The 563518-nt window shown below is 37.4% G+C and overlaps 10 protein-coding genes and 5 pseudogenes across 12 annotated transcripts; 6 read left to right on the forward strand and 9 right to left on the reverse strand.

The window, feature by feature from the left end:
* The first annotated feature begins 3553 nt into the window (after window positions 1-3553).
* Window positions 3554-36013, forward strand: LOC127421655 (BET1 homolog; annotated as a pseudogene).
* Window positions 36014-36718: 705 nt separating this feature from the next.
* LOC127421333 (probable acyl-CoA dehydrogenase 6) lies at window positions 36719-62105 on the reverse strand. The gene is made up of 9 exons (XM_051664345.1): window positions 61877-62105; window positions 56008-56128; window positions 43787-43916; window positions 40963-41069; window positions 39916-40083; window positions 39622-39795; window positions 38184-38345; window positions 37704-37854; window positions 36719-37217 (listed from the first exon to the last, which is right to left on the reverse strand). The coding sequence occupies exons 1-9, from the start codon at window positions 62069-62071 to the stop codon at window positions 37127-37129; spliced, it is 1299 nt and encodes a 432-aa protein (XP_051520305.1). The 5' UTR covers window positions 62072-62105; the 3' UTR covers window positions 36719-37126.
* Window positions 62106-63034: 929 nt separating this feature from the next.
* Window positions 63035-64206, reverse strand: LOC127421355 (guanine nucleotide-binding protein G(T) subunit gamma-T1-like). The gene is made up of 3 exons (XM_051664377.1): window positions 64138-64206; window positions 63937-64035; window positions 63035-63611 (listed from the first exon to the last, which is right to left on the reverse strand). The coding sequence occupies exons 2-3, from the start codon at window positions 64030-64032 to the stop codon at window positions 63486-63488; spliced, it is 222 nt and encodes a 73-aa protein (XP_051520337.1). The 5' UTR covers window positions 64033-64035; window positions 64138-64206; the 3' UTR covers window positions 63035-63485.
* Window positions 64207-66596: 2390 nt separating this feature from the next.
* LOC127421656 (carboxypeptidase inhibitor SmCI-like) lies at window positions 66597-68820 on the forward strand (annotated as a pseudogene).
* A 10416-nt stretch (window positions 68821-79236) lies between these two features.
* Window positions 79237-136536, forward strand: LOC127421315 (calcitonin gene-related peptide type 1 receptor-like). Its single transcript, XM_051664308.1, has 16 exons — window positions 79237-79350; window positions 104605-104670; window positions 106830-106992; window positions 109142-109249; window positions 110356-110459; window positions 110844-111006; window positions 111119-111229; window positions 111914-112026; window positions 114681-114772; window positions 123887-124013; window positions 127873-128026; window positions 132174-132234; window positions 132334-132400; window positions 132931-133149; window positions 133235-133276; window positions 135611-136536. Exons 2-16 carry the CDS (start codon window positions 104626-104628, stop codon window positions 135830-135832), a joined length of 1791 nt encoding a protein of 596 aa, XP_051520268.1. The 5' UTR covers window positions 79237-79350; window positions 104605-104625; the 3' UTR covers window positions 135833-136536.
* A 22623-nt stretch (window positions 136537-159159) lies between these two features.
* LOC127421476 (syndetin-like) lies at window positions 159160-366540 on the reverse strand. Of its 2 annotated transcripts, XM_051664540.1 has the most exons (28): window positions 366389-366540; window positions 365818-365886; window positions 350841-350963; window positions 347599-347670; window positions 335449-335502; window positions 321735-321805; window positions 320922-321039; window positions 320776-320811; window positions 319714-319796; window positions 307479-307521; window positions 305783-305881; window positions 301636-301776; window positions 287496-287631; window positions 260778-260869; window positions 260556-260650; window positions 260027-260125; window positions 257664-257754; window positions 253148-253324; window positions 251965-252083; window positions 245476-245582; window positions 243991-244112; window positions 230029-230109; window positions 205159-205307; window positions 190989-191085; window positions 186089-186247; window positions 176685-176806; window positions 162048-162237; window positions 159160-160266 (listed from the first exon to the last, which is right to left on the reverse strand). In XM_051664540.1, exons 1-28 carry the CDS (start codon window positions 366419-366421, stop codon window positions 160147-160149), a joined length of 2898 nt encoding a protein of 965 aa, XP_051520500.1. In that variant the 5' UTR covers window positions 366422-366540; the 3' UTR covers window positions 159160-160146. The 2 variants fall into 2 exon arrangements, with proteins under 2 accessions (XP_051520500.1, XP_051520501.1); XM_051664541.1 differs by lacking the exons at window positions 159160-160266; window positions 162048-162237; window positions 176685-176806; ... (1 more) ...; window positions 190989-191085; window positions 205159-205307 and adding an exon at window positions 227153-227245.
* Window positions 366541-369926: 3386 nt separating this feature from the next.
* On the reverse strand, window positions 369927-385743 carry LOC127421479 (HEPACAM family member 2-like). The gene is made up of 9 exons (XM_051664561.1): window positions 385118-385743; window positions 375048-375395; window positions 373756-374040; window positions 372987-373286; window positions 372093-372218; window positions 371740-371761; window positions 371627-371661; window positions 370659-370732; window positions 369927-370563 (listed from the first exon to the last, which is right to left on the reverse strand). The coding sequence occupies exons 1-9, from the start codon at window positions 385362-385364 to the stop codon at window positions 370459-370461; spliced, it is 1542 nt and encodes a 513-aa protein (XP_051520521.1). The 5' UTR covers window positions 385365-385743; the 3' UTR covers window positions 369927-370458.
* A 4-nt stretch (window positions 385744-385747) lies between these two features.
* Window positions 385748-393253, reverse strand: LOC127421482 (protein FAM133-like). The gene is made up of 11 exons (XM_051664566.1): window positions 393094-393253; window positions 392462-392559; window positions 392279-392357; window positions 392106-392189; window positions 390698-390730; window positions 389728-389799; window positions 389511-389606; window positions 388480-388533; window positions 387705-387788; window positions 387271-387321; window positions 385748-387133 (listed from the first exon to the last, which is right to left on the reverse strand). Exons 1-11 carry the CDS (start codon window positions 393115-393117, stop codon window positions 387047-387049), a joined length of 762 nt encoding a protein of 253 aa, XP_051520526.1. The 5' UTR covers window positions 393118-393253; the 3' UTR covers window positions 385748-387046.
* Window positions 393254-395546: 2293 nt separating this feature from the next.
* On the reverse strand, window positions 395547-443398 carry LOC127421480 (cyclin-dependent kinase 6-like). 2 transcript variants are annotated; one of them, XM_051664563.1, is made up of 8 exons: window positions 442949-443398; window positions 441933-442260; window positions 438428-438563; window positions 430450-430617; window positions 410463-410572; window positions 401401-401451; window positions 401147-401282; window positions 395547-400687 (listed from the first exon to the last, which is right to left on the reverse strand). In XM_051664563.1, the coding sequence occupies exons 2-8, from the start codon at window positions 442148-442150 to the stop codon at window positions 400403-400405; spliced, it is 1104 nt and encodes a 367-aa protein (XP_051520523.1). In that variant the 5' UTR covers window positions 442151-442260; window positions 442949-443398; the 3' UTR covers window positions 395547-400402. The 2 variants fall into 2 exon arrangements, with proteins under 2 accessions (XP_051520523.1, XP_051520524.1); XM_051664564.1 differs by having other exon boundaries at window positions 395547-400574; window positions 442949-443392.
* Window positions 443399-473607: 30209 nt separating this feature from the next.
* Window positions 473608-474872, reverse strand: LOC127421657 (uncharacterized; the record flags this gene model as incomplete). Its single annotated transcript, XM_051664784.1, has 1 exon — window positions 473608-474872. A coding segment is annotated over one exon (1053 nt), but the record flags the coding sequence as incomplete, so codon positions are not given.
* Window positions 474873-490776: 15904 nt separating this feature from the next.
* LOC127421484 (progranulin-like) lies at window positions 490777-493891 on the forward strand (annotated as a pseudogene).
* Window positions 493892-494035: 144 nt separating this feature from the next.
* Window positions 494036-499631, forward strand: LOC127421483 (calaxin-like; annotated as a pseudogene).
* Window positions 499588-504736, reverse strand: LOC127421481 (RNA-binding protein 48-like). Its single transcript, XM_051664565.1, has 5 exons — window positions 504599-504736; window positions 504268-504458; window positions 503997-504142; window positions 499815-500356; window positions 499588-499735 (listed from the first exon to the last, which is right to left on the reverse strand). Exons 1-5 carry the CDS (start codon window positions 504722-504724, stop codon window positions 499664-499666), a joined length of 1077 nt encoding a protein of 358 aa, XP_051520525.1. The 5' UTR covers window positions 504725-504736; the 3' UTR covers window positions 499588-499663.
* Window positions 504737-517584: 12848 nt separating this feature from the next.
* LOC127421658 (C-type lectin domain family 4 member E-like) lies at window positions 517585-519576 on the forward strand (annotated as a pseudogene).
* A 3026-nt stretch (window positions 519577-522602) lies between these two features.
* Window positions 522603-560249, reverse strand: LOC127421474 (zinc finger MYM-type protein 4-like). The gene is made up of 29 exons (XM_051664536.1): window positions 559670-560249; window positions 557739-557888; window positions 555420-555501; window positions 549754-550023; window positions 549092-549126; window positions 548831-548977; window positions 544137-544209; window positions 542512-542743; window positions 542165-542294; window positions 541284-541490; window positions 541013-541163; window positions 537662-537777; window positions 537312-537554; window positions 536050-536200; window positions 535714-535889; window positions 535397-535565; window positions 534991-535119; window positions 534836-534876; window positions 534071-534203; window positions 533362-533471; window positions 532999-533170; window positions 532697-532906; window positions 532469-532578; window positions 531803-531941; window positions 531418-531569; window positions 531180-531294; window positions 530861-531088; window positions 530662-530785; window positions 522603-523834 (listed from the first exon to the last, which is right to left on the reverse strand). The coding sequence occupies exons 1-29, from the start codon at window positions 559967-559969 to the stop codon at window positions 523627-523629; spliced, it is 4503 nt and encodes a 1500-aa protein (XP_051520496.1). The 5' UTR covers window positions 559970-560249; the 3' UTR covers window positions 522603-523626.
* Window positions 560250-563518: the final 3269 nt, after the last annotated feature.

Raw genomic sequence — 563518 nt, forward strand, 5'->3', positions numbered from 1 at the left:
TGGATTAAAATAGCATGCTTTGTGTGTGGATTTTTTATACAGTAGTTGATTGACATTTGAGTATACATGCTATATTTGTTTGTTGACTGCAAGAGCATGTTTAAATTGGCTTGTTAGTTTAGTAAGAGGAAATATATGTCATAAGATGTACTTTATAATTTGAAAGTCTAAATGAAATGTTAAGGAGTAAAAAGTTATTTAATGGAAATACAATTACTGAAATACTTCACACCCCTGCCTATGCAGATGCTTCTTTTACTCTGTGCAGATGACGACGTGGCTAAAGAAGACAACAATTTTCTTGACCTTGCTGCACTAAGCAGCACACACCTCCAGTAAGAAAAGGAAAAAATGTAATGACATGTATACTGGGCCAAAGAGCTTTGGGCATTGGCAACTGCAGTTTGCTGTACTGTTCTATCTGTTATTGCGGAGGATGGTTAGTATTTTTCAAAGCAGTCTCCATCCTGTAAAAACATGACATTAAAGAAAACCAAGGATGGCAAAGAGAGTTTGATGTCTGTGACCCTGTTTGAATGTTTAGACTCTCAATCCCAGATGACTTCTTACTGTAATGGAAGGGATCTCAACTCAATTGCAGATTCTAGATCAGCTTAACAATAAAACTTAGTATATATACATTTTACTGAACAAAATTTGTGCAGCAAAATTCTACGAAACTTAGGATTCAACAAACAATATAAAGGGTTTTTAATACTGACTCAAGACAAACAGACTCACCAAGTAGCACATATATTCTTCAATAAGTGTTATACAGACAAATTTATGAAACTTGCACACATTAAATATTTAGCTTTCTTTCCTTAATAAGGAATAGGAAACAGATCATAAGGTTAATCACAATTAGTTACAATATTTTAATCTATAACTTTTTCTGTTTTATAGATTTCACAAATTAAAATCTAAATCTTTCAATCAAAATTTTTAAGTACCACCCAGGCACCTTGGGGTACACATCCCTGGTTGACAATCCATGCATTAGGGCAGGATAAAAGAATAGGTGACATATTTCCATGGAAAACAGAAAGTGAGACTATTTGAAAGTTTTCCTTTTTTGCTCTTCTTTTTTAACCAGATGTGTTTCTCGTCCTCCCTCTCCCTGGAGTCAGCCTCTGTGATTCATTTTCCACAGACATCATGAGGCAACCCCGCCCCCCAAATCTCTCCCCCGTCTCTTTTCTCCGTCTCACTCTTTCTGTTTCTTTCGCACACTCCTGCAGTGCCTCAGCCTGCCTGTCAAGTCTGGAAAAAACATGGACGGAATGGAATTCTGTGGCCTGAAGGTACACGCATACACATAGATAAAATGGGACAGAAATCCTCTTGTCCCACCCACATCAGGGTCTGTGGTCAGTGGGCAGCAAGCACAATCAACCAAGGGCTTTTATGGGACCCTGAGGGAAAAGTTCCCTCATTTTTGGGGGCATGGCCCAGACCTGAAGAAAAAGGAGGAGTTTATGGATTAAAGTCCCTCACTGAAGGAAATATAAAAACAGAGGAAGCCCCTCCTTTAATAGCATGTACACTCCTCCCATTTCTGAACTTTCTCACTTCACTAGTAAGACCTTTGATATTAGGGCAAAAATCGTATATTCTTGATAATAATTATTTATTTTTTTTTCCTATAAAAATATCTAAAAATCCTTAAAACAAGATCAATTAAATTAATCTTGTTTTAGAAACAACACTGCATAAGATATTTCGGTTTTTCAGAGAATGTATTTTTAACATGTGTATTTTGTCTTACTGTACTGGCAGAACAGTTTATAGTCAAAACAAGTGAAAAAATCTACCAGTGCTGGAGAAGTAATCCAAAGTATTTAGAATACGTTACTGACCTTGAGTAATCTAATGGAACACGTTACAAATGACATTTTACAGCATGTATTCTGTAATGGAATACATTTAAAAAATAACCCTCCCAACCCTGTATATAGTATATACAGTATATTATTATTAACATACTTCATATTACAGCATTTAAAAAGACGCTTCATATTGTTCTGAAAGTGAATAGATTATTAATATTTTTAATGGTGTAATCAATTTTACTGCACAATACAGCTTCATACATTTATTCACCCCTAGATTATATCCCATTAAGTTTTCGTTAAGAGTGCAAAAGAGCAAATGCATGCAAATAATACTTCTAAGTAAGATTGTGAAAGTATCTGTGTACCCTTTCCTTAACAGCTAATTGGTGGTGAAGCCCACGTTTGGGTCTACAGCCCATAAAATTACACACCTGTTGCAAGGCATACCTGCCTTTTAGAGCCACGTGTGGAGTGACTGCATGTTGCAAGACTCCCCATCTCAGGGGTCATTAACTTTAAATAGAAAGGTCGGTTTGGAAGTTCTGTTACCAGCAGTTTGTGTTTGTTTTCTGGAGACCTCACAAGGAAGTTCACTTCATTTCAAAAGCAATGGAATCATCAACTTTAAACATTAACTGGGGTCCACATTTGAGACCACATTGAAAAAGGGGGATTCAAAATTTAAACTGAAAAAATATGAACATTTTCGGAGGTTTTATTTATTTTTTTATTAAAGAAACTTTATTAAAATGAACCTATTTCTAGGTCACTAATTAAATAAGCAAATTTGTGACATTGACCATGTTAAGTCCTTTGTACCAAAGGTCCGATTTCTTTGCTACCATTGAAGCACTCAAGATGCTCTTTTGAACAGTCTCATATCATGCTGGAATAACACTGATCATCAGGTTTGGCACAAACTTGTGGCATTCATGCCAGCTCGAATGCATGCTGTCATTAATGCAAAAGGAAGACATTCTGAAATTCTTGATGATTTTAAATTAAACTTTCCACTCAGATTTGTTAAGCTGATAATATAATTTGCAATTGAAAATGTTAAAGTTGGTATTTTATTAAAATAGCAACACAGAAGGATTTTCACAAGTGATTTGAGACTTTTGGACCCTACTGTATATAGACATAAATATAAATTTTTGTTATGGCAGGAATAACAAATGGGGATTGATCTAGTTTTATTCACACAGATCTGAGGGTTTAGGGCACAAATCTAGTAGTGGCCTCTTCTTGTTTCTTGGTTTTAAGATTACAGTGATCTCAGTGTTATTGGTTTTCAAAATAATTATCTAATAATAACAGCACTATTATTTCTAATCAGATCATGCTAATCATGTATATTAACATTTCATGCACACATGCTTGTGGCTTTTATTATCTGCGCCAGGTAGTCAGTTGTCTATTTTTGACAATCTTCTTGCATGTTTGAATGAGGCCTTGCTATTCACAGTCGGCTTTGCTACCTCAAATGAACCTTCCATAATTTCACCATCTCCAAAAGCTGCACAGCAATACACACTGCCACGTTGTCTCCTTTAGTCTTATTCCCCTCCCTATCTCTCACATCTATTTGTCCCTCTGATGCACCAGCCCTCTCTTTATGCATTTCAGACACATGATGTGGTTGTTTAAGGGCCAGAAGGAGGCAGTGTAATTCAGGGACTTCTTGGGTAATGTGACCTCAATGCCATTCACAAACCACCATGTCCGAATTGCCAGAGCACCGAGAAGGGAAAGCTGTCGAGCCTTTGTGGATGTGTTTCTCAAAGTCCAATGGTGGTGGAGAGATGTCTAGTGAAATACCTGGGGAAAATCCTTCATCAAAGATCACAGGTGAAGCTGATTATAGGGACAGTAAAATAAAGAAAACACATTTTCTTTGTTCTTTACTACAGCAAATAAACCAATTAAAGAGATGCTATGTGCTTTGTTGTAGTGATTTAGTAGTGTTCAGGTAGCCTATCATGGTATTTTACACACTACTGAAGATGATGGCAAGAATCATTCTGTTAATCATGAACAGGCCATATCTGTCCATCAGGCCTCAAAGAAATCTAAAACATCTCAAAATAAACATTTCTGTAAATGTCCACATATTACACCTCAGGCCATCACTGTTCAGTCAATAAATAAATAAATAAATAAATAAATACAATAAAAAATAATTTCTAAATCAGTATTTTTGTCTAGTTTCCCACTAGAAATATCTAAGCATTTTTAAAACAAGATAAATTTACTTGAGAAGCAAAATGATTTAAGATGATAAGAGATGATACATTTTATTTTCTCATCCAATTGTTTTTGGGTAATTTTTTTTTTCATTGTTTTAAGCATAAATCTCATTTTTGTTAGAATTATGCTTAACACAACTTGGCATTTTTCTTCTCAAAAATATTATCTTGCTTTGAGAATGTTTAAGAGAGATTTAGGATGTGTAGATATTTTACTGGAAATCAAGACAGAATTACTGATTAAGATTTTTTTTTTTTTTTAAAACATCCTTGAAGGAATATTCCAGGTTAAGCTCAATACAAGTTAAGCTTAATTGACAGCATTTGTGGCATAATATTGATTACCAACAACAACAACAACAACAACAAAAAAACAAACAAAAAAAAAAAAAATAGAAAATTCGACTCGTCCCTCATTTTCTTTAAAAAAAGCCAAAATCTGGGTGACAGTGATGCACTTACAATGGAAGTGAATGGGGCCAATCTGTAAACGTTAAAATACCCACAAGTATAGAAATAAGATGTAAACAATATGCGTTAACATGATTTTAGTGTGATAAAAATCGCTTACCAATCTTTTCTGTATAAAGTTATATCCAATTTTACAACTTCGTTGCCTTGATGACATAACACCGTAACAGTAAAACCCTAAAACGACCGGAAATTTAAACATATTTAAAGTGCAAATAATACATTTTTAACAGAAGAATTAATGTGCATTTTATAAAATTAGAAGCTTCACATTTCTGCCTTTAAACCCTCCGAAAATTGGCCACATTCACTTCCATTGTAAGCGCCTCACCGTAACCTAGATTTTTGCTCTTTTTAAATAAAAGTAGGGACGAGTCAAAATAACCTTTTGTGGTAATCAACATTATGCAACAAATGCTGTCGATTGAGTTTAACTCATATTGAATCTGGAATATTTCTTTAAAGGAATAGTTCACCAAAAACGAAAATTCATCATTTACTCACCCTCATGTCAATTTAGATGAGTATGACTTTTTTTCTTCTGAAGAACACAAACAAAGATTTAAAAAATATATAAACTGTATATCTCAGCTCTGTAGGTCCATACAATGCAAGAGAATGGTGACCAAAAAGCACATAAAGACAGCATAAAAGTAATCCATATGACTCCAGTGGTTAAATCCATGTCTTCAGAAGTAATCCAAACAGATTTGTTTTTCACTATATATCTTGACATCAGCAGTCTCCTTGCCGATCATGATGTCAAGCTCAATTACACTTCCTAGCACCATCTAGCACTCTGCACATACATCAAGCATTAGGAAATGTAATCAAGCTTGAAATAATGATTGTGCCAAGAGACTGCAATGGCAAGATGTACAGTGAAAAATCAGTTACTTTCAATTTTCTTACCCAAAACCCCCAAAAAGTCAATTCAGAAGACATGGATTAAAACACTGGAGTCTTATTGATTACCTTCACGCTGCCTTTATTTACTTTTTGGAGCTTCAGAGATTTGGTCAAACATTCACATTGTATGGACCTACAGAGCTGAGATATTTTCAGAAAATATTTGTTTGTGTTCTGTAGAAGAAAGAAAGTTATACACATCTCAGGTGGCAAGAGGATGAGTAAATGATGAGAGAATTTTCCTTTTTAGGTGAACTGCTCCTTTAAATCTAGCAGTAATCTCACAAACTACAGCCAAGTTTCCTCTCCAACTTTGTGAAGCCACTTTTAGTCAGCTTTCAATTTTAAGCACAACATCACAACAATCCTTTGTCCATAATCCATCAAAATTAAAATACATTTTGGTTTAAAGGCTGGATTGGTAGATTTAACCCAATAAAGATCATGCTGATGTGAAATACTGTAAGATCAGAATGTATATTTAAAACTTGAACAACGAATACCACAGAATTTAGCTCAACAGTTAACTGCATTTGGAAGATAAAGTGTTAAAACAGTTCATCCAATTGCACTAGAACAAAACTAAGAAACAGAAGGTATTCAGCACCTCCCCCAATTCTCAAGCCATTCCCAAACGACTTCACCAGACAAGGGAGAAATAACAAAAGTGAGAGAGTTAAGTTAATAAACTAAACTTAAAAAGAAAAATAAACTGGAAAAAAAAGTTTCCCTTTTGAAATGTACCTGCAGTGCTCTATTTATGTTCATGAATATATAGTTTTACAGCAATTTTTTTCAGAAGTGTGCCATGTAAAAAATGTACAAGTATATTTCAATTTCAAACAAACATTAACATCTATTCGGCATTCCAACTTAAAGGCAGTATAGGAAATAAGTATTTAATGGACTTAAACTCATTTTACTGGATATTGTTTTCTCTGAAAACAACTAACTCTTGTTGGCGTCTTGATGAATCTGCCTTTAGCTCCATGAGCTCCATGAGTGAGAGTGCAGCATCCTCTTCTGGTAAAACATTCAGAGACTCACTAAGGAGCTGCCTGACTGTTTCATGAAACAATCCTGCCTTCTTAGTGCTCAAAGAATGTCAGCAAAAATTATTTTTATCTTCATTGCTAGCACAAAAGCTTTAACATTCTGCAAAAAAGTTTTCACTCCAACAGTTAGGTTAGTTTTACTAGAAAACCATATCCCTTGTACTCCATTTATCCGGTGCTAATAAAGAGCTGTTCGCTCATTCTTCACTGGATTCTGTGTTCTCTTAATGGATGGCTATTATTGATTTAGTTACACTTGGTAAAGAATCTAAAGCCAAGGGTCCTCTCTTATTAGTCTGATTAATAGAGTTGCAAGAAATCTCTGACTGTTTCTGAGTTAGTGATGGTACTGATATATACACATGGGGTCATACTCAGAAGTGACAGTGACTGAGTAATTACCTAGTAGGGTTAGAATGAATATGTGCAGAACCTTTTGACTCAATGAAACTTGCTTTTTTTTTTTCACAGGTAACCTTCAGTGGCCCTCTTTCTCCACTAGATGGCACTCATAGATAACTTCTCAACACAGAAACACAAAGGGAAGAGGAAAAAGGGAGGGATTCTGTTTCACATTTCAGAAACAGAGCCGAGCGTAGGTCATGGCCAGCTTCATTTCAAGTGCTGGATAAACTGGACCAACTGTCTTTTTTTTTTTTTTTTTTTTTTGTCATTTATCTTTGGATTGATGGATTTACATGTATAAAGGGATACACCTCAAAGAACCTCTATAATTCAATATGTTGACTTGGCAAAACACCAAACTTGGCACAGGCATTCAGGTCCCATAGACTTGAAACTTTTTAAGCTTTTTTTTTTATCAAACATTTTGAACTTTCAGATAAGGCTTTGTCAAGCCAACATCAAAGTTCGTCTTGACTTTCCTTTTCTAGTTACCACTACAACCACTTCTTGAGACAAAAATCTCACAACAGTTTGATATACCCAGTTCTGACATGGTTATAAGAGTGCCAGTCATGGTGAAAACCTTTCTTGCTTTGTTTGAAAGCTTGTTCTTATCTTTCAGATAAACGTCTCAACACCAGATGTGCAATAACATGAGATTTTCTTGGGCTGTTTGACAGATACTGCATGGTTTGTGTGACAAATGCTTCAAATATTTAAATTCAAAGAGTGAAAACCTTGTGGAATGTGTTTCCAAATCTCTTTGAAAGGTCACAAACCTCTATTTTCTTGATATGTTCAAAGATAAATGATATTTTCCTCATGTAACAAATTAACAGAGTACTTGAATAATCTAACAAATATGCTCTCTTTTTGTTTTAACACCTGTGCAGTTTCACAAAATAATAATTTTTTTTGTAGAACAAAATGCAGATTAACAAATTGTTCATTGAATTACCTCACCAGCAGTTTAAGATTGACTGTGTACTGCGGTTCTAGCTTGTATGGTGCCGTGGCCGAAACCCCAGCATGCCCCCAAAGTTGTTGACCAGGGGGTGGAGGGATGTGGTGATGTGGTAACTGTATATGAGATGGCTGGTGGAGTTCAAGATGCCCATGTTATCCATGCCTAAATCTGCCACTGACTGTGTAAGTCATATGGACAAAGACCTTCTCAACTGTAAACAAAGTTTAAATCAACTCTGATACGCATTTCCCGAAGCTGGCGGGATTTGATAACAACTATCAAAGACAAAATGCAAGTTTGACCCCATTTACAGAGAGTCTACCGTAGAGCAGTGTATTGATGCCAGCTCCAAGGTATTTAAAATAGCTTGTCTGAGAATAAAATATTTTACTGTTGGAATTCTGGTTGAGTGACTTGTTAAACAGGTCAAAGTCTGAGAAATGGGATCTGCATACTAATGTCTTTCAGTCAGGATAACTCTCAGAGTAGTTTAAAAAAGATTTTGTAAATGTAAATGAGACTGGAGTAGGTTTGGTCTTGGCGAACTAGATCTGCTTTACACACGCTGCTGCTGTTGCTGCTGCTGCTGCTTGACACACGTCAAAATGCTGCTGCTGTTGGAACTGTACTGCATCTGAGATGAGAGACATGCTGCTACTGAACAAAATCACTTAACCCCACTTACATAAAGCAGATCTAGACAAATGGGGCAGGGGGGGAGGAGGGTGAATGTTATGCAAGGCTACACTGCTGAACTTGAGTCAAAGCCATTGAGGTGAGTACCATTTTATGTGTTTTGACAGAAGGGTGTAATTGCCTGATTGGTTTATGTAGAGATGTGTCAGGAACTGAACCTATTGGCCTGAGCCATGCAGAGATTCCTATCTGAACTTAATAGGATGTTTATAGTATTGGTGTTGAAAGTGTAGAATTATGTTAGGCAGCAATGGGGCTATCTGCAAGGCCTGTATTTGGTGGAATAATGCAATTAACTAAGCAGTTCAGACAGTATTAGCTTTTCCACCAACAGGCCGAGCGGTTCTGAGCACGGCAAGCAGGTATCATTTTCACTTGAGCACAGTTCGGCACAGCACAATTATGAACTGTTCCCAGCCCAGATTTTATGATTAGCTAACCATAATGTGAACCCTACCAGTGGAATACCTTTAATGGTGATTCACGAATGATCACTTGCTCAGTCACTCCATTGTATCCATGATTTCACTGTACTATAATGGAAAAAGAAACCGTAACCATGTCCATGTGACACGTTATAAGCAGTCGATATTAAATAGCTTCCCTCTCTCCTGATATTTTGTTAAACTTTGTTTACTTGTGGCAGTTATGATGTGCTTCTCTAGATGAGGTGCCCCTCCCGCCTATTAATCTCAATTAGCACAACACAAGTGTATCACGTTTATTATCTGTAACAATATTTACAGAATTTTGTGGATGTAATTGATCAGGTTGCAATGCATTGATCATTTTCAATGGTCCACCACTGTCTGGCCACCTTTTGGTAAAAAGAAAGAAAATGTCAGTCATCTGCATGAATTAGACTTGTAAATTGGCTGGGTAGAGGCCATAGAGCTCATAAATAAAGATGGTATCACAGCTTTTCAGAGATAAAAAATAACTACAGACCACAACTCTTGAAAAAAGCCAGAGTCAGGCAAACAACAACCACAACAACAACAACAAAATCAAGCATTTATTTCACTGCTATCTAATTTCATATCTTTTCAAGTCTGACAACCCCATTATCAGTTGCTTTAATGTTAACATAATTATGATGCTCTTGAGATGGATTGAGACAGTCTGTGAATTATGAGCAACCTCTTCTCAAGCTCCTGGCTGATTAATTCTTCTTTTCTTAAATAGAACTCATTCAATATTTCAGATGAATTGCATATGTCAGAGTCTAATAGCAGAAGTAAGCCACAGTCTATCACAACATGGGACAATAAATTGAACCAGTAGCATAGCCAGAAACTTTTGAGTGGGCCAAGAGAAATTATCGATTGCATGAGATCTGTAAACTTATTTATAACATTTTGAATGTTTACCTAATTGTTTCCAGGGGCATATTTATGAGACTTAGCTACTAAAGGTTGTCTACTTTAAGAATATTAATAGATCAATCAACAAAATCTTTTAAAAATGTCTAAACAGAATAGACATTTTAACCATTGAATGGAACAATTTTTGTAATTTTTTCCCCAGCACAATTTGTTGGCATGTTTGGCCAGATGAAAATGGATGAAAATGAGATAAAGGACTTGATGACTGATTGACAACTGTTGCCGATGTCTCAGCTATGATTTACTGTCAATAAATGACTTTTCTTCTCTGACCATGTCAGTGCGTCACAACTATTCTCGTTAAAGCAGGGGAGAGATTACGCCGCTGCAATAGAGCGTAAGAATAAATCGAATAAATATTTGGAAGTAGAGAATTTAGTTTTCACAAATAAAAAGTTATGACAAATAAAATTCATAGCAATAAATTCAATATCACACATATGATATTTGGATCGTTCAGAACGGAAGGGAAATATTAACAGGGTGCAGTTTAAAAGTTTTGAAAACATTTTATCATCCAAAATATTATTTTAATTTTTCAGTGCTTATATCTAAATTTTTACTTTTTATCTCATAATTAGGCTATGACTTTTTAATCTCAAAATTTTGACTTTATCTCATAATTTTTTACTTTTGATCTCGTAATTATGACATTTAATCTCGAAATTTGGATTTTTAATCTCATAATTATGATTTAGTATGTTATAATTATGATTTACCAAAGCACAATTACATTTTTTTTTGTGGTAGAAATGGGCTTTCATATGATTACTTCTGAATCAAACACACCCTTATTCAAAACAACAGCACAAGGTGCTTCATTCATAGTGACTTTAACACGATTATTAAACTCGGCAAGTCATTTACTTTTACATTTAGCAGACACTTTCATCCAGAACAAAGAGACAAAAGTATTTTAATCATTAAAAAAATAAATCCTTACCTTGTCCGCTGGTCACGCAGACAGCTTCATTGAACGGCTTCATTGATTCACTTCTATTAAAATGAATGGGAGAAATTGGAACGCCCAACCGTCAATGGATGTAGAAAGCAAGTCTCGCCTTACAGGTAAACGAGCCAATCACCTTTTAGATACGGACATCATCTGTCAATCAACTCGAGAACACGCATGCGCATTAGCTATACAAACGGGAAAAATAATTTTTTAGCGTAATCTGAGGTAAAGAAGCACAGTTTATGAAACCATTGTTATCAGATTTTACTGCTGATTTGAAATATATTCTTTGATAGTAATCTTGACCAACCGTTTTGGGGATTTTAGTTTTTTCCCCATTCAAGTAGATAAGAGCTGCACTTGTAAGATGCTTATTTACATATATATATATATATATATATATATATATATATATATATATATATATATATATATATATATATATATAAAAATAGCTGGCCGAGAGCATTTCAAAGATATCCACTGAGTGATCTAACTTGCCTAAAAAGACTTTGTTATAACAGGAGCGATCATTCCCGAGCTCTCCGCTGAGGAAATAATTGTGAGCATCTAAACTATGATAGATTTTCATTGCCTCTCTTGCGCAGTTGCTCAGTATCAACAACACATATGGATAAGTCATTTCAGGTAAACGTTTGACATTATTTGAGGAAATAATGTTAACTCAGAGCTCCATTTAAAGGATCCGTTAATGATACCGGAAGTGCTGCAGGAAAGCTTGCGTTCGAATACCTTGTTATTGTTTACATGCTTTAAATGGTCTATACATCTAACTCGCTCGGACTTTCAAGAAACAGGAAAAATTCCCGACTTTAAATAAATAATTATATGTCTAGGACGTTTGCGTTGTAGGGATGTATGGGCAGATTTCAGATATAAAATCAGTGACTGAATGACTAATGTTTACTCACTGAAAACAGAAGATTTTCTATTAAAGCAATAGGCATACTGGAATGTTTGGGCATAGCAATATGGCGGCGCAGTGACAATCCAGTTCTATATTATAAATCTGTGGTTCATACATATAATATTTGTAAATAACATTATTTTATCTTAGAAAATAAAGTGGATGGAATTTGGAGTCTTAGCACTTTTTAACATCCAAAGTTATTCAGCATCTTATGTCAACTCGATCTGGTTTTGATGAAAAATTCAGAAGTTATTTAAATACATAGAAAAATGTATACAGTTCATAGCAATCAATTTCACATATATCACATTTGTTACAAATATTTTAATAGACTGGGGAAATAAAGTGTTTGGAGCTGCTGCACGGTATGAAGGATGCCATACAACCATGCATATCATCACTGCATCGGGTGTTTACTGTGTAAATAGCTTTGTTTTAGTGATAGTTTTGTTTAAAAGTTTTGTATAAGACAATTCTTGGGTGGCACTGGCCCACCCTTGGCTATGCCAGTGAGTTGAACCTGCTCATTTACTACTGCTAATATCACCTAAACAAAAATACTAGCTAGTATGTTATACGTGTGACTTGTTCAGCACAAAGGTAAACACAAAGGTAATTATAGTAACTAAAGCGTACAATCATACATTAGAGAGATGCAGCCGCATAACTTTGCCATTGATGGAAAAGAGTGAAAGGTGAGATCGGTGATAATTAATAAATAAGTAGCACTGTTACTAGTTTGCATTATTAGCTGCCTGGCTTTTTGGCCAAACATTGCTTTGAGTTATCATCATCTGTGGTGGAAGATGTTTCAAAAAGGTTTGTTTGCCTGTAGGAATATTCAAAAGCATTTCAATTATTTGGGGTAACATTTTAAAGGATTTTACACACATTTGAAACAGATTATAGAGATAGTATTAGTGGTATTTAAAGAGATTTGACAACCCCAAACTTTGTTGTCAAGAGTTTTTATGCTTCAAGATAGGCCTATATCTAAGGCTGAATGCTCAAATAGTGGAAGTGTTATTTGTTTAATATTTGATCTCAGTCACGACTTCCACACTTCAATTGAACTCCACAGGTTGTAAAATATTGTCCTTTAATTCCTTATTGTATTTAGTTGGTCAGAGAAGCCATTTGTCCCAGACAGCATGGAAATTTTTGTGAAACAAGAAAGGAGATTAGGTCGGAAAGCCTCTGCCAGACATTGCTGTGCTTTAAACACTGTTTTCAATTTCTCTGACACAGGTTGATGTTTGTCTTGAATGACAAGATTGAAATAATTCTATATTTTGTCTCATGTCTGCTTGTCCTACAGGCCTATGGCATTAAAATTCCTATTCTAATTCTTTTTATTCAAGTTTTTTATACTACATATTTTTCCACTGTGCGTCACTGGTCACATCAAGGATTCATGCATGCAGAATGTATTGTCCAAACTTTGAATGCCTCACTACCTTTTAAGAAGTGGGCAATTATTTGAACATACTAAAGTGTCCAGTAGTGAGAGAGTTTAGAGAAATATTAAAGACATTTTTCAGGTTCAATTCAATTTAAGCTCAATCGACAGCATTTAAGGCATTATGTTGATTACCACAAAATAATTTTGAATCATCCCTGTGTTATTTAAAACATAAATAAAGAAATAAGCAAAAATCATAGTTACAGAGAGGTACTTAAAATGAAAGTGAATGGGGCCAATCTGTGAACAATAAAATATTCACTGTTTCAAAAGTATAGCCACAAGATGTAAATATTATTAGTGCTAACATGATTTTAGTGTGATAGAACAGCTTATTAACCATATCTATGTAAATTTATATACAATATAACAACCGTGTTGCCGTGTCAATGGAACCCTGCAATTCTGGATTTGGATATACTTTTCTCAGATAAAGTTGGTTAGCAATTTTATCACACTAAAATCATGTTAACATGCATGTTTACGTCTACTCTTTCTATACTTTTGAAAGAGTATATTTTCATGTTTATGGACCGGCACCTTCCAAGTACCTTACTGAAAGCACAATTTATATATTCACTTATTTATTGATAAACAAAGAGCCAGACAAAATAATTTTGTGGTAATTAACATTATACCACAAATGCTGTTGGTAGAGCTCAGCCTGTATGCAGAATATTTTTAAAGGTGCACTCAGTAATGTTTTCCTCACTAAAAAAGTTTTATGGCAAAATAAATAAATAGTTATTTTGAAACATAAGAATAAAATCATCATCGCTCACATGAAATGAAGACTCCAATCAAACTGCCTTGTTGAGATCACATGACCAGCTGAAATTTAATCAGCTAATCTCAGTAACCATCCTGTTATTGGACACTTTCACTCATGGATCAAATTAATCATGGCTGATTGTGAATAGTGAGTCTCTACAATGGTATTGATAACAGAAAAGTATTGCATTTGAATGATGCTGAATCCATGCCAAAAGTTGTCAGTATAAGTCCAAGACGACATAAACAAAAACATTACTGAGTGCACCTTTAAGACAATTGAAACAGAAGAAAAGGAGCTGTAATATCTGCAGTGGGCTAGGTGGCACTGTTGCCTCTCCTTAAAATAGAAAACAATCGGAACTGCAAGATTTCACAACAGCTCTGTTTTAAGCATAGCACAGTGATAAGAAACCCCAAAAGTCATTTTAAAACCATTATTTTAAAGGTTTTATGCTCTCTGGTGGAGGGCAGCAACCACAGACTTGAAACATCTTTATGCCAGGAGAACCTGATAAGAAAAATGTGTATTATATAAATATTTATTAAAAAGAATATACTTTTCTTTTATTTACAGACTTTAAAATGCAGGTGCAGTAGTCACTGTGTTGATGTTTATTCACTTAGATGATTCAATCTCAATATAGAGTTATAATAAGGAGAGACAAACTCATCCTCAATGTTAGGACTGTTTCCTGGGAGATGCTTTCAAATTAAGGCACTAAAAACTAATTTGCTTAGAGTTGCTTAAATTTAATTAAGCTCTCTCTCTCTCTCTCTCTCTCTCATCTTAATGAGAGATTCAATACTCCCAAAACATATATGATGCACAAGAATCCGGGGGTTAGTCTAATTCCCACTGTTTATTTTGCATGAAAAATTTGTCTCTAGTCACAACTATCGGAGCATCATTTGAAATTAACCTACAGTGCATCCGGAAAGTATTCACGGCGTTTCACTTTTTCCACATTTTGTTATGTTACAGCCTTATTCCAAAATGGATTAAATTAATTATTTTTCTCAAAATACTACAAACAGTACCCCATGACAACGTGAAAGAAGTTTGTTTGAAATCTTTGCAAATTTATTTAAAAAAAAAAAAAAATCCCACACATGTACATAAGTATTCACAGCCTTTGCTCAATACTTTGTTGAAGCACCTTTGGCACCAATTACAGCCTCAAGTCTTTTTGAGTATGATGCTACAAGCTTGGCACACCTATTTTTGGGCAGTTTCTCCCATTCTTCTTTGCAGGACCTCTCAAGCTCCATCAGGTTGGATGGGGAGCATTGGTGCACAGCCATTTTCAGATCTCTCCAGAGATGTTCAATCGGGTTCAAGTCTGGGCTCTGGCTGGGCCACTCAAGGACATTCACAGAGTTGTCCTGTAGCCACTCCTTTGTTATTTTGGCTGTGTGCTTAGGGTCGTTGTCCTGTTGGAAGATGAACCTTTGCCCCAGTCTGAGGTCCAGAGCGCTCTGGAGCAGGTTTTCATCAAGGATGTCTCTGTACATTGCTGCATTCATCTTTCCCTCAATCCTGACTAGTCTCCCAGTTCCTGCCGCTGAAAAATATCCCCACAGCATGATGCTGCCACCACCATGCTTCACTGTAAGGATGGTATTGGCCAGGTGATGAGCGGTGCCTGGTTTCCTCCAGATATGACGCTTGCCATTCTGGCCAAAGAGTTCAATCTTTGTTTCATCAGACCAGAGAATTTAGTTTCTCATGGTCTGAGAGTCTTTCAGGTGCCTTTTGGCAAACTCCAGGCGGGCTGTCATGTGCCTTTTACTGAGGAGTGGCTTCCGTCTGGCCACTCTACAATACAGGCCTGATTGGTGGAGTGCTGCAGAGATGGTTGTTCTTCTGGAAGGTTCTCCTCTCCACAGAGAAACGCTGGAGGTCTGTCAGAGTGACCATCAGGTTCTTGGTCACCTCCCTGTCTAAGGCCCTTCTCCCCCGATCGCTCAGTTTGGCCAGGCGGCCAGCTCTAGGAAGAGTCCTGGTGGTTCCAAACTTCTTCCATTTACGGATGATGGAGGCCACTGTGCTCATTGGGACCTTCAATGCTGCAGAAATTTTTCTGCACCCTTCCCCAGATCTGTGCCTCGATACAATCCTGTCTCGGAGGTCTACAGACAATTCCTTGGACTTCATGGCTTGGTTTGCGCTCTGACATGCACTGTTAACTGTGGGACCTTATATAGACAGGTGTGTGCCTTTCCAAATCATGTCCAATCAACTGAATTTACCACAGGTGGACTACAATCAAGTTGTAGAAACATCTCAAGGATGATCAGTAGAAACAGGATGCACCTGAGCTCAATTTTGAGTGTCATGGCAAAGGCTGTGAATTTTTTTTTTTTTAATACATTTGCAAAGATTTCAAACAAACTTCTTTCACGTTGTCATTATGGGGTATTGTTTGTAGAATTTTGAGGAAAATAATGAATTTAATCCATTTTGGAATAAGGTTGTAACATAAAATGTGGAAAAACGCTGTTAATACTTTCCGGATGCACTGTACATCATATCTGAACATGCCAAAGTCTTTTCAAATGTCAAAGCAAGTCCTGTTCAGCTAAACAGATGGTTGTGCATGTTTTCATCCACATTCATACAGCGAATGACAACTGTGTCTACCTCTGTTTTTGTTTTAATAAAGACAGCTGGTACAGTGCCATGATGTTGCCTATGGAATGACAAGATGCTCGCTGCTGTTAAAAAATTAGAAACGTTTGACCTGGCGTGGCACTTCATGGGAAGGGGATTTGCAATGGCAACTTGCCCCATTTGGCAAACAATGATTTACCTGTCAAACAGAATCAAACCCAGAACCTGCAGTTAGTGGAATCGAATCAAAACCTGGTGGGAATTTGGTAACAATGACAAAAGGCAGAACAACTGTAAACACCAACCAGGCCATTCTGTGGGAATTGCTTTTATTAGACATGTTGGTGCGGCTATCCTTATGAGGACTCTCCATAGACATAATGATTTTTATACTGTATGAACTATAGATTCTGTCCCCTAACCCTACCCCTAAACCTAACCCTCACAAAAAAAAAACTTTCTGCATTTTTAAATGTTCAATAAAACATCGTTCAGGATGTTTTTTAAGCAATTTGAATTATGGGGACACTAGAAATGTCCTCATAAACCACATTTATAGCATAATACTCTTTGTAATTACCAGTTTGTAACCTACAAAAATGTCCTCATAAACCACCCAAACCTACCCCCCCCCCCCCCCCCACACACACACACAAACTAAAGGTATTTAATGTTTTATCTTTTCTGCCTTTGCGCTGGAGAAATTTTTGGGTTTAGTCTCTGAGGTGGGAGACCATTTTTTGGTCTACCTTGGATCCTCAGGCACAATGTTATTTATGAGTTCACTTGTGTGTTCTAATTTCATGAATAATTAACTATACCTTTTGTTACTCGTGTGACGTGAGGCAAACCGGTTCTGCATGCCAAACCCATCTTTCACTGTCTTAGAAATCTAATTAGTTGCATTTACCTCGATCAGATTAATTAACTTTGATGCCAATTTATCCTCTTTTAATTAAAAGACATTCATTCTTTCAAATCTCTGCCTGGTGGCATTTTTGCATTTTTAGATAACTTATAGGTTAGCTCAGTAATTGTTTTTCATTAAGAAGTTTCATACTGTACTTTAAGAAGTGAATAATATAGTTTTGAAAAATATGTTTAACATCATGTACACTCACATAATGATGAATCCAGTCATATCAGTAGTCTAATAAATTCTGTTTTATTCTATATGGAGAGGGTCGCCTCATTGGGGGTGACATATTAAGATCGCATGACCAGCCAAATAATACTTAAAAGGAACCCCCATGTTATTGGACACTTCCACTTAAAATAATAAATGAATCTTGGCTGATTGCGATTAACACATTTCTACTGTGGCATCAGTTACTAAAAACATTTGCTTTTGAATAATGTTGCTTCCACACTAGGTATCAGTATAAGGCCAAGATGACTGTCATATCTGCCAGTGTAACAAAAAAATGACAGAGTGCACCTTTAAAATTGAAGTGTGAAATTTCAGGGCCTCTAGTAACACCAAACGGATTTGCAAACATAATGATTGTTGTCAAACTACTTTCCTGAACACTCCTCTCATCTGCCATTGCTTGAACAAATAGAGAGTCACTGGTCAGGATGCTCAAACAAACAGAGCACTGTTTTGTTTTGATAGTGCCACAGACCCAAAGTTTTTATACATTTTGGAAAATCAACCTTCAAATGGATTACTTACTGTATAGTTGTTGCATCTTATGCTGAGATAGGAGAAAATATTTAACACTGAAAAAAAAAATCACTCTTCACCTTTAAGTAAGAAGGTCAAAGTGACACTCTTGAATTTTAAAAAGGCATTCAAGTTGTGATAGTTCTGTTGTTCTGTGAAGCTGTATTCTTTTCAGAGAGTGCTGTATGGCCTGACAAGTTTACATTTTGACATTGAGTTAGTGGTTTCCTAGAAATGCTTCTGCAAGTCAAAGTTTTCTTGGCTGTGATAAAAGCACTGTCACTATGCTCTTCAATTTGAAGAAGTTCTAGGCCTGCTGTCTAGTTTTATCACTGCATACATTTCTGTCTGCACTTGCCATATTTCTCATATCACATCATTAGGAATTTACACATCTGCTCTGCTGAAAATGATGGTGATGTCACTTTCAGTGAGAGGGAACAATTACTGTAATCTGGAGGTTAGGGCCTGCCTACTGTACAAGCTACTGTACAATCATCCTTTGATCATTATCTGTTTGTCATGGTCAAGCACAATTGGACAGAAAAGAAACATATTACTGCACATTTGATATTACAAAGATTAGGGGATTGTGATTCAGCATTTCTCAAACTGTATCGCTGGGTCCACAAACTGTTTGGGGTTGTAATAGGATCCTTGGTTCATACGAGTTTGAGAAACCGTAATGTAAACAATCCCTAGATAATAGTTGATATTTCATATTACATTTGATTAGTTATTTCACTGACTAGCAAGTGTCTCAAATCCTCTACAGGTCCAAATCTGCTTTATTTGTGCATTGTGAGTCTCTCTGTGCACAAAACTAAATACGGGAATAGTTTAACTCTTTAAAATGAATGAATGAAAACAGCACAGAGTGTAAACAGGGATTATATTCAATGAAGTGGAATGCTTTACAGCTGTGCAAATACTGGGACCAAAGCAATGTTTGTGTGGTAGTGGCCAGATTGGCCCAGTTTAGGATATCAGACCTCTAAACTGTGCAAAATGTCTGCAGCGTTAATTTGTAAAGCATATAATGAGCTCAGAATTTCATGAGTTCAGGAATTTGTGCGTGCTTGGCGGGTTGTGAATTGTCATCCATAACTGTTTCCAACTTTGGTGCGCCCTCTTTTTCCTGGCTGGAAGTAAATAATAGAAAGGTACAATTTCTGGGGGCAGAAGTGCACCTGAGCATGCAAACCCCCAAGCAAATGAGATGAGAGGGGTAGAACTGTAATAAAAATGTCATGCTAGAGATTTAGCCTATGTCTCATAAACAAAAACAAGTCAAGATGAGATGCTCTGGGCAGCCGCACTGTAAAGTCAAACAGAGGACAGTCTTGTTAAACATAGGCCTAGCATTAATCATTAGTCACTCCAAGAACTCAGTGCTAAGTGTTATGTAATATAGAACATTTTTTATTATGAATACTGTGTTTGAAATGCTTGACATGATCCATCAGCTCTCTTTTGCCTGTTGGACTGATTCTTCTCGCAAAGCCTTGCTCAGCAACTTTCTCTGAAATCGCATTTATGTGTAATGTGAGGGAGTGGTGCATATGGAGTTATTTGTCAGAAGAGTAACTTTTTGATGTACTGTATAACAGTGCATTGTGACAAAGAGACAATGGCTTTGTGATGAGTATAAAGAAATTGTGCTGAGGCAAATTGTTTGTATTTATCCAAATTTTGCATGAAAGAGACTTATATATGCAATGTGGGATTTGCTGTCCTTTTTCCCTCAAAAGGAGAGAAAAAGTGAGTGCACTTTAATCATTTTATTATAATGATGTGTTTAAATCTTAAAGGTTTAAAATATTGCAATGAACTCACAAAGATCCCATGACCCAGATTCATTTGTAAATTAAAAAGCTGTAGATGTTAAAAGAGCCTGAGGCTGAGAGATTTCTTTTCTTATCTGCAGTTCAAAGTGATGTCAAGAGAGGGAATCAGATCCTATCAACCAAAAATAGAGCGATAGAATGCTTTCCCTTCTTAGTCGTCTCTTCTTTTTCTGATGTGTTCCTAAATCATTGAGAGGAGCTGAGTGTGTTCCAGAGAGAAATTAATTAAGAAGGGTGGACTATAGACAGACCAAATAGCTAGTTATTCAATCAATGTGGGTGTGGAAAAGACTTACATTTAAGCATGTTACCACAGCTTTTCACTGTCCCTAATCGATTTATGTGGCTCAGAATATTCAAGAGACGATAACATGCACTTAATCTTTTTTTAAAATACCAAATATACTTGTCTATGCATATGCTTGAAAGCCATTACTAATGTTATCTTTGGTCAGTGTTTACTACAACACTACAATAAGAGATTAGCCTAAATTAAATGAGTGGTACTGCATTCTAAATGAAATTTTGGCCATCGGTGAAGAATATAATTAGTTTGTTGTTTCAGGTGAACTTCAGATTGTACTTTTTAGCAGCCACTGACTTTGCCAGATCCAAAGCAATTTATAGTATCACTCTCAAAATACACTGTAAAAAATATCTGTGAAATCTACAGTAATTTACTGTGTTTGTGCACAGGAAAATACTGTATTCAAGTTCACAGTAGAATACAGTGTATTCAATTGAAAATTACAGTAATGAAAGAATTACTGTGAAAATCACAATAACCAATTATGTACTGTAGAAAATCACAGTAACTAACAATGTCCTGTAGAAAATCACAATAACCAATTATGCACTGTAGAAAATCACAGTAACCAACAATGTACTGTAGAAAATCACAGTAAGTAATAATGTACTGTGGAAAATCACAGTAACCAACAATGTATTGTAGAAAATCACAGTAACCAATAATGTACTGTGGAAAAATCACAGTAACTAGCAATGTACTGCAGAAAATCACAGTAACCAATAAAGTACTGTGGAAAATCACAGTAACCAACAATGTACTGTAGAAAATCACAGTAACCAATAATGTCCTGTAGTAAATCACAATAACCAATTATGTACTGTAGAAAATCACAGTAACTAACAATGTCCTGTAGAAAATCACAATAACCAATTATGCACTGTAGAAAATCACAGTAACCAACAATGTACTGTAGAAAATCACAGTAAGTAATAATGTACTGTGGAAAATCACAGTAACCAACAATGTATTGTAGAAAATCACAGTAACCAATTATGTACTGTAGAAAATCACAGTAACCAACAATGTACTGTAGAAAATCACAGTAAGTAATAATGTACTGTGGAAAATCACAGTAACCAACAATGTATTGTAGAAAATCACAGTAACCAATTATGCACTGTAGAAAATCACAGTAACCAACAATGTATTGTAGAAAATCACAGTAACCAATAATGTACTGTGGAAAAATCACAGTAACTAGCAATGTACTGCAGAAAATCACAGTAACCAATAAAGTACTGTGGAAAATCACAGTAACCAACAATGTACTGTAGAAAATCACAGTAACCAATAATGTCCTGTAGTAAATCACAATAACCAATTATGTACTGTAGAAAATCACAGTAACCAACAATGTACTGTAGAAAATCACAGTAACCAATAATGTACTGTAGTAAATCACAATAACCAATTATGTACTGTAGAAAATCACAGTAACCAATAATGTACTGTAGAAAATCACAATAACCAAATAAGTGCTGTAGAAAATCACAGTAACCAATAATGTACTGTGGAAAATCACAGTAACTAACAATGTCCTGTAGTAAATCACAATAACCAATAATGTACTGTAGAAAATCACAGTAACCAACAATATACTGTAGAAAATCACAGTGACCAATAATGTACTGTAGAAAATAACAATAACCAATTAAGTGCTGTAGAAAATCACAGTAACCAATAATGTACTGTGGAAAATCACAGTAACTAACAATGTCCTGTAGTCAATCACAATAACCAGTTATGTACTGTAGAAAATCACAGTAACCAACAATGTACTGTAGAAAATCACAGTAACCAATAATGTACTGTGGAAAATCACAGTAACTAACAATGTCCTGTAGTAAATCACAATAACTAATTATGTACTGTAGAAAATCACAGTAACCAACAATATACAGTAGAAAACCACAGTAACCAATAATGTACTGTAGAAAATCACAATAACCAATTAAGTGCTGTAGAAAATCACAGTAACAATAATGTACTATGGAAAATCACAGTAACCAATAATGTACTATGGAAAATCACAGTAAATAACAATGTCCTGTAGTAAATAACAATAACCAATTATGTACTGTAGAAAATCACAGTAACCAACAATGTACTGTAGAAAATCACAGTAACCAATAATGTACTGTAGAAAATCACAATAACCAATTAAGTGCTGTAGAAAATCACAGTAACAATAATGTACTGTGGAAAATCACAGTAATTAACAATGTCCTGCAGTAAATCACAATAACCAATTATGTACTGTAGAAAATCACAGTAACCAACAATGTACTGTGGAAAATCACATTAACTAACAGTATCCTGTAGTAAATCACAATATCCAATTATGTACTGTAGAAAATCACAGTAACCAACAATGTACTTTAGAAAATCAAAGTTACCAATAATGTACTGTAGAAAATCACAATAACCAATTAAGTGCTGTAGAAAATCACAGTAACCAATAATGTACTGTAGAAAATCACAATATCCAATTAAGTGCTGTAGAAAATCACAGTAACCAGTAATGTTCTGTGGAAAATCACAGTAACTAACAATGTCCTGTAGTAAATCGCAGTAACCAATTATGTACTGTAAAAAATCACAGTAACCAACAATGTACTGTAGAAAATCTCAGTAACCAACAATGTCCTGTAGTAAATCACAATAACCAATTATGTACTGTAGAAAATCACAGTAACCAACAATGTACTTTAGAAAATCAAAGTTACCAATAATGTACTGTAGAAAATCACAATAACCAATTAAGTGCTGTAGAAAATCACAGTAACCAATAATGTACTGTAGAAAATCACAATATCCAATTAAGTGCTGTAGAAAATCACAGTAACCACTAATGTTCTGTGGAAAATCACAGTAATTAACAATGTCCTGCAGTAAATCACAGTAACCAATTATGTACTGTAGAAAATCACAGTAACCAACAATGTCCTGTAGTAAATCACAAAATATCCAAATAAGTGCTGTAGAAAATCTCAGTAACCAACAATGTCCTGTAGTAAATCACAATAACCAATTATGTACTGTAGAAAATCACAGTAACCAACAATGTACTTTAGAAAATCAAAGTTACCAATAATGTACTGTAGAAAATCACAATAACCAATTAAGTGCTGTAGAAAATCACAGTAACCACTAATGTTCTGTGGAAAATCACAGTAATTAACAATGTCCTGCAGTAAATCACAGTAACCAACAATGTACTGTAGAAAATCTCAGTAACCAACAATGTCCTGTAGTAAATCACAAAATATCCAAATAAGTGCTGTAGAAAATCTCAGTAACCAACAATGTCCTGTAGTAAATCACAATAACCAATTATGTACTGTAGAAAACCACAGTAACCAACAATGTACTTTAGAAAATCAAAGTTACCAATAATGTACTGTAGAAAATCACAATAACCAATTAAGTGCTGTAGAAAATCACAGTAACCAATAATGTACTGTAGAAAATCACAATATCCAATTAAGTGCTGTAGAAAATCACAGTAACCACTAATGTTCTGTGGAAAATCACAGTAATTAACAATGTCCTGCAGTAAATCACAGTAACCAATTATGTACTGTAGAAAATCACAGTAACCAATAATGTACTGTGGAAAATCACAGTAACTAACAATGTCCTGTAGTAAATCACAATAACCAATTATGTACTGTAGAAAATCACAGTAACCAATAATGTACTGTGGAAAATCACAGTAACTAACAATGTCCTGTAGTAAATCACAATAACCAATTATGTACTGTAGAAAATCACAGTAACCAACAATGTACTTTAGAAAATCAAAGTAACCAATAATGTACTGTAGTAAATCACAATAACCAATTATGTACCAGTGGTGGTGGTGTAGTGGCACTAAAGCACTGAACTGGTAAGCGGAAGGTTGTTGGTTCAATCCTCACAGCCACAACCATTGTGTCCTTGAGCAAGGCACTTAACTCCAAGTTGTTCCAGGAGGATTGTCCCTGTAATCAGGGCACTGTATGTTGCTTTGTATAAAAGTGTCTGTCAAACCTCTAAATTTTAAAAAGACCTTTTGTGCCAATGAAATATCAATATGAATTAGATTTTTCTTGGTCGAAATTAATGGGCCAACCATCCAAACAAAAAGCTGCAGAAAATAAACTGCTTTTTAAAATGCTTTATATTATATTCTGGGAAATACAGCTGCAGGAAAGGTAGCCTATATGTGAACCCTTGAATTTACCTGGATTTTTGCATTTAAAAAAAAAAAAAACAGATTTTCAACTTACATTTACACATTTGGCAGATGCTTTTATCCAAAGTGATTTACAGTGCCCTTATTACAGGGACAGTCCCCCTAGATCAACCTGGAATTAAGTGCCTTGCTCAAGGACACAATGGTGGTGGCTGTGGGGATTGAACCAACAACCTTCTGCTTACCAGTTCAGTGCTTTAGTCCACTATGCCACCACCCTATGGTAATAATAAATAATACACAAACAATCGTGTTTTAATTTCTTCATTGAACATTGTGTAACCATTCACAGTGCATGCTGGAAAAATATGTGAACCCATTGGCTGGTTGACCCTCCTTTGGCAGCAATAACTTCCACCAAACATTTCCTGTAATTGCGGATCAGACTAGCACAACGGTCATGAAAAATTTGGCACCCTTCTTCTTTACAAAACTGTTTTAGTTTTTTATTTAGTGAATAGCTATTTTGAAGTTATGCCAAAGCCCTCAAAGTCTTATGTGAAAGTTTCTTATAAACTTTCAGTTCCTTCTCCTGTTGAACATATTGGTTTCTATAGAACAATCCAGGACAGCAGCATTCCTATCAACTCAGGCCACTGGAATTGTGAGTGTGATCATCCGTTAGACCATGGGCCATTAGTGTGGAGATTAAAAAACTGTGCTCTTATCTGACAACTTCAGAAGCCCTTTGGTTAAAAGGTCCTTTATACCACTCATCTGAATTAGTTAATCTGTGCAGATCTGTAGGTGAAAGCACACAGAACTCAATCAATGTGTCCCTAATACACTTTAATCAGTAAACCAAGCCAGATAGAAAGGCAACGAGACTTGATTACCAAATTAATTAATTGTTAAACCTGTCCGACTATTGGCTGAATGATACGTATCTTCTTGATATTTATTTAAATTAAAATAATTTAGAAGGTAACAGGTCTGAATATATATAATTATTCAAAATTTTATACAGAATCTGAAGTAATATCTATTAGTATGAGTAAATGAGTAAATGAATGGGTCTAAACGAAGATGTCTGTTCAGGCATGCTGACCAGACACCTCTTTTCTATAGCATACACATGTGAAGTGTTCATGATGTTAACGAATAATTTTTTTTTGTATATAGACCCAGTCCATTCTATGCAGTAGGGTTCGTGAAGGAACTGCAGGGAGGTTGAGAGATTTTGATAGAGATGTACACTCACTGAGCACTTTGTTAGGAACAATATACTAATACTTGGTCAATATACACCACTGCCACTAGCCTGAGCTGTGTTTCCCAAAAGCATCTAAACCTAAGTATTTCGTAGAAGTTATTGGTGCCAATGGTCTCTACAATCAACTTAAGCTTGCAATGCTTTTGGGAAACGCAGCCCAGGATTGTTGACACAAGGCAGGTTGGGTTAATGGATTCATGCTGCACCAAATTCTGATCCTACCATCTGTGTGCCTCAGCTGGAATTGAGATTCATCAGAACAGGCTCTGTTTTTCCAGTCTTCAACTGTCCAGTTTTGGTGGGTCTGTACCCACTGCAGCCTCAGTTTTCTGTTCTTGGCTGACAGAAGTGGAACCCGATGTGGTCTTCTACTGTTGTAGCCCATCCGCCTCAAGGTTTGACATGTTGTGCATTCGGAGATGCTATTCTGCTCACTACAATTGTACAGTGTGGTTATCCGAGTTACCATCACCTTTCTGTCAGAACCAGTCTGGCCATTCCCCGTTGACCTCTCTCATCAACGAGGTATTTCCATCTGCAAAACTGCCACTCACTGGATGTTTTTTGTTTTTGGCACCATTCTGAGTAAACTCTAGAGACTATTGTGAAGAAAATAGAAGGAGATCAACAGTTACAGTTACTGGGGGGCCTGGGTAGCTCAGCGGGTATTGGCACTGACTACCACCCCTGGAGTTGCGAGCTTGAATCCAGGGCGTGCTGAGTGACTCCAGACAGGTCCCTTAAGCAACAAAATCGGCCCAGAGTCACTACACCACCACAAGGACTTAGAGCACATTGGGGAGAAAAGGGGGGAAAATTAAAAACAAAAACAAAAAACAGTTACTCAAACCAGCCCATTTGTCACCAACAATTATGCCATGGTTGAAATCACTGAGATCAAATTTTTTGTGGTTGATGTTATGGAGTGGTGGTGGTGTAGTGGACTAAAGCACTGAACTGGTAAGCAGAAAGTTGTTGGTTTGATCTTCACAGCCACCACAATTGTGTCCTTGAGCAAGGCACTTAACTCCAGGTTGCTCCAGGGGGATTGTCCCTGTAATAAGAGCACTGTAAGTTGCTTTGGATAAAAGCATCTGCTAAATGTAAATGTAACATTAACTGAAGCTCCTGACCCATATTTGCATGATTTTATGCATTGCACTGCTGCTACACTATTGGCTGATTAGATAATTGCATTAATAGGTGTTCTTTATAAAGTGTTCAGAGAGTGTATAATGGACACTTTTCACATTTGCACATGTGAAAGGTGGAAGTAAACTACAGTGAGATAAACTTAAGGTGCATGGGAGACCAGAGCAAATATTACTTTTGTGTTTCCATTTGCTCCAACAGCAAAATAAAAAAATCCACTATTACATGTTGTCCATGACCTACCATAAGTGGAAAAATGAGAGAGATGGATTGTGATAGTCACAAGTGAGAAAGATGCCAAATATACTGTCACTCCCACAATACCAGCTGCATTAGAAACCCCACTGCAGCAGTGTAGAAAAATTGTATCATTATTATTATTATTATTATTAATAATAATAAAAATAATAATGCTAGAGTAATAAAGCACAAAGAATATTGTTATAAATGTATATTAAAATATTAAAAAAAAATTAAAATATATAAAAGTTAGATTTGCACAGCAAAGAAGGCACAAAACACATTTTTTGAAAATGTTCCATTAAAATGTAGTTAGAAGTAAATCAAACACAAATATCTTGAAAAAATTATTATTATAATTTTTTTTTTTTTTTTTTTTTTTTTGCAAATAAAAAGGTGAAGATGTTGTAAAATTTCTAGTGACTGAAAGATATGCATTACTTTAAATCTCAGGGGGTACATACATATTTGAAGTCACAGTGGTTAGTCTGCCAAAAAAGTTTAGGAACCCCTGCAGTATTCTGTACAGCAAGAAATCCTATCAAAGCAAGATGAAAAAAAAGAAAAGAATAAAAATATTTGCAACATTGTTGCGATCAGCATAAACCATTGCAAATTCAATTAAACCATTTTTATTTTTGCTCAAGGCTGCAATGAGTATGACCATCTAAATGTTCTTAAATATAACCAACATCAAAACATCCTTCTTTTTAACTGATTATGTGTATCTGACCATGGTTCCTCTTTTCCCCCTTAGCATCTTGTATATCTGCCAACTTAGGCGCTTAATCTGTAGAACGTCCTGTGTGTCTTAAAGGTTGCCCTTTGTGAATAGCCTCAATTTATTATGTGATAGATATGTTGAGCAACATGTAACAAAAGTGATTCTTGTCTGAAACTGAATCCTAAGGGGTATTATGTTTCATGATGAAGCATATTTTACAGATCAGTTTGTGTATTTGTGTGGGGATCTCAAGGTTCGCTGTTGATGTGTGCAGCACAAAATAGTTTACAATTTCATAACTGTCAATTTACCTTCTGTAAAACAACCAATTTTTCCAATGGATATAAAGATAATCCTCACCTAATAGTGTCTGTGTTAGCTGTGTAATATGAATGCGCAAGTAAGAGATATATATTGCTTTGTGAATGTTTACCCGACTTAAGCATTGCAAGGGAATGGATTTAGGAGTGTGATGGTGAATGCTAATAAGAGAGCATCTGTTAAGCTGTGACTCATAGCTGAGATGATCATCTGGAGATATGTCAGGACTTGACTGCAAGCCAAACTCAATGCATTTTCTCAGCTTCTGTAGCTATAAGTCACACATTCCATAGAGATGACAAGAGTGACATGTTGCGTAAGATGTCAGTGGGTAAACAGTGTCAACCCCTCAAGCTATAAATCTTTATTGCCATATCACCATATATTTAGAAAGGGCTTGTCATATTCAGATGCCTGTGATTAAGAGATGCACATGAGAGAAGTGATAAGCATTTCTGAAATGTAATTAAAACTGAATTATGTTTACACAATGTACCAGACTACGACAAAAGCAAAATGCAAACCTTGAACTCAGTGAAGCTTAGCACAGAGAGACATACTGTAGATCACTGGGTGTTAATCAGGCACACAGTAATTACACTCTCTGACAGGAGCTGTCTGACAGCTGGATGAAGCTTGTTGATGTGTTGAGTGCTCTGCAATTGCAACATGATGCACATGGAAAAACAACACCGGACAGGCACACAATGCACTGATGTGTTATGGGTTCAGGGCAAGTCAATTATAGCATCCTAATATTTCACCTGAAAATCTCTGTTAAACTCACATGTTGGACTTTCCCCAATAAACTGAACCTTGTTTCTCTTCACAGGCATTGCGATTGCAAAGTTATTAGCTAATTTTAATGTTTCAAACATGCATCCCTGTCTAGAAAATCCATTATCTTGCCTAAGAGTTAAAACACAGTTCAGTAAGATGCACATAATGTCCAAATGGTAAAATTAATGAGGATTTTTTAAAAAAATACAAAGGATGTAAAAATCATGCTATGGCTAGGAAACACAATTTCAGAGGTAATCCCAAAATGCTCACTCAAAACAATTTGCATAGTAATTGGTTTTATATTAAGAATGAATTCCTCCACATTTTCTGTGAGCATGTCTGAATCACTGTGGAAGTAAGCGCTATACTGCAGCTTCATCATATATGTAGACATGCATGGTTTGTAATAATTCTTTAAGCGTTCTTTAGGAACAGCGAAATTTAACTATACCGACATAGGATGAGAAAATGTACCAATCTAGCCCTCTCTGCACATTCACAAACTTGACCGCGACCACCATATTATTACATTCATTTTCTAATGTGCAAGCTTTATGTATATGTGTTGACCTGAGAAAAGGTGTCTTTGATAGGTAATTGACAGTGTCCGGCAGTACGATATTCGATATTTAAAGCTTTAAGTTTTACACCTACTTATTAATGCATTAAGATTTAAAGTTGATTTTAATCAACATTTCTATTTCTTGCATAATTACTAAACATGCCGTTTTAAGATCTAAAAATGAATGGAGAGACTACATGGAATATTTGTACTTTTCAAAAATGTATTTGTCACACTGCAGGATTATATAATAAGTAAACTGCAATAAAGCTAAAATGTGATTTTAAAATTGTGGCCAATCACAGTAGGGTACAACGGGGCTAAAGGCACACTTTAAGGAAAATTAGCTTTCTCTCTGGTCACAAAGTGTATCAAGAGTCAAGAAATACATTTATTTTTATTGATGGAGCAACATAATTTACGTCAAAAGAAGTAACAACAAAAGATTGTTTTGAATAAAATAATTTTTTTTTAAAGGTGGCGAGGGGACCTTTTTCCCCACACTTGGGGTAAAAGGCCCCCAGGGGGGTTATAATTCAGTGTAGATAACAGGGCAATAGTTATAGGGCACAATTTGCCAACTTATGCAAATACTTTTAAGACAGCAAGATGCTTTTTTGAGGAACAAATTAAGATAATACTTGTTCAAAATAACCACTTCAGAAAAGGGTGCATAATTGAAAGGAGGGACAGACTGCTCCAAAACAAGTTGGAAACCCTTTTGGGCCACCTATATGACACTCTACATCACTTAATTTCACAATTTTTGCTTCTAGTTTTCAAAGTCTAGAAGCATTGTGTAGTGTTGACTTGTTTAATGGCACTAGACACTGTTCAATAGATGTTGAAACGGGGGACAGACTGCTCCAAAACAAGTTGGAGCCCCTTATATTTACCCCAAGGGTAATACTACAGCTCAGGGTTATTCAAATTTTACTATCACTTGAGTTTAAAACAAAACTGAAAACGTTCAGTAGTAATTCAGCAATAATTACAGTGCTCTCAATTCTAAAGTTCAATAACTTTAAAATGGTGTGAGGGATCATTCTAAAACAACTTTAACATTATTAAGCACCCTCTAAAGGACATACTACAACCCTTATTAATGACTGCAGGCAACTATATTGCTAAATTGTGAGAACTGTAATTACTGCTGAAAAGTTTTCAGTTTTATTTAAATTCAGGCCAGGTGAAATTTGAATAAACCTGAGCTGTATTATTACCCTTGGGGTAAACTCTTTTCAAAATCTATTGAACTTTTTATCTAGTGTCATTTAGGAAGACAACACTACACAATGCTTCTAGACATTGAAAATCTGAGGCAGAAATTGTGAAACAAAGAGATGTAATGTGTTGCAGGCTGCCCAAAAGATTTTCCATGTGTTTTGGAACAATCTGATCATTCATTCAAAAACTATTGAGGTCTGTATCTTGCCTTAATAAAATGTCAAAAGACTTAGCAGATATTACAAAGGCTCAAATATGATGTGTAGTATATCCTTTAGGTGTATGATAATGTCAAAGTTGTTTTGGGGCAATCTGTGCAACTACTAAAGTTATTGAAATTGTAATGTGAAACTGTAGAATTCCCTCCATCCATCCATTTTTGTAGCCACTTTCCCTATGCAGGGTAGTGGGGAGTGCTGGAGCCTATACCAGCTGTCTTGGGCCAAAGGCAGGGAAACACCCTGGACAGGTGACCAGTCCATCACAGGGCTAACACATACAGACAAACAAATTTACACTCACAGGCAATTTAGAGACTCCAATTCACTTACCTGGAGGAAACCCACATAAATATGGGGAACAGAGAGTACAGTTGAGCCAGGACTTGAACCCAGGAACTTTTTGCTGTGAGGCCACAGTGCTAACCCCTGAGCAACCATGCCATCCTCAGAATAACCATGCAATGGCACATGGTAGAAATGTGCACATTCAGCACCACACACGGACAGTGCATACATTTCTTGATTAAAATGAACATCACTAATTTTAAGCTCATGTGAAACCTAAAGTTTTTAAAGTGTAGTATATTCAGTAAGGTTCAATATGGATTTTCAGCTTGTTTTGGAGTGCCACCATGTAGAATTTATTGAGCTCTTTATGTTGCCGCAATAGGATGTCAACAGAAATCGGTTCAATTGACAATGGACAAACTGTAAGGTGTAGTTTGACTTTAAGAGGTAATTTAGTAATGTTAATACTGTTTTGGAGCAATCTTTGCCACCACTTAAAAAGGTATTGAAATTTGGAGGTGAGAGTGATGCAACTAGAGATGTTACATGTCCTGTAAATTTCACATAAGGCTTGTCATGTCATTTTAGAGAAATGTACATCCAAAAACTACTGAACCCTAAATGCTGTCACATTAAAAGTCAAAATTCTTTCATTATTACAATGCGCAGGCAGGCGTGCTGCAGAACCATCCACTTTCAGCACCATGTACATGGACAGCGACTGTGTCGTAAAGGCACAGACATGTCTTTATAAAAATTGACATCTCTAACATTTAGCTGTGGTGAAATTGTTTGCTGTAGTATATGCAGTTGGGTACAAGTAATACGTTCCAGCATTTTTTTAAACTATCTGTTCCACCATGTAAAATCTATTGAGCTCTGTATGTTACCACATTACAAAGTCAAGTGAACTCAGTAGATATGACAATACCCAAAATATGATATGTAGTGTGTCGCTAAGAGTGTTATTGATCGTGTTAATGCTGTTCTGGGGCAATGTGTACAACCAATGAAGTTTTATTGAAATTTAGAGGTGCTGCATCTGCATAGACATCTCTATATTAATAGGAACAGCACCAAAAATGAAGGCTAGTAGTGGGTAGTGTGTTCAGTAGGGTTCACATATTGTAAATGAATCTAACTTATTCTGGAACCATCTGTTCCACCATGTAAAATTTATTTAGCTGTTGCTACATTACAAAGTCAACAGAACTCAGTTGATATGACAAAACCCAAACTATGAGGTTTACTATATCTTTTAGAGGGTGCTTTATATTGTCAAAGTTCTATAAGGGCAATCTGTGCAACCACTAAAAAGGTATTGAAATTGTAACATGTCCTTTAGTTTGCACAAATGTTTTTACAAATTGTTTTTAAGCAATTAATTTATCCACTCAAAACCTATTGAAACTGGTGTGCTATTTCATCCAAAAGTCCAAAACAAAAAAACAAAAAGAGCAAATGTATCATGCACTGGCACATGGTGCATTCAGTACCATGCAACTGGACAGTGAATATATGTCTTGATTAAAATGAACATCACTATGAAGCTCTGGTGAAACTTTTAAATGTTTAGTTGTAGGATATTCAGTAGGGTTCACGTATGGATTTCTACCTTGTTTTAGAACAATCTCTTCTACCTTGTAGAATCTATTGAGCTCTATATGTTGTAGTATTAGAAAGTCAAAGGAATAAAATGGATTTGACAAAAGCCAGACTTTGAGGTGTAGTATGTACTTTAGAGGGTGCTTTATAATGTTGAAGTTGTTTTGGGGGTGATCTGTGCAAGCACAGAAAAGGTATTGAAATTTTTAGGTGAAAGTTGCCATACAAAAAGTTGGTGCAAGAGGGCGCGTAACGTTTACCAACACTTATCAATGTTTGACCAATCAGTTCAAATAGTGGTAAGTTATTTACATTTTAATGGAAAATAAACATGACCAAAATTTAACCAAGGTTGGAAAGCTGCGAGCTTTAATATGTCCTGTTGGGTATAGATTAGGTTTTCCAACTTGTTTAAAAGTAATCTTGTCAACCATAAAATAGCTGTACTCCACATTAATTATGACTCTTAAAACCCACCTTATTAAAAAGGCAACACACTCAGCAGGCCGTACAACTGCACAAACGGCATATATAAATATTTTAATTACAAAAAACAAAGCTGTAGAAAGCCAACTAGTGTGTATCACTTGAATTTGGACAATCATTCAGATGTGGTTTTCATTTGCTCAATAATGATCAACAAGGACAAAGCAAAAGTTACAGTTACATCAAGAGATTTGTTATTTAAATGTAGTTATTTTATTCATTTTTTGTTTAAAGATGTTCTACAACTTGTTTTGGAACCTTAACAGACCGAGTCAAGCAGAGATGTTCAGCTCAGAAGCCGTGGCCGGTTGACGTAAAACTAATCTGTAATTTGTAGACGGTCCCTTAGAGATTGTTACCCCATAGAGAGCAATGCTTTTGTCAGCTTTTAAAAAATGTCGACTTCAATAGTAAATAGCAAATAGCATTGTAACTCATTGCCATACTTGCCAATATTAATAATTTACTGATACCATCCTTTTTGCACCCACCGTTAGAAAGCTATTGAGAGAAGAAATTTGAATATGTGAATATGAAACCCACTTTACCGCAGTAGAGTGTTCAAGTTTGACATGAGGAAGTTCTTGATAGATTTGTTTGTAATGGTACGAGGCTCAATCCAAAACATTTGCACTGTCTGTGTGAGACAGTCAATAACTGGCTCATTTTGTCTATATATCAGGCTTTTATCATAGTAGGCTAGATCAGATTACATACGCATACAGAGTTGTTTAAATGAGACTGTCAGAATATGATGTGTAAATATTGTTGTTTATTGTATTTCTATAGGTGAGGGGGGCCCTCAAGGGAATTACATTGCAAGCGGATACAGCGTGTATGAGGAGAATGAACATCTACAGGAGGGACTGAGAGCTAAAGTACACGCACTCAAAGATGTGAGTGAGCATTGACATTAAAGAAATATTCCGAGCACACAACCGATTTTGTTCCAAAAAGTTTTTAAAATTCCAAAGGTGTTTATTGCCATAGGTAAGGGTCGAATCTTTAACCATCTATACTTTATATTTCTCTTACATCTATCAACTGACATCGGAAATGAAGTCAAGTACCAGAATAAAATGTTGTGAGAAATGGTAAGTGATTAGAAATGAAGGTGGGGAGAACTCAGTTTATTAAAGGGGATGTTTTTGTATGTTAAAACACTTTCTTATATCCCAGCTAAGCCATGCGTAGGATAATTTCCCCTAAAAATTGTAAACACAGTGGCTTTGTAATGCTATCAAAACATTGCTCTGTTTGTTTTAGCATCCGACCAGCCCGGCACAGCAACATTCTCACATTAGGCTCAACTAAAGATGTGTTTTGGGATGGGACTATTAGTTAGACCAATTGAAGATGGGAGGACAGTTCGGAAAAAGAGTCATTATTTTTGCAATTCCATGTGATGACGCTAGTGGCGCAGAAATTGCACACTTTACCTTTAAAGGAATAGTTCACCAAAAATTAAAATTCTCTCATAATTTACTCACCCTGATGCCATCCCGGATATGTAAACTTTCTTTCTTCTGCAGAACACAAACCAAGATTTTTGGAAGAATATTTCAGCTCTGTAGGTCATGACAATGCAAGTCAATGGTGACCAAAACTTTGAAGCTCAAAAAAGCACATAAAGGCAGCATAAAAGTAATCCATACAACTCCAGTGGTTTAAGCCATGTCTTCTGAAGTGGTCCACCTGGTTTTGGGTAAGAACTGACCAAAATATGTAACTCCGTTTTCACTATAAATCTTGACATCAGCAGTCTCCTTGGCGATCATAATTTCAAGCTTGATTACACTTCCTGGTGCCATCTAGTGCTCTGCGCAGATAACTTCAGAAGGCATGGAATAAACCAATTGAGTTGTTTGGATTACTTTTATGCTGCTTTTATGTGATTTTTGGAGCTTCAATGTTTTGGTCACCATTCACTTGCATTGTATGGACCTACAGAGCTGAGATATTCTTCTAAAAATCTTAATTTGTGTTCTGCAGAAGATAGTAAGTCAAATTGATCTGTTATGGCATGAAGGTGAGTAAATTAGAGAATTTTCATTTTTGGGTAAACTATTTATTCAAGTTTTCTAATTAAAACCGTGACCCGAATAGTTTAAACATCTCATTTTTGTGTCCCCTCAAGGACTCAGACTTTGACTCAACTGGAGGTTTTTTGGGAGCCACCATGGGTAGATTGAAGCTCCATGCCAGGGGAAGCCAAACCAAGGTGTATTACTACATGCTGCTTTTGCCCTGTTTGTTTTTGTTGTCCAGTACTGGGTGATTAAACTGAGGTGATCGCAGGACTGATGAGATCCAGGACTCTTGAGAATATTTCTTCCTTATGTGTCATGCTCATTTGGGCTAGCGGATGGGAAACTTCACAGTGGTGATGACTGAGATAATTAAGGAGTGTGAGGATGCTTTCCATTGGACAATAGACAGAACCATTGAGAGACAATGTGCAATGAGGAATAAATCTGTCCTAACCCACCAAAATCAGTGACATCCTATTGTAAGGATTATATAAGGGTAACTTGTTGAATACTGATCAAGAAAATGGCATAACAATTAACATTACGCATCCCTTCTCATTTTATTCAGTTATAATGGCCTTTGTTTAATGGTGTTACCCACCTATAAGTTTGTTCACATCCGGTTTTAATAAATTAAAAGGATATGTCAACCATTATGATCACAGCAGCAACCTGAAACTCTTTTTAATTTTAACTGAAGTTGGACATGGTGGAAGCCACCCAACACAGACATAATCAACCCCTGTGTTATTGCAGATTTTATTATTTCTGTACTGTCTTCACAAAATTTGCATCCCTGAGAAAGTTGGCCAAAAACTGTGCTCTTTTTGAGGAAATATATTGTTAAAAGGGCTGAACTTGAGAGTGTGAACCCATGCTGAGATATGTGATCTTATGTGCAATTAATATTTTGTACAATAATCTGAAATCCCCCCAGAAATCTATATATATATATACGATATGTATTACATTTTAAAAGTATTTGTTCAAGCCCTTTTGCTTTCTGTTGTAAACATAATGCATGGTTTAATTTTTTAGAGACTAATTTGTAAATATATGTCAGTTATTGAGAATATTTACATAAACAGTTACCAAAAGCAGGAGTCCTGTTTTCATTCATTTATTAAAATCCATTTGTGGTTTGCATGAGTAACTAACACTTGTTGAGAATGATGAAACCTGTTCAATGTTTTTCATGCATAGACAAAATTATACATGTATAGCTATATTCAGAATTTACATGTTTCTATTTTACAGTTTATACATAAACTTTTCCAAAAGCAGGTAATCAACTAAGTCTCCATTAAGGCAAAAAGATGTATTGTTTTGAAGAGGACTACAATAACAATGTATTGGCTGCAAGTTAAATATCGGCCATCTAAAATCTGTTAGAAATCCTTTTAGAACTGATACCTTCTTGAAACATTTAATTTTAGAGAAGTTTCAAAAGCTCCTTTTAAGTGCACTTTGTTTTTCAAAATTAATTCATTCTGAAAATAATTAATGGTGAAGTCATTTCTTGGGTAGAGTGTCCATGTACTTGCATATGATTGACAGCATGACCTCGTCAGCTCCTGCACCAATGGACATCAATCTGGAGTCCCTGTTAAGACAAAAAAAAATGTATTCGATATATCAAATAGCAGTCAAATACAATTAGACACGAGGGTGGTCTTCAAAGGTCTATCAGGGTTCCCTGGATCATGGAAAACCTGAATCAGGGACTTTTAAAAGTGTGATTTCCAGGCCTTGTAAAGTCATGGACATTTCCATAGTGAATGTAACATTTTCTCTCAGCTCTAAAATATTAAATTGGCTAGAAATTGTTTTTCTTTAGTGCAAACTCTATAAAATGATTGTTAAAAATCCTTAAAATGGATTTAGAAATCCATATCCAGTAATCACAAATGACCAGAAGGGTCATAGAAATGTATTGTTCAAAAGGTGTGGGAACACTGAAAGACACATGCAAGTCCAATATGTCACATCACTAGGTGTCACTACAGCTCTGGGAGCCAGGATAAAGGTCCAAGGGTACTAGCATGCATGTTCACCTGAATTCAAATGTTAGCACACAAAAGAAACCGACCTATAGAACCTGCTGACTAGGACATCGCTGGTAAAGCCCATGCCACCCCAGTACTGCAGGCAGCTGTCGCCAAGCTCTCGAGCCAGTCGTCCGGCCTTCAGCTTAGCCATCGATGCCAACTTAGTTACATCATTTCCTTTAATGTACAGCGCTATTGAAAGTGCACAGAAATGTATCAAACATCATTTGAATTCCAAAGGCATTTAATTTTCAGTTTATTGTGACTTGTTTCTAGACTGCTTCAAATTTTAATTTCACATCTTGACAGAGGCGGTAAGTTAATAGGCATGATGGAATGATTGCAAGTCAGTGTTCACTCCATTTCTTTCCATTATTGAATTGGCAGTTGTTAGGCCCGCAGTCAGCCGCTCTGAGACTTTGAGTTGCCAGATCCAAACCCATGAAATTGCATTGCTCCCCATCACGGATAACTGGCATATGAAATCATTCTGAAATAATTTGCGAATGGGTTGAACTCACCGGTGGCGCGATGCAGAAGGGAGCGCAACAGCTCAATCTCTGTCTCGAGCTCGGCTAGCCTGAAGTGAACTGCCTGGTGGTACAGAACTGCCTGATTGAAGATCTTCCTCTGTCTGGTGTAATTAATGGTCTCTTGGACAACTTTCTCCATCATCGTTAGGACTTGAAAAAACAAGAGTGCAAGTATGGAAATATCAAGGCTTTCCACTCTATTGTACCAAAGGGAAAGATTCCAGTGTGTTTTCAACCAATTATATGATAAAGGAAATGGTTCTAGGATTGCAATCCTGACAACATCTATACAGGAAGCAGGCAGAAATGTGTTTGCTGATGATAGCAAAAACATGTCAGCAGAACCAGTGTTATTATTGTTAACAAAAACTAAAATGACAACTAGAATTTTCATAATTAAAGAATTTTATTCTTTTTTTCTCTCCCCCCCCCCCCCAAAAAGTTCTCCAAAACAAGCTAAAGTAAAATTGAATAATTTTCACTTTTAGTTTTTAATATACTGTATGTTAATAAATTGTAAACTTTTACAACCCACCTTCATTATTAAACTATAACTATAACTCTAGAGAAATTTAACAGTGTTAAATATACTACATAACATTAATTGATGCATCAATATTCCCAGTCCTAAATACATAAAAAAAAAATTTAAAAAAAAATGTAGCTCAGTGAGTACTGACGCTGACTACCACCCCTGGAGTCGCGAGTTCGAATCCGGGGCGTGCTGAGTGACTCCAGCCAGGTCTCCTAAGCAACCAAATTGGCCCGGTTGCTAGGGAGCATAGAGTCACATGGGGTAACCTCCTCGTGGTCATAATTATTGGTTCTCGCTCTCAATGGGGCGCGTGGTAAATTGTGCGTGGATCGCGGAGAGTAGCATGAGCCTCCACATGCTGTGAGTCTCCGCGGTGTCATGCACAAGGATTGACTGTCTCAGAAGCAGAGGCAACTGAGACTTGTCCTTCGCCACCCGGATTGAGATGAGTAACCGCGCCACCATGAGGACCTACTAAGTAGTGGGAATTGGCCATTCCAAATTGGGAGAAAAAGGGGATAACATTTTAAAAATAAATAAATAAACTGAAACTAGAAAAAACTGATAAAACTGACAAGAGTAAAAACTAACAAAAGCTAAACTAAAAGGACAAATAAAATAAAATTGAAAATAAAACAGAAATACAAATTAAATAAGACAAATTAAAAACTATAATACTCAAAGATAAATGGCAGATATTTTTTTAAAACACGCACGCACCCACTCAGCCTGAAGTTTGACTAAGATGTAAACACATTTACCCTGAGAGAAAAGTGACTTGGCTTCACAGTATGCACACTTGCAACACTAACGTCATGCCCTCGCCAATCCCTAAACTCAGAAATGTTTGACGTTCGATATGATGTGTGGGAGGCAGAAAGGATTACTTACTGTTGGCCACTCCCCAGAGTCGCTCCTCCTGGAATTGCAGCATCTGGTACGTGAAGCCCATTCCCTCCTGCCCTATGACATTCTTACAGGGCACCCGCACATCATCGAAAAACACCTCTGCTGTATCCGAGGAGCGCATCCCCATTTTATCTATCTTGCGTGCAATATGAACGCCTGCAAACACGTCGTTAATATCGGAATGTTTTCTTTGGCAGAACACAAGATGCCACAAAAACAATCTTTTTTTGAAATTCCACAAAGTTTAGAAGGCTTTTTAAAATTGCAGAGTCTTACCAGGTAGATTCATGGGTAAGCAGATTAGGGATTTGTTCTTGTGTGGAGGGCCATTGCTGGTGTTGGCCAGGAGGCACATCCAGTCAGCTTGTGTGCCATTTGTGGTCCACATCTTTCCCCCATTAATGACATACTCATCTCCTTTGTGCACAGCATTTGTCTTTATGCCTGTAGGAGACCAGGTAGTTATTTATTTAGTTTATTTATTTAGTAAGTTATAACAGTCTTTAGTTCATCCTTTATGCCTAAAATTGCAACTTTAAGCAATTCAGTACTGTCCAGGGTTCCCACCCTTTTTTGCCCAATGAGATTTCTTGACTTTTTAATGACCTTTCAAATTGATTAACTAGATAACGTTTTTATAGAAATCATTTAGCGGAAATCGCTGGGGTGGATTTCGTATGTCAGGTACCAATCTTTTGAATTAATATACTTAAATGAATATACTTATTAGTGCACAAATGTCTGACTGACACACTTCTTTAGGGCAAGTTTTACTCCACACAAGCACTTACAAAGGGCAATATCTAGCTGACTAAATATTTTAGAGCAGAGCAAAACTAAATTCAAATTCACTACAGAAATTCCCATGATTTTTCGAGGCCTGGAAAAAAAACAGTTTTAAAATTAACTTACAGTATATGTCTAGGTTTTCCATTAGAGTAGGAACCCCAACTCGTATTTCACCTCAAAACAAATTTATATCTTCTTTGGAACTCTTTAATAACCTGGTTTTAGCCAAGCCACTGGCAGAAATAGTACTCTTATAAATAATAGCTACAGTAACAATGCTCATTAGAGGGACTGCTAGCAGCTTTTAGTTCATTTACAAAAACATAACACATGTAAAATGCATCTGTAAGCCCAGCATGGTATTTTGATCTAGTGAAGTCCTTTAATCTCTCTGACTTAAAATGCTTAGAAATCTTCATTAAATTAATTACATTTATAATTAGACTCTTGTGATGTTTACATCTCATTTTAAAGACACCCTTGGCAATGTCTCTTTTCTTTTTTGTACGGTATCTCCTCCAGTAACTAGCTTACTTGCAACATCAGAGCCAGCTCCCGTTTCGCTCACCCCTAGGCAGGCCACTTTGTCGCCCATTATGGTGGGCAGCAGGAACTCGCTCTTGAGTTCTGCAGAGCCAAACCTACAATAGCGCAAAGGTCACAGTCACATCCTCACAGTTATCCAGCATTCATTTCTTCAGTGTCATAGCAACTGTCATTGAATCGGCGGAAATGAGACGGCATGGGTTATAGAAGAGATATACATTTTATTACCAGCAAAGACAATTTCAGACAAACTGTTCAACACAGCATAATCACAAAGGGCACTAATTGCAATACCTGATTTTCTCAATTCAGACTGCTAAAACAAATATGAGCCTTTGCAGGGAGTGAACAGTGCACGATTATCACTTCAGAACAACCTGCCGTCAGAATGTGTGAAAGGGAACAGTAGCCACCCTGGTGCCAAAATAATATACAGTCGATGATAGGAGAGCTCACCCAAAAATAAAAATTCTGTTGTTCCAAACCTGAATTACTATTTGTTTCTTATGTGAAACAGAAAAGATGTTTTAATAATGATCCCTCTCCATCTTCTCAAAACAATGCCAGTGGATAGTGACTCACTTTACAGTTAGTCATGAGACTTGTGCATCATATTCCAGGTCTTCTGAAGGCATCTAATAAGTTTTGGTGAGAACAATCCAGAATTGAAGTAGTTTATCAGTCAACATTCAAAGGATGTCAAGATTTTCACTGAAAAATGACTTACATTTTGTATTGTTTCTCATCAAAACACACCATATGCCTTCAGAAGACTTGGAATATGACACACACATTGCATTGACTACTTTTATGAGACTTTTGGGAGCTTTTTTAAGCTTAAAGGTAAGGTAATACCAACTGTCATTTTGTTAAAAAAGACGGACTGAAATATTAATTAAACCACCTTAGCATAAGAAAAGTCAAAGTGGTTTGGAATGACATTAGGGTAAGTAAATCATGACAGAATTTTCATTTTTAGGTGAACTATTGCTTTAAGAAACACATGGTACACGTTACAATGCCTTGCCCAGTAGCATCTGGCCCCATACTAATTCAGAACTTTTTATGTTTTAGAGTTCAGATTTGACTACTATCTTTCAGTAATTGCACCCATATTTTAGTTGGAAAGTGAGACATTGTGAGACAAATTGCATTTAACGACAAGGCCAGCAGATTGTTTTTCTAAAGGAGAAACCAGAGACACTGTTTGATGTCTACTTTAATTACAGGAAAACATTAAAGCATTTTCTTATATAAAATTATATATATATATATATATATATATATATATATATATATATATATTTGTGCTCAAACGTTTGCATACACTGGCAGAAATTGTGAAATTTTGGCATTGATTTTGAAAATATGCCAGAAGAATTGTTCGGGATACAAAGAAAAACCCACAGGTAACCTCAGGAGAAATACAGGCTGCTCTGGAAAAAGACAGTGTGGTTGTTTCAAGAAGCACAATACTTGTTGACCCCTCTCCAAACATAGCGCTTATGGTTGTGACCATAAAGCTCTATTTTGGTCTTGTCACTCAAAATTACAGTGTGCCAGAAGCTGTGAGGCATGTCAAGGTGTTGTCGGGCATATTGTAACTGGGCTTTTTTGTGGCATTGGCTTCTTTCTGGCAACTCGACCATGCAGCTCATTTTTGTTCAAGTATCCTCTTATTGTGCTCCTTGAAACAACCACACCGTCTTTTTCCAGAGCAGTCTGTATTTCTCCTGAGGTTACCTGTGGGTTTTTCTTTGTATCCTGAACAATTCTTCTGGCAGTTATGGCTGAAATCTTTCTTGGTCTACCTGACCTTGGCTTGGTATCAAGAGATCCCCGAATTTTCCACTTCTTAATAAGTGATTGAACAGTACTGACTGGCATTTTCAAGGCTTTGGATATCTTTTTATATCCCTTTCCATCTTTATAAAGTTCCATTACCTTGTTACGCAGGTCTTTTGACATTTATTTTCTGCTCCCCATGGCTCAATATCTAGCCTGCTCAGTGCATCCACGGGAGAGCTAACAAACTCATTGACTATTTATACACAGACACTAATTACAATTTAAAAAGCCACAGGTGTGGGAAATTAACCTTTAATTGCCATTTAAACCTGTGTGTGTCACCTTGTGTGTCTGTAATAAGGCCAAACATTCAAGGGTATGTAAACTTTTGATCAGGGCCATTTGGATGATTTCTGTTATCATTATGATTTAAAAAAGGAGCCAAACAACTATGTGATAATAAATGGCTTCATATGATCACTATCCTTAAATAAAAGACAGTTTTTTTGCATGGTCAGTCATATTTTCAAAACCAATATCAAAATTTCACAATTTCTGCCAGGGTATGCAAACTTTTGAGCACAACTTTACATACACCAGTGATCATCATTAGACAGATGGTATGGTTTAAGAAAGGGTCAATATATTAGGGAATAAGTTATCGTTCACTCCCCATTTTGATATGAAGTGGGAATATTGTTAATATTCATATTATACTAACTTACAATACCAAAGTAGTATACTTTATCTAGCAAGATTAACTATGGCTTGTGAATATGCACCCTCATAGTTGTCAATATAACTTGAATATTTCAACATGATACTTTATTAAAGCCCTTCTCCTTTTTACTGGATAAAGCAATGGCTCAGTGTCTCAATGTGTGATGGACATTGTTCAGTGTCATCTGCAGCAATAAATGACTGCATTTATCAGCACCAGATTAAAATGTTTTCAGTGCGGCACCAGACGTAAGTGCGCCTCTGCTGACAAAATGCAGAAGTGACCGTGTAAAGAGTCTATTACCTTGCGAGTGCAGGTGTTGCCATGTCACTCTGAACTCCGATGGCCATGGGAATTCCACCACAGTTGATGTTCCCCAGTTCTTCAGCAACTGCCACACTGTAGCTGAAGTCTAGCCCCAAACCTCCATACTCTGGTGCCAAGAAAAACATCCAGTTAATGTATAACAGATCATCTTCATGTCTCATCACTTCAGATTTTTGTTTATGACCATGTTTACTTTGTCTTTCGAAACTCTTTTTACATTCTTTCTTCCGTTGAACACAAAAAGATTTATGCATTTCAGAATGTCAAAGCTGCTCTTTTCGGGGGGCCTGGGTAGCTCAGCAAGTAAACACGCTGACTACCACACCTGGAGTCACAAGGTCGAATCCAGGGCGTGCTGAGTGACTCCAGCCAGGCTTCCTAAGCAACCAATAGGCCCCGTTGCTAGGGTGGGTAGAGTCATGTTGGGTTAACCTCCTCGTGGTCACTATAATGTGGTTCTCGTTCTCAGTGGGGCACGTGTCGAGTTGTGCGTGGATCCCGTGGAGAATAGCGTGAGCCTCCACACACGCTAGGTCTCCGCGGTAACGCGCTCAACAAGCCACATGATAAGATGCGCGGATTGACAGTCTCACATGTGGAGGCAACTGAGATTCGTTCTCTGCAACCCAGATTGAGGCGAGTCACTACGCCACCACGAGGACTTAGAGCGCATTGGGAATTGTGCTTTCCAAATTGGGGAGAAACCCCCCCCTCCCATTTAGCCATTATTCTAAAACACTATGTGTTACGCAAACTTTGTGTACGCTGTTTCATATGACGATAATTAATAAAAGCATCGATATTTCCCATATTCCTCTTCTGATCATGCATTTATTCATGTCATTTCATATTCCATGCCATTTAGATGACAAAATATTACAAAAGGACTGTGTTCTACTGAAGCAATAAGCACAATAAAGATATTGAAAAACATGTTTTGTAGTAACAGTCATGAACTCTACACTAATTTTCCGCAATACTACATTCTGTCATCAGGCCCTGTGATGGTATGGACTAGATTTGGTTTGTCACAATAAGGAAAGGAGAAGCCAGAGAACAGAGGAAACAGATATAGCTGCACAGGAATAGAAGGACAGCAGAGACAAAAGTATAACAACAGCTAGACAGATTACTCTGAATGAAACATCAAACCAGTGCTGTGGCTTCAAGGCATTTTCATGAGTCCAATACATTATTTAAACAGACCAATACAATTGGAGATTAACCTTATAGAACATGATCCTACAGACCACAAAATAGCTTATGAAACCATGAGTCAATGGGGAGAATGTGTGAGCGATCACAAATCCCAGATCACTTCAACTGATGTACTCTGAACCACACACTAAAATGGGATCTTAACTGGTGAGTCGCAGGTCTATTTTTATAAGGTCGTGGACAGCAGGGAAAATACAAAGCTAAATACAAATAATAAAATGCAACTCACCCTATAAATGTGAATAGTTACAATATAAAAGTATATAGGCTTAGCAACTTTAAAAGGGAGAAGAAAATGCTTCCCAAATCTTTTGTTATTGATGTTATTAACTCTGCAGTATGTTGGCATTAATTCATCTGTCACTTGGTTGAAGCAAGCCAGATTAGGCAGATGTCAACATGGACAGCGTGCATGACATCCTCGAAAACAATGCAAAAAACTATGCAAAAACTTTTTTTTTTACTACATTACAAAGTGAATACTTCGTAATAGTCAGATATATAATTTATACTGGCAGCCAAAAGTTTGGAATAATGTACAGATTTTGCTCTTATGGAAAGAAATTGGTACTTTTATTCACCAAAGTGGCATTCAACTGATCACAATGTATAGTCAGGACATTACTAACATGAAAAATTACCATTTAAATTTAAAAAAAAATGTTCAGAACTTCTTAAACTACTTCAAAGAGTTCTCATCAGAAAACCTTCCACGTGCAGCAATGAAAGCTTTGCAGATCCTTGGCATTCTAGCTGTCAGTTTGTCCAGATACTCAGGTGACATTTCACCCCACACTTCCTGTAGCACTTGACATAGATGTGGCTGTCTTGTCGGGCACTTCTCACGCACCTTACAGTCTAGCTGATCCCACAAAACTCAATGGGGTTAAGATCCATAACACTCTTTTCCAATTATCTGTTGTCCAATATCTGTGTTTCTTTGCCCACTCTAACCTTTTCTTTTTGTTTTTCTGTTTCAAAAGTGGCTTTTTCTTTGCAATTCTTCCCATAAGGCCTGCACCCCTGAGTCTTCTCTTTACTGTTGTACGTGAAACTGGTGTTGAGCAGATAGAATTCAATGAAGCTGTTTCTCAAACTAGAGACTCTGATGTACTTATCCTCTTTTTAGTTGTACATCTGGCCTTCCACATCTCTTTCTGTCCTTGTTAGAGCCCGTTGTCCTTTGTCTTTGAAGACTGTAGTGTACACCTTTGAATGAAATCTTCAGTTTTTTTTGGCAGTTTCAAGCATTGTATAGCCTTCATTCCTCAAAACAATGATTGACTGATGAGTTTCTAGAGAAAGCTGTTTCTTTTTTGCCATTTTTGACCTAATATTGACCTAAATACATGCCAGTCTATTGCATACTGTGGCAACTCAAAGCTTAATTTAATGAACCAAATAGCTTTCAGCTGTGTTTGATATAATGGCAAGTGATTTTCTAGTACCAAATTAGCAATTTAGCATGATTACTCAAGGATAAGGTGTTGGAGTGATGGATGCTGGAAATGGGGCCTGTCTAGATTTGATAAAAATGACTTTTTTCAAATAGTGATGGTGCTGTTTTTTACATCAGTAATGTCCTGAATATACTTTGTGATCATTTGAATGCCACTTTGGTGAATTGAAGTACCAATTTCCTTCCAAAACAGCAAAATCTGTACATTATTCCAAACTTTTGGCCGCCAGTGTATATATCATGAAATACTAGGATATCCAGTTGGGAAAAAATGGGAAAAGTATGTTTAATGTCATGTGCCAACAAGCACATCTGAGCTTTAGGGAGTTGATGGCAGCCAGTGGGAGGTAGGAAGCTTTCTTTTTGTGCCATGGCAAACATTGAAGATATTCTTCGGTGCAGAATGATTCGCCTTGTAGTGTAATCTCACAACGGTCCACATACTTCAGTGCTTGAGTAAATGTTAGAGGACTGGACGGTTTGGATAAGCATGGAGCGTTAGTGCCTTATCTGTGTTGAGGTTGGCAGGGGTTGTAAAAACAGGCAATCTGGAGAAATGCCAGCGTTCTATAAAATGGAGTTGTTTCAGCCAAGTTGTGTAAACTGTGTTTCCTACAGGCAGAAGTTGTTATGGGAACCACAAAACTCTTATGAATCAGAATAGAAAATATTTTCAATAATTAAAATAATAAAAATCCAAACCTAATTCATTGTTTCAACACCTTTTGACCAATGAATTTGATTGATTTATCCAGTCGTGTTCGTAAACAAAATAGATTAGGATTTGTTTTTTTTTAATAATTTTATAGATTACACTCACAAAAAGCAACTTCTAGTCCAATGAAATACATTGAAGCCCAGCATAGCTATAAAAAATATTATTCACTATAGAAATTTCTGTGACTTTTCTATGACATTTTAGATTTTCTTTTTCAATTTTAATGGGATAGTTAATCGAAAAATGAAAAATTGTTCATCATTAACTCATCTCATTTTGTTCCAAACCTGTATGACGTTCTTTGGAACACAAAAGCAGAAACATTAGTGACTAACAGGCTCAGTCACCAATCACTCTCATTGCATCTTTTTTCCATATAATGAAAGTGGATGGTGACTGAGACTGTAACATCTTGCCAAACAGCTCCTATCGCCTATGCGGCTTTCTCAGTCGCATGAGTATTCTAATCAAAGGTAGCCAAAGATACGACTTGTAAAACTAATAAAATCACACTGTGTTATTTCAAGTACATGATTGGATTAAACTATCCAATCACAATCCCCTATCAATAGACGTCCCGTTAGTGAACTGATTGATGAGTCTGTTTGAAAGAGCACTCCGATGAAATTACGGCTGGAAAAATGTCAAGGAAGCGTGCATGAACATTTAATGAGGATCTTCAAAAAGAGTCACTGCCAGAGCCTAGTAAAGTGAGGTGTGAGATTTGTGGAGCTCAATTTTCCATCGCCCATGGAGGCCGCACCAACATCGTGCAGCATGTTCATACAAAAAAAGCATGTGGATGCTGCTAAAAGTAAGTGTGCCACACCATATGTTAGCGATTTTTTGGTGAAGCAAAGTTCCAAATCTGAAAAGGTGCACGGATGTGAAGGACTTTTTGCTTATCATTCTGCTATGCACGGCCATAGCTTTGCACATTCATGACCTGAGAAAAGTCTTGCAGGCCAGGCTGGAGGAATCATTCATACCCTCTGACATTAAAAAGCAGTTGGATGCCCTGGTTGAAGCTGGTGACATGCGAGCAGATGATTTATTTTGTGCAGTGAGAAACTTTTATTCAGCATCGGTGGATTACCTCCAAAATTGGAGCCGCTCATTGGAGAACACAGAAAAACTTGAGTGGGCCCTAATGAGAGACATCCCAGAGTGGAAAGACATTCAGAGCAGCCTCGAACACTTCTACTCCAGAATCCCCGCTCTCAGTTTGATTGACGAAACAATGCTCTTTGATGAGTGGGCTTGTGCGAAAAACATTGTAACTCGTCGCATCACTGAGTGGAACATGAACAAGACGGCCGTGTCTGAGAGATGGACAGATGTTTTTTTCGTGAGCTGGAGAGCAAGACCATCAACTTAGGAGTTGTAGCCAAGGTTGTGGAGTTTGTTTTATGCCTGCCTGGGACATCTGCATCTGTGGAGCGTGTGTTCTCATTAATGAACACAGCATGGACACCGGATAAATCTCGACTCAGTGTAACAGTCATGAAGGCAATGCTTTTCGTACGTCTTAATTTTGGACTGGACTGCTCTGCATTTTACAATAAACTCTTGAAAGACAAGCGCACACTGAGAAAAATTGCTGCCAGTGAAAAGTTCAAGGTGACAACAGTTACAGATGCGGATGCACCCTCTACTTCGCATTGATCTGTGCCTAGGTAAGGATACGTCAATTTCATTTTTGCTGAGAGAGGGCTGTCCCTTTTCCACAAGCAGGAATCTGGTCACCCTATGTACATATATATATATATAAATATATATATTGGAGAACAATGTGCATGAATCGGTGTTGACCTGATGATGAAAATATAATGTTGTCTTTCAAAAAATTTTAACATTTCAGTAAAAAAAGGAGCATGTATAAATAACTACATTTTTGTCTGAAAGAAATATGTATTTTGCGTACACTGATGATGGCGAATTTGATCAAACACATAAAAATAACTACAAAAAGCTTTATAGAGTGAGCACAAGAGAGAAACAAATTAGTTAAAAAATAGTGCAGAAATATAATTCATTTAATATATGTAATATAGTAGTCAATTCATCTGAATGGATATGCTAATGTTTAGAGACTTGCATGAGTATAAGTACTGCATATATCATATGGGGTGAGACAATGCCCTGAGTACTAATCTTCTGTCTAGGACAGCCTCCACAAGCACTGCTTTAATCCAGCCTGCTAATACAAAAGTGTCAGTGTCAGCATTTCTTAATGCAAGTGCTCCTCTCCTCTGACCTACAGATTTATAAAGCAGTTTTGCCCAGTGGCCCACCTGAAAATGATAGGAAATTATAAGGCTGCAGTTCTGTCATCATTTCCTCATCCTCGTATGACTTTCTTTCTTCGGTGGAACATAGAAGCAGATGTCTGGCAGAAAATTAGCCTCAGTCCCCATTAGGGCTACAATGGTACATGTATCCACGCCAAACTGAATGGATACAGGGCCTTCGGTATGGTACACGCAGTCACACAAATGATTACATATCTTAGCATGTTTGAAACCAGTGTTAAAACAACATATAACGAACAACACAAACCGCGTAGAACTAAAATGAAAAACAATTGCGGAGCAACACAGGACCACACGGAACAAAAATTTTACACAAAAGAGCACCACACGGTACACTAGAAACTGCAGATCAGATAAATGCATGTGAAGTTTATACTAGCTAGCTCGCTATATTTCCCAACTGTGATGGATCTAAAAAAATATATAAATATGTCAGACTTAAATAAGCCAGAGATTGAAGACCCACCGTTGTCTCTAAAATCTGTTGTTTGGGAGCATTATGGTTTCACAGTAGACTACAGTAATACTGCGTAACTAGTACTGAACAGGACGAAGACTGTGTGTCGGCTCTGTTTCACCGAATTCGGATATTTCAGGAAGCACATGATGACTTATTTGTGGCGACATCATACACATGTGTCTCCTGAGCTTATAGGAACAAAGCATAAACAGCCTGTGCAAGTTAGTCTTGCCACGGCATTAAAGCAGCCTCTCGCTGCAAGCTCAGACAGACTTAAAGCGATAACGAACGGCATTTATTATAGGAGTATTTATTACTGCAGATATGCGACCACACTCAGTGGTTGAGAATACAGGATTTAAGAGTCTGCTTAACGTGCTTCAACCCTGTTATGAAGTTCCTACAAGAATGCATTTCAGCAATTCTGTAGTGCCCACAGTATATGATCAAGCACGCGCAGTAATTGTCCATGAATTGTCCTCTCCTCTGATAAAGTGGATATTCTGATTTTCCTGAAAAACAACTTGAAAATTGAGTTATAAGTACAAGTGGTGAGCTGAAAGGCAAAAGACACAGAAATCTGCACTGCTAATGTCTTAATTGTGTTACAATTATTATAATTGCACTCTTTTTCATGATGTTAGCCTGAGGGGAACTGGCCCCGACAGTGAGCCTCGTTTCTCCCAAGGTTATTTTTCTCCATTAACCAACAACTTATGGAGTTTTGTGTTCCTTGCCACAGTCGCCTTCAGCTTGCTCACTGGGGTTCTAAATACAATTATTATTTAATTACTTATTTTTCTACATAATTCACAATCGTATTTTATCAAACTACACAATGATGGCTTTAAGACATTATAGATATTACAGTTTCATTTTCTGTTAAGCATGATTTTCTGTAAAGCTGCTTTGAAACTATGCGTGTTGTGAAAGATGCTATACAAATAAAAATGACTTGACTTTTTGTACTTTTATTATTATGATTTTATACAATGTTCATATAAGAGGCTCTTAAGTTTTGTATTGTAATTTCATTGAATAGTGCAGTCATGTATAAATAAGCCTTCACAATAAATGTATTGCCCATCAGCCACTGTTTTCAAAATAAATAATTTAAAGAAAGATTCTTTATTTTCCCTGCTGTACCGTAACAGTACCAAACCGTGACCCCAAAACCGAGGTACATACCGAACCGTGAATTTTGTGTACCGTTGCAGCCCTAGTCCCCGTTCATTTTCATTATATGGAAAAAAGATACAATGAAAGTGAATGGTGACTGAGGCTGTCATTCTGCCTTACATCTTCTTTTGTGTTACATTGCATATGGGTTTGGGACAACGTGAGGGTGAGTAAATGATGACAGAATTTTCTGCTGAATTTTTGGGTGAACTAACCCTTAAACACATCATTTAAAGCTGCCCTACAGAAGATTTTTTGGTTAAAATAAACAAAAGTCCATTATTGTGTGAGCACATTGAACATCAGTGTTCAAAACCCTGTCATTGCCTTTTCCGATTCACTACGGTAAGCCTATAATAATATTTGTTTACTTTCGGCTGTCGGGTCAGATTTGTGTGAAATCACAGGCTTACGGCATTGGTCCGTGTGTTTACATCATGTCCATAAGTTCACAAATGTTCAGAAAAGAAGGGCCGGCTACTGTCGTGCGTGTGTGGTGGCTGGGGAAGCTACAGCTGTTCAGTCAGTCAGTAAGTCGCAGTTCAGGACAGCAGCGGCAGGACAGTATTCTCTGGATGGCTGTTTAACTGTTGACTGTTTGGTGAAGTTGTTTACTTGCTATAATGATTGGACATGTATTCTGGTACAGTTGTTGGAGTTTACATTGGTTGTCATGCTTTAAAGAATCCAACATCACTCAGGGGATGTTGTGTTCACAGATCACGGAGTGTTTAATAGGCTACATTTTCCATTGAATACTGTAAAATGTTTACTAATATTCATGCCTTCTAAATATTTTATACCGCCCGATCTCATGAGAAGTATGTAACTGTGCCGGTATTTATTCAAAATGAAATTTACAGTTTATTACTTGTATTGCTGCAGTTGCTGAAAGCTTGTTAAATGAGATGTTTGAATACGTTTGTAAATGTAGTTCGTTATGTAATGCGTTAAAATGTATTGTCTTTCAAAACATGTAGTATCGTAAAAGTGTATTGATGTCATAAGATAGTATTGCGTTGGAAACAGAGTGAAAAGTAAGTGTTTATGAACTGATAATCTGCCCTTTTACTTGTGATTTGTGTGAAAGTGAATAAAACTCATTGTTGTTGATTTGCCTCTACCAGAAATCTGCAGTGATATGGAGGAGGTGACACGTAAAATTAATTTAGCAAAAAACAGTATTGTGGTTCTATGAGAACAGGTTGATCTTATAAAATTGTTTCTTCCTAAAGGGGCGGTCACATTACACTTCATGCTCCATTCACTCACAAATAAATGCATCCGAATGCGAAGACATTTTGTACAACGCTGCGAACCAAAGTTCAACCTTGATGAGGACACGTGACCAATAGAAGATTGAAACTTCACACACACTGACCTCTTGGCTCAATACAAAGACTACATATTTCAAAGCTGCATGCTTTATTGTTGCAGGAAAGTGAATAAACAATATATTAAAATAATTATTTGTTAATAGTGATGTATTATTTACTTACACCAAAAGCCCTCCGCGTGACATATCCTTGTCCGTTGCACTGTCCGAAAAAAAATTTGCGTGTTCAAAGTCAAGTGTGACCACCTGTTAAGTGTATATGTGTGCCACTGTTTTCTTATTTCTTTTATCACAGTCACAGAAATGCACAAGGTTGTTTAATCACTTTTTACTGCCCTTTTAGCAGATAGTGTGTTTAAACAGAGCGGACATGATTAAACACACTATCTGCTAAAAGGGCAATGGAAAGTGTTGAAACAACTTGTGCATTTCTGCGACTGGGGTAAACGAAATAAGAATAGTGGCACACACTTAGGGAGGCTCGAAACTGAAGCAATGTAATCTCAAGTTGTTCATAATATCAATTTCATAGCACAGTAACGTACATATTAATTTGTTTAGCGTGCAACCACCTCTCTATTATAACTTTACTTCCAAAGACACAATTAAGGAAACCGTTTATTATTGTAATAGTTATATTGCTTATTTCTGTATATTATTTGCATGTTTAATAAAGTGTATTTCATCTGCATCCTTATTGAATCCTCTTTTTGTGTTCTTAGTTTACAGTTGTGTGCAGAGCATAGGTCTACTATTGTAGAATTTCAGCTTACTTGCATCGTCCACTGAGGCTGTAGAATGCATTTTTTTTTTAACCACACAAGTTCAATCTTCCATTGTACTTGTATCAGCCATATCATGAGTTTCACCTTTTCTATTGATATGTGTTGTGGATGAAACACTTGAAAAATCACATTAAAATGTAAATGAAGAGTGTTGTTTATCTTCCTCAAAAAGCAAGTAATATCTAGGTTTTACATGTTTAAACAAATAACAAATCAATGTGAAAGTACAATGTTATGATTAGGCTCTGCAGGTGAATATTTCCAAGTGATCACAGGCAAAAGTCCAGGTAACCTCAAACCATGAGATTCATCCATGCAGAAGAGCAATGCTGAAACACAACGGACTTAAAAATGTTCCTCTGCAAGTTGCTTGCAATTTTAGGTTTCAACCACAGATGCCGCTAGAGAGCCCAAAGTTGCATAGTGCTGATTGTTAAATCTTAGATTTGAATTGGTCAATTTCATAAACATACCTAGATAATCTGTAGTGCATCAATGAAATTGATAGAAGAGAGCTCACATAAACAGGACCAACCAGGAGTCTAAAGCACTGCTTTATGACATGTACACATACTTTATGAAGGTAGTATGAGTGCCGGCCCATGGTTTTGTGACTTGAGAAGTGTTTGCAACATTTCACTTGATGCCAATTCATGTTTGATGTTGTGGAGCATCAGTTGCTAAAATTTTGTAAAAACACTGCAAGCTGCTGATAAGAACAAACGGTTGATGTCAGAAGTTTGCATACACCTTAACCAAATACATTTAAACTCAGTTTTTCACAATTCCTGACATTTAATCCTAGAAAACAATCCCTGTATTTATTTTTAGAATGTGAAATGTCAGAATAATAGTAGAGAGAATTGTTTATTTCAGCTTTTATTTCTTTCACCACATTCCCAGTGGGTCAGAAGTTTACATACACGTTGTTAGTATTTGGTAGCATTTCCTTTAAATTGTTTAACTTGGGTCAAATGTTTTGGGTAGCGTTCCAAAAGCTTCTCACAATAAGTTGCCGTAATTTTGGCCCATTCCTCCACACAGAACTGGTGTAACTGAGACAGGTTTGTAGGCCTCCTTGCTCACACATGCTTTTTCAGTTCTGCCCACAAATTTTCTATCAGATTGAGGTCAGGGCTTTGTGATGGTCACTCAAATACCTTGACTTTATTGTCCTTAAGCCATTTTGCCATAACACTGGAGGTATGCTTGGGGTCACTGTCCATTTGGAAGACCCATTTACAACAGAGCTTTAACTTGCTGGCTGATGTCTTGTGGATATATTGAAGCAACATCTCATAATTTTCCTTCCTCATGATACCATCTTTTATGTGAAGTGCAACATTCCCTCCTGCAGCAAAGCACCCCCACAACATGATGCTGCCACCCCCATGCTTCACGGTTGGCATGGTGTTCTTCGGCTTGCAAGCCTCACCCTTCCTTGCTAAGCAGCCTTTCAGGTTAAGCTGATATAGGACTCATTTTACTGTGGATACAGATACTTGTCTACCTATTTCCTCCAGCATCTTCACAAGGTCCTTTGCTGTTGTTCTGGGATTGATTTGCACTTTTTGCACCAAACTACGTTCATCTCTAGGAGGCAGAATACATCTCCTTCCTGTGCAGTATGATGGCTGTGTGGTCCCATGGTGTTTATACTTGCGTACTATTGTTTGTACAGATGAGTGTGGTACTTTCAGGCATTTGGAAATTGCTCCCAAGGATGAACCAGCCTTGTGGAGGTCCACACATTTGTTTTTTGTTTTTTTGAGGTCTTGGCTGATTTCTCATTATTTTCCCATGATGTCAAGCAAAGAGGCACTAAGTTTGAAAGTAGGCCTTAAAATAAATCCACAGGTACACCTCCAATTCAGTACACCTCCTATCAGAACCTAATTAGCTAATTGTCTAAAGGCTTGATATCATTTTCTGGAATTTTCCAAGCTGCTTAAAGGCACAGTTAACTTAGTGTATGTAAACTTCTGACCCACTGGAATTGTGATAGTCAAATAAAAGTGAAACAGTCTGTCTGTAAACAATTGTTGGAAAAATTACTTGTGTCATGCACAAAGTAGATGTCCTAAATGACTTTAGTTTTCTAATATTAAATCTGTGGAATGGTTAAAAAAAAAAAAAAGTTTCAATTACTTCAACCTAAGTGTATGTAAACTTATGAATTCAACTATCACTTTCCACACTGTGTTCAGGCTTGCCATCTTTGCACCTCTATGTTTGAGAACCAAAAAAAATGGTTGGCTAATGGACAAACCAGGTCTGGGTGGTTTTAACCAATTTTACAACACATTTTAAAACTTTGGTCCTCAATAAACCCATGTCTTAATTCTTATCAGTTTCTAGTCCTCTTTTCTGCTTATTACATTTTTGTCGGAATGACTATCTATATATGTGATTTAGAAATTAATTAATATCTGATTGGTAATATTCCAAGCTGGTTATTGCTTTTATTTTCTCATAAATTCATCTGTACTCATAAAAGACTTAAGATTCTTGAAGGGCACCATGCAATCCCTTCTTTTTCTCTTCTTTTGTGAAGATGGTAACTCAAAACTTTAATTCTGCCATTATTAAATTCCTCCTCATACAAAACGTCCTAGTTCATATCTGCAACTTTCATTGTCTGGTAAAAGGACAGACATTATTCACAAATGTTTTTTCTTTTTTTCAGGCTGCAGTTTCAAGGTAAGTTTGAAGTAGCAAAGGTCTGCTTACCCATGGGCTTGTTGACTCCCAGAAATCCTGCATTACCCAGGATCTTGAAGATCTTATGAGCAGGAAATTGCCCTTCTTCTTCCCATTTGTCTACGTAAGGGTTGATCTCTTGATCAATGATCTGTAACACATTTAAACATAGAACAGGATACATTCAATGAGTAATGTAACCAAATCTGAATGTGACCTGGCTAAGTAGCCAATATTTATGGGTTTGCAAGGAAACCGTCTATAACAATAACATTTACAAATTATATATATACACTATATTGCCAAAAGTATTCGCTCACCCATCCAAATAATTGAATTCAGGTGTTCCAATCACTTCCATGGCCACAGGTGTATAAAATGAAGCACCTAGGCATGCAGACTGCTTCTACAAACATTTGTGAAAGAATGGGCCGCTCTCAGAAGCTCAGTGAATTCCAGCGTGGTACTGTGATAGGATGCCACCTGTGCAACAAGTCCAGTCGTGAAATTTCCTCGCTACTAAATATTCCACAGTCAACTGTCAGTGGTATTATAACAAAGTGGAAGTGATTGGGAATGACAGCAACTCAGCCACGAAGTGGTAGGCCACGTAAAACGACAGAGCGGGGTCAGCGGATGCTGAGGCGCATAGTGCTCAGAGGTCGCCAACTTTCTGCAGAGTCAATCGCTACAGACCTCCAAAATTCATGTGGCCTTCAGATTAGCTCAAGAACAGTGCATAGAGAGCTTCATGGAATGGGTTTCCATGGCCGAGCAGCTGCATCCAAGCCATACATCACCAAGTGCAATGCAAACCGTCGGTTGCAGTGGTGTAAAGCACGCCGCCACTAGATTCTAGAGCAGTGGAGACGCGTTCTCTGGAGTGACGAATCACGCTTCTCCATCTGGCAATCTGATGGACGAGTCTGGGTTTGGCGGTTGCCAGGAGAACGGTACTTGTATGACTGCATTGTGCCAACTGTGAAGTTTGGTGGAGGAGGGATTATGGTGTGGGGTTGTTTTTCAGGAGCTGGGCTTGGCCCCTTAGTTCCAGTGAAAGGAACTCTGAATGCTTCAGCATACCAAGAGATTTTGGACAATTCCATGCTCCCAACTTTGTGGGAACAGTTTGGGGATGGCCCGTTCCTGTTCCAACATGACTGCACACCAGTGCACAAAGCAAGGTCCATAAAGACATGGATGAGTGAGTTTGGTGTGGAAGAACTTGACTGGCCTGCACAGAGTCCTGACCTCAACCCGATAGAGCACCTTTGGGATGAATTAGAGCGAAGACTGCGAGCCAGGCCTTCTCGTCCAACATTAGTGTCTGACCTCACAAATGCGCTTCTGGAAGAATGGTCAAAAATTCCCATAAACACACTCCTAAACCTTGTGGAAAGCCTTCCCAGAAGAGTTGAAGCTGTTATAGCTGCAAAGGGTGGGCCGACGTCATATTAAACCCTATGGATTAAGAATGGGATGTCACTTAAGTTCATATGCGTCTAAAGGCAGATGAGCGAATACTTTTGGCAATATAGTGTATCTATATAAACTTCCTTCAAGCTACTACAATAGCCAGTGAAAAAGCGTCACTTCAAGGGGAAAACTAAGATCAACGAGTCACAGTCTGGATATCTTGTTCAATTATGTTTTTGCTCTATAACAAGAACCATGAAATCATCAATTCAGAGCACCCAATGCAAGTTAATTTAATTCAATGTGCTCTTTTTTAGGTTTCTTTAAATCATGCTGAGCAATTATGTTGAAAATATTCTGCTTTAAATTGGCTTTGTTTGTAGAAGGACTTGTATTGCGATATTATTCTATTACTTTTTGCACACATTTCATTCAAGTTAAAGGAATATTTCACTAAAAATCTTTGAAAATTGTGTTGTTCTTTACTCACCCTCATGTCTTTAGAAACTAATTTAGCAGAATGTGGAGGCTACTCCTTTCCACACACCAAAAGGGAATGCAAACTGTGTCTGTCAAGCTTTAAAAAAATCAAAAAGGTACCAAAAGTCCAGTACCATAAAAGTAGCATAAAGTAGTCAACAGGTTTTTGTGAGGATCATATTATAATTTTAGTTGTTAATCCATGAAATTCTTGTCCTCTATACATTGGAAAAGAGCAGCCAACCCAGGACATTCTGCTAAATAACTTATTTTATGCTCCACAGAAAAAGAAACATACAGGTTATGAACATCATGCACTTGCAAAAATATTTTAGCCTATTTTTAAGATTTAGGCATATAAATTTCATAACAAAATTCCATTAAATTGAATTGTGTAATTTTTAACTAAATTAAATTAATACAACTTAAAATATTTTTAATTTTATTTTACTTTGTAAAAGATTACTCCAAATTTTTCTATGTAACTGAAATGTGTGAATTTTAAATTAATGTATTTATTAATTTTGTATTACTTCTTTTTTGGTGGGGGAGTGTGAGCATGAGTATTTTGGTGATGGTGGTCAACTAACTGCAATTAAAAGTCATTTTACCTTATAAAACTCAATTTCTGTACTGCTTTGGAGTCTGATCACAAAAACATAATAATGCTGTACTGGGGGCTATTCATTACTACTTACACAAACTAAGCAGAGGAATGCCTAGTTCTTTTCCAAATATGCATTGTGAGAACAGCACAATTAAAATAGATTCAAGCATGAAAGGCAGTTAATTTTAATTCTCTAATTCAATTAAGGTTATTGGCAATAAAACTTTCAGAAGCAGAGGAAATGACTTCTCATAAACAGTATATGGCATGCTTACTACATTTAATGTGTACAGAGTCAAATAATACTGTTTCAAAATTAGCTTTAAAAGTAAAAAACAAAAAACAAAAAAAAACTGCTGTACCAAACTGCACCAGATGTGTACCAAACTTTCCCCAAAAGCATGCAGACAGGCTTCTTCAATAGCCCCTCCAAAAACCAGAGAGTTCAAAACAAACAACACCATAAAAAACTAGGCATGAACTAGCTTGAGCCTCTTCAGCTGAAGAAATTGGCACAACTGGTGTAAAACACTTGGAACACATATGGATTTACTCAAAACCCTAAAAGACAGTGACTGCATACTAAGGCCAAAAGGAAGGGTGGTCTCACCCTGTCTGAACTCACAAGGTTGCCAAAAGGTGATTATTAACGCATTCCATCATACTCTTGATGTGCAGAACTGAGAATTGTTTGATGGGATCCAAAACAATGACTTACTGCATGATTTGTCAACACATAATGCACAAAAGACATGGCCATTGAACTAACCAGAATAACAGATTAAGTGATGTTTCCGGAACTGGTAGCTCTAATTTGAGAGGAAAACTCCTAATAAATTTCTTATTCAGTAAAGCAGTTTTCTGGGGGGCCTGGGTAGCTCAGTGGTAAAAGACACTGGCTACCACCCCTTGGAGTTCACTAGTTCGCTAGTTTGAATCCCAGGGCATGCTGAGTGACTCCAGCCAGGTCTCCTAAGCAAACAAATTGGTTAGGGAGGGTCAAGTCACATGGGGTAACCTCCTCATGGTGAGTTGAGCATGGATGCCGCGGTGGATGGCATAAAGCCTCCACACGCGATATGTCTCCGTGGCAACATGCTCAACAAGCCACGAGATGCATGGGTTGATGGTCTCGAGGCAGCTGGGATTCGTCCTCCACCATCCAGATTGAGGTGAATCCCTATGCGACCACAAGGACTTAAAAGCACATTGGGAATTGGGCATTCCAAATTAGGAGGAAAAAAAAAAAAGTAAAGCAGTTTGCTTTTATTTAAAGGAATAGTTTACCCAAAATGAAAATTCTCTCATCATTTACTAGAGGCGCAAATCTTCACTGGCCTGGTGATTCGATTACAATTCAAAGGGTAATAATTAGATTACAAAACAATTCTTGATGCATCACGATGCAACTTGTCCTCTAATGTTTTTTTTATTTTTATCAATCCACTCAGTATTAAATAATTGATTTAGAATGAATCAATCCCTAGCCTATAACTATTACTACAACACAATGGGTTGCTGGTCCAGGATGGCAACATGAGATATCTGCTTCTATGAGAATGCAGATGTCAACTTCTTTCCACACCACAGGTGACAGTAAAGTGACATAAATAGCGGGGTTGCTGCTTAAGAAATCAATTTAGCATCTCAAATGCGCCCTGTTCTGCCGAGAGACTAGCCATGAGCAACAGCCAAAGAAATAGATAACGCAACAGGAGAGAAAGGCATTGAGAAGCAGGAGACAAAAAATAATTAGAAAATAAAAACATCACCCACGTGTCCCAAACCACTGTCTCATCATTATTTTCAGCTGTTTTTTCTCTTTTCTGTGCAAATCAGTGCAAAAATGGGCACAAGCATATTTTTCATGATGATTGTTGACTTATCAAAAATAAACTTTCAAGTTGGTATGTGCTTAAGTTTGTGAATGATTAGTAGCATCAGCCTGGGAAGATGGTTGTGTGGTTGATACATCCAGCTTGCGATCAGTTCAGTGCACTTGGCTTTAGTATATGCACGTTTGACCATTTGTTTCTACCATCTCACTCTGTTTCTGGTGCACACATAAGCACCACGGTGCTGCCGCGGTTTAAATTGAACTCAGAATCGATTTTATAGATTTATTATTTTTGAGAATCGATTCAGAATAATTGGAGAATCTATATGCATCTGAGAATCCATTTTTTTCTCCCACCGCTATCATTTACTCACCCTCATGCCGTCCCAGATGTGTATGACTTTCTTTCTTCAGCAGAACCCAAATGAAGATTTTTAGAAGAATATCTCAGCTCTGTAGGTCCATACAAAGCAAGTGAATGGTGACCAAAACTCCGAAGCTCCAAAAAGCACAAAAAGGCCACATAAAAGTAACCCAAATTACTCCAGTTGTTTTATCCATGTCTTCTTAGGAAATCCAATCGATTTTGAATGAGAACAGACAAACATGTAACTTCTTTTTCACTACAAATCTTGACATCAGTAGTCTCCTTGATGATCATGATTTCAAGCTTGATTTCATTTTCTAGCACCATCTAGCGCACTGCAATTGTGCCAAGACTGCAATGGCAAGATTTATAGTGAAAAAGTAGTTACATTTTGGTCTGTTCTTGTCCAAAGGGATTAGATCACTTCAGAACACATGGATTAAACCACTGGAGTTTTATGGATTACTTTTTATGCTGCCTTTATGTGCTTTTTGGGGCTTCAAAATTTTGGTCACCATTCACTTGCATTGTATGTACCTACAGAGCTTAGGTATTCTTCTAAAAATCTTTGTATTTCGCAGAAGAAAGTCACACACATCTGGGATGGCATGAGGGTGAGAAAATTATGAGAGAATTTTCATTTTTGGGTGAACTATCCCTTTAAATATTTTAAAATTGTGAGCAATAAAAATTTAATGATTAACTTATGATGTGTGTTTTGATATGCTGTTTTTCTAAAATAAATTTGAAATGGAAAGATTTCATGATACATAAATCCATGATATGATTCTACAACAAAAAAGTAAAACAAGCCTTTCTGACAGGCTAGACTCCAGTGACTATAGTCAAAAATGAGTGTCACGTGACAGTCTGATCTTCCTGGAATCATCAAAACAAACGGATAATAAAACAAATTGCATGTAATACGTACAAATAGGTGCATCAAATCCTTTAATTTTCTTCAATATTGACGTCCGAAGCTTAAAATGTGAATAATCAATCCAAATAAATTGCGACTGGCGATGCAAGCTGTAAGTGACCTCTTACCTACATTTGTTTGCTGAAATAGATTCGACCTGCGCATTCAAGTACGTTTGATATGCACACAGCAATAAACGAAATAAACACTAGTCTCGATACATAATTAGAACTGTATTAAGTATACAACACAATAGCACTCTGTTATATCTACCTTTCTCAAAGATGCCTTTAATGCAAAGTGTTCCTGTGTGTACAGAACATGATCGATTGTTTCGGCAGGGACTGTTGCTTTCGGACTGGAAGACGCCTTTTCCGACAAGTGCCGTTTGTTGCAGACAACAGTTGTTCTGAGTAAATTACGATTCACAGCCAAACTGAATCTCAAGATTCTCCCGTGCAGTGCCATGTTTTACAGACAACATAGAAAAGTATGAACATACGCATGCGCGTTAGCCACCTTAGGAGCCATTCACACTGCACACGTATTTACGCTTAAAAAAGCTAGATGAAACGCCACGAATAGAGCAGAACGCAGGTATATCGAGACGCGTTTTAACAGCTGAAGTTCATTTTAACTTGACACGGCGTCTATTTTAGTGGCACAGCGCAACGGTCAAAGACGTCTGTCCAGCGCATGTTTGTTTACATAGAAAAACAACTGAATACAGCGTGGACAAACGCGGTGTGAACGGCCCCTTACGTAGAACTTGAAGGCAAAAGTTCATTCATAGTTTCAACAGTTATTGTTACAAAAGTAAAACTGATAAATGGCTAGTAAAAACAGAATTATAGAAATGTTCAGAAATGTTCTTACATTGTTTAAAGGCTCACTTAGCAATTTTTTTCTCATTAAAAAAGTTTTACTACTAATTAAATTAAATTTTGAAATGTATATTAAAAAATTATAATAAAAAAATAATAATGAGCACTAACATGAGATAAAGACGCTAGTCATATCAGTAACCTTATAAAAGCTGTTTCATCCTACATGGAGAGGTTCCCCTCATGGGGGGGCGGCGGCCATTTTAAGATCACATGACCAGCCGAATATTACTCACTTAATCTCAGTAACCACGCTGTTATTTGACACTTTCACTCATGGATTAAACTTGACTGAATGTGAATACTACATGTTTTACAATGGCAATGGTAACTGAAAATTATTGTGTTTGAATGATGCTTCATTTTTGCTGATGTAAGGTAGAGAAGAAGATTAACACAGGCCTATTAAAACCACATGAACTCATTTCATGAACAATTTTAACACATTTAACACAAACTTTTATTCTTAATGTAACATTTTGCAATAAAATTACTGTAAACCAGACCAAATTATTGTGGCTCTGAGAGTTGCAAAAATTCTCAGTCAGAAAATGTAGTGGCCCATTGCCATGTTTTATTGAATAGCTAATAATATTCCATTGGTTAAGCATTGATTTATCACATTCATTACAAGCTCAGACATTTCATTTCTCCTCAGTAGGCTATTGTCACACAGATGAAACTCTTGGGCTGGCTGCCAATTAGGCCTAGTTAATCAAGCAAGGCTCTGATGATCAGTGCACAATGATTGTCTGATTTATTACAACACCTTTGAAAGAGGGATTCACAACAATATGTAAGAGGGTCCAGATCCGGGGGACTCATTTACAAGGTCGAAAAAGCCTTTTAGAGTTATTTCAACATCTATCCATGTTTGTGATTGATTGTCCCCTTTGTCAGGCTGCAGAGAGGATATCCAAATATGATTAAATTTTAGCAGGTGTCCATGGACAGCAAAGAACACTAAACTGTAAAAGTTGGAGGTTCCTCTGTCCACATTAGCAAATGACACATCCACCTTTCTCCTTGAATGGGTTCTTCTCCTCTGGAATACCTTTGACCAAAGGATCCTCATCTGCACCACCCTGAATGTACTCCGTAATCTCTTCACAGCATTTGGACACCTGATGGGAAAAAAAAGTGTTTAAAGTGATTGAAGCATTAGGAAGCTACAAATCAAGTTTGATTTTTCCTTTGTTTTTATTCATTTATATTTACTTAGCTAAAATTTAAAAGAGAATCAGGATATTGCTAAAGAAAAAATTTAATAAAAAAGTTTAACTGAACGGGGGAAAAAAAGAATAAACAAAACTTGAATACCAACAGTGCATTTAAGTTTGAGACAAGCTACAGCATGAATTGTTTTCCAATAAATCCAGCTTTGGCATGGTAGATTTTCATGTGAATCGGCCATGAGTTGATGTGTTTGCGATCAATCCTCAAGCTTACCTTCGCCCTTTCAAGCTTCACCTCAACTTTGAGCTGGGTTACTTCCATTTTAGCTTTATCCAGGTCTGTCAGATCGTCTACATTTATGACTGGCATTTTCTGTGCAAAATCAATTCAAGCAATCATTCAACATCACATGTGGTTAGTTATTTATGCTTGAGAGATTCAATTATACAGTATATTGCTTATGACCAGACTTACTGCTGCTTATGGTGAGGTCTCCTCCACACCTGAAAATGGTCAAATATTCTGCACCTCTTCCTCAATCCGGTTTATAAAGTAATCTGTATAAACAATGTAATCTCTTAATCTCATTAAAACAAGGGCTCTTATTTGATCATAGTCTTTCCATTGTCTTCTCCATGTTCAGCTTGACAAGTGAATTGTGGTCAGCTGTTCTCAATGATTAAAATACATTAAAAAAGTAAATAAATGTTTAGATAGCTAACTACTTTTATTGCAAAGAAATTTAAGTCAAGTCTTTTTTATTTGTATAGTACTTTTCACAATACACATTGTTTCAAAGCAGCTTTACAGAAAATCATCTTTACAGAAAATCATGTGGTAATGTCTGTAATGTCTTAAACTCCCCATTGAGCAGTTTCATTGTAATAAAAAAAAAAAATAAATACAAATAAAAAAAAAACACTATTGAAAGACATGCCTTCAAATTTGAATTGTCAACAAAGATATTTTTTTTTTTTTTTTGTCTTTGAAAGACCCAAATGCCCCAAATGAGCAAGCCAGTTCGACTGTGGCAAGGAACAAAAAACTCCATAAGACGTTAATTTCGTAGAAAGACAAACCCTTCTGTTCTGTAAAGAGAGAGAGAGAGAGAGAGAGAGAGAAATCAGAAGGAGAGAGGGAAGAGAGAGAGAGAGAAAGAGAGAGAAAGAGAGAGAGAGAAACCAGGCTCAGCTGGGGGAGCCAGTTCCCCTCTGGAAATACAGTTTGAACATAATGCCTATATTATTTAGCTATGTGCAATACAAGTCATGTACTAATTGAGTGAACTGAGTAGATTTGTGGTATGCAATGTTTAAATCTAAAGGATATTGATTGAACTGTATGAATAAGTACATGTCTTTTGTCCATCCCAAACTCACTATGGAAGTACATATAGATGCAGCAGCCCCCGCTGTTTGCATATCAATTTAATCAAAAATTAAATTGATATCAGTTTATTTTTCCTTATAGCCACTGGGGTGGCAATATAGGTCAAGGGGACACAGAACGTATTAAAGCCTACTGTGATAAGCATGCTAATCTATGTTTACCCCTAACCTGTCACATTAGATAATGCATTATCACCCAAGATGTGGCAAATGCATTCTCTCAACAAATGTCATAGGTGTTCTTCCTTAATTTTCAACAGTATTTCCACAGGTGCTGTGGATTTGTGTCAATCTCCATTTCGAATATTAATCAGAAAAAATGCACTGCAAAATAAATAAGTACTGTAAAAAAAAATCCTGGGAGAGACTTTGTCATTGAATGTTATTAGGTGGTCAGTGGAGGTGGTCAGTGCATGTATAGTTAATTTTTGTGTTGGTGCACAAACTGGTTTCATAAAAAAAATAAAAATAAAAAGCTTTTTAGAACCAACAACTAGAGATAATGTGCAGTCTCGATATGAAAACATCCTCTTTTCTTCTTGCCCACTAAATCAATAAGAGCTTGATGAAATGTGATTCCTCATTCCAGGACAAAGATGACTTGATGTAACCATACCAGAAACAATTGGCTTGGTTTAAAGGAGGTCTAAGTTATTCTAAAGATTTTTTAGCTTGTGGATTGAAGGCGTTTAGAATAGTAACAGTGTATTAATAAGTGCTTCCTTCTGATGCTGACTACCACCCCTGGAGTCATGAGTTTGAATCCAGGGCATGCTGAGTGACTCCAGCCAGGTCTCCTAAGCAACCAAATTGGCCTGGTTGCTAGGGAGGATAGAATCACATGGGATAACCTCCTCGTGGTCACAATTAGTGGTTCTCGCTCTCAATGAGGCACGTGGTAAGTTGTGCATGGATCGCGGAGAATAGCTTGAACCTCCACATGCTGTGAGTCTCTGCAGTGTCATGCACAGCGAGCCACATGATAAGATGCACGGATTGACTGTCTCAGAAGCGGAGGCAACTGAGACTTGTCCTCCGCCACCCGGATTGAGGTGAGTAACCGCGCCACCACGAGGACCTAGTAAAAATAATGGGAATTGGGCATTCCAAATTGGGGAGAAAAAGGGGGATAAAAAAATAAAAAATAAATTAAGTGCTTCCTTCTTGCACACAATAGCTACTACATTGGTAATGTGTTTCTTGGAAAACTTGAAAAAGGAGAAATCTGAATTAGTACTTCACAGGCTACATTTTCTGATAATATTATTATTAGGCTTTTTTGTATTAAATAGTCTGATTATGAACTAACTAACTTAGTCTGGTATAATTATATGGTCATGAAATATGAATTCATAAATTATTTCCAACTTTGGGAATAGATGCAATTTACTGTAGAACTGTGAGCAATTCTCATGGAAATTACTAAGCACAGCCCGCCCTTCCAATTCCACCCCGCAAAAAAATCTGCATTTATAAGGGCAACGACTGTGAGAAATTAAGAGTTACACATCGGGCTTCACGCGAGCTTGGATTTCCAAGTTTACCATGACTCGTTATTCGATTGGAAGTCTTTTCTTTATTATTACTGTTCTGCAGAGAGCCGTCGGGCTACAACCCAAAAGTAAACATAACATTGTATGTGCTCTTTTAAGTAGCTCTTTCCAAAAACTGTTAATGGGCTCTTGACTTTTGACTTTACACACTTAAAAGTTGCAATTGAAAATAAACCTATTAAAATGGTTTCTAACTGGGGTTGATGGCTTGAGATTCTCACAATTTATGTAACACGTGATTTATTCCCTGCAGAGTTTTGCCTGTTGCAAGTTGATGAAGGACCGTGCGATGACGACATCGCACATGAAGTGTTATTACTACAATACAATCACCCAAGAGTGTGAATAGTTCAGTTATAGCGGATGTGGAGGGAATTTAAACAGGTTTAAATCCATGCTGGAATGCAGGAAAACATGCTACAGGATTCCAAGTAGGTTAATTTTAAATATGCTCTCTATACTGAAAAAAATAGTAATAATAAAATAATAATAGAGGAATAAAATAATAATAATAATAATAATAATAATAAATAAAAATAAAATGTGCTTCTTTTGGTAACATCTATTAACTTGTTTGATTAAGGTCAAAGACATTTAACATCACTGAATCAACCTGACTACATTAGGATATAACAAAAACTATTTTTCAGTCTTAGGTCATGGTAGAAATAGCTCCTTAAAGTAACAATAGCAGGTTGCCAATTTTTACATGTAAAAAACAAACAATATACTTAAATGCTCTATAAACAATACATATAACGTGCTATTGTATACCTGACCTAAACTTTAAAAACTTTTAAATATTTTGTTGGTAAAACTTAATGTAGCCAGGTTGACTTAGACATGTTAAATCATATTTTTGACTTGAATCAAACCAAGTTCATTTAGATGCTACTACACAAAGCACATTTTTGTACCCCCCAGTGTACTGCTATAGCAGTTTGTCCAAATGATGTGAAATACAACCACATTTTTTTACACACTACAGAAATTCCCAAGAATTGTCGGAATTTCAGAAGGATGAGGGGCCCTGTCGTGCCTCCTTTAAGCACTACTACTTCAATATGACCTCCATGCAGTGTGAAAAATTCAACTATAGTGGTTGCCAGGGCAATGCAAACAACTTTGAAAACAATCAGAGATGTATGCAATTTTGCAGTCCTAAAAACAATAAGTACAAAGAGACAGCTTTTTAAAAAGTTTTCATCTAAGCATTTGCATAGTAGATCAAATATTTAAAAAAGCAGATGAAATCATTTAAAAAAATAGATTTATTTGAAGGTGTGGGAAATTGTTTTTAAAGAGCCTTCTAGCAATGCAGCTTTGAGCCTTGATAGTGATTTGATGAGAACATTTTTATGGCATTACACTGTAATGAAATGGATGAGTGGGACATAGAACAGAGCACATTAAGGGACCTGTGTCCTTGTTCAGCCACTAATAGTCTTCATCGGAACACATAAAGGCAATTTTATTTTCATCTTTTCAAATCTTCAGCACAACAAACTTGTTTAATGGCCATCTTTTCCAAATGTTTTCCAGTCTCTTGCCTTGCGTCATAATGGACCTGACTCCACCCAAAACACATTAGATGTATCTAAGACAGGGCCATAGCTAGTGGGGTGAAAGATGGTAATGATTCTAGGGGCCCAAAGGTCCAGGGAGGCCCACAACAAATTCCAAACTGTATTTGTTGATAGGTAAAGGGCCCAGAGATATATACAGTCAGGGGGCCCAGAATTCTTTGCTACGGCCCTGATCTAAGATAACTCTTTTTGTGTGATCTAAGATAACAATATTTTGTGGTCCTGTTTTTCAGAGGTCCCTGTCATTTGCCAAGATTTTTTGGACACAGGGAAGTGCTCAGCTTCAACACCAAGGTATTACTACAACTCTGCTACAAAGACATGCCAGGAGTTCATGTACACGGGATGTGGAGGAGGCAGCAACAGCTTCCCGTCCAAACAAGACTGCATAGCTGTGTGCGCAATATCACTGGTATGTTTGATTGCTTTGGTTCAGTATGAAATTAATATGACAGAATGATTTTCATCAAGACAATGGAACAATATTACTTTGAATGTCTAACAATGAGTTTTGTTTTTCTCAGGAGGTATACATTGGAAAAAGCCAATGAGAAGAGTTTCTAAACAGTACAAGCATACAATGGCTCAGCCACGAATGGCGCAATGGGCCTAATACTTGTTCATGAATTCATGTGCTACTTTTTTGACAAAGATGCTTGCACTAATTTTACAGTATACTGTAGAAGTTAAAGTTATTCAAACAGGCAGTCTATGAATGTCTCCTCTCAACAAAATAGGAATCTGTTTCCATTATTATACAGTATTTGCTTTTTTGTTGTTGCATATTTTATATCACTCTGTGTACACATGATATTACATTTTCTTAAATGGATACATTTTGTTTCATATTTTGATGGATCTTGCATGCCTATGTGCATTTATTTATTTATTTATTTATTTTGCTTTATTAAAATAGATTATTTTGTTTTACACTTTTTTTTAAGTGATATAGCAAATTGTTACTGACATTACATGTTATACACTTCAGATAACTAATTGGATTAGTTTCTTTTCTTTTTTTTTTAACAAGAACACATGTTTAATTAAAGCTGGCGGCTGCTTTTATCTTAAGTCTAGCAGTAGTAATATGACAGTCATGTCAGAAAAAATAGTGACACTTAACATGACAAGGACAAGAAGGAAAAATTTCATGGTTTATCATGCAGCTTTAATTGACCTGGGATGACATTTTATATAGATTTTATGTAAATACACTTTTTTCATTTAATAAAAAACAGATTTTTGAATACAGTTTTCATAGTAAAGAACAGAACTTGACCTACTTCAATGTACCTTTGAATAAGCTAGAATAAACAAGCATTTGCAAGAGTTTTAATTTGCATCAATCAATTTCTATTCTTTTTGTTGTATTAAGGATAACTTCCAATTCATGTTGTTTTTATTTTAATCTTGAGTCAGCAAACACACCATCAAAGACACATCAATATGAACTAACATTGCCATATGTGCATACATTCTATAGTTGTCAAAATGCAATGACACCATCGTCACATTAAATTATAAATGCATATATAGATAAGCATGGCCTTTAAACTTCATTGTTGTGAAATGCCATATTTTGTGAAAGAGCCTAGCAGAAAAGTTTAATTATTCCAAAGTTAATACCATCTCGACCTTGGCTTGGAAGTCTATATAGCACCCCCTGGTGTAATGATCTATCATGAACAGAAGAGAATTGGACCAGAATTGGTATCGATAGACATAGCGTGGCACCTGAGGCATCTGTCAAACGGAAGATATAATTTCACGTTAAGATCAATCAACCAAAACTGACGTATTATGAATATAATTGGAAGCTTAATATTCAACAAATAAGTGTAATTTCCACTACTGTACTGTAACTCAACAAGAGCCCCATTTGTAGCCCCAGATTTAGAATAGTTAAAACATCCACAAGGTGGAGTTCTGTATTCATAATGTTTAATGATTAGCCATTATAACTCTCTAAGAAATGTATTTGGTGTGAATGACTCCATATAAGACTTTTAATGCAAAGTATTTAGCATTTTTGTAATTGCCAAATACAATTTTGGGCTTTTATCTCCTTCAAAACCTTTCTGCAGCACCATATTTTCTGATTGGTATGGCATGGTTGGCATGATATTGCTTGTTTTTGTGTGTGTGTGTGTTTTTTCTTTTTTTTCTTTTTTTCAGAATAACTTGCCATTTTGCAATTGCATTTTAGGAAGTATTGTCCAGCCCTAATAAGACATTGCAGTTATCAAATAGTGGGGCGAAAATCATCTAAATATCTAACTGATAGAGGGAAAACACAATAGGCAACATCACCCCTTGAGGATAGAGATCTCTATTTAAAGAGAAACTAACAGTAATAATTGGACTTCAGTTTCTTCTCCAGTAACAATTTAAAAAAAAACTCTGACACTCAGTTAGCCTCTTGCTTTAGTGTCAGTCTTATAGGGAGTTAAATTACAATCTTAAGTTTTTCTTTTGCAGAGACTGCATCTCCTGTGCTAAAGTCTGCATAGGTTAATAGTTTTATATAATAAAAAAAAAAGCTTTGTTGGCTCTCAGCAGGTTTGGAAGGTTGCACGCTGGCACAACTAAATTTGCAGCATAGTAAAATGCTCTTTTATGTATGATTGCTGAGAGATGACAGGGTACCCCCATGAAATAAATGCACAAATCAGTCAATCATCAAGGTGCGCATTATGTAAATCAGAGCTTTCATTTCTCTGCAAAGACATGTTTAAATTGAAAGGGGCAGTTTTCAGCGGAGATCGAAAAACCTAATTAGAAGGCAATATTATTGCGTAGCCTACATTTAAAATTACATTCGGGGCTACAGTCAAAACATTCGGGACTGAAGCCCCGGAAAAATGACCTGGCAACGCCGATGAGTCAGCATAAAAGTAATCCATATGACTCAATATCTTCAGAAACTATATGATTGGTGTGGGTGAGAAACAGATCACTTTCACATTCTTCTTCTTTTGTTTTTGGTTATTCACATCTTCGTGCATATGCCCCCTACTGGGCAGGGAGAAGAATTTCAAGCAAAAAATGACTTAAATATTGGTCTGTTTCTCATCCACACCTTTCATATTGCTTCAGAAAATAGGGACTGAAACACTGGAGTCATATGGATTACTTTAATGATGCCTTTATGTACTTTTTGGAGCGTCAAAATGTTGGCACCCATTCACTTGCATTGTATAGACCTACAGAGCTGAAATATTCTTCTAAAAATCATAATTTGTGTTCTGCTGATGAAAGAAAGTCATACACATCTGGGTAAATGATGAGGGAATTTTCATTACTGGGTGAACTATTCCTTTAAGGTGGGGCCCAAAAACTTTCTTTTGGTTAATCAACCAAAACATTTTACCAAGTAATTTTTCATTTTAGTTCTTGTAGAACTTAGAGTATATATTTAAATAAACACTGAAAAATGGTTATAGACAACAAAACAAAACAAAAACAAAAATGCATGCAACGTTTGTATGATATTTCACTTTGTGAGCCATAACCCACCAAAAATGTGTAAAATATTAAATACTTGGATATTTACAAATACTTAAAATTGAATCAAAGCATGTCCATCACCTAACATTATCACTATAATTTGACACTTACATTATATGTCCCTGCATTTCAAAGACAAGATATATTTAATTAACTTATCAGAGCCCACATTGTTGTGTGACTTGCTGTAAAAAATCTCAGCATTTAACTAAGCAGTCAGAGGAACTAAAATCTGATACTACCATTACTTCACACCATTGACAGTGTGACTTGAATTTTCCCATATAAAATTAGATGTTTTTGGAGTGAAGGGGAATGTCAATTAGGTACACAACATGGCCTGTCTCTCATTTGCTCAATGGCTCGGGGAGTGAAGGTGGCATCGTGACAAATTGAAATGTACATGCCAAGTTTGCCTGAGCATGCATTAGACATGATGACGAGCACTCTGTCTAATAGTCACAAATGGTTTGTTATGGAGACTACACTCTGATTCATTTTTTAAGGCTTTGCAAAGAAATTATTTCATGGATGGAATGTATGACAAAACATTCCTCCAGGCAGATTAGGATCAAGATAATATAATAGATGTTGATGATTTCCTCATTATCTGCCACTAAGGGGTTCGTAACACAGTGATTTTTAATATATTGCCACCACAGTCATCCAGAGGTCTTCCTGGGTTACCATGAGTTTATCTGACACATTTGTGCTGCAGAGAGATGCTCAATCCTAATGAACTTACAACTGTTCAATGGAGAACATGGCTGCTTATGAAACATCTATAATGTGACCTCTTCTACATTCCACTCCGGATGTTACTCTGGACAATGGCCTGTTTTCTTCCTATTGTGAAAAGAATGCATGAGCCACACAGTTCTCTGCTTTTACTTTCAGGCATGAACAGGTTGGTGTTCTGCTCTGGTAGCTGCTGTGAGAGCAAGTAAGGACAGCTTTTCATTGTGTTTCATGCTGTGTTTAACCTTTACCTCAGGTCAGTACTGTGAAACACATCTCTTTTGCTTGTGGAGGAGAAAAACATGAGATAACAAGGGGAAATTATTGTTATGTTATAATGATTAGAATGCTCTAAATTTGAGAAACATATTGTTTAAAATAGCAAATTGAGCATTAGGCATATGCTTTCAATAAACTCTGTATGTTTGCTTTTGAAAAATATGTTTCAAATCTTGGACACACACAGTTACATCAGTAGCCTAATAAAAGCTATTTTATTTTACGTGAGGCAGGTCGCCTGGTGGGGAACAACATATTGAAATCACATGACCACTCAACTACTACACATTTTATCTCGACAACTGCCCTTTTACTGGACACTTTCACTCATGGGATAAATTAATCGTGGCTGGCTGCAAACAGTTCATTTCTACAATGGCATCTGTAACTGAAAATGGTTTATTTTGCGTGATGCTACATCCACACCGCTAGGTGTCAGTAAGTCCAAGCCTACTGCCACATAGCCTGGCGACACATAAACCAAAATGACTGAATGCACTTTTAAAATAGCATAAAATAGCATGATAATTCCAAAGATGTGGAAAATATGGATTGGTACACCTCTCGCACACAAATCTTTAATTCCTTGCTTCTGAATAGGCCACATTTAGTCTTCTGAGCCACAGAGATGACAAGAACATCTTCTTCGAAAGTTTTAATGTGTAATAAATATGCTGTTTCATGCTCATCAAATCTTTTCTGGTTTGTGTGTAAGTGTGTGCATGTGAGTTAATGCATGCATGCACAGATGGATGAGTAGGTATATCAGAAGGAGAGATAGAGTGTGTTTGGTTCATATAAGAGTTGTGGTGTGTTTTATGACATAAAGACATGCTTTGAAGACAGATCAATACATGACAAATGCACAGTGTCTGCACCAAACCATCAAATCCAATGAGTTCAACTCATATTTGTCAAAGTTCTTTCAAATGTCAACATCTGAAGTTCATACTATTGTGGACATAAATGCATTTTTGATGTAAGATGTAATCTTGACCTAAGGTTAATGATGGGTTAGAAGGCTGTCAAAATCAGTCAAGTTTAATTCAAGTTTATGGAGATCCCAGCCGCACTGATATTTTTTTTTTTCTCAAATTTGCCATTATCCTCTCCTGTATCATCATTTGGGATAATCTCTGACACTGCGCATTCAAACTTTGACATCAATTTTCCAGCTCCTTGAACTACAGAAGAACGTTTAAACTTTCTTCAGCTCACACATTGTGAGAGATCAAACCTCAGAAGCAACATGCTGGTACAAAAAAGAGAATAACTTTTGATGGCAGTCACCCCAAAGGGATTTATTCCTTTCTGCTTGCAAATTCATGCTTTTGTGGCATGTAACTAAAATAAACCAAGCATCCAAAAGCAATAATCTAAATCAGGTAATTCAAAATCAGATTTGAACTTTTAACACTTCAATATTTCTCCATTTCTACAATTTATTTATTTGTTATATACAGTATATATAGTAATGCGCACACCAACCTTTACTGTGTCACTGTGTAATTACATAGATAATGAATAACATGTTGCATACTAAATTGATAATTATTTCTGTGTCTGTTTGCAATTACACATAATTACTGTGATTGCTATTGTAATTAATCATATTTATAATATAACAAATTTTATTCATAATAATATATGTAATACAGTATGTTTAACATGGGTAACTGGTCCTGCTCAACCCACTCCAAACAGGATTTGAACCGGTGTCTCCGGCATGGGAGGGTGGGTGCCAACGAGGAGGCTAAAGGCTACAGCCTCTAGTGTCAGATGCTAGTGTGCCTCTTGAGGCCAGGGGAGTGAGGTTTACACACACATCATGTACCAGCTGGCTACCATTACACTCATCCCCCTAAACCTCACTCCCATCTGAGTCATTGCACCACTGTTACCGGTCCTGCTTGACCTGCTCCGAACGGGATTCAAACCGGCATCTCCAGCATGGGAGGTGGGTGCGCTAACGAGGAGGATAAAGGCTACAGCCTCTAGCGTCAATCTCTAGTGCACCTCTTGAGGCCAGGGGAGTTAGGATTACACACACTTCACAGCACCTACCAGCTGGCTACCATTACACATGGACACTATGCAAAGTGTTACACTCTCTAGGTAGGCAACTCTATAGGTCAGCAATATAAGTGTTACCGGCTCAGAACCTAATGTGTTGCCTACTTAGATAGCATTCTATAGATGCATCCATGATGCCTAAAAATTCTGTCTAAGTAGACAGCTCATTAGGTTTTGAGACACCATTTAAATGTGTCTGTTATGTAAAGTGTTACCAGCTCAGAACCTAGTGAGCTGCCTACCTAAACTGCATTCTAGGAATGCACCCATGATGCTGCCCAAAAATGCTGTCTAGCATTCTAGGAATGCACCCATGATGATGCCCAAAATTATGTTAAGGTAGGCAGCTCACTAGGTTTTGAGCTACAGCCTAAAAAATTGTGTCAGTAATTTAAAATGTTTCCAGCTCAAAACTTAATGAGCTGCATAGCTAGATAGCATTCTAAGAATGCACCCATAATGCCCAACAATGCTGTCTAGGTAGGCAACTTGTTTTGAGACACAGCCAACAGTAAATGTGTCAGTAATGTAAAGTGTTACTGACTCAGAACCTAGTGAGCTGCCTAAATAGACAGCATTCTAGGAATGATGCCCAATAATGCTGTCTAGGTAGGCAGTTCGTTCAGTTTTGCAACACAGCCTAAATGTGTCAGTAGTATAAAATATTTCTGGCTCAGAACCAAGCGAGCTGCCTATCAAGGCAACTTTCTAGGAATGCAATCATGATGCCCAATTATGCTGTCTAGGATGGCAGCTCACTAGGTTTTAAGGAACAGCTAACAGTAAATGTGTAAGAAATCTCAAAGGTTAGTTCACTAAAAAATGAAAATTCTCTCATCATTTATTTACACTCATGCCATCCCAGATGTGTGTGACTTTCTTTCTTCTGCAGAACACAAATGAAGATTTTTAGAAAAATATTTCAAAAAAAAAAAAATATATATATATATATATTCTTAAATTTGCCAATTGCCTGAAAAAAACCCTTGTCCCCTTCCTCTAGTACACTACTTCTACAACCCCAATTCAAAAAACACTGGGACAGTATGAAAAATGCTAATAAAAACAAAAGTAGTGATTTGTAAATTATATTCAACCTTTGCTACATTGAAAACGCTACAACTACATGTTATATGATGTTTTAACTTGTGAATTTCATAGTTTTTTTTTTATGTACAGTAATTTCAAATCAGATGGTTGCAACATGCTCCAAAAACGTTGAGACAGGGGTAATTTAAGACTAATAACAATTTGACGAGTTAAAATAACAAGACAATGTGAAACAGGTGAGGCAATCATGTCATAGTACATAAGGAGCCTCCAAAAACAACCTAGTCCTTCAAGAGCAAGGATCATTCAAGACTTGTCAATTTGCCAACAGATGCTTCAGCAAATAATCCAGCACTTTGAGAACAATGTTCCCCAAAAACAAATTGGGGGGATTTGGGGAATGTCACCCTCTACAGTGCACAATATAGTTAAAAGATTCAAGGAATCTGGTCAAATCTCGGTGCATAAAGGGCAAGACGAAAGCCATTTCTGATTGCGCATGATCTCTGATCCCTCAGACATCACTGTCTTAAAAATCATCATTCATCTGTAATGGATATCATGAATATAGGCTTGGGATAACTTTAGTAAACCTTTGTTAGTCAACACCACTCACCACTGTATCCACAGATGCAAGTTAAGACCTTACTATGCAAAGCAGAAGCCCTACATCAACACTGTCCAAAAGCGCTGCTGACTTCTCTGGGCTCGGTCTCATCTTAGATGGAAAGTAGAACAGTGGAACTGTGTTTTTGGGTGCGATGAGTCCACATTTAAAGTGGTTTTTGAAAAACACAGCCATTGGGTTCTCTGGTCCATTCAAGCTGTTATCAGCATCAGGTCCAAAAGCCAGTGTCTGTATGGCCCAGGGGTGTGTCAGTGCCCATGACATGGATAACTCGCACATCTGTGAGAACACCATGAATGCAGACAGATATGTCAAATTTTGGAGCAGCATATACTGCCATCCAGCACATTCCTTTCCAGGGACATCCTGGAATTTTCAGCAGGACAACTTCAAACCACATACTGGCCGAATAAGCAGAGAGTGCGGGTGCAAGATTGACCTGCCTGCAGTCCTGACCATCTCCAAGTGAGAATGTGTGGCACATTATGAAGCGCACAATATGGCAACGAAGACCCCCTACAACTGTGCAGCTGAAGACCTGCATAATGGATGAATGGGGGAAAATTCCACTTTTTAAACTTAACAAACTTGTGTCTTTAGTGCATATATGCTTAATAGGTGTTATTAGAAGAAATGGTGATGTTTCAGATGATAAACACTCGACTGTCCCAACTTTTTTGGAGCGTGTTGCAATCATCTGATTTGAAATTACTATACATTTTCAAAAAACAATTAAATTCACAAGGTAAAACATCATATAATGTGTAGTTGTAGTGCTTTCAATATAGCAAAGGGTGAATATAATTACAAATCACTCCTTTTTGTTTTTATTAGCATTTTTCATACTGTTCCAACTTTTTCGGAATTGGGGTTGTATGACATTTATAGCTATTGATTTGTTTATTTTTTGCTAATTTTGTTTTCTCTGATCAAGCATTAGTGCAAGGCCTAACAAGTGTGCAAAAAAGCCAAACAAATTATTGTAAGTAATTAATATTTTAAATCATTTAAAAATAATGTTTGTCCCTTGATTGTCCGTTCATCTCATTGGTGTAATCAATGATAAAACTTGTATTTTGAAAAGGCATAAAGTTGTGGAAAAGAACTTTTAAGGTCAAAGATCAGGAGAAGAAAAGGCTGCTCAAGTGTGCATATAATGATTTTCCTACTATGTAAAATAAATAAATAAATAAAAATAAAAATAATAATATTTGTTTTCACATGGTTCATTTAAATGTGTCATTAGTGTTACATTGTTTAACGTTCATGTGAAAGATTTTTATTGAAAATGTTTTACTGAAAACTGTATTGATCACCACTGATGATCAATACAATTTTTTGTGATGCTAATGACACCATCTTTAAAAAATTATATTTTAAGAGAATTTGTCACTGGTGTAAATGCCACTGGTGTAACAACCCTTTCTTTATTTGTGGAAAAAAACTTAAGAAAATAAAGAACAACAGCCAAGTTGTCCTTTATGAATAAAAATAATGTCAAGATCTTAAAAAATGTTGAAGCTAAACTTTTCTGGGTGAAAACTGAACTGAACTGAATTGAAAATGACAATATTTTGTAAGTCAGAATGTCTTTTTTTTTGTTTTTTTGTTTTGAGAATGTCCCATAAAGAATTTGCAATATATTTTTTGAAATAATAATAATTTAATACAAAAAAATAAATACATTTTTTTATAAAGAAATCTACAAATTTCCGGCTCAGAACTTAGTGAGCTGCCTTCCAAGACAGCATTTTGAATGCACCCATGATGATGCTCAAAAATTACTATAAATAACAATAAGTAACCAAATACAACAGGACTCAATGGCAAAACGTTAGCTACGTAATTGTTACAGTTTAATGAATGACAACAAACAAACACCATCTAGCTATGTAGTTGGCTTACATTCATTTCTTACCAGTGGTCTGGCTGCGTTTCTCCTTCACCTCCTTTTTCTTTTTTCTTTTCTCTTTTTTCCGCTCTTGACTTCATTGCAGATGAAGTCGGGAGAAGGCGCGTTTCATGATGACGAAAAAGCCTTTAAGCGTGTGCATGCCTGTCACATCTTGGTACAACTCTCTCCTTGCAGTTTCATTCTCCCTTCCCTCATAGGCCACAAGTGGGCCCCCTATAACTGTCTAATTAAGCCATAACAGCTGCCTGAATCTTACTCACAGCTTTCAGTATATTTAAAATAAAATAAAAAGAATTACAAAAAATAAGACCTTACTTTTTGTGGTGCCTCCTGGTGGCTTGGGGCCCCAAAGTGGTGATGCCCAAAAATGCATTCTTAGTAGGCAGCTAAAGGCACAGACTAAAATGTGATCAGTAAAGTGTTACCGTTTAAGAACCTAGTGAGCTGCCTACTAAACATGACATTCTAAACGCACCCAAAAATGTTAAGTAGGCAGCTCACTAGGTTTTGACCAACAGCCTTTGTGTCAGTAATTTAAAATGTTTCCAGCTCAGAACTTAGTGAGCTGCCTACCTAGACAGCATTCTAAGAATGCCCCCATGATGCTGTCTAGGCAGGCAGCTCACTAGGGTTTGAGCAGAGCCTAAATGTTTCTTTAAGAGTGATGGAGCCCGCTGTCAATTCGAGGAGGAGCCCACATGCTCCGTTCTAGATGAGGGACAGTTAGATGCACTTGGATTACCGGCTGCTGAACTGAAACAACGTCTCCGCTCATAAAACAGTGACGTTTTTGATTGCACTTTTTAACACGTCTTTTTAAACGAGTGGATATTCTCACCAGAAAGACATAAACACTGCATGCAATGAAAGCATCTCACTTATTAGAGTCCCAGACAATGGACTTCACGTTGAGATCTCCAGTGTGAGAAAGTGAAGCGCTCGAAGGATTTCCATTCTCCTCCATATAACGGTAAGACATTATGATGGAATAAACACTGTGGCGCTCTACCGTATATTGATCTTTTTTTTTTTTTTTTTTTTTTTTCATGAACGATTTGTGACTTTTACGTATGTGTTGTACTTTACACTGACGTTATATTTCCATTTGCCTAGTTGTATGTGAATGAAGCTGAACCTAATTAATAATCAGAACCCGTCACTTATAAATTGTCAAGGGCTTCTAAATTTGCACAGTGTTCCATTACTCAGCCAATACAAATATTTACAGAAAAGAAACCACAGACTCACAATTTCCTATTGCCAATAGATAAGGCATGAATGGATTGAACTTCAAGCTCTTTTAAATAATCAGTTCATTTATTCTCCCGCGCGCGAAGAGCTCTTTTTATTGGTTTAGCAATTACAAAACAACAGTGCATGGCAGCATAAGTGTACTATTGACCTACTTGAATTATCAGGCATCCAGGCAGATAATGACAGGATGCTGATTGCTGTCACATTTAAACTAAACTGTTTTTTTGTGTTTTGTTTCAGTTAAATCCGCTTTGATTATAATAATGGTGCATATCATTTCTGTTGTTGCTCTTACAATTTGGTCATAATGTAAAGAGAGAGAGATCTTTAAAGAGAAAGTGTTTTTTTTTTTTTCTGTCTTGAGATCATTGTGATGCATTGGTTCTTTTTACCTTTTTAAAACTAAGACTGCAGTATGTACTACGACTCGAGTATGCTGTGAAAAATGTCAGAAAGCAGAAATATATCATAAAAACTCCAAGGGCTTGTCTTTCCTAGAACTGAATTGAAGAAAAAGCATGTCTTTTTTAAGTGCGCTGATTTGAGCTGGACTCACAGCAGCAACCCACGGTTAGGAGACAGAAAGGAGTTTAGAGGCTGACTGCTTCTGAAGAATGCTTTTGCGTTCGGGATTCCTTCGTGATCAGCTCAACCAGTGCAAACGGATCATAACACATGAACCATCTCACATGTAACTAAAGAAACCAAACACTGAGAGCAATTTACCATAGAGACCATTTACTGTAATGAAGGTACTAGTCCCAATCCATGGGGTCATGGACATTCACTTGTTTAGCTCGGGTCCTAATTCAGCTAATGGCTCATCCATTATTTTCTATTGTATTTCAGACTTTCTAGGACACGTCTTCATGTTTGCAGGGCTTAAAAATTATGTGGAGGTAATTTACCTGAACATCGATACTTGCCATGACCTAGAGAAGAGTAATGATCTACTTGATTGTGGCACCCACTATAGTATAATTGTACAGTACATTGCTAGCCACAAGTAGATGTTTGAATAGTTAAAAAATATTAGGGTTGATTTGAAACCTCATTTGTTGTATACAGTCAGAGTACACAAGAGCTTACTGAATATTGTTTACAAGTACCTCTTGTAATAAAATAAGCTCTTAGTAAGAACATGGCTGGATAACAAAGCCCAGTAGTCGACTGAAATTACGTTTTCTAGACATTTCAAAAGACCATTCTTGCATTCAGTTTTGATAATTGATTGTGCATTAACGTATCCATTCATTTTGTTGGGCTCTTACTTTAGGATGTAGACTATATGAATAATCATTAGTTACTATATCAATAATCTAAGTAGCCTGCTGATGGTTTAGCTCAAGATTAAATTTGAATATCGTTACTGATTTCTTCTGCATTGTGAAATCAGCAATATTGTGTGCATTTAATGGAACCACATATTAGTTCATCAGGTAGATTGTTACGTTTGCAAGTTTGCAATGCACAATGCACTCAAGGTTCCATCCCTGCTTGGTCTGAATATACAGTGATATTCTACAAATGAGGTGTGAGGTATCAGTAGGTGGAGCTAAAGTACAATTATTTACTGATAAAAGTGATCTAGAATCCTCCACTACAGAGAGGCATTCAGAGGTCTGTTGTGTATATTTTGGGCCATTTTTGGGCTTTTTAAATACACAAAATAATTGAAAATAGCAAATGTTAAAAAATATTAAATTCAAGCCATATGATTCATTTGAAGATTTGAGTAGATACTTCTGCTGAAAGACCTGACTAGTTTGATAAATAAATAAATACAAATAAAAAAAGTATTTTTTGGTTTAGTTGTCAGCAAATTTATTCACAAATAAATTGTTACATCGACTATTTGGCATGATTTAGTTCATTCACTGTAATGGAAGGCAAATATTTTCACTCAAATATTCATTATCATGCTTGTTTAAACTGATTTGATTTTAGTATTTCTAAATAAATCTGCCACAAGTCACTTGTTTTTTATTTTATTACATTTTTTTATAAGCACTTGGGTGTAAATGAGGACTTTTCTGTTCACTTACACACGGAAAATGTCTGTATCTCAGAAATGGTTTCTCAAAGATTACTCACAGGAAGAGAAATCAAGATTAAACTATTAGTCCCTATAGTGCTTATTGGATAAAGCAAAATGGTTTCTAAAATAAGCCACATGGAGGGCAACACTCTGCCCTTCTTTGTCTGATCTATGTCTTTACTCATTTCCACGAGTGTTAATTTTATTTACCCCATTTTGTTCACTTTTATGTGCTCTCAGTCTGGTTGTCTCTCATTTGTTCTCATCCCAGCTAACAAATGTCATATGCTAAATTTCTCTTATAGCAATCTTGTTTCATTTTCTTTCTGGTGGTCTCCTCTGCACTGTCTGTTCTCATTTTCAGCCTATTTGGTTCTCTCTATTTTCTTGAGTGGCTCTTTACAACGACAGGCAGGCAGGCAGGCAAGAGGAGGGTGACAGCAGGCAATGCATGGTTGGTTTGGAGCTGATATCTTTCTCTCTCTCTCTCTCTCTCTCTCTCTCTCTCTCTCTCTCTCTCTCTCTCTCTCTCTCTCGCTCTCTCTTTACTTCTCCCTCTGTGTGCTGTATGTAAAGGGAGTGCTTTGGCATCACATAGGCCTGCCTGCTCAATTCACTGCTGCTTTTGCATCAGTAGTGTTTCGTGATTGCATTGCTTAAGTCATTGAATGGACAGAAAATCTTAATTGCTTTCCCAAGATGAAAGTGAGTTTTTTTTGTCACAGCTTTGCAAAGACCATCATTGCAGGTTTCATTGCAATGTTTTGCAGTTCTTAACCATTCCATTGCTGAGGCTTTGACTTGTACAGAATTATGATTAACTTGATTTTTTACACATATGAGAGCAATTTAGATGCATTTGCTCTATTCATCATCATTATTTTTTGGAACCCAGTAAACTTGAATATTATGTTTTTGCAATTGTATAAAATTATGTTGATTATTATTATTTAGAATGCAACAATAAGATATTTTTGTAATGTACAGGGCATTGCTATGCGGTCCAGTTAAACCAAAGAGTCAAGCTTTTATTCTGACGGACAACTGCATGAAGTTTCTGTGTGTAGAATTCACAACAGCTCTATAACGTGCACCTCATTTAAACATCTCCTCCCTGCATCATGGGGTGTATTATATGTTTTTGTATATTAATTTGTAGTGGCCAAAACAGGGGTGCTCACAGATGTACATGATGTTATTATAATAACATCTACCATGCACAATTTAGATGTAAGCAGTGTTGTCATGATACCAGCATTTTAGTAGCTGGCAGTGAAATGTGATGACTCTCGATACAAATTTCGATACTGCCACAAATAAAAATACCAACACTAATTTGTTAATTATGTACAGTTAGTACTGTTGCAAGTTCTCAATTAATTATTCAAGACAAGAAAGCACTCTGTAATAAAATAAGAACAAAGAAACAAAACAAAACAAAAGCAATGAATAGAAACTGTGCTTTTTAACAGCCTTAAAAGTTTTAACAGTAGTATCAAGTATTCAAATATATGTTCAGAATGAAATGAAATGTGACATAAAACTACTACTGGTCTTCACTGTATGATTTTAATACATTAATACTTTTTAAAGCACCTGAAAACTTTTTAGTAACTTATTTCAGAACTGAAGACATCAGTAGGCAGAAACTGTTGGGTGGGTGTGCCTGGCCAAGAGAAGTTATCAATTGCATGAGGATCTGAAAACTTTATTAATTAATTCATTAATTTATTTATTTTACATTTTAAATGTTTACCTAATTGTTTCCAGGTGCGTATTTAGGACATTTAGCTACTAAAGTTTGTCTACATTAAGAATATTAAAACATCAATTAACAATATTCTTGTCTGAGGACATTTTTTATTTTATTTACATTATATTTAATGTACAATATACACTACCAGTCAAAGGTTTTGAAACACTCATTCTTTATTATATATATATATATATTTCACATTTTAGAATAAGAGTAAAGTCATCAAAACTATGGAATAACATAAATGGAACTATGGGAATTATGTTGTGACTAAACAAAATCCAGAATAAATCAAAACTGTGTTATATTTTAGCATCTTCAAAGTAGTCACCCTTTGCCTAGAATTTGCAGACATGTACTCTTGACATTTTCTCAACCAACTTCTTGAGGTATCACCCTGGGATGCTTTTTAAACAGTATTGAAGGAGTTCCCATCTATGTTGGGCACTTATTGGCTGCTTTTCTTCATTATTTGGTCCAAGTCATCAATTTCAAAAACTTTCATTTTTTTTTTAATTAATTTTTAGTTTTATAATGAAATAAATGAATATGGTGGCACAATTATATTTTTGTCTACAAAACTAATTTCAAACATTTAAGCATACACCTTCAGATCAAAAGATTTTTAAGATCATGAGAAACATTTCAGTCAAGTGTTTCAAAACTTTTGACCGGTAGTGTATATATTACATTATTTTACATATTTTAACATATGGAATGTTAGGAGTCCTTGTGGCTGAGAACAGATATTAATTATTATTTGGGGATTTGGGAAATTTACCCCTAGAATTCTTTGAAAATTCTTTGGACATTTTCACCATAAAATTGAAAAAAAATTTGTCATTTTTAATCCTAGCACAATTTGCTCTTTGGATGCATAAAAATGACAGAGATGGGTATTAGGCCTACTGTCTTTGTTATTCAGTTTATATTGCTGATCCTAGTATTTCACAATTTGCTGGTGTGTCTTTGGGTGCGTGAAAATACCACTAAGGTTAACAATAAAAATACTTTTTTCTCTCTGATTGTGTCACTGCGTCACAACTCTACTCTTATTAAAGTTAGGGAGAGGCACTGCTGTGATAGTAATAGAGAAGAAAACAAAAAGGAATCAGGTTCAGAGGTAGAGAATATTCTGAGCTATCTATGCCTGTGACTGCTTCCCAAAGTTATGACAAATAAAAATCACAGCAATAAATTCACGCATGATAGCCTATTTGGAAATTACATGGGGCCTATGGGAAAAAGAGCCTGGAGTTTAAAGTTTAGGAGTTTTGAGAGCATATTTTATCATCCAAAATATTTTATTTCAGAGTAGACTATTTATGCCATCATTAGCTGCTTTTGATTGAACGAATGGAAGAATAACTTATACAATTCATAACCAAGTCATACATAGCCTATTATATTTGTAATTAACGTTATTTTATGTCAAAAAAAATAAAGTGGGTGGAGTTTTTTAACACTCAAAGTTAATCTCTTATGTCAGCTCGATCTGGTTTTGATGAAAAGGTTAAAAGTTATTTAAATATATAGACTAATTAATACCATTCATAGCAATAATTTCACATATATAACATTTGTTACAAATATTTTATTAACGGCAATCATAACTGTATTATTGTATTAATATACACATGCCAGTGCCGTGGCCAGGGAGAGGCTAAGCCTCCGCCAGCCTTACACAAGCTCTGCCTATGCTGCCAAGCAGGGCCGTAGCAAATAATTCTGGGCCCCCTGACTATATATTGCTCTGGGCCCCTTACCTATTAAAATAAAACAGTTTTGAATTTGTCGTGGGCCCCCCTGGACCTTTGGGCCCCAAGAATCATTACCATCTTTCACCCCACTATCTACGGCCCTGCTGCCAAGACAAGGCATTTTGGCAGAATTTTGAAGTGTATCTGACCATTTAGGTGCCGTGTGTCTGCATTATCATGAGCGCTCGCTGAGCACACGTGCATTAATTGCACACACATAAGCAGCCTGTCTGTCAAACAGCGCGCACCTGCAGAAGCGAGGAAATAAAAAGTCAACCCTTAAGATTTTTTGTTATTTTATCATTTCTCTCTCTATCCTCTTTCCCAGTGGTTGTCTTGCGATTGACGTTATGAGCACACCTGGCTCAAAATATAATGCGCTCAGCACATGTAAGCAAAGCAAACGGAACCAAACTCAGAGCACATCTGTTACTCTGAGCATGAGATGGGGTTGTGAGGCACAGCACCACTCTAAAAACACTGTATTAATGCACTAACACAATAGAAATAGGATAGAAAAGCGAGCATAAATTTTGGAGCAAGGAGACTATTTATTTATTTTATTCAATCACAGCCCTTTGCGGTTTAATAACTGCACAAGGTCATATCATGATTTCGATTTTATTTCGATTAACCGTGCAGCCCTAGTTCCACGGAAGTCAAACAAAGTCGAAACGACATGAGGGTATGATGACAGAATACTCATTTTTGGGTTAACTATATGTTAAATATACTACACTTTTAGAAAGAAATTTTCTTTATAGAAACACAAAGAACCTTTTTTCTAGGAGTGTATGGTGTTTGACTGTACTAATATGTTTCTGTAATATTTCACATCTGGACATGCTAAGACATGACAGATATGGCACATACACATTGCCAGTTTTGGGGAGTAATGGAATACATGTAACAGGATTACGTATTTAAAATGCAAAATATAAGTAACTGTATTCCACTACAGTTACAATTTAAATCATTGGTATTTAGAATACAGTTACATTCAAAAAGTATTTTGATTACTGAAGAGATTACTTTGCATTTTATTGTCATTTAGTCCTTTCAGATGGAAAACATACATATAAATGATGCGATCCAAAGTGCATTTGAACAGCGGTGAAACAGTTTCTTATGATGTTACATTCATACAAGCAGACAGAGAAGTAAGTTTGAAGTAAGTTTGGAGTAGAAGAAATAGAAATAAACCTTGTGCAAATTGTCAGCTTTACGCTAAGCTAAAATGCTATTTCTAGCCATTTTACATGCACGTTACCAGGCACGATCATATTTTTTTATCAAGAAAATTCACGGTGGATCATAATTTCTTTTTTTCTAGTAAGACCTTCGAAAAATCGTATTCTTGATAATAATTTTTGTTTTGTTTTCCTGTAAAAAATATCTAAAAATGTTTAAAACAAGATCAATTTGATTCATCTTGTTTTAGAAACAACACTGTATAAGATATTTCGGTTTTTCAGAGAATGTATTTATAACTTGTGTATTTTGTCTTACTGTACTGGCAGAGTTTTTACAGTCAAAACAAGTGAAAAAATCTACCAGTGCTGAAGAAGTAATCCAAAGTATTTAGAATACGTTACTGTGTTTTGTTGGTGTAACCTAATGTGTTCAAGATGATTCAGCAATGTTAAATAATATTTTAAAATAGCATATTGATTAGAACAAAACCAGTTAGTTTAGATGTAACCACATGAATCACATTTTTAGTCTAACTGTTTTTTGTTTTTTTTCCCAGTGTACACTATAAAAAGTAATTTGCAATTGTTTTCTTGTGGAGTTATTTCTACCTGTTCTAACCATAAAATTGTTTTTGTTGGTGCAACCTAATTTAGTCTGTAACATAATATATTGATTCAGACATGTACATTTATTTATATATTTACTTGAATCAAGAATCAAGAAGTTAATTTACACTAGATGTTACCACATGAAGCACATTTTAGTTTTGTATTAATTTCAATGTATTTCGTTTTTGTCATTTGTTGTTTCTCTACTGAAATCAACATATAGTAAGACAAGCTGATGTCTCCAGTAGTGTACATTGTGGCTCTAGAGGGTTTCTTTAATGACTGCTTGATTGGAGAGGCTACATGAAGAAAAAATCAATAGCTTCTCCTCTTTTACCTTCTCAACTTTTACAGTTTCCTTTTTTGAGCGTTCATGAAATCTGTTTAGTAGATTTTTGAACAACACAGCAGGTTTGCCTTTGCACAGCTTAAAAGTTTAAAGTGTGCCCTGTTTTAACTAGTCAAAATATTATTTTTTTCAATAAATAGAAACAAACTCATATATACAGCTTTTAAGCTATTATTAAGCTTTATGTCAACTAGAACATCATCACATTGTGTTCTTCATGGTAATAAGGAAAAACAAATACCATTTTAAAATACTGCAGTATCCAGTCCTTCCAAATACAACTTGTTTCCATTTTGCAGAGATTAACGGGGCTTCAGAGACATCAGGTAATAACTGTGTCTGCTGTAAACTCTGATCTGTCCCAAGGCATTTTTCATTTGTCTCTCTCTAGCATATTTACAAAACTGTTTTTACTTAACATTTATCTGTGTGACAGTTGTATTTCACAGTGTACAACTGCTCATAACAAAAACCTATGTTTTAAAAAGAGATCCACTTATTCCCATTTTTAAAATGGTTTTCCCTAGTATATGACATACTTTGCTTGTGGGTTGTTATTAGTACCTTTCTGTGGAGTAATATCTTTTTAATCTGTCAGAGAGATTGCCATGGATTTGCAGAGATTTATACAGTAGATCCATTTCTTTCTGGATATTCCACTTACAGCAGTAGCGGTGTCTGATCCCCTAAGTAATGTGCCCCTATCAGTATTCTTAAAAGGTTTTCAGTGTATGAATAAACCCATTGGTTATAATCTTTAAATGAAAGTAACAAATATGAATAATTCATTCAACACTTTATAATAAGGTTCCATTTGTTAACATTAGGCCCTTTCCTACTGCAGGAACTAAAGCCCATTTTAGGTGCTTGTACCTGGAAATAGTACTTTTCGTCGATTTTGCACATGAGGAACTATAGTTCCTCCCGTTTTAGTAAAACAGCCCAAACGAAAGTGTAGCTCCGATCCTGGCGTCCTCCGTCGTTGTAGATTTTGTTGTTGTTGCTGCTGTTGAATTGCGCGTGCAAATAGCATCAAAAGAAAAATGGTCGACACTAGATGACATCACTATGGGAGTTACTTTTGTGCGTGCGAATGCAAGAGGGGCAAAGTCTCCTCGGGTGTGCCGTTCCTCTTAAGAGGAACTAACAGTGAACAATACTTTTACAGAATTTATTAATCTTGGTTAATGTTAATTTCAACATATTCTAATACTTTTTTAAATTCAAAAGTTGTATATGTTAACATTAGTTAATGAATCATGAACTAACAATTAACAATTGTATTTTTATCAACTATCATTAACTAAGATTACTAAATGCTGTAAAAAAAATTCTACTCAGAGCAGTGTTTGTTTCTATTTACAATATAAAGTGTTTGTAAAATCCTCTGATGGACAGTTCCAGGCTTGAATTATATGCTTTAGTAGGTTTAACTTACAGTAACATGAACATATATACAGTATACTTCAGCTTTTCTGTAGGTCTAACTTGACTAAAGCAGCTGCATCCAATATATGTTCCAGCAGTTAAAGATTTCTTTATTTCTTCATTTTGCATGATCTCTTCCAAAATTTCTACTTCTATGTTATGTTTATTCATTCCTGGGATGTGTTCGGTGAAGCTGACAGCACCAGACACTGTTCTATGCATACACAAGTATTTTAAGATTGTGTATCAACTTTCCAAGCATCATTTTGAGTGCCAAGTCACAGGCCCATGACAGGGTAAGACTTTCATGTGATCAAAATATTTTTGGCTTCTCACTTTTCAAAGTGGAAAACAGGATAACATGTTTTATGGTGACTGAATTGGAGTGTTAGTTTTTATGTATTCTGCATAGTACATTATCAAAATGTCATGAAAATCGACATATTAAAAAACACATTTAATTAGAGTGATAAGGACCAAGGCAGTCACAAGGAGAGATCATACCAGGAAGCAGGAATGGCATTCCAAAAAGATGTTTATTTTATTGGAGGTGCAAAACGTGCAAATAAATGGTGTTTTAAAGCGAGCAAATAAAACTGAGGTAATCTAAAAACCGTCTAAAAGCTAGACCTTTTTACAGTACTAGAGCAGTACCCACTCCCCTCCATAAACAATAGAATCCAGAGTTTCTTTCATGGTTGAGCAGCACTAACAACCTTGTCCATGTGCTCCAAACACTAGTCGTCCATCTTGTCCTTCCCCCTGGTGGCAGCTGGTTTAAATACAACATTTTCCCGCCATTTCCATTGGACCATACCATTATTTTAACTAAAATTAATCCTCATCTCCCCATTCTTAAACACAGTGTAATTGAATAAATACATAAGAACAAGAGATGAATAGGAGTTAAAAACAACAACAATAAATAAAATAAATGGGACGGATAAAAACTTTTGCACAATAAACAGTTAAGACTTATTAAAATGAAAAAATCTAAAATGAATGTTACCCCCATTATGTGCACGCTTCCAAAATGGTAAGCGCCCACTCGCTAAAAAAAAGGAAAATAAATAGCAAACCCCAGATAAATACAGAAAGGTGAGTAAAACAATAAATTAGTCCTTGGAACACATAGTTAAAATCCCGTGATGGAAGACTGACTCACAGGCTCTTTATCACAATTAGTAGTTCAAACAGGGCAAGCCATTTATGCATATTCTTTATTCATCAATGGTTTTTATAGAAGAAGGAGCTCAGAATACATACAGTTGGTTGAGCTTTGCTGTAAAATGCATTTGCTTCCATTCAAACACTAAAAAAGTTAAAGTGAGGAAACCGGTCTTCACACTTTTGTCTAAGCTCTTCCACTGTTGCTTTTCTGCCAGTTGTGTTAAGGCTCTCTGGAGAACGAGCAGCACATTTTCTCAGCAGGGAAAGACAAACACAGCTGTGAAGGCTTTATATTTAATGTCATAGTTGGCTGTTGATAAAAACACATAAAAATGATTCATCTAATTCATCCATCCATCCATCCATTAATCTTCTATAGACACTAGTCCTAGGTAGGATTACAGAAATACTCAAACCAGCCCGTCTGGCACCAACAATCATGCCATGGTTGAAATCACTGAGATCATATTTTTCCCCATTCTGATGGTTGATGTGAACATTAACTGAAGCTTCTGACCCATATCTGCATGATTTTATGCATTGCACTGCTGCCACACGATTGGCTGATTAGATAATCTCATGAATAAGTAGATGTACAGGTGTACCTAATAAAGTGCTCTGTGAGTGTATATATACATATATACCTGAATAATATATAGAATATATATTGTTATATTCTGTATTACAAATAAGTGCAAGAGGCTAAAGCTGCACAACGTATGATTTTTTGGTAAAAAATTAATAAATGGCCATCATTGATTGAATTGATGATTTGTGAATGGCAGTTTCCAGAAAAAATAGTTGCCTACTTTGGCTCTCTATCCATTTTCATCAAGGGCTGAATGCAGAAAATCATATCAGTGATATAGATCAAGGAAAGAACGCATGCTGAGAGAAGAGGTGTTTTATAAAAGTTCTGAAGGAAGGGATTATTTGTCTAGTAAAAATGGTCACATGTATGGTCTCTCAATATTGCATGAAGTAAAAAAGCTTCTCTTTCAGCAAATCTCTTACAACTGTTAAATGAGGGATTAGATTGTCTTTTTCAGCAAGACCTAAAGTCCCAGGAAAAGAATGAAGAATTTGCATTGGCTGCTCTGATTAAGTTTGTGATAAAAATAAATGCTGCAAACTTATTGATATGAGCCAGCAGAGCAGTGGAATAATGAACATTCAGTTTGGATTCCTGGCATCAGTTCCTCGTCTTTGCTGCCCTTTATCCAATTCGTATCTGTTAAATGCACACCTGGCAGCCTTTTAGAAATCTGCATAAGAAATAAAATTTTTGCACCTATGTGCATTTTCTTCCAAGACATTTAATGAAAAATCACAAACAAGATTAGGGCTGTGTTAGACTTTATTTGTGCATAAAATGTACATTACTTAGATTTAAATCCCGAGTAAGTCAAATGTTGAATATAAATTCTATGAGAAGCACATTGCATGTAATGATTTTCCCGGACTGGAAAATAAGTGGAAATGAGAAGTAAATCTGGAAACATTAAGCATCACTTTATACAGTATGTTTGATTTAAAGTATGTATCCCTGGAGCCTCTTTCGCCTGCACTATACCTTCTTCTGTATGTCTGCACCCAAAAGCTATTTTGGTGTTTTTTTGCCCTGTAATCTGATTTATAGAGATGATATTTGTTCCACTAACCAAACACTCTCCATTGTCAATTTTACTGCAACTTCAAATGCATCTGAACAGATTTAGTATTGGTATTAGATTGGGTTTTCGTACCTGTATACACAATGAAGTTCTTTATTCAGCCAGTGCTTTCACAACAGTGTCTGTTAAGTCCCACCATGTCTAACCAAGTTATATTGCCATTAACTTGATGCTTGAGTGGAATGGTGAGCACAGCCACATTACTCATGCTCCATATTTCTACAGTATATATCTTACAGTCAGTTAAAGCACTTGGAGCCGAAGGAGTCCCCACTGTTTCAAAAGCTATTAATAAAACATATTTGACCTTCTCAGTAATAAATGTACAGCTTGTCTTTCTTGTGCTCTGTATGTGCTTTTCTAATTTTTGAAGCAAAAACAGTGTTATGAATAACTCAAGGTGGCATTCATATTCTATCCTCTCTCTGTCTACCTCTGGAAACAGAAAGACGAAGGGTTTTTCTTGACAGTTGAAATGTAAAATTATATGAAAGTGAAAGGAAATGACAAAAATCTTGCATAAACAGAGTAGAATGTACCAGATAAGCAGTATTTATTTTTCCTCCTGCTGCTGCTAAAATGCTCTTTTGCATATCTATGCAAAAATCTGCAGAGAAATGGAAACACAAAGATAGAAAACAGTAAAGGTCAGTGAAAATAATAAAGCTGTCAAAAATGTGAAGTTATTCCACTCAGATCAAAGATTAAATCAAACTTTAATTCTCATTTGTCTGGACTGCTTTTCAATCTGGGATGCATTACTCAATTTTTGACACATGGGGCAAATATAAATATAAATGGGTCAGCTTAATTTACAGCGAGGTTCAAAAATTCCTGATTACAATTATTAAACATGAACTGAGGTCAGAAATGAATGAATGAGTGCAGATGTCCTGGTGTCAGTCCTGGTTCGTACATGATGACATGTTTGAGAAATGAACTGGCCAGATTTGCATATATCTCAAAACTTACTGGGTGTCTGAATTAAAGGTAAAGTATAATATTTCCAGAATGCTTAGCCCTCTATACCAGTTGAGTGGAACACTACTGCAAGTACTGCTAATGTAGGTTGTAAATATATTTTGCATTCTGCACATTTTTTGGAAGCCTGTCTTCATAAATGTACTGGAGCTGTAACACATGGATTTGAGTTGCTTATACTTTTATAAAACAGCAGCAACAGCAAAATGATAAAAGACAAAAAAAGAATGTTAATTGGACTTTGAGAGAATGTTTAATTAACAGTTGCATTCCTTATTAATAATGATCTAAATAAATGAATGTTCCACCAAGCAATATAGTTCCTTATCTGGTAACACTTTACAATAAGGTTCCATTCATTAACATTAGTTAATACATTAGGTATCATGCACAAACAATTAACAATATATTTTTTTACTGCATTTGTTAATATTTGCTAATGTTAGTTAATAAAAATACGATTGTTCAATGTTAATTCATGTTAGTTCATAGTGCATAACAAATGTTAACTAATACCACTTTTGATTTTAAAAATGTATTAGTATATGTTTTAATTAACATGAACTAAGATTAATAAATGCTCAATAAGAATTGTTCATTGTTAGTTCATGTTAACTAATGTTGTAAACTAATGTTAACAAATGGAACCTTATTGTAAAGTGTTACCCATTATCTTAACTGTAGGCTGTTTGTGTTTGCCAAGCAACATAACAACTTGGCACATTAGAATGTGCGGTCACAGATGTGCATTTACAGTCATATTACAACAGCTTTGAACAAGGCACATCTAATCAGAATTTAGAGTTGGAACCATCCGTTTTATGATTATGGATTTTATTTTCATATTCACATTCTCAGTTTAGAATTACAAAAAATGTATTTTATCTTCATGATGTTATTTATAGAGAAATACTGTATATGTAGAACTGAATAATGCTGAAATGCATCAAGAGGAGCCCTATATGACTTATTTAATATGATTACACCCTAAATTACACTGGAAATTCAGCCCTACATTCCTGCCCTCTAAACTGTGACTGGTTCTCGCTTTGCTTCCTTTTTTTAAGCCCTATGAGATAGGAAATGTTGTTTTGAGAATCCCTGCTTCTGCATAAAACAGCGCTCTTAGAAAGTAAAGTCCTACTTTCTGTTCCCCCAGAGTTTAAAGGAGTTTTATGATACCAGAGGCAAGCCTATTCCCTTGTTTTCTAAAGCAGAGCAAAATGCATGCGCAAAATGCAAGCGCCTTGATATTCAGCCTGATGCTGCAACAGCGCTCCATGCCCACTCTTATTTTCTCCTCTTGACAGAGCCTGTCATTTGGGTGGAGTAGTAACAGCAACTCCATAGCGGTGTCTGTTCCCTGAGGTCGCTGATTACTGGTGTGAACAGAGGGGTCTAGGCCACTGTGACAAGAATCAAGGGCTCTCTGAGGAAGGTCAGATGGCATGTTTTGAAGTTGAGGGCGCCGCCACCTTTCCCATTTTGTTAGCGATTAAGTCAATAATGTGCGCTCATAACTGCACCGCCGGTATTGTTGGTCTATCTGCTAGACTCAATCTCAATCTTTTCACTCTCTCAAACTTGAGAAATGAAGTGAGAAATGAGAAATGCTAAGGTTAACACTTAATCCCAACCTATTGACTGTAACCTTACATCAGTGCATTGGTGAGATATATGGTAAGATTTAGCTGTTTAGGGCATACTGGGGAAAAGAAAAAATTATTGGAATCATGCATTCATTCGCCATACGCAACATTACAAAAACTCTGTCGTATATGGATAGAGGTGCAGTTGAAACAATGTAATGTAACAGAAGTTCATTTTAGAACAGTGGTTCTCAACTGATCTCAAAGATACTTTACTCATGTAAAATGTCTAGATACGACACATCATACAACTGAGTTTATTGAGCGCTCATAGAGAAGCGCAAGCCGAGCACACTCTCCCAGAATGTCATCTGTAGCACTGGGAAGTTTAATTATTTGTAATGACTTGGTTCGTTCTGATGATTGAAATAAGAAAATTTATTCACAGGCTTCCCAGCGCCACTGGAGTGAGGACATAGAGCTTAAAACACTTGCAGAACTGTGCAAGGACTTACTGTGCACGCTCAGCTTGCACAAAAAAGGAGCACAATCATTTTGATCAAATTAAAACCTTATTTGTAACACAAATAACAACGGAACAGAAACTTTCTTTGAATTACTGAAAATAAGCATTATTTCTTGCGTCACTTCATAACAGGAAAATATAATGTGATTCTTATTATTGTGATGGGTCAAACACAACATTGTTTAGTAGCAGCTATATGTGCTTTGCAGTGACACTGAATGGACATGAAAAATACAAAATTGTTGATAAGTATTATATTTTGTACACATCACTATTCCATTACAAGTGTTTTTGGTGAATGAAATAGCATATTCTTTATCAAAATATAGGGCCTACACAAGCACATAGAACTGGCATCATTTTTTATAAAAAAAAAAAAATATATATATATATATATATATATATATTTATTTTTTGCAGTGTGCTGCCCGCAACAACTGTTTTTTTCTGCATTTGGCCCCCAATAGAAAAAGACACACCTGTACTAGAAGGTTCACTTTTTGAAATAGACTAAAGAAAGCACACATTTAAAGATTTAGATAAAAATTATGTATTTCATGATCCTATAAACCTTTAGATTGTCATGGGAAAACTTGTTGTACACGAGACTGAAGGCAGAGTTTTATAATTGAATTTAGGATCAAAACCTTTACAACCTGTACTGAGCAAAATAATGTACAAATCCAATTTTCAGTTGTGAACAGTGTTGGGTGTAATGCATTACCAAGTAATTAATTACTGTAATTAAATTACTTTTTCATTGAAAAAAGTAAAGTATGGGATTACTCTTAATCTTTCAGTAATTTAATTACAGTTACTTCTGATGTAATTGTGTTAAATACTGTATAGACTCTAGAACAATTCTATATAAAACAATAATGAATTTAAAAATCTAAATTTAACATCTAATGTAAAAATAATGCAGCCCCCTTAAATTCTTTGGCCAGTTCATGAATAATTGATTTGATTTTATATGATTTATTTGAAAGAATTAAAAGAAGAGTTTCATGTCTATCCTTATATTTTTCAACTGGTTGAGGTTGATAAGGGTTTTAGAAAGTAAATAGTAATTACTTTTCAGACAGAGTAATTAGCACAGTCATCTAATTACACTGTAGAAAATGTAATTAGTAGTTAGTAATTAATTACCTTTTTAGAGTAACTTACCCAACACTGGTTGTGAATAATTGAGAGGCATATGGCCCAGATAGACAGTGGCTGCAAAGACTATGTTTGCAATTTTTCTTTAAACTCTATTTGACTCCCTAAAGGCCAAACAGATTAGAGATCCATCATCAGAGCAGTGGCTGTGCTTTGTTCTTTTTTAATCACTGGTGTGGTGTGTATCTCACAGCAGAAAGGAAACTGGGACCATAAATAGGAGCCATTTTGCATTTAAGTGCTGACAATCCATGCACTCTTACTGCAAAAAAAAAAAAAGAAAAAAAAAAACAACCATAACAACAAAATTTTACTTTCTTAATCAGTATTTTTTATATAAACATCTTCAAAACAAGATAAGATTACTTGAGGAACAAAATGGCATAAAATGTTTTAACTTGTCTCAAGAGAATATATCTTGAATCAAATTTAGTTTTCTTACCCCACGGACAATTAAGCATTAATTTAATTATTGTAAATTTTGTGAGGCTTATGCTTAAAAGAAGAAGGAAAAAAAATAATATTAAATATTGCCAAAGATAGTTCACACAAAAAATGTAATTGTCATCTTTCATATTGTTCCAAATCAACTTATGACTTTCATTCTTCTGTGGAATACAGAAGGAAATGTTAGGTATAATGTTAGCCTTAGTCACCATTCACTTTCATTGCATCTATTTTCCATACAATAAAAGTGAATGGTGACTGAGGCTATCAGTCCCTAACCTACTGCCTAAAATCTCCTTTTATGTTCCACAGAAGAAAGAAAGTCATGGTTTAGAACGGTGAATCAACATCAAAAGGATTTTCGTTTTTGGGTGAACTATCCCTTCAGTTCTAGATAAATTCTCTAAAAAATAAATCCTTTTAAACTATTTTTAAGTGAATTAATCTTGTAAAGAAATTTTTACTGGTAGCAAGACAAAAATACAGATTAAGAAAATGATTTCCATTTATTCTCTTTTAACTTCATTGCCAGCAGTCTGCTTGCACCTGGCTGGAGTCTGCAAGCTCTTGCATTCGGTTTTATATCAAGAGCATCTGGAGCACATGTGGCACTTGGTTGGCTCCAGTCTGAATGGCCAAGATGGATTAAGTGCTAACGCACCTTGTCACAACAGCGGGCTCGATTTGAAGTGGATAGGCCTATATATATATATATCCATGAATCAGAAGAGGTGCTTGGCTTCCCTTCAGTGAAACCACACATCTGCAACTTGGAGGTTAAATCGAGTGAATGCAAGGACATGGCAGGGTCTGTTTGATGATAGAGGTTGCAGCAGAATGATCGCAGCTCAATATACATGTGGGAAACCAAATGCATCAACCCAGCAGGTACAGTATATTGTGCAGGACACAGATGGAATATAAAGATGGCATTTTCTTAACAGTCTTCTATTCTGTGGGGAAGCAGAGGACAAGGTCTTAGGGACCTTAGCCGTCACATATAATGTTGATCATTTGTCATCACATGCCATACAATTACATCTCTCTGATAGGGTGTGAATTACTTGCAAACATTTTTAGTGTAAAGTGCTGTGCTGGCTGGGAATTAATTACACTCTTTTGTCTAAAAATCACACTGGAATGGATGTTTAATCTGGATGTGTAATGTCATTCAACACTGTATTGAAATGACAGAAATATGTATTATTACACTTTTGAGTTCAAAATTGAGTTTTACAAACAAATTTTGAGAAGGGCATGTTCATTTAATCCGACCAATCACAATGTCAGAGTAAGCATATATAAACTGCTGCTTACCTCACTCATCCCTCCTCCACCCCAACTCCACCTTCTGTCTATTTATTACTAAACTCAAATAAAGTCCGGGGGGTGTTCAGAGTTTGGGTCGAATCTCAAACAGCACGTTTGTGTCAGCAACATCAGAGACCCAGGTTCGGATCCAAGTTGAAACCAGGAAGTAATCGCGCTCGTTTAATCAGTGACGAAGTTGCACTTTTCCGCCTAGCATTTAATTTTTACTCCACTAATGGTTAGGTTTAGGTTTGGGTTGGGGGTTAGAGTCCATAAAATATGCATTCCTCTTCATAACATAACATCCTGTACAGCTGAAAGGAACTTGCTTCACAACTAGCATTTCGTCGCTGTCTGATGAAAAATAGGTATCTCCAAAAATCTTAATTTTTCAAGAGCATGGAAAAACTCTTTTTCTCATAAACAATCTTACAAGATACTTGTTAAACAAACAGCCTGTTTAAACATCTTTTCATTGGTCATTTCGATGCACAATTCAAACACTAGGAAGAGGTAATTCGGCGCATTCCAACTGTGGTAAAATTCAAAATTGCCAAAAGTGGAGATACATGATTTTCATTGGACAGCGACGATTTGGAGACCTCTCCTGGACATAAATAGAGCTCACATGTGCCTATACGCCCTGCAACACTTACCGCTTTGGCCACTTGGGGCAGTGTTTTACATTTCGGTAAGCATATACCGTTTTTGCCTAAAGAAAAGTTGATCTGCTCTTTCCGATTTAAGTGTGAGATCAGGCAGTATGGACAGCAAGCCAAATTACGTTACGTTAACTACTGAAACATATTCTCACTCTAAACATACTTAAAATAACAAATTCTTATCTTTTGATACTGGTAGATTTCTCACTTGTTTTTCACTTGTTTATGCTTCAAACACACAAAAATCTGCCAGTACACAAGACAAAATAAACATTTTTTGTTGTTGTTTATCAGGTGAATTTACCTTGTTTAAGGATGTTTGGATATTTTTACTGGAAAACAAGACAAAATACTTGTTAAGAATAATATATTCTAAATGGAATTTCCATTTACTTTGGGATATATTGAAATTCACTCACAAACTCAAAATATTACAAATCAAAATGACATACAAGAGGGATAAATCGGGACATTGCAAATCGGGATGTTCACTATACGTCAGCTTGAATCTCCTCAAAGTGCAACCATAAAGTTCAGTTCTACCCCAGAGTGCTTGCTTAGAGCTGAACTGAAAGAGGAAAACCACAAGACTAATAAATGCACCATACCTGTGTCTACACTTGAGTCACATTACAGCTAAGGACATGCAGCCCTAAAGGCCTAATCTGGGAAGAGCTGAGCACCGCAGTGATACGGCATTTTAAGTGGTCTCTGAATTATGGATATCCCTCTGAGTGCATTTTCATGTCCTCTTATTTGATATCACTCCAGTCCACTTCGAAGCTGTATAAATACTACACCTATTAAAGGCAGCTAATGGCTTATTGCTGTACAGGTGTATGTTGCTCAGTGACAAAATAACCCGGGTTAATGATTCAGAATCTAGTGCTGCTCATATACAAAAACAACCTCAACTAGGTGGCCTGAACTCATTGTATAGCAGCCATGTGTTTCAGCCATACTTCAGATGGTTCAGTATTTTTGACTTCATGCATAGTGTAAATGACACACTCAGGAAAGCTAAAAAATTAGTAAAGACAGCCTTTGGTTGCCTATGGATTTGAAAGATCTGGCCAATGTATCATGGCAGCATTTCACATAACACTAAACAATCTTGCCTTTATGCTATTTTGACACTGAGGCACTATATCACGGCTGACTGTAATGGCTCACAATTCACTTATGCCTTATTTTTGTAAATGGGAGATGGTATTGATGCAGACCACACTGTCATTTGTCTTCCTCCAAAATCTATCTTGTTTGTAAAAGGGAGGTTTTTATTATTATTATTATTATTATTATTATTAATATTTTTAGGAATCCCAGTGGAGTTTCTTGTGGAGTTGATACAGAAACATAGTCCAGTTTCAAAAGAGCTTTCCTTGCAGCTACACCTTTTATTTTGTTTTTGTTTAAAGAGCACCTATTATGGTTTTTAAACATGCCTAATTTTGTTTTAAAGGTCTCATACAATAGATTTACATGTATCCAAGGTCAAAAAACACTTTAACTTGCTCGTAATTTAAATTGCAGCATTACCTTTTTTTCCCAGTGTCAAAAACAACTCGTTCAATGGTCCTGTTCTAAAGGATTCATTCTAAACTCCTCCTTTCAGAGAGCCTTCTCTGCTCTGATTGGTCAGATGACCCAGTATGTTGTGATTGGTCTACCGCTTAGTGTAGTGTTTGAGGGCGGGCCAAAGCTGTTTGCGAGCAGCCAATGAAGACCAGAGGTGGGTTTTTTGTTACCAAATTACGTAGGTTAGTACAGGAAGTATGTCTGGAATTACTAACGACTCGTTTCAGGTGTTCAGAATCGGTTCTTCCTTTTGGGTGTCAATGACTCCATTTGTCGTGCACTTTGACTTTTTTACATTCACAAACAGCTATATAACACACTACATGAAAGGTAATATTTGAAAAACCATAATAGGTGCTCTTTAAAGGACGATTTTTTCCTTCCACATTTGGGATAAGAAACTCTAACTGTAAAGTTAAGAGGAATTATGGGAGGATGAGTCAGATTAAGTAGTCTGGATTGATTAATAAGTAAACATCCTGGATATATATAAGATTAATTGGATTATCACCAAGCAATCCTCTCTCAGGCATTTTATGCAGCTTTAAGGAAGGATTAAAAAGTCTCAGTAACTGAAAATTAGTAGTAGCCATTTCTCAGAACAAACATTCTTAATATTCCTGAAAGCTTTTGTGAGAGGAAATGAGAGCCATTTTGCATCCTTCATTTTGAAAAGGATTTAATGAATAATCTGTCTTAGTTATTAACATTCTTTTTTTAAATACCAAATCTTTAATGCCAGTTCGCCAAAGTAATGTTGGAGTCATCAATCTGCTGGTTTCTTGGGGAATACTTAGCCTATTGACAAACGTGATGAGCTTTTTTGAAGAAAAACCTTGCATTAATTCATCCTCACTGAGGAACATTAATTACCTTGGCTGATGACCAGAACGTCAATGGAGTTGAATCCAAACACAGGAATCCATTTTCAGCATCCATTTACTATTCGTATTTTGGCAAATTTCATCCAGATACATGCTAGCATTTAAACACGACTGCCCTCTTTCACTTTGAGAAACAGCAATTCACTTTCCTTTGTGCCACTGTCCACAGCCATCTGGCATGCTGAGCAGAGCTGTTCTCTCTATTTCACCAGTTCTCTTTCTCTCCTTTATGTTCCATACCACACCTTTAATATGCCAATCAGACGTTAGAAAAATGTCAGCAATCTGCACATCCTACAACTTTCAGGGTGCTCTGGTCAAACAGTATTATATCGATATCTGGGTTGTGCTACAGTAATGTTGTGATTCTTTATCTTTCTTAATTTATGTAGCCGGCGGGTTGTAAAGAAACAACACAGGATACAAAAATATATTTTGGGGTTTTTATTCTGACTGCTGCTTCGGAAAAAGGACAGCGATCGATGGGGCCGTATTGTATTTAAAAAAAAGAAAAAGAAAATACAAAACTTACATAAGCAAAATTACTTTTTGTTTTGCTTATGAATTATGGCAATTGAATACAGTAATGAAATACGGTAGAGGCTAATGTTAACTGAAAACACAAACAGGGCATTAGCCTACCCACATGCCTCAACACATACTCAATACATGCCTATATCATTCACAGCACCCCATTCACTTGCTCAAACCACTCAAAGCATCACTGTAAAAAATTTGACGTAAAATCAACAGTAACTTACCGGCAACAAGTAGCCAGCAAGTTGCTGTATTCCATACCACAGTAAAATGACTGTAAAACCATCTACAGTAGTTTACAGCATACTGTATAATGACTTACAGTATGTGCTGTACAGTAAAATTAATGGGAAATTAATTATTTGTATGATGTATATTAAAATATAGGATATTAGCTGTACAGTAAAATGAATTACAGTAATTGTTTGTATGTTGTATTTTAAATTGCAGTGTCCATAATGTAGAACTAACCACAGTGAGCACAGTTTTAGCTTACAGAGTTAGTGTAACTAACTTCTATCAATTACAAGTTAAAAAAAGAATGAAACAATGAGGCCTTTTTGCAAACAGAACATTTATTACACAATGTCAACTCAAATATCACATAAATGTTACTCAGAAAGCTAAATTATGACTACACACATAAAAGTCCATTCAAAAACTTCAATATTAAGTTCACCAGATGTTCAAATGACTGAAAGAACACTCTCCAATTCTTTGCCTGTCCAGACCTAGAGAACAAAATACAAAAGCAAATAATGTCATGTAACTTTAGTTTTGTTTTTATATCAACATGGCATTTAAGCTTCAAGGGAGAGAATACACTCTCAACAACCAAGGTTCATTCAGAAAGGACTGAGATAGAATTTACTTACATACATATCGAATACAATTCAGAGCAAAACATTTACACATGTAATATTTGTACATAATATAACTCTATTTTAGATGGATGGGTCAAATAAAGTGGCCGGTATAACTGAAATAGCACACCATGGCTTCAGTATGTTTATCTTTATATGACAACTCTTGTAGTCTAGCTGTATGGAGGTTCTGTACTGACAATGACATCCATACAGACGAAACAAGTTATATACTTATATTCTTAACTCGTTTGGAGTTTGCATTTTGGCTGACAAAAATACTGTTCATTGACCAGACAGATAAAACTGACTTTGGCAACAGTAGGTCAAAAACTTTGCTACTGAATTGGTCTGTGCTTACAGAACATTGAATTACTGCCCCCAGTGGCCGAAGCTGGAAGTGTTGTTGAACATATGGGCACATATCAGCTCCAGTTTCCAGGTAGAAATGTCCACAGAGTGGTGCCAAAAGCGAATGATTTTTGTTTTTTTTGTAAATTATATAATACAGTCATCAGATAAAAATATTTTATGAACTAAATGCTCTAACGCAAACCCTAAACCTAACCGTCAGTGTACGAAAATGCAACCTCGCTCCATTGTTTATGTGAACGAGATTACTTCCTGGTTTCCATGAGACCAGAACCAGAGTCTCGGGAGGCGCTAGAGCGTGTTTATGCTTGAATTGATGCAAAAATGTTTGAAGGGTAGCACTTGTCAGAAATTCAGCTGAATTGTGTGCATTTCAAGTTACATGAACTTTTGAATGCAACATGTTGATTTCCCATGTGATCATGTTGCGTAGACTGAATGCTTTTTAACTGCGACAAGGAGGGTAAATACTTCTACTTTTCCTTCAGCTGAAGTGAGGAATCATTGTTTCCTAAAGACATTTATGTGCCGAATTGCATGCCCGAAAATTGGTTACATCAGTAGTTGAAGCTTTTCAGGCTGTTCAGTTCTAATAATGGCACATTTTTGATTGCAATTTTCCAGCTTAGAAAGAAAAAACTAGTCATATTTGAGCCAAATATCCTCTCTGAATGTGATATGTGTAGTGACAGAACATTGTGAGAGGCCTAAGGCAGTACATACACTCACATACAAAAATGTCCTCATAAACCACCCACACACACACACACACACATACACACACACACACACACACAGTCTGTGGAGACTTGGCTACTGTTAATCTGAGGTAATGTCAACACAGTTGAGTGGGTCCAGAGGTTCAGTTGCTATTCCTGGTGTCCTTCTATCTGTCTATCAGAAGGATACCCCACTGTGAGCTGAAGAGAGGTGTTGAGAGCAAACAGCCACACAAGTAGACCTGTTAGACAGAAGAGTAAGTGGCTGGCAGGAGCAGATTTACATGGTATGAGAAAAAGAGACGGGCGGGGAATGCTAATTACAGTCCTAGCTATTGACCCGAGGTAAACACAACGTGCATTGTGCAGACAACTGAATGATTAATGATCTTTAATGTTTTTCCCCCTCTCTCTCTTCCAAACATTGTGATACAGTGACGTTAACAAACACTAAAATGAAAACCAAATCAAAATATTTTCGTTAACTGAAATAAAAATAACATAATTAGAAAAACCTAAACTAAAATACTAAAATACATTTTCATGACTCCAAAACTATTGTTAATAATAACTGCTATTAAATATACTGAAAAATGAATCTGACACTAGAAAACACATCAAAAAAATTAACCCCTACTAGAGCAGGGGTAAACTGTCAGCATGGGCTGTTGAGGCTGATAACAGCAATATTAAACAGTGATTGTTGGAGGGGGGCCTGGGTAGCTCAGTGGTAAAAGACGCTGGCTACCACCCCTGGAGTTTGCTAGTTTGCTAGTTCGAATCCCAGGGTGTGCTGAGTGACTCCAGCCAGGTTGGCCCAGTTGCTAGGGAGGGTAGAGTCACATGGGGTAACCTCCTCATGGTCACTATAATGTGGTTCATTCTTGGTGGGGTGCATGGTGAGTTGAGCATGGATGCCACAGTAGATGGCGTGAAGCCTCCAAACATGCTATGTTTCCGTGGCAACGCACTCAACAAGCCACATGATAAGATGCGCAGGTTGATGGTCTCAGACACGGAGGCAACTGGGATTCATCCTCTGCCACCCGGATTGAGGCAAATCACTATGAATCCACAAGGACTTAAAAGCACACTGGGAATTGGGCATTCCAATTTGGGTGAAAAAGGGGAAAAAATCCAAAAAATAAAAACAGTGTTTGTTGGAAACTTGGGGTTGGCCTACAACTTTGTATAAAAACTGTTACATGGCACTCAGGAGTAATGAAATCTGTTTTGACATACTAGTAGTGTCGGTAAACAGTCAGCATAATCTAACCCTGATATATCTTACTCTTAAATCTCTTTTGTTTGCATTTCCAGTCCGATGGATACTCAGACAGGTCTTTACGGTCTTCTGTTTACAGATAAAGTCAGGATCTGAGAGCATGGGTTGGCAAGGGATCCTATGGCTTTTGACATCATTTATTTTGGTGAGTACGGACATTAACATCATTCATTTAAATTCATGTGACATCAGCTCTAAATCAGTGTAGAATTTGACATTTAACCCATTTGAACTCAAAACAATGTGCCCTTTGACACTAACTTTTATAGGGCCTCAAAGTTTTTTTGTTTTTGTAAATTGTGGTTTGATGATTTCTCTCCTCATGACCACCCCTCACCAAAACTATCCACAAGAAAAAAATCCATTACTCACTAATTGCTCCAGTTTGGTAATTACAGTACATGTGGAGGTGAACTGGAAACCCAAAGAACACTTCAGTCATGAAATAGAGGCTCAACAGAGCCATAACAGCTGGCACTGTGTCAGAATGATGAAATGGGAGCATATGAAGCCCTATACAACAACAGTCTGTAAAGCAGTTGCAAACAAGGCAATACCTTACTTCCCTAATTTTGTTTGCATGTTAAGACATTAAGTCCTTTCACTTTATTTCTGACCTTGAAGCTATTTTCATATGACTGCATATAAACGACTTAAAGGAATATTAATGAGCTTGCAAAATAGCATAATGCATCTAAAAGTATAATGGGACATGACATATAATTAAAGTTCGGCATGGATGATGCCTACACTAAACAGTACAGTATCGGAATGGGAAATTCATGCCAAAGGGTGTGAATTGGCCCTAATGGCTCTAAAATTATATAAAAAATGTACGATTTTACAAGTAGCCTGAATGATTATTAAATTACAAAATTATGGTAACTGTATGGACTTTGGGCACTATGACTAAATCACAATTTTTGTATTTATTTTTTGTATAATGCTTCTCACAATATGCAGTGTTCAAAAACAGATTAACAAACAATAGTGCATAACAAGCCCCCAGTGAGCAATCCAAAGGTTACTGTGTCAAGGAAAACTACTTAAAATGTTTAAAGCTGGAGTGTGTAATTTCTGTGCCACCGAATGGAATTGCAAAAATTTACTTTGTTTTCAAACAGCCTTCTGAATTAGACCCTCTCTACTGTTGATCAAACAAACAGTAATTTTATAGTGCCAGACACACTGTATTTAGTTTCCCAAAAAATGTACCTGCTTATGGCCTCCTTATAGATTTCTCTGCATATTAAGCTGGGACTGGAGCAGGTATTTTAACGCTGAGAAGGTAACACTTCAGCAACCAAGAACTCCTTACGTCTATATAAAGCATACAAACAATGTTTAACAAATGTAATTGAGTTAGTGTTAATGATAGCATTGACTAATTTGTTGTTTAATTTAATATGATTTTAATGATTTTAAATAGTGTAGGTATTCATCCAATATGCTTTCTTCACAATGTCAGTTCTCTGTGATTTATGAAACATGATGTCTTAAAGGTTTGACAATGAATTTCCATTGAAGGACAAATGGTTTTCCTGAGTGACTTGGGTGGTGGCCTGGTGGTCGTATGTATGACGTCATTTACTTCAATGTTTGGAGTGACATCATATGTACGGCTGCTAAACTGCTACATGGGACATCAGAAACCTCACAGATAAACTTGGTGTTTCAAGTTGTTAAACGTGGTATGATGTGCAAGGTAAGACTGACACACAGCACTGAAGAGGCTGCCACAGAAACTTCTACGTATTACTCCTGATGACGATAATGAGAAGGTGGGCTTAAGAGAATCAGTGGTCTTAGTGGTAAATTAATGTAGAATTCATAACTGTGAGGTGTCTAAAAGTGGAAAAAGTAAAGCACTTTTTGAATTGGCTCTTTGACTTTCCATTGAATTATGAGATGACTCATACCAGCGACACAATGCTTAGATATGTGCTTTGAATTTTGATATCAACCGGTTCTTTGTGTCTGAAGCTTTATCCCTTTAACCCTTTTTTTTTTAGAAAAGCTCCATTGAAGCATTTCTTATCTACACAATACCAATATGAGCAGAGAAATGTTTTTGGTCAGTTCTTGTTGGTAAAATAACACTCCGCTACACTTTTTCAAATCTCAAGTGCCCATGAAGTGTAAAAAAAAGAGTGTCGTCAGAATTGAGTAGGTGTGCTTTGAGGGTGCAGGGAAGAAAATGCAGAAATCCTTTTAGTTTTAGGTGAAAGTACCAGTTCATTTTAGTTATGTACTCTGGTGTGATCAATGTGCCTCTGCTGGGCTCAAGTTCATCTCTATTTTCAGAGTGTAACGATGGCTGGAACAACGGAGACGAAAGCGGATCCCTCCGCAGATTTATCCCTTACGCCTGCCATGATGGCATTGGAGGGAGAGAGGCAGATCATGACTCAGTCTCAGTATAAATGTCTGGAGCTTCTGAGCCGAGATGGACCCTATAATAAAACAGGTAGACAAGATGATGACGGTAATTATCTTACAATTAATTTTCATTTTAATTACGAAATGGAGCTTTTAAACTTTTCATAATCTTGAGTGCCAAAGATGTTAGAGGAACACTTAAACAGAGAAGATATTGAAAGTAATCTTGGGAACATTATTGTTTAAAGGTGATGTCATTTTTTAAATATTTTAAAATACTTTCTTCTGTCCCAGTTTAATGTGCAGCGACAACTATCAGTAAGGCATTCGTAGGTTGATTCTCCCAAAAAGTATAAACACTTAGGCTCTATGACACTTTTAACACGAGACTGTTTGTTGGGGTGGCCCGACATAGAAACATTGACTCAAACATTGACTTTGGATGTGGGACTATCTGTTTCTCCACCCAGTGTTAGATGAGAGTAGTTGTTATTAGGGCTGTCAATTTGGTGCTTTAATTTAGTGTGATTACTTGTAATTATATGATAAATAACACATAAAAAAATTTGCACAGTTAATCATGCCCCTGACCTGTATTTAAATTAGGCAATAAGGACTGTTTCTACCATCTGAGGAATTAAAGCCTGATGTACAACCTTGATGTTTTTGTACATTTGTAGCAGTAGGGGGCAGTCAGCACACCAACTGTCAAACCAACGAGAGCAGGCAGCACAGCCTTCCACAGATGATGCACTTTTGTCTAAAAACAGCAGGAATGAGCACAACAGAATGCAGGGCTCTGTTTCAAACTATGCTAAAGCTGACACAGCATCCCAAAAACAGCGCTTTTGACTAGAGGCTCTGAAAACTAGTGACATGACACAACTGCCCCAAAAGTGTCTGTCTGAAGCATGAGTACATAGACCAGCAATTAAAAATAGTGCAGACAGAATTAGGCCAATAAAAGGGTTATGTTCAATTATATGAATATAAAACAGTATTTTGAATATTATAGCCACTTTTCATTTTGTCTAAAATGCTTTACTTGTCTTCTGCCACATTATACATGTATATGATTAATATATTTGAATTATAATACTTATTATACAGTATGTTTATATATATTTTAACTATTGATAACACTTTACAATGAGGCTCCATTTGTTAATATTAGTTAACAACATTAGTTAACATGAACTAACAATGAACAATACTTTAACATTATTTATTAATCTCAGTTAATGTTAATAAATATATACTAATACATTTTTTAAATCAAATTTTTATTAGTTAACATTAGATAATGCACTATGAACTAACATGAACTAACAATTAACAATTTTATTTTTATAAACTAACATTAACAAAGATTAATAAAGATTAATAATGCTGTAAAATAATATATTGTTAATTCATTGTTCATGATACCTAATGTATTATCTAATGTTAACAAATGGAACCTTATTGTAAAGTGTTACCAAACTATTGTATACTAAATTATCGTTTTTTGGGGCCTTTCTCAGTAAATATTGATATATGCGATTAATTTGATAATTTAATGTGCACATCATGTAATGAATTTGATTAAAAGTTTTAATTAATTGACAGCCCTTGTCATTGTATTTGCAGTTCTGTTTAGTGTTGCTAGTGGCACAGAAATACACACTTCACCTTTAAATCTGTTATATCATAAATTTTTCCCCAGGTCCACTTACAGTATAATGTTCATTAATTTTCAATTGCACCAAAAACTACTGTTTTTTTGCTACTGTGCCTTTAAGACTCCTATGGAAACACCCTCTTTGAATGGGTAATAAGATACAGGGCCAATCTAGTTATTAACTGCCCTTTCCTTCAATAGCGTCCTCTTTGCAAAGCCTGCACTACATTGTGACAGGTTCACAAAACAATGAATGCTGAAATGTGCCACTCAAGTGAGATCAGACAAAATAATCAGGGACATTATTAAAAATAAACTTCAGCCATTCTTTTCTAACACTGGAATCCCTCAGAAGGTTATGCAGAGCGATAGATGTTACACACAGACAGGATAATTTAACAACTTAGTTTCAATATAATTATTTTTTTCTCTGGGAAGAAAGTTTTGAAAGTTCTGAGAGTTCTGAAAGTTACAGTATGTTGGCATGGTACAATTAACTCTTTTATCACAAAAGATCAATGAAAATTGTATTTCCCCATGATATTACCTCTTTAAAGTGTCTATTAAATTTTTATAGGTTCATTCTGCAGCAGATTCTGGGACGGCTTGCTCTGTTGGGATGAAACCCCAGCTGGAACGTATGCCTCTCAGAACTGCCCAGACTACCCCAGCTTTGACCCCTTGGGTAAGACTTAGTACAGTCACATCTGGATTTGCCCCTCTTAAGTATCAACACACTCCTCACCCTGCAAATCACTGCAGTTCTACAGCAGGCATGACATATGTTACATGTCTATGATCTGCCTATTATAAAACGCAAGATGTTGCTCCAGAGAGGGATTCCAAAGCATGGACAGCACTCCATCATGATGAAAATTGAAACAGAGGTGGTAATATCACTCTCTCAGAGTGTCTGGAAAGGTTCATATGAGCTTTTATTTAGAAGCGCAAAAACAATTTATTAGCTGACAGAGATGAGCAGGCAGATGAAAGAATGTCCTGATTTGTCTCATCATTGTCATTTTTCTGTCGTTCCTACTGTGTTTCATTTTGCCCTTCTTTGTTTCTTTACTTTTATTTGGGAATCATCTTTTGCTCTAAGAGAACAAAGATTTTTGCTACAGTACAAAGTAAAACATATTGTGTCAAAAATGGAAGAGAAGTTATTTTCTGATTACTTAAAAAAAAAGTACATATGGTTTGCAGTGTGACATGCTGTCTGCTATGCTATGGATCTAAAACTTTTTTAAAAGCATTTTGTTAATTCTTTAACAATTATTATGCACGCATATTTCATGCAGAGCTCATATTAATTGAAATAATAAATTGAATATTTTAACTATTAAATATTAATTTGTCACTCCTCAGGATCATTTAAAATAAAATAGTGTGGGGAAAAGGATGATTTACATAATATATGCACATTAACATTATTGTACATACAGTTTATTTGTAATATGTACATTGTAATACTATATGTACAGTACATGCCATACTGTATTATATACATATATTTACAATGTGTGCATTTATAAAAACTTTAATCTTATGTTTAACCTAATATCTTAACCTGACCTATTTAACATACTGTAATATATTACTGTAGGACTGATTTTTTTTCTTTTTAAAGTCTTCGTTATTGTTCTCTGATAGAGATCACTCTGTCCAAGAATCAGTACTCTCTATTTGTACAAATGCACAGATTGATTGATTCCTGAGGCAAAAAGCTAGAGTTAATCACTAGAACACTTAAGCTGAAGTAATCGCTCTGGACTTTCTTTTTCCCTACAGAAAAAGTAACCAAATACTGTGATGAATCTAGTAACTGGGTACACAGTTCATCCATCAATAAGACCTGGTCCCACTGTCTCACATTCTCAAAGGAAAAAGTAAAGGTAAAATAAATGATATAATACGCCTATATTAAAGAAACAGCGTGCCCAAAAATGACATTTCTGCCATTATTTACTCACCCTTATGTTGTTTCAAACCCATATGACTTTCTGTCTTCCATGAAACACAAAATGAAATGTTAGATCGAATGACAGGCTCAGCCACTATTTACTTTCATTGTATGCAAAAAGATACATTGCAAGTGAATGGTGATGGAAACTAACATTCTGCTTGCATCTCCTTTATTGTTCCACAGTAGAAAGACATATGGGTTTGTAGCAAAATGAGGGTGAGTAAATGACAGATATTTTATTTTTGGATTAACTATCCCTTTAAATAGATAAATAAATGAATGTGAATTCTCATAATGAAAGCTTTTTCTGCAGACGTTACCAGTTCATGGCTTTTTGGAGACGGAGATGGATCCCACAGCTGAGAGTCAGGTCAGCCCTATAGTGACTCAGAAAGCAGAGGAGAGAAAGAAGATCATCAATGGACAATATAAATGCTTTGAGAAAATGAACAGAGACCTGCCATATAACAAATCAGGTGTGAAAAAATAGAGCCACAGAATAGGTTTGAGATTGAATCATCTGACACAAAGTGCAAAGAGCAACTGCACAGTGGAATCGGTCCTGATTGCTAGTGTGATTGTCTTTAGGACCATATTGTAACCGGACTTGGGATGGCTGGCTTTGCTGGGATGACACTCCAGCAGGAACATACACATCTCAAAACTGTCCCAACTACTTCCCTGACTTTGACTCTACTGGTAAAATTTTCTAATTTGTTATTTAACTGATGCTTTAGTACACTTATAACAATACACTTAAATTCAATATTTCCAACTGAAACAGGTTGTTTGGCCATTACGTATCGAAGGACTCGTCCCCCTCTTATAATGGTCAATAAGATATTGATACAGACCTGGTGATTAACCATCATTTACTACTTGCTGGTCACTTGCAGATAGTTTTGGGGGAGGGACACTCTCACTCTAGAGAGCATTTGATTGGACAATAATCAGTGTAGTGCAAGATGAGTCATCAATAATTTGACTTTAGGTGTGCACTAGCAATTAAATGGCCTAAAAGCCTATTGACATTGTCAAAAAGCCACAAAACTCCAATTTTGATTTCACGGGATCTTTAACTGCCTTTAAGTGTCTTTAAGAGCAAAATGGTGGTCGTTTTCACATACAACCTTTCAATTTCTAATCCATAGTGTCCTTTCCCATTCTTAAAGGATTCTCAGATGGTTCTTAAAAAATACATAAAGATCCAGCTCACACAGCACAATGGTTTTCCACAGCACATCACAGCTGTCTTTTTGAAAACTTCACTGAAGCAAGTTAAAAGCTCTGAGTCTATCTGTCACCAGGGTTACTTTCTTCAAAGCTAAAGTATAAAAGCTTTTGTAACACAGCTGTATCACAGGTTTCTCCTTGTTTATATAGAAAGGGTCACGAAGTATTGCGATGAGACAGGAAACTGGTTCAGGCACCCAGAGACTAACAGGACATGGTCCAACTACACCCTGTGCATTGCTCACACCAAGGACAAGCTCAAGGTAGGATTGGGTCATACTTATAGTTCTGAAAGTAAAAATCCTAGTCTTTTTTTCCATAGACAAATGGATTTTTACAGATAACTTACAAACCTTTAAAGATGGTATATGCTTCTGGTAAAGTCATCAGTCCAAGTGATTTCAACTTCATTGTTTAAAAATCATGTTTAATAGCAGAGCTCCTGGTGAATAACTACACTACCCATGGTCCAGCAGAGAAAGATCCACCAATTAGAGAACTGTGGCCAAGAAGGCCCGCAAAACAAGCCCGGAAGTGACTGCCCACTCCTATGATGTATTGTAATTGACTCAAACGAGTCAGTCTCCCTATACCCTCAAACTACTTATATATTTGTATATATCAGAATATTTTGAAATAAACACAATCTATTTTGTTTCTATACTTATCCTCCTCAGACCTGAGTTTGACTGCTGTGTACATTTTCCTTTTTGATTTGTAACTAGTAGCCCCTATTAAACAAGCAACAAAAAAACTATAACTTAGTAGCATTACTAAGTTGTGACATTTTTAAGAATACCAAGCTGTAGAAAGTTTGTTATGTTTCCAGTAATGTTGGTTAGTCATGTTTTTGACAATGTGTATTGGGAAAAGCACAAATACAAAAAAATGTTTTTTATCATTCTCTCTTTGCACAGTCAAACAAACAAGTTATAGCCAATGCTGAAGCATTTTACCAACCAGAAATTAGAATAATTAATTATGATTCAAAGTAATGGCCAGCATCATCCAATCACTGCCAACCATGTTAAATAAAATGTAGCATTATAAATTCTGAATATACAGTATGTACTGATTATCATTGTCCCATGTCTGCCAACCATGTTGAGTGGTACAAACATCATCTGCAGCCTGAAACTAAACGTTTGACCGGAAGTTTGGAGTGAATGCACTTAGCTGCATAGGAAAGCTATAGGATGCTCCCTTGCTTCCTATTTAGTGAATGATTTCACCTCCAGTGTTCTGTCTGTCAGCACTGGTCTCAGAACAGTTTAAAATGCACCTTATTTTCCTTTCAACTCCGTATACATCCTCTGAAAGCACCATTTTGCAATAAATCGATGACATTTTCAAAATGGTATATCTGATTAAACGAGAGACTCTAGTCTTCAATGTAAAAACTTGATGAGGTTCTGACCAGATGTAGTTAGAATATGTTGGCATTTCTCCCAAAGACAAACTCTGCTGTGATCGGCGCCATGTTGTTTTGTCACATGACTTGGTGCATGGAAAGTTTAACCCTTTACTGACAGCAGAGAGTGTCCAGAACTGAGATCAGTTGGTTTAAATGAAATTAAGTTACGCATATAAAACATAATATACGCGCATGAGGATGCTGGGTTGCACTAGGTTAAAATCAACAGTTTTGTATACTTCCATCACTTTATATTCGATTACGTCATTCGCAATGATTCATGGGATTGTAGTCCGTGCCCTTTGTGAAAGACGGTACACAGTCTTGTACTTTTGATTTTTGTCAGATTTTCAAATATTTTTTCACTTGAAATGTTGTGATTTTACTCTGAGCTGGTTGGTTTGGTTCATGGCTTTAAATTCTTTTATGAAGGATTATATAAAAAGTCTATGGAAGAAATGAATGGGAAAAATACTTCCGGAACCCAGGCGGCACCTCCCTTTGTGTAGTATTCTGAATATTTCTTAACAAGATTTTAATTGGTAAAATGATAAGGACAAAAATTCAAATATAGCACCTTTTTAGATACAATGTGAACATGTAATTCCCTGTGATGCAGTCTATGAGTTTTATAGAGTTGAATTCCAACTTCTGGATTTTCCTCTAGGAGACTTACTGAATTTCTAGATGTTGGGTATCATAAAAGTGTATGAAAATATGTAAATATTGCAAAAGGAAACAGGCCAAATAATAAATGGATCAGTATTTTTGGGCAAACAGATCACAGTACCAGAAACTGATACTTTTTCAACATAGTTTAAACAAGTGTAAACATAGAAGTAGACTATGATTGGTCTTCAGACTGTTTGATAGCTGTTCAGTAAATTAATTTTGGATTTGAATATTTGGATCTTCCTTGATTCCTTCAGACAGAACAGCATGTCTAAGTGGTATGTCTACAAAGAGCAGTTTAACCAAACAGCTTTTCTGGAGGACAGTGGCACTGAAAATTATTCATAACATAATGGTTACAGTGCTTTAAAGCTGCTGTTTTACAAACTGAGAAGTACAGATAGAGATGTGTGTGAGAGAGAGGGAGAGGTAAAAACCTAAACAAACGAAAAGAACATGTCAGCTCAGGCAAGCTCAAATAAATAAAAGTCTATACAGTTCACTTCATCTGACCAGATGGAACTGACTTGAGTTCATATAAAAGGCACAACAAGATGAGATGCACGCTTTCAAGGCAACTTTTAAATCTGCTTAGTATGCTGAGATTTCATCCTCTTTGCACGGAACTTACTGTTCAATAACACAGTGGGGTTCAAAACTCGGAGTCCACACTGAATATCTTAAAATAAACAAAAATTATATCTAAAAATGCAAAATACATACAGAAAGCATTTTCACAAGTGGACTCAGGGTTTTGAACCTGACTGTATATGCTTGTATCATCTTTTTAAAAAGTCTCAGATTGACCATATCTTATTTTTCTCATTTCAGATGGCGTATATTTTGTATTACATGGCGATTGTGGGTCATGCTCTGTCTATAGTATCTCTTCTCATCTCCCTGGCCATATTCTTTTACTTCAGGTGAGTTTACTACCCACCTTGACTCGTTTAAGCTTCTCAGAGAAAGATTTACCAAGAGGCTCTTGCTTAATCCATTCATCACTGTGGCCAATTCAAACCAAATAGAAAAGATGGATAGGCAGTACCTGTGGCGTGCCACTACCTGCCTGGCCCCATAGAAATGCAATCTGCACCCTGAAGTTAAACGGGTTAACCCCTGAATTATTTAGAAGTTTGGATCAGGCGATTACTTCCCCAAAGTCAGAGACAGTTGCATTTTCTCTTGGCTTATTGATTGAATTACCATATACAGTGCCTTGGAAATGCATTGAAAACCATATCCAACATTCACATTTGACTGAATTGCAAATCATAAATTGAAATGTAGTTCTCTGTGTTATGTTTGTATACACACTAAAACCCAAAAGGAATTATTTCAGTGTGATAGTGGATAGATGAAAAACAATTATCCTAACAAGGACACAATTGCCTTCTGCCTGTGAATCATTAAAATAACTTTTACATTTCTGGATAAATATTTATGGTTGATGAATTATTATCTGAGTTGTGAATCTAAAGGACCAGGCTGAAAATGTTGACTGAAAAGTATTTCAGAGAAGTTACAGATTAAATGAAACAAATGTGTAAAATGTAAAAAGGATACAAGCAATATCCAAGTGCTTGGATATCCCATTGGGAACTTTTGGTTCAGTTACCAGGAAGTAACCAGGAAACTGCACCAAACCACCTAAACACAGCCTAGAAAAAGGCATCCCTCAATTTCTTTGCCATAAACCAAAAAGGCTTCTTTTCAGCACCAACCAGGCCTTTTCATGTTGTTAAAATGAAAAGAATATATGTTGCAAAATACAGGGACATTGTGCACCTAAACCTGTTTCAATCTGCTGAAAACTTAGCTTGGGAGGATGTATCTTTCAGCTGGAGAAATGATTGCTTAAGTAAAAAAAAAAAAAAAAGAAAAAAAAAAGGAAAAAAAGGTCCTATTTGAAACCTTTTGGGACTAATTGTGGTTCATAATCATCATCTGAATAAAATAAGCCGGGAATTGTATGGGAAAACTAGTCAAAGCTAAACAATGTGCAAAGCTTCTATTATCCCAAAAGACTTACTGTAAAGCTGTCATAGTTGCAAAAGGATGGATCTACAAATGTTTCACAAATTCAAAAAATCCCTCAGTGAGATGAAGTTAAACAGGTTTGGGATTGCTGTCTGCAATGGTGGACTTGATTCGTAGCTCTTAATTCCTCTCGGACTACTCAATTAAGTTACTATAATATTTCATACATTATAGAAATTAAGAGAATTAATTGTGGTGGTGGAGTGAGCCAGAAGAATTGTTACAGGAGTGAGGATACAGCCATTTCTAAATATGTTGTGACTGAAAACATTAGATGAACACTCTCCTCCAAAACTTTTGTTTGTGAATTCAGTTAAAATAGGGAAATACTTAAAATTACAGTAAATATACTGTTTGCATAAGTATTTTTATTTTTGTTAATTACAAATGAAAGTTGTTCAAATTTGGTAAAATTTTACTATAAGGTTCTACAATATATATTAACATCAATTAATGCAATAGGTATCATGATCTAACAATGGCAAATATGTATCTGGTAATTCATTTGGTTAATGTTAATTTGTAAACATCCTATTATTCATAATTGTAAATGTTAGTTCATAATGCACAATCGAATGTTAACATATACTAATGTTAATACTAAACATTTATGTAAAAATGTATACAGTATGTAGAAATTAACCAAGTTTAATCAATTATGAATTGTTTATTGTTAGTTCATGTCAGCTATGGCATTACTGTAACTAATGTTTACAAAACAACCTAATTGTAAAGTGCTACTTTATTAATTTGGTGTTCAAAAAACAAACATCAGATTATTACATCTGTAATTCAGTAAAGTGAGAACTTTTGTTAGTGTTGCAGTTTTTAAAGTGATGCCTCTGTAAACAACACTTAGAAATGCAGCTCATTTGGCTTTGGTGACACAAAAAAGATGGTTTCTCATCATTGTGTTTTATTGACTGCAAATCCTTGGTGTCTGTTTGTCTGACAGAGCTGCACTAAGCTCTGAGCCAAATCAGTATTGTTTGTCAGGTTTTGTGTGTCATTTCATGCTGTCTTGGTTTCCCTTCTCACCCTATTCGGTATCCCCTGAGGTAAACTCAGTTTCATGGGTAGTTAAACTCAGGGGCCGAAAAGAGTGTCTTTTATACATTTGAAGGTACATACGCTTAATACATTACATACAGTATGTCTTTTGTATACACGGAGTACAATCTCACTGTCTCGACTTTAAGTGCATGATGCCTTTTGCCACCTTTAAAGTACACTATTAACTGAAAATTGTGAGGTTAAGAGGCAATGCATCCATTAGACTCTCACAGGCCTATTATGATTTGGACCTCATATTAACATTAGTGCTCAAATGATAAATATATGTAAATACCAGGAAGAAAAATGTAATATCTGTCTGTTATCAAGTCGCTCAGAGCAGCATAACTCCTGAAAAATGATGCCTTTTATAGACATATTTGTCTTCTTATTGAGCATACAATGTTATATCCATGAAAATATATAACACATGTAAACCAGATTATAAATACTAGAAAAATAGAATAAGGAATAATTGACGATGGACTGTTGATTTGTTGAAAAATAATGCACACCCGAGGTGGTAATGTGGTCACAACGCACAGCAGAGTGACCATTGCATCTCTGGTGTGCATTATTTTTCAACAACTCAACAGGCCGGAGTCAATTATTTCACTTATACCATGGTTACCATACCTTAAGACATCATTCAGTGTTTTACCTCAAGACATTTTCTGGTTTTCGTCCCTAAAACGTTCTTGTGAGTGGAACTATTTTCTTCCGCCACGGATTCAGCGTCTTGCTTTAATACAGTCCGAGCCTTCATTGCTAACTCGAAAACATCACGTTAGAACTAACAATGGAGGCTCGCACTGTTTTGCTGGAGCACTAACTGGAGCAATAATTTAGTGCATTTGTACATGTGTGTGTGATTTTGTATTTGAGGGATCACAAAAGAGAGACACTCAGAAAATGAGAGAGATCGCTTCTGGGATTACCTTTTTTGTTGCAGCTCTCGTCAGAAGTAACATCGCTTCAAAATCGCCAAGATGTGTGTCGCCATATTCCCGTTATAAACCTTAATAACTTTTTCATCCCCACTGAGATGCAGGAGTGCGCTGACATGACAACTCTGTTTTACTCTCATGAGTATGTTTGGGCCTAAGTGTGTGCGTTATGCATGTAATGTGTGTCCACGTGTATGAGAGCTTAAGAGAGAGGGAGGGGGAGTGCGAGTTTTTCCCCACAGATATTTCAGATAATATAGAAACTGTTGTATTGATCAAGTGTATCTAACTTTAATACAGCTCAAGCCTCAATGTATGTGTGTGTGTGTGTGTGTGTGTGTGTGTGTGTGTGTGTGTGTGAGTGCATGGGAGACGAGGGAGCGCGAGGGCTCTTTTAACCAAAATTGAAATAAATGTAGGGTATTTTAGACATTGTTTAGACTGTTATGCGGTCAAGACCTGGAACTACTTCATAGCCGTGCGTTTCCTTCGAAAAATAATTGCACACCTTAGAACGTCCATCAACCAATCAGAATCAGAAATTTAACAGACCCGTGGTATAAGCACTGTTATTTGAATATTTGGATGCTCCTATCTATGGCTTCATTCATTGTATGATTAAGCTGGAATTGTGCTATATCATATTTTATTGTCTGAATTGAGCTATAGTACTATACACGTGTCAGGGCCAAATTTTGCTCAGTATGCAAGAAACGTTTTGAAATATTACATATATTCGCAAATGTAAATATTTTTAATGTCTCAAATAACATCATGACAGATGACACATCACATGTAAAAAAATTGTGTTCGGCAGGTTCTGTACAATTTCTGGAAGTGTGACATAGCAACGCTTGTTTTTATGGTACAGTTGTGATATTTACTGATCTGATCTCCTGATATGTCAGAGTCGTAATGTTGTCTTATTGAGTCCAGATGTGGTGCTCACAGAGCTATGTGACAGATACAGCTGCACCATGTGCCCCTGTTTATGCCCTCCAACTAATGGCAGAAAGTTTTGGTTAGGAGTATGGGAAATAGCTTTGGAAAATGAGCTCCCATCCCTCCATTGCTCCAGGTACAGTTTGCACTCAGGATGATCTCTGCTGAGAATTTTCAGGCTAAATTGAATGAAATCATATGAGTAGCATGACTTTTTTTAAATTGACTTTATTGTACAAGATTCTGTGGGCATCTGTTCAAGATGATTTTATTTTAATCTTTGGTTGTTGCAAAATACATCTAACAAACCCTGTATTTGTATATAGAGATAGCTGTTGCACGTATGAGCTTATTTTACATCCCACATTTGCCTTTAAGTATTTAACAGCTCTGACTAACAACATAACATTTATTACTTGAATTTAAAAAAAATCACAAAAATCACAAATCCCAGGAGATCAGCAGTTACAGAAATACTCAAACCAGCCTGTCTGGCACCAACAATCATGCCACGGTCCAAATTTTTTCACTTTTTTTCCCCATTCTGATGGTTGATGTGAACATTAACTGAAGCTCCTGACCCATATCTGAATGATTTTATGCACTGCACTGCTGCCACACGATTGACTGATTAGATAATCACATGGATGATTGTTGGTGCCAGATGGGCTGGTTTGAGTATTTCTGTAACTGCTGATCTCCTGCGATTTTCATGCACAACAGTCTCAAGAATTTACTCCAAATGGTTCCAGAAACAAAAAACATCCAGTGAGCGGCAGTTCTGTGGACAGAAATGCCTTGTTGATGAGAGAGGTCAACAGAGAATGGCCAGACTAAGTCTACAGTAACTCAGATAACCGCTCTGTACAATTGTGGTGAGAATGCTATTCTGAGATGCGGGTTAGTGCTGTTTTGGTGGCACGAGGGGGACCTACACAATATTAGGCAGGTGGTTTTAATGTTGTGGCTGATCAGTGTATATATCAAGAAAAGGAAAAATAAAGCCAGTATTTCAATAATGTGCCAAGAAATATATTATTATATAGAAAACGTCATGGTTACTTTCGTAACCTCCGTTCCCTGATGGAGGGAACAAGACGTTGTGTTGATGTAGTGACACTAGGGGTCACTCTTGGGAGCCCCAAACACCTCTGATTTTTTGAAAAAAGGCCAATGAGAATTGGCGAGTGGAATTTGCATGCCACTCCCCCGGACATACTGGTATAAAAGGATCTGGTATGCAACCACTCATTCAGGTTTTGTGCTGAGGAGCCGAGACCAGGTCCCGGCCATTTCAGTGGGTAGTTCAGCGTTGTGGCAAGAGGGACACAATGTCTCATTCCCTTCATCAGAGAACGGAGGTTACGAAAGTAACCATGACGTTCCCTATCTGTCACTCACTCGACATTGTGTCGATGTAGTAACACTAGGGGTTCCTATACAAAACACCACAACTATCTGAACTGTGTTACGTGAACTGGCGGTGTGTGACGGGAAGACCGCTTTTTGCCTCATAGCCAGCGCACCAGGCCATCACGTAACCTCCCCCAAAGCTCTTATGAGCGTCGAACGGTCCATCAGGAACAAGTCGACTGCCCAACTATAGGGACAGGCTAGCCCAGCCGAGGCCACTTTCCCTCTCTTTTTCTCCCCAAAAAGAGTGGAATTTGTTAACTGACTGGGAGCCATAAGTGTCTGCGCCCAAAAAGGGGGAGGGGGGTATTTTTAGTGGAATACGTCACATGGTCTTACCAAGTCTTGTCGGAAGTATGTCATGTGGAGAGGTCCCATGGTAGGTCCTACCCGAAGGGGGAGGAGATTCTACAGAGCATAGCGACCGGGGACAGAGGGGCCTCTGCCCAAAGAAGACGCAGTTTGCCGACAGGGAAACTATTTTGCGGAAGATATCACATGGGGTCGCCTTCGGAGAACCAGCACATGTGGAGCACTTACCTCAGTAGAGGGGCTCATTAACGCACGTACTGGGCAGGTCAGCAAGTTTCTCTGCAAACTCAACTGCCAGAGGGCTAAGGAGAAATGTCATCCAGGGATCACAGTCTGTGAACACGACTGGGAGTCAAGAGCGCACGTCTTCACCTCAAGGGAGGGGAAAGGCGCTATGCGCAAGTGGTACACCCGGCCAGCTGTCCAGGAACTTACCTGCTCGTGCCTGCCAATACACGGGACGAGATCAGCTCAACCCGGAGATTGTAGAACCTCGCAAAGGTGTTGGGTGTTGCCCAGCCCGCTGCTCTGCAGATGTCTGCCAAAGAGTTGCCACTGGCCAGGGCCCAGGAGGCTGCCACAGTCCTGGTAGAGTGGGCTCGTAACCCTGCAGGGGGTGGCACGTCCTGAGCCTGATATGCCATTGCGATGGCGTCAAAGACCCAGTGGGTGATCCTCTGTTTGGAGACAGCACTTCCTTTCCACTGTCCACCAAAGCAGACAAAGAGCTGCTCAGAGCTTCTAAGGCTCTGCGTGCAATCCAAATAGATGCGTAAAGCTCGCACCAGACACAGCAACGCCAAGGCTGGGTCTGCCTCCTCCTGGGGCAGTGCTTGCTGGTTCACCACCTGATCCCTAAAAGGGGCCGTGGGAACCTTGGGCACATAGCCCAGTCGGGGTCTCAGGATCACGTGAGAGTAACTGCTGGGCAAAGTCCTCGACAGCGTCGCCAAACAGGCCAACCTGGGAAATGGGGGCGTCAAGGAACCGTGCCTTGTCCGCCTCTCCCATCTCGACCAAGTGGAGCCAAAGGCACTCCTGGACCACCAGGGTGGACTTCATCTGCCCGAGAGACCACGGCGTGACCTTCATCACCCGGAGAGCGAGGTCGGTCGCCGAGCGCAGTTCCTGCATCAATCCCGGGTCAGAACTACCCTCGTGCAGTTCTTTTAGCACCTTGGCTTGGTGTACCATTGGTGTGCCCGCGCCAGGTGGCAGCGCTCTGCGGACACAAGTGCACCGTGAGCACCTTATCCACCTGGGGGATCACCGAATACCCCCTGACCGCTCCACCATCGAGGGTTGTGAGAGTGGGGGAGCTGAAAGACCGGGACCGGGCAGTAAAAGGTGCCTCCCACGATCTTGTCAGCTCCACATGCACTTCCGGGAAGAAAGGAACATGGGCAGAGCGTCAAACCCGTAGGTAGAAGGACCGGTGCGGAGAGCCACTGGGGTGGCTTGCTTTCTTACGAAAACAAGCCGCAACGTTGCCATGGTCATGTTCTCGCAATGAGGACATGACTCATCCACGAACGATGTCTCCGCGTGGGCAGTGCCCAGACACATAAGACAGCAATCGTGGCCGTCAGAAGCGGAGAGATAACGACCGCAACCAGGAATAACACACAAACGGAAAGGCATCTTTAAAATGACGTTCCGTGTGTGCTGCTCTTTTTGTGAATAAAAATATACGCTTTTAGAATATACTCTCTTATTTTCGCTCTGCCGAAGCGCCCAGGGGCGTTCTCTGCACTCCACGGGTGCAGAGGGGGAGAAGCCACTTAAATGCGCTGTAAATCCAGCAGTTTTAAGGTGCGTCTTTGGAGGGAATTGAATTCAGTGCACTGAATACAACCGCTCGGCTCTGAAGAGAAAATATGAATGAGTGGTTGCATACCAGCTCCTTTTATACCCGTACGTCCGGGGGAGTGGCATGCATTTTTTTTCAAAAAAGCAGAGGTGTTTGTGGCTCCCATGAGTGACCCCTAGTGTCACTACATCGACACAACCTTGAGTGAGTGACAGATAGGTAACATATTGTTATGTATTAAATATATTAAAATGTGCAATTTGCAAAACTATAAAAAGTATAGTTTCAGTCCTGGATGCTGATTGGTCAACAGCCTTTCTTTGTCTCCAAGTCACTATTTGTATCACTAAACAGCACCCATAGCTGACCTTTATTTTTGTTGCATAGCAATGTTCTGTTTATTGCTTTGCATCATACCTAAAAACGCCCTATAGCCGTGATTGTATCACACAATTTTAATATAAATATCAATACACATTATTTAAATCTATTTTGAGCTTACAATGTCATATGCAAAGTCATTAATAATATGCAAAATCATTCATTAGCAGTTTCAGCTCCCTATAAATCATTGCATATCACCTCTGAAGTCCAGTTCGATCACTTTTTCTTAATCGTACAGGGTTTCATAAATTCAACTCTAATATAATCCATCGCAAACAGACTGAAGCTTTTATTTTCTGTCACTAAGTACTACATGATTGAAAACAGCAAGCATTTGACAATCACATTATTTGAACGGCAGCCAGAATACTGCCTCAAGTGGCACATAATTTATTGTTCTTTTTACTTCATTAAAGCCTTAAAGGGCTTGTTTGTTAAATGAAGTGTGGAGATGCAAGTGCTTTGTTTTTATTAGTATATTCAAAGCTGTATTCTTAAATTTTTTTCAATATTCATTACTTGACAGGCAACATCCCTCCTCATAGGGTTCTAGTTACCTTTGTTTCATTATAGGTAAAGTGTGTTATTTTTTTAATGTTAAAATACTTTTTACTATCCCAGCTTAATGTGCAGAGACAACTATAAATTAATTAAATTATAAAGTAACAGTAAATGATAAATTAATTCAATGTTCAAGAAACCTGTTCGAAAGCAGATTATTTTTGCAATTCCATTTGGTGACACTAATGGTGCAGAAATGTATCCCTTCACCTTTAAACAACCAATGGCATGAATGAATGGCCTCATTTATGCATTCTTTTATGTACAGTTTATACCTTTACAAAAAGAATATGTTGAGCGTGAAACTTGAAATTGCTGTGAAAATGCAGGAGGAACATGCGGGGACTTAAAATTTCCGCAAGGTTTAATCAGTTCTTCACAGTAAGAAACAGCTTCATCTGTGATTATGTAGACACAGCATGCACCTAAAGATAAACATACTTTACAAACTTTGAAATTGTTTATCAAAAACCCATCCGGAAATAACATGCCAAACTGAATTACTCTGCAAAATGTTGTGCAGTTGCATCTGTCAAAAATGATCTGTCATTAATATTTCTTTATTTCTCATGCAGGAGTCTGAGCTGTCAGAGAATCACACTGCACAAGAACTTATTCTTCTCCTATGTGCTCAATTCAGCCTTCACCATCGTCAACCTCATAACTGTGGTCAACAACCCCAAAGTGGTGCAGAGGAATCCGGTTTGTCCCTTTCACCTCCACTTCCCACATCATCACTGTCACTTCCAGCAGTTTTACATTTATTTTTTTTATTTAGTTTTTTGTTTTTAATTTTATCCCCTTTTCTCCCAATTTGGAATGCCCAATTTCCACTACTTAGTAGGTCCTCGCGGTGGCGTGGTTACTCACCTCAATCTGGGTGGCGTAGGACAAGTATCAGTTGCCTCTGCTTCTGAGACAGTCAATCCATGCATCTTATCACGTGGCTCGCTGTGCATGACACCGCGGAGACTGACAGCACGTGGAGGCTCATGCTACTCTCCTCGATCCAAGCGCAATTTACCACACACCCCAATGAGAGTGAGAACCACTAATCGCGACCACAAGGAGGTTACCCCATGTGACTCTACCCTCCCTAGCAACCGGGCCAATTTGGTTGCTTAGGAGACTTGGCTGGAGTCACTCAGCATTCCCTGGATTCGAACTTGCGACTCCAGGGGTGGTAGTTAGCATCAATACTCGCTGAGATACCTAGGCCCCCAGTTTTACATTTATTAAAAATGAGGACAAAGCGTAATCACAAGCTGATCCAGATATTATAAAAATGTGTTGGTGCCTTCATAAAAGATACATTCTTGAATTTTGGAGATCACTGTGAAAGTTCCCATGTTTCACTTATGAAGGAGGAAGGGGACCTGGTGAACAGTCCACATGAGTCTTTATTCACAAAACTTTTAAGCGTAACACTTAACGCGCACACACAAGACTGCTTCGTATGTCACTCTGGACCACCCTTATATCCCTCTCCAGCTCTCACTGCAACACAAAACAACTGTTAAAAATAATTTCCCACAGTTGTCAATCCTTAACGCTCTTCCTCTCCCGGCCTCGCTCTCCACAAACGTCGCTTGGCCACACCCCCATCTCCACAATCACTTAGGAAGATTTTGATAGCAAAATCAAAATCAAGTCTTGTTTTCAAGTAAAATATCTTAAATCTTAAAAAGAAGATGCATTTAGTTGAGAAGCAAAATAGTTTAAGATACTAAGACATGCTTTCTGAGAATATAATTTATATTAAATATAGTTTATTTTTATAACCCCACTGGCCTTTTTGTCTTGTTTTAAGCAAAAACCTCACTACATTTTTGCTAGATTTGTGCTTTAAACAGGGTTATCAGCAAGAGCGGAGTTAAGAAAGATTAACTTCATTCAAGATTAAGAATATTTTGTGAAAACAAGTGTTAATATCTTAATATAATTTTGTTTTTCGGCCAAATGTATCTTTTTTTAAAGGATGTTTATTTTTACTGTAAAAAAAGATAAAGCACTGATAAAGAAAGATTTGCGGTATACTGTATGATGTATTTGGCATGTCTAAGGTATGGGTTTTACACTTCAAAAGAAACATTTTTTGCACACCACAAACGTTTTGCAGTATTTAATTCTCACTATATTTTCATAGCATGGGATTTCTGTTTGGAATATGATATTTTCAGGTTTTGCTCTCTATGGAGGAATGTATAAATCTGCCACACAGGAATGCACTGAATGATCTAAGAGGTGTTTTTTTCAGGATACAGGCTGGTTTGTGACCACTTGAAGACGGGGATGTGGTTCAAGAAAAACAAGCTTTTTGCTACTGTACCTAAGTGATTCAGGAGATATGGAAAAAAATATAAAACTGAGACACACTCTAGTGAGAGTTTGCACCATACTGTTCCTGGTTTGTAAAGTTTTGAAAGGACTGCTGTGCAGCAGGGGCGTATTCTTGGAGTTTTAGCAAGTTCATAGTGATAGTGTATACTCACATGAGTATATTGGTTTGTGTCTGAGAGATACATTATCACATTCACTTCCCATTTAAAAACCAGACTCATTCACTGTCTCTCAAAATGTTTTTGAGAGTAGATAAGTTTCATCCTAACTGATACCTTTTCCAAATTATGTCTGTTTTGTATGGGCAGTTTAGATGTCTTGGCTAAATGCACATTACTTTGAGGGGTGAATGAGAGCTGCATTCTGTACGTTTAATATACGTTATCCTTGTTTAGCTGGGTGAACAAGCTACCTCAATTTTTCCTTTCAACTCCATGGTGTTTAGTTCAAACAGTCAGTAGAAATGCATCCTCAGGTCTCAAGGAGAAGAGGTTACAGACAAGGCTTAGCCACTGTAGTTTAGACTTAAACCCTAAGTTTTGACAACTGCTTTGCTTAGTCTGACAAGAATGCCATTAAACGTCAAGGACATCTGAATAGGTGAAGGAGCCTTGACTTTAATGGAAAGTTAAGTCCAGAGAATAATATGCGTGTGGATGTGTTGCCATTTGTGTGGGTGCAGGAGGCAGGGGAACGTAAGGCTATGGACATATGGTAGAAAGTTCATCAGGAAGACTTGGTTGTTTGGCAGTGTGATCCAGGCCAGGGCTCAGCGAGTTTAGATTTATATTTTTGCCAGCATTTCTAATTAAATCAGCACACATGTTCTTAGAAAGGAGCCAGACAGCTCAAGCTTTTCAGAGCAAGGGAATGTCTAGGCCAAGTTAAAGAGCACAAACTGGTGTTTCTATAATGAACATGAATGGGGATTTTATGTTGTCAAAACTAGTAACACTACACAAAAAGACTGGTTTAAAGGCTTCGTTCACACACACACACACACACACACACACAAAAGACAATTCTGTCATCATTTACTCACCCTTGTGTCATTTCAAGCCTCATTCACCCTTCACTTTTATTTAATGGAGAAAAAAAGAGTGAATGGTGACCGACATGGTCAGTCCTTAAAATCCTGCGTAATACATTCTTTGGTCTACCATGGAAGAAGACCAAGTCATGTGGTTTGGACCAACACAAGGGTGAGTAAACCTAGCTACTCCCCCAGGTTGGTCAGGATGGTCTGGTTTGCTGGATTTGGGGGGGTTTGAGGCACATGCCAATTGGTCAGGCCGGTAGACCAGCTTAAACTATCCAAGACCAGCAGAACAACATTAAGGGGTTCAAAATTATTTTTCAGCAGGGTTCTTTTGGTCATGTTCTGAACTCTGGTAAAAAATTATGAGATCTGTAATATTCAATATATAGCTGGTTCAGGTGTGTTTGATTAGGGTTAATTATTAAATTAAAGGAATATTTCACCTAAAACTGAAAATTCTCTCATCATTTATTCACTCTCATGCCATCCCAGATGTGTATGACTTTCTTTCTTCTGCAGAGCCCAAATTAAGATTTTTAGAAGAATATCTCAGCTCTGTAGGTGCATACAGTGCAAATGAATGGTGGTCAGAACTTTGAAGATCTAAAAAGCACATAAAGGCAGCATAAAAGTTATCAGTATGACTCCAGTGGTTTAATACATGTCTTTTAATAGCGATCTAATCGGTTTTGGGTAAAAACAGACCAAAATACAACTCCTTTTTCACTGTACATCTGACCATTGCAGTCTCTAGGCACAATCATGATTTCAAGCTCGAATATACTGCCTAGTGTTTGACGCATGCACAGCGCAATGGATGGCTCTATTTTGGTCTGTTCTCACCTAAAACCAATTGGATCCCTTCAGAAGACTTGGATTAAACCACTGGAGTCATACAGATTACTTTATGCTGCCTTTATGTGCTTTTTGGAGTGTTGGTAACCATTCACTTGCATTGTATGAACCTACAGAGCTGAGATTTTCATCTAAAAATCTTAATTTGTGTTCTGCAGAAGAAAGAATGTCATACACATCTGGGATGGAATGAGGGTGAGATGATGAGAGAATATTTGGATGAACTATTCCTTTAAATACATTTCATTTTAGGGCTGTATGAGTTGCAGTTTGCAGTCAATCTGAAAGAACCCGTCATCTTTCTCTCTCACTTTTTCTCCTCCATAGATTGGTTGCAAGGTGCTGCACTTCTTCCACATGTATATGCTGGGCTGTAACTATTTCTGGATGCTTTGTGAGGGGATTTACCTGCACACTCTCATCGTGGTGGCTGTTTTTGCAGAGGAGCAGCATTTGCACTGGTATTATCTTCTAGGCTGGGGTGAGTTTCTGCCAGAACAACTTTCCCCTCTTGACTTGAATACAGCTCCCAGTTTTTCCTCTGCTTTCCAATCTGTTGTCACACTCTGTGTTGTAAAATGAACACTTTCACGCTTTGTCTAGCACAGAGCGTATTATGAGCAGTTTTTATTAGCAGCTGTTTCATCAGTCTTTGCTCCATAATTTATCGGATACATTTGCTTGCGCTTATGTCCTTTTGGTCCATATACAGAGAATATTTTCGACTGCACAAACACTTGTTTAAAGACACAAAAATCATCTAATCCACAGCAGGCTTATTATACTGTAGTTTAAATTTTTTTTAATTTGTCCTTTCAATTTAATTTTCCTACTCTTGTTTTGCTAGTTTCCTTTTAGTTTTTCCAGTATGCTTAGTTTTTATTTTAATTAAAATTTTAGCATTTCAGGGCTTGCAAGTTAATGTGTTAACTGATATCATTTAAAGAAGTTTAACAGCATTCAATTTCTCAGGGCCATCTATGGCCCTATTTTAAGAGTGCTAGCATTAAGCGCAGTGTTATGCCATAAGTCGGAAGCGCAAAGTCAGTGGACATGGCCATGAAGTTTTGGTATTTTCGTGTAATCATGCGCTAAGTCTTTGCACAAATAGGTTTGGGGAAATCGCAGATACAACGCGCAAATGGGCTGGATTAAGTGCAATTTAATTCTGAGGTTTTCTCCGGTTATTATTCCACTGCCTGCATCCTATTATATAGTCCATTCTCTCAAGCACCAGCAATATAAACCAACACAACACATTCATGTTCAAGTTGGTAGTGTAATTGGACTATATGCAATTAATTAGAAGAATAAATTACATTCTTTTGAGACATTAACTGCATTCTTGATGATTGTCAGGCATATTTCTATGACAGCGACGCTTCTTTTATACGCATGGAAAATGTGATTCTTGTCAGAATTTGGATGTAGGGCTCTGTTAAAATTATAGATTTAGAAATATAGAATTATTGATTTTTGCTTTGTCCCCCAACTGAAAATATCTTGCCCTGAATAACCAAAACTCCACCTTCCACGACAAAATAGTATTATATCTGTATTTCAATCGGGTCAATTCTCTGAGGCCATCAGACGACATTCGGCGCTTCAGTTCTGCTTCGGCACTTTTAATATTCCCTTCCAACTCCTCGGGTTCTCGTGCTTTGGATTTTTTGGTGAATGAGGCATACTGTATGATCCAACCCCTAAGAACCGCATTAAGTGCCTCCCAAGCCACGCCCACAGAGGATACTGAGGACCAGTTAGTCTCCATATAAACATTAATTTCAGCCTTTAACATTTGTTGGAAATCAGGATTTTGAAAAAGGGATACATTAAAGTGCCAACTACAGTTGCAATCAAAATTATTCAACCCCCCCTGACCAGCAATACATTCTGGTGATGTGAATTAAAACACATCAACTAAAACCTCAGTAAACAGTCAAAGTAAGTTTTTAATACACATTTGAGTGATTTTGAGAACAAAGAGTTCAGTTTACCCAAATTTAAAAATAAAAAATCTCCACAAATGTCATGTCAAAAATATTCAACCCCCAAAGTCAGTCATTTGTGGAGCACCCTTTATCCTTAATAACAGCAAATAAATGTTTCAGGTAAGTGTTCTCAGGCTTCGTACACCTCTCTATTAGAATTCTTACACATTTCTCATGAGCGAAAGCTTCCAGCTCATTGACATTCTTTGGTTTCTGTGCTACCACTGCTTCCTTGAAATCCCAACAAAGGTTTGCAATGGGATTTTAATGATGGACTGAAAGGGCCATTTAAGGACATTCCACGACCTATCCCTGAGCCAGATTTTGGACAACTTGGATGTATCCTTGGTGTTATTGTCTTGCTGGAAAGTCCAGTGATCACTGAGCTTCAATTTACACACTGAAGGCATCACATTTTTCATGCCAAAATGGCCTGATACCTGAAAGAATCCATGGTGTCAGTCACATAGTCAGGATAGCCGTTTCTTGCAGCCGCAAAACACCCCCATAACAGGACTGACCCACCTCCATGCTTGACTGTGGGGATGGTGTCATTCTTGTCATCACCTTGTCATCTTACTCCAGACGTACTGCTGACCCATGGGTCTAAAACTCATTTTCAGTTTAGTGTCATACGTCTGTAAAACCTTCTTCCAGGACCAGCACAAAAAATTTTTTTTTACCATATCTCGGCCTTCCTCTTGCTCAGGAATTCCAACAATTCGGATGTTGTTTAGCCGGTTACTATTCTCCAAATCCTCCAGTTTTTTCCAAATGCGTTCCAAGGCTATCTTGGTCGCTATCGGATTAGCAGCTAATTCCCTCTCCTATGACTCCAGATAATCGATCCGTCTCTCGACATCCCCGATTCTTGTAACCAAATCAGAGAATTTCATCTCCATCGCCATAATCAATCAACGTATTACAGCAAGGTCCTCCAGGTCTGCTACGACTTTCGCCAGCATTACAGACATGCTCACCAGTTCCCGTTGAATTTCTTCCACCACACCGTCCAAACCGAGTCCCTGGTCTGCAACCCTGTCTGAGGTATCAGCTTGAGCACACAAGTATCTTTTAATATCTCCAGAGCCCGAGGATTTTGAATTCTTTGACATGTTGACTTCTTAGAACAGTTATGTTGCAGGGTGTATCAAATATCACCGGTTTTTAAAAAGGCTTTTAAAAAGAATTAAAAACTAGCAAAGTGCGCAGACCTCATTGTTCACATGTCCGACCCTCGCATGGCGCCACGTGACTGTCGAATGTAAGTATTATTACAGTAGTACTACTGACACACACAGTAGTGGTCGACCGATATATCGTCAAGGCGTTAAGATGGCTACAACTCTGATCGTCAGGGACATAATTTGATGTTCCACTATATTTTCAAAGTTTGGACAACTTTATTACCACCTGCTGGTGGATCTCCAAACTGCAAATGCAGGAACTGAGTTTAAACTTCGCTAAGTTAAGAAGCAGTTTTCAAACTACCTATTTTTCAGGAAAATAGCAAATTGCACTTTGCGCCACTACCTTACCATACAATACACCCACAGTTTGCACGCATACACCCACAATCGGAGTGTACCCACAGTAGTTGCATTTTCATGTTTAAAGGAATATTCCTGGTTCAACAGAAATTAAACTCAATCAACAGCATTTGTGGCATAATGTTGATTACTACAAAAAATAATTTAGATTTGTCCTTCCTTTTCTTAAAAAAAAAGCAAAAATTACAGTACAGAGGTTACAGTGAGGCACAATAATTTGTCATATATATTAAAAAAATAATTATAATTGAAATAAAGCACTGAAATTAAAATAACTTTGTAAAATCATCGCTTTTTTATCATCTGTCATGTCAACACTCCCCTTCCAAAATTACAAATCAGCAACTTAGGTATCATCTAGAATTCAGAGTTTCCACTGGTAAATATGACTTTGCTTAGTCATTTATGTGCTCGGAACTTGTAATTATGATATTTCTCTACTTGAAGGCTGCATAAATCCTCATCCTACTATACTGTTCTTTATAGTGACAGCTTTTTTACGATGGTTTATTGAAGGTCATGCCCTAACTGTCTTGTTTTGCCTGTTCTGTGTAAATGATGACAGGGATTAGAGACTATGCTGATAAGTGGACTAAAGGTCTTTAAATAGTGGACCATTATTAAAGATTGCGTGATAACCTTGTGCAGTATCTGTCATTCATCCCCAAAGGGAGAGACGACAACACTTAGCCATCTGCAGCAAACCTGTCAATATGCCTTCTGGCTTTTCAAGCTGACCTAAATATATTCAATGCCACCTTGGGGTACATTTTCTAAACACTCTCCCTGTCTTCCATTGGTTGGCCAAACAGATAGTCCCGCACCAAACTCATGCAATTGATTGTGCTAATGTTGCTGTGCAGGGCTGGTCGGCTTTTTGGGGGAAATTAATCTACGAATGTCTTACTTATAGTTGTCTTAGCATATTAGGCTGAGACAGGAGAAAGTATTTAAACATCGAACCCACCCACACACATTAGCTTTACAGTAAATCAAGACACAGTGTTATTGTTCATTTTGCATTAGTTTTATTATAAAAAAATAGAGAGATTGTGTTTGACTGATGTCTCAATTGTCCTTTCAACAGGCTTCCCCTTGGTGCCTGCATCAATCCATGCTGTGGCGAGGAAAAAATACTTTGATGACAAGTGAGTTATGTTCATTACTCTTTAGCAGTAAATACAGTAGACATGCAAGGTTCAGTGGACAGAGGCCCTGACATGAGATTTATTGTGTTTTTCCACTAGCTGCTGGATGAGTGTGGAGACCCACCTGCTCTATGTGGTTCATGGCCCCATTATGGCAGCTTTATTAGTGAGTCAATCATTTTTATGCTCCAAATATCTATTATATTGAGTTTTGCATACTGTACCGTATATTCACACTATGAATATATTTGATTTGCTCTGAACAATTGTTTTATTTTTCAGTATTCATATAATTATCATATTAGTGTCCAACCTTTTTAAATAATAATAAAGTCATGTAAAAAAAAATACTAATAATTAATTCCACAGTTTTCTAAATTAAAGTGTCTAATATAGAAGCAGTATTTCAGGTTTTGAATAATCTGTTTTTAACAATGAAAAAATATTTTTACTTAATGTAATGGAAAAATTTTATTTCACTGTTTTGTTCTCAGTGGAAAAAATAATGAAAATTAGCCTCATTAGACTGTGTGTGATTTTTGGTTAAAATTGGATTACCACATCAATGACTTAACAGCTAATCAAGCGTTTTATGTTAACTCTGTGTGAAATTAAAATCTAAGTAGTGCATTTTAGTTAAGGACTATTTGCTAAAAATCTGAGCTAATTCTTAATTTTTAAAATGTTCTACTGCAGGTCAATCTGTTCTTTCTGTTGAACATTGTGCGGGTTTTGGTAACAAAGCTGAGAGATACGCACCGAGCTGAGTCTAACATGTATATGAAGGCTGTGAGGGCCACCCTCATTCTTGTGCCCTTATTGGGCATTCAGTTTGTTATCTTCCCATGGCGGCCGGAGAACCGGCTGGCAGGAGAGATATACGACTACATCATGCACATATTAATGCATTACCAGGTAAGCCCAAGTGATTAACCCTTCTTACATGTGGAAAAGAAGATACAATTATGACATTAATGCCTCCATATTTACTTTTTTCAAGGGATTGCTGGTGGCAACAATATTCTGCTTTTTCAATGGAGAGGTAAGTATATTGGGGTTTAATACATTCACATACAATTACAATTTGTTTGTATTATTAGCACCATGATTAAAAAAACAAAAAACAATATAAGAATACACAACAAAGATAAATATGTGTAGGAAAGATCTGAATCTAAATTGGGCTTATGTGAATACCTCTGCTTGTTAATAACATACTGTACATTTACAGCACTTTAGATCAGTCTAAAGTAAAAAAAAGATATGAAATTTACAAAAATAAAATAGCATTCATTTATAAAACTAGCATTAATGATGAGGTTAACAGAGTAATTTGATTCATCAGGGCAATGTTTAAAATTGTTTATGGACAATGCAACCCAATCTCATGAAAATTCATACATATTTTATGGGTTGGCTATTTTGTATGATTTCATATGGTTTCGTTCATATAAATTCATACGATTTCATCTCGTGCAAATGCCCGGATGTCTAATGCAGCAGTAATCGCTAGTTTCACGCACAAGGTGTTAAGGACATGCTTATTAATATTATGCCTTTACCCAAACCCCTTATCTGAACCTAACTGATCAGTAGAGTGTATAATCATGATAGGAAGCTGTTGTGTGTGACAGAAGCAAGTAATTGTCGCATTTTAGAGTGCAGTCGTACGATATCATACAAATTAGCCAAATGTAGAAAAGTTGTACGAATCCTTAAGATTTCGCCGTGAGAGTGTGTTGCACAATGACATTTTAGCATTATAAAAGTTTGAATTCCACAGTAACTTTTGTCAAGACGTTTTGTCAAAACACCATGGTGTTGGTGGTGGATGAGTTTCTGGGTGAATACCTGGCCATCTTGTGTAAGAGACACATTGATTGAGAAATGGTCGATGTCACTTTACTCCACGCTCTGTCATGAATCATGCATTACATGTCTGTTGACTTGCACTGCTTGAAGACAACTGCCGAGAATTACAGGGAGTGACAGTACAGTTAACATAACCATGTAACTACATGCAATCCAATCGATCAACTAACTTGAAGTGACTATGGAGAAGTTTCTTACTTGCCGTGCATTTTCACTTTTACCGAACGCCACCATTTAAAAGCCAGACTCATTCAATGTGTGAGAGAGTACGAAACTTTAAAGCAGCAATAAGTACTGGCAAGCCTGTCAAAATTCATTTACCAGACTTGAGGAAAACAGAGTTGGAGCACTTATGCATGACAAAACCAAGACAATGAAGATACAGTTGCATTAGAATACTCAGCATGAGGTTGCTGGCACAAACCTGAATGGAATGAATTAGCAGCTTTCATCAGTCTATGTGAAAGTCATGTTTTAAACATGCTGAATTATTTCTGGGCCTGGAAAATAGGTCAATTATTAGCTTATGCATGATCAGCCAGCTCGCGTCAGCATCAGTGTGTGTCTCCAAACTATTTGGATGTGTCCTAAACACAGATCCTGTTTCAGGACGATAATAGGTGCACTGATACAGAATAATATTTGCTTTGTGGTTGTGTTTGTTTACCTCAGCCTAATGATTTGTTCTGGACTCTAATGTCCCACCCTTGTGCCCCCATCTCCTCTAAATCTGTGCCTGATCCAATATCCCTCTTTGTTCTGTGTTAAAAATACCCAGAACGGTATTTGCCACATCAAACTCAGTTCTTTTATTTAATGAAGTTTTGTGCTAGGAGTCTGTTTTAGAGGTGTTTCAGGGACTTGTTTAGACCAAAATAAACCAGCTAATACCAGCCTTTGTTTCCAGCAGGGAAGATATAAAAAGACAAATATTTATAATAAAATATATAATAAGATAGATAAGATATACTGTTTATAAAAAGAATTATACAATATGTAAATCACATTTTCCTCAAATCCATCAAATATTATTTAAAATATACAAATATACAATATGTAAAGCTGTTTTTCACGTTGCAATTTAGACACCCCAGTAGGTGATTGCAGTTTATTTTGACATTGTTATATTGGCTTGACAAAGTCAGAGTTTTGTTAGAGGTTTTCCAAAATCCCTAAACCAAGATACAAATATTCTGACTGTAACTTGTCCTAGAGCTTTCAAGCTACATCCACCAAATTTGGCACAGTCCTTCAGACTGTGACTCAGGTAACTATATATTTTCTAACTGATCATACAAACATTTCCCTTAGCAGATGATTCAAAATCCCCAAAATCTCATAGATTTACATTTACGGAATCTATCTAGTAATCCTGCGATCTACATTATCAGTCACACAAGGCTTAATCAAGCCAACATCCAAGGTTGTCTTAACAAACTTTACCTAACTAGCTCAATTATGCAGAGTCACTCTTCTAACGTTTACATGACATGTCCCATCACAGGTCCAGGCAGCTTTGAAAAGGCAGTGGATGCAATACAAAGCCCAGTGGGGCCAGCGGAGACGCGAGCACTGCTCCATGCGTTCCACCTCATACACCGCCACCTCCATCACTGAGGTGCCTGCTTTCATGTACCACCATGACTGCAACAGCGAACACTTAAATGGTAAACAAACCGAAGACTCAGAGCTAGTGGCCCTCAAGACTAGTGAGACATATGCCTGAAAGGCTTGAACATTAGAAAGACAGTTCCTAGAAAGAAGAGATTAAATAAAACTGGAGAATGGAGACTCTGTTACGATGAAGCAACTTTGACTGAGCATTCACAAACTCCTACACCTCAGACAGCACTTAATAAACAACAGAACATAAAAGCCTGTGTCTTGGAACCACCAATCCTGTTGAGGGATTACTCAGTGCTTTGTTTATCTTTGCTACAATTCTGCTTCTGCGAGTTGAGACTAAAAGAAAAAAAACTATAGACAGGGCGCTTTAAAAAAAAGAAAGAAAAAAAAAAAAGAAAGTCATATAAAGCTGCTAGTTTCAGGCCCTACTCACGTCCTTTTTGGCGTAGTGGCCGCAAATAATGAACGTTTCTTTGCAGAAACCAAAGGGTTGGATTGTGGGATTGTGAGTGTTTTCTAAAGCTCCTGGGAGATGATTCTCATGAGGACAGACAACACAATCTGTTGCTGAACAAAGGAAAGATCTTCTGTGCCTGAATCCTGTTCATTCTCTGGTTGGTTAAACGTCAAAATGTCAAAGGAGGTTACAGAGATCTGTCTGATGGCCACTTTGCAATTGAAAATAGCTTTTAATCTGTCTTGCGAGATTCCTGACTGTGTTATTGTTTTTGCAGCTGTACTTTTTTTTGCCTTGTCTTTGTTGCAAAAGGGGGTGTGGAGAAAAAAGATGAACAAAATGGACAAAACAAGAGTGATTTAAAGTGGATTCATAGACCTTTGCATAACAAACATATTCTGAATTTTATATATATATATATATATATATATATATATATAAAGAGATGGAAGTATAATTAAGAACCTTCTACATTTTGTCTGGAGGCATCATTTTTAATGTTTTGGAGTGCCATTTTACCAATAAGTACATTTCCCTTTGGGCAACCAAAATCCATCGATGAATGTGGAAAATCTAGTTAATCCGTTCAGTTGAGGGTTTTCAGTCAGTAATTCTTTATTAATTTGCCTTTATTTTGCACCAAAATACTTGTGGGACTGACCGACTCGGTTTCATGACATTATCGATCGTAATAATTACAAAAACGTACAAAAACGTGCAACTTTTACTCCCATAGAGAAAAATTCATCAATAATGTTATAACGATTTTTTTTTTTAACGTTTAACCCCTAACCCAACCCAAACCTAACCTAACAATAAAGTCTAACTGCTTACCCAAACTTAACCATTATTTTATTAGTAAAATAACTTCTGACCTCAGAAGAAAGATATGACCTTGTCTCATAAAATGACGTTATACTACATTTTTCAAACTGACTTTTACGTGCTGCGTTCTGTCTTTCGCTGCAGTTTCCTGGTAAAATGAACACTAGAGGCGCTTGGAAACGGCTGATTATGACTTTATAAACACTTTATAAATAGTTTTTTGCACTATTACTCACACACTGCTATGTTATGAGATCAAAACACTTTTACTCTAACACATCATTTGAAAAATGCTTTTATTATAGACACACCTACATTTACACACTTATTCCAAAGTGATTAGCTTCCACGGTAGTTCAACTGATGGAGTGTCGGAAGACCTTGGTTCTAAACCAGACAAACACGCATGCTGACACGCGACATGAAAGTGTCAGAAGCGACTTCATAAAAGTGCTTTTCATTTCTCATTTTGTTTTTGGACACTGTCAGTTAGGTTTAGGTTAAAGTTTTAGGTTAAGGAGGTACATTTTAAAACCTCCATCTAATATTCAGCTTAAAACCTTGTCTGATTACAACACCATTTCACTCACTTATCGTGCCCCCATTGAACATTTCATTTTAGCACTCCCTGCTGGACATTTCACTGGGAAATGTGTTTTAAAGCATGTAATTTCGTTTTTTGCAAAAATGTTTCCATGGTCACTTAATGTTCATGAGACCAGGCTGGAAAGAAAACATCAGGTTGGAACAAGACGAGGGAAGCATGTTACAGTTTATTGACATCAGTCATTTGTATTGCATAAATATGGAATGAGTAACCAACTTTGTTCACTGACATTTCCTTTCATAAAATAAAGTGTTGGATTGGAGGCTAGCTAATATTTGACACCGGTTCACCTGTTATATCAATTTGAAATTCTTGTTTGTTGACTGGTTGTTCTCTATGGGAATAAAAGGCGTACCTTTTCGTACAAGCCAAGTCATACAATAATTTAAGATTTCACCACAAGTTATTACGAGTTGTCATGAGACTATGTTATATTGCCTGATTTAGGCTGTAAATGAGATAAAAAAATTATAATGATAATTACAACAAATCAGCACTTTAAAGCAGCATTAATATAAATGATGTGTAACATTTATAGTTTAAAATCAGTTTAAGAATGGATTTTGTTTGACAATGTCATTAACATCAAAGCAAGCCGTGTTAGCAATGTTGTTATGCCTGGAGGAATAATATGACATTTTGTCCTCAGAAACACTTTATTCCCACATGCTGGTGTTTTCTGAAGAGAAAATTTAGAACAGTATTCTGTTTATGTGCCACATTTATTCAGTTGTGTAGAGACTATACAACTGTGAGGATAACAAGGTCCACTTGGCTCTTAAATCAGCGCAAATCATATAGCCTCCGGGGTGCATGATATAATAGGCAGCTGTCACACACAGTTTGCATTGGATGTCACAAGATTCCTGTTCTAACTCTGAAAAGAATATTGAATGCACATGTGCATCTTATTGGAATAACCTTTGTAAATTGAAATGAAAGATGAATACTTTATACCTTATGTTTCATGATTTATTCCTTAGGAAATCTATTCCTATTTACACTATAGGAATGTAAAGATACTTTTATTTTATTTTTTCAAAATTCTATATAATTTTCCTAATAATGTGAATTTGTTAAATAAGGTAGAAAGGCTGAAAGTTATACCAGAAAGGGGGAACAAACTATGACATTATGAACACAAGCTCTCTCTATGAAATGTTTATTTTTTTGTTACATTGGATTACAACACTGTATTTTTATTTAAAAGAAACTGAGCTGTACATAGTGTATTGTGTGTTAAGGGGTTTGAGGAGAAATTGTGACAGCTGGGTCATTTCAGTGTGAGTTGTGTCAATATCTTGGACGTGGTATTTACCATGTAATTGTTTTAGTCTAATGTGATATTGATTTATCAGGGTGTACTGTATATACAGTCAGTCATTAAGCTTGTTTGCGCAAAAATGTATTTTTGCTTCAGTTTTTAATGTCTATTGCTTGAGCACTGAAAGATTATTGCTTTCAGAAAAATACTTGTGATTTTTCTGTCAAAATTTCACCTTTTTATATTGTGTCCATGTAAGTACTGTATATAAATACATCTTTTATCCACATAAATCTATCATGTTTTCAACATAAAATGAAACTTGATGGCTTATACTATAGCTCATAGTTTTTATTTGACCCTTTACAATTTGGTTATATTTTTACACATTCATTCATGCATTACAAAGCAATCCCATGGAACCATCCCAAATATTCTTTGCCATTTAATTAGATTAAGCTTTCTTTTGGGAAAAACAGCATAACAGCGTAATGCCGTTGTACCACTACACTTACACGCACACTTTTCAAGCAAAGGAGGCATATTACGTTGTCATTTCAGTTTTATTTGAAAGGCTTAACATCATGACTATCCACATTCAGTCTAATTGACTTTTGTGACTAAGATCTGGTTTGATCTGCCCTGAGGGTGTGGAACCACACACAGCAGTTCAAGATATTTCTAGCGCACGCAGTGTCACATCCAATAAGCTTCAGTCTCTACATGTGCAGGACTGACAAATGCCCCTTGTTTGCTCTTAACATGTGCCCTCTTCTCTCTGCCCATTCAAAAGCTATCATCCATAAAAACACCTCAAACATAAAACTTATTTGAATAAAGAGACACAGTGTTCATACTTTAGCAACTGTCGTGAAATTAAATATTTTTAGAAAGATTTAGATGGTGATAAGTCTCTTCTTACAAAGACAAAAGTAGTTTGGCTCCTAATATGTCCATATTGACTACTCAACAAGGCATAGAATATAGATTGAAACCATGACAACTACTGTCACATTCAATCAAACATGAAGGCATTCTTTATAATAACACAGTATTACAAAGTTTTTTTCAAGGCAGCACAACTCAATTTCCTTTTTTTTTTTTTTATATAAACATTTGTGTGTTTTTGTATTGTGCAGGACTGGCCCTAAATATGACATAAGTAAATATTATATGGCCTTTTTGTGGTCTGTGGCTACATTTATGGGGACATTTAATGTGTAAAATTAAATTTCACCAAACAATATAATGTCTTAAAGTATTATTTTAACCTGTCAGAGCTGTTGTTTGAATTTGGTCAAATTGGTACATTATTTATTGGAAGGGGGGGGGGGGGGGAATTAAATACCTAAGATTTTGATTGTATTTTTCATTTTCGGTCTCGAAATTAAATTCATTTGATTTTGGGAAAAAGAGTACATTGGGGCAGTTGTGGGTACTCCATGTACACTATGAAAATTTCTCAAGTTTCATTCTGAAAATTATTTTGCTTTACAACCCTGTCAGTTTCATTTGCTGTTGATCCAGAGATGATAGTCTACTGATGTCAGTGTTTTGTTCAGCAATTTCAATCAGATATACATTTATGAAATCGTTTTGCTTTGGTCTGTCTTATTATTAGTTCTAATAGATTCTCATCATATTGCTCATAATATTGATAATGCTCCTAATTTTGCTTTATTTTGAGTTGTTCCTTGCAACCAAATGGTCATGGTGAATCATGTATTACATTCCTTTTACTTTGGCTACATGTAGTTTCTTCAAACTGAGCCAAAACCATCAGTGAATACAGGTGTAGCCGGTGGTTGTAAAGAACCAACACAGAATACAAAAATATATATTCTGGTGGCTGTTTGAAAAAAAAAAAAGAGAGAAAAAAAAGAAAATACATTTAAGTGAAATACGCAAATGAAATATGGTAATGAAATCCTGTAATGAAATACATAAAACTAAATGTGAAAATGAAATACAGTTCAGCGAAATGCAACAAATAAAATACGGTAGAGGCTAATGTCAAAAGAAAATACAAACAGGGCATTAGCTTAACCATATACTTCAACACATACTTAATACATGCTTATAAAATTCACTGCATTTGATACATTCAAGTACTTGCTTAAATCACTCAAAGCGTTTTTGCATTTAACACATGCTTAAATCACTCACAGTATTTTACTTACAGCATTTTTAACCAGGCATGAAGGACATGTATTGCAGTTTAAAACAATAGAATTCTCATTACACATGATCTCACAAGATGTTTTCACATATAACACGTATTACAGTTATTCACTAAACTGGAAAACACTGTAGGCTATAAATCATTAAATAAGATATAATTAATTCTAAATGTACATACCTAGTCCTTGCATGTGTAAAACGTAGTCAAACTCCACACATGCAATTTATATGCATCCTTCAAAAATGATTGATAACACATACTCAGTTTTAACATATGACTCTTCTGAACACATATTTAATGCAATTTATAAGCACTTTGTGTAAAATTATATATTTACCCAAAGAATTATCAACCAATGAACAAAACCAGGAGCTCTCTTGCACAATGTATGTTCTCACGCTTCTAACACGAGAGTGACGGAAAGCAGATGTCGCAAAACTCTTAAAGGGGCCACGTCCAATTTATGATGAGTTAAATTACATGAAATTTCTCCACTTGGCTACATTGGTAATGGGGCACTTTGCTGTATTTAATATTCCTTCCTGTTTTCTTTTGTGTAGTGTAGTTGATACCTTTAGTTGTTTAAAATGGTATTGTGTGATGGACTACGCCATTAGGGATCATATTTAAATATGACAATGTATCAGAAAGCATTTCACTTTACCTGTATTCAGCCATACATCATTTGGATTCAGCACCAACACTGCTGATGTCACTCATTTTGACATTAAATTAACATGAAGTAGTGTTGTCACAACAGTACAATCATGAGCTTTTATGCAACACTTGATGCTGCTGGGCATTTGAATCTCTTTTATCTCTTTGTGTTTTAGACAATGAAAGTTAATTCAATTTCCATTGCAAACACCTACTAATTGTATCATCATGACATTCTAACTGTGTAATCCTGAGCCCTATGGAATACAGTATATGAAAGGATATAACTTACAAATGTAGAAACAAAGATACACAAATACAATGTTCCATTAATGGGTTCCATACATTTTGCAAAACACAAATTTTGCAATGGCTGAGCATAATAACTAATAAGAGAGGAGATCCCAATGATCCTGTCGCTCAAAAGGATTCAAGTAGCACTACAATAGAAGATGACTCTCAACTTCATGCCCCTGAAAATAACTGTCACTGTGATATCTGGGTACCCATTAGTGCTATTACAATAATTGAACTATGGCCTGATAGTATTCTGCCCTCTGAGAGTTTACTAATGTCTTTATATTGTGTAATAGCACAAAACAATATCACAATAGGACTCCAACCATCAGAGTTTTTAAATTTTATATAAATTCTCAGGAAAGTTTAACAAGACAGAAGAAAATATATTATTAGTCAAAATTGGGAAGAGAACATTTTTAAATGTTAATTTTCTTTTGCTCCACACTTTCATTGCCAAAATTGTCTACATTTATTTGTGTTTGCGTCAGGAGGTATAAAATTGAAGTCTGGTTTTAAAGGCATAGTTGGTAATGAGTTTACAGAGAGTTTAAGCAATAAACCTTGGGATATACCAAGTTAGTTCTCGTTAAGTTGTTCTGATTTGAGGTAAGAAAGTTTTCATTGTTACCTCAGGTAAATCATCACTTGGCTTATAACTGAAATTCGCAAAAACATTTGCATAAATTATGTATCATGCAATGCAATAAAGAGAATGGGATTTTTTTCCATTATGCTATTAAGATATGAGATTTCTCTGAGGGTTAAATATGACCTAGACATATTCCTGATGGGTTTTATGAGATACACTGACACATGTTTGCCTTAGGCCATTACAGCCTGAAGGCATTATGGGATCATGTTTTGCTGTGTAAAGTCTAGTAACACACAAGCTGACCAGCTACATGCAGAATTGCTGTAAGAGTTTCCAAGAATGCCCTTAATCTAGAATTATACATTTATAATTTCTGTGAGTGTAAAGGAAATAAAACCATTTAAAGACTGTCTTGATATGTGTGGTAAATTTTCATTTCTCTCTATGATGAATCACTTGACATGGTAGAAAAGGAACTCCACTCAACAGGGGGTGTTCACTGTTCAGCAAGCTCTCAGAACATTACACTTCATTTGAATACATTGTTAAGACAATTTATAGGCTGTCAGGTATCTGCATTCATACTGGAAGGTACAGTACATGTAGGGAGTTTTATGAAGTATCAATTACTGCCCACATATAGTTCTATTATGCATGCACATTGATAATTATGGCTAAGACCAAGTCTGAAAAGAAACAAAGAGTCTTTTTCCCCAAAATGTCCCTCTGATACATGATCAAATGTGGTAATTTTCTGAAGAAAGACACAAGATTCTTAGAATTTTTAATCGTTTCCAGAATTTTCTGAAAAGCAAGACATATATATTTCAAAATTTTCTGAAAAGCACTGCAATAGTATAACAAATCATCAAAGATATCTCATTAAATCGTAATGAACACACACACAACCGCTATTATGAAAAGTTGGGACAGTATGGAAAATGCCAAAAAGGAGTGATTTGTATATTTGTAAAACCCTGTGCTATATTTAAAGCACTACAACAAAATTTTTATGTTTTAACCCTGTAAAGCCTGACATATGAAAGAATTGTCAGAAATTCAAATTTTTTGACATTAAACCGTTTTTAGTACCATTAAACATAATATAAAAAGAAATCGTAAAAAAAAAAAAAAAAAAAAAAGTGCATGTATTTTGTTGTTGTTTTTTTTTATGTATAATATTTTATACATTTGGCTTTAAAGGTCATTATCCTCCTGAGGCCCAGCAATTAATTTTTGTGTAGGACATTTTTATTTAATTTTTTCTTAGCCCATACATGCTACAGTGGTAAATCTTGGGGTATTATCACAGTACTCCCTGGGCTTTTCAAAGATACCAAATGTTTGAGAGTTTGGCCATGACAACTTCCTCTCCTTGGTCTATAAATATGGATTCAAATGTATCACAGTTCATACACAATATTAATAAAATATATATTTTTCAATAAACAATTTTTATCATATGTATTTTATGCACCAAACACTACATTGACATTTAAAAAAGGAAAATTTTTAAACATTTTTCGCTGGGTCTCAGGAACTTCATGTAAGATGACATAATAGCTTGTAATGGAAAATAATGAGATCTTTATAATGACAGAGCAGGCTGCATATATGAAAATACACATAAATATTAGTTCACACTTTAAATATATCCTATAAAAAGTATGTCAGAATTTTCAAAGCTTATTTTTTAGTGGGTATGAATAGAAAGGAATGGTGATTGAGAGATACCTCAAAAGCCTGTTGTATCATATTTGATTCATGTAATTTTAACATGCTTTTTCAATAAAATAATACACAATATTTTAACCAAGCATATGTTGCTTATATTCAGCAAATATATATTTTTTTAAATATCAGTAACAAAATAATAACTACTGTTACATTTACTTTATTAAAATAAGCTGTAATTTATCCCAACATAAGAATAATTTTTTTTGCGGAAGTTCGCTGCCATTTTAAATGGATCGATATAAACACTGAAACCACTTTTTCAAAAATAACCACTAGATGGTGCCATAAACATGTGAAAGTTACATACCATATGTTTCTTGGCTTTTCAGCTTGAACAGAGAGTGAGAAAGGAGCCATCAAATGTTGTGTATCATATATGATACATACGGTGTGATAGGGTTAACTTGTGAATTTAATAGTTTATATATATATATATATATATATATATATATATATATATAAAACATATATATAATTAAATAATATATACTGTACTGTTTATATATATATTAATATAATATATAATCCAGGCAGTATGTGGTTTGGCTTCTGGAAAACCACTTCTGAATGTACGTGATCTCCGATCCCTCAGATGTTACTGTCTAACAAACTGCCATGCATCTGTAATATATATCATGTCATGGGCTCAGGAATACTTTGGTCAGCCTTTGTCAGTCAAGACCACTCACCGCTGCATCCACATACGCAAGTTAAGGCTTTACCTTGCAAAGCAGAAGCCATACATCAACACTGTCCTTCAACAATAGTTAAGGGAATGTCATATGAAATGTGTTAATGGCCCATCCAAATCTAAAACTATGTAAAAAAAAAAATAACTAAAATTATGTTTCAATAATACAGTACAGTATATTCAGAAAAGAAGTAAAAGCACTTACTTTGCTTACTTTGGTAAACCTTTATCAGTCAACACCATTCGCTGCTGCATCCACAGATGCAAGTGAAGGCTTTACTATGCAAAGCAGAAGTGCCGCTGATCTGAGATAGAAAGTAGAACAGTGGAACCGTGTTTTGTGGTCCGACAAGTCCACATTTAAAATTGTTTTTGGAAAGAACAGCCGTCGAGTTCTCCGGGCCAAAAAGGAAAAGAAACATCCAAGCTGTTATCAGTATCAGGTCCAAAAGCCACTGTCTGTCAAGGTATGGAGGTGTCAGTACCCATGGCATGGGTAACTTGCACATCTGTGTGAGGGCACCATTAACGCAGAAAGATATGTAAAAATTTTGGAGCAACATATGCTGCCATCAAGATGCAGTCTTTTCCAGGGACATCCCTGCATTTTCCAGCAGGACATTGCCAAATCACATACTGCCCAGATTACATCAAGTGTATGGCTGCGTAAGTAGAGTGTGCGGGTGCTAGATTGGTCTGCCTGCAGTCCTGATCTGTCTCCAGTAGAGAATGTGTGGTGCATTGTGAAGCACACAATACGGCAACAAAGGCCCCGTACAATTGTGCAGCTGAAGAACTGCATTATGGATGAATGGGCAAAAATCCTGCTTGCTAAACTTAACAAACTTGCGTCTTCAGTGCCTAAACTGTTATTAGAAGAAATGGTGATGTTACACTTGACTGTCCCAACTTTTTTGGAGCATGTTGCAATTATATAATATGAAATGAGAGTGTATTTAAAAATAATAATCATAATAATAATAATAATAAGAAACTATTAAATTCACAAGGTAAAACTTCAATGTGCCAGTGTCGTCAATGTGTTTTTCTAGCGCTTTCAATATAGCGCACGGTGAATAGAATTTACGATCAATCCATAACATGGTATACAAACCATACAAATCAGATTTTCTTTTTAAGAGCATGTATAATCATTAAAATTTTTCACTGGCATAGAGCCCCTTTCTGATCTTTCATGAATTGAATAGTAAGTTGCCCTAAGTCCCTGTCTTTGATCATGTCTGCTGGGATCATGAACCATTGCATCCATGATAACGCATTCAGCAGATAAAGCATGGCTCGTAGCATGCTTCTATACAAACAGAGGGGAACTCTCTGTTGGCACTTCACAGATATCCCACAAAACCTGACCTTTATTTTCTTTCCATGTCACCCTCCTCTTTCTTTCAGCAGAGGTCACTGTGTAAGAAATCACACACAGTACAGAGGGGAGGAAGAATGGAGCAGGATAAATAGCTGATGGGTGGAGAAGGATACACACAAATGCCAAATGTCTTGACTGTGGTCCTGGAGAAATTCCAGGTGACCTCTGTTTCAGAGTATTTATGCAGCACATCAGCGCTTCATTCCCAAGAGCACAATTCAGTAACACATGCTATCTCTGTTCATGCCAGCACAGATGACGGGCAAAAGTCAGCTGTCTGAATTACTGTACTCTAGGTTATTAAGGTACACAAAGTTTTGCTTGAAAAGTGTTTGTGGTATCTTTCTTTAAAATTAATGCCACTTGGTTTGCTATTTGGTTTCATACTTGTAATGCAAAGATATTCACACATTTTTAAATGTGGCATAAGTGTCCAAATACCTATTGGGTCCACTAAATATAATTAGCATGATATATAGTGAACATGCTGATAAATCCAAGTTCACAATAAATAATAATAATAATAAATAAAATAAAAACATTGAAGCACAGATGAAGATCCAGGTTAAGAGTATTGAAGCTGCCTGGCAGAACAGATGCATGAGGATTTTGTCTGCTGCATTCATCAGAGCCATGAAGATCTGATATCCACCTGCATGACAGCTGCACTGCCATAAAATCTGATGCCAGAGTTAACACAGTATGTTTGACTGCAACAAAAACAGTTCACTGCCATCCCAGCTGTGCATATGACAGATAATCTTTGAACTTTGGACACTGGCTTCATGGAAACATCTACAGTGCATCATGAATAAGCTTTTTATGTACATTTTTACCCCCAATAAACATCATAAAAGTGTTTACTGCCATTTTATGAAGAGCCCTTGATTTAATTAAGAACTAAGTGGTTAGAATAAATTAATAATAATGAAAGCACATTGAACTGAGTACTGAGATTTACAATTATCAGAACATCCAAGCCAAATGAGTCAAAATTGGTAAAAGAAACTTAATAATTGCTTTAAGTTTCCTGACATCAAACAGCTAACTATCACATATATCACATTTTCAGTTTCTGGAAACAGCAAGCTTCTCACAAAAAACTATTTAGCAGACTGATTTTTGATTCCAATGCAGTACAAAGAGCAGTCTGAGCATTCATTGGCACCAGAACAACTCAGATGGACAATCTATCAAAAGCGTCTGACAGAGTATGTAAACCTATCAGCCTGCACATGCTTCATTTAGGATAGAGTAGAACAAAATAGAATAGAATACTGTATATATAGTTAAACCCAACTTTAAAAGTAATACTCAATCAACATATGTAAAATTTTCTACTTCAAATTACCAAAAGGTTTTGTACTTCGAGCAATTTAGTGGCTTCCAACCCACTTACGATACCTTCAAAATGCTCAGTGACTATTTTCATTCTTGTTTGTAACTGACAGACAACAAGACGTGTTCTGACTGTCATAACTGCAGTGGCTCTGATGCAGCATTCCATGTGCACAGAACCAATGTCTAAATCCTAAGATTATTAAAAACTTTAACTTTATTCTTTTGTTGCTTTACAAGCATTGGTATTTCCTTGAGGAAATGCAAATCTAGTTTCCAAATGATAGCTATGGTTATTATGTATCTGCAATTCACTCATTGTGACAGGGGATCTGCCAACCCTTCAATCATCGTCACCCCTGCCCATGTCCAAGGAGTAGAAACGGCATGTGTGGCCAAGAGGAGGGACATGAAAACAATGTTCAGCAGCTTGTGATGAGGGACACCTGAGGTTTCTTGTGCCTCGTTAATGTTGCTATAAATCCATCAATGCATCTCTCCTTCATTGAACCAACTTCACATCTCTGCACATCTGGACCCTAAGCCCCTTCATCACAAACACCTTATCACTCCATGCACTTTTGAAGCTCATACAGTATCAATGTACTCATTTTCACTATTTTAATTTAAAGGGGTCATATCATAAATTATTTTCCCCTGAGGTCCACTTATAACATTAATAAAAACTTGTGTGCCAAAACCAGTCATTATTTCATTTTTTCATGACTACCCCCTCCCTTAGAAAGACCTTTGTATGTCAAATGAGCAGTTTCGCTGTTCTGGTGTTCACGCAGTGGCTGCAGGTTTGCTGTCATGCATTTACTGCCCAATCCTCCAATAACAGCCCCTTTGGAAAGCTTGCATTTCATTGTGAAAAATTCATAAAACAAACTGCCCTGATATGCGGCACACAAATTGGTCAAATCAGATTTAAATAATCACCTTGTTAAAAATAAACTTCAGCCGCATGTTTTTAACACTGGGATCCTTCAGAAGGGTATGCAGAGCAGTAGGTTCTACACACAGTCAGGAACAGTTCAAGGTTTGACAGGTTTCCCAATCAATGTTCCCACTAACTTTTCTTCTTGCTGAGCACAACCTGTTTCTATTGGGCAGAACCTTCGGCCACCTGAGCAGAATATTTTATTATTGTTTCCAATTACGTTGGGTCCAAATAGTTCATTTAAAAGCCTGACATTCAGAATAACAACACATTGTTTTTGCTCTCCTACATCACTGTCAGTTCTGTCAAAATGTAATTTCATTTCAGCTAAGGCTGGGTGTCATACTCAAGACAAATCCAAAAATGCATTGCTTCCAAATGGCATTAATCTGGAAGGAAGTCTGCTGGCTGTGAGACTCAGGCTTTATGGAGCAGAACAATCAAATCCATTCATTCAGCCTCATAAAGCTCAAGCTTTTTGTAACTGATAATGGAAATGCCATCATAAAAATATGAATACATAATTAAATCTTAAACAGGAATAAAGGAACAAAAACAGTCTGTAAAACAGGATGTATTTCAATTAAACACCCCTATAAAAGTAAGTGAGAGCTAAAAAAACTATAAATGGACAGCTTGGATCACAAAGTTCTTTGCTGGCATCTAGAATCTTCAGCACGTAACTTTTACATTTATATCAAGTTTGCATGCCTACTGCATAAAAACAAAAACAAACAAACCAAAAAACACCTCGACATTCATTTAGGTCTCTTGAAGGAATTAAACTTGTTTCTAAGTTCCAAGAATTTTGATGTTCATTCAGATCATGTTTTATATAAAACTCAATGAAAACAAATGTTTTGCTGCTCTTTCAGTTCTATCGACCAACCACTTCTTTTCCCACAGACAACCCAATTAAAGATAGCACTGAATCAATATGACAAACTGACTGCACAATAAAAACACACTTTCAACCTGCCATCTTGTATTAGACTTTGTATATTGCAGGTTACCTGCAGAACTGACACATCTGGCATTTTTCAAAATATTGATCTGTTCTTGCATAATGACAACGTATCTTTTCATGTTTACAGACAAATTTATTTCAGTCCCTTGCATAGTCAATATAAAAATGCATGCACATGCAGTTTAGGATTATGATTCAAGATTAGATGATATTAGCTACTTAATCATCATAGGTTCTCCATCTTTTCTATAAAAAACCTTCACTGTATGGGAGAGTATGAAGTTGTGACCTTAAAATTTTCAGTAGTGCGACCGTAGATCGGAATCAGTATTCAAACTAGTCGCAGTAACAAGCTTTTTCCATTGACTTCCGGCGTAGAGTAGAGTAGAGATGTACACTACCGGTCAAAAGTATTGAAACACTTACTCATTCTTTATTATAATTTTTTCACATTTTAGTATAATAGTAAAGTCATCAAAACTATGGAATAACATAAATGGAACTATGGGAATTATGTTGTGACTAAACAAAATCCAAAATAAATCAAAACTGTGTTATATTTTAGCATCTTCAAAGTAGTCACCCTTTGCCTAGAAGTTTGCAGACATGTACTCTTGACATTTTCTCAACCAACTTCTTGAGGTATCACCCTGGGATGCTTTTTAAACAGTATTGAAGGAGTTCCCATCTATGTTGGGCACTTATTGGCTGCTTTTCTTTATTATTTGGTCCAAGTCATCTATATAAAAAACAAATATTTTTATTTTTATTAAATTTTAGATTTATAATGAAACAAATGAATATGGTGGTACAAATATATTTTTGTCTACAAAACTAATTTCAAACATTTAAGCATATGCCTTCAGATCAAAATATTTTTAAGATCATGAGAAACATTTCAGTCTAGTGTTTCAAAACTTTTGACCGGTAGTGTACATTGAGTGAATTTGGTATATACATTAAAAACAGCAGTGTTGTATAAAGTATCCATTCGTCATATTAAGTAAAAGTAAAGATACCTTCATATAAAACTGACTCATGTTAAAGTAGCTCATAAGAAAATACTCAAGTATTAAAGTAACTGATTTTACATTTACTTAAGTATCAAAAGTACAAGTAATTAGCATAAATTACAGCTAATTAAACCAGTGGCAACTTATTTGATTGGTGGTGCTCATCATTAACCCTCATGCCATCCCAGATGACTTTCTTTCATCTGCTGAATACAAACAAAGATTTTTAGATGAATATTTCAGCGATGTAGGTCCACACAGTGCAAGTGAATGGTGACCAGAACTTTGACACTCAAAAAAGGAGAAAAAGGCAACATTAAAGTAATCCATATGACTCCAGTGGTTTAATCAATATCGTCTGAAGAGATCCAGTTGGTTTAGTGTGAGAAAAGACCAAAATATAATTCCTTTTTCACTATACATGTTGCCATTGCAGTCTTCAGGCACAATCATGAATTCAAGCTCGATTACACTTCCTAGTGCTTGACGCATGCTAGTTGGCACTAGGAAATGTAATCGAGCTTGAAATCATAATCGCCAAGGAGACTGATGTCAAGATTTATAGTGGAAAAGGAGTTAAAGTTTAGTCTGTTTCTCACCGAAAGCCAACTGGATCACTTCAGAAGACATTGATTAAACCACTGGAGTCTTATGGATTACTTTTATTCACCCTTAATTTGCTTTTTGGAGCTTCAAATGTCTGGCCACCATTCACTTACATTGAAAGGGCCTACAGAAAAGAGATATTCTTCTAATAAAACATGTTGTGAGTATTCCGCAGAACAAAGAAAGTCATACATATCTGGGATGGGATGAAGGTGAGAAAATGAGTGAACTATCCCTTTAATGATGCATTCAAGTCACGTCAGAATGATCATATATATGAGATTAGTGTACATGAAAACCACCACAAAGTCGTAAATCCAGTAAGATTTTCTTGGAGTGCCAAATTTCTGATATGGGGGCATATCAATTTAAAAAGCATGGCAAGAATCAAGCAAACTGGTGACTGTACAGTTTAGATTGAACGGATTTTTTGTCCTATTGATGAAGAATAAAGCTTGCCAGAAAATAAGACTCATTTAACTAGTTTATATGAAGTGACAGGCTTACAGAATAACATTTCCCATCAGTATATGTGGCCACACAAGAATGATCAAATAAGACATACCTAATATGCAGTGTGTATGTGAATACATGTAGGGCCTATATGCCATTGCATTAGTGCTGAAAAAGCTTCCTGCTTTTTCAGAAAGTGAAAAAGACGATTATGAAGATGAAAGAGACGGCCCATTCTGTCCAACTAAAATCACTTGAACGCGCATTACATCGAAATTACGACTTCTGAACTTGTAAGTAAGAACTTCCCAGGAGGACTTGAATGCAGTTTAAACCACAACATAACTGAAATACTGTTTATATGTGGATTAAACAAAATATGATTGGGAAAAAATAGTCCATAACAAATTGTAACACTGAAGGAGGGACCTGAGCCATTTTAAGTAACCAGAATTGAGACTTGTGGAGTGGGATCTTTTCATTTGGGCCAATAAGCAACCACCCAGAACACCCTGGCAACTGCATAACAATGTGCTAAAAACTCAGTTAAAACAACGTAACAACAGCATAGCAACAACCTGACAACCACCTAGACACTCTAGTAACTGCAGAGTGATGTGGTACAAACACAGAGAACAACTTAGCAACAGCATAACAACCTGGCAACCACATACTGTAACAATGCGCTAAAACACACAGCAGATCACCTTGACAACTAAATAGCATGCCCCAGCAACCATCCAGAACACTCTAGTTTATAAAATAAATATTGTTTGACATTTTCATGAGCACTGGTAATCATTCATACACATTGCACCTTGGTTAAATGTAAAAGGTAAACGCGTTTGATTGAATTTTATATGAATAGGTTTCCTGAAAAGGCGGGAGAATGACTGCACATAAATTCATCATTATTTCACAGCTATCATAATGTTTAAGCCTAAACTTATCAAATTAGTTAATCAAAAATCACATTTAAAATTAAATGAGCAGTTTCTTGTCTTCCCCAGTGGAGAGAGATGACAGAACACACGTTGTCTGGCGCGAATTTCGCCTGTGATTTTGATTCATATTCGTGATTCGCAAAACAAATCATTCAGAGCGCTTTTTCAAGCTTTTTTACGGTTCAAAGGAATCAAATGTTATAGATTAGCTCAAATGATTCTTTCAAGAATCATACCTCACTATCACCGATCTGCATGCATTTTTGCACATACAGCTTATTTTTTGCGGTGTTCAGTCGCAAAAGTAACGAAAGGGTCTGGAGAAATTTATCGGAGTAAAAGTATCAATTTTCTCTTCAAAATGTAGTAAAGTAAAATGTCAAAGAAATATTTATACTCAAGTACAAATAATGAAACACTGTACTTATGTACAGTAACGAAGTATTGTCCTCTGTCTGATATGTAGCGTTGTAAAGTCCAATTCACTGACAACTGACAACTCATAATAATTTGTACGAGATGGCGACTTGGCTTGTACAAAATGGTACGACTTTTTTCCCATAGAGACCAGCCAATCAACAGACAGAATTTTTAATTGACACATATCATCTTTTAGCTAGCCTCCTATCCAAAAGCTTATTTTAAGAAAGGAAAGGTCTGTGAATACATTTGGTTACTCATTCCATATTTTTGCAAAACAATTTATGCAACACAAATTAATGATGTATGTCAATAACCTGTAATACGCTTTCCACGTCTCGTTCTGAACCCTGATGTTTTTCTTTCATGCTACACAAGAATTATTTCCTATTAAAATCAGAGTTAGGTTTAGGTTTGGGTAAGGGGTTAAACTTCAGAAAAATTGTAACAACATTGTTTGTTGGTTCGTTTCTTTTTCACTTTGGAAAAAAAGTTGTATGTTTTTGTCTTTTATGTAACTACTTTTTTTAAAGAATAGCTTGACTGAAGTTGCAGTTAGCTTCCCCAACACTGATGGATACAATACATCCTGAGAGGTTCAAATGTTTCAATAAAACACCCTAAAAAGTTCAGCTGGAGCTAAAAAACCTTTCCTCAGAAAATGATTGTAGGAGCTTAAAAGGGCCATGTGGACCAATTTATTGACCCACAAGTAATAGTCGAAAATTAAGGGGATGAGACTCTGCCAAGCCTGTAATCCCGCTACCATGGTGAGATGCCCCAGCATCTGAATGATGGGGCTGTTGTCAGGGCAACCTGCTTAGAACCTTCAGGGTGCAGAGCACTTACAATTCGCCCTGTGTTCTTTGTTTACTGAGAGATGAACTGAGGAAGAAAGACAAAGCATGGAAAATGTCTACACCTGGGCAGGGCTATAAATCCAACACCTCTTTGAGATAAATAAGCATTTGGCTTTCGCAATGGGCCCAATAAGTCTTGGCATGAACTACTCATGTACACAAGACCAATGTTGTCATTTATAACTGAACCTGTCACCTCAAATGTTTCAATGGGACCAAGAATAGCTTCACTAAGAGTGCCACTGCAGAACCACCAGAGCTTAAGTATATCTAATATGATCTTTCTAAAAATACAACTACTGATAATTGAATAATAATAGAAAAAACAAACAAACAATGAAATCATATTTAAAATCATAGCATAAAATAACATATGTTACCGAAGAAAAAAAACTATATTGCGGATGTTCTAATGGTACTGCCTCCTTAGGAAGAATCACTTATGTGTATTCCTCATTTGTAAATTGCTTTGGATTAAAGGGTCAGATAAATGAATAAATGGAAATGTTAAGTCAGAGAAGACTGGGTTCTATGCTTACAAAAGGTCAGATTTCATTGTTTGCATTGAAGCACACAAGATGTTCTTTTGGATTCAATGGATTTTACACAAACTTGTGGAGTCCATTCCAGCTCGAGTGCATGCTGTCATTAAAGAAAGAGGGGGACATACCAAAAATTAAGACATTCTGAAATATTTCATTCAAATTATTATGCTGATAAAATATTTTGTGTTGAAAAAATTGCTGTAAATTAGAAAATATGTAAAATATATTGTAAGCATTAAAACTAGTGGTCTCAGACTTTTGGTCTCCATTGAACATTATATTTGTAATTTGCTTGTTGACTGGCATTGCTTAAACATACAAACATATTTGATCAAGTTTTAATTTCAAATTAAAATATGGCAATGTATATACAGTAAAAACAGATGGTGCCAAAACAGTGTCTGTCAACAGTCAGTGAGGCATATATACAGGTGCATCTCAATAAATTAGAATGTCGTGGAAAAGTTCATTTATTTCAGTAATTCAACTCAAATTGTGAAACTCGTGTATTAAATAAATTCAATGCACACAGACTGAAGTAGTTTAAGTCTTTGGTTCTTTTAATTGTGATGATTTTGGCTCACATTTAACAAAAACCCACCAATTCACTATCTCAAAAAATTAGAATATGGTGACATGCCAATCAGCTAATCAACTCAAAACACCTGCAAAGGTTTCCTGAGCCTTCAAAATGGTCTCTCAGTTTGGTTCACTAGGCTACACAATCATGGGGAAGACTGCTGATCTGACAGTTGTCCAGAAGACAATCATTGACACCCTTCACAAGGAGGGTAAGCCACAAACATTCATTGCCAAAGAAGCTGGCTGTTCACAGTGTGCTGTATCCAAGCATGTTAACAGAAAGTTGAGTGGAAGGAAAAAGTGTGGAAGAAAAAGATGCACAACCAACCGAGAGAACCGCAGCCTTATGAGGATTGTCAAGCAAAATCGATTCAAGAATTTGGGTGAACTTCACAAGGAATGGACTGAGGCTGGGGTCAAGGCATCAAGAGCCATCACACACAGACGTGTCAAGGAATTTGGCTACAGTTGTCGTATTCCTCTTGTTAAGCCACTCCTGAACCACAGACAATGTCAGAGGCGTCTTACCTGGGCTAAGGAGAAGAAGAACTGGACTGTTGCCCAGTGGTCCAAAGTCCTCTTTTCAGATGAGAGCAAGTTTTGTATTTCATTTGGAAACCAAGGTCCTAGAGTCTGGAGGAAGGGTGGAGAAGCTCATAGCACAAGTTGCTTGAAGTCCAGTGTTAAGTTTCCACAGTCTGTGATGATTTGGTGTGCAATGTCATCTGCTGGTGTTGGTCCATTGTGTTTTTTGAAAACCAAAGTCACTGCACCTGTTTACCAAGAAATTTTGGAGCACTTCATGCTTCCTTCTGCTGACAAGCTTTTTAAAGATGCTGATTTCATTTTCCAGCAGGATTTGGCACCTGCCCACACTGCCAAAAGCACCAGAAGTTGGTTAAATGACCATGGTGTTGGTGTGCTTGACTGGCCAGCAAACTCACCAGACCTGAACCCCATAGAGAATCTATGGGGTATTGTCAAGAGGAGAATGAGAAACAAGAGACCAAAAAATGCAGATGAGCTGAAGGCCACTGTCAAAGAAACCTGGGCTTCCACACCACCTCATTAGTGCCACAAACTGATCACCTCCATGCCACGCCGAATTGAGGCAGTAATTAAAGCAAAAGGAGCCCCTACCAAGTATTGAGTACATATACAGTAAATGAACATACTTTCCAGAAGGCCAACAATTCACTAAAAATGTTTTTTTTATTGGTCTTATGATGTATTCTAATTTTTTGAGATAGTGAATTGGTGGGTTTTTGTTAAATGTGAGCCAAAATCATCACAATTAAAAGAACCAAAGACTTAAACTACTTCAGTCTGTGTGCATTGAATTTATTTAATACACGAGTTTCACAATTTGAGTTGAATTACTGAAATAAATTAACTTTTCCACGACATTCTAATTTACTGAGATGCACCTGTATATCGGTAACGCACAACCATAAAGAAAGTCGACTTTGATCAGGAGCAAAAGCCTGAATTTTGTTAAGTAATGAGGCTACATTGAGCCTCGTGCAGTCTCACAGTGGAAGAATTGTAACACACATACCATGACAGAAATTAAAGCGAAATCACTGCTGGAACACAATGAGCACTTGATGATTGTCCATAAATCATCAGTATATTTACAAGCATAAAAGACAGTGTACTTACAATGTGATATAAATAAGCAAAGACAGCAAATTCCCCCAGACATGAGCATGTGTGACAGATATAACTACATATGCATTTCCTGAAGGAAATACCAGCAAAAGAATAGCTTATAGAAGAAACAGTTCAAGGATTTTTGCAATCAGGGAGATAAACTCTTCAAAAGACTAGTCAATATTGGTCTATATAGGTAATATAATACATATACTGTATACTCTCCATATATATACAGTATACACTCACCGGCCACTTTATTAGGTACACCTGTACATCTACTTATTCATGCGATTATCTAATCAGCCAATCGTGTGGCAGCAGTGTAATGTATAAAATCATGTAGATATGGGTCAGAAACTTCAGTTAATGTTCACATCAACCATCAGAATGGGGAAAAATATGACCTCAGTGATTTAGACTGTGGCATGATTGTTGGTGCAAGATGGGCTGGTTTGAGTATTTCTGTAATTGCTGATCTCCTGGGATTTTTATGTGCAACAGTCTCTAGAGTGTAAAGAGAATGGTGCGAAAAACAAAAAACAACCAGTGAACGGCAGGTCAACGGAGAATGGCCAGACTGGTTCGAGCTGACAGAAAGGCTACGGAAATGCAGATAACCACTCTGTACAACTGTAGTGAGCAGAATAGCATCTCATAATCCACAACATGTCGAACCTTGAGGCGGATGGGCTACAACAGCAGAAGACCACACTGGGTTCCACTTCTGTCAGCCAAGAACAGAAAGCTGAGACTGCAGTGGGCCTACCATTTGTGTATCTCAGCAGAAATCCAGATTTGTCAGACCAGGCGATGTTTTTCCAATCGTCTACGGTCCAGTTTTGGTGAGCCTGTGCCCACTGCAGCCTCAGTTTCCTGTTCTAAGCTGACAGTAGTGGTACATGGAGGGGTCTTCTGCTGCTGTAGCCCATCCACCTTAATGTTCGATATGTTGTATGTTCAGAAATGCTTTTCTGCATAGAACTGATGTAACCTGTGGTTATTTGGGTTACTGTCACCTTTCTGTCAGCTGGACCAGTCTGGCCATTCTCCTCTGACCTCTGTCATTAACAAGCCATTTTCGCACACAGAACTGTCGGTCGCTGGATGTTTTTTGTTTTTCGCACCATTCTCTTTAACCTTCTAGATACTGGTGTGCGTGAAACTCTCAGGAGATCAGCAGTTACAGAAATACTCAAACCAGCCCGTCTGGCACTAACAATCATGCCACGGTCTAAATCACTGAGATCACATTTTTTCCCCCATTCTGATGGTTGATGTGAACATTGACTGAAGCTCCTGACCCGTATCTGCATGATTTTATACATTACACTGCTGCCACACAATTGGCTGATTAGATAATCGCATGAATAAGTAGATTTACAGGTAAAGCAGCCGGTGTGTGTAAATAGCTATGTGCATTGAATATATAAATATTATGACATTAACATTGCTGTTACATTTAAAATGCTGAAGGTTTTCTGTTAGACAATGGGAGATTTTAAAACTGTAATCTAAATTCCCCCCCCCCCCCCAAGTATAAAATTCACAAAAATGTGCATGTTATGCGGTTCTTGAATTAACTGCAGACATTTAATACTTACAGTTAGGACTTAAGGTAACCCTTACCAGAATGTTTCAAGAATATCAATACAGTGTTGCACTTGCAAGCACTGCAATTCGTTTGACTTTAGATGCATATGGATAAGTGAATTTAGTTCAGAGAATGGTAAACTGTTGTGTATGGTTATATACGATGAGTCATGCCCAAATCAATACAAGCTCTCCATTCTAAATGGGCTATTTAAACTGCAGGTTTCACAACAGGAGAAGGGGAAGCCAATTAATTAGTGCTAAAGCCTTGCTTCCGATAGAGGATTAGAGTGTACTACAAAGCGCATGGACAAAAAGGATACCTGAAGGGCAATGTGACATTGAGAAAAGTTAAAGAACTCAGGCTCAGGATTTGTAATGTGTGCAAATGTGTTGGCTACAAATGTTGGCTATTTATTTAGAATTAACAGTGGATCATGCTGTGTAATAAAATAAATAAATAAAATAAAAAGAGAGTGACAAAAGTAGAGAAAAAAAGAGCAAAGCTGGTCTAAATATCTCCAAGTTGGGTCTATAATTGTCAGCAAGTCCCTTTTTTCTTCCGCTGACTGTGCTTTGAAAGGGTCCAGAGGGAGAGCCTAGTTCTACACTAACTTCTAACAGAGACATGTTCAGGGATTCAGATCAGCCATTTCATTTTTTTTATTCCATTGCGCAATTGCCTATGAGGATTCAGCATACATACTATACAGTTTTATCCAGCAAAATAAATAAAAAAAATATGTATAAAAAGAAATGTGAGAACAGTGCCACAAAAATAAAATGTTGCCTTATGACAAAATGATAAACATAATTAAATTGACAAGAATGTTAGTGTCTTTAATTTGCAACTCAGACATCAATGCAGTACAGCTGAATGTTATTACACCATTTAGTAATGTTACATTTCTGAAAACAGCACAGCACAAAGAAAGCAACATACAGTACTTCTGTTAGCGATATACATTACATTTCTACATTTCAGACATACAGCATCTAAAGTAAATAGTCCCAAATACACAGGAGAATTTATCCATTTCTATTGGGAAGTAATGTGGAGTCAAGTTCTTTTTAGTTTATGCTCTTAATATTATTATTTTTAACATACAAGTAATCACATTCCTGAACAAAAGTTTTTTTTTATGAAAAAGACAACAATACAACAATCTCTCTCTGGGATCAACCACATTTCTATAAGCGTCTTAAATTATAAAATCAATATTAAAGAAGTGACAATAAGTTGCAATGTAAAACGTACAGTATGAGGTGCTTGTGTAACAGAGTGGAAAAAACTCGTAAAATGAACAGCAGCAGCCTGTTAAAACACGAAAAGTTCTGCAATGTACATGCATTTTCAATAAAATAACAGACTTGAACAAAGCCTCAAAGTGTCAAACTGTGAAGTACATGTCTTGGTCATCATTTCAAAAGGACCCTTGTTACCGAATCATTACAAACGGTGCAAAAAGGGCATATGGACAAAATGGTTGCTTAGCCACAGCTATGTTCAAATAATTGTTTGAAATCTTTCATTCTCGTTGTCATTGAAGCGATACTGATAACACTTCCCTTATTACCATTTTTGTTTACAACCCTTCATAGGCCTGCATCATTACAGTATGTATTCACAGCATGTCCTGCTTACATTCGTAATGAAATGTAAACAGAAGCTGCACACATTTAAATGTTTGAAAAATAAAGCACAAGCTGAGTATGTACTGGATACCGACTGAGGACAAGTAACAGTATACTATAGGTGGGTATGGTTTCCATGATGATTCTGTTGAGACTGGAGTTGCCTTTATCTTTTTGGCCGGTCAATGTCATCGATAGCTGCGAGGAGTTTCTGTCTTGCCTTCTTGTTGATATGGGCCCCGAGGCAGACGTTGACCAGGTTAGTCAGCTGCTTCATGGAGTATTCCTGGCCAAACACAAAACAGAGCTCCTGATATAAATCTATTGGAGAATTCCTTGGCACAAAGCAATAATGTATGATGCATTCAATTGCTAACAACAATGGGTATCATTACATTTTCTTAATGAAGAATGAAAACCTAGTGAGGTGCCAACCTAGACCACATTTTTTAACATCCCAAGCACGTTTGGAGCATACAGCAGGAAGCTCACTTTGTTTTAAAATACAGCCATTGTCCTGATATTTAAAATGATGTAATTTAGAGGTTGACTGATAACAGCTCTCTGAACTATCTGATATTGGCAAAAATGAACACTTTTCTCTAGAGGGCATCTAAAGGGTAAAAAAAACAAAACAACAATCACATCATTGTGAGAGATTGTTGTGACACTATTCTCAGCACAGGGTCTGACACTTAGGATGGATGCTAATTAGTAACAACATTGACAGAGTAGCTAAGGTATGTATACACATTATCATTACCATTATTATCATGCAGTCATGACACAATTACTCAAAAGTTAACAGTAAGTGGTTTATTATTTAATTTGGTCATTACTAGTCGCCGCACTTTAGAATTGCAGTTTGAGTATGCTAACATTAGCAGCATGGCAAAAGACATCATATTTTACCAGAGATGTGAGATTACAGACTGAACTGAATGTATTAAGTTAAAGGAATAGTTCACCCAAAAATGATCATTCTCAAATGTTTTACTCACCCTTATGCCATCTCAAACTCAAATTACTTTCATTCTTTTGCAGAACAAAAACAAAGATATTTTGATGGAGATATGATGTGAATATACATACAATACATGTCAATGGGGACATACAATACATGTCAACACTATACATACAATACATGTCAACACTTCCAAGCACCAAAAAGGACATAAAGGCAGCATTAAAGTAATCCTTGCGATGCGAGTGGTTTAATCCAAGTCTTTTGAAGTGATTTGATCGGTTTTGAGTGATAACGGACCAGAACTCCTTTTTCACTATAAATCTTACCATCTGCAGTCTCCTAGGCGCAACCATGATTTGAAGCACTTGACGCATGTGCAGAGTACATGTGCATGGGTAGAGCATCATAGATTTAACCACTTGAGACGTATGGATTATCTTAATACTGCCTTTATTTCCATTTTGGAGCTTGGAGGTGTTGGTCCCTATTGACTTGTATTGTATGTATATATTCACATCATATCTCCATCAAATATCTTCGTTTGTGTTCCACAGAAGAAAGTCATACAAGTTTGAGATGGCATAAGGGTGAGTAATTGATGAAAGAATTCTCAAGTTTAGTCTAACTATTCCTTTAAAAGGCAAAATACTGTAAAGTACTGTCAAATGAAATGTAAAAAAGTCAAACGTATTTCTACCAATGACTCTTAAGAGCTGGTTCTCCCAAGTTATCGTTTTTAATCATTCACTGAATCAGTCAAAGCAATGACTGAATGATCATCTGATTCATTTACTGAACAGCAAGTCATCCTATCTTTCATTCATGTCCAATTTAAATATGAACTATTACCATGTACTGTGTACTTAATTATCCATACACCACAAAATATTTCATTATTTTATTTAATCTGTATAATTACTGACTGGTTATTAATATAACAAATGTAGGCCTTTAGCCAATATTTTCATTCAATTTTAAAAATCTTTTTACCCATCTTAGTTATCATTATCTACAAAATCCATTATCAGTCAACCTTTAGAATCATCATCTTTAAACAATTTAACAATCTGCCTACTTTCTGGCCTGTTGCCAGGTCTTACCCTGTGGTTTTTGATAAACTGCTCCATGTCATTCTCAGTTAGGTAGTATGCCTTGATATAGGTCTCCACAAACTCCTTATCTGGAATTGGTCTGAGGTCTGTGAGCTTCTCTAGCTTCATCAGGAACTGCTGGAAGTCCAGCTGCATCAGCGCACGTCCTTCATTACTGCATTTCTTTACATTAGCGTAGCTGGCAGACAACAGAGAGGTGAGGGTGGTTCAGACAGACACAGGGCATTCATTATCTGTTGACACCTTATGGTGCATTAATTGTGTGAACAGTGCCCTAGAGCAACCTGAGGATAAGTGTCTTGCTCAAGGGCACGGTGGTGGTTGTAACTCTCCAGTTCACAGGCTACCTTGTGCCCTACCTCTGATTACATTATTGGCCTTGCTCCCTAACCACTAGACTTCAATAACACAAATATAAAGATTACTACATCAATACTTTAACAGACAGACAGACAGATAGATGGCTATAAATAGACAAACAGACAGATGGGCAGACAGACAGACAGATAAAGAGATGGACAGACTGACAGACAGACTGACAAGTTAGTTAGTTAGTCAGACAGATGGACGGACAGACGGATGGTACAGACAGACAGATAGATGGATGGATGAATGGATGACACAGATAGACAGACAGATAGCTAGATAGACAGCTATAGATAGACAAACAGACGGACAGACAGAGATAGAAAGGACAGACAGACGTAGACAGACAGACAGACAGACAGAGACATACAGAGACAGACAGATGGAAAGACAGACAGAGATATACAGACAGACAGATGGACAGATAGAAAGAGAGACACAGACAGACAGACAGATTGATAGATAGACAGATAGACAGACAGACAGACAGACAGACAGACAGGTTTGGGAACAAAAGACATTTAAAAGATCTGAATTGCTCTGGCACACATTTTTGTGAAAGACATGCTTAAAGCATTCCTGGGAGGAATATAAAAAAAAAATCCTTTTCAAAATAAAAGTCCCTAAACATTATTCTTATGGCAAGGGACTATTAAAGATATATAGAGTCGGTACAGGGATGGAATCCCAGACTAAAAATGGATAATATTAGAAAAAAGGGGTAAGGTTAAAATTAGCCAGAAGCCTTACCAAAATCATTCTAGAAATATATTCTATTAATATCTTTGGTTTAAACCTTTTGGTTGTATTGTTCTTAATTGTTTTATCCAGTACACCACCTTCTACTTTCGCTGTTAGGTTAACCACGGTCGATTACTTTCTAGGCCTGAAATCTTAAGGTTTGCAACTGAATGTTCTCTAAAATGAGAATATAATATTTTGTCTGGCTCCTGGTGACCCACCTGATATAAATGTTGTTAAACGAACTGCTAGGGTATGTTTTGTTTCACCTATATATAATTTCCCACACTTTGTACACTCTATAACATAAATCACATTGCAACTTTGCAATGTAAAAGTTTGTAAAATGGGACTCCCCAAGTAGGATTGTTTTTTTTTTAAACTAAATATCTAGATTTAAAATGAAGATGCCAAGATAGAAACTTAGGTTTATAAGCAGAATGTTGTATAAATTGAGCATGCACTAACATATCTTTTAAATTTCTATTTCTTCTAAATGCTGCCATTACCTTAAAACGTCGTGTATGTCCTGTGACTGCTGAAAATGGGTCTTCACAGCAGAATTCAATTTCCAAGCCATTGGTGAAAATAAACTAATCAATGGAATCAAAGATATACCCTTATTCATAACCTTTGGGACATTCATATAATTTCTGTCTACATTAAACTTCCCACAAACGTCCACTTTAATACCCCTCTGAAATCTCTTTCTATAACCTCTAGGTCTGAGGGCTTTAAAAAGTACCAGTGTTGCCTCTTCAACATCTTCTGGTTGGGAGCAAATTCTATGAAATCGGATCAAGTGAGATTTAATAATCCCCTTAAACGTCTGTTTAGGGTGAAAACTCTTTTTGCGCAAAAGTGCATGTGTGTCAGTAGACTTAAAAAACACCTTTGTACCCAAACCTTTTATTCTCTCAACCCCACCTTTAAAAAAAAAAAACCAGGGTGTCTAAAAATTCCAATCTTTCTTTTTGGAGGTTGTACTTGATAGTGATACTGGATGATGTGTATTAAAAATGTCTTTAAATGTATAAAACTCCCCCTCTGAATGAGTCCAAAGCCCATATATCTACAACACATGACAGGTAAAACAGGGCATTTCTGAAAGACAGTTTGCTCCCAGTCTGCCATGTAAATATTCGCATAAGCTTGGGCAAATTTCTTTCCCATAGCTGTGCCATGTATTTGTAAATAGTGTTTAGAATTAAACACAAAATCATTTCTAGTTAGACCCATTTCCAGCAGTGATAGAATGATCTCATCACATCTTCTTGGATACGGATATCTCAAAAATATATTCTTTACTGCCTTGAGTTCCAAGGCTGTATCAATATTTGTATAGAGGCTATCAATATCAAAAGAAAACAAAAACGTATTTTCAGTTACTACAATATTTCTAAGTCTCTGCACAAGATATGTATCCTTCATGTAACTGGGATGCATCTGTGATAGAGGATTTAAAAAATAATAAATATATTCTGCCACCCGACATGACTCCGAGCCACAGTCCGATACTATGGGTTGACCGCATGGAACTTCAAAGGGAACCGTCCATGTTGTTGAATCCTTATGTATGTTTTTTTTTTTTCTCCCTTTTTCTCCTCAATTTGGCATGCCCAATTCCCAATGCGCTCTAGGTCCTCGTGGTGGCGTTGTGACTCGCCTCAATCTGGGTGGCAGAGGACGAATCTCAGTTGTCTCCACGTCTGAGACGTCAATCCGCACATCTTATCACGTGGCTTGTTGTGCGCATTACCGCAGAGACCTAGTGTGTGTGGAGGCTTCATGCTACTCCCTGCGGTGTCCACACACAACTCACCACATGCCCCACCGAGCGCGAGAACCACATTATAGTGACCACGAGGAGGTTAACCCAACGTGACTCCACCCACCCTAGCAACTGTGCCAATTGGTTGCTTAGGAAGCCTGACTGGAGTCACTTAGCATGCCCTGGATTTGAACTTGTGACTCCAGGTGTGGTAGTCAGCGTCTTTACTTGCTGAGCTACCCAGGCCCCCCCTTATGTATTTTTGGTAAGAGATAAAACTGATGTGCACGTGGATTATCTGGGCCTATAAGGTACCTTAATTGTTTTTTATTAATAATTTTTTTTTCTCATAAAGTACATTTAATTTACTTGTCTTATGCGTTTTTGGGTCTCTTCTTGTATTGAATTTGAAAGAGGCATATAATGTTTTACATTACTTAATTGACGATTCGCTTCTGAAAGATATTGGCTACTATCCATAATTCTATGGCTGAACCTTTATCCGCTGGTTTTATAACAACATTCCGGTTTGATCTTAAAAACTTTAAGGCCCTGCGTCGTTTCATTGTTAAGTTATCCATAGAATCTTGATTATTGAAAAAATTAAATTTTTATCTCTTTGAATAATTTTCTTAATAAAAGGAGACACATTTTTTTCTGGTGGTTCCCACATAGATTTTTCAATAAAAGGAACTGAGGAAAATTCATTATTAAAACCAAAATGATCTAAAAGTTTTGTTTGCTATTGGTATAAGTTCCGTATAGCCAACCATTTTGGGCGTAGGGACAAATGTAAGACCCCTCTCCAAACTTTGTTCTTGGTCTCCAGAAAGAATAAAACACTTTGACAAATTTAAAATACTTCCAGCTCGTGGGGTAGTAAATTCACTCTTCTCCCCCCTACGCATTTCCCTTTGACCAATGTACAGGATCACCTGGAACAGTACTAAAGAGCATTAATATCTGTTAAAGAGTTGTTACTGATCAGAGAAATTGATACTATGCACAAACAACTATGCATTGGAGAAAATACCCGAAGCTACATTCAACAATTGCTGCAATTGCTTGATCGATGTTACCGGTTCTTGTTCCCTCAGACAAGGTGCTTATTTAAGCCCAAGGAGAGAACCACCCTCTGTACATTATCATGAGGTGTCATTTTTTTCAGAACCCCAGTCATATGATAAAACGTGGCTCCCGGAAAGCTATCAATCTGAACTAAAGGGTCGGAAAAATAAGGGATCCGAGATAAGTTGGAATCCCCAGTAAACACAATTAGTTTGTTAATCTCCAGATTCCAATCATTTATTTTCCTATTTGAATTTGGATAGCAGGTTACAGATGATTGTCTTAGCTTAACAGTCCTATTGGAGGGAAATGGATCACTTAGGGGTTTTGGGGGAGATTCAGGATGGGGTTTGGGCTTACGACAATTGTCCTTTAAGTCCCCAGTCATCATATTTTCTCCCCCTTGATCCCCCAGTAGGCCAACCACCTCCGGTACCCTTTTTATTTCAGGAGTTTCTTGACAAATTTCTGAATCTTTCAAATCTTCCGGGTCCTGTTCTGTAGTGGTGGGAGAAGAGAAAATTACATATGGTTGCAATACCACCACATTCATTTTAAAACCTGGACAGGTGGACAGAAAGACAGACAGACAGACGGACAGACAGACAGACAGAAAAAGAGACCGACAGACAGAAAAAGAGACGGACAGATAGAAATAGAGAGACAGACAGACAGACATAGACAGACAGATGGACAAACAGAGATAGACACATGGACAGAGACAGACAGGCAGACTGATGGACAGAAAAAGAGATGGACAGATGGACAGACAGACAGAAAGAGATGGACAGATGGACAGACAGACAGAAAAATTTATAAACAGACAGAAACATTTACAGACAGACAGACAGATAGATAATGTAAGAAATGTTAAAATTCCAAAATATAGGGGAAAATTAGGAGTTAGTGAAAACACAAAGGGATGTGCTTGTCACTCAACATTACATGATAAATAAGCATATATTCTCCAAATGTATATTTGGATTTCAGCTCAAATAATACTGAAAGAGACAGACTGGGATATGAGGCTTCAAGCCAAAAGACAGTCCATCTTTGACTGGTAAGAGACACCAAATGCTGAGAGTTTTTTTAGGTAAAGCACAATGGTCACTTTATTTGTACAGTTTGCCATCGTTTCATTTGTACAGCTTGTGGGGATCAGTTACAGACATGGGCCTGAGCATCCATCACAACTGCCGATTTACGGTGTAACTGCATCCAAGCCAAACACGCAGCCTTGCTCAGTTTGCTCACATTTTTCTCTCTTTCCCTGCCTCATGCCTTCCTCCCTGTCACGTTCTGCTTGATGGGTGTTGATGAATTGGAAAGTAACAGCACTGCTCTGGTGGAGTCTACTCACTGAAAGAGTGGCTAAAATTGACATTTCAGATGGACGAAAAACATAAAGTTCTCCTGGTTGTAAAGTTCTTTAAAGCTTCCAAACAGACAGAATGTCTGGAACTGCAATGCCGTGTGAACACACATCCTGATGACAATAGGTCTATAGCAGCGGTCAGCAACCTATGGCATGCATGCCAGCACTGGCACACAGAGGGGTAATCACTAGCATGACAGCAACGGCGAGAGAGGAGTAGACTATTTCATTTATATGAAATTCTGCACTTGTATTCCAATCTACATCTTGATGTAATCCTTCCTTATGATCACGCAGTATGATTTCATGAGCTGAATGGGAGGCTAAACAAAAAGTTAAAGTGAGACGAGACTGCAGTATACCCAACAGACTCGTGCAGCGCGTGCAAGCCATTTGCGCATCACAAGCTGGCAGCGTTTCACTTTCAGTTTATCGCGTGAGTAAACGCGCCTGCTTTGCTTCAGTCAGGCTGACAGCCTACATTCCGTGTTTCATTTGTTTCTTCTTGCCTTCAGAGCAACACGTGATGTTTTAAGGAAAACACCACTAGTAATCCTTGAGATTTCCAACCCAGCATACAGGTACACCCTCCTTAAACCATGGTCGCATTCAAAATTACATTAAACAATTAAAAGAGAAAACATAAACCCACATCGTAGGATTCAAAAATCTGAGTCTATTCAAAATATAAATGTAACCTGGAAATAAAGTTTTAGGATTTTGCAGTTGCAATTCACCGAAAAAGGCTAAATAGACAGCTTGTGATGTGCGAATGGCTTACACGTGCAGCGCGAATCTAGTCACACTTTAATAGTGTTTAGCCTCCCATTCAGCTCATGAAAACACGCTGCGTGATCGTGAGGAAGGATTACATCAAGATGTAGATTGGAATGCAGGTGCGAAAATCTTCATATAAATAAAATAGACTGCTCCTCTCTTGCTGTTTCTTGCGTGCTAGTGATTAGCCCTCTGCGTGATTTTGAAAAATGTATGACATAATATACGAAATATTTAAAATTCCACACAATTTCATGATCAGTAATCAAATAAGCAAATTTGTGAAATGAACTAACTCATTTTGTGCAAAAGGACAGGTTTTCTTTCATTAAAGCATTTTCACAAGATGCTCTGTGAAAATTCCCATGCAGGATCATGAATGTATCATAATCTTAGGGTTTTGCAAAAATTAGGCGTCGACACAGCCATTGACCAGGAAAATAAAAAATGGCACTCCATGTCAAAAAGGTTGCTGACCCCTGGTCTATAGATAGAGACAGACATCAGGTAGAGTTCATTTGTTCACAACAGTATTTGGTGTTTCATTCTCTCTTTATCTATCTGTCGGCTTCATCAGCAACAGGATGGTGGGAATTTACTCAGCACTGAACAGCCTCATGCATCTCACTAAATGCTGTGGCAGCTGTCTAACGATGTGAATCATCATGATCACTAAGAGTTACTTTACCTCCCTGATGTTGTACATTGCAATTGCTGTGCAGTTCGGAGCAAAATGGGCCAAGCAATAAAAGCAGTTAGAATGGCATTACAACAGTACAAAGAAATGTGCTTAATATTTCTCAAAACCTGCCAATTTTGGAGGTGTCTGTAAAATGTATAGCAGTGTGGTTGTCTTTAGTATGGCAGGGTTGCTTTCAATAAAGTCATTATATATGCATAATTACAGTTCAGAAGAAACTATAACTTTTTTCTTATGACCCAAAGCATACATACTGTATACTGTAGGGTCGATTTAATACACTTTAAAAAAAGTGCCAAAGCCTAGCAAGAATGAAAGTGTGCAAAATGTATTTGAAATAAAAATAAAATATTGTAATGTGTAACAATGTGATTTAAGCACTGACTCCATCAGAAACTCCAGCACTGTCTGCAGATTTTAAAGTACTTATAACCAATATCACTTCCTTCAACTAACGGCAACTGGCTGCCACTAGATGTTTTTCCCTCTCATTTATATAAAGTTTATCATTTCCCAACTTCTAGACACTCTTACTGCTTGTTCTTCTGTCAATCAATCCCATAATCCTGTGTTGAATGAACTAAAAATATTCACTTATCTCTGCTCACTCCACACCAGTGGAAACAAAAATAACAGACAAGCAGAATAGCTAGCTCATTTTCCAGACTGACAGCTCTAGCAAGACGTATACAGTCTCTTTTACACCTCTTTCAAACAACCTGCCCTCTCTATCTAAGATGCACACATTGAAACAAGTGGCCCTTGACCTTTCGATGCAGGTTTATAGCTGAATCCTTCCAGGTGTTTGCCAATCTATACTAGGCCATGCCCCTATAAAGCGATTATTTGTCTTGGCCGTCCTAGTTCTGAGTTTACTGCTTTTGTTTCGGTGATGGGTATTCAGGGTGGCACAATGTGATTTAAGGCCCCAGCACACTTCCAACAAATCGAAGAATGAACAGGTGTGATGTCATTTAGAACAAAATCTGTCCAAAATGAAGGTGTTTTTGAGTTTGTTTTGGTGGTTCGTAACAGCTCACCAAAGAGAACTTTTAGGAAAACTTCTTACTGGCTGCTAAACACCTTCTTACTGCCATTGATCCACGTTATTGGTAGGTGTGTCCTGGAGCTCCACCTACTTTGAGGCCGAGAGGCAAATTACCATTTAGTCAGTTAAGATCAGTCAACATGAAAACATCTTAGCGAGCTGGTACAAATTTACCTACATCTGTATGATCGTTTGGGTAGAGATATTTTCCAAGAGCATGACATGCAATAGATAGGAACCTAAAGGAACCAAATCTGCTGCCATTCACTGTTTGATATGCTGCTTCATTTATGTCCCACCTGCAGCCGAAAGCCATTCACAAATCTGCGCAAAGTAGGATCTGCCTATCATAATTTTTTGGTCTGTATTCTGCCCATTAACAGTCTTTTGTACACCCATCTTTGCAGTAGTATAAGTGTCATTATAAACTAGAATAACAGAGTGTAACTGTGTATATTACGTGGCAGCATATAGCGTTTTAGCACCATGAATGCAAAAGTAAACATTACAAATTCCACATTATCTACTGCATATATATTACTTTAAATCATCAAGGTGTTAAAGGAATAGTTCACCCAAAAATGAAAATTCTCTCATCATTTACTCACCCTTATGCCATCCCAGATGTGTGTGACTTACTTTCTTCTGCAGAACACAAATGAAGATTTTTTAGAAGAATTTCTCAGCTCTTTTGGTTCATACAATGCAAGTGAATAGGTGCCAAAATTTTGATGCTCCAAAAATCACACAAGTCAGCATAAAAGTAATCCATATGACTCCAGTGGTTAAATCAATGTCTTCAGAAGCAATAGGTGTGGGTGAGAAACAGATCAATATTTAAGTTCAATTTTACTATAAATTCACCTCCCTGCTCAGTCAGCCTCCAATTTAACTTTCACATTCTTCTTCTTGTGTTTTTGGTGATTCACATTCTTCATGCATATGCCACCTACTGGGCAGGAAGAAGAATGACTTCAAAGATTTACTTAAATATTCATCTGTTTCTCACCCACACCTTTCATATTGCTTCAGAAAATGTGGATTCCACCACTGTAGTCAAATGTATTACATTTATACTGCCTTTATGTGATTTTTGGAGTTTCAAAATTTTGGCACCCATTCACTTGCATTGTATGGACCTACAGAGCTGAAATATTCTTCTAAAAATCTTCATTTGTGTCCTGCAGAAGAAAAATAATTTTCATTTTTGGGTGAACTATTCCTTTAATACAGCATCTTTTACTGAGGATGAAGTCATTGATAACATATTTTAATATCATATTAGTTGATTATTTACATGTAGTCTTGTGCGTCCTCATATTTAAATGTACCTCTAAACGTCTCTCCCTGAAGCGTGGCGGGTGTCAGAATGTTTGCAAACATTATGTTGTTGCTCAGCTGTTTACATTTTTTTATTATTTTTTTTATCTCTGAGCGAAGAATGAAGATACACTTCGCTGTTAGTGTGTTGGGGCCTTAAGTCTAGTCAGACATGTTCCTCGACCAACATCCTTTGTTGGCCCTAGAATAACATTCCATAACCCTAGCCAGACCCTTCCCCTAAAACATTCTCAGCTAATCAGAGGTTATCAACCTATTTTCTTGTCTGGATCCAATTTTTTAGGTTCCAAAATTCTCTGCATCCCTACCCCACCTCTACCCACATTACAGAATTAAGCCATAAACTGTAGCTTCAATTAAAAATCATAGGTGTGATTACACATCTAGACAATTATGTTCTTAAGAAAAGCAACACATTTTACTATTGAGTAAATTATATTGTTATTGATTCTTTAACAAGAACTGTCAATCATTTTGGAATCCATTCATTGTGCTTGAGTGTCATGCTTTAGCTTGTCAAAATCTGCCACTATAGTTTATCCATTATATAGCATCTCATCTCCTATTAAGAACCTGAGGACCTCTTCCCTTGCCCAACACCTCATCCAATCCCTAAATCTAGCTCTAATCTGACTGGTTAATTGGCGTGTTGTTACAAGACCAACAAGGAAATTAATCCAGGAACATGTCCTACTCGAGTAAACTGCTTGAAGCCTTCAGGGTGTATAAGTGTGTTAGTGTGTTCTTGGGATTGAAAAAAACATTGTGTTTGCTGAACATTCTCTGGAGTTTCTCAGATATTCCAGGAACATATGGGATGACAATATATTTCCATCTGTGCTGCTGTCCCCCTCTATCTTGTGTTGTCACTAGCTGTTTAAACAAAAGCCTGCTTACCATCTCTGAACAGTGCGTGATTGCTTTTTCATGTTTTCATGAGATTCTGTACATAAATGAACAATGAATTGGTTTAAATGGCTAGAAAAATGATTTATTTTGATAATATTTCTGACTTCCTGACTACAGTGATGCTTTTAGTTATACGATGGAAAACCATCAAGAGGTCTCTGACAAGACAAGACACACTATAGATGACATACTGGAGTATGGACAGAGTGATGGAAGAGAGGATGACAACAGCTCTCTGGAGAAGCCATGCCTTCTGAGCTCACCATGCCTACAAATGTTTCTGATGTTCATTTTTACAGCATCAAAAAACCGGCTCTCGCCTAATGGCAAGCAGATGCGTGCAAGAGGGATGGTGCCAGACATGGAAAAAATTAAGAAGAATACTTTAAATATAAAGAAAATCAAACAACCCTTATGGATTAATACATGCAGCTATTTGAGAATGACACAGGACATGGAAGTATGACAAGAAAAAGCCATTCAGTGCATGGCAGTAAGTCTGTATGGACATTTGATGAATCTTCACACATCAAATGCATTTCTACAATATTTATAGGTACACTTCAGAAAGTAGGCATAGCAAGGAATACATGCAATGATGAGAGCTGTGCCAACAGGGTTGGGGAGTAACGGAATACATGTAATGGGATTACATATTTAAAATACAAAATATAAGTAACTGTATTCCACTACAGTTACAATTTAAATCATTGGTATTTAGAATACAGTTGCATTCAAAAAGTATTTTGATTACTGTAGAGATTACTTTTTATACTTTATTGTCATTTGTTTCATTTAATATTTAGTCCTTTCAGATGGAAAACATTTATACATATAAATGATGCGATCCAAAGTGCATTTGAAAAGCGGTGAAACACTTTCTTATGATGTGTTACATTCATACGAGCAGACAGAGAAGTAAGTTTGAAGTAAGTTTGGAGTAGAAGAAATAGAAATAAACCTTGTGTAAATTGTCAGCTTTACGCTAAGCTAAAATGCTATTTGCTAGCCATTTTACATGCACGTTACCAGGCACGATCATATTTTTTTATCAAGAAAATTCACGGTGGATCATAATTTCTTTTTTTCTAGTAAGACCTTTGACATTAGGGCAAAAATCATATTCTTGATAATAATTTTTGTTTTGTTTTCCTATAAAAATATCTAAAAATTAAAACAAGATCAATTAGATTAATGTTGTTTTAGAAACAACACTGCATAAGATATTTCGGTTTTTTAGAAAATGTATTTTTAACATGTGTATTTTGTCTTACTGTACTGGCAGAACAGTTTATAGTCAAAACAAGTGAAAAAATCTACCAGTGCTGGAGAAGTAATCCAAAGTATTTTGAATACGTTACTGACCTCGAGTAATCTAACAGAATATGTTACAAATTACATTTTACAGCATGTATTCTGTAGTGGAATACATTTCAAAAGTAACCCTCCCAACCCTGCGTGCCAAACACAAGATTGGTGAGGCAGCTAAAATGTTCTCGCAGCTTCTTTCTTTAAATCAAATATTCCACAGGTGAAATTTTGCATAACCCCATATTCCCAGTGATAAGGGTTTACATCCCTCAAAACAACCACTGCCAGCCAGCCAAGCTGTAATTGAAAACACCAAAAAGCTCTCTCCCTTCTGCTATAAACAAGTAATAAAAGTACCCTGTGAGTTAAGCAGAAGACTGAGGAACAGGAAAAACTCAAGTCTTCTTTTGGATTTGCTGTTCATGTACGTATAAATGTGCTTTAAAAGGATGTAAGAATTGCATTTGCCTTTTGTTATCAAATATGTGCTTTAAAAGTAAATTTATTTTTAGAGAAAAAAAAAAGAAAGAAAATTCTGCTTTTAAACACAAGTCAGGTTTTCAGGACAAAACAAATGCTTTTAATGCCACTTACAGGTGCCTTCAGAAAGTTTAAAGCATTTTCTTCCATATCTGTAGAAGCAATTCTCTATGTAAAAATAAAGTATTTAGATAAACGGTCTGCATACTTTTTCATGCCAAGGACCCTTTGGTGAATAAAAAAAAGGTTACACTGAGCATAATGTAGTTCCATACTTTGTTGTGATGCTTATGTTGCAAAGCCATTAAACAAATGATTATTTACAAAGTCATATACTTGTACATTACATTTTTAGGGATGATCAATTTTAATGTGGAAGCAACGGTGAAACAGTTACCTGTATTCTAACACTTCTTTGAGATCAGCAATAAATGGCAAACCCTTTTTTAAAGACCTCTGATTTAGATATCATTAGGGGTGTGCTCTCCTGTCTCACATCTAGGCCCCACCCCCTTGTTACCTTGTTATTATTTCATTAGCTTCACCTGCCTTCCCTCGTAACCCTCCTTAGTTCCTTCCTTATATATAGATCCTCTTGTGGTTTTGTGTCTCTTTCCAGTTGGTTGGTTCCAGTCTGTTACTTTGGTCAGTTACATTGTTATTTTGATTTATAGAGTTTTTAGTTCTGTTTTGTCTCTGTTGTGAGATTTTTCTGCATTTAGTTTTTATTTTTCAATAAAGCCTTTTAAACTTGCCACTGCATATGGGTCCTGCCTCAACAAACTGTGACACCATCTTGCAACAGACACGGTGCTGAGCATGTGAGATTGAAAGGGAAAGAATGCACACTTTGAAAATTATGCAGCATTTGGCTTTCTGTGTCATTATTCAAAACTGTTTGCATCCATCTGACCAAAGTAAGTTCAATGTTGTTGCCTTCTCTGATTATGATATATTAAAATGTATTTTGTATCTCCATAAAATGTGGTATTTCTCCATAAAAGTTTAACCACGAACAGAACAGCTTAAATAAGATTGGTGGGCAGACATTGGCTGTGAACAAAAACACTCACTCGTTAATTAATTCTCTTGATAATGAATGCTGCACAATATAGGGAATAGGGAGTGATTTCAGACTGTTCTGAAGAGAACTAACCAGTTAGCTAAATTTCTATACCAATATCAGTTACCTGTGTTTGGTCCGTGACATGCAGCAGCTGCTAAATAATCTAACATTTTTATCTTGCGTGGTGTCTCATGAATGGAGTTGCCACATCCGTACAGCTGCACCTCTCCCTATTTTTTTTTGTTAAAATATGCAGCCACACTTATAAGCCAATCCTCTTTGATACTAAATGCATCTGTGACTCGAGAGGTTGAGTCTGGTGCATTTCTGTGTTGTCTAAATTAGGAATGTTCAGGTAAACCTTTGAATCCATTTTCGTCATTTTTTTTTTTTAATAGTTATGAATCGCTCCATAATTGAATCAGAACCAACTTTCAGATTTCACGATGCATTGTAATCGTTAGGTAATCGAATCTAAGTCAGAGCGAATCGTTACACCCCAAGAAATCAGTCTACATTAATATGTAGTATAATATTTAATATTAACTGGCAAATATTTGTCCCCTTTGTGAAACCAATTCAATTATTATGGGTGAGGTAAATATTTAGAGTGATCAAGTTAGTAGTTTCATGTTCATGTCGAATCCACTTGTGCAGCACCATAAATATCCCTGACTCAGGATTTGCTCAGTCCTGCTGCTCAAGATCTGCCTCAGAAGCAACAAGAAGGTAATAAAAAGAGTGGCAACATTTCGAAACTTCTAAGTCCATTGAAAAAAAAAAATGGAAAGAGCTCAGACACTACAAAGGTCAGCCCATCCTACAAAATAGAGCAGCTGGACAAAAGGGGCATTTGGAGCAGAAGTGACCAAGAAGCCAGCTACTACACAGAATTACAGAGCTCTTCGGCTGGAATGGAAAAAACTGTCCAGACATCAAAAAACTCTTCAACATTTCACAGATTCAGCCTCTTTGGGAAAGTGGCTAAAAGAAAGGCACTTTTGAGAGAGGCTGGCATTAAGTCATATTAAAGCCATGTGACCAAACATGAAACCTTTTGATGGAAAATTCTGTGGTCTGGTCAGACTAAATTTGAGCTCTTTGGCCTTAAAGCAAAGTGCTTTGTTTGGCACAAATACACATGTAACACCATCCCTACAGTCAAGCATGGTGGTGGCAATGTCATGCTTTGGGGTTGCTTTCCAACAGGGGAAACTTGAAAACTTTTCCGCAATATGGATAGAGCCATATATAGAGAACCTGGGGGGGTTAACACTTTTGTAAATCTAGAAAAATAAGTGGAGATATGAATGTTCTTGGAAAAAAATTGACAAATGTGATATATTTACTAGAAAGATTTGCAAATTTCACTTTCTTTGTAGAAAGCACCAGAATTCCCAATTCCAACAGTACCCCCCATTTGCAGCAGTATTTACAAAGTAATATGAGTCTATGTAGTCTGGTCATTGCTGCAGAACCCAGTGGACAGAGGAATTAATCCATATAATATTCAACTGCTCCTGTAAGCTTTTTTCCCCCCATCATTTAGAAAAGGTTTATATGGTTTATAATGGCGGGTATTTCAATGAAAATTTCTAAGGTAGGAAATTTATATGAGAATTGGTGGTCTTACACATCAACCTGTTTGGTGTACAGTTGAATTCCCACTTACCCCTCCACTAATGTCCTGTTGGCCAGACGAATGCAGTGCTCCCATAAGACATTGGAAACGGGCAGAGGAATCCGAACAACTTTTGACACATCTCCCAGTTTCTGGTTAAACTTCTCAAATTCCTGTAGAAAACAATTAGAGAAATGTGTTAGGCAGTCTGCATCCTGATGGGCTGTTATTACTGGCACAATTTCTAAACAGCCAAAAAACATTTTGGGGCAAATTTACAAAATGGTTATATTGCCACTAATCCGTTTGGTATTTCTGGGCAAAAACTAGCACCTTCTTCACCAACCACCACCACAATATAGTTTAACTAGGTGCTAAATTCGCTGAAACAGTGTTGTGCCATTTTCAAATTAGGTCACTATCATTATTTTTAGCGCAAACAGACCTCCTTAAGTTAATCAGGCTTATAACAGATTGCACTTTACTCACAAAATTCAGCGCTATTGCCTAACACAATTAACGTCTGCTGACATTTGTATACATTTTGTAGTCATCAGTCAAACGATGATCAAACAATGGAGAAGAGCGTTATAACCGGCCATTTATCCAGGCACATGGTGTGATCGAGCTCATTTTAAGCACTCAGCACTAGCACTCAGATCTGACCAAGGAGATCAGAAAATGTGGCACACTCAGCACTACAATTTTGGGCGTGTTTGCGCTATTACCTGAATTTGCACAGTTCCTTTACCCTTTATTCATAGCTGTTGAATCAGGTGCTAAACAACGCAGAGAGCACATGCTAAGTAACTAAGCAAGCAATGAATCATTCATAGTGAACCCGCCCCCTCCCCTTTTCCTGTTTAAATCTGTGTAGAGCTCTCCCTAGTGTGATGTACTTAATGTTAACCATATTTAAATAAATAACCTCAAGTTGGTTGAGAGGTCTGGATGAGAGGTCATGAACTAGCTAGAAATAGTATTATGTTGCAGAAATCCAGAATCCCAACAAAGGTGTAAATTAATAACTAAATCAGAAAAGTGTGGCCAGCAAAGGCTATAAATGTTCACTGGTGCCATATTGGCAGAACAGGTTTTTCGAACTACAGGATTTGCAATCCCAAGGTACTGTCTGTAAGTCCCTGCAGTGCAGATGTCCAGATAAAGCCATGCCACGTACAAAATCCTGTACTGTATAAGCCAGCTGCTCGCTGAGGTGTTGATTCAGCTGTGCTTAAGCCCATTTCTCTTTCACTTGTGGCAGGAAAACACGCCCATAACTTTCTTAGCGAACTGATATATGGCTCGTTTGAGAGCCAAGGACTACATGTACCGTGCTCTTGCACCTTGAATGTTGATACCAAGCCAAAAGCACTAAAATGGCTGTGCACTTTTTCAGGGTGATTTTTCTACCTTTAATCTTCTGTATTAATTTGAAAATATGCAGTTTATTTCACAACTTAGATATATAGTTTTAAAAAGAACAAAAGAGCTGGTCACAATATCTGCGTTTCAGTATCCAATTATAATTTATAGTCCTTGCATGAGACAACATAAGAATTGAGAAACTAATCACAGCTCACACAGATCAAACTAGATTTTTATATTTTCAGAAGAAAAAGAGAGTAGGGTGTTCTGGGTGGTTGCTAGGGCATTGCTATATGGAGTGGTGGTGGTGTAGTGGACTAAAGCGCTGAACTGGTAAGCAGAAGGTTGGTGGTTCAATTCCCACAGCTACCACCAGTGTGTCCTTGAGCAAGGCACTTAACTCCAGGTTGCTCCAGGGGGATGGGCACTGTAAGTCGCTTTGGATAAAACCATCTGCCAAATGCATAAATGTAAATGTATACAGTTGCTAAGGTGTGTGTGTGTTGATAAGCACCACTACATTTTGCTAAGTAAAGACGATAAACTCCTAGTAATGCAAATAAAAAGGTGCAGTTTTGTGTGCTTTTTACATTGAGGCCTAACCACATATATTGTATAGCATTGAAAAGTCAGTTCTGAGGTGTCATCAATAATGCTTTATAAATGGTGGTATCAGTCTCTTAAATCAATCTGCGGAAGAAAGCAAAACAAAAGAAAAAAATCTAATATTAGTTCTTGAGGTTGAGCGTGTTTACCGATCAAGATGTTCATACATTTTTTTCCCAATGAAGTTAATGTAACATTTTTACCAATATTGCTGCAGTTTTGAGGTTACTTAAAAAGTGTGTGTTCTACTTTTTTCCTATTTCTTTTACCCCAGTCACAGAAACGCACAAGTTGTTGTCACTTTCCATTGCTCTTGAAGCAGATAGTCTGTTTAAACAGAGTAGACAATTTAAAATTGTAACTAAAAAGGAAGTTCCCCATGAATATATGCTCATATTGTTATTAAGAATTTATATCAAGCTGTTTATAATATCCATTTCATAGCACAGTAATTCACATTCATTTGTTGAGTGTGTAACCATCTCTCCAGGGCTCCAGACTACGACTAAAATGGTCGCATATGCGACCAAAAATAATTGATTGCGACAATAATTTAAAATCTATCGCCATTGGCAACAGTCGTGTTGTGTGCGTTCATATGCGGTTTCGTCAGATATCATCTTGTGAGTTACTGAATACATCTTTAGAGCGCACACCCTTGTGTCTCGCGCCACTTTTCACCCATTCTGTTGCATCGCACGCAACAACAAACCCAGCGCGAGAGTCGTGACCAAATAACTCTTTTGAGTTTTGAGTCTTTTTCATGAACCACCCAAAAATAAGTGAGGGTTTGAACTCAGGAGCTCAGGTTAGCAGTTTGAATCAGTCACTTTCTCCGTCAATGTGTTCACAACTGGTAGCGCAGACACTTCAAAATAGGAGTCCCATGTGTAATTCGGGCTTCTTTATAATTTAAAGTCCTGCACCACTAAATAAAATGAAAAAATGTTCTCTTATATTTGTATAAATTATGAAAGGGGTGTGAACACTAATGAGACAAAAGGGGAATGCAACTTGCATATCTTCTCAACTATATATAATGTTTATTAAACCTCCAATTAATGGGTTATCAGCTGTCTTCCTTTTCTTCTGCTTTCTATCTTGTTTCTGAACAACATTCTAAATTGAGCAATAACATGATTTGGTGACTAAAAACAGCCATTTGGCTCCTTAATGTTTCAGTTAAGGAGCCAATGGCTCCTAAGTAAGTTTTTTAGTCTGGAGCCATAATTATAACTTTACTTCCAAAGAAACTGTTTATTAATGTAATTGTTACATTGCATTTTTCTGCATATTATATTCATGTTTAATGAAGTATATTACATTTCATGCCCATCATTTTTTATTACGGTCTTATTGTTTGCAGTGCATATAGGCCCACTATTGAAGTATTACAGTTCATTTGCATTGCCCATTGAGGCTGAAGATTGAAATGTAAAAATAAGCATCTTCCATTGAACTCATATCAGACATTTCACGAGTTTCACCTCTTCAATGAATTTGTGTCGAAACAAAACAAACATTAATGTGTAGTTAATAAAACAGTTGAATTATACATTTCCGTCAAACAAAGTTCCATCGTGCAGCTTTAAATGTGTTTAATTTCCCAAATTTCAAGTAGTCAAAAGAAGATTCACCCATGTAAACAAATGCCCTTTAACAGTCCAAACAAAAGGATGTAATTTTCTTGCTGTCTATAAATAAAAAAACAAGAGTCAATGTAAGTCACTGCTGAATTTTCACCATGATTAATTCAGTCAGCTTGACAAACCTTTACAAATTGGCTTCAGCAAACACACTTGGCACAGGGTTAAAATGATGGCACTGGGAGAAACAGGCAGAGCAGCTTCACTCGGCTTTATGGGTACACAAAGGTGAGCCTTATTTCTTCATTAGCAGCCAAGCTCCCTTACATTCCCCACAAAACTTTGCTGCTTCGTCCATGACTTATGTAAATACACTCTGCCGCCACATGATTATGCATATTTGGGGATTCAGCGAGCTTCCTCTGCAAATACGCCAAAGAGATAATTGAATTGTGAAACCCCATCTGCTCTGTGAGCCTCTTTGTCTCAATGTATGTGTCAGCTATTCAAATCATTCCCTCCTCCCCATGCAAAATGCATAGAGGCTAATGAACGAAGGTTACAGAAGAAACACAGACTTGAAAAAGAATGAGAAACCCTTAGTCCAGTGATACTTAACTGAGACATGGGATAACTTTTAAACTCTTAAACTTGCCCCTTCAAATCTGCATTTAGCTCCCGAAGCCTGACGTTTAAATAATTCAGATCCTGGCAAATAATTGATACCCACGATCTTTCAATCTAGATCAGGGGTATTCAATTAAAGTTTCAAGAGGTCCGGTCTCTACATTTCCTTCCCAGCAAAGGTCCGGAAAATAATAACTCGCACGGTGTCAGTATGGCTTTGAAATAGTTATTATAACTTTCCAAGTTGGCAGCAATAGTACTTTATTAAAAAAAAAAAAAAACAGTCAAAATAGTCTCTTCAAAGCAGAGATGAGGACACTGGCCCAGAAACAAAGCCAAAGCAGAGGGGTGTGAGGGATTTTTTCTACCAAAATATATATATTACATATATTTCATAGAGTTCATTAGTCGAGTGCACTCGGATATTAATATTACAAGATAAGATCAACATTTGTTTTCAAGCTGGGTGACAGCAGTCCAGTTTTTGTGATTCGGAATATTTTTTTTATTTATTATTTTTACATTCATATACCATTGTATGGGACATAGGAGTACTTTTGACAGAGAAAATATAGGTTACTGTAAGGGGGTTCAGGGGTAACCCCTTAGAGAAAATTAAGAAAATGTAAAAGTCTGAATGGACCATGTTTATATTTTCCTAAAGTGAAAATCTAATAACAATAAACTAACAATTTATATCTTAAAAAATATCTGTTTGCATAAGTTAAGTAGAAATGGGCTGACTATGAAATAATGGGAACGTTCTCATTAGAAGCAGAGAACTCTACTAGCCAGGCTAACTAATAATTTCTGTTAGTTATGACTAATAATCATTTAGACGTTAGTCTAAAAAGGTGACACGTAAACTTGTCCTATCACAAACCTGCTTTAGCTGAACCATCCAGATGAAGATAGTTTCACTTTGCTTTATTCTCATTTTCTGCAGTGAGTTTTAGCAAAAGATGTCAGTCTCCATCTACACTGCTGTTGTTAAAATAACCACACTTGGAACTCTACGTAGCCTAATCAGGCTTTATGCAACGACTCGTGTATACCACGAGGGAGAGAGGCAACATGCACGGAGCAGGAATGAAGCGTCGCTGCTTGAGAAAAAGATGATATAGCGCTGATCGCCCCTGAGTGCTTGTGGTGTGTATAGCTCTGTTGTTTTGACGCACTGCTCACTAATACTGTAGAAACGTTAAGACAGGACAGCCGTTGTCATTATCTCGTGGTCTGGATGGAACCAAGCCATGGTCCGCACTCGGTCCGCTAATTGGTGACTGCTGATCTAGATGAATTCACGAGGCACAGTCATTATGCAAGGGGAAAATGGGAGGAAAAAAAATGTGTGAACAAAAAGCTGAAAAGAAAGCTGTTTTAGTGGGAGTCAGGAATGGGACAGTATATTATAATATAGCGTTCCCATGCATGCTTAATGTGCTGCATGTAAAATAGCGACACATGGGGGACAGTGACAGCTTTCCAGGTCTTTCATTCAAGATTCAAGAGCCCACAAGCTTCTCCACAGTAGCACCCAGAGGAGCATCACTTAACCTGAATTATCTCACTTTAAACATGCAGCTGTGTGAGTGGGCACTGGTTCAACATCATGAGGTCCACTGACTGCACATGACTACACTCAGAGGCTTTATTTCAGTAAACAGTCCTTTTCCGGTACCTTTGGGCATATCATGCCAAATATCCTGGTTTTACAGGCATTAAATGGTCATTACATTGAAGTTGAATGTTCATACAGCACGAGTCTCATGCCAGCTTATATAATATTTACATTTTGTGATTATACTTTCAAAACAATGTGCATTTTAACCTCGTGTGACCCTGCGTCCACATGTGTAGACGTTGTATTTTGGCTTCGCAATACGCAACACATAATTTAAATTAAAACCGACTGAATACTGTTCACAAGAACCTGCACTGTCATTTAAGTGTTAAACATCTGGTGCACCACGTCACGTGACACAACAGCATGACGTTGATTTCCAGGAAGCGCTACTACTGGTGCAGCGCCAACAAAAGTGCCTCTGGTAAGAAACCTTTTTGATTGAAACCTGTTTGGTTGTAAATAGTAGCGTCTCTAGTTTCATTTGATATGCCACTTTAAAAAATCAATTCATTTTTTGCACGATAAAGATGAAGTCCACATATGTGGAAATTAGGACTGAATTCCCTCAAAAGTTGAAAAATCATGTTAGTTATTTTGAATATTTTTTCAACATTAACACATCTGTGGGTCTTTTCGCTTCATTTGAACATAAATTATGTTATTGTTTTATTTTATCACTGTACAATATGGTTATATTCATTAACATTAGTAAATGCATTCCTATATATTTAATATGCATTTTCACACTGAGAGTAAATGTATCCATGCAAAAGCTGAAAAATGATGCTTTCAGAGGCTTTATATGGAGTTAGGATGAAAATAAGGTGTATTTCGTACTGTTCTGAGACCAGTGCAGAGAGACAGCACACTGGAGGTTAAGTCATTCACTAAATAGGGAGCAAGGGTGCATTCTTTCTATGCAGCTAAGTGTATTCACTCCTAAAATCAGACCAAAAGTTCAGTTTCAGGCTACAGATGATGTTTGGACCACTCAACATGTCTGTCAGACATGGGACAATGATAATCAGTACATAGATTCAGAATTGTATAATGCAAATTTTTATTTTAACATGGTTGGCAGTGATTTGATGATGCTGGCCATTACTTTATTAATTCAGCTTTCTAGAAAATCAGCTGTAATGTCTATAATGTCTCAAAAACATAAATAACCAACATTCCTGGACACAAGGAAAATCTGACTTTCTTTAGATTGGTATTACTCAAAATTTCTTTAAAAAACTTAGTCCCGCTGTCCACATATGTGGACATCAATTTTTAGGAAAACTATTTGCTCTAGAAAATTATTATTATTGTTTTTTGATTGTTTATTAAGTGCTACTAGTTACAAATCAAAAATGGAAAAGGAAAAGGAAAATGCACACAGCAGTCACGCAGGGGTCTGTTAATGTTTATTATCTTGTCCTGTGATCTTCCATTGTAAATATACTTGTTTTTAATATATATATATATATATATATATATACACTGGCGGACAAAAGTTTGGAATAATGTACAGATTTTGCTGTTTCGGAAGGAAATTGGTACTTCAATTCACCAAAGTGGCATTCAACTGATCACAAAGTATAGTCAGGACATTAATGATGTAAAAACAGCACCATCACATTTTTATTTCTTCTCTTTTCTCCCCAATTTGGCATGCCCAATTCCCAGTGCGCTCTAAGTCCTCGTGGTGGCGTAGTGACTCACCTCAATCCGGGTGGTGGAGGACAAATCTCAGTTGCCTCCGCGTCTGAGACGTCAATCCGCGCATCTTATCACATGGCTTGTTGAGCGCATTACCGCGGAGACATAGCGCGCGTGGAGGCTTCACGCTATTCTCTGCGGCATCCATGCACAACTCACCACACGCCCCACCGAGAGCGAGAACCACATTGTAGCGACCACAAGGAGGTTACCCCATATGGCTCTACCCTCCCTAGCAACCGGGCAAATTTGGTTGCTTAGGAGACCTGGCTGGAGTCACTCAGCACGCCCTGGATTCGAACTCATGACTCCAGGAGTGGTAGTCAGCATCTTTACTCGCTGAGCTAACCAGACCCCCTGAAAAAAGTAATTTATGATAAAATCTAGACAGGCCTCATTTCCAGCAGCCATCACTCCAACACCTTATCCTTGAGTAATCATGCTAAATTGCTAATTTGGTACAAGAAAAGCACTTTCCATTATATCAAACAAAGTTGAAAGCTATTTGGTTCTTTAAATGAAGCTTAACATTGTCTTTGTGTTTGTTTTTGAGTTGCCACAGTGTGCAATAGACTAGCATGCCTTAAGTCAATATTAGACCAAAAATGGCAAAAAATAAACAGCTTTCTCTAGAAACTCATCAGTCAATCATTGTTTTAAGGAATGAAGGCTATACAATGCTTGAAATTGCCAAAACACTGAAGATTTCATACAAAGGTGTACACTACAGTCGTTAAAGACAAAGGACAACTGGCTCTAACAAGGACAGAAAGAGATGTGGAAGGCCAGATGTACAACTAAACAAGAGGATAAGTACATCAGAGACTCTAGTTTGAGAAATAGACGCATCACATGTCCTCAGCTGACAGCTTCATTGAATTCTGTCTGCTCAACACCAGTTTCATGTACAACAGTAAAGAGAAGACTCAGGGGTGCAGGCCTTATGGGAAGAATTGCAAAGAAAAACCCACTTTTGAAACAGAAAAACAAAAAGAAAAGGTTAGAGTGGGCAAAGAAACACAGACATTGGACAACAGATAATTGGAAAAGAGTGTTATGGATCTTAAACCCATTGAGATTTGTGGGATCAGCTAGACTGTAAGGTGCGTGAGAAGTGCCCGACAAGACAGCCACATCTATGTCAAGTGCTACAGGAAGCGTGGGGTGAAATGTCACCTGAGTATCTGGACAAACTGACAGCTAGAATGCCAAGGATCTGCAAAGCTGTCATTGCTACACATGGAGGATTTTTTGATGAGAACTCTTTGAAGTAGTTTAAGAAGTTCTGAAAAAACTTTCAAATTGTAATAGTAATGTTTCACGTTATTAATGTCCTGACTATACATTGTGATCAGTTGAATGGCACTTTGGTGAATAAAAGTACCAATTTCTTTCCATAAGAGCAAAATCTGTACATTATTCCAAATTTTTGGCCGCCAGTGTATAGGGTGTGTGTGTGTGTGTGTGTGTGTGTGTATATATATTTATTTATTTATTTATTTTTGTGATGGCAGACATTATGGCACAAATACTGTCAACAGAGATTAACTTGGATTGAACCTGGAACATTCCTTTAACTTTAGATTTCTGTATAACCTTCTGACACACATCAGCCAATCTGACACCACACATCTGGATCACTGCTTATCTTGTTTCCTGTCAAGTGAGTGGATAAGACATGTCAGCAATGTCCTGCCACTGTGGCATGACAGTTTCCTTAAAACTAAACAAACCATGCTGTATTCGACTGAAGAGAATGAAAAACACAGCCAAGAACGGACTATTCTTTCTAGATGCAGAATTGGCTGATATTTACTGATGCAAGTCTAACTACTGTATACTGCCACCCCCTCCCCTCTAGTGTGAAATGAACAGAGAGGTGCCAACACATTACTCTTGCATATAAAACCCATTGCACGGCCACACAAACACATTACCTTTAAAAGGACATCCACGTAGACATTGTGCTGTGACATTATCTCTTTAATGTCCCATTTCACTCCAGCCATCAGCAACAGCATCTGCTCGTAATCTATGGCTTTAGCTGCCACTATCCAGTAAATGGGCTTGCGGAGTTCACTGGCCGTAGATACAGTCTATAGGGAAAACAACAAAGGTCAAATTAAAGAGAGATGTAAATACAACATTTACATTTAAACATTTAGCAGACATTTATGCCCAAAGTGACAAAATAAACCCTATTCAGATGGGATTTGTTTCCCGTATGTCATTTTATTTAACCCATGGGTAAATAAACATTCCACAGTATAAAATGCTTGAGAAAAACATGCAGTCCAAACGTAACAGCCAGCGTTATCTGAAGTTGTGAAGTGCATCTAACATTTTCTGCCATCTTCTCATTCACCAACATCCACTTCAGACCCTTGGGACAACTTGAAAAACAACAATAGTAAAGGCCTCACAGGCTGAAAACTGCAGATTCACTGGATTTTTACCAACATGTCGATTCACAGTGGATTAGTATAACCAGGGGTTATTTTACCAGCCGTTTTATAGTAGGTAAAATATGTTGCAATCTTTACTGTAAAAACTACAGACATGGCTGATTTGCGTGGGATTAAAATAATGGTGAAGCTCATTACATTACCCCATGTCCAATATAAAAATAATCCCATCTGAAAAGGGCGATAGTCTCATGAAAACTTGTAATAATTTGTACAAAATGGCGAAATCGTAAGATATCGTATGACTTGGCTGATACGAAAAGTAGGACTAGGTAAAAATATAGATTTTCCGATGCGTCGTGATCTTTATTTGAACGAACTCGATATTGATTCTTAAATCCTAAAATCTTTTACTCTATGCTCAACCCTTCAATACAATGAGAGGAAATCACTTGCATTTGCAACTATGCAACTAAAAATGCCTGTGATTCGCCACTCACCAGTAATTGTGTAGTATAGTGGTGTAGTATTCAACAGTGAGATTTACTGCATGTTGAGAGTAATTGTGTTTCTGAGTAATGCGTCCAAATACGAGATCCACGCAACCATTTGTCATTGAATAATTTCACTTTTAATACCCTTTCTGTTCTTTACAGTTAGTTGTTGATCAAAAACAACAACAAAAAAATTATTCTAATCACGCATAGCATGGATGAGTTAAGCCATTCGAGTCCTCTCTCATTAATATGCGCTCATTTACAGATGCTCTTTACTGAACTGCCAGTTTTCTTAAAGAGACAGTACAGGTTTTTAGCATGTGTTTAACAAATCAATGTAAATGAATGAACGTTACATTTTATATAGCACTTTCCTGACACTACACTCAAAGCACTTTACACAGTGGACAGGGGACTCTCCTCAACCACCACCAGTGTGCAGCATCCACCTGGATGATGCGACGGCAGCCATAGTGCGCCAGAATGCTCACCACACACCAGCTGTTGGTGGAGAGGAGAGAGTGGAGTAATAAAGCCAATTAATGGATGGGGATTATTAGGAAGCCATGATTGATAAGGGCCAATGAGGGGAATTTGGCCAGGACACCAGGGTTACACCCCTACTCTTTTCAAGAAGTGTCTAGGGATTTTAATAACCACAGAGAGTCAGGACCTCAGTTTAACGTCTCATCCGAGACTTTTTACAGTACAGTGTCCCCATCACTATACTGGGACATTAGGGCCTACACAGTCCGCAGGGTGAGCACCCCCTGCTGGACTCCCTAATACCTCTTCCAGCAGCAAACTTAGTTTCTCCAGGAGGTCTCCCACCAGGTCTCTGACCAGGCTCAGCCCTGCTTAGCTTCAGTAGGCAACCAGTCTTGAGCTATAGGGTGATATGGCTGCTGGCCATATCACTTGTAAATAGTGCAAACTTATCAAGCTGTAAACACTTGTGAACAGTGCAGATTATGCATGTAAACAATAAACATGTAACAAAATATAATATATGCAAAACAATATTATATTTATTGATGGATTTGAATCTTGGGGTTGTACTTGCTTGTTTTGATTATTGACGGGGTTACCCATCCCATCCCCCTTGGAATCTATGCCCCTACAATTATTATACTGAATTAGAAATCCTACATTTCCTAAAATCCTGAAAGTCATACAAATTTAGTTCTCAATAATACTTTAAGTTCTAAGCTATTTATTATTTGATTAAATATTGAGTCTGTGTGTTGAAAAAAAAAACATTCTTAGAGGACATATTTGCCTTAAAACTGGCACCCACCTATGCATTTATAGATTAATTATATTAGTGGAATTTCTCAGGCTGCAAATCTTCAAGGACAACAGTGAAAATACATTCCAAAGAGTAAAAAAAAAAAAAAAAAACATCCAAGTGGTTAGCACTATAGACTGAATTATCAAGTGGATGCTTCACCAAAGATCCCTTTAAAGACGTTATAGAAAAAGGAGTAAGGTGCAACAGTCAATCATATCAGAATCTTTAGCATAAAACTGACATGTAAGGGAGGGTGGCTCAAAAAAAGCAATTGCTTAAAAAGAAGCATGGAAATGTTGCACAGCTACACTGAGATAGAGCCCTTGAGCCAAGATTCAAAGCAGTACGTATGGCTCAAATCAAACATCACTACACCAACAGTGAAGTATGGTGATGGAAGCATCATGCTGTGGGACAGCTTTTTATCATCAGGATCTGGGCATCTTGTTGAAATATAAGAATGGATGACAGAAACAAAGGGAAATATGAACATACAGTGGTGTGAAAAAGTGTTTGCCCCCTTCCTGATTTCTTATTTTTTTGCATGTTTGTCACACTTAAATGTTTCAGATCATCAAACATGTTTAAATATTAGTCAAAGATAACACAAGTAAACACAAAATGCAGTTTTTAAATGAAGGTTGTTATTATTAAGGGAAAACAAAATCCAAACGTACATGGCCCTGTGTGAAAAAGTGATTGCCCCCTAAACCTAATAACTGGTTGGGCCACCCTTAGCAGCAACAACTGCAATCAAGCGTTTGCGATAACTTGCAATGAGTCTTTTACAGCGCTGTGGAGGAATTTTGGCCCACTCATCTTTGCAGAATTGTTGTAATTCAGCCACATTGGAGGGTTTTCGAGCATGAACTGCCTTTTTAAGGTCATGCCACAGCATCTCAATAGGATTCAGGTCAGGACTTTGACTAGGCCACTCCAAAGTCTTCATTTTGTTTTTCTTCAGCCATTCAGAGGTGGACTTGCTGGTGTGTTTTGGATCATTGTCCTGCTGCAGAACCCAAGTTCGCTTCAGCTTGAGGTCACAAATAGATGGCCGGACATTCTCCTTCAGGATTTTTTTGGTAGACAGCAGAATTCATGGTTCCATTTATCACAGCAAGTCTTCCAGGTCCTGAAGCAGCAAAACGGCCCCAGACCATCACACTACCACCACCATATTTTACTGTTGGTATGATGTTCTTTTTCTGAAATGCGGTGTTACTTTTACGCCAGATGTAATGGGACACACACCTTCCAAAAAGTTCAACTTTTGTCTCGTCAGTCCACAGAGTATTTTCCCAAAAGTCTTGGGGATCATCAAGATGTTTTCTGGCAAAAAGGAGACGAGCCTTAATGTTCTTTTTGCTCAGCAGTGGTTTTCGTCTTGGAACTCTGCCATGCAGGCCATTTTTGCCCAGTCTCTTTCTTATGGTGAAGTCATGAACACTGACCTTAACTGAGGCAAGTGAGGCCTGCAGTTCTTTGGATGTTGTTGTGGGGTCTTTTGTGACCTCTTGGATGAGTCGTCGCTGCGCTCTTGGGGTAATTTTGGTCGGCCGGCCACTCCTGGGAAGGTTTACCACTGTTCCATGTTTTCACCATTTGTGGATAATGGCTGTCACTGTGGTTCTCTGGAGTCCCAAAGCTTTAGAAATGGCTTTATAACCTTTTCCAGACTGATAGATCTCAATTACTTTCTTTCTCATTTGTTCCTGAATTTCTTTGGATCTCGGCATGATGTCTAGCTTTTGAAGATCTTTTGGTCTACTTCACTTTGTCAGGCAGGTCCTATTTAAGTGATTTCTTGATTGAGAACAGGTGTGGCAGTAATCAGGCCTGGGTGTGGCTAGAGAAATTGAACTCAGGTGTGATAAACCACAGTTAAGTTATGTTTTAACAGGTGGGGCAAACACCTTTTCACACAGGGCCATGTAGGTTTGGATTTTGTTTTCCCTTAATAATAACAACCTTCATTTAAAAACTGCATTTTGTGTTTACTTGTGTTATCTCTGACTAATATTTAAACTTGTTTGATGATCTGAAACATTTAAGTGTGACAAACATGCAAAAAAATAAGAAATCAGGAAGGGGGCAAACACTTTTTCACACCACTGTATCTCTGCCATGAGAGGCTGTGCATTACAGCGATTTTACGACAGGTAAAGGGTGTTCTTATTTTACGATAATAACCAGCTGACTGTACATGATCCAATTTAATACACTGTATGGCTACTTATCAAACAAGTTAATTGATGGACATTAAATATTGAGTAGGGTTGAAAATGATTTTATTACAGTATGTGAAAAGCAAGAGACAGTGGAGTGCTACACACTATATAGCAAATACTAGCACAGTGTAGGAGACAGGTTGCCAGGGACAACAGTTAATCATATAGTTTAGCGGTCATTATATAAAAATATTTGCCCCTTTCAAAGAGCCATGTAATAATTCATAAAATACTCTACACCAAATTATCCTAACATTGTACAGTGAGTAGAGCTCATCAATTGTCATTTGAGTTTTTTAAGAAGTGATTTCAAAGACAACACTGAGCACCCTGCAGAAGACAAGTGGGAAATTGAAAGGGCTCTCAAAGGGAGAGATAGAAAAGGTCAGGTCCATAAATAGATGGATGAAACTGACCTGTGAGTAGAACTGCTGGAGGAAGGGCTTCTTGGCTGAAGGCATCATGGTGTCGAGATGGGGCTGAAGGAACTCAAACTGCTCTGCCAGAAAGACTCTGCAGGGAGAAAAGGGCAAGAATCAGAGAACGTTTTCTGCAGTTTAAAATGACACGCTTGCTCAGAATGGGCACATATTGGTTACCTGCAGGGAACTTGCTGATGCTGAAAGCTAGCTTCATTGGTGAAAAAAAGGTTCTACAGTGTAAGCCCCAATGCTCAAAGTAATTAACTGTAATGAGTAGGGAAAAATTTAATCATTAAAATCAGTTCAAATAAATTAATCTTGATGAGTAGTTAGAACTTTCTCTTTCTTTTGAGTTCACAAAACTGACACCTTTTAAGTAACCTGAACTGTTTTGTTGTTTTGAGTTTAATGAACTTACATTTTTTTGTTTTGTTTGGTAAACTCAAATTGGGCAGGGGATTTCTTGTTCCCAGCATGCTTTGTATGGGACTCGATAGGGAAAGTAAATGTTAAAATTAAGTGTTATTTTGTGTGTTTTTGCAACATGAATGCAAAGGGGGAAACTTGTTGGTGTTTAATGTGTTGTTATGTTGCCATATAGAAGAGTTTCTGTTATGTTGGAGTTTTGGGGGTCACCATTATGTTGAAGAGTGGAGCTTGAGCTTAGGTTGAGGAACGATACCAAGTGTGTATCCTACTAACTGCTTTATCCATTATTAAGCAAGTCACTAGTCAGACTTAACTTGGGTAAATAAAGTAATGGAAATAGCATCCATCACTTTAGGGTTAACCCTAACTCTAAAATGTATGAGTTAGCTTACTCAATTTTTCTAGTTAAGAGCAATTAGCAAGCATAAGTAGTACAAAATCAAAACCTGACAATTCCACTTACTTAAATTTGGAATGTATTACCTTAAAAAAAAAATTATGTAACTGATTACCTCACATTTTTTGAGTTCTGCTAACTTATTCGAGTTTACAGCGTAGAACTAGGAAGTTTGAAGCTTTCATTTGTACAGTTTTTTTTTTTCAGATATTTTTCAGACAGCTACAGGCTGAATGCCTGACATAATGCACTAGCTTACTTTTCAAGGGTAAAACTTGATTTCTTTCACAAAAATAAATATGCAATTTCTTTAAAACTCTGAGAGGCATGGTGTCCACTTCAGCAGACATCTTTAAGCACTCATTTTTATATGATGCTAGATCCAAACTTCTATGGGTCATTATATTTTTCTGTCAGTCTATATTACTATTCCCTTTATATCCTATTGTGTTTTTGTTGACAACATGGCTGATGAAAATGGTAAAGTAACTCTAGAATATCTTTAAATATACAGTATTTTATGCCAGGAGATCCAAACAGGTAAACCACTTTTATTAGGTGAACTAACACTTTTATTAAGTTATTACTTACATTTTAGTTGTTGTTTACATCCCATAACTAAAAATACATCTGTCCACTGTAGTTTGTAGTGGCCACATGCATTAAAAAGGCATATTTGTTTATTGGATATTTAAATATGAATTCCAATGGTACATGAAGCTCTCAGACAATTTAAAATAAATAATGAAAAGAAAAAAACAATGATATATATTGCATTTTTCTTTTTCTTTTTTTTTTACCTTTGTTTGGCATTAAGCGTTCAATCACTTCTATTTTAAGGGCCTCTAATTTAAGGGCTTAGAGTATAATGAGATGGGTAATTACAATAATTTATCATATTTTTTTTAACTGCTGAATTTATTTTTTCTCGCTTTGTCTAAAACTATTTCTTGCTTGCCTCATGCCTCAGATTCAATCATTTGAAACATGAGATTATTGTAAATCATATAAACTGTATAGAGCAGGAAAATAACTGTTATTCCAACTGCTTATGTATTGGCCATATTCATTTATGTGATCTGAGCAAATCAATTATGCCCTGTTAGCCACCACAGTAATCAAAACAAATGTGTGCCATTCTGTTAGGAAGGGGAAAAGAGAACTGAGTGAAGCAGTAATTACAAATCACTGACTCCTACTGCTGCCAATGACTGTGAACAACTGGGATCTTCATAAAGAATCAGTGCCCACCCACCACCACAATGTATAAGGCACCAGCTAATCTATGCTAATGACTGCCCACTTAGAGAGATAAGTGTTCATTGAGTGATAAGAGTCCAAATATTTGCATATTTCTCCAAATGAAAACCAGAGACTAGATGAAACCAGAATATGCAAACCATATGTTGGAGATCCCTAACTGCCAAGTCTTCTGAAGCTATAAGATTTCACTTCTACTTGACAAAAATAAGATAAACTGATAAAATAAAACTTTTTTTGGGACAAAAGGAAGCTGTGACAAACAAAAATGTAGGTGTTTTTTCCCCCTTGAAAATCTTGTCCAGCTTTATCTCTTCAATCAAACATGCCTCACATAAACAGCATTTGAAAACAAACCTGACATGACACAAAGATTGTCAGTGAATAATGGCTTAAATTTTGCCTGTTTGTCACACAGACTATCGTATGGCTTTAGAAGACTTGGAACATAGTGAGAAAGTTATATAGGCCACTTTTATGTTACATTTTTTGTCATTTTGAAGCTAGTCTCCCTTGACAGACCCATTCATTTCCATTATATTAAAAAGAGTGGCCAGTCACTGTATTCACCTTTCATTTTCCATGGAAAAAAGAAAGTCAAAGGGGTTTGGAACTACACAAATCTGACTAAATGATTACAGAATTTGAATTATATAGTGAAATATTCCTTTAAATGACTGATATTCAAATGTAACACTCATATAATTACATATGTTGCCTGCCAGCCAATCATCTGCGTTTGCTGAAATTTTGTGTCTGGAATATTTATAACCCGCCAACAATGAATGTTCCCAAGAAGATTTAACTGAAACGTGTAGAACAAATTCACAAATAAACAGAGAATCAGTGAATCGTGACCAGAGCAGTGAAGGAAATTACATCTAAATAAACGGGCGAAGAACACAAGTCTGAGTTTATTTGAAAGAGAGGTCATAAAATACATTTGTTTTCCTCCTCTTTGAAATGTTTAAAAACAGAATAATATTCAAGATGGAATGAGAAAAAACAGGTTTGTTTGCTCACCGGAGAATGGTGCAGAGGAAATAAGGAATAATCCAAGGTTGGTATGGTTATGCTTGTATAAATACAGCACTCAGACAATAACAAGATATCCAATTCTTTGGCTTATCTTTCCCACCCTTACACCTGCTCTCTGCTCATTCTCCGTGGCCTTCATTGATTATTCCATTAAGACAGGAAGGTGGTGGAGGGCAAATAAGAAGTTGCACTGGCACTATCCTTCTCAGAAAACAAACCTGGTTTTGATTGTAGTGCATTCTGAACATGTACATACTCCTCAAGGAGGGTTCGGCTGGAGCCATGACCTTAACCTCTGTGATGACTCAATGTGGTTGTTTTTGTGCAATCAGGAAAGCTGAGAAAGCTGAGAACTGTTCCATCTGGAGGTGAACCTCTTTTTCATATTTAAAGGAATAGTTCACCCAAAAATGAGCATTATTTACTCACCCTCATGTTGTTCCAAACTCCTATATTGCAATATCCTATTTTTCTGTGAAACTCAAAATGAGAATTCTCACTTTTCCACAAATTTACAACTTTTTACAAAATCACAGTTCACAGATTCATACCACATGCGTTAAAAACAAAAGCTTAATGCAAGGGCCAGGAAGAGAGAAAAATGCAGGTGTCTCGAGATTTTTAACAGTTGGAAATTCTTTTTAACTTTACATGCTCCAACGTGAGCGCTGAAATAAACAGCGAGACGTGGCACTACCATCAAAGATGTTCGTTTAGCACATGTTTTCATAGAAACAACTAAAAAAACAGCATGAACAGATGCAAAAACACTTTCAGTGTAAACAGCCCCTACAAAAACTGTTCAATGTGACTTCTAAAGCCTTTTATAGTAATGGCATTCCCTTACTTCTTTACTTTTGATATAATATGCTTTAAATACATAAGATCTATTTAAATAAGCATAATTGGACTTGATATCACTCCTGCATCTTTTTATCAGTTGTGAATTCCTTTTCATAATAATGGTGCTAAACAAACAAAAAAAACTAGAGCTGTCAAAATTAATGTGTTAACGCATGCGATCAATTTAAAATGTTTAATATGTAAATTTTGCTTAATCGCGATTAACACATTTACTGATTTGACATTTCGTTAAGCTACAGTACGTATGAGTTTTAAACACTTGTTGGAATAGGGCAGAACTTTTGCAATGACCGCTTTTCCACTATTGGGTCAGTGCGAGCCAGGGCCATTAACTGGTCAGCCAGGGCCAATAGCCTCGGACCTCGAGCCGCGAGACCAAAATCGCTCTGCATTCCCACCATTGGTCCAAAAGCCCCGCAGCATTGCCCTAAAACTCGCCTTTAATATGTCGCCCTGGTGCAAATGTCACACACCCCGCCCATTTCACAAGTCAAAACAAACGTGTGTGTTATCTACAGTAGTTATCTTGAATATCAAGTTGATATTGAATGGAAATGTTAGCTAGCTAGCAAGATAAGTTTACGTTGACAACTCGCCGACTTTAACTGCAGTGGTGTCCCGAGAGGTCTCTCCACTAACAGCAGGACGTTGTCCCAGCACACCGTCCATGATCTCGAACCATGGAAAGTTCTTCCTTTAAGCACCACTTAGTCCATTGTGCATCTTAATGGATTTGTAATGTGTCCGCATTTTTTTTCGCCGAGATGCAGGTGCATGACATCACACAAATATGTTGGCACACAGAGATGTACAAAGTTAGTGATAAACACTTTTATTAAATTATATCGATCAATGAGTCAAAGTTCCTCCATTACAAGATATTAAAGCTTGTTTAACAAATGCTTGAAGAGAAAAGTACACAAAACACTTTAATTTAAACTCTCTTTTGATGATCATGCACCTGTAGCACAAATGCTAGCATAGCAGTACTGTTTATCAGTTGGGCTGCTAGGAGACGACTCTGGTGACAGTCAAACCCGTTAAGCTAACGGGAGTGTTGCAGTTTTGGTTGTTTAAATGTCATTTTCCAAGCATCTGGAAATGGAATTCCTATGGACGGAGACCAGAGAATTCAAGTAGGAATATCCCACATCCGACTTGAATGAAACACAGCACAAGTGTCTCGCTAAACTCCGCCTTAATCCCCAGTTGGCCTTCTTTGGCCCAAGGGTAATCGGTGTGCCAAAGGCCATTGGCCCTGAATAAGCCCCAAGGAGGCACGATTAACCCCCGGAAGTGACAGCGGGAACGCAAATGGCCGTGGCACGCACTAGCACGCCTTCATTAGGCCCGACAGTGGAAATGTGGCTATTATGTCGGGCCGGGGTCATTAGACTGACGTAGTGTTGTCACAGTACCAAATTTTCAGTAGTCGTTACCGATACCACTGAAATTTCATGATTTTCTATACCAATTTTGATACTACAGCAAAAATATGCTAATATGATAATGTGCTATAGAACACACCAGTTTAGTTATTTTTAATTATTTAATAATTATTTTAATAATTATAGTTTAATAATTATTATAATTTTCCAGAACTTTCCAGAACATTTTTTAAAGTTTAATTTCATTTCATCATCAAATTGGTGTCTAATCAATAAATTCTTAAAACTTTTAACAAGTGAAAATAGAACTTCTCAATGTCATTGCATTTTTTTGCTAAATTTTTGCTTGTGATATTTTGATTAATCATTATTTTACTTTTATTATTATTACAGAGAATATTATATTTTACTATACAGCTGTAATATATTTTTATTACATTTCTTCAATTTCAGGCATCTAGCTTTTATTTTGAATCGTGCTTTTATAATGACGTGTGTTTTTTGCCGGATGCTTCACTTTTCTGAATAAACAGATCGTCACGGCGCAGTGTGATCAAAAACACAAATGCTGTGATTTTAATGATATACATTTATATTTTACATGTGCTGCATGGTTCACAATGGATAAGTGCTTTGTCATCTCATACAGCGTGAATGATTCTCAATGTCTGTGGAGTTTCTAGTGGATGAGCGGTCGGATTTATTTAAAGTATGCAGCTCATCCACAGTAAGACTGCAGCCTTTAGCAGTTTAATAAATCACACTAGAACATGTCACAATTTTAATTTGATTCACTGTCCATTTCAGTGTAAAAGGAGTTACAGAGCATGTGCTCAAATAAGCCTGTGAACATTTTAAAGCTGTCGTGCGTCAGTCATACTGCACGCTGGTACCGGATAGAGTCGTTGCTCGGTACTACCGGTACTGCAGAAACACTAGTATCGTTACATCTTTTTTATTTTAGTATATACTTGGTACAGAAGTACCGGTACTTTCGACAACACTAGACTGATGTACACACCACAAACACACACAACAGTGATGCCGTGTCAATGATTAAGTGATGGAGAAAGGACCTCTTAACCGTATTCTTTTGTACAAAACAAACCCAGATTGGACCTGTGAAAATCTACATTCACATGATTCGCTGCAGTGAAGCATCAGCGTCTCCCTTGCACAATAATGCGCGTCTGTCTTAAAGGACAATCATTTGCATGTGCAGTGCCAACGTTAAAAGCAAAACAATATGTTCTCTGCAGCGCTTTTCATGAGGAGTTCAAAATTGTGGCAATCATATGAATGCGACTTCACGACTGCTGTAGCAAAGTGGATAGCCATGATTAATAGTGCATTTCTGTCTTTATGTTCTGGAATACTTTGTTTGGAAAATGTTAATAAAACATTATTGTTACATATTATTTTATTTTATTAGAAGGAACTAAATGCATTTTGATAGGAAAAGAAGTATATACAGAGTCAAATTTAAGCACTTTTGAAATGTACGATTAATCACAATTGACTATGAAAAATCATGCAATTGATCATGATAAAATATTTTAATTGACTGACAGCACAAAAATCCTAAAGTAGGTTCATGTGAGGAAGAGAAAAAATTTTAAGTTGTTATTCACTGATAATCTTGCCTTCCAGAGAGCTGCTAATCTGAGACATTAAGTCATGAGTTGAACATGAGAAGCAGATCAGTCTGATCCATTAAAAAAAAATCCTTCTTTTGAGCTGGTTCTTTACAATGCGTCAATGAATCAGACACATTTCAACTCACAGCAGTTAACACGTCGAGCTTTGAGCTTGGCAGACGTGGTCAATATGAACATTATATGGAAAAGAACATGGGAAATATAACAGCATACCATATGTGTTCAGAATACCATAGGGTGGCCAGACGTCCCATTTTTCCTGGGACAGTCCCGTATTTAAGCACTTTTTCTAGTGTCCTTACTTATTCTGAAAAAATCGTGTTTTGTCCTGTATTTCGCCTTCCTAAAATTTCTCTATCGCCTATGCAGCTTTCTCAGTCGCGTGAGTATTTTAATCAAAGGTTGCCAAGGATACGGCTTGTAAAACCAATAAAATTACACTGTGTTAATTGAAGTACATGATTGGATTAAACTATCCAATCACAATCCCCTATCAATAGACGTCCAGTTAGTGAACTGATTGAAGAGTCAGTTTGAAAGAGCACACAGATGAAATTGCAGCTGGAAAAATGTCAAGGAAGCATGCATTTAATGAGGATCTTCAAAAAGAGTTTACATTTCTAAAAAAAGGAGTCACAGACAAAGCCTAGTAAAGTGAGGTGTGAGATTTGTGGAGCTCAATTTCCCATCGCCCATAGAGGCCGCACCAACATCGTGCAGCATGTTCACACAAAAAAAGCATGTGGATGCTGCTAAAATAAGTGTGCCACACCAAGTGTTACAAGGAGCACGGATGTGAAGGACTTTTTGCTTATCATTCTGCTGTGCACAGCCATAGCTTTGTACATTCATGACCTGAGAAATGTTTTGCAGGCCAGGATGAAGGAATCATTCATACCTTCTGACATTAAAAAGCAGTTGGATGCCCTGGTTGAAGCTGGTGACATGAGAGCGGATGATTTCTTTTGTGCAGTGAGAAACTTTTATTCAGCATCGGTGGATTACCTCCAAAATTGGAGCCGCTCATTGGAGAACACAGAAAAACTTGAGTGGGCCCTAATGAGAGACATCCCAGAGTGGAAAGACATTCAGAGCAGCCTCGAACACTTCTACTCCAGAATCCCCGCTCTCAGTTTGATTGACAAAACCACACTCTTTGATGAGTGGGCTTGTGCGAAAAACATTGTAATTCGTCGCATCACTGAGTGGAACATGAACAAGATGGCCGTGTCTGAGAGATGGACAGATGTTTTTTTCGTGAGCTGGAGAGCAAGACCATCAACTTAGGAGTTGTAGCCAAGGTTGTGGAGTTTGTTTTATGCCTGCCTGGGACATCTGCAACTGTGGAGCGCGTGTTCTCATTATTGAACGCAGCATGGACACCGGATAAATCTCGACTCAGTGTAACAGTCATGAAGGCAATGCTTTTCGTACGTCTTAATTTTGGACTGGACTGCTCTGCATTTTACAATAAACTCTTGAAAGACAAGCGCACACTGAGAAAAATTGCTGCCAGTGAAAAGGTGACAACATTTACAGATGCGGATTAACCCTCTACTTCGAAATGATCTGCGCCTAGGTCCACAAGCAGGAATCTGGTCACCCTAGTATGCCATGAGGCAGAGTAAATGACAGAACTTTCATTTTTAGGTGAACTACTCCTTTAAACTCTGGATCCTCTGATCCATTCCAATCTAAATCTCTGGTTTTGAGTCCAAATTCCAACACAATTCTTGGCGTGAGTCAACATCATCTGGCAACATAGCAGCATCCAAGGCAACTACATGGATCAAACTCCCTCAGTTCAGATCTCGCTGCGTTTGCAAGGCAGTATTCCCTGTTGTTGTGAAAAGGCTTAATTTTTTGATGAACAAGCAGTCAACAGGATAAAGGTCAGAGAAAGAGATACTGGATGGTAAATTTAAATGAGATTTAGCAGCTTCCATCAGCTGCCGCTCATCAGTATTATAGTGGAAATTCAGGTAGCTCTCATCAGCCCCTGCAGTGTCATATCACTTAATGAAATGAACTCCCCTTTCTGTTGCCGAAACTAACTCAGTCCACCTCTGTTGACTCGTCAGGAGGAAAGCGAGGCTTAATAGATCTGATTAGACAACAGCCACAGTGATAATGTGACTGATCAGGTCAGACAAGTTTGGTTGAATGGGGGTGTTGCAGGGGTTGCATTAACCGAAAATTCTGTCATTAACAGATTTTTTGGAAAGACTGATGGAAAATGTCACCCAGTGCATCAGTTTTGACTTCACTGTCTCACACACACTCCCACTGCTTGTGTGTGTGTGCCCTGTTATTTGCATGGTATTAAGATGCGTATTAACAGGTGTCATCACCATTAACACCTGGTAGTAGGCGTCTCTTTGACCAATTATGTATAGATTTCGAGGAGAGTTCTGAACAATTGACTGCATATCAGTCATTACCTTAATGTGTTACTGCATGATCAGTGTGACACTTTATTAATAAAGCACAAAAAAGTGTAGTAACAAAATTCAAGTGTGAAAAAGCGGCACATCATTTCAGCCAATTACTTGCATTTAATCTAAGTGCAAACATTAGCCTATGTTTAGAGCAGAATAGTCAGTTATTTTAAAGGTGCAGTATGTAAGATTCAGAAACCCTTGTTATTAATGACACCTGTGGCCACTAAGTGAACTGCAGCCAGCAACCTGTTGCTCGCGCTCACGCTCGTGCACACACTCCATAGGGACACGAGCGAGCGAGCATCCAAAACAATGATGTAACGTACAAAGAGACAACGTGATTCACCAGCATCATGCTGACAGATGAGGTAGCATAATTAAAAGTACACAGTTATGATTGTTTTACTATAAACTTTGAGACTGTATATTATAATTGACTCTCCAGTGCTGTAACAGGGCTAAAACAAAGTCTGGATATAGGTCTGACTATGCGAGACTGCAGTTTGAAGTAATCACTTTTCTTTGCATGATACATTGACTGCATTTATATGATAAATGCCAGCTTTATCAATAGCTGTTAGCTAAATTTGGTGGATGATGACAGTAGCTGTTTATAAAATAGACTGTACATTTATAAATATGTTGACACAATTCAGTATTGATGTGATTCCATCACAACTGTCATTTTGATATATCGATGCGCTATTGTTTTATAATAATAGAATGTATACATTTTCTGTATAATCAATTTACGTTACACTAATGAATGGGTCTTTTTGCATTATCTTGAACATTGTCTGGCATTCATTTAATGTGTTATTGTAGTTTAGCTAAAATTACACAGATCAATCCTTATGGCAATATATTACACATGCTTTGCAGTTATGTAAGCTTACCTGTACAATAAGAAGAACGCCAGTTCAGGGTCGGTTTTGATCCCCAAAACCGAACAAAGGTCCCTCCAGGAATCAAATGCCCTGCCGATGTTCACTCTAGTTATCGCTTGACCACGATCACGTTCCTGCTACGCCAGACAGGATTCAGTAGATAAATGTATTATTTTTTATTTTTTTTGGCTTACTTGGAGTTTGTGTAGGAGCGTTGTGCTGGGAGCCTGACGTTTGCTGGATTCCATCTCTAAGATAACGTTACCTAGTGTTGCAGTTTGTTGTCGCTGTTCAATAGCGGAAGAGAAGCGATTACTGAGGCAAGGCTCTCGGGAGCGCGCATAATCGTCACATCCTTTGGATTTTCCCGGCAAAAGCGACCCGCTCCCTTCACATGAAAATCAGTCTACAGGCTTTAATAGGCAACCTAGGAAGTCCAGGAAGGGCTAATTTTTTTAAGTTGTGTTACATGCCGTTCACACATTGGCAAAAAAAAGGGTGAATATTACATGAAAACTGTTACATATTGCACCTTTAAAGGAGTACCTGCATTAGAGCTTCAGAGATGCATGTGCTTCTCATCTGAGACTTTATTGTTATAAGCTATCAGGCACATTGAAGAAGTTCTGTGAACCTGTGCACTTTCCAATTGGATGGTTATTTCATTTAAAAGCCGCACGTACACAGTGTTTGATTGACAGGTAGCTACTTTACCCAAGAATTCCTTGGTTTCACCAGACTTGCTTGGGGAGTCAAAAATAGAATTAAGCCTATCCACTGTCATGTATATGTCACTATAATGGATGCTACGCCCCTGAATGTAGTACTTATAAAATTAAAACAAGTATGATGGATAAAAATAGACCATGATGGGAATTTTACAACTCAGTCCGTCAAAGTGACGGATAAATATTTTTTATAGTGCAACCTCTGGGGTGTTGGTGTTTGAAACTCATCAAATAGCAACAGTAGCCTGATCACAAGGCAGCTCTCATAAATGGACAAGAGTTAACCATCATGAGTCAGTGTGCTTCTGCTACAGAGACTTCTTACCAGTGGCAGAGGTTTCAGTTGAACACTCCGCTGCTAGTTGCAATGTTTAGCTGAAAAAAGCTACTCTTACTATATATATATATTATATATATAAATATATATACATACACTATATGTGTGTGTAAATATATAAATTATTAACTAACTGTTATCTTGGCTTAAGTTACTTAGCGGCCATTACAATTTCTTTGTGTTATTGTCACGAAATTAGAAGATAACTTGTTTTGTCAATGACTTTTTTTATATCGAGATTACGAGAAAAAACAAAATATCAAGGCCTCTGTGGGTTTCCGTATGTTTAGGAACAGTATTTTATTTCTTTTTTTCAAATCCATTTGGTGCCACTATGATCGAAAAATCTCTGTACTATTCTTGGATGCGGTCCTTGTCTTGATTATCGCGTGAAATAAGGTGGCATATTTCTACACAAGATTTCCATTTACAAACAGTTCCATACTGAATATCGATGTACTTGTGGTTGGACTCCATTTGAAATGCTGTTCATTCATTTAGTTCTGATTCAAAAAATCTTGAGCTTTTTCCAAACATTTCAAGTATGCTTTATGTAAAAAAATGGCAATTTATTTTGTCTACGCAGGAGCAAAATCAGAAGTGCAGGCTGCACATACATTCAGCTCAGAACTAATCATTCAAAGCTCCATATTTACGTAAAAGATTTCTTATAGCTTACTGAAGATCTATGTACAGTTGTACTCAAAAGTTTGCATACCCTTGGAGAATTGGAAATATATGTACCATTTTTAAAGAAAACATGAGTGAGCAGGCAAAACACATTTCTTTTATTTCTTATGGGATTCATATTCAACTGTAGGTTATAACAGAATGGCACAATCATAAAACAAAATATGGCAACAAAGAAAAAAATTGAAATGACCCCTGTTCAAAAGTCTGCATACCCACTTCTTAATACTGTGTATTGCCCCCTTTAGCATCAATGACAGTGTGCAGTCTTTTGTAATAGTTTTCTATGAGGCCCCAAATTCTTGCAGGTGGTATAGCTGCCCATTCGTCTTGGCAAAATGCCTCCAGGGCATGCAAAGTCTTTGGTCGTCTTGCATGAACCACACGTTTGAGATCTCTCCAGAGTGGCTCGATGGTATTAAGTTCAGGGCACTGTGATGGCCACTCCAGAACCTTCACCTTTTTCTGCTGTAACCACTGGAGGGTCAACTTGGTCTTGTGCTTGGGGTCATTGCTGGAAAGTCCAAGAGCGTCCCATGTGCAGCTTTCGTGCAGAAGAATACAAATTGTCTGCCAGTATTTTCTGATAACATGCTGCATTCATCTTGCCATCAATTTTCACAAGATTCCCCGTGCCTTTAGAGCTCACACACCCCCAAAACATCAGTGAGCCACCACCATGCTTCACAGTGGGGATGGTATTCTTTTCACTATAGGACTTGTTGACCCCTCTCCAAACATAGCACTTATGGTTGTGACCATAAAGCTCTATTTTGGTCTCGTCACTCCAAATTACAATGTGCCAGAAGCTGTGAGGCGTGTCAAGGTGTTGTCGGGCATATTGTAACCGGGCTTTTTTGTGGCATTGGTGCAGTAAAGGCGTCTTTCTGGCAGCTTGACCATGCAGCTCATTTATGTTCAAGTATCGTCGTATTGTGCTCCTTGAAACAACCACACCATCTTTTTCCAGAGCAGCCTGTATTTCTCCTGATTCTACCTGTGGGTTTTTCTTTGTATCCCGAACAATTCTTCTGGCAGTTGTGGCTGAAATCTTTCTTGGTCTACCTGACCTTGGCTTGGTATCAAGAGATCCCCGAATTTTCTACTTCTTAATAAGTGATTGAACAGTACTGACTGGCATTTTCAAGGCTTTGGATATCTTTTTATATCCTTTTCCATCTTTATAAATTTCCATTACCTTGTTATGCAGGTCTTTTGACAGTTCTTTTCTGCTCCCCATGGCTCAGTATCTAGCCGGCTCATACACGCATCCAGGTGAGAGCTAACACACTCATTGACTATTTATACACAGACACTAATTACAATTTAAAAAGCCACAGGTGTGGGAAATTAACCTTTAATTGCCATTTAAACCTGTGTGTGTCACCTTGTGTGTCTGTAACAAGGCCAACATTCAAGGGTATGTAAACTTTTGATCAGGGCCATTTGGGTGATTTCTGTTATCATTATGATTTAAAAAGGAGCCAAACAACTATGTGATAATAAATGGCTTCATATGATCACTATCCTTAAATAAAAGACATCTGCATGATCAGTCATATTTTCAAAATCAATGCCAAAATTTCACAATTTCTGCCAGGGTATGCAAACTTTTGAGCACAACTGTATATGCAGATGAACTCCATTTGAAAAGCAGCACATTAATTTAAGCTCTGTTTCAAGAAATATCGAATTTCTTTTTAGGGCACGTGTTCTGCAAAGTCTGTCTTTCACTTAATTTTATTGGTCTGTGTGGGAGCAAAACAAGAAGGGAGGAGGGGTTGGGAAGCAATTCAGTCCCTTCTAAACCCGTATTTTTTAAAGAAATTTCTATATGTTACTTATCAGTCCACAGACACTTCATAGACTCTCATGGGTCCGTGAAACCTTAATTGAAAGACCTGGATCATACATACAGCTGGATATAGGATAAAAATGCCATCTGGCTGATTTTCCTTTTTATGCATTCTGCATTAATTCCTTAAAATACTGACCTCTAGATTACTAGATGACTGATTCAAGTAAGCAGGTTTAAAGCAGTTCTTACAGTGATTCAGTGGCGACGACTCTCTCAGCCAGACCGTACAGTGTGCAACTGGCTGTCAGGATGACCAGCTGACTGAGGTGAGGGCTGGGGACCTTCTCCTTCCTCTCCTCTGAATTTGCATGAGGGCCAGCACTCTCCCCTCCAGCCTCCTGCACAAAACGCAACACATTTTGACTGAGCTTCACTGAATATCTGTAGGCTTGTAAGTAATGGGACTGAAAATAATAGACAAATTGATGACATACACCATTTATATTTGATATCTTTAAACCACTTGGCAAAAAACTGTCAATTTACAAGCAACAAGATGGTATTTATGGAACAAAACAAACAGAGGTTTGGTAACATTCTGGCTGTCTCAACTTTGGTTTTAAATTCAGAACCTGCCACCAAAGAAAAACAACTCCGGAGAGTTGGTGTTTTTGGAGTGTGCGCATGCACATAACCTAATACTGTACAAAACAAATGAACAAATCTTTCTTCGTGTTTATCCACATTTATTCTCATTTAAATTGCAGTTAAATGTCAGATTAACACAAATACCAGATAATAAAAGTGTAATCAAGCTTAAAAGTCTGTGCTACAGAGAGCCATGAAAGATTTTCTATTTAATCTGTCCAAGAAAATTTGGGTGAGGAAACAGTTCAAATGTCATATAACCATGAAGAATCATCTCACAAAATATGAAAATTGGTTTGGGATAACACTAGAGCGCAATGGGGTTTGATCTTTTCCACTCAATCATTAACATTCAAAGCATTATTTTTCAAAATGCTTACACAAACCCACATTCTGGTAACATTACTCCTGAAGTGCTGGTGTTGCCAATATAAGTTGGCGATCAAGCAACTATTGCACTAAAATAAAGGTTTAAACTTTGCAGATTAATAAAATAATTGTTCCGATCAAAACATCTATAAAAGTCCATACTTATACAGAACATCTTCAGTATGCTGTATGCAGTGACACAGACTCTGCTCCTGTAAATGAATAAATGTATATGAAAAGATAAACATCCTGTGAAGTATGCACATCTGAAATTCATACAGCTGCTCGACAAAAATAACTATGAACATTCCACTTGAAACATCACATTTGTGGCAAAAATTCAGCCTATACTTAAAACGTAAAATTCAGGCTATACTTGACAACATTGTGCTGACATTTCTGTGCTAAATTAACATGCAGTGATAGACTGACCTAGTGAATACTTGTTTTAGTTCCACTTAAACAGCACAGATAGTCAGATCATTATCTACTGTTCAGTTCCTATGATGCAAGACCTTAGGAAGGAATTTGTGTAAAAAATAAACTAAAAAAGTAGCCAAATGCATTGAAAGCATGAATGTCATGAGCTCAGAACCAAAATCTTCCAAATGTGTATTGATGTTGAAGGACTGAAGACAAATCTTTCATCTGACTGCTCTGTAAAATGAGACACTGTCTGTATTAATCAGTTTGTCCATGAAATGACCTTTACGAGACTATCACCCCAGGGCATGTACAGTACAATGTTTGATGAAATGTGAATTAAATGCCAAATGCAGAGACAAAAACCTGCACATAAAACTGCCTATTATATACAAGGATTGTTTTTGAACTCATCCTCACTTGCAAGTTGCTTTGATGATAATGAACAAATGTAAACTGATATTAGTGCAACAGAAGCAAAAGGATTTCTACTACTGACTTAGATGGCGACTAGATCAGAACCAGATAAGAATGAAAAGTTTCTTCATGCTATCATTTTTTTGTTGAGACAAACCCAAACTACAACTGAAACACCACAGTAGCAATTGGATAATTCTGCACAATTTCAGGGCTTTTTGAATAAGTCAAAGAGAAAAACAAAATGGCATCAAACAAATGTTGAATGGTATTGTATCTGCAGTTAATGCTATCCATTCAGATCAGCTGTAATGAGGTTAAGATTAACATTCTGTTCCTGTTTAAAACAAACATGAAAGAGGATAATAGGATTACTAGGCTTAATACCGTGAATATATTGGGGATTAGATTAATAAATTCCCTTTGAATTCTACTCCCAAAACTTCTCTGTGGAAACAGACTCAAATTACAAATGCAAAACACCACATCAGTTCTCTAATTCATTAAACGAAGGAACTGCTGTGTTAATTACGACCTATAAGATAAGAGCTCTGTGGGAACGGTAATAGCAAAATTCTTTACCATTTCTTTGCTTTTCTAGCAAATTTCTTTGCTATTCTATTCTTTGTAAAGTTGATTTGGAACAATCTGTACTGTGAAAAGCGCTATTCAAATTAGATATTTTGAATTGGAAAATCCTTCGGCATTGCTGTTAAAGGTGATTGAGATGTAATATCATGCTGGTCATTATATGGAAGGAGACGGAAGGAGACTTTTTTGCAGCATAGGTTAAAGTGCTTTTCCACCATTGGGCCAAACGGTTCTGAGCATGATGAGGAACGGTCCAGTAGCATTTCCACTTGAGCGCTGTCTGGCCCGGATTTCTCGACAGTTAACTAACTGTGCTGGTGGGATGGTTTTACTACGTGGTGACTCACAATGGTCAATTTGCCAATGCCAAGGTAATTCAGTTGTTTCTAGGTAGTTGGCCAAGTCTGCTAATATTTGGGTGTAATCAAGTTAATAAATTTAGTATATGCTTAGAGTATCTTTATGAGTTTATGATGGTTTAAGTTTAGTACATCATTTTTCCTTAGGCCTTTTCCATCAGGGAGGTAGATTACACTAGCTCGCACATTAAAACTCATACAATATATCAATATATTACTCATATAACATTTTGTCATAAAAGCACTTTTCAGCTAGTCTAGGAACTTTAAAATGTCTATGTGTTCATGTCTGATGGCATACACAACCCCTCAACATAAGATGGTAAACCTCTCGCCTTTATCTCTTGCTTTTCTTTTTGCGACATAGGCCATGTCTTTCCTGTGCTTTAGCAGAGTAAAACCCAGGGGGAAAAGCAGTCCTGAAAACTAGAATATGTAATCATCCTCCATAGCGCACATTCACTCCAATGTTTACCTCTCACGTCATCGCCAATTGATGTATTTGTTACATACATTCTAATTCTAAATTTGCAGAGGAAAAGAAACCGTAATTGCATCAAATGGACCGGAATGGCATGGTTTCTCAAAAAGAACCATTTGGCCCGATGGTGGAAAAGCGGATTCTGAGTTTATAAAGAACATAATGTTTTTTAATGATATTTCCCCTTTAAAGTGTCCATATTAGTTACAGTACACAGGAAGTGCCTTTAATTTGAATCCCTAATTTAGAGCCTCTTAAGCACAATGAACTTTGGTAACACCAGTTTATATGTAGAAATCAAATACAACTAAATTCATTTTTAAAATGTGGGCCCAGATAAATTGTCAGCATTGGTAAAATGCAAAACACACGGCACACACAAGTTGCTGGATTGTCAGATCAAGATTAGAACATCTAAATAAGGTGCAAAAATTTTACACTTTATGATCAGTCTCTTAAAATAAGGCTCAAATTATATTTAACACTTCAATTTTTGTTGTCATCAAAAGTTATCGTCAAAGCACTCAAAGTTTGCTTACTTTTGGAAGAACTATGCATGAGTAACTAAGAGGATCTGCAAAGGTGTGTGGGTTCAAATAAAATCATGACAAAGACGAGAAAAAAATTTGGCAGATGGGACTGCACACGAACAGTATTTTGCAAAGTAGTGCATTATCTGCATATGAAAAGCACCTTGTACAGAACTTTGGTGGCTTAGCATATCATTAAACAACAACTCTTATTTCTGTCTGAACTGAACATTCATTTGAGCAAAAATATACAAGTATTATGCTAATCGCAATTTATGTATGGCTGTACACTAAAAAAGTGGAAAGAATCATGACATACACAAACTACACAAACTCCAATTGGGGTCAGACTGAAACATACCAATATTTGGGGGGCAATTTGTGAAATAACATTAATTATATAACTGCACAGTAAAAGAGAGTCACAAACCTTTAGAAAAATACAGTATGCACCCAAACAGAATGCCACATGCTGGTAAAATGAATAATCTGTCAGCTAGAAAGAGCATGGCACAGCATGACGCAAGGGAACACCTGCTTTTTCTCTTAACTTTCCTCTCGAAAAAAGCTGGAAAGTTTACAAACACAAGGACACCCTATAGTCCTTTTAGTCTCATCTTTAAATCATATTCTACAAAAAATGCATGAAAAAAAAAAGAAAAAAAAAAAGAATACCATAACCCCGTCTACAGATTTTAATATATCAAGAGGGCATATACTTTTCATCTGTCAAAAAAAGGACACTGACACAAAGACCATTGATGTAGTAATCAATCTGCTAAAAAAAAAAAAAAGAACAGTTAAAAGTAACGACATTCACTTGCCTATAGGTGACTGCGTTTCAAGGAATGTTATGGGTTTAACAGTGACCCTCTATCGATAAAAAAAAAAGCAAGCAAACAGCAATTGAAATTCAGATTACATTTTGGTATACTTCAGTGGTGCAACATAGCTTAACATGTACATAATATTGTATTTTCTTCTGTGAAAATTATCGAGGCAAAGAGAAGACTGTCATACACAGGTTCGGTATTCTTATCAACTACTCTACATTACACAATCAGGGATTTTACGATAATAGATCCTATTATCCAATAAATTAATATATTTATTTTAATAAATGCCAAATTTAATCAAAATAAAATGTTACATATCATTTAGTTATGAGCCAGCTCATGCTGTGAATGTGCCTTTGGTGCAGTTACCACATGCAAAAGCCTCCTTTTGGACAGTGTGTTCAACATATTTGCACATGTGGTTATTTGTGCAGTTGCTCTTAGTAAATCAATACATCCATGACGTGCACACGTAATTAGATCGTTTACACAATCAAATTAGAACCCGTTTTTTTTTTTTTTTTGGATCCTAGTAAATCAGGGCCTATATTGTTTGCGTTAACTTGAGACTAGTGAGATAAAATTGATTGCTAACCCCTTGTCTCTGCAAAGTTATGTCCATGCTTTAAACTCCTGTCATGACCATGTAACGGTGAACCCAGTACCTTTTGCATTATACGTGAAAGCATAACAGAAAGGGGCTGTTTACACATAGAATAATCCACCCACAAGAATTACATTGGTAACACATAACCAGAAATTCATCTTGTAGTCAGGTACTGCAGTCGTGCCCTATACTCACACCATTGGTTGAGCAGATGTTATGTCGCATCCATTTGGGCTGCCCAAACAGGCTGTAATTTTGTTTAGTGCCAATAGTGTGCTGAAATTACACACTTCGCCTTAAAAGAAAAAAAGGAAAAAGCAAAGCATTTCAAGATTCATTAGCACTACCTCTGCCTCTCTGGTGCACAGCTCTCTCATCCTGTAATACAAACTAGAGAAACAGTTTGAGAATCTAGAAATGGTTTGGAAACACCGCCTCAGTGCTGTTATCACTGATGGTTATCAGTAGTGAGTTGGACAGGGTGTTGAGTACCACAATGATTTATTAGTTCATCTTTCTGAATCAGTAACAATGGGCCATGCAGCGTAATTGTCTTCTTAGTCTCTTGGCAAGCTCTAAACCTACTCTGAGCTAATATATAAAGTGTAAAAGGTTCCATCAAACAAATAACTTCTTTATTCAAAGAAAAAGACAAAAATCAATACCTCATCTAGAGACAGTGGCTCTTTTTTTTGTGAATTTTAGTTCGAATAAACTAAAGGCTAAGGCAGTGCCTTCCAGAGCTCAGGGTTGGAGTTTATTAAAAATAAAAAGAAAAGAGAAAAATGGAATCTGATAGCACACAAGCGAAATATACGAGCAATAGTCTACCCTTCGCCACAGCCTCGGTATGCTGAATCTAATCTGCTTTCATACTGGGAATAAAAAGACCAAGAATGGGAACGGTAACGCAAGGAATAATCAGTTTCATTGTGAACATAGTTGAATTTAATTACGTAGTTCTCACAGCCGAATACAAGTGGCACCAAATGTAATGAATCGCTCAGGCTTTTTATCTCTAACATGCACAAAAATAACTGTATGAGAAAAAGAAACGGGCACATATTTTGGGAATTTATTTTTCTCTTCATAAAAACATCAAAGGATCCTGACAAAGACTGAAGAAATATTTCAGTATTGGGTGAATACAGCTGATAAACCTCCAGGAATCTTATAAACAATCCGTCTGTAAATGAGGGTAGATAATGCACACCTAATTACAGTCTGCCGCATTTAAAATGGTTACAAGCAATCAGTCACTGGTGATCAACAGCGTGCACATAATAATTTACAGCATAAAATGATTTCACTGACACAACAAAATTAACACACAAATACATATTCAATCAAGCATTATGCAAAAGCTCAAAGTGTCAGGCTTTTGACATGAACATATTTAAAATACTGATTGACAAACCTGATTAGAAGTAAGCATCAATTAATAGGCACCAAGACAAATGGAACTTCTAGATATGACCCCATTTGGTCACATTTACATATGCATGTAAGCCTAGAATAGTTCGCCCAAAACTGACAATTCTGTCTTTATTTTGATCACCCTCATGTGACTTTCTTTCTTCCAAGGAACCTAAAAGGAGATGTTAAGCAGAATGACAGCCTCAGTCATCATTCACTTTCATTGTATAGAACAAATATGCAATGAAAGTGAATAATGACTGAGACTAACATACTGCCTAGCATCTCCTTTTGTGTTCAACGGAAGAAAGAAACTCATACGTGTTTGGAACAAGGGATAGTTTTTGGGTAAACTAACCCTTTAAGCCTCTAAACTGGACTTTTGGGACTGTTTAGAAAGTTGTAAACAAAAGTTGTACCCCTTTGATCCTTTGTGCTTTTACAATGATAGCTAAGTTCAAGCTTAACAAGCCAAACGGCATGCACAACCCCATTCTTCCCGGTCTAGTCACTGTCAAAGCCCTCTGAATCTGTCCAACTATTTCAGCATCCTCTGCTCATTACAGGCTTTTTCAAGAACAAAATCTGCCCGACTTCCAGTGCAGCTCTCTCCACATTTCGCTATCTACGCCACCCCCCCCCCACACACACATTTCACCCAATAATAGCCCCCATCTCCCCTACTGTTTTTCACACAGAGTGCTATGTTTCCTTTGTTCCCAGCTGACCCCTTTCTCCACTCCTCATTTGGTCCACCGTTGAGCTACAAGCCCATCTCATCTCCTCATGCCTGTGTGGGTGTACGCCAGAGCATTGTCACACAAATTAACTCACTGTCTTTGTGTGGGTGCCCTACTCTCAGCTGGTAACACTGAGAGAACAGAGTGCCCAGCCAGTAGGTCCCCATCAGTGTGTCTGGCTGTCACTTTAGTTTAGCTGGAGGCCGAAACCGCTGTGATTTGCTTGATTAACTAGAGCCTGCTCAAAACAGGTGGTATTTGAACGCACACTAGACAGAGTCTGATTTCTCAGTCTCAGATCCCTTGATTGGGAAAACACAGTATATGTAGACAAACAGTATACTGGCAAACAGGGGTGGGAATCAGCAGGGACCTGGTGATATGATATTGTATTGATATCTGGATCATGATACGATTATATTGTGACTATGTTTAATGTATTGCAATTAAAACTGTGATATATTTTGATCCTTTACTCACATGTTCTCATTCACCTTTATTGGACTTTGGTGTTTTGCACAACAAGTGCAGAATTTCCTGCTTTACTTAATCGTAGAGACATAGAAATAGCGAGGAGCATAGACATGCCAGTGTCAGTGAAATAAAATAGCGGACCTTGGCTTCAGTGTGTTCATCATTAGGCGAAAACCATTGCAGTCTAGTTTTATAGATAACAGAGTGTTATATGACCTAATGCCACAGTACATTGTGGTCAACCTCTTTTTTTTATATATATATATTTTTAAATAATATAAATATTTCTATTACAGCATATAAATAAAAATATTTTATAATATATTTAATTACAAACAAATTATATATAATTACAAAAAAAATATTAATGTAAAAATTGTAACTATAAAGGTGTCTCTGACAACTTTACAAAAAACAGCTCTGCTGATTATTCTAGCTCTAAATTCAGGAATTGTTTGGAAAGGTTGGGCATGTGAAAGTCTCATTTTCTCAAGCTGTTAACACTGTCAGTCCTTTGCTCCTAAGACATATTGTGTTGACTTTTTAAATAACAGAAAATCACAATTACAGTGCGATAAATCTCTGCTTTCCAAGGCACTGCCACTACAGAGCTCTCTCTACAAAACAAGAACATAGTGGAGATTGCCAACACAGCACTACATACTTTTGCGGTCCTCAAAGTCTAGGCTTTGTACATAATATATTTTGAGGCTTGATTTTTTTTACTATGGCATTCGAGGCACTGTCCCCACAAAACTGCTCTTAATCCTCCTGGCTTTGAGGTCCAACATCATAATGATATCATCCGGAAAATACAGTGTCCTTCACACAAGGTTCAGCTGAAGAATGCTGGAAGCCCACTCTCTTGAAATATGATGTTGTTGTATGAAAGTTGTATGAAAGTTGTTGTTGCGGTTTGTCTCATAGTAGCAGCTGATATACTGCAAATAGAGAGTTTGGAGTTGGAGGATATGCTGTATTACCCTACCAGGCGCTCAGAAAATCTGATGATAGGGCCTTGGCATGCCGATTGATTCATTACTCATAACGAAGTTACAAAACATCCACCTCGAAACCGAGAGAAAAATATTAAAGAAATCATCCATATCTATTAGCTTAGAAGCCATCTACATATGCTAGTGTTCTCCTAAAAGTTGACAAAATTAAGTTTTAGCAGATATACACATTTAAAATGTACAGTTTCTCTTTTCTGGGACCAAAAATATTGATGACTCATCCTGCACTACACAGATTGTTTTCCAATCAAATTTTCTGTAGAATGAGAATGTTCCTCCCACCATGCCACTGACTGGCAAGTAGTAAACCATGGCTGTTATTAAATAATAGCTACTTGCTATTTAAAAAATGTAGATGATCCTCATGATATGTCCAACCCAAACTTCCTGTTTCCATAGGAACTGTTCCCAAAGGAAATAAAATTTAAGCCATTTCATGGGGTCTTTAAGAATGACATTTTGTTAAAGGGGTCATGACATGAAAAATCACATTTCCTTGATCTTTTGACAGATAACAGGTCACTGTTCTAAAAAACATACTGTAAGTTTCAGAACTCAAAAATTCCTCCTCACTGCAATAAGAGCATTTGTTGAAACCAAGCTGCCAAAACGACTTGTTCACTACTTCCTCCACATTGTGATGTCACTCTGTAGATATTTGCATTTGACTGCCTTGACACATCAACGACTACTTTACCTTATAACTTACATAGCCCGCCCAGTAGTGGTGGGCCATGAGATGGAGAGCAAGTCAGTCAAGAGCAGAGAGCCAATCATAACAGTGGGCATTTACTGTCAAGTCTTAAAGGAGAAGCAGCACCAAAGCCGAGCGTTTCCAACAGTGTTAGAATGATGATGAAAAATGATATGTTATAAATCAGGGCTTGACAATAAGGACTGCCCGATGGCCCGGGGCCAGTGTGAGAAAGATTCGGGCCAGTGCTGCATTTATAATATTAGTGCAAGCAAACAACAAGCGAGAGAGCACAAAAATTACACGGAGCAAACGAAGTCTTCTAACTGAGGAGCGACTATATTTATCTCGCAAAGATGCGCAAATGCATAATATACTGGATGCGCCAAGGCACAGTCGCGTGCATGCACAAGATCGTGCAGACACCGAGCACACTCTCCTAGCACTGTCCTCGCTCTTTTCCAAGTGTCTTAGCAGCAGCTATTACCAATGTGTAGAAAATAGCAGGAAAAAAACCCACTTAATGAATTTCATAGTGGGATTTAACGTCTTGTGCCACATTTTAAGTATCCCCGCACATTCCGTGTTCACAGTGCGCGAAATCCCCACATTTTTCGTTTTTACATGTTGGTGAAAATGAGTAATCCACACATTGGAACACAAGAAATCAACAGTTTCTTTCAATAGGACTGAAAATCCATGTCTCTCCGTGCATACGTCTCATCATCATCTCTCTCCGTGCAGCGTAGACTGTTTAATATGCATGTGCTCTCGTAAAGGGACAGAGCACTAGTTTTATTCCCACTGTAAAAAAACAAACATTTTCTCTCATTAATTCGCCTTTAGAGATGAAGCGCCTAATGAGACGTAATAAACTTTGTTAAACCCCAGTTATACACGTGTCTGCTCAATATCCAAAATGTAAGTATACATTTAATTAGGTAATGTTTCAAAACGTAAACATTAATTCGACATGATAATGGCGTTTGATATGAAAAGCAAGATCACTATTAGGCTATTATTATCAGAGCTGTTCAGCTGCACGGTGAAGATGAATATTTGAAACAGTCTACTTCATATCATCCTCATAAAACACCTGTTACATGTCTCATTTCTGGACCATACAGGTATTTTTGTTTTTGTTCTTTGTATATCAGTCAGTGTTGGTCTTGTTTGGGTTGTCTGATTTCATTTTATATACACATTGTTAATTCACAGATTAGGCCTAATATCTACCTACTGTATATTACACATCACAACCGATTTAGTAGCAAGTCTGTTCTCTCAGCCAATAATCAAATCTTTAACTCAGTGACTAAATCTTTGATCCTTCTTGTGAAAACACTACACATTGGCAAAAGTTGCATTACAGCATGACTAAACGGGTGACCAAAAACCCATCATCTCCTCCACAGAACTCTTGGCTTAAAAGCACATGTGTAAATGGCAGGATGGCTGAGGTTAATATGATGTATTTATGAATTTATATCTGTAAAGTGCATATATGGGATTACGTAAGGCATAAATCATATCTTGCAAATTATAAATGTGATTCAATTTTGGGGGACATTGTATTTTTATCTCCCCAATTTGGAATGCCCAATTCCCAATGTGCTCTAGGTCCTCACGGTGGCGTAGTGACTCACCTCAATCTGGGTGGCAGAGGACGAATCTCAGTTGCCTCCGCGTCTGAGACCGTCAATCCGCACATCTTATCACGTGGCTTGTTGAGCGCGTTACCGCGGAGATGTAGCGCATGTGGAGGCTTCACGCTCCACGCACATCCACGCACAACTCACCACATGCCCCACCAAGAGCAAACCACATTATAGCGACCACAATGAGGTTACCCCATGTGACTCTCCCCTCCCTTGCAACCGGGCCAATTTGGTTGCTTTGGAGACCTGGCTGGAGTCACTCAGCACGCCCTGGATTCGAACTCGCGACTCCAGGGGTGGTAGGCAGCGTCTTTACTCGCTAAGCTACCCAGGCCCCTGGGGACATTGTATTAAAAACTTAAGATATGTAAAAAATATTTATCTTCGGACATATTTTTTAAAGCCATGATGTTAAAAACAGCTATTTGTCATTTTTGTGTTGGGGCCACTGAAAATTTTGGCAGGGCCAGTAAAAATCTGAAGCACTGGCCCAGCCGGGCCAATAGAAAAAATCCTTAGCGTTGAGCCCTGTAAATATATGGCTGTTTTGTGTACAAAAAACTTTACTAATATTATAAGTGAACCTCAAGGAAAATATTCAAATAATAAAAAAAAATGCATGTCATGACCCCTTTAAGATTAATCCAATAATCTATGCACCATGATCACCTTGCATTTGACAATGTTTCTAGTTATTATATAACTGAAATTTACATTCATCTGCATGCACCTATGCGGTAACAAAAAACATCTTGGCTCTGTAATGTTCAAACTAAACAGATGGTGTTCCCAAGATATATTAAGGACCCTTCAGAACAGGCTCTTCCTCTTGTAAGGATGTTCACGATGCACTGCCTGCAATATTGCTTTGATTTTTTTAAACTCTCAAGGGTTTCACTGAGAAACGGTGCAGCAAAGTCAGCTGGCAATTACTGTCAAATCTATTTCTCCACTCATTTCTTCATCCTCTCCTAATTTTCCAAATTCGTTTCTCATTAGACGGGTGTCAAACAGAATTAGAGGCCTCATTTGGATGTGTAGTGCCAGTCCACAGCTTTGCTAGCCCCTGTGCCAGAACCTCTTAATGTCCATTTCATAAATATCGCTTGAATTTAGAGGATCTCTCAGATGTAGACTTCTCTGTTGTGTCACTGGGTCTCCTAGAGCCCATAAAGGTGTTTTTTTGAAATCACAAAGATAAATTAAAATCATCACATTTCATTTGAGGTAAGCCACAGGCAATTAATACGTACAAAATTGTTCTTCTAAGAGCTCCTTCCGGCTCCGGACTGGTATTCAATGAAGACCAAAAGTTCATGTAAATAAAACACACTCCTATATGTTTATTTACATGTACTATTATTTAGAAGGTGCTCTTTAGCTAAAATAAAATAACTTAACCCCAAGTTTCTTTTGAGGTGAAACTTGGGGTTAAGTACCTGGCTCATGGGAATGTTAAAGGCACTGATTTCATTAACTTCTGGAATAGCAACAAAGAACAAAAAAATATGCTATTGTTTATTAAGCTATCAATCCTCATGACAGAGGAAATAAAAACCATCACTAAGCCACACTTCTTGAGCTTTGTATCTCCAAAGTGCAATATGGCTAAGAATCATTCTCAGTGTTGAAAGTGTTAAAATGATGGTTCACTCCAAAACGAAAATATGTTATCACTTTCTTTCATATAACGAAAGTGAATGGGCACTGGGACTTTCAAGGTCCAAAAATGACAATAAAGCACCATATAAGCCTCACAAAAGCCTATGCAACTTGTGTGCTATATTCCAGGTCGTCTTATGATGTATGATGGCTTTGGAACACCAATGCATCACAATCAAGTCATGATACACTCAAGAACCAATGATGTTTGATGTCACTAATGTGAAAAACTGGATTGATATATCATCTTATAGCAGCATGTTTGAATGTTCATAAGTGCACATTAAATTTGAGAGGGGAAGATTTTCAGCAAAAAAACTTTTTTCAAATTTCAGTCTGTTCTTTGCACCAAACTTATGGTCTCAGAAGACTTGGAGTAAAGTCATATGACTACTTTAATAGAACTTTTACTTTGCTTTTAGTAATTTATGGAAGCTTTACAGCCATGGTCACCATCCACTTTTATTGTGTGGAAAAAGAGTTAGTGAAGATTCTGCTAAATAACTCATAGAGGTTTGGAACAAAATATGGGTAATACAATTATGATAATTTTTTTATGGGGGGGGGGGGGGGCTTGAACTATTCCTTTAAGCATTTGTGTTGCATGAATTTTACATCACCAGTATATTTTACAAACTGGCCAAGCATCAATCAATGCAGCACAGAACAGCACACACTGAGGATACCCCAAAGTCTGCCGGATCTAATCCTGTTGGAGGATCATGGAAGCTGATGTCCTTATGGACTGCCATAAACATAGGATAGAGAAAATGTTGGTGGAAATAATTGGAGCCTTACCCAGAGCAGCCATCATGCCAGTCTGTGACACGAGCCAAGTCATAGTGTGGTTGCTCCCGCAATCCAGCCACAGGCTTAAGGTTAACCGCCAAGCTGCTGAATGAGATGGAGACATTGCGGACGGCAGGCTGCCAAAACCTCTGTGACCTGGGGAGGACTGAGCCTCCAATGCATTAGGGAGGGCCAATTTTTATCTGATTTCAAAAAATTAATCAGATCAGGACTGACGCCACAGTGTGCAACCATGTTGGGGAAACTAATCTGAAACTGTCGCTTTCCAAGCTACAAGCAACTCATAATTATAAGAAGTTAAATAACATTTAAGCTACCCTTTTGAAAAAGTAGTAAACTGTACTACTAGCTACAAAAAGAAAAGTAGCTAATTACATAGAAGCTATTTAAGGGATCATTATCTTTTTAAATAAATCAGTTAATGTAATTTAATATAAATCAATGATAATGTAATTTATTTGCACAATGAAAGCAGAATTTATCTGCAGCAAAAACAATGAGAATCTCATCTAGGGCGACAGCACGAGCACACACACACACACACACACACACACACACACACAAAACACAAACAAGAAAATATACACATGAACAGTATTTAACTAAATATTTCTCAACAAAAAATATGTTAAATGCCTTCCAGGACATCAAATGAACCAGCAAATTATTTTAGTGAATCGGTTTGTGCAGACAGTGACCCAAAGTGTACTGCTAGATTTATATCAACAGTTGGAATGGACAGATTCACTCAAAAGATCTGGACTTCCCAATGCTACATATGACAAAAAGACAGTTAAGAAAATTAATTCTGATTATTCAGCTTGCCTGGCTGTAATGTTGCATATGCAAACAATGTGATATTAAAGCACTGATGCAGTATTTAATTGCGTTAAAGAGAAAAACGTTTTTCTGATAACAGTTGTCTGTCTCAATAAAAACAAACTATTTTCACGATACTAACAACATGTAGCTAAGATAGTCGCATCCGTACTTTTAGTTTCCCCCAACACTGATGTGCAAAAGGCTCTCTCTTATAGAGAAAAGTTCTGACCGTTCAGAAATTCAGTTGGAAGAAAAGCAGAATTCCAGGTTTCAGGATCATCTGTTCTGATGCATGCATGCTGAGACAGCTGGACTTCTGCCACCAAAACTGAAATTGATCATAGGAGGAGGATCCATGGCAGGTGTTCAAGTAAAACCCTTTTTTGCTTCAGAGAGCATAGTGAAATTTATCTTACTAAAGTTTCAAAATGTATGGCAAGAATTCAAGTAAAACCTTTGTTTGCTCCATACTGCATGCAACACAGAAAGCCGTGACAAATGCTAAAGCACACAAAAGAACTGCTGATGTGTAAACACAAGATGCACATACACACACGTGAAAAAAACATAAGTCTTTGTCCAAGGCAGAAAAGTGGAAAAAGCAGTGTGTAGAGAGTGCTTTACAGCACAGCAGCTGGATAGCATCACAGGAGAGCGCTAATCACAGGACTGCAGCTGGCCCTGTATGGGGAGAACTTCACCATCAGATCTCAAATACTGGCCTTCAGTACTGTCCAGAGTAGCAGTTCCAATCATTCTCTCTCTCTCTCACACACAAACACACAAACACACACACACACATAAACACACACTCTCTTTCTAAGACTCCCCTCGTGTTCAAATTAACAAGCATATGCAAGTTGTGGAAGTAAAAATCCCATTCATTTTCTGCATAAAGAAATGGGTTTTAATGATATTGTAACAAATCTTTCTAGACAAACCATGAGCAAGATTGTTAAGCTATGATGCATGCTTCTGTAGAAGCCACAAGTGTGATTTCATCTTCATTAATAGAAAGAGTTTAATAGTCAAATTACCAGTAAATAACTACACTACCCATAATTCCGAAGTGAGATCCACCAATAAAATGTCTTCTGGAAAAGTAAAAAAACAAACAAACTTATAACCGTGCCAAAAGAGCTCAGCAGTGACCTCCCAGTCCCTTGAAGCACTGGCATTACTGCAATAACCTTACACAGTCTGGTCTTATAAAACCACATTACCTACATTTCATACGTACCTACATTATATATATATATATATATATATATATATATATATATATATATATATATATATATATATATAAAAATGCATTATTCCCTATGAGACGGCAGATTATCAGTTCAAATACACTTACTTTTCACCCTGTTCTTCACACAATGCTATTTTATGATATCTGAACACTTAGGCTATAGCGCATGACTTGTAAGGCGATACATTTCAACATCTGCATTATACAATCTTCTGCACTTATAAGCTTTTGATGTCAATTAAATGTTGCTGAAGCTCAACTGATAAAGCATTTCACTTACTATGCAAAGGATCGGGATACGACTCCTGAAAAGTTGACATGTGAGTCAAAAGTGTCATAGAAGCACCCCAAAATGGCGTGGTTCTTTCAGCATTTTTCATCTCACATTTGCTTTTTATGACACTATTGGTTAGGTTCAGGTTTAGGGTACAGAGGTAGGTTTTTGTTGATTTAAAACTCGATTGAGCATAACTCGCTTTTAGCGCCACACAGTGGATACTTTCCCTGAGAACTGCTACGATACTTGTAATAAACAACTTAATATCATCTTGCAAAAATGTCACCACAGACACATAATTTTCATGAGATCCAGCTGGTCTTACGACACTGTCAAACAATATATACTACATTTGTATATATTTGAACATTTATCAATAAACTTCAAACATATTGGATTTTAAACTATTAATCAATGGCAAAAATGTTATATTGTACTGTCGTTTTTTAATCAAATTGCATCATTCACAATGCTTCATGTAATGTGTAGTTTATTGCATCATAAAGGACTTTAAGTACACATCTTGTACCCTTTTGTCTATTTTAGATTTTAAAATACATATGTGGTTCAAATCAAGGTAAGTAATGTTGTGATTCATATTGGAGCTCTGTTGAGAATTTTTTTGAAATCCCTATGGAGAAAATGAATGTAAAAAATGCTACCAGAGCCAAGACCCAACACTGGCAGCTGTGTAAAATTGAAGGACTGAATGGAGAGGAGGAGGCAAGAAAGACACATTGCTTTAAGTGACAAAAGCCTCGAAAATGGACAATGTCCATTTTCAAGCCTCACTTTGCTCTCTCTGGCCATTCTTTCTAACAATGATAAAAAAAATAAAAAAAATTCAGATGCAAGCTCAGTGCTTACATATCCATTATATTATATAATCTGTTTACAAATGAGGTCTCTTCCACCGTGCTCGTGTGAGACAGGGATATGTCAGCCCCATCTTGAAAATAGCATTCAGTTGACAAAATTAGCCAAGGTACTGATGCATAGCAATGATGTTTTATTTTCAACCTAAAATGGCCAATTAAAACGTCCTAGATTTCACTACATTAGATATCTGAAAAACAAACGCATTTGCATACAGTAAAAAGGAAATGACTGGGAAAGTCCTATACTTTCATAAAAATAGACTAAACTATTTTGAGGCAGAGGAAGTACAGTATCTTAGGTAATGAGAGAGTTATCAAGCTTTACAAAAATAGCAGTGTGTGGGGGCTGCAGCCTAAAAGCTTTTGCTTCTAAACATTTTGAGGTTTTTATCCGTGCCATCTAAGAAAAGCAGGGAGCGGATCTTGCAGGGGGTCGGGTCTTGCCAGAGAGGTGATGATGTTTTAAAGAGCTTTTAATTCAGCAGCAGCCTCAGAGTGATATCATTATATCTGTGCTGGAGATCAGGCAACTGTAGGTGTATTTACTCAGGGGAAATACTCTACGCTCCCACAGCAGAAAAATAGTTTCCTTCCTCATGTGCCTTATTTCTCGAATTCTCAAAGTTCTTAAAGCAACTGCTGTCTGGTTCACGTAATGTCGAAGCAGGCAGGGTATTTTCTAGTATTGTACAGGACTTGGTGGCATTGACAGGTTATTTATTCCCCATCTATGGTACTAACTGATCTGTAAATCCTAATTTCAGCACTGCCTCCGATGGCTGACAAAAGGCAGTAGGCCTGGTCTTGCCAGAGTATGGACCACAGAGTACACGTCATACAGTATATAATGTTCAATATTTTGTAATGTCCAAGAATTTCACACACTATTGCACTTGTGTATATGGTTGTGTGACAATAAAAGTGATTTGATTTGTATTTGTAGGTTTTGACTAATCAGCTGACGAAACATGAAAAATATTCAAAATTCTTTCTAAAAAACTGGACCTTCACCTAAAAACGAAACAAATTCTGCCATTATTTATTCAACCTACTCGCATGTCTTTCAAAAACATTTCATTTTCTTTTGTCTGTGGAACACAAAAGGCGTTATTTATAGCAGAATGTCCAAGTTGCTCTTTTCCATTCAAATGAAAGTGAAAGTGACCACAGCTAAATTTCACCTTAAATTTTGTCCTGTTACTCACACAAAGCTATTGTGGGATTGAATATCAACAAAGAAATTCATTTCTGTGTTCAAACCCCCACTTTTTATGAAAACAGATCTCTTGCATTCAAGAGAGTGCTGATAGTGATCTATTAGGCTATTGGCTGAGGTGTTTGTGTATTGGGGTCTGCAAATAGTCACAACTTGGGTTCAGTTGGGGTTAAAGGTTCTTTTCTCTCTGGGCTCTGCTCTTGGGTTACTGGGTTAAAGGCCATTAGGCCAATCTCCAAGCTCTCAATGGCATCTCATCTCTACCCTTTCTCTCTCTTTCTATCCTCCACTCAAATCCTCCATTATGTGCAATACACAGTTTAGTCTTTCTATTTATCCAACACATCCAACCTCTTCTGCCATTTCATTCCTCTGAGAAAAAAAACAAACAAACATTTGCACTGTACATAAAAGATTTGTATTTGCACTGTACATAACAGATTGTATTAGATTTGCACTACCCATGTGTATGTGTGTATGTATGTATGTGTGTGTCTGTACGTATGTGTATAATTAGTTTTTATTTTTTATTTTTTATATATTATCTATGTCTTGCTGCTGTTTTTTGTATTGTTTTTGTATTGTTGTACACTGGAAGCTCCTGTCACCAAGACAAATTCCTTGTATGTGTAAGCATACTTGGCAATAAAGCTCATTCTGATTCTGATTCTCTCTCACTCAGGCAGTATGCATACTGGTTGCATATACATATTTCTAATTTGTAACTATTATATCTATATTGTAACCATCTGATGTAACCTTGTAAGACTTTGCTGTTATTAAACACTTCCTTATGTCTAGTTTAATTTCACTGTGAAACTAATATTTAGATGAGGTCATAGTAGGGTTCTAAACAATGCTCTCCCACATGTTTAGCTATTTTAACTGCGCTTACTTCCGTTGTTGGTATAAGTAGCAGAAGGTGGTAATGGACAAGAAATGCACAGTTTTATTCAATCTTGCTGTTAACAATTCTTCAGCCACCTTGGCATTCCTACGGCTTGGACCACTGCAGTTGAAAAACCCACATCACACTGTCATATGGATTCAGAAGACTTGAAATATAGTGCACAAGATGTATGGTCTGCTTTTATGAATTGTATTTTATTTTTTTTAATTTTTTGAGTGAAGAAAATCATGTCCATTTGCAACAACATAAAAGTGTCATAAATGAAGACAACATTTTGGTTTTGGGGCAAACTATCCTTTTAAGACAGAATGACATGTTGAATGGACTATACTTCTATCCAGCAACTGAAATCGTTCCAAGGACTGAAAACTGAAAACCAACAAAATCTTCTGCAGAATGTAACCAAAAACAGGAACGTCCCTTTCAATTGTTCTGGAGTGAAAACGGCATATAAATGTTGGTAACCGGGTAATTTCATTCCGATAATTTTTTTTTTTTCATGAAACCAAACTATAAATGTTTTATCACAGTAAGGTTTGGTTGAACATGATAAGCAAGTGCTTTGATTCTGCTGCATCACACATTTCTTTGCCAAAGTAGTGTGTGCATGCATGTTGGAGAGAGAGATTTTGGCTTTTAATTGATTTTAGATGGCCAGATGTATATATGAAATATATTTGGGGATATTTAATACTAAGAATTAATTTATTGAAAAGACGTTATTTTATATAGGCTACTGCATACTTTGCTTGTTATGATTTCTATGCTGATAATTCCCCCACATGGGGGAAAAATAATTGCTTCTTTTCACTTATTTTGAGCTTGTTTACCAATTGAAATGGAGGCATCGGAACGCCGGAACTGGTATGAAAAAACAGTTCCTGCTCAGAACGAACCAAAAAGAATTACATTTCATTTTTAGTCCCTGCTTCTATTCCTCAGAGCCCTGTTTTCCATTGTGTAAAATTACATTGGCATCAATACTAAGGCCTATATTCTGTAAACATTTAAAATAGTATCTTGGGAATTTAAAGAGTAAAGCTGTAATAAATCATCACCATAAGGGTGCTCGATATTAAAAACCTACCCTTACCTCCAGCCATAACACTTTCATTACACGCTTTCAAAACACTTCAAGGCATCGAAACTATCAATTTTCAGCACAATTCCAGACACCTGCGGCCCTGCCAGGCCCCTTGGGATAAGTGATACAGTGGCTTGATATGTGGTGCAAGACGTGCTAAAGGTCTGAGAGCTGATCCCTGATCTAACAGCCAAAGGGAACAGGGCTGACACGTAGGATGGCCACTTACTGCTGATAACAATAAATTATGGGGGAACATGTCTTTGTCAGCATCTGCAGTCTTACATTTAATTTCTTGTAAAATAAATGACAATTTGGTAAAAGGATTCTGTCATTATTTACTCACCTTCATGTTGTTCCAAACCTGTATGACTTACTTTCTTCCACAGAACACAAAAGGCCCATGCCTGAATCACCATTCACTTTCATTGTATGGGGAAAAAGCAGCACCAAATTTCTTCAAAACTTTTCATCTAGTGTCCACAGAAGAAGTCACGATTGGTTTGGAATGACATGAGGCTGAGTGAACGGTGTAAGAATTTTCATCCCTTTAAGAAATGCTGGACAAACAAGAAGCCACAGATTACGCTTGCATCGCAAATGTGATCTAACTTGCTGCTAGAGCCTGTATATGCAGCTATGTACATGGACAGCATCCTAACTATAATGGAATCTCATTAGTGGCTGATTTGAGATGCCCTCATGGGCAGCAACTTCGTGAACAGCCGACTGGTCTGCACAAAACACCCATCACAGCCGACTGACATGCTGAAGATGCACAAGAAAACAGCACACATGAATATTAAATGAAAAAACAAACAAACATCATAATGAACTTCTTCTATCCACACTTTTCAATACCAATAAAATGTACTCGGGGAATTGACAAATAAGAATAGCATTAACTTTTAATTCTTCAACATCATGATTTTAGGTTAAAACTCGAATATATAAAGGAAAGGAAATTAAGTATATTAAGGGTATCAAGCAATATTTAATTAAGGAAATATTCCATATAGTCTCAATTATTTTGAGGTCATAAAAACTGCATGTTTACTATTAATACATCTGAAAAATGTGTACAATAGTTTTAAAATGGAGTATTGCATGTCATACTGTAGGACATTCTTGACATGCCATCACTGCTTGACATTTCATATCAAAATAGCATTTCCCTTGGTTCTGTCAGCCATACTAGATGCAACTTTTTGCTGAGCTCACCGTAAGACATTGTGGGAATGCCTTTTCACAAATGACATCTGTATGTAAGCTTGAATACAGCCAAAATGAGATATTTTTGGGATGCAGCATAATTTGCTACTTGCAATTTGAGGCAGCCTTTGTCCTCCAAGTGTTTCTACTGTATGATGATTAAAAACGTTGGCAACTTCAGTCAACAGTTTGGAGACACTGACACTTTAATAGCATCTATTCTTTAATGACACTTTCTACAATTCAATAAAGTGTGTCCAAACATTTGTCTGGTAGTGTATAAACTAGGGCTGCAACAACTAATCGATAAAATCAATAATTATCGATTATGAAAATCATCAATATCTGACTGTCTGATTTCACCAGTAAACTTATACTATGGCAAATAGTATATTACTGGATAGGCATGCACTACTCTACACTAACCAAACCACATCCTTGCACCCTTTATCATTTCTGTTTCTTAAATTTTTTTAATTTTAATAAAATACAGGGATTTTAGTTTATTTATCAGATTAATCGAAGAAATAATTGAAAATTGATTATCAAAATAATCATTAGTTGCCGCCCTAGTATAAATGTTAAAAGTTTACCTCAGCATAAAAAGATCTTGTTTTATTGTTTTACACAGACTACTACTTTTCTTGCTCTTTGACACTGAGAAAGGGGATCAGAGATTTAAGGGAAATTATCCTATATTAATGACTGCCTATTTGTGCTTGTGCTAGAGGTATATGGTGCACTGTGGTTATCAGGCCTTTGCCCCAGAGGGCCTTAATGGGGGCAACCATGGAAACCACAGGACATTCATTACAAGAGTGCTGGGACATTTAAGTGTGTGGAGGGTCATTAACTCACCTGTGGCTGCTATAGCTAAAAGTAGGAGGGGGCAAGGGATGAAAGACCTAATGAGAGCTGTACCAGAGATAAATGCAGACTACCATTTCCACTCTTTCATAATGGTTACAGGAGAGAGCACGAACCACACAAGAGAGAAACAGAAAGAGACAGGCAGAAAAGAGAGCGAGACAACAGCACATTAGAGCGGTGGTTCACAGCTGGTTTTGCTTCAGGTGACCCAATAGTACCACATATGATTATCGTACAAATATATACACAAAAAAGACCTTTAAAATCAACTATTTCATTATTGTTATTTATTTATCCCACGTCTTTCTGTTAATGTTCTTTGTTCATGGTTTTCGAGGATGAGGGCATTTCAAACAATCTGTCCATGTTCACATGTTCTATATGATTAATTTGCACCAAAATACCACAGGGTTTGATTGGATATGCATCCTTCGATGTCAACAACAAAAGATATGGGAAGCGTTTTTGAAAGTTTCAAAAGTTGAAAGGTCTATAGAGCTGTTCAATTTGTAGTCCTAAAACAACAAAATGCAGAGAGAAATAGCATTTTCCATCCATGGGTTCCCTCAGGAATTTCTAATAGGTTTTTAGAGTAGCTTTAGGTTTTCTACTGATGAATAAAATAAGGTCTGTGGTTAGCGTTACTTGAAAAGACTTTCTCGTTTGGTTCTGCAAAGATGTATATTGCTAATAAGTTGCTAAATAAGGACATTAATAGCTATCTGCATAATTACATTTAATTTAGCAAGTATGAAAACACATTTGCTTGAAAATGACATGTAATTAATGGGACACTGTTGCAGTTCATAACAGAAGCTCATATGTAGCTCATAAATCCAAAACTGTTGTTCTAAAAATCCTTTTGAAATTCCAGAGGGAACCCTTATTGAATCATCCTTTCATGTTGCACTACAAATTATGTCATTGCTGAACATCTCTACAGTGTTTATTTAGGTGTCTTTAAGGGATAGTTCACCCAAAAATGAAAATTCTCTCATCATTTACTCACCCTCATGCCATCCCAGATGTTTATGACATTCTTTTATCTGCTGAAACCAAATGAAGATTTTTAGATTTTTAGTGAATGGGTGCCAAAATGTAGAAGAATTTCTAGAAAAAAGGGACTTAAATATTGATTGGTTGGCAAGCAGGGCGGGGCCGAGAGCCGTGGGAACGGAGCGAGGCCGCTGGTGCGATTGCTAATGAGCATCACCTGCACACCGCACTGGCCTCGTGTCTCACGGAGTAGCTCCGGGAGGATAAAAGGAGGGGTGAAGATAGTGAAGGACGAGAGAGCACCAGGCCTGGACTACTTACATTGTGTTTTGTTTATGAGGCAGTCATCCGTGAGGGGCTGCCGCTTTACTTTCGTTTTGTGTTTATTTTAAAATTAAAGTATGTTTGAACGTTCGCAGGTTCCCACCTCCTCCTTCCCTGAACTACTAACCTTGTTACACTGGTGCCGAAACCCGGGACGGAAGGAGGGACACGCAGTTAGAGAGCACTCTCTGCTGAGGAGGTCAGGCAGCACGAGGGAGCGGCGACTGCCAGTGGCTGCCCTAGGCGGTGGTGCTGGAGCGACTGAATGACAGGTGGGAAGGAGAGCTCGCTGCCGTGCTCCTGGGTCGAGGAGGGGTGGCTGCCGTCTGCGAGGGGACGGAGGGGTTGCCGCCATTCGCCAGAGACCAGACCTGCTGCCGTACGTCATGATGTGGGAGGAGCAGGCAGACCGATGGAACGGGGAGCTCGCTGCCGGGCGCCGTAACGGAGGAGCCATCACCGGCCACCAGGAGGCGGAGTATCGAGCCGTCCACCGAGGAGCGTCCAGTACCATCGCATGGCACCACGAGTGAGGGCCTCTCGGCTAGTGGAGGACCGAGCGGCAGTGTGTCCGGGAAACGAACAAAGACTTTTTTCTCTCCCCTCGGTCTCTCCTTTTCTCTCGCCTCATCTGTTGTTATCCCCAGGTTCTGCTGCCGCTGTGACAGGCCCCCCCGGGTACCCCCCCGGCCTGCGAGGGGCGATGTGGGTATGTGGCAAGCAGGGCAAGGCCGAGAGCCGTGGGAACGGAGAGAGGCCACTGGCGCGATTGCTAATGAGCATCACCTGCGCGACGCACCGGCCTCGTGTCTCACGGAGAAGCACCGGGAGGATAAAAGGAGGAGTGATGATAGTGAAGGACGAGAGAGGACCAGGCCTGGACTACTTATGTTGTGTTTTGTTTATGCGGCAGTCGTCCGTGAGGGACTGCCGCTTTACTTTCGTTTTGTGTTTATTTTATTATTAAACTATGTTTGAACATTCGCCAGTTCCCGCCTCCTCCTTCCCTGAACTACTAACCTTGTTACAGTTTCTCACCCACACCACATATAACTTCTGAAGGTATGGATTAAAACAATGCCTTTATGTGCTTTTTGGAGCATCACAATTTTGGCACCCATTCACTTGCATTGTATGAACCAACAGAGCTGACATATTCTTCTAAAAATTTTAATTTTTGTTCAGCAGAAGAAATAAAATCAAACACATCTGGGATGGCATGAGGGTGAGTAAATGATGAGACAATTTTCATATCCCTTTAAAGAAAATTATCGTGAATAAGGATTTCAATCTGTTTCTCACCCAAAGTGAATGTATCACTTCAGAGGACATGGATAAGACGACTCAAGTCATATGCATTTCTTTTTTTATTCTGCCTTTATGTTCTTTTTGGAGATTGAAAGTTTTGGACCCCATTGACTTACATTGTATGGACAAAAACACTTATAAAATAAAACATCTTCAAAACAGACCTTGATCCCATTTTTGGCTCTCGACCTACCAGCTGAGAACCACAGAGTTAGAAGCACAAGGTTTTCACTCACCATATCTATAAGGCTCTCTTGGATACGGCTGAGGGTCGTCCTCAGTCTGCTGCTGATCAACCCCAGGCCAGATGATTCATACTGCAAGAGACAGCAGAACACACACCGTGAGGAAGATACACCCTTTCTTCAGGCAAACCACTAATACACACACACAAAGAGCATAATCCCCACAGCCCCAGAGCGCACACACTATTACTGATCACTTCCAAGAAAGTGCACTTCATACACACACGGTTCCCACAGGCCTGAGTGTGGTTCATGACTTATGTTCATTAATTGCAATTTAGTTTTTCATTACGAGTGAAGGATGAATGGGACTGAAAAATCCTCCTGTGATCATTCACTGGAAATGTATTTACAAATGCAGAAATGAATGTAAGTAAGCCAATGTGTCATTAATATGCAGTAATTCTGATCCCAAGATGACATCAACGACAGAACTGCAGACATCAGATTAACTTTACAATTATAACAGAGCAGTAAATCTCTAATAACACTTTTATATGAACACTTTTAGAGAAGCATTAAATATACAGTAGAGATACCAAGGGCTTACACATTACAAGACTTCATAACAGACTTATATTAAAATACGTTCTTCTATCCCAGTAGGTACATAGGCTTATTTCCCCAAAAATCGTAAACACTACGATCCTACATTATTATATTTTGTTGAGCATCCCAATCAGCCTGACACAACAGCATTGGCTTAACCAATGGCATGAGTTTGAGGAAGGCCAATCTGACCAACCAGTCCATCCATTCAACCAGTAGAAGACGGGGTAGTGTTCACCCCATTTGTTAAATAAATCTTTGAGACCACTAAGCCCACTATGACTAATTATAAATTAATTTCTCATCAGTACTTACAAAAAACACACACACACAAAAATAATATTTCCTTTGTGTCCAAACAAAGCACAATGCGAAAAAGATTTTGGACCAATGAGTTTTCATTGTGGGTAGGGCAACCCAGATGGAAAAAACAAAACATCAGATTAACATGGACGAGATTTATTGCATCACGCCTGGTTAGGACAGGGTGGGAAATTGTAAACATTATTAAAACTTAATTTGAGACTGGTTTGAATTTATCTACCCATACTAAGATTTTTTTTTTATTGGCTTAGATAAAAGGTTTCAGGGCTCAATTATAATAAAGAAAACCTTTGAGCAATCTCTTTGTTTGAACTGTTCATAAATGCACTCTTAAAGCTGCATTCACACCGAAGACATTTTTGCATATGTACATTCTGTTTTTCAATATTTTTCCTAGTTAAACATGCGCTAGATGGGCATGTTTGACCATAGCACCGTGTTTTGCTGATCTTTCAGCATCTCATGAAGAAGTGCTGCAATTTCTAAACACAGTGTCAAGTTAAAAATAACTTTAAATGTTACAAATGCATCTCAAGACACCTGCGTTTTGTTCTATTCGTGGCACTGCATCTAGCTTTTTTGCACATATACATGTTTGCTGTGAACAGCCCCTAATGCTCTCATAAAACCATGGACATTCACAGCAGACCAGAGATTGTTTGTGCAATATCTGGGTGAATAAATCTTATTTAAATGTCCTGCAAGCACAGGATTTTAAAACAAAGCAATATGGAAACTAATCTAAATCAGATCATACTAGGAACATCACAGTGACACTCCAAATATGATTAAAGGGGTGAAAACACAGCACACAATGCCAGACATTTCTACTGCCCACAAACTCCAAACTGCAATCTTACCAAACACCAGGCTGAGAGCCTTGAGAAGGCAGAGATGCAGATGGCATGTGCTTTTTTCAGAGAAACAAAAAGAAAAAAGCAACACAAAGTAAACAAAGAAACTGAAAGTACATTAATATAATTATTTCCTCTAATTTGAATGAACCAGTGACATTCCATGATATTTAGTAGAAAAATGTACATGTATATTTATATACTAGATTTATATATATATATATATATATATATATATATATATATATATATATATACACACACACACACACACACACACACACACACACCGATCAGCCACAACATTAAACCACCTGCCTAATATTGTGTAGGTCCCCCTCGTGCCGCCAAAACCGCGCCAACTCGCATCTCAGAATAGCATTCTGAGAAGCTACACTTCTCACCACAATTGTACAGAGCGGTTATCTGAGTTACCACAGACTTTTTCAGTTTGAACCAGTCTGGCCATTCTCTGTTGACCTCTCTCATCAACAAGGCATTTCCGTCCAAAGAACTGCCACTCACTGGATGTTTTTATTGTTTGGCACCATTCTGAGTAAATTCTAGAGAGAGTGAAAATCTCAGGAGATCAGCAGTTACAGAAATACTCAAACCAGCCCGTCAGACACCAACAATCATCCATGTGATTATCTAATCAGCCAATCGTGTGGCAGCAGTGCATAAAATCATACGGATACGGGTCAGGAGCTTAAGTTAATGTTCACATCAACCATCAGAATGGGGAAAAAAATTTGATCTCAGTGATTTGGACCGTGGCATGATTGTTGGTGCAAGATGGGCTGGTTTGAGTATTTCTGTATACATACAGATTATACATATATATATATATATATATATATATATATATATATACATATATATATGTATATATATATATATATATGTATGTGTGTATATATATATATATATATATATATATATATATATATATATATATACACACACACACACACACACATAAATAAATATATATATATCTATATATACATACATATACATATATATATATATATATATATATATACATATACTTCTGTGATATTAAGATTTATGAATTTACAACACTTACTGTACAGTATATATCAATATCAATTTACCGCTCCCTTTTTAATCTTTGTGAACAAATGGCTTCCAGGGGGACAATATTACTGCATTAGTGCATTCATGCACTGATTTTAACATTTTTGCAAAGCTTCCAAAGGGCCCATCTGTTAGCGCAACAGACGCATTTCCCCCTCCGTTCCTCAATCTATCTTTAACACTTATTAAGCACTACTCAGGCTTTTCCTTACACTCAAGCATTTCATCATCCTGGAGGCGATTCATTTTCAGATAAGCCACTTGCCTATCTTTCCCTAACCCCATTCTTTCCATTCATTGCCTTTAAGCTGAGTTATTAACTTGAGTCAAGGAGCAATGAATGCCAAGACCAATGCATCTCAGAATATGTGCATACTCTGATATTCTGGCAATAATGCTATACAGGCCTTTCAAATCATAATGTCTTCATTACTTAACGAAATAACAGAATATGTAATCTCCATTTCCATATGAAATTGAATGTGTTGTATGTTTAGAGTTAATCATGGGTGAAAGTGAACCCAAATGAGCATATCAATTTCAGGCGCTTTGTAAATTTTTTATTTAAAGTAATGGCATTTACTTATTTATCTCGGTGCCTCTGGTACTGTTCCTTATTTAAAGGGATAGTTTCTTTCTCGCATGGAACAACAAACAAGAGTTATCTAACAGAATGGTCAAGCTGCTCTGTCCTTGGTCACCATTTAATTTAAGAGCAGCTTGTACATTCTACTAAAAATCATAAAGAAATTCATACAGGTTTGGAAATAATATGCTAAATGTGTACGCTAAGCGTAAGCATATGATGACAGAATTTAACTATTCCTTTAAGACTTTGAAAATCATCTATTAGTGGCTGAATCCACTCTCTTCCTATTTCTCAAACTGCCTGCCCAACAGACAAGAGAGGTGTTTTCTTATTTCATGTGCCTAGAATCCCGCTGGGTAGGCTAAAGGCAAAAAGCTCATCCTCACTGGCATCTGACAGCTGATCTTATAGCAGCTGTAAGCAAGGGTTCTTCTCTCCCTCAGACCTCACCTCTATTGGATTTGCTGTTGGATTTCTACAGGATGGAACTGAAGTGAAAATGTCTGTGGTCAGCATTTAAAATATCAACGATAATATACTACACTGTCACTCAGGGGATGAAGATGACTCAGGCTGCTCCCCAAAAGAGTTGGCTAGGCATACTGTACTTAAAGGAGAGTTTTGAATTATATCTTATTTGTTCACATTAGTTCCCACAAGCTCTCACAGCAATCTCTCTTTACAAGGCTATAATATAAGGTCAAAAATTGCACGTCAGCAAAGCCTTACTCAAATATACAGTGGGGTTCACAGTGAGAATCTGGGATTCAAAATCTAATTTAAACCTAGAAATAAACAGGAAGCTTTAGGAGTTTGAAAAATGTAAGATATATAAACGTTATCTTGTAAAATGTTACCTGTGCAGATTCTGCACACAAAAACATTTGTCTTAAAATGGTTATTTGATATATTCTGCTTATAGTGCATCAGTAGGAAATATTAATTTTAGATATCAACATTCCCTTTGCAAATAGAACTGAATAGAAGAACAAAGAGCCCTGCATCAGATGGTATGGCCCCCACAGAGCCCAGATCTCAACATCATCGAGTCAATCTGTGATTACATGAAGAGACAGAAGCAACTGAGACAGCCTAAATTGATAGAAGAAATTTGGCAAGTTCTCCAAGAAGCTTGGAACATCATATCTGCCAGCAACCAATAAAAGCTGTGTCCAGGTGTACCTAGGAGAATTTGTGCTGTTTTGAAGGCAAAGGGTGTCACACCAAATATTGATTTAGCTTTTTTTTTATGTTTACAGGACTTTGTATGATGTCATTGATCAATGAAAACTATTTATGGCATTATTTTTGAAGACATCCTCACTATGCAACATTTTTCACAAGTGCCTAAAACTTTTGCACAGTACTGTAAGCAAATTTGGGACACTGACTATGTTAACTTGTTTAATAAAAAGGTCAAATGTCCTTGCTTCCACTGAGGAACACAGGATGCTCTGTGGAACATTCTCAAATCATTCTGGAATAACACGGATCGTCAGCTTTTGCTTACACTACTGGTTAAAAGTTTTGAAACACTCATTCTTTATTATAATTTTTTTTTTTCTTCTTCACATTTTAGTATAATAGTAAAGTCATAAAAACTATGGAATAACATAAATGGAACTATGGGAATTATGTTGTGACTAAACAAAATCCAAAATAAATCAAAACTGTGTTATATTTTAGCATCTTCAAAGTAGTCACCCTTTGCCTAGAATTTGCAGACATGTACTCTTGACATTTTCTCAACCAACTTCTTGAGGTATCACTCTGGGATGCTTTTTAAACAGTATTGAAGGAGTTCCCATCTATGCTGGGCACTTATTGGCTGCTTTTCTTTATTATTTGGTCCAAGTCATCTATATAAAAAAATTTTTTTTTATTTTTATTACATTTTAGATTTATAATGAAATAAATGAATATGGTGGCACAATTATATTTTTGTCTACAAAACTAATTTCAAACATTTAAGCATACACCTTCAGATCAAAAGATTTTTAAGATCATGAGAAACATTTCAGTCGAGTGTTTCAAAACTTTTGACCGGTAGTGTATACTTGTTGAATCCAAGCCAGCTCGAGTGCATGCTGTGATTAAAGTAAAAGGGAGACAAACCAAATACTTACAAATTCAGAAATTCATGTTAATTTGTTAATTCAACTTTTTACTGAAATTGTTATGCTAATAATCTCAACTCTCAACTTCTCAACTCTTTTGGAATCAGACAAAATGTGACAGGACCAGCTCATTACTATAATCATACACTAGATTTAATTCTGTTATATGGAGTTGATGTTGATACTATAAAAATTCTGCCACAGAGCGATGACATCTGATTACCTCGTCTCTTGTATGCTGCGATTAGCTAATATCACTCAATCTGCAGCACATTATTGTTCAGGTAGAACTATTCTTTCGACCACTAAAGATAGCTTCACTAATAATCTTCCAGATTTGTCTCAAATACTCAGTAAGCCAAAAAGTCTAGAAGAACTTTAAATACTGTATAAAAAGAATCTCAGAAAATATAAATACAGTCTTTTCTAGCACTCTAGACAATGTTGCCCCACTTCGATTAAATAAAATAAAAAAGCCCTGCACCATGGTACAATGATAACACTCATGCTCTCAAGAGAGCAGCTCGGAAAATGGAGCACAACTGGAGGAATACAAAATGAGAGGTATTTCGTGGTGCATGGAAGGATAGTGTCTGTAGCTACAGACAGGCACTAAAAACTGCCAGGTCAGCATTTTTAGCAAACTCATAGAAAATAACCACAACAATCCTAGGTGTTTATTCAGTACTGTTGCTAAATTGGTTAGGAATAAAGCCTTGACTGAACCAGATATTCCGTCACAGCACAATAGTAATGACTTCATGAATTTCTTTACATATAAAATTGAAATCATCAGAAATAAAATTGGAATTATGCAATCGTCTGTCACAGTACCTCAGAAAACAGTGTCTCATAATTTTCCTCACAAACAACTTCAATCCTTCGCTGTCATAGGTCATGAAGATTTAACAAAACTTATCGAAACATCAAAAGCAACATATATGTTAGATCCAATACCAACTAAGCTCTTAAAAGAGGTATCCCCTGTAAGCTCTTCTTAATATTATTAACTCCTCACTATCCCTAGGGCATGTCCCAAGAAACTTTAAAATGGCAGTTATTAAACCACTTATTAAGAAGCCACAGCTTGATCCTGGATAACTGACTAATTATAGACGATTTCTAATCTCCTATTTATGTCACAAATACTATAAAAATTGTGTCCTTCCAACTATGTTCCTTTTTACAGAGAAATGGTATATATGAACAATTTCAGTCAGGATTTAGGCCCCATCACACTACAAAAACTGCACTTATCAGAGTTATAAATGACTTGCTCTTATCATCTGATCGCGGCTGTATTTCTCTTCTAGTGCTTTTACATCTTCGCGCTGCCTTCGACACCATAGATCACATTCTCTTGGATAGGCTTGAGAATTATGTTGGCATTTGTGGACTTGCATTAGCATGGTTTAGGTCCTATTTAGCAGACAGCTACAATTTTGTCTGTGTAAATGAAGAATTCTCAAATCAAACAAAAGTATGGAGTACCACAGGGATCAGTTGTAGGGCCTCTGTTCTTCTCCTTATATATGCTTCCCCTGGGAGATATCATCAGGAATCGCGGAATAAGTTTCCACTGTTATGCCGACAATGCCCAAGTTTATATTTCTTCTAAACCCAATGAAATTTCACAATTCTCCAAATTAGCAGAGTATATCAATGAAATCAAAGATTGGATGGCCAGAAATTTCCTTCTGCTCAATTCCACCAAAACAGAGGTACTAATTATTGGACCAAAATCTAAAATAAGCTGCTAAAATATAATGTGACTCTCAATGGATGTACTGTTACATCGTTTTCTACAGCAAAGAACTTAGGTGTTATATTTGATACCAGTCTGTCCTTTGAAAATCAAATTTCCAATGTTTGTAGAACTGCATTCTTCCACCTCAGAAATATTACTAAGTTACGACACTTGCTCTCTGTTGATTATGCTGAAAAACTAATTCATGCGTTCATGACCTCAAGACTAGATAATTGTAATGCATTACTGAGAGGATGTCTTTCAAGTTCAATAAATAAACTTCAACTGGTTCAAAATGCAGCAGCCAGAGTGCTGACTAGAACCAAGAAATATGATCATATTAGCCCCATTTTACCATTGTTACTTTGGCTACCTGGTAAATGTATTAATTTTAAAATTCTGTTAACTGCGTACAAAGCTTTGAATGGTCTAGCTCCGCAGCACTTAAGTGACCTTCTACCACGCTATACCCCATCACGTTCATTGCGATCACAAAATTCCACCAAGAAGATGGGAACTTGTAGTGCTACGTACTGTGAGGAGGTACAATTAATTTATTTATTTTATTTATTTTTTTGCATGGATGTCATTTTGTTTTCTGTTCACTATATACAGTCATGGGAATAAGAAAGTACACCCTCCTTGAATTCTGTAGTTTTTATATGTATAAAAGCATTTTCTCAAGTGGACTTCAGAACCCCAATGTTAATTTAAAAAAAATTTAATTTAAAATTTACCACACTGTTCAGGATCTATGAGTTTTGGAAAGAAGTGCAATTCAGATCACTCTATGAAGTCCTATCATGAGCTCTGCCTTGCTGAATGCAAATAGCTAGCAGCTCAGTTCTCCTTACGACTCCTCCTTTCCTTCAGAGGACATAGAAGTTTTGAAAATGCCCTGATAGGTTGTATTTGGCCCATGCATAAATGCCTTTTCGGGAATGATCTGCGAATGAAAAAGTATACTTGTTCGTGTACATAATGATGCTACTAGAAATGTCAAAAGGACTGGTACTTTGGTTGATGCAAAAAAAAAAACAAAAAAAAAAAACAATTGATACCAGTCTTTCTACAGTACAGTGTACAGTGTACGTGTGGTGGTAGGGGCATGGTTGGGGGCCAGCTTGTGAATGGAGAGCGATATCAGGATATGAAAATGGTAAGGATCATCACCTGGCAATGATTGTCTCAAACAGCTGTTTGTCATTGCAGTGAGAGTTGGAGATGCATTTAGGAGTGAGCCACATGCCAGTGAGAAGAGAGAGAGAGAGCTACCACATGCACCCAGAGACTGTGCTAAACTGTTTCTGCTGAAAAGCGTGATTTTGAGTTGTTGCTGCTGAAAAGCGTGAATTTGAGTTTAAAATAAACATACCGTTTGAGTTGGATTTGCTGTCTCCCACTTCCTCCTTTCCCCTAACTGCGAAAATGTCACATTAGTGCCAAAATAGAAAAGTACGGATATGCAAGTGCAATGTCTGGCTGAAGACTTGCCCATCAGTCACTTTCACTTGGTCAAAGGCATGCCTAAGGGTCTCGTCTCACATCTGCACCAGAGGAAAATCCCCAGCGGGGAATCCTCAAAGGGTTGGGGAAGCCGAGACTTCCCCTTCCATTACATCATCCTGACACAGATCTGACGTAGACCGCCCCAACTCTGCCTCCCCAGCCAGCGCATCACAAATCCCACACCGAGACGCTTTGTTACAGGACCCATACGCGCAAATTTCCCTTAATAAAGTGGTAAACGCTGGCCAATTCGTGCCCAAAATTACCGGATGGGTGAGTCTGGGACTAACCACAGCCTCGACACTATGCTTTTGCCCCCGAAATTGAATCGTCACAGTCACTACAGGATAATCGTGGATATCCCCATGCACACACCTTACATTCACCTTGTGACTAGCACCCAAAGCCTTGTCTTGGACCAGGCATTGAAGGATGGAGGTTTGGCTGCAACCCGAATCCACCAAGCCCACCAATCCCAGCCCGATCGGGGGCGGCCTGCGGCGCACCAGGGACCCGAACCAATGTCCCCACCTCCATCACTGGGCATTGGTCCCAGAAATGCCCGGGCTCCCCACAGCTTCAGCAGACCGGCCCAGACTCCATTCTCGTGCCCGTGGCAGCGGGTCCACCAACCTGGGAGTGAGAGTGGAGAGGGACAGGGGAAAGCGTCGGGTAGTGCAGTCCCCGAAGTCGAGGCGGCTTGGGAGGGGGCACCCCCCATTTCCGGGGAGGAGGAACAGGACGGAAAGAAGGAGAGACAGGAGAGAGAGAGAGAAGGATCTCGGGGCTCGTCGGCTCCAAAATATGCCACTATGTGGTCCTCTGCCAGCTGGATGGCCATTTGGAGTGATGCCAGGCAGTGGCACTGGACCCACTCCACCGTCTCTCTCAGAAGTAGAGTGATAAACTGCTCCAGTACCACCAAGTCAATCACAGCTACGCCAGCCACCACCTCCGGCAGGCGTCCCGGAGCAGCTGGGTGAAGGCAAATGGGTGGTCGTGCTGCCAATGGTCAGCGAGCAGAAGCATTGCCGCTGCTGCTCGGGTGTCCGGCCGACCCGTTGCAGGATGGATTTCCTCAAGTCAGTGTATACCAGGAGGTCCTCCATTGGTAACTGCTGCACCACGAGTTGGGCTCCCCGGACAACAGTGGTATTAACCGGACGGCCTACTGGGTGCTTGGACATCTGCAGGCCCCCACAGTCCACTCAAAGAGCTCCAGGAAGGCCTCTAGATCTTCTTGGGGGCACATCTTGACTAGCGGAACATGGGGCGATCGTGGGGTCACGGGGTCACGGCGGCAGCACCCTCCTGGGGCACCTGCCGGTCCTCCGTTTGGGCCTGGAGGAGTGCAATAAACTGCTGCTCCTGTTCTGTGCGCAGATCGAGGAGGGCCTGATGTTGTGTCTGGCAGATGCTGGCGAGGGTCTTGAATACATCCTCCAAAAGGGTGAGGCTTCCATGGCAGTGTATTTCCTCCTAGATCCTGGTTTTCAGCACCAGTGTAACAAGTTCGCAGTTAGGAGAAAGGAGGAAGCGGGAGACGACAAATCTGTATCTTTATTTTAAACTCAAATTCACGCTTTTCAGCAGCAGCAACTCAAAATCACACTTTTCAGTGGAAACAGTTCAGCACAGTCTCTGGGTGCATGTGGTAGCTCTCTATCTCTTCTCACTGGCATCTGGCTCACTCCTAAATCTGTCTCTAACTCTCAATACAATAAAAAAAAGCTGTTAGAGACAATCATTACCAGGTGATGATCCTTACCATTCTCATCTCCTGATCTTGCTCTCCATTCAAAAGCCGGTGCTCAACCACGCCCCTACCACCAGAGTACGTTAATGGTCAAATGCATTCCTGATCAAAATGCCCATTAAACACAGCTGGTTATGTCTTCTTTTTTTTTGTATCCCCTTTTCTCCCAGTTTGGAATGCCCAATTCCCACTACTTAGAAGGTCCTCGTGATGGCGCGGTTACTCATCTCAATCTGGGTTTGCCTCCGCTTCTGAGACAGTCAAGCTTATCATGTGGCTCGCTGTGCATGACACCATGGAGACTCACAGCATGTGGAGGCTCATGCTACTCTCCGCGATCCACACACAACTTACCATGCGCCCCATTGAGAGCGAGAACCCCTAATTGCGACCACGAGGAGGTTACCCCATGTGACTCTACCCTCCCTAGCAACTGGGACAATTTGGTTGCTTAGGAGACCTGGCTGGTCACTCAGCACGCCCTGGATTCAAACTTGTGACTCCACGGGGGGTACTCAGCATCAATCCTCGCTGAGCTACCCAGCTACTTAAGGTTATATCTTAAGTAAATCTAAACATTTGATAAATGATGTAAAATCAGGAATGTCTCGGAATATCACATCACTGCATTACGCCTCGCAGTAGACCTTCCACTGTATATCACGTCATTAATATTAATTAAACAACAATACTGACAAACAAAAAGATTCTCACGGCTCTTGGCTGAATAACTTCAGTAGATTTAATAAGCCCTCTACAATCAAATGGGAACACAAATTTAAGCCTGAAGGAAAAAATAAATTTCTACAGCTAATTTTAATTACAACCCTGCTTAAGTCAAACTCCAACAACATCAAATCAGTATTAATGTAGTATATCTAATGTTCATGCATTGAAGACAGTGCCAATAATTTAAGCAATTGAGCTTTACATTTGATTACTTTTATAATCTGTTCTTTGTTTTACAAACTTGCCTTCCTCACCATCTCATATTGGCAAGAAATAGTGAGAAAGAATCTAATGCCCTAATTAGGCCTCAGCTTGTCACTTGCTCTGGAAAGTACTGAAACCTTTAACAGTGCTAAAAAAGCCCCATGTCATTGTGAGGTTGAGGAGGCAGTCTTGAAATTCAAGAATTGTGTTTAAGTGGATGATACCTGGGAGGGAAAGTCCTATTGTCAGCCTGCAGTGGTGGAGACACGGACCACCTGACACCCTTTCGCACAGAAGACATTGACATGGAAAGGTTGCTTTACTTTGCAAAGGTCTGACAAAAGGGGGTCCAAGGGAGGATGGCTGACAGGCTCAAACCTTATGTGGAATGTCTTGCAATATTTCTGTAGTGTACAGAGGTCAAAGAGTAGCAATCAGGTCATGTACCAGGGTTTTGAAGAGCTGTGTGAGCAAACATTGAAGTATTTGCTCCAAGAAGAGGAAGGTTGCACTCAAGTATAAATTACCCAGAGTTACTGTAAGGTTCCTAGCTAAGACTTTTCTACAAAGCAAACAGAAAACTGCATAGCAACTAATTGGGGGTCATTGCATAGTTTACCTGCAATGACTTGCGAATGAGAGGAAACTCCCTGCAGAGGTGCTACAGGTGAGGATTAGTTTCAGTATTCCATTAACTTCTTCATAGCTGAGACGGCATAAGTTATAAGGCCATTAGAGACAGTCCATAGAAAATAAATACAGTGCTCCAGAGAGCAAAAAAATGTTTCTCCTATTGGAGCTGCTAAGTTGTGCTATATTCAGGGACATTTCTGCTGTGTTGAGGGCAATAATGAAAAAATCCTTTTAAGATTTACAAATTTCCATTTCATAACGAAAAATCCATTAAATTGAACTGAGTAATCGGTAACACTTTACAATAATGTTCCATTCATTACTGCATTAGGTATCATGAACAAACAATGAACAACATATTTTTTACAACATGCATTAATCTTTGTTAATGTTAGTTAATTCAAATACAATTGCTCATTGTTAGTTCATGTTTATTAATAGTGCATTAACTAATGTTAACAAATACAACTTTTGATTTAAAAAACTGATTTGTATATGTTGAAATTAACATCAACTAAGACTAATAAATAGTGTAAAAATATTGTTCATTGTTAGTTCATTTTAACTAATGTTGTTATCTAATGTTAGCAAATGGAACCTTATGGTAAAGTGTTATCATAAAATTAAAAAACCTAAATGCATAAATCTTAAAAATAGGCTGAAATATGTTTCATTTGTAGATAAGGCTTGTTGAGTGAGTCTTAAAGAGTGACAATTGCGAGGATAATTAAGATGCTGTCTAGTTATATTTAGAAGGGCAGGGCACCTAAAACTGATTACTAATGTACATATTTAGAGAACATGCATTTCTATTATTTTATGTCTATTTACTCAAGATAACTCAATAAAAATTCAAGATAACTGTATTTATTTGTTATTTTTTTGCAAGACTTTTGTAATGTTGAGAACACAAGAAAAATAAATTATGATCTTGAGAAAACAAGACAGAAATAATCCATGGCCTCTTTCGGCTTCCATATGTTTTAAATTTTTTCAACTTTCTTTGGAGCTGAAATTTATTTGAAATCTTTGTATGGTACTAAGTGTGTTCATTATCTCATGAATGAATCAGAGCTGCATATTTTCCACATAAGATTTCTCAAAGCTTCAGTTTCATACTAATAACCAATGGAAATGCAGATTGACTGCAGTTAAAATGTGGGTCATTTACGTATAGCTCCAATTCAAGAAATCTCTAGCTTTTTTCAAAACTGTTTGGAGTCTGCCTTCTGCACACATATCTTAGAGGACTTTGGGTGCTTCAATATTGAGAGGTCTGCACTGAAATGACACAAAAGAGAATTCTAGTCGTGAACTTCTGCAGGTTAATTTTCTTTTTCTGAATTGTTTTGAACTCCCCCCTACTAGGATCAATGATGTGCATCCATCCAACTGTGTATACAAGTAAGTTGATTTTTGCTGTGCAGGGAGACTTCACTGCCGAAGCAAAATACTACATACAAATCTAAGCACAAAGAATGCTGAACCGCAGCATGCCAATGAAGTCACAGAGATTTAGTTCAGAAATTTAAACTTATTCATCGATGTTCAGCGTCCAGACTCCTGGGGCAAAATCCAAGCATATCATTAAACACTTGCTCACATGATAATGGAAGTAATTATAGAACAGTGCATGCCCGTAAGGCTCACAGACATTAGTGGGAAAACAATGAGAGGAATGGCTTTGCTTTATGAACATGTGCCATCCAGAGGGACTATACAACAGACCCCGGCAAACATCCATTTGTATATAATAAATATTTCATAATGTTAACATGGAGGAGATTGAACGTGGATGAGAACAACAATGCTGTAATTTTGTGTGCGTTTTAAAAACATACCATGTCATTGCGGCCAAAGAAGGTGTAGACAGCATACAGGTAATAGTCAAAGAGCTGAGACACACAGTGGATGACATCAAAGGCGATGGGCTTCAGAATATTCATCATTTGCATGTATTTCCCTATAAAAGTAAAATTAATCCATAAAAACCTAAAACACTGGCAAACAAACAAAGTTCAAATACAGTTCAAAGATAAATAATAATAATAATAAAATATAGCATTTTATAACATAAAAACTGTTCAAGGGACTTGAGTAAGCAAAATATAAATGCATCGAATGTAATATCTACAAAAATTAAATACAACATTTTGGTAAATGTCCCACCCAAAGATATTGTGACATTAATTTAAAAAGGTCACTATTTATTAATAATTTGTTTGTATTATTATTTTGCTATTTATTACAATTTCAGTCAGTTTAATTATTTATGTACAATATGTTAACTATTCAATCTAAATGAAATGTCACATTAAACAACAGTTCACATTAAAGTTGAATTTGTTAACATTAGTAAATGCATTAGGTACCATGATTTAACAATTAACAATATATTTAAAATAATTAATATTGGTTAATTTGTGTTATGTTAATAACACACACAACAGTTTATTTTAAGTTCATAAAGCATTAACTAATGTTAACAAAACACAACTTCTAATTTTAAATATGTATTAATATGTAGAAATTAACATTAACCAAGATTAAGTGCTGTAAAAGTATACATTGTTACTTCATGTTAACTTATGCAGTTAATGTTATTGTACATTATTGTAAAGTTACCAAATCTATCCTTATTTTATTTAATTATTTTTTTAAATAATTTTTAACATCATTATGCATAGCAAATAATTTTTGGTTAAATATTGATTATCGGAATAATCCATTTTTCCATCAAGTCATTTAGCTGTTTCCATCAAGTAACCTACCTATATCGGTAGGCTGTTTACAGTTGCCAAGCAACTTAACAACGTGCCTCATTAATAAATAATGTGTGGTCAAAGGTGTGAATTCATAGTTCTTTTTACAACTGCACCAAACGTGGCTCAACCATACAGAATTTAAAGTCAGACCTATCTGTTTTATAAAAATGTTTTTTAAACTTTCATATCCTAAAACCTTCTCCATTTCACAACATTAACGCTTTTTGCAAAGTATCCTGGAAAAAACAACTCCCAGGGATTTATGATTGTATTCTGTAAGTTTTGCTTACATAGAATATTTAAAACTAATGGATCGTCTCAGCCATCCTTTCAAACATGTGTTCAAATAAACCCGAGGAGATGAGCAGGTACATGCTCAGAATGAAGTTAATGACCGGAAAATGAAACAGAACACAGCTGAGTCTGTGAACGCACCTCTCTCATAATAATGCAGTTATTAGCCAGCTAATTAGAGGGCAAATTGCTGTCCCTTGCTTAGGGTCAACTTTATCATGCACCATCAGTCTTGCGTAGTTGTAAGGTCAGAGGTCTATTACTCACCGACCAGGCGAATCACGTTGAGGGTGGTGTTGGTGAGGATGGGGGCATTGACTCGGTTCAGATTGTAGTCAGACCTTTTCCGGCTGCGAAGGGTCTCTCTGGACATGCTGATTAAGAGGGGACGGCACAGGGACACACAGATGCTGAGTCAGTATGACAACTTAATGACCTCAAAACTGGAGTCTCATTCAAACACTCTCTTCATTAAACTACCATGGGTTCAGATGGAACAGAAGTCCGTGGTCTCTCTGGTTTGCAGATGTATGTATAATCTTTATCATAGATGTATGTCATTGCATTAGCCTTGATAATGAAAAAATAACTTAACTGGCACATTATAATTATAAAGTACCCAAGAAACATGTAACAGAAAAGTACTTGAGTTCATGAACCAATTAATACACATTTTACAGCAGGGGTCTCAAAGTCAAATTACCTGGGGGCCACCAGCTAGGTGGTGAGCACAATCAGGTGCCAAATACATCTACATTTATTCATGTAGCAGACAGTTTTATCCAGGTTCATTCATCCAATTTTATCCAAATGTTTTTATACATTAATAGGCAAACCAACATTAAGGGCCCTATTTTAAGAGCACTAGCGCTAAGTGCAGTGCTATGCTTTTAAATAATAAGCGCAAAGTCAGTGGACATGGCAATGAAGTTTTGGTATTTTCATGCAAGCATGTACTAAGTCTAGGCACAAGTGGGTGTGGCGAAATTTCACACGCAAAGCGCTAATTGGCTGAGTCAAGTGCAATTTAATACGGAGGTTGTTCTCTAGTTGTTGCACCGTCTGTGTCCTATTAAATAGTCCATTCCCTATCAATCACCAGCGACACAGACAGCACATTCATAAGAAGTTGGTTGTGTAAATGGACTGTATGCAATGAATTAAAAAAAAATAGTTATATTTCTATGAAAGTGACACGCTCCTTTTAGAAGCATAAAAAATGTGACATCAGGATTTTGATGTACATTCCATTAAATTACAGAGAATGTAAGTATTATTAATCATTTTGATCTACTGATACACAAATCATGGCTAGTATTAACAGTGATTGTATCAGCAAGCACTCACTTCTACAGTTTAGATTTGGAAAAATTTTATTCATTTATTGAAATTTTTTTTTTTTTTCTCTAAATTCAAATTACACTTAATTAAAATATAATCAAAATAATGAAATGGTCAAAAAAATCATACCAAATCCAAACATATAACCCTCTCCAACTTCTTTCACTGGCCCCATTTGCAGTGATTTAAAATCATTCTAAGACAACAGGTGGAAAAATTCAAATTTGTAAAAAAAACTGTAAATATGAACAGAATAATAATAATAAAAAAATAAACCATGAAATACAGATAGTTCAACAAAAATCTCATAAATATTTGTGTCATAAAATGCCAATTGTTAGGGAAATAATTTGATTTTCCACTATATTTCCAGAGTTTGGGCAATAACTTTATTACCACCTGCTGTTGGAATCTCCAAACTGCAAATGTTGGAACTGAGTTTAGACTTTGTGCTAAAAAGAGAACTGCTTTTGAAACGTCTTAGCTCAACGACCTATTTTTCAGGAAAATAGCAAATTGCGCTTTGTGCCACTTCAATAACATACAATACACCCTCAGTTTGTGCGCATACACCCACAGATAGCGCAAACACTCCCACCAATGCCAACTTGCGCTTTGACTGGCACGAAAATTAAATTTAGAATTAGCAGGCAAATTAAATTGGATAAGACGAAGCACACAGTCGTTGTGTGTAGCGCTGTGCTTTGCGCACTCATGAAAATAGAGCCCTAAAGGTCCAAATCAAAATGCTGAAAGTAAATTGTGGAACACAAAAAAGTTATTTCGGGAAAAAAATAAATACATTTTGTCCATACAATGAAAGTCAATAGGGTCCAGTGTTGTTTTGAATGGACAAAACAGTTGAAACATTCTTTAAAATATCTTCTTTTGTGTTCAACATACTGCATACAGGTTTGGAGCGACATGAGGGTGAGTAAATGATGACAGAATTTTCATTTTTGGGTGAACTATCCCTTTAAGGATAAACTTTTAAAAATAAACACTTGAGGGGCTTGTATGGAATTGGGCAGGTAGTCTGAGACCTCAGATATACAACGCACTGAAGCCAGTCACAACATAACGTGACTTTAAATAAGTCATTGTAACTGTGGAGGCACTTTTATATCATTTTAAATTAACAAAATGTATTAGATCCCTCAACATCTCGCAGTCTCTAACAATTACGTTTCACAACATGTAAAGCACCAACTGATTTATTGTGGTGAAAACTGTCAGTCATCTATGTGAGGAACAAACAGGCATTAAATATTCATCAGCATTTAGATCCCTAATCATACTTGATTTATATCATTTCTATCACATTTAAACAAGGAGAGAAGCCAAGAACAAAATCTGAAAAATGTCAGTGTTTGCATACTCGCGTAGCCGGCAAAGCAGCTACGATGTGCGATACCGAAGAGAGCGATTTTAAAAATCTCCTTGAGACTCAGTTTTTTTTAACTTCAAAGCTCAGAATGACTCTAAATGGGGGGCTTGTGGACTTAAAAGGCTCATTCTTCATAGAATAATTAAAGCCCTTCTCTCTGATAAGAGGATAATGATTGCATGTGTGTTCAGTGTACATAGTGTGAATTTCAACTTTAGCTGCCTGAGAGGGAACATGGGTCCAAAAATGAATAGTGTTTGCTGCCTTCTGCCCTTATCTAAGGTTAATGAATGAATTGATGAGCAACCTGAATGCACAGTTGCAATCGAAATTATTCAACCCCCCCAAGACAGTAAAGATTTACAAAGATAAGCTTTTCTGATGACCCAGAATTTTTAAACTTTACATCTATATCAGTTGAGTGACACATTCAAAGGCATAGTGTGAATGTATAACCTAATATTTCTAAATAGCAGGATTTTTTAAAAATACAGCCATGTCATAATTATTCAACCCCTATTGCACGTAGCTGTTTCTTAAATATGTAAGGCTAAAGTAAACTGATTGAAAACAAAATTAAGTCATCAATCTGCAATGGCACTTATTTAAGTTTTAAAATTTAAGTTTAGAGTTGTAAGTAAACATGTATTTCTATGCAAAAAATGCAATTAAAAATAAGCTGCCTCAAAAGCTAATAGAGGACATTATTTCATTACACAAGAAAGGTCATGGCTAAAAGTACATTTCCAAGGCACTTCAATTTCCAATAGACAAAGTTGGCAGCACTATTCATACATTTTTTAAATATGGTACAACAGCAACCTTCTTGGGGTGTGGAAGAAAGCAAAACTTCACCAAGGGAAATGTTGACTTGAAAATTCAAGAAGTAATTAGGAAAGACCTGTGGAGTCCTGGAAGAAGGTTTTATAGACATATGACACTAAACTGAAAATGAGTTTTAGACCCATGGGTCAGCAGTACGTCTGTAGTAAGATGACAAGGTGATGACAAGAATGACACCATCCCCACAGTCAAGCATGGAGGTGGGTCAGTCCTGTTATGAGGGTGTTTTGCGGCTGCAGGAAACGGCTATCCTGACTATGTGACTGACACCATGGATTCTTTCGGGTATCAGGCTATTTTGGCATGAAAAATGTGATGCCTTCAGTGTGTAAATTGAAGCTCAGTGATCACTGGACTTTCCAGCAAGACAATAACACCAAGGATACATCCAAGTTGTCCAAAATCTGGCTCAGGGATAGGTCGTGGAATGTCCTTAAATGGCCCTTTCAGTCCATCATTAAAATCCCATTGCAAACCTTTGCTGGGATTTCAAGGAAGCAGTGGTAGCACAGAAACCAAAGAATGTCAATGAGCTGGAAACTTTTGCTCATGAGAAATGTGTAAGAATTCTAATAGAGAGGTGTACGAAGCCTGAGAACACTTACCTGAAACATTTATTTGCTGTTATTAAGGATAAAGGGTGCTCCACAAATGACTGACTTTGGGGGTTGAATATTTTTGACATGACATTTGTGGAGATTTTTTATTTTTAAATTTGGGTAAACTGAACTCTTTGTTCTCAAAATCACTCAAATGTGTATTAAAAACTTACTTTGACTGTTTACTGAGGTTTTAGTTGATGTGTTTTAATTCACATCACCAGAATGTATTGCTGGTCAGGGGGTTTGAATAATTTCGATTGCAACTGTACAGCATACTAAAACACACACACTTAATGCCTACATGGACATTTTAACTTAATGAATATTTGTTAAATCACAAGCTTTATGAATCCTCTCTGTAGGATTAATCTTGGTATACTGAAAACAATGATGTGTTGGATTTACTTAAAATATACACTACCGGTCAAAAGTTTTGAAACATTCATTCTTTATTATAATTTTTTTTTCTTCACATTTTAGAATAATAGTGAAGTCATCAAAACTATGCAATAACATAAACTGAACTATGGGAATTATGTTGTGACTAAACAAAATCCAAAATAAATCAAAACTGTGTTATATTTTAGCATCTTCAAAGTAGTCACCCTTTGCCTAGAATTTGCAGACATGTACTCTTGACATTTTCTCAACCAACTTCTTGAGGTATCACCCTGGGATGCTTTTTAAACAGTATTGAAGGAGTTCCCATCTATGTTGGGCACTTATTGGCTGCTTTTCTTTATTATTTGGTCCAAATCATCAACTTCAAAAACTTTTTTTTTTTTTTTTATTAAATTTTAGTTTTATAATGAAATAAATTAATATGGTGGCACAATTATATTTTTGTCTACAAAACTAATTTTAAACATTTAAGCATACGCCTTCGGATCAAAAGATCTTTAAGATCATGAGAAACATTTCAGTCAAGTGTTTCAAAACTTTTGACCGGTAGTATATATGTAGCATTTTTGCATAACACTTTTAAGTAATTTCAATTTATGGTCATTTTAGGTCAGCATAACTAGAAAACCTTTGTTAGATGTACACAAATGTTTCAGTTCATTCAACTTTGATTACTTAAACAGGTATGTCACACGAATGAGATTTAACAAATAAAAGCACGTTGTTTCAAATTAACTTTAATATTATTGTTTCTACTTAATTTAATTGTCTCAAAAGAAAATAATGACTGAGGTAAGTCATTAAACTTGATTCCCCAAAGAAGTGCAGATGAAGCTGCACTTCAACTATGCACATTCATTTGTGCAAGGAAAAATTATATGGATTGAACAGGATACAACTTCACCAAAGGGAACACTAATCACTCTAATCGTTACTTAACACGAAACAACTAATTACAGTAAGACATCATCAATTTCACTAAAAAGATCTAAAATCTCTGTGAACCCTTAGTAACAACTAATTAAATACCCCAGTAAGTTCTTTTTGACCAGACAAACATGCTTAAATTATTCAAGTACAAAGGTTTTCTTGTTTTCATATACGTATACCACTGGGAAATCCAAATAATTTAAGTGAATCAGTTCTTTTGGACAGTTCATGTATTAAACTGGTTAAAATAAACAATTCACTTACTTATATACTCACCGGCCACTTTATTAGGTACACCTGTACATCTGCTTATTCATGCGATTATCTAATCAGCCAATTGTGTGGCAGCAGTGCAATGTATAAAATCATTCAGATATGGGTCAGGAGCTTCAGTTAAAGTTCACATCAACCATCAGAATGGGGAAAAAATGTGATATCAGTGATTTGGACCGTGGCATGATTGTTAGTGCCAGATGGGCTGGTTTGAGTATTTCTGTAACTGCTGATCTCCTAGGATTTTCACACGCAACAGTCTCTAGAGTGTATAGAAATTGGTGCGAAAAACAAAAAACAACGAGAGAGTGGCAGTTCTGTGGACAAAAATGTCTTGTTGATGAGAGAGGTCAATGGAGAATGGCCAGACAGGTTCGAGCTGACAGAAAGGCTACGGTAACTCAGATAACCCCTCTGTACAATTGTAGTGAGCAGAATAGCATCTCAGAATGCACAACATGTCGAACATTGAGGCGGATGTGCTACAACGCCAGAAGCCCACATTGGGTTCCACTTCTGTCAGCCAAGAACAGAAAGCTGAGGCTGCAGCGGGCCTACAGTGTCACCCTAATTAAATACATATCAAGCGAACTTCTGATTGCAGAATTAAATAATATATTCTATAAAATATTTTCTTATTTAAACAGCTTTAATGTAGCTATTTTTTGTTATTAACTTGTAATAATGTGTAGCTAACTATTTTTTTTTTTTTAAAACAGCAGCTGTAGTTTGACTACTTTAAATTATGAGTAGCTTGTAGCTTGTGAAGCTACAGTTTCAAAGTAGCTTTCGCAACACTGCAGAGTAACACCCACAATGCCTCTGTAACCAATCAAATCATTAGAAATGAAAGCTTCTAAAGTGAAAAAATTAAGTCACACAATCAACTGTGTTTTCATGATCAATCACTGTAGTCAGTAATACAAATTCAACAGTACTGTGTGTCGTGAGCTCCTGGATGGTGACTCAGATACTGACCTTTTCACTGGCACGTCACCGGTCTGTTCATCTACATAGTCCTGTTTGAGCTCCTCGTCTACATCACTGTCACTGTCATAATCCTGATACACACTCTTCTCCAGCTCATCTGACTCATACTAAGGAGAGAGTGAATAGGACATAAAAGTAGAGAAAAGTGAAAGATAAATGAAACAGAAAAATCAAATGGTCAGAACAAAGAAGAAAACTGATCTGTGAAATGAGGAATTACAATAAGCATATTACAAAGAAATAGCACAATGATTCAGTCTTTATTCTCTGAGGTTTAGAGCTGGCCTTGAAATTAAATGCCTTTGATGTATCGCTGTCAAATAATGTACAGAGAATTCGACATGAATAAATAGGTAACCTGGGAATGATCCCTCCAGTAATTGAAGAACATAACTGAATATAAAGATAATGTTAAAACCATGGGTGGACATTTCACATTGTCTCTGGTTACGAACAAAACAGTGTGGAATAATTATGTCACTTTCCAGAATGCAACTCATCTTGTTCGCCCTGGGTAAAAGCATTCTACCAAGGGCTTTTGCGCTCTGTTATCAACATACAGCCTTTGCTTTCATTACAACAATATAACCAGATACGGCATACAGTGTGTTGATAATGATGAGTACACTCCATTTAGCAACAGTGCCCTCTGTCAACAGTTATAAGGACAATAAGCAACTTAACGCTCCAAAATATTTACATGCAATCTAATTTTCACTTCTATTTATTTTCTCATTTCAGCAGTAATCTAGTGCTGCAAGCACAGAATATTGAATGTCATTTTAGTAAGCAAGCATCTGATAAACCCATCCATGTAAATGTAAATGATAATAAAATCCTCATTTGAACAAGCCTGATGGCAAGCAACATAACATAAACTCTGATGCACTGATGAAATACAGAGGAAACGGTCCCATAAGTTAGCAAAGAGTTTATGTGGTGAAGAAAATAGTCAATTTAATTTAAATCTAATTACACAACAGTTAGCGCAGGTCTCTTGAATGAACGGTCACCTTCCTCGTGCCTATGGCAGAATTAAGGTCATGCTGATATTCAGTACAACAGTGCTCTTTCATGTGTGATATTGCTTAATCAAAACACACAATTAAACTGTTATTACATGTTTAGTAACAATGTAATAAACATGCAACTACACCATAACAATACATACCCCATTAGAGGCCAGGACATCATCCGTTTCCTCTTCTTTATTGTCTATCTGCATCTCAAAGGGGTTTCCACCCTGTAGGTACTGCCCAAAGAGAGAAACCTCCACGAGATCTGTGGATTCTGGTTGTCTGCTTGGAGATACTGATGGAGATCGACACTGACCCATGAACTTAAACTCCTGAATAAGATGAACAAATAAAAAGGGATTCATCATATTTTAGTTTGCTTAATGTCGTATCATATAGATCAAACACCTATTAAGGAAGTTGATCTATCACATGATAAATCAAATGTTGGCATATGTTCAGAGAATCTTAAATTGCCACAGAGAAGTGTGCCTGGAGTAGAATGCTAATGCAGCGAGGTCAATATTATAAAGGGCCTTGTAGACTCAGACCTAACAATGTTTCCCATCAAAGTCAGTGGTTTACCATGAAAGATTGCAGATTGCTTAATGGACATCTATATTTGCTGCCTGAAAGACTAAAGGGTCGAAGAGTCTGCCAAAACGGCCAAAGAGTCACTTTCAAAGAGAGTCAGCCATTAACAACAACAAAACCACTAGCGGTGCAATAAGGTTATGTCCAGCGATACTACCAGCAGGAGTGAAGACACTGGAGCACATATGAACCATGTCCTATGAGGTCCTGTTGTAGAGAGTAGGCAAAGTCCTTTTAAGGCAAGTCAGGCCAATGAATGTAATGCTGCTAGGCAGCCTGCAGGATGCTATTTTCTATGGACACAAGAACAGTTCCTATCTACTGTACTTGAATCGGGAAGGATCGAAATCTCCAAAAAGGTTGTCAAGATAACAAACTAATAACATATTTTAAATCAGAAATAAAATCTAATGACAATCATATCATTAATTGTGTTCTTTAGCTGAGATCATGCTAAAAAACACTTTTTTCAGTCTGGTCCAACTGATGCACAAGTGCGTTCTTGATGAAATCTGACAGGCGATGTCTCTATGAAAAGGGGACTGGCTCTTTAAACTGTTAATTTCACCCATTTGTAAGTTCTGTATACCAGTGACCCATCTCATTCTATAGACCATTTCAAGGTAACATATTTTCTCAAAGAACATTAAACGTTTACCTGAAGTGACTTATCCAGATGTGTTGCTGATTCTGAGCATTGACGCAAGAGAGGCGACAAAATTGTATTGTAGTTTAGATGCTCATAATTATTTCCTAAGCGGAGAGATCAGGAATATTGGAGCACTCCTATTATAAGCAATAAAGCCGTTCAATGAAGCTGTCTGTGTGGACAAGGTAAGGATTCCCCTTTTCTTGTCTTTTTCTGCTACTCCAGCTACTCTGAGAAGTTAGCAGTTTGATACTGCAGATATTACTGACTTTTGTTTGATAAATTGCTTGTCATGTTCCTCATTTGTAAGTCATTTTGTATAAAAGCATATGCTAAATGACTAAATGTAATAGTTAATTACTTGCACAGCTCAATTCAATATAATGGGAGCGATCACTTTTAGAGCTCTACCTCGCAAAATTACAATTAGTTGCCATAAATTTAGTTCACCCACCAGACGTAAGATGTGTGCTGCTACATATACTACAGTTGTTAGTACTGCACCTATCAAGCCGTCTCGTTTCACTGCTGCAATTCATGCATCCATTGCTTGTTCGGAGATCTAAACACTTTAATTTCTGTCAGTTCCAGGCATCCAGGGAGCATCCAGCCACCAAACAACATGGTTTACATTTTAATTATGACATTTTATGACAAACGTGTTAACGTTATTACAGGAATGTTCCGGGTTCAGTACAATTTAGGCTCAATCGACAGCATTTGTGGCATAATGTTGATAACCACAAAAATTAATTTAGACTAGTTCCTCTTTTTCTTAAAAAAAAAAACGAAAAAAAAAAAACGAGGTTACGGTGATGTACTTACAATGGAAGTGAATGTGGCCAATTTTTTTACATTAAAATACTCACTGTTTCAAAAGTATAGCCCCAAGACAAAGGATATGCGTGTAAGCATGATTTTAGTGTGATAAAATCACTTACTAACCTTGTCTGTGTAAAGTTATAGCCAATTTTACAACTTTCGTTACCATAATAATGTAACGTCAACAAACCCTAAAACCCTTAAACGACTGTAAAAATGACAATCTAAACCATTTTACAGCTCAAATAATATGTGAGTTTTAACAGAAGAATTAATGCAAGTACTTTTATAAAATTATAAGCTTGTGTTTAAACCCTCCAAAAATTGGCCTCATTCACTTTCATTGTAAGTGCCATTCTGTAACCTTGATTTTTGTTTTTTCTTTAAAGAAAAGGAGGAGTTGAAATAAATTTTTGTGGTAACCAATATTATGCCACAAATGCTGTCGATTGAGTTTAACTTGTACTGAACTCGGAACATTCCTTTAAAGGGTTAGTTCACTCACTTTCTTTCTTTAGCATAACACAAACAAAGATTTTTAGAGGAATATCTCAGCTCTGTAGGTCCATACAATGCAAGTGAATAGTGATCAGACCTTTGTAGCTCCAAAAATCACATAAAGGAAACATAAAAGTTATCCATAAGACTCCTGTGGTTAAATCCATATCTTCAGAAGTGATATAACAGGTGTGGGTGAGAAACAGAATAATATTTAATTAATTTTTTAGTTTCAGATGTGAAAATGAAACTAAACAGGCACCACATGTGACTTTCAGATGTAGAAGTGAAAGAGGAGACAGAGTAAAAAGGACTTAAATTTTTTTATCTGTTTCTCGTCCACACCTATTATATTGCTTCTAAAGATAAGGATTTAACCACTGGAGTCTTATGGATTACTTCTTTTTATTTATGTGATTTTTGGAGCTACAAAGATCTGATCACTATTCACTTGCATTGTGAGGACCAAAAGAGCTGAGATATTCCTCTAAAAATGTTTGTTTGTTTGTTTTCAGCTGAATAAAGAAAGTGGTACTGGGATGGCATGAGGGTGAGTAAATGATGAGAAAATTTTAATTTTTAGGTGAATTATCCCTTTAACGCTTATCGCATTAAAGTCTATACATGAAGTGTCTCCTGCTGTTGTTTTGAATGAGTTTGAAAACTAGCAGGAAATGTTCAAGGGACAAAGATGTCACTTCCTAACAGTCCTTGAAATGATCTATACAGTCTCTGATGTAGGCAAGATGGAGGGCTAATTAATGCCACTGTGAGTGATTTCACTGCTCTATATGATTTGTCCCTGCAAAACCAAAAATGATGGAAAACCATGTCAGAAATTGTCAGGATTCTAAATTAGCTTGATTCATGCACTGATAATCATTTGATTCATTCACTGATTAGTCATTCATCTTGTACATGATATGATACATATGACATTTATTTTTAGCAGCAAGCAAACCAAATCATTGTTAATTAAAATGTAATTGTATTATAATACAAATCTATAAATCGCTGTATGTGTAAACAAGGCATGAGGCAGAGAAATAGCTCTTACAATTCTGAATGTAATGAGTACACATCTCTCCAAAAAGAAATGGATAAAAAGATAAATCTGCAATATTGTCTATTAAAAAAAATCAACAATTAGGCTGAAATGGTGAAAGAGCAAAAGCTTTGAGCAGTATCGCTAAGTGACCTGAAACTCTTCACAGTTAAACCGCTTTGCACTTCAGAGCAGCAGCAGGAAGCCGTTATGCAAATGAGGCTCATTAAAGAGGACCACTAATACGCCACTCACTGATGTTTATCTACCACATGAACTAGTGGCATTTCTTTGACAAAATACCTACATTTTTACATTTTATGCATTTGGCAGACGTTTTTATCCAAAGTGACTTACAGTGCACTTATTACAGGGAACAATCCCCCTGGAGCAACCTGGAGTTAAGTGCCTTGCTCAAGGACACAATGGTGGTGGCTGTGGGGATCGAACCATCAACCTTCTGATTACCAGTTCAGTGCTTTAGTCCACTATGCCACCACCACTACCTGTACAAATACCTGTATTTCCTGCACAAAAAAACAGTGTCCAGACCCTATTTAGCATACAATAATTGAAAGAGATGAATTTGGGTTTATTTGTCAGATACTCTCGGGTGAATATACAGTACTTGCCTCCCAGGGTGTCATTTGTTTTGAGACAGATGACACCCTGACTACAGGGGAGAATACAATCAGTGATGACGCTTACCCTCATTTATCAAGCTGTCATGCCATTCCTGAGATTTAAACTGTAAAGTGCCCCATTACGGCAAAACAGGAAGTTTTATTTGGTTTAAAAAATCATCCACTGTGAATTAATCTCATTTCCTGCAAGGGCTCCGATAAAGAACACTTTCTGTCCCACTAACCTCCATGAGGAGGTGCCCCAATAAGTCTGACGCTTGTCTTTGTGAAGCAAGTACAGGTCAAAAACTCTACCTTTACATTTAAATGTGAAACTTCAAAAATGATGCAATGCCAGTTGTTCCAGATTAGTCATGATTGCAAAATGTCACAATGCTTCATTTCACTGCTGTCTTATTATCTGTGGAATTAGGACTTACGTGGAGTTGGGCGATACTAAAGTTGTACTTCACAGGGCACAACTCCCATGTCTCATTTTCAAGAAACATTCGTAGCTCCTCCAGTCGAGTTCTGTGTGGTTGCAAGGAGAAATGACAAGAGGTCAGCATCAGTCAACAGATGACCCTTTGCCAATCAACTCATTCAAGATTAAATGTGTTGACACTAATAGTTAGAGGAAAAGTAAATCTCAGAGGTTTGAGGAAAGACGGTAGTTGCGCTCTGATGAATGTCAGGATGGCCCGCTGTCAGACAAGGTCAATACCAGCAGGCTTGTACAAAATGTCAACATCAAACACTACGATTCACAATGAACGCTACACGAGACACAAAGCTGAACATTACATTAAGTCTACCAGTAATCTTGACAGGTATCTAAACTGCTTTTGAAAAACAAAGCAGCAGAAGAAGTTTGCATGGGTTTTTTGGATTCAAATGAGACACAGTGTTATTCAACGACACAACAGGGTGGGCCGGGAGTTTGACATTTATCAAATATAAATCCCTTCACGTTTTTCGAATGTAATATTTTTATACACGTATAAATTTACCACTATCAGCGTTTGAAGGAGAAACGGATGTAAAATATAAGTTTTTTCCTCTTAGCCAGAGGGCACAATATATATTGTAATGACAGAATGTGTTAATGGAGACACAGTGACAGCAGAGATTAGGCATTCAGTGGGTTGACACATAATCGCTTTATGGATGCCACCCAAGTGCTTGAATATTCAGAAATAATTGTAAAATTCTGCAAGAGATGCAGCGCCCTTCCTTTCGTCAAGCAGAAAATGTCTTTGTGCTACTGACTACAGCAAAGACTATCTACAAGAATGGACATTTGGTTGGCTGTCCTCTTTCCATGCTGGCTGTAGTACAGGGTTTTGAAGAACACATTTCAGACATGGGTATCTGACAGGTAGTTTAACCCTATAACGCTGTAAGTATCAAATATGATACGCAACATTTGACGCCTCCTATTTCACTCTGTGTTCAAGCTGAAGAGCCAAAAAACTTATGGTATGTAAGTTTCACATGATTATGGCACCATCTAGTGGTTATTTGTTAAACAAGGCGGTTTCAATGTTTATATTGATCTATTTAAAATGGCGGTGGATTTGCACCAAAAGTGACTCTTATGTTGGGATAAATGAAAGCTTGTTTTAATAAAGTAAAAGTGACAGTAATTATTATATTATTACTGATATTTTAAAATGAGTATTCGCTGAATATAAGCAACTTGTGCTAGGTTAAAATTTTGTAGATTATTTTATTGAAAAAGCCTGTTGAAATTTCATGTATCAAATATGATACAACAGGCTTTTGAGTTATATCTCTCAATCACCATTCCTTTCCATTCATACCCACTAAAAAATATATAAAAAAAACACAGAGCTTTGAAAATTCTGACATACTTTTTATAAGATATATCTAAAACGTGAACTAATATTTCTGTATATTTTCTTATATGCAGCCATTTTCCTTTTTTAAATGTCAATGTAGTGTTTGGTGCATAAAATACATATGATAAAAATTGTTTATTGAAAAATGTATATTTTATTCATATTGTGTATGAACTGTGATACATTTCAATCCATATTTATAGACCAAGGAGAGGAAGTTGTCATGGCCAAACTCTCAAACATTTGGTATCTTTGAAAAGCCCAGGGAGTACTGTGATAATACCCCAAGATTTACCACTGTAGCATGTATGGGCTAAGAAAAACGTAAATAACAAATATCCTACACAAAAATTAATTGCTGGGCCTCAGGAGGATAATGACCTTTAAAGCCTAATGTATCAAATATGACACATAAAAAAAAAAATTTTTTTTGGTTGGGGCAATTTGTTTTTTTGTTTTTTTACAATTTCTTTTTATAGTTTCTCTAATGGTACTACAAAAAGTAGAAAAAAATAGAAATTTTGGACAATTCTTATGTCAGGCTTTACAGGGTTAACATGTAATTGTTTTGTACAACCCATTCTAGTTTTATACTAGCACAATATTGAGGTAGGGATAAAACCTACATGGAACAACATTCTGTTTGTCTTCTCAGGGCCTATCTACACACTGTGTGTCTTGACTGATGAAACTGCTATCCGATCGGGTATGCAAATTCCATTTACACTTATCCACAAAAATGGGTCTCCACAAAATATATATAAATCCGATCTACTACTCCCATGCAATACATATATCCCGTCAGATGTATTTCACTTCACTTGATGTGGCTCATATGGCAACTGTATTTTGTACTGACAACATCCTGAGTTAAAAGCTAATAAGAAACAGTTAACTGATGGTGAGTGAGGTCAGCTTGGGCCATGGGTCGCTAATCTCACCTGTGATAGTTCTTAAAGTAGTTTACACTTTGTCTCTTAATGGATTCCTTCAAAACCTCTGACTTGCTGCCGCAGAATTCCTCTCCCACCTGCATCAACCTGTCAGCCGAGAGAGAAACAGAGGAATGGACAAGAGAAAAAGAGAAAACGACTGAACAACCACTAGGCGGGATCAATGTAGGCTGGAAGAAAGTGCTATACTCATCTAATTAATCCTCAAAAGTTACTTTACATCACGTGTACAGGCAAGAGCAGAAAATAGCACCTCCATTCACACAAGTCAGTGACCCTGAGACAGGATCACTATGGAGGGCTGTGGTTTCACACACAAAATGGCCTTTTAATTGAGCCATGTTAATGGGAATGACCACGCCACCTGTCTAGCTGGGGAACAAACGGCCTCATTGATGCCCCCTGGCCCCGTTTTGTATTTGAGGGTGTTTCTCATGGGGCAGAAGGGAGGGGGCAATGGTACTGTTGGTCCTCGGAGGCCAATCCAATTAGCACTAATGAGTAAGTGAGCCCCTACCTGCTGATAACATCCAGCACCACAATGAAGTCGTCATACTTGAAGTTGGACATGTCCGTTCCCAGTAAATAGGCTTTCACTTTCAATTGGACATCCTGCGGGCATAGAGAGGGGGATGAGGGGTGGGAGGGCGAGTCATTAAGCTAATCAAGGTTCCTAATGGTTCCTAAAGGAGGAACAGAGAACAAACAGAATTAAACAAGTAAAAAGCACGCTCCCTACCTGCCAGATGCGTGTTAAACCGTGTTCCAGCTTCTTTTTCATGTAACTGCGGCCCACATTGGATTCTTCTGAGCCCTCTTCAATGGAGCCATCTACAAACACACAATTTGAATTCAGATAGGTTGTGAAAGGTTTGAAAAAAAAATTCATTCAGTTTTATTTAGCTTTGCAGTCATCACAATAACAAAGAGAGTTGCACTGGAACTCCTCAACCAGAAAAAAAAAAAACATATTAACCCAAACTTGACAAATACATAAAGACATTCCAATGGGGAGTTAGTGTGTATATATATATATATATATATATATATATATATATATATACACACACATATATATATACATACATACACACACACACACATATATATACACACACACACATATACATATATATATATATATATATATATATATATATATATATATATATATATACACACACACACACACACAGATTATCCTCAACATTAAAACCACCTCCCTAATATTGTGTAGGTCCCCCTCTTGCCGCCAAAACAGTGCTAACCCACATCTCAGAATAGCTGAGATGCTATTCTTCTCACCACAATTATACAGAGCAGTTATCTGAGTTACCGTAGACTATATCAGTTCGAAACAGTCTGGCCATTCTCTGTTGACCTCTCTCATCAACAAGGCATTTCCGTCCACAGAACTGCCGCTCACTGGATGTTTTTTGTTTTTGGCACCATTTGGAGTAAATTCTAGAGACTGTTGTGCGTGAAAATCCCAGGAGATCAGCAGTTACAGAAATACTCAAACCGTCTGGCACCAACAATCATCCATGCGATTATCTAATCAGCCAATGGTGTCGTAGCAGTGCAGTGCATAAAATCATGCAGATATGGGTCAGGAGCTTAAGTTAATGTTCACATCAACCATAAGAATGGGTAAACAAATGTGATCTCAGTGATTTCAACCGTGGCATGATTGTTGGTGCCAGAAGATATGGGTTGGCGCTGTTTTGGCAGCATGAGGGGGACCTACACAATATTAGGCAGGTGGTTTTAATGTTGTGGCTGATCAGTGTGTGTATATATATACATACACTACCGGTCAAAAGTTTTGAAACACTCATTCTTTTTTATAATTGTTTTTTCACATTTCAGAAAAATAGTAGTCATCAAAACTATGGAATAACATACATGGAACTATGGGAATTATGTTGTGGCTAAACAAAATCCAAAATAAATCAAAACTGTGTTATATTTTAGCATCTTAAGTAGTCACCCTTTGCCTAGAATTTGCAGACATGTACTCTTGACATTTTCTCAACCAACTTCTTGAGGTATCACCCTGGGATGCTTTTTAAACAGTATTGAAGGAGTTCCCATCTATGTTGGGCACTTATTGGATGCTTTTCTTTATTATTTGGTCCAAGTCATCAATTAAAAAAAAAAAAAAAAAAAAAAAAGGATTATTAAATTTTATTTTATAATGAGATAAATTAATATGGTGGCACAATTATATTTTTGTCTACAAAACTAATTTCAAACATTTAAGCATACACCTTCAGATCAAAAGATCTTTAAGATCATGAGAAACATTTCAGTCGAGTGTTTCAAAACTTAGAACAGTAGAGTGTGTGTGTGTGTGTATATATATATATATATATATACACACACACACACACATATAAAATATAAAAACATTTTAATATAATTTATAAAACATTACATAATTCTATTAAATTGAAAATAATTGCATCTTTATGCAACTGCAGTCCTTGGAGTGTTTGTTTTTTGGTTTTGTTTTGGCCTTTTTTAATTAATGGCAACAGTCAAAGGCAAACAGGATTCAAACTTGCATCACCCACATAAGCATCGCAGCTAATCATACTGGAGCATCTGCACTAAACGCTAAGGCTAAGCCATCACTCTGATCCATCAATAATATTGGAAAATTATTTTGAAATTTTGAAGCTGATTTAAAATTACATGCATACATCACAATAAACAAAGCCAGGTTAAAAATTCTGTGACAGTTTTCCCCCACATGCCATGTCATTGACATTTTTGCCTAAAACCACTGGAATTGATAACCATCTAAAATTGCTACATTGTGTTTGTATTTAATTAGATATAGACTTTGCAAATGGCATTGAAATCAATTACACCCATGATAGCAGATCAGAACAGATTGTGTTTGCACAAACGCACCAAGTGTTAAGTGCTCTCAACCGCTGCAGCAGTGGTGGTTTGGATTACAAGGACCTTGACACTGAAAGTCAAGGACGCTCTGCTAATAAGGACAGTAACAATAACATTCTCTTACAACATTCAGGCTGATAACAAGCTCCTCCTGCAACTGTCACTCATCATGAGGAGCAGTGTTTACCCACACAAATCAAAGTGAGCTAACCCAAGAGGACACACATCAGTCAACAAAATTTAACAGTCAGACGTACATCATCTACTCTGACAGCAGATGTATCCGTTACGCAATGTGCATCAAAATAAGCTGCTGAAAAATACAATGGGGTTTGAGTCGGGAGCAACCGTTTGTAGTCTGAACCACAAAAAACACATGAAATCCAATTTTACAAACCCGATCCAAACCACATCCATACCTGGTTTGAAAACTGATTAAAATCTGAACAGTCAGAGAAGAATTTAAAGGTATAGTTCACTGAAAAATGTCTACCCTAAAGTTGTTCCAAACCCAAATGACTTTTTCTCTTTCTTGGAACACAAAATTATATGTAAGACAGTATGTTTGTCTCAGACACCATTCACATTCATTGCATCTTTTCTGGCATTCAATGAAAGTGGATGGTGACTAAAGCCCCGTACACACTTGCAGCGACTTTATCGCTTGATATCGCTAGTCTCTGTGCTGTAAAGTCTCTAGTGGGCGTTCACGGCTGTTGCTCTAACATTCTTGGTAGACTGCACGTCTGGCCATATCTCTTGAAAATCTAATCACAGGTGAGGCATTTTGCTAGTTAAACTATGATATCATTCTAATTTGACAAGAAATCACATTTCTTGTTCCTAAAAACGCACATTCTGCAGAGGAGAGTGTTTTTACATGAACTGCAGCAGTGCTCAATACATCATATTATTAATAAGATGAACGATCAATCGATGTATGAGAATCAAATTCACTCTGCCGACCATTTCTTTTCCACACATCATTAATGAATAATGACCATATTTATTTTTGGATTAACTATCCCAGTCATTACTACAGCTGATGTCAATATACCGGATGTTGACTACACTGTCTGAATCACTTTTCATCACAACAACAGTGTGGACACTCTGTCCTCAAGACTGAATTTGAATCAGATTTATGTGCAGAGTGAATAAAGTCATTGGGACTTCATATGGCAGCTTTTCATTCCTATGGCCATTATGTTCTAATGTAAAGAGAAGGATACTTGCAATGAGAATAATGAAGCAACCTGCTGAGATGATCACATTAGGAGATGAGGATGTTAGGAGATGAAGAGTGGCGACCGTGGGCGACTGATCTTAATGTCTATATTCGCAGTGTGCCTGTGAGTGACAAAATGCAAAAGCCATTCAGAAGGAATTTATTGTGTGCCGATTCTCCAGCACGCCCTTTGTGATTCAAGATAATTATTGTGTCAGCGATGTAGATTATACAAGCAGTTTCACCTCAGCAAGTTCACCTAGCAGCAAGTAATCTCTAGAGAAAACAAACCTGCATTCACACTAAGCCTGGGAGATATATCGAATATTCACGATATATATATATATATATATATATATATATTCACTGTATAGCAAAATCATTACATATATATATATATATATATATATATATATATATATATATATATATATATATATATATGTAATGATTTTGCTTGCAATATAAAATTAAGTAACAATGTGAATATGGCTCAACAATGCCACAATCCTTTCTTATCTTGCGACTTACTTGAGAGTGTTGAGTCAGAGATGTTTTAATAAGTGATTCAGATTTACACACAATGTAAAGCAAACAGATTCATTTCAACAAATAAAACAAAAACAAAAAAAAAAACAGCGTTAGAGTTGGTAAGTTCGATTCATTTCTATGAATCAGTTCAAACTGTCAGTTTCAGTGAATTGATACACAAGTCTAATTCAATGGTTTGCAAGCATTATCATAAAGAAATGTTCACGGAAGTCTCTGCATGATGTTTCTCATGTATTACAATGTTTCAGTAAAAATAGACCAGGGCTAGTTGTCATATGGGAAAGTTGTCACAAGCACTATATCTCAGTAACAATAAGATTTGGGGTCAAAAGTGTTCACAGGACACACCTATTTTTTATTAAATTCAGGTTTTATTAAAGTCACACGTGTTGTTTGAAATGTCATAAATTTAGGCCTATACAATTTATTAAATTACAATATTTGCAGGCCAAAACAATGTTTTGATATTTTTGTTCGTTACCTGCGTCACGAATCGTTTTGTGGTTCATAATTGTTATACTTATTAAATACTTATGTGGTAGTGAGGGCATGGTTGAGCTCTGGTTTGTGAATGGAGAGTGAGATCGGGAGATGAGCACGGCACAAATTATCACCTGTCTCTAACACCTGTTAGAGCGTGAGAGGGATTTAAGGGCGACCCGGTCACCAAAGGGCTGAGAAGAGTTCTTTTTGTTATAGTACAAAAAAACCTTTATGTGGACTGTTGAACTGACTCCGCTTCCTCCTCCTCAGGCAGTGAACCTTGTTACAACTTAATACTAAATTTTGTTAAAAACCCCATAATAGGATGTTTAATGAAGCCGTAGATTTAAAAAGAGGCATAGATTTTGTTTTGATGGTCGTGATGGTGGGGACATGTTACCCTGTTACCCCCCAATATTTAAAGGAAAACTACGCCGCTGATTTAAGTTCCATTGTGACAACTTGCCCTACACAGTGTGACAATATGCTTCACTGTTGGGGCATATTGTCACAAAAGGTCAACTTGTGTTTAATGATTTATTTATTTTTCTGGAAGAAAATGGTGAAAATTTTCAAAGCTTGTTTGTAGCCAAGACTTCAAGGTATGTGACTATGTAGAAATTGACTTTGAAAAATAAACTCACCCTGAGAAATATTCACTGGACTAAGAAGTGTGCCAACTGGCCCCAGTCTCCCCTATGTCGGCAAATTTTGTTATTTTAAATTAATGCATATCTCTGAAAATACTTCCTTGTGTTTATGTATAAGGGGGGGGGGGGATGGAGACATTTCCTAGATTTTCCTGTATTTTACTTCATGCATTAAACATGTTAAATGTACTTGGCAACAATGGCTGTTTGGTTGAAATGATCGCTACTCTGATTGTAATAATAATAACCCTTCTAAGCCATTTTAGAGCACATATATAAATATTAAAAGGGCAAAAATGATAGACAAATCATGTTTTAGCTATATCGCCCAGTCCTAATTCACACAAACTTCCTGAATTTAACAATACTTCTACAACAATCACTCTAGGGCTGCAATAAAACCAAAATTTTCTAAAAAAACACTCCACCTGTCTGGCTTATCTTACCAGTGAGACAATGAAATGAGGCACAAGTGCTTTGGGACTGTCAGGGAGAAACTCCAAAACATCTGTGCCACCGTTTGATGGGATTTTCTGCAGACACTCGGCAAAGCCAGCAGACTGATGGTTGGTGTTTAAAAAGCACTACTTTTATAAAGAGGGAACATATTTTTACATAATACTGCTCCCTTAAACCACAGAGAGCCAGAGTAGGGTTGCACGGTATACCGGTGCTACGCTAGTATCGTGATACTAAAGCTTCAAATACTGGAGGTGCCCCAGTATTTTCTAAACAGTAGTATCCACAGTACGGTAGTACCATAAGTTATGTTGTATGTGCAGCAGTAAATATTATTTTCACTAAAACCTTCATTTGAATCAGACCTATGTCTGCAATAATATAAAAAATTTAGTCTTTTCGAGTAGCGCACCCTTCACGCAGTGCCCTTTAAGAGTGCAAAATGCTGTTTAGAATTATTTTTCAAAATGTGGTTTTCCCATGCTTCAAACACACATCTGAATTCCAGCGTGTTAATTTGGCGGTCATGTCTCCTAATGGATAATATGGATTTAAATAAAACTGAGAAGAGTGAGAAGCTTATTAAAAAACGCAATTCACGTAGTGAGATTTGGAATTTTTTGGGTTTTGCCTGATGAGACTGGGAAAAACCCATCTGATGCGAATGTCTACAGAGATTTCAACCCAAAGGGTGAAACACCAGCAACCTTATTAAACATATTCGGACACATCTCACTGCTTTTGCAGAATAAACACGGGTTAGTGTCACTTCATTTAACCTAAATGCTTTATCTTAACATTTACAGATTTAGCGTTTCTCTGAAAAATCAAACATTGCACTCATTTATTTTTTTTCCGCACTTATGATCAGATCGGTTTGATCACGTCCCTGAGGCAGTGTGTTATCTGCACTCATGCTGCTGTTTACCAGGAGAGAGGGGCTGAAGCAGTTGTAATAATCAAACAGCAGTTCAAAACAGTCTTTTCGCCATCACAATATCTTTACGTATTTTTTTTGTTACCAACATTCAAATAATCACAGAAATAATGGAATAAAAGTTTGAAGCCATTGCTGTTTAAACTGACTGTTTTGATGCTGCAAAGGGTTTATTTATTTTATTTATTTTTTTTACATCAAACTAAGTACTAAGTAAACTACTGTATTAGGTAACAAGTTAGTCCATTTGAGCCTTCTCCCAGTTCATCCATCCATTATTTTCACCACTTCCGGAGCAACAAGTGGAATGGCTAGTTTCTAAGAACCACCTTTGCTATGGCAAACTGTGTAAACAATTAACACACAATCATGTGGTATCGTGATACTACTTAGTATCATGATACTTTAGCTGGTGTAGTATCATAAGATATGATTATCATGACAACCCTAAGCCAGAGTCATCACTCAACAGCTGTGTCTGTGCAAGCTTCCTGTCTCATCTTTGGACCACTGGAGGGAAGAAAATAACTTGGGTGGGGAAACTAAACCATTTTCACATTTTACAGTATGTGCATGTAAAGCAATTTTCCCTCATGAAAACTTCAAAGATTGGGTTCACGTCATGCTTGCCAGATGTGCATGGTACTCTGTTTGGCTTGGGCTTTATAGATAATGCCTGCAACTCAACCGAATCCGAACATGCAAAACATTAATATTTCACAGAGGCCAGATCCTTAGGGCTTCAGGCTTCCTTTACCCTTTTCTTGGTCATGGCATGAAAGATTTAATGAATTCCCTAAAGCACATTGAGATGTTCAACAATGAACCCTAGAGGTGAAAAGCGCATCCAAACCAAGCCATGAGAAATAAATGATGTGGAAAAAAAAGAAAAAGAGTGTTTGTATGAGCAACTTACACTTCGGAATGACAAATGATGATACAGCACACAAACTATTATTTCTGTCCTCCTAAGTTAAAAACTTCACACTGAATGGGAAGGGGGAAAAAAGAAGGGGAAGGAAGATATTAAACCAGGTTTGAAAAAGACAAGGCTCATACAATTACGATAAGAAACAGAGTACCAGATCAAACGCTTACACTCAGAGCAGTGTGAGCGATTCAGGTAGGGAATATTGATAAGAATATAATACCTGGTTCATGGAAAGAAGGGTATACAGGACAGACACGGTTAATGAAAAATCAATGGTGTTTTTTTTTTTTTTTAGCATGGCTGGTCTACATGTGACCTCATTACACAGACTTTGAGAGCTGTTCAAGCTGTATTAAGAAGCTTGATAATATTCATGACCTTTGCGTAAAGAAGGGAATGCAGAATTTATTTTTTATTTTTTTCGTTTATGATTATGTCTAATCCAGGGGTCTCCAACCATTTTCAGGCCAAGGACCCCTTGGTATGTAGAGAGATTGAGCAGGGACCCCCATTGCACATTGTCTGAAAATGGAGTGTTGCAGGTTCGAGGGGAATGTGGATGGACTAAAATACATACTCCTATCTCGCCAGGGACATGCGAGCACGAGGCGATCGTCTGTGTTCCGTGACTGCTACCTGGTCCTTGAATAACTTATAATGTGCGAGTAAGGGCAGTCGGTGAAGTTTCTGGTTCCCCCCTAGGGTAAGATGGTGCCCCCCTAGGGAGTTGGTGCCCTACGCAGACTGCGTAATATGCGTATAGTTATGGAGTTATATTTGTGCCACAATTCTGCATGCACAAAATTATATTTTGAGCGCACAAAAAAATTTCTGTGTGCGAAAGATATTTTGAGCACGCAAAAAAGTATTTTGCATGCAGAGTGGGTAGGAGGAGAAAGCAAAATTCACATTCAAATAAAATTTATACAAGCGCAAAATTGATTTTCGTTTGCTCAAAATGAATGTATCTTTGCAAGAAGATACATTGCTTTACAAAACTGAGTTTAAGTGCATGCAAAATAACTTTTTGTGCACTCAAAATATGTTGCGCGTGCAGAAAAAATTTTTTGCACTCAAAATATCATCTTGCGCATTCAAAATAACTGTTCACTCAAAATATCATCTTGTGCGTGCAGAACATTTTTGTATGCTCAAAATATCATCTTGCGCATGTAGACATTTTTTTTTTTTGGACTCAAAATATCATCTTGTGCGTGCAAAATAACCTTTTGTGCGCTCAAAATTTCATCTTACGCAAATTGTGGCACATATATAACTCCATATTTAGGGAGCAGCGGTACTGTCTCTCGCTCGTGTGAGAGTGATTATTACGAGTGCCGGTGGTGGATCAAACAATAATTTGCGGACCCAGGTCTCAGACATTTGGACCCCAATATATGTTATCTTTAAAGTTCTATTTGTACCTTTCCATTAAAATAACAAAACAAAAACCCTCACAGTATTTATTTCTATGTCCAACAATGTCCAGATGCAGAAAATGGCTGAACTCCTTTCTTTTTCTCATTCAGCCTGGAGGATCTGGGCTTCTGGAACTGAATCAAAGAGCTCCTTGGCTCCCTGACAATAAAGTTGGAGTTTCCCCCCATCATTTCAGTCCTGGAGGAGTGCAGCTATGCAGAGCCACAGAGTAAATCACTGCAAGCCAACTGCTGGAGATGACAAGTAAAATATCATCTCCCTGGCAGCAACTCCTCATACATACACGCATAAACAAAAATGCAATGAACACATGCTCGCTCCCACAATAGTCATTTTGCGTGCAAGGCAATAGAACATTTAGTGATTTCTGCATCTTTGGGAATTCAAAAGGAAGAAGAGGGGCAGACTAACCAGACAAAGTGTTCAAGAAAAAAAGAAGTGAGGTGAGGAGAATGAAGAACATGAACCGAGCAGCCCAACAAGCCAGAGTCCTCTCACTAATGATTTCTAACGTACGGGAGTTCTCCAGAGCAAGAGTAAAGAATTTACACTGGAAGCACCACTGTGTTGAAAAGTGTCTTCAGTTTGAGGCACTGCCTTCATGCTCTACTCACTCATGTCTTACTGAGCTATGACTGTGGAAGAGGAACATATTTTTTTACTTTGCTTTTGTCTTATCTGAATTGTTAACATGCTTTTGTTAATAAATGGCCTGTTTTCTTCTTTTTGCAGGACCTTGTTAATACACTCTAAATGCAATCCATGCTAGTGGTTAACTCACATGCACCACTTGCAATGTGCCATGGTTCTCATGCGGGAGGTGAGGGTTCAAATCTGGCCCTTTTATTCATCATTTTCGGTTTTCATTCATTTATTCATCATTTGCATCACATGCATTTCCATGTGTTGGACCCGTCATTATGCAAAATGTGAGAACTGGTTAATGGTCTGACTAATGACCATTATTAGCTTTATTTTCCGGGGGAAATGTCCATGGAGGGGCGCCAAAAGCAAGTTGTTAAGCGAGTTGTTTTCAGCTGTATGGGTAGTGAAACAACGATGAGGAATGCATATTTTGCTATAACTGTAACTCCACCATGTAAATAGCATACTGCATATCGACAGTATATGGTAATCCTTTAGTATATCTCAAAATATTGGTATTGTTTGGAACTACCATGGTGTTAAAATCTGACACAGTCACTGTAATATGGTGGTGCCACTACAGTACTTTTTGTTGAAAGGATAATATGTCATATGCAATTCTTGACTGATCTTTTCTGGTGACCCCAACTCTAGTCTATTCAGGAGGGATATACGGGGTAAACTGACACTGATTACTCAGAAAATTTCTTCAGGGCAAATCTGAAAGGATGCAGGTGTACAGGTAAAATCTACTATGAACAATAGGAAGTGAGGTTCTATTAAAAGACTGTGATTAGATTAGTCAGGGTTCTTATTAAGGAGAAAAATGTAATGTATGAGAACATCATGAAGAGAACAAGGGATGAGTGAAGACAAAGACTGCAAGAGGGTCTGTGACCCAAACCGACAGGACAGAGTGACACTGAAGGGCTAATTCTTAAGATTAGAGCTAATTCAGTTTTTCAGTTCAGCAGGATGAAAAAAAACAATATGAGGTTTTTACATACATGTTTTTGCATTAAAAAAGCTAGACAGAGTTGGAAAGGAATGTGCATTACTAAGAATAGAGGGATGGTTAAAAATAATTAACATACTGTCATAATTTACTCACTCACATTGTTTCAAACCCATAGGAATTTTACACTAGGATTTCACACACTACATGGTTTATTTTTGACAGTGTAAATCACCATCGGTTTTCATTGAATGGAAAACAGAAGCTCGGACATTCTGCCTGAATATCATTTTGAGTTTCACGGAAGAGAGAAAGTTATACTGGTTTGAAACAACATGGGTTGAGTAAATGAGTATGTTGACATGCACGTTCTTACACCAATTATCCTTAATAAGCCGATAACGTGTGTGTTCATGTAAACACATTAAACGGCATTCTTTTTTTAGGTGTAAGGTCATAAAGGGCATAAAAATAAACTGATTGACATGGGTAGATTTTTCCCCGCTCTAACCGGCTTACCCAATGTGCACACGTGTTGTGCGCATGCCTCTTCACGGTTTGACGTCAAAAGCGGAAAATAACATGATTATTTTAAATGTCATTTAAACGCTTATTTATTTTTTAAATAAGCTGATTTCTGGGAGCTATCAGCGTATTGCTGTGCATGCACACGGCTCACTGATGACCAAATTATTCACTTAATAACACACCCATGCAACAAGCAAAAGTGTCTTGATCAAATCAAGGACATAGCACCATCTTTCCAAATTCATATTATTGGTAAGGTTTATCTCTGTCTACATTGTTACAATGTCACACTCCTCAGGTCCAAACACAGAGCTGTTGCTGATTCCAGCTCAGCCCTTTTCAATAATTCGGCATTAAATGTCTAGAGTGAGAAGACATTCATAACCCTATATTACCTTGTGGTATAAACACACATTTAGCAAAGCACAGGAAATATGACCTCCTCACTCAGGAAACTCCTGTGTGAAAATAACAAGCTCTGACTTTAAGAGAACCTTTGGCTGTCAAGGATGAGGAATAAGATTTGAGGAAACCAGAATTTTAACAATCTGGTCGGTGATTACCAAACATAAAGTGTAACTCAACGGTAATGAATCCACTGGAAAGCCAACAAGCCATGTTACCCGCTGCTGGCAAACATGACAAACATGTTTTTGCGCAACGACCACGTTTATTGCCAATGTTTGTTCTTTGGTGTGTTGGTTGAGGTTTGGTGAACAAAACACAATTTAATCAGACTGCACTGTATTTTTTGCAGTTACATTGTCATTTTTAGTTGAAATAAATACAAAAAAAATATTCAACATTTGAAATCAAGCTGCCTTGTGTTATTGTGTACAACGAAAATGTACCCATAGTACCACCGAGCGATCAACTAGCAGTATATTCGGTTTGAACACAGATACCGCACTGGTGTAAAAATGATGACACTGTGGCAAGTCTATGTATCGTATCACAATGTAGATATGGATAACAGCCCTATGTAAATATTTTTAATAGTGTGTACAGTATGTACAAAAAAATGCTAGTTATGAAATTAGCTTTAGCAAGACAAAAGTCTAAAGCCATTTTATTTTAAATGTAATTTCCACAACAGATTACTTTTAAGCACAGTATATAATTTAAGATGTGATGGAAATTGCATTGAGGTGGAAATGTTCATGATATTTAAAAAAAAAAAAAAAAAAGACAGAATTCCCCTATGATATATATCAAATACATATAATAATTGTTACAGGACAAAATAAATTAACTAGGCTTATTTTCTAGATTATCCACTGGGCCAAAAGCACAAAAAGTTAAAAAGAAAATACTTTAAAAAATTTGGGAAATGCAAACACACATTTGATTCCATTAAGCTTTGAAAAACAGACAAATCACTATTTCGCAGCACAGAAACAGATTGTGAATTAAATAAAAAACATGGCCCTGCGTTCCTGAGACTGAAAATGGTGATTTTCTATTTAAACTGGAACAAGCAAAAGGACAAATCACATGGTCGGTGTTCCTTAAACTGCCCAGTACATCTGTTTCTTGGCTGTGACCTGAGGGAGGCATTAAATAGAAAAACTGTTGAAATCTTCACTTCGAATGTTCTCATTCACACTTGACAAGACAAATGGCTGAAATCTTTTGGTATAAAACCAATGTATGATTTACTGCCACATTCAGAGAGAACATCTTTTCCAAATTCTTCTGAGAGGCTAAAGGACAATTGCTCCATTCTCACTTAACAAAGCCAAACCTCTAAGCAGCACCTCCAACCAAGTTTACAACATTTTCGTCCCGTCTTACTCAAGCACATACAGTATAGTGGGGTCCAAAAGTCTGAGACTACTAGTGAAAATGCTGCTTCTTTGCATAAATTTGGTTTACTAAAATGTTTTCTTTGCAAATTATACTATCAGCATAACAATTTGAGAGAAAAATCAACATAAATTTCAGAATTTTGTAGTATTTGGCATGTACCTAGGGCCGTATTATCGCACGGGCTTAACAGGGCTTAAGCCCTGGGGCCCGAAACTGCAAGGGAGCCCCGAACTCCCAGGAGGGGGGGCCCGGTCGCGGCATCCGCCACCGTATTCTCCCCAGTCTATGATCACAGGAGGACGTGTATGTAAACGCATTCAGCGGGAGACGCTGATGTAAACACAGAGACGTGCGTAACAGAGTGGCATGCACTTGAGCTGGCAAGAACTCCACAACTTTGTGTAAAACCTTATGATTCATGTTATCCCAGCAAGATTTGAGAATGTTCTAAAGAGCACATTGTGTGCTATAATAGAAGCAAGAAAATCTGACCTTTCAAACAAAGGATATTTGATTAGTGACACGGAAATAGCACAGAATCTTTAATATTTTTTTTCGTTTTACGTCATAACATTTCTTTGTGGACACAGGACTTTTGAACCCTGCTGTATGTATGACTAAAGGCAAGCAGCTGTGCTTTCCCAACAGCTAAATGAAGCAAGTTTGTAGACACCATCAAGCTAAACTGCAAACCAAAACCCCAGAACTTGCCAATTCTAGGTTTAACATGGATTCTAATAGATATTACTTTTGACTGGAAGGCTCAATTTTTCCACACAAGGTTGTCGGTGATTATGCACCTTGTGAAATTAGATAGCAAAGTAAGTCACAGGCCAGCGAAGGCAATTTACCTGTTGATAGCCCTGCCAACTAACATGAGCAAAGTAAAGTCATCTTGACACGGACAAAGATGAATACCGTACGCAGTGGTATGCAACCAGAGGTGTAATTGTCAATTTGACACAGGGATTGTTGCATTATTCAATGTTACAGTCATATGCAAGAAGTTAAGCATAGTGACCCCTTGATAACCTGCCTTCAACACGGAACAGAATATCAACTAGGATATATGTAAATAAATGTAACATAGCACATCATGAACTACACACAGGCCTATAAATGATCCTGGGGATATGCAAACTCACATTTAATAGCATTAAGCTTTGAAATAAGGTTTTAAGCTTAAATACCAACTGGATATTTTAAAAAATAAACAAGTCAGCATGGAAGAGATTTGCTTTCACCTTTCCCCACAATGTTCTACATGTCAGTAACTATGTTACTGAAAGCCATGTTGCAGAGTGTTACTTTCTCTGTCCCCAATGAATGATCATTTATCCTCATATGGAGACCTGGTTCTATGTGGTTCAATGCATTGTGGCATGGTTAGGGTTTTATATATATATATATATATATATATATATATATATAAATAAAGCCATTTAAAGCTATTTCCTGGTTTTAGTAGTGTAGTAGTAATACAAGCAATCACATAGTGCTGTTGCATGTAAACACTGACTGACGCGGATTCACTTCACGTCACCTAACTGGCTCATATTACACAAAAATTTTCTTTTGCCACCACCTGCTGGCTAACATATGTAATGTCCAAAAAAATACATGTAAAGAGACACATACAGCAGCCTTCACACATATGCACTTCTTTTACACTTTAGCACGAACACAAGCAGAGTGATACACACAGTGAAGCATCGGAGCGCTGATGGTGTGAGGCCATCAGTACTCATGGAACGTCTCTCATCCAATCAGATTCGAGGACCGGAACTAACTGTTGTGTGTGTGTGTATGTATGTGTGTGTGTGTATATATATTTATACAGTATCTCACAGAAGTGAGTACACCCCTCACATTTTAGTAAATATTTTATTATATCTTTTCATGTGACAACACTGAAGAAATGACACTTTGCTACAATGTAAAGAAGTGTGTACAGCTTGTATAACAGTGTAAATTTGCTGTCCCCTCAAAATAACTCAACACACAGCCATTAATGTCTAAACCACTGGCAACAAAAGTGAAAATGTCCAAATTGGGCACAATTAGCCATTTTCCCTCCCCGGTGTCATGTGATTCGTTAGTGTTACAAGGTCTCAGGTGTGAATGGGGAGCAGGTGTGTTAAATTTGGTGTTATCGCTCTCACTCTCTCATACTGGTCACTGGAAGTTCAACATGGCACCTCATGGCAAAGAACTCTCTGAGGATCTGAAAAAAAGAATTGTTGCTCTACATAAAGATGGCCTAGGCTATAAGAAGATTGCCAAGACCCTGAAACTGAGCTGCAGCATGGTGGCCAAGACCATATAGCGGTTTAACAGGACAGGTTCCACTCAGAACAGGCCTCGCCATGGTCGAACAAAGAAGTTGAGTGCACGTGCTCAGCGTCATATCCAGAGGTTGTCTTTGGGAAATAGACATATGAGTGCTGCCAGCATTGCTGCAGAGGTTGAAGGGGTGAGGGGTCAGCCTGTCAGTGCTCAGACCATACGCCACACATTGGTCTACATGGCTGTCGTCCCAGAAGGAAGCCTCTTCTAAAGATGATGCACAAGAAAGCCTGCAAACAGTTTGCTGAAGACAAGCAGACTAAGGACATGGATTACTGGAACCATGTCCTATGGTCTGATGAGACCAAGATAAACTTATTTGGTTCAGATGGTGTCAAGCGGGTGTGGCGGCAACCAGGTGAGGAGCACAAAGACAAGTGTGTCTTGCCTACAGTCAAGCATGGTGGTGGGAGTGTCATGGTCTGGGGCTGCATGAGTGCTGCCGGCACTGGGGAGCTACAGTTCATTAAGGGAACCATGAATGCCAACATGTACTGTGACATACTGAAGCAGAGCATGATCCCCTCCCTTCGGAGACTGGGCTGCAGGGCAGTATTCCAACATGATAACGACCCCAAACACACCTCCAAGACGACAACTGCCTTGCTAAAGAAGCTGAGGGTAAAGGTGATGGACTGGCCAAGCATGTCTCCAGACCTAAACCCTATTGAGCATCTGTGGGGCATCCTCAAATGAAAGGTGGAGGAGCGCAAGGTCTCTAACATCCACCAGCTCCGTGATGTCGTCATGGAGGAGTGGAAGATGACTCCAGTGGCAACCTGTGAAGCTCTGGTGAACTCCATGCCCAAGAGGGTTAAGGCAGTGCTGGAAAATAATGGTGGCCACACATAATATTGACACTTTGGGCACAATTTGGACAATTTCACTTAGGGGTGTACTCACTTTTGTTGCCAGCGGTTTAGACATTAATGGCTGTGTGTTGAGTTATTTTGAGGGGACAGCAAATTTACACTGTTATACAAGCTGTACACTCACTACTTTACATTGTAGCAAAGTGTAATTTCCAACTTTCTGCAGAGTCAATCGCTACAGACCTCCAAAGTTCATGTGGCCTTCAGATTAGCTCACGAACAGTGCGTAGAGAGGATGTCATGGAATGGGTTTCCATGGCCGAGCAGCTGCATCCAAGCCATACATCACCAAGTGCAATGCAAAGCGTCGGATGCAGTGGTGTAAAGCACGCCGCCACTGGACTCTAGAGCAGTGGAGACGCGTTCTCTGGAGTGACGAATCACGCTTCTCCATCTGGCAATCTGATGGACGAGTCTGGGTTTGGCGGTTGCCAGGAGAACGGTACTTGTCTGACTGCATTGTGCCAACTGTGAAGTTTGGTGGAGGGGGATTATGGTGTGGGGTTGTTTTTCAGGAGCTGGGCTTGGCCCCTTAGTTCCAGTGAAAGGAACTCTGAATGCTTCAGAATACCAAGAGATTTTGGACATTTTCCATGCTCCCAACTTTGTGGGAACAGTTTGGGGATGGCCCCTTCCTGTTCCAACATGACTGCGCACCAGTGCACAAAGCAAGGTCCATAAAGACATGGATGAGTGAGTTTGGTGTGGAAGAACTTGACTGGCCTGCACAGAGTCCTGACCTCAACCCGATAGAGCACCTTTGGGATGAATTAGTGCGAAGACTGCGAGCCAGGCCTTCTCGTCCAACATCAGTGTCTGACCTCACAAATGCTCTTCTGGAAGAATGGTCAAAAATTCCCATAAACACACTCCTAAACCTTGTGGAAAGCCTTCCCAGAAGAGTTGAAGCTGTTATAGCTGCAAAGGGTGGGCCGACGTCATATTAAACCCTATGGATTAAGAATGGGATGTCACTTAAGTTCATATGCGTCTAAATGCAGATGAGCGAATACATTTGGCAATATAGTGTATATATACACACATACACTACCGGTCAAAAGTTTTGAAACACTCATTCTTTATTATAATCTTTTTTCTTTTCACATTTTAGAATAATAGTGAAGTCATCAAAACTATGGAATAACATAAATGGAACTATGGGAATTATGTTGTGACTATAAAAATCCAAAATAAATCAAAACTGTGTTATATTTTAGCATCTTCAAAGTAGTCACCCTTTGCAGACATGTACTCTTGACATTTTCTCAACCAATTTCTTGAGGTATCACCCTGGGATGCTTTTTAAACAGTATTGAAGGAGTTCCCATCTATGTTGGGCACTTATTGGATGCTTTTCTTTATTATTTGGTCCAAGTCATCCATTTCAAAAACTTTTTTTTTTTTAATTAAATTTTAGTTTTATAATGAAATAAATGAATATGGTGGCACAATTATATTTTTGCCTACAAAATTTATTTCAAACATTTAAGGATACGCCTTCAGATCAAAAGATTTTTAAGATCATGAGAAACATTTCAGTCAAGTGTTTCAAAACTTTTGACTGGTAGTGTGTGTGTGTATATATATATATATATATATATATATATATATATATATATATATATATATATATATATATATATATATATATATAAATGTTTTTTATATATATATAGTTGCAATATTTGATACCTGAAATTTATTTTCAGGGAATTTCCTACCTTTCTGAGCACTTTGTTTTAATTAATATATATATATATATATATATATATATATATATATATATATAGAAACTGAATCAATTAATTGGGAAACATTACCATTAATTGAAATAATTATTAAAATTAAATGGAACTTCTCAGAATTCTCAAATTTTATTGCAAAATTGATGACTGTTACCTATTAAATCAAATCAACATCAAATACAAATTAGCAGTAAGCAATGCACAATTACAGTATTATAAATGCTTTGCTAGAATACATTTTACATAATTGGCATTGGCAAGTCACTATAGATTACACAGCTACTGTTTAACATCACTTCAGATTTTGATGTAATCACTGTTTTGAAGTTGTTGTAAATACTTTATTCATGTTCAGCATTTTCAGAGGCGATTTGTTTTTATTTTATTTTTTTATAAATAAATAAATTAGGTCACTAGGTGTCTGCAGAGGCGCTAAACCCATAACAAACTAAAACAGACCTATAAAAGAATATTATGAATTCAGGGTTCCCACACCTTTCGACCAATGCATTTCCATGATTTTTACATGACTTTTCCAATCATTTATAATTACTGAATAAAGATTCAAAACTTTTTTAAAGATATTAAATAGGTAATTAAATATTTTTTTAGCTTAGCATAACTAGAAAAATATGTAATACATACGTATACATTTCCATGACTTTTCGTTGATTTAAGATTTCATAATAAAAAAAAATAAAAATTAAAAAAATTAAAAGGGGAATCAGGGTTCCCACTCTTTTCAACCAATGAATTTCCATGACTTTTCCATGACTTAAAAGTTCATTTCCATGCCCAAATATTTAGCCTTCCATTCTGAAAATGGCACCGAAATCACATTATCGCAAATTTATAAAAAACAAAACCACACCATTGTTAGATAAAAGCTAAACTGAAAACATTTAATTTTACATTTAATCCATACAAACACAATGCATGAATCATAAAATGGGCGGGGATTAGCGGCACATCGTTGTCTCCAAGGATGCTTTCACACTTAGTTCGACTGCTTGGACCGCACCCGGGTTCGTTTCCTCTGTTCATATTATATTATTTTGGTCTGGACCACGTTCTGATTAAGTCATCAACTTGACTACAAACGGCAGCTGTTTACCACTGTAACTAGGCGACAACTCAAGAAGACATCAGCTTCACTGTATTATTAAAATATTCATCCCTTTGTATTTGCAACTAAAACTTCACATGCACAAAACGACACTTGTGTTTGTCTCCCACAGATGCATTGAATGTGCAATGATGTGATGACAATTAGCGTTTGTCTGCCGCGAGCCCACGGATGCATTGCAATAGATGTGAAGAATGTGAGCTGCTCTCTGAAGGGGATATATTTAGACTCAAGCAGGTGTGAGAAATGCACATTACCATAATAACTGCAATCGGAAGCCTGCAAAGATGCAAATTATACATCATCACAAGCGGTTCACTTTAGGGCTGGGCGATAGGACGATGTAATCGGATATCGACGGTATCTTACAAAGAACCCAATGCTGATTGCAACACTCAATTGACCAAAGATGATTGACAATATCGGGAAAAACCAAGGATCTGGGAATCAGCAAATATATTAAACAGTAGCCCAGGGTGTGAAACTAGCACCCGCCACCTGCCAAATGCAACAAGGCTGAATCCAGTTCGCAAGCTTCTCGTCCAAATGTATTTCATGCACAAGTAATTTTGCTCATCTACGCAACAGGTCGGGCAACCTGTAAGACGTCTTAGAGTGACACATGACAAGAAATGCTGTTAGACACAAAGACGCATGCTTGAAGAAACACACTTACTATATTTTTAAGAACAGACAAAAGAAAAGCTGTCAATGCTCATGTTTGATTCGCTGTTTGTTCAGGTGTGCAGCACGTGCCTGTCTCCCGGAACAAGCGCATGTAAAGAGTTCACACTTTTTTCTCTGTTTCACTCATCTGAAAACTGTTTGCAAGAAAAATGTCATCTATAAGAATGTTGCAAATGATCTCCAATCATCTCAGGAGGTGCTGTGAGTTTAGTTTGCTTTATTTCCATGGACCAGTTTATGCTTAACATGCATCCTTTCTAGATCCCCTTCAATTTGCTTATCAAGCAAACAAGTCTGTGGATGATGCAGTCAACATGGGATTGCATCATTTCCTGCAACATCTGGACAGACCAGGGACATTTGCAAGGATCCTTTTTGTGGACTTCAGTTCAGCTTTCAACACCATCATCCCAGCTATTCTCCAGACTAAATTACACCAACTCTCTTTTCCCACGTCTATCTGTCAGTGGCTCACCAGCCTTCTGATGGACAGGCAGTAGCTTGTGAGACAGGGGAAATTCACTTCCAGCACCTGTACCATCAGCACTGGTGCCAGCCACGGATGTGTGCTCTCCCCACTACTCTTCTCCCTTTATACCAATGACTGCACTGCCAAGGACCCCTCTGTCAAGCTCCTGAAGTTTGCAGACGACACCACTGTCATCGGCCTCATCTGAGATGACGATGGGTCTGCATACAGACGGGAGGTTAAACAGCTGTCTGTCTGGTGCAGTCAAAACAACCTTGAGTTGAACACACTCAAAACAGTGGAGATGATTGTGGACTTTAGGAGGAACCCCCCCAACACTGTCCCCCCTAACCATTCTAAACAGCACTGTGGCAGCAGTGGAGTCATTTAGGTTCCTTCGCACTACCATCTCACAAGACCTGAAGTGGGAGACCCACATTGACTCCATTGCAAAAAAGGCCCAGCACAGGTTGTACTTCCTTCGCCAGTTGAGGAATTTCAACCTGCCACAGGTGCTGCTGATACAGTTCTACTCAGCAGTCATTGAGTCTGTCCTCTGCACTTCTATAACTGTCTGGTTTGGTTCAGCTACGAAATCGGATATCAGAAGACTACAAAGGAGAGTTCGGACTTCTGAGAGGATTATTGGTTGCCCCCCTGCCCTCCCTTCAAGAACTATACACTTCCAGAGTGAGGAAAAAGGCTGGAAAAATCACTCTGGACCCCACTCACCCTGCCCATTACCTTTTTGAACTGTTGCCTTCTGGCCGACGCTTCAGAGCTCTGAGCACCAGAACCATCAGGCACAGGAACAGTTTATTCCCCCAGGATATCCATCTCATGAACAGTTAAAACTGCCCCTTTGAGCAATAATTAATGTGCAATACACAGTTTAGTCTTTTTATATTATCCAACACATCCTGCCTCTTCTGCCATTACATTCCCTTACACTGTACATAACCGATTTGTATTTAGATTTGCACTACGTATGTGTATGTGTATGTGTGTATGTATGTATGTATGTATATGTATATATATATTAATATATATGTGTGTATATATATATATATGTGTGTGTATATATATATGTGTGTATATATATATATATATATATATATATATATATATATGTGTGTGTATGTGTATGTATGTGTGTATATGTATGTATGTATATATGTATGTATATATATATATATATATATATATATATATATATATATATATATATATATATATATATATTAGTCTATTGTGTATTCTATATATACTTTTTTTCTTTTCAATATTTATCTATTTTTATTCAATTTTAATTATTTTTTACAAGTCTTGTTGCTGTTTTTGTATTGTTGTGTACTGGAAGCTCCTGTCACCAAGACAAATTCCTTGTATGTGTAAGCATACTTGGCAATAAAGCTCATTCTGATTCTGATTCTGATTATGAATGCAACTCAGGTTGGTTAGCTCTGACACTGGAAATTCATTGAACCTTTCTTAAGTACCCTAATAACCAAAGGTTAAATTGGGCCGGTACGGTCCAGAACAGCATTCCGGCACCTTCGATTCCAAAAACAAATTTAAAAAACGCTTGTTTGTCAATCCTTCCTGTTTATTGTATTCTCTGATGCAGTTTTGTTTGATCCATGTGACACATTCCATCTCTATTTAGTGAGTGTACTTTTTCAAAAATATTTCAAGCTCGTTATGCTTCGCACTAGTCAGTTGCGGACGCTGGTAGAGGTGGCATATTCGTGAGTGGCACTATTCCAATGTTAGAGCCAACCATAATGAACGCAGGTTCAGTAATATATATCTTTGTATTAAAGAAACAATGACAAAAGTAATTAAATCATAAAATAATACAAGACACGTTCACCTTGAACCTAAAATGTAGTTCTATTTTATTTAGGCTGCATTAACTGTATTACCAAAACGCAATACAAACACAAATTCGATAAGAACACACATTTAGCAGCATTATTTTGGGAACACAAGGCAATTTATTAGGCTTTATAATTCTGATTATTTTTATCTTTACATTTATAATTGTCTTTAGTTCTTAATCTTTAGGCTATTAGTAATTTTCCACCTGTTGTCATTGATGTATACTTGCGTGACGGCAAATGCGGCCATTGGAGACGGTGAATGTTTGTATTTGGGGAGGTGGTTATATATACGATTTTTATAGTTATTTTGTATCATTATTTTAATTGCTTTATTTGTTTAAAGTTCAATTTGAATTTAGAAATGTCCTTTGTTTATGTTTTTCATGTTTCAATAAATTAATTTAAAATTAATTTTCACAGACCCTCAGCAGGGGGGTTGGTGATATAATCGTATAATCGCAATATTTTTAAGGCGATTATCGCTAAAATGTTTTTTACATATCGCCCAGCCCTAGTTCACTTCCATAATTTGGTACAATTGCAATCATATCATCAACGAAGTGTACTGGAGTTCACATGAACCATACCCCAGACCACTTTTTCAAGTGGACACGGGTGTGGTTCCCAGGTGAGCACCCAAGTTCGGAAAACAATGTTCACATTATCCAAACAAACCTAACTTTGATGTCATACGAACCAAGGTGCACAACAAAAGTACTAGAGTGAAAGCACCCTAATTGGTCAGGTATTCTAAATAACATGATATATTTTAAACTCTTCACCGTGTGTTTTTAATCCAGTGCAACGTAACACCCTGGTTAAATATTTTAGGACAGAGCATAATAAATACAAATATATTAACTATAAAAAATAAATAAAAAATTCATGACTTTGATGATTTTATTAATTTCCATGACTTTTCCAGGCCTGAAAATCACAATTTGAAAATTCGCTAATTTTTCCAGGTTTTCCATGACCGTAAGAACCCTGGGGAATACATTATGTAGGGTATTTTTTTTTTTATCACTTTTGGTGGCATTTTTGCCCCACATCCTGGTTAATTTCAAATCTTGTGGGTAAATTCATTAATAGAACAATTGCTTCTTAAGAACTGGTGGCATTAACAACTGATACCAAACTGTGTCAAGTTTAACCAAAGTCATTTTAGCAAGTCAGATCACTCGGCGGCCATCCTTGGAACACTGTAAGGTGGGACTTCCTTTCTACATCCGTTGACCATTGGGCGTTCTGCCATTCATTTTAACAGAAGTGACCCGTCTCTGCTAAATAGTCTGGTTTAACATATCCTTTACTCTGTGCTCAGGAACGCATTTATTCTTTCATGCATTTGGCCACTGAAGGTGGGTAAGAGTGCCCCCTCTGCCAAAGCTGACTCGAGGACATGCCAGAGTCTGTTAGAACGAGCACAGCCTGTAAATCTCTCTGATGAATCCTCATGGGACAATGAGCCAGCAGACTACGCATCGCCAAAAAAAAGAAAAAAAAAAAGAAAAGAAAAAAGAAAATATGAGAAAAAGTGCTCTGGCATTAAGAGCCGTCTAGGAAATGAAAAAACTGCTGAGCCCATTTGACTAGATTTAAAGTCATTGTTTGTCTGGGGTATTTGGATCCCGAACACAGTATACGTCTCAGTGCTCCAGTTATTGACACTCTGGGGCTTGTTATTTTAAAGCACCAAGCCTTCATAGAATATTATAACTGGCATTAAATTAACATACTAAGAGAGTACAGGCACCACAGTAAAATAAACAAAACTGTAAAGGTACCACTAATAACGAAGCACAGTACATTTAAAAAAATAAATTATATAAACTCTTTAGGCTGCTTTTTGCCAAGTGGGCTAAAAATTACATATGACAAAAAGGAATAGTTAAAACTACTCTAGAACAGCTTTACAGGCAGATGATGGACCAGGTGGACTAATTGATGACACAAGCAAGACTTCTGCGCTTATCCTCAAATAGCCAAGACCTGACACTTCTGCACTGTCAGAGTGTCCTCTCCCTTTATGTAGCCTACAAGACTACAGATTAGTACAGTCACTTAGTCAGAGAAAGAGATAGACTGAGAAAGATTCACTGGAAGGTGAAGAGAGGGGAAAAAAAAGAAGATTGAGAGAAAGAGCAAGGGGGAAAAAACCTTAAACACTCAATGAAATCAGAATTAGATTTTTGTGGCTTATAGTCCATGACTATTATCTTTGAAGCCATCTATATGTGAGTGTACTCCTAAAAGTTGACATATTGAACCTTTAGCAGATATATGCATTATTTATAATAGTCTTTCTCTTACAAGAAAACGGATAAAAAATAATGACTCATCTTACAATACACAGATTTTTGTACACCAAAATGCTGTCTTGAATAATAATGTCCTTTCCCATAAAACCACCTGCAACAGGGTTTTTTTATTTTTTTTTTTTTTTAAAAGGGACATACCCTTCTACAGCATATGTCCAACTCAAACTTCTCATTTCATAAGGAATAAGTCAAAACATCAATGATTTCATGGGGTCTTTATATAAACCATCTATAAGAACTGAACAATATCTGCTTGAAAAACAGTTTTGTGTATGTAATGAGCATATGATGTGTTATATGGACTACTTTTCTGATACTTTTACTTTTTGTCCTTTTGGAGCTTATATTACCCTATTAGTTTAAAAAAACACACAGTTACCACAACATGCGATGAGGTTTCTAATAAAGCTGCTGAGAGGGTGACAGTAAATTTGCCACCATCTCTCTTCTGACGGTTGTAATCCATCACTTTCTTTTTATCCTTCATTTGGAAAGTTGTGGAAATTTAAGAGTGGCTTTTTTCTTTTGATGTTGGAGCAAATGGGTAATGATAAATTATATTTGCCGTGGTCTCCCATTCACTCCCATTCACCATTATCAAAGTTTACCCTGCAACGGTTTACATTCACGTTACAAAACCCGGAAGTGTGAAAAGGGTTCATTGCTCTGTCGAAGATCTGGTTTGGAGAAAAACATTGTGTTGTGGCAGCGAACTGTGTATTGTTGAGTTTACTTCATAAATTTTGGGAGCTGTAGCTTAATTTTATTAATAGGAACAAGTTGAACGGGATTAAAGTAACATGAAAAATAGAGGGATTATAAAAAAAAGAGAGATAAAACAGAAGTACAGACAAATTACAGGGGTCCAGGGCTAAGGTAGAAATTAGTGCATTTAAATAAATAAATAAATAAATAAATAAATAAATAAATTTACGGATATAAATATTTATGTTAAAAGAAATAATATAAATTTTCCTCATTCGTTATTTATTAAAAAATCACCACAAATCAATTTCAAGCAATAACCTATTACCTACTATATGGTAAGAATGGCAATCAGTAACTGTATGTTTGCTAAAAAAAAAAAAAAAAAAAAAAAAAAAAAATCCAAAAGGAAAAAAACACAAAAGAATAATAAATGCTGAATCAACAAAAATGGAGTACACATCAAAATACAAATAACAGTGAAACCTTTTACAGTGTGTTGGTCGAGTGGTCTTTTGCTCTCAAGTTGTAGGCCTATGATATTTTGATCTGATGTCACTTTGGATGTGATTGATTCCTGATTCAAAACCCCTTCGGGTATTTAGATTTCTAACGAAACTATGCAAATCGCTACTGCATATCAGTGGATCTAAGAAATGGGTGAGCAGTTGATTCCATATTACGTGATTTCCATGAATCAGAGATCGGACCACGGTACAGAAGCGGAACACGCGTCTATGCAGGGGCACACGGTCTGGTGCCGCTCTCGAAAATGCCACCTCTACCAGCGTCCGCAACTGACTAGAGCGAAGCATAACGAGCTTGAAATATTTTTGAACAAGTACACTCACTAAATAGAGATGGAATGTGTCACATGGATCAAACAAAACTGCATCGGAGAACACAATAAACGGGATGGATTGACAAACAAGCATTTTTTTTTTTTTTTTTGGAATCGAAGGTGCCGGAACGCCGTTCCAGACCGTACCGGCTCAATTTAACCTTTGGTTATTAGGGTACTTTAGAAAGGTTCAATGAATTTCCAATGTCAGAGCTAACCAAAAACAAGCACCAATCTATTTCAGCACTGCTCAGTGACCACAGAAATTGAAGCGTTGGAAAGCCAGAAAAGCAAACTTTACAAACTACATTGCACTTGGCTATCAGCACAGCAGCCCATTCAATTACCTGCCCGGTCTCCTTGGCCACTGCTGTGCCAATTACAGCACACGCAAAAAGCCATTTCCTTTATATAGAAAGCAATACCTCACACTGTAAAGCGCAAATGTAATGCGTACAAGCATAACCATCACAGGGTACTGAGCACCCTAATGAAAGCATTACTCTTTCTGCTTTAAAAAAAAAAAAATAGCTACAAGGGTTCCCACACCTTCTGAAAGACACATTTCCATGTGTTTTCCAGTTGTTTGTGATTAAGATCATGTTAAAGAAAGTTATTGAAAGTGTGAAAAAAAATTACACTTTAAATGTTAAACTTACAGCCTTATGTTAAGTATTTTGATTATTTCCTAAAATTCTAGTAGAAATCTCTGTAAGTGGAGGGGACATGTTATAATGGAAGCTACACCCCTGAAACAGCATATTCGTTTCAAATCCTCTGAAAGGGCCCTTTGGTTAAACTGAAACAGCATTAAGACTTGTCTTTGTGACAGGTAACCAAGGAAGAAGTCATAAAAAGTCACTGTACTGAGAGTCTACATCAGTCAAGTTGGTTACTATGCATGTTTTTAGCATCAACTAAATTACTTAACTCACCGGCTGCAGGAGTCGTCAACTCTTCTTTGTAGTGCTCATCATGCCACTGCATGGTTAGGTAGTAACTGAGCATCACCTCCCACAAAGCCTTACAGAGGTCCGTCAAGCAGGGGATGTAGCTGTCTGGTGTAATGTGCTGGAGGATGAGATAAAAGCAAAGAGCTGCTTCAGTCTTACTCTATCAGTTTTTACCAGCTCCTATAGTTTCAGCATGAGAACTGCGTGTGTTAAGACTTAATTATTCCAACATATCAAAAGCTGTGTCTAAGCAAAGAAAAGTTTAAGCTGACGATGGGTTTCAGACGTCTCACATATGTCAGTAAAATACAAGAGCAGTATATAAAAAAAATGTTAATGACAAGTGAATGCAGTTATTATAAATGGCATATGATTACATTTTTTATAGAATTTCTTCCGAGCTTACTGCTGCATTTACGTGCAATGCGAGTCAGAGATGTTTAAGAAAATACTGCTGTGATTCTCACAATAAAAATGTCCTTTTATTTAGGTGAGGACACTTATGAAACAATCGGCACATTCCATTAATATGGTACAAAATAGGGCCTAAAACCCTTAAAATATCAAATTAATAAATATTCAAAGTAGGGCTGTGAATACTTAATCGCACATTTTTCTGTGATTAATCCTTATTAATCATGATTAAATTATGGTACATGATACATTAAAACAAACATTAAAAAATCATCATAAATATATTTACTTTATACTTTGTCTCAAAGAACTTGCAAGAAATTGGTTAGTCATAATTTATTTTAATTATTTAAATATGTACATGTTAAAATGTAAATTTTTTTTTTTTTTTTTTGAGTTAAACACATTTTTACATGTATTCATCTTTGATATATATGCCATACATGCTGTAATTATAATTTGGGCAAAATCTTCTGCCGTTTTCCAGTGGATTTTTTAAATAATAGTATCAAATGGGCAGATTCAATTCATCAAACTATACTGGCAAGAGAAACTTGAGTGTAACATTGTCAATGCATCATTAGACACTATACATACAGTTATAAAACATATTGAATGCTGAAGTTTAAAATCTCTGGCTGCTGTTCATTCTTTACAAGTATACCTAGTTGCAGCTTGCTGAACGGCCACATCCTACTCAGTCTCTATCGCGCACACGCTGGGTCTCACGTGGGCGGTTTCGCTTTTTAAACTGGTTCAAATGACAGTCAGTTTACTGTCATTCTCCATACAGTTAATCCACTCGCATGTTTATTATGCCCGGGGAATGCGTTGCGTGAAATGAATAAGCATGCACTGCTCCACACAATCAGTTTCTTTGCAAGGATGTGCAGTTGAGTCAAGCATGTACCTCCTGAAAATGTATATATGCCAGTATTAGCCACAGAAAGTGGGGAAAAACATTGTTGAAGTGTCGCCCATTGTACAAAAGTGCCTGGGTTTGTTCCTGGCAGGCAGCAGATGCCCTGACCCTGCCACCACCCTAATCGGAGCCTAATCAGGCTGAGTAGCCTGCCAGGAACAACTCGGGACAGCCTTCTCCTATCTCGTGAAGTTTTAGGAGGTTAAAAAAACAAAAACAAAAAAAAAACAGATTCAGCATTAATTGCATAAATTCTTTTTTTTTGCGTGTTAAATTAAAAATATTAAAATCACAGAAATTAATGCATTAAATTTACCAGCCCTAATTCAGACTAAATATTAAATAAGCAGGAATTTTTTTACAGTTTAAAATCCAGATTTGGGTGATTTTCTAATTGTCTAAGTTAAAAAAAACTTCACAATTAAATATAATGTATAAAAATGGCATAATGGTAACAGGATTGCAGGTTTAGCCTAAATTAAATCAACTCAATTGGGACCAAATGTTGGTTTTTAGGTTTGTGTAAAAATTGAGAAATGGAATGAGAATATTTATTTGTCATTCCACCATGTAGTAGAAAGGGGCTGAAGGATGTAACTGGATTGAATGAACTGAAAATCTATTTTACAGATTAAGGCACTGTTGTAAAATGTCAATTTTTGGATATAATCCAGAAGGCCATGACCTCTAAGGTGGGACAGGCCAAAATTGTGTTTATTTAGGTTTAAGACTATCTACTTTTCTTATGTTAATCTAACATATCTAATAGTTCTCAATATAATAAACATGGTATTTGGGCATCTAATGAGTCATAATAAATAACTGGACACCAAAGTGTATTCTATTTGTGGAAAGTGGCAATTCCCAAAAAACATCCAATAGAGAGTTTAACAAATCTGAGAAACTCAGTAGAGCGTGACATTATGCCTACTCAGATATGTGTGTATCTTTAAATCAAGCTGAAGACATTTGAAAAACAGTAAATCTGACAATGAGGGAGCATGAATACACCAGAGATAATGATTGACCTGCTGTGGACCTTAATGAATATTTACCAAGCGATCAATCCTTCAAAACCTCAGAGAATCTCAGGCATTCCTTGGAACACTATAATTAGAAATAATACCATAGAGACAACAAAACAAGCTTTTGTCAGGTCAGAGCCTGAGAGATGAGAGACTGTATTTCAAGTCAGAAGGTGGGCTGTGTACAAAGTAAAATACAGTTTGGATCAACTTTGACTTCGGTGACACCAGAGTTCTCAGAAGAGCTGACATACTCTCTTTGGTCAGAGCGATTTGTGGGCAGGGAACCCTGACATAAACTTTGCCATGTCTGAGACCACAACATCTCAGACTCATCCATACACATATTCATCAATACTGTCAGCAGTGAAATGCTAGACCTCTATCCTTGCCTTTTCTTCTAACCAAGCTTGGAAACTCTGCAAACTGCTGGAGCCCGGTAAATTATGATCGGCCTGAGGCTGTTTTGGAGAGAATAGGAATGGCAAATAGCAACATGTCCTCCAGCTGTGGAAAAGCTAACTTTTTTGGTGCTCTAGGAATAATTTATGTATTATAGCTATCTCTTTTTCCTGCAGAATCACAGGGAAAGCAAGAGCAAGGATTATTTGCAAGTTAACAAATTGCATCTGTAAATCAGGCTCAGCCACTGTAACCTTTTAGTTTCTGAACATTTATTGCCAGATATTTTCCTCATCAACTTTAGAGGCATTGGTAGGGATCTATGATTGAGGTCACTTTAAGACTTTTAGTATTTGAACATTTGTAGAGCAGATGGCACAGTAAGTACATGTTTCTGGTCTGTAAAAGAAAAAAAAAAGAAAGAAAAAAAACATGAGAATAACTATTTAAAGGTGCTGTTTACTTTGTTTGTTTGTTTTTTCAACAGATCATCGGAACACGAACGAAGATATTTTTATGTATGTATGATGTTTTTTTGTCCATACAATAGAAGTCAATAGGGTCAAAAACATTCAAGCTCCAAAAAGGACATAAAGGCAGCAAAAAGGCAATCCACATGACTCGAGTGGTTTCATCCATGTCTTCTGAAGTAATAAGATCACATAGGATGAAAAACAGACCAAAATATATTCCTTATATATACACAAATTTTTTTTATATCTGCAGTCTCCTTGGAGAGAGCTCATTCACACACTTCCTCACAGTTGACGCATGCATATGAGACCCCACTGACTTATATTGTATGGACAAAAACCCATTATACCTCCTTCAAAATTAGTTTGTGTTCCGCAGAAGAAAAAAAGTCAAATGAGTTTGAGAATAATAATTTTCTGGTGAACTACCCCTTTAAAGCTTGACCCCCCTTTCACAAGGAACATTACAATTGCACAATCAATCTAAGTTTCAGTGACCAAAATAGTTAGATTTCAAACCAGAGTGTGCTAAATGTATGCTTGTGAACAAGAGATAACCATATAAGTAGACTTCCTAAGCGCTTTCCATTAGGATCAGCATTGGATAGGACAATGACTAAACATAATTAGTTATTAGATAGGTTATTACAGATTTACATACAGTATCACACATATATCACACAACAACTTTAGCATTTTGTTTTAAAGTCTTGAAGATTACAGCAGTCAGGGAAAATTTTCCTTTTCAAAAGTTATGCAAATTTAATTGTTCAAGTCCTACATCAATGATCTCTTTAACCAAAGCATTTCCCTCCCTTTTAAGATATGCTTGCTCAAGGATATCACTCAAAATCTCGCTCCCAGTGCTTGTTCAACCCATTGAAAATGTAAAACACACAATAAAATGAATAAAACACACAGACACTTTGTATTCACACGCTCAAACACAATGCAACCTGATCCTGAGTGGCTGCAATAAATCTAATTAAGTCTGGGCTACACACAGAGAAAAGCTCTGGGCATCCAGAGGTGATTCATCACTTACGGTAATTCTGCAGTAACAGATAAACAAGCGCATATGAAACCATCCCACACAACTCATTACACTAGAGCATCTCCAACGAATGCAATGAACTGTGGCTGAAGTATTATACAGAAGGAAAAGCGTAACAGTGCAGAAGCTGCCAAAATGTAATAGTCGGGCCGCAAGCAATTTTATCATGAGCCGTTTGTCTTATTTGAAGTTGACTGATTATTTAAGGCAGCTATGTCGTTCTTTCAATAAAGTTGTACAGTTGCCAAAAATGAGTGATAAGTGATACTCAGGGGTACCAAGATGCTCAGCTGGGTTAGCAAAGATCTAATGGCTACCACACAGGAAGTATAGTATTCTCATTGATGTCTAATGACTCCTGTTGGTGAGCAGAGGGAGATGCCAGCCATCTCATTCAACCAATCAATTCCCCATCTTCTCCAGATGACTTCCTGCTACAGGGCTGGAAATGAGGCATTGTTGCCTGGCTACAGAGAGCTGGTTGAGGAAATGGATGATAAATGTCTTCCTGATCTCAAAAGAGTCATATTAGACAGACAGGGGAGCATTTATAGATGAGATTTTGATAAGAGCATATCAAGCCCTGTGAAGAAGATAGGATTCAGGCAGGTGGACAGACATAGTAGCTGCGTCTGAACTCCCATACTGTCGTAGTATGCACTGAATCTGATGAAGAACTTCTCAACAGTAGATTGGGTTTGGAAGAATCTGAGAGCGAGTACAAGAATGTTGACAATTTCAGGGGGGCCTGAGTAGCTCAGCGAGTACTGAAGCTGACTACCACCCCTGGAGTCACAAGTTCGATGTGACTCCGGCCAGGTCTCCTAAGCAACCAAATTGGCCCGGTTACTAGGGAGGGTAGAGTCACATGGGGTAACCTCCTTGTGGTCACTATAATGTGGTTCTCGGTCTCAGTGGGGCATGTGGTGAGTTGTGCGTGGATGCTGTGGAGAATAGCGTGAAGCCTCCACACATGCTACATCTCCGCGGTAACGCGCTCAACAAGCCACGTGATAAGATGCGCTGATTTACGGTCTCAGACGCGGAGGCAACTGAGATTCGTCCTCCGTCACCCTTAATTGAGGCGAATCACTATGCCACCACGAAGACTTAGAGTGTATTGGGAATTGGGCATTCCAAATTGGGGAGAAAAAGGGAAGAAAATCACCCAAAAAAACAAACAAAAAATGAATGTTGACAATTTCCATTTTTGGGTGAACTATCCCTTAAAATTTGAAGTGCTCTCCAGGATTAATATTGATTTGAAATTTTAACCTAGATTTCATTTCTATTCAATGCTCAATTTGTCCTTTCAATTTAGTTTCTTTTTATTTGTTTTCATTCTGAGACGGTCAGGTTTAGATTTTTTTTTTTTTTTTCAGCATATTTACTTCTATTATGGTTTTAGTATTTCAAGGCTAACAAAGTTAAAGGTGCACTCAGTAATTTTTTTCCCATTAAAAAAGTTTTACTAAAGAAATGGATTGTAATTCTGAAACATTACATTGTATAAAATCATGACCACTCACATGAGATGAGGACTCTAGTCATCTCAGTAACCTTATAAAAGTTGTTTTATTCTACATGGGGGAGGTTGTGCCCTCATGGGGGCTGCCATTTTACAATCACATGACCAGCTGAATACTACTCACTTAATCTCAGTAACCGTTTTGTTATTGGACACTTTTACTCTTGGATTAAATTAATCATGGCTGATTGTGAATAGTGAATTTCTACAATGGCATCTGTAACTGAAAACTGCTGATTTTGAATGATGCTGTATCCACACCACTAGGTGTCACTGTAAGCCCAAGATGACATGAACAAAAAGTTATCTGTTAACACATTAAGGGTGTACTTTAAAGCATCATTCAAAATATGTTTAACAGTATATCAGGGAGTCTAGTGTAATTGCTATGGATTAGCACTGTTGTGTTTAATTGTAAATGTTTGCAAAAGTTTCACATTTTAAAATATATTGTCTATTAAACTAAAGTATTTTTTATACTCATTTAAACGGTTTGTTTTCCAATGATGTTTCTTATCAGGAAAGTAAACATACAGACAAAAAAAATAGAAAGTATTTTTTTTTCTTCTCCCCTTTTTCTCCCCAATTTGGAATGCCCAATTCCCAATGCGCTCTAAGTCCTCGTGGTGGCGTAGTGAATCCGCGCATCTTATCACGTGGCTTGTTGAGCGCATTACCGTGGAGACATAGCGCGTATGGAGGCTTCACGCTATTATCCGCAGCATCCACGCACAACTCACCACCGAGAGCGAACCACATTATAGCGACCACGAGGAGGTTACCCCATGTGACTCTACCCTCCCTAGCAACTGGGCCAATTTGGTTGCTTAGGAGACCTGGCTAGAGTCACTCAGCACGCCCTGGATTAAAACTCGTGACTCCAGAGGTGGTAGTCAGCATCTTTACTCGCTGAGCTACCCAGGCCCACATACAGACACATTTTGACTGGGGCCCATGATGACTCACTGGAGACCACAAAAAAGTTCTTTAAAGTTCTCCTGCTCTTTCTCCCTGTCTCTGAGTGCTATTTTCTATTTGCTGTGATGGATGAACACCCATCTAAGTTTCCACCTTTATTCACCAGCACGCACTGCTGAGTACACCGCTGGGTAGCAAAGGTGGCCACCTTCCTAAATATAGGTGAATCAAATCCATTTTCAAATATGATTGTAGTATTTTCCTTTAAAGTGCAAGAGAGGGGAAACTAAGTGCTGCTGCAGTCAGCAGGCTGCAAATGTATGAAGTCAGCAAATCTTTGCTGCGTCATCCTTTGAAAAGCAACTTCAAGATAAATAGACAGATAGATAGACAGATGGAGAGATGGATAGACAGACAAACAGACAGACATCAATGTAAAGTATTTATACTAGGGATGAACCGATGTATCGGCTGCTGATATTTATTGGCCAATTAAACCCTCGGCATATCGGTTATGAAAAAAACAATGGTTTATTTATAATTAATCAGTAGCACACTTTATAAAAACTCTGTGAATTCAAATGCGCAATCCAGAAATAATAATAGCCAAAAAATCAAGAAGGGTTGGCACTCCTAAGAACATGTAATATTTCATTTGTGTTCTTTCTCATTCTCACGCTAATGTGGAAAAACCGCCATAAACGGATGTGAAAGTTGTGAACGCGGCACTTTGAACCAGCAAACTTTGACTTCTGATACATCGATATGTCAATTAAAGCTGCATGATTAATTACATTAAAACTGAAATCACAATATGGTCTTGAGAGATTACTAAATCTTAAAAGGCTGTTTCAAAATATAGTCCGCATTCAGCGCTTTAGTCAGTGCTGTGTGAGCAAGCAGCGCCCTCTAGCGGTGTAAGTGGCATTATCCTTTATACCAATATATTGTTTCTTTGGTTAAAACTTTTTTATTTTTTTATGATGTGGTTGACATTTCCCTGGAATTGTCCAACATATGCATAGTATAAAATTTTAATGTTTTAACATAAACAGTACATATGTGTAAAATGTGAGTTCTGTCTTTTTGAACTCCAAAAACAAAAGTGCAAAAATGTTTTAGAAGTACAAAATAAGCTTTTTTTCTTATCATTCATCAATTTATCATATTTAGTTATTTTTTGTCTTTTTTTAAATATGTTTATCTTCTATTTATCTTTCTTTGTTGGCTCTCTTTAAAATTTTAGCCTGTCATGTTCAACAGATACAATGTTCAATAGAAATCATATGGTTAGAGCAGTAAAAAAGCTTTTGAACAGCTCTTTGTATATTTTTAAAGCATAATTCCCAAGTAAAATAGTGATCAGGTGCCTCATATAAACATTGCGTACGCACAAAAATATTGCGTACGCCAGTTCTCACGCTCACGATGGGATTTATAAAAAGTAAACTTGACATGAAAATGTGCGCACCGCCACGCAAGCTCTACCCCTTGCGTACACACTCTTTCACTGCTGTGTGTGAACTGCCAACTCCAGCTGGACAAGTTATGAACTAAACAGACTGATTATTAAACTTAATTTAATACACCATATTTTGAATACAAATTATGTAGTTAAGCACTTGAATCAGAAGTAATTGTTATGAAACCCTGTTTGTAGTCTTATAAAAAACATCATGAAACGAACTTTTGCCATTCAGCTGTTTTTCGGATATAAAATATCAGTCGAAAATAAAACAGAAGGAAAGCTTGCACAATTAAAAAGCTTTAAGTAATCTGATAATAACAGACAATAGTTTAACAGTGCACAAATCATTTTAATCTTTGTTTTTTTCCAGTATTAAATATTTAAATTCTCTATAAAAACACCCTTAAAATGATTTAACACATTTTCTGAGAAGTTAAATTGCAACTGTTAGATTAATGCCTCCAACAACAAAAATAATTTGTTAAGGTATATATTCTCTGAAAACAAGTTAATATCTTATTAAATAATGTTTCTCTATCATCTAACTTATGGTCACAGTTTGTATTATCTCCTATAGTTTCTCGTACCCGTTAAACACGGTAGTCACGTGTCTGGATGGCGATATGCATATGGTAATTGTATGCAGATGAGGTTATGCATAGTAAAAACAGGCTTTGTACACTCCATATATGGTTATTTTGGGGGGGAGATGGGTGGGTAACAAACCATGTGCATGTACGCACAATCTTCCCCTAGCTGGAATTTATAAAGGGAACTGTGCGCAGCTTCTGGTGTACGTATGGTTTTATAAAAAAACACACTTTTAGGTTTATAGGTTTATTTTTAGGTTTGAGTTTTATACATGAGGCCCCAGATGACAAAATAAGGTGAGTGGCAAAATATCTGCATTCGCCTATAGTTATTTTGTTAAAACCTGCCAAAAAATGTCATATCGGTTCATCCCTAATTAATACAGTAATGAATGTTAATTTTCCCACATGATTAACAAGAGAAAATAGGCTGGTACAGGAGCAGCATTCGGAAGAGCTTAGGACAGACAAAAACTCAGAGGCTCAGAACAGATTCTTGAGAGCTGCTCAGACTGCCTGCAAACTCTTAAACTAAAAGTCAGATGTCAATGAGGCTCTCGCTACCCAAATGTTGATCTCGAACACCTTCCATAGAAGAGAAACAATGCTAAGGTGTGTCAATGAGCTGTGCTGGCCCGATTCTTTATTTGGGAATAATGAAATGGGAGGCAATTTATATAAACGGCATGACCTGAAATTCTGACATTGCAACTTGTGTAGCAACATTCAACCTGCTGTAGTCAATATCCACGTTTATTTGCACATATTTACTACTCAGGAGTCTGACAGCTCAGAGCTCGAAAGCTAGACAGCTCAAAGCATGCTATAAAACATCTATAAAAATGGCCTTGAACTATTAGGATGCACTAATCACATCCTGCCTAACACGGATATCAGGGAACACAGAATGTAAGAGCAGAACGATGCTCTACAGCACTGAAATACATGAAGGTGTCAGGAAATAACCTTTTGTCAAGATGGCACAGTAGAGGTAAAGGTGAAGAGGGAACTAACGAGAGACACTTTGATCGAGATATTAGAGTCATAACACTACGTTGCCAATGCTGATGTGACTGGCACCCTCTTATAAAATGCTCCTGTTCAGTTCCAAGGTCAATATCCACTATGGCCCATCAAGTGGCCTCTAGAAAAATAGTGTAGGGGACTCATTCAGCCACACTGAGGGTAAATAACATTGACGCTCAGCTATAATGTAACTGGAGGAGAAGCTTATGTACCACATTGAGCATGTGGATGAGTTTCGTCTTTGTCGGGAGGCTTCATCAAAATCCCATTTGCGCATGTGAACGAGTAGGGCCTGTTGCGTTCGTCTACCACACTGGAAGTGTCACTCAACACTCAAAGTTGAGTACAGAGACTCTGCTGGAGATCTCTGAAGGGATGGGATAATGACGCTTTCATGTAAAATTCATGCGGCGCTCTGCATTATGATGTGACCTTTGGAGCATTCCAGTTACGCAACATTTTAATTCCCATGCCACGGTTCAAAGTTCAGAACTGAAGTGATTTTCATTAGCATACCTCTCCTTGTGTTTATTTTATGATGACTACACACTCAGGAGGCATAGAGTGAGACCTAGACAGTTCTAAGAAAAATTCATTTTCAATATTTGCCATGCTGTGAGATGAGAGGAAAGTTACATCTAGAAATATGTGACTTGGGGCAAAAATCCAAATATAGGATTAATTTTCTTTCCCCTAGAAGGTTCGAAGGGCAGCATTTCCAAAATGAAAACGGAAATGAGCAATGCTGCTTTGGGAAAACAAAGATGTCATTTTTAGCAACCTTTTGAAAGCAATCTCCATAGAAAGAAAAATCAAAAGATTTTATCAGCTGAGTCGACTCCAGTGACTAGCCAGCGTCCGCCTGTTGGATGCATAGCGCGTGTTGCTCCATTTTTTATTCCACAAGTAATTGCATTACACCACAATCTGTCAGTGCGGTCCATTCAAAGATAACATGTTGAATCGAAACAAAAAAGTTCTGGAGGGGCAGTATAGGTGTCAAAGGAAGTCATCCAACCATGGCGGTGATCTGAACCCAATGATTTCAAATCGCATGTAAATGTGGTTACTTGCTTTGTCAGAATTTTGGAATAAGCTGTTTTTTGACAATTATCAGTGTATTGTTATGCATGTAAACCTGCCGAACTCATTATCTTATCCTGAGCATGCCAGTGACAAAAAGTGGCACAATGAAGTTTCCTTTCCAAATCACCCACATCCAGGTGGCATTAATGCCAAGCGCATTTATTTCTCTGCAAGCATCTGTTGATCATACCAGCTGAACTTGAGCATAATATGTTTGTTTTTTTACCTCAGCTCAGCAGCATGGGCGGCTCCAAGGCTGGGCTACCGGGGATTAAGCCACGAATGTTTTCCGTAACGCCCCGAATGTTTTGATCATCTTTTTGTAGTGACGTCAGAAGTACCAGTGCTTAGGTATCAAGTTGATACGAAAACATATTACATTTTATTATTTTAACATTACATTTTAAAGTTAGGGTAATATATATAAATTAATGATTCCTGTCTTTCTACAGTATTGATAACACCAAATACAGACTCAATTCAGTGCCCAAGTGCTGTCTTATCGGCAGCTGCTTTCTAGCTCTCATGTGGCCTTTGTGTGCGCATGCAAGAAGAGAGCTTGAGGCACGCGATTGCAGCTGTGTGTCTTGGAAACTGTGTTGAGTTGGTCCATCCAGATGCAGTAAGTAGCAAATATTTAGATATATAATCCTGAAAACAAGGAGAAATATATACAGATGTACACGAGGAATTTGCTAACTTTAAGTCAAGAGCCAGGGCATTTGCGTTTTGAGAAAAACTCTTTATTAAGACACAATGCAATAAACCTAGCAAACTTTAGCAGATCTAGCTATTATTTTTCATCTCTTGTACCTATTTAGCCTGTTTACAACCTGCTTTCTTGTACATTAACTTAAGCATCCGATGAATCGATGAAAACGGTATACAGCCGAACAGAAAGTGTGTCAAACTACGGAAAGCCGAAAAGGACAAATTAGTGTTTCTTTTTTAATCGTGTTTTAAAATATATGTGTTAAAAGCATGTAATTTCTGATCTTCAAGTGAATCTAAGACTGAGACATAAGTTAGTGAGACTTTTTTAGTTTACTATATAAATGGCACCTCATAGATGTATTCAAATTTGTATTACAAAGTGTATTATATTCCGATAGTTCATCAAAGTATGGCCCCATATCCACAGAGGTCTGGGCTAAGGAGATCTGCTCAGCAGATAACAACAATATCCCCTTCTGACACTCAAATATAGTAAGACCAGGTGTAGCAAAGACTACGCCAACTATTTGAGCTCCGTGCCAATAGTAGATCATAGAAAATCTCCACACAAACACGAGGCTTGGAATACAATGCACATATCAATTATAGCATTATAGAGATGTGGAGCCAGTACTATTCTTAAGATTAAGGTAGATGTGAAAAGGTAAATCAAACAGGATAAAATTTTTACAAAAAATGTTAGCCAAAACATGTTAATTGAACTAAAATAGCTGTAAAGATAACAAAAAATGATGTATGAAATAATCATCATCAACAGTGCTCCATTTACTGGAAGATCTTAAAGGAATATTCCAAGTTCAGTACAAGTTAAGATCAAATGACAGCTTTTGTGGCATAACGTTGATTACCACAAAACTCTATTTTGTGAAAATTAACATTTAAACAACTTTACAGCTCAAATAATACATGAGTTTTAAAATAAGAATTAAAGTAAGTGCTTTTATAAAATTATAAGCTTCACATTTCTGACTTTAAACCCTCCAAAAATTGTCCCCATTCACTTCTATTGCAAGTCTCACTGTAACCTCGATTTTGGCTTTTATGATTTTGGCCACAAAAGCTGTCGATTGAGCTTAACTTGTATTGACCCCAGAATATTCCTTTAATATTATTTATCACTTAGATAAATCCTCCACCTGCAATTTTATCAAGTTGCAGAATGACCTAGAAAAGATGACTGCATGTGTTTGTGATCCAAGGGTTCAGTGCTTCTATACAAATGCAAATTACAATTGAAGTATCCATTTAAATATTTTGTGGAGAATTTCTTCAAGGTGCTAAGCAGAGACTCCAATCTCTCCTGTTAACTGAAATTAATTGCTTCATGACCTGCTCATGAATGAGATTGGCTGCCCCGTTCACTGCGCAATATCTTTCTCTCTCACTACAGCTACACAAATATATGCCATTTCCAAAGACAGCAACATAATCCATTTTACGCCTGTCTAGAACACAATAAGACAAAATGGCAAATAGTTTCATGCTCGAACGATGTATCTGACTCACAGTGATTTTTGGAAGTGACCTCTGTGTGTATTCTGAGTTGATCTGATTTTATGGCTTCTTTATGTGTTTAAGTGTTGGCGAATAACTAACTAAAAGTAGCAACGCAACTAACTTACCTATATAGTTCAGCAGTTCACATAGTACTTCAGCTGTTTTCAAACTCAAGTATATTTTACAGTAACAATATACTTTTTCCAATAAGTAGTGGTGTAGCACAACAAAACGCTTCTACTGAGCATGCAGCTTTAGGGGCCATTCACAAAGAGTGCGTTTTTGCATCCAGCTGTGCTGTTTATCAATTGTTTTTCTTTGTAAACGAAAGTTTTTTCGGCGTCTCATGCAGGAGCAGCACGTTTTTTAAAAGAACTTTTAGAAACGCTTCAAGGCACCTGCATTCTGTTCCATTTTAAATATGCTAGCTTTTTTTAGTGCAAGAATGCTTTGAACATTTGGAGCGGTTTATGTACATTATATAAATTGTCTAATGTAAATGAAATAATGTAAATTTAATATAAATTTGAGTTCCTGTGTAGCATATTTAGTTCTTTTTTTGTAGCAAAATATTTAGTTAAATGCTGCTGTTCAGTATGATCTTTAAAATCACTAATATAGATTAGGATTTACTCTAGTTTTTAGTTGAATTTACTGCTAATTTATTAGTTGAAGTCATCCTAAATAAGATTTTATTTATTCAAACACCCTAATTTTTTGTGCCAAAATATACAGCTCTGACTAAATTTTACATTATACTATCTGATAGTTATAGGTCTATATTAAGAAGACATTACACAGAAGTTGCTTAAATGTAGTTTGCTACTTTTAGTTAGAAGCCTGTAGAGTAGCTGTAGATTAACTACAAGCTACTACTGTAAATTATGCATAGCTTGTGACTTGGCAAAAAACAGTTTTGGAGGTGGCTTCTCCAAAAGTCCATCAACAGGGGGATAAAGAAGGATGAATGGGGAGTGGGCATACCGTGCAAAGATCCTTGTACTGCATCTTCTGGAACTTGGTGTCGGCATTGCCAGCACACAACTCTACATATCCCAGCACCACCTGGAAGACTGTGTTGTGGATGGCCTGGGTGAAGTGCATGTGCAGCTGGTCCATGGCCGTCTGAAGGGAAAAAGGAAAGCCAGTAAGTGGATTAGTTGAAGCGAAGAGGTTTCCCGAACACTCCCTTCATCTGCTATTGGCTGCAAAATCAGGACCCAAACTTACACCATTGGTTGAGCCTAAATTGCTATGTCAGTCTGGTCAGGACACTCCAACAAACAATATTTCCACCCACATTAACTGGGATAGGAAGTATTTTAACAGAAAAATTACACACATCACAAAGACAGAAGTCTTTTTTATCCAGCTGACAAAAACTTAAAAGGCATATCCACAAAGAAAACAATAAATCTATTATGCTTAAAAAAGAAAAATCAATATTACAACCTACCAATCTTTTGTTGCATTGCAGATACCAACATGCAGTAAAATGAGCACCAATGTTTAACAACTGGCATACTGATTTTGTAAGAAATCTTTAACAGCTTCATTTTAAATTGCACTAAAGAACTGTTTTGATGCTTGTGGTTTTTCTTCACACAAACACTATGCTTTCACCTACAGTACACAGCAACCAAGCAGGAGACCTACTTATACCTTACAAACAAACACCCACACAAGCATCAATAACTAAAAAAAAACAGCTTTCATATCATGTGACAGCATTCAAATCCAATCAAAGTTCCAGGCACTCTAGACTCCGGAACAAAGGGCATAAATCTCCAAAAATAGCCACACATGAACAAATTTGAAAGAAGCCCTATTCTATTTAAAGCCCTGATTTCCTGAGAAACCAGTTTAGTTGCAGACCCCTTGCGGCCTTACATTGAGAAACATCTAACGCTGTCTCAGGAGGTCTGTTAGAATGTAAAACTGTGGGTAACGGTGGGCTAGCCCACACTCCCAGAGGACATGATTCATTCCAGAACTACATACCAAAGCTCAGTATCATCCTGGTGGGGAAAGAAAGAGCTTAGCCACAACTTAATTACAGTACGTTTCTCCACCTGTCTTCCTCAACCTTGAGCTCTCCGTAGGCCACTGCTGAATTGGATCAAAATGGCACAATATTTGCCTACTCATGCAGGTCAGGGCATTCAAGCAAGGGCAGGTGGAAATGACTTTAAAGTGAAAATAGAAAATAGTGGAATTTACAGAGTTATTTTCTTTGTCTTTACACGTTCTGTGAGGGAAAATATTTTAAAAAATGAACTGAAAAAAAAACAAAAAAACAGTTGAAGATAACCATGGTGGAAACATTAGTTGCGCTGAAAAAAAACGAGCAGTTACATCCATTAGACAAATTTAATGACAAGAAAAACAAAAAACAGTGAAGATGAAAAGATCGAGAATTAGCAGTGCAGTCATTAGGCTAATTGCAGAGTTCATGGAACACAGTCAGAGAGAGAAGCACCTCTTTAGAGGACAAATAAACAGTTTTAGCGAATGACGTACGTACTGAAACAAGGTTAGCGTTTGATGAGTTTTAATCTATGAAGTTGGACGGTCAACAAACTAGCTGAAAGCATGTTGGATTGTTTTGTCACACAGTGTCAAAAACCTTTTAAAGTGGTTTGTTGGAAAGCTTCCTTCCCCCAAAATTTTCAATATTAGCATCTGATATAAGGGTCATGAATCACCTAAGGATCTCTTCAGATAATGAATGACCCTCAAGGGGTCTCTTAAAATCAGAACCGGTTTAAATTGATATTTAGGAATCACACATCTTGGAGTGAGTTCTTCAGAAATTCTGGTTCGATCGGCTTAAACACTCTCACTCAATAACAACTGAGCAAAAGGTTTTAATCTTGACCGGATGTCAATGACTTAAAGGAACACTTCACACAAAAATCCCACACTGTCAAACTCTATGTCAGACATTATGAAAGCACCAAAAAAGTGGTCCATATGATTCTTACAATATAAATCTTCTGAAGCCATACAACAGCTTAGTGTTATGGACAGACTGAAATTTAAATAGTTATTCATTGATAATCATTCACTTCGTTGCAGCTCTCAAATAAAATTTTGCACAGGTTTGACATCATGACGATTGTTTCCTAACGCTAGAACCAATGACCAACCTGCACCACAGGTGCCATATGTGATTTGAGAGCTGCCTAATGTTTTGCATGAATGCCAGCATGATCAAATGAAAATTACGTGACCATGGTAACATTTTTGCGAACCAAAATTACATGCTATATTACATGTTTTGGTTGCAGTTTCCCAGTGAAATGTCCACCAGGGGGTGCCAAAAGCAAGTGAAATTATGTTGTAATTAGATGAGGTTTGTTAGGTGAATTTTAAATGGATGAGTAAAGCATACTTTGATAACCTAAACCTTTAGCCTAAACCTAACCAATAGTATCCTAAACGATAAATGAGAGGTGAACAAAACAGACATCCTTACTCTTACCTAACCGATAATGTTTTACAAGCAAATCTGACATGAATTTTTTTTTCTGAAGCAACCACGTCATCTTGTGCCGTTTCTATGACTCTCTCATCTCACATGTCAGCTTGCGTGCTTGACTGGCCTTGAACCGCAGTCTTTTAAGCACAAATTCCAACAATCTATCAGGTGAGCTACCAAGCAAGCTAATAACATTGGAATGTGTGTGTAATCAAATCAAATGATGCGTTAGTGTAAAAGTGTGTCGATATGATAACATAGCAATGTGTGAGTAGTAGTGTGCAAAATAAGTGTTCATAAATTCATAATCAGCCATTTTACATTTACATTTACTCAAAAACTTGATGAAAATGAATAAAATGCACCGTTGTTGAGGCGCCTCAAGTGTTCATTTCACCAGAAAACTGCAGCAAAACAAAAAGAGCGGCATGTAAAAGTCAGTTTGCAAAAATGTAGTTATAGTAATGTTCATTCTATTAGGCAAGGTAGGAGAATGCACTGTTTAGACAGTAAAGAATTATTTAAATCTACTCGAGTAGTACTGACTTCTGTTATTGAGCTTGACGTGGTCACTATGAACTGCTGTTGTATGTAAAAGAGCTGGATAAAGCTTTCCATTTGTGTTCCATAAAAAAAAAAAAAAATATATATATATATATATCCAGGTTTGGAATGAAATGAGATTGAGTGAAAAATGACAGAATTTTCATTTTTGGATAAACTATTCATTTATGTGTGCATGTCAGAGAAAGCGAGAATGAGTGAATGCATGAATGAATAAATGCAGGGCAGCTGCTATCTACCCAAGAGACTTTGGTGATCAAAGTGACACATGGAAGACTCTTTCAGATGAGGCAGGAGACATCTCAGACCGCACACATTTGCATACTTAAACACAGACAGGCAGACATGGACACATACACGTAGAGAGAGAGACAATTTTGCCAAATTCTAATGCAGCATTGCATGTATCCTTCAATACTTCCAATCCAAGATGGCGGACAAAGCTGGAGAAATGTCGATTATAAATAAATTTAGATTTCAGTCAATACTGAAAAGTCAACAAAAATTAAGTTTAATTACATTTAAAAATAGATTATTTTAACCAATATTTGTGTGTGCTATATATTGTTTTGCTTGTCAGAGTATTGTACTGTTAGCTTAGCAACATACTAATGTCAAACTCTACCAATATCTTATTTATGTCTTCAATCAGACACTTACAAGATGAGGTACCATGAGAGTTAGAATGCTGCCCAAGGGCCGTTCACACCGAACGCAGCCTTGCACTATAAAAAGCTACGCCGCGAACAGGGCAAAACACAGGTGCCTCAAGTCGAGACACATTGTAGCATTTCTTATTAACTTGACACGGTGTCTAAAAATGCACCGCTCCTTTGCAAGACATAAGCAAACAGCAAGACAAAGCGCAACAACGACCTCTGTCTAGTGCATGTTTACATAGAAACATGAAAGCTTTGCATTCTGCAGGACAAATAAAGGTAGACTAAAACAGGGCGCACTTCCCTTCTGGCAAATACTTCACCAGGTATGAATCATCTTCCCATTTTGAGGGGGAGGGAGGAGGAAAAGTGGAGGTAGAGGGGGTAAAGGGGGCAGGGAGAACTGGGTAAAGCTGCAATGACTCACCTGTGTCTTACCCAGAAGTTTATATGCCAACTGAACTTTGGTGTAGTGAGAGACATCAAAGTGCTTGCAGGTCTTGGAAAGCGCCACATCTAGCTGTTCCTGTGTGGAAAGATGTAAAATTAGCATGATCAGCAGCAGATGGAGGAAGTTCACAGGTTCACCCACTTAATTAATATGTATATGGAAACCAGGGTTATTTGCCATTTAGAATTAAATTGAGAGTGCCAATTCCAACTAAATTAAATTCCAAATGAATTCTTGAATTTGAAATGAGATAGAAAACAAGATACAGAATTGTATTTCAAATTCAAGGAAGTACAATTAAAATGGAATGAAATTCAAATAAACTCATATAACTTCTGAAAGTGTAGTTTTTAATAACACATTTCATTCTTCAGTATAAATTGCCCAGTTTTTTACGTGTTGTGTAGATGACTTCTAAAATGTAATCTGGTACTGATTACATATTAAACTAATGTAAAACTGTAATCAGTTATGCAATCTTTTAGATTACACATTTAAAGCAATCTTATCAGATTTTTTGGGATTCATTATTGCATGTTTTGATAAAAATTGAACTTTAATTGCATTGCATGCCAATATACACTCTTTTCTGTAAACATGAAATGAAACAATAATTTGTTTTTTGTTAGTCTCAAATTCTTGATGGAACGAAACATTTATAATAAAGTTCAAATTTTGATATCAATATTTATCGGTTTTGTTGGCTATGTTAACTGCTTTGACATTACTTATATTTTCAGAAATATCCAATAAAAAAGTATCCTACACATCAGGAAATAAATAGACATTCAAATTACATCCAAGTTAATAATGTAATTATGTTCTGAAATTCAATTTGGTAAATTCCTGCAATTCAAATTCAAATATCAATTCAACGTCTGTGGGGCATGGCTAATATAAATCAAGTTTCAACTCATGAATTGAGAGACAATTCTGAAATTCTTAATTTTGCCCAACCCTGCTATAATCAGGGAGGGGAAAAATTTGAAAGCCCTATTTTATGGTGCTGAAATGCAGAATTACCAAAGACGAATGAGGACGATAACAAAATGTGGTTTAAATCACTGACAATCCTGAATTCACAACATCATTTGAGCTCAAAGATAAGCATTCACATTCCACAGATTATTGCATTGGAATGTGTGCTGTTACTGAAATATAAATGCAGCGCAAATCACTGTAATATTGGTGGCAGCCTTTACAGCAGGCTGTGCTGGCACAGGCATCGTGCTATTCACTAATGTGCGGGATGTGAGAACGGAAAAGATAAAAAGATAGGGGTGGGTATTTGCGCTCCTATAGAATTGAACACAGCTACCAAATCCTGAAAGGCAGCAATTTATTTCATAAAACAAAGTCCATCTGCCTAAGGGCCTGAGAGACTAAATGCTGGCAGACTGACACCTTGAGCATTACTGTTAGATGTAAAACGCATGGTCAAGTGTTCCTTCCGATCTGTTTAGATCATATAATTTTGAGGCACTACACCAAGGCAACTGCTGTTGTTCAATCTGGCAAACTGTGTGGGTGCTTCCAAAGGGAACAGGGTGATCTTGTGCATGGAGATAAGGAGAACGAAGCCTTATTGTAAGAAGAAGGTTGCCTAAATTCTCACTTTGTCCTGTGGAAGGACAAAAACTACAAATCAAATTTGTTTTCAAATATCACATACCTCTATTTGCTCCAGAGTGTCTTGCAGTTTGGAATTCAGCTCACTGAGGAAAGAGAGACCATTTTGATCAGTTAAGCAAGGATGACAGAGACTTTTGAACGAAATATAAAAAATCATAAAATAATCAATGTCAGTCCATTCTGCACCACAGGTAACCATTGTCCTCTGTTTACAGAGCAACATAACAAACCACCAAGCACAGTATAGAGGCATGTTGAAAAACAGAAACATTCTTTCTCAGAGAAATGGACTGTCAGTGTGAGACAGCCTTGGAGACGGTGACATTTTTGTCTCTGGAAAAATAAAAATGCCATTGACATTTGAACAGCACAAATGCGTTTCCAAACATGGCTTGTTGCTTATTTTGTGCAGCTATAACAAGTCAGATATGTTTTGTTAGTGTTAAAGGTGAAGTGTATAATTGTTTCGGATGTTAAAATACTTTCTCCTATCCTAGTTTAATGTGCAGAGACAACTATAGGCAAACCATCCGTAGGTTGTTTCCACCAAAAAGTGTCAACACTGACTCTGTGGAGCTTTGAAAACATTGCCCAGTTTGTCTGAGCATCCAGATCAGTCCGAAGTAACAACATTTGCTCAACCAATGGTGTTCGACCAATGGCAGATGGGGAGAGTGTTCAGGAAACCTGTTTGAAAACAGGCAATATTTTTGCAATTCCATTTGGTGTTGACCTTTAAAGTGCACTATGAAATTATGAATTTGTATAATGTTTAAAATGATTTATACTCGCATATTAAGACGGGACCATATTATAAGAGCATTTGAATGTGGCCTCCTTTATCTCAGTAAACCTACTTTTTTTGGGGGGGGGGGGATTTTTCCCCTTTTTCTCCCAATTTGGAATGCACTCTAAGTCCTTGTGGTCGCATAGTGATTCGCCTCAGTCCGGGTGGCGGAGGACGAATCCCAGTTTCCTCCGCGTCTGAGACAGTCAACCCGCGCATCTTATCACGTGGCTTGTTGAGCGCGTTGCCACGGAGACATAGCGCGTGTGGAGGCTTCACGCCATCCACCGCGGCAACCACGCTCAATTCACCACGCGCCCCACCAAGGACAAACCACATTATAGCGACGACGAGGAGGTTACCCCATGTGACTCTACCCTCCCTAGCAACCGGGCCAATTTGGTTGCTTACGAGACCTGGCTGGAGTCACTCAGCACACCCTGGGATTCGAACTAGCGAACTAGCAAACTCCAGGGGTGGTAGCCAGTGTATTTACCACTGAGCTACCCAGGCCCCTTTAATAAACCTACTTTTAAGCATGCTGCACAGACAGACTTTTTTATTTAATTAAATAGTATCCTTTTGAAGTTTAATAATCACATTAGGCCACATCACGATTCCTGTCTTTCCATCCCCAAAATTAAGATCTCTTTAAATTATAATTAAGACTTGCTGTCCCATTTAATATACTTCAGACTTTTTACAACCTTTCATTTAAAAAAAAAATAAATAAATAAAAATTTAAGATATTTCAAGACTTTTTAAGGAACCACGGGAACTGTATGTCCCCTTTCATACCAACAAGCGCAAAATAAAAAATATTACAGCGTGCACCTTTAAAAGAGCCAATGCTGAAAAGCAGTCTTTGAGCAACATACAAATAGCTGCTTTGCCGATGGCCAAGAATCACCATGATCCGACAATTAAGAACGACTGCAAATCATTTCACAAGCTAACTCAGCTCGAGAAGAAGGATTTCCCAGTCCCTGAGGACCAGTGTTGTTTAAAGATTAGACAGAATGCATAAAACTTTAATTAAACTGCCTCTTTCTCTAACTCTTACTTCCCCTTCTCCTCTTTTTCCCTCTCTTTGAAGGCACTCCATGCAAAAGAGGTGTTCCAGAAACCTGTTCCCATTTCTTCCCCCAAGCACTCTCATTTTGCCATAATGCATGATTCTGGGCATGAGGAATAGCTACCTAAATCATTAGCCTTCCTAAAATATTGCCAAAAAAATTATAGATTTGGAAAAACAGCTTTACTGATGGGATTGTTGAGCTGCTCTCAAGGGTAAACTTGACCTTCGATTTCTACATGACAGTCCCAATCACTATCTCAGTTCCCAGCAAGTAGCAGCTCAAATAAATAAATTCAAATTTCACCCATTCCTCAGTCGATTGCAAACATGCATTCAGGTCTGGCACTACTGTGATCAATTCAATCAATTCTTGATGGTTAAAATCACGTCCTACATTTATATCTCATTGAAATACGTCACATTCTGAAAATGAGTTGTGAATGCATTTTCATGTTGACTTGGAGACAATACCACTACGTCAATCCAAAAGACAAAAATTATTGCATTCTTTTCAAGCAAATGTGACTTATTTAGTGAATTATAAACACTGGCATTAATCCAGTCAATGATTCGCTACAAACCTTTTATTTACACTGTTTTCCCATAAAAAGTCTTATTTTGACATAATGCATGATTCTTGGCATGAGGAGCAGCTACCTAAATCATTTGGCCCAGCTGGAGTGCAGAAGCAGGAGGCTTCTTAATCTGGAAAGCTGTTTTTTTTTTTTTTTTTTCTGTTGTAGCAGTAGACCGGCAGGACAGTATACAAATAACAAGACCATGAGATTTTTTTCATGCCTTCTTCAGACACATACATGCATTTGAGTCCATCACAGTGGGCTCTAACTCAACATGGGTCCCCCGTTCTCTTCGGGCCCCTCAGTGGAACCTCAACATCAAGTCGAGCCAATCATTACTTCCGACTCAATCACGGCTCGTCACCGCTGTGCCTCTTCAAGCCTCTGCGATTCCTTTAGGGAGGCCATGCAAAATCACATTTTAATGAGTTCTGATGACAGGATCTGTCGCACAATAAAAACATTTCAATTCAAACAGTCTCTTATCATTACCATGCCATTAGCAAAGAAAGCGCAGGGAGGAAAGACAAAGACACAAAGCTAACTCTTTCTTCCAGAAAATAAATTCTGGGTTGCTAATAGCATGGGGTCGATGGTGTTAGATGTGACTAAATTAAAGGATAAGGCTAGATTTGTGGGCAATGTTTGTAAAAGCAGAGTGTGCTGGGCTGTAAAACCCTGCCGCTGGGCCCTTTCTCTGGCTTGGGTCTCTTAGCAATTAACTCGGCTGTCTCTTCAGAAAACTGAAGCGACCATTACTGCCAGAGATTAGCGCTGATAGAAAGTACCTAACTTGCAGCAGGAAATGGAAGCAATTATTTTAAAAAGTATCAAAGATATCCTCAATATCCAAAACAGGTTTATCTGTGAGTGCAGATGTTTGCACACTGAAAAAGAATTGAAGAAGCAGCCCAGTGTCAGGCATCTTTCTCCACTGATGGCCATTTAAAAGAAACAGTGCATTCTGATGAAATACACTTTTTTGCAAGCAACATATGACGCAAAAATATTTCATTACATTATTGTAGATGTTTGGCCAGTCAGTGTCCTATTTTTATTAATGTATTTATTTATTTATTTATGTACAGTTGAAGTCAGAAGTTTACATACACCTTAGCAAAAACATTTTTGTGCGGTGCCAAAACCCAGGAGGGAGGAGGGATGCGCTGTCGCGGAGTCCTCGCCACTGCCATCTGCCAGGGGAGCAGCCACGGCCATCTGCCTGGGGACGGAGGAACCGCTGCCATCCACCAAAGAAGGGGAGGAGCGGTTCCGTTCGCCGGGGCGGAGGAGCGGTTGAGGACCAGGCGACAGCGCGCCCAGGAGCCAGCGAGCAAGTTCTTCTCTCTCTCTCCTCGCTGTGTGTCTCCACTCAGCCTTTGCCTCTCCCCACGCCTCCTCTCGTCTCTCCCCCAGGTTCACAGGAGGTGGGGTGGACCACCGGCTGACAGAACAGCCGGAAAGGCAGTGTCTCCCCTGCAGAGGTGGGGGGGGGGGGGTAAGTCAGTCTGGTGGCGCCCCAACCTGAATCGGGCAGGGGAGGAGTGTGATGACGAGGAGGGCATGGCCGGGTCATGATGGTGCACGGCCTGCGCTGAATCAGCTGATCAGCGGGAAAGTGAGATAAAGGGGAGCCGGAGACGCCAGTTTGAGAGAGAGATGCATGTGGCCGCACTGCATGTGTGTCTGTGTTCGTTTTATGTATCCTTATTTTTTATGTTGTTTTAAGTTCATTTATATAATTAAAGTTTATGTTGACTGTTCAGCCAGTTCCCTCCTCCTCCTTGCCCTTCATTTAACATTTACACACTGTTTAAGGTTAAACTGCTTGATGTCGTGATGTGTACCGGCATCATTATCTTTGTGCTTTTGAATGCACAGTGAGGAACACCCTGAGACTCCCAAGCTTTTTGGTTTACATTGAAGCACGTCATTCTGCGTTCAGGATGCGCATAAGCAGTTTTGTGCTACTCTGAATTGGAGCCTTTCTTATTTCTTTTTTTTCTTAATTTGATAGTTATTTAAACTATCTATTTGTTGGTTATCCGTTAGTTCCCATGTTGAAGGGCTGCGCTTAGCATCCATATATCCCTCTGAAACATGTCTAAACAGGGTCACGTTTACATAATGTGAGTCTAAATTAAACATTATTATCCTTTCACTAGTCGACTAGTCGTTCAAACAATCAACCAACTAGTAGGCTATGAAAAATGATAGTTTTTCACATCCCTCGTATGTATGAATGTATTTTGTAGGGCTCTTTAAAATGTGAACGAGTAAAAGGTTAGGGACTGTGCATGTTCCTATGGCGCCATCAGCCAAAAAGTGATGTCATGACATTCTTTTTTGTGGCTCCAGAGTGATTAAACACATGGCATCAAAAATGTTGGTGGTTCCCATGATCAAATATGATAGATTTCCAATCACGTACATCCAGTAGGTTCTGCACCAGCCGTGCATCTCCAATTGAGATGAATGGGAAGTCATTTTTATTTGTATAGCGCTTTTCACAACATACATAATTTCAAAGCAGCTTTACAGAAAATCATGCATTAACAGAAAATGAAACTGTAATATCTATAAAGTCTTAGAGTCATCATTGTGGAGTTTGATTAAATATGATTGTAAATTGTGTATAAAAATTTTATAATTTAATAATTAAATAATTGTATGTAGAACCCCAGTGAGCAAGCCGAAGGCGACTGTGGCAAGGAACACAAAACTCAATAAGATGTTGGTTAATGGAGAAAAATAACATTGGGAGAAACCAGGTTCACTGTGGGAGCCAGTTCCCCTCTGGCTAAACAGCATGAATATAATGCCAGTATTAGTTATTTATGTGCATTGCAAATCATGGTTTAAAATTAGTAACATAAGTAAGTGTTCAAGGTCAGTGTTTAAACAAAGATTTTGTATGAACTGTAAGATTAATGACTAATGTCTTTGAAGTTCATCCTGGATTAACAGCAGAAGTTCACATAGAAGCATTGTTCTTATTTAGATGGCTGATGAAGACATTTGTTGGCAATTAATTGATAGTCTATGTGTTCAATTTTAAGAGTGCAGTCCATCATTAGACCAAGGTGATGCAGGCAGAGATCAGTGAGGTGCATCGCAGTTCAAACAGCAGGTCATTTTGGTGAGGTCTATCCTAAGTCCAAGGTTCAGGCAGTGGCATATGAAGTATCCAATGTCTTATGGTTGGAGTTGGCATCAGTTCATACTCTGAAGTCCATAGTAATAGACACAATGCTAATGCTAATGGATACCGAGAATGCAGGTATCTGCGATGGCTTTAAATTTGCCACTCTTGTGGGCAATTTGGGTGAAAAAGGAATGAGGAAAAGTTACATTGTTTCGAAAAATTAAAAAATTTGCTTTGGATTTTTGAAGGTCATTTGGCAAGACACCAACACCTGCAAACCTGCTTTTGATAGGCTCCCTAAAGACAGAATGAGGCATATGGTATTGGCCTGCCAAACGTTGGAAAATTTGTGGGTTTGTTTTTTATAGAATACCCTGCCAATTCTCATTCTGTTCAGTGTGCTAAAATGTTTGGATTAAAAAAGGCATGGGGAGACATGGATCTGAAATTAGAGCATAACATGGAATTTCAATCTCAAAGGGTAGAGATACTAAAAGTTTTATTAAGGAATCAGATAGGTCCATTTCACATTGTGACATTGACAGCAAGTGTATCTAGACTCCCCGATCTCAGACATACTATACGTCCCTTCTGAAACTCCTGTGTTCTGATTCAGGCAGCACCCCCTGTAAACACATCAATACTCACCTCCATAAAAACCCTGTAGCTCAGCACCTCAATGCATCCAAATAAACATCTTATATATTTTCGATGCAGGGACAGAAATGAGAAAACTGCAGAGCTATCAACATAAATATACTGAGATTCCATCAAACAGCTTTTATTAACAGAGGTTGCGGCTGTTGGATAGCACTCCACTCTCCTGGAAGAGCCTGCTGAATTGTAAAACAGGTGGATGAATTTGTAGTCAAAGGGAACGTTTTAGTGGTTACGCTGGCAGTGGCCCCGTCCAGACGCACTCAGTCTTATTAGGAAGCCAGGAGAGGTGACCAAGAGCCAAGTTAAAGAGATATTTTGTAGCAGTGGCATACCACAAATCGTGGTGGCCTCCCTGCGAATGATAAGACAAGGCTTCACCTACAAATGGTGATGTCATACATTAGCATTTGTATTGAGGGTGAAACAGTATTGCTGAGGGAGACAGACGGAGATGTTATTTTTGGACAATTTAGCCCTCTCTTCAATATTTGTCTGAATATTTTTCATTTTCTTTGATTGTATTTATACTGTCATTTAGAAAGTGTAAGAGTTGCATCAACAAAAATACTTCTTGATTCTGTCTGCATCACAGCTCCAAATGCTCAGCAGATGTTTGAGGTACAGCCCTTCGTTGTCACAGTTTTGTCAAGAACCATTCAACCCAACTCATGAGTAATGCAGAGGCTGATGTCACACTCTCCACAGAAAGCCTTTTTCACCAACCTCATTGCTTGTTAGAGACTAATTAACTGAAAAACCATACAGGGAAAGGAAAAACAACAAGGACAACTGGCATCACACATCCATTGCTGTTGCATCCTGAAGACTACGTCAATGTCACAGCATTAAAAACCCAGCACGACAAGGCGACAATTCCTCTGACTGTCACTGGCTATTAGAGCAGCAAACACATGAGAGCACATTATGCATCATTACAAGAAGTAAATGAGATGGTAACAAATGTGGCGGTCAGACAATCAGCTCCATATTGTCTCTGGCTCACATATAAAACAGCAGCATATTTATCAAGACAGACTTCATGATTTCTGCTGCAGCAATGACAGTGCCTTATGTAAAATAATTTATGCATCAAATCTCGCCTATATAATCTCGCCCAATGAAATCAAAATAAGAGTTTTGTGGGCTTTAGTCCTTGACTATTAGCTTTGAAGCCATCTTTATTCTGGTTTCCTTCTGTAAGTTGACACAATTTACATTTAGCAGATAATTCTCGCATTTAAAATCTAGTCTTTACCTTCTGGGAAAATGGACCCAAAAATTGTCCAATCAAATCCTCTATTGAATGAAAATGTCGCCCTCCTGCAACCAACCAGCAAGTAGCAAACCATGGTTCATGGCTGTTAAGTAAGTTAAGCTTATTCGCAATTTTTAAAAAAATGGAAGAACCATTCAATATGTCCCGTCCTGTTTCAATAGGAATACGTCAACACAGGACAGAAAACTGCGTGTCAATCAATTTCATGGGGTCTTTAATTGTCGCAGAGAAGAGTGTAAAATCCAACAGAGAAAATATCTGGCTCTTTTAGTAGTCTTGCAGCATTCAAGATTGAAAAAGAATTGGAAAAGAATGGAGAGAGGGACACTTCCAATTTAAAAAAAAAAAAAAAGAAAAAAAAAGCACAATACCTCAATACCTGGTCTGGAAACAAAAAATTCCTGAATTTGTTTTCCACACTAGCTTCAAATGGAGAGAAATGAATTGGTCCAAACAAGAGGAAATCACATTTGGGCAGGCTTCCATGCACTTGCACATGCACAGATATCTCTGCGTGCAGAGTGGGCTGGCTGGAGGCTGATCAAATTGCAATAACTTCCCGTGCCAACTAGAACTGAGAAGCAATGCAGAGTCACACAGATTAAAAGAGGGCGGGAAAGAGAGAAAATTTGAAAAATTGCAGCATCCTTTCACATCCTTTTCCCAAACAACCCTCCCCCTCTTAGGCCACATCGTAATGAGATAATGACATTCCATTAGTGTGGGTGGTGGCATATTGATCACTGGACAGCAAACAGGTGTATATATTCCAGCATCATATTCGCTGACAAAACTTCACAAGTTATTTAAGCATCACATTCTTCAAGCCAACTTGAGAACATCTTGAGAAATAAAAGCTGTGTAATGCTCTTAGGTGACAGTATAACTGAATCTCTGATACTGCTAATTTAGTACAAGCAATCATTTCTGTTCCCAAAGAGTGGAAGTAAAAAAAACAAAATGCCAGAAAAATATCTTATACACTGCTTTGAAGGGTAATACATTTAGTTCTAGATAACCACACTGAAGATTGAATTCAATTTCAGTAGCTCAAAGTTTCTAAGTCAAAGCACTGCAGCCAATTTCTTTTGTACTGTCTTGAGGGCAAAAGCACAAGTCTTTTCCTAGTCACTCATACCTAAATAGAGACCAAGTTGGTATCCGAAACCGAAGGCAGCTGTCTTGCAGTCAGTCAATATTAGAGGTAAACCAATATATCAGTTTTACCCATTAATCGGTGCTGATAGTTGCTTTTTGGCTAAAATCCATGCCAATAGTTGCTGAATTTTTTATTTTTTATTATTCCTCCGTGTTCCTCTATAGCCGGCGCTGGAGGATTCGACAGTGAGAAGCAGCCTCCAGAGGTGAATTAAAAACAAACATGTGCGGATTATACTGTATCTAAATATTTCATCATTGACAATTTTCATCCATATTTTACCCTCACTTCAAAGCATATTTTTTCATTTTGATTAGATATTCAAGTGTTCGAAATTAAAGTGAGGACATGCAAAGAAAAATGTGACTATATGGTAATATGCCATGTCAGCATATACAGTTGAAGTCAGAAGCTTAAATACACTTGGGTTGAAGTAATTAAAACTAATTTTTTAACCACTCCACAGATTTAATATTAGCAAACTAAGTTGTTTAGGACATCTACTTTATGCATGACACGAGTAATTTTTCCAACAATTGTTTACAGACAGATTTTTTCACTTTTAACTGACTATATCACAATTCCAATGGGTCAGAAGTCTACATATACTAAGTTAACTGTGCCTTTAAGCAGCTTGGAAAACATTTTTGGACCTCCACAAGTCTAGTTCATCCTTGGGAGCAATTTCCAAATGCCTGAAGGTACCACGTTCATCTGTACAAACAATAGTACACAAGTATAAACACCATGGGACCACGCAGCCATCATACCGCTCAGGAAGGAGATGCATTCTGTCCCCTAGAGATGAACATAGTTTGGTGCTAAAAGTGCAAATCAATCCCAGAACAACAGCAAAGGACCTTGTGAAGATGCTGGGGGAAACAGGTAGACAAGTATCTATATCCACAGTAAAACGAGTCCTATAGTGACATAACCTGAAAGGCTGCTCAGCAAGGAAGACGCCACTGCTCCAAAACCACCATAAAAAAGCCAGACTACAGTTTGCAAGTGTACATGGGAACAAAGACCTTACTTTTTGGAGAAATATCCTCTGGTCTCAGAAAATTTTAACTGTTTGGCCATAATGACCATCATTATGTTTGAGGGAAAAAGGGTGAGGCTTGCAAGCCGAAGAACACCATCCCAACTGTGAAGCATGGGGGTGGCAGCATCATGTTGTGGGGGTGCTTTGCTGTAGGAGGGACTGGTGCACTTCACAAAACAGATGGCATCATGAGGAAGGAAAATTTTGTGGATATATTGAAGCAACATCTCAAGACATCAGCCAGGAAGTTAAAGCTCGGTCGCAAATGGGTCTTCCAAATGGACAATGACCCCAAGCATACCTCTAAAGTTGTGGCAAAATGGCTTAAGGACAACAAAGTCAATGTATTGGCATGGCCATCACAAAGCCCTGACCTCAATCCAATAGAAAATTTGTGTGCAGAACTGAAAAAGTGTGCGAGCAATGAGGCTTACAAACCTGACTCAGTTACACAAGTTTTGTCTGGAGGAATGGGCCAAAATTCAAAAAACTTACTATGAGGAGCTTGTGGAAGGCTACCCAAAATGTTTGACCCAAGATAAACAATTTAAAGGCAATGCTACCAAATAGTAACAAATTGTATGTAAACTTCTGACCCACTGGGAATGTGATCAAAGAAATAAAATCTGAAATAAATTATTCTCTCTACTATTATTCTGACATATCACATTCTTAAAATAAAGTAGTGATCCTAACTGACCTAAGACAGGAAATGTTTTCTACGATTAAATGTCAGGAATTGTAAAAAACTGAGTTAAATGTATTTGGCTATGGTGTACGTAAACTTCTGACTTCAACTGTACATCATGTAATAATAATAAACCGTATTCCTCATTAAACCTTATCTCGTGAAATATAAATACAAAACCCTTAATCGGATGAATATACAGGCTATAAAAAGTAGGTACTTAAATACAGACAATTGTAATGGAGCCAAGTCTCCATCATTTTAAAATAAGAGTCCCCAGTGTTTTTCGGGCACACAGTTAGTTAAAAGTTAGTACCATGTTAAGCACCAAATTGTAATTTTTTCTTGTTATAATTGGAATTTTGGTTGAACAATAAAATGTGTATGGGATTTTATTCATTTTGGACTCTTATTGCCTCAATGTCTGTGTTAGTCACAGTAAGGAAAGACTATTGGCCAATTAATATGTTATTTGCCTTTCCACCACCTTATTTTTCATGTCTGCAAAATCCACTATCAGCCGACCTATAGTCAATATACTGTGTGTTTCTATGAAGGCACATCATAAGGAAACTGTTTTCAGACACTGCCCCACATTGGCAAAAACCAGTAACTAAAACGGAGTCAAAGTTTTAATGTGGATTTGTAGCTACTGTAATTTCTGAGCAATAAATCTGAACATAGTTGAACCAAAACCCATCTGTATAGGTTTGATGACAGATCCGATTTCGGTTTTAACTCAATTTTAACAAAAAGTATAGTCATTCATTTTTGCCTCTGCATGGCGGAACAGGCTTCCAAGACACCGCAATGTCATATCTAATGATCTAAAACAAATTCAAGTGAATATGTACTACAATGCTCATTTCTGGGTATAAATGGAATAAGTTGGAAAAAAGTGTACAAGATTGTGGGATATTATGGGAAGCGAAGGATACATCTATAATGCCTTCATAAAATCATCAGATGAAGGTATCTTAACAGGCAAGATGTTTGCAAATATGGGATTTGGATGTACCTTGATGCCTTACTACCAGTGTTGGGTAAGTTAGTCTAAAAAAGTCATTAATTACTAACTACTTATTACATCTTCTACAATGAAATTAGATTACTGTACTAATTACTCTGCTGAAAAGTAATTGCATTACTTATTACTAATTACTTTCTTAAACCCTTATCAACCTCGACCAGATGAAAAATACAAGGATAGACATGAAACTGATGTTTTAATTCTTTAAAATAAATCATATAAAATCAAATCAATTATTCATGAACTGGCCAAAGAATTTACAGGGGCAGTGTTAAATTGGAAAACATATATTTTAACATTAGATATTAAATTTCGATTTTAAATGAACTGTTGTTTTATATAGAATTGTTCTAGAGTCTATACAGTATTTAACACAATTACATCAGAAGTAACTGTAATTAAATTACTGAAAAATTGAAATCAATGAAAAAGTTATTTAATTACAGTAATTAATTACTTAGTAATGCATTACACCCAACACTGATTTCTACCTTCATCTATTGTCTGCAAAAGGAAGCATTTTTAAGGTTTCAGACGGCTCAAACCTTACAACTTTCATAAGAAAAGCAACGGTTCACAAGGTGTGTCAAGTTTTATATGATATTATCATACTTATTATGAAGCTTAATGCTAATCCTAAGGACAGATACTAAATTTCAATTACCAGGTACAAAAATTGCTCATTATGAAGAGCTGAAACAAAAAGCTAGCATTTATTTTTTAATTCAAAAATTCAAATAAATCCCATTATATTCAAGGGCATATTTCTTAATTAGTGAGTTTTAGGCACTGGATCTCTAATCAATTCAGTCAGCAGTTCTCTACAAACCTTATACAGTTGTAGTGCTTGAAAGTGCTGGCGGCCTTCTGGCATTCTAAACACAACTGGATGGCACCTGCATAGTCTTCCTCCTGTAAAATAAACAGTTACATTTTATCTGAATAATGAGCTAATGGTTTAATGAATGCCATTACATTGCTTATGTGGTAATGTTATCTTCCAATGAGACAATTAAATTCATTTTACATGAGTAATTTAAATTTAGAGGACATAAACAGACTAAACATTATAATTAGTAGGGTTGGGAGATTGGAACCAAAGGATTTTCATGACATTCAGTGCTGTTAATGTTTCTTTAATGCCTGCATTCTTCCGCCTCCATATTAAAATACTCTGACAGCGTTTCTTACACTGCTAGTGAACCTACAGCACCACAGCAAAATAAACTGTGTTTTAGTGTTTAGCTGTTAGCTGATCTTAGTTGTGAGCTTGCAGTCTGAACTGAATGTAAATGAGACTGGGCATAGTGTTGTATTTACAAACAACTGAGCCAGCTCTTTTAATGCATAGGTTAAACTGATTCATAAATGTATTCTAAAATGAGCCTTTAACGGCTCACTTACTGAATTACCATGTGACTTACTCACTGAACCACAATTAATTTCTTTTGGTCATATCAGACAAGAAATTAACAATAACAACAAAAACTTTACTGTGTTATGCGTATTTAAGGTTTGTGAGGCTTACATCATTGTAATTACTGACTAGCTGTTTCTATAACAAGGAGTATCCTACTTAAACACACACATTATTATTATTATTATTTTGTAATACAATTTTATTATTTTTATATGTTAATAAAAATAGCATTGTTTTGATATTGTTTAGTATTTCTGTTTATTACATACATGGTTAAAAATCAATTATTTGGTGCTTCCTCACAATGCTAAAAAGAAGTAGAGGGTATGAGAAACATCTCAGTCCAAAGCATCTTTGTCCAACTAATACACATGCAGTTGTGTTTGAGTTCTCTTGTGGTCCTTCTTTAAATATTGGGTGTATTTGTGCTCTGCATATTTGGATAGATCACTGGTAAACATATCAACTTACCTCCAGCATCTCACTTAGTCTGACATCAGTTCTTTGCTGTAAAAGACAGAGAAGGAAAGATGGCCTATGAGACTGGGCAGTAGAAAATGAACTCTTTATAGAGAATTGCTCTGTTTAGCCATTAACCATGCTGATGAAGTGATTACCAGAGTCTTTATGGTCCTCAAAGACTTCAACAATCCTGTTAACAGCTGTCGGCGTCTTTGATTGGCCAGCAGTCCCAGACTGGCTTCAGTGAAGTCCTCTTTAGCGGAACGAAGTTGCCTGGAAGCAGAACAGAATAACAGACTCAGCCCTATTCTACTGCTTATGGAAATACCAAACTGATTACCAAAATTGGCACTTTACACAAATATGATGAAATCTGTTTTTACAAAAGGTTTTTTTTTTTTTTTATAAGTATTAAAAGGCACAAATCTTGTGTTTTAGGACTTTCTGTAAGGTGGATTATTTTTATCTAACATAACCAAGTATGAAAAGTAGTTGATTTTAAACATGCTAAATGTCTATATGTGCCCTTCAAGTGATTTTGTCCTGTCCCATCTCCAACAAATTTTATCAATTTAATTATTTTTATTTCAACAGTTTGACTGTCTATTTAATGTTAACTTTTATGAGCATTACTTGAAAATAATAAAATCACAGAATCTGTGTTCAAATTTGAATCTTTTTTTTAAATTTTTTTTTACTGTAATTAAACATCCCAAATTTTGGGGGCAAGATTACAAAAATTGAAACGCACATTTAAAATGAAATTTAGGAAAATAAAATGGCTCAGATAATATTTAGTACACCACCTAAAGTTAAATATCAAAATGTTCTGGTCAAGGTTAACCATGTCCTTTCACTGACAATTTGTTGAAAAAGAATTAAAAGACTTTCAGGTCCCGTTTTGTATCCTATTCATGGAAAGTACCAAGAACAGTTTCTGGTTTTTATAGAGATAGAAGTTCTCTGACCTTCGTGCATTTATGCAGATGACTGCAGCCAGCTGCAGGTTGGTCTGTAGAGATGTCACTCTCTCAAGCTCCTACAACACAACATTGATTTTCAAGTTTTTGACAGAATTTTTCCTGAACATTAAACAAGAGTTACTTTGAAACCCTTTGAAGTACACACTAATATCGAGACAGTGGCCACAACCTTCCTTCCAAATAGCTGCCTGCATATTAGCTCATATGGGCCACGTTCACACAGCAGCAGAATACAGTTTTCAGACCTGTTTTGAGTGCTTAATACGGTTACATTCACACACAGGAAGGTTATTTACGGGTGTGACGACCGCATTCTATAACCGAACTGACACCCGCAAATTATCAGGTCTCACAACCGCATTCTCAGCAAACCTGTGCTGTGTTAACGGAACCGTACTGGACGACTAGTTGTTAGTTACGTCATGTACAGTGAGAGACATGCTGCACTGTACACGCATATGTCTCGTGTGGGGTTTCTTAACTCACGGAGACGGAGAAATGAGCTGCGTGTCATCCGAAGATTCAGCCGCTGTTTTCCACTGACTGCTCACTGCGCGAGCTGCACTACACAAAAGCCACGCTCTACATGTGGTTAAAAAGCATTCAAAGCCGCTGTCGGTTAATTATGATCTGATGGATGAACTCGCACCTCGAATGGACTCATTTATTTAATAACGTGGTGGCAATTGTGATCAGACATGCCGGTGTTATGGACGTCACCATTTTTTAGTCACTGTCACTGTGGTTACAGTTGTTAGAATACGGTTGTGACTTTGGTCGTTTGTTCATACAGACAGCATTTGAACTGCTACTGTAAGCTGTTGTATGAACGGGACATTTCAAGACACACACCTGTAAGTAAATACAGTTGTCAGTCCCAAACACTGACTGTGTGAACGTAGCCATAGATAACTGCAACCTCTGTGCTTTATGGGTTCAGACCAGAATGGAGACACACTCTTTTATTAGGCTATATTTGCAGGCCCACTACACTACAAGAAAATCATTATGCCAATGGGGAATTTCTTGTTTTAAGGGATGTTTAGATCTTTTTGCTGGACAACACTATAAAAAATACTGATTAAGAAAATAATTTTTACAGTGTATTAACTATAAGGTGAGACAGAAAGGATAATGGTGACAATTATGAAGTGCAAAACAACATATTTTCAAATTTGATATATGATTTTCTATAGCCTCTAAATCATTAACATGATCAATACTTTGCTGAAAACCCTGTTGTATGCAATGTACTAGATGTCTACTGCCTCTTGGTGGAAGTTCTTCTGGATATAAAAGACCATTCCAAAATGTCCTACTTTGTTTTGTGATGCATGTCTTTTTGCTGTGAAATCTTTGCTGATTTTGATAAAGTAAAATTACCATTTATATCGTTACTGATATTTCAAAATGAGTATTTGCTGAATTGAAGCAACTTGTGCTTGTGTGCATTATTTTATAGAAAAATTACACTGAAATGCATGCATCAAATAAGATATAACAGGCTTTTGAGGTATATATCTTAATTATCATTACATTCCACTTATGCCCACCAAAATAAAAATAAAAAAACCGAGAGCTTTGAAAATACTGACTTTTATTTTTTATAAGAAATATATTAAGTGGAATGATATTTAGATGTGTGTTTATATTTGCAGCCTGCGCTGTCATTATAAAGTCTACCAAAATGTCAGCGTGAATACGTAACGATGCTATACATAGCATTTTATCCGCCATCAGCCACTCCGTACTCCAGTTATCACACCGGCCACTGAAAAACCAATATCACAACTACAGTATACAGTATATTAGCTCTTATGGAGAGCTGGGACTCTAACCTCTGTGCTTAATTGGTTCAGGGCAGGCCAGAGCAGACACCCTCTCTTCTATTAAGCTATTTCTTTTCAAGACCACAATGAACAATAAGGTATGAGTGAGAGGATATTGATAATGGTAACAGCTTTTCTTATGAGAATAAGAAAGACAGTTCAAAGATGTGTAAGAGAAATATCATGCCCGAGTTTATGCCATGTCCTCAAACTAATAGACAGTTGAAGTTCAGGGCTTTTTGCAAGACTTTGTTCCCCCTTATAGCACTGAAGTGCACAGCTGTCACAGCCTGAGGTGAACCCACACTGAGTGACCCAGTCTTTCGACGCAACATTAGCTCTGGCCAACACAGTGCAAGCCTTCAGCACTGAGACATCATCCCAATGTCACATTAAAGATAATTATCTGGCAAAAGAATACAAGGTTAAAAAAAAATGGATTCCATGGAAAGGGCAGGACAAACAGAAAAACATTCATTCTTCAGACGAGCTGCAGGATTACCCCTGAAGAGTTGGAAGGCTCCTTGAGATAAAAAAAAAAAAGTGTTTTGATGTTCGGTCTACTGGTAAACACATGGAAGGTGTGAGGTCAAGAGGATGTCTGTATTAAGTAAACATGTCTTATAAACAGAGCTGTGGCATTCCGGTGGAATCTCTGTATCTTTGAGACAGGGAGTTTCTAAAGTGTCCTTGGATTTGCCCTGGCTAGAATAGGATGCTGGCCGAGCCATAGCCCCTCTGAGTCATAGGCTCCTCAAGGGATCCAGTCAACTTCTGAGCTTAAACAAGAGTAATTCACAGTTTCTAAGAAGCTCAGCATCTACTGGCATGATTCGAGGTTCAGAAAAATCTTTTGGTTTTAAGTTTCAACTGACACAGACAGAAGAAAAACAACTGGCAGCAGCCATGACTTAAAATTTCATCTACCTTCCCACAAAAATTAGTAGTCATTTGTCTTATTAGTTCACTGATAACCCTGTACCCTCAGTTCCAGTCAATGATGCAACTGTTCAGACGTGCATCTGGGCTTCCAGAGAACTGAAGCCCAGTCAAGCTTACTCTCCCTATTTTGCCCTGCTAAACTGTACACATTGTTGTATCACATCAAAATTGTAGTTTTGTAGATTTTAGTCTGTGTCTGTTAACTTTGACGCCATCTATATCTGTACTTCTAAAAGTTGAAAAATAAAAAATATTTTTTATCAGATAAACACATTTAAAATGTACAGTCTTTGCTTTCCAGGAAAACAGACCCAAAAAACTGATGATTCCTTTTGCCATTGCCATTTCATCTTACACTTTTTGTCCAATCAAATGTTCTTTAAAAAGTCCCGCCCCAGTAGCAAACAATGGCTGTGTTCTAACTAAAGCTTACTGGCTAGGGGTTGTTCTGTTCAGCAGATAAATTGGGAACCCTAGGTGAGGGAACCCTAAAATAAAAAATAGCATTATTCAAATTATATTATCAGCCTTGTAAAAGGCTGCATTAACATGAATTCCAGAAGTTTTTGGAATATAGCAATTTTGTAATGCATGCATGCATATATACACATACACACACACACACACACACACACACACACACACACACACACACACACAGGTACCAAAGGTTTGGAATAATGTACAGATTTTGCTGTTTCAGAAGGAAATTGGTACTTTAATTCACCAAAGTGGCATTCAACTGATCACAAATTACAGTCAGGACATTACTGATGTAATAAAACAGCACCATAACTATTTGAAAAAAGTCATTTTTGATCAAATTTAGGCCCCATTTCCAGCAGCCATCACTCCAACATCTTATCATGCTAATTGCTCATTTGGTACTAGAAAATCACTTGCCATCATATCAAACACAGCTGACATGTTTTCAGCTGACAGTTTCATTGAATTCTACCTGCTCAACACCAGTTTCATGTACAACAGTAAAGAGAAGACTCAGGGGTGCAGGCCTTATGGGAAGAATTGCAAAGAAAAAGCCACTTTTGAAACAGAAAAATAAAAAGAAAAGGTTAGAGTGGGCAAAGAAACACAGACATTGGACAACAGATAATTGGAAAAGAGTGTTATGGATCTTAACCTCATTGAGCTTTTGTGGGATCAGCTAGACTGTAAGGTGCGTGAGAAGGACCTGACAAGACAGGAAGCGTGAGGTGAAATGTCACCTGAGTATCTGGACAAACTGACAGCTAGAATGCCAAGGATCTGCAAAGCTGTCATTGCTGCATGTGGAGGATTTTTTGATGAGAACTCTTTGAAGTAGTTTAAGAAGTTCTGAACACTTTATTGATATAACTGAACGTTATTAATGTCCTGACTATACATTGTGATCAGTTGAATGCCACTTTGGTGAATAAAAGTATGAATTTCTTTCCATAAGAGCAAAATCTGTACATTATTCCAAACTTTTGGCCACCAGTACATATCAAGCTTTAACTTTTACTTAAATTGTTATCCTTATGATATAATCTGCAATGAAAATATACTGTATGTAACAATTAAATTATAAAATATTGCACAACAGAGGCATTTTCACATGTGGACCCCATGTATAGTTGCTACAAAACAAACAAACATTTCTAAAAGAACACAAATCATATTTATATATATATATACAAAAATAAAAAAAAGCTTCATCATACACAAAGATGAAACCCTCACAGTGTGTTGGACCAGATGTATGATCTTTGTTTTTGATTCTGAAGTTCTGGATTCAAATCTTCTCTGGTTATACAGCATCTTAATAAAACAAGCAAAATTGCAACAACATGTAGTTTGCATATTTCACTATTTCTGTTGAACAGAGTGGACCGCGCTGTAATAGAAGTGGAACGTGTGTCTCATTGCGCACTGTCTCGTGCTGCTCTAGAGAATGTAGCCACTCTTAAATATGTCGCCTCTACCAGGGTCCACAACTAATGAACTTAATAAGGTGTTTTGAGCAATTACACTTGCTAAATGTCGATGGAATGTGTGAAACGAATAAAACAAAAACTGGACTGAGGCAAGTTGAAAATGAAATGGGTTGACAAACAACTTGCCAATTCCCCCACCACCTTTTAAATTAAAGGTGCTGCAATGCCATTCCAGACCATTCTGGCCCAATTTAACCCATGTTCCCTGTTCCTAGGAAATACGTCAAACACAGAAAAGAAAACTGAGCTTGTCAAGCAAGTCCTTGGAGTCTTTTATTTTCCAATGTTACAGAAAGAAAGAAAAATGAAAACAGACAGCAGCTAAAAATCTCATCTACCAACCCACACAAATTAGTCAGACTCATTTGACTTATTAGTTCAATGACAACCTGCATCCTCAGTTTCAGTCAATGAGGCAAGTATAAGGCATTTATTTAACTACGCAAGCTCAAAAATGTGTAAGAGCGCAACTAACACAACGCAATTACATGTTGCATTCTCAACATTGGTGCAAGAGGTGCTATCCACCTTTTTACCTGGGGTCTTACTGGGGAAATGGATATGGGTGTGACTTCCACGGTTGCTCTATAGCATTATGGATAGTCCGATCGCAAATTGTCAGCGCTTAATACAGTTGAAAAACGTTTGTGATTGAATCACAAAAAACACATACAGAGGTAGTCAAAAACGCATGTGTCCACCTCGCATTCCGTGCTGTATGTGAAGCACCACCTCTCACATGTCAATCAACCACTGCGCCAAACAAACAATTAAACTTGCGTACGAATTTAAAAAGAAAAAACTGTCCAATCGTACAACTTGAAAAAGTGATTGCATACCCAAGAACTTCACGGCTCTTCATCTGTGTGTCTGATCTCAACATGCAGGGTGACAAGATGACAAGCACATACATCTGAAGCTGAACTAACAGAGGTTCTCAGCTAAAACAATGTATAATTTTGCTCCAAATGTTGCATTTGTGCTTAGATTAAATTTCCATCGCATCTGGGAGAAACAGCGTGCCGGTTTTGTTCACGCTTTCTTTGTCATTTATGACTTTTTTTTGCAGTTTATTATCATTCAGTAACACACTGACTTAGTGATTGATGTATGTCATCATGAAATCAGACACACTCTCCTCGAAACCCCAACACCATAAAGAATGAATGGACGTATGCCATAACAAAACTGTGTTGATAACAGAAGTAATGCCCACATTTCACGCTAAGCATCTCTGGACATAGGAAAAAGGTGGATATTGAACATCAGTGTAAACTGTCCACTTCTGCGGCAAATTCTCTCTTTTAAGTCAACTATTGTTATGGCCAAGCAACAGTTTGAAGATAATATTGCTGAGCCAGTAAGTTAAAGTTAATATATTTATAGCAACTTACCTGAATAATAACACATCCAGTTTAATGGCACAGACTTTTAAAGGTAACTCTATTGCCCCCTTGAGTACTGAGGTTTATTACTGCCACAGTAACGCAAGAACACATGTTCAGCATGTTCAACCGGACCACATGGTGGCAATGCATTGGCCAAGAGCTTGCATCTGCATATGCATACTTGCATAAAGTATGTTTATGGCCTTAGCCTACTGGCTGATCTTGGATGTTGAGCCATTTATGGGATGATGTGGCGTAGTCGACAAAAATCTGGGTTAGTAACTTAAAGATTGAAGGTTTAAACACAGCAAAGCAGAATCCATAGGCATCATCATTGTGCTTTCAAGCAAGATAACATGAGCAAGCCCAGGTTGTTCAAGGGGAGGTTGTGCCTGTATTTCCTTAAGTAAATTATATGATGGTTTGGATAAAAGTATCCGCTAAATGATTATCTGCATAGGAAGAAGGTAATAGAGAGAAAGACAATTTCTGTGATGTGATGCACCTCTGTTTGACAATTTCATTGATGGGCACAGAACAAAATGTATCACAGTATCCAGAAGGCATAGAGAGACTGTAATATACTGTAGCTCAAAAGCAAGGCTGAAATCCCATCTTATCTCTGAAAGGCTCAGAACAGACACAAACTGCTGAGGTGTAAAATGGCTTGTGGTAAAGCACCTGCAGGCTTATAGGAAGTAAAAGCTCTTCAAAAAGGAGGAACACAAATAAACATCCTTTACTTCTCTCTACATCCGGACCCTTTTAGGAGTCAATGTCAGTTGTTTGAGTCAGCAAGGGTTTAAAAATAGTACTTTGGTGATCCCCGTGTAACCCTGGTTAAATAATGGGTAATTAAAAGGAATTAAGTTTAATTAATTCATAATTTAGTAACATCATATTTCCCTAATGAAGGTGAAAAGAAATGTAAAAGTTATTAATGAAAATTATAATGAAGTCGATTTAAGTTATTTAGTTGATTAGTGATTTGACCAATGAGAGCTCTCAGTCATCACGCGCCCTGCGTGTCCGCGTGCGTGCGAGACAACAGGAGAGAGAGCTGAGCATGACAGAGGAAAGACGTGAGCTGATCTTCACAAACTAAGTTAAAGAAATATAGTTCAAAATCTCTGAAAAGTGTATAGAAATAGTTAAAAAGTGCTCAAGTTCATTTATTTTGTACCATCCAGTATCTGAAGAAGCCAATTGAAAATTGAGTCACATTTTCACTCAGTGAGTCAGCGTAATATAATTAATAGTTATAAAGTGTATAAAAACTGCATAATACGATGATTGAGTCAATAATAGTTATTTAGTTGCAGTAAACATAGTGTTTATTCCTTTTTCATGGTGTATTTAGAATAATCCAAGTGGTTATAAATGTGGTCATAGTGAACATTGTGAACCTTATTCCTTGTTCACTGCAGTTCACCGATGCCATTGTTGGATACATGCGCCTGTGTAAGAGGAAACAAAACGATTAATATAGAGGTAAATTATTATAATACATCATTTCTTGTAAAAATGGTATTTGTATTTGTATGTATAATTGTTTAATTTGGTTATTTTGATCTTTGATGTGAAACTATTCTTGAATCCACTAAATTAATGCTCTGGTCTGTGATCAGGCCAGGTTTTTTTTTTCCTTCCTTGTGATTTTCCTATTTTCTTGGTTCTACGGTTTGTGTTACTCCTGTGAGCTGAAACTTCACATTTGATGGCGAGTCACCCAAATTCTACATTGTACAGAGAAAAGAGGACAACAAATCATAAAGAAGAGGATAATTTCCTTTCTTTCATTCATCAGCCCTGCTTTTGGAAGTAAGACAATTCCAATTTAGAGAACTGATTAGCTCCTTTCCTGGAGAGAATTGACAAATAAGGAAAAAGAGAAGAAACTGATCAGTATTTTACAGAACACTGAACTATTGATGGTGTATGGTTACCCATAACCAGTTTGATTGATATCAAGATCCTTTTACATTGAAACAGCTGTGATATTTTGAGAAACATTTCTTTTATTTCCTTTAATTTCATTTTGATATTGAAAATACCAGTCTGTGTATATTTTCGGGGTAAAAGAAAAGTGCACTTAAGGGAAAGTTTACATAGTTAATCAGTATTATACATTGTTTGAGTAATATTGTAATTTCTTTTATTTTTTTAAAAAATCATTTTCACGCTCTATCAAAAGGAACAAAATAACATTCCAAGTTCAAATCCAGCTCAGTGCCTGTCTGTTATTTCTCAGCACAACCCGCTACCTCCTTCACGGACCCTAAATCTTCTCATAAATCTATCTGGTCCGACAGCAATTAATTTATTGCCAATACCTTAGACATCTGTTATACCTGGCTCCTGGTCTTTGCTTAAGTATTAAAAAAACTCATTTTAAACAACACAGAGTGGGTTTTCCTAAAACTATTGTCCTCGGGTATCTTCTGATGAAGGTTACACTGGTAAATGTGTACTCTTGTTGGGGCTACAAGAACCTTCATGGGGCTATAAATACAGGTGCATCTCAATAAATTAGAATGTCGTGGAAAAGTTCATTTATTTCAGTAATTCAACTCAAATTGTGAAACTCGTGTATTAAATAAATTCAATACACACAGACTGAGGTAGTTTAAGTCTTTGGTTCTTTTAATTGTGATGATTTTGGCTCACATTTAACAAAAACCCACCAATTCACTATCTCAAAAAATTAGAATACATCATAAGACCAAGAAAAAAAACATTTTTAGTGAATTGTTGGCCTTCTGGAAAGTATGTTCATTTACTGTATATGTACTCAATACTTGGTAGGGGCTCCTTTTGCTTTAATTACTGCCTCAATTCGGCGTGGCATGGAGGTGATCAGTTTGTGGCACTGCTGAGGTGGTATGGAAGCCCAGGTTTCTTTGACAGTGGCCTTCAGCTCATCTGCATTTTTTGGTCTCTTGTTTCTCATTTTCCTCTTGACAATACCCCATAGATTCTCTATGGGGTTCAGGTCTGGTGAGTTTGCTGGCCAGTCAAGCACACCAACACCATGGTCATTTAACCAACTTTTGGTGCTTTTGGCAGTGTGGGCAGGTGCCAAATCCTGCTGGAAAATGAAATCAGCATCTTTAAAAAGCTGGTCAGCAGAAGGAAGCATGAAGTGCTCCAAAATTTCTTGGTAAACGGGTGCAGTGACTTTGGTTTTCAAAAAACACAATGGACCAACACCAGCAGATGACATTACACACCAAATCATCACAGACTGTGGAAACTTAACACTGGACTTCAAGCAACTTGGGCTATGAGCTTCTCCACCCTTCCTCCAGACTCTAGGACCTTGGTTTCCAAATGAAATACAAAACTTGCTCTTATCTGAAAAGAGGACTTTGGAACACTGGGCAACAGTCCAGTTCTTCTTCTCCTTAGCCCAGGTAAGATGCCTCTGACGTTGTCTGTGGTTCAGGAGTGGCTTAACAAGAGGAATATGACAACTGTAGCCAAATTCCTTGACATGTCTGTGTGTGGTGGCTCTTGATGCCTTGACCCCAGCCTCAGTCCATTCCTTGTGAAGTTCACCCAAATTCTTGAATCGATTTTGCTTGACAATCATAAGGCTGCGGTTCTCTTGGTTGGTTGTGCATCTTTTTCTTCCACACTTTTTCCTTCCACTCAACTTTCTGTTAACAGCACTCTGTGAACAGCCAGCTTCTTTGGCAATGAATGTTTGTGGCTTACCCTCCTTGTGAAGGGTGTCAATGATTGTCTTCTGGACAACTGTCAGATCAGCAGTCTTCCCCATGATTGTGTAGCCTAGTGAACCAAACTGAGAGACCATTTTGAAGGCTCAGGAAACCTTTGCAGGTGTTTTGAGTTGATTAGCTGATTGGCATGTCACCATATTCTAATTTTTTGAGATAGTGAATTGGTGGGTTTTTGTTAAATGTGAGCCAAAATCATCACAATTAAAAGAACCAAAGACTTAAACTACTTCAGTCTGTGTGCACTGAATTTATTTAATACACGAGTTTCACAATTTGAGTTGAATTACTGAAATAAATGAACTTTTCCATGACATTCTAATTTATTGAGATGCACCTGTAGGTAACAAATATTTATTTCAGTGATGTTTTTTTTTTTTGTTTTTTTAATTCAGGAAGCATTTTCAATGTTGTTTAAAAGCCTCCCAGATGGCACGAAATATGTCACTGTCCGCCTCAATAACTAATGCAAGATGAATCCCTAATGCTTTTTGTGGTGGACTACAATAAATCTAAGGGCAATTTACAGTGACATAATGGTAATAGTAATCTTTAAATGTTGGTTCCACTGTCCATTACAGAATCTGTGATTTAGGTCAGAAGATGAACAATGCTTAAAATGTGCAAGGTGTAACTTCTGCACCACTAAAACCTACAAACAAAATTGTGTTTATCATGGATAAAATGACACACTTCACCTTTAAATATTATACAAAACCATGATATGAAATGTTTGAGGATTAAGTAAAGAACCGGTTATGGAGAAAAAAGGATTAAGGACGAGAGTATTAAGGTTAATTGTAAAGACAACAACTATGCCATTAGCAAGGTTATGGAGACCATCTAGGCAAGAGTCTGGCTAATGCTATCAGGAAAAACGCAAATGAAAAGGAAGAGGCCACATTTAGGTCACAGAATGGCACTATAATACTGTTTGTTTGTTTTCCTCAAAAGAATGAAAAATGACAGTCAGAAAGATGTCCTTACATAACTAAATGTAGTCTGCCAATGACAAACTAGGGTTTCCCCATCATTCATCTTGTAAGGTGACGAAAAATGTATTTTCTTTTGCTTAGCAATTCAAATTTATGTTTAGAGGCACTGCTGGTGTTCCATAGTTGTTATGCATTTCAATTTCGCCTATCCCACCCCTCAACACACATACACAAATTGGGTTGGGCAGTGTATCTTTAGGCACAGCACATGAGCTACTTTGCTTGGTGGGCTATTGCCCAGCATGACACATACAGCTGAATTCCAAAGGGACGAGAAAACAGTCGTGATTTTCTCCAAGCAGAAAAGAAAGTGTCTCTTATTCAACCACCCACTCGAGCCATAAATTATGATTTAAAATATGGAAATGAATATGCATTCTTAAGGCTTCTGTCCCATAATCTCATTCTGAACAACAAAAGACATGGGGAGAGAACTCAATTTGGCGCTCTGATGTTAAAATAAAACTATTACCAAGAGACCCAACAGAAAAGATCAATAATGGTCTCTATCAATTAATTGGCCAATTTAGTGCTTGCAAGTGTGATATTGCTTTTATACAACAGTTCTGTAAACAAGAAGTTATAATTGTGTAACTTACATTTTAGACAAAATATGGCCAGTTTTTCTGTTTCTTTTTGCTCAGCCAATGAAAATAGTTCCTAAAGAAGATCAATCGTTGCATGACACCAAGCAACGCACAGCTGTCAGCTAGCAAACAAATATCCAGAAAGAGGCAAAGAAAACATGAGTCCCAGTGTTGTTATCCAAATATCAGCACTCTTGGAACACTGCTTGTCCAGTCAAATTAACTATTTGTTGTATAACACCATTTATTTGAGTTATTTTACTTTAATTTGATTGGCCAAGGACTCGTACCTATAACAGAATCACAGCCATGCTGATAATCAGTCCAACAATAATCTGGTTTACATGATATTGTTCAATTATCATTCAGTCAATCAATTTTGGAGAATACTCCCGCTCCCCCCCAACTCCACCCACCCATCACTGTCACAGTAGAATCTGAATACACCAAACGACTATGCAACAGGCACAAGGTGGAAATCCTGGCTTTTCAATATCAAAGCTCAGCGTGTCGAGTTGTGAATACCTTCAAGAGACATTTCAAAGTGATCCAAAGTGATCTATTTCAAAGAGATTCAAAGTGATGTTTAAGGATGAGAGAAATATGACCAGAGGCAAGCGGACAAAGAGCTTCAGCTCTTTCTTCTACTTCTGCTTTGATCCCAAATCGCAGGGAAATCGTTTGAGTTAAAAAATTATCACGTAGTGTTTAACCATTTTATCACAATGTAAACCAGGGCTGGGTATTGATATAGATTTCACAATTCGATTCCGATTTACAAGCTATTTGTTTCCGATTTTGATTAGATTCAATATCGATTCATATGGGTATATTTCAGTTATAATGTCCATTTTCCTTGCATATGAAAGAAATTCTCTCCCAGCTAATGCTGTTAATTATACAGGGGACGTTGTAACTAGGTACATTGTGAATATATAAATTCTTTACTTGTTTTTCATCATTTTGGTCACATTTTAGCTTTTCAAAAATGCATAAATCCATTAATAAATATGATTCTATATTGCATATTTTGATATATGCTCATTGTTTAATGCATAATTAACACTACTGAGAAGAATTTACATTGATTTGTAGAACGTGTACTAAAAATCGGCTACGTCTCTAAGAAAATCGGGTGTTTGTAAAGAGCGTCTGTAAATTAGCACATATTAACAAGAGAAGATTCCAATGGCTTCTTTTTCTAATCTGTGTTATAAATGTTTAGAATTAAATGTTTATTTATTTATTTTTTTGTCCAACTATCCAACAATTGACTGTAAAGAACAGAAAGGGTTTTAAAAAAGACATTATTCAGTGACAAATGGATTGCATGGATCTCGTCTTTGGACATGCATTGGACACTGATCGAGTCCAACCAAACGTTTACTCTTTAACACGCTGTGAAAGGATCCTGAACTTCTTAGCCAATACGACTCAATCATTGGTGAGTGAAATCTGAACATTTACCTGCCAGTGGCTAATTACAGACATTTTTAGTTGCATAATGTGAAATTTGGTCTCATATGCAAGTGATTTACTCATATTGTAAAAAGCTGGCCATACAGTAAAAGATAGATCTTGGGATTTAAGGATCGAGACTGTTCAAATGAAATTCTCCATGCATCGGAAAATCGATATTTTCACCCAGTTCTAATGGAAACTATGACGCAAGTAAAACCTAACATGTTATTTGAAATTTCACTTCTGTAATTTGAGGTATTTTTCAGTGATATAGGATTTTCAACCAAAAAAAAAAAAAAAAATGTAGGGTGGAACTTGTTTGGATCAAGAAAAGTGGTCTCTATATGATAGGAAGTTGGACAGGAAGGCTTGGTGAAATCCGCCGAAAGGAAAGTCATTTCAAAAGCAGAGCAAGTTAGTACATTTTAATGAAATATTATGAAGACAATCTCTCTTTCTTCTTTTTTGGCTTTCGAATAACATGCATTAATGAATTATTCACAATAAGACCACACAATAATGTGTAATAATGAAGTAAATATGGTTACTATGATTTGTTGACTTGAAGACAAAGATGCGTGCATCTTAGAATTTATCAAACATGTAACTGGAGAAACATAATTTGTTAAACCTTTGTTTGTTTTGTTTTCCTTGCACAATTGCATGAATCTCTATTAAAAGGGAACTCTCCGGGAGCCAGATGTTAATTGGACCCATCCTGCAAAACCAATTTTCCTGGCAAATTGTGCCATAGTTAAACCGGATGTGACAGATTGCTTACCTTAACATAGGATGGCTGTTTTTCCAAGATGAGGTCTGCCACTCTTTTAGATACCTGTAAGATAAGAACACAAGCTAAAGGTTAACATCTGTTCAGCATGTCCATGCAAGACTGTTTAATCTGTTTGTGCATTTAAAGGCATAGTTCACCCAAAAATGAAAATTATGTCATCATTTATTATTCACTATCAAATTTTATGACTTTATTCCGTTTCCGTGGAACATACTATAAAAGGAGCAGTAAGTTAGTATGTTTGTCTCAGTCACCATTCAATTTAATTTTATGTGGGGAAAAAAATAATAATGAAAGTGAATGGTGACTGACACTAACATACTCCCTTACACCAACTTTTGTGTTCCATGGAATAGAAAAAATAATTTTTCTTTTTTTTGGTGATGTACTGTAACCCTTATTAGTAACACAAGTGGGTGAGAAGATAAAATAATCTATTCCACAACAACACTGCTGTAAAATTAGATCTTCTGGGCAAGGTTCGTTCTACACAACCAATCTAGGTTTGTATAAGGAGGTTTAAGAAATAACATTGATCAGTGTTTTTGATTTGAAACAGGAAAAGCCAGCTCTCATTGAACGGTTTCTCTTTAAACTCTTTGAGAAATGTGACACTCAAGTCTTCAATGCCAGTTAAGTGAAAAATAAACAAATATGAAGTTTAAGTTGTGTAATAAAAAGGTGAATAAATAAATAGATAAATGAATAGAATAAATATGTAATAAATACAAAATATAGAAATACAGTACATATAATTTTTTTAAATAAATAAACAAAAATATAAAAAAGTTCCACTTGTTATGTTTCCTTATTCCTTTAGTTAAAATCAGTTTATTTTCGAAGTAAGGACCTTTTGTTTCTATTTTTTATGTTGCAGCCCAAATATTTGTTTCAGAACTGAATTTGTTTCAGTTTTTTCTCTTTCCTTATACTACCCAGGTAGATTTGTATAGTTCTCAGTTCAGTTCACCTCCTATGAGGGATTCTTTGTGTGCTTATCTGTGATCCACAGTCTTGAGATGAAGGCAGTGACAATCTCTCACTTGTAACGGAAAAAGGTTTGGAGTCTTTGCGTGGGGTTAAAAGAGGATGGACAACAATGCTAATACCTGTGGCGGGTGAGACAGGCTGGAGTTATGTTGCACCAGGCAGGCGAACCGTGCAGAGCTCAATTCCTCCATCACTTTGCAATCGCACCCGGTCAGCACACACAGAGAATCCAGTAACAAATGGCAGCGACTAGCCTTCAGGTAGCTTGTGTCCCGCTTAGATAACCTGTACGTTTTTATTTTCTTCGCTCCCCCTGTTCTGTTTCTCTCTCTCTTTTATATCATTTTCTCCTTCCTCATTGGTTTCCGCCCATTTGGAAAAGTGAAAGAGACGGTATGGAGTTTTCCGTATCGCCACACACTCATGTTCTAATATTGCAATTCATACTGATATTGCCACAATTCATTTTAAATTTAAACAGGGTTACAGTGAACTATTCCTTTAATTTCACATTTTAATCAGTTGAGGCATTAGTTCAAGCTCAAAGTAGAAAAGGGAAAACAACAAACGACTTTTCGTGCCCTTCAAATCAGCAACAACAACTTCGTAATAATGTGATAAATGTTTATTTGCCACATTCAAATGTCCAGTGGGTGATAATGGCTTCACAGAAGGTCAGGCAGTAAATATAAAGCATGCTGTGGCACGCTCAGATCGATATGTGCGTCACATGGTGGGGCTGTCGGGAGTGAGAGGGTGGCATGGCTGTGAAGTGCCAGTGTGTCGGGGAGAGCTGAACAGATGACAGATTCAGCTGAGCAGTGGTGTATGTAAGCAGAACCCACTGAGCGAAAAGCTGAGACTGACTGGCAAGAGAGGTGTGTGTGCACGTATGGGTGATAAAGACAACTGGACATTTTCGAGAGCACCTCAGTTTGTGACCTATTCCTTTAAGCTACATTTTCTTTGAAAAACACATCACAGCTATGATTTAAATCAACAAGCTAAGGGGAAAATGGAACAGTACAGTGTTATTAATGCAGAGGGAACCTGTAATTTATTTACTGAATGAGCGAAGGAATTTTCACATTGTGCACAAATGACCAAAAGAGACCTCGACACAGGAGAAGGGCTCATGATTTTGACAAAGCTCATTGCTCCACCTATCAGTTATTAATTTCCGTATAAGACCCCACAGGACGGAGAGAGGCCAGAATGAGAAAACCAGCTATGAGGAGACAGCCATCCAGTGTAGTAAAAACTGAGGACAGAGCCTCTAAAATTACAGTGCCAGAGAAGGAGTGGTTGACATATGTTGGATCACACTCTGTCGAACTTGTAATTTCACAGAGATAAACTGAACATGATGACAACCAGCACAGCAGTCTTTCAGTATGGCACAGCATCTCTCGTATGTCTTCCAGCCAGGGTTACTATAGTTTTGAAAATGTAACTAGTCCTTGTTGGCCACGGATCCTGTTCCCTTGCTGCTGCCAGCGCCTGTGGCCACGGAGGCCGTTCCCCTGCCACTGCCAGCGCTCGCGGCCACGAAGGCCACCCTCCTGCCGCTGCCAGCACTCGCGACCACGGAGACCACCACCCTGCTGCTGTCAGCACTCGCGGCCACGGAGATCGTCCTCCTGCCACTGCCAGCGGCCACGGAGGCCATCCCCGCGGACCCCTCACCTGCCACAGCCGCCAACTCGGACCAGTATTCAGCGGCTACCGCTCTGTCTGTCCAGTGATCTGTGGTAGCTGCCCTGTCTGTCCAGAATTCAAAGGCTGCAGCCGCTCAGACCGACTGTCCAACCCCGTGCGCTCCTCACCCCGACTGACCTGTCCTCTGCGGCCATCACCCAGACAGTCCAGTCTTCCCTGCTGGTCACCTACACCGTAGTCCAGTTCCCAGCGGCCGCCGTTCAGTCTGTCCAGCCCTCTGGGGTCTCTGCTCAGTCTGCCCAGTTCTCAGCAGTCATTACTCACCTAACCTGCTGCCCAGTTGTGTCCACTCACCTCACCCTCTGTGCAGTGGCCACCGCTGACTTCACCATCCCTCCTGCGGCCAATGTGCCAGTCCAACTCCCAGCAGCCGCTAAAGACCCTGTCCTGTCCCCAGCAGCCACCGCCCATTCTGTCCAGTATCCCATGGCCGTCAACGAACACGTCCAGTTCCCAGCGGAAGCCAATGATCTTGCCCTGTTCCCAGTGGCCACTCAGCCTTATCACTGCCCTGTGGCCACTAATGACCTCACCCTCCGCCCAGCAGCTCTGCCTGTCCAGTCCCTAGCAGTCGCCATTATCTCTGACCTCACCCCTGTTCCAGAGCGGCCTGTCCAGAGCCCAGCTGCAGCTACTCACACTGTTCACTCCCTGGCAGCCACTACTCGGACTGTCCATTCCCCAGCGTTTACCCCTTGGTCCATCTGCTGCCCATTGGCTGTCCTGGCCTCTAAACCCATTGAGTCCCCAGCTGCCCTGAACTTTGAGCCTTCTGAGTTCCCCATTATGGCTGTTACTGTTCTCACCATCTGCCTAGTGGCCATTACTGGCCTCACCCATTGCCCAGTAGTTGTCCTGACCTCTAAGCCATCTGAGTCCACAGCTGCTCTGACCCTAGAGTCCCCAATTGCCCAAACTTTTCCTTTATCATGGCCAACATGCCAGTTGCAGACCATGCCTGTTTCACCGAGCCATGCTCCACTTCCGGTCTTGTTTGGCCCACACCAGTTTCTGAGTTCTGTTTCTCACCTGATACCCTCCTCCCTGGCTGCCAGACCTCACCCTTTCCCTTAAGCCCTCTCCCTGGCCACCAAACCCTGCTTCTTGGTCTGTCCCACTAGATCCACCCTGGTCTGTTCTAGATCCCTGGCCACCTGACCCTGCTCCTCTAAAACTTACACCCTGGTCTGCCCCACCAGCCCCACCTTGGTCTGTCCTGTTAGATCCACCCTGGCCTGTACTGCCAGCTCCACCCTGGTCTGTCCTGGATCCCTGGCTACCCACCTGTCCGCCCCGGTCTCCCAAACCCATAGTGTCATTTTCCTGTGTCTCCACCCTCCCTCCCTGGCTCGTTGTCTCTACACTGCTGCTCGGTCTGGTGTGGATGCCAAGAGGCGTCCGTTGGGTGGGGTACTGTGACTCTTGCTGTGGCTGTGCCTCCTCCTGTCAGTTTGTCTTGTCTGCGTGTTTCCCTGTTTTTTCCCTTTCTTCTTTGTTTGCAGGTGCCATTTTGTATTCCCAGCCCGTTACCTTGGTTACACTTATTATTCCATCAGCTGATTATCTGTGACACCTACCCCCCTCGTTACCCTCCTGATTTCTCTCCATATTTAAGCTCCCTCTGTGTTCAGTCCTATGCTCAAATGTTTTGTATGTTTGTTCTCCAGTCTGTCGGTTCCAGTGCTACTAGCCCTGATCACTCTTTGTTTTTCTGTTTGCTAGTTAGCAACTACTTTAGTTTGTTTTTTCCCATTTTTCTCCATTGTGAGAGTTTTGGTTTGTATTTAGTCTTTCTGTTAATAAAAGCTTATCTTGCCTCCATCTCTGCAATTAGGTCCTTCATCTCATCTGTGATTGACATGTGTCTGTGTCAAACAGCATTTCTTGTGTCATTCTGAATCCAAGACGTCTTAGTTACCCACCATGCACATTATAGTTGCTTCCTGATATTAAACGTCTTCTGTCAGTGCGCGTACTTTACTGCCTGTGTAATTTGATATGTTGGTAAAGAACGTCCGGCTTTCAATGCGTTATTCAGGTTCATTTATCATGGCTCGCAAACTCTTCATTAGGCAACTATTCTTTATTTAAGGCTATTCTATTCGTTAGGCTATTGTATTGATATTGGAAGTTCCATTCATAAATGTTACCCCTTTTACCTGGTATAAAATTTCACACCGGTGCTGTCCCTTGTACCAAGTAAAACCGGTAACACAGTACACCGTGGCAACCCTAGTGCTTAGATTACATTTCAGCTGCATCAGGGAGAAATAGTGCACCATTTTTTTTTTTTCACACTTTCTTTGTCTTTTCTGACTTTGTTGTGGTTTATTATCATGCAGGAACACACTGGCATAGTGAATGATGTATGTCGTCATGAAACAGAGTCGCTCCCCTCCAAATCTGACACAAGTGGTCACAGAGGATGGATTTAAACCACTAGGTGTAAACAGCGACGTGTCTCACCTGACCACATGTGATCGGATCTTATCACGTGGCTTGTTGAGCGCGTTACCGTGGAGACCTAGCACTTGTGGAGGCTCATGTTATTCTCCACGGCATCCACGCACAACTCACCACGCGCCCCACTGAGAGCGAGTACCACATTATCGCGACCATGAGGAGGTTAACCCAACGTGACTCTATCCACCCTAGCAACTGGGCCAATTGGTTGCTTAGGAAGCCTGAGTGGAGTCACTCAGAACGCCCTGGATTCGAACTTGCGACTTCAGGTGTGGTAGTCAGCGTCTTTACTTGCTGAGCTACCCAGGCCCCCACCCAAGATGCATCTTAATACCAGGTGGAAACAGGGTCTAAGATCCACTTAGGCTTAGGATGCTTTTGGGAAATGCAGCCCTGCTCTCTCTCCTTGCCATCTCACTGCTTACTGCTACTGGGCGGGCTATGGAAGTGATAAGGTGAAGTAGGCATTGATGTGTTGTTGTGGAGGCAGTCAGATGCAAATGTCTACATCACAATGTGGAGGAAGTAGAGAACGAGTCGTTTTGGCAGCTTAGTTTCAACAAATGCTCTTTTTTGCACTGAAGAAGTTTTGAGTTCTGTAACTTATTGTCACGTCTGGATGTGTTTTGTTCATGTCTTTTATTTTCAAGTTTAGTTCCTGTTCCCTCATGTGATCTTGTCATGTGTTTTCCCCTGTTCATGTGTCTTGTTTCCATTGGTTCATTGTTTGATTACTTTGTTATCAGTTCTAGTTTGTCATTGGTTTAAGTTTATTAGTCTTGCTATATTGTTTATAGTTCTGTCTGTTCATTGGTTGTCTTGTTACCCATGTCTGTGTATTTAAGCCCTCATGTTTGCTATTGTCTCTCGTCAGGTATTGTGTATGTAACCTTGTTGTTTTTTTATGCCAAGTCAAGTTTATATATAGCCAAGTCAAGTTCATGAGTCAAGTCCCTGTTTTTGTTTAGTTTTCATTTGTAGTTTGAGTTTTGGGTCCACGTCTGAAAAATAAAACTGCACTTGGGTTCATCACGTCATCGTCATCATCTCTTTGTTTACCTCATCGTAACACTTATAGTGTAATGAACTCTTATATATCCAAAAGATCAAGGAAAATTAGATTCCTCATGACATGACCCCTTTAAGATTAACTTTAGATCATCTATCATTCTACAAAAGGATTAAAATAAAAAAAAATTGTTTTTCGTATAGTGCGAGTTCAGTTTTGTTTTTGTTTTTTTCCACACTATCATTTTTATTTTTATGTTAGTTAAAGGGATAGTTCCCCTAAAATTTTTAATTCAGTCATCATTTACCTTCATGTCATTCCAAACTCATATGGCATTTTTGGAGATGTTAGGCTGAATGTTAGCCTCATCACCATTCACTTTCATTGCACCTTTATCCATACAATAAAAGCGAATGGTGACGTAGACTGAACTTTCTGCCATCTCCTTTTAGGTTCCACGAAAGCAAGAAAATCATGAGGGTGAGTAAATGATGACAGAATTTTCATTTTTGGGTGAACTATCCCTTTACGAAAATTATATTTCATTCATTGTGATTTTTGTCTTAATAACAGTTTTAGTTAATGCTAATAAACCTTGCTTCCTGGAGCTGACTGTGCGTAATTCCTGCCTGGGTAATAATGCTAATTAAAAATCTATTAAACAGCTTGCACCAGTGCAGTTAACAGCCAGCAGTCTTCTCAAGTAGTTCAACAAATCCAAATTATACTTCCAGGAACTGTGTTAAAACCCATACACACTTATTCCCCCTTATTTTCCAATTACAAAAATCTTTCTTAGAACACAAACAAACATTAGTACATTTTTACAGTTATAATTAATAATTTTACCTAATGACTACAGGCAACAACTCCCTTCCAGTCATCTAATCAGCTAAAACAGCATTATGTTAAATTAGGATTGAGAGGAAAAGCTTCATTAACCAGAGAAGGGCCAAGTGCACGCAAAGTTTCCGCAACAATCAAAGACTAACATGATATCCGTTAGGCCCTTGTAAATACAGCTTTAGTCATATCAAAAGTTAATCGATTCACATTCATTGCTAGATTAAAATAAACATTAAAAGTGTGTGAGGTCGACCGATTATCGGATCTGATATTCAAAATTTTCCTAATTACTGGAGTAGTTATTTCGTCTGATCTGATTGCCGATACATTTTAAAATGTGCTCCATTGCTCTGATACCACCGCCTCTCTCTGAAAGGTTACTGCTTGTAGTCTGGCTCAATGTCCCGCCCATAGTATTGTCGGATTGGTTATATGTCACGAGTAAATAGCCAATCAACACTGTACTACGTATTCGTGGGTGAGAGGTGGGAAAGAGGAAAGTAGCTAGAGAAAGATGAATCACTGAGAGGACGAGCTGTTAAAGGTAAGAATGCAGATACTGAAGTTGCAATAAACATCAAAATACTCTATGCCAGCCGTCACCAATTTGGATTTGATGGATTTGTTCCATCTGGGCCGCGAGACATCATGACAATGACCGTTTCTACACTTTAGTTTAGCCACAGGACAAAACAACAGACCTGTGTACACAGAAAGCACTCCGCAGCATAGATAGCACTGATCTTTCAGCACTATATCTTTGAATATTTTTCTCTAACACGAACATGCTTCACTAATGCCCTTTTGCGCTCCGCACGTGTTGCCTCTCTCCCCCGGCCCATGACATGAGGTGCTGCATAGTAGAGCTGCAAACATGGTTATTTCAACAACAACAGACCGTAACGGAGAAATACAGTGAGCAGCAATATAGATGGGCAGCAGAGATAAGGACTGATTTAACAGAGTACTCGCCCGTATGAGTTGGTGTTTTGACATGTAATAGCTGATGATGGCATTGATAGTAGTAGCTAGCTAACCAATGTTAGGAGGTTTATCAAACGTAACGTCAACTTTGCTAGCGTTAAATCTTTCACCTCCGTTGTGAATAAAGTCCTGTTGCCCTTTTTGCACTTGACTAAATGGGTTACCCAGCAAGCTACATAAAAAATGTCAACTCCAATAACATTGATTTTGTCTGTTATAGCATGTTAATACATTACATTCTGTTATGAGCTTTTTAGTTCGTTATTTTTATATATTTAAAGTTTCAGTTCAAAAGAAATGCTGCTAGGAGCTCCCTCCACTTTATTTTTGAAAAAAGAAAAAAGTAATAATGTTTCTATGTTGTTTTCTACTATGTTTCAAAAGATAATATTGAAATGTTCTGCTTTGCAGTATTTCATTAACACATGTTCATAGGCATTTAAAGGACGTTTTGTGTTTGAATTTGTGTTAGTGTAAATTTGGACACTAAAATTTTCATTTTTACTGCAAATGTATATCGGTCCCAAACATCAGTTATCAGTCTCCTTGATGACCAATAATCGGTATCGGTATCTTAAAAAACATATCGGTCGACCCCTAGTGTGTGATTTATTTGAAATGATGCAACTGACAATGAATCACTTGCTTTTGTGTTCTGGTTATGTTCTTGAAGGTCAGGTGTGAAACTATTTTGTGTTAAAATCCTTTATACCAGTTTATTGTGCAGCAGAGACAACTATAAGTAAGCTATGCACAGGTTGGCATCAAACCTATGAAATAACAGCAATTGAAATATGGTTTTATGTTGTGACCACAAAATGTTTTAAACAAATCAAAATTTGAATTATTTTAGATTCTACAAAGTAGCCACTCTTTGCCTAGAATACAGTTCTGCATATTCTGGGCATTTTATTCAACCAACTTCATGAGATGGCCACTGGGCATTTTTTAGTTTTTTCCCCATGGTATATTGGGCACATGTTGGCTGCTTTTCCTTTACTATCTGGTCAATTACAATTTTTACGATTTTTAAGATCATGAGAAACAAATTCAGTGTAGTGTCTCTTAACTTTTGAGTGTAGTGAATTATATATTCTTTCATAAAATAATAATATAAACATTCCTTTAATGTTAGTCAGCCCAATTCAGCAACAAATCTTAATGTGAAACAACTTAAAACACCCTGCTGAGAATTGTGTCAACTCTGAGAACTTCTTCCTACCAATATAAGCAAGATAAAGAGACAGGCTTATTCTGAGAGACACTCACACCGCAGACGAGCAATTAGCTCAGTGATGAGCCCTTGCCAAAGACGTGTCAGAGCTGCCTGTTAGCAGAAGAACAGACTGCCACCTCCAATAGACCAGATGGATTCCTCTCCCACTGACCCACCGAATCCACAATAACCTACATCTGCCAATGACACATTCGTGGACAGTGCATACGACCAGTGCAGAAAGAGGAAAGATGGGCAGATATGAGCCCCATCCAAAACATTGGGCAGCTACCTCACTGCCCGGTAGCGCGTTGTTTATGAAGGTACCTCATCCTAAGGTTCCCAGACCTTCTGTCAAGGCACAATAATGCATGTCTAATGATCTACAACAAATTAAAGAGAGCTTTGGACAGGGTTCCCACACCTTTTGACAATGAATTTCCATTATCTTTCAATTACTTTCCCTGATAAGATTTTTTTTTTTTAAATCACTTTATAGAGATGCACTCACATAGAGCAATTTCTAGCAAATAAAATATTCTGTAGTTTAACATAACTAGAAAAATATAAATCTACATATCTTTAAAAATTATATATATATATATATATATATATGTGTGTGTGTGTGTGTGTGTGTGTGTGTGTGTGTGTGTGTGTGTGTGTGTGTGTGTGTGTGTGTGTGTGTGTGTGTGTATATATTCATATAGAAGTTTCCATTACTTTTTTAACCTCTCCATCAGAAGCTATTTGTGCTCTTTCAACCAACCGCACTGACAGGATTGTGGAATTACATGGCCAGTGAAGGATACAATGACCACATGAAGGCATCTTAGTAAACATTACACATGCATTAGATTCAGACGATCCTTGTCGCTAGAGATGTTATTGATTTATTGATTACAGATATGCAGTTAATAAGTAGATAAATTAAGCTTATCGATCACTGATTACTCAAATACAGAAAAAAATGCATTCAGTAACAATGCCTGCAGACTACGGTAAGGCTGTATATACAGTTATCCACCGCTAGAGGGCGTGCTGCCGATTGCATGCTGCATGTCATTTCTTGTCTGCAACACAGAAGAAAAACCACACAGGCATGCATCCTTCACTTCCTCTTTTGTAAAGATGAAGCAGGTTCAATGTAATGAGTGTTGGAGCAATTCTCTATAAATGAACATTGTGTTTTCTGCATACACCGTGATAGTGTATTAAAGTATAACATGAAAACAAGCATTGTTGATCCACCGGTCTTCTTGTTTCATCCCAAACCACAATTACGTCAGTGATTGCCAGGAGAGCACGAAGCCACATTCACCTGACATCTAAACAGCACCAGAGAAGCGGTATGTTACAGTCAGACTATTTAGCTGAGACAGGTCACTTCTATTAAAATGAATGGGAGATATTGGAACGCCCAGCCAAGGAGCTCACGGCCAACGGATGTAGAAAGGAAGTCCCGCCTTACAGGTAAAAGAGCCAGTCACCTTTTAGATACTCTAAATTGCATTTTTCAGCGTAATCTGAGGTAAAAAAAAAAAAGCACAATTTATGATACCAGTGTTGTTTGATTTTACTGCTGATTTGAAATATGTTCTTTGATTGTAATCTTGATTGATTTCGGTGTTCCCCCATTCAAGTAGATAGGAGCTGCACTGGCATGACTGGAAACAGCCTCCCAGGAGCATTCCAAAGATGGCCGACAGCGGACTGACTTGCTAGAAAGACTTTGGTTACAGTAGGTACTGTGTTTACGCTGCATGTTATGATTTGACTTGAGACTTAATTTCAAATAAAAAATAAGTCCAAAAGACCGAAAATCCTACAATATTCAACAAGCATTCAAATCTTCTATACAAGTTATTTTTGAACAGTAATTCATTAACAGTAATTAAACAATTCACAAATTCGTACTCAACACAGCCTAAATGTATTAAAATAAACTGACTGAACTAAAAACATTTTAAGAGGAAAATGCCGATACTTGCATTTCTTAAGTGTATTAATTTAAATTATATTCAAACAGCACACTAAATGCACATATTATTTAGAGTCCACCATGTGCATTTTGCAGTCTTATTGTTAACGATTAATTGAATAACTGATCATTAATTTCCACAACAATCGATAATGAAAATGTCTGAATATTGACATCTTGTCACCTTTCTACCTTCATATACGCACCATTACTGTCCATTAGGTCATGTTCTCTCATGTAAATGACACCGGAGGTGCTTTTATAAATCATGAATAAAATATCACACCATCTGAGCATGCATTGTGAGATTTGAAGTAATGGAATTCAGCGGGAAGTCCATGCCACGCACAGATCCTCCGCTGATGCCTGCAGCTGTCTTTCATGACCCAAGATCAGCAATGGCGCCGGGGCCCCCCCCTGTAGTGACCCCGGGGCCACATCATTTCCAGCGAACAGTCTGCCCGTGGCAGGCCACAACAGATAGCGCAGTCATCTGGTGCCCACGAAGGATCCCGAAGGCTTCGTCTTTCACCCTGCACTGGGCTGACAGGACAGCTGTGCGTAAGCAAGTCTCTCAAGCAAGAAAAAGCCAAGAGAGAGGGTGACATTCCTCTTTAAAGCAACGCTTCCAAGGCTGCAAGGCAAGAAGTGAACGGAGGCTCACCCCAGATCAAGGCACGCGGTACTCATGCGCACACAAACACGCTACAGCATGGACCAGGTATGTGGTAAACACACTAATAAACTGCGACGTGTGCAGTATGATGAGATATGAACTGTGAGATACTGCAAGAGTTATGATGCAGCAGATGCAGATGTACATATGATGTGTCACAATACATCACAAATGGGCACTCTCGCTGTTTAACCGAGCAGTTTTTGAGACAGCACAGAGACGTTTATTTTATACATATCCGCAAATCCAATACTTACAGCTGCTTGCTGTCTCTTCAGCTTATCTCTGTACTCCTCCAGTTCTTGAAGGTTAAGATCTGGGGGGAGTTTCTGTTGGGCACACACAGACACAAAGAATGAATTTGAGAACTGAACAGAATGAAATTTCTGTCAGGGCACTTTGTTTACATTTCTGTTTAGGAGCCCAGTCAAAGAAGTTTTATAGAAGGCTGTAATGTTAATGTGTTACAATACAACATACATGCACAATCAGACAGAAACTGAAACACTGAAAAAGTAAGAATAACTATAGAATTTATAAATATAAGATGTAGTTTAATTGTCCAGGTAAAACACAGACTTTCAGAATAGGTTTGCTAAGGTTTTCAGAAAGTAGAAAAGCAACCAATCACTGTGTGAAACATAATTGGTAACACTTTACAATTAGGTTCTATTTGTTAACATTAGTAAATGCATTAAGAATTATGAACCAACAATTAACAATTTTTTAACAACATTTATTAAATCATTAAATCTGTTAATTTACAAGAACACAGTTGTTCATCGTTAGTTCATGCTAATTCATAATGTATTAACTAATGTTAATGTATACAACTTTTAAAAATGTATTTATATTTTAATTAACATTAACCAAGATTAATAAGTGCTGTAAAATTATTATTCATTGTTAGTTCATGTTTACTAATGGGGTAGTTCACCCAAAACTGAAAATTCTCTCATCATTTACTCACCCTCATGCCATCCCAGATGTGTATGACTTTCTTTCATCTGCTGAACACAAATAAAGATTTTTAGAAGAATATCTCAGCTCTGTTGGTCCATACAATGCAAGTGAATGGTGATCAGACCTTTGTAGCTCCAAAAAAAAATCACATAAAGCAAACATAAAAGTAATCCATATGACTCCATCATATGACTCTGAAAGTCACATGTGGTGCCTGTTTAGTTTCACTTTCACATCTGAAAGTTAAAGTGGAAATTTAGGGTAAAAAAGGACTTTCTCACCCACACCTATTATTTTGCTTTTGCAGATATTAATTTAAACACTGGAGTCATATGGATTACTTTTATGTTTGCTTTATGTGATGTTTGGAGTTACAAAGGTTTGATCACCATTCACTTGCATTGTATGGACCTACAGCGCTGAGATATTCTTCAAAAAATCATTGTGTTCTGCTAAAGAAAGAAAGTCATACACATCTGGGATGGCATGAGGGTGAGTAAATGATGAGAGAATTTTCATTTTTGGGTGAACTATCCCTTTAACTAACAGTTAACTAATAAAACCATATTGTAGTGTTACCACATACATTTTATGTAAGGTTAGATGCATTAGGGAATTTGTACTCTATTGGTATTATTTGTAAGTTGTAAGTTTGATCGGTTGCCAAAATAATTTTCAACATTTGCTTAAATTTAACTTGCAAATACTAGTAAAATATTTGCACTGCAAATGCCCTAATTATCCACCTTTGAAGAGCTCCCAAAATAATAGCAGCTAAACAGCTCAAACTAACTTTTCCCTCATTTAAAAAGCTAAATGATACACTTGTAGAATTTGATGACTCATACCGACTTTTATCATAGAGGATTAAACAAACAACACCTAATGCCCAATTCCCAAACAGAGAAACAATGAAAACTGAAAAGTCAGGCTTCGCATAAGAGTAATTACTTTCCTCTCGGCTAAAATTCTCATTCTGTGGAGCTTTTGCAATGCACCACCAAATCTAATGAGATTTCGCATCCACAGTATGCAGATAATCCATCAATCTGGGGTCGGCTGCAAGCTGCGCAAACAGTAAAGACACCCACGTCAAACTGCACGACTGTGCAGACCCTGCGCCATGATGCTCAGAGGGGCGTGATGCACAAGCGCTTGGTCAAAGGAGAAATGTTCAGAGTATGAGCTGATCACGTTTTGTAGCAGTGAAACTTCTCCGGATTGCCTTATGTTAACAATGCTAACGCACCGACACAGATCATGTGGGGCCAGTTCTTCATACGTCGCTTAATACATCTGAGATGATATGACATATTCCATATATTCTAATCGTGATAATTTCTCTCTAGCTTATTCTGTTCTTCAAACGCATGAGCGAATTTGATTAGTATATCTGGATCGGGTTCACTGAGATAATTGCACATTCCTGTGTTTGCTGAAAAGGGGAAAAATTTATCGATAGTGTACTCAGAACCATGATCAGCAATGCAGTGATTGGTTGGTGACACGTCGGACCAATGTAATGATGTCATTAAACTTTAGTAAAAATATGAATATGATATAAATCTTGATATATATTGATATGATATAAATCATGAACTTTACAAATGCGTGAAGGCATAAATGCTCTCTTTAAAAGCCAGAGTTTTTACATGGCTGGAAAACAAAGAAAATCATGAAATATTTTTTATTATGTAAGTGTTAACATGTACACTTTTCTAATGGCACAAATGCTGACATACTCTTTCATTAAGTTCTAAGCATCTGTTCAGCTGTAGAGGGCACTAAGAACCAAGGTCAATGGAGACAGACAACCTTAAAGGTTATGCACGAATAAAACAGAAAAAAGACTTTATGGAAAAAAAATTAAGGAGATTACTCCCTCACGACAAAAGCGGTACCTCTAAATGAGCAATATGTACCTATTATTATCTACAATATTTTTATTTTATTTTATTTGAAATTATTCTTAAAATTATAATTATACTTAATTTATTATCACCTCTGCTTCAAAAGGGTACTCTCGTAAGAAAAATACAGAGGCTGGGACAAACTTCCAGTATCGCATCTGCTTATAAAGGTGCGATCTAATCATGTTTACGTTAAATAAGCCTGCTCCCAAGCAGGTTTGAGCTTAAAGACCTGTTGCCATGACAGCAACTCCGAGATGTTCTTCGAAGTACGTAACAATCTAGGATTGGGTCAAATCATCAACAATGAAATCCAGATAAATCCCTAATCAACGTACGAAGAACGGGCCCCATGTGAAACACATCCAAAGTTCAGTTAACATACTGTAGGGGCTCTACTAAAATAACACTGAACATTTTTAAGTGCAACATTGATGCAGTAAGAGATGTAATGCAGTCAAGAGACCCTCCCTTCAAATCTGGTCACAAGTGGTCACAGGACACACAATTTGATGCATGTTACTACCGGTACAAAATGTCAAAAGTTATATGTCTCGCCTGACCACTTGTGATCTGATCACCCAAGATAGATGTTAATATGTGTAAACAGGGCCATACACACACACCTCCAGCTCGTACTGCACCATATCAAAGGAGTCACTGGAGAAGTACACTTCCTCTATGCTCTCAATGGTTTCCTGTTCTGCCTGTGGATCAGTGGGCTGCTCTCTCAGTTCCCTCAGCTCCTCCTGTGGAAAGGCAAAGGGAGAAATGAGAATGAGTATTGGCAGGGAAATCTCTTGTCATCTGGGGTACTACTGTAGAGAAGAACAGCCTTGGTCCTAAACACAGGGTCTGAACATTTATTCTTTCTTGGGTTTGGCTTCTATCTAAGCTAAGTCTAAAGATTAAGTGGTCTAAGCTTCCGTCCCTGAGGAACACCCTTCATGAACTTTAATGAGAATTGGCACAGAACATCAATTTCACTCAAAACTGCTTGGAGAAACAAAGCTGCCCTTTGCTTTGAAGAGAGATGCTGAGAGCCTCATCATGCATGATTCACATAACATAATGAAATGTGGTTAAAACAGCTCAGCGACAAATATGGAGATAAAGGATAAGGGAGCTATATTGAGTTACAACAGCAGATGTTGAGGCAGCATTTAAAACTCTTTCACTACAGCCTTCAGCCACATCCACACAAAGTGATTCACATTAATAAACTGGTTATTAAAGTTTGATTCTTGTATTTTAAAGGGATAGTTCACCAGAAATGACAATTCTGTCATTATTTACTCACCCTAAGATCTTTCCAAACCCGTCTGCTTTTACCCCATTTATTTTCATCATAATCGTTATTTTCGTTTTTAATCCTTATGCAGCTCCTGTCATGTAACGACAGATCATATAATGGCCAGGGGCTGTCAAGCTCCAAATAAGACAAAAATGCACCGGAAAAGAAGTTAATATGAATTGTGCGCTATACTTCAAGTCTTCAGAAGCCATACAATATGTTTTATGTCTGAGGAACAGACAGAAAATGAAGTCATTATTCTCCTGATCAATAATCTTCCCTGCCCAAAAGCCTATGACTAGCCCACATTTGTGTCCAGAATTAAAAAATGGCAGGTTATAACAAATCCTGTTTTCGCATCAATGACAATGACATGCAATTTTTGAATCTGAACAAAGAGGTGAAGATTATCAGTGATTACTACACGGCGCTCTGGAACACTCGATTCTGATTGGTCAATGGCGGCATCTAGTGGTCTGATATCTCTGAGTAACAACCGCACATCCCGGGAATAAGATGTATCAGACCACTCATCCAGGTATTGCGAGTCATCTTTCCTGCTTCTCTGAGTAAACTAATAAAACTATTTCAACTCAAATCATTGTTTCCTGTTCATTTATTTGGCAAGTAGTCTTGTAATAATATACATAATAAGCAGTCAGACAGTCATTAATGACAAAATAAACACCGACAGAACTCAGAAGCAAACCGGAGGTGGAAATCAGCTGCTCAGCAATTTTTACTTCACATAATTACATCATTTCAACACAAATCAATGTTTTATGTCCATTTATTTATTTGGTTAGTAGCCCGGTTATCACAAAATAAAGCCCTTCATGGTGAGACAAGACCCTGGCGGGGTTTATTTTGCAATAACTACCAGCGGACTGTACATTCATTTCATTTTCATTGTATTTATTCATTTATAAAGCACTTTTAAACTACACAGTAGACCCAAAGTGCTGAACATCAACAATACAATTATAAAATATGCAAATAAAACAGTACAATAAAAATGAGGCCACAGAAAACAAATACATTTTAAACAACCTTTAAAGAAAGTAAAAGATGTAGAAGTGCTAATGTCAAGGGATAAACTATTCCATAACCTCAGACCAGCAATAGAAAATGCACAATCACCTTTTAGTTTAAGACATGCCTAAACAGTAGCAGGTTATCAGATCTTAATGCTTTACCTGATTTATCTAGCTTAAAGGTGCACTCATTAAGTTTTTGTTCGTTTTATCTTGGACTTACAGTGACACCTAGTGGTGTGGATGCAGCATCATTCAAAATCAATCATTTTCAGGTACAGATAGTTTTCACAATCAGCCATGATTAAATTAATCCAAGAGTAAAAGTGTCCAATAACAAGACGGTTACTGAGATTAAGCGAGTAGTATTCAGCTGGTCATGTGATTGTAAAATGGCAGCCCCCATGAGGGCGCCCCTGCCCCATGTAGAATAAAACAGATTTTATAAGGTTACTGATATGACTAGAGTCCACATCTCATTTGAGGGCTCATGATTTTATACATACGTTTCAAAATTACAAATCATTTCTATAGGAGTAAAACTTTTTTAATAGGAAAACAATTACTGGCTGCACCTTTAATAATCCGGGGCCATTCTGTGAACTGCTTTAAAAACATATATTAAGACATTAATATATGCCTTGCCGTGCCTTAAATAAATACCTTTCTGAGGCTGACTTCACTCCCACTGTGTCTGACTCTTGCTCATCCCACCACACAACTTACATTTTAGCCTGATCCTCACACAAAGCTATCATATGGCTTCAGATAACATTGAATATAATTTACAGACCACAAAAACTACTGGTAAGGTGCTTTAGTACAATTTTAGAGTTTCAAAAGCCCTTAATCTTTCTTCAAAATTTTCTACTTTTTTGTACCACTAGAAAAATTACAGCATACGGGTTTGGAACAAGTAAATAATGACAACATTATTATTTCTGGGTAATCTAGCCCTTGATAATAGACATGCTTTACTGAAGGAGCCCTGAGTTGGACACTTTTCCCCATAAAGGCAGCTATTTAATATCACAGAGATAGGAACTAAAAAAACGAAAGAAAATTTGGCCTAAAAGCCTTCAATCTCTCTCAAAGACACTCGGTGCAGTGTGTATGCGGTGAGGGCTGATGCAGGCAGGGCTGTGAGAGAGCGTGGGTGAACTCACTGAGGAACAACATCAGCATCAGCAGGGGGTGGGGTGCTATGAATCACTCTCCACTGCTACACTCACAGGAAGAACAAAAGACAAAAAAAATCTTTGGGCTCAGTGATTACCATTAGGGCTTAAAGACCCCATGAAAACTGGACTTTTGTGGCTTTTAACCCAAGTTTGTAAGGCTATCTCTACAGTATATGCAAGTATAACTGAAAAACGTACCTTTAGCAGATATGGTTTTAAAATGTATTGTGTTTCTTTTCTGGGAAAACAGACCAAAAATACTGATGCCTTTCTTACACTCAGGGGTTTTTAAAGATTTCTGTCCAATCAAATGCTCTCTTGAGTAATAATGTGCCTCCTCCTAATACCATTTACTCTTGGGTAGACTTGCACACTTAAACATTTGGTTTATGCGATAAATGTTCATATTTGTTGGCAGGACAGGTATAAACATGAAGTATTGACCTGAGTGGGCCAGCAGAAGAAAAGTCCTTATTGTTCAGCCATCTAGGCTATTGTCTTCTTAAACAGTTTTAAAAAGTATAGTTACAAATTAGGTGTGATTGAAGCTTATAATCAGACTGTATGAGATTTAAAACTCATCATTTTCTATCCAAACGGTCACTTGGAAACTATAACTCTGTCATGCTAATTAAAATGGTTGCCGTGCCTTTGTTCAATTATCTTTCCATCCTACCTTGACTGACTATGTTTATCTAAATTAACACCTTTCATCCCTTTATGCAGAGACGGAGACAAACGACGAACGAAAGTCTATTTGCACATTAAAGTATGTGACTCAAACGTGCTGTACTTCAATCCAAGCATAGGATGAGTGAACTGAAGGACTATTGAATGATGCTGATCAAAAGCAGGACAGAGCGTTATTTGTAGGTGTATTAAAAATAACAATAAGCATTTGTGCATGTTGACTGGGATAAGATGTAAGAGATGGAGAGCTGTTGAGCTGTTGATGTCACATCTGTTCAGAGAATGCGATCAAATCGAGTCTGTGACACTTTGTCTGCACACTCCTCATTCACAAGAATCTGTACTTGCTGTTCTTGATCTATGAGATCTTTACAATTATCAGAGGCCATCATCAATAATTATCAATTATTTAAAACTGCAATATGTAACGTGCGAGCAAGAGAAAAGCTGCTCATTATGAAATAGCATGTGACTGTTACTATGCAAATATAATATTAATGGTGATGTCAGTTATGATGATGATGATGATGAAACTAGTCTAATGATGTAAAGAACTTGCATCAAAGACCCTCAAATTTGCACAGCCATTCTTCACAAACTGCCTCTTAATTCTCTCAATTATGTGATTATAGTGCCATCTAAAGGACATCAGAGACTGAACCAGAGAAATTGGTACATTCTGTGATTTTTGCACTCAAAATATCCCAAAAGCACAAAAAAAAAAAATGGATAAAATGTACCTTTTTTCACACAGTTTCTATGATACCAATATCAAATAACAAAAGTTCTGTGTGAGCCACAAAGTTGTACAGGGGAAGTGACAGAGTATTTGACCTGTACACACTAGGCAGGAAATAAACACCTCGCACACTGACTTACTGCTCCAAAAAAAATGTGTCTTTAATAAATAACCATACTGTTAATGTTTCGACCCATGTAAGAGTTTTCCTCAGAACATGTCAATTTCAACAAAACATTCCATGGTTCCCACAGGTGCTTGCAATTTTATGTTCATGACTCCACCCATTCAGAAATCCTAGGGTGGATATATGTGCCCTTCAAGTGGACTCCTAAATATCATAATTATGAGTACCGAGCACATGAATGACCCTGCGAAGTCGGATTAATGAGTGGGAAACTCGGAAATCTAGATGATACACGAGTTTCCGAGTTGGGACGTTGGAAAGGGCGTGTCGACATGAAAGATAACAAAAAGCAACGATTTTGCTCAATTATTTCAACTTCTGTAATTTTTTTACAATAATATTAATTTGTTATATATGACAGACAACTAATGAGTCACGCTTTGCGGTTTGTTTTAAGCAAATTAATTAATAATGTCAGTTACCATGCATTAATAAATCATATGTCGTTTATAAGTGATGCAGGTTTATTCAATAATGTTTATTTACTGGTACAACAGAAAAAGAGGTTTTGCCATCATTCATTGCATAATTGTTTAAGTTTGGCTTCTTCATATTTTGTTTCCTGCATGAATGCGTGACATGTCGTAGTAACGCACGCCCGACATACGAGCTTCCTAGGTGCACTTGAAGACAGCAATTGACAACATAAAGAAAATTTTATATATATAATTAAATACAAATGGATATAATTTACATACAGTTACACAATAACCCACACCCATAAACACTAAATATATACCCATATACAAACATATCCAGGACATATATCCACCTATACTGTATATACAAATATATATATATATATATATATATACATACCTGTGTACCTGCACGTACATACAGCTTGAACACAAATATCCCTCTACACACATCAAAAGTACCAGAGATGCAAACATCAAGAACATATCAAGACCAAATAACACTTAAAGATATGGTTTGATATTAAAATCCTCATTAAGAACATTCAGAGATAATGTACATAAAAAATAAATCCAAAAAGTCAAACTGGATATGTATGTAAATGGGTGCATATTTAAAGTTTATGGGTGATGTTTATAAATTATATCCATTTGTATTTAATTATATGGCTATACTTTACTTTGTGTTGTCTATATCCACCCTAGGATTTCTGAATGGGTGGAGTCATTAACATCAAATTGCAAGCACCTGTGGGAACCATGGGATGTTTTGTTGAAACTGACAACAAAAAGTTTGTGTTAATGTTCTGCTCTTATATAGGTCGAAACATTAACAGTATGGTTATTTATTAAAGACACATTTTTTTGGAGCAGTAAGTAAGTGTGCGAGGTGTTTATTTCCTGCCTAATGTGTACAGGACAAATACTCTGTTGCTTCACCTGCACATCTTTTGAGTTTTTTTCTGTATTTTGATAGTACTTTTTGACTAAAAGTGTGTGCTTTTATGAAAGTTTTTGAGGAAATAAACACCTGCCGTTCGCATTTGGCACTTGGAAAGTGTTAATTTTGGTCCCTGTGTGGAGTAAATAAAAATGGAGTTACTGGCTAGCCAGCTGGCAATAATTTTAGAATGGGCCCTTTTTACAGACTGATGCATTTCCACCCAAATTTAGCAGTGCAAATCTAACAAACTTTTAAAAAATTTTTTATTTATAACATTACATATAACATAAATGTATAACATTGTTCTTTGTGCTATATTACATTGGCATTTATAAAAATAATAATAATAATAAATAATTTAAACGTCAAAACATCTTTCTTCGTCATAATCCATTTGTTTATTTTTTTCTCTTTTGGAAAGTCATGGAAACATAATAGTGATTTTTTTTTCTTTGCTGTTGGAGCAAATGGGAAAACAGAAATAATATTTGCTATTAATGGTTTACCCGGTTATAGTTTACTTTCACTTTCCAAACCTAGAAATGTGGTTCACTGCAAAACAATACAGGTGCAGCAATTTAAAAGATTATTTTATTTGACATGATACCATGAGGGAATCAAATCAAGTACATACGGATTGGCTAAAAAGCTGGTCATCTTGTGACAACTTTCACCTTAGTGAGAAATGTACCATCAGGAGTGGGGTTTTTTTTGTTTTTGTTTTTTTATCGAAATTTCATAACTCTGATTGTGATCTTAGGAAATGTTGAATGAATGAATGAATGAATGAATGTTACACTTATATAGCGCTTTTTATGACACTGCACTCAAAGCGCTTTACATAAGGACCACATTTTGAGCACCCAGAATGCACCTATATCTCTCACCCAGTCTTTAATATACAAACAAAACAAAACAATTCCACAGCAATAGGAGAGGAAAAAAAAAATTTGTTTTAAAGAAAGGATGCAAAACAGGTTGTAGAAATGTTTGTAACCGGTCAATTTACTCAACTCAACTGCCATTGGCAAATGTGCCATAAACCTAATTTTGGATCTTGCATGTACGGCTTCTCCAGAAAGACAAATAAATTCCAGACCACCCTTGTAACAAATAGCCTTACAAATAACAGCTGATACATGAGGACTTATATCACATTATAAGGCTGCAGTAGCAGCTCAGAGAATGAATGATGCAGATATCAGGCTCATTAATCAGCAACATGCTTCTCATGGCTAACAACATCTGTATATGTTACAAATACCCTAAATGTGGCAACATTCTAGCTAAAGAGAGCAACCAATAAAAACATTGTCATGTTTAGTATGTCCTTGCTTTCTCAGAGTCACACAGGAGGAGGAAATGAGACAACCGTCAGGTAAATAGTGGAAAACAAAGGTGCGTTGTTGGGTCTTCAATTTCCTTAACACAGAAAGTAATATCTTGGAAAACCACAGCAGGAGAACCAACATATAACACACCCATGTCCAGAAGCATATATTTGACAGCAGGACTCAACTATAAGGACATCGCACCTACATCCATTGTTCATATCCTGTTCATGGTTTTATGACTTGCAAATATATTGATCAGTGTGGTGATGAATTGTGTTGATTTAATGTCACCAAGGTAAAATCATCAAGCTCGCTAATACAGATGCAGATTTGTTAAAATTACAAGAATGATTTGTGATAATCTTGCACACAACAATTAGAATTAGTTGATAATTATATACAGTGCATCCGGAAAGTATTCACAGCGCTTCACTTTTTCCACATTTTGTTATGTTACGGCCTTATTCCAAAATGGATTAAATTAATTATTTTCCTCAAAATTCTACAAACAATACCCCATAATGACAACGTGAAAGAAGTTTGTTTGAAATCTTTGCAAATTTATTACAAATAAAAAACGAAAAAAAAAAAAATCACATGTACATAAGTATTCACAGCCTTTGCCATGACACTCAAAATTGAGCTCAGGTGCATCCTGTTTCCACTGATCATCCTTGGTGTTTCTACAACTTGATTGGAGTCCACCTGTGGTAAATTCAGTTGATTGGACATGATTTGGAAAGGCACACACCTGTCTATATAAGGTCCCACAGTTAACAGTGCATGTCAGAGCACAAACCAAGCCATGAAGTCCAAGGAATTGTCTGTAGACCTCCGAGACAGGATTGTATCGAGGCACAGATCTGGGGAAGGGTACAGAAAAATTTCTGCAGCATTGAAGGTCCCAGTGAGCACAGTGGCCTCCATCATCCGTAAATGGAAGAAGTTTGGAACCACCAGGACTCTTCCTAGAGCTGACCGCCCGGCCAAACTGAGCGATCGGCGGAGAAGGGCCTTAGTCAGGGAGGTGACCAAGAACCCGATGGTCACTCTGACAGAGATCCAGCGTTTCTCTATGGAGAGAGGAGAACCTTCCAGAAGAACAACCATCTCTGCAGCACTCCACCAATCAGGCCTGTATGGTAGAGTGGCCAGACGGAAGCCACTCCTCAGTAAAAGGCACATGACAGCCTGCCTGGAGTTTGCCAAAAGGCACCTGAAGGACTCTCAGACCATGAGAAACAAAATTCTCTGGTCTCTTTGGCCTGAATGGCAAGCGTCATGTCTGGAGGAAACCAGGCACCGCTCATCACCTGGCCAATACCATCCCTACAGTGAAGCATGGTGGTGGCAGCATCATGCTGTGGGGATGTTTTCAGCGGCAGGAACTGGGAGACTAGTCAGGATCGAGGGAAAGATGAATGCAGCAATGTACAGAGACATCCTTGATGAAAACCTGCTCCAGAGCGCTCTGGACCTCAGACTGGGGCGAAGGTTCATCTTCCAACAGGACAACGACCCTAAGCACACAGCCAAGATAACAAAGGAGTGGCTCCGGGACAACTCTGTGAATGTCCTTGAGTGGCCCAGCCAGAGCCCAGACTTGAACCCGACTGAACATCTCTGGAGAGATCTGAAAATGGCTGTGCACCAATGCTCCCCATCCAACCTGATGGAGCTTGAGAGGTCCTGCAAAGAACAATGGGAGAAACTGCCCAAAAATAGGTGTGCCAAGCTTGTAGCATCATACTCTAAAAGACTTGAGGCTGTAATTGGTGCCAAAGGTGCTTCAACACAGTACTGAGCAAAGGCTGTGAATACTTATGTACATGTCATTTTTTTTTTTTTTTCGTTTTTTATTTGTAATAAATTTGCAAAGATTTCAAACAAACTTCTTTCACGTTGTCATTATGGGGTATTGTTTGTAGAATTTTGAGGAAAATAATGAATTTAATCCATTTTGGAATAAGGCTGTAACATAACAAAATGTGGAAAAAGTGAAGCGCTGTGAATACTTTCCAGATGCACTGTACAAATCAGTTATGTTTCCCAGTATATGCCATTGTTTTCCAGCAAAAGTGTGTTTATGAACTTATGGCAGTTTTGAAGTTACATTATAGTGTGTGTGTGTTTTACGAGGAAATTTTTTTAGGTTACAAACTGGTAATTACAAAGGGTATTATGCTATAAATGTGGTTTATGAGGACATTTCTAGTGTCACCATAATTCAAATTGCTTAAAAAAAAAAACATACTAAATGATGTTTTTATTTTTATGTAAAAATGCATAAAGTTTTCTGTGAGGTTTAGGTTTAGGGGTAGGGTTAGGGGACAGAATCTATAGTTTGTACAGTATAAAAATCATTATGTCTATGGAGAGTCCTCATAGTGATAGCTGCACCAACATGTGTGTGTGTGTGTTGTGTGTGTGTGTGTGTGTGTGTGTGTGTGTGTGTGTGTGTGTGTGTGTGTGTGTGTGTGTGTGTGTGTGCACGCTTACTTAGCTATTAGTTTGGGCACAATTTTGTACTCAAAAGTGAGCCAAATAGGACAACTTTGAGGTACATTTTAATAGGGATGGCACGAGTACATGAGTACTCGGATACTCGGACGTGGCGGCAATGATCGATCATGAAAACAATGATCGATAGTGATCATGCATGATGTGACTTTTCACTTAATTCAAAATCCAGTGACAATTACCTGATAACTAAACACAAACGTGTCAAAGAGGGAGCTTATTTTTAATTTTGAGATTGATTACATTGTGATTTTGAGGGGTACATTGATTATCAAAGACGTCTCATAGCAACCAAACTGATATACGATGCTGCAATGCTACTTTTACGATAATCAAAAGTGTGTAATTTACCGTGTTTTGAACACCTGTCTCTGGAAAACGTTTGCTAATCCCGTTTTATCATTTAATGTAAGAACTTTGACTCGTTAATGGATATTATTTAATAAAAGTGAACATTTGTCACTGACTGTAAACCTCCCTGCCCTGGGCGGCGTCATATTTGCGTGATGTAACACACACCTGCATCTCGATGAAATGAATGAAGATTTCCGCACGTGTCTCTGAGATAGATGTCCGATATAAAGTGTCATTCCGTTGCACTTTCCACAGTTGAAAGGTGGAAATTCAGACTCTCCAAGTTGAATGGAACGCTTCATGAATCACAGCAAACACAATACGAAGCATCAAGGCTTTCCCCACAAGAGCGAACACTTGGACGCACGCGCGCACACACACACACACATGCACACGCACACCAGGCAGTATGGCAGTGGACTCAACACGCTAAAGCAACGCATATACAGCAGGCGAGTGTTTCAAACAGCTAGACAGAGCGCAGCTAAATGGAACAGAATGCAGCGTCTTCAAAACTGAACTTCAACTTAACACACATATTAAAAATGTGATGGTTATGGCATCTCCTGATAAGCCAAATGCGAAAATATATGGTTCAGACAGTCACTAAAAAAACTGGTGCACGCTCACTAAGATTACTATGGTAACCTGAAAGACGACACACGTTGTGTACATTCTTTCATTGTGTTGGGTAGTGAATCTTCACATAATGACAAAATATGATGCATTATATTTTGATTATGCAATCTTTTGTACATTTTGTAACAGATTATTTTATAACAGCCTATAATAATGAATAGACGATACACTGGAACAACAAGATGCAATACAGCAGCCAAAGATGTTTGTCAGACGTTATTATATATAGTTATGAACATGTCATTGCCCCTCAATTATTCGATGAGTACGAGTAATTAGTCGAGTACTCAAGTAGACAAAATGACCAAAATGCCCATCCCTACTTTTTAAGTAAAACTTGTATTTATATTTAAGTAAAATATGTTTTATAAGAAATATAAATACAGTATTTCTTTCTGAAATGTAAAGTATGTTGCTGAAAATAGCTATTTATTTATTATAACTACTGGCGTGACTGGGTCAGCAGGACAAATCCTTGAAGGAATATTCCGGGTTCATACAAGTTGAGCTCAATTGACAGCACTTGTGGCATAAAGTTGATTACAACAAAAATGTATTTTGACTCATCCCTATTTTTCTTTCAAAAAGCAAAAATCGAGATTACATTGAGGCACTTATAGTGAATGGGGCCAGTCTTTGGAGAGATTAAAGGCAGAAATGTGAAGCTTATAATTTTATAAAAGCACATATTAATTCTTCTGTTAAAACTTGTGTATTATTTGAGCTGTAAAGTTGTTTCAATTGTAATTTTTACAGTCATTTTAGTGTTTTAGGGTTTGTTGACACTACAACTTTACACAGAAAAGGTAAGTGATTCTATCACACTAAAATCATGTTTACATGCATATTGTTTATGTCTTGTGATTATACTTTTAAATAAATGGACCCCATTCACTTCCACTGTAAATGCCTCACTGTAACCCAGATATTTGTTTCATTAAAGAAAAGAAGGGGCAAGTCAAAATAATTTTTTTGAGCTTCACTTGTATTGAACCTGGAATATTCCTTTAATGTTGAGCCAGCACTGTATCACAAAAAGATGGAAATAAGTCCTGTCTTCTCATTAAAACAAAAATGATAAAAAGTAGTGCTTTTAGAGCTTACACTTTCAGACAAATCACAATCTAAGGAAAAAGACTTTGAAACAGTCTATTGTACATGCACGCGACCCTCATTAATAGCACAGAAGAAAGTTTCAAAAGTGTTAAAACAAAGCCCGCAAGGGACGTCAGGACAGATGGCTGTGAAAATAATTTACCAAAGCATGTGTAACATTCAAAGTACAATTGATACAGAATGTAAAACAAGCTCTCTCTCCCCTGGCAAGAATGATTGTGTTTGATTTTTGCTATTAAAGGGACAGTTCACTCAAACCAATATGACATTCTTTCTTCTGTGGAACACAAAAGGAGATGTTAGGCAGAACAATTGAGACTTACACACTGTCACCATTCACGTTCACTGTATGAAGAAAAAAAGATGCAATGAAAATGAATGGTGACTGAGACTTAAATCATGTCTAACATCCCATTTTGTGTTTCACGGAAAATAAAAAAATCATACGGTTTTGGAACAACATGAGGGTGAGTAAATGATGACAGACCTTTCATTTTGGGTGAACTGTCCCTTTAATGTTGTCCGAAGCTGGGGCCTGGGTAGCTCAGCGAGAATTGACGCTGACTGCCACCCCTGGAGTCGCGAGTTCTAATAGAGTGACTCCAGCCAGGTCTCCTAAGCAACCAAATTGGCCCAGTTGCTAGGGAGGGTTGAGTCACATGGGGTAGCCTTGTCGTGGTTGCTATAATGTGTGATTCTCGCTCTCGGTGGGGCGCGTGATGAGTTGTGCGTGGATGCCGCGGAGAATAGCGTGGGCCTCCACACGCGCTACGTCTCCACGGTAACGTGCTCAACAAGCCACGTGATAAGATGCGTGGAGGCAACTGAGATTCGTCCTCCGCCACCTGGATTGAGGTGAGTCACTCCGCCACCAGGAGGACTAAGAGAGCATTGGGAATTGGGCATTTCAAATTTGGGAGAAAAGGGGAGAAAAAAAAAGAACGAAAAAAAAACATGTCCGAAGCTAGGGATCTAAATAAAAGTAAAAAGTGTCTGAAAACACAAGAGCTACAGAACTACAGAGGACTAAAATCACCTTAAAACCACAGAACTGTCCTGCTGTTTTAATGGACCTGTGAAGTAGTGTTAGAACTAATCCACTGGGCCAAGGCCAAGCTACATTTATCACACTCAATGAAGGTTATAATTCAACTCAGTGGTACAGCGAATGCTTAGCCAATGTTTGATTACCCTTTATTGCAATTTCTTTCTATACCACCCTTTTGTAAAGAATATGGATTAGCCTATGTGTAAATAAAAAGACAAGTCTAACTGCAGGCAAAGAATGCAGAGAGCTTAAAGACCTTGGGAAAACAAAATTTAGTCCATATCAATAAGCTTTAAGGTCATCTTTATGCTAGTGTACTTCCAAAACATTGACAAAATTTGTTTTCAAAAGATATAAGCATTTCAAATCTGCTGTCTCTCTCTCTTCCCGCTAAACAGACCCATGCAAAATCATGACATCACAAAGCTGCTGAGATATTTTGTCCAAACAATTACTTTCTAGAACGAGAACGCATCCTCCCCCTACATCTGATCAGAGCACACGGCTGTGTTCTTGCCTGCGCTGATGATACCTTCAAAGGGCACTTCAAAGGGTGCACAGTCCATGCTGAAAGGAAGTTCCAAACAATAATCGCTTAAAAAGTGAGTTGTAAATAACATTTATCACCTTTCTGCCCTCTGAGGCTCTCACAGTTGAGGGTAATTGTATTTTAAGGGAATAGGGCATAGGGATGATCACTTCTGAAGGGAACTCGAATGCAGGAGTTGGATGCGAGGAAAGTGACTGGAGTTTATTTATATTTTTAATACAGGCATTTTTCTGAGGTTTCTTGGGATGTACAGCAGGATGAACAGTGAGTGTTCTTTATTCTTTTATGTTTAGTGTATTATGAGTCAAAACACTGATATATTATTATCTTTTACTTGCTTGTTTCTCATTTATCTGTATTGAACTTGCAGGTTTAATAGAAGCTTAACTTGGTCGGTTAGATCATCGTTCGGTTCTCAAGTCACTGGAAAAGCGGACGGACTCGGTAGTGAGATCGATTCACAGTTTCCCCGGCTGAACACCGGCTCTGGCATGAGAAGCACAAGCCGTTTAACAAGTCCTGCCCTGCCCCCAACTTCATGTTTCTGTAGGAAAGACATCAACAGGCCAAAGAAAACTGTGCTCTTCAAGGCCCTTCATGAGGACTTTAAATGCCTTGAAGTATGTGTGTCTCTTTTCTAGATGAAATGTTATTTCAAAAAGGTCAATCAGAGGACTGACATGAGGGCACATTAATGTGCTGCGTTGCTTGGCAACCATAAAAAGCCTTCAGTCAAGCGAATAAACTGTATTACTTTGTGGAAGCATTGCTTAATCTGGTTATTAATAATAAATGTAACGTATTAATAATGTAAATGAATGGGGGCCTGGGTAGCTCAGTGAGTATTGACGCTGACTACCACCCCTGGAGTCGCAAATTCAAATCCAGGTCGTGCTGAGCGACTCCAGCCAGGTCTCCTAAGCAACCAAATTGGCCTGGTTGCTAGGGCAGGTGGAGTCACATGGGGTAAACTCCTCGTGGTCGCTATAATGTGGTACTCACTCTCGATGGGGCGTGTGGTGAGTTGTGCGCAGATGCCGCAGAGAATAGCGTGAAGCCTCCACACGCACTACGTCTCCGCGGTAACGCGCTCAACAAGCCACATGATAAGATGCGCGGATTGACGGTCACAGACACGGAGGCAACTGAGATTCGTCCTCCGCCACCCGGATTGAGGCGAGTCACTACGCCACCACGAGGACTTAAGCGAGCGCATTGGGAATTGGGCATTCCAGATTGGGGAGGGGAAAAAAAAGAATGTAAATAAATGTCATTTATTTAACATTGGTGTCTTTTATCATATTGTCATTGCCACTGTTTTATAAAACCAAAAAGACATATTGCCTTAGTAACAACATATACATATACATGTCTGAACATAAAATATTGCCTTTAAACTGAAGGAACCATCAAAGTGCGTAGTTCTAAAAATCCAAGACCGCCTAAAAAAATAAATGAATTCTAGCATAATTAGTGGACATACACCTGGCCCTCCAATGACAGAAAAAAAAAAATACTATAAAATATCATAATTCAGATAATATGCATTAGTCACCTTGCTGGGGGTCCTAAAGTTCTCCAAGGGGCTCATGTCAACCACACTCTCCTGAGGACTTTTTAGACCCTGGTAGAGGAAATAAACGGTAATATTAATAATTATTCAATATCGTATGAAAGGAAAAGCAATAATGAGCCGTGAACCATATCTAGTGAGACTTCTGCACAACGACAATGTATTAATGATGGTAACAACGATAGATCTATTTATGAGTATGTCTGTCTGTCTATATATAACAAGTTTAAAAGAGAGTTTCACTATTGATTTGATTGACTAGAAAAAAGAGATTTTGTTTTGAACTCGATTCAGAGGATCTGTGATATGAACACTGCAGATCTTTATTATTTTTCCAAGCTACCGCTCACAATCTCTGAACGTTTTTATTCACCATTCTCTGATTTTCGCAACAGATTCCACATGCAGGTTTCAATAAATATGCAGATCTCCCATGAGTACATGTTGTTTTAATATTTATGTGTATTTTGGCTAACAAGCTAGCTTATTAAAATGCTTCCGGGCTCTTCAATGAGATCCAAAAGTTGGCTGGTGTAAAATAAGCAAAACTCACCTGACGGGCTATCAAAGACTTGATTTTCTGCATCGTATGGGTTAAAACGCTAAGCAGTAAAAGTGTGATCTATTCTGTGATATTATATTATTTCTGCCAAACAGCGATCCAGTTCCCGCAGTACTAGACAGGTGCCATGTTTCACTATTGTATTCACGTGACAGGTCAATGTGAGAAGTGCAGCATGGGATATGTAGTTCTTCTGTGTAGCTGTAACCTTACTGACAAGTATCATTTTTGAGGGATCATGGCTTTAACGTTATGCCCTTTTTATTATCTTATGTTTAACAAAATAATAATAATAATAGTTCATTAGGCCTATTAGGGGATACTACTGATCGATGTGGTAACACATAACCAGGGTTGGGGAGTAACGGAATACATGTAATGGGATTACGTATTTAAAATACAAAAGATAAGTAACTGTATTCCACTACAGTTACAGTTTAAATAATTGGTAATTAGAATACAGTTACATTCAAAAAGTATTTTGATTACTGAAGAGATTACTTTGCATTTTATTGTCATTTAGTCCTTTCAGATGGAAAACATACATATAAATGATGCGATCCAAAGTGCATTTGAACAGCGGTGAAACAATTTCTTATGATGTGTCACATTCATACAAGCAGACAGAGAAGTAAGTTTGAAGTAAGTTTGGAGCAGAAGAAATAGAAATAAACCTTGTGTAAATTGTCAGCTTTACGCTAAACTAAAATGCTATTTCTAGCCATTTTACATGCACATGTTACCATGCACAATCATATTTTTTTATCAAGAAAATTCACGTTGGATCATAATTTCTTTTTTTCTAGTAAGACCTTTGATATTAGGGCAAAAATTGTATTCTTGATAATAACATTTGTATTGTTTTCCTGTAAAGATATCTAAAAATCCTTAAAACAAGATCAATTTGATTCATCTTGTTTTAGAAACAACACTGTATAAGATATTTCGGTTTTTCAGAGAATGTATTTGTAACGTGTATTTTGTCTTACTGTACTGGCAGAGTTTTTATAGTCAAAACAAGTGAAAAAAATCTACCAGTGCTGAAGAAGTAATCCAAAGTATTTAGAATACGTTACTGACCTTGAGTAATCTAACGGAATAAATTACAAATTACATTTTACAGCATGTATTCTGTAATCTGTAGTGGAATACATTTCAAAAGTAACCGTCCCAACCCTGCACGTAACAAAGTGTAACCAATTAGCAACAAGGACTTAAAATCACTTGTTGATTAATTTGATATTGTCCACACAAGCTTTTCACCAACATGTTACAAAACAGCAATGTCATGGCTGACTATATGGGGAGGGTTTTTGTACAAAATAAGACATTGTCCATTTGCCATTATTGTGAGTAGGGCAAGAGTGGTGCTAATCAGGAATACTGGGAGAATTCCCGGTGGGCCGCTCGAAAATTGGGCCAGCAGGTCACATGTTGATTAATAATTTTTCACACTGACTTGGACATGAAATTTCTGGGTTGAATATGAATCCCACTCTGGTCCTGACTGTGAGAATATAAGACACCAGCTCACACACACACACACACACACACACACACACACACACACACACACACAGTTTTTATATTATTGTGGGGACTCTCCATAGACTTCCATGCATTTTGTGGATTTTATACAGATCTAACAATAATTTCTATCCCCTAATGTTACCCCTAAACCTAACCCTCAAAAAAAAAATTTGCATTTTTACATTTTCAACAAAACATCGTTTAGTATGTTTAATAAGCCATTTCCCTCATGGGGACCGCTGGCTATGCCCCAAAAGGTAGGTGATCTCAGGTTTTATTATCCTTGTGGGGACATTTGGTCCCCACAATGTAGTATAAACATGTACACACACACACACACACACACACACAGTATTTCTGGTTTGAATTAACTTTTTTTATGTTTACCATTTTGAACAAGCAAATATAATTACCACAATAAATTCATGCACAAAATGTAAACTGATGTTACAACCCACTTGGCTGGAGTATGTTGTAACAACAGCACTCTTTGTACGTGACATTAATTTATGCTGTTAGATTTATAAACTGCTCTAGTTGATAGCAGATAAAGATGGGAAAGGTTGGTGACATTTTTTAAGTCTCTCCCTGGTCTGCCCTAATTATTTATCATTATTTAATTGCCATCATTAAATAAGTTAATAGTTTGTATCCATGTGAGATTCAAAATGTTTCACATTTGTCTTTGCATACAGTGAGGCTTTGCCCACAGACAAGTTAGGGAGGTGAGCTTGTCAGCACATTCTAGATACAACTATTGTTCACTGGTACAACAAGACAATTTACACAGAGTTGGCATTAGAAAGCCCCCAAGAAAGCAACTACACTCATTTAATGGAGGCGTAGCAACCATTATTAGACAATTCTAAATTTTTTCCCCATTTTAGCAAAATAACTTTTCAAAGATGAAAGCCTTAATTTATGCCATTTTTCAAATAATTACTACACCCCTACAACAATTACTCAAGTCCTTTGTTAAATATAGCTTTAGATTGTTTAAGTGTCTATTAACATTTTAGCATGACAGACACAGTCATAGATGTAAGATGAATCCAGGATTCTTGGAAAATGAATACTGCCTCAATACCTCATTTGTTTTGGGCTTTTATGTCTCACAGCTCATAGAAAAGTTTACAGCAAATAGCTTAAACCAGCGGCAAAAGCATTCTAAAGTGTTTGTCGTCAATATCGGCTCCACTTATATCGCTGATGATTTCCCTGTCAAATGAGGGAGTGGCACCTCCCCCAGGCAGAAGAGCTGTTGATATATAATACCTGTGCTATTCCTGTGAAACCTAGAAAATAAACAGATGGTCATATTATAAAGCTTCCTTATGAAACACATCTAGTTTGTTTCAATAATGCATCTGATAATTATCGAACAAGCCCACTTAGCTGTAAAGGTGCTAAGAAAATGCATTTATCAGGTTAAAAAGAGTTTGGTGGAGTATTACTTTACATGTTGGAAATATTATTATAGAACAGTATGCTGGACAAGATTGCTTTCTCCCTTTAGCCTGTATCACCAAAAATGTGCACAAGTAGACTTGTTGCCATAATCAGCCGAAAATAGATCGGCTGATATTTGATCATATTGAGAATATCAATATACAGTATATTAACAGAGGCACTGGCCCTCCATTGTGTCATTTGCTAAATTTTCCAACAGCCTAGTCAATGTATAATTGGTTTTCATGACAAAAATATATTTTCCACATATATACACTGTAGATCTCAGTTGTTCATACATATCGGCATTATAACAGTCATCGGCCACAGGAATCATCCAGTAGTCAGCGACCACTACCCTACTAAAAATCCCTTCTTTTAGAAACCGATGATGAAATTCACATTTTTAGATCAAGTATAATCACTTCCATGCACAAATAACCAAAAATAGAAACTCTAGATGACAGTTTTGGCAAGACAAAGCAAAGCCCTAAAAATGTAAAGCAGAATCATGCATTAAAAAATCATTATGAATAAAGTATTAGTAAAATAATTCCAAAGACCTTTATTTTCAAATGACTGTATCTGTCATCTGAGTGTAAAATGTGAACAGGTGCAACACATAGTAAACAAACATTCAAAAGATGTCTGTTTTAAATTCAAAAACTGCTATGAAATGTATGGAACGGTTATGTGGGATCTTTGAAATGTAATGAGCAATATCACAGAATACATTGCAGTGTGCAAAAATACAGTGTCAACGTACAAATATTTACATCATATTTACATTCATAATGCAAGAAAGACAATAACATTGCTGACTGTATTTATATATACTGTAAATACTCTTAGTATTTTCATTAAGCCAGTTGCTACAGAAAAAATGTTTTCATAGTTCTCATTCACATATATTCTTTTGAAGATATAAAAAACATCAGTGCTCAGCACTTGTGAAAACTGCAGATTTTGTTTGGATAGAATATAAAAGAAACAATTATCTAAAACAAAAGAATGTGTGACAGGACAGAGAAAAATGTGAAAATTTTGTATGTCCAGCACACGTGAATAGCCATCTCTCTCTCTCATTTCAGCAGACTCAGTGTCGGAGCTTCAGGCACATGTTTGATGACTTCGTAGATGGTGGTATGCAAATCTGAATCGAACCGTGCCAAAGACCTGCAGGATGCCTGGAAGACACAGCGAAGATATATTAAAACTGTTCTGGGGTAAAACTGCTCATGCAATAAAGCAAGCAATCATCTTTCCATCCCAGTGTCTTCACCTGTGTTGATTCCATTTTCCCAGGTATGGAGACAAATTCATAGATGCCAAAGTCTTCAGTTGCATCTTCATGACCTACAAGAACATAATTCAGATTATGGCCGATATTTCATAGTACAGAGCTATAAACAGGACAAAGTTTATTCACTACATATAATACACACACTATTTTAAGTAAAATACAATTTAATCTTTTATTTTTTTCTCCCATTTTCTCCCCAATTTGGAAAGCCCAATTCCCAATGCGCTCCAAGTCCTTGTGGTGGTGTAGTGGCTCGCCTAAATCCGGGTGGCGGAGGACGAATCTCAGTTGCCTCCGCATCTGAGACCGTCAATCTGCGCATCTTATCACGTGGCTTGCTGAGCACGTTACCACGGAGATCTAGCGCGTGTGGAGGCTTCAAACTATTCTCTGCGGCATCCACACACAACTCACCACGCACCCCACCAAGAGCGAGAACCACATTATAGCGACCACGAGGAAGTTAACCCAATGTGACTCTACCCACCCTAGCAACCGAGCCAATTGGTTGCTTAGAAAGCCTGACTGGAGTCACACAGCACGCCCTTAGTAAAATACAAATATTAACAGACAAAGATACTCATTCTGTACTGTATTTAAAGTGATATATTCTCAATATGTACAAATAAGACAACATATAAATCTTTTTTTTTTTCATCTCTTTTGCTAATTGTAACCAGAATAAACATCCTGTTTATTTTATGTAACTTTTTTTTACTAGTATCCTCTTTTATAGTAACAAATGGTGTAATATGTATACTTTTAAAAAACAGACAGTATTTGTTTATGTAGCCAGGAACCAAGCCAGCTTATGCTAACAGAAATTAAGCAGATATGATTATAGCAGTTGTAATGTTAATGGACTTGGGGATGTTGTTGGTACAGAGAGGCTATGTACACATTACAGCTTCACAACACGGGTATATTATAGTCTGAGGCATGCCTACCGGAGCGGTGCAGTCCTCTCTGCTCTGTCATAGGCCTAGAAAACAATCAATCAATGAAGAAATGTGGTATGTATTTTGCAAATCTTTCAAAAGCTGAATAGATATTTTCTTACCGCCTGTACATAGTCTTTATCACTGTGGAAAAAGGATAAAAAGTGAATACATATTATTGCACAAACAAAATGGGCTTTTCATGGCCTTATGCAAATAAGTTCAAAATTTGTCTTGTTTCAGTGACTATAACTGATTTGAATAAAGCCTGAAAAACAGAACGTTGATTACGTGCACACTAAGATTCAATTTGTTTAAAAAAGTACACTAGAGCCAAACAAAACTTTTCAAAACAACTCTTAATTGTTTTACACAGTAGTTTAGTAGAGCTTTGGTGAATAAATGATTTGGTCAAATGACACATTATTGAGGAAAAGGCTGAATATCAATAAAAGACAGAGTTTAAATTTCATACTTCTTCTTGGATGGCAGCTCTTCCTTAGGAGCACAAACACCATGCACACAATAATGCACAATGAAGCAACTGTAATCAAAGTCAAGGGAGACAGTGAACTCCCTTCCTGAATATGTTTCTCTCTTCCTGGAAACAGATCGATATATCAGCGTTACAGGTTATATTTTGCTATACATCATTTCTGGTCTGTCATCTTCATCTTATTTTTAAAAAAAGAAATTAATTTCTCAAAAAGACACTTCTATTCTAAGTCCATACTGCCTGTATTCACAGCCTGTAACGACTGGTAAACAATACGAACATGTGCTGGCCTCTATTTACTTTACAATGGAACAGCAAGACTTAATCACAGGTAGGACAGATATGCACTAAGCAACTGGGAAAAAAAAAGCTTGCCATGACCATGCTTTCTGACAATGGATGGGACAAAAGAATAACTAACAGAACAGACTCAAAACTAACAATGCCAGTTAATCTGAATGTATTCTGTATTGTCACTGAATGTTTCCAAATTAAAGGAGCAGTTCACCCAAAAATGCATTATTTACACACCCTCATTGTTCCAAACCTCCATGACTTTTTTTGTTTTTTGTTCCACGAAATGCAAAAGGAGAAAAATTTGAAGAAATTTCTTCATGAATTTGTTTGGTTCTGGAAGAGAAGATCAGTGAATAAGGAATTAAATATTGGTCACACAAAGCTATTGTATGGCTTTAGAAGACTGCTACATAGAGCACAATTCATATTAACTACTTTTATTCTTGGACGTATGTCCAAAAAAAAAAAAAAAAAATGTTTGGAACATTGTGAGAGTGGAGTGAGTGAAATTTTTATTTTGGGGTAAACTATTCCTTTAATGTGCAGATCCAAAGCAATAGGTGACCACATACATACCTTTGCCAAGACTGGCCACCACCAGAGTGAACTTAGTCTCATCCTGCTTTTTTGTCACATTGTTGAATGCTCTACACAAGAACTCCTTAGCTTGGGCTAGCTCATAAGATGTCACTTCAAATCGTGTACCAGTCATGAGAACCTCTGTGCCATTCTTTGTCTTTGAGATCCAGACGCAGGTGTTGGGAGGGTTTGAATCCGCAAGACACTCGAAAAAGACCAGTTCCCCCGGGTTCACTGTAAACACCCCTCCAGTTTTCAGACCCTGGTCAGAATTTACTGCCAGGTTATAGGGCCCATCTAACACATTTGGTAAAGACACACACACAAAACAAAAATACTGTATATATATATCCATCCATCCATCAATCTAAAAACTGTATAGATTCGTAGTACTCAAAGTAAGTATTGAAACCTTCAATCTTCATAGTTTTTTTATTATTATTATTCTTTTTCTAAACTTTCTGGCAAGGCTTTGTCAAGCCAACACCAAAATGTTTATTTCTTTTTCTAGTATATTTGAATAAATAGTTTAACCGTTGAAAGCCACCTTCAATGTAATACAGATGATATCATGTCATGGTAGATCACATTTAACATCTGACTTACAGTACAATGTAAATAGCAGTTCATTTTCCGGAAGAAAGAGGAACCTGCTGGACAGTTTATGATAAGGCTGCAATGATTTACACACAGGGCGATAACCGATGACGAATGACTGCGATTCCAGCTCATCTGTAGTAAGTAGATAGATAAATAAGATACTCACAGAACACACTGAGATCAGTCTGTTTGCTTAGCTCAATGCTGATATGGTTTTTGGCCTCACAGATGTATTGGCCGATGTCTTCTTTCTTGACAGGGTTTATAACAAGCTTGCCATGGTCTTGTGAGAATTTATGCCTCTCACTTAGGCCTACCAACTTGTTGTTCCTCAGCCATTTAACCTGAACATTTGTTCCACTTTCAACAGAGCAAGTCAGTGTTACATTGTCTCTGTCTTCCACTAGTTCTGAGTCTGGGGTCTTGCTAATGATGGGGATGGACACAGGCACTGAAAACAGAAATGATAAAAAATAAAAAAAAAACTGAGACAAAAATAGATCTACAGTACTGTGCAATACTCTACATTACTTGTATCAGGGTGGAATATAATTCAATTCAAAAACTCCATTTATTATCTGTACATGTTGTTAATGTGGCATTAGTTGTCAGGACAAGACATCAAATACCCCATTAATTCAAAATTCATTAGTTAGTTTTCTGGCTTTAAGTCCATGTTTGTTAGCTTTGAGGCCATCTATATGCTGCTGTACTCCTAAAAGTTGTCCAAATTAACTTTTAACAGATATTTGCCTTTAAAATGTACTCTTTCTCAACCAGGAAAAAGGACTGAAAATATTGATGACTCATCTTGCACTCAGGGGTGTATAGACCTTATTATTGTTTTTTTAATGGAAATGACATAGAGGCTGTGAGGTATAGACTCACCATCTCTTCAATGGGCTGTACTGCAGTTTAAAGTGTTTTTGGATCGCTCCGCGGACAAAACATTGATAAAATATCTGTCCAAGAACATTCAGTATACAAAGAACTCCAGACAACATGATTTGTGGAAAATCAGAAGTGATCTAGGAGCTTTATACAGCTTTATACCATTCGTGCCATTGAAGAGACTGTAAGTCTATCCCTCACAGCCTTGTTGTCATTCCCATTAATAATCAAAGATGGCGCTAGCGTGAATAAGGTCTAAATAAATATTTGTCCAATCAGCTGCTCTTTTGAATGAGAATGCCCCTCCTCTAAATACCACCTGCTACTGACTAGCAATAGCAAGTAGCAAATTAAGGTTGTGACATAAACTAATGCCTATTGGCTTTTTTTAACGGGTGCGGGTGCTTTTGTATCCCCCACCCAACTTTCCATTTCAATAGGAAATATGTCAACACTGGAAAGAAATCTGCACTTCACACACCATTTCATGGGGTCTTTAACAGCACTGGTAACCACATCAATATCTCCTGTATGTTCAAACACTAGAAATGCTCAAAAAGTTTGTACCACTGACTGTGACTTTGACTGTCTTCGTGACAGTCACTGGCCTGGAGCTTCCTGAGAAAATGATATTGATCTCCATCTTGTATTCCCCCTCTACGTCCTCATCCAGGTGCTCAATATACAGTGAGACGTCAGGCAGGTTGAGTACTGTATTGTTCTTTAGGCGCATATTTAGGATAACATTGCTCTCAGTGAAAGTGACCAAATGAGTGTACATGGGTTTAGTCTTGTACCAGGTCCCCTGGAATGTTGCATTCTGGGAACTGAAATGAGTCTCCACTTTGAGGAGCATAGAGTCCCCCTTTCTCCCATGCTGTGTGGGCATCACCGAAATGTATTCAGAGTCTGTACCTGTTCAATAGAGACTGTGCATCAGAAATGTGTGGCTTGGCTTAATGTTAAATGATTGTGCAATAAAAATAAACTTGATTATTTTAAACTGCTTTATCTATTGTTAACTTGTTGATTATTCAGAAATCGTTTTCAACATTTGTGGCTTACTGTTGATTATTACAAAAAAGTATTTTGACTCTTTCCTCATTTATTAAAAAATACAAAATAAAATAGTATCGGGGTCACAATAAGGCACTTACTGTACAATGGAAGTGAATGGGTCCAGTCCATAAACACTAAAATACACACTGTTTCAAAAGTATAGCAACAAGACGTGCACATTATTTGTTAACATGATTTTAGTGTCATAAAGGATTTGCAGCATTACATCATTTACCAGATTACAGGGTTTACTGGCGTTACATCATTATGGCAACCTAGTTGTAATTATGGTTATAACTTTTCACAGATAAAGTTATCATGTACAGCACAGGAGGCTCATGCTACTCTCCGTGACCCACGCACAACTTACCACGTGCCCCATTGAGAGCAAGAACCCCTAATCGTGACCACGAGGAGGTTACCCCATGTGACTCTACCTCCCTAGCAACCGGGCCAATTTGGTTGCTTAGGAGACCTGGTTGGAGTCACTCAGCACGCCCTGGATTTGAACTCGCGACTCCAGGGGTGGTAGTCAGCGTCAATACTCGCTGAGCTACCCAGGCCCGGCAATATTGAAATTTGAATATTCCGGGTTCAATACAAGTTAAGCGCAATCGACAGCATTTGTGGCATAATATTGATTACCACAAAAATGAATTTTGACTTGCCCTCCTTTTCATTAAAAAGAGCAAAAATCGGGGGCCTGGGTAGCTCAGCAAGTAAAGACGCTGACTACCACACCTGGAGTCGCAAGTTTGAATCCAGGGTGTGCTGAGTGACTCCAATCAGGCTTCCTAAGTAACCAATTGGCCCGGTTGCTAGGGTGGGTAGAGTCACGTTGGGTTAACCTCCTCTTGGTCGCCATAATGTGGTTCTCGCTCTCAGTGGGGCACATGGTGAGTTGTGTTTGGATGCCGTGGAGAATAGCGTGAAGCCTCCACACGCACTAGGTCTCTGCATTAATGCGCTCAACAAGCCACGTGATAAGATGCGTGGATTGAGATTCAAAAAAACTCCTAAGTGTCTTCTTTCTCTTCTTTTAGAAGAGACCATGATTAGGACTGTAGTCTAAAGCATTCATGCTAAGCACTCTCAAATGAACCTTAGAGCACCCTCAATTGCAGACCAGGGCAAACTACTGCCTGCGAGTCAATTTATCAAGAACCTTTTTTATTAGATCTTTCATTTATCTGGCTTTGGGTCCTATCACGCATCCACAAGCTTTTAATATGCTCAGGGTTGCCAGATAATTGATGCAAGACCCCAATCATAGATTTATACTTGCACAAATTGGAAATATTTCACCTTGTCATACTTAATTTATGCAACCATGTATGCGAGTGTGAGCTTTCTCTCTCCTCTTCGAAAAAAATAAAATAAAAATCTTAGTGCTGTCAATAGAGCAATATTCTGCTCAAAGAAAAGTGTGATGCAGCCACTCCGTGGCCATTCGTGAGGCTGCGTGTGCTGTTTAGTGTCAAGTCTGCGAGCAAACCTTTTCAGTGATGAACTTTAGTAAAATCCCAACAGATCTTCACACGATTCGCACAAGGAGGGGACATGCGAGCAAAACCAAGTGAGAGAGGAAAATGTTTGTTCTTTGTGTTATTTGTAAAATGCTGAAGTCCCTCACACCTGTATGCGAATGTTACTCTGGCAGTAATCATTTATCAGTGTCATGCAGCCTGTTTTATTCAGTTGTGTGCTGAATGGGTTGCCAAATAAACCATTGACGAGACCCACATCATGACCCATGAGCATGTAAACAGGTTGATAATGTTTTGAGAATAAAACAATTTTGTCCACTTTGTGGCCAACATTAAAATAAGCCTTTAGAATCTATAATTTCTGAATATTTTATTTTACTATTAAACCAGACTCCCAATGTATAGTGTTAAATTGAATACTAAATTACCACTGCTTTGAAGTACGGTAAAATAAACAATTAATAATTATACTCAGTCTTAATCCAGTTTTACTAACATGTGATAGAAACGTAGCAGCAAAACTTCAAGCAATCGCAGAATGGTCCCATCAGAATACACTTCAGAAAATTGTGCATCATTCATTGAGTGCATGAGTGCACTACTAATTCTGGGCTTAAAAGATACAACTATGCAGAAATTTGTATCTTCTCTCTTCCAGGATCTACTTAACGGCTGATGTAGTCCCTAAATAATCACCAAAAAAAAAACAAAATAATCGCACACACCTGCTCAATTGAATATGTGAGACTAATACTGTAAATTGGCAAGCAGATTTCCTTGAATCCCAGCAAACACACAAAATGCTGCAACAATGTATATTATAATCTGCAGGTGCAGCATTTTGCTGTCATTTTCAATGAAAGTTCATGAAGCGATAATAAATAAAAAACTGTTCTTTAAGTTGTTTTAGTAGCATTTAAACATGATTTAATCTATTAAAAAATGTGTAATTACGACACACCTACACTTTATACAGAGCACCCCCACTATTTTCAGAAGCACCCTCAGTGATTTTGATCTGGAACCGGACCTGTAGCTGGCTAACATCTACAGATACATTAAATTATATAGCCTAGATTTTGTAGGTCTATTCTGGGTACAAATTTCATATTGCTTTCTCTTTTTTACCCTTTGTTTTATTAACTACTTGTGCAACCGTAGGCACAGTTGTTTATATGTGTGTGTGCTTGCATTCCTTTATTTGGGTTTGAGTAAAGCTCATGTCTGGTCTCTTCCATATTCTTACTTTGTTTGTTACTCAAAATAAGTGTTTGGCCATTGGCGCCAAAGATCTCTATGATCAACTAAAGCTTACGATGCTTTTGTGAAACGCAGCCCTGATCAGTTGGGCAGAACAGAACCGCGTTAAAACCTGCAATGTTTCTCATTAACTGTGACTTCACTGATCGAAACATTAATCTAAATCCTCTGCTCAGAGCAGTTTTCCTTCTCATTTTAGTTCACTTGGACTCTTCATTTAACTGTATAGCCAAAAAGGAAATTTGCAGTAAGACATAATCTATCCACACATAATCTGCTGCCACAAAATTCTGTGTCTCCTTTCTATTGCAGTCCAAATATCTGACTCTGTATCTCATTAGATCGTTACATTGGATTTATCTGCATCGTTAATTAGCTCATACACCTATACACAGGTCTGCAGTTTAATCACCACTGTTGTCTCCCACAGTACTCTAATGTGGGCAAATATTTACCAGCTTCTCTGAATGATAGCATCAAACATGAAGTTCTCTCTAATTTGTCTGAACTGGTCTGTGAGCAAACACTCAGGCAGTGATGAATAGCTGCTGCGCATTACATTAAGTCATAGAGATCACTGAGACAACAATTTGTGCACTTATAAAAGAAAAACATTGTCAGGGAAGCATGTATGAATAATCCTAAAATTATGCTACCAAGACAACTTAGTGGCTTCTACTGTAATGCAAACTAACATCTCTTTTTTCCATACACTAAATCCTTTCACATTTAATGGTTCATCCAAAAATGAAAATTATGCCATTATTTGCTCACCCTCATGTTGTTTCACACCTGTATGAGTTCCTTTTTTCTGTGAAACACAAATGAAGATGTTTTGAAAAATGGATGCAAAAAAAGATTTGAGAGCTATCACGGAGTGGCTAGCACGGGAAGATTTTCAAGTTAATTTGGTGTGTTCCTCATAAAAAGCTATCGTATGGCTTCAGAAAGCTTGAAATATAGCACACAAGTCATATGGACTACTTTTATTGATGGTTTTAATTTTTTGAGTCTCGAGAGCATCCGTCCCCTGTTCACATGGAAAGGACAGCCTGGTCTCATAGAATCACATTACTATAACTACATTTTTGCAAAATTGGAAACGGCTTTTTTACGGGAGACAGGGATTTTCATGCCATGCCCCAAAATTGTGGATCTCATTACCTAGAGAAATTGGGGAAGAACCAACTTTAGGCACTTTCAAATATAGTCTTAAGGCTATTTTTCTTTAGAGGGGCTTTTACTTGATCTTTTTGGTGTGGATGCATTTTGTAAATTTGTACATTGTGGTTTATTATGTATGCTTATAGATAAAATATTGTATATATTTTATATTGTTGTATTTGGTTTTAAATTGTAAAGCACTTTGAGAAGCAACTTTTAAAGGCACTATATAACATTAAAGTTTACTATTATTTATATTTCTATATTTATATTTATTTATATATATGCATTTGGCAGACGCTTTTATCCAAAGCGACTTACAGTGCACTTATTACAGGGACAATCCCTCTGGAGCAACCTGGAGTTAATTGCCTTGCTCAAGGACACAATGGTGATGGCTGTGGGGATAGCCTGTTTTGTATTTATGTTTTAATGTCTCATTAAACATTACTCCAGCATACCTAAAATCATTTCTGCAGAGCTACGTTCCCACCAGAATCCTGCGGTTGGCTAAGGAATGGTGCCTTATTGTACCAAAACACTTTCCCGGACTTTCAGTTTCATCGTACAATGTTGGTGGAATGACCTTCCCAACTCCATCCATGAAGCCGATTCACTTTCTGTCTTCAAAAAATGGCTAAAAACACATCTTTTCCATGAGCACTTAACCAGCACTTTAATCTGTCTTGAATACTACTATTCTGATGCTAGTGAAACTTTGTAATAGAGCACTTTTCATACCACTGTCTCCTTAAGATGATTTGCTTATAATGTATTCTTCTTTTGTAAGTCGCTTTGGATAAAATCGTCTGCCAAATGAATAAATGTAAATGTAAATTTTATATGTTTGCATTACATAACCAAAAACATTTACAAGCTTGTTTGAGCTAAAGCAAATAGCATTGTAGCTCAACTGATAGAGCATTGCACTTGTGATGCAAAGGACTGGGATATGAGTCCTGAAGAGCATGCACGACATGTGGACATATGAATTATCCAGAAATTACATTTACTTCTGCAGTTGTGTTTTTCATCTCACAATTAGCTTTTTATGACACTATTGGTTAGATTTTAAGGTTAGGGTAGGGAAGTAAGTTATGTTGATTTAAATAGGGCCAATCCTTATCGGTTTGGAGCTAATTTTTACACACTTTTAGCACCAAACAGTGAACATTTCACCTAGAAACTGCCGCAATACGTATAAGGAACCACGTACAGTGTTTAGAAAAAATGATGCCACAGTCATATAATTTTCATGAGATCAGACTCAGACAAGAGTAGCACTAATATTCTCATTTTGTGATCCATGGAAGAAAGAAAGTAAAATGGGTTTGGAATGACATGAGGGTGTATAAATGATGATGGAATTTTCATTTCAGGGTAAACTATCCCTTTAAGTATAAGATTTCTTTTCCGAGGAGTTGCGTGGTGCCATGCGGGGGTCGGATATGTGAACGGCGAGCTCTGCGCACTTTGCTAGTTTTTAATTCTTTTTGTGTCTTAAACCGGTGAGATTCGATACACCCTGCTACATAACTGTTCTATGAAGTCAACATGTCAAAGAATTCAAAATCCTCGGGCTCTGTAGATATTAAAATATTAAAAGACACTTATGTGCTCAAGCTGATACCCCAGACAGGGCCGCAGACCAGGGACTCAGTTTGGACGGTGCAGTGGGAGAAATTCAACGTCAATTGTCGAGCATGTCTGTAATGCTGGCGAAGGTCGTGGCAGACCTGGAGGATCTTGCTGTAATACGTCGATCAATCACTGCGATGGAGATGAAATTCTGAGTTGGTTACAAGAATCGGGGACGTCGAGAAACGGATCGATTATCTGGAGTCATCAGAGAGGGAATTAGCTGCTAATTCGCTAGCGACCAAAGTAGATTTGGAATGCATTTGGGAAAAGCTTGAAGACCTTGAGAATCGTAATCAGCGAAACAGCGTCCAAATTGTTGGAATTCCTGAGCATGAGGTAGGCCAAGATATGGTAAAATTCCTAGACGAGCTCTTTCCGGGTCTGCTGACATAACAGGCCATAAGCAGAGTTCCGGCTCGGAGATCCGTGGAAGGAGACAGGCCCCGATCAATTCTGGCCAAATTTCTGAGATCATCCGATAAAGATCTCGTGTTACGTGAGGCGAGGAGTAAAGGAAGGCTTTCTTGGAAGAACCACAACATTTTCTTATGCAAGCCGCTGGCCGCTGGCACCCCTCATGATATAATATTTGGAGGAGACTTTAATCTTTTGATGGACTCAGTCCTTGATCATAGTGAAGTAAAAGTGTGTAAGCCCCCTAGAGCAACATTGACGCTTCACAGGATGTGTAAAAATCTTGGTCTTACAGATATCTGGAGACTTTTAAACCCATCTGGTAGGGACTATAATTTTTTTTTTCATCAGTCCATAAGATTTATTCTAGAAAATATTTTGTTTTTAATATCCAAGTCCCCATTTCATCTGTTGTTGATTCCTCAATTGGAAACATCTTAGTCTCAGATCATGCCCTGGTGAGTTTAGAGGTGTTGCCATATACAGAGAAAAAGAAATCATATAGTTGCCACTTTAATGTATCCATTTTGCAAAATCCTGATTTCCAACAAATGTTAAAGGCTGAAATCAGTGTTTATATGAAGACGAACTGGTCCTCAGTATCCTCTGTGGGCGTGGCTTGGGAGGCACTTAAGGCGGTTCTTAGGGGTCGGATCATACAGTATGCCTCATTCATCAAAAAATCCAAAGCACAAGAACTTGTGGAGTTGGAAGGGAAAATGAAAAGTGCAGAGGCAGAGCTGAAGCGCCGAATGTCGTCTGATGGCCTCAGAGAATTGACCAGATTGAAATACAGATAGAATACTATTTTGTTGCGGAAGGTGGAGTTTTGGCTATTCAGGGCAACACTTTCCTGTTTAAGTAATCAATCACATGATCATACAGAACATCTTAGGTTTTTAAATCCATAAGGATCTCTTTCTCAACGGCAATACCAGCAGTGATGACATCCGTCTCGTCAGCAAGATTTTGCGCTCTTCGCTTTCAAATTACGTCACTTAAAGCGTGATTGCGTCACTCAAGGCCAGCTAGAAGGTCTGGACTGGGGCATATCCTAAAGACCACACCCACAAGAACAAATAAATCAGTCTGACTGGCTGATGAATCTGACAATCTGACTTTAGATGCCTATTCACTGCACTATTGAGGGATTCTATGGAAATTCTGAAGGCCTGTCGGGGTGGAGCTCAGACTCACGCACTGCTTCGGCTAAGGAGCATGGCTTCGGGCATGCGATTTGTGAAACAGTTGTTACACTTTGCTTGTAAGCATCGAGGAATAAATTCTGATTGGATACATTTTTGTTTTTTTTGTTTTTTGCTATTCGTTTGTAGATTAATTAGGAGTTGAAAGTGATTGAAAATACATAGGCAAAAAGGTCAATGAGAATGAAAGGATGAAAAAATATGTATTTATTTATTAGGCATGTTACGCCAGCAGAGAAGGCTTTGCTGGCCCTGAGAAATCGGCACAGGCTGGCGATGCCAATCAGAAGATGGAGACACAATCCATGTTTTTTGGGGGTGTGTTAAGATCCAAGAATTTTGGTTGAAAGTTCAGAGTTGTATGTGTGACGTTTTGAGCACTCAAATTTTACTTTGTCCCAGACTCTGTATTTTGGGTGATGGGGCGGTCATAAATTTGGGGGATAATCACATAAAAAATTGGGTTCTGACCAGTATCATGATTGGCAGGCAAATTATTTTAAGGGGATGGAAGTCGGATGGAGTGCCATCATTTTCAGAGTGGTGTGTGGAAATGGGGAGAGTGGCAGCTTTTGAGGAGGTGGCGAGTAGAAGCCTCGAGTTTTGGGACTTATTTGTTAAGAAATGGGGCAATTATTTTGTGTTTTTGGGGGATGTGGAGAGTGTAGTTTAGTTTAATTATGTATGTTTATTATATTTTCTGGGGGGGGTGTTATTATGTGGGACCACAGGGGTGTCCATTGGGTGTCAGGGTGGGGTTGGTGAATGGGGAGGGATATTAGTGGGGTTTGAATGTGAAATGTTGATTCGTTGTAAATGTGTTGGGTTTTTCTTTGTTGTGTATATATGAATCAATAAAAAAAAATTATTTGCAAAAGATTTCTTTTGCACCATGTTTAAAAAACATGTATTAAAGGACCGACAGCTGTTAATCTGCATTGCGTTGCTAGGCAAGGTTATGTAGCAGCAGGCAGTAGGCAGGTAAACAGTCTCATCCCTCTCTATCTGCCTTGTGCCCTCAACAACCCGGACACGGTCATCTCCACCCATAGTCGCCTCTGCTGGCAGCCAGTGTTGTGCGTTACAATAGATAACTGTGTGGCTCGTGTTATGTGCTAAATAATAAATAAGGACACCCTTATTGCATGCACAAAGAACCAAAGGGCAAATTCGGTGGAAGCTAAAAGTGTGCCTGTGTTTACACCACACTGTAAGCTATGAATACTAGAAAGTGTGTTTGGCCTGTTGTGGTCTTAATGCATCCAAATAAGAATAGTGGTGATAGCAACAGTCACTTACACCAGCAAGACAAGCATTAGTAATTGAGCTATGATCTGCTCCTTATGCATCCCCAAACACAAACACCAGATTATTCACACTTAAAATAATCTAATTGGTAATGCCAACACACACATACACAAAAAACTTGCCTGACCATGAATAATCCTCTAAATCATAAATGTTTGTGCTTTTGTAGTTTTTAAAACAGCATGTGACATACACAAAAGGACGTAGGAACTTCTGCCACATGAGAATGAATCATGCCTATATTTGATATATACTGTATATTATCATGGTTGTATTATTTTATTATTGGTAACACTTTACAATGAGGTTGTGTTTGTTATTATTATATAACTGCATTATTTAAATTAAGCTAAAAATGAACAATGCTTCTACAGCATTTATTATTCTTGTTTAATTTCAACTACTTCAACTACTAATACATTTTAAAAAATAAAAGTTGTACATGTTAACATTAGTTAATGCATTATGAACTACTAAATGAACATGTTTACATTAAGACAATAAATGCTGAAAATAAAATGAAAAAAAGAAAACATTGTTCATGATACCTAATGTATTTACTAATGTTAACCTATATAACGTTATTGTATAGAAATTACATATTATATGAACATTGGAAATTGTACTAATTTGTAACGTAAAGTAAAATAACAAAAGCACAGATTATAAAGTACTGTAACTGTAAGAACATTTCATTCAAAATGGAAATCTGATGTAGGACGTAATCTTGACACTATTTCAGAATTAGAGAATTAAAACCAATCCATAGTTTCACTGTTCTTAGTTCTGCATCACATTTGTGTGTACATAACCATCTATGGTTGTGTTTAGAAAAACAGTCAACGAGATGAATAAAAAACAAACAGCCGACTGTATTTAAAAATTGTAAAGTGTAAATATTAAGTATATGTACATAAAATTGAATAACATTTTGTAGAAAAGAAATAGCCTATATATTTTTATACCATTAATTTAAACTCTGTAAATTTGTTTAAATGGCATCACAAAAATATGACCTTTCTCTTACTCGCTGCAGGTTTTGGTATGTAACATCACTGTTACTGTACCTATTTTAAAGATAAATTAAAAAGTACCTTACCATGGACAGTGAGAAATATGGTGCAAATGAGTAGAAACACGGTGACTTCAACACATTCCATTTCTGCAATATAATATCTAGATGCTGTTTGGCTTGTGACAAGAAAAGGGAACTGGTGACAGTATTTGCCAGGGAAATGAGAGAAGCTCAGGCCCCTCCCACGTGCCATAAGAACACATACACCTGGCCAAGATTCCAAAAGACTGCTGTCACCCTGAGGGCCAGAGACAGCCTCACCGATACACATTCAAGGCGAGATATCCACAGCTTAAGCTCACAGTGTCAGATCACAAATGGAAATTTCTCCTTTTCATAAATTGTAGTAAACAGACACAGACTGCTACAGGTGTGAAACCAGTGCAGACTGATATTCAAGTCCATGACACACAGGGTCATACATCAACACAACACATAGACATGCAAAGTTTCAACTGAAACCACGCATGACCCAAGACAAATATTTTTTTTTTAAAGGGATGATCACACAAACTTAAAGCAAACCTTAAGATAAATAGCTAGAAGTGACACTAAGTTCACAGTTAACATAAAACACAACTCTAATGTATCTCAGAAAACTTCTGAGCAGTTAAGGACAAACGAACTTAAAGGAAAAATGACTCCAGTCTCTCATACAGAATCATAATTTGTTTTATGAACATTAGAGTTATGAAAAGCGAGCAAGATGCATGCAAATAAGTGAAGGCAGTTAATAGTCTACTTTACACATTACACATACTTGACACAGAATGTGTTGTTCAGGGCACAAGAAAATACATTTTCTGCTAGTGATGCATAATTTTAGAAATGTGCAGCTTATAATTTTATAAAAGTATTTTTTTAAAAGTGTATTATTTGAGCTGTAAAGTTGTTTAAATTGTAATTTTTACAGTCATTTTAGGGTTTATTCACATTACATCTTCATGGTAACCAAGGATGTAACCACATATTCAGGATTGGGGATACCAAATATAATAATTGAATAATGAACCATGAAAAAAAAAAAACAACAAAAAAACATATCAGTAGACCACTATTATGAATACTGGGGGCGACATGTCCCCCTCAATGTCTATGGTGGTTACGGCCCTGATGGAAACCAAGTTGTAAAATTGGCTATGACTTTACACAGACAAGGTTAGTTAGCGATTTTATCACACAAAAATCATGTTCTTGTGGTTATACTTTTGAAACAGTGAGTATTTTAATGAACACAAATTGGCCCCCATTCACTTCCATTGTAAGTGCCTCACTGGAACCAAGATTTTTGCTTTTTTTAAAGAAAGGAGGGACGAGTCAAAATAAATGTTTGTGGGAATCAACATTATGCCACAAATGCTATCGATTGATCTTAACTTGTATTGAACCCGGAATATTCCTTTAAGATTTTACTTTCCCCATTTTGAATGTACTGATAAAGACTTGCTGTATTTTAGCAATGGATATTTAATGTGATTTGTCAAGTAAAAGCAATAAACAGGAATTAAACAAGTAAAATGACATCTTTAGTGCAGTCTGACATCAGACAGAAAACCTTTGTCAGCTTTATCAAAAGCAACCATTTTCTAAAAAATATTCCATGCAAATCGACAACCTTTACAACTTGTAAACCAGCATTTCTCATGCAGCTGCTCCACATCAGTACAAACATACTGTACCACACAGGGCCACCAGTGGTGTCAATGACCTTTATTTGGACTGAGAATCATCTGCTTAAAAAACAAACACACAAACCCGCCATAATGAACCCTACACACGATCCTCTCATCCAAGTTGGCCACAAAGCCACACGGTTCTAAGCAGCACCCTAAGAGTTCTAAGAGTCACTTGTACAGATATCTAATGGGTTTTCCCCACAGTCTGGCAAGAGTTCCGTCTCCATTCCCACTCGGTATTCCAGCTGCCTGTTGCGTAGAAACCCACACAAGCCCTTTAGTCCAGCTCGGATCCAGAAGTCTTCTTTTTCTTTTTGCTGTGTTTCTTATGCTGCTTCTTTTTCTTTTTCTTCTTGGACTTGTCCTGTATACATCAAGACAATGTTGTTCTGAGCATTATACAAAGAATAACCCTTATTGAGTCATTTCCACCCTAATATTGTCAGAAAATAGTCCAATATCACAGACATGTCCCTTTAACTAGGACATAGGAAAACTTACTGTAATTTTCTCCTTTTCTTCACTACTGTGTTTCTTCTTTTTGGACTCAGCCTAAAAAAACAAATGAGTTACAAATGAGTTTTGAATGTCATCTGGTATTTGTTACACTAAAACTGACTAGCAGCTCAATTACACATTTTAAAGGTAAGGTGTGACTGCACGAAATTGCAAAAATGTCTGTTTTCATACAAGGTCCCAAACACTCCCAGAGTCTGCCATAGGTAGGAAAACAGAGAGTCCCGCCCCAGACTGGAATATAGGCCACATTTTATGACCGGGACGGACTTGACCCTGGATCTCCAATGAGAACTACAGCTTCATTTGTCAGAGCACTCGCATAGACAACGCAGCCATCACTCTGACGGACAAAGCATTTTAACATTGTAAATTACATAGATCATTTTTATAATCACAGGGTTTGAAAACACTCTTACATCTCTCTCTATATCTGAGGGTTCATCTGAGGACTCAGAGTGACTCCTCTCAGCTTTCCTCTTCCTTCGACTGTCTTTTTCATCCTTTAAAATAAGAACATATCATGTATGAGATAATGATACATTCAGTTCACTCATTGGAAGCTTCTGTCACCAAGAAAAATTCCTTGTGTGTGGAAGCATACTTGGCAATAAAGTGAGACCAATAAAAGAAATATGGTCTTTGCTTAAAGGAATATTCCGGGTTCAATACAAGTTAAGCTCAATCAACAGCATTTGTGGCATAATGTTGATTACCACAAAACATTTATTTTGACTCGTCCCTATAAATAATAAAAAATAAATAAATAAAAGAAGCTTATTATAAGTGAATGGGGCCAATTTTTGGAGCATTTAAAAGCATAAATGTGAAGCTTATAATTTCACAAAAGCACTTATTTCTTCTGACATTAATTCTTATGTTAAAACATGTGTGTATTATTTGAGCTGTAAAACTGTTTAAATCATCATTTTAGGGTTACGGTGTTAAGTTGTCATGGAAGAGAAGTTGTAAAATTCAATATAACTTTACACAGCAAAGGTTAGTAAGTGATTTTATTGCAATAAAATCATGTTAACACACGTTCACACTCACTGTAACCAAGAAAAACAGGCACAATTCAAAATTCATTTTTGTTGTAATCAACATTATACCACAAATGCCGTCAATTGAGCTTAACTTGTATTGAACCTGAATATTCCTTTAATTAATTGCCTTTTAATTAGTCTTGAGTACCTTTTCTTTCTCTCCATCCTCCCTGAGTTTCTTCCTCTTTTTCTTGGATGACTCCTGGAGATAATAAATATCATCAAGATTTAATCCAACTGACAAAAGTCAGTCACACTTTGTCTGTGTTACTGTGTATTAACATAGGTGAGTACATAGCATTTTGTTTATTTGGCATTATGTTTATTTAATGCAGCAGTGGAAATTAATATTCATGGCCTGCAAAAACAGGGCACATCCACATCACGTGGAAACTACTGTTAATATAATAATCAGTAAATAGTTAAACATTTAAAGGGTTAGAAAATTCTCATCATTTACTCACCCTCATCTCATACAGATGTGTATTACCTTCTTTCTTCTGCAGAACACAAATTAAGATTTTTAGAAGTATTTCTCAGCTCTGTAGGTCCATACAATGTAAGTGAATGGGTGCCAAAATTTTGAAGCTCCAAAATCCACATACGGGCAAATTAAAAGTACTCCGGATGACTCTGGTGGTTAAATCCATATGTTCTGAAGCAATATAATAAGTGTGGGTGAGAAACAGATCAATATTTGTCTTTTTTTTTTTTTTTTACTATAAATTCTCCTCCCTGCTTAGTCAATTTCCACTTTCACTTTCTCATTATTCTTCTTCTGTTTTTGGTGATTAACAGTCTTAATGCATATTACCCCCTACTGGGCAGGGAGAAGAATTTATGACAAAAAAATGACTTAAATATTGATCTGTTTCTCACACACACCTATCATATTGTGTCTGAACACATGGATTTAACCACTGGAGTCATATGGATTACTTTTATGCTGCCTTTATGTGAATTTTGGAGCTTCAAAATTTTGGAACCCATTCACTTGCATTGTGAGGACCTACAGAGCTGAAATATTCTTCTAAAAATCTTTGTTTGTGTTCTGCTGAAGAAAGAAATTCATACACATCTGGGATGGCATGAGGGTGAGTAAATGATGAGAGAATTTTCATTTTTGGGTGAACTATCCCTTTAATGTTTATCATTGCAGATGTAAACAACCACCAATACCCTGCTATCCGTTTCTGACTCTGAGTCAGACTCATTAGATGCTTTTCTGGATGATTTCTTCCTCTTTTTCTTCTTTTTCATGTTTTTCTTCTCGTCCTGAAAAGAAAGGCAAAAAGGAGAACAGAGAACAAAGAACATTCAGTGATAATGCATGGCCACTTTAACAATACGTGTGAATAATGTGAACCTATAAGAAGCAAAAACACATAAGACTTACATCATCTTCAGATTCTGAGGAGGAACTGGAGGAGGAATCAGAACTCGATGAGGAAGAGGAAGATGAGGAATGCTTGACCAAATACAACAAAAGCAGAGTTTGTTAGATTTTAAGCCACTAGATCACAAAACTGGTCTTGCCATCAGATTACAGGCCAGATTAAAGCTGAACACTACAATGGAAAAACCTTTTACACCTTCTAATGTTATTTGCAAACAAAAAGTAGGAAAAGACCCCGTTTACACCTAGTATTAAGATGCATTTTTGGTGATCTGATTACATGTGGTCAGTGCTAAATACAGGTCTAAAATGTAAAAAAAAAAAAAAAAACACAAAAAAGTGGTCAAAAACACATAAGACCACATCGCATTTGAGGTGTAAATGCTAATACATTCTGAATGCATCTACGACATCAGTGAAACACCACTTCTCACCTGTAAATTAACAGCTGCACTAAAACAAGTTTAAACTTCAAAGCCGCTCAAAACCGGCAAAAGGAAAAACCGTCCAATCGTAAAATGTAAAAAAGCAGATACATAATCAAGCAAGAGAACTTTACGAATCTTCACAGATGAGAAGCACTAACATCTGAAGCTCCTTTAATACAGGTAATCCACTAAAATAATGGATAATTCTGCTCCAAATGTTGCAGTTGTGCTTAGATTAAATTTCAACTGCATCTGGGAGAAAGAGCGCGTCGGTTTTATTCACACTTTTTTTTTGTCTTTTATGACTTTTTTGTGGTTTATTATCATGCAGAAACACACAGACATAGTGACTGATGTATATAGTCATGAAAAAGAGACCCTACCCTTGAAATCTGAACATGTGGCCACAGGACATGCATTTAATTGACCAGTAATACACAGTGATGTGTTTCGCGATCGGATCACCTGAAACTTAATATCAGGTGTAAACGGGGTCAAAGATGTGCCAACTTCAAGATATGAAAATGGAGAGCTCTCCTCACCCTGCTGGACTTTTTCCTCTCCTTCTTCTTTTTCTGGAAAAGACAAAGATCAATATCAAGGAATCGTAGGTAAGTTTTTTTTATTTTATTTTTTACATGTAAAGCCGGTACCACACTAGCTAATTTTTCAAGTGATTTTCAGGTATGAGCTTCATTAACATAATTGCAGGCCAGGCGGAGAGAGACAAAGCGTGCATTAGCATTTGCCAGCAGGAGGTCATTAATCACTTGACCATCGAGACTCCCTGCTGAGTTAATGGCTTCATAATCTGAAAAAGCACATCAGGCATTCTTAACAATTCGTTCTGTCACTGAGGCGGGGTCTTTTGTTCTTGTCAAGTGACCGAAGAGCTTCTTCTTTTGCCTAAGGAACTGACAAGACGTCAAGCTGATCTGAACATTTTCATCGCACTCAGCTGCATATCATAACAAACGCTGATCGTAATCCATAGTGATTCTGTCACCAAGCGTTTTTTCTGCCTTTTTTTCCCTACACTAAAACAACATCAGAAAGCAGCGCCACAACAGTCTGCTTTTATTGAACATTATTTCTTAACTCACTGAAAGCTGAATATGGACATACGCGTTCTATGGCAAGCCTCGGGGGGATAAATACACAATCACGCACTTTCACAAGATAAAGCTACTCCATGAATCACACTCCTGGCTCTTTTGCAGCATTTGTTTCAGAACCTGGTGTGTTATCTCCCTTGGTTCGGTTCGTGTAGGCGTACGTGAACATGGCAATCGCACTCAGATCCACACCAAAACAGCTGGTCCGAGACCACCTGGACGGAGAAGAAATCTGTTGGTCAGCTTGTTGGATGCAGATATAGCCTTTTGGCGGCTCTATTAGATATAGGTCAATCTTCACGATTGCCTCTCTCATTTGGATAGCGCAGAACAGACACAGACAGGATGCCGTCAGCAACTTTTCGACAGATAAAAACAAGGCTTCACTCTTTCTGTGTGTATGTGTGCAAGAGTGCGGTGCGAGAGCGCTCTGTGAACGTGAAAACAGGTACTTTTCAATGCAGAAAATTATGCAAAAGCAACTAATGATGGCTAAAAATAACCACAACAGAAATTTTACAGTTTTTGTCAATTTTGAAATATAACCATGTCAAACCGAACCATGAAGAAAATCGTTTATGCTCATGTGGTACTCCTGCTGTTTTTCAGCAAGGTCCATGTGACAGGGATTGAGAGAGAGAAATTTGCGATGAGTCTGTATGTTTGTCACCCCTCTGCCGTTTTGTATCGGCAAGTTTGCCATACCTCCGACTGAAGAGAGCGAGATCTCAGCAAAACAGTCAGCAAGTGTGACACCCTCAGCAAAAATCAAGTTATTTTGAGTCTGCTAGTGTGGCGCTGGCTTAACAAACCTGTTCACTATATAAACTGTTACCTCTTTCTTGTCCTTCTCCTTTTCTTTCTTGTCACCTCCACCAAGTACTTTCTCTCTGTTTTTCTCCAATTCCTTCTTCCATCTCTGATAAAAATGAGTGACAACATTATGAACACCACTATCTTCTCAAATAGCAATACTGTAAGGCAAAATGACCCAAAAGACAACTATACCTCATTCATTTTGTCCTCAAAATCAGCCAGGGCTCTGGAGCCCTTCTTTTTCTTTTCCAGTTGTTCCTTTACCTCCTCCCTGATACACAGACCAAATAGACATACATATAAACAATCAAGCACACAAAGTCACATAAAACCATTACTGATCATCTATTTGCAATCATATTCATTTCCACACACCATGATGGCCTTGGTCTGCTAAGATAATCCTGAATGGTGGGGCCGGAGCTGGGTGCAGGTCCTCGGGCTCTGGCAGCTGCTATCGGGTTCACGTAAGCCTGAAACACAATCAAATAAAACATCCATAATCCAGCCAGCACACCCCCATTGATCACAACAGAAAGGTTTAACAAACACATCCGTAGGCATCCACGTTTCACTTAGTGAATGCTAAACTAACCGCTGGCTACAAACAGATCGTTTAATTGTACTTTTATTGAGAATCAGGCATACTCATAACATAATAACGGGACGCATTTCATATGACCAATAAAAACGAAGCACCAAACCGTTAGTACATAGGGGCATATATAAATTGTGTGCTAGTTGAGTTAGCATGTCTGAGCGAGACAACCACACATTCGCCACGTCTCGCAAATGTTTGTTTCAGGTTTAATACTTAAAACGTAATATATACTCAACTGACAAGGAGCTTGTTTGTTTATTCCTTTAGTGAACGTGTTTAATTTGTGTGGCTCAGTGTTTTGACGCGTTAGCATCGCGGCTTCAAGGCCTCTTTGGCTCATTTTCTTCTGTTCCATTGAAATATCTGGGAAATATGATTCATAGACCACAATTCAATCTTCACTTACCACTCTGTTATCTCGCTTTCCCATTTCTGTAGATCTTGCCTAAATCCTGTTGGCCAAACTCTTGAAAATCCTCCTTTTGTTTACATATCTCTGTCGTTGGCGGAAGCTCCTTAGGACAGATACATTTTGCCACCGTGTGCTTCCTCAGCAACGTGCCATGTCATGTCATGACCACTAGATGGCGCTTTTTACTCGTTTAAGGGATTTTAGTTGAATAAATTATGGAGTTATATTCGTGCCACAATTCTGCACGCCAAAGTTATATTTTGAGCGCACAAAAATGTTCTGTGCGCGCGAGAAGAAATTTTGAGCGCACAAAATGTTATTTTGCACGTGCAAGATTATATTTTGAGTGCAAAAAAACATTTCTGCACACGCAAGGACATTTTGAGTGCACAAAAAGTTATTTTGCACATACAAGATGATATTTTGAGTGCAAACTAAATTTTCTGCATGCGCAACATGATATTTTGAACGCACAAAAAAATTTCTTCACGCGCAAGATGATATTTTGAGTGCACAAAAATGTTCTGTGCATCAAAGATGATATTTTGAGCACACAAAAAATGCTCTGCACCCACAAGATTAAATTTTGAGTGCACAAAAAGGTATTTTGCATGCGCAAGATGATATTTTGTGTGCAAACTAAATTTTCTGCACGTGCAAGATGATATTTTGAGAACACAAAAAATGTTCTGCACACCCAAGGTGATATTTTGAGAAAAAGCTATTTTGCACACGCTTGAACTCAGTTTTGTAAAGCAACGTTCTTGCAAAGATAAATCAATTTTGCACTTGAATAAATTTTATTTGAATGTGAATTTTGCTTTCTCCTACCCACTCTGCATGCAAAATACCTTTTTGTGTGCTCAGAACATCATCTTTCGCATTGTGGCACAAATATAACTCCATAAAAGTACACCCAAAAATGAAAATTCTCATTATTTTCTCACCTTTATGTCATCCCAGATGTGTATGACTTTCTTTCTTCTGTATAATACAAACGAATTTTTTTAGGAGAATATCTCATCTCTGTAGGTCCTCACAATGCCAGAACTTTGAAGCTCCTAAAAGCACATAAAGGCAGCATAAAAGTAATCCATGGCATGGACACAGAGTCAATTTATATATTATATTGAATTATAGATATTAATATTAATATTTATTTAATATTTATAGGCTATATGAACAATAGTAAGAAAGCTTACTGTAAGCTTAAGCTTAATTGTTATTACAGCTATTTCAAACAAATAATGCTTGAAAGGAATATGAAAACATTAAAGCTGCAGTAAAATGGCTTGGGGTGACATGATTGGTTGAAAGGTGTTCTTGTGAAATGTGTGAGGCCTTACAGTATGTGAGAAGAGAACCATCGTGTTTGTTCTGATAAACTAGCAGTAATTTTTAAAATAAAAATATTGTATTTGTCATCACCAAAGTTAATTTTTGGGTCTATGTTAAATACAGTGTTAAAACTTTGAGCAATGCCAGCAAGTTAAACTGTCAATCTTGGCTGTGGCTGATTTAACAGAATATTACAAGCACAGTCTACAAATTAATTTCTGATAGCTTACTAAATTCAAACCTGTTATAGTTTATTTCACTTTTATGTTGTTTTAAGTGAGTATTTAACCAGTTAATGTTTACTGAATGGATTTCCATTATACTGTAATAGTTACCTGTCCTTTAACACAGTTTTATCATATTATTATCCACAGTAATGTTGGTCATGACAGGACACAGGATGGACATTAGTCTTTTCACAGCAGAAAGCACTAAGGGTAAATGTAAATGAAAAATAACCATCTGTAGGTTAATGGTTTCTAATTGGGCTAATTTTGATTATTTGATTATTACAGTATGATAGTTAATTAAATGACTATTGAATATTGTTTTAAATTCAATCAGGAGATCGAGCGAGAGAGAGAGAGAGAGCGCAGAGGATGATAACAGAGCAGGTGGGACAGGTTTCATGGAGGTGAAAAAAAAAATTGTTTAATTTCTGGACCATTACTGTTACCAAAAAATACGATTTTGAAAGGAAAGCACAAAAGGAAAAGTGCCATCTATCCCTAAAATGAGAATGCAAATTGACAGATAACATACCGCACTGCAATCCTGATCTAAGGAATGCTCATGCTGCGCACTCACACCTCTTGTGCTAACTTACTACACACAAATTACTGTCAAATTAGAATATTCACATTATACTCCTTTAAAATTTTGCAATAAAATTACTATGTACATACTCGTGTAACTTCAAAGTTTAATTGACATTCTAATGTCTGAAAATCTGCAATATACGCATTCGTCTTTTGACCTTGTCTTCGACCCAAGCTTTATCAAAATACCTCCAATTTCATTTGATCACTACGAAATAATATAAAAGGATTTACAGTACAGTATATATGCATGTAAGGGAAGCATTTTTTCTTTCATCTCACAGAAGCCAATTTTGCAACCCAGTTTTACACACTGGAATATTTATTTTACAAAAATATGAAAACATCAGGCAGATACAGAAACAAAAATGCAAAAGCAGCTTTTTCTCAATGGCAGCAAATTGGAATCATCTTTAAGTGGGCCAGTTTTATAAAACTCAAAAAGGAGCCTAAGACAAACATTAGCAGCAAAACCAGTCCAGAGAAAAAAAAAAGATACAAAACACTTTCATATCTCATTCACCCTTCTTCAAACAAATAAACAAAACAAAAAAGCTAACAAGGTCATACAAGGGCACGGTGACCAACAATCTCATTTCAATTTGGTTCTTGCAAAATCGTACAATTCTCTGCACTTTACTGACAAGAGTAGCTAAATGAAATGAATTTAGAAATAAAACATCTGCTTTAAATTTAAGAATGTGCCATTTTAACAGGAACATAGCTCACAAGAAATATATTTTAATCTGATATTAAGCATTCCATCATAATATGTGATACATTCTACTTTATGATTAACCATCATTACTTGACTAATCACACCTGGATGATAAACCAGACAAGACATGTTTTTTTTTGTTTTTTTTTAAACAAAAATTAAAATGTCACATGCACTTGATAGTAACTTATACTTGGTGACCCAAGTCCACATGTGCATTCCTTGCCTAACACAAAAACATAGATGGTAAAAGCAGAAGAATGCAAAATGACTTTAACGCAAGAATTACATGCACAGTTGAACAAGACAATTGAAGCATTGAAAAATTTGCAAATTTTCATATCCACATTTTTTCATCCCCATAGTAAAATAGTTACATGAATTGCAGAAAGCTGACAACAAACTGCTAAAATTGAAAAACAAAGAAAAACAGTACACCAAACTGATTGGGCATCAATAAAATACACTTTACCCCTCTCCAGCCAATGTAAAATAAAATCATTAAAAAAAAAAAAAGAACCCTGACCATTCAACTTTTAATCAACGTTCAACTTCTAATCAATGTGCACAGTTAAAAATGGAAAAGTTCAAATGAATTACTTTTTAAAACAATTACATAAACCCATAAAAAAAAAAGAGCAACATACATTGTATTATGAGAAAGAATATATCTGATCACAATAAACAAAATGGTGGAAAATGGATCATAAAACCTAAGAGACCCTTTCAATCAGTTTACCTAATTTTCCAATGAACAAGTAGAATAAATCAAACATCTGATGGGGTCTAAATTGATCCAACACTTGGTTATTGATTAATATTATAACTGTGCTGCTGATAAAATCCCATTTAGGAGTCTTACATAATGGTAACAGTTCAGTTTTATACACGGTATCTATGCAGCAGAATGAAAACGTTGTGCATATCGATTAGAAAATGTATTTTATTGTGTCATTATTTAGCATATTATATTTTTTGGTGATTTAATGAATAGAATTTTCCTGCTTAATGATTTTAAATTCCAAGTTTTCTATGTCTTGGATACATTATAAATTATTTAAGTCATCTGGAAAACCTAGCACAAACTAAACCATGTAAATATGGTAAAACTATAATACAAATAAAATACAATAATAATAATTAAACTAAAAATAATAAAACATTTCAAATGGTTTTAAGACATATTATTTTTACTGTTCTCCTGGGAACAGTTTTGCCAAATTCATTACAATTGTTCAAGTCTGACGTGATAGATGAGGTGCAGCAACATTAGTTCATCACTGTCCAATTAGACAAAAATGTGAGTTGTAATTACAATTTTTGTAATTACAAATGACAGAATGCTTTTTAAAGCATTACAATCATCTTAAAGACGTATTATCAATAAATAAGAAAAAGTGAAAAGAAAAATGTAGTAGGGAGCAAAATATCATGTACCAATGTCCAGCAATTTCACAAAATTTTGTTTAAAATGGCATTTGATTACATGAATCAAGTAGATTCTAAAAATGACTAACTAAAGCACATCATTTAAAATAACAAAAAGTATTTTCCTTTAAATCAAAGTTAAACAAATGTAATAAATCCACAACAGGCTCATAAAAAAAAAAACTTTAAGGGAAAAAGCACTGAGATGGGTAAATATCAAAGGTGCTATTTTTTTCAGCATGATGACCACATTTCACGCTAAAATTCAAATTCCACCACTAACAAGAATGATCGTACATTCGAAAGCCTAACAATGAACACATTTATAATTATAAAACACTATGAATTATTCACCAAACTAACCAAGCTAAAAAAACAAACAAATGGATTAGTTCTATACTAGACCCACAAACAAAAAGGCATACGGTTACACTGGTTTACATTGCTCGATACCGAATGCCCTCTGAAAACACCAAATCCAATCACAGACTTATTTGGAGGGTAAAGCTGTAATGTCAGTTCAGCAGAGATTTTGAAAATGACGGTGTTAAACACCAGTGATAAACATTTGTAATAATTGTGCATTAGATTGTAGGTTGATGCACATTTCATCGGGACAACAAATGAATAATCAAAGACAATATTTGTAAAAGGATTTTTTTTTCTAGCAGTACAACTGTTGCTGCACAACAGCGATCTGATACATAAAATATTATAATATTATAATATATAAATAAAAAATTAAAATTACTATGAGTACGTTTCATTATCTGTTCCAAGATGAGTCCAAAACAATGTGAGTGAATTTAAGGAAATGTGAATGAACAGTGACATAAATAAACCAACAACACCTATTGTGCTACAGTTTCATATGGAATCAATTTAACGGACAGATTTGAGACCACGATCAAATCGGCGTTACTTTTAGATGAATGGTTTAGCCACAACCTGAACCCTTGTTGAATCTAAAACTATAGCCATAAATAGACCTGAGTATGGAATGTGACATGAGTATACTGATCCTGAGAGTAATCAAGCATCAGTGCTTTACTGTGTGAACATTTTATTGTAGAATTGTAATACAGTGCCTGCTTATAGCTCCTCCTTTAGTCTCTCAAAACAGATTCACCTAAAGCAGCGTCCTTCCTTCCCTCCACTTTCTCGCCATATGAAGGCACTGAACGGGCAATAGCAACCCCTTTAGCCAGTGGCATAAATTGGATCTTGCAGGCCCCAGTGCAAAGAAACTTTCGGGCCCCCTCCTTGGGGGGGCCTTGGTTGATTTTCATCACCCCGCGGGCCTGCGGCCATTTTTATGATTTCTTTTGGTTGACCGTTGCGGGCCCCTTCTCACCACAGACCCTAGAGCGGCTGTACACCCTGCCCTCCCTCTAGTTACGCCCCTGCCTTTAGCCAACAATACAGCTTGCTACATATTTTGTGATCATCTATCTGGACCATGAAATGGAAGGATGTAACGTAACATGAATGTGAAAGGACCTGGACTGAATCAATCGATCAGTAATGGGATAATACATTACCCTCCAAGCCGCTAACAAATCTCCCAACCTGACCTTTAACATAACACTCACCAACTCTATAGCTACTTTTACTAGACTTTCAAAGCTATTCTCTGTATTTCTGTTACCCATCTTGGCTTATTTCTGCTCTAATCCAACCCTAAAGTCAATATACAACCCTGTGCGGGTCATCCTTCGACTATTTAGGCTTGGCACTAAATCTCTGACAACAGGGTGCAGACTGTTTGGTTTAAGTCAACATTGTATAGCTTTCTAAACAACATACACCTTCAAGTTCTCTAAAATTAAGACATAACACAATGCCAAAAACAAAAGATGTCAACAATCAACACTGACATAATAAAATAAGTGAATAGGATGTAGAATTCATAATGAAAAACAATACATGTAAAATTACATTATAATGTCAAGGAAATACGGTGTTAAATAGTGCTTGAAGTCAAAGAGTTTGGTAGCATCTGTCCTGGTCGATTCAATGACGGGAATACCAGGATGCCTGGGAGACTTGCGAGGAGGGAACGCGAAATGGTGAAATGCCATAATCAATAGAACACCAAATGATTCTGCGTGTCCTTAGTTATGCAGTCATTAAAATGGCTACGCATCAGTGTCCAAGTCACATGAGGAGCTGTGTCCACACACTCCTGCTCGGACTGCACAGTAACAAAACAGTCACAAAATGACAGAAAACAAAATCCTCTAGGCCTGTGACCGAGAGGGCTTCAGAATTGTGAGCGCAAAAATTGCGAATTAGCCATTGTATCATAAGGTGTATTATAAGAGGTTCTGTTTAACGGGCCCACATTTGCAGTAGTTGCGGTTCTATTTGTGCTATCTCCAAGTAAAACTAAAACAATCCCACGTAAGACGTTGCTGTTTCATGGCAGTGATATGCAACTAAGACCCAGTTTCGATCTGTCCATGTAAATTGCATTCATGCGAACAGATGGATGATCCCTGGCAGTGTTGTGATGCAGCTTCAGAATCGAGACGCACATTTTCCTCTGAGCAGAAAAGAGCAGCTTCAGTCATTTTGAATGTTATTCCAGGCAGCATGTTTATCTGTTGTTGGTCTGTATTTGCTGGCAGTAGTGAGAGCAAAAATGATCAACCAATATTTGAGTTGGTATTTCAATTAAATTCTAAAAGCAGCATGTGATGTTATGCTATGGAAGACTAGCTCAAAGGGGGAATGGATCAGGGTCAATGTCTAAAATGAATATCCATGTTTCAAGCAGCTATCTCCTCCAGGGAGGGCTTTTTGCTAGGGAAGAGTTGGGCATAAAGACTCTTGCTGGTGCTGTCCAGACTCTGGAAGTATGGGTGGGACAGTGCATCATACGCTGATATCCTTCTGGAGGGGTTAAATGACAAAAAAATAAAATAAAATAAAATAAAAAAAAACGCTGTGTAGGGACAAAAATAGAACATAAATGTTCTGTAAGGATCGGGGTCAATGTCTAAAATGAATATCCATGTCTTTCAAGCAGCTCTCTCATCCAGGGAGGGCTTTTTGCTAGGGAAGGGTTGAGCATAAAGACTCTTGCTGGTGCTGTCCAGACTCTGGAAGTATGGGTGGGACAGTGCATCATATGCTGATATCCTTCTGGAGGGGTTAAATGACAGAAAACGCTGTGTAGGGACAAAAAAAAAAAAAAAACAAGAACAAAAAAAACAGAAATGTTCTGTAAGGAACAACTAAGCACAGTGTGTAACTGAGAAATCCTTAAAGTATTATCAATATACTGTATATGAAGGCATTTTTCAGTTTTCATCGAAGTGTAAAAATGTGAACAAATACCATTACTTAAACACTCAATAACAGAATCTTTGACATGGAAAAAAGCAGTTTGTGTATCAAATGATTCTGATTTAACTGAATCTAAATGTAAATGGCAGTGGGTGATATATTGGCGGAAAAGACATCGCATTCAGTCTGTTTTCTGAACATCATAATAGTCAGAAAGATGATTCCATCTTCTTTGTTTGGAATAAGCGATTAAATTACACATTTTAAAAGTTGTTGGAGCCTTGATGTTATTGTAGTAATGCTAACAGAAGGTAGAACAAGTGTAATCTCTTTTACAATATTAATAGAATGTCTTTAGTCATTCCAAGTAAGGGGAATTTTAAAATTAGCAATTTTTGGTTTCTGACAAGAATTTTCATTTCTGTGCATCACTAACATACAGTATACTACTTACAAGTAAAAGCAATTTGCCCAGCTCATCCATGTCTGGCACCAGGTTCTCTATGGGCTGGGGAGGACGAGGGGAAAAGGCACTTTGTGGCAAGCCCACCTCCTGAGGCCAGTCCTCTGGAGAAGGGACCCCCACCACGCTGTAATAACAATGAAGAGAGTCTAGAGTTATTCCCATATTCATTACAGCATACTATTGTATCCTTAAATGCAATAAAGACATGTTATTATGGTTCATTGACTATTAACAGTACTTACTCAAAAATCTTGCCTAACTGGTCAACATCAGAGTTCCCACGGAAAAGAGGGCTGGAGGAGGAGAAAGGTGAAACATTGCAGTTAATTGTATGACTCATATTAAAGGTGATACCTAAATGACTCATTGTCTTCATACATGGTAAACTTGAAACAGTATATGAATAGATTAGAAAGCAGTGGCAAGACAGGATACAGATTACTTTCTGCAACCACTTGAAATCAAAGTCAAAATGGGAGTTTTCAGGCTTATACACAGATATACATATTTAAAAATGACTGGAACAATTTACCAAAAATACTGATGACTCAACCTGCATTTCACAGATATTTGTGTAATCAAATGCCCTCTAGACAGACTGATCTCAATGTGAATTCTGCGACAGCAGGTCGAAAGTTCTTCAGCTGAAATCGAACGGTGCTAACTGTAATTCAAACCACTGCCCCCAGTGGCTGAAGCTGTAAGTGTTGTTGAACATATAGGCACGTGTGAGCTTCAACTTCCAGGTGAAATGTACACATAGTGGTGCAAAAGATTGTTTTTACTTGTAAATTATGTAACACAGTTAACAGAAATGCATATTTTATTAACCATATACCAAAAACCAAACCCCACTCCTAAACCTAACCACCAGTGGAGTAAAAATTAGGGCTGTCAATTGATTAAAATTTGATATAAAATAAATTGCATGAAATGCCGATTAATCATATTAATCACAAATATAAATATTTCCAGAGAAAGGTCCTCAGACTCTTCACATAACAATAATTCAATATATAAATGATTAAGTAATTAAAAAGTCATTTAAATAATTATAAATATAATAATTCAGATAAATAAAATGCATTACATTATCATGGCAGACAAGTAAAGCACTGATAAGACAATACAGAAAGTGGTTTTAAAAGACAACACAGTATATTTTATATTTTTAATGTATATTTTGCTGTATTAATCTCTTAAGAACAGTCTCTGAGTTTGTCATCCAGCAGGGGAAGGAGGAAAACAGAAAGAAATTAAGTGGGGGAAAAAATCCCTTATACATTGTACAAATGAGGTCCTAAAGCCACGTAACAGACATTGGTCCACTGTGTAAGTGTTGTTTCCTGGCCAGCCCGAGGCTGAGCTGCTGTGAAGGGGAGAGAGTAGATCTGAGAGCTTTTTTAATAAATGTTGGAGTGCACCCACCTGAACCACTGCTGGGGCCTGTGGCTTTGGGCCAGTTAGGACACCCATGGGTGGGCATGCTTCCCTTGGCATGCACACAAATTCCAGGAGCCACAAACACAGGGCCCAGTCTCCAAAACACACCACAAGGAGTAAGAGAGAAAAAGCCATTTATTCCATTTATTACTTTAGCTCCCCACATACCTTTGTGTGAGGGAATAGAAATGTGAAAAATGAGGGGGGAACCGTGTAAAAGAACAGAATGATTACACTCTAGAAGAGAGAAAAAAGGCAATTTCACTCCCCTCATGCTAGGCGCAGCAATAAAGTTATAAGACAGTTTACTGGTGTATCACAAACTAAACTAAGTTCACTTTCATAGTTTAGTCTTCAAGTAGACTATGGAACTATCATTATAACTTAATATTTGTTAAATCACGTCCATAGGATAGGATATATTGCACATGAAATCTCCAACACCCCCACCAGAGGTCATCCTGCAGCAGGACAAGCCCAAGCAACTCAGTCAAGCGTCAATTAATCACTGAAATCACACAAAGGGCCTGTACTGAGCACATACAAGCCCTGTGAATTTCCTTACGCCTCCATTATTTTGCGAGCAATAGGTTCAAAAGCCCTCAAGATTTAAGCATTTATAGAACAGTCAAAAACAACCAGACAATGAATTCAGCATACCTTTCAAAAAGAGCATGATTACATCATTCACTGACTTGCAGCTCAAAACAGCAGTACATAGAGAGGTGCCTTTGTACCATTAACATGCAGAACATACTTTGCAGGTGAGGCTAACACTTTTGCCGCTCACTCCATTTTACACGGAACCAGCTTGTTAAAAGAAAATTGCCATTGTCATGCCTTTCACATGCCACATCAACAGAAATCTTTTGGTTTGAAATGGGAAACCTTCAAAGGCAAAATCGGTCCTAAACACTCAAATCAGACAAAAGCCGTTCTATTTTCTAACAGTGGGGAAAATAACAAATCTCACCTAAAGCAGTGTCATGCCAAAACAAATATGGTTGAAAATATCTAGAGCACATTTGGTCTTCCCTCGGGCTACTTGTTAGTCTGAATGAATTAGGGGCTTTTTGCACAAGGCAGACATTATGCCGGGGCAGAGGCTTCCTGAGTGAGTGGGCACACAGTGCTCAAGCCAGGCCAGTACACACAGTTGAGTCACACTCCAAGTGCCAGTGTCTCTCCCAATCCACATTCCACCCAGGCGACCTCTGGAATGCATCTGTGTGTGTCTCCGTGCATGTGTGGAACAGAATCTGTGGAAACTGGTTTGCCGGAAAAGGTGTACATTTGTCAGTATCTGAGAGCAGCTTTAAGTTTAGCAGCATGTGTGTCTCCCCACTGTGAGAAAGTAAACAAGGATTTGATTCTGAATGCCTTTGAGAATTGACTGTTCATGTAATATGCTTAACCTTTGAAAAAGCAGAATGTCAACAGCACTTTTTATGTGATTCAGAAACACGGTGACTGATCGTTACCATCCTCAGAGATACAGATACAGATCTGTATTAAATGTGTTGAAATATCCTCAGAAACTAAAGGTGCATTGTGAAAGTCAGACAAGTTTTTAGATCAAACCTTTTATATAAACCTCAACAACATGACAATATCCACAAAGAGGCAAAGAAAACATGAGTAGGCTGGCAAACCTCAAATACCTTTAGCTTTTTTTTTTAGGCCTTTCCAGGAAAATGCAGTCCCCCTCAACAGTTAAACTTCCACCTTAAACAAAGGTGAACAATATGTTGCTGGCTGAGGCGCACTATGTCTTTATAACTCTCAGGTGAATCTTAAGCCTCCATTTCCGGAGTTGGCTCTTATAGTACTGTGCACTTCTCAGACATCAGAGGAGAAACCTGGTCCCAGGTGCCCTTTAATCTGCAACAGGTGGCCTTTTAAAAAGCGTACTTAATCACCTGCAGGAGGAGAAAAAAGGTGTGCTGGTAGCAGCAATGAAAGTCCCCCTTTCCCTCCCACCCCAAGGCACTCATGGAGGTGTGCCAGGAGCCCAGCAAAGTGACACTTTTAATGGCACATGGTGTTAGAAGCAGTGTTATTGCTATTAACAAAAAGTAAAACGAAACTACATGAAAACATTTTATTATCTGAATTACATAATTGGAAAAACTGAAAGAAAACAAAAACATTTTCAGGACACCAAAACTAAATTAAAAGGTTTTAGATACACAGTATATTATAAAGTTTGAAACTTCTACAACCCTTAAATATCATAAATACACTAGGGAGTAGGGATGCAAGATACAAAATTTGTGTTTCGATACAGATATCCTGTATAGAACAACATCTGCCGATATCGATACTCAGGCGATATCGATAGTTTGGTGGTTCTACCTTTTGTATGCTACCTTTTTTAAATCAAAGATAATTAATTACAGACAATTAAATTAAAATTTCACAGGAAATTAAAATAATAACTAAATAATACTCCAAGTCTGTAGTAGGGATGCACGATATATCGGCGGCCGATACATTATTGGCCGATAACTGGGAAAAATCAAAAAATTATTATAATATTTTCGTCGATAATTTGTTACGGTTTATTTACTTGTGGCTGAAATTCTCTGACTGCCTGCGGCGTCTTTCCTTCAGACAGAGACTAGGGCAGTTTCAAGCAACAGTGCGCATACACAGCGTGTCTATGTGAGTGAAAGTGTTTTTAGTGAATTATTTCAACATTTCTGCACCTTGTTACGTTGTTTTGGGGCTGGTTTTAGTCATCTGCTGTAAGTAACGACATGCCATTTCCCATATTCTGTTTATTTTGGGAGGCAATAAAGGAAAAAGAAACATGTATGCATGTTACTTGGGGGCTATCATTTTCGCATATTCATGAAACATAAACAGAATGTGGGAAATAGCACATTGTCACTTACACCACAGCACTGAAATTAAAACAAGTCCAAGCACAAATTAAACTGGCATATTTAATGTTATACATTGTAATGGTCACAGATGAGCGCTGTAGCAAGCATCAGTGAATGAGACATGCATAGGCTCAATGCGCGCACATACACCGATCAGCCACAACATTAAAACCACCTGCCTAATATTTTGTAGGTCCCCCTCGTGCTGCCAAAACAGCTCTGACCCGTCGAGGCATGGACTCCAAAAGACCTCTGAAGTTGCCCTGTGGTATCTGGCACCAAGACGTTAGCAGCAGATCCTTCAAGTCCTGTAAGTTGTGAGGTGGGGCCTCCATGGATCAGACTTGTTGGTCCAGCACATCCCAAAGATGCTCAATCGGATTGAGATCTGGGGAATTTGGAGGCCAAGTCAACACCTTTGTCATGTTCCACAAACCATTCCTGAACAATTTTTGCAGTGTGGCAGAGCGCATTATCCTGCTGAAATAGGCCACTGCCATCAGGGAATACCGTTGCCATGAAGGGGTGTACGTGGTCTGCAACAATCTTTAGGTAGGTGGTATGTGTCAAAGTATCATCCACATGAATGCCAGGACACAAGGTTTCCAAGCAGAACATTGCCCAAAGCATCACACTGCCTCTGGCGACCTGCTTTCTTCCCATAGTGAATCCTGCTGCCATCTCTTCCCCAGGGCCGTCCACATGATCTAAAAGAAAATGTGATTCATCAGACCAGGCCACCTTCTTCCATTACTCCATGGTCCAGTTCTGACGCTCACGTGCCCATTGTAGGCACTTTCGGCGGTGGACAGGGGTCAGCATAGGTACTCTGACCGGTCTGCGGCTACGCAGCCCTATATGCAGCAAGCTGCAATGCACTGTGTGTTCTAACACCTTTCTATCATGGCCAGCATCAAGTTTTTCAGCAATTTGTGCTACAGTAGCTCTTCTGTGGGTTCAGACCAGACAGACTAGCCTTCGCTCCCCGCGCGCATCAATGAGCCTTGGGTGCCCATGACCCTGTCGCCGGTTCACAGGTTGTCCTTCCTTGGACCACTTTTGGTAGGTACTAACCACTGCATACCGGGAACACCCCACAAGACCTGCCGTTTTGGAGATGCTCTGATCTAGCCATCACAATTTGGCCCTTGGCAATGTCGCTCAGATCCATACGCTTGCCCATTTTTCCTGCTTCCAACACATGAAATTCAAGAACTGACTGTTCACTTGCTGCCTAATATATCCCAACCCTTGACAGGTGCCATTGTAACGAGATAATAAATGTTATTCACTTCACCTTTCAGTGGTTTTAATGTTGTGGCTGATCAGATGCATTTGCAGTCTGTCTGCCGGCACTAATAATAATATTAGTCAATGTATACAGAGATTAGGGTTTCTTTTGTGTGTTTTCTTGTTTAATATTTGCTCCATGCAGTTTATCGCCTCATTTTTGTTTAATGCATTACAGCTGTTTGAAGTTCATTATTCTCTCTCTGTGAGCGAGTCGTCAGGATTACCGTAAACTCCTATGCAAATGGTCACCATAATTTATGCAAGTACATTGTAACTGATTTCTGATTTAAATCAGCATACATCTGTAATATAGGTACATTTATGGTTCATGTTACAGTTGAAGTCAGAAGTTTACATACACCTTAGCAAATACATTTAAACATTTTTTACAATTCCTGATATTTAATCATAGAAAACATTCCCCGTCTTAGGTCAGTTAGGATCACAACTTTATTTTAAGAATGTGATATGTCAGAATAATAGCAGAGAGAATGATTTATTTCAGCTTTTATTTCTTTCATCACATTCCCAGTGGGTCAAAAGTTTACATACACTTTGTTAGTAATTGGTAGCATTGCCTTTAAATTGTTTATCTTGGGTCAACGTTTTGGGTAGCCTTCCACAAGCTTCTCACAATAAGTTGCTTGAATTTTGGCCCATTCCTCCAGACAGAACTGGTGTAACTGAGTCAGGTTTGTAGGCCTCCTTGCTCGCACATGCTTTTCCAGTTCTGCCCACAAATTTTCCATCGGATTGAGGTCAGAGCTTTGTGATGGCCACTCCAATACCCTGACTTTGTTGTCCTTAGGCCATTTTGCCACAACTTGAGGTATGCTTGGGGTCATTGTCCATTTGGAAGACCCATTTACGACCGAGCTTTAACTTCCTGGCACATGTCTTGAGATGTTGCTTCAATACATCCACATAATTTTCCTTCCTCATGATGCCATCTATTTTGTGAAGTGCACCAGTCCATCCTGCAGCAAAGCACCCCCACAACATGATGTTGCCACACCTATGTGTGCCTAACACTGCAAGCCGAAGTGTTCTTCGGCTTGCAAGCCTCACCCTTTTTCCTCTAAACATAACGATGGTCATTATAATCAAACATTTCAATTTTTGTTTCATCAGACCAGAGGACAATTCTCAGAGATATTTGTCCCCATGTGCACTTGCAAACTGCAGTCTGGCTTTTTATGGTGGTTTTGGAGCAGTGGCTTCTTCCATACCGAGCATCCTTTCAGGTTATGTCGATATAGGACTCTTATAGACAATTCTAAACTCACACTGAATTCTGAAAAATGAAGCTAGTCACTTTTTAGCTGAAGCAGCCTCCGCTTTAGCTTTAACTCGTCATATTCCTTGTTATGTCAAGCTGTAAGGCGGGTAATCAAAATAGTTATGTTAAAAGTTTTAACACTTATTCCACCTCATGAAATTCTAGCAGTGGAAAGCCAACAAATTGCAAATCTAGTTTCATTGTCACCCGATTCAAAGTAACTCCACACACGAGGCATTTTCTTTCACAAACAGCACAAGTTGTGGGCTAATTGTCAGACCTCTTTTGACAGGACACAATCTGCCTTGATTATGGGCTGTTTTTTTGTTAAACAATCGGCCGATGTCCAAAGTGCAGATAATTGCTTTTATTGGCCGATACCGGTGTTTGGCCAAGACATAGGTCCATCTCTACAGGCGAGCAATAACACTAGACGGCCCTGAGAAATTTGACAGTGTTAAACATATTTAAATGATATCAGTTGATGCATTATCTTTGGCAGCCCTAACATGCTAAAGCTAGAATAAAAACTAAATATCATGGAAAACTAAAACTAGAAAAACACTGGGGGGAGGGAGGAGCAATTAAAAATTCTAAACTATGATGACCTTAGTTAGAGAGGAAGAGAGATATGAACATATTAGACCAAACACTTAATTGGATATAATTGGTGTAATTAGGTTTCTATATTAATCCAAAAATAGAGAACTACCATTTTTATGTAGATTTTAATCTTTCATTCCACCTACTACAAACTTCCCATTAATTATAGTATTCAATAATTGTATTGAGCACCAAGTCAGATAATGTTCATCTACTGCTCTTGTAAAGCAAACACTATCAATGGATGCCGGAAGGGGCAGACAGGTGGGCCCATTAGAATGTGAAACACAGGGTGTGTGTGAAAGTGTGTCCAGATGCTTGTGAATCTGCACTTTCCATTACAAATCTCTCCTTCTTCATCCGATTATGCACTTATGATGCGCCAGGAGAGGAAAAAATTAGCCCACGCATTCCCCTCACCCCACACACACCAGCCTGAGGAGGGGTAATTAACCCAACATCAACAACATATCTGACAGGCAGGAATAAATGATGTCAACACACATTACAGTGAGCACAATGCATTTATATCTGGTATATACAGTAAATCACATAAAATGTATCCACTTGGGTTTTTTTTGTTGTTGTTGTTTTTACAAATGCACCTCTCTGTCCTGAAATTCACGACTTTCTGGTGCTTAAGGCAGGATTTCACACACTTTTTAACCAGGGGCCCCTTTATTAAGAGTTTTTGTTTTGCCGGGTCCCTCCAGATATTAGTATCAAACAGGCTCCCATACCAGTCCAACGTTTTGCGGACCAAATGGTATCATGAGCCCCTGAGAGACCGCAAACTGCCTCTGTTTTGTCCCTCTTTGAGATCCTCAATTTACAGCCGTAAATTTCTGATGAGATAGAAGCCACAAAGAAACAACGGTTGATGTCTAAAACCGTTGAAACCTGTTGTTGCTGGATTGAGCAGCTTAATAAATGTGTCAGTATTAAGTTCGTTAAACCACACACAGATGGACGGATCCCTCCAAGTCTGCAGTGGCCTGTCGCAACCACAGTGGCGATAACAGTTTTTTTTCATGAACGTTCTAATAACCCCAACCTCCTGCAAAAATGTGGTCATGATAGGTAGTGAGGCCCTACTAAATCCATTCAATTTCTTTTCAAACTTTTATTTTATGGGATATAGATTTAAAATGTATGTGGTTTTAAAATACAGTTTCATAAAACAATATGACAAAATAAAACACATTTTAAAATGATCCATAATAGCTTCAAGTACAATCCTGAAGGAACAGTTCTGCCCAAAACTTGCCATTCTCTTTCGTAGTTTTTAGAGGCTTTTCAGCACTCAGTAAATGGTCGTTTCAACATATTTGTTCAGCTTCATTCAACAGTACAATTACATGTCAGTCATATTCTCTTACAACTTTTGCAATGGAACAAAAAAAAGCACCACTCCTTTACAACACTGACTGACACTTTTCCAAATGTAATACATTTTTATAAGATCCTAATATCCAGGTTTATTTTGGATAACTAGGCAAGTTCAATGGTTTTCAATATTTTTATTATGTCAGATTTCCATGTTTTATGTCCAGATTCTGCAATGCCATTTGTGAAATCATAGGGCCCTAAAATGCTCTTTCAATTTTGCATGCCAAACAGCTTTGTAAATGCACTGTAATAGCAGTTTTCTTGTTGCTTCTATACTGTCAAATGTACAATGAAAGCCATCATGTCCATGCTTCACTTGTTTTACTAAGCATCACCCCCCTGATTCTCGAGTCTTCCGTCCTTCCGTCTGGCGCAATTTGTTAGTGACAATGAGGCAGAGTAAACTTACCGCCGTCTGAACATCTCTGCAAAGATACAGCCGACACTCCACAGATCTACGGGAGTAGCATAGCTGGACTGAAGCAGCACCTCTGGAGCACGATACCATAATGTGACAACCTGCACACACAAGGATAATAATAAAATGTATAGAAGTACACAAAAGCTATGTAGCATTCTTACAGTAAACCAGTAAGAACCTTATCTTCTGATTTACATTACACCACTATAAGTGTAAACTGACAGTAAATTGGCAATTTAGTAGAGATGTGCAAAACTACATATTTTCAGTGCTTAAAAGGGATGAATTTAAATAAGTAACTTATCCGAGAGGGTTTTACAATACAAACTGTCTGACAACTAAATCATACTAATTAAAGCATTGCCACTAAAATATCTATATAAAATAAATAAATAAAATCTACATAAATTATTTGACTTCACTAAAGTGACTACTAGTGACCATCGTGACACATTCCTATAATTTGAGATGCTGCAGGGCCCAAAGACGACTCTGTATGCATGATACTGCTGTTAACAGCTACAGTAGGGAGAGCCTCCAGACAAAACTCAGTGACCCTGCTCCAAGGTGGACGGCTTCCAGGTGCTTTTCCTCCTTAGTGTTCACTCTCCTCCCAGTAGGCGCAGGGCCCAGAAACCCTCATGTTTGTCATCCAAATCAACCAGGCCTGTGTTTGTAAGCAAAGCCTGGAGCATATATCATTGACTTGTATCCTAAAATGCACAACGCTGAAGAGTACAGCAGAGAAGTGGAGGGCTGTCCCTAACATGCTGGCAAACACTGAAATTAATATACTCTCTTCCTCGATTTCTTGCATTCTGTAAAACAGCACATCAAGGAATGGGCTTAGACCATTTAGATAAATTTATCAAACATACTTTCCCATGAATTTATTAAGCCTAAGCTTGGATTGAAATGTGCTTTCAAGATTTCACGTCCTGTAATGGCGCAGGGCCTTAAGGCTATGGTCAAACAGTTTCTGGGATACCAACCAATGACTGACACTATTTTTCAATTCAATTTTAGATGATGACTACATCCTACATCCAGCCCAAGTCATTCTATCTGAATGTAAATCATCTGGACTGATCGCAACAGCATAATCGAACATAGCATACAGTATGTAAATGAATCTAATCGTAACAGCAAATGACTAACGTGAGCAAAATGAGTGTGATCAATGATCAAAAAAAGGTTTACGTTTTTCGTATGCATAAAAGCCTATTTTTTAGTGATGGGGCCGTATGTGCTGTGTTGACACTTTCTCATTCGAGTCTTCCTGGTTTAGTGTAAATGGAGAGGAAGTTGAAGGTGAAATAAAAGGATGAAACATTTTGGCCTCTTTGTTGCCATGTGACCACAGCAAAGACACATGACATTTTCTAAAATAGACTCCTCTGGTGATTGCTAAGAATTTGACTTCACTAAGAGACCTGACAGTAACGTCGCAGATTAGCAGCACAGTGACTCAAACCATCCGAGTTCATTTTGAAGTACTTTGATAAAGATTGTTGAGTTGATGTTGGCTTATTTCAGTGCCTCCTTGAATATTAAACTGTAATCGGAAAGCTAGTTTCCATTGAGTCCCAGTAAAAAGTTACAATGTGAAAAGCCATTTCAGACTACAGTAGTTTTTAATCCAAGTCTCTGGCCCAACCTGACCCTATCAATTCCAATCCAAACATTATAGCCCAGCTGAGCTTGTTAACTGCACATGGAACAAACCCCGAGCTGTTGTCTTATCTAAACTACACAACCGAAGTAGAAAAAGAGGGTGCACTGCACGACTTCTAGGAAGAACCACATACCACTGCTAACTGATGTTCAAGCTGAAGTATATCCGCTTGTATGACAGTGTTAATAAAAGGCCACACCACAAACATACACACAGTCACTCGCACAACATCTCATTTTAAGAGCGGCAGCTGATTTTAAAATTCCCCTGGTTACTAAAGGTTAATTACACTGCGTTGATCAATGACTGTAAATGCTTAGAAAGACGAGAAAACTTGGGTGCAATATTTCAAATCTAAAGATTATCCTCGTGATTGCATGTGCTGTGCATTTTTTATGATGAATTACTGTAGCAAGGTGCATCAAAATGACATCACAAAGTGCTAAAACTCAAAATGCACTCAGAAAATGCATGTAAAACCCTGTGTTCCTCGCTGTTTCAGTCATGGGTGACATTAAAGATGGCAATGGCCTCATTGACATTTACCCACAGAGTTCCGCTGTTAAACGACACATGCCACAGTTTGCATCACAATACCAATGGTAGTGCACACTGCACATTACTCATGTCATTCAGGCTCACGGCAAACAGAGTACACCACAGAGGTTGTATCCTACAGCACAAATGACCTCAAAGAACGTGCCAGTAGCTTCTGATGTAAAATGTCCGAGGAGGAAAGGAGCAGTTATTACCCTAGAGCCCTGAGAGAATACTTTAGAGTAAAACGGTGTAGCAGGTTTAAAGCAACACAAGTTCAACATGTTAAAGGGATAGTTCAGCCAAAAATGAAAATTCACTCATCATTTACTCACCCTCATGCCATCCCAGGTGTGTATGACTTTCTTTCTTCACCAGAACACATTTGAAGAAAGAACAATATCTTAGCTCATTAAAATGCAAGTGGATGGTGATCAGACTTTTGAAGCTCCAAAAATCACAGACTGTCAGCATAAACGTCATCCATCCGACTCCAGTGGTTAAATTAATGTCTTCTTAAGTGATATGATCGCTTTTGGTGTGAAAAAAGATAAATATTTAAGTACTTTTTAACTATAATCCATCGTTTCCGGTAAGCTTCACTCGTGCGACGTAGTCACGTTGCCATGATACGGACGTAATCTGACGTTCTCCTCCCTGTTGAGACATCCAGGATAATCTCACAAACACACCATTGTGAGAAAAGTAACAGACACAAATATAGATCTAAACTATAACCAACCAAGCTTCCGTTCAGCGTTCCTCCCAATCAGTTCCAGCGGTGTCGCACGTGCATCAGTTGTCGTGTTTCTCACGTGCCAACGCAATTACGTCACACGTGCATACCGCTGCTGACCAAAGCGATGATTTAGAGTTAAAAAGTACTTAAATATTTATCTTTTTCACACCAAAAGCGATTGGGTTGCTTCAGAAGACATTAATTTAACCGCTGGAGTTGTATGGATGACGTTTATGCTGACTGTTCTTTTTGGAGCTTCAAAAGTTTGATCACCACCCACTTGCACTTTAAAGACCTACTGAGCTAAGATATTTTTCGATTTTTCTTCAAATGTGTACTGGTGAAGAAAGTAAGTCATACACACCTGGAATATCATGATGAGAGAATTTTCATTTTGGGTGAACCATCACTTCTAAAGGAATATTCTGGGTTCAAAACAAGTTAAACTCAAAGCATTTGTGGCATAATGTTGATTACCACAAAACTATTTTTAAACTCGTCCCTCAAAAAGCAAGCAAAAATCAAGGTTACAGTGAGGCACTTACAATGGAAATGAATGGGGCCAATCCATAAACAATAAAACAATGTAATACTAACATTCAAATTCTCTGTCTCTCTCTTTCTATCCCTACGTTTTTAACTCTGCTAGTGGTTGTGAGACAGGGCAATCGACAAATGTTTGTCTGAAATGGCCGCTAATAAAAGGGTAAGATAAAGCAGCTCCGGCTGACTCCAGATTAAAAGAGAGCATTCTGTGCATTCCTATCTGGTGAGACAGTGTGGGCCCACTCAGCACAAGGAAAACAAGAAAATCTTGCAGCTCTTCTCAGAGCCACTGACCAAGCATATACACAGCAGTGTAACTCTCACACTCGGCCACCATGCACTTCTCTGTAACCCACCTCAACTAATGCACCCTCAGCCCCCATTCCCCAAACCCCTCCTTTTAATTTACCCCAATAGATTTAAAACAATAGACACACAATGTGACTCAGAATAAGCCTGGCTGATGGAGTTGGCTAGGAGACTCTGTTTACATTGTCTCTCTCAAAGGAAGCGAAGGATGAAAGGCCCCTTCAACACAAGACGTACATCCGCATTCTTTCAGGCCACCCCCGGACACTTTTAAAGGAGCAAGTCCAGTAACTTTGCAGAAGACAATGCTGCTTGCTTAAAATGAGCATCCATGATGACCCATTATTCAGCTGGTAATAGATCAGTTTGTGATATTATTAGCTAGCTCTTGAAAGCCGTCTGTAGACTATAAGGCTCTCTTTAAATATCATGTACAGGCCATGTCTGTGTGTGTCTTTTGCATGCTTTTTATCTCTGACATAGAACACAGCTAAAATGACCAAAAAGCTAAAAAAGATTAGCTGTATTTAAGAGCAGAAATGTATCGGTAAGTATAAACCTTAAAGGTGCAGAGAATGTTTGCTAAATGCTAAACAGAAAGAAATGGTTATAATAATAGAATAGTATTTTTAAAAGGTTTAAAATTATGTACAATCACATAAGATGAAGACTAGTTATTCAAGTCAGTCTTAGAGAAAATGCTGCTTTCTAAATAAAGTACTGGGCACACATTCATGAGTGCCGCCATGTTGAGATCACATGACCAGCCCAATATTACTCTCTGTATCTTGAAAAGCCTTATTGGATGCTTTTACTCACGGAATGTTTAATTATGGCTGCCTGCGAATTGTGCATTTTTACAATGACACCGGTAACTGTTTTAGCATGATGCTGCATCTACGCCACTAGGTTTCCTTGCAACATGTTACTGAGTGCACCTTTAATTATGCACCCCCGGTTGGACTGAAAAAACAGGCTATTCTTGCACTGCTGTTTGCTGTGCTTGCACACTGCAACACTTCCATTGTACACTGAACAAACCACCCTCCTACCACCCGCCATGTTTTGTCTTGGGACAAGTCATTCTTTGCCTCCCAGTCAAACTGGCTGTATACACTATTATTGTGAAGCCCGAGAGTCATTTAGGGTTTTCCCTTGCTCTTTTGAATGCCCATTTAAAACGGTAACAATACTACCAGGTTTGACCAAGATTGGAGAAAGATACAAGTAAGCAGCATGCATAAACTGTATACAGTAATGAAATAAATGACAAAATAAAAAAAACTCCATAACTGTTGCCAAAGTATGCAGAGCTTACAGGAATGCTGTATGGGGCCCTCTCCGAGTGAACAAAGAAAGCACAGTCAGACTCTTTTTCCCCAGCACTACCACATCCGCACATCATTAGTTGGAAAATTCCTGATATATGCTGTAATTTTTTTCTTGCTCTAGTACAGGCAAGGCTTTAATATCCAGATGCCATTGGATCCTGCAATGCACCCCCAAATCAGTCCTCTTACCCGGTTGGCCTGCAGCCAACGGCCCATCAACAAATAATACTGACAAGGTCCGGGAGCAAGGGTTCACTGCTCTTCGAGGACGGCTAGCAAAAGAGGTCACACAGGAAATACCAAATAAGACTCTCCCTGTACATTGTATTGCAGCACTCTTTATGTGTCTGTTGGTGTTTGGAAGCTCCCACTTTTTCCGCTGGAGTTAGAGCATACAAGGCAGGTTTTTTTTTTTCTCCCTTCTCCTTTTTGGAATACCGGGGGAGATATCTAAACATTCCCAGAGTGTGCCGCACGTGCTCTCCTGCGTGCCATGTTTTCCTTTTTCCAGACATGCTGCTGCCTCCGAGTCCATCCAAAGCAGAAGCACATTGTCTGGCAGTGAACAAGCCGCTGCACTCAGCTCAAAAGATGGCTCGTCTGCAAATCTGGCAAAGTTCAGCTGAACCTAAACAATTTTTCATCATAAAGATTTATGGTTTGGGCAATGAATGTCTTATTAAGAAACAAACTATTTTCAAGACTTAAATTCTGATCATGTGTTGTTTTTGAATATACTAAATCTAAACAATATTTCTTACCCAATGGGTTAATAAAAATATCCTTGTTTTCCCTTTGAATTAAACTTATTCTTTTTACTTAATGGCAATCAATTTTGTTCTTGTTAAGCGTAAACCTCACTAAATTTAGTTGAAACTTTTTGCTATGCAAGTAAACGTATCTTGTTAAAAGGATGTTTAGATATATTTACAAGAAAAAAACAAGAAAAAAGTTATTTTTTTGTAGTTCATCTTGTTTAAACTTTGCTACATTTGTGCTTTGAGTAAATATAGGTGTAATGGTCACATGAGAGGTTTATAATGAACTAGGGCTGGGTGATAGGACGATGTAATCGGATATCGACGATATCTTACAAATATCCCGATGCCGGGGGCCTGGGTAGCTCAGTGGTAAATACGCTGGCTACCACCCCTGGAGTTCGCTAGTTCGAATCCCAGGGTGTGCTGAGTGACTCCAGCCAGGTCTCCTAAGCAACCAAATTGGCCCGGTTGCTAGGGAGGGTAAAGTCACATGGTGTAACCTCCTCGTGGTCGCTATAATGTGGTTCATTCTCGGTGGGGCGCGTGGCGAGTTGAGCGTGGATAATTTTGCTCATCTACCCGCAATAGGTTGGCGACCTGTAAGACGTCTCAGAGTGACATGACAGGAAATGCTATTAGACACAAAGACAAGCACTTGAAGAAACACTCTTTATTATAATTTTAAGAAGAGACAAAAGAAAAGCCGTCAATACCTATGTCTGATTCCCTGTTTGTTCAGAGGTGTGCAGCACGAGCCTGTCACTGGAACAAGCGCATGTAAAGAGTTTTCACTATTTTTTTTCTGTTTAATTTGTCTGAAAACTGTATGCAAGAATAATGTTGTCTATGAAAATGCTACAAATTATCTCAGGAGGTACTGCGAGATTAGTTGACTTTATTTCCACGGAGCACTTAGTAATTTTCCACCTGTTGTCGTTGACTTGAGTGATGCAAATGGGGCAGTTGGAGATGGTAAATGTTTGGATTTGGGGAGGTGTTTATATTAGATTTTTGATCACTGTTATTTTAAATGCGTTTGGTTTCATTTAAAAGTGCAATCTGAATTTGCAAATGTCTTTTAAGTTTTTTGTGTTTCAATAAATGAATCATTTTTAAAGCAGCATCAATAAAGTAAAAATATTCACAGACCCTCGGCAGGGGGGTTGACTATGTAATAGGATATCGCAATATTTTTTAAGGCGATTATCGCTAAAATATTTTTTACATATCGCCCAGCCCTATTATGAGCAAAACCCCTTTTGGACTAATAGAAGCACATGTGTTCATTAATCTCCTGCAATTGTGACCTCTTTTGAAGTGTAGGAGGGGCACAAAGGGTCCTGCCAAGTAATGGTGAGAATTTGATCTATGTGTTAAGAAATAATTGACTAGAGTATCTGTCTCGACTATTCTAGCTTTCTGTTGCCATGACACACAACAAACATTTCAAACAAACCATTTTTGTGCCAACAGACAGGAAGTTGAAATGGGATGCAAGTCAACAGAGACGTAGCAGATATTTTCTCTCTTCAGCAGTATTTAAATGTGTCTATACTATGATAGGAAAGGTTCACCGAAAAATAATTATTCTGTCATCATTTACTTACCATCATGCTGTTTCAAAACTAGGTTTTGATCCATGTTCAAGCAAAAAATGCTATTTCTTTCTACTTTGGAACACAATAGGAAATTTTAGGCAGAATGACAATCTCCAAAAAGGATGCAATGAAAGTGAATGGTGACTGAGGCTAACATTTTGCCTAACATCCTTTTTGTGATTTAAGAATGAAAGAAAGTAATACGGGTTTGGAACAGCATAGGGGTGAGTAAATTATGGTGAACTATCCCTTTAAGCTTCTTTCAGACATCTGTCACACTTCCGTTAGAACTCTTCTTCTGAGAATCGGTCATACTCATCCCTCTCTAATCTAACTGGCTACATGCTGGTTTAAAGGGAAGATCTGATTGGATAAGTCTCACAGGGACTGTTGGTTTGCACTGGACAGTGAAGCTGAGCTCAAAATGGAAATCCCATTAAGCCGACTCATTTCGTGAAAGGTCTTGAATAATTTCTGCTGTCAAACAATGAGTCATTTCCCCTGCCCACACGTGTACTGAAACAACTACAACCTCATTTAGGGATCTTAGCTTCATTTTCACAGTCAGAGCAGGGACTTTTAAACATGAAAGGTCGCCTGTTAGACTCTAACCCTATTCATGTTCACATCACAATGATTATCATCTACAACAGCCTGCACCCAGGACAGATTAGAAGAGGCATGCTTCTTAGAGTGGAAATGTGACCAGACATGCTTAATGAGAGGACAGATGGAGCAGACCGTTAATTGCATTATCAGTTTGTTGGACAGTGGCCCTACTCTGCAAGCAGTTTGGATTGCCAAAAAAAGCCTCATTCAAAAATCTAATTCATCTGCCAGCATAAGTAGCTACTATCCACAATCAATGTAGTTGCTATGAAAGGACTGAATAGGGCCAATCAATTTTTGAGTAAGTTGATCAAAATTGGTGGTAGCCCTGTGGTTAATAGGGCTGGGAACCAAGAACCAGATCTTTTTTAGAACCCGTTCTATTGTTAAAGGAATAGTTCACCCAAAAATGAAAATTCTCTCATCATTTACATCCCAAATGTCTATGACTTTCTTTCTTCTGCAGAACACAACGGTAGGTCCATACAATGCAAGTAGAGACTGTATCACCTAGATTTCATATAGAGACTGTGTCTGTTCCCCAAAATACTAAACACCTCACTAAATCATTTAGAAAAAATATGATTACGGTCAAACTTGAAAAAAACAAAAAAAACATTGAAGATAAAAATCATATAAAGATAGGGCTACTAAACATTAGATCTCTTTCATCCTAAGCTATAATTGTAAAGATCATAGTTTTGATGTGCTCCGTTTGACTGAAACCTGGCTTAATGGATATATTAGTTTAAATGAATCTACTCCCGGAGGTTATTGTTATAAAAATGAGCCTCATCGGAAGGGTCGAGGAGGAGGTGTTGCTACAATTTACAGTGACATTTTTGGTGTTACTCAGAGGACAGGATATAAGTTTAAGTCTTTTGAACTAACAATGCTTAATGTAACACCATCAGATATATATAAATAAATCTCTAGATCACCCGGGCCTTATTCTGATTTGCAAATTTTCTATCAGATCTAGTAGTTACTGTAGATAGAGCTTTAATTGTTGGTGACTTCAACATTCACATAGATAATGAAAATTACACATTGGGATTAGCATTTATCGATATTCTCAACTCACTTGGAGTCAGACAAAATGTGACAGGACCAACTCATCACCATAATCATATGCTAGATTTAATTCTGTCATATGGAGTTGATGTTGATACTACAGAAATTCAACTGCAGAGTGATGACATCTCAGATCATTACCCCGTCTTTTGTATGCTGCAATCAGCTAATGTTACTCAATCTACACCACGCATACATTCAGGTAGAAAAATTATTTCGACCACTAAAGATAGCTTCACTAATAATTTTCCAGATCTATCTCATTCACTCAGTAAGCCCCAAAGTCTAGAAGAACTTGATGAAGTAACAAAATATAATTAGTCTTCTCTAGCACTCTTGATAATACCTCCCCCTTTGATTAAAGAAAAAAGCCCCGTACCATGGTACAATGATCACACTCATGCTCTCAAGAGAGCAGCTTGGAAAATGGAGCGCAAGTGGAAGTATACAAAATTAGAGGTATTTCACAGTGCATGGAAGGATAGTGTCTGTAGCTACAGACAGGCACTAAAAGCTGCCAGGTCAGCATATTATAGCAAACTCACAGAAAATAACCACAACAATCCTAGGTGTTTATTCAGTACTGTGGCTAAATTGGTTAGGAATAAAGCCTTGACTGAACCAGATATTCCGTCACAGCACAATAGTAATGACTTCATTAATTTCTTTACTGATAAAATTGAAATAATCAGAAATAAAATTTCAAATCTACCATTTATGTTGAAAATTCTAGAAAAGGTTGTGTCCTCCCAATTATGTTCATTTCTACAGATAAATAGTATATATGAACAATTTAGGCCACACCACAGTACAGAGACTGCACTTATCAGAGTTAATAATGCTCTTATTATCTGATCGTGGCTGCATTTCTCTTCTAGTGCTTTTAGCATGATAGATCACGATATTCTCTTGAATAGGCTAGAGAATTATGTTGGCATTTGTGGACAGGTATTAGCTTGGTTTATGTCCTGTTTAGCAGACCGCTACCACTTTGACTGTGTAAACGAGGAATTGTCAAATCAAACAAAAGTATGGAGGGATCAGTTTAAGGGCCTCTGCTTTTCTCCTTATAAATGCTTTCCCTTGGAGATATTATCAGGTATCATGGAATAAGTTTCCACTGTTATGCCGAAGATACCCAACTTTCTATTTCTTCTAAACCCAACGAAATTTCACAATTCTCCTAATTAGCAGAGTGTATCAATGAAATCAAAGATTGGATAGACAGAAATTTCCTTCTACTCAATTCTGACAAGACAGACGTATTAGTTATTGGACTAAAAACCTCTAAAAATAAACCGCTAAAATATAATTAGACTCTCGATGGATCTACTGTTACATTGTCTTCAACAGCGAAGAACTTAGGAAGCGCGTCATGGTTAACATTGTTTTTTTTAATTTTATTTTATATTGTATTGTTTTGAAATGGTTTTGGACTGTTTGGTTTGTGAACGGCGCTTGGTCTGTGCAAGTTTCTCTTGTAAACAATGACACGCTTCCTGACATCTCCACGTGACGCATGACCTTACCAACGAGCTTACGTCATCCCTCTCATGAGCGCGCATCACAGAGATGTACGGAAGCTAACATTTGTAGTTAAAAAGTATATAAGTATTGTTTTGTTTCTAAAAATAATCAATCGTTTGGGTTCAGAAGAACTTTATTTGTGCATATTGGACCGTCAAAAAATGGAGTACATTCACTTGCATTGTTTAAAGGAGGAGGCCTGAAATGAAATCCTAAAAATCTTAAATTCTGTTTTGATGAAGAAAGAAACTCAGATACATCTTGAATGGCCTGAGGGTGAGTAAATTATCAGCAAATTTTCATTTTTGGGTGAACTATTCCTTTAAGGGTAGTAAAAGTTCACCTTAAGTGCTGGGTAAGAGTTACAAGGTTTCTAAAAAAGGAGAAACGGCAAAGTTTATAGAACCAGTTGAAGAGTACAGCATACCAATGCAAATTTTTTGAGATAGGGAGAGCCCTTTAGACCATTTTAGCGATAATAAACAAGTGCAGGATTACTATGGGGAAATCACTAACCTGATGGAAGGCAATCTAATATCACATCCAACACCTCGAATTCACCTCCCTGCTCACTATCAAATGTGTCTTCCTGAAGTGGACACTCACTGGCCATAAAAGCAGAATCCTCCATTACTTGCTCCGTATGATAAACTCAAGATGTTTTTTAATTCACACAGAAAAATGTGTATACAAAAGTTTAAATCTATTAATTTTGAGGATTGTACCTGAGAAACAAATGAAAATCTGCTTGTGTAACCTCCAGAAAATGAGTTTTAGAAATGTTTATGCAGTAATCTGCAGTAAACTCAAACAACTGTAATTGGTGCATCCAACAGCATTGAGATAGGTAACAGGTGCCACATGACAATGCCGTTTATGCGCTAATTCGGAAGTGGTCGGACAATAATTTACACATCAATAATGATACTGACAAACTTTATTAATCACTAAAATGTAAATAGAAAACAGTAAAAAGTAAAAGAATTCTTTGTGTTAAAATTGCTCAAATGTCTACACCGATCAGCTACAACATTAAAACCACCTGCCTAATATTGTGTAGATCCCCCACGTGCTTGCGCTGTTTTGGCGGCACATGGGGGACCTACACAATATTGGGCAGGTGGTTTTAATGTTGTGGCTGATCGGTGTATATTATAGATCAGTGATAGAGACATGACGCATATGTCCATGGTAACTGTAGAATTTTATTACAGTAAAACCTGGCTCACTGTAGTAAAACCCTTAACGGTTTCCCTTAAGAGAAGTGTCTAAGGGGTTATATTAAGGGGAAATAACACCTTAAGTGTTACACTTAAGGGAAAAACTTAAAGTGCTTTATGGAACTGGAATGCCAACACATAGTTGCAGGCTTCAATTCTTAAAGAATAACAGAGTCCTTCTACCAAGGGGAGTCTACAAGTTCAGCAACAAAATGCATAATGCTGCGGTCCCATAGACATTCTATGGGCGGTACACTGGCGAGGAGACAAGAGGACATTCTTTTTGAATGGATGTCAATAGAGGAGATGCTTCAGAGCTGAATAAACTGCTTTTGTGAGGAAAGGCTCAACACTTAATAAATTGACGCCTGTCCGCTAATTTTCAACAGGTTTTACACCAAACAATCCTTTTGGAATGAACTATGTGTTGAGTTTACTGTTATGAAACTGCTGTTTAATTAGAGAAGATATACACAATTTTGTGACCGGTAGGTGTCATTTTACGGCACTCAATTTTCATGGCATCCTCAAATGGTGACTTACTGTCGTAAGATGCTAGATGACCGTTAGGGGAGTGTTCGGGAAACCTGTTTGAAAACAATTATTTTATCTGTTTGGGGATGCTAGTGACAGTTTTTTCGGCAAACAGTTGCTTTGGGGGGGGGGACATGATCAGTATCATGTTTAAATGTATCCGTTATTCACATTGGTTACATGAAACTTGATCAGAATTTAATTCTGGGATGGTTTGGGTTAGGGAACAAGAGTCTAAGCTATGGTCGATAGGCGATGCAAACATAAGGGATTCATTTTACCATCAGAGGGGAAGGAAGTGACAGGGCCCACAGGACTCCCACAGCACAGACTGTTATGAAGTTTGTGGTATGCAGAAAAATGATTGCAGGAAAAGAGGGATTCTTTTTTATCTCAGCATATCTTGAGGCACGTCAACCACTTGTACCTCAAATCTACACAAACCAAGTGAAAGCAGTACTGACTTGTAGGCTTCTCATACACTTTTGAATCATACAAATGTGAAGATGGAATTTTCTGAAAGGCCAGTACATATGGTTTGGGGACATAAAATATATGCTGGTAAAAGTGAGAAGCCTTTCTGCTTAGTACAGTGCAAAAGTGTTTTAAGTTCTGCTTAATTTTATTCGAATCTTGCAGTTTAGTATAACAATAGAATGGGTAGGACTCTTTATGTACTCCATGATTCGATTCGATGCATATTCTTGATGCGGACCGTTAATTGGCTGTTTTAAGGTGTTGTAAAACGAAATGTTTTCAGTCTTTTTGGCTTCGTTTCGGCGTTGCTGTTAAGACTTGCCTCCCATGTATGTTTGTTCGCACAGTGTAAGCGCAACTTGTTTTGTATAAATTCTGCTGCAGATGTGCTCTTCGTGCCATTTTTGCAGAGTTGCAGACCATTTATCTGTAATGTTTTGTCCTGCGTATGCTTTTTCAATATACAGACTTAATAATTCATTTAAAATTGTGATTATAATTTTTCATACATGATGATGATCCAGAATCGTCCGAAAAACAATCAATCAATAAGAATCCATGACGCATCAGTCAATTTGTCTCCCACGCTGAATCAATACTAAAATGTGTTTACTTTGCACTTAAAAGTTGTACAAATTCTATAATAATAATTTGGACAAATGATTTGAGGCATATGCCTGGCATTCCATAAATCCAATTTCATGAGCTATGTGGCGCACATGATGTTTGCTTGAGTAGGGTCTTAATCGCTTTCATGGGACAAGCCCAGCTGCCTTCATGTCTACAATGACTCCATTTGGTATGAAGGAAGAAGCTGCAATCAATTTCAACCTCAAGCATTACCATTTAATTTTCTTCTCAGATAGAAATGTGTGTGAACTGTAGAGATCCAATGCTTTATGTAGTATTGCTTTACATGTCTCGCAATGCTGTATCGTAGTATCAGGTGCAACTTCCCCTGGCTTCTGACTGTTCATGAGAAGGGATTAGGGAGCTAATGCACCCAAAAATGGGAGAAAGAAACATTACTGTGTTTTGTGTTTTTGCCCAGCAGCTTTAGGCTGTCAATCAGAGGTTGACAAAAGCCTGGCAACCACAGTCATTGGAACGTTTAACAATGCTATGGACCCATGAGATTTGTAGGGTCAAGCAAATCTCCACCTCTTGTAGCACCCGATGGGTGGTCCATCCAGCTGTCATTCTACAGGGTGGTACAGGGTAGGAGAAGAGGGGTAACACAGAGGGGGACGATACTAAAGAGAAGCTTCACAGTCCACAATACACAATCAGACAGTATAATGTATTGGTGTACACAAAGTCTCCTTGCTTTGTGTGTTGAGATGCTATCTTTTCAAGGAATAGTTCATCCAAAAATTATAATTCTCTCATCAGTGTACTCATTTACTTGTGTCATCTCAAACTTGTATGACTTACTGTCTTCTGCTGAACACAAAGATATTTTAATGCCGATATAATGTGAATATATCCATACAATGCAAGTCAATGGGGACCAAAACTTCCAAGCTCCAAAAATCACATAAAGGCAGCATAAAGGTAATCCATATGATTTGAGGGGTTTAAACCATGTCTTCCTCACGCTTCATAGAGCTTCAAATCATGATTGCACCAAGAAGACTGCAGATAGCAAGATTTATAGTACAAAAGGAGTTGCACTTGGTCTGTTTCTTACCCAAAACTCATCATATCACTTCAGGAGTCATGGATTAAACCACTCGAGTCGTATAGATTACCTTTATGCTGCCTTCATGTACTTTTTGGAGCTTGAAAGTTTGGGACCCCATTGACTTGTATTGTTTGGATTGTATGGAATTGAGTAATCTATTCCTTTAAGATCTAAGATCCTAATTAATATCTTTAACAACAACAATGAAAAGTTATGGGGGAGGCTAGTGTTGTTTATGGTCCATTCACTTTTTTTTAATCATCAAGATTTTAATTTTAAAATTATGCGATCGTTAAACAAAATTTTATATTTAATATTTAGGTTTTTCTCCTATTGATCTTTTGATTTTCTGATTAATTGCAGTCTTCATTTGAACAATCCCAATATTGATCTTTAAATTGTACTTTCAAGTTTACTTCAGTTTTGGTTGTGTTTATTATTATATCTCTTAAATAAATAGCAATTAAACTATATAGTCTGGGCACTGTTGTTAATTTTTAAAAGTAATCTTTTTGTAAAGGACCAAGTTAGAAGGTTCCCTGAATAATTTACAGCATTAGCACAGAGAGAATTTCTTTCATATGTAAGCAAAATTGACATTATAACTGAAATACACCCAAAATGAATCAGAACCTAATCAAATAATTCCAAAAGCGGAATCGAACAGAATCGAGAGCTTGTGATTTGGAATCAAATCAAATTGTCAAATTTGTATAACCAATTAAATTTTTTTTTATTTAATTTAAAAAAAAATCTCATTTTAAATATTCCTGCAGTGTGGCAAATGAATAAAATTATTAAATTTAGTCCATAAAAGCTGCATTCGTTATAATTATAAAAGAATTAGCAACATTTTCTTTAAAACAATGACGTATAATTTTATATAAAGTATAGTAAATATAGTATAGTTTTAAATGAAGTATAGCCTGTCACACTGCAAGGCACGTCAACTTTCCGAAAGTATTTCATGTCAACTACCCATATACAGTAAAATGCAGAGCTAATTCATGTTCATGGTATGAAAAACACATATACAGCATCAAGTGCAGACTGACGAAACTCTGCACTTCACAGAAAACCCCCAAAAGGGATATTCCTTTACACTTTATGCAAAACAGATATCATATATTTTATATAAACACTGTGCCTGATTCAGCCTCTGTGTGTCTAAAACAGTAGACTGTTTTGAATCATCGTAATTCTGCAAGTGTTCTGGTGGGCAGTTATGACTCAGCTGCCGTGTTTGGTCCATTCAGCACTTCTCCCTGTGCAAGCAAGTCTTCTAATGTAAGGTTTATGTCAGCATGGCAAACTTGTAACTCATATTAAGTTTTGTCACAGAATAAGGAGCCAAAAGCTATAACAGCATGTCTACGTGTGACTGTTTTTGCATACACAATAACGACGTTCCTCTAACTGCCAAGAGAGAGGAAATGGATTTTTTTTAGCTTCTTGAAGGGCGGGTGATAGGGGGATTCCATACAAGCACAGGAAAATTAATCAGGAGAGTCAGAGTGTCCATGCTCACTGTAAGCACCACCACCCCCCAAAACCTTCTTATCTATCGCTCTTTTTTTTTGGAGTATATGTGGGGTGGGGTGAAACAGAGGGGAGATTTGCTGGTGGTGGATTCCCAGGTGAACTTAGAGGCTCAACTGCCTAACGACTTAACAGCCAGCAGTCCTCTTATTAAACAACTGAAACAGTTTTTTTTTTTTTGCACAGCAACCAAACCACCGAAACCACACAACTGACAGAAGGCGCTGGCAGTCATTCAGAATCTGCAAACTGAATGAGTTGTGAAAAAAAGAGGGTTAATGTAGCACACACTTGCACTCTCTTCTACATGTGATATGGGCTACGGTAAAAACTATAATTAGATACAAGTTATTCAATATTTGCTGCAAACTTAGACTACATTTTTCACATTCGATTTCATCATAGATAACATTTTGATTGCAAATTTATAAAAAGCCACACTGCAAAACGTAATAGTCTTAATCAGTATTTCTATCTTGTTTTCCTGTAAACATATCTAGACATCCATAACATAACATACAATTACTTAAGAAGCAAAATTTTGTTCTATAAGACTTGTTTTCAGAGAATGTATCTTGAATTATTTTTATGTATTTATTTTATACACCGGCAAGTATTTTACACGTACACCTCCTTAAATTGTTATTTTTAGTGATTTATGCTATAAACAAGAAAAAAAACTATTTGCCAATGGGATAAGCAACATAAACTTAGAAATATTCTCTCAAAACAAGTCTAAATATCTACAGGTGCATCTCAATAAATTAGAATGTCATGGAAAAGTTCATTTATTTCAGTAATTCAACTCAAACTGTGAAACTCGTGTATTAAATAAATTCAATGCACACAGACTGAAGTAGTTTAAGTCTTTGGTTCTTTTAATTGTGATGATTTTGGCTCACATTTAACAAAAACCCACCAATTCATTATCTCAAAAAATTAGAATACATCATAAGACCAATAAAAAAAAAACATTTTTAGTGAATTGTTGGCCTTCTGGAAAGTATGTTCATTTACTGTATATGTACTCAATACTTGGTAGGGGCTCCTTTTGCTTTAATTACTGCCTCAATTCGGCGTGGCATGGAGGTGATCAGTTTGGGGCACTGCTGAGGTGGTATGGAAGCCCAGGTTTCTTTGACAGTGGCCTTTAGCTCATCTGCATTTGTCGGTCTCTTGTTTCTCATTTTCCTCTTGACAATACCCCATAGATTCTCTATGGGGTTCAGGTCTGGTGAGTTTGCTGGCCAGTCAAGCACACCAACACCATGGTCATTTAACCAACTTTTGGTGCTTTTGGCAGTGTGGGCAGGTGCCAAATCCTGCTGGAAAATGAAATCAGCATCTTTAAAAAGCTGGTCAGCAGAAGGAAGCATGAAGTGCTCCAAAATGTCTTGGTAAACGGGTGCAGTGACTTTGGTTTTCAAAAAACACAATGGACCAACACCAGCAGATGACATTACACACCAAATCATCACAGACTGTGGAAACTTAACACTGGACTTCAAGCAACTTGGGCTATGAGCTTCTCCACCCTTCCTCCAGACTCTAGGACCTTGGTTTCCAAATGAAATACAAAACTTGCTCTCATCTGAAAAGAGGACTTTGGACCACTGGGCAACAGTCCAGTTCTTCTTCTCCTTAGCCCAGGTAAGACGCCTCTGACGTTGTCTGTGGTTCAGGAGTGGCTTAACAAGAGGAATACGACAACTGTAGCCAAATTCCTTGACATGTCTGTGTGTGGTGGCTCTTGATGCCTTGACCCCAGCCTCAGTCCATTCCTTGTGAAGTTCACCCAAATTCTTGAATCGATTTTGCTTGACAATCCTCATAAGGCTGCGGTTCTCTCGGTTGGTTGTGCATCTTTTTCTTCCACACTTTTTCCTTCCACTCAACTTTCTGTTAACATGCTTGGATACAGCACTCTGTGAACAGCCAGCTTCTTTGGCAATGAATGTTTGTGGCTTACCCTCCTTGTGAAGGGTGTCAATGATTGTCTTCTGGACAACTGTCAGATCAGCAGTCTTCCCCATGATTGTGTAGCCTTGTGAACCAAACTGACAGACCATTTTGAAGGCTCAGGAAACCTTTGCAGGTGTTTTGAGTTGATTAGCTGATTGGCATGTCACCATATTCTAATTTTTTGAAATAGTGAATTGGTGGGTTTTTGTTAAATGTGAGCCAAAATCATCACAATTAAAAGAACCAAAGACTTAAACTACTTCAGTCTGTGTGCACTGAATTTATTTAATACACGAGTTTCACAATTTGAGTTGAATTACTGAAATAAATGAACTTTTCCATGACATTCTAATTTATTGAGATGCACCTGTAATGTAATATTGCTTCTAAGTAAATGTATCTTCTTTGAAGGATGTTTACACATTTTCCTGAAAAACTAGACAAAAATACTGATCAAGAAAATTATTTTTGCAGTGCACTGACTACTAAAGCCTTGCGCCAGGAAGCACAATTTGTACATCTTTCCAAAAGTTCTCTAAGAAGAGAAAAGACACAATCTCCACTGAAATGCAATATGCTATCTTTTGACATCAGAGCCCTTCTCAAGAGAATGTGACTTCAAAGGTTGGCAGGAGGGAACTGACAGACTCAATCGTTCCATCCATTTAATCTCAGCCTAGACCACTATGTGAGGCCAAAGACATGGAACAGCCTCTACTGGTTTCACTTTCCACATTATGCGCTTGCTTTCAGGCGCATGTCAGATGGGTGGCCTTTCAGCACTACCACATCTGATTGGACATCGCCCATATCAGTCTCAAGGGATCTTTTTGTCAGGATGATTGCATGTCACACTGCTAAACCTACTAAGGGGACATAAAATTAATTAAAAATGACTGTACTGTGCTACAAAACACATTGAGAAATGCTTGGCATGTGTTCCTTGCATTCGTGAAAGGATTCTGCAAGATAACAACGGAGGATAAACAGACAGATAAAGAGTAAACACAACCTGAAAACCAAAATGCATCATTTCATAAATGTGTCAAATTTTTTTTTCTTTTTTGCAAGATACTCTAGAAATTGGGATGACTGACACAATGATAACCAAAGCAATGCTTTTGCTACTAGTGGTTGTAAATGAGAAACATGGATGCCAACAGTTCAATCCATTCCGTGCCAGCTATTTTTGACAAAAGTAACATTAGCGACCAGAGATTTTCTGCAATTATTGTCTGGGAAATTAAATAAACTGCCGTCAAACAGAGGTGCAAAGTTTTTTTAATAAGCATTAAGCAACCACGTTTAAGAAGCACGCTCATTCTGGACTGTAATGTATGTGTTACCCCAGCACCACCAGGATTAAAGGAACAATTAGTAAAGCAAGTAAATTCAGAATGCAGTTGTATCTCCTGGAAATACCAAAAATGAGATTAAGCACACAGTATGGGAGTAGTGTTTCATGATATACACGGTGCCACAGTACTACCACAGGTACTCAAGTCCCAAAATACCAGCGGTACCATAGTGTTCTTCAAATGGAAGTACCGTAATTACCATAATATGTACGGTAGTAATAATACTCCCAGAAAGCAGTGGTATTCACCAACTCCATTCTAGAACAACACTGGCAGCTCCGACTTTGCCTCACTGCTGTAACGGCATGTATCTATGCCCAGTGCTGCAATAGGGGCTGTTCAAACAGGAAGCTAGATGTAGTGTAACAGGATTGGACATGGGGATGTCGAGAGTTACAACTGGATTTAGCTGCAGTGTGTATGTGGCCTCTAGAAAAAAAAAACTTTTGATCCTCTATAAGCTATGGCACAAATGTGTGCAACCCAGTTACTCACCACTGAAGTAAGAACCATCTGAAAGCTGTAGATCCGCGCCAGACCAAAATCAGCAAGTTTGATTTGTCCACCACTGGTGACTAGAATGTTTTGAGGCTTAAGATCTCGATGAACCACACGGTGAGAGTGGAGGAAATCCAGACCCTGCAGCAGCTGGTACATCATATCCTGCCAAAACATGACCAGAAGACCTTAGCAATTCCAAATACATAAGCCCAAAATACTTTTAATAACCTAAAGTGAACAAAACAGATGCAATGGTATTGATATCAAGAAGGCTGATTAAGACAGACCATGCAGAACAGCTAATATACAGTATATTTGCATGGTTGACCAATTATTAGAGATTTAATTGCTTGGTCAGGGGGAAAAAAAGTGAGCCTGTCCCTTTAAAGCTGAAGTGGGACAAATGTTGATAACCAACATCATGGCAGAACAGGAAAGACATGTTGCTGTAAGGCTCCATTCCTGCAGACCTCCACTTCCCTGCAGCTGTCCCGGGATCATAGCTAATTGTGAATCGACTTGTTCAGTGTACGGGCCAAGATGAAATCAGCCTATGATGCTTCTAATTCAAAAAAGAAAAGGGGAGGGTGGGTAGGAAAAAAAGAGCAGAAGGGCAGAAATGGCCTAACTGCCATTTCCTTTGGTAGAAACTATACAGATATGACCGTGGCAGTGCTAGGGGTAGGAATCGGTAAGAATCTGCAAACACATATTATATAGACATATGGGTCGTAATATGATTAAATTGTGAATCTTTATGTTTAGGAGTATTTTGATTAGAAATTGTGATATATTGTGACCTTTTACTTCTTTCTCATTTATCTGCTTTGAACTTTGGGCAACAAGCGCTGACAATCCTGCTTTATGTCTTCGTAGAGTCATAGAAGTTTCAGCGTGTTTATCATTACTCAAAAACCCTTGCCGGCGAGCTGTACAGAGGATCTGTACAGACATCCTTACAAATGAAACAGTTAATGGCTATTCGTCCAAAATGCTAACTCATAGCAAGCTATATATTCATTGCTTGTTCCGAGTAAGCATTCTGGATAAATAGAAATAATTTTTAGTACTGATGCAGAGCTGCAGTAAGTTTCATCTGCTCACACACACACTTGCTCTTTGTTGGTCAATCTCTTTTATTCCCCAAAATATGACTGAGAATAATGTAACTAAAAATATTGATTCCTGGAGTTAGAATATTGGTCCGGTATCATGAGGTGAAATATTGCAATTCTTTGAAGTATTGATTTCCCCCCCATATCTAATAGTAAAAAAAAAAAAAAAAAAAAAAAGAGCCAGACAAACACGGGGTGACAAAATGAAGTCAAGAGTGGGTACAGAACAGAAGAAGCATTTGCTGCAGTTGCTGCTTGACTCGTTCCAAAGCAGAGGTATCAAGCGGTGGCAGCCTACTCCTGAGAAACCTGCTGCCAAGACCTCACAAGTGACATGGATCTGAGCCCGCAGCACTGTTCATTCCCCAACCAGCTGGTGAGTGATTAAACCACTGAAACAATGGGGTGCACACTCAAGCAGAAAACTGCAAACGGCGCGAGTCAGACTAGGCAAAGTGAAGGGGATGGACGTCCTCACAATGTGCACGCTAGGGGCCCACACTAGGTAACGCGTTTGTGTTAGATGAGGCCTGTGTGCCTGGCAGTCAGCATAAACAAGGACTCTTTCTGAATGCCCATCCAGCCATGACCTTCCAGACCTTCAGGCCCGGCGTGGCACAGGCAGTTATTCTAGGAGCTCCTAAAATGGCATCACCCCCCACCAGTTCCTCTGTGTTGGCCTAAAGTGGCCCACTTTTTCTCAAGTGAAAAGAAAAAAGGAACAAAACAGCCTCAAGCGTGACCTAAGGGTAAACACATATATCAACCCCTCCTGCCTTCCTCCAAACACATTTAGGTAGCTTGTGTACCTTTTATGAATGTGGTATGTATCTAATTATCAGGGCCAAACAGAGTCTGCATAGACTTTTGCACTGACTGTGGGGGGTGATCTGTGAAGTGGATTAAAGTATGGCAAAATCTGTTAAATGGAGATGAGAGAACTATGCTCTTAATGATATTTGAAAGCATCATCAAATTATCCAAAATAAACAAATGTGCAAGGATCAAGGTTCATGCAGACTTTGTGAATGAAGAACATTCGAATTCTGCATAATTCTGCGGGTGCTGAATCCATTCAGACCTACTGTCTGAAAGAATTTCTGTTCTGTGGAAATCAACCTTGATATACCAGTCACACAATCTCTCATTAAAATCTGAAAAAGAAACCTGACAGGTGGAATATGAATGATTTTAAGAGACGTTACTTTGTTGTAACAGGCTATTCGTGCAACAGGGCCAACAAAATTTACAATCAAAACATTAACGCTTCAAATTAAACTAACAATACCAACCAGAAATGACCAGGCTTCGCTGAGAGGCATTCAGACTCTAAACAAAGGAAATATCTGATAGCACCTGTCCTCAGTACCTCTTCTCAGAAAAGGATGGAAATAAAGCCGGAGGAAAGAGTGGAAGAAAAAAGCTCCCAAAAACAGCAGTCAAAACCGAGCTTCCAGAAAGCACCCCCCTTTCTCATGCTAATTTATGAGAGGCAGCCATATTGTTTATTGTATCCATGCACAATGCAGGACATCTGCCAGTTAGCGTTAGTGTAATTCCTTCCCCATGCTTCATTAGGCTCTCCTTTATGGAGCAGAGACAGGACTCAGGAAGGCGCGGGGCCGGAGAGCCTAGCCGCACTCCCCAACGCAGGGCCAGCCGCTTGATCTCCTTCCAGCTCATTTGATTCCCGGGGCCTCTCTCATCAATTAGCATGTGGTGGGTCTGAAATAGGGGCAGAAGTGGGCAGATTGGGGGCTGGAATGGGGTGGAGGCTGGGACCTCTGCAATCTGGTGTCCTTAGGATGGTGGTGAATGAGCTTGTTGGGCATCTTGGGGAGGACCGCACCAATTTCACTGTCCACATCTGATATCTGTTATCTGGTTTCCCAATGGAATTGCAGATTCCAGAAAACTCCACCGTCTTCCATTGGTTGTATAAACATAGTCCTGCCCCAAACTCTCACCACTGGATGAGCTGTGTTGCTGTGTCCAGCTCAACAGGCAGTTTAAACAAACAGAGCAATGTTTTAACAGCACCACAGAGCCACAGTGTTACACTTTTTGGTAAAATCAACCTACAGATTGCTTGATTATCCTTGTGCGACCCCGCAGCCTCATGCAAGGACTTGCTATCTTGGATTCTCTATATGCAACACATAATTAAAATTTAATTAAACCCATTGCATACTGTTCAGGACACTCTATGGAGTAATTTAAAGGTTAAACTTCTGTCGCAAGGAGTCACATGACCAAACGCCATGGCGTCGACTTCCGTGAACTGCACCTCCGGGTGCAGCGCTAACAAAAGTGTCTCTGGTAAGATACCTCTTCAAATTTCTTCACTGAAACCTATAGTAGTAGCATCTCTAGTTTCGTTTGATATGCTGCTGTAAATATTTCATTCATTTTTCGCACTTTGTTGCGCTAATAAACAAGTACTCAGATCAATGCTGTGGAGCGGTTTTCTGACAGATGTTCAAAAAATTCTTTATTTTGAATTACTTTTCACAGTACAGTACATAATCTGTGGGTCATTTCACTTCATTTTAACATAAATTGTTATATTTTATTTTTGTTATAACTGTACAATATGGTTATATTCATTAACATTAGTAAATGCATTCCTATATATTTAATATGCATTTTCACACTGAGAGTAAATGTATCCATGCAAAAGCTGAAAAATGATGCTTTCAGAGGATTTATATGGAGTTAGGAAGAAAATAAGGTTTATTTCGAACTGTTCTGAGACCAGTGCAGACAGACAGCACACTGGAGGTTATTCACTAAATTCACTAAATAGGGAGCAAGGGTGCATCCTATAGCTTTCTATGCAGCCAAATGCATCCACTCCTAAAATCTGACCAAAAGTTCAGTTTCAGGCTACAGATGATGTTTGGACCACTCAACATGTCTGTCAGACATGGGACAATGATAATCAGTACATAGATTCAGAATTGTATAATGCAAATTTTTATTTTAACATGGTTGGCAGTGATTTGATGATGCTGGCCATTACTTTATTAATTCAGCTTTCTAGAAAATCAGCTGTAATGTCTATAATGTCTCAAAAACATAAAAAACCAACATTCCTGGACACAAACTATTTGATGAAAAAAAAAATCTGACTTTCTATAACATCACTATGTAACTTTTGGCCCTCAAGCGGTTAAAAAATAAAACCGTGTCTTGCGAAAGAACATTGTTACGGTAATGACGCAAGTTGTGCTTCGGCTCTGCTCCTCTGCGCAGATGAATGTGGTTCAAGGCATCGGTGTACACAGGGATACAGGACATCTTATCAGAGCGAATGGACAAATAAATAATGAAAGAAAGGAAAAGACAGATATCCGAAAACATGTCATCTGAGCTGGTAAGTGCCATATCTTATGCTGTTGTTTTGACTTATTGGAAACATTGAAGTTTTGAAATAAAGTATGTTAAAAAGGTTCGTTAACATTAGACACAATGATTGCTAGTCAGATAAGGTCAAATGTTGTAACGTTTTTATAACTGCAGGATATTCTGGCCAAATAAACCAAGGTAGTAACTAATTTATAGATTGTCATTGTTACCAACCAGTGGTCAACATAATTTCAAGACTCTCGTGTCCTTGGCAAGCCTAGAACTAAAGGATTTATTTATATAAATAATTGCCGTTATACAGAAAAATACACACGTGTGCTAGCAAGTGAAAAGTTCTGCACTGATTCCATATAATTATTGTTTTGACGTGTGTGTGTGTATTACACAACTATACATAAACCATATCAGTAAAATATCTTACCTGTTGAGTAAGAAAAAAATCCATCTCTGGGTTGCTTTTAAATCCTTTCAGTTGTCGCCACATCTGAAAAGCCAAGCCAATGTTGATTCGGTTTTATTACGAACTCTGTCGCTTTCCCTTTTTGCTTGTAGACTCTGCTCTGTTCGGGGTTTCTTTGTTTTTACAACCAGTGATTCCCCGGAGGTTTGCCATTTTGAATGATCCATGGTCAATTTTTGTCGTTTGTTGTGACAAACTTTCACGCTACTCCCATGCACGCTTTTGTTGTTTTTTAACAAAGTTACATAGTGTAGCTTTAAAATTTCACAACTTAGTCCCGCTGTCCCCATATGAGGACATCAATTTATAGGAAAACTATTTGCTCTATAAAAAAAAAAAACTAAATAAATAAGCCAAATTTTTTTTTTTTTTTTTTTTTAGGTGCTATTTACAAATCATAAAGGGAAATGGAAAATGCACACAGCAGTCACACGGGGGTCTCAGGAGGTTATTGTTGACTACATAAGTTGAGATGAGAGAATTTTGACATTGAAACAATTACATACAGCTTTTTTATTTTGTCTTTGTCATCCATATCCGTTTATTTGTTACCTGATCCTAATGATCCATCCATTTGTGACCTGATTTTAAGGAAAAGAACATTTGACATTTATTTTATTTACTGTATATAACGGAGATAGTGTCTGATTAGGTCAACGAAACAATGAATGGGGCGGCAAATGCACAGAAACCACATATTAACTCTAACATGCAAACCAAAGACTCCAACCTCTCGATACACAATCCTTACTGATATTCAAAACTTCCCAAGGAAACACCTTAGGTGTCACTTTTTTATTTTCAAACTTTTCTTAGCTCCTATTTCCATTTCAATTGGTCTTTATCATCCATATTCATTCATTGGTAACTTGATCCTAAGGATTCCCCATATTTTAATGACAGTAAATTTGAAATTTATTTACAGTATAACCTTAAAAGATTGTGTCTAATAAGGTCAGTAACAGAAATACAAAAAAACCACATATTTATCTCTAACATGCAAACCAAAGACTCTAACAAGGACTGCATTATGTTCAAAAGTCCCTCTCGATACACAATCCTTATTGATACTCAAAACTTATCAAAGGAATCCCCCTAGGTGTCCATTTTTTAACTTTTGAAAACTTTTCTTAGCTTCTGTTTACATTTCAGTTTGGCACAACTGACAAAGAGAGATATCGTTCTTTCCAACACTCAATGTAAGATGTCCTAGGGGGAGAGGAAGCGAAATATGATGAATCGGTTTGTAAAACTAGCATGTGGGAAAGAGTCAATATAGATTACGGAGAGTAGATGATCAGGACAAAAAAATCCATAAACCTTTTTGGATAGACGTAAAAGGACACGGGTCACACTGCAGGATTATTTCAAGACTAATGAAAATTATATCTGGACTGAATGACTAATTAACCTTTAAGGAAGCCCCTTGCAGTCCACAGGTTTGTCCTCAATGAAATGAAAGCCATTGAGAGGGAAGCCACAACACAGACATACAGTACACACTTACACAAACCCTTTGCCTGTGGACACACACACTGAAATAATATTCTTTTGGCCAAACTTTGGTGAAAGCCAGAGCTGAATGAAAATAGAGGCACACATGCACCAAGCCCTTTAATTAGAAGCCCATCCACTACATGCACTGCCCATCAAAAGGACAAGACTCTGTGATCTGAGGGAGTTCTATCCTTCATCTGCCTGCTTATAAGGCAAAAACAATTTTTTTTTGCTCATGGGCCTCAAAGTACAAATATTTTTTTTTTTTTTTTTTTTTTTAATAAAACAGCCATTTGAATAGAAAATGGAGCATAAAATTAAAATCTTAGATGCTCATTTAAAGCACTTTTATAACATGTTTACCACTTCCAAACATTAATTAATACAAGTTTTAAAGAGCACCTATTATGGTTTTTCAAATATTACCTTTCATGTAGTGTGTTATATAGCTGTTTGTGAATGTAAAAAAGTCAAAGTGCACGAAATATGGAGTTATTGACACCCAAAAGGAAGAACCGATTCTGAACACCTGAAATGAGTCGTTAGCAATTCCAGACTTACTTCCTGTACTAACCTACGTAATTTGGTAACAAAAAACCCGCCTCTGGTCTGTTTACATGTACAACCAGTGCAGGCTGTTAGCCTGTTAGCTGTTAGCCTCTGCTAACCGGCTAACTCACGTTATTGTCAAACTACATATAAACTTACCACAGAGAAACGTCCTGTTCTTGTCGTGCTTGCGATGGTGGTTCGGGTTGACCTTCCGATGTATCACTATCGGACTCGGGCTCAAATTGGTAAGGTAAAACAGACATTTTTTCAGACGGAGCTGAAACTTGGATATGGTAGTGGGCGTTTCCTTTCCGACACACGCTGTAAGCGGTAGACCAATCACAACAGACTGGGACATCTGACCAATCAGAGCAGAGTAGGCTCTCTGAAAGGAGGAGTTTAGAATGAATCCTTTTGAAAGGATCATTGGAGTCGTTTTTGACACTGGGAAAAAAAGGTAATGCTGCAATTTAAATTATGAGCACATTAATGTGTTTTTTGACCTTGGATGCATGTAAATCTATTGTATGAGGCCTTTAAAACAAAATTAGGCACGTTTAAAAACCATAAAAGTTGCACTTTAATTTTGAAAGGTTGCACTAACGGGTGTTCTATTATTTAATTACATTTTAAACCCATTTTACTTCCATAATCTGACATATTTTTCCAAGTGAAAACTTATTTAATGAGGTAAATGTAGGGCAGGACTTGGTTTTATCCATCAGGAATTGATTGGATATTGAAAAGTGGGCGTTACCAGAATGGAGCCAGGTGGTTGGAAGGGAGGGGTTAAAAAGTAAAAGGGAACCGTAATGTGAAAATGAAAGTTGTTTCAGCGGCGGAGCTTTATAAATAAATACAAAATTAAATAGGATCAATTTAGCTTTCATGTTGACTAAATGCACAAGGCTACAGTTTCTTCAAATGATCATAACGGAAGGTAAGTACTGAGATGAATGCGATGGTATGATGATGATACCTTTATGGTTTCAGGGGGCACTCCTGGATCAGGTGCTTTCTCCAAGTATGTGGTTAAATCTTGGTCCACATGTTCAAAGACCAAAGTTAGTTTGGTTTCCCGGTCAGTCCTGGAAACTGTGCATACGTCAAACAACCTGGATGAAGGAAAGGAATAATCAAGAACAATTTCATTAGAAGTTGTTCGTATGATCTGTATTAATTTACTGGTCCTAACAGGTAACATTGTTCCTCATTTTTCTATTCTGAAGGCAGCTAATGAAATACTGATGTTGTGAAAAACAATATAACATGTTTGCTTAGTAAATTCAGCTTGAACCCCTAGACTAATCAACTTCTTGACTTCAAGACAGCCTCTATATGTTCTAGTTTAGTTCTGTGAGTGGAATGCTTCTTTTAATGATCTTTCCTTGTTTCACTCAAAACATATTTTACTGTTCTGATCCTGTAACACTGTTGTACCAAACATTTCTAGATGAATATATGAATGTTTGACACTAAGGTAGACCTTCCTCATTGACCCCTAGGAACAACAAAAAGAATCAATTTAATTTCAAAGTTAACCTGTGATGCCATACTTCACCTTTTCTCTCATCTGTATCCAAGTAACTATGTCTTAAACCAGCAAGCAAATGTTATGATATGATACACCTGTACGAAAGAGTTTAACGAAGCCTACCTTTTGAACAAAGTCGAGATCTAAGAGCCACAGATACAACAATACTGCCCCAGCACCAATGAGACACTGGCAAGATGTTCCATGTTAAATGAAGATCTCTCATCATAGCAACAACTGAATGTACGAGGGCCAAATCCCACTGTTTACTACCCATTCTGCAAGGACACAGATGCATAAAGCATAAGCACATCATTTGAGCCTTTTATTCTCTCACAAGATAAGATAAAAGGGGAGGCGCTCTCTTACTGTTTGATGTCTCTTGCAAAGATAATGAATTATCCTTGACTTTTAGTTTAAGTCAAACACAAGTATCCCTAATCTACGATGAGAATCTTTCATGGTAATATTATCTGATCCCATGACATCATAACTGCATTTCTCCAGGAAATGCTTCCCTTGGAATCCAGATTGTGCTTCCACGATGAAGCCTCTTAACCAACAAAACATATGGTATGAATAATATTCTCATTATAAGCATTGAGAATTTGCCTGTACTTTCACAGTGTTCCAAACATATGGCCCTATAGGATTCTCAGGCCCCACATCCCTTAACAACACAGAACTGAGACTCCATTTAGTGTTCCATTCAGAGCCATTTTCTTTTCTGCCTTTTTCTCTATGAAAATCTCTCTTCTGCAGATAAAAATTCCAGATATATACCCTCACAAAAATATTTTAAGCCTATTTTTAAGATTTACACATAACAAAATTCCATCAAATTGTATTGTGCAATGTTTAACTAAATTAAATGAATACAACTTAAAATTAAATAATTTTTTTTAGTTTATTAAAGATTACTCAATTAGATTTTATGGGGGGGGGGGGGGAGGTTTTGTTATGAAATTGAAATGTGTAAATCAAAAAAAAGAAAAGAAAGAAATTGTGCATGCACTCACAATCATATGGTCAAACAAAAGTAAAAACAACCATTTGCATCCATGAACAATTTTACGAACTAAAAAAATTTGCATTTGCAATCCAGAACTTGTTTGGACTAGTCCTAAAAAAATTAAGTGTACATGTTCTACAGCTTTTCAGTGCACAGTGCTCCATTTCCCACACAGCAAATGGCAAGGTTAGGCCTTGAGCAAGGCCAGCCATTGACGTGAGTCCTGCCATCAATTGAATGAACTAGATAAGCTCTTAAAATGGAGCCATCAATCCATTAGCTGCAGAAACTAAAATGATCGAACAACAAGATTTTCCACCTAGCCAGGACCTAGGGAGTCATTTTGACAAGCTACCAATCTAAAAATATCACCTGACATTACCCAAACAATACAAGATGACCTTGATGGTAGCCACAGACAATGAGGAATTCAAATGCATCTATTCAGCTGAGAAATACGACTGACTACTGATATTTGCGAATCAATGGTTTCACATCTGCACATAAAGGTCAACAAGGGATATCGTTTCAGTTGACCCGAGAAGGTGAATTGTCAGAGAGGTGTATGCGTCAATGGCACCATTTGCATTTGAAAATCTAATTATCAACACAATGAGACCCGCATGGCTGTTCCCTGGAGACATATTCATCTTCAGTGCAAAAAACACTAACTTGGTTGACTAGATACTCTTATTGAACAGATGCTTAGTTCTTATGTTTATACCGGTACTGGGGAAAAATCTGGGTTAGTGGTCAACAGATATAGTTTTTCACTGGGCAAGGCAGATTTCCATATCTAGACAGCAGGGTGGCCGATACAATACAGATATCTACAAATACATTTTAAAGATAGCAAATAAGATGCACATAATAGCTGAAATTAACAGTTTTACTTTTTTATTATTATTATTATTCAAACAAATTGTATTTAAAAACAGAAAAGGTTAAAGAAGAGATTGTCATCTCTGTTTGAGACCTCATACCCTCACTTATTCTGAACATTATCCCTTATACCTGCCAAACTGTAACATATGGTATTAGTACTCAAAACATATAGCAAGTATATTTATCCTATTATTTATAATTGCACATATTTTCACTTGCACATTGTTACTTTCTTGCACTTCTCATTACCTGACTGTGCATTTTAATTTAATTTGTTTTGCTGATAAATTGTGTTTGTCTTACTGCAAATTGTGTTTCTACCACTGTCTATATTGTGTTTTCATTTGCACCAAAAAATGAAGGTCTTAGGTCTTAAGAATAAGCAGTTGGTAGATTTTGGAAATGACAAAGGGGTATTCCCCACTACTCCTAAAGGTGCACTCAATAAAAAGATTTACCCCTAAAGACATGAATAGTAATTCTGAAACATTTGTATAAAATTATCAACGCTCACATGAAAGGAAGACGCCAATCACATCACTAACCTTATAAAAGCTGTTCTATTCCGCAAGGAGAGGGTCCCCTCATGGGGGCTGCCATGTTGAGATCACATGACCAGCCAAATTCTAGTCACTTAATCTCAGAAACCGCCCTGTTACTAGACACTTTCACTCATGGATTAAATAAACATTTTCTAAGCAAGGTCTTAAATATGTGTTTTATAATGAGCACCCCATACTTGAGCTATTTCAGTATCCCAGAAATGAGTGGGAGTAATGCAACAATGTATGCAAATCCACCTAATCTATGCATACTACAGTTGTCTGCAATTACAATATGTGCCTCAGAAGTTATTAGGGGATCTCCCTTTAACAAGGGTCCATGAGTGCAAAATGACGTGACAGGAAATTGATACAACATGAGGAAACGTGTGAAGTTATCAACCATAAACTAACCAACCCACACTTTAAGAGCATGTATGATCAGTAGCAATCCTCGCCCACGTATCCCTTATCAACAAGAAGGTGTAAAAAAAAATCCCCCCTTTATTACCTGACCACATTGGGATGCTCAAAGGACTCCAACTGCCTCAGCACAGCCACCTCGCGGATGGTAGACAAGGGCATTCCCTCTTCTTCGGTCTGCACGCGAACTCTTTTCAGGGCCACAAATCGGCCCCCGTTCTTCAAATCCCGTGCTTTGTACACCTTCCCGTACGCACCTTCGCCAATCTCCGCCACCGGCTCATATTGTTGGGTCTCTTTGTCCATGTTTTTTTTTCCTCTCACGGCGAAGTACAGCGGGGAATCCCGAAACGTGAAGATCGCGCGGATATTTCACAAAGGCATTATTGGGAGAGCGGCGCTGGCACGTGCACTGCCTGTAGAGCGCGAGCACAAAAGGAGGCAGAGGTAAACACAAATGTGATCAGAGTTCAATAACAACTTATATACAAATTTAAGTTAATAGACGCGAACTTTAAACCCTAAACACAATCTCAAGTGTATTCGAAAACTAACTTTTCCGCTTTTATAGCCAAATATCAAGTCAACTGAAGTTAACATATCAACATCTGGAATCCTTGTGGAATGAAGCACAATTACTTGTTAACCTTTGAGTCACCACATGCAGGTACGCCTAGCGTAGCTCGTTTCCATGCAGCAAACGATTGCGTTAGGCTGACGTTTTGAATCTAAAATGCGCATGCTGTTCATAAAAACACACATGAAAACGCTAAATGTGTTTGTTATTTGGTTTTTCATGACAAGATTGTCAAAGATTGTCCCTTCTCTTCTTTGTGCCACATAGCCATGAGCACGTGGCTGTCTACTGATTTCATTGTTGAACTCGGCATATCAATAAACGTTGCAACTAAATTACTTTAGCCGCATGCGTTTGCTCGCACACTTTAATCAAAGTGATTCACTTATGCGGCTTTATCTAAACAAGACTCATTTATATTACTCCAATAACCCTCTATCCAATGAGCATGCAGTTACGTTGATTTACAACGAGATGCATTGCACATAAAAATGGTAAAAGTAGACACGTTTCGTCAGTATAGTTACCCAGTTTATTATATTCCGCCTGGAGAGTCGCGTCATTCATAAAGTTGCAGAAAGCGGAGCTCACTTTCCCAGCGTCTCCACAGACATCACAGCTTTTGCAGTGTCCTAGCAATGGGCCACACAGGTAGTCGGATGGTGCACGCGTTAACCCCCATCTTCCAGCGGTACCACACCACTGCAACGGCAACTCAACAGGCAAAACAAGTGAAAGGGGTGGCCTGATCACTCTCTCTGTCTCTCGAGAAAGCCGAGTGGATCAGATGTGGTGGATTTTCATCGATCCGCTCCAACCGTCCTTTCTCTTTTATGTTTTTCCCATCTATGCAAGAATATGCAGTGCTTGTGTGTGCTCGGTCTCCTCCTCGCTTTCCCACGCTGGCTGAATGTGCCTTGACCCCCTTCAGAGCAGTTTGACACAGAGCAGGAGCGTTTCCGCATTCCTCAGACTACAAAGACTCACCGCCTCCTCTTGCTTTCTCCCTTCCTGCTCGCTCCTTTACCAATCACACTGCTTTTTGTTTTAGTCTCGGTGTCAAAACGGGATCACCGCAGGGAAAAAAACTGGGAAGCAGAGAGGTTATTGGATGCATCAGCCCAGCTATTAAAAACGTAAAAAAAAAAAATTGGCAAATGTATAATATTTGCGGATATAGAACCATAATTATCTTGTTGCATTAATAATATTTTTAACATGTGAAAACTTGCAATTTTGGAATGTGGGGCGATAAGCTTTCACTCTTCATAATAAAGCTCACGTTCAAGGTCCTTACTCTGTGGTTTAGTGGCAAAGGATATTTCATGCATTCATGAATGTCTTTCTTTGTCCAGATCTACTAGATTATTTGAAAAATACATAAAAAAATGCAATTAATACTAAACATTTCAATTATTAAGTTCAATTATCGAGTCATTTCGATAGTTTTTCTGGGTCTTGAGTATTAAAGTCTTTGAAAAAAAGAAATGTTTGCATGAGCAGAAAAGTAGCGCAAAAATAATAGCAGTGAAACATATGTTTTAAAATATGATTAATACTTGAAAAACTTTCTAAGTCCACCAAATCGAAGTCATGTGGTGTAACCAACATGTATAGCCGTTATGTTGTCATGTGACAAAACATAAAACAGAGAGGACCCCTTTAGTCCCTCAAGATTGTTTGAATTTATATATATATATATATATATATATATTTGCCTTATTTCATATCAATATTTTGACTTAAAAAAAGGCACATTTTGTTCAGGTCATATGGCATAACCCAGTGAAACCTTGATTTTCTTGACTTAAAAATTTTAATTTTACAAAAACTGTTTGAAAACTTTTTTTGAAATTAATGATTAAGGTGTGTACAGTCTCATGTATTGAAGGTGCAAGAAAAGTACTTTAATAACTTGGTTACACCATGACAGTTTAGTCATTAAATCTTTTTTTTTTTTTTTTTTTTTTTTTTAGGAAATGCTATAAATTGTTTTTAAAAATTTGTTAAACCGACATGGACACAAAGATTACATTTCTACAAAATTGGCACAAGTGTTTTAAGCGTGAATTTTTATTATTATTTAGGAAATGCTATAAATTGTTTTTAAAAATTTGTTAAACCAACATGGACACAAAGATTACATTTCTACAAAATTGGCACAAGTGTTTTAAACATGATTTTTTAAAGGATTTCTCATTTTTATCACCTTGGACAACCTTATTCGCCAATGACCCTCCACTGTGTAAAATATTGCCAATAGATTATTCTTTTGCTACAAAGTTGTTTATACTGTAATTCGTCATTTTTTAATAATACATTTTTAGTAGTGTGTTGATTTATTGAAGTATTTTATTTTTTTTTCTGATAAAAAATTTTCATCTGTTCTTCATTTTAAATGTTATTAAGAGTAAAAGCCTTATGAAAGCTTGATTCACCCCGGTGTTGCATTTTATAGAAGATACTATACGTTGTGAAAGTAAATGTAGTGTTGACAATCAGCCAAAGAATACTGCCGGAGAATCTTCCAAAATGAATTGTATTGTTTGGTATAGTGGGGGGGGGGGGTTGTAGTTTGGGGAGGTGAATGAATCTGCTTGTCTTGAGTATTCATAGAAACTGAACACTCGTTGATTTGAGTGAGAGCCATTCGGTATGGGGGCAGATGATGAGTTTGAAGTAGGTTCTTCTGCCAAATACAGTTTTCCCATCTGTGCCCACTCTTGTCAACTTAAAATTCAACTTTTTTGCATCACAAAGCACACATTACACACAATGGGGTCTAAACCAATAACTGCAAAGGCTTCCCTGTACATTTATGCATCATGATTGTTCATTTTAAACGAGCTCTGAGAGCCAGTTCCCAGACTGAATACATTATCATGCATACACATGCTTATTAGGCAGTGGAAGAACAAAACAATTAAATTGGTTTGTGTGTGGTATGCTAACTCACCTTTGAGCCATGCCAAAATAGTATTTTGAGAAAGATGAAACAGTCACACATATTCTGGTCCAAGTTTGTGCGAGACAGATGTCATAAAATAACAAGACACAAATGAGTGTGAATTTATATGTGAAACGAGAAAGGAGAAGAAAAAAACCCCAGTATCAAATATGATAGAAAAAAACACTCAGAGATAAATGTCTGAGTTAGTGGAGGAATGAGTAAATGACATGCTCAGAGAAAGATTTAGTACAGCATGGTGTTGTGCTGTTTTTATGTTTGTCTCTTTGTGAAAAGGAATTTTGTGGTTAAGATAATTATCCCTTACCAAGGCATTTTAATTGTCTCCCAGTAAAAGCTTTAATGGTTTATGAAAACAAACACATGCTTTTAAATCAAATAAAAAGGGAAATGTAGTTAGCAAAAGCACCAAAATATGTCAATTTCGTGAAGTTACCTTGTCTTTGTTACTTTTTTCCAAGTAACTTTTAAATTGAGTCATCCTTTTTGCACAAGCCTTTGTAAGATTACTTGTTATTGAATCTTATGATACAATTTTATGCAGGTAATTGACTTATTTTAAATGAGATATTTTTCACCTCATTGTTGATTTTGAGACAGTTTATTTATAAAACTGCATTACGCTATTCATTTGTTTGATAGGTCATTTATTGCATGGAATTGCTGGATGTGTCTTAGTGCAGATGCTTTGCCGATTATTGCAGGTTGACCAGAATGTTTGCTGCAGTCTGGATGAAAGGGTCCAATCATACACTATCAGTGCATTTTAAATGACAATCTCTACAGTTATTTGAGAAGCTTGAGTGGCAGATGGGGATCAGTCTGTCTATGTAAGAGAGACACTCTCCAGGGTTGGGCCAGAGCAGAACAGGTGACATTCTACCAAATTACCTTTCAACCCCTTACACTTCTAACCAGACACCAGTCGGCTCGAGAGTTGCCTTTCAGATCGGCTTTCTCAAATCAGATTCACCCACACATGGAGGCAGCATTTGTGAAAGTGATCCTGATAGTCCTCAAGTTACCCTTACTTTTAGTTAATTCACTGTCCCCTGTGCAGAGAATAACTTTCAAAGTGCGACCACACCCAAAAACATTGTCTGTGTAGTTGGTTATTGATAAAAACAACCATATGTTTGGCATACATCTATGGATGAAGGAGATTACACTGTATCATTGGCATTACTCTTAAATAATATCTGATGGAGAATGGGTCTTACTAGAAAAATAATACTGAACAAATTTTTTTTTTATCAATAACAGTGACAAAATACTTTCTATAAAGTACTAAATATCTAAAATGATGGCTGTAATTGTCTTCGGAATGGTTCCATCTGTCATGGAAAATTTGGAACTGTCAGGAAATTTTTAAATTTTGATTTTCAGTCATGAAAATCAATAAAATCTTAAAACTTCAAGGACATTTCAATAGCTACTATAATAATAATAATACATTTATTTTTGTAAGGCAAATTTCTATCAAATGATTTTAAAAATTGCTTATCTAGTGATTACAAACTGAAAAAGTCATGGAAATTCCTTTGTGACATGGTGTGGGATCCCTGCTATCGATTAAACTGGATCTCTGTAAAGTTTCTAATGAAGTGTTTGAACCTACAGAGGCTGAATATGGCATTCCCCAAGGTTTAGTATTTGGACCTCCACATTGTAACTTGATAAAAAAGCATCACATAATAGCATTTATCACACTGCTATGCTGATGGCATACTATATGCAAGTCATAGTTTCATTAAGTAAGTATGAATGTTACAAATGGGTTGAAAAGCAATTAGTTATTATTAAATGCAGATAATATATACCTCTTACCACACGAATAGCCAGAAAAAAGAAAGGAGAAAACATCCTTGAATTTTGGTGTCTCTGCATCTTCTTCTATTATAATTTATTCATACCTGTTGGCACACAATTAACATCTGTAGAACTGATTGACCTGCAGAACAAAGTTTCCTGTGTCTGCATTTATACTGTCTATAATAGACTTAAGTAATACTTTATTCACTGGCGGGATGTAAATCTTCTTGGTTTACAGTGCAACAGTTATAGTTCGCACTATCAGCCCTATCTCATTATATCAGTTGCCTATGTAAGCTTCTATAAATGACGTTTATTCTATTGTTAACATACAAAACTCTAAATGGTCCAACTATTGTTCACAGTGTCCAGTCACAAAGTGGAAGTCTTTATGCAGATTACTATAAGTACTGTAAATGTACATAAATATGAATAAGAACAATAATAAAAAAAAAAACATCAACTATAGAATTGCCTACCAACCAATATTTAACTCTTGAATAAAAAGTTAGTCAAGCACACAGTTAGCTCAAATTATACATAGTGCAGCAATAACAACTCAAAGTTGCAGATCTGGATTGGGTACCTACGACAGGGAGTTTTAGTAAACTGAGATGCAGGTGCTGTCAACACTCCCACTCACTTGTTCTCCCATTCACTTCCAGTTAACCAGTACATAAGGGTCCCTTGTAACTGAGTTGGCCTTCACCCCTTTCTTTAGTTATATGCTGCTATGACTATGTCCACCCACACCACTGGAGCCCCACACTAATTAACACACACACCTTAATCAGTATCTCCTTTTCCACTTATCCTTCCTCTCTATAGTGCTAGATCTGCAACTTCTACCAAACAGTGTTGGGTAAGTTACTCAAAAAAAAAAAAAGTAATTAACTACTAATTACATCTTCTACAGTGTAACTAGATTACTGTACTAATTACTCTGTCTGAAATGTAATTGCATTGCTTATCACTAATTACTTTCTAAAACCCTTATCAGCCTCAACCAGATGAAAAATATAAGGATAGACATGAAATTGTTCTTTTAATTCTTTCAAATAAATCATATAAAATCAAATAAATTATTCATGAACTGGCCAAAGAATTTAAGGGGCTGCATTAAATTAGAAAACTTTTAACATTAGACATTCAATTTAGATTGTTGTTTTATATAGAATTGTTCTAGAGTCTGTACAGTATTTAACACAATTACATCAGAAGTAATTGTAATTAAATTACTAAAAATTAAGAGTAATCCCATACTTTTTTAATGAAAAAGTAATTTAATTACAGTAATTAATTACTTAGTAATTGTAGCAAGTTTCAAAATGGGAAAGGAGGCGGCGGGAACTGGCTGAACCATCAAAATAATGGTTTAATGAAAACTTAAAAAGACACAGAACACAAATGCACACACTGCAGCTACGTGTGGCTCTCTCTCTCCCGAACTGCCGCCTTCTGCTGCACTTATCCCTCTTGTCGGCTGATTAGCCCGATTGGTGGCCGGGCGTGCGTAGTCACGTCACGGCCCGGCCCCGCCCTCCTCCTCGTCATAGTAATGCTTTACACCCAACACTGCTACCAAACTACCAAAGGTGCATCCAGCCTAATTACCCATTTGGTTAAGTAAGCCACAGTGTTCCCATGGTCATGGAAAATTTTGAAATATCAGGGAATTTTAAAGTTGTGTTTTACAAGCCCCGTACACACATGCAGCGACTTCCAGCGAAAAAGCGACCTCATCTCATTAATTGTCAATGAGAGCTGGCGACTTCTGGCGACACGAGTGACAGCGACCTCTGGCAACTAGATGTGGGCATGGCAAGTGACACGACGAAGTTGAGAAAAGTTGAACTTGATGCAAATGAGGAACGACTTTCGGGAGCGACAACCAATGGGAGTGAAGACTGTCAGTGGCGCTCACGTCATCGTCTTCTTTGAGATAATGGGGTCGAGTGCAAGCAAGAAGTTTCTGTGAGCGATTTCACTGTTCTATATGATTCGTCTGTAACCACATACATGGATAGAATAAAAAATTATGCGTGGAAAAGAAATTGTCGGCAGTCTCAGTGAGTTTGATATGTACATTGATAGTTCGTTCATCTTATTAATGTTATGATGCACTGAGAACTGCTGCAGTTCATATAAAAACACTCTCCCCTGCAGAATGTGCATTTTTAGGGACAAGAAAACCTTGTTAAATTAGAATGAAATCGTAGTTTTACTAGCAAAATGCCTCATCTGTGATCACATTTTCAAAAGACGCGGCCAAACATGTAGTCCACCAATAACGTTAGAGCGACAGTAGTAGGAACGCCCACTAGCGACTTCATACAGTACAGAGACTATCAACATCAAGCGATAAAGTCGCTGCATGTGTGTACGAGGCTTCAGGCCTGCATGGCAATGTCATTGAAATTTCTATCGTGAATATAGATTTTTCTAGTTACACTCTGCTCTAAACTATTTCATCAGCTAAATATTGCTTGTGTACAGTAGAACTTACTCGCAAGCCAGTGATGTTCGATTTGTGAGCAAATCGTTCTGTTGAGTAGGTCCTTTTCAGTTAATTGGTAGAAATGGTTCACCAATCAGTCCGAATCATTCATTAGAATCAGTCACAAATCAGTCTGAATCAACATGATTTTTAAAAATTGATTTCTAGAAATCACAAACGACATTGGTCACAAATTTTCTAAAACTAAGACACATCCAAGAAATTCATTGGTCACAAAGGATGGGAACCCTGCTGTGTCTTCTGATTGTCTGACATATCGAGCCCTGTTTATCTGCCAAATTAACTGCTTTCAGCCCTCAAAATGATCTGCTCACGTTCATACAACCATCATATCCAGCCCACTACTACCACTATAATGTCCACATTACTATATTGTTGCCCTGCTTTGGTGTCCCTGCGAATTTTAATGAAAACTATCAAACTGTGTTGGAGACATGACCTGGAAGATGGTGCACATGCTCTGACATGTTATACGATGGTACTTGTGTGTAGGCAACTCAAATTTGAATTCGACTCTGCCTATAATCTTATAAAAAAGGCTTCATTTAATATATTTTAAGGTTAAATTAAATTAAGTTAGCCCATCTAAAGCATGCCTGCATATAGGCCACTCATGTTTTAAAGTGGAATTCTGTTTATCGTTGTTTATAAAGAGAACCTACATGAAGGATAAGCACAAGAGGATATTCTAAGTGAATTCAAAGCCCAGTATCCCTCATACTGTAGGAAACATCAGCACTGAACTTCTCCATTCAGTCTTAGCATCAGGCACAGAGACAATGCTCAGTTGTTTTCCATGCTGGATTGATTTTTCATCTTCTTTTTTTTTCTCCCCCTCCTCACTAAAGTTCAGTCCAGGCAGCTAGTAAAACCTTCCCCAGCACAGGCCCCTTAAGACAAGACTCTTTCTGTTGAGCATTTCCATGGAAACAAAGTAACTAACTTGAGGAGGAACATAAAAACCTGCTTTTTGGATAAAGGAGGAACACCTGCCACTTCTGCAAATGGATGGCCAAACACACAGTGGTTTTACACATCATACAAAACACACTTTCACTGGCTCTCAATAAGACCCTCACATCTGTTATCGCTTACATGAATAGCCATTTGTTAGTGAGTTGCAAGAGGACTGTGCATTCATGATATAAACATTGCAAGGATATTGCATATACAGTATCTTATTGATTGCGGAGAATCAATGCTAACATTGTTTATTTTTTAATTGTTTTACATTTATGTTCATAGCAGAGTCTTTCTGATGAAATTGCATATATTATTCTATACAGGAATTGCTTTCCAGTTGCTCATCAATATTTCCGGCCAATGTTATATTTGTACTGATTTCCCTTACCAAAAATCTAGAGTTCTGGCAAACTAGCCGCAATCATGCCAATTTCCCGCAAATTTGACACTCATTATTTTCACATGCAAGAAAGCTTGTGATTCGCAGCAAATGTTTGCCAGAAGTTTGCAGCTCTTAACCAGTAGTGGTGAACCTGCAGCAAACCTTGGCAACAATGAACAATTTATGGTAAGTTTACCGCAAAGCTCATTTGCATGTGAAATTGATCAGTGACGAATTTGCGGCAAGTTTGCAGCAAATTTGCCATGAACTCTCAGTTTTTGTGTCTACACATGAAAAAGCCAAACCTTTCCTCTGTGGAACACAAAACAAGATGTTAGGCAGAATGACAGCTTCAGTCACCATTCACTTTCATCATATTGAAAACAGATGCAATGAAAGTGAATGGTAACTGAGAATAACATACTGCCTACATCTCCTTTGTGTTCCACCCAAAGAAAGTAATTCATATGGGTTTCGAAAGACATGAGGTTGAGTAAATGAGGAAAGCATTTTCATTTTTGTGTGAACTATCCCTTTAAGCACCTCTACCACAGACCGGTGACAAGGGGCCATTAAGGGGTCAGCACATCGCCGGCTGTGAGTGAACAGTTCTGGAAAGTATCAAGCTTTCTTGATTTGTTCATTAACAGCATTAATCATTAACTGAGGTGCCATTGTCCAATGCCAGCTGTCTACTGTTTATTCTGCTCCAAGCCTTGGGATATCAAAGCTCACACAGGCATGCCTTTTTAACTTGCTAAACTGACAGCTGCTCCTCACATTCATATGAAAATGAAGTGCCATTTCAAAATCAGGGTATGTTTGAATAGATACAGTATACAGATGTATACTGTACTACCCTGTATATGTTAATTATTGTGAGAATTCGTTTGGGGTCAGTCAGGGTGAATCTCAAACTCCTGTATTCAGAGAACTGAATATGAATTTGCTTTATTACACAGCCTCTTTGGAATGCTTGATTCTGATTGGTCAATTGTGACATTCTGTCATCAAATATTTTTGTAAAATTACAGCTAAACTGTATATTTGGCTGTTGTCCCTGGCAACCAGTCTCTTACACAGTGCTAGTTCAATGTCTCTCGTACCACTTCACAATCTCATTCTTCTCACATAATAAGATAGTTTCAGCTCAAATCAATATTTCTCTACATTTATTTACTTATTTGGTAAGAAGCCATGTCAGAACCTGGGGTTTATTTTGCAGTAATAATGATACATAATCCCTTACCTACTTTACCTGTTTCATGAGTGACTCGTTTGACAAATTTTGTTGGAAAAATAGCATTGAAAAGGCATTCACATGTCAATACAATTCAGAGAACCTACTGTTTATTTTAAGGTTATTATTTTTATCTGTTGCATTTCATGGTTGCCATTTTATATTCCACTTGCTACATTCAGTTTTTGCATAGCACTACTGCAAATATTTACTATGAAGCAAGCAGTATAAAGAAGGAAGTGTGTTGGTGTCATTTTCTTTGTGTAAGACGAGTGTAAGATATCTGATGTTGTTGCTTAGCCACTTTGTTTTTGCTTGCTTTGTCAACAATGACATTCCTGTGGAAACTGTGGTTCACATCACATTCTTACTAAATTTTGTGTTATCACTTTGTCACTACCCATATGTTGAAATCACGTGTGTTTAATGTCAACTAACCACATTATAAATATTGTAGCCATAAATTCATATAGTCCTTTATAGCTTCATCCTTTTATATATGCCATAAACGGAGTCTTCACAAGACTAGTCTTTGATTTGGCTTTTCAAGGTGCCGATGCCAGTACCTTGATTATGCATTTAAATTTGCCTGTCATTGACTGATAGTGTTTTATACACACAGAAATCATTATACAGTGTCATCATATTCTCACCCTATAAACACTTGAGACAAATTTGACCTCAGAACGATTTACCTGAGTAAAATTTAAAAGCAGGTTTAGAAAATCATGCTTGTGTTAACCACAGAATATAACATGCAACCTTTTGGTGGATCATTTCTTTTACAGTTGGTGTGTGTGTTTGTGGGTGGGTGTGTGTACAGTTGAATAAATCCCATCTGGCTTGTCTTATTGAATAATTTGGTGACAAGCTAAACTACCTGAGCCAAAATACCTCTGGCTCTTACTGTCTGGCAGCTAAAGCATGTGTCTGTATAGCATGCTGCATATTTGAAAAACCATTTCTTTAGATTACATCACTTGAGCACAAACTTGCCCTGGCTCCTTTCTGAGAATTTTCATCAAAGCACATTTCTTATGATCCACTCAGTCTATGAGGGAGGAGAAATGGGAGAACAACACGTGAGTTGTGAGTGTAGGTGGGAGGGCAAGTGGGTAAATTTGTTGAATATACCACAGCTGAGCAAAATTACTTGTCCTGACAAAATGATTTATAGCAGTTACAGGGATTTGGATAAAATCTCATCTACCTCATAAAGACATGACCTGTTTACATCCAATCTCTTCATTATCCCTGCTGAAAAGACTAGCTTTTAGACCGGGCTGGTCTTTCTGATGAAGCTGGTTGACAAAGGAGGTCTTGCTGGTTATGCTTGTTAAGAAGCCTGGTGGGAACACAAGAATAGAAGCATCCAGATAAACCTAGAGAGCAGCCAACATGATCACACAGGAAATCGACAAGTTGTTTCCAAAAGTTCATCTACCCTAAAATCGACCCCATTCAGCCAAATTACTGACAAGTGCCTTCCCCCATCAGACATTTTTGCATCAATTCAAGTGTGAATGTAACGGGAGCCAGCTGGTACGTGATAAATGTGCGGTATGTGTAAACCTCACTCCCCTAGCCTCAAGAGGTGCACTAGCGACTGACGCTAGAGGATGTAGCCTTTAGCCTCCTCTTTAGTGTCCGCCTCCCATGCCGGCTGACGCCGGTTCGAATCCTGCTCGGAGCGGGTTAACCAGGACCAGTTACAGTGGTGCCGTGACCCAGATGGGAGTGAGGTTAGGGGTGTGAGTGTAACGGGAGCCATCTGGTAGGTGATAGCTGTGCAGTATGTGTAAACCTCACTCCCCTGGCATCAAAAGGCGCACTAGCGACTGGTAGCGGTTTTAACCACCAAGCAAACCACGCAATTGCGTTGGGCCCCAGACGTCAGGGTCCCCCGGCCCTGGTAGGAAAGCTCCACAAAAACCGCTTGAGGGGTGTTCTGGATACATGCGCGGTTCACGAAGCCACCGGGTTCGGGTCAGTAGGACTTTGGGTTTGTAATTTATGATAAAAAAAATATACAGGCCTTCCGAACTTGTTTTGCCCACGCGCTCTCGTTCACAGACACGTGCGAACGGATATGGGGCCATTCACACTGAACGTATTTTTGCGGGCGTCTACTCTGTTTTTCCATTGTTTTTCTATGTAAACGCGCTGGATGAACGTCCTTGACTGCTGCATCGCGTCTCGCTGTTTCTTCAGTGTCTCACACAGGACTGGAACATTTTTAGACACTGTGTCAAGTTAAAAAGACGCATGTCGAGACACCTGCATTCTGTTTCATTCGTTGCGCTGCATCTAGATTGTTTTTAGTGCAGGTGTCACAAAGATTTAACATTCTGAACAAGTTCAGGCTGCAAAGAGGTGATTGTTACAATGTTTAACATTATTCCAGATTATTCTGCTCCATGCGAAGTTTCAGCGCTTGATAAACGTCAGTTTTTCCCCACTGCTGCTCTAGTGTTCTGAGGGGCCGTCGTGCCTTGTATGTTAACAGTTACAATACTGTTACGAATGTTGCCTACAATGCTTACATAAAATACAGCCTTTTGCAACATGGTGAACAATACACTGCAGCATCAGAATATAAGCTCTAGGTGAAAGTAAAGTCAATAAGACATAAATATATTACTATTGTATACAACAAATCCTCAGAGTAATAACAATATTACTGTATCATATTATAATGACAATCTGGACAACAATAAATAATTGTTGGGTTATCATATTAATATATGTATACTGTAACAACGGAATTACAAAATGTTACTGGGTGAAGTAGTTTTGCACCCCTGTTCACAAAAAATAAAATAAAAGAAGTGTTTTGTAAAAAATATATTTAGGTAAATATCACTTTTTTATCACTGTATTGTGGAAAAACTGGAAAACATGCATTAATTATCTTTAACAAGATTTTTATTTCATTAAACATTTTGAATGTACTTGGCTACAACGGCTGATAAGATGAATTTAACATTATGATTTAAAATAAATGTTGTCATTTTTTAAGCAATATCTTTTGAATTGGGGCCCCGGGTTGGTCGGTTGCTTGGGGCCTCAGAAATCATAAACCCGACTCTGCTAGCGACTGACGCTAGAGGCTGTAGCCTTTAGCCTCCTCGTTTGTGCCCCCATCTCCCATGCCGGCTGACGTTCAAATCCCACTCGGAGCAGGCCGACCAGGACCGGTTACATGAACACATTTCCCTCTAGCATGACTGATAGTGCATTGTGTGAGCAACCTCTGCAACATGGGTTCTGGTCCCATGGGAACCTGGAAGTAATTGGTTTCACATAAACAATGGTGAACGTGATTTGGAGATTGCATTTTTGCTCAAAAATGACATTTTACTCCACTGACGGTTAGGTTTAGGGTCAGGTTTGGATATGGCAAATGGTTAATAAACAATGTATTCCTGTTGACTGTATTACTTCATTTAAACTAAAAATACAACTCATTTTTGGCACCACTCTGCACTCTCGTTTGCCCATACGTTCAACAACACTTCCAGGTTCAGCCACTATGAAGCAGTAATTCGAACTGCTGTAAGCACAAACCGATTTCAGCAGCAAAGCTTTCGACCTACTGTTGCCGAATTCACAGTTTGATCTGGACCAGCATCCAAAACCCAACATATACTGGTGACTAGCCATGGGCTGACATCATATAGTGGAATATGGGTGTTTGGAGAGACTATGGACACATGACCCTCTCTTTCAAATGGACAATGTCCACTATGGACAATCTTTGACTATGTCTTAAGGATAAACTGTGATGTACAGTGTTTTCTGAAGACCAAGAGCAGCAGCTTACTTACAGAGCTGGAAAAAGTGGCAAGGAAAGCTGACCAGTCTTCACACACTTTCACCTCTGTATGTTTCTGAAGGGAAAGCGAAGCAGACCAACAACGATGACATCAGTCAAGATCACAATGATTCACTTTACAAACTCTCCAAAAGCACAACTCTGTAGAGCTGCAGCCCAGAAAATTGTGCTACAACACTTTAGGGAACTGTAAAAGAACACGCCTGGCCTTAAAGGTTACAGATTTGCATGTTAGGGCACTGGGGAAAACTCTGTGCTGCTTTAATGAGCTCTGACTTTCTAAAATTCTGGAACTTTATTCAGGAATTCTAGTTACATGCTAGATTGTTGGAGAGCGACAATATGGTAATGCTCAGCAGGCCTTTGAGAAGGAGAGAGCGTGGCACTGCATAGCTGAGTGCAGGATTTGACATCCTTGATTTCCTGTCACTGGCAGTCACATGCCGAGTGTGTGGGCGAGATAGCTGAGTGAAAGTGGAATGCGTTAAAGAGGCGAGGCAGAAGTGCAGACATCGCAGACTCTCTCTCTCTCACACACATAGACACTACTGTTCTAACTGTCTGAACCATTGCGAAGTAAAGAATGTGAAGACGTTTTCAGGCAAAGCTGTGCAACAAGTCATCAGGGCGTGCAGGCTGAGGCCAAGTACTTAGAGAATGAGAGAAATGTGTTTGATGAGTTCAACATGTTGAAGAAAAATAAATCAGGTATGCACACACACTCTTACTAAATTTGGGTATATTTGGGTATATAGTGTGCAACATGCTGAACGTTGAACATGTTACTCATGCATATGCAGATGAATCCAATGGATTACTAATGATATGTTATTAGTGACATGAAAGTAAGTACGGAGGCCAATGAGATTACTTGGATGGCATGCACACTGCTCCGCCCCCTGCTTTCTCATCTAGTGTTTTCTTCCACTCTGTCTCCTGCTCTTTTTTTATGTTGTGTGGTATTTGTTGTTTTTTAGCTGTATTAGCAGTATATATGGAGTCAGACTGTGGAGTAAAACCAAGGGTTCAAGGTTTGTCAGGTTAACATGGTCCAATTAGCCCCTGCTCCAGATCTTTCTCCTTTGATGGCCATTTAAAAGTAGCCATATCTTCTTCTTCTTCTTTTAGCTGCTCCCGTTAGGGGTCGCCACAGCGGACCATCCGTGATCCGCATATTTGACTTGCCACAGGTTTTATGCCAGATGCCCTTCCTGACACAACCCCTGGGGGACTCTCACTCACACCTACGGGGCAATTTAGGGTCTCCAATTCACTTAACCTGCATGTTTTTGGACTTGTGGGGGAAACTGGAGCACCCGAAGATAACCCACGTGAACACGGGGAGAACATGCAAACTCCACACAGAAAGGCCCAGTTGAGCAGTGACAGTGCTGACCACTGAGCCACCGTGCCACCCTTAAAAGTAGTCATATATACTGACAAAATTATTATTATTATTCTTTTTTGTATTTTATTTATTTATTTTTTGCAGTCAACATATTAATTTAATATATTTCATTAAATTATAGTTTGTTTGTCCTCCCCCGTCTGTCTTTGTAGTCACAGTTGAAGTGCTATTGAATTTACTTTGGACTACGCAATGTCATGATGTCATTTCCCTGTGGCTCTAGAGTGATTTGTCACATGTCATTTACAGCTCAGGCAATTGGTTCGAAAGAACCTATATTCACAACTGGGTCTGTATAGGATGGGATGGGCCACTAGTATACTTATGTCAGTTTTCATTGAGAACTGCACATTAGCTGAACCAGCCTGAGAAATAGTGTTTTTTTATTGTTGTTGTTGTTGTTGTTGTTGTTTATGTGATCTGGCTACAGAAGCTAAATGTATGATATGATTGTTGTCAAATTTTATTGATGATTTGAAATGTTATTTGCTCATAATCTTGACCACATTTTTGGAGATTTTGGTGTTTTCCATGTTCAAGTAGACTGGAGCTGTAATTGTATCCTTAAAAATTGTGGCCTTAAAGGAATATTCTGGGTTCAATACAAGTTAAGCTTAATCAACAGCATTTGTGGCATAACGTTGATTACCACAAAAATTTATTTCGACTCGTCTCTCCTTTTCTTTAAAACAAAAAATCTGGGTTACAGTGAGCGCATGCAGCAGCACTACTGCTGACCGGAAGCAATGCTTTATAGATAAAAAGTACTTAAACATTTATCTTTTTCACACCAAAAGCGATTGTGTCGCTTTAGAAGACATTCATTTAACCTTTGGAGTCGTATGGATGACGTTAATGCTGACTATCTGTTCTTTTTGGAGCTTTAAAAGTCTGATCACCATCCACCTGCATTTTAAGGACCTACTGAGCTAAGATATTTTTCTTCATTTGTGTTCTGCTGAAGAAAGAAAGTCAAACACACCTGGGATATCATGAGGGTGAGTAAATTATGAAATAGTTCTCATTTTTGGGTGAACTAACCCTTTAAAATACTCAGGGGGGAATAAATTGTGCCTGGTAAATGCGCTATTTATTAGCATGCGCTCTCTTCACTGGTTTAGCGCCTCATTCTCTAAAGGAATGCAGATTAGCCAACAGCACATACACACCCACAAAAAGAGTCGCAAAAAGCAATCTGCATGCGCAGGTAAGATTTAGCAGACTGATTCTGAGCGCTATATAGCAGAGGATGCTGCAGACCACCATACATTACACCCTGCCTGGGCTGTACATCATCACTGTGATCCAGACACATAAAACATCTCTTAAACATGCCCCATAGTGTTGACTACACTGCACATCTGGATATAGGCCAGGTTATAAAGCTCTTCCCCATCTTTTGATTACTATTTGATGTATTACTGCAAATATGATTCGTTGAAAATGTTCAGAAACATCTCTTTTAAATAAAATTCATTTTACCGTTGAAATACCACACGCAAAAGTGCCGCAACTGTTTAGTGAATCTGCCCCTCAATGTTTCAGAAGTATAGCCAGAAGATGTAAACAATGTGTGTGTGTTAACATGATTTTAGTGTGATAAAAAAAAAATTCTATGTAGCCAGTGGATTGAAAATAATCACCACAGGATACAAATATCTTTTGGGGTTTTATTCTGAAGTTTAAAAAAAGCAGTAGTTGATGGGGCTATATTATATAAAAAGAAAATAATAATAATAAAAAACAAAAATGTATACAAAAATGAAATACAGTAGAGGCTAATGTCCAAATCAAAAGAAAACAAGGCATTAGCTTACAAATAGATTTCAGCATACATCATCTTAATACATGCTTATATCATTCACAGCATTTTATACATTTAACACATGCTTAAATTACTCAAAACATTTTATGCTTTTCTAACCAGGCTTTAAGGAAATGTACAACAGTTTAAAACAATAAAAATTCTCATTACACATGCTCACTTAATTGGAAAACACTCTGGGCTATAAATCATTAAAAAAAAAAAAAAAAATGATTCATTCTAAAGGTATAAGTTCTTATATATATCTTATATCTCCAGTTCTTGCATATATGCTAAAACATGTTTAAACTCCACACATGCAATATGCATATGCACACATATGCATCCTTCAGAAATGATCCATAACAAACATACAACTCTTGTGAACACATATTTAATATAATTTATAAAAAAAAAAAATGTATACAATTTTATATTTACCCAAAGAATTATCAACCGATGAACAAAACCAGGAGCTCTCCTGCACAGCACATGCTCTCAATCTCTAACATGAGAAAGTGCCAGAAAGCAGGTGTTGCATTTTTTTTTATTGATTCATACAGTAAATAAAGAAAAGCAAAACATATATACATAGGATCAACATTTTAGCCCCCACTATTACCTCTCCCAATCCCCAACCCCACCCTGACCCTCAACAAACATTCCTGTGGTCACACATGAGTATATACGCACGAACAAACAAACAAACAAATAAAAAAATATATATATATATATATATATATATATATATATATATATATATATATATATATATATATATATATATATATATAATAATCACACACATTTATACCTATACCCCTCTTTCCACTGCCCCTCCCCAGAGACCTCCAAAAACTCCAAATAGTTGCCCCATTTCCAAACAAACAAATCCAAGTTACCCTGTCTCCTAAATGACACTTCCTCAAAAGCCGCCACCCTTCCCATCTCTGTGCACCACTCCTGAAATGGGGGCGCTCCAGCCGATCTCCATCCCCTTAAAACAATTTGTCTGGCGATCATTACACTGGTCAGAACCCAATTTTTTATGTGCTTATTCCCCACATCGATGACCACCCCATTGCCCAAAAAACAGAGTCTGGGGCAAAACGAAATCCTAGTGCCCAATACGTCACACATAAAACTCTGAATATTGAACCAAAATTTTTGGATTTTAACACACCACCATAATACATGGGTTGTGTCTCCATCTTCTGATTGGCATCGCCAGCAGGTGGGTGTGTCTTTAAGACCAAGCCTATACAATCTAGAGGGGGTCCAACAAAATCGATGTAAAATCTTGAATTGCATAAGGCGCACCCTTGCATCTCTAGATGCAGACTTGACTTTTTTAGAAACCTAGCCCACACTCCCTCCTCCAATAGCAAATTTAAATCTTTCTCCCATAATCTCTTGATAGAAGTTAAAGCTCCGTCCCCCAGACTCTGAATTAGCAGGGAGTAATGCACTGATGACTCATGACCTTTTCCAAAAGCAGTAATAACCATTCCCAGAGTATCTGCCGCTTTAGGGGGGTGTATGCTACTCACAAAAATAGTACAGAGCAGGTGGCGCAGCTGTAAATACCTAAAAAAAACTGAGATCTGGGAATCCCAAAAAGTTGAACCAAATTTTCAAAAGATCTCAACACTCCACTCTCGTATACTGTAGGTCACCGAGTGTAGTAACCCCCTTCACAATCCACTCTGACCAGCAGAAATGGGACTTATTAATACATAATTTGGGGTTCAGTCATATGCTAGAGGCAACATTTAAATAAATGTCAGAATTAAACACTCTGGACACTTTTGTCCATACCGAGTACAAATGCAAGATAAGGGGGTATGACTTAACTTCTCCGGTTAGTTTAACAGAAAGGCTTTGCAATGGCGAAACAGGGGCAAGAACTTCCTGTTCAATACAAAACCAGGGAGGGGCTCTCTCAGGTGGAAGCGACCAATGAGCCAAATGTCTGAGATTGAATGCATAATAATAAAACAAAATCTTGGGTAGGCCTAGCCCACCTTTGTCAGTTGGCCTATGCAACTTACTGAAATGTAATCTGGGATGTTTACCATTCCAAATGAAGGACTTCGCTATGCTATCAAATTACTTGAAATAAGAAAGGGGGACATCTATAGAGAAACCTTTGGATCTTAAAGGGGCCACATCCAATTTATGACTAGTTAAATGTCATGAAATTTCTCCACTTGGCTACATCTGTGTAAAATTATATCCAGTTTTACAACTTCGTGCCATGATGACATAACAGTAAACCCTAAAACGACTGTAAAAACTGCGATTTAAAGAAAATTACAGTTAAAAAAATACACAAGTTTTAACAGAAGAAATGCTTTTATACCATTGTAAGTAAGCTTTTATTCCATTGTACGTGCCTCACAATAACCCACATTTTTTTTTTTAAAGAAAAGGTAATAATTTATTAGGTTAATTTCTAAGGTTAAAAACATTATGTAACAATTGCTGCCGATATATTCCTTTAAAAATACTGGTACTGAGTGAGCATGAGTAAAGTTGGCAGATTTGAAAATGTGCAATCCCTGAAGGGTCCTGTGCCAGCCAGTAACTGCAATCGAGATGAATGGGAGTGCTAACAGATAGATCTTTTTAGGTAATATAGACTTCCTTGAGTAAAATGCTTTTGAAACCCATCTTTCTGCACGAGTGTCTTCAAGAAAATAGCCCTTCCCTTTTCTTCATAGCCAAAAAAAAAAGCTAGCATGTAGTGTGAAAATGTCAAACATGCAGCTTCTGGTGTGACTAAGTACACTCATGTATTTTTAGGCCACAGACCAAATACCAGAGAAGCTTGGGGGAGAACAACAGCAAAATATAGCATCTGTATGATCTGGCTTGCAGATCAGCATCCACAGTAAATTGGTGCAATGCTATCATGTCACAAGGAGTGGACGAGTCGGAAGATTCTCTCAGGGTTGCAGGAGAGAATCCTGCCATTGTGGGGAGGGTAACCGGTCAATGAAAGTGCCAACCAGATTGCTTGATTGTAATGATAATCAAGAGGAGCTGTGCCTTTTCCTAGCCACAAGTGAGAGGCACTGTAAGAGCTCAAGTCTTAAAAGTTGGCTCCAAGTGTGTGTTGAGCTGAGAGTCTACAGCTGGAGCTTTTGGACTTAGAGTGGAGGGCGCCTTACAGGGGAGGACTTCAATAGGAAGAAGACAAGCTGAAAAGACAAGCATACCTTGCTACCAGCATATGTGTTTTGGATGCTGGTCCTCAGAAAATTATGCTATTGTGGTGGTGTTCCCAGCAACTTTTACCAGCTGGGCTAACCAAGACTTCCTTGGTCTTGCAACATCTCAAGAGAGACCATGCTGTATGGCATCACCTGTTTAGTTTTGCTAGGCCACCATCTACACCAGTACTAAACCAGCATATAACCCCCCTGGGCCAGCATAGAAAACCATGCTAGTTTAAGATGGACTTTTCAGAAGGGAAGTACACAGCCTCATTTGTAGTCTGGTGTTGTGCCACGACATATTCGTCCAAGATTTAATGCATTTAGCAATATGCTGAATACTATCAAAAATCATCTTATTAAAAAAAAAGTATTTCTATGAGATTTGAATTAATCGGGTTATTCTCTGCTTTGGGAGTCAAAGTATAAACAGGTATGCACACAACGCTTGCACATATTGGATAAGAACACTGATACATATGTTGAAAAACACAGACAGAAATCGGTAATGGATTAAAATCAACGTGTGACGATTGTTTTTGTCTTGGTCTTGCGGGTCATTTTGACCCATTTTTAAAATGGTTCTAAATGGGTCTGAAAGTTCCGCAAGGCCAAGGAAGGGTAAAAGAAATAGTTCACCCAAAAATTATAATTCTCTTAACATTTACTCACCTATATGTTGTCTCAAACTAATATGACTTTCTTTCTTCTGCGGAACACATACAAAGAAACTTTGATGGAGATATGAGGTGTTTTTGTCCATACAATGCAAGTCAATGGGGTCCATCACTTCCAAGCTCCAAAAAGGACATAAAAAGCATTATAAAGGCAATCTATACAACTAAAGTGGTTTAATCCATGTCTTCTGAAGCTATATGATGTTTTTTTTTTGTGAGAAACGGTTTAAATTGTTCCTCCTTTTTTACTATGAATCCTCATGCCATCTGCAGTCTCATGATTAGAATCTCAATTACACCTCACACTTGATGCATCCGCAGAGCTTTAAATCATGATCGCTCCTAGGAGACTGCAGATGGCAAGATTTTTTTGTTTGAGATGGCATGAAGGTAAGTAAATGATGATAGAATTATAATTTTAAGATGAACTATTCCTTTAAATTTATGACATTACTCCAATAAAGGAACGTCATTTAATGCGTTTACATGACCACACACGTCAGTTTATTACACTTAATCATGTAAGAACATGCATGTAAATGGACTCATTACTGCAAGTGAGAAAGAACAAGCATTTCATATGTGTTGTGCACAGACCTGTCAATCATCTCAACACACCTTATCCATATGTGTGGGATCATGGTCTGTAACAGGAATTCAAGGAAGTTTCTGCACCAAAATCAGTCTGGAGAATATTTTGAAGGTTTTAAAGCTGCTTTTAACAAGGAACACAATCCAAACACATAAATACTCACTAGTTCACCACTGTTTTGTGAGTTTTTGTGAACTTTTAGCCAAAGTTCAAACGTGTCATATGGACTCAAACGCACTCAAACCCAGACTGTATAAAAACACTCTCCACTAACTGGCACTCTGGCATTGATGATCTGCCTTTTATCTTTAAAATACGGTTCTGTTATATGCATCCACATAATTCTAAACAAATACAGATTGAAAGAAATACTGTTGTGTGGCAGCACAGTCAGCAATACTTCATCTGCAACGAGGTGGGTTCAGACTGGGAGGCTATGCAATGCCACTGTGGGCTCCCTCCAGCCTCTCTTGGCTCAGGCCGCATCTTTCCATCCTGCATAGTGTCAGCACAGAGGTTCAATACTCAATACAGACATCCTTGCATGTGTCACAGTGTGCTGGCCATTGCAAATACAAACACACACACACACACACACATCACATGCATATATACTCATTTAGAGACAAAAACTGACACATCTTTACATGTGCCACTTTGTGCAGGATATGACCTTCCTGTTTGGTTTTCTGAATCTCATCATACAGTACAGCGCAGCTCAAGGGTCAGCAGACATCCAGTACATGCAGGGATCAACGTCGCCATCTAGAGGTTGATCGTGACAGACACAGACTGATAAGTAGCAGGGAATAGACGCCAGTTTTAGATAAAGTTTTATCGACACAAAAATAAACAGAGATGTTCATGGGTCTTTCATCTGAAGTCTTTAACACTGGAGTCAAGTCTCGAGTCTTTCGTCACGAGTCTGAGTCGAGTCTCAAGTCACTAAACGTTTCATCTTTTATATATTTTTAAAAATACTTAAAAATTATAAATGTATGATCTTTGAAAAACCTGGGATACTAATAGGATTCTACCTGTTTTATTTATTTCATTTTATTTTATGATTTCCCAGACTTATTTAACTAAAAACTAATTGTTTTTTTTTTTTTTTTTTTTGTAATGAAGGTGCTACAGTTCTTCTCATGGTCAGTTCAAAAAGGCTCAGAACGCACACACAAGCAGTGCAATATGACATATGCAATGCAGTGTAATGCAATATACACCGATCAGCCACAACATTAAAACCACCTGCCTAATATTGTGTAGGTCCCTCCACATGCCGCCAAAACAGCACCAACCCGCATCTCAGAATAACATTCTGAGATGCTATTCTTCTCACCACAACTGTACAGAGCGGTTATCTGAGTTACTGTAGACTTTGTCAGTTTGAACCATTCTGGCCATTCTCTGTTGACCTCTCTCATCAACAAGGCATTTCTGTCCACAGAACTGCCACTCACTGGATGTTTTTTGTTTTTGGCACCATTCAGAGTAAATTCTGTTGTGTGTGAAAATCCCAGGAATTTAAACCAGCCCCTCTAGCACCAACAATCATTGGTTATCGATTATCTAATTAGCCAATTGTGTGGCAGCAGTGCAGTGCATAAAATCATGCAGATATGGGTCAGGAGCTTCAGTTAATGTTTACATCAACCATCAGAATGTGGAAAAAATTTGATCTCAGTGATTTGGACCATGGCTTGATTGTTGGTGCCAGACGAGCTGGTATGAGTATTTCTATAACTGCTGATCTCCTGGGATTTTCACACACAACAGTCTCTAGAATTTACTCAGAATGGTGCCAAAATGGAGCGGCAGTTCTGTGGATAAAAATACCTTGTTGATGAGAGAGGTCAACAGAGAATGGCCAGACACCCAAAAATGAAAATTTGCTGATAATTTACTCACCCTCAGGTCATCCAAGATGTATCTGAGTTTCTTTCTTCATCAAAACAGAATTTAAGACTTTTAGGATTTCATTTCAGGCCTCTTCCTCTAAACAATGCAAGTGAATGTCCTCCATTTTTTGCATAAAAAAAGAATGCATATTTAGGGTGTATAAAAATAATCCACACGACTCCAGTCGACAAATAAAGTTCTTCTGAACCCAAACAATTGATTATTTTTAGAAACAAAACAATACTTATATACTTTTTAACTACAATTGTTCGCTTCCATACATCTCTGTGACGTGAGCTCATGAAAGGGATGACTAAGCTCGTTTGTAAGGTCACGCGTCACGTGGAGGAGGATTCAGGAAGTGCGTCATTGTTTACATTGTTATTTTATTATTATTATTATTTGGAAATTATTTTTTATTTTATTTATATTGTTTTGAAATAGTTTTGGACAGTTTTGGTTTGTGAAAGGCACAAGTTTCTCTTGTAAATGCTGGCTGTGTCTTGTTTGGAAGGCTGCGTCTTCCGGAGGTCGCATTTGTCAGCCGCATACGCCATCGAGTCTCGTTTCATTTCTTTTTTTAAATTTTTTTTTTTTTTATTGGGAATGCAAAAAAGGTTAACAATTGTATAAATGTAAGTGCATATACATAACAGGCATTGACAATACATAAAAATAAGAAAAATAAAGACAATAAAAGGATGCATCCTTCCAAATGAGACACAGACGTGCTTCCTGAGTACTCCTCCTGGTGACGCGTGACCTTCCCAACGAGCTTAGGTCATCCCTCTCATGAGCTCAAGTCACAGAGATGTACAGAAGCGAACATTTGTAGTTAAAAAGTATATAAGTATTGTTTTGTTTCTAAAAATAATCAATCGTTTGCATTAAGAAGTACTTTATTTGTTGACTGGAGTCGTGTGGATTATTTTGATGCACCCTAAATATGCATTTTGGACCGTCAAAAAATGGAGGACATTCACTTGCATTGTTTAGAGGAGGAGGACTGAAATGAAATCCTAAAAGTCTTAAATTCTATTTTGATGAAGAAAGAAACTCAGATACATCTTGGATGGCCTGAGGGTGAGTAAACTATAAGTAAATTTTCATTTGTGGGTGAACTATTCCTTTAAAGTTAAGTTCAGAGATGAACAGAAGTATGTGAAAGTTTCTCACGCCGATTTGAAACTTTCTGATTTCCTGGTCGAAGGTAATTTTACTTGTAAAATAAATTTGTAGTAGTGTGGCGTTATTTAGTTTAAGCCAGAGTGAATTAAATCTCGTTTTGGTTTGTTCTTAGCCTTTGTGAAATTCGGCATTCCCGCCTCCAATCATGCCGAGGCTTTACGATGAGTCTGGCACAAGAGAATTCGTCACATGGTAATTTTATATTTATTTTGAAAGCATAAGTGTGACATTACTTTTTTGTCAATGCATTTCAAACGGTAAAAGTAGGACTGTCAAACATTAGTAAACGTTTGAGGGTGTTTTTTGTGACGCATTTAACAGATTAGACATTAAAATGCAGTCTTTGTGCTCTAACTGGAGTGGGGAAGTGTAGAACTCTGAATTAAATTCATGGTTATGGAACGTATTACGTTTTGAATGTGGAAAAATAAGTGTGTTTAGATCAGTATTGTTAGATCGTGTTTATGATTCATCGATCGATTGTCAGTCAACCAATTTCCGCATAAATTTGTTCAGTAATCATACAAGCAGGTTGCGTTAACACAAGCATAAATCTGAAATTAGAGCACGTAAAACACTATTCAATCGCCCAAAGCTAAAGTGTGCATTGCATGATTTTTTGCGCTGAATATCATGTCTGTCATGTCGTCATACCCGCGTCTTTGACACAGCCGCGCTACCATCGAGTTTTTCTTATATAACAATTACGTTCATGCAAACATCGTGAAAGTGTGTTAAAGCTAAACTGTTCAGTCTTCCAATAATATCATTCCAGCCGTCATTGAGTGTGCATTGGCAAAGCATGCAGGTACTGTACATTCGCCTGAAATCAATCTCTTTGATCAGTTCACAGTGCATGTTATTTCAGGTTAAGATAATGTCCTAAATATTTCCAGATTTACAAAGTTAAGTTTTAATGGAGAAAGATATGTATGTATGTATGTATCTGTATTTTCTGTATACGTTATAATTAACATTAATAAATTAATGGTAAATGAAATTATAAACATGGCTTAAATCAGTGGTTCTCAAATTTATTTGGTCATGCCCCCCTTTGAAACAACAAAAACTTTAGTGTGTTTGAGTCCTCCACATGAGTGTTGCACAAGGTTTTGTGGCTGTTCACTTCAACAGTAATTTTATTTATCCTAAAATGAAGGACAAGCGAATATAAATAATCCTACAATTTGACACCCATGTTTTATAGACAGATTTCATCATATTCAAAATTGAGAGTAATCACAATTATTTTACCATATTGACAGTCCTAATTTAAATTGTAGTGCACTACTGAATTTCAGAAAAATTTGTCTCAACTGAAATAATTTTAAATCCTTTTTCAATAGAATTTGCCCGGGCCCCTTCAGTGGCGTACTCTAAAGTGAAGAAAACTCAATTGAGATTGCAAACTATGAATCTGTTGACACCGTTCTTTTGATTGATGGAAGCCCTTCAAGAAAGCAATAGAGAGCTGAAAATTAAGCCAGAATTTTGAGTCTGTGTCTGTGCATTATATATTATTCTATATGCAGTAAAAAATTAAAAACGTGACTTTAAACAATGGAGAAAAAACACAAAACTGTGTAACCACACAATCATGTTAACAGAATGGTTCCTGAGAGGGATATGGTTGTTGTTGATTGTACTATGTGACCGTTTGCAGCTGGTCCAAAAAACCTGCAGGCTAAACCTGGTGGGGATGCAGTCATCAGGGAATACAACAAAACCAAAAGCTTGACTGACAGCACCAGGAGACAGATGATCAAGTTTCTTCTGCAGATATGACTGAAAAGCACAGGTAACACTCATTTCAAGTATTCTGTATTCTATATCCTGGAGTCCCATAGTCATGGAAAAATTAAAAATATCAAGAAATTGTAAATTGAGACATCAAATCAAATCACTTTTATTGTCACACAACCATATACACAAGTGCAATATTGTGTGAAATTCTTGGGTGCAGTTCCGAGCAACATAGTAGTCGTGACAGTGATGAGACAATTTACAATAAACATCAGATTTACAACACAATTTAAAATCTAATATACACATAATTACACACAACACAATATACAAATAATAACATACAATGTACAGTATACAATACACACAATATAGAATACACATTATACAATAAAAAAGTATATATGGTATATAATGTACTGTATTGACATTCAGGCTGTCGGTAGATAGTAAGTTGCCAGTGTGTTGTTAAGAGAGAATATAATATAATAATAATATAATTTATGACAGTCCGGTGTAAGATATAAGAGTAAGAGTAATAAAGTGCAGTGCTGATATATTTTGATCATGGGAGATCAAGAGTTCAAAAGTCTGATTGCTTGGGGGAAGAAGCTGTCATGGAGTCGGCTGGTGCGGGTCCTGATGCTGCGATACTGCCTGCCTGATGGTAACAGTGAGGACAGCCCATGGCTCGGGTGGCTGGAGTCTCTGATCCTCCGAGCTTTATTCACACACCGCTTGGTATATATGTCCTGGAGGGAGGGAAGCTCACCTCCGATGATGTGTCTGGCAGTTCGCACCAACCTTTGCAGTGCTTTGCGTTTGTGGGTGGTGCTGTTGCCGTACTGGGCGGAGATGCAGCCAGTCAGGATGCTCTCTACAGTGCAGGTGTAGAACCGTGTGAGGATGTGGCGGTTCATTCCAAACTTCCTCATCTGTCTCAGGAAGAAGAGGCACTGATGAGCCTTCTTCACAACGGCTTCAGTGTGGATGGACCATGTTAGTTCCTCAGTGATGTGGACACCCAGGAACTTGAAGCTGCTGACTCTCTCCACTGGTGCTCCATTGATGGTGATGGAGCTGTGTACTCTACTCTATCTGAAGTCCACCACAAGCTCCTTTGTCTTACTGACATTGAGGGAGAGGTTGTGCTCCTGACACCAGTGTGTCAGAGTGTGCACCTCCTCTCTGTAGGTTGTTTCATCATTGTCAGTGATCAGACCTACCAACGTCGTATCATCAGCAAACTTAATGATGGCATTGGAGCTGTGTGTTGCCACACAGTCGTGTGTACAGGGAATACAGGAGTGGGCTGAGAACACAGCCCTGTGGGGCTCCAGTGTTGAGGGTCAGTGATGAGATGTTGCTGCCTATTCTAACCACCTGGTGTCTGCTTGACAGGAAGTCCAGGATCCAGCTGCACAGCAAGCTGTTTAAACCCAGAGCGCAGAGTTTCTCATCAAGCTTGGAGGGCACTATGGAGTTGAATGCTGAGCTGTAGTCTACAAACAACATTCTCACATAAGTGTTCTTTTTTTCCAGGTGGGAGAGAGCAGTGTGTATTGTAGATGCAATGGCATCATCAGTGGAGTGGTTGTTGCGGTAAGCAAACTGCAACTGGTCTAGTGAGGGAGGCAGCACAGAGCAGATGTAATCTCTGATTAGTCTCTCAAAGCATTTGCTGATGATGGGGGTCAGAGCAACTGGGCGCCAGTCATTTAAGCAAGTTATTTTGGATTGCTTTGGAACAGGCACAATGGTGGACGTTTTAAAGCATGTGGGGACTACAGACAAAGAGAGGGAAAGGTTGAAAATGTCCGTAAAAACACCAGCCAGTTGGTTCGCGCACGTTCTGATGATGCGGCCCGGAATGCTGTCTGGACCCGCGGCTTTGCGGATATTCGCCCGTCGGAAGGATCGGGTTACATCCGCTACAGAGACGGAGAGTGGATGTAACCCGATCCTTCCGGGTGAGACATTAAAGGAATAGTTCATCCAAAAATTAAAATTATCTCATTATCCACTTACCCTGATGCCATCCCAGATATGTATGACTGTCTTTCTTCAACAGAACACAAATGAAGATTTTTTTTTTTAGAAAAAAAAAAATAGAGCTCTTTGGGAGTAGCATACACCCCCCTAAAGCGGCAGATACTCTGGGAGAGGTGATTACTGCTTTTGGAAAAGGTCATGAGGCATCAGTGCATTACTCCCTGCTAATTCAGAGTATGGGGGATGGAGCTTTAAATTCTATCAAGAGATTATGGGAGAAAGATTAAATTTGCTATTGGAGGAGGGAGTGTGGGCTGGGATTCTTAAAAATGTCAAGTCTGCATCTAAAGATGCAAGGGTGCGCCTTATGCAATTTAAGATTTTACATCAATTCTGTTGGATCCCCTCTAGATTGTATAGGCTTGGTCTTAAAGGCATGCCCACCTGCTGGCGATGCCAGTCAGAAGATGGAGACACAACCCATGCTTTTTGGGGGTGTGTTAGGATACAAGAATTTTGCTTGAAGGTTCAGAGTTGTATGTGTGATGTTTTGGGCACTCAAATTTTACTTTGCCACAGATACTGAAATTGGGTTCTGACCAGTATCATGATTGGCAGACAAATTATTTTAAGGGGATGGAAGTCAGACGGAGCACCATCATTTCCAGAGTGGTGTGCGGAGATGGGGAGGGTGGCAGCTTTCGAGGACGTGGCAAGTAGAAGGCTGGGGTATGGGGACTTGTTTGTTAGGAAATGGGGTAATTGTTTAGTGCTTTTGGGGGACTCTCGGGGAGGGGATGGGGAGAGAGAAATTTAGTTTAATTATGTATATTTATTTTATATATATATATATATATATATATATATATATATATATATATATATATATATATATATTATTTATTTATTTATTTGGTTTGTGTATTATTATATGTGACCACAGGGGTGTTCGTTGTGGGTCAGGTTGGGGTTGGTGAATGGAGAGGGATATTAGTGGGGGTTAAATGTTAAATATTGATTCGATGTGTATGTGTTGTTTTTCTCTGTATATTTTTGAATCAATAAAAAATGTTAATTGAAGAAAAAGGTAGAGCTCTGTCAGGTCCTTATAATGAAAGTACACAGGTGCCAGCACTTTGACGGTCCAAAAGTCACATTTAGGCAGCATAAAAGTAATCCATGCGACTCCAGTCGATCAATTAATGTCTTCTGAAGCGATTTTTGGTTGTTTAAAGGTAGAAATGTGAATGTTGTAATTTTACAAAAGGCCTTACATTAATTCTTCTGTTAAAACTCAAATTATTCGAGCTGTAAAGTTGTTTAAATCATCATTTTTATGGTCGTTGTAGGGTTTACAATGTTATATCATCATGACAACGAAGTTGTAAGAAAAAACTTATAAGCGTATAATTATCAAACTATAATTGTTGACAAGCATATTGCTTATGTCTGGTTATGCTTTTGGCCCCATTCACTTCCATTGTAAATTTAATTAAAGAATTGCTTGTGTAAAAAAGAAGAAGAATATATATATATATATATATATATATATATATATATATATATATATATATATATATATATATATATATAAATAATTTTCATATCCGTTCCAGAGCGGAACTTCAATAAATTGCCCTTGAAGGTCTCTACGTTGTTCTGTCTTTTCTGAGCGCTGAAGTAAATCAGTTATTGTTAATTCACACATTTAATTCTGTTATTCATTTTATCTGACTCCAATCTTATATTAATCTGACTCCAATTTTAAGTTGACCTCTAATTTATATTTAAGCTCTAATTAATTTCTGATCATTCTTTTAATTTAACATTTTTAGGTTATTGATTACTCTAAATCCTCTTCTATTCATTGTCCTTTTGATCTTTGGAGACTTACGCCGGCCGTTATTAAATTACATAAACCTCCCGAAAATGGATAGCCAGTTCCGTTCTTAGTCAGCGGTTGTAGGGTTAACTAATATCGTCTGGTTTGGCTTTTCTCATAACCAGACGATATTGCCGCTTAGTCACGTACATACAACTTGCAAAGACGGGCGGTGAGCAGTGACAGAGTCTTTAAATGGCTTTCTCCTACCCGGTTGTCCTGAGTGGTTTCTCCTATATTAAAGCTCCAGTATGGTCTACCCTGGTCTATTGAAATTCAAATCCTACCCGGCTGTCCTAGGTGGTTGTCCTACCTGGTTGTCCTACCTGGTTGTCCTGAGTGGTTTAAATTCAAACTGAGAGTCTTTAAATGGCTTCCTCCTATGTTAAAGCTCCAGTAATGATTTCAGAGGAATTCAGAATAAATCAAATAATAACAATTTATTTGTCAGGTAGGATATAAAACATTGTTGCAGAAATTCAAATCAAAGCCAATTTCACATGATCAGAATAAACAAGCATTACTAAAAATAAAAGACAAGTCAAAGAAACATACCTGACAAAACTACATGCAGCGGTACAGCATGGGAGATCTGTATACAGATTCCCAGAACTTCATGCCAACTTTCCTTAAATATCCAGACAGAATAAACATTGTGTACCAAATGGTATTATCCTTTGATTTGGGGGTGAATGGGTTCTTGACTTCCTGGTGTTTAACCTTGTTAACATACAGGAGATAATTTCAATTGTTGGTCAAGGAGGGGGAGACACCTCCAGAATTATGCAGTATTTGGCAAACCATTAGTTTTATCAACATGGGAAAGAGACCACTATACCAGTCGCACAGAGACCTCTTAAATGATATCAAACACATACAGTTGCATTCTTTGTTTTCATGTTATTTGTTATATTTTTTACATATAAATCTTATGTCTTTGTGTTGGTCCAGAGCTATTGAAGGGGAGAAGGGGAGAGAGAGGGGGGGCAGCAAGGTGATTTGCAATTTATCACACTGTGGTGATATTCAGGTGTAGATTTCAGCAAAAGGCGATTTGCACTTTATCACACGTGGTGATATTCAGGTGTAGATTTGAGCTTTTGTGAGAGAGTTCTATGACGTTGATTTTCGCGGAGTTCTTTGACTTTTACCGGAAATGGCGCCTTTTGGTTGTAGACATTCTGGTGCCAGCCTTACAGTTTCCTCCGCTTGGCCCCCGGGGACAATTCCAGAAGAGTCCCTGTGGGGTCATTGTGTCCTTTTTATTTTATTTGTTATCTCAGTCGCTGAAGTGTGTACAGTTGTAATGTGCTAAGAGCCAGAGCAACTTCAGTTGACCTTCTCATGGATCGGATGAGGTACCGGAAGTAACAGCACTGGGCCAGTGTAAAAGTGAAGATTAGAGCACAGCCCACCGCACATCCACGGATTATCCAGTCCCACCAGGTGTAGGCGTATTGTGCAGAGCGGGTGGATGAGCAGGACAAGATTTTTGCAGTCTTTCGGGCTAGGTTAGCCTCCACCTGTGCTTGAGCAAGGTGGTACTCAGTTTGTTGGATGATTCTTTGTGCCAGTTCCATTGTGTCGACCACAGCTTGGGTGCTTTGCTCATAGAAGGTGTCATCCCACCATGGCGAAGCCTCTGCGTCCAGTGGTACTTTCCCCAGAATGTTTGTCTGTCCCATGGAAAAGTCCTCTGTTACCTCTAGACAAAAAGAGTGATTGGCAGAGCAGGACAATCCCCCATAGGTGAAGGAATTCATTTCACTGACTACACACCATTGTGTGTGAGATACCTGAATGGTATCAGGATGACCATGCAGCAACTGAACATTTATGAGTTTAGTGTCATTAGGAGAAAAAGTTTGTAAGGTGTTACATGTACAAACAACATAGTTATGAGTTTCATGACAGCAAGTGCGACTGGTAAATAAGGTCTCAGTACCCCTCAAGGTCATGTACCCAGTAAGGTGGTCCCATTTGATGATCTGATCATTCACTACGACACCAATAGAGCGTATGGTAGTGGAATTTGGAAATACTTGGTCAGGATGGATTAAAGGAAAGGTGGCAAAAAACCCAAGACAACCAATGCATTCATTTTCAGTGTACATCATAATGATGGTTAATAACTCAGAATAATTTATATTTTTCATTTTGTCTGAAGCATGCCATCTGATAAAATTTAAGATTTCTATTAGATCATTTAGAACATGTCTAGGTGTCTTGTGGAGATTGAGGTCTAAAATTTCTTGTCTAGCAGCAGTAAATAAATCTTGTGCATATGATCTGCAGGCTAAGTCACGTTCGATGGTACGGGTCTGAAATTAAATCATCGATTCGTGACTGTAGCCATGCATATGTTTTGTCATAATCATTACAATGTTTTGTATAGGCAGATAGAATATTGGATATGTTGTAAGTTACATGAGTCATCACCAAATTTACATCATGAAACAAAGTCTTATTAATGTTCCCTTTGATAAGTCCACCAGGAGGAATTGGGTATAGCTTTGGGCATTGTTTTGGTTTACTATACCCACAGGTGGTTAAATTAAAACAGTGATTGGCAGTCCATGAACAGTTTTGTGGGCTAGTGAAATTGTTTTCACTAGCTTTACATTTTCATACACAATAAATTCCTTCCTTTCGGCTAGTCCAGATGAAGGTTTTTGGTTTATTGTCATAGGGTTGTATAATGTTAAATTTAATTTATATTCTGTGTAATTTATGTGTGTGGTGTTTAGTGTTTCTGTGTGGGTGCACCTATATGTGGCAGGTTCCAAATTGTTAACAAAATAGCAGATTTTAGGGTCTATGCCATCATTGTTTTTCTCATATAAAGTGCACATCCCACCTTCTTTAGCTCCTGGACATAATTTTAATTGATACCAGGCAGTGATATTGTGTTGGGATGGCCATGCTGGTGTGTGTGTTGACATGTTTATGTATGCGGGATGGGTGGAACCTAATTTACAACAGATTTGTGGTGTGCAATTTTGTTCCGGTGCTACTCCGGGAGGCCATGTAACTATTTCTTTGGGTGTAATAAGAATTTGAGAGGTGTATGGCCCCTTCGTATATTTCCATACCCATCTGCCACATCCTAATGTGTGTGAGGAATACCCGTTGACCCAGCTTGATGCAGTTGGGTCCAGACACCTCTTGGCATCTGTCCCTCACGAGATTGCAACCTGAAATGGGAACAACCACAGAGAGAAAACAGTTAATGTTGAACCTTTAATAAATTTGCATTTAGACATGTGGTACTTTCTTTATTTTCCTCTGATGGCCACAGCCAAACTGTTACAGACAGCTTTAGTCTCATACTGTATGGCTTGTGCCATCAGGGGGAAGATGCATTTTGCTTTACAAAAACATGTAGCATTACAATGTCTAATGCAAATTTAGTTTCAGAGATCAAATTAGACTGAGCATCTTTGGTGAGATCTGAATTACTGCTGATATTTTAGTGCAGTTTGAAGTGTGTAGCACCTTAAGCTCTTCTTGCAGTTGAGCCTGCAGAGTCTGCTGTTGTGAGCAATTCCCTTCCTTACATTAGCTCAAATGAGCTGATGCCCATAGCTTTATTTATTTATTTTTTATTGTTCTCAACACAGCTCTGTGGTTAAAGAATCAGTTCACCTCTTTTTGGTGATGTGTTGTCTGTTTAACATTTGTTAAGGGTGATATTCACAGGTTTGATCATCTATGATCTCTGTGGTCTGTCAGGGTTGTGAAATTTCTGTCTGATGTTTAGCATTTTACACAGGTTTTTCATAAATTGCCCAGTGAAATGGGTTACCTGATCAGACTCGATTTGGACGGGCACACCCCAAAGCAGGATGATTTGGTTGGCCATCACCCGTACCACAGTGTTTGCAGTGTTATTGCGGGTGGTAATTGCTTCCACCCACTTTGAGAATTTATCAGTGATCACTAAGCAATAACAATATTCCCCTTTGGCACTGGGGAGTGGACCAATGAAATCCAACTGTAAAGATTCTTCAAGGCCTGTAAGGTTGTTTGGTTGGCAGTGTCATTACAAATTTACATGGCCATGCTTGGCCATTATAATATAATGCATATTATAATGTGATTATAATACAATTATATTATATTAAAAATAGTATAAGTTAAAATAATTTTATTACTGGTCTCTGGAGGTTTTCTAGAATGAGATATTTGTCATCTCGCTTCTCTTTTGAGAATACATGCCTTTTGATTTGGCCCTGTATCAGATGCAGGATCATGTGCATTGTATGCTGCTGTAAACACCCAGTGACTGCAGGCGCGTATTTACATGGGTCAAATTTCTGCTCAAGCTGCAGAGCTTTTGCAATTACAATATGAAATTGAATGCAATTTTCTCATTTTCTTGAGTTAAGATGTCATTAGGTTTATTCTCATGTGAATCTATTTGAATATGAAAAGGGGGCTGGGCAAAGTCAGAGGTGATGCAAGGCACAAAGAGTATTCTTGAATTTTAAAGGCTTAATGAAGTTCTTCAGTCTTTTTAAAGTTACTGAAGGTTAATGCTAACTGTGTAAAACTACTGAGAGTTTGGTAATTGTGTAAAACTACTGAGAGCGTGGTAATTGTGTAAAATTACTGATAGTCAGCCTTACACTTGTATTAAAGAACAAGAGGGACAAGTCCAAATTCATTTTTGTGGGAAATAACAATGCCACAAATTCTGTTGATTGTGCTTAACTTCTATCGAACCCGGAATATTCCTTTTGAAGTAAATGGACTCACACAAGTGTTTGTCTGCTATGATGATTTTTACAGATTGAGCTGGATTTTGTTTTGATTTTTGGTAAGACATCAGCTAATTTCTTGGAAAGGTGGCCAGCTACATTTATGCAGAAAGTCATTAAACAAAGCAAAGGCCTTCACTTCTCCCAACTCCTTCAGGACCTGATTGACTCTGCGGATCAGCTGTGACGGAGGATGAAATGGATGATGCATGTTAGACTAGTGGAGTTCATAATAAGATTATGTTGACATTTCCATGTATTTTTAGCTGAAGTTGCCATACTGTTATTTAGGATGGGGCAGCAATCTTGCTTTATGCATTAGAGTTGATTGTCAGTTCAAAAAATTATTTGTTTTGTTTGTTTTTGCTGCCTGGAGAACACAAATGTGCTTGTTGAACATCTTAAGTTAATTAATGGGCTGATGCCTGGTAAATCACTCCATCTAAAATGTGGTCAAGCAGGTTGCTGTTTAGAATTTGGGACATTTTCAGGATTTTGCAAACATTTGAATAGAGTTCATGAAGAAAGTAATGAAGTTCCAGTACATGTTGAAGATAGTGCTGTTGTTTGTAGCGCAGTTGTTGGGCAACCAAGAAACATTGATGTGGCTACATGTACAAATGACAGTTCTTTGCCAGTTTCCAGCAAAAACACCACAGATTTGTGCAAGCTGCAGGTGTCAGTCACACTACTATTAATACTTGTATGTCTATGGAAGAAGTGGTTCAAGACATCCAGGATCAAGTAAAAGAGACTGCTCTAAATTGCTTACCTTCACAGAACACAGATTTTAAAAGTTCAATTGAACAGTCATTTCTGGAAATTGAAAACCCTTTCACCTTAATTCCATATTTAAACAAAACTCAGTATGGGGGATGGAGCTTTAAATTCTATCAAGAGATTATGGGAGAAAGATTTAAATTTGCTATTGGAGGAGGGAGTGTGGGCTAGGATTCTAAAAAATGTCAAGTCTGCATCTAAAGATGCAACGGTGCGCCTTATGCAATTTAAGATTTTACATCGATTCTGTTGGACCCCCTCTAGATTGTATAGGCTTGGTCTTAAAGACATGCCCACTCTCTCCAACGACCCACTGCGAGAGCCCCCCAAAAACGTCAAATATCAAACCCATTTCCCAATAAAAGAATCCCATATCCCCAGCCTTCTACGTGATACCTCTTCGAAGGCTGCGACCCTTCCCATCTCTTCGCATCACTCCCGAATTAAGGGTGCTCCCACCGACTTCCAACCCCTTAAAACAATCTGCCTGCCTATCATGGCACTAGTGAGGATCCAATTGTTTATATATTTATCACCTACGTCAATGACTGCCCCATCACCCAAAACACAGAGTCTGTGGCAAAACGAAATCCGAATGCCCAACACGTCACACAGAACACTCTGTACCTTCAACCAAAATTCCTGAATCTCAGCGCACCACCAAAAAACATGGGCCATGTCTCCTTCCTCTGATTGGCATCGCCAGCAGGTGGGTGTGTCTTTAAGACCAAGCCTATACAATTTAGAGGGGGTCCAATAGAACCGATGTAAAATCTTGAATTGTATAAGGCGCACCCTTGCATCTCTCGATGCAGTTTTTATGTTTTTTTTTAAATCCTAGCCCATTCTCTCTCCTCCAATTCCAGGTTTAAATCTTTCTCCCATAATCTCTTGAGAGTGGTTGAGACTCCGTCACCCAGACTCTGAATTAATAAGGAGTAATACACTGATGCCTCATGGCCCTTTCCAAAAGCAGAAATCACCACTCCTAGAGTATCTGCTGCTTTAGGGGGGTGTATGCTATTCCCAAAAATAGTACAGAGCAAATGGTGTAACTGAAGATACCTAAAAAATTGAGATCTGGTGATCCCAAAATATTGAACCAGATTTTCAAAGGATCTCATCACACCGCTCTCGTAAAGATCACCAAGTGAATTAACCCCCCTCGCAATCCACTCTGACCAACAAAAAGGGGACTTATTAATGCATAGGGTTTAGCCATAGGCTTGAGGCAACATTTAGATAAATATCTGAATTAAACACTCTGGACACTTTTGTCCGTACTGAGTGCAAATGTGAAATAATGGGGTGTGATTTAACTTCTCTATTTAGTTTGATGGAAAGGCTGTGCAATGGCAAAACAGGGGCAAGGAGTTCTTGTTCAGTGCAGAACCAGGGAGGGGCTCTTTCAGGTGGAAGCGACCAATGAGCCAAATGTCTGAGACCGAATGCATAATAATAAAACAAAATCTTGGGTAGGCCTAGCTCACCTTTGTCAATCGGACTATGTAATTTATTGAAATGTAGTCTGGGGCGCTTACCACTCCAAATGAAAGACTTCGCTATGCTATCAAATTGCTTGAAATAAGAGAGGGGGACATCTACAGGGAGAGACTGTAGCAAGTAGTTAAATTTTGGAATACAGTTCATTTTAATAACATTAACCTTCCCAATCATCGATAAATGTAATGAAACCCACCTGTCTACATTGCTCAAACCGTTTTATTAAAGGGTCAAAATTAACTCTGACTAAATCAGACAAATTGGTTGGGAATAAAATGCCCAAATACTTAATGCCCTGTTTGGGCCACTGGAAGGCGCCTGGCTGGAAGGCCGTTACTGGACAGTATGCTGTCAAAGCCAAAGCTTCGGATTTAGACCAATTGACTTTGTATCCTGAGAACTTGGAAAAGGAATTAATAATTCTGTGGAGGCAAGGCATAGATCTAGTGGGGTCAGAGACGAATGATAAAATATAATCTGCATAAAGCAGAAGATTATGCACCACACCTCCCGCCATCACCCCTGGAAAATCATCTTCTTTTCTTATCGCGGCTGCTAATGGTTCCAGGGCAAGACAGAACAATAACGGGGAAAGAGGGCAGCCCTGACGGGTGCCCTTATCCAGAGTAAAATAATCTGAAATTAATCCATTTGTTTGTACCGCTGCTACAGGGTGTTTATAAAGTAACTTAATCCAACCAATAAACGTACTCCCGAACCCATATATTTCCAAAATCTTAAAAATATAATCCCATTCTACCATATCAAATGCCTTTTCGGCGTCAAGTGAGATGGCGGCGACCGAAGTCTGATCATTCGCCACTGACCACATGATGTTGATGAGATGCCTAATGTTGTCAGAAGAGCTGCGGCCCCGAATAAACCCCACCTGATCTATATGTATAAGAGATGTCATAACCTTACTTAATCGGTTAGCCAAAATTTTAGCCTGAATTTTTACATCTAGCTGGATCAGGGAAATTGGACGGTAACTTTTACACTCGCTTGGATCTTTGTCCTTTTTAAGAATCAGACTGATTCGGGCTTGTGTCATGGTTGGTGGAAGCTTTCCATTCTTTAATGATTCAGTATAAACTTCTAACAAAAGTGGAGCCAGTTCTGTAGCATAAGATCTAAAAAATTCAGCGGCAAAACCATCTGGCCCCGGAGCCTTACCAGTAGGTAGGGACTTGATTACCTCGTCAAGTTCCTCCAAGGTTATCTCAGAATCAAGAGTTTTTTTGCTCATTCGTCAGTTTAGGGAGTTCTAATGGTTCTAATATCCTCATCAGTAGACGAAGATGTGGAACTATAGAGATCAAGATAGAATTCTTTAAAAGCATTATTAATATCAATGGCTGAGGTAAAAATTTAGAAAGAGGGAATAGTAGAAAAAGTCTCTCTCTGCTTAATATATCTAGCCAAAAGCTTCCCTGCTTTGTCCCCCGACTCAAAGTATGACTGTCTTGCCCTGAACAACCAAAACTCCACTTTCTGCGACAGAATAGTATTATATTGTATTTCAATCGGGTCAATTCTCTGAGGCCATCAGATGACATACGACGCTTCAGCTCTGCCTCGGCACTTTTAATATTTCCTTCCAACTCCACAAGTTCTCGTGCTTTGAATTTTTTGATAAATGAGGCATACTGTATGATTCGACCCCTAAGAACCGCCTTAAGTGCCTCCCAAGCCACGCCCACAGAGGATACTGAGGACCAGTTGGTCTCCATATAGACACTGATTTCAGTCTTTAACATTTGTTGAAAATCAGGATTTTGCAAAAGGGATACATTAAAGCGCCAATTATATGATTTCCTTTTCTCTGTATGTGGCAATATCTCTAAACTCACCAGGGCGTGATCTGAGACGAAGATATTTCCAACTGAGCAATCAACAACAGATGAAATGAGGGACTTCGATATAAAAAAAATAAAAAAAAATCTATTCTAGAGTAAATCTTATGAACTGATGAAAAAAAATGTAGAATCCCTACCAGATGGGTTCAAAAGTTGCCAGATATCTACAAGACCAAGATTTTTACAGATCTTGTGAAGTGTCAGTGTAGCTCTGGGGGGTTTACACACTTTTGCTTCACTGTGATCAAGGACTGAGTCCATCAAAAGATTAAAGTCTCCTCCCATTATTATGTCATGAGAGATGCCAGCAGCTTGCAACATCCCTTCAAGATCTATAAAAAAGCCCTGATCATCAGCGTTTGGTGCGTAAATATTAGCCAAAATCAACCTTTGCCCCTGAATTTCTCCTAACACAACAATGACTCTTCCTAATTTCTTTAATCTGTTTGAGACATTTGAATTGTAGATGTTTATTAATCAATATAATGACTCTCCTGCTCTTACTTGAGCCAGCACTAAAGAAAACATGTCCACCACATATCTTCCCAAATTTTTCAGCTTCTTGCGGGGAAAGATGCGTTTCTTGAAGAAACACTATATCATATTTCTTGCGCTTAAGAACAGAAATAACCTTCCTTCTTTTTATGGGGTGCCCCAACCCATTTACATTCCATGTGGAGAGAGATAACCCATTCACATTAACATTTGACATATTGATATAATAAAAAATAAAAACAATGAGTGTGTCAAAAACAAAATTATACAGACCACATTCCCCATTAATGCAACAATCAAACCCCGAACTTCCCCCGGAACAAAACAAACAGAAAAAAGAAAAACGTGCGCATTAACCCCGTGCATGACAGCGCCAACCAGCGACAATCCCTCTAAACTCAAAGAGTCCATGTACGCCTACGAGAGCCCCCGTGACAACTTTGCCATCGGAATGCTCGAGTCCGGTGCTTCTGCACAAATTTTGTGAGGCACAATTACAATAAAAGAAAATACTTTGTAAAACATACCCCAGCCAACAGGCAGAATAACAGAAAAAAACATGTAGATTCATTCACAGAACTGTCTTGAAGGTGTGTTCCTCCTCAAAATAAACTCCAGCTGATATAAAACCGTTCAGTTTCCTCGGACAGACAAACAGTTGTTCAGTGAACTGGCTGTAATGAGTGCAGCAGATGAGGTAATCATTCTACTAGGAGGCATAAGCACAAAGAACAAACATATTTAACCACAACTGTCCCGAAGTAGTGTAATTCCACAAAACAAGCTCCAGCCGTTAGGCGGAGCCAGCGCGAAAAACAAAACCGGCATCCCGGTTCCTCGGATGATCAAGAGCCAAACTAACTCGGAGGCCACGCAAAAAAAACAAACAAAAAAAAAAAAAACACCATAACTTACTCAGCCCGTCAACTTTATAAAAGATGTCCTTGATGTGAAAATATAGATATTTCGTGGTCATCCAAAGTGTCCATTCCCGATCTGGCCGTAAACTTCAGTGTAACAAAAAATCTTCCGTCAATGCAAAATCTCTCAATCTCAAAATTTCTTGGAGTCATGCCATAAAACAAACTCCAGCCGCTAGGCGGAGTCAACACAAAAAGAAACAAAAATGGCACCCAGCTTCCTCAGATAATCCCTGAACCACAGGTCTAATATAAGAAACATCAAATGGCTTACTCCAATATATTTATAAAGGAGAGTGCCTGTTTTGGACAAGTAAATACTTTGTGACCATTCTTCGTTTCTGTTCTCAGTTTGGCCGGGAACATCAGAGCAAACGAGATCTTTTTCTGATGTAAGAGTTTCTTGCATTCCTTGAACCGTTTCTCTCTTGTGGAATTCGCAATGTCCGGGAACAAGAAAATATTATGGTTCCTCCAAGAAAGCTTCCCTTTGCTCCTCGCCTGGCGCAACACGAGATTTTTATAGGATGATTTCAGAAATTTGGCCAGAATGCATCGAGGCCTATCTCACTCAGCAGTTCTGCGAGCAGGCAGTCTGTGAGCTCGCTCGATTTCCAGTTTATGGCCTGTTATGTCGAGCAGACTCGGGAAAAACTCGTCCAGGAATTTCACCATGTCTCTGCCCTCTTCATGCTCAGGAATTCCAACAATTCGTATGTTATTCCTTTGGCTCATATTTTTTAAATATTCCAGTTTTTCCAAAATTGATTCCAAATCTGTTTTGGACGCGGGCGGATTAGTGGTTAATTCCCTTTCCAATGACTCAAGATAATCAATTCGTTTTTCAACTTCTGTCACTCTTGTAAACAACTCGGAGAATTTTGTTTCCATTGCCGTAATCGATCGACGTATTACAGCGAGATCCTCCAAGTCAGCAAGAACCTTCGTCAGCATCACCGACATGTTGGACAACTGACGCTGAATATCTTGAACACGTAAGTGTCTTTTAATGTCTCCAGAGTCTGAGAATTTTGACTTTGCCATATTTACCTCAAAGAGCAAGTATGTAATTGGGTGTATCGAATCTCACCGGATCACAACATGAAAATAATTAAAAAACTAGCAAAGTCCGCAGAGCTCGTCATTCACATGTCTGTCTCTCGCATGGCGTCACGTGAACCTAACAAAACTCAGATTTTACAAAAAATGGCCAATTGTCCAGCCTGTGGAGAAAGTACTTGTGGTCAGATATGACAACAGAAAAAACAGGACTACTGGCACATATTATTTGAAGTCAGACATTTACATACACTTAGATTGAAGTCATTAAAACTCATTTTTTAACCACTCCACAGATTGAATATTATCATACTGTAGTTTTGGCAAGTTGTTTAGGACATCTACTTTGTGCATGACATGAGTAATTTTTCCAACAATTGTTTACAGACAGATTGCTTCACTTTTAATTTGACTATATCACAATTCCATTGGGTCAGAAGTGTACATTCACTAAGTTAACTGTGCCTTTAAGCAGCTTGGAAAATTCCAGAAAATGATGTCAAACCTTTTGACAATTAGTTTCTGATAGGAGGTGTACTGAATTGGAGGTGTACCTGTTGATGTATTAAGGCCTACCTTCAAACTCGGTGCCTCTTTGCTTGACATCATGGGAAAATCAAAAGAAATCAGCCAAGACCTCAGAAAAAGAATTGTGGACATCCACAAGTCTGGTTCATCCTTGGGAGCAATTTCCAAACGCCTGAAGGTACCACGTTCATCTGCATAAACAATAGTACACAAGTATAAACTCCATGGGACCACACAGCCATCATACCGCTCAGGAAGGAGACGAATTCTGTCTGCTAGAGATGAACGTAGTTTGGTGTGAAAAGTGCAAATCAATCCCAGAACAACAGTGAAGGACCTTGTGAAGATGCTGGAGGAAACGGTCAGGAGCTGCAGGAGGGACTGATGCACTTCACAAAATAGATGGCATCATGAGGAAGGAAAATTATGTGGATATATTGAAGCAACATCTCAAGACATGTGCCAGGAAGTTAAAGCTCGGTCATAAATGGGTCTTCCAAATGGACAATGATCCTAAGCATACCTCCAAAGTTGTGGCAAAATGGCTTAAGGACAACAAAGTCAAGGTATTGGAGTGACCATCACAAAGCCCTGACCTCAATCCGATAGAAATGTTTTGGGCAGAACTGAAAAAGTGTGAGCGAGGAAGGAGGCCTACAAACCTGTCTCAGTTACACCAGTTCTGTGTGGAGGAATGGGCCAAAATTCCAGCAACTTATTGTGAGAAGCTTGTGGAAGGATACCCAAAACATTTGACCCAAGTTAATCAATTTAAAGGCAATGCTACCAAATACTAACAAAGTGTATGTAAACTTCTGACCCATATAAAGGATATATATACATGTACATTTTACAGCATATTTTACTTTAATGTTAATTTATGAAAGAAATCAGTTGTTCATTGTTAGTGTACAACTTTGAATTTTAAAACTGTAATAGAATATGTTGAAATAAAGGGGTTATGACATACGTTTTTTTTATTTTTTATTTTAATATGTGGATGAAGTAGAGAATGAGTTGTTTTGCAGCTTTGTTACAAGAAATGCTCTTTTTGCAGTGAGGAGGACGTTTTAATTCTGAAACTTATAGTAGGCCTATGTTTTTTTATAGTACAAAGACCTCAGTATTTGTTAGAAGAAAATTTGATTCCTCATGTCATGACTCCTTCAACATTAACCAAGATTAAGTGCTGTTCATGTTAACTAATGTAGCTAACTGATGTTAACAAATAAATAATTTTACCAATTCATAATTATTTAAGAAAATGAGTAGAGACCATTTTTCACATCAGCATACTGCTTTTAATTCAACTGTTGACAATTTGTCTTCTATTATTTGTTATTACATGCAGGAGATATTAAGCAACCCTGTTGTTGAGGAACCCAGGTCATGAAGCAAATACAAAACAAAAAAATCTTACAACAGTTACTATACTATAGTAAAACTATTATAAACCAGACTGTACAATTTAAATTTTATACTCAATTGATACACAACATGCTGTCTGGAATCAGTTGTATTTTTTCTTCTTTATGCATGCTTTGTGGCATGTTTCATCATGTGCAAATGATATGCTGGTGTTACAGAAAGGTTACAGAATAAATTTCAAGAGTTGAGCACAAATCTTTGCAAATCTGTCAAGCCACAGAATCATTTAGTTAAAAGGATGACACCGCTCTGTATTTTGTTTTCCTTTCTGACAGTTGTTCCTCTGTTTGAACTATTTTAGAAATAATTAATCAACATGTCTGTGAACAATAAATGTTTTCTGTATGAACAGTGACTGTTCAAATTAACATATATGAATTGTTTGATGGCATACTGTCATTTAAGTACACCTTTAACCCATCTTCTACACTGTCTGATCCACCCTCTCGCAAGAATACCAGCTTCATGATTTCATCACAAATGTGGTATCATGAACTAACAATTAATAATCTAGCAGCATTTATTAAAACTTAAAGTTAATGTATTAGTATGCTATTTTTCATTGTTAGTTCATACAAGTGAGTTCCTAATGCATTAACTAATGTTAACATATACATACTTTAAATGATAAAAATGTTTTAGTATAGGCATAAATTAATATTAACCAAGATTAATAAACGCTGTAAAAGTATTGTTCAGTGTAAGTTTATGGGACCTTATAGAACCTTATTGTAATGTGTTGCCACATCTGTGGTTTGTGTGTTCGGACTGTTCGCATTAAAATAAAAGCAGGACAAGTATGTGGGAATAGTGGTGTGTATAAAGTGGTGCAAGAATAATACTAATAGATTTCTAATGTAAGTAATCAGATTGACATTATTATTATTTATTTATTGCCAGATACCACAGAAGTAAAGCCTCAAAAATAACCACATAATTCAGTGAGCACCTCTTTAATCCAGAACTAACAAAAACAGTACATTGTGAGCTTCTCAAGGCTGGAATTTATGGGAGGTCAGTCATTCTGAAACTGTTTGTACCAAGGCCAACAAATAAAGATGTATTGCTTGGTGTATACAGTATATTTATTTATCACGATTGAGGACCAACATTTTTGTTTGGGTGTTTTTTGACCCAATAAAATGGTATCCTTTATCTAAGTGGTACAAGACTTGTTGACTTTTCCTCCATTAGCTATCTAAACACACAAAAAATCTGGACTTGATTTGATGAATCTAAGGGGTCTTATAAAAAACAAAAAAACAAAAGCAATACTTGAGATGTTCCTGGTCATTTTTGACACGCCATAGGAAATGAATGGGAAATACAGAAATACAGAGATTTTTTTTGTTTTTGTCAAAAAAAACAAAAAAAAAAAACTATAAATCAGACACAATGCAGAACACAACGACACATAAATGAAAGGGTGACACTATAAAACATCTACAGTGCAGACCCTCACCCACATACAGATTTGTTTTACTATATTAGTGATCTCTTATTGACTTCCATTGATTTCATATCAGACTAATAATATTTTCTATTTCCAAACTCTGCACCTAACCCTAACCATCACACAAACATGTGAACATCACTAGATTTGAAGATCAACATCATATGACCCATTTAAGAGTTTATTATTATTATTATTATTATTATTGATGAGGACATTTGACCCTCACATGTATGTTCGGGTCACGCGAACATCACAAGTGTGATTCGCAGACAAACAGTGCACAAGAGTTATGATAAATAATGAATTGGGTGAATGTTGATTTTGAACTGTGTGAAAAGTGTTTTGAGGTCAGAAATGAAGTTATTTTCTAGTTCAACATTCTTTCCTAAACTAGCAATGCCAAGAAATTCAACAGATTTCCTGGTCATTCACATTTGTAACAATCCATCAACTGTCATTCAGTGTCATAACAAACAGAACATTACATGAGAAACATAATGAAAGAAAGAACTTCTGCTTTCATCTTAGTGCAACTTAGTAAAATTATTTACAGAAAGGAATTACTAAAGAAAGATATTGCATAGTTTCATTGTCAGTTATAGTTGCATTAAACATCACATGCAATGCAGCAAAATGTACAGATCCACAATACATAAAGATTGTTTGTGTGGTATGGGTGCTACCCTCACCAAGCAAGGATTATTTGTTTTGTTGTATTTACATTTAAAGTTTGAAAAATGTTTTCTTATCTGTTAGCATAAATAAATTAGACTTTAGCACTCAACATCTGTGTTTAAGCTCGTTCGTGTACGAAGATGTCAACATTAGACTGCTGGTTAGATACACTATATAGCTAACCATATCATTGCATATCATATGGTTTATTATTAAAAACTAATTTTGAAATTTGCAATAAAAAGAGATGAAAGAACGGGTAGTTGGGGTGGTGTTGAAATCTTGTAGATTTTGAGATGGTGTTTTAAATGTTGCCTAACTAGTCAATAGGCATCTCTATAAAAGGTTTTTTTACTGTATGTTCCCAATTATGCTAGAAATGTATATTTTTCAATGTTGGTCTGGAACATTTACTGCAGAGACAGAGGGATAGGCAATGGGGCTTTGAAATCAGATAATAATATAAAAAAAAACCTTTGTATTTCTCTCAACAGTAGATAAAACTACATACAATTTAATTCTCAAACATTAAGCATGCTTGAGTGGTGCATTTTCAAATTTCACACAACATAGAAATTAAACACTGTTTGTTTATTTTATATATATATATATATATATATATTACATTGTAGACCATAAGTCCTTTTCAAAGTTTTCAGAAAACTTTTTAATATAAAATCTATGGAATTATTTATTCAATATTTTAAGGTCATTCACAAGAGCATTCTTGAATCAATATTTTCTATTATAATTATAGATAGTTTTACAGTTTAAGATTTTGGTACCTTGAAGTTAAAAGGATAGTTCACCCAAGATAGAAAATTATCTCATTTACTCACCCTCATGCCATCAAAGATGTGTATGACTTTCTTTCTTCTGCTGAATGAAAATTAAGATTTTTAGAAGAATATTTCAGCTCTGTTGGTCCTCACAATGCAAGTGAATGGGTACCAAAAATTTGAAGCACCAAAAGCATATAAATGCAACATTAAAGTGATCCAACAACTCCAGTGGTTAAATCCATGTCTTCATAAGCGATATGATAGGTGTGGGTGAGAAACTGTTCAATATTTATGTCCTTTTTTTACTATCAGTCTCCACTTTCACTGTCACAATCTTTTGTTTTTTTCATTCTTCTTCATGTATATCGCCACCTACTGGGCAGGGAGGAAAATGTATTGTAAAAAAAGGGACTTAAATATTGATCTGTTTCTCACCCACATCTATTATATCAGTTCTGAAATATAATTAACAACTGGTTAAATAATTATGAATAATTAATTGGTTTTAAAATGTATTTTATCTTGCATTTTCTTTATCATTTTTATGTAAAGCACTTTGAATTGCCATTGTTTATAAAGAAACTTGCCTTGCCTTGTCTTGCCTTGATATGTCAACAATTTGCAGTAATAAATAGAGACGTTGTTAATCTGAATTCTATGTCAACATGGACAAACCTGTTGACAAATATTAGGGTAAAGTTTTATAGTTCAGAGTAGGAGATTATTCATTAAAAATCATACAGTATAAAAACAAAGTTTCAGTGTTGCCCAGTTTACGTAACATTTTCATTTGTTGCAATTACTTGCATGATACAAATGAAGCATTAAGGCAAAAATCACTAAACCACAGAGGAAATTAAACATAATTGCAGTGTCAGTTACTGTGGTGTTGAAATATGGTAGATTTATGAAAGTATTCCAAATGTTGCATTATCAGTGAGTGGGAACTTTATTTTAAAATGTTCATTTGTGTGACAGTAATGTGACCTTAATTTGGAAATAATTGTAATGCAACCCTGTCATCCTCTTCAGCTAGATACAGTGAAGTGATTTTATTTATTTATTTATTTATTTTTCTTTACTGAATAATTCCCCTCAAAAACGAAAAATCTGTCACCCTCATGTTGCTCCAAACCTGTATAACTTTCTTTCTGTATGACGTTTTCCCAGGTAAAACTCTTATGTTAGTCAGAATGGGGACTGAAATCCTAATTCACCATTTACTTTCATTGTATGGAAAAAAATATTCCCTAACATATGAAAGTCAGTGTTGTCTGTCACTAACATTCTGCCTTTTGTGTCATTTAGGGTTTGAGAACAAGATGAAGGTGAGTAAATGATGGCAAAATTTTCATTTGTAGGTGAAAGTTTTAATTCTGTTTTAATTCTCTATTATATCCCACGTTCAATACAAGTTAAGCTCAATCGACAGCATTTGTGAAATAATATTGATTACCACAATTAATTTTGACTTGTCCATACTTTTCTTCATAAAAAGCAAAACTACACTGAGGCACTTACAACGGAAGTGAATGGGGGCCAATCCTTAAACGTCAAAATACTCACTGTTTTAAAAGTACAGCCACAAGAATAAAAATTTTAACTTTACATTTCTGCCTTTAAATCGTCCAAAACTGTAAGTGTCTCACTGTAACCTCAAATAGATGTATTTATTTATTTTAAGAAAAGGAGCATTGTACTTGCTTGTTTTCATTTTTTTGGGGGGGGGTTTATCTCCCTCCCCCATCCCCCCCAGAATCTACACCCCTGGCTATGCTCATCCTTTTATAACCTGTTCATACAACTTCTACCCCCCCCCCCCCCCAACCCCACCACTTCCATGCAAACAACAAATACAAATACTCTATCAACAATGCATACTTGAACTTACACATAGAAAGACTTCTGCATGTTTAGAAGCTCATAAAGTGGTATCTAAATGTCATGGTAAAAAATTAACTGAGAATAAACTTCCTGTTCTTCCAGTGGGAGGTGCCCTGTGAATGAATATAACAGGATACAGCAGAACTGGAACACAACAGACAGCAGGAAAACCTGAGTCACACGAGAGCAGATACACCTTAACAAGGTAAATGTTCATCGACAAAGTGTCAGTTCTTGTATTATTGACTGTAGTACACTTTATCACATTATTAGTGATATCATCTGTAGATGATGGAAATGTAGAAATTGGTGTTTCTTCAACTGTGGACTTTTAGAAAACAAGATTATATTATAAATGTAAATACATTATAAATATTATAGATGTAAAAATTATAAGAAATATTTTCACTATACATTTTAAAATGCTTTGTAATTATTTATCTTGTAGCTCATCAGTTTTAAACAAAATACAAATTATTCATAATTTTTTTCTAACTGATTGTCACAGTTTAAGATTGAAAGTCTGGGTGTGGGACAAGGTTACAAACAATAAAATCTATATATAATGAAGTTATTTGGTAATGGTAAAATGTTTCCCCCATTTTAAAAGTGATCTTTATTTGGCCAAAAAAATATTAAAGACCCAAATACATGACACATTTATTGTCATTTGCATTCTTTTTGCAATTGTTTTGTTATTAAGCCACAGAGACAATGGAAGATTTCATTTCTTTGCCTGTTTTTTTCCCATTTTAACTTTCAGATGGTTCCAGTATTGATGTTACTCATGGCAGCCCTTGTAGCTGCAGATGAGCCAATGTCTGATCCCTCAAGCCTAATAGAGTCTGATTCCTCTCTCTCAGTAGTGTACTGTGATGCCATAAATGTGTGCCCTGTGAAATCAGGTAATGCTGTCGTAGCCCTTTTGGGCAGTGGTTCTGCTGTCCATATGTGATGGTAAGTGATTGACAGTAAAATGTTTAACTATTTTATGCTTTAAGTTCACGGTTAAAATGTTTTTTTTTTTTTCTCCACGCTCCTCAGGGTCAGTGCTGCAGGGATGGAGCTCATTGCTGTCAGCACGGTTATACCTGCGATTCTACATCAACCCGTTGTTTTAGGGGCTGGCTGAGACTGCCGTCCTCTTCTCCCCAGCCTGCCACCAAAGCAATCCAGAAAAATCAGGTGTGTGCCAGTGCTCATGTCTATGACTCCAAAGACTAATACAACTTATCATTCTTTGTACATCAGCAGTACCTACTGTACTGAAGTATCTACACACTGTAGTGCTTAAATACTTTGACAGGAGTCCAAAAGTCTGATACTACATTGAAAATCTGGGATTTTTAAAGTTAAACTAGGAAATAAACAGTACAAGTTTCATGAAAAATGCCAAACAAATTGATGCTGTATAATGCTGAAATATTTTAGATTCTGTACTATTTCTAGGTCACTAACTCACACCCACTGCATCTCATATGTCTTATAGAGTCATTGTAGTCAGCTGGATTTGTTCCAGTGGGTGGTAAAATATCATGAGGAATGCATTCACTTCACCTATAATTGAGAACAATGTCATTTGACTTTGAATAACCATTTATGACAGTATATGGCAGCATAAAAGAGGTCTGAACATCTGCCAGATAATAAAAAAATAAATACAGTAACAATAAAGAAGTCATGGGACTTTTGATGATTATTATGGGAATAGGGCAAAATAAAGAAGGGGTTGAATATTTGCCAAGAACAAAAATGTAAAGGAATATTCCATGTTCAAAACAAGTGTAATTATTTTAACTTGTCCTTAAGTTTGTAAAGAAAAAAACAAAGTTTTGTGTTTAAAGTAGGCTAATGGACTTTCAGTGGAAGTCTATGGCGGCAAGCATTCCAAAGGGCTAAAAAGCAGAAATTTGCAGCTCATTTTTCTGTAAAAACTCATATTAATTCTACTGCACAAAAGTTTGTTATTTGAGCTCTAAAATCATATAATCCAAATCCTTCTTTTAGCGGTGGGACTACTGTTCTGGGTGGATGAACTTCTAGTTATCCGTTACTGATGTAATTCATCTGGGTAGATTTTTCTCTATAAACCGTCCCTTTTTGTCATCTTTACATGAATAATGAGAAAGTTTGGTCATGACAGATGTTGAAAAACTGGATATAACATTGCACAGACAAGGTTAGTAAACAATCATGTTAACACAAATAGTCTTTAGGTTATACTTTTGGAAAGTGTGTATTTTATAGTTTATACCCATAGACTTTCACTGTAACTGCATTACATAAGTGTGGTTTTTGGTAGTTTTTTACACTGAGAAAATCATTTTCTATGGAGATCAAGAGCATGCCACAGAGCTAACTTGTACTAGATATTCCTTTAACAGGTTCTAGCTTGATGCTTTTAAAGTGGTTTAGGCCTATTTGACCAATATTAAATCAAGTAGCACCCCATAGAGAGTGATAAATAAAAGTTTTCTGAAACTTCGTTTTTGCAGTCTTTGCTCTTGGAACAGGCTCTTGAATGGAAGAACCAGGCTGAGGTTGTACACTGTGATGGAGATGTCTACTGCCCTGCAGAGAAGTTGTGCTGCAAGACTAGAACTGGCCAGTGGGGGTGCTGCAGTGGTAAACCAGACTGTATGTTGCTTTAGTGTCTGTCCCATCGCTTCAGGAATTTTAAAAAAAAATAAATAAAAAAGGAAAAGTTTATTTATTGTTTTGCCTAATGATGAAATTTAAATAAATGCATATAAATCAATATATTTAATATGGCCCATAAATCAAGTAAATCTTATACAACATATGTATATTCCTAGATTTTTGAGTTTACTAATTTCTTAAGCTGTAATTTTTGTCTGTTGTAGGGTCACTGTTGTAAGGAGAGTGAACAACCCTGTGACTTCAGTTCACCTTTTACCAACGATTCTCAAATTGCACAAGCCTTTCCAGCTTCGCCATTGCCCTAAGCCTAAATGAATAATATCACAACATTTTTTTATGGAACTAAGTTCAAGTTGTTTCCAAATCATTTAACAGTTGTTTATATTTGATAATGTGTATGTATCTTTATGTATCTATAATTCTGATTTTCCATCAATCAACTGTACATACCTGCCAACACTCCCGATTTTACTGAGTTTTTCCCGTTTTTCCACCCCTCCTCCCGCTGTACTCCCAATTTACAATTTCGCCCAATAAACTCAAAATTTTCAGCATCCACACTTTGTTCATGAGAATGAATTAGACCTCCAGGTAGGGTTGCCACCCATCCCGTATTTAAATATGAAATGATGCGTCCCATATCGAATCAATAGTTTCAGAATCAGAATTAGCTTTATTGCCAAGTATGCTTACACATACAAGGAATTTGTCTTGGTGACAGAAGCTTCCAGTGCACAAACAATACAGCAAAAATAAAAAATAGAATAAAAATAAAAAGTGAATAGAAAATATAAGTATATATAGAAATACACAATAAGACAATATATATATATATAAATAGACTAAGCAGTGTATAGCACATAATTATTGCTCAGTGGGGCAGTTCATGAAATGGATAGCCTGAGGGAAAAAATTTTTTTGTGCCTGATGGTTCTGGTGCTCAGTGCTCTGTAGCACCCTCCAGAAGGCAACAGTTCAAAAAGGTAATGGGCAGGGTGAGTGGGGTCCTGGGTGATTTTTCCAGCCCTTTTCCTCACTCTGGAAGTGTACAGTTCTTGAAGGGAGGGCAGGGGTCAACCAATAATCCTCTCAGCAGTCCGAACTGTCCTTTGTAGTCTTCTGATGTCCGATTACCTAGCTGCACCAAACCAGACAGTTACTGAAGTGCAGAGGAAAGACTCAATGGCTGCTGAGTAGAACTGGATCAGCAGCGCCTGTGGCAGGTTAAACTTCCTCAGCTGGCGAAGGTAGTACAACCCCTGCTGGGCCTTTTTCACAATGGAGTCAAGTGGGTCTCCCACTTCAGGTCCTGTGAGATGGTAGTGCCCAGGATCCTGAATGACTCCACGGCTGCCACAGTGCTGTTTAGAATGGCGAGCAGGGTCAATGTTGGTGTGTTCCTATTAAAGTCCATAATCATCCCCACTGTTTTGAGCGTGTTCAGCTCCAGGTTGTTTTGAGTGCACCAATGAGCCAGCCGTTCAACCTCCCTTCTGTATGCAGACTCATCGCCATCTTGGATGAGGCCGATGACAGTAGTGTCATCTGCAAACTTCAGGAGCTTGACAGAGGGGTCCTTGACAGTGCAGTCATTGGTATAAAGGGAGAAGAGTAGTAGGGAGAGCACACATCCCTGGGGGGCACCAGTGCTGATTGTACATGTGCTGGAAGTGAGTTTCCCCTGTCTCACTAGCTGCTGCCTGTCCGTCAGAAGGCTGATGAGCCACTGACAGATAGACATGGGAACAGAGAGTTGGTGTAATTTAGTCCAGTTCGGCTTTCAACACCATCATCCCAGCTATTCTCCGAAGTCCACAAAAAGGATCCTTGCATATGTCCCTGGTCTGCCCAGACGTTGCAGGATATGATGCAATCCCATGTTGACGGCATCATCCACAGACCTGATTGCTCTAAGCAAATTGAAAGGGATCTAGAAAGGGTCCAGTGATGTCCTTCAGGTGAGCCAACACCAGTCTCTCAAATGATTTCATGACCACAAGCATCAGAGCGACGGGTCTGTAGTCATTAAGTCCTGTGATTTTGGGTTTCTTTGGGACAGGAATGAAGATGGTGCATTTGAAACAGCAGGGAACTTCACACTGCTCCAGTGATCTATTGAAAATCAGTGTGAAGATGGGGGCTGGCTGGTTAGCACAGGATTTTAGACAAGTGGGTGAAACACCATCTGGGCCCTGTGCTTTCCTTGTCTTTTGTTTCCGGAAGACACGGCACACCTCCTTTTCACAGTTCTTGTGTGTGCAGATTGAGTAGCAGGAGGGGGGTTGCAGGAGGTGTTGATGTTTGTGTGAAGTGAAGGTCAGAGCGGGTGTGGGGTGTGAGACTGGGCCTTTCAAATCTACAGTAAAACACATTCAAGTCTTCTGCAAGTTGTTGGTTTCCTACAGTGTTGGGGGATGGTGTGTTGAAATACAGCATGGGATGCGATTTGTCCCTTAAGTTGGTCAGATGGCATCACGGTGAAATCGTTTTAGATTGTTAATTAAACATTGATAAAAGTTGGACATTTTTCATACAGTGGGTAAGGGATTGTCTGAAAAGTCCACACATTGTGCTGAAACTGGATTTTTTTTTTCATTGAAAAACAGAAGGTTCAATATAAATGTTCAATAAGATGTACAAAATTACACAGATCCAACAATGTATGAATACAATCACTGAGTCATAAAGCCAAGAAGTACAGGTGAAGGAAATTTTTTTTTTTTTTTAAAGTAAATTTTAAAAAAGTAAATATACATATAAACCAACACAGATGTATACATAAGATAAAGAAGATAAATAATCAAAGAAATAAAAATAATTATAATTGTCATGGATCAGGAAAGTTCTCAGCATATAAGAAAGGATATACACTTTTTATTATTAAGAACTCAAAAGCATTTATTGCTAAAATTGTGAAGGATGTGGTAAGGGACCATCTGAATACATTTCTTGGTATTATTCATCTTCAGTGCGGTATTACTGACTGGTACTCCCGCTCCCTATACCAATATTATGCAGTCTGCGTAGTGCACCTACTCCCTATTGCAAGATGTTACCCTAGGGGGGCACCAGAAACTCCACCGGCTGCCATTCCTTGCACATACATTACAAAGAGGTATATGTGTAGCACATGATCACAGAGTAAACAAGGCTCAACAGTTACAAAAATAAAAATGCGAAAAACGGAATTATGTAATAATGGCAAAAAATGCCTTCATTGTACTTGGATTGAAAAGAAAATAAGTGGTATTGGCAGATACTTCTCAACTGAGATGGACCACTGGTATTAAATAAATGGGAGAGATTAGAATGCCCAACAGATGTAGAAAAAAATAAAACAGACATCATCTTTCAGTCAACTCGAGAACGGGCATGCGGCATTCCCATTAGCTGAACCACCCTGAAAATAACCCGTTTTGTTTGTTGGTTTGTTTCCTCCAATTTATGATCCCATTATTGATTGTCACTGCTTATATGAAATATGTTCTTTGATCGTAATCTTGACCAACCATATTTGAGATTTCGGTCTTTCCCTATTCAAGAAAATAGGATGCCGCTTGTTTACTATAGTTTACATGGAAAATAGCTGCCCGGCCTGCCCGGGAGCGTTCCAGAGATGGCCTCCGAATGGACTGACTTGCCTTAAAAGCACTTTGGTATCGTCCATCCTTGTCTCATTACATTGCCCCGCCCTCATCACACATTGCTGTAGCAACATCAAACGCAAAGGCTGTGTTGAGTGCGCGTTAAAACATGCAGGACATGCCGCCAAAGAACAGAAAGATAATTAAAAACCTCGCCGAAACGTTATGCAGACAAATCAAACATTGTAGATATCTAAAACCTTTTTTTTTTTTTACGTCTATTAAAGTTTGGTATGACAGTTGATATAAATATTGTTTTAAGAAAGTCCTTCATTTTAAAGATAGACGTTATAGTAAATACATTTTAACTGTGGTTTCTGTGGTGAGTAATAACATAAGTGAAGTTTTCACTGTTTTAGATTCAGTCATCTGACACGTAGGTTAACACTGTGATCATGTGTGTAATAAGACTGTTCGACGGTCTGCTGGGAGAGCAGGAGGAGAGAAGAGGAGGACTGGACTGGACCGAGTCAAGTTTCGAAATTTACTGCACAACACATTTGGGATGACTGACGATATGATGATGGATAGAGGTTCGATTCTAATCAATATAGACTAATAAATAGTAATATACATTATAATGATGGCAGATTTTAACCAAAAGGATTAACTGTACTCTTAGGACTTTTTTCATAAACATCAGGTCGGGGCAAGTTGTCACGTGCTTAAAATTAAATACAATATTTGTAGACCAAAACACTCATTTTTGCTGATTCATGAATTGTTTGTGTTTTGTAACTGTTTTACTATTTAAATTGATCTGTAAAGCCAATAATAGGCTGGTGGCAGGTTCAATTGTGACAACATGCCCCACTATTGGGCTAATACAGAATACTTAAAAAAATAATAATCACTGGAGTAGAAGTGTGACAACTTGTCCAGGTCTTCCCTACTTGGTGGTGTGGCAAATATAATTATATTAATATATGATCATGATAATAATAAAGCTAAAATCACTGCAATTACTGCATTTTCTATATTAACTGTTTGCACTTTCAGTTTTTCGTGCATTTGACAAAGACAATGACAGCTATGTAAGTGTCAAAGAGTGGGTTGAAGGACTGTCTGTCTTCCTACGAGGGAGGTTGGAAGAAAAAATTAAATGTAAGTAATCTATATTTAAAGGAATATTCCAGGTTCAATACAAGTTAAGCTCAATCGACAGCATTTGTGGTATAATGTTTATTTAAACAAAAATTAATTTCGACTCATCCCTCCTTTTCTTTAAAAAAAGAAGCAAAGATCGAGTTACAGTGAGGCACTTACAATGGAAGTGAATGTGGCCAAGTTTTGGGGGGTGTAAAGGCAAAAATTTGAAGCTTATTATTTTATAAAAACACTTACATTCTTCTGTTAAAACTCATGTATTATGTGACCTGCAAAGTCATTTAAGTTGTCATTTTTTGGTTTGTTGACATTACATCATCGTGGCAACAAAGTTGTAAAATTGGCTATATTTTTACACAGATAAAGTAAGTGATTTTATCACACTAATATCACGTTTACACACATATTGTTCATGTCTTGTGGCAACACTTTTGAAACAGCGAGTATTTTAACGTTCAAAAATTGGCACCTATTCACTTCCATTGTAAGTGCCTCACTGTATCCCAGATTTTTGCTCTTTTTAAAGAAAAAGAGGGACGAGTCAAAATTAAATTTTGTAGTAATCAATATTATGCCACAAATGCTGTCGATTGAGCTTAACTTGTATTGAACCTGGAATACTCCTTTAATCGACACTCATGATGGTTACCTAATGTCATGTATTGAGTTTCATGTATATGCCAAGACTGTTTCGACGTGTACGACCTAAATGGGGATGGATACATCTCACGGGAGGAGATGTTTCATATGCTGAAAGATAGCCTTATTAGGCAACCAACAGAAGAGGATCCAGATGAGGGCGTTAAGGATCTTGTAGAGATTGCCTTGAAGAAACTGGTATTTCGATATGCATGTCAAAAAGAAAACCACTTTATTTCACAATAGTAATAGACCTTGTTAACAGTAGTGCCATATTTGATTGTTAACTAGAGTTATAACGAGGCTCTGAGGGACAAACATATTCTCTTTGATGGCATGTACTGTGTAAAGTTCTATAAAGGTCCTAGACATTTTCATTTTTGGAAAGATGTTTTTTTGCAATGTCTCTACAGCACAATGATCCAAATCCCTCTGAAGAGACTGTAAGTCTATCTGTCATAGCCTTGTTTTTGTTCTGATCAAAAATCAAATGTCGCAACTATAAATGAGGTCCATATTATACCAACATTACCTATTAATGCAATGCAAATTGTTTTATTCAGGATTGTGATCATGACGGGAGAGTTTCTTATGCTGATTTTGAGAAGACTGTAAGAAATGAAAACCTTTTACTAGAGGCTTTTGGCAATTGCCTTCCAGATGCCAAGGTACAAACACAAGCAACTATTTGTGGATGTAACAATTTACTATCATTTTCAAGGTCAGACCCTAAATTGTTACTTTATTTGTTTTGCAGAGCAAACAGGCATTTGAGCAACATGCATTCCAAGAACCACAAGAACACTGAAACACATAATTTACATGAAATAGCAATGGTTTGTCAAACAATATTTGTGGCTTAAATGGAAATAAATATGCAAAATATTATTCAATGTAAGAATATATTATGAGTTCCAGAAGAAATCAAGATTGTGGTATTAAATTCTTCTGCGTGGCTTTGCAGTAGTGGTCTTCCCTTGTACAGGATTGGTCACTGGTACAGATGCAACCTAAGAAAAAGTATAAAAATGGTCAACCTCTGTGGAACAGAATATCTGTGCATAATGCAAATAAAACTAAGAAACTAACCTTTGTCATTGTTTGGCGGATTAAATTGGCAGTTACATTTAATGAATTATCCTCCATGTCCACTTTGGGGAGTTCTGGTAGTTTTGGACCAATCATTGGCTCATTTTTGTTCATTTCATTCAGAATGAATGTGCTTTCCTCCGATTTTCTTTTTCTGCTTTCTAAATGTGTAGTCCTTGGTATAAAAATAACAGATGGTTGCAGGTTCTTATGCTTTTGGCTTGAAGATGAGCAGGGTATAATCTGCTTTGCAGTATCTGATACAGGAGGGATGAAATGGTGAAGTGAGCCCATATTGTCCTCTGCAGGTAACATCCTTCCAGTTGTCCTCTGCAATTGTAACGGTTGTTTAACAGTGTAGAGTCTATGAGGAACATCTTCCTTAGGTGGCAATGGCAGCAAGGGAAAGCCCAAGCAGTCAGAGTTTACATTGTCCCCTGTGGGTTTTTCATAGTCTTTCTGGAATTCAGGTGCAGCGGCTGTAGGTGTGGGTGTCCTTGGAAGCTCAACACTCTCATTTTGTTGCTGATCATGTTGTTTTGCTGAAAAAAAAGAAAATTACATAAGATATATAGATTGGCTATAGATTATTATAGATTATTTAGACATCTTTACACAGAACAAATCTACGGAGCCCTTTAGAATATAGGACGGGATTTTTTTTCTCATGTACTTTTGCATTCCCTTGCAATAGTCTGCATTCCTTCTCAATAAATTTACAATGGTTTTACTACAGTAACCATATTTTAACCATGATATGCGTAGTGAAACCATAGTAATTATACAGGAAAATGAAAGCTATTGTAATAAAGATCATCATTTTGTGATTATTATGGTTTTACTACAAACAGCATAGTTTAACTATGGTTACTGTTAGGGCCGGATTAACCATATGGGCAAAAACATAAACGGCTTTTTTATGTCTAAAAAAAAAAGACATAAAAACGTTCTGAGATTTCAATGAGGATGAATAGTGGATTCAGGTTTCTGAGCAGTCGAGACTTTGTGTCTCATAGGATACAGTTAGTAGCTGACAACAACATATGCAATTTTGGTCTGTTCCTCACACATGGATTTAGAAAACATGAAATATATCACGAGTCATATGGCGTTTGGAATGAAGGTGAAAAAAATTATGTCAGAATTTTTGGTGAGCAATCCCTGTTCATATTTTATTGTGTACTTTGTTTATTTCTCACCCTGGAAAAGATGGTTATACTGTTATATTATTTATAACTATTAGTACTTTATTAGTTAATACTAATGTGGCCCAGGGGCACTATGGAGTCTTAATCCAGCCCTGGTTACTGTAGTACTTTAACCATGGTATTTGTAGTAAAATTATAGTAACCATAATATTACTATAATACTGTTTTGCAGGAAAAGAATTTCATTGCCTATGCCTTGTGTATATGTGTGTAACAATAAAAAGACTTATAGTGTACTGTATTAAAAGCATGGTTTTCACAAAAATAAAAAAATGATTAGCCTACTACAGTCATGGTTACTACAGTATTACAATATACAGTAAAACCATAATTTCTGACAAAAATTATTGGTTACTACAGTCTACAATATTACCACAGTAAAACCATGGTTTCTGCCAAAAAACATGGTTAGTACAATCACAGTTACTGCAGTATTACTATAGTAAAACCATGGTTTCTGCCAATAACTATGGTAATCAATATTACTAATTAATTTTTCTGCAAAAAAAAAAACAAACAAAAAAAACATGGAACTATCATATTAACTACTACAGTAAAACAATGGTTTTACTTCAGTAACCGGGTTGCTGCAGAGTTTTTAAGACCTTTTTTAAGACCTGAAAAAATCAAATTAATTCCATATCCCCAAACAAAAACAAAAAACCCCACATAATCTCAAAATAAATCATGTATCACATACTTAAACAGGCAGGGACACACATTCAAAATGGCCTTAACTTTGCATATCAGTAAAACAGGGTAGCTATATCAAAGTCTTTAGAGCAAGTCCACTGTCAGAAATCTTTGGAATGCTCTCGGAGGCTATTTCCAGTTATGCCAGTACAGCTCCTATCTACTTGAATAGATAGGAAATCTCAAAAACAGTTGGTCAAGGTTACAATCAAAGAACATATTTCAAATGAGCAATAAAATTTGATAATACTGGTATCATAAATTGTGCTTCTTTACTTCATATCATGCTGGGACTAGGTGGGACTTCCTTTCTAAATCCGTTGACTGTTGTGTGCTCGGAGCTCCTTGGTTGGGCGTTCCAGTTTCTCCCATTCATTTAAATATAAGTGGCCCATCTCTGCTAAGTAGTCTCTGGCTATATGCAAGTTAAAAATACTCAAGACATGTTTTCCATACTTTAAAATCTGATTATTTACCATTTTATATAAATACAAATTAGAGATCGACCAGTATTGGATTTGATATGATAATGTGTTGAAAGGCAATTAATCTGCCAATAGTTTTTAAAGTTGTTAGCCAATATTAAATGTTCTTAGTATTTCCTTCCTGTGATGGGGAGGGCCAGACAGAGGCAACAAGAGTCCAAATTGATTTAAATTCCAGATGCAGTTTATGGTGCAACCAAAATACCAATAACCAAGAAAAAATAAATAAATAAATACATTAATAAAAAATATTTGATTCATAGCACAGAACTTTGAACTTTAAAGACTGAAATACACTGGGGACTCTTATTTTGAAATGTATGCGCTTCACTGCTTCTAGCTGCTCATTCAGACAGATAAGTGAAATAAAATGTATACTCCTACAATAATCTACAACTTATTACAATATAAACAATTAAAAGTAAACATTGTCATATTTCATCAACACTATATCATCATCATCAACAGCTGATCATTAGTGATCGCTTGTCATAAATTTCCGATATGGCTTAATGATTGCGAACTGCTCCAAAACAGCTGGAAACTCACAAGCCCTGTATGCTTGGAGAAAATACTACTGTGCCGCGTTTTCACTATGAAGGACGCAGCATATGCATTTACTGAATTAAATCGTATTCTTTTGAAGTTTTATATTCACATTAAGTCATATCAAGATTCCTGTCTTTCTGCCTCCAAATTTAAGACCTCTTTAAATGATGATTACAACTTTTGTTGTATCATTTAAGATATTTAAGACTTTTTTTGACCTTAAATTTTGGAAAACTAAGACATTTTAAGGATCCGCGGGAACCCTGAGTAATCATAGTTAAACTACGGTATTTGTAGTAAAACCACAATAACCACAAAATTGTTATTTTTGTTACCACAGTTTTTGTTTTCCAGTATTATTACTATGGTTTAATTACGAATACCTTCGCTTAAATATGGTTACTGTAATAAAACTATGGTACGTTTATTACAAGGGAACGTAAATTATTGTGAGGGAAAGCTAAACTTATTTCGAGGGCACACAAAACTATTTCAGAAAAAAATTCCCACCCTGTCCTCTAAGGGGCGCCATACAAATCAGATGTAACAAAATTCGGTAATCATTTACTCGTTTAATGCCGTTTTATTCCGTATGACTTCCTTTTTCATAGATTTTCATATAATATATTAAAGAATATCCTGGTTACTCTTTTCCTTATAATGGGAGTAAAAAGCATCATAGAGGTATCACAAAAGCAGCCCATATCATGCTCTACATTCCAAGTCTTCGGAGGCCATACAATAGCTTTGTGTGAACAGACTTAAATTGAAGTTGCTATTCTGTAAAAATCTTCCCTTTGCTGTAGCACTCAAGTCAAATTTGGTGTCAATTATGTTTGGTCATGAGATACAAGAGAAACATTAGCATTTGATGTCAAATAGCATCCATGCACCATTTTTGTAGTCCTTACAACTTTCATAGTCCATTTCAGAGTCTTCGCTGAGAAGAAGACTGTGGCTAATTTGAAATAGCATGTAAAAACCTTGGAATGTAGTGCACAAGTTTGACAGTCCCCGTTCACTTTCACTATGAGGAAAAGAGTGGTAGGATATTCTAAAAATGACAAAAAGAAGCAACTTTTGTGTTCCACAGAAGATTTGAACATGGAAGATTTTTTACAGGTTTGAAACAACACGAGAGTGAGCTAATGATGACAGAATTTTCATTTTTATGTAAACTATTCCTTTATGGGTACCCCTAACAAATCAGTAGAAATCCTCTCCAAACCTCAAATACCAATCCTTACCTTCTTTCTGGCTCACTCTGTTAACGTATCTCCTCCTATCCTGCAACTTCTGCCTTGTCTCTTCCACATTTTCATATTCGGGAGCATAGCAGACATGCAGCTGTCCCCCAAAGAAGCTCTTCTCATCAGTATGCCGTTTAGCTGCCCTGCAAAAGTCCAGAAAGCAACATACCGGTTGGTTAAAAAAATAAATAAAATAAAAAATCATATGAGGTGATGCTACTGGCAGTCACAGGCTCACTTTATTGAAGTTGATATAGTCTACACTTACCTTGCACTTGTAAGCTTTTGGAATTTGAATAAGTAGACTTCAGTGAATTGCTCTGTTGGATACTCATCAAGTACCCTATATTCCTCGATCACTCCATAGAGAGCAAAGAGCTGCACCAGCTCTGTCATCACTCCTATAGCAGGCACCCCTTGCACTAACAGGAACCGAGACTCCAAGTTGATTGTATATACCTGGAATCAGGGATACAGCCATGTAAATTTTATTCTCGAAACTCGAATTCACTTCCTAGATCCTGTTGATTTATGCCTGGTAAGGTAAGCCAAAGTGGTCGAGTGTTGCCAACAAAACCAGAAACAATTAATAATCAGACCTTAACAGCTTTCAGGCGTCTTCCCTCTCTGTACTTTGGGCGTGTATGAGCAACATTTTGTTGCTCATGGTGTTTATATATTTTTTGTGTATCCCAAACAGACGCATTTGCTACTGAACGATCCATTTGCGGTGTGAAGTCATCGACCGACGTACAGATTTTCAAAATACAAGTCTAGAGTCAAAATAAAAGTTTCTGTGAATTTAATGGCAGTTGGCAAACTAACTTTGGTGCATTTCCACCACTTACTGGGATGGAGTGTGAAGCATAGGCGTTGAATAATAAAAAAAATAAAACACACCTTAATACTAAATTATATTAAACAGATCTGTTGCCTTTAAAGGGACAGTTCACCCAAAAATGAAAATTCTCTTATCATTTACTCACCCTCATGCAGTCCCAGATGTGTATGACCATAGTCTTTCTAGCAAGTCTGTCCACTGTCGGCCATCTTTGGAATGCTCCCGGGAGACTATTTCCAGTCGTGACATAATGTCTCAGCTCTGTTGGTCCTTACAATGCGAGTGAATGGTGATCAGACCTATGTAGCTCCAAACGTCACATAAAGAAAACATAAAAGTAATCCATAAGACTCCAGTGCATATCTTCAGAAACAATATAATAGGTGGGGGTGAGAAACAGATAAAAAATTCATATTTTTTTACTCTAAATCTCCTCTTTCACTTTCACATCTGAAAGTCACATGTGGTGTCTGTTTAGTTTCACTTTCACATCTGAAAGTGAAAGTTAAAGTGGATATTTAGAGTAAAAAATGACTTAAATATTGTTCTGTTTCTCACCCACATCTATTATATCACTTTTGAAGATATGGATTTAAACACAGGAGTCATATGGATTACTTTTATGTTTCTTTTATGTGATTTTTGGAGCTACAAGTTCTGATCACCATTCACTTGCATTGTAAGAACCAACAGAGCCATACACCACTCTCGTGACCTAATTCCCTTTGAATACTGTATATAGATGTCTTCCTTTTCCCTCCCTGGCCCACATCTATTACCACATCTCCTTAACAGACTCTTTAATTAACACTTTAATTTCAGATTTACTTAAAGGACAAGTGTGAAACTTTTTGTTGTTGTTGTTGTTGTTGTTGTTGTCAAAATACATTCTACTTTCCCAGTTTATTGTTCACTGACAACTATAAGTAAGCCATTCTTGGGTTTTCCTCCCCCAAAAGTATAAACAATGAGCTTTGTTTATATTTTGTGCTGCCCGCTCAGCTCCACCCATCCAGTTCTAACTCAGCCTATAGCGTGAGTTTGGGGCGTGGCTACTTGAACTAGCTGTTCAGCCGGGAGAATGTGAAGAACCATGGCAGACTTGTACAGAGAAAAATAAATTTAGCTTCGTCTACAGATGTTAAAGCCAAAATTCGAAGACTTGCTAAAATACAGAGACAGAGAATGGGAGTAAAACCAGAGTGAACATTGGCGTCGCATTTACAAGGTGGAGGACACACACACCCACACACACACCCACCCACCACCAATGATGAGATTGGTCTGGCAAACGGGAGCGCCAATAACGAGATTGCTGCGCAAGTCGATAATAAACCGCCGCAACCCCACCCTCCCACCATCAACAACAACAATCTCGCCTAGGGCGCCAAAATGGTCAGAAACGCCGCTGTTACGCTTATTAGTTACCAGAAACATCCTACCTCATGTGCTCGATCCCGCGCACCGCACACCCAGCTGCTGTTCAATCCAGTGATGTTATCGGATGACCAGATTCATCTGCCACACTTTCTGTCTGGTGTGTTTATGTTAGAGTGGTCTTGTTTATTACAACGTCTAATGTTTATTACCTTTTATTTAGTATGACCTATTTGTTCATAGGTAATCAGAGAGTGCGAAAGGGCATGATGAGTCTCAGGGGTGTTGCCAAAAGTTGTTTGAAAAGATTTATTCTTGTAATTCTGTTTTGTGCCACTAGTAGCACATAATTTACACACTTCACCTTTATGGTGCATTAATATCTTTATAAAATAAAGATAATTATCATTTACATTTACATTACTTTCCACCCCTTCATGACCCATAAGAAGAAAGTTACTATTCCTTGCTGCTGTAATCTAAACGAAATATGAAGAATTTCCAATAGAATATCTTGTCTTGATGAAGATTTACCATTCATTAACCTTGTAAGAGCAGAAAAAGAGTCTGAACAAATCACTACATTTAATGGATGAATCTGAAGAGCCAACAGAATTGCTATCATTTCTGAAGAAACTGATAAATTAAGTTATAATATAAATTTGTATTTAAATTGAGGAATGACCACCACTGCAGCTGTACGCCCGGAATCAGGGTCTTTAGAACCATCTGTATATATTTGTAAACAAAAATAATACCTCTGGTGTATATATTGCTTCACTGCCATATCCTGTGAGATGCACCTTTGTTTGACATTAATCTTATCCAGCAGCTGGAGATTGACTGATGGCATTGGAAAAAGCCAAGGAAAACTGGCATAGCCACTGTTGGACTAATAGTAACATTAAGTATTCCCATACGTTGAGCCTCTCTATTTGTAGTCCATCCAAATCTTTCTAACTGTGAGTACTCATACTCCTAGTAGTTCTCCAGTACTTTCTTCACAGGATGATTGTTAACATGTCCTTTACTGATGTCCAAAAAAACATTTTCAGTTGTGACCATAAAATTTCCAAAGGCATTTCTCCCTTTTCCACTTGTAGTGCTGCTACTGACGATGAACTAAATGCACCGCAGCAAATTCGTAACACCTGGGATTAAATTACTTCTACAGTTTTCTTCATTGTTGTTGATGCTGAACTATATACATTACTACCATAATCAATTGTGGACTCTCTTTATGGAATGTTGACTAACAGCACCCCAGTCTATCCCTGCCAATTTTGAGTCCATCCATACTCCCAAAAACCTGATTATTGATAATTGTTCTAATAACTTTAATTTAACATTAGGATTTTTCTTCTTTCTTGAGAAGCATATTACCTGAGTTTTAGTTACATTAAATCGACATCCCCAGCAATTCGCCCACTTTCCAACTTCATCTATTGCCTCCTGCATTTCTTCCTCTCTTCCACAGCACTCCATCATCAGCATATAATGATCTTTCTATCCTTGGCCCATTTCTTGAAAAAATAACACATCATAATATTAAAAAGAATGGGGCTGCAAACACTGCCTTGAGGTGTTCCATTATCAATCGAATTTACTTTTGAATATTAACATCCCACTATATTTGTATTGTCCGATCCATTAAAAATCTCACCTTAATTCCCATTTTAATTAATAGACCTTCCTTCCACATCCTGTCATATGCTTTCTCAACATCAAAGAACACCCCTATTTGCACTATTTTGTTCACTTGTGCTTTTATAATATCAGCCTCTAGATAAAGGCCCGCATCTATTGTGCTATGCCCTTTCTAAAACCACTCTGGTGTGTATATAGAAGCCCCTTACTTTCAAGAACATAAGTCAGCCATGACTTAACCATCCTTTCCATTAGCTTAGACAGGTTGAAGGTTAAAACTATGGGTCTATAATTTGTTGGATTAGAATGATCCTTCCCTGGCTTTGATAGGAATGACAACTCCATGCTTCCAGGATGAAGGGAGCTTCTCTACTTCCCATACCTTATTAAAAAGGCCTAAAATTATATTTAATGATAAATCTATCTGATAGATTATTAATCATTTAATAACAAACTTCATCCTTCCAAGAGACGTATGTCTCACACCCACAAGAAACTGTTTCAGTTCATACAACGAAAAGTGTACATCAAGAGTACATCCAGAACAACCTCTTTTGGCCAAGATTTCCAGGTTCTCTCTCAAACTCTGTTGTCCTCATTTCCTCATCTCATCCGATATAATTCCATTGCTATGCACCAGTGTGTGGTGGACTTCTGAAGTGAGTCCAATGCAAATTCATGTTTAGGTTCCATTTGATACTTACATAGCTTTCAGATTAAACCCATATAAATCTGAAATGTGATATCACAAAATATTATATAAAAAATGATATAAAAAATTAACATAAACATACTGTATATGCAACAACATATATTTCAAAATACTAAAAAATGACAGTTTTAACATATGTAACATATTTTCCTAAATCATACTTTATTATAATCTAATTTGAACAGGCTATGAAGCCTACATACTGTATATGCCCAAATAAATGAACAATAGTTTTATATACATATTACAGTATATGTTAATTGCCATATATCAGATATCTGTATGGGAAGACATTTGAAATACCTTTTATCTTACAATGTTAATAAGAATACAATTCTTATATTTTTGTATGTTCATATTTATTAAAGTCAAATCAAAGACTCATCAAGTTTATGCATTGTATTATAATTATTATTATGTTTGCATTGCTTCAAAAACAAAAGGCCTACTAAGTACAGCAACAAGCATATTTCATGTATATTTTATCTGTTCGCCTATTTTTTTTTATAGTTACCTTATTTTTGGATCATTAGTTATCTTCTCATTGGTAAACACCGAAAGTTTCATGATTGTATGGAGCTGCCACCTGTAAGGGCGAGTGCTTACTAAAAACCATTCACTGACACACCATTTCATGTTTCAAATCATTTCAAGTTCATTTTAATTTGGATGTGACCAAAAGTGCTGTTGCCCATGTCGTTTAGTTTTTACTGTGTAAATAGTTGCTCCGCTTACATCAGTTTGTCCCACTTTTTGTGACTTTTGGTCACATTTGGCGGTTACCCCACCTCACATTCAAGCCATGCTTTAGGAGCTCAATGATATTGCAATTTCTGAGGAGGCACTGCCTCCCTTGCGTCCTCTGGGAAAACGCCATTGCTATGCACTTTAATGAAGGCCTCAGCTATCACTTCATTTCTGCTATCAGTGATAATTTGTTTCTCATCACCTATCTGGACATGAATACTACTGCACTAATTCTTAACTTCACTAATGCTCTATTTCTGACTTTAATTGGCTTACTGCAATCATCTTTCTACCATGGCACATATTTCTTCCCTCGCACCCCTATGTTTTTTCCAATCACCTCTCCTGTACCACAAAGAATTTCACATTTTATATTTGAGCTCCTCTACATCTTCTATGGACTTGCGTAAACCCAATAATCTTTCCTCACTTATCTCTTTATATTTATTCCAGTCTGCAGATTTGAACTTCCACCTAGGAATTTTCTCCATAACAGTCTCTATTTTCAAATGATAGATATTTTTTATTGTTAATATTTGCAAATCGAAAATAGTTAATTTGATATATTCATTTATGTAAATTATAGTCAATTTAAGTAAATTTTAATAAAATTATAATAATAATATACCCAAATATACTGAATGTTAATTATTAATAAATTGATACATATATTGAAAATGTACATTTAAAATTACATTGGCATTTTAAATAAATGTACATTTATTGTATACAGTTGTGCTCAAAATATGCATACCCTGGCAGAAATATGACTGATCATGCAAAAACATTTTTTATTTTATTTAAGGATAGTGATCATATGAAGCCATTTATTATCACATAGTTGTTTGGCTCTTTTTTAAATCATAATGATAACAGAAATCACCCAAGTGGCCCTGATTAAAAGTTTACATACCCTTGAATGTTTAGCCTTGTTACAGACACACAAGGTGACACACACAGGTTTAAATGGCAATTAAAGGTTAATTTCCCACACCTGTGGTTTTTTTAAATTGCAGTTAGTGTCTGTGTATAAATAGACAGTGAGTTTGTTAGCTCTCACGTGGATGCACTGAGCAGGCTAGATACTGAGCCATGGGGAGCAGAAAAGAACTGTCAAAAAACCTGCATAACAAGGTAATGGAACTTTATAAAGATGGAAAAGGGTATAAAAAGATATCCAAAGCTTTGAAAATGCCAGTCAGTACTGTTCAATCACTTATTAAGAAGTGGAAAATTGGGGGATCTCTTGATACCAAGCCAAGGTCAGGTAGACCAAGAAAGATTTCAGCCACAACTGCCAGAAGAATTGTTCAGGATACAAAGAAAAACCCACAGGTAACCTCAGGAGAAATACAGGCTGCTCTGTGTGGTTGTTTCAAGGAGCACAATACAATGATAATTGAACAAAAATGAGCTGCATGGTTGATTTGCCAGAAAGAAGCCTTTACTGCACCAGTGCCACAAAAAAGCCCGGTTACAATGTGCCCGACAACACCTTGTCACGCCTCACAGCTTCTGGCACTGTAATTTGGAGTGACGAGACCAAAATAGAGCTTTATTATCACAACCATAAGCGCTATGTTTGGAGAGGGGTCAACAAGCCCTATTGTGAAAAGAATACCATCCCCACTGTGAAGCATGGTGGTGGCTCACTGATGTTTTGGGGGTGTGTGAGCTCTAAAGGCATGGGGAATCTTGTGAAAATTGATGGCAAGATGAATGCAGCATGTTATCACAAAATACCAGCAGACAATTTGCATTCTTCTGCACGAAAGCTGTGCATGGGACGCTATTGGACTTTCCAGCATGACAGTGACCCTAAGCACAAGGCCAAGTTGACCCTCCAGTGGTTACAGCAGAAAAAGGTGAAGGTTCTGGAGTGGCCATCACAGTCTCCTGACCTTAATATCATCAAGACACTCTGGGGAGATCTCAAACGTGCGGTTCATGCAAGACAACCAAAGACTTTGCATGACCTGGAGGCATTTTGCCAAGACGAATGGGCAGCTATACCATCTGCAAGAATTTGGGGCCTCATAGAAAACTATTACAAAAGACTGCACACTGTCATTGATGCTAAAGGAGACAATACACAGTATTAAGAACTAAGGGTATGCAGACTTTTGAACAGGGGTCATTTCATTTTTTTCTTTGCTGCCATGTTTTGTTTTATGATTGTGCCATTCTGTTATAACCTACAGTTGAATATGAATCCCATAAGAAACAAAAGAAATGTGTTTTGCCTGCTCACTAATTTTTTCTTTAAAAATGGTACATATATTACCAATTCTACAAGGGTATTAAACTTTTGAGCACAACTGTATATTTTGTCTTTTATATTGCCTATCATATGCCTGCTATTAGGGCTACATAGGGTTTGGCATGATCATCATTAATAAAAAATACATTTGTAAAAGGATATCTTGTCATTTTAATGTCAATACTGAGGGCTATTATTATGTACTCATTCTGTACTTTTCATCTATAGTATTTACAAAATATACAATCAATACTAAGAATATTATATTACACCCCTGGAGCCACGAGTTGGAATCCAGGGTGTGCTGAGTGACTCCAGCCAGGTCTCCTAAGCAACCAAATTGGCCCGGTTGCTAGGGAGAGTAGAGTCACATGGGATAACCTCCTCATGGTCGCGATTAGTGGTTCTCGCTCTCAATGGGGCACGTGGTAAATTGTGCGTGGATCGCGGAGAGTAGCATGAGCTTCCACATGTGGAGTCTCTGCGGTGTCATGCACAACGAGCCATGTGATAAGATGTGCGGATTGACTTTCTCAGAAATGGAAGCAACTGAGACTTGTCCTCCGCCACCCGGATTGAGGTGAGTAACCGTGCCACCATGAGGACCTACTAAGTAGTGGGAATTGGGCATTCTAAATTGGGCATAATATTGCAATAAATATTGCGGCTGCATGCTGCATGGATAACAAAGTCATGTTGTTTACTATCAGTAGCATCAGCATGCATGCTAATACATTCCTGCATTTGACCAATCAGGTTTAGCGTTCATGCATTTATTTATGTATGCACCTCTAGTATTCATAGTCATTTATCTCATTAAACGTAGACATGTTCTTCATAGAACATATTTCATTTGTGTTTTCTGTGGCTGTGTTTTTTCATGTATCTAAGCAATTTTAGATAGACTTATTGTTTTATGTCACATTAATCTTAACTCTTCCTTCTATTCATAATGCCACATAGGATGGGCATCGTAAAACTATACAACTGAAATACTAAAGCAGCAGGGCATTTCCATGGAAATGTCAGCCATACCATGGAAAAATGCTAGTTTTAATCTATTTTAGTTCATCATGCAGCTTGATGGACATCATAACAATGTTTCGGAGGTCGATGTCTGCAGGTTTCAGTAATTTTTGATGGTTTTTCCTCATGATGTATGTCTGCTTTCACAACTGTTAAGTCCAATGAAGAGATGTCACGTCCGTAATGCTGGTTTTCCTCATTTATGTGAAATGACAATGAGTGGAACTTGGATTTGCATGATCATGGCAGTGCCAACCCCTTTCGCTTTGTGGCCGTTGTTATTTCTGGTTTGTGCATTTTGGTTCTCAGGATTTTTTTTTTCCACTCAGGGTGTGGTCTCCCAAAAAAAAATAAAATAAAAAAAATAAAATATGCATTCCCTTCCTCCTCCAAGCATTTTAATCCTTTTCAAGAGTATTGCACAAACAATGCTTGCTTCCCTCATTCTCCCCAAGCATTGTTATCTTTTTCAAGGATATTGCATGATTAAATGCTCACTCAATTCAGGGCTTAAATACAGCACTGGTTACTCTTTTCAAGGGTATTGCACAACCAATGCCCCTCTCCCTTTCATGTGTCATAAGCATTGATCATCTTTTCAAGGGTATTGCACAACCATATGCTTGCCCAATTCAGGGCTCATATATATCATAAGCATTGGTTACTCTTGTCAAGGGTATTGCACAACCAAATTGCTCGTCCAAGTCAGGGCTCTAATGCATCAAACATCACAAACGATGCTCCCCTCTCTCATTTTCTTCATTAGCATTCTTATCCTTTTCAAGATTATTGCACAAACGATGCTCCCCCACCCTCACACTCCTCAAAAGCATTGTTATCCTTTTCAAGGGTATTGCACAAATTATGCTCCTCCACCCTCACACTCCTCAAAAGCATTGTTATCCTTTTCAAGGGTATTGCACAAATGATGCTCCCCCTCCCTCATACTCCTCAAAAGCATTGATATCCTTTTCAAGGGTATTGCACAAACGATGCTCCCCCACCCTCATATTCCTCAAAAGCATCGTTATCCTTTTCAAGGTTATTGCACAAACAATGCTCCCCCACCCTCATACTCCTCAAGCACTCGTTGGGGCCCAACAGCGTCATAAGCATTGTTATCCTTTCAAGGGTTTGCACAACATTGCCACCCTTTTCAGGGCTCGGATGCACCACAGAGCAGTGTTTACCATTCTGCAAAGGTATTACACAACAATGCTCTCTCTCGCAAGGCTCAACATTAGATCTGGCACTTATGCAAGGATCCTATTTGTGGACTTCAGTTCAGCCTTCAATACTATCATGCCTGATCTTCTCTAAACCAAACTGACCCAGCTCTCTGTGCCCACCCTAATCTGTCGATGGATCACCATGTTTCTGACAGATAGGCAGCAGCTAGTGAGACTGGGGAAACTCACATCAGGACCCTCACTATTAGCAATGTTGCTCCTCAGGGATGTGTTCTCTCTCCACTGCTCTTCTCCCTGTACACCAATGACTGCACTGCAAGAGACCCCACTGTCAAGCTCCTGAAGTTTGCAGATGACACCACTGCCATCGGCCTCATCCACGATGGTGACGAGTTTGCATACAGATGGGAGATTGATCAGCTGGGTGTCTGGTGTGGTCACAACAACCTTGAGCTGAACGCGCTCAAAACAGTGGAAATGATAGTGGACTTCAGGAGAAATCCCCCCTGCACTCCCCCCACCATCCTGAACAGCACTGTGGCAGCAGTGGAGTCATTCAGGTTCCTGGGCTCTACCATCTCTCAGGACCTGAAGTGGGACACCCCCATAGACTCCATTGTGAAGAAGGATCAGCAGAGGTTGTACTTCCTTTGCCAGCTGAGGAAGTTCAACCTGCCACAGGAGCTGCTGACACAGTTCTACTTGGCCATCATTGAGTCTGTCCTGTGTACATCTATAACTGTCTGGTTTAGTTCAACCACCAAATCAGACAGAAGGAAACTATAACGGACATTCAGGACTGCTGAGAGGATTATTGGTGCCCCCCTGCCCACCCTCCAAGACCTGTATGTCTCCAGAATGAGGAAATGTGCAGGTAGAATCACTTGGACCCCACACACCCTGCCCAATCCCTCTTTGAACGGTTGCCCTCTGGCTGGCGCTACAGAGCACTGAGCACCAGGACATCCAGGCACAAGAACAGTTTTTACCCTCAGGCCATTTTTCTCATGAACAATTAAACTGCCTCAGAACTCCCCCATAGTGCAATAATGTAAATACATATCTCATGCACATATGTAAATTCACATATTTAATTAAATAACTGTACATACCCCTACCTTGCACATACATTACCTCTTGCACATGTACATATGCCATTCTGTTAAATGTCCTATTATTTGTATGTCTATTTATACTCTTACCTTGTTTTATATTCTGTGTCACACTGTAATGTTCTGTGTGCACTTGTTTCTCCTATCACCAAAAACAATTCCTTGTGTACATGAGAACATTCTTATTCTGATTCTAATTTCCTTTTGGGGTCTCCTCTTCCCTGCCATCATTGCTTTCCGGGAGGATCTGACAGTTTGAGTGATTAATCTGAGCACTGAACCGTGGGATGGGGCTTGTGCCAAGGGAAATTATTCTATCACTACTTAGTGATCAATTCTCATTGACATGAGTCTTTCTGAGAGAAATGGAAGTGTAAGCGGTAGTTTTCGCAGGGAGACTCCTAGTAGGTCCATGCCTTTCAATTAAATCAGGTATCTCATCCAATCATAACCCAGGCTCTGCTTCATAAGCTCCAGCTGTTGTTCATCTCTCATTATTTTGCTGTTTGTTTTCACCCCCCTCCACCCCATCACCACCAGTTTGGGTCCCATCCTGCCAGGGGAGTAAACTCCTCTCCCCCGCTGACATCGCTTTCCGACAGGATCTGATGGTTTGATTGATAAATCTGAGCACTGAACCGTGGGACGGGGCTTGCGCCAAGGGAAATGATTCTATAACTACTTAGTGATCAATTCTCATTGACATGAATTTTTCTGAGAGAAGTATGAGAAATATTATGACCCAAGTAAGAGTAAATATGTAGTTTGCCAAAAAAACTACTCAAGTACTTACGTTACAAGTTACTTTATGAAAATTATATTATATAAAGTATATACGCTTCCATTTTTAGAACACAAAGACATTTTTGTTCTTGAAAGAAATTGATGCTTCCTTTCACCAAGGATGCATTAAATTGATCAAAAATACTGGCAAAATCATTATTTGCAAATTTTTATTAAGGTTTCAAATAATTGTTTTAAGTGGTATTTATTCAATTTTTTTCTTTACACATGATGGCAAACATATACTGTGTCACCTATTCCTTACAAAAGTATTAGAAAGTGCTAATTTGGTAATCAAGAAAATTTTCTTATTATTAGACCAATTGAAAATGGTTGCGCTACCATGCGGAAATCACAAAGCAGTGAGTTTTTTCCCATTTGATGAGGTATTGAGTCCTTACAAGTTGCTTTACTCTTGCAAGTCAAATTTTAGTTTTAAAAATAGGCAAAAAGAAACACATTTGTCCTGAAATTCTGTTTTCTTCTGAAGTTTATTGTTTTAGAGAGATGAAGGCTATTTCCATGCATGCTTTCCAGATTCTAAATGCCAAAGACCTGCATTACTGCAAGAGGATTCTTGGACAAGAAAATTAAGAATACAACATTTATTTAAATAGAAATAGCCATTTGTAACATTCTAAATGTCTCTAAATCGTCTCTAAACTACATAATGTGCATTGTGACTGAAGCATTGTGACTGAAACACATTCCTATTTCAGGTTTATTCTCATTCATGTATGTCCAAGTATTTTGGCTATTAAGTTAACATACTGTACAAAACAAATATAATGCAATATCATAGAGGAGGAAATTTATCCTCTACCATACTGCAGCAATTATACAGATATGGAATGAGATTATTAAGCAAACTGTTATCAACTCCTACATGCCAAATTAATAAAATAATTAACATTTCACACAGTGTTTAGTGAGAGATATGATTGATTCAAACACTAAAATTGGTTGTTCTGTATATGTATTATTATATTACAGTTGTAATAATAAAGTCTTAATTAACATTATGGTTATTTAACATATTGAGATATTATTATTAAGTAACCTGTAGCATTTGATTACAATATGTTTTGTGATTTCTCATACCTTGTTTATATAACATCCATCCCTTGCGCACTTTTGGCCTCTATCGGGTGAGGTTTTTCAGACAGATAAGCAGCAGCACAGGTAAGGGAAGTACAGTACAGCACCGTGAGAAAGAGTGTTACCCGCTAGGACAGTTTATTTTGAACAAGAGGGGCGAAAGTTTATGGAATTTAACACGGGAGTACAATATCGAACTGATGCGGATTGATAGAAGCGGACAGCCCGTCTGTGTGCGCCATGGTGCGAGGAAGCGGACGGCGGGAAAAAAAATGTTCAGTGAAAAGTCAAAAGAAGATAGCAATGTGTGTAATTGTAACTATATCAAATAATATTAATAAAACACAGGAATCCGTTGCGTGGGCATTTTCTGCTCCTATATTTTGAATTTCGTTGATATTTTTGTAAATTTCGGTGGCATGTTTGCCCCGAATCCCCGTTCATTTCCAACACTAGCATTGTATCTTTCTAAGGTATTTAAAAGTTTGTTTTAGACATATAGTAGCAAGTAAATAAGATATCCCCACATATATGTCAAACTACATTGTGTTAATGTTTGACACAGTTAAAACATTGCCAACCTTAAAAACAAGTGAAGTTTGTTCAGTGGTTAAAACGTGTTCAGACGGTTCCCTCGTAATGAACTGCTTCTTTCCAGAATAAAATGAACCTAATTAACTTCTCAAAATTAAAAAAAAAAAAAAAAAAAAAAAAAGACAAAGCACATTATTGTTTTTTCCAGCCTCACATATACTTTAAGAAGCATCTCGTTTGAATTAAAGGCTTTTAAAAATGTCTGACGACGTTGTTTATTCTGAGGTAATATTTGTGAAGAGTAACAGAGGTGAGAAACAATATAAATCAGTGTCTTTTAGGTGATTTTTCACCTAAGTTATTTTTGTATGCTTATAACCTGTTTCAAGTAATTTATAGTGTGCAAATGTTCCAGTTGCAAGCAAAAACAAAGTGTGATCAAAAAGTCTAAATTCCAATTTCTTAATTTTAAACTCATTTTTACTGTACAAAACTTAATTACCAGCATAGTATTTTAGTGAAAATGTGAATAATAATAATAATAATTAAAAAAAAATAAAAATAATAATATGTATTTCAGAATTGCTTAGTATTTATGTCCCCCTTTTAATTGCATGCAGATGTTTGTCCAAAACCTGAATATCCATGTTATTCCAGCATGATCTAAGAATGTTTCAATTAGTGTGCTTTAATGAAAGGAAGGAAATCTGACGTTTTCTACGAAGGAGTCAACATGGTCAATATTACACGTTAAGGTTACATACTGTATAGTGACGTAGAAGTAGTGCAGATTATTTTCTCATTACATTTGTTTTAATATGTTCAAAATCTTAAAATTTGTTTAAATAAGATTTTGCATTCCAGATTTTTAATGGGCATAGACATTTGGAGCCCACTGCATATTTCTCTCTCTCTCTCTCTTTCTATATACGAACAATAAAGTGGCATGTTTGCATCTGACTGAACATGACCTGTTGGAGTAGAGTGAGGTTGCATAGTTGAAATTTTAGGAAGTTTATGTCAGGATGTTGTTCTTATGAAATGACAGTAGAATTATCAGTGCAATTTATCACTAAACTTAACACATAAAGCTTATTTAACATTTCAAACTTTGCTAATCCTTCTCTAAAATATTAAGTAAATATAAGCTCTATTTTGATATACGCTAGATTAAAAAATTGGAGCACTGACCTAAAATATATATTATTTAGCACAATATAAAACTCTCTTATTTATACATTTCTTGTAGGTGACTCATCTCAAACTCCACAAAAGACCAAATCTTGTTTTGACTGTGTTCGACTGATACTAATGTCTCTGTGTATTCTACTCAAGGGCGGACTCATTGCTCTTAGTTTTCAATGTGCGTATGTACAGTATTCCTGTTTACACTTGCTCCAGCTTGGTTCATGTCTCTTTTTATACAATATGACCTAAACAGTAAGCTACATCTAATCATAAATACTTCAGATATGCATACAGAGAGGAAGCTTAAAAATTTTCACCAGCTCCACACTGTGCTAAGTGAGAAACTCACAGGTAAGTACTTTTTATGGAACAAAACCTCTCAGATTATATGTAATAACAGAGAGCTTCAAGACTGATCTCAGTTACTATTTCTGTCCAATAATATCAATGATATTATAACAAAAATACTCAGTCTAACTCAAAATCAAAAAGCACTTGCAGTGGCACGTCAAGACCTTCATCACTGCCATCAAAATCTGTCCAAAGCTCTGAATAACATGTAATGATTCCGATATTAGTCACCATCTGAAAGTACTTGTTGTTGAAACAAGTTGACATCCTGTCTCAAATGTGTTTCAGCGTGTCCAAAATACTGGGAGTATCACGCTGGAAAATGTTAGCTCTTCTCTACAAACAAACTGAACTGGACTCAGAGTCGTGATGAATGCATCTCAGGTGGAGGACATCTGGCAGTTATAAACAGCAGAGAGGAGCAGGTTTGTCTGCATTATTATTGTGCTAAATTAATGAATATGGAATAATGAAATATATTTGGAAACATTTTTAATGGATAGTTAGATTCCTTTGGTAAATAATACATCAACACTTTGTCCTTTAAGGAATTCCTAATGAGCATGTTAAACCACTTATAAAGAATCATTCTGGATTGGCCTGACAGATGAGAAAGAGGGTCAGTGGTTATGGGTATACAACACAAAACTTTATAATGATAAACGGTATTTTTTAAAAAAAGAAAAGAAAAAAAGAAAAAAATCAAGGTGAGAAAGGCACAATGGAAGTGTTAAGAATTGTGTATTTTTTGTTTTTATTATTAACATTTTTTATTAAATCTTACAATAATAAAGAAAAGCAAAAACATATATATGTATATAAACAACATTTAGCCCCCACAACCACTCCTCCCCCTCCCAGTCCCCAACCCCACCCCCAAACAAACATCCCCGTGGTCACACATGAGTAGATATACAGAAACAAAAAGCAAACAAACACACAAACAAAAAATAAATAAATATATAATAAACATACTCAACCAAAACTACACTACTCTCTCCACGCCCCATCCCGAGAGCCCTCCAAAAACTCAAATGGGGAAATAATAGGGAAAAAGGCAACCCTGCCGGGTGCCCCTATCCAGAGTAAAATAATCTGAAATTAATCCATTTGTTTGTACCGCTGCTACAGGGTGTCTATAAAGTAACTTAATCCATCCAATAAAAGTATTCCCGAATCCGTATATTTCCAAAATCTTAAAAAGATAATCCCATTCTACCATATCAAACGCCTTTTCGGCGTCAAGTGAGATGGCCTCAACCGGAATCTGGTCATTCACCACTGACCACATAATATTGATGAAACGCCTAATGTTATCAGAAGAGCTGCGGCCCCGAATAAACCCCACCTGATCTAAATGTATAAGAGATGTCATAATTTAATCGGTTAGCCAAAATTTACGTCTTGCTGGATTAAGGAAATTGGATGGTAACTCTTACACTTGCTTGGATCTTTGTCCTTTTTAAGAATCAGACTGATCCGGGCTTGCGTCATGCTTGGAGGAAGCTTTCCATTCTTTAGTGATTCTGTATAAACTTCTATCAAAAGTGGAGCCAGTTCTGTAGCATAAGATCTAAAAAAAAAATTAGCAGCAAAACCATCTGGCCCCGGAGCCTTGCCTATAGGAAAGGCCTTAATTACCTCGTTAAGCTCCTTCAAGGCTATCTCAGAATCAAGATAATTTTTTTGCTCTCCGACATAAGTTTAGGGAGATCTAATGGTTCCACAAAGTTTCAAATGTCTTCATCAGTAGACGAAAACTTGGAATTATAAAGATCAAGATAGAATTCTTTAAAAGCAATATTAATATCAATGGCCGAGGTAAAAACTTCATAACCAGCCGATTTCACTGAGGGAATAGAATTGTGTATTATTTGAGCTGTAACGGTGTTTAAATAATTTCGACTTGTCCCTCCTTTTCTTTAAAAAAATCTGGGTTACACTGAGGAACGTACAATGAAAATTAATGGGGGCCAATCCGTAAACCTTAAAATACTCACTGTTTCAAAAGTATAGCCACAAGACGTAAACAACTTGTGTGTTATCATGATTTTAGTGTGATCAAATTTTACTAACCTTTTCTCTGCAAAGTTACATCCAATTTTACAATTTTGTTGCCATGATAATGTAATGCTGTAAACTCTAAAATAACTGTTAAAACTATTTAAACAACTTTACAGCTTTAGAAACTGAAGTGACATTTTCGAATTAGTAACAGTGTTTTAGGTGCATCTTTCGACCTAGCAAGCTTTGGCTGTTGCTAAGAAAGAATCTAAACCTGAATCTGTGGCAGCAGAAAGTAGTTCCACACAAAAGAGCACTTGTGGGACACTCCTTTGTAATTCCTTGCTGAATTATTTACTTGTTGAATTGTTGTATAAAATGAATAAAGCAATATCATGAATAAAGCAATATCACATTCGCAATCCAGCTGTTGGACCCATATATCAGCACGGCCGTAAACATAAATATACATCCCTCATTCAGCTGCTTCCGATAAGTCAACTGTGCCACCATCAGGGAACAGGGAAACTGTTCATCATTAATAAACTGACTAATTCTACAGCCTGGCTGCTAATCCTAAATGTGTTTTTCAAGATGGCATGTTGTTACATTAAGAGTTAATGCTGCTTGCAATTTGAAATATAAAAATAAAGTATGAGGAATATTATATACAGTATGTTAAGTAGTTCTTGGAACTCTAGAATGGATTCATCTCCTGCTATATTATTTAAAGTTGTAATACCCTTTAAGGCCCATGTGGTCTGGACAAAAGGTTGCCCACCTGAATGTAAACTGTGTAATGTAAAATTATGCCAAACAGGTCTTAGTTTATGCCAATTAGTTTTGATTGACAATTTGGCAAGCAATGTACACTGCATACCTAACATGCATACCATAACTGCTTGCAGCTGTATTTTAACATGAGAATGGACTATAATCAATTTGTGTGTATGCACCAAGCATTTCTATGTAAAATGCAAATGAAATATTTTTGTAACAAGTATAGCTCTTGAAAAAAGTCTTAAAAAGCAGTATAATATGAAATACTAAAGATGTCATTCTTGGTCTTTATCCATTAAAAAAGCATTTTATAGTTATTAACAGAAAAAAATTCAGAGTTGACATTCCATCTATCTGAACTAGCATGGTTGCCAATGAGAAATTTGACACTCAATTTAAGAGCAATAGTTTAAACATTTTCAAATTGTATTTAACATATTTATTTTTCCAAACTGTGACAGCTGTTTGACATTTTATCATTGCTCTGTAGTAATATTGATTTTTAATTTCCCTTTGTGGGGTTTTTTTTTTTTTTTTGGTTATTGTTAAAGGTAGGCTCATTTACAGTCGCTGTGGACAAAATTTCATCCTGTTGATCACAATTACATTCTTCAATAATGAGCACAACATTTTTGCTTTTTTGAGAACTAAGCTTGTAGAATTTTCAGCTACATTGCCCTCTGTCTCTGAAACCTTTTCATCTACCACAAATTAGGATCTGGATATTCAACCACATTTACCTGTCTCAGAGGATGCTTCAGTCTCTAAAGCATCCTTTATCGCAGAAATTTCTTCATTTCTTTAAATATCACAGCTATCTGTACAGGGACTCCTTCAGCTTGGAGCTTATTTTACTATCTGTGTCTGACAAATTCTGTTACAGCACTGAAAAGAACTTTGAGTGTTCCTTTTTTCCTCACAGGGCAGTGAGAACCAGAAATAACAAAGATACATCAAAGATTTTTTTATTTATTTTGTATCTGTGCAGCTAACTTTGAACATAAAATTATGCAGGTCAATTTGACCCGCAAACATCATCGTTGAATAAAAATTGTGAACAGCCTTTTCAAAACATATCTGTGTGTCCACAATCTGCATGCACATTCATGACCGTAAATGAGGGTCTGAACATTTTAAGAAAAATATAGGTTGTTTCAGGCTGCCCAAAATTTAAAACGGGTCAAATTGACCCTAACATAATAGGAGGATTAAGACATTAAAGCATGATTTTCTGTAAAGCTGCTTTGAAATGTTGTACATTGTGAAAAGCACTACACAATAAAAAAGACTTGACATTTTTTTCCAACAGCCTTCTGAATACAACCCGTCTGTTATTGATCAAAACATAGTCCCACCCCTAACTCACACCATTGTTAGTCATTTTGGTTGTCACTCAAAACAAATAAACTGAGTAATTTTAACACTAAAGATAAACAGCGTTTACAGTTTTCAAGAAAACTACCCTACGAATGGCTTACTTATAGTTGTCTCTGCTTATTAAGCTGGGATAGGAGAAAGTATTTTAACACTAAAAAAAGTTAACTTCAGCTTTAACATCTTTTTATAGAATGATGCTGCCAAAGTCTTGTGTGGATAAGTATAATACAAAGACGGTGACTTATAATGCCAGTAAAGATCACTGCACAAAGACTTGCATTGTGCTCTAATCCTAGCCCATACAATCTCACATTCCTTTCAAAAACCTTTCTTGACATCACATTTTCAAATGTATTTCTTTCATATACCTGACCACTTGGGAATTTTTTTTTTTTTTTATAAAGACCTGTCACAAGAAGACTGAATATGGAAAAAATATAAAACAAAAACTTGCTTTCCATCCATAAAAAACAGTTGATCTCTCAAAAGGAACAATTTAGGCTTTCTCAGATTTGTTGTATTTAACAGAGGAAAGATTTCTTCTGGGTGATTCTGAGACACGTCCATTATTTTTTAGAGTCAGTTTCATGTGCTTTGGTCTCAGTCCGAGTCACTATATGAATCAGTCTCATTGGGCGATTTGTCTGTCTCCAGATACAGCTCTTTGACTGTAAGGATGCGTGTAAGCAAGCTGTCCAGAGCCTCGTCACTCAGAGAGGTGGTTGAGAACCATGTGGGGCTACTCGGTACGCAGGATCGTTCAGGACTCAGGTAGAACAGGTTCTCATGTTGTCTCACACTGGGTAAGCTGGAAAGATGACAGGCAGTATGAAACATTTGACAGCTGATTAGAGGCCATTAAATCAAGAGAATGAGCCTCATTTAATAAACATATACTACCCTTCAAAGTGTGAAATCACTAGGACATTTTGTTCTTTTAGGAAATTGATGCTTTTGTTCACCAAGGATGCCTTAAATTGCAGGGCTCAACTTTACAGGGTTTTTTTTCTGCTAGTAGTTCAGATTTTCACTGGCCCCACCACAAAAAGATACATTTTTAACAATGCATTTTTGTGTATATATATATGTGCCAAGAATAATATTTATACGTTTTCTTAAATGCTATGTTTTCTTTATAAAAATAGCTTTGCTGGGAAATAAATAGCATGCAATGCACCTTTAAAAAAAAAAAAAAAAAATTAAAATAAAATAAAATTTTTTTTAGCTCATTCTTACTGATACTATTATGAATAGATCAGCAAAAACTCATATTTTAACCAGCTAGATACCCTGGTTATCTTGGTGAAAAGTTTGAATCGGCAGAATTTGCAACAATGTTTAATATATCACAGAATTACATTTTTGAGTTTGCATTGGCATAAACACATTTACAAGATAAACTAAAGTAAAATTTTGTGACAATGCAGTTCTGGCCTGATTGGGCAACTGACTGTTCCATCAAGTGCCCTGAAACCTCCTCACAATGGTCCTGGACCAGTGGGCCATCCTTATTTTTGAACCCTGACCTGATCAAAAGTACTGCCAAAATGTTATAAATATTGCTAATTATCACAGCTGGAATTGTTTAATTACTCATGATGGCAAAGGCCCATTTTCAGCAGTTATTACTAAGAAAACAGTGTCATGTAATCCTTAAGAAATTATTCTAATCTGCTAATTTGGTCCTCAAGGAACATTTCTTATTATTAGAACAGTAGAGAATGTCAAGTTGTTACCTACTTGAAGTTACTTTACACTTGCAAGTACATTTTTAGCTTTAAAAATGACTAAAAAGAAAAACTTCTACAAATTCATCAGTCTATTGTTCTTTTGAGAGATGAAAACTAGTCCATGCACTACTGTCTTGAAAGCAGACTGGATCTAACCCCGGGGGGGGGGAGAGAGAGAGAGAGAGAGAGAGAGAGAGAGAGAAAGTGTGAGTGAGTGAGTGAGTGAGTGAGTGAGAGAGAGAGAGAGAGAGAGAGAGAGAGAGAGAGAGAGAGAGAGAGAGAGAGAGAGAGAGAGGTGGATGACTCAGATGCACATCAAGACGACAAGTACATTAAGGCCCTGGCATACTCTTCACATTTTCTTCACTCAGAGCCAAAAAGAAATTCAAACAACTGAGCAACGGTATAGTGTTTGCAAACATTCAGACACCAGCCATGACGCTGTGTTAGGGGAGCATTTAATGTAAAACCTTAACTAACCTTAACTAATATGACATTAAAATGTGTTATCAATGACTTCATGCCTCATTCTAGGAGTAAAATTTACACGGGATCAGTAAAAGAAGCTATACTAACAACTTGATGATTTAGTAATACAGCTGAAGTCAGAAGTTTACATACACTTTAACCAAATACATTTAAACTCAGTTTTTCACAATTCCAGACATTTAATCATAGAAAACATTCCGTCTTAGGTCAGTTAGGATCACTACTTTATTTTAAGAATGTGAAATGTCAGAATAATAGTAGAGAGAGAATTATATATTTCAGCTTTTATTTCTTTCATCACACTCCCAGTGGGTCAGAAGTTTACATATACTTTGTTAGTATTTGGTAGCATTGCTTTTAAATAGTTTAATTTGGGTCACACGTTTTGGGTAGCCTTGCACAACCTTCTCACAAAAAGTTGCTTGAATTTTGGCCCATTCCTCCAGACAAAACTTGTGTAACTGAGTCAGGGTTGTAGGCCTACTTGCTCACAAATGCTTTTCCAGTTCTGCCCACAAATCATCTATCGGACTGAGGTCAGGGCTTTGTGATGGCCACTCCAGTACCTTGACTTTGTTGTTCTTAAGCCATTTTGCCACAACTTTTTAGGTATGCTTGGGTCATTGTCCATTTGGAAGACCCATTTGCTACAGAGCTTTAACTTCCTGGCTGATGTCTTGAGATGTTGCTTCAATATATCCACATACAGTGCATCCGGAAAGTGTTCACAACGCTTCACTTTTTCCACATTTTTTTATGTTACAGCCTTATTCCAAAATGTATTAAATTCATTATTTTCCTCAATTCTACAAACAATACCCCATAATGACAACGTGAAAAAAGTTTGTTTGAAATCTTTGCAAATTTATTAAAAAACAAAAACAAAAAAATAAATAAATCAATCAATCAATCAATCACATGTACATAAGTATTCACAGCCTTTGCCATGACACTCAAAATTGAGCTCAGGTGCATCCTGTTTCCACTGATCATCCTTGAGATGTTTCTACAACTTGATTGGAGTCCACCTGTGGTAAATTCAGTTGATTGGACATGATTTGGAAAGGCACACACCTGTCTATATAAGGTCCCACAGTTAACAGTGCATGTCAGAGCACAAACCAAGCCATGAAGTCCAAGGAATTGTCTGCAGACCTCCGAGACAGGATTGTATCGAGGCACAGATCTGGGGAAGGGTACAGAAAAATTTCTGCAGCATTGAAGGTCCCAATAAGCACAGTGGCCTCCATCATCCGTAAATGGAAGAAGTTTGGAACCACCAGGACTCTTCCTAGAGCTGGCCGCCAGGCCAAACTGAGCAATCGGGGGAGAAGGGCCTTAGTCAGGGAGGTGACCAAGAACCCGATGGTCACTCTGACAGAGCTCCAGCGTTTCTCTGTGGAGAGAGGAGAACCTTCCAGAAGAACAACCATCTCTGCAGCACTCCACCAATCAGGCCTATATGGTAGAGTGGCCAAACGGAAGCCACTCCTCAGTAAAAGGCACATGACAGCCCGCCTGGAGTTTGCCAAAAGGCACCTGAAGGACTCTCAGACCATTAGAAACAAAATTCTCTGGTCTGATGAAACAAAGATTGAACTCTTTGGCCTGAATGGCAAGTGTCATGTCTGGAGGAAACCAGGCACCGCTCATCACCTGGCCAATACCATCCCTACAGTGAAGCATGGTGGTGGCAGCATCATGCTGTGGGGATGTTTTTCAGCGGCAGGAACTGGGAGACTAGTCAGGATCGAGGGAAAGATGAATGCAGCAATGTACAGAGACATCCTTGATGAAAACCTGCTCCAGAGCGCTCCTGACCTCAGACTGGGGCAAAGGTTCATCTTCCAACAGGACAACGACCCTAAGCACACAGCCAAGATAACAAAGGAGTGGCTACGGGACAACTCTGTGAATGTCCTTGAGTGGCCCAGCCAGAGCCCTGACTTGAACCCAACTGAACATCTCTGGAGAGATCTGAAAATGGCTGTGCACCGACGCTCCCCATCCAACCTGATGGAGCTTGAGAGGTCCTGCAAAGAAGAATGGAAGAAACTGCCCAGAAATAGGTGTGCCAAGCTTGTAGCATCATACTCAAAAAGACTTGACGAGGCTGTAATTGGTGCCAAAGGTGCTTCAACATAGTACTGAGCAAAGGCTGTGAATACTTATGTACATGTGATTTTTTTTTTCTCGTTTTTTATTTTTAATAAATTTGCAAAGATTTCAAAACAAACTTCTCTTTCACGTTATCATTATGGGGTATTGTTTGTAGAATTTTGAGGAAAATAATGAATTTAATCCATTTTGGAATAAGGCTGTAACATAACAAAATGTGGAAAAAGTGAAGCGCTGTGAATACTTTCCGGATGCACTGTAATTTTCCTTCCTCATGATGCCATCTTTTTTGTGAAGTGCACCAGTCCCTCCTGCAGCAAAGCACCCCCACAACATGATGCTGCCACCCCCACGCTTCACGATTGGGGATGGTGTTCTTCAGCTTGCAAGCCTCACCCTTTTTCCTCCAAACATAACAAATGGTCATTATGGCTAAACAGTAAAATTTTTGTTTCATTAGACCAGAGGACATTTCTCCAAAAAGTAAGATATTTGTCACCATGTGCACTTGCAAATTGTCTTTATGGCAGTTTTGGAGCAGTGGCTTCTTCCTTGCTGAGCAGCCTTTCAGGTTACGTCGATATAGGACTCGTTTTACTGTGGATATAGATACTCTTCTACCTGTTTCCTCCAGCATCTTCACAAGGTCCTTTGCTGTTGTTCTGGGATTGATTTGCACTTTTCACACCAAACTACGTTCATCTCTAGGAGATAGAATGCGTCTCATTCTAGAGCGGTATGATGGCTGCATGGTCCCATGGTGTTTATACTTTTTGTGTACTATTGTTTGTACAGATGAACGTGCTACCTTCAGGCATTTGGAAATTGCTCCCAAGGATGAACCAGACTTGTGGAGGTCCACAATTTTATTTCTGAGGTCTTGGCTGATTTCTTTTGATTTTCCCATGATGTCAAGCAAAGAGGCACTGAGTTTGAAGGTAGGCCTTAAAATATATCCACAGGTACACCTCCAATTCAGTACACCTCCTATCAGAAGCTAATTAGCTAATTGTCTGAAGGCTTGACATCGTTTTCTGGATTTTTCCAAGCTGCTTAAAGGCACAGTTAACTTGGTGTATGTAAACTTCTGACCCACTGGAATTGTGGCAGTGCATTTGAGCATATAAACTCAAAAGAGCCTGCGGTCTGAGTAGACAAATAAGTTGCAATCATATTAAAAATAATTTCTAAGTATATTATTTTATGAATCCAGTAAAACTTTAGAAATAGGTTTCATTTGTTAACTACATTAGTTAATATGAACTAATAATGAGCATTTACTTAGAGTATTAACCTCTTACGCTCTCTGCAGGATTTTTGGGATACCGCCTGAAAATTTTCACACTCAAATTTAAAAGCTCCCTGTTCACACATACAGTGGACTAATTTAATAAAAATTGTCTCCTTTACAGATAACCCCCTACATTTTAAGAAATGATTGCAATAATTTATAAATAACATTGTCTGTGTTTAAAATTTTATGATAAACAACTAAAAACATTTTTATTTCTAAAAGTTTAAAAGCATGCAATTTTAGTTCTGTGTCCTATTTTCAAACAAAAAGTCTTATTTTATTCCACTAGAAAAAATATTTTTTTCCTCTATCACCTTCCATCACATTATACTAATCTAAAATGTAGTTGGTGCTCTAACGCATTTTAGCGCTCACCCATAGACAACAATTCTTTTTTTGGAAGTGCTAAGAGCTTCCACACTGTTTTGTTGAATATCTTGGCTTCGGAGTTGTGTAGAAGCCCAATCTAGATGTCATTGGAAAACAGAGAATCCCAGCTTTACAATGATGTGTAACATTTCATCTTCTATAGATGGAAACCTATTTTGCTGATGATTTGTTTCTCATATTTTTTCTACCAAACTTCATATTTTGTTCATAAAATTTGATTATTCACCCAAGAAAGCTTACAAACAAGTAATTTCTTTAACTCATTTTAAAGCTAAAAACCCAATATAAGATTTGGTATAAAGTTTGAGGCTATTTGGGGCTTACAGATCAGTGGTCAGCACAGAAGAGAGAAATTTGCATTTTAAGTCTTACCAAAAAAAAAATTCACTTTGTGATATTTTTGAAAATAATTGAAACTATTGATTTAGCAACATGAATGAGAGCTTTCATTTGATATATGACTTGTCTATTTAAGTGCTGTGTGAAGGACTTTTATATTCATTTTAAAATTTCTACAATGTAACGTCTAGGTGGGGCCAATTTATGACACAAATGTTTTCAGGCCTTTTGTTATTTTATGCAACTAAATGCTTTTTACTAAGTGTAAAAATTTCTGATTCTAAGCTTTTAAATGATATGCCTAACTTATGCATCCAGGGACTTCAGTGTTTTAAGTGATAAATGGCTTGCCATTTAGCGCCTCCCAACGGACCCGCCGGCGGATCCACAGAGTATATATACAGCATTTATTAACCTTGGTTAATGTTAGATTCAACATATACTAATACACTGAAAATTCACGTGAATATCTAGAATTAACTGACTGCTAGCAGGCCAAAGGCATCATTGTTGCAAGTAGAGGTGTCTTGACTGAACAAAATGTTTGAAGAATACTGCATTTATTTATATAGGAATAGTCATCTGTAACATAATAAATGTCTTTAATTCTGGATAAATTTAATCCAGCATCCATGGTGAATAAAATTAGAATTTTCTTTCAAAAAACAAAAATGTAATAGTGACTCCAAACTTTTTGAATAGCAGTGTATATCTAGGGTGACCAGATACATCTTTTGCCCTAATAATTAGTCTTGGCCCAAGTAAACATTTTAACTGAAATGATAGTGCTTTTTCTAACTAGAAGAGAAAATAGCTTATTTCCCTAATTTCAGTGTACATTTTTCAAGCAGCTCTCTGTGCATTACCAGGGGCTTTGGCTATACTTTAGCTTTCTTCTGCTATATGAAGAAAAAAAAAAAAAAAAAAAAAGGTCCCCACTTGCTAAATGGAATGAATGTTTATGATATTAATAGTGCTATATAGTTTAAGTCAAGTTAATCAAAACTACAAAATACAACGTGCCCTACTCCAACTAATTAACACCCCTGTACCAATACAGAGGATTTTTGTGGTTAAATATAATTGATCATGCATCTGGTCTAATTATTTAATTTGATAAAGTAACCACTTATTTTATGCTGTATATTCTAGTGGTGTATTCTAGTAAACATGGGGTGGTCCTCATGTGTCCTGATTTCTTTGTCATATCTCCTGTTGGCCACAATGCAAACATACTTGGAATTTGTAGGACATGAATTACAATCGCTGACTTACCATTTAGAGAGATAGAACTCGTACAGTCTGACAGGACAGTGGAGGGGGTTCTTGGAATTCTCTTTTATCTTTAGCACCTTTTTCTTGTCATCTCCCTTCTTCCTCTTCTTTGAAGGGACAGTGTCTAAATTGGACAAAACAACTAGTAGCTAGAAACACAGTTAATAAGAACACTTTGAAAGTATGAGTATGCACTCACCAGTGCTTCTGTCCTCTACAGGAGGGTAGAAACGCAAGTAGGCCACTTTATGAAGAGAGTAGCGTTTGACGTTGCCGAAAGAGAGGCGGCGGTGCTGTTCCACTGTCTTGAAGTTGAAGAACTTGGTGAAGAAATAAATTAGCGTGTTGAGCAGAACGCTGGGTGAGAATGCCCCCAGCTGCTTACAGTCCCACAGGTACTTCTCCTCAACGCGAGAATGAACATAACCTGCAGAAACATACACACAGTTACATGAAGAATAACAATGAAACAACCTATTCAAGTTTTTTTCAGATATTCTGTTCCTGAAATTACTCACCACTGGGCAAAATAGTTGGTTTCCACCCCTTGAGTATATTGGTCATTTCCTGGCAAAATTTACTGTACAAGTTGTCTACAAAAATGTTCTCCATCCGATTATCATCAAACAAGTGCTGCACACATGGTAAACAAGGACCAAATGAGACACAAAAAGCTTACAACATTACAATAAAGACATTACCAGTAAAATTTTAAGAAACACAAATTAGTAACTGTGTTTGTAATTTTTGCTTTACCTGTTGGATGTCTAAACAGAGATAAAAGATGCTATCAGGACTGTATTTCTCTCCATTGGGTCGACGAACCTCTGAGATGAACTTGCAGAGGCCAAAGCTGAGCTCAGCAGGGCTGCATTTCAACAAGTCTTCCTTGAGTTTCAGACTTCGTGCTATGAGAATGATGAAGAGGAAAAGGGTTTAAAATGTCATGCTGACTATGTTTCCCTAAAAACAAGCTTATTTTAAATGACATAATCAGGAGCCTTTGTAGTTATTCATTTATTTTCACAAAGGGAACCTTGTCAAGTACTGTTTGAGAATGAAATATATGACATTTGTTTTTATTTTACATTGTAGAACTTTCTTTTGGGATGAAATGCTAGATAAAAACCAAGCAACTCACAACCACATTTAGGAGTCTCCATGTTGGGTTGGGCGCTTCTCCAACATACCCAGTCCTTCCAGGCACTGACACCTTGCTTTGGTCTGTAGAGGTTAGCAATGGTGTCTGAATCTGATGTAGCTGCCACTGTTTCTGCACACTTAAGGATCCACACAAAATATGTGCAACAATAAGCATGTAAACATGATTTCAGTGTGATAAAATCACTTACTAACGTTTTCTGTGTAAAGTTACAGCCAATTTTACAACTTAGTTTCCATGACGATGTTGTCAACAACAAAACTCTAAAATGACTGTAAAAATAGCATTTTAAACTTTACAGATAAAAAAAAAAAATACATTAGTTTTAAGAGAATTAATGTAAGTGCTTTTATAAAATAATAAGCTTCACATTTCTGCTTTTAAACCCTCCAAAAATGGGCCACACTGTAACCTTGATTTTTGCCCTTTTTTTTTTTTAAAGAAAAGGAGGAACAAGTCTAAATGTTTTTGTGGTAATCAACACAAATTCTATTGACTGAGCTTAACTTGTATAGAGCCCAGAATATTCCTTTAAGTTACTGGAGGTCTGAATAGTATGAATGAATGTTATCTAGTATAAACATTCTAGTTAGGGAGTTTGGACATTTTGGTGGTCAGGAATCATTCTGCTTTAGAAGTTCATACCCGCCGCTTTTCAGTGCTACTGTCATGGCCTCTCTTGATAGCTCTCTGCTTGACAGAATGTGTTTTCAGCAGCTCCTGTTGTGTTTGTTGGTTTAAAAGTCCAGTGCCCTCTGAAATTTTAAAGGGTAAATATGCATGAAAGAATGCCAATAAAGATAATCTACAACTTAAAATCTCTTCATGTGCGGTCTCTTAATCATATTGGGACTGGGTTCAGACAGCTCTTACCGACTGGGATATCAGCCTTTGAGTCATTCTTTGGCTTTTCTGCTGAAGTGGAGAAGGGGGTTGGTGTGGTAGAATTGGATGCAAGAGCTTTCTCAGGTTCTGGGGTTTGATCTTGATCGCATGTCTGGGCAAATGAGGCAGAGTCCTCCCAGCTTTGTTTGCGGGATAGTTTTACTAATTCAAGGTTCTCCATCGACTTACCAGTCTGGTCTGAGTAACAAAACAGGAGGCTTTAAAGATGTGCACTATCCAAAAAGATTAAAAAGCCTTACTATCAAACCCTTGAATTTTCTATTATTTACCATTAGAGGTGACAGGTTTCTCCTTCTCTGCAGCCTCAGCCACCATCTCAGCCATCAAGATGAGATCAGCCTCTAGAGGATCATCAGGGATCTTCTCTTTGATTTCCTGAATGGTCTCAACAATGCGCTCAGCGCTGTCTAGTGTAGTGGGGAAGAACAAGGGCACTGGTACCTACACAGAGACAGAACCACATTTACTGTACATCATGATAAGCAACAAAACTACACTGAGCTGGCAAGGGTATACTCATCTACTTTTAACATGGTTAGAAATGTTCAGGTTTAAATACAAACCTAGCAGAATTCAAAGAATCACAGTAAGGATGAGGAAGGGTAGAGAGAACAGAGGAAGGAGAGATGTACCGGAAGCGGTATCCCCACAGACTGTGGAACGTATTGTGAGTAGAGATGCATTGGAACTGGTATATAGACTGGCACTGGCACAGGCAGAACTATCACTTTAGGTGTTTTATCTGCAGGACAAAGATAAGATACAGCAGTGTCAGCACAACAGCAGGGCTCTGGAAATAAAAATCCCATTCATTTTCTACATGGAGAAATGTATTTTTAACGATGACATAAATCTTACAAGACAGAACTACCGTTATCTCTTAGGTTGTTTAGCAATTATATAAACTTCATTTCTAAAAACAGAATTGTATTTAATAGCAGAAAGTGTAGTAATTCACTGGGAATTTGGCAATCCTGAAGCAAGATTCACCAATCAAGTCAATGGAAAAGGAAATTACAGCAACAGAGATGGCTGACTCCAATAAATCATTGTAAATTATTTAAAGCTGATGTGTGTCATTTTTATTTATGTTACAAGTCTTCCAGCTTAATATGCAGAGTCAGCTATAAGTAAGCCATTTGTAGTTTGATTTCACTTAAAGGTTTAACACTGTGGCTGTTTTGAGAGGCCTGTCAAGCCAAACCCAGCAAAACAGTATCTCCCTGAAATCACACCGTTGGTTGAGACAATGTGTTTGTATGTCCAATGGAATTTTCAAGAGTCCGTTCACTATTGCCCTCAATAACCTCAAGAAGTGTGTGCAGTAGAGCTTGTTCATACCTATTTGTATCTCAGCATCACAGGTATTGGGTTTGCAGGTCGTGGCTTTGTTCTTGCTTTTGCTCTTGGATTTATTCGAGGCCTTGTTCTTTAGGACTTGGGAATCTTTCCTAGTGCGTTTCGGTGTCCTGTCCTGAAAAAAAAAAAAAAAAAAAAAAAAAGAGAGAGAACATCAGCAGATCCATTAACAACAAATCTTCCACTGCTCTAAACATGCAATATCTAATAAATTACAATTGGTCAATCTTAATCCAGACCAGAGCCATAAGACTTTAAGGATCTATGTCTGAAACAACAGCTGGTTTCTTAATGAAAAGAAAAATTTAACATTTCAGTGTTTTAGAAAGTGGGTGTAAATAGTGTTCCTTCAACAATGGGCACATTTTTACTTTAACAAATACACTTAAAACACACTTTTCACACTTTCACTAGTTTATTTAATTAACTGAATAGTTAAACTGCTTTTTCATATTTCATTTTAAATTATTTATGTTCTCTATAGACCATCATAGTTTTTAAAATAATTCATATTGTGAATGGATTTTCAAGACTGAAAGTCTGGGTCTGGGACAAGGTTAAACAATAAAATCTTATAAATAGCAAAAATAGATAGCAAAGGCATGGTATAAATTTCCAAGACTGTTAAATGAAAGTCAAATAAACCTGTTCGTTATAATAAAAATCAACCCCTGAGATATAAAAGTTCCCAGAAGTTGAAGAAACACCCAAATATAGATTTTGTTTTTGTTTTTTTGACAAACTCACATCATCTTCTGTAACTTCTACAGTAACAGATGGAACAGAGCCTGAGGAAACAAAGGGTTTAATTAGAGGGACTTGAGCAAGAATAAAACAATTCATCTCAGACTTTAATCACAAACATTATGTGAAAGGTGTTCAATTCAAAAAGTGTTAGCCACCTTTCGGATCAGTGTTTCCTGAGCCATCTGGCTGTCCACTGGATGCACTTGAGAGCGACACAACTTTAGCAATGACCGGAGTGGGCTCTTTAGTACCTTGAGTAACGGCAGAGGATGCTGGAGTCCCACCTGTGGATACAGTGACATCATAAGGCATCAGATTAAGGAAGATGCTTAGGGAGCCAGTGGCTCCAAAAATTAAACATTTAAAAGCCAATTATTTTAGACACCAATTTACAGAATTCCTAAAAATCAACACACATAACGTTTTACCACCAAACGCTAATGATGAGAAGATTTTAAATGGTCATAAATGCTAGAAAAAGAAAGAATGTGTAATAACTCAAATCACAGTCCAGTACAGACCAAAACAGATGGATACAGACAGATCTTTAAGAGGACATACTCTGTGTAGGCAGAGATTTGCCTGCAGCTTTAATGACTGCTCCAGTGATGCCCTGCAGACTGCAGAAGAACATGAGGCACCGCAAGCTGCAGAAATGCTTAATCTCATCCAGCCATTTCACAGACTCGGTCAACTTCTTGGCCTGCCTGCACATTCCGCACTTTACTTCCTGTGGAGAACAGAGCAGCAAGAACTGTTGTTAGTTGAAATAATGTCTTCACAAAATGTTGCAAGAGAAAGGTTCTTGGATAAGGCCATTAAGAGGCCCTGAACACAGTGTTATACAACACACAAAAAACAAACGGATGAAATATTACCTGACGGATCAATGACGTGTACTTTGTCAAGCATTCGCTCCCACAAAACTCCTCCAGCTTGTTACTGAAGATACCAGTCACAAGAGTCTTAGAGCTGCCGTTACAGTAGAGGCAGCTGCGACAATGTTTCTTCCCCCAGCGCTTGGTCAAGTTCTGCTCATAGAGTAACTTGCATTCTTAACAGAAGGAATAAACAAGCAAACACAAGGTCACCCAGACAAACTGACAATCCACAACTGTGCTTTCAAAAAAATCAGTGTGAATCAAAGTAACTTAAAGGGAGAAAAAATAAAATAAAATAAATAATAATTTTTAAATTATTCTCCAAGCACTTACTCTCTTCGCAGAAACACAAGTCAGTGTGGTTTATCCTTTTCACCATTTTCAAAACTTTAGTGACCTTGCAGTATTCACAGAGAGCCTTGACTTTGTTAATCTTTCTGAACTCCACAACACAAGTGTTGCCACAGAAAGCATACATTTTTCTCTGAAAGATTAGAGAAAATACACAACCATTAGGTCAAAAGCATGTTAAGCAATAATAATCGATAATATTCTAGTGTCGCACAAACAAGCTCTCAAAACAAGAATTTCTCTTCTGACGAGAAGTTAGGAGCACACTGAATTTGTACACAAAAAAACCCCAAAACAAAACATAAAAAAACAAGCCTTAAGCTTTAGCACACTTTGTGTGAATGGCATAGAAACTAATGTAATCTGGACAATCACTTTTTGAGAAATAATCACTATATTTTAAGAGTTCTCTTTTGAACGTCTGGGGGGAGGAACATATGGACATATCCTGTAGGTCTTGTTTATTGGAGGCCTTTCAGGGAGGTGCTAACACTATTGATCTTCAGGTATATTAAAGGTTTTCCACACAGACAGAACTTTGGGTTAAGATTCTGAAGAGCTACGCTATACAATCCACATCAATAAAGTCTTTTCCCCACAATCACTTGGTCTTGGCAAGCCACCTGATATTTGGTCGGCCAAATATAAGATCTAACACTTGTATGAAAAAGTTACTTTTCAGTTAGAAAATAAGATACATTCACACTTATGTTGGATACCACTAGAAGTGCAGAAATTACATGCTTCACCTTTAACACGGTTGCTTTGACAACACACAATCTGCAAATGGCAATCTAACTATTGTGAAGTAACTAACATCTACCTTTCAACAAATACGGCCAGATGTTGATTCACGTTATCAATTGTCATGAGCCAAACTGACAAGTATTATAATGTTAAACAAAATGGAGTCAAAGGTCTCGGACCAAAATGTTGAGCTATTTTATGAAGGTTCTAAAGCTAATTAAAAGTGTGACTTTTTCTTTTATTATATTTTTATATACATAATGTAAAACATTTAAAAGTTTACATATTAATGCAATGGTGATTATTGTCTATATGGTATTCACGTTTTGAGCAGATTTTCAAGACTACGTTATGCTTCATGAACAAAGGACATGTGTATTTACAGGAAAAAAAAAAAAAAGTTTATTTTAAAACTATTCTTGCAACGCTCATTACAAAAGCTTAGCTTTTTTGCGTTTCACTGATTTGTGGCTGTCTACACCGGTGAACAACTGTACCTGAAACTCCAGTAGCTCTGGCTTGTGGAAGAAAGATTGCAGACATTGACAACAGGGGAGCTTGGTGACTGTTTGCCCCTGACCACTGGGAGCGGCGGGCTTTGTTGATAAGCTGGACTCTGCGAGAGCAGGTTTGGGGGCAGCAGGTGGTTTGGGGGCAACAGTTTTTGGAGTAGTTATGTTCTTGCTTGTAGAAGTTACCTTACTTGCCTCTTTTTTAGATTTTGTCTTATTGAGGGATTCCTAAATGAAAGCAAAACAAAAAGATCTACAGGAAATAATATTCAAATCTATGATTCACATAATATTTTGAAGGTGAACAATCAGTACCAGTCAGAAATGGACGCTACCTGATATGCCACTACACAGGAAAAGGAGCAGAAGTTCTGAACGGTTCCATCAAACATGGCTAGATGGTACTGAGGCACTTGCTTCTTCTTGCAGTTGTTGCATTCCACTGGAGCACCTTGTTAGCAAACAGACAATGAAGTTCAAGTATACTTCAAATAAAGAACTGATGGTATATTAAGCTTGAGTTTGCTTTTAACATAATGGCTATTTTCACAGGTAAAAAATTAAAACGGGTGGAAGAAGAAAAAAACACCAGTATACAGGTGCATCTCAATAAATTAGAATGTCGTGGAAAAGTTCATTTATTTCAGTAATTCAACTCAAATTGTGAAACTCGTGTATTAAATAAATTCAATGCACACAGACTGAAGTAGTTTAAGTCTTTGGTTCTTTTAATTGTGATGATTTTGGCTCACATTTAACAAAAACCCACCAATTCACTATCTCAAAAAATTAGAATACATCATAAGACCAATAAAAAAAACATTTTTAGTGAATTGTTGGCCTTCTGGAAAGTATGTTCATTTACTGTTTATGTACTCAATACTTGGTAGGGGCTCCTTTTGCTTTAATTACTGCCTCAATTCGGCGTGGCATGGAGGTGATCAGTTTGTGGCACTGCTGAGGTGGTATGGAAGCCCAGGTTTCTTTGACAGTGGCCTTCAGCTCCTCTGCATTTTTTGGTCTCTTGTTTCTCATTTTCCTCTTGACAATACCCCATAGATTCTCTATGGGGTTCAGGTCTGGTGAGTTTGCTGGCCAGTCAAGCACACCAACACCATGGTCATTTAACCAACTTTTGGTGCTTTTGGCAGTGTGGGCAGGTGCCAAATCCTGCTGGAAAATGAAATCAGCATCTTTAAAAAGCTGGTCAGCAGAAGGAAGCATGAAGTGCTCCAAAATTTCTTGGTAAACGGGTGCAGTGACTTTGGTTTTCAAAAAACACAATGGACCAACACCAGCAGATGACATTGCACCCCAAATCATCACAGACTGTGGAAACTTAACACTGGACTTCAAGCAACTTGGGCTATGAGCTTCTCCACCCTTCCTCCAGACTCCAGGTTTCCAAATGAAATACAAAACTTGCTCTCATCTGAAAAGAGGACTTTGGACCACTGGGCAACAGTCCAGTTCTTCTTCTCCTTAGCCCAGGTAAGACGCCTCTGACGTTGTCTGTGGTTCAGGAGTGGCTTAACAAGAGGAATACAACAACTGTAGCCAAATTCCTTGACACGTCTGTGTGTGGTGGCTCTTGATGCCTTGACCCCAGCCTCAGTCCATTCCTTGTGAAGTTCACCCAAATTCTTGAATCGATTTTGCTGGACAATCATAAGGCTGCGGTTCTTTTGGTTGGTTGTGCATCTTTTTCTTCAACACTTTTTCCTTCCATTCAACTTTCTGTTAACATGCTTGGATACAGCACTCTGAACAGCCAGCTTCTTTGGCAATGAATGTTTGTGGCTTACCCTCCTTGTGAAGGGTGTCAATGATTGTCTTCTGGACAACTGTCAGATCAGCAGTCTTCCCCATGATTTTGTAGCCTAGTGAACCAAACTGAGAGACCATTTTGAAGGCTCAGGAAACCTTTGCAGGTGTTTTGAGTTGATTAGCTGATTGGCATGTCAAAATATTCTAATTTTTTGAGATAGTGAATTGGTGGGTTTTTGTTAAATGTGAGCCAAAATCATCACAATTAAAAGAACCAAAGACTTAAACTACTTCAGTCTGTGTGCATTGAATTTATTTAATACACGAGTTTCACAATTTGAGTTGAATTACTGAAATAAATGAACTTTTCCACGACATTCTAATTTATTGAGATGCACCTGTATATGATATTTAATATACATTTTTAATAAAAACTTTAAAACTGATTTTGGAATGACTTTCTTAAAAACCATGTCAAAGTTTAACTAAATTCACAGGTATGGTGGTCAATACTGAAAACATTGTTAAGAAAGAATGCACTGATAGCTGGTATCGGTCAAATACTGGTCAAAATAAGTGCTCCAATACCAATACTCAACTTAAAACAGTACTATGCATGCATACAAAGTTGCATAAATATTGCCATATCAAGAAATAATGACAGCAGAACAAAATGTGGATGGATTAAAAGCGTAGCACTGTGGCACAATAAAAACATTCTTCTATTTGAGCGGCCCATCTAGCCCAACACAGTAACATTGTCTCAACCAATGGTTCGAGTTTGGGGAGTTTCATGGAATCTGTTTGAAATCAGTGATTAATTGTGCTTGGTGATACAGAAATTAAATATTTCAGATTTAATACCGGCATAGAGCTGCTGCTGTGGTACAGATAAGCGTGTACACCAAGTTTACTTTCCTAGAATGCACTCTAGGAAGTTTGTTTCGAAATTGTAGTGAATTGGCTTATTAATCGGTTTCAATACAAGATAAAATACTCCACAGACTTTAACACTGCTTAAAGGAATATTCCGGGTTCAATACAAGTTAAGCTCAATCTACAGCATTTGTGGCATAATGTTGATTACCACAAAAATTCTCTTTAAAAAAATGTGGTTCTTAAAAAAAAAAAAAAAAAAAAGCAAAAACTGAGGTTACAGTGAGGCACTTCTAGTGAATGGGGCCAATTTTTGGAGGGTTTAAAAGGGCAGAAATATGAAGCTTATAATTTTATAAATGCACTTGCATTAATCCTCCTGTTAATACTCATGTATTATTTGAGCTGTAAAGTTGTTTAAATTGTCCTTTTTACAGTCATTTCAGGGTTTGTTGACATTACATCATCATGGCAAAGAAGTTGTAAAATTGGCTATAACTTTACACAGAAAAGGTTGGTGATTTTATTACACTAAAATCATGTTTACACGCATATTCTTTGTCTTGTGGCTATACTTTTGAAAAAGTATTTAACATTCAGAAATTGGCCCCATTCACTTCCATTGTCACTGGAACCCATAATTTTGCTTTTTAAAGAAAAGGAGGGACGAGTCAAAACAGACTTTTGCTGTAATCAACATTATGCCACAAATGCTGTCGATTGATCTTAACTTGTATTGAACCCGGAATATTCCTTTAAAGAGTGAGGACAAATAGGAGAGTGTTTGCAATATGTTTGCTCATCTTTGCATGCTCGATTGCCGTCTGCTAGCTTAGCCTGCACATGGGTGTCAAAACAGTGTGCTATCAATTTGATCAAAACAAAATCTTTTGTCATGCAAAAACAACAATATGTAAAAATACAGGTATTGGTGAGGGCCAAAAAGAAAGCATCAGTACCCATACTTAGTTTATATAAATGGCATCCGTGCATCCCTATGATAAAGCTGACTGCGTCTTTTGGTGGATATAAGGTTATTTTACCTGAGGAGCTGGCAGTCTGGCCTTTACTCGCCGTGGCACAAGAATGGGAGCAGAAAAGCTCTCTGATGCCCTCTGAGTTCAGACTGTCCACCATATCTGCAGCCAGGCGCACGGCGCGACACATTTTGCAGGTTACAGGTTTAAGATTCTTCTACAAGTCAAAACAAATTAATTTTAGGAATACACAATTACCTTTAATAAAAGAATTTGAATAAAAGAAAAGTGACTGATAGCATAATCTGAAAATTATATCTTCTCATTTTACTATTACCTTCTTGTGGGTTTTGAGGCAGTATGGGCTGCAGAACTTCATAACACTACCCTCTATCTGCAGTGTGGGACACTGACTATTGCAGTGCCCACCACAGTTCATGCAGCAGTTCATTGTCAGCTTATTGGAAGAGCGGAACTGGCTGAAACATTCATCGCTGCACAGCTTATGGACAGTGCCCATCACGTTCACTTCGTGACTATGAGTCTATAAGAAATTACAATAAATCAGATCTGACCATAAAAAAAACTCCCATTTTTGTACAAGCATTAGCTATTGTGGATTTCTGTATGGATTTAATAAGCAGCCACATAAAATGTGTCTAAGATAAATTCAAGAACTAAAATTATCATTAAAGGGATAGTTCACCCAAAAATGAAAATTCTGTCATTATTCACATCCATTTACATCCTCATGTTGCTCAACTTGTATGGCTTTCTTTCTTATTCGGAAACCCTGCAAAGTTCTTGCGTGAACATGCGTGCTACTGTAAACGAGCTTCTCTCATAGCGCTCATGAAAGCGCAATTGAAGTCAAGATGTTCACTGGAAAATGACACATTTTTAGGTTAATTCTCACCAAAACATATTGCGAGCCTTCACGTTTTGAAATAGGATGCATGAGTCACACGGACTACTTTTATAATGCTTTTAGGTCATTTGTTAACATTTAAAATGAGTCACTATCAACTGCCATTGTACTGAAAAGACAGAGTGGGATATTGTTTAAAAGTTCTCATTTTATGTTCTGCATAAGAACGCTTCATACGGTTTTGGAATGACATTAGGTAGAACAAAATATGACAATTTTCATTTTGGAGTGGCATACCATTAAGAAATAAGTTTCATTCTCTACAAACATTAATATTCTGCATCACTTACCACACATGTCTTCTGACACATCCTGCACTTTAAATTAAAATCACTAAGGCATTTCTGACAGCAGAATTGCTTTAAAGTTCCTGCCATGTCCACCGGGGCATTGAACACTTCCTTCATGTCAAGAATCTCTCTGGAGGGAAAGATTTTAATGCTTTAGTACAAATTTTACAGGCAGACTTTAGCATAAAACCTGCTATAGTGTTTTTGATTACACTTTAATTGTGCAGCCTTAATTTAAATAAAACAGTCTTTTCGATGATCCGTTTAATGAGCGTACTTCAAAATAATGTCTTAAAAATAAGTGCTTTGTTGTTATGGAGACAATTTCAGCCAGATTGTAAGCTTACTTGAGGCAGTAGTGACAGGTTTTCTTCTTGACCACCACAGTAGAGGTGCTGCAGAGGCATTGAGGTGAGCAGAAGAGTTTAGAAGAGCCACTACGCTGGAAAGCTGTCTGTCCTTTCAGCATAACCTTATTACAGCCAGCGCAGACAAGCCCAATTGGCTTCAAAGGGGCCACACCAGGCATGGATTCCTGAGAGACTGATGGCGCCTTTGAGGAGGTGGTGGTTGAAACTCCTGTGGCATGAAGACAATAAAAGGGTGTAATGAATTACTTATAAGAATAGTTACACAAAAAGCCCAAACGGAAACATTATATTATTGGCTATGTTTACATGTGCAACAACAGATGTTTACATAACATGGACAAACTCTATCATCTTGTTTATATGCTACTTGCTGTTACTTTGATTAGTTGCCAAGAATTTCTTTTTTTTTACTGCCAAACTGTTTAAGGGCATTTGTTCTGCTTCAAATTCCCCATGCTCATTAAAGGTGCAATATGTATCAATTTTCATGTAATATTCGCCCCTTTTTTTTTGCCAATGTGTGAACGGCTTGTAACGCAATTTGAGCCCTTCCTGGACTTCCTAGATTGCCTATTAAAGCCTGTAGACTGATTTTCATGCGAAGGGAGCGGGTCGCTTTTGCCAGGAAAATACAAAGGACAGGTAAGCTTACATAACTGCAAAGCATGTGTAATATATTGCCATAAGGATTGATCTGTGTAATTTTAGCTAAACTACAATAACACATGAAATGAATGCTAGACAATGTTCAAGATAATACAAAAAGACCCATTCATTAGTGTAACGTAAATTGGTTATACAGAAAATATATTCTATTATTATAAAACAATAGCGCATCGATATATCAAAATGACAGTTGTGATGGAATCACATCAATACTGAATTGTGTCAACATATTTATAATGTACAGTCTATTTTATAAACAGCTACTGTCATCATCCACCAAATTTAGCTAACAGCTATTGATAAAGCTGGCATTTATCATATAAATGCAGTCAATGTATCATGCAAAGAAAAGTGATTACTTTAAACTACAGACTCGCATAGTCAGACCTATATCCAGACTTTGTTTTAGCCCTGTTCCAGAACTGGTGCGTCAAATGTAATATACAGTCTCAAAGTTTGTAATAAAACAATCATAATTGTGTAATTTTAATTATGCTACCTTATCTGTCATCATGATGCCGGTGAATCACGTTGTCTCTTTGTACGTTAAGTCATTGTTTTGGCTGATGCTCGCATCCCTATGGAGTGTATGCACGAGCAACAGGTAGCTGGCTGCATTCACTTAACGGCCACAGGTGTCATTAATAACAAGGGTTACTGAATTTTACACACTGCACCTTTAAGCTTTTTGAAAAAGAGTTATTGCAGGACGATCTAATCTTTTGCTATTACTGCTAGTCACAGACTTTAACTGAAATGAGTGAAATAAAAACAAAGCTTAACAGCACAACTAAGGCTGAAACAAAGTTTGGATGGATTATGTTCATTAAGCGACTTGGTGAATTGATTGCAGAAATTTCTTCAGAAGAACTATGCTATTAACAGTAAGAGGAATTTCATGCAATGATGCCGTACAAGCACGGTAATGCTCATACCAATAGATGTCGCATTTCCTCCATTAGAGAACCCAGCACGAATCTTGATCTCATCAGGTGTCTGGTTAAACTCCTGTAAGCATGAACACAGTGTGACAAAGATGAAAAAAAAAAAATAATAATTTCAACATCAAATTCATATAACATACATGTTAGCCTAATCTTCTTTAAATGTTTTTTTTTTTTTTTTTTGTGGAAAATGCCATGTCATATGTTTTGCATCAAAAAGCATTTATCTCAATTTGTTTGAAAATAAGCATTTAGCAAATGTAAACATTAAAAAAAGTATACATTTTGTATATTGCACCCAGTAAAAATGAATATTTTTTTTTTCTTCTGTAATTAACATTTTTTATTGATTCAAAGAAAAAACAAAGAGAAAAACACAACATAGACACACCGAATCAACATTTAACTTTTAACCCTCATTAACATCCCTCCCCAAACACCAACCCCATACTACCCCAAAGAACACCCCTGTGGTCACATAAAATAATACACACACACAAACAATAAAATAAAAAATAAAATATATAATAAACATGCATAAACTAAATGTCTCCCTCCTCATCCCTTCCCCTAGAGTCCTCCAAAACTGCCAAATACCTACCCCACTTCCTGAAAAATAAGTCCTCTTGCCCCAGCCTTCCATCTATCATCTTTTCATAAGCTGCCACCCTCCCCATCTCTGCACACCATTCCGGAAATGGTGGCATTCCGTCTGACTTCCATCCCCTTACAATAATTTGTCTGCCAATCATCACGCCAGTCAGAACCCAATTTTGTATATATTTGTCCCCCGAATTTATAACTTCCCCATCGCCCAAAATGCAAAGTCAGGGGCAAAGTAAAATTTGAGTGCCCAGAATGTCACGCAAATAATTCTGAATCTTTAACCAAAAATCTTGGATCTTAACACATCCCCAAAAAACATGGGTTGTGTCTCCAACTTCTGATTGGCATCGCCAGCAGGTGGGTGTGTCTTTAAGACCAAGCCTATATAATCTAGAGGGGGTCCAATAAAATCTATGTATAATCATTAAATTGCTTAAATCTTAGTCCACACTCAATCCTCCAATACCAAATTCAAATCTTTCTCCCATAATCTCCTAATAGAAGTTAAAGCTCCATCCCCCATACTCTGAATTAACAGGGAGTAGTACACTGATGCCTCATGACCTTTTCCAAAAGCCACAATCACCTCTCCCAAAGCATCTGCCTCCTTAGGGGGGTGTGTGCTACACCCAAAAATAGTACAAAGCAGGTGGCGCAAATGTAAATACCTATAAAACTGAGGTCTGGGGATCCCAAAATGTTGGACCAAGTTTTCAAACGATCTCAACACTCCACTTTCATGTAGGACACCGAGTGTAGCAACCCCCCTCACAATCCACTCTGGCCAGCAGAAAAGGGACTTGCCAATACATAATCTTGGATTCTGCCATATACTCGAGGCAACATTTAAATAAGTGTCCAATTTAAACAATCTGGACACTTTAGTCCATACCAAGTGTGAATGCGAAATAACAGGGTGTAACTTAACTTTTCCGATTAGATTGATAGAGATGCTTTGTAATGGCGAAATGGGGCAAGAACTGCCTGTTCAATAACAAACCAGGGAGGGGCTCTCTCAGGTGGAAATGACCAATGCGCCAAATGTCTGAGACTGAACGCATAGTAATAAAACAAAATCTTGGGTAGGCCTAGCCCTCCTTTGTCAATCGGCCTATGTAACTTATTAAAATGCAATCTGGGACGTTTACCATTCCTAATGAAGGACTTTGCTATGTTATCAAATTACTTGAAATAAGAGAGGGGGACATCTACAGGGAGAGATTGTAGCAGGTAGTTACATTTTGGAATACAGTTCATTTTAATAACATTAACCTTCCCAATCATCGATAAATGTAATGAAGCCCACCTGCCCACATCGCTCGAAAATCTTTTTATTAAAGGATCAAAATTAACACTAACTAAATCAGACAAATTTGCTGGGAATAAAATCCCCAAATACTTAATGCCCTGTTTGGGCTACTGGCAGTCGCCCAGCTGGAAAGCCGTTACTGGACAGTATGCTGTCAGTGCCAAAGCTTTGGATTTAGACCAATGGACTTTATATCCTGAGGACTTGGAAAAGGAATTAATAATTCTGTGGAGGCAAGGCATAGATCTAGTAGGTTCAGAGACAAATAATAAAATATGATCTGCGTAAAGCAGAAGCTTCTTATCAAATATCATGAGGGGTGCCAGCAGTTTGCAGCATCCCTTCAAGATCTATAAAAAAGCCCTGATCATCAGCGTTAGGTGCGTAAATACTAGCCAAAATCAACCTTTGCCCTTGAATTTCAGCTAAAACAATATTAACTCTCCTAATTTATCTTTAGTCTGTTTGAGCCATTTGAATTGTAGATGTTTATTAATCAATATAATGACTCCCTTGCTCTTACTTGTGCCAGCACTAAAAAAAACATGTCCACCCCATATCTTCCCAAATTTTTCAGCTTCCTGCGGGGAGAGATATGTTTCTTGAAGAAACACTGTATCATATTTCTTATGTTTAAGAAAAGTAATAACCTTCTTTTTATGGGGTGCTCCAACCCATTTACATTCCATGTGGAGAGAGATAGTACACTCATTAACATTTGACATTTTGATATAGTAGAAAAATAAATTGTGTGTTAAAAACAGAATTATACAGACCACATTCCCCATGAAACAATCAAACCCCAAACTTCCCCCCGAACTAAACAAACAGAAAAAAGAAAAACATGCGCATTAACCCCACGCACGAAAGCACCAACCGGCGACAATCCCTCTAAACTCAAAAGGTCCATGAACGCCCACAAGCCCCCACGACAACTTTGCCATCAAATTACATAACAGAAAATACTTAAACCCCAGCCAATAGGAAGAATGAACACAAAGAACGTGTAGATTCATTCACAGAACTCTCAAAGGTGTGATCTTCCACAAAACAAATTCCAGCTGATATAAAACCGTCCAGATTCCTCTGACAGACAAACGAATGTTAAGTGAGCCGGCTGTTATGAGTTCAGAGGATGATGTAATCATTCCAATGTCCCGTAAAAATACTCAACAAAACAAACTACAGCCAGCAGGAGGAATAAGCACGAAGAACAAACAGATTAATCCACAGCTTTTCCAAAGGAGTGTTATTCAATAGAACAAGCTCCAGCCGCTCGGCGGAACCAATACAAAAAGAAACAAAACCGGCATCCCGGTTCCCGGATGGTCGAGTCAATTCACTCGGTGGCCGCATAAAAGTATATACCATGACTTACACAATCCGTCAACTTTATAAAAAACATCCTTTGTGTGAGCATGTAGATGTTTTGCGGTCATCCATAGTGTCCACTCTCAAACTGACCGGGAACTTCAATGCAAAAGTAATCTTTCGTCAATGCAAAAGTTTCTTTAAGGAAAAGTGTTATTCACAAAACAAACTCCAGCCGCTCGGCGAAGCCAATGCAAAAAGAATAAAGAAACCAAAATGACGCCCAGCTTCTTCAAAAGCCAGTGTAAGTACAGCAAGTCGACCCACTCACATGAGAAACACCCAATGGTTTACTCACCCATTGATTCAATAAAAGACATTGCCTGATTGGGACATGTAAATACTTTGCGACCGTCCTTCGTTTCTATTCTCAGTTTGGCCGGAAACATCAGAGCAAAAGTGATCTTTTGCTGATGTAAGAGTTTCTTACATTCCTTGAACCGATCGCGTTTCTCTCATCGAACTCGCAAAGTCCGGGAAAAAGAAAATATTATGGTTCTTCCAAGAAAGCTTCCCTTTGCTCCTCGCCTGGCGCAACACAAGATCTTTATCGGATGATCTCAGAAATCTGGCCAGAATCGATCTGGGCCTATCTCCCTCAGCAGATCTGTGAGCTCGCTCAATCTCCAGCTTGTGGCCTGTTATGTCGAGCAGACTCGGGAAAAGCTCGTCTAGGAATTTCACCATATCTCTGCCCTCCTCATGCTCAGGAATTCCAACAATTCGAACGTTATTCCTGCGGCTTCTATTCTCAAGATCTTCAAGCTTTTCAAGGAGATGTTCCAAATCAACTCAGAGAATTTTATTTCCATCGCCTTAATCGATCTACATATTACAGCGAGATCCTCCAAGTCAGCAAGAACCTTCGTCAACATCACCGACATGCTGGACAACTGACGCTGGATCACCTCTCCCGCCGCGCCATCTAAATCGAGTCCCTGGTCTGTAGGCCTGTCGGGGCTTTCCTCCTTAACACGTAAGTGTCTTTTAATGTCTCCAGAGCCCGAGGATTTTGACTTCTTTGCCATGTTTTGCCTCAAAGAGCAAATGTGTAACTGGGTGTATCAAATTTCACCAGATTATAACATAAAATAATTAAAAACTTAGCAAAGTGCGCAGAGCTCGTCGCTTACACGTCTGCTTCTTGCATGGTGTCACGTGACCTCGTAAAAATGAGTATTTAAAAGGTTCTAAACACACTTCCCTTGTGTACTACCTGACATTTGCTGCCTGACTCCCCAACCGCTTCAGTCCCTCTCTGCTGGTAATCAGCATGAATGCAGATCGCACCAGTTTGATCGTACGCTTAAGCCTAGCATAGTGTAATCACACTGGTTTGATTGTGCGTGTGAAGGGGTTAACCCTCCATTTTAAAAAGGAAGAATTTCACGTAGATCACCTCATCATCCTGAATGTTTCCCATTGGGGCCTGCGGTTCTCTCTTGAATTCCTCATCCATTGGTTCATCTTTGATCTTCACAGGTACAACGTCAGAGGCCGTGACTACTTGAGGTTTTGTGCCAAGTTTTACCACCAACTGTGTTTGCTGAATTAAAAAAAAATATATTTTAGTTTTAGAAGTGTATTATTTAATGGATTAACAAATAACTCAATGTGTTTGACTTCATTGGTAACGATAAAACAATGATACTATGCTCACCGTTCCAGCAGATGAATCTTTGGCTGTCTGTGTTTCTGTTAAATGGGGAACAGTGCACAAATTGTTTTTTCAAACATGGCAAAAATAAACAGCACAACATGACTTCCATTTTTATAAAAGATTCAATAATATTTAAAAAATAATTTTTTAGTTATAGCACAGTGCCGAGAATGCAACGCTGACTTGCGTTCACATACTTGCACAGAGTATGTTTTAGGCCTAATGGGGAGGTCACGCTACATTTCGTGCTCCAATCACTCCCATTCAAATGCATGAGATTGGAAACGCAAGTTAATACAAAGAAATATTGCAATTCGTTGCGTAAAAAATTTCAAGTTTGGTGAACTCTGACATGCAAATCTGTATGACATCTTGTGATCAATGTAAGATCGAAATGTCACACAGTGACCTCTTGGCTCAATTAAAACGATGCATATTTCAAAGCTCACACTTATTTGTTGCAGGAAGGGGAGTAGATTAACATTTTAATATATTAATTTATTATTTGTGATGTATTATTTACTAAAACCAGAAGCCCTTCTGCTTGACATCATATCCTGGTCCGTTGTGTTGTCCGAAAAACATTTGCATGCACAAAGCCTATTGTGACAGCCCCTTTAGGGTACCGCTTCACTAAAATGAGAATATCAGTTCACACCTACCAGCATAATCCATCTCATCCATTTCATCCCTCAAATCCTCAACTTTAGTGATCACTAGCTCTTCTGAACACTGGGCTGTGTCCTCCGTGTTAATATCTGTGTCCTCAATCTGATGGCCTTCCATCAGGCTCTCTTGAGTGTCTGGTTCCTCTTCACCTGTCTCAGTGGTGTTCTGCTTGCATGAGTACACTGCAACAGGCAACTCTTCTGGAGCGGTATCGGATTCTCCAGAAAGATATTCTGTGGAATTCTCACTGGCCATAAGGACACCTGCTTCAAACAGAGTTCAACTGTGAACTTTATTCACGCTAGCACCAGCTTTGATTTTAAAATTGGAATGACAACGAGGCTGTGAGGGAAAGACTTACGGTCTCTTCAATGGCATGAACGGTATAAAGCTGTATAAAGCTCCTAGATCACATCTGATTTTCCACAACTTTGTTGTGGAATTATTTGTATACTGAATGTTCTTGGACAGATATTTTATCAATGTTTTGTCTGCGGAATGATCCAAAAACACTTTAAACTGCAGTACAGCCCATTGAAGAGATGGTGAGTCTACCCTTCACAGCCTCGATGTCATTCCCAAAGATGGTGCTAGTGTGAATAAGGTCTATTAGTACCCCAAAACAGACTAAGATGATTAAGACAAATATGGTACAAAAATAAAAAATTTAATTCATGATTCAATATAATCTCTATTCAATTCAACAACAATTAAATGGCAAAGTATAACAGAATTTTTTTTTTTTTTTTTAGAAAAATGATCTAAGAAAAATGCTAATTTTTATATCTTATCAGAATAAAATTCTCTAACACAGTGTTTCCCAACATTTTTTGCATCGCCAGAGCACTGTCAGTAAGGCTCAAGTACCCCTTCATTGAACCAAAACCAAAGATGTGTGTACCAAAGGCTAAATAAAATGTACGTTAATAAATGTAGAAATTTCATTTATATATAAATATACTTTATGGCATTTATATAAAAAAAAATAAAAAAAATAAAGTAAAAAAAAAGACCAAATGAACTGTGAAATGAGCAATTAGAACAGACTAATGCTGTTAATTATACAAGGCAGGGATCTTCTAACTTGATAGTTAAGATGATATTTATATTACTGATTTTAACCATTAGTTTTTCCTTCATCATTTTGGTAGAATATATATATATATATATATATATATATATATATATATATACACATACACACACACACACACTATATAGTTAAGCCAGCATGTTAATTGTTTGCATGCACAATTTGTACTGTTTACACTGATATGAAGAACAAACGCTAAAACGGTACTGGGAACACTGAAACCGGCATATCCCTCTGATAAATATCAGTTTGCAGTTCCGTGTTTTGTTTTGGTTGAACAAATATTATTATTGGGTAAGTTCACCCAAAAATGTAAATTCTCTTATCTTTTACTCACCCTCAATCTTCAGCAGAACACATTTGAAGAAAAACAGAAAAATGTCTTCGCTCAGTAGGTCCTTATAATGCAAGTGGATGGTGATCAGAACTTTAAAGCTCCAAAAATCACAGACTGTCAGCATAAACGTCATCCATACAACTCCAGCGCTTAAAATGTCTTCTAAAGCGATACGATCACTTTTGGTGAGAAAAAAATCAATATTTAAGCACTTTAATTATAAAACATCTATTCCAATCAGCAGCGGTATGCGTGTGACGTAATCACGTTGGCATGTGAGACACGTGAGAACTGACGCACATGCGACATACCTGGAAGAGCAGCGCTGTTTACAACAGAGTAGGAGGAATGCTGAACAGAAGCTTCATTGGTTTTGGTTTAGATCTGTATTTGTATCTGTTTCTTTACTCACAATGGTGCATTTGTGTGTTTATCCTGGATGTCTCAACCGAGAGAAAAATATGAGATTACGTCCCTAACATGCCCCATGCGAATTCGTCACACGAGATACCACGTGAACTCAGCACTCTCGTGAATGCGTACACTGCTGTTGACCGGAAGTGATGGTTTATAGTAGGGCTGCACGATTATAGCAAAAATCATAATTGTCAATTATTGCCCTTCATATTGTAATCGCGATTATTAATGTCAATTAAAATATTAAATTACCGTGACGTCACAAAGCAAGCAACCACGTGGTTCTTCAGAGTAGCAATTTCAATGGTGTATATGAGCTGCGCTCCAGTTTCTTTTTAAGCATCTTTTAAGTATTAAATATTGTAATAATGTTTGTTAATGTTAGGTCAAATAAAAATGATTTTAAATATCTATGTTATAGAATAAATTAAATTATTGCTTAAATTATTAGTCCACGTACAGTAAATAATATGACATATTCAATATTCAAACCAATATTCAGCCAATTTAAATCAACCAAGTTACTGCGTTCAGTAAGCCCTTTGGTGGCGAGACGGGATCATTCATCCCGTTAGATCTTCAATGGTGATTTTGTTCATGTAAGATCATCGTTAGATCATTTTTGGCCTCAGTGGTGCAATTTGGAAATTAAAAACAGTCATTTGTGATCGGAGTTTGTACGATTCATGAAAATGATAAATCTACTAATACCAGCTGCGTGGCAAATGGGTCTTATTAGAGCAGATGCGATAACAATGACAGTGATTCCTAAAATATGCTATTCATGCCATATTCTTTATATTGGCTACACCTCCAAAACAAACTTGGAACAGTTAAGCTGAATTACTTTATCGCTATTTTGTACAAATCAAATTCACATTGGCCTACTTATTAACATGACAAAACAAAACTGTTATTACATTTTTAATAAATTGTACACAGAAATCGAGCAATGTGACAAACTCTACCATTACAATGACTGCTGTCACTCACTGCAGGTTTACACTGTTTGAGACCTGCATTTCAACACAAGCTCAATGACGCTCTGCACAAAGTTCTGCACTCTCGCGAATGCTCTCATTAAAAACAAAGCTGTCTAATCAGCATAATAAATCAATTATTTACACTGCGTCTATGCCTTGATTAGAACGGGAGTGTTTTAGTTTTGTCGTGTTGCTCATTTGCAGTGTATTTAACATCTACGTTCAAAGCGAGCTGTGCAATATGCACTGAATCCAAAATAATTCCAAAGTGCTTTTCGCTCTTGTTCTACAGCTTCTTTGAGTGTCAGGTGATGTTTCTTCAGTATTAATTTTCGTGTGCCACCGCGAAGAGGTGGAACATAAAGCAAGCATGTGGGCATTCAGACAGTTTAAAACTTGCACATTAGGATCAGTTGTCATTACTGACGGCACGGAGGACTCATTTAAGCAGCTCTGACTGGCCATTGCCGTTTCATTGCTCAACGGACATGTTAGTGATTGGTTAGAATACTCAACCGCTGCTAAAACACGTTGTAAATAGAAACCATTGACGCAATAGGAGCAGACTTAAATTGAATGCCGTTTTCACGATTACATAATCGTGGCAGCCTTAATCGTAATTAGTTTTTCGATTTTTTTGTGCAGCCCTAGTTTGTAGTTAAAAAATACTTAACTATTGATCTTTTTCGAACCAAAGGCGATCACATTGCTTTAGAAGACATTCATTTAACTTCTGGAGAAATATGGATGACGGTTGTGCTGATTGTCTGTGATTTTTGGAGCTTCAAATTAAGTCTGATCACCATCCTCTTGCATTTAAAGGGGACCTATTATGCAAAATTCACTTTTACATGGTGTTTGAACATAAATATGAGTCGGCAGTGTGTGTACACAACCACCCTACAATGTTAAAAGTCCACCCACTCCTCTTTCTTATATTTCTATTAATCAAAAACAGTGTCTCAAAATGACTGGTATTCGTATCCACTCTAAAGTGACATCACTTTAGAGCAGGCCACGCCCACGACTGGTGACAGACTCCACCGTATTATCATAGATCCTCCCCTGAGTGATCGACACACAGTCCGCCATTTTTTCCACGCTGGAGCAGCTACAGTGAGAAGAATAATGTCTCAGCTTCGTAAGTGTCATAAGTGTTCTGTTGTTGGCTGTAAAAGTGAACATAAGAGTCTTCATGTACTCCCGGCATCAGAGCAACTGAAGACGCAGTGGACAAGTTTTGTTTCTGAAGACAATGTGCCCCAAAACATACCAAAATTTGTGTATGTTTGTGCAAATCATTTTACAGCGGACTGCTTTGTGAATGAGGGTCAATATAAAGCAAGATTTTCAAAAAATTTGACTCTTAAGCATGGATCAGTACCAACTGTTCGTGTTCCAGCTTTAGTATCGCACTTTATATTTTGTGAATCTTTGCAAATTGCCTTTCCGAATGTGCCTGTTAGCTGATTCCACGGCTAATGCAGCTGAAGTTACCATTGTCTCTGATTGTATTCACGGAGACCAGAGCTATGTCGTTATAGCTTGTTTGCACATGACGTCACGTCACTGCTTTGCTGTGGCGTGACATGCAGATGGAGGGCATGAAGTGATTTTCTACATAAGAAGCACTATCACAAACTCAAAATGCCTATGTTTTGCGTCGTTTACGGTTGCTCATACATATATGGCTGAACTCCGGTATTTACTGTGTCAGTCATATTGGTTCTGATTTGTTGTTGCTGTAGTATCCGAAGCACGAGCTGTAAAGGCACAGCCCTCTTCTGGAAAGGGGGCGGGGAGCAGCAGCTCATTTGCATTTAAAGAGACACACACTAAAACACCGTTTTTGATTCCACCCAAATAGAGGAATTTACAACATGGTATAATAAATGATCCGTGGGGTATTTTGAGCTGAAACTTCACAGACACATTCTGGGGACTTATACCTGAGACTTATATTACATCTTGTAAAAAGGGGCATAATAGGTCTCCTTTAAGGACCTACTGAGCTGAGACTTTTTCTATTTTTCTTCAAATGTGTTCTGCTGAAGAAAAAGTCATACACACCTGGGATATCATGAGGGTGAGCAAATGATGAGAATTCTCATTTTTAGGTGAACTATCCCTTTAACGAGTGTCGCACGGCTTCTTTAGTATAATTAAATGTTTGTTTTTGATCGACAACTGACTGTAAAGAACAGAAGGAATATTAAGAGACATTATCATGACAAATGGATTGCGTGGATCTCATCTTTGAACACATTAGACGGACGAGTCAAACCAAACTGCTTAACTTTGTTTTTAAAAAGATCGTTCTTGGGATTTCATGAATGGATATCGAGATCATTCAAATGAAGGTCGTAATTCATTACAAAATGTGTATTTTTACTAGCTATGTGCGAGACATGTCGACTAAACGGTTCTGATGCTGCTAGCCAACACTGGAATTACTAGTCGTCAATATTTTTCCCCATTAAACTGTTCAACATTTTTACACATTTATGTATGGCTTTATATTATTACAAAGGTTGTGCTTAAATTACTGTCATGTTAATGATACACATTTAAATATAATTAATACTACACATATTATTAAAAAAAGATGAGGACCCAGTGAAGCCTGTCTGAAGAGTTATCAGATTATGCCTATAACACCGTAAGGATAATGTGGTTTTGAATGTTGGTTACTTTGCACCCACTTTATCGACCACAATACTGTTAAGAGATGTGAATTGCATATTTGCAGTCTTTCTTAGCAGGTTGGTGACATGCTGTGCTGTTTTGGAGTAGCTACTGAACTTAAGAGGAAACTAAGATTATTCTTGCCTTCTGGATGAGCAACAGAATCCATGCTGTCATCTACATCAAAACTGTCTTCCATATGTAGTTCAGCCTGTCCAGTTTCATCCTAAATGGCAGAAAATAAACAATGAGTTAGTATTGACCATTTTGAGTAAGCTGACACATTAAGCAAAATTCTATCCACATTTTTTCCTACGTCCTGTGATGCTTAGCGAGAAATATGGGTGTTACTTCCATTGTCAAGTTAACACAGCTGTTGTTGCGTGATCATCCATTCATTCTTTCGTTGTGGTGTTGGGATTTTGAGGAGAGCGTGTATGATTTCATATGGACATACATCAATCACTATATCAGTGCGTTACTGAACGATAATAAACTGCAAAAAAGTCATAAAGACAAAGTTTGCAGATGCAGTTTAGATTTATTCTAAGCACAAACACAACATTTCCAGCAAAATTACTGTTTATTTTAATGGAACACCTGTGTTAGTTCAGTTTCAGATGTGTGTACTTGTCATCTTGTCACCCTGCATGTTCAAATCAGACAGACACACTAAGGAAGAGCTGTGAAGTTCTCATACTTGGGTATGGAATCGCTTTTTCAAGTTTTACAATAAGATGGTTATTTCCTTTTAAATCCACAAGTAAGTTTAAACTTTTGCTTGGCAGGTGATTGAGTGGTTAGAGATGCTGGTTTGCTGCCATCTGGGACTCATCAGGATGGTGTTTTAAACCTCAAATGTGATGTGGTTTTTGACTACCTCTGTATGTGTTTTTTGTGATCCAATAACAAAACATTTTGCACCCCGTTTACAACTATATTCAGCGCTGACCTTTGAGGTCGGATCATCCGAAACGCGTCTTATTACCAGCTGTATACAGGGTCTGCAATGACTGCAGCCAGAGCTAGGGAATGCTATAGAACAACTTCCGGCGGAAGTTCCACCCACATTCGTTTTCCCAGTAAGACCCCCAGGAAAAAGGTGGATATAACAATGGCATAGAAATACATGGAATTAGGGCTGCACGATTATAGCAAAAATCATAATTGTCGATTATTGCCCTTGATATTGTAATCGCGATTATTAATGTTGATTAAAATATTAAATTACCATGACGTCACAAAGCAAGCAACCGTGTGGTTCTTCAGAGTAGCAGTTTTCAATGGTGTATATGAGCTGCTCTCCCGTTTCTTTTTAAGCATCTTTTAAGCATTAAATATTATAATAATGTTTGTTAATGTTAGGCCAATTAAAAATTATTTTAAATTGATATCTATGGTATAAATTAAATTATTGCTAAATTACTGCTTAAATTATTAGTCCATGTACAGTAAATAATATGACATTCAATATTCAAACTTGTTAACAGCCGATTTAAATTGACCAAGTTACTGCGTTCAGTAAGCCCTTTGGTGGCGAGACAGGGTATCATTCATCCCGTTAGATCTTGAATGGTGATCTTGTTCATGTAAGATCATCGTTAGATCATTTTTGGCTTCAGTGGTGCACTTTGGAAATTAAAAACAGTCACTCTCCCATTACAATGACTGCTGTCACTCACTGCAGGTTTACACTGTTTGAGACCTGCATTTCAACACAAGCTCAGTGACGCTCTGCACAAAGTTCTGCACTCTCGCGAATGCTCTCATTAAAAACAAAGCTGTCTAATCAGCATAATAAATCAATTAATTACACTGCGTCTATGCCTTGATTAGAACAGGATCGTTTTAGTTTTGTCGCGTTGTTCATTCGCAGTGTATTTAAATCTACGTTCAAAGCGAGCTGTGCAATATGCACTGAATCCAAAATAATTCCAAAGTGCTTTTCGCTCTTGTTCTACAGCTTCTTTTCGAGTGTTAGGTGATGTTTCTTCAGTATTAATTTTCGTGTGCCACCGCGAACAGAAATGGAACAAAGCAAGCATCTGGGCATTCAGACAGTTTAAAGCTTGCACATTAGGATCAGCTGTCATTACTGATAGGATGGAGGACTAATTTAAGGGGCTCTGATTGGCCATTGCCGTTTCATTGCTCAACGGACACGTTAGTTATTGGTTAGAATACTCAACCGCTGCTAAAATACGTTGTAAATAGAAACCACTGACGCAACAGGAGCAGACTTAAACTGAACGCTGTAGTCGTCCGTTTTCACGATTACATAATCGTGGCAGCCGTAATCGTAATCGCGTTTCGTTTTTCGATTAATTGTGCAGCCCTACAAGGAATTGCACATTTTCACATTAACTTGTAAGTAGAGCAACATTTCACGTTAGATTTATAATAAGTACAGCACAACCTGCTCAATTTCAACTTGTGTGACAAAATATAAATGTGAGGACTTACTGATTGATAGTACCATGTGGGAGGAAGGGCATAGTAGGCCCCTAAAGATGATGAACTTGTAGATGGTTCTGAATTTGGTACTGTCAAAATGAGTTTTGACTGAAGTTCCCCATGTGGCCCGATTTGAAGATATGAACCACTCACATTCTCCTAAAACAATCAATTGTGTTTTTTTAGATACGAGGCTACTATGAGTATGTATTATCAGATATAAAGTGAACTGAAATTAAATGCATAAAACATCTAACACTCTGACAAGAATAATGGACGTTAGACTGCTGTAAATTACACTAAAAATAATAATAATAAAAAAGATTTGTCCTGAAAATATCAGTGTTGCAAAACAAAAAAGGTAACGGAGTTGAAGAAATAGTCCACCAAAAAGTATAATTCTGTCATATTATGACTTTAAAATGTCATTTTTAAACTGTGCGCTGTTATTATTTCCGTTGAAGTAGAATTTAAAGGAATATTCCAGGTTCGATACAAGTTAAGCTCAATCGACAGCATGTGGCATAATACTGATTACCACAAACTAATTTTGTCGTTTTCTTTATAAAAAAAAGCAGCAAAAATCGAGGTTGCGCGAGGCACTTACAATGGAAGTGAACGATCAATCCATTTTTGGAGGGTTTAAAAGGCAGAAATGCGAAGCTTATAATTATATGAATTATTCTGTTAAAACTCATCAATTATTTGAGTTGTAAAGTTGTTTAAAGCATAATCTTTAGTCTTTTTAGGGTTTGTTGACATTACTTTGGCATGGCAAAGAAGTTGTAAAATTGGCTATACACAGAAAAAATAACTTTATTATTTTGAAAAGGTTAGTACGTGATTTTATCACACTAAAATCATGTTAACATGCATATTGTTTACGTCTTGTGACTATACTTTTGAAATAGTGAGTATTTAAATGTTTACAGATTGGCCCCTTTCACTTCCATTGTAAGTGCCTCACTGGAACCAATATTTTAGTTTTTTTTAAAAGAGGAGGAGGGTCAAATCAAAACTAATTTTTGCAATAATCAACATTATGCCACAAATGCTGTCGATTGAGCTTAACTTGTATTGAACCCGGAATATTCCTTTAAGCAGCTCTTTTCCACACAATGACAGTTGATAGTGACTTCGTCTGTCAAGCTACAAAAAAACATCAGCAAAAATATGAAAAAAAATTGTTTTACAAACACCATACACATGGCCCATACGACTTGCTTGCTTCATTTAAAACCTTCTGAAACCATACGTTTTGTTTGTGTGAAGAACAGTCCAAAATTAAACACATTATTTACCGAAAATCCTCCGCTCTGCTTGCAGCTCGTGAGCAGCTCTGAGCTCTCAAAACTACGGCGCGGCTTTGACGTCATGACGTCTGATCATGAGACACGCGAGAACCACTGTGTCTGGATTCTGGAAAATCGTCACTGTGTGGAAAGTAGCTGCGAAGAACTGTGTTCCACGGGAAAAATGACAGCATAGGGGATTGGGACGCCATAAGATTTACAATTTTAGTTTCTGGGTGTACCATTCCTTACATAAGAGTTGGAAAGAAGACCAATAGCAATTCAATATGCAATGAACACAATGAAATAATCAAGTGTTATTCTCACAATTGAATTCATTGGAAGATTTTCATCTAAGTAATTGCTGCATTTCTTAAAATGTTTATAAACCCCAAATAGATTACACACACACATATACATATATATATATATATATATATATATATATATGATAATTTTGAATGGGATCTGTATGTTCAGGCTGAATTAATTGCAAAGCTTTTAAAGAAACCGTATCCAGACTGTTTGATGTGCAAGCACTGTAAATAAATAAATACCCTTTCTGAAACTACACATAGGTCGCACCCCAACTGACCCGGTCCGTGCACTCTCAAAACAGTCCGGCTAAACGACCAGTTCCACACATACCTCGGTTGGATGTGCAGACTGCCCAGGTACAGCTGTTGATCTCAGAAGTCTTCGTTTTGTTCCTGGGACTGCACTGAAATCGTCAGGCGAAAAGTGGTCACCGCACACCCTCAGTGTGCGCAGAGATTCAATGGGTGAGTCCAGATCCCGGCGAAGAGCGAGCAGCCACAGGGTCAATCTCCCCCGATCGTGCAGCGGTAACGTGTGGAAAGTCAAACTTTCCTCCTGCGATGATGCTTGTCGGAGTCTCAGCGGCTTCTCTCGGTTGTGGCATCCAGGAAAAGCACACAGGCGTACCATTTTAGCTAAACAATTAAATACAATTCGGAGCGACTCACTGTTACGCGAAAACAATGAGGTTTGCGTGCAAGTTTGGACATGCAGAATATGGACTAAATTTGAGAGCTATGGCGCGAAGCTGCACAATTTTTACATTTCGGTCTATTACACTCATAAAGCTGCTGTGTGGCTTAATAAGGCTTTTGATATAGCGAACGATTCACATGGACCGCTATTTTGTTGATTTTTGTCCCTTTTGGAGCTAGACTGTCGTCGTCTCCATGCACTTTCGTAGTACGGAAATGAGCAGTTGTTAGATTCTTCATGTGTTTTATGATGGCTGGCGAACCAACAGAGTTCCGCCACCTGCTGGACTGGAGTCGCAACGTAGAATAAATAAACAAGCAGACGTTCTAAATCAATCCGTGTATCATTCGTTCATTTCATATTCCAAAAGAAATTCAAAATCGGAAAAACAAAAAACGACTTGTTATTTCATTATTCGTTTAAAAAACCAATATTAAAAAAAACAATAATGACTTGTCTTTCGTAATTTCGATTTAATGTTCAAGTTAAAATTGGAAAAATAGCACGGGACACTGTGCGTTTTGATTATTTGATTTCACTAATATATGGCTTGAATATTTGATTCGCACATATGAATGGACCTGAAACGCACCTTTCTTCTGATTGGACAACCTGCACCGTCGTCTTCCTCAATGCTGTGAGACAGAATAAAAGTTCTCTGCTGTTTAATTGTTCAGATGAATTAGTCTCAGTTAATATTACATTTATTCTCCAAAACTCGCCACGTTTATTGCAGTTAGGGCTGCCACTTTTGAAGTTTTAAAATAAGGGACATTTAAATGGGGGGTGGGGAATCACGGCCCCTAACCACATCCTCCACAGTTTTAGCAATAAATGCATTGAGTTAATTTGCATTATTCATAAAAATTGTATATCCTTTCTTATATGCTAAAGTGAGAACTTTCCTGACCCATGGCTTATAAAAAAATAAAATAAATCATTTGTATTTTAAATCATTTAATTATTTTAATTTTTTCAATTATTTGTCTTCTTCATCTTATTTATGTATACATTTTGGATGGTTTATACATATTTTTTTATAATTTGTATTTATTTTGTTTATTTTTTCCTTCACCTGTACTTGTCTTTATGATTGTATTCATACATTGTTTGATCTTGAACATTTATATAGAAAAAACTCCACAGTTTTACCACCATTTGTGGACTTTTCAGACGGTCCTTTACCACACCCTCCACAGTATTAGCACGTTTTAGCACAATGTGTAGACTTTTCAGACGGTCCCTTACCCACCGTAGGCAAATTTTCCAACTTATACCAATGTTAAATCGGTGATCTGGAACGATTTCCAGCCATCTGACCATCTTAAATACGGGACAAATCGCGTCATTTTATCTTTAAATACGGGAGGATCCCGTATTTTACAGGACGGGTGGCAACCCTAATTGCCCCTGAGCTATCTCTCTCATCAATTAGTCAGACACAGTGCCTACACATAACTGTAAAATGTTCACTGAATGCAGACAGGGTTTCGTTGCCACGTGAAGCAATTGATAAGAACACACACGCAGGCATATATTATTAAGATGGTTATTAATAATAATCCCTCGCTCTGTATACCAAATATCTTCTCACATTTATCCTTCTTCATGCCACACAACTTGTTTTATTTATTTATTTATAAGTGGTACCATGCAGTGCAGGTATGGCATTCGCAGTTAGGGTGACCAGACGTCACTTTAAAATCTGGGACAGTCCCGATTTTAAAAGCCATGTACACCTTTTGTCCTAATAATTAGTCTAAGGCAGCTATAGTTTGATTGCTTTAAATCAGCATTTTAAATTGACATCAGTGTTTCGTGCGTTCTTTAAATGAGAAATCATCAAAGAGTATTGAAAGAATAATTTTGTTTTCATTTTTACATATTGCAGTGAAATGAACAAAGCAAGATGTGTTGTGGAGCGTAAGATGCCTTCTCTTTCCTTCTCTGTAAGAAAGCTCTCGGAGTCAGGAGTTCCAGGTGTCAAAGGTTAGAGTTTATTGAGCAAAACCAACAAACCCGAGATGTCAGCCGAGATCTGAATCCCTTGGTCCAGACCCTCATCTTTTATACAGTTTCTTGTCTGATATTACCTCATGTGTATGCCCCTTCATTATTTTTTTGGTTGTCATGGATACCATTTGCCACCATTATCTCACAAGGCCTTTGATTTCTTTTTAATGGTGGACACCTGGCTTTAGTCTATTTTTAAAAACAACTTTTTAATTAAAGTAGTATAAAAACATGACAATCTGAGCATAATATGGTCACTTTGACCACTAGTTGTTTTAATCTTTATCTTCTGCTATGTTTCTCAAGGTCCATAGCATCATTATTTCTGTTGTACTGTGTGTTTTTTTGTTTTTGTTTTTTTTTTTGCAGCATCAACACTTTTAATAACCTCAAATGCTCTCTCCTGGGTCACACAAAGTCCAGCAACCTCATAAGTACTTTGATATTAAAAAAAATATATATACCATGATAAACAAAAATATACTATAGATGCGGTTCAGGGAATATACAGACTTAATGTAGGGTGCATCCAAGACAGATGAGCATTCATGCTAGTGAACTATAACAGCTACAACAGTAAATAACAAATGATAAATAATAATAATAATAATAATAATAATAATAATAATTATATATTTAATGGAGTCCCCATTCCCCAAGTCCCCCTCAGTGTCTATGGTGGTAAAGGCCCTGCTCAGAAGGGTCAGTTGGTGTGGGTGCAGAAGTATGTCTGAAAATGCCCCAATGCGCTTTCTCTTAAGGGACCTTCTGAAAATTCCACTCATTATTAAACACAGGCGGTGTCCAATCACTCATTCAGTTGACGTGCAAGTTAAACATAAAACATTAAAAGTACATTTTTATATTCCAAATGTTGTAGTAGGTAACCAGTTAACAGACTGACATACTACAGATATACTCCGTTCTTGTCAGAGAGCATTCTCTCTCTTTTAGCAGTGCAGGGAAGTACACAAACGGACACGCAGATCTCATTCAGCATGGCTTATAAAACATCGCCTTTGGAAATAAATACATTTAGGCATCACTATAAATGCTGACGTTAGAAATTATCAGACATTGCCACATAATTCTGCTGTTTATCCTGTGGTTGTGTGATAGTTTATAAGCCCAGATCACTAACTCTGGTATTATTACCCTTCTAGTTATTTACACTGCGGTCAATGCCAGCAGAACTTACACACATTCGCCGGAAATGCAGGCACTGCTTATTTCCGCGTTGAAAAATAAGATGAATACAATCTAGACTGCCTCTGGACAGTTACTCAGGAGAAGTGAGATGTTCTTACTTCTTATAGAGCCTGAGGCTTGTTGTGTAAGAAGTGCTGGGTAGTGACGGATTATATGTAATCTGGATAATGTAATCAGATTACAAAAATCAAGTAGTTGTGTGATTGGATTAAATGACATGTTAAATTATTCATAATCAGATTACAGTTACTTGTTATGGAT

Source organism: Myxocyprinus asiaticus, chromosome 30, assembly GCF_019703515.2.
Source record: "Myxocyprinus asiaticus isolate MX2 ecotype Aquarium Trade chromosome 30, UBuf_Myxa_2, whole genome shotgun sequence".
NCBI classification, from domain to species: Eukaryota; Metazoa; Chordata; class Actinopteri; order Cypriniformes; family Catostomidae; genus Myxocyprinus; species Myxocyprinus asiaticus.

Bases quoted from the DNA above. Each gene is read 5' to 3' on its own strand.
- LOC127421480 (XM_051664563.1), bottom strand. From the start codon at position 442,150: ATGGACAAAGAGACCCAACAATATGAGCCGGTGGCGGAGATTGGCGAA. The intron at 410,573-430,449 runs GTGAGTAACTGG...TTGTGTGTGCAG, and splicing joins AGATGGTTCTTACTTCAGTG to GTTGTCACATTATGGTATCG. The intron at 401,452-410,462 runs GTAAGTTTACTC...CTCCTCCTCCAG, and splicing joins GCAGAGATGTTCAGACGGCG to CCCTCTTTTCCGTGGGAACT.
- LOC127421481 (XM_051664565.1), bottom strand. From the start codon at position 504,724: ATGGATCGTTCAGTAGCAAATGCGTCTGTTTGGGATACACAAAAAATA. The intron at 504,459-504,598 runs GTCTGATTATTA...CCCTGATTCCAG, and splicing joins GACGCCTGAAAGCTGTTAAG to GTATATACAATCAACTTGGA. The intron at 500,357-503,996 runs GTAAGGATTGGT...CTTTTTTTTCAG, and splicing joins CAGAGTGAGCCAGAAAGAAG to CAAAACAACATGATCAGCAA.
- LOC127421476 (XM_051664540.1), bottom strand. From the start codon at position 366,421: ATGCAGAAAATCAAGTCTTTGATAGCCCGTCAG. The intron at 350,964-365,817 runs GTGACTAATGCA...GCCTTTCCACAG, and splicing joins ACTTTAGGACCCCCAGCAAG to GAGGAGCTGAGGGAACTGAG. The intron at 160,267-162,047 runs GTAAGACCTGGC...GTGTTTGGCCAG, and splicing joins AGTTTATCAAAAACCACAGG to GAATACTCCATGAAGCAGCT.
- LOC127421482 (XM_051664566.1), bottom strand. From the start codon at position 393,117: ATGGGAAAGCGAGATAACAGAGTG. The intron at 390,731-392,105 runs GTAACAGTTTAT...TGTCTTTTCCAG, and splicing joins AGGAGAAGGACAAGAAAGAG to AAAAAGAAGAAGGAGAGGAA. The intron at 387,322-387,704 runs GTAAGAGTGTTT...TTGTTTTTTTAG, and splicing joins CCTCAGATATAGAGAGAGAT to GCTGAGTCCAAAAAGAAGAA.
- LOC127421355 (XM_051664377.1), bottom strand. From the start codon at position 64,032: ATGCCAGTCATAAATGTAGACGATCTGACAGACCTGGATAAAGCTAAA. The intron at 63,612-63,936 runs GTAAGCTTGAGG...TTTTCCCATCAG, and splicing joins TGAAGCTTGAAAGGGCGAAG to GTGTCCAAATGCTGTGAAGA.
- LOC127421333 (XM_051664345.1), bottom strand. From the start codon at position 62,071: ATGGCACTGCACGGGAGAATCTTGAGATTCAGTTTGGCTGTGAATCGT. The intron at 39,796-39,915 runs GTAAGACTCTGC...ACGTGTTTGCAG, and splicing joins CTTACCCATGAATCTACCTG to GCGTTCATATTGCACGCAAG. The intron at 37,855-38,183 runs GTGAGTTCAACC...CACTTTCAATAG, and splicing joins CCTTCTGCATCGCGCCACCG to CGCTGTACATTAAAGGAAAT.
- LOC127421474 (XM_051664536.1), bottom strand. From the start codon at position 559,969: ATGGTACGCCTGTGTGCTTTTCCTGGATGCCACAACCGAGAGAAGCCG. The intron at 557,889-559,669 runs GTATGTGTGGAA...TGATTGTTTTAG, and splicing joins AGTCTGCACATCCAACCGAG to GAGAATGTGAGTGGTTCATA. The intron at 537,778-541,012 runs GTAAAATAACCT...TTTGCTAACAAG, and splicing joins CCAGACTGCCAGCTCCTCAG to GTGCTCCAGTGGAATGCAAC.
- LOC127421315 (XM_051664308.1), top strand. From the start codon at position 104,626: ATGGGTTGGCAAGGGATCCTATGGCTTTTGACATCATTTATTTTG. The intron at 111,007-111,118 runs GTGTGAAAAAAT...GATTGTCTTTAG, and splicing joins CCTGCCATATAACAAATCAG to GACCATATTGTAACCGGACT. The intron at 132,235-132,333 runs GTGAGTTATGTT...TTTTTCCACTAG, and splicing joins AAAAAATACTTTGATGACAA to CTGCTGGATGAGTGTGGAGA.
- LOC127421479 (XM_051664561.1), bottom strand. From the start codon at position 385,364: ATGTGTATCGGTGAGGCTGTCTCTGGCCCTCAGGGTGACAGCAGTCTT. The intron at 375,396-385,117 runs GTAAGGTACTTT...TCTATTGAACAG, and splicing joins CATATTTCTCACTGTCCATG to GTACAGACTCTGAATACATT. The intron at 370,733-371,626 runs GTAGGCATGCCT...ATGTTCTTGTAG, and splicing joins GAGAGGACTGCACCGCTCCG to GTCATGAAGATGCAACTGAA.